We start from the raw sequence: 576,716 nt of genomic DNA on the forward strand, positions 1-576,716 counted from the left end.
CACTTTATATAATCAGTTAATCACAATAACATTAACTAATTCAATAAAATAAATAAAAGATATATCTCTAGATCTTTGGTTCTCTTTTGTCTAAAGTTCATTTTGACATTCTATATGACTAAACATATGAATCTTACAATTATTTTTATATGAATGCCTAATAAACAATGGAAAACCAATGCACTGTTAAATGAAAGTAAATTTATTGCATAAATCAAATAACAGACTAATTTTAAATATCTTGGGAACTTAAATTTAATTATCAGTATATCTAATATTAAATTGATATAACACATGACAAATTGCTGAAGTTCACTTAAAAAAGAACTTAATAATTTGCTGTAGAAGTAATATTGTTTCATAAATAATACAGAAAACTGTGCAAATTACAGTTACCTACTCCATCAAGTCATAATAGTCTGAGTTAGCATGTATAGATGGCACAATTACATTCCATTCACCATTTCGTCAGAATTGATTAATAATTTAATTGAAATATCAAGTACTTCTTAGATTGCTAATAAATCAATTACATTTTTAATATATTTGGTTAATTAGAATTTTTCAGTGACTTGAGAAATTATATACATTCTTATTTGTTGGCGCTAATTAATTAATTATATACACTTTCTATAAACTATTTTATGTAGTAAACGTATATTATTGTAAAGGCAATGCAAATAAGGGAAATCATTAAAAAGGCAAATATGGCAAATACATTTATTGATAATACTTTACAGAAACTTTAAATTATAGACTAATAAATACTTAACAATATTAAATAACTGGTCACATGCACGCAAACAAACACAAACACACGCGTTAGTTTCTAAAATCACAACAGGAAGTAGGCAGATAAAACAATCTTAACACATATCATATTTTATTTATAAATATCTCGAAATTTCACTTTCAAAACAAATAACAAAATCCCAAATTTTGCAAATCTTCGTGAAAGTTTCGAAAAACACCGGAATAACTGAGCAAAATTCTTACAGGACTTTTATTTTTTCGTTTATTTAAGTTTTTATTTCTCTATTTGGTTAAATAATAGTAGAAACCCCGTTTTGAATTTACCGTTGAACCCACCGTTGACAGTCAAAATAACAATTTTGACACCATTCAATAATTATATCTAAAATTGACAGAAATCTGACAGTCAAGAACCACCAAGAAATTTAAAACGGCATTTCTTATCTTACGTATTTATTGTACTAGAAAAAGAAGTAATCATTTTCTTAAAAGTACAATTTTTCTAAATAAAATCCAAAAATAAAACCACCCCACATTCCAAATACAGATCCGTGAAACTTAATAGGTTCGGAGCCTGAATCACAGATGACGTCATTTCCTAACCTAGTAACTCTAACCTTCAAATAACGTGTGTCAAAATTCCTATACAATCTGACGTTTAACATAGATATTACAGTAGATTTAGTGAAACAATTCTGTCATTTTCAAAACAAGGGATAGAAAATAACTGAAAACTGAAACCGCAACTGTCAAATTGATTAATACAACTGGCTCGCAGTGACCTCTGGCTCTAACAAAATAAGTTACAATAAAATTGAACATATCATCATTTACTACAAATAACTCTGGCAAACAGATCTGATATTTGTAATGTTTATTTATATTTTTACGTTTATACCATACTACCAAACATTCTTTTGCCTCTGGTCAAAATCATGCTGACAGCCATTACAGAGAGCAGGAAGAATACCAATCCCAGGAATGATGTTAAGAGGCGACAGCGGAATCTCCATTTTTTATCTTCTTTTAGGCGTTTGGACAAAAGTTCGGACCGAGGCACGTCTAGTGTGAAGTCAGCTTCTGGTCTGCCTCCTGGCTAAAAAAGAAAAGTATTGTTAGTTAATGTAAACATGCAGTTAATGTAAACAATTATATAGTCTGCTCAAAGTTATTTTGTACATACGTCATTTAAATTTCTGACATCAAAACGTGGCAATGTTGCCGCATCAACTCTGAGTTTTAGTTCAGTTTGGCTTTGACATACAAAAAAATTCTAATCTAAATAAAATAATTGAACAAAAATGTTATCAAATATAATTCATTTTAACATTATAGTACATCTAAAAACTACAGTAAATTATACAGCGTCAATAGTTTATAGGTTAGAGTTATAACCTCTTGTCACTATTGCTTCCAAGAATTTTGCATACGTCTGACAACTGAACGACTTTGACAAGCTCATTCATTTACGTATTCGAACTAATCAGACAGCATTGTGTCCCTTTTTAACTAGGATAAAATGAGGAGGAATATATTGTCTGATTTTAAAACGAATTTACAAATTGCTGCAGATAATACATTAAATATATTGATGACGTACGTAGAAAAAACTTTGAATAGTAGTGGATCTCTGGAGAATCCTAACCAATATTCGATAAACTTCGGTAGTTTCCGTTTGATTTTTTTACGTTGTCATTTGGAAGCAATCAATAGGTAGACTCCAATGAACTACTATAACCATTTTGGATTTGACCCTGGCACTGATAGGAGCTCTGTTTTGTAAGATTAAAAATCTTGTTGTTTACAGTTTAGTTGTTATGGTACCGTTCACATTTTTATTATAAATGGTATTATTATATTGGTATTATAGTATTTATTATAGTATTATTATTTATAGTATTTATTATAAATAAATCATCGATTTGTGAATATTGTCAAAATAGCCACTATTACACTTTTATTTTGAACCGACTAACTATGAAGATATTCCCTCCAGGTGCGTATCCATTCAATTTTTATTTTTATTATGCAAAATGGATTAATCCCACAACAAATTCATTATATTTTAGGCATAACTGACCCTGCAACCGTAAAATTATACATAAATATGACTCGATGTCCTATATGTGATTATATCTCAACAAAATCACAGCTTGTTGATCATACGGTAATTTCTTAGCATTAAAATTTAATAAGATTTTCAAGGTAGGACGTTCCTATTTTGGTAAAAATATTACCACTTCTAAATTTGAGCATAATCGACCAGGAATTCATAAGAATGTATCAAAATATGAGAGGTGAGCATTATTAAAATCAGATAGAAATATAATTACAGACAAAATAGCTACTAAAGTTCCTATGGATACTATATTGGATGAAACCCGAGCTAATTTAAGTAGTGGAAATTTGAAAAGACTACATTTATTGACTAGTAAAGATTTATGTAATATTTAGAAAGAAAACCAATAGAATTCCTCAAGTACAAAATGTAAACGTGATGCTACAAGTGTTGAAGCATAAAATGAAAACCTTTTATAAAAGGTTAAATAACTTAGATATAATATATAAACTTACAATAATAGGCAATAAACTTAGTTAAATTTTAACTTGAGTTTCAAGTGAGATTTTAGGTTAATTTTCGAATTCCAGAATACATATTATTTTAAAATGAAAGATGTTTATAAAAGGTTCTTCATATTACATTTTTTATATTGTATAAAATGAAAAATGTACCAAAAATTAACTTATCCTTATAATTAACTTGAGTCTCAACAGAAATAGTATGTTAATTTGTGAATTCAAGATAATTTATTCTATTTATATTATTATATTCTTCAAATGCACTTCTAATTTTCAAGAACTGGCAACATTACAAATTTAAATCCTTATGCGAGTTCCCCGATTTTCCAAAACTAAATTCTTGTTGGATTATCTACATTTTTGAAAATTATTGTCGATTTTTCTGTTACTGTTGTAAATATAACATGTTATTGAAAATGCACCATTATGCATACCTCGACCAACATAATTCAAAGAAAAGTGAAAGTCTTTTAGAGGTCAATGTCATGATAAACAAACGTGTTGTTTTGACCTGGTGACGTATTTAACGTCATTTCGTTCATATACAAAAGCATTTTTTTAAATACCACTGTATAAATTTAACTTTAAGTACTACTATAAGGTTGGGTCGATGTTGGAAATGGAATAAAACAAGTTGTGTATATGTCATTATGCGTGGATTCACAGATTCCTGGTAGTTATATTTTCAGTAGCTCTGCCGCATAGATCCGTTGATGACCGATGACTTGGTGGATGAATTCTCTGAAATCTTCAGGGCGGAATAACTCTACCCTCATACAGTTCATGCAGAATGTTCATCGTAGCAGCAAAGAAAAATTGTTAATTCTTTCATCACATTAAATTCAATCTCAATAAAACTAATAAGTAACATCAATAAGAATTAGTATTAAACGTATATATAAATAAATGTAATTCAATTAAATAAGTCTTCTGCGCCCAATCTAAAAATATATTTTTTAAACTCTAGATGAGTTTAGACAGTAACTAAAGGCACGACTTTAATTTTATAATTAATTTAATTGATGAAAAAATTTGATTTAATTATTCCTTTTGAAAATTTTAATTATTAGAAATATTTCCAAGAAAACTCGATACTAAACAAAATCATAATAATATGCTCCATATATTTTATTTATTACAGTGTTGTCCCCCGGCACCATACTTCATAATTACATATATAATTCTTCTTCCAAGGCTGTGTTTTACTCCTCCAACACTTTTTTATAAAAATAATTTGTTAGTCTCTTTTACGGCCTCGGAAATTGACTACTCCAGTCATAATGCTAATAGTTTATATAACCAATTGCATAATAAATAGAAAATACACTTACTTATAACAATTCCGTACAAACTACAAGTTAGATCTGTTTACCTATATCTATCTCTATTTCAAGTACATTGGCTCCAGTATATTGGAATATTGACGGTATCAAAGAGAGTCCTGAATGTCTGCCCATCTCTCTAAGAAGAATTATTAGTGCTCTTTGGACTCGATTCGTATTAAGAGCAATGCGTAATCCATAAAACAGGAATCTTCTTCGCCCTTTCGAAACAAGTATATCTAGCAACTAATATCCTGGTTCCTAGATAATTGCAAGAAAAGTTACTGTATATATTGAGGAGAATAAGAGTCTTAAGCTCATAAATAGAGAGGGAACTTGAAGCTTGGCCAAGGTGTCAGGAGCACCAAGAGTAGACTTATTATTCCGAATTCTTTCAACACATACTGTGTATATAGTATGTTCCAATTAAATCCTAATCATAACCTCGTTAGCGAGCTTACCAGTAATTCACCGAGCTCCCTCAATACCTATTTTCTTTACATTACGACGACAATTTCCCATTTTCTAATGCCGAGGACCAAAGAAGTAATTTGAAAATTGTTTAATTTCCATACATTTATAGTTTTATTATTATTGAACAATATTTTTAAATGTCAACGTTGATGTATGAAAAATCTCCATATAATTCCATTGACTTAAAAATTAACTCAATAAAAAATGTGGAAAAAAAATTCCGAAAGGATAGACATGTCCCTTAATAAATATATTAATTTACAAACAAATATTAGGGTATTATCTAATTACATAACCAAGAAAGGTATAATTAACAATTGTCTGAAAATGATTGTAATGCTAATTTTTATAGCTAGAAAGTTTAATTTCCTCATAATTCAATGAATCGTACAAAACACTACTTAAAGTGTTATGTATGGTTAATATAGAAGGAATATATATATATATATATATATATATATATATATATATATATATATATATATTATCAAAATTACATTATATTTGCACATGTTCCGAACGTTATTACGTTTGTTGTAATCACAAGAGGTGTTAATGGTAAATAATTAACCCATTTTTTGTGAAAGCTGCAAAAAGAAAATGTATATTCACTGATTTTTAACACACTATTTTATTGAACGTAATTTAAATATTATTTACTTTGTATTAATTAATGTCACTCGACTAAAAACGCATTAAATCCCAAAACAGGAAAATAACTATGTTTTTCTTTATAAATTATGGATTCTGAAGAACGCTTTCTCCTGAAACTGAACGACGTTTCGTAACCTCGTGGGTCAGCAGGTCTCAGATTGACCCAGAAAATCTGATAGGAAAATCCATTAACGGGAACACAAATTCCTGAGATATATTGAGAAAGGTAATCCGGAGTGATTGTCGATTGACCAGTAGCATTTAACAGTATTATTGCACGAACATTTTATTACTTATTTGGTATTAAGCCAGCAGCAGATCGCTCGATATCTAATTCGTACCCAGCTCATAAAAATAACAAGAATGTTTCAATTTTATATCGATTCGTAATAACAGGTCAATTGAAAAGTCCCCGGCCTACCATAGCGAGACACATATTTTGGCAATTTTTTTTTTATTCAACATGATTCCCTTCAAGGGTGATGCACTGATTATAGCTCCAATTTTTCGATACCATTTTTGTAATACGATTTGTCCTCTGCTTCAAAATAGGCCTCAGTTTCGTCCATTACCTCTTCATTCGACGAACATTTCTTCCCAGCGAACATTCTTTTGGGATCTGAGAATAGGAAATAGTCACTGGGGGCCAGATCTGAAGTATACGTTGGATGTGGAAGCAATTCGAACCCCAATTCATGGATTTTTGCCATCGTTTTCGCTGACTTTTTCTTCAAATGCGACCGTTTTCGATGATTTCGTCCTTCAAACGGTCCAATAACGCTATGTAATAGTCGCTGTTGATGGTCCTTCCTTTTTCAAGGTAGTCAATGAAAATTATTCCATGTGCATCCCAAAATACACATGCCATAACCTTGCCAACCGACTGTTGCGTTTTCCCACGCTTTGTAGTGGGTTCATCGTATACAGCCCAATCGGATGACTGTCGATTGGATTTCGGAGTGAAATGATGGAGCCCCGTTTCATCCATTGTCACATATCGACGCAAAAACTCGGGTTAATTACGCTTGATCATCTGCAAACACTGGTCTGAATCATCAATTCCTCGTTGTTTTTGGTTAAAAGTGAGCTGGCACGGCACCCACTTTGCACTGAGCTGTCTCATATCCAAATATTCGTGAATAATATGATGTACACGTTCAGTTGATAACTTTAGAGTGTCTGCTATTTCATTCAATTTCAATTTACGGCCATTCGAAATAATTTTGTGGATTTTTTAATGTTTCCGTTAGTAACAACCCTTTTGGAACGCAGTCTTCTGTGCTCATTTCACCACGTCTAAATTTAACATACCAATCCTTGATGCTTGAATTTCCTGGGGCAGTGTCCGGAAAGTCGGCATCAAACCAAGTTTTTGCTTCAATTATATATTTTCCTTCAAAAAGCAATATTTTATCAACATGCGAAATTCCTTTTATCCGTTTTTTTTTCACAATAACAAAAGTTGCTTCACTCAAAATGCTATAATTCACAAACTAATGATCCGACAGCTGTCAAATTTATAAACGCATCTTTGGAGGGTTATGGCTAACTAAAAAACATATGGATTTAATTCTAGTAACGCCATCTATGTGTCAGGCTGGGGATTTTTCAATTGACCTGTTAACCGGTCTGAAAAGAGACAACAGTATTAAGCTTTTAAAGTAGTTTTGAAGGATTTTTATTAGAAGCTTTTTTGTGAAAAATCGGTGCAATGTATTTTATTCAAAGCATTATCCATCGATAGCTGCTACTTTCTCTCATCTTTCAGGCAATTTACAGATTCCATCTCGAAAAAGATATATTTCGAGATTATCCACGAATCGACCTATTTCTTGCTATTCTCATAAGTACTGAAACAAGGTCTGAAAAATATGGCGTATGGGGTATGTTTTCATCGGTTTTGTAACATGAAGTCGAGCGTTGCCGTGCTGAAGAATAACATTAGTGTGCCTTTGCTCGTATTCCGGTCGTTTTTCGCTCAGTAATCGTCATAAACGCATCAATTATAGCGAATAGCCATGCCAATTGATGGTTTTATTAACCTTCGACAGCTTGATGTTGATGCATAACCAGGTAGTCCCCATGATATTCTCGCTTTGCATTATTATAATGAATCCACTTTTGATTATCATTAATAATACGATGCAAAAAACCTTTCTGATTTTGCTTTTGAATCAGCATTTCGCGCATGACTAAACGCCTTTCAATGTCTCTTAGTTTCAATTGATAAGGCACAAACTATCCAAGCTTTTGTACCATTAAAATGTACTTCAACCGATTGGAAATGATTTATTGTCTTACTCCCAACAATTCTGCTTGTATTCTTGTGCTCTACAGGGATCATCATCGAGCAGTGCCCTCATATACTCAGTCTTTAATTTTTTAGCTCTTAGGAAAACTCTTTTTCTTGAAATCGATGGATAATGGTTACCCATTACTTTACACTGCATTGGATGACCTTCAGTCGCAGTTTTCTTTCGCAGAAAAACTTACTTGGTGCGATTTAATACTCAGTAACACCATCTGTCATAAATCCATTGAAATTAATATATAGGTCTAATACATTGTGTAACAATTGTTTCCTTCTTCTTCACAACTTCCAGTCGAGATTTTAACAGGTTCTAATCCGGCTGGTTGGATTTTGGTTCCGCGAAAGCTGATGATCAAGTCCATTAAGTCATATTACGCGTTCTAGTTTTTACTCTTTCATGCAATTATTATTCAATTGGCCCGCTTGGGTAGTTACGTCTCGTTTAAACTAATCCTTTCGAACGTGTAATGATCTGTGTTCGAAATATGACCGTATCATGCATAAATACAGAATTTAAATGAAACATATATCTTAATAATTCAGACTAATTAAAACCGTAATTATCAATAAATAACACCATAATTATTTTTAGAGGATTTACAAATGTATCTGACATAAGAAAATTATATGGTATCCAAAACCTATCCGATCAAATAATATTTTGAACATAATCATTGAAAATCGTTGTTTTGATAAAGAAAAGTTTATAGTTCTTAGACGATAGTTCGTTTTATTGCTGAATTGTGAGCACGCCTTTCAATTTCGGAATTTGGATTGCCCATAAAATAAATTTGTAAAATTGATTATCTGCATTTGATTGTAGCAACGGCGATCCTAATAAGTGAAAAATGTGTCCCTTTATATGCAATTTATGACTGATCTTTTCTGAATGAACTTTTCTCACTAAATTTCTGACATCTGAATGTGAATGTTGCCACAAAACTTTATGTTATTATAACTTGAAAGTGGATAATTCGACTTGAATTGTCCTGTACAAAATGCGTTGCGCCAAAGGACGTCATTTGAAAAATCGATTGATTGTACTTGTAAATATTGACTAAGAAGTGATTAGAACTATTTTCCATACCAGAAACTAATGAACGTAATAGATCCGATGGTAAGTGGCCTAATTTTGGAAATTTTCCTTTTTACTTTTCCACTGGCACAACATAACAGAATGGATTTACCGCTTTATTATAATCTCTTAAAATATTGACAATCGTTTGTCATTTCATGAATTGTCGTTGACTAATCCGCTTTATTATAATCTCTTAAAATATTGACAATCGTTTGTCATTTCATGAATTGTCGTTGACTAACTAGCCTATTTTCGAGTTGTGATAGAATGCTGCTCGTTCCTGAATCGCAGGAGCACTGCGTCTGCGGTTGTTTGCACACTGCGTGCACTGACGTGTGCGTTTCATTCGTTGCACTCTAATCCTATCAACTGCATTTTCAGTAATTCTGAAATGTAATTGTGACTTATTGACTTATATACGACTATTATAATTTACTGTCCCTAGCTAGTCATCAGTGCATTCACAACGTTCTGTTAGTATATAGCTGGCATCAACAAGGTGTACCTTGTGATTAGGATCAATCAGACTTTTATTTGAACTGGAAGATCTTTCTTCTAATACATCAGTTGTGATATATCTAAATCCGGATCTTATTAACTCTCTGGCAAACATTCATGGCAGATTTCCCGATTTCAATCTTTTTATTTTTATTATTGCAAATAATATAAGAACATAATAAAGGCATGTATAATGACAAGCACAATAAGGCTCGGCCACATTTTCCAAGAGATGTGAAGTGTATACTGTTGCTACTCAAAGTTCTTCAGCACCTAGCGTAATTGCCTTCTGATTACTACTTGTTCAGGTCGATAGAGCATGGTTCGGCTGGCACACAGTTATTAGAAATATGTGAAAATTGTGTATAAGATTAAGAAAAATATTTTGATTAACATATATTGTATTGATTCTTATGAATAAATGCTTTTTTAAATTAAAAATTATCAATAGTTCTTTGGAGCAATTGGATTTCAGTCTGTTCGTGGAGTTTATAAAGAATATACGTGATGACATCAAGATAGCGATAATCAGAATCAATTTACTTAATGTGTAGGGCATTACAGTGAACTATTTGCAATGTAACATAAATAAATAGTTTAGTGAGAGCAAGAAATCCTAAAAATTACAATTCTTTTAGCATATTAAATTCGGTAACTTATTCTCTATAACCATAGTCTACAATAGTATCATCAAATATTCATATCTCAAAGAAATGTTCACAAGCAAAAAACACAGCATCAGTTTTACTAAATGAGTTTCATTATAAGAAAAACAAAATAGAAAATCATCAGATACCAGTGACAATTATTCTATTGTTGTTAAAATATTTCTCCTCAGGCAAGCTAATTTTATTGTCTATTATTAGTATTATTACTACCACTTCTAGAGAAAGTATTGTCAAGACTATAAACTTTTTATGTCAGTTTTAGAAACATTTCCGTCAATGTCCTACACATATCTCATAAGCTATTCGTCATTTCGTTTATAAATCGCCCTGTTTATGATGATGCTTTTTTCATTATAAGGTTATTCAACTCCAATTTCATAACCTGAATAATAGTGCATATTCCTTTTACGAAATATCTCCGAAAAAATACTAATCAAATATATAATAAATTAAACAAAATTAGTAAATTTATAGTATCTACTTAGCGCCAAGTACTATTAACTAAAATATGATTTTTAACTCGTGACAAAGTGAGTTTAGATTTGAAAACAATAAGATAATTACATATATGCACATAAAAATAAGTCAAAAGTTTCCTTTATATTATTCAGAATTACTACACATTTATGGGATTTATTTTAATATTTTAAAGTCACCTTCTTACCAACCAGGCTCAACCGGGCTTATTGCTAAATGTGAACACCGAACCACAGTCCTCAGCAATCAATTTGAATAATTAGTAGTCCCTACAAACTTAGAGACGACATCCCAAAAGAAATCTGGTCTTAACCAGCCTTGTTGCACTAAAACCTCAAACCAACTAGTAATCCAACTTACCCAAAACAAAGTCCGAAAAAAGTTGTACGATACCTTCGAAATAAAATGGATATACGAAGTGAACCAAGATTTCGCCTTAAAACATAAAATAGTGTTGCCAAATCACAGCAACGTGGATTACAGCAGATATTACAACGGCAATACAGCTACTGGACTGCACACAGGATATCAGAAGATTGAAGCGAACCAAACAACACGAACTTGTTAGAAGAACTTGTAATTGCTTCATTGACATTTGACTCTTTTTGACATATTTTAATCAAACTTAATAAGAAGAAAAGACAAGAAATAAGAAATTTGATTGATTTGAAACATATACAATATTTTTACTACATTAAAACTACAAAAAAATGACAAATGAAGATTATAGTTGGCATTGAATAATATTTACTGAAATAAAAGAAATTTGCGTATTATAAATAATAAAAAAAGAAGAACAATTAGAATTATTAGAACCAAATAATTAAATTTAAAGTATTAAAAGAATTTAAAGTATAAATATGGTAAACGGTTTATAATACTTTTAAAAACTTTAAAACATACTCGTATAAAATTATTTATTGAATCAAGAAATTGAAAATGTTTTTTATAAAATGTTAATTATCAAACAATTTCAGAACGCTTAAACTGCTTGGAATAAAAATTGAACTATAATAATAACTTTAAAAAAATAAAATCCAGATCAAATTATAACAATAACATGTAATGTAACCCAAAATATTTAATTGACATCCATATTAAAATGTTTCAGAAGAGAAAGTATTGTCGAAACCACAACCAAAACATTGTTATATGATTATAAGCGGTCGTGAAAAGTGATCCATAGCCGGTATAGCGTTAAATTCAAGACAAAACAAAACATAATTCATTATCGTATGGTTGGTTGGAACAAAGAAGTAAGAAAATGATACAATGCGAATTACATCATATGTATATACTCTTTTTATTAAGTTAAAACATTTAACATTATTAGAAATAAATGGAAACTTGTTAGAGCTTCAACTGTAGAATAAATAATTCCGCCAAGGTTATATAAGCTTAAAGACTTTATTCATCACCTATTAAACGAAATATTAATGCTACGATTTAATCGAGTCACTATAGGTGTAATAAACACAACATTTCCTCTTTGAACAGCTTCAATCCACATATTGTAACTTAAGTTTCGGCTGCGATACTTTTACCCGAACTCCATTTAACTACACCAAAAAATGATTTGAGCAACTGCCGCACGATTATTATTCTATTCCTTGATTCCGGTTAAATGAATGAATTCAAACGAGAACAGCTTTATGAACTCTCTGGAATCATACCGAGTGTGCTAGTTATAAAATGGGAAAGATTTTTAAAGACAAAAACTATATTTACTTGGAAAAACTATTTTATTTAAGGAGAGAAGAGGCGACTGATTAAACGGCGATACAAAACGATATTAACGATGTATGTCTATTTGAACACAAATCGAACTACCAGCTGGGCCAAATTCAATCAAACAACCAACCATCGAATAACGGATATCAATGAGCGTTCTTTGGAAGTAAAACAAATATGCTCTGCAGATTTCCTAGATATAACATAAGCATTCAAAAAAGTTTGGCAATAGGGCTTGATATATAAATTTTAAGAAATGTTGCTAAAGCAATATGTAGAGATACTAACATCGTAGATCTCCAACAGACTCTTGAATTAGACACAAAAAAAAATATTATGAACCAAAGAAATACAAGCATGAGTGCCTCAAGCCAGCGTGCTGGGACCTATCCTCTTTCTGCTTTTTACTAGTGACGTATCAAAACTCGATGGAGTTACGATAACTATATTTGTGGATGATACAGCACAGTTATCGATGAGCAAAAACCAACAAGCATTCATAAAGAGACTAATTAGACTAAAAAGCTATCGATGAACTAATAAACTGAACCAAACAATTTTGTATTATAACATCTTTATTAGATACGCTTAGTACAATCTTAATTTAAAATTAATTTATTATTACTTTTCATTTGTACTTGGATTAATTCACAAGCAAGACGAGTGCGAGAAAATACATCAATATGTATTCCTCAATTATAAAATTATAATAACTTACAGCTATAGTTTACACTTCATATAAGTTCGTATAGTTTGGTTCCCTTCAATCTCCTGACATCCTGCGCGCTGTACAATAATTATATTGTTTCCACGTTAGTATGATTTAGTAATATTCTTTTATGTTTCAAGGCGAAATCTTGGATAACTTCACAAATCCATTTGATTTCCAGGTCATCGTGCATTAGCATTGGTAATCAATCGAAGAACCTTGTTTTGACAGCATTGTATGACTAGTTGATTTGAATTTTTAGTGCAACCCTTTAACTAGATCAAGTTGAGAGTATCTTCCGACTAACAAGTATAATTGATTTATTTTGGTTCTAATGTGTTTTGCCTTTTGTCTAACATAATGTTTCCAATTTAATCTACCGTCAAGATGGATTCCAAGGGATTTAGCTGATTCTTCTTGAGGAATCGGGCATCCATTGAGTGATATAATTAAGTTTTTATTATTTCGCCGCAATGAAAAATTAACGTGGACAGATTTGGAGCTAGTAAGTTGAATTTTCCAATATTTCGTCCTTTTTTAGATGAAGATTTGTTGACTGCCACTTTGAACCAAACAATGGAAAATAATATTAAATGAGCTAAAATCTGTTCATATTAATTTTACTAACAATAAACTAAACAATCCATCAGTCCTGAAATTGAATGGTATTATAGTACCATATGCCAATAGTGTTAAATATTTAGACAGGACTGATGTCGAATTAAAGTGGAAGGTGCATGTTAAAAAGAAATGAACTGAACTCGAATTAAAATATAAACAGCTATATTGGCTCATTGGAAGAAAATCCAAAATACCAATTCACGATAAGATACTGAAACCAATATGGCTATATGATATAGAGCTATGGGGCTGTACTCGAGGTAGCAATATAAATAAAATTAAAGTATTCGAGGACAAGTTGTTGTGTATCGCAATGGACACACCTTGGTATGTACGCCATGAACATTTGCATCGTAACCTGAGTTCCTACAGTCAAGGAAGAAATTAAAAGGTTTGTTGGGAAATACGAGGTACGGCTGCACATCCATGAAAACCTAGAGGCGCTTCAGCTACTGCATGGACGACACTTTATTCGCGTACTGAAGATGACTAAACCCTGGAAACTTATGTGAAGGTATAAGAACAGTGATAGACATAGAGACAATAGTGTGTAAATTATAAAAATGTTAGCAGTATGTTAATGGTTTGTCTAGGAGACAAGTTTTAATAATAAAAAATAATTAATAGTAAAGATATATAGGAATAAAAGAAGATATAAATTTGATCATTACGTTATCAAGATATTTAATAAATTGACTGCCGCAATTTGTAAATTTGTTATAGAATCAGACAATATTTTCTTTCTCATTTTATTCCAGTTTTAAATGGACAAAATGATTCCTGATAAATTCGGACGGATGTCAAATGCACCCAAAATTATTCAAAACAATAGTGATAAGACGTTATAAACCGGCAAATGTTATTTTAGTAATGTTTAATAATTGTTAATTTTTGCTTGTTGTGATAGATTTCAAATCGCTGCTTATTATCACTTTGATTGAAAATTCCGAAGCCAGACAGAACATATTGCGTCTCTAATCAGTTACTTTAAACAGGAACGAGATAATGGAGCCCTCTTAAAACTAATATTCGTTAGAGAGGTAAAAAAAGGTGTTAAATATTAATTTGCTGCGATTTTTATTGAAATTATTTTTAAACTTGTTGCAGCTGCACAGAATCTCAGTATGGATATGGTCACTGAAATATTTCAAAAAATTAAAAATATAATCTTGATTTCACCAAAAAAAAACACAGTCCTCATACGAAGCGGGTGACGAAGTAAGATCAGCTTGATGTTAGCTCTATCAGAGATTAAATATATAATATTTATAAAAATAATGAGTGGTTTTTCAATACAAACATAATTTAATAGGATTATTTCAGAGGAAACTGTTAGTCTGAAAAGTATCGAAGAGGTCTAATAGAACTTCGGGATATCGCTTTTAGAAATTGTATTCTTTTTCATATTTTAATTTTATAATAAAAGGAACGAAAACTTATCATTTCAAGTTATGTATTTAGATGAGACATGGATACTTCAGAAAGGGATCAATACTCATGACAAGATGATAATAAATATAGTGTTATGACAATAAAAATTAATGGAAAAAGATAAACGTTGGAATAAAAATTGATTAGGTTTTATTAGTCATAAGAATTATTAATAATTAATTGCAGATATATAGTACTTCATGCAGGAAACAGGAATGGTTAATAACACCTTCGGTTTGGATAAACTCGATCATATTCATTGAAGAAGAAATTGACAAATGATGGAGTTGTATAGAGGTATTAACAGAACAAACTAAGGAGAGATATAGTGATATCAAAATGTGTCTAAAAGGAACCACTGTACCGAAGGACACAGGCACTAAGCGTAAAAGGTAAATATGCTCTCTAATGAAAGTAAAGTATATTTCTTGAATATAAAATTGTTAATTAGGTGGATTAGGCCTCCAGGGAATACAACCACAAAGAAGTCGCCTAGAAGTCTAAATAATTGATACGGCAACATTGAGACATTTTGACGACACAAATTTAGATGACGTATGTACAAAACTTCTTTGGATAGACTATAGGTTCATGACAATACCTCACTACAATCTAAATAGTAAAAAATAGAAGAAATTTGCTTCGTTTAAATCAATGTGTGTTACAAAAATATCATAAGTGTGAGACTTTATTATATTAACTTAATTATTACTTTGTGAGTAATTAATTATTTGGTTATTATTAAGATTTCAATTAAAAAATGACACAATATCAATCAGTAAATCGATTTTTCACACCGATCAAACGAGGTAATTGTTGTTCTTGTGCGATACACATATACATGCGTAAAAATACTTTTTCTCGATGTCAAGTAAAACCAGACCATTCTCGATTTCATCGAGGAATCTAGATCAATTTTTGAATTTATTAGTTTCACCTCTTGCGGCGTTTTAGCATGCGGTTTGTTTCGGTTATTTGTAAACAATGTACGTAAATACGCGGCGCGTGATCCACATGCCACCTTGCATGGCGATCAGAAATGATTAATTTAACAGTTCTGTTCCAACATTTGCATCGACTTCTTGTCGTCGCTACGAAAAATGACCTTTGCTCGTTATTGTGGCATTTCTACGGTTCGATTTGCATCTGTCATTGTTGAATTATTTAACGATAAACTATAATGTGTTATTTTTGCAACAGTATTTGATAGAAAGCCGTCAGACCTCCAATTTATTTATTTATCAGCCTTAGCATTATACGAGTCTTTAATAAGTTCTCGATATTTAGTTGTGTTAATATTGAAAAAAAAAATGGTTACACAAGACATATCATTAGAAGTATTTTCTGTAACTTAGCCACCTCTTTTCATTTCATTTTAAATTTTTATTAACTTTTTTTTACATTTCTAACAGAATCGATCAATTTCTAAGAGATAGTCGATTAATCAATCAACAAAGAAACAATGTTCGGTGAATACATTTGAATATTTCCAAGATTATTAGACGATGTTCAAACGCTGTGATGATTCATTAGGCTTTAATATTTTATATCAAACCAAATACCGTAGTCTACAGATCTAACGATCTATATAGATGCTGAAACAATTCCTAAGGTGTTCTTTTAATCGGGGTAAAATCTTGATGAAAAATAGCTTCTGCTTGTATAAACGAAGTCTTATTATTTACAGTAATAATCTAACCGATCTTTTAAAAAGTATTAATGTAAATGTATGGTTACTAGACGTTACCGATTACGTTTTTACACTTGAAACAAGGTATTTATCTAGAAGAAATAATTGCATTAGTTGCGCTTCACCAATACTACAGAAGATCAAATTTGATTCCCTTCTCTGTCAAGGCTTGCAATACTTACTACCCCTCATACCTCTGCTTGACTTTCTTGGTTTTCTGAAAGGCAATTTAAGAAATTTACTTCTGTACATCCATAAAGGTTTAAATACTTTCTTACGAGGCAGCAACTTATTATATACAGATTTCCCAATTATTAACCCAAATCTGTTTCATATTTTCAATATACTCGTTACAGTGGAGTTCTATATCTAGATACAACCCAACATAATATGAGGCGATAGTATTTTGCATGGTCATCATTATACGTATAGTTTAATTAAATATGAAAAGGAGTCCAGTTATTTATATTGATGTATTTTTCTAATCATCCATCTCAAATGAAAAGTATCGTAGTATCATCACCAAATGTATCCATTGCGATAATTTTCATTTATTATTTGATATTACATGGATTATATGAGAATGCACATATTCTGAATTCTTTAGATTAAAAGGAATTGTTTGAAAAGAGTAATAAACATGTTTTTATCATTTTCTACAGCTTTTTCTCATCTTTCTGGCAACATAGGGATGCATCGTCAAAAGAACGATATCAATTTTCGTACATCTTTAACATTTCGAAACCGTGTGCCAGCCATGTTGTATCAATTTGAACGAGTAATAACCAGAAAACCTTTCCCACTCGATCTGCGATAGTAGATCCTTCACAACTCTTACAAAGTTTGTCAGAGCATTATTATGCATAAGGATAATTACACCTCTTACTTGCTATTTCTAGAGCAAATATATTCAACAATATGTTGTTCTATATATTCAATTGATTCAGTTTATTCCATTTGTTGTTGCGTCGGTAGATATTTACTATAACCTTTTTATTCGGTTACAACATCGCTATAATTTTCTTTAAAAAGCTTGAAAGTATTTGGCGGACTTCGGATAACAAATTTCTTAAAATTAAACAGCAAAACGTAATTTAGAATAACTCGATGACACGAAATGAAAATCCATTATTTTATGTAGATAAAACACAGATTTAACAGTTAGTTTAGTTTATTTAACATTTTCAATATATAGTATATAATTAACCTTAATACACTTGCCTTAACTTCTTCTAATATTGGGTATGCTTCCTCTTACTTAAAATAGTATTGATGAGACGTAAGAATTCATGAATTAATATACTCATTTGATAATTTCTGATGAAATATTAAAAAAGCGTCAATATTTGTAGTTCTACTGTTAACAAATAAATGATACTTTACCAACAGAATAAACAGACTCATTCTTCAAATAAAAACTTGTACCTAGAATTAATCAAATATTTTTTTCTAAATTTTAGCAAGGCTAGTTCAGTAGAACGAGTGGTCAGTAGCAGGTAGTAGGTAGCAACAACAATTTCGATGATCCTTTTGATTGCTCTTAAATGCATGACGATTTAGTATATATAATAATTTGCATTACAATAAGACATTGCATTTCTAGGTGTGTTCGAATTAAATGAACTTCTTGTTATGTGTTGACGCTAGAGCTATGGTACTACTAGCTAGTCTATCATAGCTATCCTTCAGATGTTCCAGAATAAAGTGTTCCGAGCCATCGTCGATGCCTCCTATTACGTCTCCAACGAATTAATTATTGCGATATCCCCTTAGAACCCATAACGAATGTGATTCAAAGTGTTAGTTCAGAGTACTCTGAAAGACTGTTGCCTGCATCTCAATGTACTCTATAAACAGTTAAATGTGCGCGATGACAGTGAAGTGCGTAGGCTCAAACGCATACTACCATACGAACTGATTAAGAGAATAAGTTAGGATAGACTTTAAAATAATTTAAATTAATAATAGTTTCTAAAATAAGATTTAGATTATAAGTTTGAACAGCAGATCACTTACTGACACGTTCTTCTACATGTCAGTATAGTTATATTGTAAAACGGAAATCATAAAACAACACTTATTGCCAGGGGCAGATTGTTGAGAGTTTGGAAATTGGATACATATGTTACACTTACAGAAAATGCCCATACAGTTCTTTTTGAAATAAAACCCCTAAAAAAAATTTTGCTCTAATACATTGAATAATGTGAAATGTCTACTGCCAAGCCAGTTGTGGTAACCATTGTCCTCCATAAATAATCAAATAAAAAATATGTATATATCATAAAATGTCTTTCATGAATATGAATATTTTCAAATATCTAAAAACCATCAAATATCTAAGCTAAATTCACTGCCAATAGAGCTCTTTGCCGTATTATCAATATTGCATACAGCCAACCTGATACAATTGAATGTATATGAAATTTAGATGAATTCTATTTATAATCCCATTCAGATATCAGTTTTTTTATTTTGTTTATATATTAAAATAATACATAAAACTCAACAAGCTGCAACTAAATTTTCAACCAAGCTGAGTAAATTGAAATATCTTCTGGCATAGTCCCTAACTTCATTCTATAGGTTTTCTAGTCCAGAAATCTGAAAAACCATCTTTTCATATTTTTACATCTAACCCCTTAACCTTTCCGGAATCGCGCTACAAAAAGTACGTTTCAGACCGTGTGGGGTAACCATGATACCCTACTGTAACACATCAATAACTTATGTAAATTATGCATGACTTCTTGCAAAGTTATAAAATAAAATTCTAAAGATTTGAGCAGTTTGTTTATTGTTAAGAAATATTTTCATTTTGATATTAAATTATAATTTGCGTTTAAATCTATATTTTTATAGCCAGGATATAAAAATGTTTTAGTTTCATCTCGGCAACTTTACAAATGGGTTTTTACACGTACTGCACGATATTTTAGTATTTCTATCCCGTGATCTGACACAATAGCTGCATCTTCGATTTGCATAACGTTCAATCCCTCTAGCAGGATTTTCTTGAATCGTGACGTTGCTGTTCGCAAGAAATAAATCTATTGCAGCTGTTACAGTTTTGTGAAAATTATCGCTATTTTATTTTCTGTTTAAAATGTTGGGAATGCAAGTTCCTGTGCCGGATTTTGTAAAAAGATAGTCATTTAGCTCGGTCATTACTTTTCACGAAACGAACACATGAATATTCTCTAATGTCTAACGATGAGACTTGCATTGTGCGCGTAGGATTTCGATACGCCGCAGGCCGTGCAGGAAATGAATTGACCCCACGTAGTTAAATTCAGTTTTTCGTCGCAAATTCCAACTAAATTAAATTATTGGTTTAAAAATGGGTTCAGTAATATATTTTCTAGGACTATCTGGAATACCCCACTTAGTCACAGAAAGGTCAAGAGGATTTTTCCAAACTGAAATTATCGCACACTTTTATTTCATCAGTGCACTTAAAATAAATAATAAAATGTTTTCTTTGCTCCACACAAACACAGAAAGTTGAAATTATAAATGTGCTATGGACAGCGTTTCTAATTATTAAAAAATGGTAACATAACAACAGAAACGGATAACAACCGCGCCATTCTAGTTCATGTTCTTCACGTAGTTACCAGCTACTGTATCACGACATTTGAATATGGACGTTTCATCATATCCTAGTAGCAAATTGCATCCAGTTGAGCAATCAATTAAAAAAAAACGCTTTTTCTTGTTAATGCTAGGTGAACACTACAATGTTGCCATGTAACAATCTGAAACTAGGACGCGTTTGTGTTGTGCTCTCTGTGTGTATGTGTGCAGGTTTTTTTTTGTTATTTTTCTGGGTTGTTGTTTTGAAACAACCAACGGCATACTCAGGGTCGCCTTACGTCACCGCGCCGGGCTAAGAAACGACCTTCAAAGGCCGGTCCAAGACCTGGGGGATATATCGGACGCGTCAGCTCTGGCGCCGTTGTTACTCGGCGCCAGTCGAACATTGCTTGTAAGCCAGTATTAATTGGTAAAAGGAGATCTACTCCAAATAGTTCCCTTTCTATTCTTATATTTATGCGATGAATTATACTTTGACATTACGGTATGATCTCTGTATTAATCGGCTTAGCGAAGAATCCCCTTTTGAAAAAAAACTGGGGCACCTGAAGGCGTGATTTGGCATGGTTAAAGTTCATATTGAGGAAGGATTTTTATTCCTAATATTTTGTGTAATAGGCGCTACAAATAAATATATTCCAATAAAACGAAAAACACCCAAACCAGAAACTAGGATTCGCCGTCAGATCAATGATACAAAATATATAAACAAACCTAGCGGGTAGGCGTACAGTCTAAGATTTTAGTTTGCCGACAATAACGTACTAGGATCAAATCTCGTTGGGAATAACGACTTTTTTAAAGTTTTTTGAAATAAAATAAATGATAGTATTCGCTGAAATTAAATTAGTGTTTGTTTGTTACCGTTTGCTGTAAAACGATGGCAAATTTAGATAAAAAACGATTAAGAATTAATATAATTAATAAATAATATAATAGTAAATAAGAAAACAAATTAATGTGCCCTTTTTATCGGAAGGTATATATATACAGCTGCGAAAGAAAACCCGACATATGTGAAAATTTCATCCAAGCATAGATTAATAAAATTCTAGGATAACAAGAATTGTTTGTTTTCTTTGCTTACAAGATATTTGGATTTCGTAATCACAATATTGACTTAATTTAATGTCTGCTGAAGAAAAATAAAAAAGAAAATTTGTTCTCACCTAAGGATTGTTCTAAATTGTCTAAAGTCCCCGTCCTGACACATAGATGGCCCTGCTAGAATTAAATCCATATGTTTTTAGATCGCCCTAACCCTCAGAAAATGCGTGTAAAAATTTGACAGATGTCAAATTATTAATTTGTGAATTACAGCATTTTGAGTGAAGCAACTTTCGTTATTGTAAAAAAAATGGATAAAAAGGAATTTCGCGTGTTGATTGCTTTTTGAAGGGAAAAAAACAATAGAAGCAAAATGTCCCTGGACACTGCCCCTAAAAAAATAACCATCAAGGATTGGTATGCTAAGTTTAGACGTGGTGAAATGAGCACCGAAGACGGTGAACGCAGTGGAGGCCCAAAAGAGATTGTTACCGACGAAAACATTTAAAAAATCTACAAAATTATTTTGAATGACCGTAAATTTAAATTCAATGAAATAGCAAACACTCTAAAGATATCAACTGAACGTGTACATCATATCATTCACAAATATTTGTGTATGAGAGAGCTCTGTGCAAAGTGGGTGCCACGCGAGCTCACTTTTGTAAAATATGTAAAACACAAACAATTGATCATATTTAAAGTCAAAAACTATAATATTTGGAAGATTTGAATAGAGAATTTTAATTTAATTTCTTTCGCGTACAAATCGTAGCTTTTGTCAGTACGTTTACGTTTTATTTGGTGAGAAACTAATGTATTCGAGCAAAATGTACCCAGAAACTATTCGTCTAAGATGCGACAATGAATGCCCGGTTGAGTAACAATTCCATAGACGCAAGTACAATGGTTTAAACATTTGTTCAATGAAGGATGAACGAAGTCCTAACAAACTTTTATAGAGAAATGTATCAACATCATAGAAAGCGAGCTAACACTGTCTGAGGCTAGAACGGTTATGGTCAATAACTAACAGTATTGAGAATTGGGGAAGACGTCCTAGGGGCACAAACAGCAACGTATTGGTTAAGAATTAAACACTCTCTAGAGCGCCAACTATGGACTGATGATAATGATGACTTCGATTTACTGACTGGTATATCACCATTTAGATTAATGTCAATTACAGACTGGTCTTTAATTTTAATTATTCAGCGGCTTTAGATTATTTGTTATCTCATAAGCTTATTTTATCTACCAAGGACCTAGTTTCTTTTTAAACTAGAAACATCATGTGATATTCTAAGAATATTTTCAACTCTCATAAAATAATTGAACAATGTTAACGCTGCATTTCTTTGTAAAATATTGCTAAAAATAAGTAAATTTACAAAATTATCTACGCTTCATCTACTAATTTTGTTTTTATTTTATAAAAATTAAAAAACCTTTATATCACTCATAGTATAAAATTAAACCCATTTTATAAATAAAGTTCTCCAAGATATGTTGGTTTCTATACTATAAAGGAGTTCAACAATGATGTCTGTTAACAATTGTGCTATTTATTTTGTGCCTAATAGACCTTTCCTATGTATTCCTTAAAATTGACGCTGGTTCCTCACAATTCAGGCACAGAGCTCGATCCATTAGAAGGGATTGAACAAATTGGCAGTGGCCAATCTGCAACCTTTTTTTAATGATTTAATAAATTAACTAATATTAGTGCTGTTGGAGTATATTGTGATGAATCTTTTAATATAGTTACAAAGGTTATGGAAGCAGTACGTTTAAAAATTAAATTCCATATATGGTAATTCAATCTAACACATTCAAGAAGGTAAAGATATTGTTTACGAATTAGCACAGTAAGCAGAAACCATCCCAAGCATAAGACTGGTATTTAACCGTTTAATCACAATGTGCACCTACCCACCTCTTACACAAATCCAACCCGATTTCCAATAATAAGAATAAATATGTGGGGCCTGAAGCAAATTAACGCAGAATATTATTCCTTTCCGGACATCTATGACAGTGACATTAATTCTACATGCTTCATCTGCTATTTTTGTTTTAAATTTTTAAAAATACATTTGCACAAATGTGCAGTGTTTTATTTTAAAGGATTACGTGAGTAACAAATATCACCTAATTTTCTAAAAACATGTTCATAAAATACTCCATTGTATATCACCCCATTTTCATATGTAACGTATAATTAAATAAAAAAATAAACATATTCAGTAAGCTGGGTGCTTTATTTTGATTATTATATCTGTAAAAAAACCGTTTAAATCTTTATCACACCCATATTTAATGGGCAATCATATACGGTATGGTACTATTCTAACAGAAAAGAAAGTGTTGACCAATTATCTTTGGTCGATATTATCTAATCTCGACACCAATATTGTCACGTAACAGGGAACCAACGCAAATAAAGCACCTACTTCAAGTCTGTTTTGGCACTGTAAATTGCCAATCCTACTTCACATATCTCCTCAAGATATTATAAATTTCTTACGCATTTGTTTCTAAATCTTAATAAATCTGAGATACTTACAGTCGTACTATAGACCTATTATTAGGTTTTATTTTTATTTTCGACCACTTCGTATGTATATATATATGCAGTTTCACTTTTTCTCTTTAATTCAAAGAAAGATGTTAGCCTTCCGGTACTATTAAATAGTTACGACGAATAATATAAATAAAAAGTATGATTTTACGTAGTGAATATGTTGATTTTAACGTTTCGAAAGCCAGTATATCAATGAAATCAAAAAAGCAAGACAATAAAAAACTGAAAGCTCAAACTGAAACGTAATTAGTATAGATTAGTAACCAGTAATAACAGGCCAATTGAAAAGTTCCCCGGCCTGACACATAGATGACGCTACTAGAATTAAATCCATATGTTTTTAGTTAGCCCTAACCCCCAAAAAATGCGTGTATAAATTTGACAGCTGTCGGATCATTAGTTTGTGAATTATAGCATTTTGAGTGAAGCAACTTTTATTATTGTGAAAAAAATGGATAAAAAGGAATTTTACGGGTTGATAGAATATTGCTTTTTGAAGGGAAAAAATACAATTAAAGCAAATACTTGGCTTGATGCCTATTTTCCAGACACTGCCCTAGAAAAATCAATCATCTAGGATTGGTATGCTAAGTTTAGACGTGGTGAAATTAGTACCGAAGACGGTGAACGCAGTGAACGCCCAAAAGAGGTCGTTACCGACGAAAACATTTAAAAAATCCACAAAATTATTTTGAATGACCGTAAATTAAAATTAAATGAAATAGCACACTCTAAAGATATCAACTGAACGTGTACATCATATCATTCACGAATATTTGGGTATAAGAAAGCTCTGTGCAAAGTGGGTGCCGCGCGAGCTCACTTTTGGCCAAAAACAACGACGAGTTGATGATTCGGAGCAGTGTTTGAAGATGATCAAGCCTAATAAACCCGAGTTTTTGCGTCGATATGTGAGAATGGATGAAACATGGCTCCGTCATTTCACTCCAATCGACAGTCATCCGAGTGGACTGCACACGATGAACCTGCTCCAAAGCATGGGAACACGCAACAGTCCGGTGGTAAGGTTATGGCATCTGTATTTTGGGATGCGCATGGAATAATTTTCATTGACTACCTTGAAAAAGGAAGGACCATCAACAGCTATTATTTTATAGCGTTATTGGACCGTTTGAAGGACGAAATCGCCGAAAAACGGCCGCTTTTGAAGAAAAAAAAGTGCTGCTTCACCAAGACAAAAATGCATGAACTGAACTTCGAATTGCTTTTTCATCAACCGTATTCTCCAGATCTGGTCCCCAGCGACTATTTCCTATTCTCAGATCTCAAAAGAATGCTCGCTGGAAAGAAATTTTCGTCGAATGAAGAGATGATTGCCGAAACTGAGGCCTATTTCGAAGCAAAGGACAAATCGTACTACAAAAATAGTATCGAAAAGTTGGAGAGTCGCTATAATCAGCTTATCACCCTTGAAGGGAATTATGTTGAATAAAAAACAACTAATTTTGCCAAAAAAATGTGTTTTACTATGGTAGGCCGGGGACTTTTCAATTGACCTGTTATATTCAAATATTAATAGATTACAATTGATTCTCTTGATTCAAATATTGAAAAAATCTTCATTATACAAGCATAGTCCCTAAACAAAATTATTTTGCATTATAAAATAGTTTGGTTACCTATTGCAATATTCAATAAAACCTAAAATTGGAAATCCCAGTCGCCATATTCAATAGACAACCCTTTTGGATTATCAGTTGTATGGACATAGCCGAAAATTAATTACCAGTTACAATCTTATTTATTTAACTTAATGATCCTTAACATTCAAAAGATGTTTTCAATTGAATTTGTAAGTGAATTACTTGGTTTAATCTTCCACAATCATTTTCACTACAACATTCTAATGGTAATTAATGAGTCGCACGTCGCTTTTAGGGAATAGAAATTAAGTGCCTCATAAAAGATTATAAAAACTAGGTGCTACTACAGATAACAATACAGAAAATTGTTAGTTTTCTTACTATAACAGTAAATATTAACAATAGTCAAATAACAGTCATAAAATTCGACTGCGCCTTTAACAACAATATATCATCAACAACAATATGTGATTGAAGATAATTTTTACATAAAATTAATGGAAATTAAATATAAATAGTTATTTTTTCAAATACATTTTTACTTACTTACTACATACTAGAAGTATATTATGTTAAAGGCTTCTTTATATATTTTAGAGTCTCTTTTTTATCAACTAAAGTTTATCTAGACTGGATCTTAATACGGGCTCCAAATCACGGTCCTTCGCACTAATGATTGGATGATTTTCCTCGAATTTTGCACTCTTGGTTTATGCACTATCACAATTATAAACAATCATAAATTTACAACCATTACCCAGCGGAATTTAAACCTGCGACTGTTATAACAGTAGGAGGGCCGTCCTATCGCCTTGATCATTCCGCCAACCATTTTATATATTATCAAAGTGTATAAAATGATTTGTTGCTTTTTTTATTAAGATATAAATATATAATAACCGAATTTGTCAAAAATTTATTACATAATCCTACGATTAAAAGAAATATTTTATGAATATTCTTAAAATGAGACAAGGTGGAGCTGAGATGTTGAAAAAAAAATTGATGATCATTGCTTTTAATGTTGGCATCGTAATAGAATTGTTTTCATCTCGTCTGGACATCTTGTATTGGTGATTCTCTGTAGGTGTTCATTTGCATACAATCAGTACCGAAATTATTTTGGGTTATTCGTCATTACATTCTCCTTAATGTTAAGCTTTCTTTCATGATGCTATATTGTCTAGTGCTTTTAAAATTTCTATGCGTTGAGTTTGAGTTTATTGTTGGTATGCAATGTACATCGTCTTAATCTAAGATATAGAAATATACATCGTATTATTCCAGCTTATATATTTCCATTTGTGATATAATTTAATACAATTTATCAAATATAATCACATTATTCCTATAAATTTGTATATTTTATTTTGTCTTCATCAGGATCAAATAAATCATAAAATAACGATGTTCTGTACTGAATATCTCTATTGAATCTAAATACAGTTCTTCACCACTGACTGATACAAAAACACATTTCGTTCGGCAGACATGTCCAAAGCACTGTAATCTGCGCTTCTGAATTTGTTTTTTAATTATACACTGATTGTCGTATCTTGAAGAAATGACTTAATTTCTAATATATTCTCAAAGAGAAACAATTAGAATTATCCTTAAGCATACACCAAAACCAAATGTATAACAAAGACTAGCTAGATCAATTAATTGCAATGCTATTGCAATACACATTCCAAAAATAAAACAAATAATAAATAAGCAAATAAGGAAATATAGAACACACAAATCTGATAAAAACTTTGAGAATTGGTCATATTTTATAGCAGAAGTGACGGTTTCTATATATCTCATACCTATATATGTATCTTAGAGTATCTGACGTTCACCGATATGTGAAATAACACAAAATGAAAAAAGTCTTGTAGAAATTTTGAAATCAACATATGGCATTGTAGAATAAATCTAGATACAGATTCAACTGCTTCAATGCCTGTATAGCCTAGACCAATTGGAAAGCGATGTACGTAAAGAAGATCAAACACTATTTATTTGTCTTAAATGTTTCCAATAAATCCAATGATCTAAACATTCTATAATTTATTATCTTTTTTTTATGAATTACATCTTATATTAGATATGCTTAGTACAATCTTCATTTACAGATTAATTTATTACTACTGTTCAGTTGTACTTTCATTAATTACAAGCAAGGCGAATACGAGATTAATACATCAGTATGTATTTCCCAAATTAAAATATAACTAATCTATTTAAGCTAGAGTTAAAAATAAATTTACACACTCAACAAGTTGTTGTAGTTTTGTTCGCTTCAATCTTCTGATTTCATGTGCGTTGTCCAGAAGCTGTATGTTATTTCTTCCACATTGCTGTGATTTAGAAACCTTATTTCATGTTTTAAGGCGAAATCTTTGATCAGTTCGTGTATCCATTTGATTCCGAGGTCATCGTGCAGCTCTTCGTTGGTTACGTAGCGTTAAGCATGGTAATTAATCTTAGAACTTTGTTTTGGGGGGATTGAATTACCAGTTGGTTTGATATTTTAGTGCAACCCCATATTTGTGCTCCATATGCCCAAATTGGCTTTATGAGGGACTGATAAACCAATCTCTTTGATTTTAGGTCAAGTTGAGAGTATCTTTCGACTAACCAGTACAGTTGCTTAACTTTCCAATTTAACCTACCGTCGAGATGTATTCCAAAATATTTAGCTGGTGCTACTTGAGAAATCGGACATCCGTAATGTTACATAATTAGGTTTTTGTCAGTTTTCCGGAACGCAAAATTAATATGGCCAGATTTGGAGCTATTAAGCTGTATTTTCCAGTCTCTAGTTCATTTGTAGATCTTGTTGACAGCTACTTGTGCTAATTCTATAAGCTTAGGTACCAGGTACTGTTTCTTTTCTTGTTGAAATATCAGCAGTATGGAGCAGATATAAGAGTGGTCCGAAGGCACTACCATGTAGAACTCCAGTCGAAATAGATTTAAGTGTTTATATTATCTGATATAAGCATATTACTAGTAATATACTTACTATTAGTATACTACAACATTACTTTATTCTAATACAGACGGCAAACCAATAGTTAACGAGAATGGGTCAGAGTGAATTGGAACTTCAACTCAAATAAGGGCAAGAAGATTACAGCTGATAAGTATGAGCTAGGTATTGACAAAACAGTCAACTTATACTAGAAGAAAACTACAAAAAAACTTTCGTGTGATACATGGAAACTTATATTCGTCAGGTTTTTATCCTTTCAAAAATGGCAAAAATAAAGATGGTTTGAAACAATAACATAAATCTTCCTACAAAAAGTCGATACATTAATCCTATTGCAAAAGACAGGATAAGTATTTCAGCATAACAATTCACACCCACACCTCTCAAACCTTGTTAAAATGTATTTGAAAAGTCCAACTGCACATGAACACGAATTAATTATATGTTGCTCTCTCTGCATATTTCTTATTCCCATCAATGGCCCATGGCTTATCGTGGTAAAAGCTTACTTCTTGATAGAAAAATAATGAATATGTTCATCAAAAATCCGATTAATTCTTCCAATTTAATATTTGTCAATAAAAAATTTATTGAAAATAATTAATAAAATATTTCGCCTTGAATTTGTTTAAAAAATCGTCAAAATTAATCCACCGTTACATATTAATTCACATTCTCGTTAAATTAATATGTAAGTGAAGCAAAATACCGTTGCAAAACACCAGCCATCTAGTACACATGTTATAATTGATATAATACAGCTGTTTAGATTGTTAGTACGATACTAACGCGAAACAATTGTATAATAATGTGTACAGACATTGGCACTAGATATTACAAGGCAATTAACAATTTCACTACTATGAGATTTAAATATTTGTTTTAGTTTCGTTGACACCATTACATTACAACATTGGTGTCGAGATTAAATAACATCAGCCGAAGACAATTGCTCGCCACTTTCTTTTTCGATTAGATACCAACAGACCGTATGCGATTAACTCTTTATTTGTGGGTGTGTCATTCATACCGTAATCGTATTTACATATATTCATTTCGATCCGCTTGGTTTTATTAATCGATTAGTCAGATTGATTTACAATTATCTTATACTTGAATATATATTTTTTACGATTTTAAATGCCACAATATGGCAATTTTCTGGACAATAAAATACATTTTTCTTTCTTAATCTATTGCAACAAAGATAAAACCTAAAATTCATATTCTATTTGTATTTGAAGTATGTCCAACTTCTCAAGTAGAATTATATAATAGGTTAAATTGGAGACATCATGTTAGACGAACTGTAGGGGAAATCAGACTAAACTGTACTGGTTAATCGGGATGTACTCCCAAAGCTGCCAAAACTAAGTTCTTCTATTAATTACCAATACTTAGCGCTATGTAACCAGCGAGAAGCTGCACGATGTGCAATTAGGAACGGCCTCCAAGGAATCAGATATTTGAAGCAAACCAGTGTTAGAACCAACCAACTAGTTAGTGTTACTCTTAACTTTTTTAAATTTTCCATTGATTCTATTTTATAAAATCCTTTAATTACACTACCCAATTCTAAGAAATCAATAAACTTCAGAAAATCAAGTATTTATCTGTATTGTACGAATATCAATAAGCCGTGATAACTGGACTATTTGTACTGTTAACTGTTGAAACTTCATCACTGCTTTTGGTACCCGAATAAGTGTCTTCCGTCTAACTAAAGAAGCACCTTTAAATGAAAGAAGATGCTATCAATTAAGCAATCTAAACTTGTCCTTCAAATATTAACGATTTTGTATTGTATCATATTTTTCATCTTTCTTACATTCGAGTTCTAATAATCGAATAATAATTCGTTTAATTTACTTTTGCATAAAATATTTCTGAATAAAGTTTAAAAATAACAAAAACACATATTAGAACGCCATATAGTTTAATAAAAGTGTGGGTCTTAAAACTATTACAATGCAGGCACTTTCTGATAAAGCATTAAACATTTTTACTCAATACTCCACATAAGAAATAACGATCGTTCAATTTTGTATTCTTCCTGAATTTTAAATGTGTGATTGTATCGACAAAGAACTGAATATTCTTAAGTTATATGACGCAGGAACCGTAAAATAGAAATAAGTAATATTCTTCATCGCATATTTAATTTTAAAATAAAGTGCATAGATAATTTTTTTTCGATTAATATATCTAGGTTATGTGTACATATGTTCTGCACTCAGACTATCCTCTGCTGTTTTATAATTCTTTTATTTTCTTTTAAATCTTACTTAGATACTTTTAAACTGAAGACTTTACATTGCATTTCTACAAATAGACTTTCAATATAAAATGGTCTAGATATAGTTCATATTCAAGTTAAAGAAAAGAAAAGAAATAAAAAAGCTTCCTGTAAACCTTTAAAATTAATTCATCGTTCTAATACAAATGAAAATCAGCACTTTTGTTTATACCAATCAGTATCAGCACCATCATTATCAAGAGATTTTATCGTTTGTCATGTCCTTGAACAATTTGCCAAACAACGATTTTATCAAAATTCACCGTGTTTAATCGACTTCTACATCCTGCTTCTTCTTTGATATGTGCATTATTTAAAGTCCTAGCAACCTGTTTGCCATTATCTTCATGAATATTACACGTTATTATCATATCACCTGCATGATAACCATTAATGTGTCCGGTCTTGAAATCCGAATTGCAAATGAAGAGTTACCACATTCTGGTAGCAATGTAAGATATTGTTCTATTGTTCGTAACAAGTTCTGCATATGTCTTTGATCGACTAAATAGCACTACGCGATGTTACAAGAAATGATCTAATTCTGAACTTTCTTTTCGAACCAGTATTGCTGGTTGATTGAAATGAGATCAAGAATATCAACCAAGAAAAAACTCATGACATTTCCATTAATACCGTTGTCTCTTTAGGACTTGATATCACTGAAAACTTTAAGTAAATAATTCTAACAAAATTGAAAAAAACATAATTTTTAATAATTTTTAATAATTTTTAATAACAAATGTTTTAATAACATTTTTAATAACAGAACTTAATAAGTTATTATTATCACATTCAACCATTTGTGCATTAGCCTTTTACGCAAGAAAGAAATTATATTGACCTAGAAAATAATAAAAATATAATTTGTTTTAACAATTTAGACATTTATATCATATCAAACTGGTAACAGTGAATATTATTTTAATATCATACATCCTTTGCGTGAAATATATGCCGAAATTATTAGCATCTTTTGCTCTTCGAGACATTTGCACTAAACATTCAACTACTATCATCCAGTTCTTAGACTAAAAAGTCACTTCAAGAATCTAATTTTGAGTTAACTGATTGAGATCAACAAAACCGAAAAGAAGAATATTTTAAAGTCTATATATATATATGGATAACTGAAAAATACATTGATATTCTATGTTTTGATCACAGTAAAATAAACACAGTCTATAAAGAAATCTAATTAGTCAACATTTTTAAAAAATTTTTATTTAAAACAATTAATTTCCAGGAAATCTGCCGACAAAATCCGATGGTCGGTTTTGGTTACAACAATTTAAAAGTAGTAATTTTTTAGCCTCAAAAACCCAAAAAGTTTGAATACAATGAATTATTAGACTTATCGAATTAATTGTTTCCAGACTTTTGCAGATGGGACGTTCCAAAAGGAGGAATTTTATGATCGGTGATGACAAGTGAATATACTTTTGGCTTAGCTTGGTTGGCACACGGTACCGAAAGAAGTCAAGTCAAAAAAATCGATCGTTGATTGGATCGCTGTCAAAATAACATCTTTCTGTCAACATGGTCTTGCCATGTTGGCAGGAAAATGGGAAAAATTTTTAAAATATGATGAAAATATATTTTAATAGAATATTTTGAAGTCTATGTATATCCATAACTGAAAAAAAACATTGCTATTCTGTATTTTGATCACAATAAAATAAACACAGTCTATAAAGAAATCTACCTAATCAACATTTTTTTAAAAATTTTTAATTTAAAACAATTAATTCTTAATTTAAGGAAGTCTGCCGCCAACATCCAATGGTCGGTTTTGATTACAACAATTTAAAAGTAGTAATTTTTTAGCCTCAAAAACTCAAAAAGTTTGAATACAATGAATTATTAGATTTATCGAATTAATTGTTTCCAGACTTTTGGGACAGATGGGACGGTCCAAAAGGAGGAACTTTATGACCGGTGATGATAAGTGATACTTTTGGCCCAGCTTGGTTGGTACACGGTATCGAAAGAAGTCAAGTCAAAAAAATTGATCGTTGATTGGATCGCTGTCAAAATACCATCGTTCTGTCAACATGGTATCGCCATGTTGGCAGGAAAATGAGAAAAATTTTTAAAATATGATGAAAATATATTTTAATAGAATATTTTGAAGTCTATGTATATCCATAACTGGAAAAAACATTGCTATTCTGTGTTTTGATCACAATAAAATAAACACAGTCTATAAAGAAATCTACCTAATCAACGTTTTTTTAAAAATTTTTAATTTAAAACAATTAATTCTTAATTTAAGGAAGTCTGCCGCCAACATCCAATGGTCAATTTTGATTACAACAATTTAAAAGTAGTGATTTTTAGCCTCAAAAACCCAAAAAGTTTGAATACAGTGAATTATTAGATTTATCGAATTAATTGTTTCCAGACTTTTGGGACAGATGGGACGGTCCAAAAGGAGGAACTTTATGACCGGTGATGATAAGTGATACTTTTGGCTCAGCTTGGTTGGCACACGGTATCGAAAGAAGTCAAGTCAAAAAAATCGATCGTTGATTGGATCGCTGTCAAAATAACATCTTTCTGTCAACATGGCCTTGCCATGTTGGCAGGAAAATGGGAACATTTTTTAAAATATGATGAAAATATATTTTAATAGAATATTTCGAAGTCTATGTATATCCATAACTGGAAAATACATTGATATTCTATGTTTTGATCACAGTAAAATAAACACAGTCTATAAAGAAATCTAATTAGTCAACATTTTTAAAAATTTTTTATTTAAAACAATTAATTTCCAGGAAATCTGCCGACAAAATCCGATGGTCGGTTTTGGTTACAACAATTTAAAAGTAGTAATTTTTTAGCCTCAAAAACCCAAAAAGTTTGAATACAATGAATTATTAGACTTATCGAATTAATTGTTTCCAGACTTTTGCAGATGGGACGTTCCAAAAGGAGGAACTTTATGATCGGTGATGACAAGTGAATATACTTTTGGCTTAGCTTGGTTGGCACACTGTATCGGAATGCTGAAGAAGTCAAAAAATCGATCGATGATTGAATCGCTGTCAAAATAACATCGTTCTGTCAACATGGTATTGCCATGCTGCCAGGAAAATGGGAAAAGTTTGTAAAACATGATGAAAATATATTTTAATTAATAGATATTGTACCCATTTTTCTCATTAAATACCTTTTTAAAGTGGAAAACGATCAGATTGCATGTAAGGACAAAAAACTTATAAAAATTCACAGATAGGAAGTATCTAATCCAAATGTTCGATATCAATTAGCATCGATACTTCTTACCCTACAATTCTAATATCTAGATATCGATATTTCTTTAATAAATAATCCTTAAACATTATTTAGATATATTCAATATGATTGTTATATAGAGACTCAAACTTAGCAATATTCCTTAATTTTTCTTTTATTGTATTTTCCAGTTATAATACCTGACCAATAATATTTTACCTTTTGTCTATGTTATTGACAATTTTATTATAGCCTTTAAATTATTGCAAAAAGAGAGACAAGAGTTTCTTTGTTTGAGTTTACTAAACAAGACATTTTAATAACTCATTATCACTCAAGTTAGTTTTTATTGTCAACTTCAAGTACATCTGCATACATCCTTATAAATGAATGATAACGAAATTTAAAAATTCAATACAACGTGAAATAAATATCTGTCAGGATTTTCCTACTTTGGAAAGACCAATGATATCATGCTTTATGTTTTGGATTTATCAGGTATGAGGCTCAACTAGGGAGATATAAGTTTAATCTGGTGTTTGATTGAATAAGCACAATCAAATATTTTGTTTTAAGGTAAAATATAAAACTGGATATGAAAATACTATTCAATTTTTAAAAAATACTCAAAACTATACTTCTTCATTTTCGAACTTTTTTACTTTAATTTTTTTCAAAATATCAAGCTCCTAAAGCTGAAGTTTATAAAGTTTAAAGATACTACGCTCATAAATGTTTATTTGAGACCAAATAGTGAATCAGTAAATTTGTATATACGAAAAATAATTGGTTATGTGTTAATTTTGAAGGTTTAAGTTCAATAAATACGAAAGCACTGGTAAAAGCCAGAGTGCCAAATGATTTTATTATATTTTCTGAAACTTTGAATATATGTAAGGCTGGGTGCAGGGTTTTCTCCAAGTAGGACCAAAATAATATAGCAAAATCGAATATTTGGCATAGTTTTACACCATTAATGCCAAGTTCTTGCGATCAACGAATATTGGTCAATCATCTCACAACTCACAAGGAACAATTAAAAGAATACCTGAGATAAAGCTACAGTTATAATAATGTTATAATAATGAAACAAAAGAAGCAATAGAAAGTGATGTTTTAAACCAAACACTTTTGTTAAACTCGACAGATTATTCTATGTTTCCAAACTTGAGCAAATGACTGAATAGTAAAAAGTATACCAACAATATAGAGGTTAGAGTTTGTAATTGATGAATACTTTGAAGACATCGGATATAAGTACATTTGGGTTGGATAGTTCTAGGCCTACCCTCGTATTACCATATCAGAACATACCATCGTTAGTCTTTCTGATGTGATATTCTCACTCGATAAGCCTGAGGGAACATACTTAGCCACAATTACGAAATAGATAATTATTCATCATATAATATCATCATTCTCGTCTTTATATTGTCATGTAACAAAAAAGTAAATTAACCAAAATACAAGCCTAGAAGGATCATGCTTTGTTTATATTTAGAGAAAGTTTCGATATTTGATAACCGTGTTAATCTTCAGAAAAATTTCTGCTTCGCACGTTTTGTATCAGTGTTTGATTAATAACAAAAATACAGCTGACAACTCTACGTAATTACAATAACATTAACAGCAGACTAGATGTCTAGATAAAATATAATAACTACATTAATTAGCTTCGAATAAGAAACTGGGACAGTTTCTACTACAGCGTCAATATTAATATCAATGATTAATACTTTTAACGGTTTCTTTTGGTTGGTTTCAAACTAAAATGGCTGGAACACATCAAGAAAAAAGGTACTCTGGATTGATCTGATTAACGAATTTCGTCTAAACATCTCGTTCTTCCATCAATCCTGTAATTATATATGTTACACCTTGTGGTCATGACATGTTCTAGCAACTTTACTCCCTGTAAATTTATATCTCTTCAGTCCAGTCTTCAGTAAAAATGTTGATGATGAATTGTTTGAAATGTAGTAAGATTTTTTTTTTAATTTTTATGTCATTATGTTAAATGAAGTGTAATTGATATCCTGTTAAACTGACAAATATAGTTCCTTAATAATTATTTTTATTTATTTCAGAGCATCCAGGCATCTCGGTAAAGGAACTCCACGCTGCAGAATAAATGAGTATTTTCGATAAATGATTTTATAGTATCAATTCAACAATATTAACATTAATAAGCAGTGTCTTAGATGTTCTAGTTAATCCCCAAATTATGCACAACACTTAACAAGGATCATCGAGAATTCTCAACAAGATATAATTAGAAAGAGAACAGTAATACATTGTTCATTTTAGTGGGTGAAAAGTCAACAAAATCGCAAATATCTAAATATAATTTAGCTTATATGGTTAACATAGAATTACATGTTTACAATAAATATTAGTAGTAAATATTATATAGTATTAAACATTATATATGTTGTTTAAAAGTTTACATCAGAAGTGGGATTATACTCAAAAAACGCCCATGGTAGTTTCGTAATCATGTACTGTTGTTGAACCATACCGGCAATGGCTTGTGAAAGAAGACGCTGTTCAAGGAAGAAGATACTGATAGTGTTAATTAAAATGCTTTACGACTATGGAAGTGCCTTTACAGCAAAAACTTCCTGCAATATGGTGACTACAGTGAATTTGAAAAGCAGTGAATGCAGAGTTAATGAATGATGTTTGTGTTCCACAATCTAATGGACAAAATCGACGATATATTAAGAAAATAGTGAATATGCTGTACAAGTATTGTGATAGGGTAGACGATTTAATAGAAAGAAATTTTATATAAAGTGATTTAATAATACGTAGAATCAAATAAACCGAATTTCATAAATCGAATTATAATAATTTATTAGAGATCAATGAAACAGGAGCAACGATACGATGAGAACAGAAAGTGAAATTAGATGTATATTCAGATTATGGGTATTAAAGCTACAAATACAAATGAAAATTAATACAGAAGTCTGAAGAACAATTCAGTTCGATTTTTTTTAATATATTTTAAAGTCTCCTTTTACCAACTATGGGTTAATCTGGACTGGGCATAAAGTTTAACGTGGTCTCCGAACCACGGTCCTCAGCATTAAGCCTACCGACTGGCGAGTGACCAACTTTAGAAATCATCCCAGAAGACATCCGGTCTTACCCAGCCTGGTTACTAGCGTGACTGTGATTATTTTCCTTATCGGATTTTACACTCTTGCCTAGAACATTCATAAATTTTAAACTATCATAAACATAAATTCACGGCCATGCTCCAGCAAGATTCGAACCCGCGGCTATCGCAACAGTAGGATCCCATCGCCCCATCGCCTTTACCGCTGCGCCTCCAAGCCGGCTTCAGTTCTATTTAAAGTAATGCTTCGTGACGATGACCAACTGGAACATCATGACGAAAGATGCTATAGTTCATGTGGACTTATGATAATTTAGTGAACAAAACTGAAAATTAGATTACCATCAAGGTCGAAAGTGTTGAATGGCTTGAGGTCATGGAGATGTTGGTTAGGATCACAAGGCCTTTAGGCTAAGAAAAATAACAACCGATGCCGATACTGTCTATTTGTTGTACAAGCTGACATGCGGAATATCTTAGTACCTACAATGCCTACTGGAAAATCACAAAACGTTGGGGCGTGGAGAATGACAGATACTGCTTGTTATTTGTGCCGAGCTGAGGTGATGTTGGTTATTAATTTTTAATGTTGGGAACAATCGACTGAAATCGACTATCGGCTGTTCAGTAACTGACTACTTTTTACTATCGACTATTTCAGTTGCAATTTTGTATTCAACTGTTTTTACTAGTAACTGTTCTCAGTCGCTATTTTCGGTCCGACTGATTTTATTACTATTTACTATCGACTGTTTCAGTCGTTTACTTTTAGTTACTATTTTCGGTTCTACTAGTTCATTCGACTGATTTTTATGTTTGTTTTGTAGTTTACTTTTGAATAACTATATATTGTAAATTAATATAGCAGCATTTTGGAACGCTAGTTTTCGAGGGCAAAAAAATTAAATTGTAAATGATAAATAGTAAGATACTTTTGACTGGCATAATAGGTAATACTTTGGACTGGTATAGTAGGTAATACTTTTTTGATAAACTTTCACGATTTTTGTCCAAGCCTCTTGTTTGTCGAAACGTTTTTCCTAAAATCTTGAAAACTAAAATTAGGTTCCAAAGGTTTCAAAAATTGCATAGATCCAAAAGATATGAAAAATTTTTTACAGTAGCAGTTGTTAAATTTCTTTTAAAAATATTAACCATAAAGAGGTGATTAAAGTATATTAAATAATTGTAATAAATACATTTTCTGATAGGAAAACTCTACTTTAATATTCAGCAATTTATTCTGTTGACTATTAAGAAGAGCACCACAGTTTTTATTTGTTAACGAATGGACTATGTTAACAGAATGTGTTCAACTTTTAAAGCCCATTGAAATAATGACCACCGAGTTATCTGATGAAAGATATCCCAACGATGTCTTTAATTATATGGTTAATAAGAGGACTGCAACATTCCATCAATTCCAGGATTTTAACAAGTGAATGGGGGAAAAATGACAAAATTGTCTATTAGATGTCATCAATAAAAGACTGGCAATTTTAGAAATGAATGCGTTATGCGGGAAATCCACATTTTTAGATCCTAGATTTAAAAAAGCAGGATTTGGTATTGCAAATAATGCGGAGGCGATACAAAAAGTTATCACAAAAGAGGTATCTTCCATTCTAACTTCAAAAATACAAATATAGTTCCACAACTCGAAGTTCAAGACAAAAGTACTGACCAAGAATGTATTGATATCTGGAGATATTTTGATAAAAAATGGCTAGAATGAAAGAATTAATTACTCCAAGTACTGCAGCAACTTTACAGATTTAGCAGTATTAGGAAATTCCATTTATTGGGCGTTTAGAAAACCCATTGGATTTTTGGCAAACCCATAAAATGAAACTACCTGAATTATATCAGTTACACATAAAATATTCCTCTATACCCGCAACATCTGTCCCCTGGGAACGAGTTTTTTCAAAACCTGAGCAAATAACGATCGAAGAAATCGCCTCACGGGAGAAAAGTTGAACATGATAATATTCACAGTAATTTAAAAATATTTCCGTTCAAAAATAAATAAAACTTTTATTTAAAAAGGGTCTGGTAGTTATTGTACAATTATTTTTAAGTTCATCATGGATTAGATTTTTCAATGATTAGGTATATGTTTAAATTTTTTTAGTAGTTATGGTAATTGAAAATCTTTAGTTTTTAGGTTTTATTTAAGTTGCATTGTACATCTCTGTCTCGCTTATACTACAATGGGAGAATATAAAGATATTTAAAATTAACTGCTCCAAGCATTTATCTCCGTCCTTTCCTATCTAATTACTGTTTTCAGTCGCTATTTTTTTGACTGTTTCGACCATTTTGCGATTATCGACTATTTCGACTGTTTTCAGTCGATAGTTACCAACGCTATTAATTTTCGAGAATGAAAGAATCAAGTAGAATGAAAATTAGGAAATGTACCAACATGTGATACTTCTGTTTCATTAAGATGTGATGTTCCGAATTCAGTTTTTAAGGAAAAATGTTAAAATATTCATACTACTGTTGATGTTAAGCCTGTACTGACTGTCCAGTTTAATGTTTTACTGAAATTCAAGGCAAGAATTTTCTATTTCTGCAATTTATAATCATTGTTCGAGTTGATATTTCAAGAAAAAATATAATGAGACTGAACATTTTTGTTTTGCGCTTGATCGACTTGTTAAACTCTGTAAAAAGAAAATGTCGACTGTTTTGGGGCGACCCTGATCATTGTTTGTTTACTGCGGGCGATGTTGTTACAATCGAGGACTAACAGGTAGCTGGTGGAGGCTCAAAACCAGGGGTGTTCAAGAAAGAGACAACGAAGCAGAGTAGCTGCTCATGATCAGCTGAGACCTTGGCCAACGATGGAATGAAAACGCCGAGCAATCAGGTGGGTAAATTTCAATTTGAAAATAATTTTTGCCTCATTTAAATTATTCAATTTTGCTGTATCATTATTGTAATAATATATAATGAATAGGGAAGTTAAGTACATGGTACCTCCGAACTTCTGTTGGAGCTGTGTATGATCAAAATGTATTAACTAGTTAAATACAAAGTACCGCTGAATCTCTGTTCGAGCTGCTTTTGATCAAAATGTATCATGTTGAGGTAATTGATAAACGACTGTTATTGTAATCACCATTGTAATACCTTTTGTATTATAAATATAGTAGCCATTAGAATGTTTTGTTGAATGTTTATATATTATTTACCAATAAATAAAAGTATCCCTTATACAAAAACGATAATTTCTCGGAAACACACCCTCCGAAATGGAATGCAATCGAAGCACATGCTCGCGAAATTAAATGGATCAGACTCAGAGGAATTCCAAGGTCTCCATCGGGTCCCTGAGGCTTTTCGGAGAAAGCGGACCGTCGTCGGAATGTGCCTGGCGATTTTTTCTTCTCCTGTCTCCGCGATTCGGAGGCTCGAGCTCGCGTTATTCGCCGTTATTCTCCTCGAGAGAGAATGACGAAACAAGCTGCTCGACCGACGAACGGTTTTAATGGCGAACGACGAATGTCAGCCCCGGTAAATTAGTAGACAGTTGCGTAACGGTCGTTTAGAATTGCGGATGATGATCGCGATGATGTCAGTCGCAGCGTCATCTTTTACAAGTGAGAGCGCTATACGAGAGACCATCAAAAACTATAGCATACACAACATATACATATAGTCTATCCAAAGAAGTTTTGTAGATACGTCATCAAGATGTTAAATGTATTACCTGCCGCAATTGGTAAATTCATTTTAGAATCAGACAATATTTTCCTTCTCATTTTATTCTAGTCAAGAATAAACAAAATGCTGTCTGATAAATTCGAACGTGTAACCGAAGTAGCGTGCCAAAGCCGTCCGGTTCTCAAATGTGTGCAAAATTATTCAAAATAGCGTTGAGGTTATAAACCAGCACACGTTGTTTTAATCATAGAGTAAATATAGAGATTTAACTTAAATAAGCAAAATCGAGGAAATGTTTTGCGTGGTCCATTCAATGACGGCTCTGAGACCACTTTTTTGATTGGTTCATTTGAATTGGCCTACGAAGCCATTTGATTGGTTCATTCTATAACGCCATTGTTTGTTTCAGTTTGTTTATGACGACATTTTTGTGTGTCTAATATAAAATACGATTAGCATTCTTGTGCCTTAAATATAATCACTATTATTCGATTTTAATGTATCTTCATTCTCAAAAGTGTTGTGTATCCAGTGTTTGTGCGGAAATAAAAACCGGACGTAGTTTTCCTTGGAAGAAACACCCCAAGTTAACAAGATTAAGGATTTGTGTGACTTAGCATTGCATTTACCTGGTACGTAATATGTCCAAATGAGGCAATGGTAAAATTACATTGAAGGTAAATGTAATTATACTACATGAAAAGTTTTTGTCACCCTTTAAAAAGTTGTTTGTAAAGTGCCATCAATTTGAAACTTAATTATTTTGAAGGGGTTCATTTACTTAAAACAAATGTATATTGGTCAAGATACTTATAATTAATATGTTGCGTTAAGGCTCCTTAACCGAGATAACTTTTTCAACAAGGTGATCTTGATTTTATAAACAAGAGATTATCATGCTTGTTTTATTATATTGTTAATAGATACCTAAGCTGTCTTTTTAACTCCTCGATTTTACCATAATAACAGCACAGCAGTAATTTTGAATTTGTTTCAATTATCCATTCCCTAATTTTCACATTTTTGTGTTGAACAAGTAGGTAAAATATTATTAACAGACTTTCAGCTGTGCTGCTTTGCTTTCAGTATGAGCGAACAATAAGATAGATTTTTTAACACATTTTATTTGAATTGGTAGCTTTTAAAATACATAAAAAAGGGAACGAGCTATAGACAATTTCGATTATATTTGCTGAGATATGTTATTTTTTCAATTAGATTACAGGCAATTTTATATCCACAGTTAATTATTTTTTATAAACTTGCCAAGGCTCAATGGCAAGTTTATGACGTCTGTATTTTGGGATGCGGATGGAATAATTTTCATTGACTACCTTGAAAAAGGAAAGACCATCAACAGTGACTATTACGTAGTGTTATCGGGCCGTTTGAAGGACGAAATCGCCGAAAAACGGCCGCATTTGTAGAGAAGGAAAGTGCTGCTTCACCAAGACAATGCATCGTGTCACAAGTCAGTGAAAACGATGGCAAAAATCCATGAATTGGGATCGAGTTACTTCCTCATCCACCGTATTCTCCAGATCTGGCCCCCAGCGACTATTTCCTGTTCTCAGATCTCAAAAGAATGCTCGCTAAGAAGAAATTTTCGTCGAATGAAGAAGCGATCGCCGAAACTGAGGCCTATTTTGAAGCAAAGGACAAATCGTACTATAAAAATCGTATCGAAAAGTTTAAGGGTCGCTATAATCAGTGTATCACCCTCGAAGGGAATTATGTTAAATAAAAACAAAATTTGCCAAAACAATGTGTTTTACTATGGTAGGCCAGGGACTTTTCAATTGACCTGTTATATCACATTTTAATAATTTAGCTGCAATTAAATTATACACCAATATTAATACGGCAATGCTAAATAGTGGCCAAATCAGTAATTTAAAAGAACCATATTTATGTTTAATACAGTTAATTAATTTTCAGTTGGCTATATGGATCAAGAATTACGTACATATTAATGTTTAATTGTGCAGTATTGACATACTGAAAAATATATTTGAAACGCACATTTCTACATATAACATTTTTTTTTGAAAGCCTTGGTAAAATTCTAATTATAAATTAATGTTTTAGTACTACGCAAGCAAAAGTAGCGCGTAAAAATTAAGCATACATCTAATAAGTAAAAATAATAAAATAAATAAACAATTAGTTATCGATTCTAAGAAACAGTAAATGCCTCTAGTTGTTTTAAACTCATTTTGAATAACATAATATCATAATAAACGATATATATTATATCCTCAAGATATTTTGCGAAATGAGTATTGAAATTAGAGCATGAATTAATTACATTAATATTAATATGAGAAGAAATATTTTTAGACACCAAAATAGTCAGGTTATTCAAAATTATCAGTTGAGTAATATAAATATGTAAATTTATGTATCTACATTTCTTGGAAATATACGATTAAGTTATGAGTAATGATACAATTCCAAAATGTTATTTTCGTGTTTATTAAGTATGGTACCTAATCTGAAACATATTTAGTTCATGATTACTAATACCTGATAATTATTTGGAGAAAACGAAGAATGGTAAAAGCTTAATTGGAATTAAAAACCGAAAACTTAAAATTAATGTGAGTAACGGACTTTCAAAGTTAAATGCTAGTTTAAGAGATTTAGAAATCAATGGAAAATTTATTTATGAAGATCCCATTTAGAAACAAAAACAACTGAATTCAATTGTACATATGAACAGAGCCAATACGGTCAATCCACGCCATCAAAAGTCATGCCAGAATCTGGTCTGGCAGATTAATTAGACAGGTTAGATTTACAGACAGTTTTTTTAATAACTAGATCTCCAAAAATTACAACTAATGTTTTAAAGAATTTTCCAGACATTTGGCAACATGGCCCACGAGTACCAATCCAAATGAAATTTTATAGAGTGATTCAGAGATCATTCTATCTCATTTTAGCTAGAATAAAATTAAAAGGAAAAATAGGCTTCAAGTTTTTTTTAATTTCGGTAATGTTTTTTCAAACAGCCGTAATTTGGCGAACATTTTTTTACCTTGATATGGTAGAAGAATATATAAAGAAGGCTTACATTAAATTTCATATAAATCAGTTCAATAAAAATTGAGATATACGGTCAAGAGTCTGGAAAAAAATAGTTTCAAGAAAAAATACGTTAGAAATATCGATCTAAAGTCTTAAATTTGAAAACATGAAAAAAAATCGATTTTATTAAAGTTTCATAAATATATATATATAATATAATTAACATTTACGTCGAAAAACATTCAAAACATAATGCATACACATTAAATAAGCGATCTCTTTGTGTTAAACATATTTATAATTCTCGAGAAGAACGGATGAACAAAATTTAATTATCTTTCTCCATGATTCATAAACGACTGACATTCTTAGAAAAAAATTATAGTGTTTTAGTTAATTCAAACGAGTTTATTCGACTATTATCTGAAAGCTCTTCGGATATTCAAATTAGGCTGATTAATGTGGTGCTATTAATTTTAATACTGTAATTATTAAGATAATTTTTCAAACGTAATGTATCGTATCAAACTTATACCATATATTTCTACAAATATAAAATATTAAAAAGTTGCAAATAAACTACAAACATCATTTAAAGAAATGATAAATCTAGATATATATGAAACCAAGGAACAGGTGGGGCAAAAGTCCCGCTATCATTTTGATTACGCGCCATCTTGGTTGTGTGACGTTCAACTCAATCTCGCTTTAGCTATTATGTTATATAGACGTCCAAATTTAATTAAATATTATATCCATAATATTAAAAATATTATGGATAAATATACGCTACAAGAACGAGTAGAAATAATGACAATATTTATTAAAAAAATCGTTCCATTATTGCGACTCCGCAGAAATTGCATCAAAAATATCCTAATCGTCCAGTGGCTCACAAAACCACAATTTATCGTTTACATGCGAATTTTACGACAGTACGGTACGGCAGTAGACAGGCCTTGTTCTGGAAGACAACTGACGTCTCGTAAAGCTGAAAATGTGGCTCTGGTGCGCGATAGTGCTGCAGAGTCTCCAGAAATATCAATTCGGAGACGTGGTTCTCAGTTACACATTTCTGCACGCAGTTTAAGGCGAATTTTGAAAACTAATTTGAAAATGTTCTCGTACAAAATTGAATTAGTCCAAAAATTTTCCCATTTTCTTCTCAAAAGCCCATTTTCTTCTCAGTGGCCACGTCAATGAACAGAACAGTCGGTTTTGGGGAACACAGAATCCTCAATTAATTCATGAAACATCATTGCATCCACTAAAAACAACGCTGTGGTATTCATGCTGGAAACTTCATTGGTCCATATTTTTTTGAAAATTACCAAGTTGTTGCAGTTACTGTTACTGCTGAACGGTACCAAGACATTATTCGAATTTTTCTTGTGCCTGAAATAGAAAAGCAAGGACTAAAGGACATGTGGTTTCAGCAAGATGAGGCCACAGCACACAGCTCGTTCAACAATTGAGTTATTGAATGGCGTTTTTCAACAAAAACCAAACTTAGTTATCTTTTCTTTGGGCAAAGTTATAGGCAATAAAAATGGTAGCCACTTTGTACTTCGGAAAGTTGTCCCCGACTTTCTGACATTTTTAGGCCATAACATTTTTTTAACCATACCATGCAACTACACGTTGCTGTTTCACAAAAACTGTTCCGTAAACTTTTATTTTTTCCACAACTTATCTCTGGTATAATCTCCTGTTTAGCTTCAACAATATATTTTTCAATCAAAAACAATATAAAATGTAGAAACACATTATTCATTTATTGTTTTACAAATTACCAAATATGTTGCACTAAAAAAATTTGTTAAACTAAACCAATTCATCCGCACTTCCAGCTACGGACATATTATCTTACAAATAGATAATCCAATTTTGTTTCTATCAACCACAAAAATCGCTACTCCAATGACAGCATCAAGGAGACTCCAAACACGCTTATATATATAAATATACTGATTTTTTCAGAAAAGTAACCTATTTTTCACCCTGTTGTCTCACCCAACAAATCAACACAGGTATATTTTTGGATTAAAGAAGTTACACTAAGATTATAATAGGAAAAGATGAAGAACTTATTTGATTGATAAATAAAACGTTTTCAATGGCGATCATAGTACCATCTGGATATTGGACGATGGGTAACTTTTCTCCAGAGACACCTATTAACTTTTATCTCTGTTACTCTATGGTATCAAAATGCCATCGGCCTGTATATAAACATCAGACCGAAGACTTATTGAGCGATATTCTAAAATAAGGAAAGCAAAAATATTATAAAAATATTCGACTTTTACCTGAATAATTTTTCACAATAACAATCAATTTGACTAATTTATACAACTATTTTAAAATACCTCGATAATATTACTGAAAATGCCAAGGAAAAAATGTAAAATTTCTTAAATAATTTTTACTTATTTTAACATTTTAACGTATTTAAATTTTATCTAAAAACCGCATAGTTCCATCGATATATTAACACCGACCTTATTTATTTTCGGAATTGTTTAGTATACGCTATAAATAAATACTGCAGTATTATGAAGTAAAATAGTATTACGTAATTTATGATCTATAATATTTAGTTCACTACACGTTACAAAATTAGATTTACATGTTCATATGTGCCATAAAGAAATTATTCCGCAATAAGTTTGTAGAATGTTGGGACAAAATTAGATTCAAAATGTCACTTCAATAATTTAAATTATTTTGTTTAGAATGAAAAAAACCTGCAGTGTAACATACAGGTAAGTTTTGTATCTATCTCTGTCATCAATTTTGCATTAGTCCCACATACTTTTCTCTTTTTTTATTAGAATGTTGAAGCAAGAAACCATTCGTATTTTTTTAAAACGAAAAACACCACTAAAAAGACTACGTCTTGCGCTAGGATTGACTATATATAACTCAAAATTAATAAATACTTATATATATATGGTTACGATCACAATATGAATATAAAACAAAAATAAGATATATATGTATGTATGTATATATGTATGTATATATATATATATATATATATATATATATATATATATATATATATATAGTAAATATATATATATATATATATATATATAGTAAATATATATATATATATATAGAGAGAGAAAGAGAGAGAGAGAGAGAGAGAGAGAGAGAGAGAGAGAGAGAGAGAGAGAGAGAGAGAAGCCCTTAAGGTAGTTTTTCTCAGGTGAATAGATTGATGAATAGATGAATAGAATAGTTTTTTAGTGATAGACAGTGAGGGAAGTTAAATTCGATTCTCAATGTGGTCAAAGAGTATATGACATACCATTAAGTAAAGAGAGTCACAGCGAAAGTATTGAGTAGAGGGTCTCCCGTCATGGGAATGGGAATGGGAATGGGTGACATTGCAATATCGTGGAGTAAATCTGTTAAGAATAACTTGACAGGATTTGGATTTGCAAAGAAGAATAGAGAAAAGAAATGGTGCTTTACTAGCCATACCTTGCTACTATCTTCCATTTCAGTTTCAGTTTAGTCATGTGGTTTAATTTGGATTCAATATAAGGGAATATATTTTTATATTGTATGATGATTTGATAGTGAGGGCCAGTTAAAATGGCATCTTTGGTCATGATGTCAACTATTTCGTTTCCCTTATAGCTGGAAATCTGACAAGAGAAATTTTCTTGCCTAAGGTGTTAACTCTTGGAGTGTTTTATGAGCGTATATGACTTTATTTAGTCAGAATATTATTGATATCTAACACATTTTTTATAAAAGGAGACAACTACACCAACAAATATTTATCGACAGCAGGCTATTATATTTATATTTACATTGAACTATTCTCCACACCACCTATGAGGTGGAGTCCTAAAATCGACTTGTTTGTTTCAATTTTGAGGTGATATCACCACAAAAATCATTTGAAAGTATAGGTATTTGTAATAGTTTTTCTTACGACTAGGGTAATTTCTCATCAACGAAAACTTGAAAATGAAACTTTACCTCCTAGAAACCATTAAAAAGACTTAACACCGTAACATCTCAACTGGTAAACATCTATGAAAGATGTCAGTCTAGATTAGAATTGAATTCTATAAATCATCTATTTCTTCTAAAATTTAAATATCATCATATCACAATATATTAATTAAACTAATACTAATTATACATGATAATATAAAGGGAAGTTTCAAGATGAAACCTTGTAGCAACATAAGATTCTCTCAAATTTAACTTAATATTGAATAATATAATAATAATATAATATTATATTAATTAATATATTAATAATTTAATATTGCCTCCGGTACTATTAACGCAATTTTTCAGTTTTTCAAATGTCCAAATCATAAAAATGGCTCCTTGTGAATATGAGCAGTTAGATTAAGTTCTTTATAATAACAGTTCCTTATATTGACATTTTTTATTTTCACCAATAGACATTGCTGATCAAAATACATGGAGAAATCTAAAGAATCTTATAAATTAAAAGCTCATACTTTGTCACATAATTGTATTTACATAACTGAAAAAGTGTTTCATTTTTGAATTAAATATAATAGTTTATTCACTTGAATAAAACCCGAATGTAGATATCTAAAACAAGCAGAATAATCAAAACGTAATTTGTCAAAGTTTTTATTCTATTCGTCAACGTGATGCTATCAAACTAGAGAAAGTGATTAATGTGATGAAAGGAACTATTACATTGATCTGATGTCCATTAGTTATTTGATTCTTTTAGTAAGTGTATGTATTATTCTACTAGAAAATCGACAACACTATGGTGTCTTACGTAATTCATTTTAAATAAAATCGATAAGTTTTGCGTCATATTAACGTATTTTTACACTTTAGTGAATCTGAAAACTACCATTAGTCGAAACTAATGATAAATTTAGAAGTATTCAAAAATGTTGATGTATTTTTAAGCGAATTACTGTATTAGAAAATGACCTTAGTGTCAACTCAAAAAGTTCAACAGCACTTAACGTAAAAGTTATATGAAAGTGTTACCAAAAACGGGCGAAAAAGTGATTCGAAAATGTAATTTTAATTTTTTAAAAAGTAACAAAATGGAAATTCAAAATAATTTAACTATGATAACTCTAGAGAACTGAACAATAGATAAAAGAGTAATGGAAAAAAAAGAATAATAGAGTATGGCAAACCAATAAGAATTATACCTAAAGAGATTCATTACATTAATTTCTTTTATTTTCTTTCATTCGAAATTTCTTACGGGTGAGTTTTTGCGAGCAGCCAATTGTCGCTAGGACCCAAATCCTAGTCCGGTGGACATAAGGGAAATTCGAACTTTAATCCATGTAGTTTTGCCATTGTTTTGATTAACTTGTAACACGGTGCGTTGTCTTGATGAAACAATTTTTTTTGTCATATGCGGTCGTTTCTTTACAATTTCGGCCTTCAAACGCTCCATTAACGCTATATAATGTTCACTATTGATGGTGTTTCCCTTCTCAATATAGTCGATGACTATACACCACGCATATCCCAAAATAACGAGGCCACAAACTTTCCAGCCGATTGTTGTGCTTCGGGCGCTTTCGACAAGGTTCAGATAGACATAGTTTTATCCATTGTGACATATCGATGCAAAAACTCCGGTTTGTTATGTTTAAACATGGCCAAACATAGCTCAGAATCATAAAACGTTCTTGTGTTTTGTCAACAGTGAGCAAACGCGGCACCCACTTTGAACAGAGCTCCCTCATAGTCTAATGCTCATGCAATATAAAACCAACACGTCCTTTGATATCTTGATGTTAACTTAATTCAACTCACGCAACTTCACTTTTCGATGATTCAAAACGATTTTGTGGATTTTTTTATGTTTTCTGGCGTTACCACCTCATTTAGACGTCCACTGCGTGCTGCATCAACGGTGTCGCTACAACCACGTTTGAAGTCAGCAAACCAACGCAGGATTATAAGAACGATTCCTAAATTGAAAAAAATAAGCTTTGCGACCCCGCAAATAGTCCTCATATCGACCTTATCGAGGTTGAAGAGTACTCTTGAAGGAAAGAACAATACACTGGACTATATGTATCACCCTTCAAGAAGAATAACTTGATGGTAATTAGTTGCGGCCGGGACTTCAGTAAAATGTATTTAAAAAAAGTTTATTTTAAAAGGACTACAGTATGTTGTTTTTCCCAATTATCACTATTGTATTGAGTAAAAATTATTTTAGAGAAAATTATGTTGGTTTATATTTAATGGTTAGAGCATAGATTACTTTTTCACACAGCTAATAATATAATGAAAATAAACTTAGCCGTGACATCAGCTCAATCTCATATAATCTGATTTAATCTAGCTGGCCGCTTTCTATGTTGGCAAAGGATGACAGCCATCACTCTGACACTTTCATTCAGATTATTGGTCATTTTAAAATTAAACAATCATTATTAATTCAAATAAATCAATGAATGTAATGATCCATATTATAGTTCATTATAATGGGCATTAAGTGAAAACGACTTAAATAATTCCAAACTTTTTCCTTGGCATTTTCAGCAATATTCTCCTTATAAACTATCGAGGTAATCAAAATAGTTGAATAAATTAGTCAAATTAATGTTATTGGGAGAAATAATTCAAGCAAAATTCGTCAACATTGGTTCACTATCTGTTGTTTTTCGTTTATATCGTAAAAATATAGAGGTATTATTAAAATTACGAAATTATTTCTCATTATACAGTTCTCAAAGGCAAATAATGCTGTAAAAATTTTCAACAATATAAAATTTAATGTAATTTAGTTAATTGATTAATAATTATAAATATTTATTATACTTAAAAACATATAAATCTTGTATTGCGAATATCTAATTATTATATTTTTGATTATATTTTTTGGGATTGAGATATTATAAATTATAGAAAAAAACGCAGATGACGGATGTTATAGTAACAATGATCATTCACAAATCACATTGATTTAATGTCTAAATACTCAAAGTAACTCAATAAGGCAACCTTTTTGATTCAAGGATATAGTTCCTATGGTGCCATTCATTTAATATGTAAGACGATGTTTCCAGTTTATGACACTTGGGTTTTAAATATACCCTGACATAAAACAAACCGTTATCTCTAAATATCTCACTCCTCATACCATTTAGTCTTAACATTGTTCTTGTTTCTTCGAATACACAATCTAATGAATGCGATAATTGAAGTCGTTAATGAGATAAAACCACAGCTACACCAAAATGTCATTAAAATGTAACAAAAAATCACAGTACATTTTCTTTTATGCCTAAATGTCATACAGTAGTTTTCAATTATCATTAATTAAACTATTTATGTTGTTACAAGAAGTATGTACCCACAATTATATTAAACGTTCAGTTGTTTATGCCTTCATAATTAATAAATTAATTTAAATATGATAGAACGCCTTGGGATAAAAGTTGAATAAACTCATTTCGACTAAAACGCTGCAATTTTTTAAAGAAAGTCCTTCTATTATGAGTCATCGAGAAATATAACATAACACTTTAGTTCATCCTTTCATCTTTTCGACTGCTTTAAATAATAAGTAGATCATATATACAATAAAATATTTTCTAAAAAATTGAAGGAACTAACTAAAAAGTAAAAAATAATCAAACTTAGATTTTTAACACAAAAAAAACGTTTTAAAATAAAATATGTGCATAATAATCGTTGTAATAACTAAACCCTTTTCATCTATCTAAAACTTTCACCTATCTACTACACCTATTTTATATTCTACTATATACACACAATTTAGCTTAATACCTTCTCTCTTTACAATATTTTTTAACTACTACCAACTGATCACTTTGAATTGGGTTCAGAGCAATAAATTGGATTTGTATTGTTCATAATGTAATTTTGTGTTTAGGCTCGGCACCGACTTCAAAGTAATCAGTTGGTAACAACCACACAACTGATCTTGACACCTTTCGCATAAAAGAGTAATTTGACAAACTTCCTCATTTTTTGATATCGGTTGAAGATATATCTTTATATCTTATATATATTTATTATAAAAGAAAATGAAAGAAACGAGGAAGCTTATAACTTGAAAAATCCTGAAAATGTCATTATACATTTAAATATGTATCAAAAAAATAAGTTTTTCTGGCAGTCCATTAAAATACGTACCAAGAAGATGATTCGAAAGTTGCGTTTTATATTTTGGAACCGTGATAAACTAGTACTTTTGCTGTAAAACTTTTTGTAAACTATAGTGATTTTACTTTAACTGTACTACTGTACTACTATGCAGCATGTGTTAGAAATATTCAGTATCTACAGTATGTGTTAGACTATGCAAATAAGTATTATATCCGATGTTTAACAAATAGTGATTAAAGTTTGCTTTATCTGAAAGAGTGGCGACTTACTAAATAATCTGATTACTGATAAATGATAAATGAACAGCTTAGTGATATAGTAAAGTAATTTATGATTATCACATGTACCTTCAACCGCCAATTTGCATTTGATAATCTTCTGAATTGCATTTTTTATCCAAATTTTATCTAAATTACAATAATCTATACCTGAGCAATTGAGATACTGCGTCTTTGGTAGCCGTACACCCTGAATTGCAAGCTTATATCCAAATTCTAGTAGACTATGTTAGTTCACATCAACTTCAGTGCGCCTTTACATCCTGAATTGTGATGCTTTTGACAAAAATCTACGCAGTAGGTGTATTTTTCAAAGTATAATCTTTCGTAATACTATTCGTTTATGACTAATGGTCTTTGAATATCTTCAACTCCCCTTTGCTGACCTTACAGATTAAACTGCGATACTTTAACCCGAACATTACATTTAATTTTATATGTTATCCTTATTTCTAAAGAATTTAGGTTATTTTCAGTGGCATTTAAAGTGTTTCAGCAATTATTTTCACGCACTTCTTTTCATTCAATTATGAGAATTTACGGCATCATTTTCACACGAAATTTTTGCATATTAAAATTTTTATATAAGATTTTCCTTACACATTCCACGTAATGTTAAGTTGATCAATCCCATTAATATATAAGGCTTTTATCTCTTTTTGATGAAGAAGCACGTCTCAGGCGTGCGCTATCAGCCCATCATAGCAATATACAACCATACGTGTACATAATAAAATTTCATTTTCATATAATCCATAGCTGTATATATTTTGATATAAAAGCAATAGATAAATGAAAGCCATAGAATATAAACTGAAAATGAACTATCTCCAAGGGCGAGATCTAAGAGTGGAATAAATAAGCAAAGAACAATGCAATTCTATTTACAAATTTAAGCAACGAAATTATTCTATTAATCTGGTGTATTTATTATTGTTGTAATATATATTTTAGGTGAAAAATAGGACTATATACATAAATTGAAAAAATGAAAATGTGCAAGAGTAAAAATGGAACTAACTTCATAATTTACATAAATGGAACACATAGGACAAATATAAGAAATAAAGAATTATTAAAAATACATTAGTAAACATTTTAAAGCATTGATAAATATTAAGGCGTTTAACCATCAATGCAATAAGATATGTAACTATATGATATTTTATACTTTGAACGTTGTATCGATTATTTTGATTATTTACTTTATAGACCTTTTTAATTCAACATAACTCCCGTCAAAGGTGATACACTGATTATAGCGGCCCTCCAACTTTTCGATGCCATTTTTGCAGTACGATTTGTATTTTGCTTCACAATAGGCCTCAGTTTCGGCGACAACCTCTTCATTCGACGAAAATTTCTTCCCAGCGAGCATTCTATTAAAATCTGAGAATAGGAAATAGCCGCCGGGGGCCAGATCTGGAGAATACGGTTGATGAGGAAGCAATTGGAAGCACAATTAATAGAATTTTTTGCTATCGTTTTCACTAACTTGTGACACCGTTCATTGTCTTGGTGAATTAGCACTTTCTTTTTCATCAAATGTGGGCGTTTATCGGGGATTTCGTCAATGAAACGGTCCAATAACGCAATGTAAGAGTCGCTGTTGCTGGTCCTTCATTTTTCAAGGTAGTCAATGAAAATTATTCCATGCGCATCCCAAAATACAGACGCCATAAACTTGCCAGCCTACCGTTGCGGTTTCCCACTCTTTGCAGCGGGTTCATCGTGTACATTTCACTCGGATGGCTGTCGATTGGAATTCGGAGTGAAATGATGGAGCTATGTTTCATCCATTGTCACATATCGACGCTAAAATTCAGGTTTATTACGCTTCATCATCTTCAAACACTGCTTCGAATCATCAACTCGTCGTTGTTTTTGGTAAAAAGTGAGCTAGCGCGGCACCCACTTTGCACGGAGCTTTGTTATACCCAAATATTTGTGAATGATATGATGTACACGTTCAGTTGATATTTTTAGAGTGTCTGCTATTTCATTCAATTTCAATTTACGGTCATTCAAAATCATTCTGTAGATTTTTTTAATGTTTTCGTCGGTAACAACCTCTTTTGGGCGGCCACTGCGTTCACCCTCTTCGGTGCTAATTTTACCACCTCTAGACTTAGCATGCCAATTGTTGATGGTTCATTTTACTGGGGCAGTGTCCGGAAACTCGGCATCAAGCTTCTTTGGAGCAAGTTTTTACTTTAACTGTATTTTTCCTTTCAAAAAACAATATTTTATCAACACGCAAAATTACTTTCCATCCATTTTTTTTTCATAATAACAAAAGTTGCTTCACTCAAAATGCTATAATTCACAAACTAATGGTAAAATAAATAAACTTTTGAGGGTTAGAGATAACTAAAAAACAAGTGGATATAATTCTAGTAGCGCCATCTATGTGTCAGGTCGAGGACTTTTCAATTAACCTGTTATTAATACTTTGTTAATTATTGAAAGTTAATGGATATTAGATATAATTAAATGCAATTAAAAAAATGTTAGTGGGTGTTAGTTCTTGAAATAGTCTGCATATATTTTAATATGTTTTAATGTACAGACATTTATTATTTTAGTAAATATAATGTATCAAATACATTTCTGATATTATACTGAAAAAACTGCAAAAATAAGTTTTAATAACACATGGATTTTAAATTAGTTCTTTTACTCTATTATGAAAGGAACATGATTATTTTAACATATTACGATCAATTTTCGACCACTGGGCAATCACTACTAAGTATTAAAAGATATATTTCATATTATAATATGAAATTAAATATTCAAACCAAACTCAATCATTCATAGCGAATCCAGGAGACATGAAAGCATGGGACAAAAATTGTCGTTTTTGAATGGAAAAACGGATTAAATAATTTTGCAACATGAGAACGTTCAAATCTCGTTTGAAAATGCTTAAACATTCTAATAGCATTTCTACAAAAAACTATCTAAAGCCAAGACACAATTTAGTAAAAATATAAAACTCCAGGCACCCCACTTAGGAAAAAAATACGGCCAATATAAAATCAAATTTTCAGTCAAGCTAAACGCGCTATTGCGAAAAACCAGCAACCAACAGATGTTAAATAAATGTTAAAATATACGTTTCTAATATTAATCATATCAATTAAGTGAAAATAACATGAGTATTACACAAAATGGGATAATAGCTATTCGGTTACAAACGAAAGGAATAAAATATTCCGCGTAATTAACGCAATATGTAATTAGGCAATGAAACGTGTTTAAAGGTGGTGTAATATGTTTTTAAAATTATTTTTAGTATTGTAACAATAACATCTTAACAATAACAGGCTGTCTGTGCAACATCTCCCTATTGTTATCATTAATAGTTGATGGTTTCAGCAATATTTTTTTGAAACAAGAGGCAATTTCCAGTATCTGGCTGGTAATTAATTACTAATTCCTTAGTAATAATAAATTAAGTCCCATGCAACATAAATTCATCAAAATATATTAATTAATAAAATTATTTTGTATCCCAAAAAAATGTTTGCATTTGATCTTTTAAGAGGAAGAATCTAAATATCATCCATAATATATATATATATATATATATATGCTTGAATTGTAATTACATTTATATAGTATTGCATATTATTTAAAACTCTATCTCCTAGGTCATTAATGATGATAGTCTCGCCAGATTATTTGACACAATAGCAAATGTAACGGCTCAGCGGTCAGCCAGTCAATGTTGTGAATAAGCTATGTTAAAATTGTACGATGTAAAAGACTCTGAAAAGAAACCATCGTCCACGAGTTATTTTAATTTTGCTCAGAGCTGAAAGTGTACGAAAATGGCGCGAAAATAAAAACACAAACAGAGTAAAACTATCATGGAAGGGTACAGAAAAATGCAATTTATGAATTACAGTACTTATAAATCTACATGAATTTCATTGAAAATTCGCTGTATTTACCAGAGATTACTTCTTAATGTTAATTAACACTTATTTCGATTAATAACTTATGATCTATTTAAACAGACCTTATTTTAACAAAGCAGTTTTCATTTAAAAACAAAGCACTGTGTTAAAAGTCGGTAAAAGCGGCAGTGAAATTGAACCAATTGCTTTTTAACCACTCTATGGTCCAGATATGGCCGAAAGTAATTACTGATTTTAAAAAAGGTTTTCCTCAAACAAAGAATGTAACGGAAGTGCACTCTTTCTCAATTCATGGAGAAATCGTCATAATAGGTTAATTGAAAGTTCCAGGCCTGACGCATAGATAGCGCTACTAGAGTTAAATCCATATGATTTTTAGTTACCCCTAACCGTCAAAAGATGCATGTATACATTTGACAGCTGTCGGATCATTACTCTGTGGATTATAGCATTTTGAGTTAAGCAACTTTTGTTATTTAAAAAAATACATAAAAAGGAATTTCGCGTGTTGAAAAAATATTGCTTTTTGAAGGGAAAAAATACATTTAAAGCAAAAATTTAGCTTGATGCCGAGTTTACCAATAGTGCCCCAGGAAAATCAATCATCAAGGATTGGTATGCTAAGTTTAGACGTGGTGAAATGAGCACCGAAGACGGTGGACGCAGTGAACGCCCAATAGAAGTTGTTACCGATGAAAACATTTTAAAAATCCGCAAAATAATTTTGAATGACCGTAAATTGAAATTGAACGAAATAGCAGACACTATAAAGATATCAACTGAACCTGTACATAATATCATTCACGAATATTTGGGTATTAGAAAGCTCTGTGCAAAGTAGGTGCCGCGCGAGCTCTCTTTTGGCCAAAGACAACGACAAGTTGATGATTCGGAGCAGTGTTTGAATATAATCAAGCGTAATAAATCCGAGTTTTTGCATCGATATGTGACAATGGATGAAACATGGCTCCATCATTTCACTCCGAAGTCCAATCGACAGTCATCCTAGTGGACTGCACACGATGAACTCACTCCAAAGCGTGGGAAAACGCAACAGTCGGCTGGCAAGGTTATGGCGTCTGTATTTTGGGATGCGCATGGAATAATTCTCATTGACTACCTTGAAAAAGGAGGGACCATAAACAGCGACTATTACATAACGTTAATGGAACGTTTGAAGAACAAAATCGCCGAAAAATGGCCGCATTTGAAGAAAAAGAAAGTGCTGCTTCACCAAGAGAATGCACCGTGTCAAAAGTCAGTGAAAACGATGGCAAAAATCTATCCATTCACCGTATTCTCCAGATATGGCCTCCAACAACAATTTTCTGTTCTCAGATCTCAAAATAATGCTCGCTGGGAAGAAAGTTTCGTCGAATGAAAAGGTGAACTCCGAAACTGAGGCCTATTTTGAAGCAAAGGACAAATCGTACTACAAAAATGGTATCGAAAAGTTAGAAGGTTGCTACAATCAGTGTATCACCCTTGAAGAGAATTATGTTGATTAAAAAAAAATAATTTTGTTAAAATATGTGCTTTACTATGGTACGCCGGGGACTGTTTAATTGACCTGTTACATACATTAAAAAGAAAAATATACAGACGAACATAGAACCTCCTGCTTTTTTAAAGTCGGTTAAAAAGCAAAGACATGCATTGGCTCGGCAATGACTTTTAAATGTGTCAACACTAAATTTCGATCAGATTACCATGGTGGAAAAATAATGAATCGTATAAATATCATCACTGCATGCTAAAATAATTTAGTTCAATAAAAAAAACAATTTAATGTTAATTAAATGGTTTAAGCTGTGTTAGTAGATTTTAATAACGATAGTAAGGTTTTACTTAAACGAAGAACGTACATCATGAATTAAAGCGTATTTTGGATACAAAGACAAATTATTTTACATAGAAGATATTTAAAACACTTTGGGGCAATTTTTTGCAAGCAGGAAAATATTACTATGGAACGAGAATATCTTGACTAATAAAATTAAATGTTACTTAAAAGTTGCTGTTTTATTAGCTAGTTCCAGAATGTATTAAATGATATATGACATATAATATAAATTATAGATAAATAATAAATAGATTCAACAGTTCTAAGGTCTTTTAAAAAGATTAAAAATGGACTGAGTAGTTTTGAATAGAACTAAGACTTTGAATGAAACAGTTGGTAAACACCCAATTTTTTAAATATCATAGATATACCTGTAATTTCAATAATAGTCAATAAAAAGTTATCCTCATTACCATAAGAATAACTATTTGTCATACATCTAAAGTACTCAACTGCAAAGTGCTTTAAAACATTCGCAATCAACAGCAAACAAGTTACGTGCGATTGTGAGCAATAGCAGTCTTGACAAAACCAAATAAAACAGGTCAAGGCATTTAAGATTCGCTAATATACGACGAAAAGATAGCATCGACACTTGAGATACTTCTGTGAATCTATCAAGCTTCTCAACTGAAACAAACTCAAAATACTTCTTCATAATGTAGCTGCTTGAGCGCTTTCCAATACTCCAACACTCATATCATCAAGCTTAAATTCTTTGACATGAAACATAAAAGCAAAGAATACATTGGCTCGACAATGTCTGTTAAATGTGTCAACATTAAATTCCGATCAGATTACCAAGGTGGAAAAATAACGAATCGTATCAATCCCATCACTGTATGCTGAAATAATTTGATTCAAACAAAATATAGTTTTAGTTAAATGGCTTAAGCTGTGTTAATAAGTTTTAATGGGTATTTTAGTGTAGAATTTGAAGCCGACTTTTCTTTGATTGAAGTTTATTGTGATAGATACAAGTCTCACCCATAATAATGAAGCAGTACACAAAGTCGTTTTAATAACTTTTAGGGTCACACTCAAATGTGTTTTGATGCATTTTTAGCAAATGCAGTATCCATACACACGATGTACATAGACAGAGTTTCACAAACTTGTTGCATAACCTAGTATTTAATGTATCGAGATCAGAATTGATGCAAATCGTCAGTAATTGAATCTAAATTATGAATATACGAAGAAATATTAGAAGTAAATCCAGGTTTAATTAGTGTTTAATGATGATAACGTTATTCATGTTATAGTCTATAATGCGGTGAACCCTATGACATACTGAAAAGGAGATATAATTGATGTTGCTTGAATTATAGTAATATTTGTGTATAACTGGAAATTAATATGTATCAAAGTAGAATGTCACAGGGCAAAAATTAAAATTAAGTATTAAAATTAAGTGGTAAAGGCGATAGGACGGACCTCCTACAGTTGCGATAGCCGCGGGTTCGAATCCTCTGGGGCATGGTCTTAATTTTATATTTGTGATTGTTTAAAATTTGTGATTGTTCTAGGTAGGAGTGTAAAATCCGACAAGAAAAATATTCCGAATCACGCCAGTAACCAGCCTAGGTAAAGCCTGATGTCTTCTGGGATGATTTCTAAGTCCAGATAAATGGTTCAGTCCAGATAAACCCCTAGTTGGCAAAAGGAGACTTTAAAATATATTTTAAAAAATATTAAGTATTACTATTGAAAGACACCAAAAAAGGTAAATATTGATATATCTAAACATATACCAGTTAGTATATAAAATGACTATCAAGTCATAATTTTTATAATTCGTCTGTGCAAAATCATTTATCTTAAATAATTTGGAAGCAAATATATATTACAATTTTTCCATCTTCTGTAAACCAAAAAAAAAGCTAATAATCATAAATCAAACAGATTATTATTAACACTGTTTTTGCAGACATATTTAAATGTCATAATTGCATTAACGAGACAGTGAATGGCCAAACCAAAAGATGTGCTAATATGATAGGCAAACATTTCACACAAAAAGTTTGTTAAGTCATTGTATCAACGCCTAGCGACATCTTATAATGTTTGCTCTTAAGAGTGACTAAAGCTTTTGCAATGTTAAAGCCAAAAAGATCTATAATAAGGCCTATAAATTAGTTTCTGAAGGCTTTTTTTATATTTGAGCCTTTATTGTAAAAATTGGTACAATGTATTTTATTGCAAGAATTGTCCATTGATAGTCGCTACCTACGAAAGTAAAAAAGTATGCTCACCTATCTTTTAATGCTACCTATCTGAAAATGCCACCAAAACAACACACCGAACTATTAAAATCATACTTTACAACCAGAATGTTTAGAGTTAAACAAGAAAAAGCTTACTCTACAATAAAAGAATCTAAAGCAGTTGTACCACAAGGAAGTGTACTGGGATCAATGCCTTATCTACTCCACAATTGTGTTATACCACAAACGGAAAATATCACGATGGCTACATTTTCTGATGATACTACGATTATAGCTGTCGGAGACAATAATAAAGAAGCCTCACGAAAATTACAACAGGCAAGTGACAATATAAATAAGTGGACACAAGCTTGGAAAATAATAATTAATGAAAGTAAATCTGTGCATGTGAAATTCACCTATAAACAGACCCATAACATTAAATAATACTACCATTCCATATAGCAACAACGCTAAATATCTCGGAATGAATCTCGATGCAAAACTTCGCTGGAAGGAACATATAAAGAAGAAAAGAAAAGAACTGGAATTGAAATATAGGAAAATGTACTTGTCAATTAGAAGAAAATCACAATTATCAGTACATAATATGGGGATGTTCTGCAAAGAGTAACATAAATAAAATACAAATTTTTCAGAATAAAGTTTTGGGAGGTATTGTGGGTACACCCAAATACTATAGGACTGATTATTTACATCGAGACCTTCAGATACCCACAGTCAGTCAAGAAATCAAGAGAATTGCAAGGGGCATGCGGAAGGACTCCATTTTCACACGAATATTGAAATATTACAACTATTGGATACCACCAGAACAGGACACAGACTCAAAAGAATCAAACCATCTGATATTGTGTAGTGTTGTGTGGTGAGGTGCATATATTAAAAAATTCAGCAGTGACATGTATAAACATTATTTCACCAGAGACTGAGATAGGGTCGATGGGTCCTCCTGGTTATATACCTAGATATAAGTTATCATAAAGACAAACTGTAGGTTAGACGGAAACGACTAGTAACAATATATTAATTAAATAATTAAAAAAAAAGATAGTCTCTACATTTTCCCATCTTTCGGGCAATTTAGAGATTCCGTCTTGAAAGAATGATGTATCTTTTGAGACTATCGACGAATCGATCTGTTTTTTCATATACTTATCAGAAGTGATGCGTTGCTCAGACAGGTCATGACTCAAATGTCATAATAAGTTGTAACCAGAAGGAGCAAGGTCTGGAGAATAGATCGAGTGGGATAGCACATGTCGTTTTGATGTTTCCAAGTATGTTTTTACTGATTTTGAAACATTTGGTCGAGTGTTGTCTTGGTGAAGAATAACATTATTATGTCTTTGGTCGTATTCCCACTGTTTCTCGCGCTGTGATCGGTTCAAACATATCAATTGTAATCGATACCGATCCACACTGATGGCTTCATCAAGTAATTGCTTCAGGTCCCCGTCCCCAAACGCCTTTTACAAATTGAAGTAAAATGTAGAACTCCGCATAGACGATTTATTGAGTACAAAGTCATATGATATTTTCGACACATAAAAAAAAAGTTTTCTTCACACTACGACGAAATAATACATACAAAAAAGTAAAACCTGGTATACGATTTTCAAAACCTGCCTTATTATTAAATATACATGTTTTCCAATAATTTCACTTAGTGGAACCACTATTTTACATAGTGGAATAATGGTCTACGAAATACCCAGAAATATAATCCCAGATGTTGAACACGGGAGAGGTGCCAGCAGCGCCAACTAGAACCCAATAACGAATAGCTGGCAACCCCGACTCTTTTATCTGGGATATTATTGAAGGGTATTTCGATCATTCAGTAACCGACCATCGTTTGGTTTAGACGTGCCACCATCGACTACCCAAGCCTCGTCTCCAGGTAACACCGCTGCCATCCGTTTTATCTATTTTGTATTTTCCACATTTTTTATATTGCCAATAAATAACGGTCACATATTGTAAACACCACTGTTTCATTTCGTTTTACCTCCATTCACCGAGCCATATAAGTTACTTCAAAATGCATACAAGGTATTTTAAACTACTTCAAACATGCATTAATTTTATAGTTTTGTTACACTTCGAATTTATTTTTAAATATATCTACTAATGAGTTATTTCTAAATACTGCTTATCTGATCTCAACCGTGTGCTTACTCGAGTTTCAAAGTTTATAAAAGCCATCACGGTATGTACATAGAACTTCCGTTAAGCACGATAAATAGCTCAATAATATTTGATGAAGCTCCAGAGCAGCGAAATGTAATAGGAGCAGCTGTTACGTTACATAATGTTGGCTTCAACATGAAGTTAGTTACAAATGTATCCGATGCGATTGTGGCGACCGCCACGACCGTTTAGGCCACCACGAATTCACCAACAACGGGTGCAAAGGTTGGCAACGCCGGTGGATTGATACCATGCAGTTCCAGGCTGTAAAAGATCATCACAACGACATCTCGTTCTCTTTTCTTTTCTCCATCCCCTTGTAATAATACCACTTCCACAGCGCTACCGTACTTCTTCTACCTAACTTAATATCCTGTCAATTCTCCCGTCGACCACATGTATAATTTAATATTAAAATAAACAGTATTTCTATTTCTTCAACCAGTGTTTTCAGTTCTCGTGCAAATTCCTTCCAAAAATAGTAGTGAGTGTTCTGACAAATAATCGCAACGGCAGCCACACATTTCGACCGACTGACCGACCCGACGAACATTCCTACACGATAATAGACAGTGACACCATCTATTGCAAATCCGTTAAAATTATTTTAACTACTACCAACTGCCTACTATGAAGTCGGTACCAAACGCAAACTGTTGTATTAATTTAGATTTGTTTTGTTGGTAATTGAATTTTTTGTATGTGTCACAAAATAATATGATTATTTTTGTGTCTTTTGGGCTCGGTATAGACTTTAAAGTGATCAACTGGTACTAGATAAAATAATATTGTAAATAGATAAATAGGTTTAGGTAGGTATTAAGCTAAATTGTGTGTATATAGTAGAATATAAAATGTTTGTAATAGATAGGTTAAATAAGGTTTTTATTTATTTTTATTTAGTTATTACAACGACTATTATGTACATATTTTATTTTAATTTATATGTGTTAAAAATCACTCGTTTGATTATTTTTTAATTTTTAGTGAATTCCTTATTTATTTTTTGAAGTCGGTTCGATTTTCTTGTTAAATTTTTTTAATTTTTCTCTTTTCAGTATTAGACATTTACTCAATAAATTACGCCGTTATTTTATTTAATATTACCATGGTAACAGGTCAAGTAATGGTGCAGCCCGTATAAGGAAAAATAGGAATAAAGAAACAATGATTGAAAATATCGAGCGCTTCAGGACCCGAGGTCCGCTACCTAGCCCATGTGATTTAACAAATGCTTTAACTAAACAGCATCAAAATGTTATTGTCCCCGCCAGGAATCGAATCCGAGACCTCCGTTTAGTTGTTAAACACTTTAACCATTGCACCATAGAAGCAGTTGTGTACAATATTTCTACGGAATTTCTACCGAAGAAAAATCAGCGAACATACATTAAAAAATACACATACAGCCGAACATTGAACATCCTCCTTGTTCAAAGTCGGTTAAAAAGAAAAAGAACTTATAACATATTCTTAACCGTATAACTTCTTTGAATCATTTTCCATATTCTTAACACATGTCTATTTAAGGAACCTTTTATTTGAAATTTTAGATTCAACTTTATACCAACTATGACTCGTCCTACTGCTTAGCCTGGATAAACCACGGTCTTCGGCATTACGCTTACCGACTCGCAAGTAATCAACTTAGAGATCATCCCACTTACATCCAGTCTTACACGGCCTGCTTATTGGCGTGACTGGAATAATTTTCCTTGCCGGATGTTACACTCTTGCCTAGAACAGCCACAATTATTAAACAATCACAAACATAAATTTACAACCATGCCTCAACAGGATTAAATCCACAATTATCGCAATGGTAAGACTACCCTGTCACCCTGACTACTGCACCTAACAAGCCTGATATTTTAGGAACTGATTATTGCACTCTTCAAATGCTGACCTTACTTGACCTTGTCTTCTCATTCAGCAAACATTATCCACACCATTGAAATCTACATTTTTATTTGTTCTTGGACTGTATATGAACAGAAAAATCAACTCAACAAGTTTTCTCAAATGTTGTATCTTCATACTTCAATATAATAATAATGATTAAAACTTACTGGTGTCAAATATTAACAGAGTGAAAGCCCTCAAGAAAAACGTAGAAAGATGGCAGAAGGATAGGCATTTTTGTATTTATTAACAATATTTCTCTTAGAGAAGCAAACTGACTAATTTACAACCGTCTGCTGATTGCTTCAGCCATCAACAAAGCTTTACTCTCTTTTAACTTCCCAGGTCAAACATCATCTTTATGTGTCTAAATTTTTTTCTTTACACACTGTTTGAACACACTGTTTACACACTGTTTACATTGAAATAATTATAAATCTAAATTATATAAATAATAAATAATATTTTAAAAAAATAACACGCTTTAACTGCATCACTTTAAAAGCGGTTCTAATTATACTAAGACCATCTTATGTTTTTAAAACGTTTTAACATATTCTAAGTATAAAAGTAAACAAATGTATAAAGAATCCAATTGTTAAAACAATAACGAGAATCGTTACCACAATAACTCAATTATTCAAACTAATATACTAAGAAATTATATTTTAATATGTAAAATAACATGCATTATTGCATAGTCAAATTAGAAAAAAAGAGTAGCTTCTCATTACGACTTCACTTCAATAGTTCAACAGTAATGTTTTGAAATTGGAAGTGTTTCCTAAAATAGTGTATTTTCTTATATTATATTATTTATAATATTTATATATCCTTAATTGTCTAATAAAATCATAAAGCGCACGATGCTTAATAGAATGGCACCCCAAGTTAGATCAGTTGGTAGTAGTTAAATAATATGGTAAATAGATAAATAGGTTTAGGTAGGTATTAAGCTAAATTATGTGTATATAGTAGAATATAAAATACGTGTAGTAGATAGCTTAAATAAGGTTTTTTGATTATTTTTATTCAGTTATTACAACATATGCATTATTATGTACATATTTTATTTTATAAGTTTGGTTATTTTTTAAATTTTAGTGAGTTCTTTGTTTATTTTCTGAAGTCGTTTGATTCGTTGGTTAGTAGAGATAAGCATTGATAATGAATTGTAGAATTTTGTTTTGACTGTGTTGAATAAGTAGTTCATTTGATGTCTTAGTGTAACGCCATATTGGCCCCTTATAGTCTTAGTAATTAAATAATGCAGTAAAACACTTTATTCATCACAAAAGTTAACATAAATTACTCCACATAACATAACATAAGTATATACTTTTCGACCAAATAAAAGTGTTCTGAAATAGAGTTCTGCATGAACATTGTTAGTATAACACCTAAAATGTATTAATATTCCAAGAAATAATAAAAATAAAATATCACTAACAAAAGAAACAGCAGTGCTAAACGAAAAGAAACCGCATAAAAAAAACTTTCATTATTTTAATAGAAATAAAACACTCAACCGAACATCTAACAAATTCTCGCCGAGACTAATAATTCTTTTCTTGCTTCGATGAAAGTTAAATATTTACGATTATGCAATTAAACGTCGAACTCGTTAACATTTTCGCGTAAAACATCGGCCATCGTCAGGTCGCCTCAGTAATGACCTGATTTTGTTTTCAGTCAAGCCGAATAAAAACAGATGAGCGTTTAATAATAAGAAATTCTCGCCGAATTTAAATCATTGTTTTCACCATAGTTGGAGATATGATTATATAAACTAAACGCTACTTGGATAATGTAGTTGAAGAAAGTTGTAAATGATTTAATTTCGAATAAATAAATATACTGTATAATTCGATTTTAAGCAGTTTTATTACACAAAGATTAAAATAATTTAACAAATTATTTATTAATAGAATTATAATTAGTTTAACTTTTTATAAACTTTAAAGGTTAATCGAAAATTTTTAAATTATTATTATTTATTATTAATAATTCTATTAACTTTAATAATTATTTTCTCAAGTAAATGTTTTTTTACATAATCAAACATACATTGCCTTTTGATATATATTGGCCTCTAAATTAGTTTTAATGGTTTATTTTTAGTTTAAAGCTTTATTATGAACAATTGGTACAATGAATTTTATTCAAACTGTTGAAGAGCAAAATTGTTGTATCATTGCCGGTCATTTTTCACGCAAGGCTCAACTAAAACGCATCAATTTTAGTCGATAGTAATCCCCGTTGATAGTTTCATTAGGTTTTATAAGCTAATTATAAATCACACCAAGCTGATCCCTTCAAATACAGAGAATTAGCTTGGAGACATGGCTTTGCCGTTGATTTTGATATGTGACCATAATTTTTTTCACTTTTGAATATCGTAATGTATCCACTTTTCATCCCCAGTAACAATACGATGCAAAAAAATGCTCGACGCTCGTTTAAATTTATGTACGCTTTTCAATATCTCTTGGATTCAATTCATACGGCACAAAAGATCCGAGTATTTTGATCATTGCCATGTATTTCAGGCGATTGCAAAGGGTTTCTTGTATTAGTCCATTTTTTTCGTTCCATCATCATCGAGTAAGGTCATCTTCATCCTCGTCTTCAGTTTTTTGCTTGTTCAGAATACTCTTTCCCTTCGGTATCAAAATCAACACTTCTGAAACGTCAAAACCAGTATTCATATGTTTAAATCGATAGAATATGGTTTCCATAAACATCACGCAGCATTCGATTACCTTCAGACGCCGTTTTCTAGAGTAAAAAAGGTAAAACTGCCCGCAAATGTAATTTACTTACTACAACATGAAATTGATTACAAATGTACTAGATACGATTTAATATATAGTATCATCATCTGTTGTCAATCCTTCAAAATGTTTAAACTATAATTTATAAGCCCTTACTTTATTCCGGTATGACATAATCAGTAACTGGGTCGATTCAGTGCAGATTTCTATATTCGATATAATAGCAATATAAGGCCAGTAATATTTTTGCCTTCCATCCACGTTTGATTCCTAGAAGAACCTATAGTTTTTGACTACGTTTCGGCAGAATTTCTTTTGCCATATTCAGGTCTTGCTTCTGGTTTTTTATTTCTCGTCACACGAGCTTCAACTGAAGCTGATGGAAGCTCGGAATACTATTTCAACATATAGAGCCATGGAAGCATCGGAAATAACATTTAGAATTCATTCAACAAACTGGAATCAACCTACTTGTTAAAAAAAAGAAATAGATTAGTAAGAAAAGAGAATATTGGTATTGGATTGGCAATCGTTTCGGAGATACCCGAAGCATTCCCAATTATACATAGTGTTCAGGAAAAATCTCTAGCCATAAACAATTAATGACATATACATACTTTGAAACAGTCAAAACAGAAACAGTAAAAACTTTACAATTTAGGATGGAAAGCTACTAAATACTAAGTTGTTGAGAACTAATATATTCAACTGGAATTTGGGCAGAACCTGATCAAAGGCATACTGGAGGACAACAACAACTTACAACTGTAAACCGTCCAGACAAGCCAATCACTACTTACTACTTATTTTGGTCGTTTATTTAGGAGGGTTAAGAATACTCTAAACATTAGTGTCATTTAAATTACAAGATAGTTGATCTAGTCTTGTTTGTTCTTTCAGTTCATTTTGTCGCCAATTCTTTCCATAAAATAGCTTTCAAGTCTTTTTTTGCTTTTAAATGCTACGTTACTACACTACACTACACTGCAATATTACAAGAATTGGATTAAAATATAGAGGAATATTTTAAAAATTTCTATAATAAGTTCTCACTATCAATTCTCGATTATGATCTTATTATTTAAAAAAATATTTTATATTATATCCATTATTAAAATATATCTGTTACTAAAACACAATGTAAAATTGAAAAACATGCACAGAATATTCTTCTTTATGGTATTATTTTAGTATCTTTATAATATAATGGTATTTTTGGTAAATCAATTAATTTGAATAGTAGCAAATTTCCTTGATTATTGACTTTTCCAAACTGTGCAAATGGTTGGCAAATATTTTCCACCAAATCGTAGCTCACATTAAATAACCAATGTTGAATTGGTGTTAATATTAAACAAACAACAACAGCATCTCCACAAACCTCTATAAAAATAATGAAATGAAATAACAAAATAATTAATTAAAGAAAAATTACAAACTAATAACTAACAAAAGAGTGAGGAATTATTAACAGCAGTAAACTTTTATAAATTTAACAATAATGGAAAAATGTAATTTTCGTGTGCTGATCGAGCTTAACTGAAGATTTAATAAAAACCATCGGGGCTCTGCATCATCAATTATAAAATTTAAGAAGTGGTTTAGTGAATTTGAAACAAAATCCCAAACGAGCTCGTCAGAAATCGTCTATTAAATCAATGGAATGGTAATGGACCATCGATGTGGCTGATGCTATACGCATTTCAATTGAGCGGGTACATCACCTTTTATGTGAATATTTTTATATGAAAAACTATCCGCGGGATGGGTGCCTCAATTCCTCAAACACAACCATATGACTCCTTCAAAGAAGTGTTTGGAGTTAATATCGGTAATCCGAACAAGCTTTTGCACCCTTTCAAAACGTGGATGCATCACCAAACACCGGAGATAAAAGAACAATAAATCATCGCACTTCTCCGGGTGAACGTACACCAAAGAAGGCCAAGTTGTATCTATCGGTCAGCAACAGTTTCTTAGGATACACACAATATCATTCATATCAGTTATCTTAAAAATGATAAAATGATCACCGGAGAAACATTTTCAGAGCTTTTGGGAGATTTGATATTGATTTGATGCAAAAAATGCCACATTTGGCGAAAATCCACAAATAAAAGTACGAACTGCTCCCCATATAGCATATTCCACAAATTTAACCCCGTGTGACAATTTTCTGTTTCCAAACCACTTAAATGAAGCAAAACAGAATTTACAATCTACCTTAAGCCCTTCAAACGAGAAACCCTATTATTTGAATGGAATAAAAAGTTTAAATGTTCATTCAAAAAGTCACTGACTTATCAAGCTCCCATCGTACTAATTCTAGATGGTATAAAATCAGTATTTTTACGATCAAAAATGAAATCTTCTATTAACCGATCTGAGATAATCATCATAATTCTTAATAATTCAATAAGGAAAGTCTATTTAGCCCAGAACAATTATATATCTACTTTTAAGTTAACTAGAATTTGGTAGGCAAAACAAATCGGTAGGGTTTTGCTTTCAACCGGTTGATCGGGCTAATAGCGTAAGGATCTAGTAGGTCGTGGCGTAATTCCGCCAGCTTTCTTTCGGCGAGTGTGTGTATGTGAGGTGAGGGGGCGGCGCAGCACACTGAGATAATCGCCCGAATCTGCATCGGTAGCCACGATTTCTCCGGTATAGACCGCTCGGATTTTCCATGCCTAAGGCCGGGTCCGCGTCGGTTCCGGCTATATTGACGGTTATGATTGCCCGCCGACCAATTTCACTTTTCATCCGAACAACAGTAACCGTCCCACTGGCCTGTTTGGATTCGCGCTCGCTTTTCTTCGCGGTTTTTGCAACTGATGCATATATTTGGCTAAAATTGCCTAAACTTGACACGAACTGCATCAGTGATTATTAAAATAAGTTAATAAAATTATAACTGTACATGTTATGGTTAAAATGAGATCAGACATCCGTCTACTACAACATAACCTTGGAATACTAGAGATTTGGAAATAGTAAAATATTTTTTGTTTGCAAAAATATCAAGTTTTAAAGTACATAAGCGTCATTTGCAAGAATTTTAATATTAATGGAGGCATTTCAAATAATATTATGATATTATGTGTTTGCATGTATTTTAATTAGCGATATCTTACAAATTCGGCGGTTTTAACACTTCTCTATATAAAACAAGAGTTTTGGCTTGTTATTATTAAAACATTCAATGTATAGATAGTATAAACTCAAGATATTGATGTACAGTGCTAATAATGGAGCTTCCAAAATTAAAATTTCGATATCGAAGAAAATTACTGTCGAAGCCCATAAAACACTTTTAGAAACGTTTGTTGATTCAGCTCCATCATTTTCCAATTCTTATGCTTCCTTACAATAATTTAAAAGTGGTGATTTTTGGTATAAAAGTTCGAGAACGATTAATTATTAGACTTATTGGATGAAAACCCAGCTCTAACCCTCAAAACACTTTCAGGCAGTTTATTTCAGACAAATCCATCGCTTTCATATATTTACATATGATACAAATTGTGAATAACACACTCTTACAGCTCCAATGAGAAGTTCTGCCAAATCCAGTATACTCTCCAGTCATCGATGCACTATAGCTTGGATTCATAGTTTTGAAATGCTGAAGATGTGCGAAAATAGATAATAATAAACGAATTGTTAAAGTTAGACATGATCAGAAGCCGACCCCTACTAAACTTAATAATATAGGTCTAATATATTTTGAAGCATTTCTGACACTGTCAATATTTCTGTTTTATCCTAAAACAATTACACCATTACATCAAACAAGGATAAATAATTTCGAGTTACTTGCAAGGAAACTTTAACTGAATTAATTTAACTTGTATCGGAGGGTTATTGAACAAAGGAATACCAAATACCTTACAAATCACAAAATAATGTTGCGTCTATTCCTTTAAATTTTGGATAACTCCTATAATCCTTAAGTTTTCAGACAGTTACATAATATCAGTATATAAGCGTGTCCTTGTGTTATATAACAATTTTTAGCCAATAATTCGTTCACCATGTCCAATCAGCTTCACTTTTCTATTAAAAAAATCATAAAATATAATTTCGATAAATATTAATTATGATTAAGATTTTGTTTACTTTTTAAATAAATCTTAATAACTCGAATATTATTTTTTCATGCGAACCAATTTCACTTTTCATCCGAACAACAGTAACCGTCCAACTGGCCTATTTGGATTCTCGCTCGCTTTTCTTCGCGGTTTTTGCAACTGATGCATATAAATCTTAATAACTCGAATATTATTTTAAATTCCTAATTAAATTTTATCTAGTAATACTTTAATATGAATTTAAATCAAATAAAAAAAATTTTAGAAATTATAAGGAATTTACATAAAGTTTCATGAAATTATAGCAAAATTCCCAAAAATTTAGTAATTATTCACCAAAGCATGTTATTTTAAATTCTGAATGCATCTACCATTCAACTCAAGAGTTCGAGGAACTAATAATGAATTCTAGTAAATATTCCATGACAACACTTAATATGACAGAAGTATATTATTGAGAAGCAGATATGAATAAAGAGTAGATAAAACAGGAATTGATCATTGACTGATTGACCTGATCTTAACACGACAAAATGTTATTTATAGTTTCCATTCAATTTCTACGCTCGGATATCTTGCACACCCCATATACTAAGTCCTTAAAACTAAATTGTGGACTCGTCAGAATAGCTTCCCTATAGCATATAAGACTCGCTATTTACGAGTCTGGTAAGCATTTCAATTTATCTCTTAGAATTTCCGAGATATGAGGAGTCGGATTACTTTCTGCGTCCACGATCGGATTTCTTCCACACCCCAACTACTAAGTCCTCAAAACTAAATAGTGGACTCGTCAGAATAGGTTCCCTATAGCATATAAGACTCGCTATTTACGAGTCTGGTAAGCATTTCAATTTATCTCTTATAATTTCCGAGATGTAAGTAATCGGATTACTTTCTGCGTCCACGATCGGATTTCTTCCACACCACAAATACTAAGTCCTCGAGACTAAATATAAGACTCATCAGAATAGGTTCCCTATGGCATATAAGACTGGCTATTTACGAGTCTAGTAAGAACTCCAATTCATCTCTTATAATTTCCGAGATATAAGTAGTCGGATTACTTTCTGCGTCCTCGATCGGATTTCTTCCACACCACAAATACTAAGTCCTCGAGACTAAATATAAGACTCATCAGAATAGGTTCCCTATGGCATATAAGACTGGCTATTTACGAGTCTAGTAAGAACTCCAATTTATCTCTTATAATTTTCGAGATGTAAGTAGTCGGATTACTTTCTGCGTCCACGATCGGATTTCTTCCACACCACAAATACTAAGTCCTCGAGACTAAATATAAGACTCATCAGAATAGGTTCCCTATGGCATATAAGACTGGCTATTTACGAGTCTAGTAAGAACTCCAATTCATCTCTTATAATTTCCGAGATATAAGTAGTCGGATTACTTTCTGCGTCCACGATCGGTTTTCTTCCGCACCACAAATACTAAGTCCTCGAGACTAAATATAAGACTCATCAGAATAGGTTCCCTATGGCATATAAGACTGGCTATTTACGAGTCTAGTAAGAACTCCAATTCATCTCTTATAATTTCCGAGATATAAGTAGTCGGATTACTTTCTGCGTCCTCGATCGGATTTCTTCCACACCACAAATACTAAGTCCTCGAGACTAAATATAAGACTCATCAGAATAGGTTCCCTATGGCATATAAGACTGGCTATTTACGAGTCTAGTAAGAACTCCAATTTATCTCTTATAATTTTCGAGATGTAAGTAGTCGGATTACTTTCTGCGTCCACGATCGGATTTCTTCCACACCACAAATACTAAGTCCTCGAGACTAAATATAAGACTCATCAGAATAGGTTCCCTATGGCATATAAGACTGGCTATTTACGAGTCTAGTAAGAACTCCAATTCATCTCTTATAATTTCCGAGATATAAGTAGTCGGATTACTTTCTGCGTCCACGATCGGTTTTCTTCCGCACCACAAATACTAAGTCCTCGAGACTAAATATAAGACTCATCAGAATAGGTTCCCTATGGCATATAAGACTGGCTATTTACGAGTTTGGCAAGCATTTCAATTTATCTCTTTTAATTTTCGAGATGTAAGTAGTCGGATTACTTTCTGCGTCCACGATCGGATTTCTTCCACACCCCAAATACTAAGTCCTCAAAAGTAAATAGTGGACTCGTCAGAATAGCTTCCCTATAGCATATAAGACTGGCTATTTACGAGTCTGGTAAGAATTTCAATTTATCTCTTATAATTTCCGAGATATAAGTAGTTGGATTACTTTCTGCGTCCACGATCGGATTTCTTCCACACCACAAATACTAAGGCCTCGAGACTAAATATAAGACTCATCAGAATAGGTTCCCTATATCATATAAGACCCGCTATTTATGAATATGGCAAGTTGGGTTCTTATAGTTTCCCAGATATAGGTAGTCGGACTCCATTCTGTTTTAGGGTCGATGTGGAGATGGATGGTTGTCCTGGACCAACTCATGCCTTTTCGCACTTGAGATTTTCATCACCAGATACAACGCGCCACTAAAAACGATTCCTATATACAAAAGTAGAGTACCAATGTAATATGCATCCCGTAATACCCTGGTAATAAAAATATCCCGCATTATTCGGCGTAATAAAGTATCATATTAACTCAAACTATCAATCTTAATATAATAACATATGATATGGCTTATGAAATTAGACAAAATAGATTCTTGTTAGATTCTAAAAAAATAGAGTAGAAAAGACAAATATTATAAACATATACCCAGTCCTAACCAACAAAAAAAACGATAAAAAATAAACGACGTTATTAAACAAAGCAAAAAACACGGCTCCTATCGAGAATTGTCCGTTGGGCAACTGGTGCTAATTGAGTACGAACGCTAAACAGTAAATCACTTGTGCTGTTGCACAAATCAGTCGCTTAACAGGACCATTAGAACGAAGCAGTAACCTAGAAATGTATACCAACAGACAGGTCGATACATTTTGCAACGATGCTAGAGAGATACCACGCCTCGTAGGTACCAGCTAGACGGGTACCAGGGCATATTTCAAATCGATCACTATTACGCAAACAAAAAAAGATTCTCTGCTCGCGTTATTAATAATTCTGCGAAAATATTACGCCCAGAGTTAATATTTAAGGCTAAAAAACAATTCATAATATAAAATTAAATTCGTTTATTTCACTTTTTCGAACCCCATACTCGCTTTGCTAGTATATTAATGCAAGTAGAACAGAACAGTAGTAATAAATTAATTTATAAATTAAGAATGTACTAGACATACCTAACAGGTCAATTGAAAGTCCCTGGCCTGACACATAGATGGCGCTATTACAATTAAATCCATATGTTTTTAGTTTGACAACTGTCGAATCATTCATTCCTGAATTATAGCATTTTGAGTGAAACAACTTTTGTTATTGTGAAAAAAATGGATAAAAAGGAATTTCGCGTGTTTATAAAATATTGCTTTTTGAAGGAAAAAAATACAGTTGAAGCACAAACTTGGCTTGATGCCGATTTTCCGAACACTGTCCTATGAAAATCAGACATCAAGGATCGGTATGCTAAGTTTAGACGTGGTGAAATGATCACGGAAGAGGGTGAACTCAGTGGACGACCAAAAGAGGTTGTTACCGACGAAAGCATTTAAAAAATCAACAAAATGACTTTGAATGGCCATAAATTGATATTAAATGAAATAGCAGACACTCTAAATATATCATCTGAACGTGTACGTCATATCATTCACGAATATTTAGATAAGAGAAAGCTCTGTGCAAAGTGAGTGCCAAGCGAGCTCACTTTTGACCAAAAACAGCAACGAGTTGATGATTCGGAACAGTGCTTGAAGATAATCAAGAGTAATAAACCCGAGTTTTTGAGTCGATATGTAACAATGGATGAAACATGGCTCCATCATTTTACTCCGAAGTACAATGGATAGTCATCCGAGTGGACTGCACACGATGAACCCGCTCCAAAGCGTGGGAAAACGCAACAGTCGGCTGGCAAGGTTAAGGCGTCTGTACTTCGGGATGCGCATGGAATAATTTTCATTGACTACCTTGAAAAAGGAAGGACCATCAACAGCGACTATTACATAGCGTTAATGGACCGTTTAAAAGACGAAATCGCCAAAAAACAGCCGCATTTAAAGAAAAAGAAAGTGCTGCTTCACCAAGATAATGCATCGTGTCACAATTCAGTAAAAACGATGACAAAAATCCATGAATTGGGCTTCGAATTGCTTCCCCATCCACCGTATTCTCCAGATCTGACCCCCAGCGACTGTTTCTTGTTATCAGATCTCAAAATAATGCTCGCTGCAGAGAAATTTTCGTCGAATGAAAAGGTGATCGTCTTTTCTGAAAACTGAGGCCTATTTTGAAGCATATAGGAGGAGGGTCGCTATAATCAATGTATCACCCTTGAAGGGAATTACGTTGAATAAAAAAAACTAACTTTGCCAAGAAAAAGTGTATTACTATGGTAAGCCGGGGAGTTTCCAATTGACCTGTTAATGTAAAATGTAATTAATTAAATAAAAAATCTCAAATGCATTTAGAAGAATTATTAAAAAACTTTATTGGACAGAATTGAAATTGAAAATACAGTAAAATTGTTGAAGAAGAATAAGTTTATGCTCCATTTTAACATGAACATTTTAAAATATCGAGAACTAATGACATGTTAAAAAACAAATTCAAAAAGCAAATGTAAAAATCGCACTATTGTTCATATTATTGATCATTAACCCCCACATCCTTCACAAAATTACTGATAGAATAATCAAAGGCAGCACAGAAAGCTTAGTTTCCAGCTTTATAGAAAACTTAAAGGTTTTACTAGCTTATATGCTAATCTTTCCTTACTGTATACTAAAAATATATTATTCTTACGCTTATTCTACTATTATTTTGTTAATGTTAATGCAAAATGTTAGAGAAACCGGTTTTGGTATCATGAATTGTCTAAATGGAAGAAACAATCTACAAGTGTTTATAATTATAATGAATAATAGTATAACAGCCTCAATTAGAAAATAAAACTAAACTAATTCATAGTTATTAGATCAAATGTCCCAAAATAAACTCAAAAGTTATAAAAAAATATTATAATTTGCTTTATTCTACAGACTTTCCTATTTATACGGGGACATTTGATAAATCAGTAACTTTTTGAATGAAAGATATGTTTTTGGAAAAAAATCGCTTCATTTCTGAACATAATTGTCTTTAGCTCAATATAGATCAGTGTTTTTCTAATGTTTTATTCGTTCAAAATAATTCTTTGTCAATGACCGCATGCAGAGATGATCTCTTTCCACAAAGTAATTTCTTCAGGTTTGAGAGCAGCGTGCTATATCTGGAAAAAATGCTGAATGAGGTAGCACTTTGTAGCTCAATTTATAGATTTTCGGCCATAACGACACGCACACATATTGTCTTAATAGAACAACATTATTTTTTCTCCTATTGCTATCGTTTTTTACTTGAATTCAGCTGCGAATAATGACTCGCCGGTTATCAGTTTACCCTTTTCAACATTTTTTTTTATTGTTTCTTGGTCTCTAGTGTATTGATTGCTGCTAAACATCACCAATCACTCCCTTAAATAGTAAATCCAAATATTCGAGTAAAATGTAATGTCAGTTAGGATGGACAACCTCACATATTTTCCTTCTCCGTTCATCCAATATCATCCCATGCATCTAATCGACGTTTTCTAGCGTAACGACCTCTTTTAAGCGACCTGAACATTCAACGAACTGAGTAAGCTACCTCTTAATGATGATGGTGCCCAAAGTACCCAAGCCTTTCCTTGGTTTCAGTAATAACCTTGGCAGGAAATTCAGAAAGTCACTGATTACCAAACTGCCCTCGTATATACATTCTTTCATAACGCTATATTCTTTTCATTTCCACCACACAAATGACGTAAAATGGAAATATATACACCCAATGTATGTAAATAAAATATATTCGTCAATATACATAACCAAAAGTTATGACAAGTTCTCCTGGAATACTTATGAATCATGATACTAAACAATTGGAGTACTGATGAATCATAACCCAAATAAGATCCTTTTTAAATTGTTTCTTATTCAGTATGCTTAATGGTCTCGTTTTTCATTCATATTTATGCTAAGTTAATATCAATTTATGATCTTATCGCGTTAAGTTGTAACATTTAATTAATTATCGAAGTTATATAAGTTTAAACAGTGCAACAAAATTACTTACGAAAATCGGGACATCACTGGGACGGCCCTGGCCATATCTCCCACTTCCTTCGGCCTTCACTCCGTAGTACATCTCCCATACGCTAGGTTTGTTGTCTCTGGCCGACTCCAGATGGCCCATTTTCGTCGTCAGAGCTTCCGGTTCCAGCAGGTCTTTTCTATCACAGTTTTTCATTTTATCAGAGTGTGCGAGATCGCTATCACAAGCAGCGGTAGGTTCCTTCGCTGGCGAAGTCTTCTGGCGATACAAAGTCCCATAAATCAGAGCGTTCCTTATTCCCCGAGACAGCGTCGATGACTCTTCGGCAGGAAAATTACCAAGAGATATAGAAGGTTTCCTTCCTATGAACAAAAACACACCGTACAAAAAACATTTAATTATTATTAAATATTATTAAGCTTTAGTTTCTTTCTCAAATTTGCTTTTAGAAATTATTTTGTATTCAGCATATGATTGAACGAGTTATTAACATTCGTTATTTCCTTTGAGGATGGGCTTTATATTTCAATTTTTATCAAGATATCAGACCTATAAATGAATTTTAAAGGTAAATAATCGGGTGCCTCATTTTTCACTATACGTCATTTTGTCGAATTGATACGTTTGATCAACAAAGACACAACAGTGTTACTGTTCAGCATGACAACGCTCGACCACATGTTACAATATCGACGAAAACACTTAGTTACATTAAAATGGCAAGAGCTACCCCATCCGCCGTATTCCCCAGACCGTGCTCCTTCTGATTACTAGATATGGATAGCCTCAAAGGACATATAGTTCCTTCGAGATCAAATCAAATCGATCAATCGATTCTTGAAAGTTTTAAAAAGTAGCTGTTATCAATGAATAATACTTTGAATAAAATACATTGATTAAATTTAAAAAATCTTTTAAATGTATTTATAGGTCTAAAATATATACGAACAATTACACTTAGGAAAATAATTCATGAAGTTGTTCGAGAAAAGGAACAAAACATTCGAAAATCTGCTGTAAAATTAAGTTAAGGAAATCAACTACTGCCAAGCTAAATTCAACGGCATTATATATTGATTACTATTGATCAATATATTGATATATTATCTGAAACCATTTTCAATGAATAATAAAAATATGTAATAACAAATTAAAGAAGACAATAATAAATGAGAAACAACAATCTAAAATTTTTATAGATATAGTCTCAAGAGTATTATTAAAATGAAATCAAAAATTGCCCACCCAATATTGACTTCAGCGTCAATAATTTATATCAAATTAACCAAATTTGCGGATTTATTCAAATAATTTGATATATATGTAGTAAACTAATGTTAAAATCCCAAAACAAATATTTCTCTATTAATTAAAAATAGGAAAATTAGCTTTAACTAGGACATAAAATCTTGATTAGGCCGAATATTGGATTACTCCTATTAAAATAGCAAAGATTCGATTAAAAAAATTATAGGGTATATGTAGTAAGTTCTGATAATATGAAGGGAACCAAAATCAATTGTTTACACTGCCACTATTAAAAAGGTGACTGAAAAATTAAAGAACATCAAGAAGATAATAAAATATCCCAATTTCGCTACATCTATTAGGCAGATTCACCACAGTGATCAACGTCGAATAAATTTAAAAAACTCTAAAAAAGAATCTCATTATATATTCACTATCTCTAAAAGAATAAATCTCATTGCACTGATAATCAAGCAATTAAGTTAATTAATCAAAACCTGCCAAACAACCAGACAAGGTATCTTCGAAGCACTATTATACGGCTCTACACTGCTGATATCCTTAGAACAGGAAAGACGGTACTTAATTTTACTGACGGTAGAGTCATTATCACAAAACACACCTCTGTCAAGAGCTACAGAAATATCTCAAGTGACAATCATCGAGATCCACAGATGAGCTAGAGACTGAAAGATGCAGCTTAATATCTTATAATCAGTTCATGTCAATTCTGAATTGCGGCGAAAAAAGAGAAAGTTCAGAAAGCCCAATTCATCAAGCAGAATCAGCGAAATACCGGCATCTATTCAAACATCATATTAGACATAAAGCTGAGTACATCAGCTCAAAATTAAACAACTATACTGGATAGTCGAAAGATACTCAGAACTTGATCGAAGATCAACGTGATTCATTTATCAGTCAATCACAAAGCCTATCAGTGCAGTAAATCAGAATATTCAAACGAACCAAACCACACGAACTTATATAAAGTGTAAAGTGATAACTAAAAGTTTCAGTTTAAGTTAAGCATAATCCAACTCTCTAGTAAAAGATCTTATATTAAGACTTGTATATATTAAACGATTGAAATTATAATTTAATATTTTAAAGAGGCACAAAATGTTTAAACTTTGTTCACAGCAGAAATCTATTCATTGTATAGTACAGCTGTTGATTCATAACTGAGTATGTAATGGAATGAAATTAATATAACACGTTCAGTTTCAGGAATTCTGACAATTCTTAATAATTGTATTGTACACAATGATTTCATATAACAATGTCTTACAAGTTAAGCCAAACTAGAATAACGTTAAATAAATAATACAAATTCCAATGACACTCCATGGAATGAAGTGGATACTTGCTATACTATTTGCTGGGATTATAGCTTTCGGAGACAATAGTGAAGAAGCCTGACGAAAATACAACAGGCAAATGACAATATAAAGAATTGGACACAAGCTTGGAAAGTAAAAATTAATAAAAGTAAATCTATGCATGTGCAGTTCCCCTACAAACAGACCATACAAGCACCAATAACATTAAATAATACTATCATTCCATATAGTAACAACGCTAAATATCTTAGAATGAATCTTGATGCCAAACTTCGCTGGAAGGAACATATAAAGAAGAAAAGAAAAGAACTGGAATTGAAATATAGGAAAATGTACTGACTAACTGGAAGAAAATGACAATTATCAATATATAATAAATTGCTATTATATAAGCAAATACTGAAACCTATATGGACATAGATATTGTGGGCGCCCCCAAATACTATAGGACTGATTACCTACATCGAGACCTTCAGATACCTACAGTTAGTCCAGAAATCAAGAGAATTGTAAGGGGGCATGAGCAAAGACTCCATTCTCATGAGAATATTGAAGTATTGCAGCTTTTGTTTACCACCAGAACAGGACACAGACTCAAAAGAATCAAACCATCTGATCTTGTGTAATGTTGTGTAGTGAGGTGCATATAATAAAAAATACAGCAGTGACATTTATAAACATTATTTCACCAGAGACTGAGATAGGGCCGATAGGTCCTCCTAGTTATATACCTATTTATGTTATCATATAGACAAATTGTAGATTAGTCGGAAAGGACTAATAACAACGTAATAATTAAATAATAATATTAAAAAAATAAAGATGAATTTTTACAATGTATTTGTACAGATTTTAAATTTACAAGACTTGAGAACATATTAACATCAACATTCTGCTATTTTTTATAGAATACAAGCGAAATCAAGTTGAAAGTTCAGTAACATAATAATACTTACCATAAGACAATGGAGTAGGCGGCCTTCGTTGACCTGGAGGCGAATCACTGAAGCCGCTACTCGAGGAACCCGATGGAATATGATAAAAATCCTCTTCCTGGATGCTAGAGGAACGGACCCGTCCACTATTCGAAGACTGGCCACTCGACGGGCTTCTGCTTAACGCCCTCAAAACGGAATTGACCTGACGACCTCTACTCAAACTCACGCATAGCCTGCGCATATCCTCTTCGGTGACACAGCGTAGCATCTCCAATTGGCGCCGTATCTTCTCGTCCACCTTGCGTAGAGCGTCTTCAGGACTTCGAGCTTGACCAATACTGGTCAACAAATCCATTAATAAATCCCGAATGGATATGTCCAGTCCCATTTCCGTTCTGGAGTGGAGCTGAAAAAGTATAGTGTCATCCGAATTTCCCGGCCAAACTGGCATCGGTACCGAAGCGTCAACGCGTCCTTCAGGGATGGTGCTAAGAGTACCAGCGCCAGAACTACTGGAATGTTGAGATGGTGCTAATTTTGTTGTTCGTAAACCCCTCCCAGCAATCTGCAACAAACCAATAATAAGTCTTATTAGATCAACTTAAATCCTTTAAACAATTCTAGGTCTAATTATTACATATTAATGTCATAACAGACCACTCAAAACTATTTTTCACCGTTAGTCACTTTTCCTGTTTGGTACAAAAAAAACATCATCAAACACATGTTAAAAGATGTTCTTTTCATATAATTAACGAAAAAACAACAAATGTTAACCAAGAAAATGTAAGACAACACAACGTAAATTTTATTGAGCATAAATAACAACTCCTTAAATAGATAAATTATTTGTAAACAAACTAGAATTTAAATGAATGTAAAATGTTTACAACACTTAAGAAAGGTCCCAACAATAATTCATACCACACAAATCAAATTAAAGCCCATCCAATTTTTCCGGTTTTCTAGCTCTACGAGAAAAAGGTTTTTTCCGTGACGTATTATAGCGTTTGTAATGATAAAAAGTGGATTTGTCAAAATTCAAGTAAACATAAATTGAAAAATCCTGAAAAAAGTATCAACGTTGCAAGCAAAATTTAATATCCATAGCGACAAATCCATATGTTTGAGTGGCTTAACAAAGAATAGTATATTATAAGCTACTTAAACTGATAAAAATCCTTTAGTTGTAAAAGTTTATTACATTTTTACTAGTAGTGGCCAACTAACCTACAATTTGTCGTTACAATAGCTTAAATCAACGTATATATCTAGGAAGACCCATCGGTCCCAAGTTGGTCTCTAGTTTAATGATGTTAAAGTCTGTATCTTGTTCTGGTATTATTCAAGAGCTGCAATATTTCGATATTAATATGAGATTAGAATAGCTCCTCGTGTCCTTTTGCGATTCTCTTAACTTTTTAAGTATATCAGTCCTATATCATGTGAGTGTCATTATTGTGATTCTCAAAACTTCGTTCTGTCAAACGTATAATTATACTTACATTGCCTTTTGCGGAATATTTTCATAATTAAATTCTGTAGGTCCATATAGGTTTAATATTATGTATTACATATGAATAATTTATTTAAAAAGGCTCTCGAAGGCTGAACATGCTTTTTTATCTTGATACACCTGATCAATAATTGAATGCTTCTTAATAATTCTGGTGGTGGTGTATTTAACATATATTAAGCTCTTTTTTTCTATAATAACATTTTAAATGAAAGACAGTACCAAAAAATATTATTCACAAATATAGTAGTCTTAGAATTTAATTCTACTAAAAGATCATTAATATATAATATATTAAAGAAAAAAATTACTCCAAAGACGCTTCCTTGCAATACACGAACATTGAACAAGTGATTTGTAATTATTATTCTGCTCGTCAGCAACGGTAAATATCTCAGAATGAATCTCGATGCAAAACTTCGCTGGAAGGAACATATAAAGAAGAAAAGAAAAGAACTGGAATTGAAATATAGGACAATGTACTGGCTAATTGGAAGAAAATCACTCAATCAATTATCATTATCAATCAATTATCAATATCATTAAAATCAATTATCAGTACATAATAAATTGCTATTATATAAGCAAATACTGAAACCTATATGGACATACGGAGTTCAATTATGGGGATGTTCTGGAAAGAGTAACATAAATAAAATACAAATTTTTCAGTACAAAGTCCTGAGAGGTATTGTGGGTGCACCTAAATACTATAGGACTGATTACCTACATCGAGACCTTCAGATAACCACAGTTACTCAAGAAATCAAGAGAATTGCAAGGGGGCATGAGGAAAGACTCAATTTTCATGAGAAAATTGAAATATTGCAGCTTTTGGATACCACCAGAATAGGACACAGACTCAAAAGAATCAAACTATCTGATCTTGTGTAATTTGGTGCAGTTAGGTGCATATAATAAAAAATACAGCAGTGACTTGTATAAACATTATTTCACCAGAGACTGAGATAAGGCCGATGGGTCCTCCTAATTATATATATATATATTATATTTAAGTCATCATAAAGACAAATTGTAGGTTAGACGGAAACGACTAGTAACAACGTATTAATTTAATTTTAAAAAATGTCTGCTCCTAAAGAAATTCTGAATAAACACCAATGAATCATTTGTAATTATATATATTCAACGATTCTGGCAAATCACCCACAATATTTATCAATCGAACTCTTATCAAGTGTGGTTAATATTTCCCTAAAATTTTGAAATAGTTACTTTTGTTATAATAACATTAACTTCAATTGATCTCATTCAGCTCATATTAAATTCTACTTGATTATCATCAAGAAATTTAATTAATAGATAATAATATTCCTTCAAAATTAGTTTTTAATGATGATTATTTTTTTAAAGATATGTTTAAGTGTTAATATTAACAAAAATTACTTTTAATGAAAATTTAATAAATGCTTAAAACTTTTACCATTTGCTCAATCAATATCTTAATAAATATAATTAAAGATGCGCTAACGTACCTTCATGTAACGGTAAATACTAATTATACTGGTAATTGTATAAATTATAATTTCGCTTATTTAAATTTAAATTATCATCAGTAGCTGTTTTGATGATATTCATTACCTGTATTATTGACAATAAGTTACTTCTAAAAGATTTGCAAAATATACCGTAAGTTATTGGCTCTAACATCTCTCAACAATGTATTCATGGCTAAAGAAAGCTTCATTATTATTATTTCTATAATTACGGAAGATCCATTTGAAAATATTATATCTATTAAATTGTTTTTTGCACACGTTGAACCGGACGTTATTTTATTATAGCCTTCTGTTACGTCTAATAATTTTGTTATATGATAAAAAAAACTGATGAACTATGTCATATTTTGTTTAAGAAAAAAAAATTCCTGTCAGGTTTACTCAGAAAATTGCTGCAATTAACCCTTTATAGTTAAAATTTATACTGGAATACAAATGTGGGAACTTTAATGAATAAACCAATTCCATACATATGAAAGATATTGATATGATTCAAAAGCAAAGAAATTGAAAAGTGATTTCGAATCATTCTTGTCGCTTCATCACCAGACAAATAAGTCCTTATTGAAAAATATTGTTACTGATGATAGATATTAGGATGTCGTTTATAAACTGCCTGAAAATGGAAACAATTTACAGCTTCTGGTAATTAATACTTAATTATTTATTCATGTCGTACATACAATGTCTCCATCAAAATGATATTATATCCTTTTTATAAGGTAAATTTATGAAGTATATTTTCAGAAAATTTAATTTTGCAGAAGTTTACTTTTTATTATTGATATATCTTGGAAAAAACGGAAATATAATTGAGGTAATGTACCCTAATGTACTATAATTGTACTAATTAAACTGACAATTGTGCTAAATGTAATTTCGCTTAAATATAATATTGTAAATTCCACTTTATCATCAATGTTATCGCAATATCGCTTAATATTTCGATATTTGCGCATATAATTTACAGTAGTTGGATATTTTAGCTATTAGATCTCAAGACATATGTTCTAAATGTTATATAACACTAAAATAAAAGTTGCCTTTCCTTTTACTGGACACATTGAAATAAAAATATTTCACAGCTATTTATTCGAACTATTTCTCCATTTAACAATAATATCTGGCGAGACATTACTTTTAACATATGACATTAATTCTAATGATTATAGCGAGAAATTTTTATTCGATAATTATGTTAAGCAATATCCAACTGAACTATAGAAACTAGTTCATCGATTAAAGAACCGATTCATTTTCATTTGCGATTTACTAGGGTATACTCACCCGGATTGATTTAACGAAAGCCGGATTTTGATCCAAAACGGCCACCTCTTCCACCGGTCGTAATCGAGAACCGAATCCGTTTTCCGAGATGCTACTTCCGCTATATCCGGAACTGACCGAGCTGTGTCGAAGCGCGGACTTCGGGTCGTCTTCGTAGTCGATCTCGGGCGATTTCTCCCGAACGTCGAACTCGTCGTAACGCCGCTTGGTGGAGCGAGTGGTACACTTCCTGTCATCTCGGTCGGGTGGAGAGTAATGCTGATCGAAGAGACCTTTTGGTGGTAAATTGAAAAGGGGGTTTACTCTGAAACATGAAATAAGTATTGTTAGAATATTTGAATGAAAAACTTATTTACTAAGGTATTATACATGATCAGCCAACACTTCACATTCCAAAAAAAGTATCTTCAGTATCTTCAATATTTAGATTTCCTATTTTTTAATTTAAATATTTCGGTGCTACTAAATATACGACCAAAAGTGAGCATATATTATTCAAATATTAACGAAAATCTTCATGAAATGATTATCAATGATATTCACCAAATAATTGAGCCTTCGAAAGAATTATTTCAAAGTAAACAATTTTTAAAAATTACTACAACTGCTCTATCTAAAATCAGCATTTTAGACACCAATCATTTGCACTTTTCGCATGATTCAGACCTAGATGGTGAGGGCACTATCAGGGTAATCAAAAAGAAACCACCTTGCAATTCTAAAAATTATCGCAACAATCATTAAAAAGATGACACTCCGAAAACTGAGCTAACAAAATTGCATCTTCAGATAGCAAAAAGAACCATCTACCTCAAAACATGACTACATTACTGTTATTCTAAAAAAACTCTCTAACTCTAACATATCAACTCTCTCCAACTACCACCCAATAAAACTTCTGAGGTAATTACCAAAATTCGTATTCAAATAGAATTCTGCGAGTGAACATAAAGGAAATAATCTCAGGTATACAGATGTTTCCGCAGAGTTTAACAGGTCAATTGAAAAGTCCCCGGTCTACCATAGTAAAAGACAATTTTTTGGCAAAATTAGTTTTTTTTATTCAACATAATTCCTTTTAAGGGTGATACACTGATTATAGCGACCCTCCAACTTTTGGATACTATTTTTGTAGTCTTCGATTTGTCTTTTGCTTCAAAATAGGCCTCAGTTTCGGCAATCACCTCTTCATTCGACGAAAATTTCTTCCCAGCGAGCATTCTTTTGAGAACTGAGGAAGGAAATAGTTGCTGTGTGCGAAACCCAATTCCTCGATTTTTGCCATCATTTTGCCATGACTTGTGACACGGTGCATTGTCTTGGTGAAGCAGCACTTTCTTTTTCTTCAAATGCGGCCGTTTTACGGCGATTTCGTCATTCAAACGGTCCAATAATGCCATGTAATAGTCGCTGTTGATAGTCCTTCCTTTTTCAAGGTAATCAATGGATATTATTCCATGCGCATCCCAAAATACAGACGCCATAACCTTGTCACCCGACTGTTGCGTTTTCCCACGCTTTGGAGCCGGATGACTATCGATTGGACTTCGGAGTGAAATGATGGAACCATGTTTCATCCATTGTCACATATCGACGCAAAAATTTAGGTTTATTACGCTTGATCATCCTCAAACACTGCTCCGAATCATCAACTCGTCGTTGTTTTTGGTCAAAAGTGAGCTCGCGCGGCACCCACTTTACACAGAGCGTTCTCATACCCAAATATTCGTGAATGATATGATGTACACGTTCAATTGATAACTTTAGAGTATCTGCTATTTAATTCAATTTCAATTTACGATCACTCAAAATCATTTGGTGGATTTTTGAAATGTTTTCGTCGGTAACAACCTCTTTTGGGCGTCCACTGCCTTCACCGTCTTCTCCGGTTCTCATTTCATAGAAAGGGAAAATATAGCTACAGTTCAGCCCAAAAACTCATATCTCTGAGTCGGAATATCTCGATATCATCAATAGTGAAATTCTTAATATGACTAGAATATTGCTGCCAAAACACTGTCATATTCCAAGACAATAATGCCCCCAAACACAACACAAAAATTGTTCAGTTTTGTTTTGAGAACTATTGGAATATCATCAAGAATCTTCCTTGGCCATCACAGTCTTTAACGTAATCAAGACCTCAAAATAATTTTAGAGCAGAAAGTGATCTACAACATTATTGAAGTCACTGGCGGGTATTTTTCTATAAGAATAGGGCAACATTGCACTGGAAACTACTCAGACTTATTACGTATCTATTAGACGAGAAATTGCAACTTTTTTCAAAGCAAATGGTAGCTCAACACCTTGTTAATTAATAAATATTGTGTATAGTCGATCCAAAGTTGCTGTGAACATACGTAATCAATATGTTTAATGTATTAGCTGCCGAAATTTGTAAATTCCTTTTAGAATCAGACAACATTTTCCTTCTCATTTTATTCTAGTTAAAAAAGAGACTAGATGCTGTCTGATAAGTTCGAACATGTAACCGAACCAGACTGTCGAAGTCGCCCTGTTGTCAAATGTAAGCAAAATTCTTAAGAATCATAGTGATAAGAGATTATAAACCGGCAAACATTGTTTTAATACTTTGCTTGCTTTGATAAATTTCAAATCGCAAATTATTACTCTGATGAAAACGCCGAAGCCAGAGAGAACAAATTGCGTTTCTATTCAGTTACTTTGAAAAAGAATCAGATAATGAACTTCTCTTGCCATAAAATAGAGTTTCGTTAGAGAGGTAAGCATTTTTACTGTTAAATATTAATTTGCTGTGGTTTTTTTGAATATAGTCAGCGTGTTGCAGCTGCACTGAATATTAGTAGGGACACGGTCACTGAAATATCTCGAAAAATGAAAAACATAATCTTGGATTCATCGAAAAGAAAACGTCCTCATACGAAACGGGCGATAAATCAAGATCAGCTTGATGTTAGCACCAGCAGAGTCAAATATATGAAATGTATAAAAGCAGTGAGTAGTTTTTTCAATATAAACATAATTTAATACAATTATCTCAACGGAAACTGTTAGTCTGAACTTCCAGACATTACTTTTAAAAAAATACAATTTTTAAAAGCATATAATCAAATCAAAATACTTATTATTTCAATTTATATATTTAGTTAAGACATGGATATTTCAGAACGGGATAAATATACCCAACGGTTACTATTGGCAAGATGATAAAAATAGTATTAAGAGAACTAAAGTTGATAGAAAAAGATAAACGATGGAATAACAATTAATTAAGTTTTATTAGTCATAACATTTATTAATAATTCATTGTAGATATATTGTGCTTTATGCTGGAAACAGGAAAGGTTAATATCACCTTCGGTTTGGATGACCTCGATCAGATACATTGAAGAAGAAATTGAGAAATGATGGAATTGTGAACAAACGTTCGATAGATTAGGAATGAATAGCTTAGTTATTCACTTGAGTGAAACTTTCTAAATATGGGATTATAATTCAATTCTGATTTTTTCAAGACAAAGTGATGAGAGTGGAAACATCTAAAGGTGTTTATATAATTAATATATGATAATTGTAGGACATCGTATTCTAGACTGTAAAAGATTTATGCCCATTAGATATATGTGTTATTATTCAGAATAAACATGAGTATTTGATTAAAATGTGCGAGGAGAGAAAAAATACCAACTGCTTTACAGATATGGCAAATGCATTAGGAAGAATTCAGTGATTAATTTTATCAAGAAAGGTGTACACAGGTAGTAGAATAAATAAAAAATACAGTGTTATCAAAATGACTTAACAAGCAAACATGCCATCGAAGGCAACAAGAACTAAACGTAAAAAAGTAAATATGCCACCTAATGAAAATAAAATACATTACTTGGATATACAATTTTTAAATTGATTAGATTAGGCCTCCAGGGTAATACCACTTCATCAAAAACGCGCCTAAAACTCTACCTCATGGGTGGTGTGGAAAAGAGTTAAATATAAATATAATAAAACAACTCTAACCTATAAATTATTGTAGCTGTATAATTAACTGTAACTTAAAATATTCGATAAAATATGCATTAGTGTACTAGAATGTTAAAATAAACTATATATATTTGATAACAATTTTGTTTCATTATTTTATTTAAACTAGTATGTTGTTATATATCAAAGCCAAACTGAACAAAAACTCAGAGTTGATATAGCAACATTGCGACGTTTTGACGTCATAAACTTTGGATACACTATATATAGTCTGTTCAAAGTTATTTTTTAGATACATTACCTAAATTTGTGACATCAAAACGTCCCAATGTTGCCGTATCAACTGTTGGTTTTAGTTCAGTTTGGCTTTAACAAACAAAACAATTCTAATCTAAATAAAATAATTGAACAAAAATGTTATCAAATTTTTAATTTATTTTAACATTATAGTACATCTAAAAACTACAGTTAATTATACAGCCACAATAGTTTATAGGTTAGAGTTATAACCCCTTATCACTATTGCTTTCAAGAATTTTGCATAAGTCTGACAACCGGACGACTTTGACAGGGTCATCATTTACGTGTTCGAACTAATTGTGTAAACAACATTGTGTCTCTTTTCTATTCTAGTTAATAAAATACATAAACATCTTCATGACGTATGTACAAAAACACTTATATAGTCAGACTATATAGTCTATAGAATAGACTATATGTCAAGTGTTCATATTATTTTGTCCATCTCGTGAATGAACCACAATAACTATTAAATCATATTCTAATTTTAAGAAAGGATAGTTAAAAATTTATTCGGAGTTTAAATTTGGTCTATCCAATTTATATGCGACGGGACTTGTAGATGTACAGTTCAGCAACAGTTTAAAAATTATCATTTATCATCAACGCGACAACTTCTACACCGTTCTTTCTAGTACACAAATGCTGAAGCAATCCGAAAACAAGCCTAATAAATTTGAGAAAAGTCATAATCGATCTTAATTATGTAATTAAGCGGACATTACGCGCAGCCACTAATATATTCCACATTTTTTCGACGTCGTCTCATTCCTAGGCCGGTACCGATTCGTGTTTATTCAGATTCAGATTTCGCCGTTTCGCAAACGGTTCTTCAGTTTGACGGCCATTTTCTGTGCCGGTACGCGTACAATCGTGCACAACTTGCACAACAAGATACGAAAAATGATCCGAGTACGAAAACATTCATCGTTTCCCTTTTATTCGCAGTCGAATGGGCACATAACCGAACTGCTTTCTTACGTTTTGCGTTAAGCTATGGTGGCTGAAGAATGTCTGCTAAATTTCAACACCGGCAACCGGGCTCGGTATAAAATTACGAGGGTTGCTATTTATATTTCTGATCTAACAATGATTTATTCAAATTATTGGTTAGCAAACTGGTTAGCCCTAATACGTTAGCATTTCTTGGAGACTATCAACACAGACCAAGAAATATTAATGAAAACAGAGAGGCTAGAACACCTCCGTCTGTTGCGAATTCCAAGGAACAACAAAACAATAAAACAATACTCAATTACTGTTATAAAGTTTAGAATTCAAAAATAAATAGAACCAATATTCAATCTTATATAATAAATATCAAAACAAAACAAGTATATTGACAAAGAAATACATAATTAAACAAATAAATAAAATTGTGAATAGATAAAAGTAAACTTTAATATAAATGAAGCTCTTTAGAAGGTAAAATTAGATTTTAAAATAAAGGTCGATTTTTTTAGGAAAATCAAATCATTTGAGGCAAATATTCATCTCTCAATGAATCAGACAATCCATTATTTATTTTAATCGGTAATAACCTATAACCTTAGTTCCTCACAACTGAGACACAAAGATCTCTCAGTTGGATCCATTAGGAAGGAATATGTAAATTGCCAATGAGCAATCAGTAGCCTGCTTAATTGTCTTTGTAAATCTCTCTTTTCTACAGAGATAGCAGTGTAAGAGAAGTCCTTCTTAATGAGCCAAAGCTTGTTGTCCTCCTCCAGCAGATCCCAGTCAAAACGCACTAGGCTACCATGAGGATACGACTTACAAATATAGAAAGATCTTTATAATATAATGTATTTATAATTTGTTGGCTATTTGTAATAATATTTTTACCGAGTTTATCAGCCAATTCGTTCCCAGGTATGCTCTTCTCAGGCTGGGAATCTAGTTGAATACGATGCTCTTTGGTGAAGAGATAACCAGATTATATAATTCAAAAATTTACACCGCATATGCAGTGAGTTTTGAGTATATCATTCAGAATTAACCGTCGTACGTTGCTCTAGCACTACTGCCACTGCGTGGCCGCCAATGCCGAAGAAACAGATAACCATTTGTATCGAGGTGCTTGCTCCGCGAACAACTTTTAATGGGTTTGGCTCGTCTTGGAAGATCCATACAGTCGATTTCTGTTTTGAGTTCATATAAATATTTACCTAATACGATCTATTCGTGTAGTATTATTCCTATATAGATGTTATTCACAAAGTTTGATGCATCTTGAACATATTTTTAATATTTTTCAGATATGGGATCGAACCCGAACAAATACTTTTGGTGGACTAATTATATATTTTTATTAATGCTTGTTACATAACGATTTTGCTTTATAAGATCATGTAAAGCATCGATGTTATACATTATACCTTATATGCTTTTTACAATATTGTAGGATGCTGCTTTATAACTGTATCAAAAATTTAATTTATCAATACAGTATTGTTTTGATAATTCAACTTGAAAGTTATGAAGAGTAATCGCTGTAAAGTTACTGTAAATAACAGACATAGAACTCAAATTGCAAAATGGTCTTAACTGTTAGCTGAAGAAAGTTATATTCAACAGTGCAAAGTTCCCCATTAAAATGGCAGATGGCATCTAACAAGACTTAGTGCTGCCAAAGCCATATACACAAACTACTCCTATTTTCTATAGAGTGAACCATCTGCTGGTTTATGTTTTTTTTTTTGAAAACTAGAAATGTCGTTGAATTAGCAGAGCTTGACGAAAATCTACGATTTCATTGTGACATATTTTGTATTATTTGAGTAGTTGTTTGCTAATATTAACTACTTGTATGTATTCTGAAAATATTTTTAATTTTAACGAAATCTTTTCAAAAAATTTACATTCAGTTATTACTAAAAATTAATACCATATATGGTATATATTTGTATTTATATATTTGGTATATATTTCACAAACACAAACACAAAAAGGGGAAAGATCATCCAGGCAATCATCATATTTGGTATATATTTCCCATATTTCTGATAACATGGAGATAACGTGTCGAAAAATGTATATTGGTTTAGCAGCAATCCAATCATTAATGCCAAGCCATGCCGCAACTATCCTAACAAGTGGTATGGACAAGGCCCTATGTATATGCTGAGTACAATGGGTGCGGTAGAATTATAATAGTGTATCGTTCACAACTCTTGCAAAATATAGGAAGACGTTCTCATATAAGAGGATTACTTTGCATCTGTTATTGAATATTGCTGGGCTATGTAACTGCAGTAAGAATTTCATTAACTTTTGGCAGCTTGTAATACTTTCCACCTTGTTGATCGCATACCTAAAAAATTATTATATAACGGAGCAACATCACCATAACTTTTGAACACTCTTTAATTGACATACCTGTTTTTTAAATAACTTAATAATACTACATTGGCAATACTATTTTATATAGAGAAATATGAAAAAAATGACTTTAACAATTGTTAGGTTGTTTAGTAGTTATTCATATTAATATTTCCCATTTTTAGTACTAGATATCACTTTAAAAAAATTATGTAAACACCTGTAAACACCTAATAATAATACATACGCTAAAAGTAAATAAAGCAAAATTGCATTTTTAATGTTAATTGCTTTTTCTGATTAATTTTGAAGAAATCCGCTCAAAAATCCAATCCAAAATCCAAAGCCAATCACTTGTAGAAGCTTTTTTATCATATCACAACTGTTAACTTTGGCTTAAACAATTTAAAAGTTAATATTAATGACAAACTACGCCTAAGAACACCAGAATATTTCAAAGACAATGACTATCATGGACATAAACCCAGCTCAGCATATAATGAACTTGTGGACTGTATAGGAATTGATCAATCAATCTTAGAAAACATTGACATGGCTTAAGAAGGATCCAAAATGGGAAGACATTTCCCCATGTCCGTTTTATTGCTCTCCAGGAGAGAAAAGACAAAAACTGAATACAACATACTTATGTTGATCCAACTAACATTTATACTTATATACGAATTCGATAATATTTAATATCTTAAACTCACCTACTAACAGCGTAGACTTGCAGATCACTCGGTTCCCGTGTATTTAAACCCAGAGCAGCTAAAGGGTCATCCGTGACCCGTCGAGGATCTGGTGGTCCCGGAGGTGGTTTTCTGGGCGATTCGCCCGCCCATCGAGTCATCTCGTTATCCTTACGTTGTGTACTAGCATCCTCCGTCGTTTACCTGCAATTCAACCGAAAATAAACCAAACCAGTAATCAATCAATAATCGTAAAGCAGAGTAAAATTATAGATCCAAAAGCGTATCACTAAAATGTCTGAATCGACCCGATAATTAAACATGATATTTTATGACAAATAAAACTTTACATGAATTAAATAGTGTTTTAAAATAATATCAATTTTAAAACCATATTAAAAGGAAAAGATCATCCAGGCAATTGAAATACTGAACACTGAACATAATTCCCTTCAAGGGTAATACACTGATTATAGCGACCCTCCAACTTTTCGATACCATTTTTGTAGTACGATTTACCATTTGCTTCAAAATAGGCCTCAGTTTCGGCGATCGCCTCTTCATTCGACGAAAATTTCTTCACAGCGAGCATTCTTTTGAGATCTGAGAACAGGAAATAGTCGCTTGGGGCCAGATCTGGAGAATACGGTAGATGAGGAAGCAATTTGAAGCCCAATTCATGGATTTTTGCCATCGTTTTCACTGACTTGTGACACGGTGCATTTTCTTCGTGAAGCAGCACTTTCTTTTTCTTCAAATGCGGCCGTTTCTCGGCTATTCGATTCCCGGCGGAGACAATCACTTTTTGTTGTTGTTTAGTTAGAACATTTCTTAAATCACCTAGGCTAGGTAGCGGACCCTAGGGCTAGAAGCGCTCAAACAAAAAAATTGAACTGATTGTCACAAATAAACAAGGAACCTATTTATCTAATTACAATATTATGTTAACCACTACCAACTGATTACTTTGAAGTCGGTGCCGAACCCAAAAAATATAAAAATATTAATATAATTTTGTGTCATATACAAAAAATTTAATTACCAACAAAACAAATCTAAATTAGTATAACTGTTTGGGTTCGGCACCGACTTGAAAGTACTCAGTTGGTAGTAGTTAAAATAATATTGTAAATAGATAAATAGGTTTAGGTAGGTATTAAGCTAAATTGTGTATATATAGTAGAATATAAAATGCGTGTAGCAGATAGGTTAAATAAGGTTTTTGTTTATTTTTATTTAGTTATTATAACGATAATTATATACATATTCCTTTTAAAATGTTTTTTCTGTGTTAAAAATCTACGTTTGATATTTTTTAAATTTTTAGTGAGTTCCTTATTTATTTGTTGATGTCGGTTCAATGTCTATGTTAAAAATATTTTATCTCCAATAATTCTCTAACATCTCTATCCGATAGATATTACGCCATAATCAGCGAACATAAGAACGGTCAAGAGTTTGAACACCATGTCTGATTTTTGAAACTTTTCGCTGTATCGCACAGTAGTTATGTTCTCAGTTATGAAGATCAGTAAAAGGATAGAATCTCCTTGGCGAACTCCAACTCGGATCTCAAAAGAATTTGAGCAGTTATCTCGCACTAGCACACAACCAATGAAACTACCGTAAAACACCCTAAAAGGTTCTGTTATATTAAGAATTGTAACAAATTCTTACAATAAATAGCAATCTTAAAATATCTAAAATAGATTTGTCAACAAACTTACAACGGAACAAATACGAATGACAGATATCTTCAAAAAAAGGTAACATTAAATCAAAACACATTCAAATTTGTAAATTAACTGAATATGGAATTAGTAGTCCAAGATGATGCAAAAATTAATACAAAATGTTAAAAACTGGTGTAAACTTATGTCTCAAGCAATTTTGGGTCCAGAACTCAGAGAGTCAGGATTACCTTCAAAGTAATTAAAAAATAAAATAAATATTATTTTATATAAATATAAAATACATTATTAGCTATTATTGTATCCATTACGAAAATCCGAGGATAAAAATAAGAATTATTGCAACATCTCTTATTCTTTATCTTTATATTCTTAAAGAAGTTTAGAAAGCACAAACAATATATTAGTATTTTTCTAAATTATAAAAAGTAAAATCTTACATTCTTCGATATTGCTTAAAGTAAACGAAACTATTACGTGAACTACTTCACTTGTCGAAGATACAAAAGAAAAGGAAATTATAGCAACAAGTCGATAAATAAAAACCCTCGCCATAAATCAGTTGCAAAATATCTCCCCATTGGATCTGATCTAGTTTAACGACGTTCACCAATGCAAAATCTTGTAATCGTCTATCTTGGCTTTTAAATTGCGTTTGTTTCAGCCGATATTAATGAATGACTAGTCAAAATGGCATTGAGGTTATATCGAAAGTAACGTATCTGCATCAAGATGGTAAAATCCGATGGGAAAAAACGAAACGAGAAGGAAGCCTAGATGCATTTTATCTGTTCGATCGGTTTTAACGATATTTTCGTTAATTCTCGATTATCTCTTCCTTGTTTCTTACTTAATGTTAATCCGCAATTAAATGATTCATATCAATGTTGTTTTAAAAAATTTTATTATTAAAAGCTAAACTTATTACTCGATTAATTTAACTGATCACTCAACAGTAAATACATACTGTTGACAAAGCCACAGATCTAACAGAACTTTTTATGAAGCTAAAAAAATATTATGGTTACTTGGACAACCATCCGAACACTCAACAGTAAACTGTCAATATACAAGCAAATCTTGGATCTCGTGAAAACCTACAATGTAGAACTATGGAACAAACAAATGTAATATCAATATGGTCTAGACTTATCAAAACAAAATTCTATATTAGAAATGAGGATATCCACAAAGATCTAAGGGTATCAAGAATCAACGAAGAAGTCAAAATAGTGATTTTGATGTATGTAAGAAATAATGGCCTGGAAGACCAAAAAAGTGGATCTGCTACAATAATCCCAAGAACACAAAACGATTGGTTAGTCCATTATAGCCATCAAATTAGATATTGGAGCAGAATATTGAAGATCATAAAGTCTTTCCATACATATGAGGGGCCAGCAATGTGTATTACGAGCTACTAAAATGAAATTAAACTGTTGCTACAATTGTCTACCAACGTCACCAATGCAAAATCTTGTAATCGTCTATCTTGGCTTTTAAATTGCATTTGTTTCAGCCGATATTAATGAATGACTAGTCAAAATGGCATTGAGGTTATATCGAAAGTAACGTATCTGCATCAAGATGGTAAAATTTATGCAATTTATCTGTTCGATCGGTTTTAACGATATTTTCGTTAATTCTCGATTATCTCTTCCTTGTTTCTTACTTAATGTTAATCGGCAATTAAATGATTCATATCAATGTTGTTTTAAAAATGTTGATTGTTAAAAGCTAAAATGGTAACTTATTACTCGATTAATTTAACTGATCACTCAACAGTAAATACATACTGTTGACAAAGCCACAGATCTAACAGAACTTTTCATGAAGTTAAAAAAATATTATGGTTACTTGGACAACCATCCGAACACTCAACAGTACACTGTCAATACACAAGCAAATCTTTGAACCCGTGAAAACCTACAATGTAGAACTATGGGACACACAAATGTAATATCGATAGGGTCTTCTAGACTTATCAAAACAAAATTATATATTAGAAATGAGGATATCCACAAAGATCTAAGGATATCAAGAGTCAACGAAGAAGTTAAACGGTTTACGAAAAGAGATCATGTGAGATTGCGTGAACATAAAATCATCGAATTACAACTTAGGACAACGGAGGACTTAACCGGAAGTAAAACCATTTGAACTGGTATAATTGTATGTGAAAACTATATGCTAATGCATCCAATAAATGCTAATTTAATTTTGATCTGATATATTAGGTCAGGACTTTAGTATCATTGTTGCGATGTAATTAAATTTATCTATATTATTCTATATTACAAAAAAGTTCTTTAATTCTACATTTATAAAAAATATATATTTTTTTAATATTTATGACATGGGAAAAGAATTATGAAAGAACTTTTTCATTTTATATATTTGTCATATTATTCATTTAAATAAATACACTTGTCTTTGCCCATTAATTTGCGTAAAGAAGAAAGAAAATAAATTGTATTTTATTTACATTGTTTTCTCTCCTCAACATACATTATTGAGGCAATATTACTAGACATTACTTACAATAGCTAGTTGTAACATGGGTGCATCGTGGTTTAAAATAAAACCAGCTATTATTCCAACTATTAGTGTCATGTTTTCTTCTTCTTAAACTTTTGTTATTTTCAAAACAATAAATCAAAAATGGTTGTGATTAAAAGAATAGTGAGCTGATTAAACACTATTCTGGGATAATAAGATGAAGATGGATAAGATATCAGAAGGTTACGTAGGTATAATTTAGGAGTTATAAAATGTGAAAAAGTTTAGAAAACAAAAACTGTTAATTTACTTGAAAATATTTTATTTAACGGAATGAAGAAACGACTTGTTAAGCGGCGACACAAAACGACACTGCGGGTTCTTATCCATTAAAAAACAAACCAACCAGATGGCCGGATAGTCATCGCCGTATTTCATAACACCTCCCTCCTAACGAGACGGTCACTGGTATGTACTTGGTCGTTATTCTATCTGAACAGCTTATAGTTATTATAAAAATTGTTTTTGAGTATCGAGTATAATCTCGTCCGCCAGTTTGTCTTTAAATGACACTATTTATACCAAAATTTCCACGATGGATTCCACCCCTCTACGGAATGGTTTTCCAAATTTTAGTGGCTCCATATTCCAATAGTCTACGACTAAGAAACTAAGCTATTGCAATCCGCCTTTAGTAGCCGTTCGACCTGAATTGCAAACTTCTGTCCAAATTCCAGTAGGCTATGTTAATTCACAGTCCCTTGAATAAATTCAAAAGAGAGCAGCCTCATGATCTCCAAAAATCTACTATTACTGAAATGATTACCGAATGCCGTATTTGCACTTATAATTCCATGCCATATATAACATTTACACTTCATTATAGAAAAACGAATGAAGAGTATAAAATTAGCAACATAAAATAGAACAGAAAGATGGAAACAAGTTTCATTAGAGTTTTGCTTACCATTATCGAGTCTCCATTATAAATTAAACATCTAATGATTCAACACGATATTCACCTAGTACCTAGTACTTTGGAAGAACAGATAATTTGCCCAAATTTCAAAATAATATAAATAAAATATGTAATGAATAAAAACACATTTATACACAAAATTCATAATTTCAGTGTTTGCGCATGTTTGTACAATAAATATATTATTCTAACCGAAATAGTTTATACGAAATTTTACTTGTTAAATGAAAATAAGTCGTCAAATAAGATTCTTTCAAGTATGATAAATATTTTCCATAAAACTTGAGATAAGTTATTCAGTGTCTACTAACGCTAATCATGGAACGCTCAAAATTACATTTTTAATATTCAATACTATTATGATTAATGTGCTGCCGAAGATCATCAAGGAATTTCAGAAGCTTATAGTGATACAGCTCTGTCATATCCTAATTGTTAGTTTTAGTTTCAATGATTTCAAAATAGTGATTTTGATGTATGTAAGAAAGAATGACCTGGAAGACCAAAATAAGTGGATCTGCTACAATAATCCCAAGAACTCAAAACGATTGATTAGTCCAGTATAGCCATCAAATTAGATATTGGAGCAGAATATTGAAGATCATAAAGTCTTTACATACATATGAGGGGACCAGCAATGTATATTACGAGATGCTAAAATCAAATTAAACTGTTGCTACAATTGTCTACCAACGTCCATTAAACAAATTGAACGACGTGTCGTTGCAAAAAAGACCAAAAAATTGAAAATAACAAACGCCTAAGCACAAAACTTAGTATTATGGATGAAAATACTTCAACTAATATATCTTATATCGTACCAATATTTCCCAATAAATGCCTTTTTAAAGAAAATAAATAATCTTAACACTCTCAAAACTAATTCAAGGTCTTACTAATCAAATAAATTATAAAAATTCTGACCCAACAACTTAGCTAAGACATTAACGTAATCATTAACGTTAATTATAGATAATCTAAAGGTTTCCATATAAGAACAAATAAAACTACACAATTATGTCTAACGTTAAAAACTGCAACTGATCAATATCAGATAAAAAGACACAAATACTTCACTCCATATTTGCGAGATGTACCCAGTCATGGGCACGACCATATAACGAATCATGCATACCGGCAAACTAACTAGCAACTGCGAAAAAAACAACGAAAACGTCATATCTCGTATTCGCTTTTGGTATCAATCAATATTTCAAGAACGCCTCAGCTATGACGAGATATTTGATCGGTATGTCGGTCAATTAATTGCTCTCCTTGACATCATCGATTTATCGCATGAGAATAATGATTGGTACAGGAAAACAATTTAAAGTACGCGAAGGAAAGTCCAAAAAAGATGATACATACTGGGGATGATTGGAAAGTCGTTTTTTCGTTGACACAGATCTGTTATAGACTTGATATATGATCAGTGTCTTTTCTTTTCGATGGTGCTGCGTATTTTTAAAGATATTCTGGTCAGGTTAATAATCTAAAATATGCAAATTCGTGTAATGTATACGGTATAGGTGCTGATTATAAAACAACTAATTAAAACTTTAAATAACCAGCTGTTACGATTGTTCTTTATTTATTGACTTAAAAACATTTTAAAATCACTACTGTGACATAACTGATGTGGAAACTTGAATTAAAGCCAATGAGATAAAATCTGTCCATTTGACATTTACTTTACATAGAAAAACATTCGCCTATGTTAACAATTGGCTAGCAGATCATATAAATATTAAGTTAAGTGCTTCAATATATTCTGATCACAATATACACTAAATTACACATGTATAACAGGTCAATTGAAAAGTCCCTGGCTTGACACATAGATGGCGCTACTAGAATTAAATCCATATGTTTTTTAGTTAGCCCAAACCCTTAAAAGATGCCTGTATAAATTTGACAGTTGTCGGATTATTAGTTTGTGAATTATATCACTTTGAAAAAAATGGCTTCGTGCCGAGTTTCCGGATACTGTCCCAGAAAAATCAACCATCAAGGATTGGTATGCTAAATTTAGACATGGTGAAACGAGAACCGAAGCCTGTGAACGCAGTGGACACTCAAAAGAGGTTGTTGCCGACGAAAACATTAAAAAAATCCACAACATTATTTTGAATGACCGTAAATTGAAATTGAATGAAATAGCAGACACTCTAAAAATATCAACTGAACGTGTACATTATATTATTCAGGAATATTTGAGTATGAGAAAGCTCTGTGCAAAGTGGGTGCCGCGCCAGCTCACTTTTGACCAAAAACAACGACGAGTTGATGATTCGGAGCAGTGTTTGAATGTGATAAAGCATAATAAACCCGAGTTTTTGCATCGATATGTGAGAATGGATGAAACAAGCCTCCATCATTTCACCCCGAAGTCCAATCGACAGTCACCCAGGAAAATGCAACAGTCGCCTGGCAAGGTTATGGCGTCTGTATTTTGGGATGCACATGGGATAATTTTCATTGACTACCTTGAAAAAGGAAGGACCATTAACAGTGGCTATTACATAGCGTTATTAGACCGTATGAAGGACGAAATCGCTGAAATGAAGAAAAACAAAATGCTGCTTCACCAAGACAATGCACCGTATCACAAGTCAGTGAAAACGATGGCAAAAATCCATGAATTGAGCTTCGAATTGCTTCCTCATCCACCGTATTCTCCAGATCTCGCCACCAGCGACTATTTCCTGTTCTCAGATCTCAAAAGAATGCTCGCTGGGAAGAAATTTTCGTCGAATGAAGAGGTGATCGCCGAAACTGAGGCCTATTTTGAAGCAAAGGACAAATCGTACGACAAAAATGGTATCGAAAAGTTGGGGGGTCGCTATAATCAGTGTATCGCCCTTAAAGGGAATTATGTTGAATAAAAAAAAATAATTTTGCCAAAAAAAATGTGTTTTACCATCGGTAGTACTTTCGGTAGGCCGAGGACATTTCAAATGGCCTGATTGTTACATGGTTTTCAATTTGAGCAACTAAAAGCTGTTTAAAAAGTCTCCTTGTCCGGTATCATCAAAATTTTGTAAAAAAAAATCAAAATGAGAATGCAAAAATGTATTTTGAGAGGCAGAGACATTCGGGCTTCAATCTTGGACCCAGTGATTTGTGGCTGCCGAGAAGGATTTGAAGAACTTTTTGAAATGATGCCCATTATGCTGCTTTATCAATCTTAAACATTTTGGTCCGACAAATATTCCTTGCTTCATTGTCCGCTGGTGATGAAAACGAAGTTCTTAAGTAGCAATAATCATTTATATGTTTTATTGTTCTCTACGGAACATTGGCACTGAAAATGAAAATTATACATTTTCACCAAGTGACCAATTGTAGTGTAGAGTTTTGTGCTGCATGTGTTGCAAAACAATTTCGTTACCCATGGCTTTTCAATATTATATTTTGTTATAATTTTTCCGAGCATATAACACCCTCAAACGTAACAAAAACACTTTAAATCGACTTTGCAACGTTGTCTCTGCATTTCACACATTACAAAACACAATCAAAGCGCAAAAACAAGTTTCAAACGATGTTTAAAGCAACGTTATCAGGTATCAGCTGTTATAAGCTCGTAATGTTACCACCATGCGCGAACTCAAAAACTAGAACCAATCTTGACACACGCAGTGAAGATCTGAGCTCACGGCATTAACAACGTTGAAAATCGTTCTCATCTTCTGGGGTTCAAATATGAACCAAAATTTGTAAAAAAGTATGTTATGGTTTATTGGAACTATTGAAATATAGTCTAACCAAAGTTTTATTGTACATACGTCATCAAGGTGTTTATTGTACTGCCTACCTCAATTTGTTGAGTTGGGCACTGACTTCAAATTGATCAGCTGACAGATCAGTTCACATAATATTGTAAATAGAAAAATAGATTTATGCAAATATTAAGCTAAATTGTGTGTATATAGTAGAATATAAAATATGTGTAGTAAATATGTTAAATAAGGCTTTTCTCTATGTTTATATACTTATTACAACGATTATCATGTACATACTTTATATTAAAATGTTTTTTGTGCTAAAAATCTAAGTTTGATTATTTTTTTAATTTTTAATAAACTCCTTATTTATTTTTTAAAGTCGGTTCAATTTTTTTGCTAAAAATATTTTTCTCTTTTTAGTGTTACATATTTGTTAAAGAAATTACGCAGCTATTTTGTTTAATATTACAATGGGTAGGTCAAATATACAAAAGGTGCAGCCCGTATGGAGAAAAATAGAAATATAGAAATAATGATCTATCTAATCCGCTATCTAGCCTAGGTGATTTAACAAATGTTTTAACTAAACAACTTAGTTTGGGAGCTAAGGCCTTTAACCATTACACCATTGAAGCAACTGGCAAAAATATTTCTACGAGGTCTTATACGCTATACTTAGTGCTTAAAAAGCAAACTGAATGGCTTTTGCACTGAACGATTTCCGATTTTCCATCACATCAGCCCAATTTTCCCTCGATTAACCCAAAACAGATTCTGATTTGGTTCTAATGGGACCACCTCGGAAATGCACTCTTTCGAATAAAAAAGAATTTTGAAAATCGGTCCACAATTGACGAAGAAATCGGCGAACATACATTAAAAAAAGGTGATTACAGACGAACTTAGGAACTTCCTCCTTTCTCGAAGTCGGTTAAGAATCAGTTAACAATTTAATCGATCGACTCAAATACAATAACCATCCAGCATAATATAAAAAAGTTGTTTGTTTAAACTCCTAAACTATGCTTTAATGGATATAAAACAAACATGTTTAGTGTAATAAGCTATTGCCAGCTATTATAAATCAAACAATTATCAAACTCGATATAAACATCTTTCATCATTAAACACTTGGCGTACTACTCTATGAAAATTCCATTACATTTTCTACGCTATTTTTAGCTGTAGTCATCCAGAGAGAACGGAATTCGAACCCACGCCGATATAGAAAAATTCCTGGAATAGACTGGGATAGTAAAATGTTGTACAAAAAATATGAATGTAAATCACATCTGTTTTGGTTTAAAATTAAACGATTTGTATTGCTGCACGTGATAGAAATAAAGATGTGTCTGGAAACTTAAGGTCAACCGTAGTGTTTAAATTAAAATTACTTGGTATGTGAGGAAATAAGATTGTAAACTCAACATAGAGTATTAATAAAACAGGGCAAAAAGATTGTTCAAGAAAAAAAAATTGTGGATATTTTGACTGCTTTAACTGGCCTATTTTAATCCTTTCATAAGTTCTACTGCTATACTGCTAAAGTGAACGTAGATGTAAGAAATCGTTTAACTATTTACCAGATGTGTCGGTAATTTTTTTCCAATTCTTGTTAACAAACATCACCAGCCGTAAATGCACAATGTTATGTGTTGATGGCACTAGTTTTATTTCATTCGCCGCTTTTTCAGTTAGTACTAACCTTCAAGAAAAAGCTGTTATAAGTTCATGATATTCTACTTATAACTTTGTTAGTGTGCTAAGAGTGAAAACAAAGGATCAAAAACAATTTCGTGTTTTAATTTTACACTGGTTCTTGATAGGAAAAAATACCGTTCAAACGAAGCACTGGCTTGAAAGGTATTATAAGGACACCGCTCCATCAGAAACAAAAATATTGGTTTGCTGGCTTCAAACGTGGCCGTAGAGACACCGATGAAGCAGAACGCAGTGGACGTCTAAATGAGGTGGAAACACCATAAAATATCAAAAAATCGACAAAATCGTTTCGAATGATCGAAAAGTGAAGTTTCGTGAGTTAGCTAACATCATCAAGATATCAAAAGAACCTCCTGGTTTTGTATTGCATGAGCATTCGACTATGATAAAGATCTATTCTAAATGCGTGCCGCGTTTACTCACTTTTGACTAAAAACAAAACGTGTTGATGATTTTGAGCAGTGTTTGACCATGTTCAAACGTAACAAACCGTAATTCTTGCGTGTATATGTAACAATGGATGAAACATAGATCCATCACTTCACTCCGGAATCAAAATGGTCGTCATTTGAGTGGACAGCAACTGGTGATCTTGGTCCAAAGCGGCCGCAAGTACAACAATAGGATGAAAAGGTTATCGCCACGGTATTTTGAGATGTGCATCTTGAGAAGGAAAATACCATCAACAGTGAATATTATGTAGCGTTTATGGCAAAGAAAAAAAAATTTCATCAAGACAACGCGCAACGCATATAAGAAAACAATATTCACCCTCAGCATTGATCTAGACATATTATGATTGAAAATGAGTTAGCGATATAACTGAATTGTTGTTTTTAGTAGATTTCTTTAGTCCTCCTATTTAGATTAAAATATTTTTTAATTTAAGACACATTTTAATATAAGCTAAACAAATTAAAATCAATGCCATAACACAAACTAACTGATTTTTAGATACATTAGTAACACATTAGTAATATCTGAAGAACCAAAGTAGTCTCTAGGAGATTTGAGGACGATCATCTAGATTCAAAATAGAAGATTGCAGGTCGATTTTGAAGTAATAACAGCTGCTAAAAAATAAAAACTGGCATAGACTAAGTTTGAACATTAAAAATGCTTCTGTTATAACAGAAATCCGATTAAAATAATGTATCATTATAAAACTAAAAATAAGGTATAGGGACAGACTATTCGTTTTAGGAAATATATTAATTCAACTCCGTTAAAACGAACTACTAGAAACTAAAATTTTAGAGGATGTAATAAAAGAATAAGGCATTTAAAAAATATAACACATTTGCACCACACAAAAGCGTATATTATTGTATATATACAAACATTCCATTAAGTTTACTTTATTATTTCATTAAACGCCAAAGCTAGGACCAATTAAATAATTGGACCACATCAATTAACCGAAGAAAACAAAACAATGCGTTTTTAACGCAATGAAAAATGGTTTGATATCTTTGAAAGATTTCAACAGTGGGTAGAACGTAAGAAACAGTTAGGATTATTTTGTTAACTAATATTAACGACTCAAAAGTATCATAATACTTTTAGATGACTTGGCAGTAATTTTGAGATAATTTTGACAATACGATACTAGAAGATAAAAGTTATAACATAAACTAATATAATTATCAATACCATAACAAGGGTATTGGAAGAAGATACATCGCAAACGTACAGAACAGTAATTACTATGTCTAAATTAAAACAGTTTTCAACATACTTAGTATGTTAATAAATATGTTAAAGCTTCAACATCATAGACCCAACAAGCAAAAAAATATCTAAAATAGACTAAATTCTCACACAGAAGGAGAAATCTCCTAGTAAGAATAACAATGTCAGTGGCAACATTTAATACTACAATTATTATATAAACAAAATCCCTAATATTGAGTTCAACTGTAAAATCATAACCATATCATAACAGAAATTAGCAAATGAAGAAAGTTCATGACTTTCTCCATCATGACCTTACATCGAATATTTAATAAATTTAATGGTAAATGATAATCTCAATGATGATTATATTAACATAGCACCTGGTGTTAAGTTTAAAACTATAAAGAGAGTTACATAAAAAGATCCACAACTTTATCTTCCTGTTATCTTTTTTGGTACTGAATATAACGAAACAAAACAATATCTTAGTAAAAATGTTGAAGCTAATCACCATTATAAATAAACACAAAAATTACAAATAGCAAACCGAATTTATTGGCTGACAGGGCCATAAATATAAATTATTCCTACATACCAAGGTTTCTCTCTATAAGTCAATACTTAGGCCCATTTGGACTTATGGTATTGAACTATGTCTAAAATAAAGTATTGCGAGCCATCGTCGATGCACCCATATTACGCCCAGAAAACTAATTCATAGCAATATCCCTAGAATCCATAACGAGTTTGATTCAAAGTGTTAGTGGAAAGTACTCTGAAAAACTTTTAGTGCATCCCATTGCACTCGCCAAATAGTTCAATGTACGCGATGACAGTGAAGTGCGTAGGCTTAAACGCATACTACCATACGATATGATCAGTACACACAAAAAGTGATATAATAATATTTAGAATAGTTAGAATAGACTTTAGAATAAGATTTAGATTATAAGTTTGTACAGCAGATCAGTTACTGAAGCGATCTTCTGCATGTCAGTGTAGTTATATTATATAACGGAAATGATAAAAAAATATTGAAATTGTTGTTAAAATTGTTGAAAATCTAGGAGATTATTAAAAAAAGTAAACACAAAATTGCCAAACGAAGAAATATATGTAATAATCTCAATGATAATATTTAAAGTTACTATACTTATATAAACAACACCCATGGTATTGAGCAGATTTAGCAAATATAAAAAAATGTAACAAATTATTTCATAAAATAGCACACAACCTTATTTTCCAGTTACCTTTGTTGGTATTTAACAGGTCAAAACATAATATCTTAACTAGAATATTGAACCATAACCAATATAAATGAACACAAAGATTTGCAAACGAAAAATTATTAGGATAATTTCAATAATGATATCCAAAGTTACTATTATTATATAAATAATCGTGTTGAGGATCTTTAACAGATATAAAGAGGATTTAACGAACTATTACATAAAAAACACACAATTTTAACTTCCTGTTACCTTTGTTTGTATTCAATACGACAAAACATCAATATCTTAACAAGAATGTTGAAGCTAATCACCATTACAAATAAACAGAGTGACAAAATACACACAGCTTGAGCTTAAGCTAAATCAAATAAATTTGCTAATAGGGCCATAAACCTAAATTATCCTTAGATAAATAAGTTTTGCTGTATAAGTCAATACTTAAGCCCATTTGGACCTATGGTATTGAACTGTGGGGTACTACTAGCAAATCTAACATAGCTATCCTTCAGAGGTTTTAGAATAATGTGTTGCGAGTCATCTTCGATGCCCCATATTACGTCTCCAACAAACTGATTCAGCGCGATATCCCCTTAGAAACCCATAACGATTGTGATTCAAAGTATTAGTGCAAAGTATTCTGAAAGACCGTTGGTTCATCCCAATGCATTCGCCAAACAGTTAAATGTGCGCGATGACAGTGAAGTGTGTAGAGTGAGATATAACAATCTCTAGAATAAGTCAGAATAGTCTTTAGAATAACTTAAGATAGACTATGGAATAAGTTAGAATAGTCTCTATAATAATATTTAGATTATAAGTTTCTACAGCAGATCACTTATTGAAGCATTCTTCTGTATGCCAGTGTAGTTATATTGAATAACTGACATCATAAAAAATACTTATTCCCAACGGGTTGTTGATATGGTGAGTGTTGAATATCTAAGAGATTAATAAGAAAAGTAAACACAAAAACTAGAAATAGAATAACCTCAATGATGATATTTAAAGTTACTATTATTATATCAATAAACCCCATCGTGTTGGGGATTTTTAACAGACATAAAGAGGATTTATCGAACTGTTGCATAAAAAACACACAACTTTATTATTAACTATTACCTTTGCTGGTATTCAATGCGACAAAACATCAATATCTTAGCAAAAATGTTGAAGTTAATCACCATTACAAATAAATACAGTGACAAACCGCAAACAGCTTGAGCTTAAACTAAACCAAATTTATTGGTTGTTAGGGTCATAAACCTATATTAAACTTAGATAACACGGTTTCGCTATATAAATCAATACTTGGCCCATTTGGACCTATGGTATTGAACTGTAAGGTACTACCAGCAAATGTTGCAAGCCATCGTCGATGCCTCATATTATGTCTCCGGCAATCTAATTCATCGCGATATTCCCTTAGAACCCATAACGAGTGTGATTCAAAGTGTTAGTGCAAAGTACTCTGAAGACTGTTGGTGCATCCCAATGCACTCGCCAAAGAGTTAAATGTGTACGATGACAGTGATGTGCGTAGAGCGAGAAATAATAGTCTCCAGAATCAGTTAGAATAGTCTTTAGAACAGTGTTTAGATTATAACTTTGTACAGTAAATCACTTACTGAAGCGATTTTCTACATGTCGGTATAGTTATATTATATAACGGAAATCATAAAAAAATGCTTATTATCTAAGAGATTAATAAAAAAACTAAAAACACAAAAATTACCGAAGGAAGAAACATGTATAATAATCTCAATGATAATAACTAAAGTAATTATTATTATATAAACAAATCAATGCTGTTGATGGGATTTAACAGCTGTAAAAAGGATTTAACAAATTATTTGGCGAATCTTCCTGTTAGCTTTGCTGATATCCACCAGGATAAAACATAGCAATATCAAAAGAAGCATCATCAACACAAATAAATTAAAAAATTATAAAACGAAAAATATTAGAATAATCTCACTAATAATTATTTCATAAAAAAGCACTTACCTTTATTTTCATTTACTTTTGTTGGTATTCAACAGGTCAAAACATAGTATGTTAACAAGAACGTTGAAGCATAACTAGTACAAATGAACACAAAAATGTATAAATGAAAAGGAAATAGAATAACCTCAATGATATTTAAAATTACTATTATTATATAAATAAACCCCATCATGTTAAGAATGTTTAACACATATAAAGAGAATTTAAAGAACTATTGCATAAAGAATCACACAAGTTCATCTTCCTGTTACCTCTGTTGGTATTGAAAATCAAAAATAATCAATAAAAATAAACAAACAAAAAACTGTAAATGAAAAAAATTTGAATATCAATGACGATTTTTAAAGTTACTATTATTATATTAACAAATTCATGGTGTTGAATATATTTAACAGATACAAAGAGGATTTAACAAAGTCTTGCATAAAAATGCATACAGTTTCATCTTCCTATTACCTCTGTTGGTATTGAAAATGAAAAATAGTCAATAAAAATAAACAAACAAAAAACTGCAAATGAAAAAAATTAGAATATCAATGACGATTTTTAAAGTTACTATTATTATATTAACAAAAATCCATGGTGTTGAGTATATTTAACAGATACAAAGAGGATTTAACAAAGTCTTGCATAAAAATGCATACAGTTTCATCTTCCTATTACCTCTGTTGGTATTGAAAATGAAAAATAGTCAATAAAAATAAACAAACAAAAAACTGCAAATGAAAAAAATTAGAATATCAATGACGATTTTTAAAGTTACTATTATTATATTAACAAATCCATGGTGTTGAGTATATTTAACAGATACAAAGAGGATTTAACAAAGTCTTGCATAAAAATGCATACAGTTTCATCTTCCTATTACCTCTGTTGGTATTGAAAATGAAAAATAGTCAATAAAAATAAACAAACAAAAAATTGCAAATGAAAAAATTTAGAATATCAATGACGATTTTTAAAGTTACTATTATTATATTAACAAATCCATGGTGTTGAGTATATTTAACAGATACAAAGAGGATTTAACAAAGCCTTGCATAAAAATGCATACAGTTTCATCTTCCTATTACCTCTGTTGGTATTGAAAATGAAAAATAATCAATAAAAATAAACAAACAAAAAATTGCAAATGAAAAAATTTAGAATATCAATGACGATTTTTAAAGTTACTATTATTATATTAACAAATTCATGGTGTTGAATATATTTAACAAATACAAAGAGGATTTAACTAAGTCTTGCATAAAAATGCATACAGTTTCATCTTCCTGTTACCTCTGTTGGTATTGAAAATGAAAAATAATCAATAAAAATAAACAAACAAAAAACTGCAAATGAAAAAATTTAGAATATCAATGACGATTTTTAAAGTTACTATTATTATATTAACAAATTCATGGTGTTGAATATATTTAACAAATACAAAGAGGATTTAACAAAGTCTTGCATAAAAAAGCATACAGTTTCATCTTCCTGTTACCTTTGTTGATATTCAACAGGTCATTCAACACATCTCCATATAATTCCCATCCGGATCGAGCTCAGCTAAGAGGAGTAGCGCACAACAATATAAACACCAACACACAAGCACGGGGCTATCTCCCGGTGGAAACACGCGATCGTTGTCCGAGCCACAAGACCGTCGAACGAAACGGAGCGTTTTTGGCGAATTCTCGTGGACGTCGTCTTCGTGGAGGCAGGCTGGCAGGGTCGCCGCGACACCGTGGTTCGGTCAACGAAACTGAAAGTGATCAGCGAAGCGTGGTCGATGGCCCAGAGCGGGCGGCGCGGCTGAATTTCGTCGGAGAGGGACCCGGTCCGTCTTCTTCTGCGGATTTGGGTCTAGTTTTCGATAACGCTGGTGCGGGTGTATTGATACGGTATCAGGCGGACGACCCACATATTTGGCCACTTTCAAAACCGTAATTATACTAGTTCCATTGTGTAAATTGGGTGACATTGTTTAGGAACTGGAATTGTAAAGTTTAACGATTAAAACTAACAGCAGCACTTAAAGCTTATCTATTACGAACTGGAAAAAAAATTCATATTTTAATGGTTTATTTTTAAAAATGTGTACCATTTATTGGGTATATGCAAAAGTTCTCGCTGTTTTTTTTTGTTGAAGGTATTTTATTTTCAATGAAAACCTATTTTTCTATAGTTCTAAATTCGGCTGTTTTTTTAATGTATGTTCGCCGATTTTTCCGTCAATTGTGGACCGATTTTCAAAACTCTTTTTTTATTCGAAAGAGTGCACTTCCGAGGTGATCACATTGGAACCAAATCAGTATCTGCTGGGGCGAAAGGGGGGAAATTGAGGAAAGCGCTCAAATTTTAAAGGCACGCACAAAGTTTTTATATATTTTTTATCTAAAATAATCAGATATTTGTATATAATGTTATTGCCCAGCTGATGCGAAGGAAAATAGGAAGTGCTTCAGTGCAAAAGCCATTCATTTTGCTTTTTAAGCACTAAATATACCATATAAAACTTCGAAGAAATATTATTGACAAATACTTCTATGGTGTAATGGTTGTAGCGTTTAGATCCCAAACGGAGGTTGCGGATTCGATTCTCGACGTGGACAATAATTATTTGTTGTTTAGATAGATCATTTGTCAAATCATCTAGGTGATGAAAAGCTCCTTATTTTCAATCATTGTTTCTTTATTCCTATTTTTCCTCATACGGACTATACCTTTACTTGACCTATCCATTGTAATATTAAACAAAATAACTGCGTAATTTATTAAGCAAGTATGTAACACTAAAAAGAGAGAAAAAAAATTTAACAAAAGATTGAACCGACTTCAAAAAATAAATAAGGAACTCACTAAAAATCAAGAAATAATCAAACTTAGATAATTATCTTTGTAATAAATAAATATTTATAGCATCGAGCCCAAAAAATACAAAAATAATAATATAATTTTGTGACATATATAAAAAATTAAATTACCAATAAAACAAATCTAAATTAATATAACTGTTTGGGTTCTGCACCGACTTCAAAGTAGTCAGTTGGTAGTAGTTAAAATAATATTTTTAATAGTTAAATAGGTTTAGATAGGTATTAAGCTAAATTGTATGTATATAGTAGAATATAAAACACGTATAGTTAATAGGTTAAATAAGGGTTTTGTTTGTTTTTATTTAGTTATTAAAAAATTATTATATACATATTTTATTTTAAAATGTTTTTTTGTGTTGTCTCAGTTTGATTATTTTTTAACTTTTAGTGACCTAATTTATCTCTTAAAGTCGGTTAAATTTTTTTATTATACATATTTTTAATTAATCATATCTTACATTAAATATGCTTAGTACAACCTTAATTTATAGAATTAATTTACTACTATTGTATAATCATACTTGTATCAATATACAGGCAGAACGAATGTGGGATAAATAGACCAGTAGATATGTCCCAAATAAAAATTAAATTAGACTACTTAATCTAAAGTTAAGATCGAAGCTTACAAACCCATGTGGTCTGGTTCGCTTCTTCTGATGCCCCGCGTGTTGTCCAGTAGCTCTTCAACCTTATTTTATGTTTAGATCGAAATCTTGGATAAGCATTGGAAATTAATCAGTTGGTTTGTTGCAATTCAAGGATGCTTTGCAATTCAATGTTGTTTTAATTCAACTGTATATTTGAACCCCATGAGTCGAAATAAGTTTTGTAACAGACTGAGAGATAAAAACATGATTGTTATAATGACAACAATAAGTCAATAAAAACATTATTCATATTAAAGGTATTGGAACCACGAAAATTTATCGGGACTTAAATTACTCATTTTTCAAACTTGGTAGATCGATCTGCGACAGGATTCCAGATTCCAGGATGTCAATAATATATAAAAAGACAAAATATTAAAATATGCACTATGGAGAATTATGGACCTTAAGGGCCTATTTCGCTACTACCTGCGACATCCAAATTATTTGAGAAACTGCTGTAAAAATGTATCAAACCACTTATTGAAATACCAAATTTCCTGTTTGAATTTTGAAATCACCACTCAACAATCAACCAAGTGCACAGGGTAACAGCGATTGCTGAAAAGACATTGGAAAAAAATTAATACTGCCCTGAAATATTCCTGGATATCTCACAAGCTTTTAATCGGGTATGGCTTTTGGGATTAATCTACAAAATGAGCAAATTGCTACTGCGGAGCAAAATTTAGAGTATCGCAGGAAGGGGCATTTTCAACACATTCCAATCTACTCTACGCTACTGATATCCCAACAATAAAAGAGACAGTACATTTTCTGACGACACAGTAATCATAGAAAAATATATATAGAGACTGGAAATACAGCTTAATAGCCCCAATTCTGTCAAAATTGATTTTGCGTTGCGGCAAAATGGCAAAATCATACATATATCACTTGACGGATGCCCGATTCCTCAAGCAGAATCAACTAAATACCTCGGCATACGTCTCATTAGTAAGTTAAATTGGAAACATCATATTAGACAAAACTCAGAGCAGGTTAGACTCAAAGTCAAACAACTGTACTGATTACTCAGAAGATTCTCTCAACTTGACGTAAAATCAAAGAGATTGGCTTATTAGTCAATCATAAAATCAATTTGAACCAGTGATGTGCAAATATAGGGTTCCACGGCAACATCAAACCAACTAGTAATCCAACGCAACGAAAACAAAGATCTACGATTAATTACCAATGCTTATCGCTACATAATCAACAAAGAGCTGCATGATGACCTCAAATGTATATAACAGGTCAATTGAAACGCCCCGGCCTGACACTATTGAGTGAATTATAGCATTTTGAGTGAAGCAACTTTTGTTACTGTGAAAGAAATGTATAAAAAGGAATTTCGCGTGTTGATAAAATATTACTTTTCAAAGGGAAAAATACAGTTGAAGCAAAAACTTGGCTTGATGCCGAGTTTCCGAACACTGCCCCAGGAAAACCAATCATCAAGGATTGGTATGCTAAGTTTAGACGTGGTGAAATGAGCACCGAAGACGGTGAACGCAGTGGACGACCAAAAGAGGTTGTTACCGACGAAAACATTAAAAAAATCCACAAAATCAATTGAATTGAATGACCGTAAATTGAAATTGAATGAAATAGCAGACACTCTCAAGATATCAACTGTACATCATATCATTCAGGAATATTTGAGTATGAGAAAGCTCTTTGTAAAGTGGGTGCAGGGCGAGCTCACTTTTGACCAAAAACAACGACAGTTGATGATTCGGAGCAGTGTTTGAAGATGATCAAGCGTAATAAACCCGAGTTTTTGCGTCGATATGTGACAATGGATGAAACATGGCTCCATCATTTCACACCGAAGTCTAATTGATCGCTAATCTAATCATCGAAACTGAGGCCTATTTTGAAGCAAAGAACAAATCGTACTACAAAAATGGTATCGAAAAATTGGAGGGTCGCTATAATCAGTGTATCACCCTTGAAGGGAATTATGTTGAATAAAAAAAAATAATTTGGCCAAAAAAATGTATTTTACTATGGTAGGCCGGGGACTTTCCATTTGACCTCTTACTAACTGATCCATATTTCGCACTAAAACATGTAATAAGTTTGCTAAACCACAGAAACTTGCAAGCAAAACAACAACTGGAAAACACACAGGAAATCAGAAGATTGAAGCGAACCAAACCACACAAACTTGTATAGAGTAGAAGTGTATTACTAATTCTAGTTTGCCATACTATGACTCAAATGAAGTCATACAACGCGATATTTGTCTAACCAATATCGAGTTTAATTGGTGTGTGAACTTGTTAACGTTTGCGTGAAGTACTTCGAAAGAGTGTTACTAAATAGCAATGTACTCGCTAATCACCTAAATATGCGAGGTGACAGCGAAGACTAAAACGTCCAACACCATTCGATCTGATTATTGGACATATGTAGACTTTAGAATAAACCTAATTAATTAAAGTAGTATAAAGAAATCAGGGAGATTTTATAGAGGAGAATAGCTTAAGTAGTTTAGTTTTATTTCAATTTGGGAAATACAAACTGATATAATAATTCCGTACTCTCCTTGCTTGTGTATTAATGCAAGTACAACAGAACAGAAGAAATATATTGAATTTTAAATTAAGATTGTACTAAGCATACCTAATGTAAGATGTTATTAAAAAAAATTATATATACCCGTTATCTTATACCCTTAATCTTATTTATCATATTTTGGCTCTTCTCTACCTTTTGGCTCTTCTCTGAAAAAGGCAGCAAAAAAAATAAAAGCGGGGTTAGAAAATGTTTTTATCGCTTTACAGAATTTCGTTGTCTTCAACAATGAACATTTTTCTTGTATAATTCACTATAAGTTCGATGATAATCTCTTTATTGTTGCAAAATTAATAAAACTGCCGTGACCAAATAAATATTCATAGCAGACCAAGAACGTGAGCTGAGTACGTTGAAATGATTACGGTATCTAGTTGTTCCTACGGTTGCATATCGACAACGCCGTCGCTGGTCGTCGGTTTGGCAACGCGAGGAGTCGTCTAGGGCTCGAGCGACGACCTTCTTTGTCTCCGGTCGCGGCTTCCGGTTGGTCTTTCGTATCGAAGTAGCTAATCCTTTGTGGAGATGCGAAGCCGCGTGCCGTGCATTATTCATGGCTCGAGTGATAAAAATTCTATTCGATCTGATGATGTACGATCTCAAATTTATCGTCATTGGCCAAATCAAAGGTCATTTCAACGTCTGATAATACATTTAATTATTGAGTGTCTTTCATATCTCGCAACATAACTACTTATTGGCCTAAAAATGTTACATGTATTTCTTAAAAAACGAATGTATTGACTTTAAAATTAATTAATAAAACTTGAAAATTATTTTATTTTAACGGCAAGAAGTAGCGACCATGGAGTAATATATAGAGTTAACTTAATATAAATAATTTCAAAATTGTTCTGCGTGGTCTCAAGAGGAAGGCGCTGAGAACGTCGTTTCGCTGAATTCATTGCTTAGTTTAAATTACCATTACAGCCACCAATGATAAAAATATTTTATTAGTAGAGCATTGCATTGGTCGACAAGTTCATACGCATCACGTGACTAATCTCTGACGTCACATTCACACAATTAAATTTCAAATAAAACCAAAATGTAATTCTTCGAAACCATTAATTAATATAAAATTCAATAAAAATACAAATATTGTACAATATCAAAAATATATAAAATATAAGTATATAATGTATATAAATAAAAAATAATGAAATATAAATATATAAATAAATAATAATTAAATGTGGATATAAAAATGGCTGCAATCTAATTGAAAACATAACATATCTCGTGGAAAACATAATCAAAATTATCTTTAGCTCTTTTTTCCCATTTGAAATTTCTTTAAAAAATGTGTGATTTATATCAAAATTATTGCTGTATCCTTCGAGGAAATCGAGGAGTTAAAAAAACAGCTTAAACATCTATTATTAACAATATAATAAAACATGCATGATAACCTCTTGTCTATAAAATTAAGCTCGTCTTGTTGGTCTACAAATTGTATTATATTATTTTGTATTGATGTATTTTATTAGCATCGTTGTTGAAAAGGTTATCTCGGTAAAGAAGCATTAAACCAAAATATTAATGTTGAAACTGCAATATTTAGCGTCTGTACACACTACAACTCAGTAAATAATTATATTGAATTTAACAGTTGGCTTAAATTGTTTAACAGTCGTTTACGATAATACGTTGACACAGCAATAGACATCGGCGATCAAAATACAAGCAAACACCCAATATTGAAAAAATAGCAGAAGGGAAGCGCAACCTCTACCTGCATACAGCTCATACCTAGCCCCTTATGATATAAAAGAAAAATAAGAGAAATATCTACGATTCATTTTGCGGCACAATAAAAGTTGTTTTCAACCGACTTCGAAAAAGGAGGAGGTTCTATGTTCGGCTGTATATGTATTTTTCTAATGTATGTTCACCAATTTCTCCGTCAATTATGGACCGATTTTCAAAATTGGAACCAAATCAAGTTCCGTTTGGGGAAAGAAGGGGAAATTCAAGGGAACGCTCAAATTTTAAAGGCCCATACAAAGTTTCCACATATTTTTTTCTAAAATAATCAAATGTCATTTTTCCAAAAAAAGTTATATAGGTGTAAAAGCCATTCTGTTTGCTGTTTAAGCACTAACTATAGCATATAAGGCCTCGTAAAAATGTTAAGACAACAGCTGCTATGGTGTAATGGTTAAGGCACTTAGCTCCCTAACGGAGATCGTGGGTTCGATTCCCGGCATGGAAATAAATCTTTGTTGTTATTTAGTTAGAACATCTGTCACATCACCTAGACTAGATAGCGGACTCTCTGGGGCCTGAAGCGCTCCTCATTTTCAATGATTGTTTATATTAGTGTTGGGAACAATCGACTGAAATCGACTATCGACTGTTCAGTAATTGCCTACTTTTTACTATCGACTATTTCAGTCGCTATTTTCGGTCCGACTGATTTTATTACTGTTTACTATCGACTGTTTCAGTCGCTAACTTTTAGTTACTATTTTCGGTTCTACTAGTTCATTCGATTGATTAAATTTAACATTCTGGCCTTCCGTCCTAGCTGCGACCTTGAAAGTAATGCGCCAAATTTATGCTATATAGATTTATATGTAATACATGTGGTTTTATGTTTCTTTTTGTAGTTTGCTTGTGAATAACTATATCTTCTAAATAAATATAGCAGCATTTTGAAACGCTAGTTTTCGAAGGCAAAAAATTAAATTGTAAATGATAAATAGTAAGATACTTTTGACTGGCATAGTAGGTAATACTTTGGACTGGTGTAATAGGTAATACTTCTTTGATAAACTTTAACGATTTTTGTCCAAGCATTTTGTTTGTCGAAACGTTTTTCCTAAAATCTTGAAAACTAAAATTAGGTTCCAAAGGTTTCAGAAATTGCATAGATCCAAAAGATTTGACGATTTTTTTACAGTAGCGGTTATTACATTTCTTTTAAAAATATTAACCGTAAAGAGGTGAATAAAGTATATTAAATATTTGTAATAAATACATTTTCTGATAGGAAAACTCTACTGATATATTCAACAATTTATTTTGTTGGCTATTAAGAAGAGCACCACAGTTTTTATTTGTTAATGAATGGACTATCTTAACAGAATGTGTTCAACTTTTAAAGCCCATTGAAATAATGACCACCGAGTTATCTGGTGAAAGATATCCCAACGATGTCTTTAATTATACGGTTAATAAGAGGACAGCAACATTCCATCAAATTCAGGACCTTAACAAGTCAGTGGGGAAAAAATGGCAAAATTGTCTATTAGATGTCATCAATAAAAGACTGACAATTTTAGAAATGAATACGATATGTGGAAAATCCACATTTTTAGATCCTAGATTTTAAAAAAAATTTTGGTATTGCAAATAATGCTGAGGCTGCAAATAATGCTGATACAAAAAGTTATCACAAAAGAGGTATCTTCCATTCTAACTAAACAAATACAAATATAGTTCCACAACTCGAAATTCAAGACAAAACTACTGACCAAGAATGTATTGACATCTGTAGATATTTTGATAAAAAAATAGCTAGAATGAAAGAAGTAATTACTCCAAGTACTGCAGCAACTTTACAGATTTAGCAGTATTTGAAAATTCCATTTATTGGTCGTTTAGAAAACTCATTGGATTGGCAAACCCATAAAATGAAACTACCTTAATTATATCAGTTACACGTAAAATATTCCTCTATACCCGCAAATCTGTCCCCTGGGAACGAGTTTTCTCAAAATCTGGGAAAATAATTAACGATCGAGGAAATCACCTCACGGGAGAAAAGTTGAACATGATAATATTCGCAGTAATTTAAAAATATGTCCGTTCAAAAATAAATAAAACTTTTATTTAAAAAGGGTTTGGTAGTTATTATACAATCATTTTTAGGTTCATCATGGATTAGATTTTTCAATTATTAGGTATACTTTTACATTTTATTTAGTAATTATGGTTATTGAAAATCTTTGGTTTTTAGGTTTTATTTAAGTTGTATTGAGCTATTTATATTTATTATGCTATATTATTTAAAAATAGCAATTAATATATTAAAACACGATAAAACATTTGTGGTGTTATTATTCCATTCCTTTTTACGCATCCACAGAACATTCAGTATAAAAGTAATCCTACTTCCTTTGAAATTATATTATTTATTAAATGATAATACAAATTAGTAATTTTCCATTCCATTTCTTTTTTAAAGTTATCACGCCAATGAATATATATACATCTCTGTCTCGCTTATACTACCATTGGAGAATATAAAGACATTTAAAATTAACTGCTTCAAGCTTTTATCTCCGTCCTGTTCTATCTCACATTTTATACAGACAAGAATTCGTACATCTTCGTCTGACATCACGAATGGTAAAAAACAGTCGAAACGTGCATTTGACTGAAAATAGCAATTACTATTTTCAGTCGCTATTTTTTTAACTATCGACTGTTTCGACTGTTTTGCCACTATCGACTGTTTCGACTGTTTTCAGTCGATAGTTCCCAACGCTTATTATTTTGGGGCATATTTTTGGGTTCGGTATCGACTTCAAAGTAGTTAGTTGGTAGTAGTTAAAATAAAATTGTAAATAGATAAATAGGCTTAGGTAGGTATTAAGCTAAATTGTGTATATATAGTAGATTATAAGTAGATTATAAAATACGTATATTAGATAGGTTAAATAAAATTTTTGTTTATTTTTATTTAGTTATTACAGCGATTATTATGTACATATTTTGTTTTAATTTTTTTTTGTCTTAAAAATCTAAGTTTGATTTTTTTTAAATTTTTAGTCAGTTCCTTATTTATTTTTTAAAGTCGGTTCAATCTTTTTGTTAAACATATTTTAAAGCTGTTATGAATTATCTAGAAGATAGGAAAATGTTGTAGTCGTTAGAAAATATTTTCAATATGTATTCATTCATTTTGCTTTTGAAATAAAACCAAATTTTCAATAACAAAAAGCGACGAACTTTTGCATCCAGTGTGTAATAAAATTATACAAATAAAGGAAATAGTTATTTTAACATTAGATACGAGAAACAAACGGAATGACCATGATATAACAATTAAAGAGCATTTTCTTTACCATGACCAAGTTAGGAGTTACATAACTTCATTAACTAGCACAGAAATGTAACTTTCCCCGTAATATCTCTTTAGTAATTGTTTTATCGTTATTTCGTTTCATCATTGTTCTCGAAGACAAACAATTGCTCATGTCGTATAAAGGTCCTTTAGAATGAAGCATTAAATTATTAGATAATTGGCTAATATAATGACAAAAAGTAAAAATAATTTCCATAGATTTTTTATTGAAATTAGTCAATATGCATGATTTAGGTATTTTTTAACTAACTTCAAAAAAGGAGGAAGTTCTAACAGATCAATTGAAAAGTCCGCGGCCTACCATAGTAAAACACATTTTTTTGGCAAAATTAGTTTTTTGTATTCAACATAATTCCCTTCAATGGTAATACACTGATTATAGCGACCCTCCCGACTTTTCGGTACCATTTTTGTAGTACGATTTGTCCTGTGTTTCAAAATAGTCCTCAGTTTCGGCGATCACCTCTTTATTCGACGAAAATGTCTTCCCAGCGAGCATTCTTTTTAGATCTGAGAACAGGAAATAGTCGCTGGGGCCAGATCTGGAGAATACGGTGGATGAGGAAGCAATTCAAAGCCCAATACATGGATTTTTGCCATCGTTTTCACTGACTTGTGATACGGTGCATTGTCTTGGTGAAGCAACACTTTGTTTTTCTTCAAATGCGGCCGTTTTTTGGCGATTTTGTGCTTCAAACGGTCCAATAACGCTATATAGTAGTCGCTGTTTATGGTCCTTCCTTTTTCAAGGTAGTCAATGAAAATTATTCCATGCGCATCCCAAAATACAGACGCCATAACCTTGCCAGCCGACTGTTGCATATTCCAACGCTTTGGAGCGGGTTCATCGTGTGCAGTCCACTTGAATGACTGTCGATTGAATTTCGGAGTGAAATGATGGAGCCATGTTTCATCCATTGTCACATATCAACGTAAAAACTCAGGTTTATTACGCTTAATCATCTTCAAACCCTGCTCCGAATCATCAACTTGTTGTTTTTGGTCAAAAGTGAGCTCACGCGATACCCACTTTGCACAGAGCTTTCTCATACCCAAAATATTCGTGAATGATATGATGTACAGGTTCAGCTGACATCTTTAGATTTACGGTCATTCACAATCATTTTGTGGATATTTTAAATGTTTTTGTAGGTAACAACCTCTTTTGGGCGTCCACCCGTTTGAACACACCGTCTTCGGTGGTCATTTCACCACGTCTAAACTTAGCATTGATGGTTGATTTTTCTGAGGCAGTGTCCGGAAACTCGGCATCTAGCCAAGTTTTGTTTGAACTGTATTTTTTCCCTTTAAAAAGCAATATTTTATCATCACGCGAAATTCCTTTTTATACATTTTTTTTCACAATAACAAAAGTTGCTTCACTCAAAATGTTATAATTCACATACTAATGATCCGACAACTGTCAAATTTATACACGCATCTTTTGAGGGTTAAGGCTAACTAAAAAACATATGGATTTAATTCTAGTAGCGCCACCCATACGTTAGGCCGGGGACTTTTCAATTGACCTGTTATACAGGTATTAAAATAACAAACGAAGGAGAAAACTACAGTGATATCAAAATGTTTTTACAAGGAACTTTAAAACTAAGAATAAAAGGTAACTTTACTTTCTAATGAAAGTAAAATATATTAATTGGATATACAATTATTAATTAGATGGATTGAGCCTCCAGGGGATATAACTACAAACGCGCCTCAAACTCGAAGAAAAGACTATCTACTACGATAATCCTAAAAGCAAAAAGTTATGGACTAGTCCAGGAAAATGAAATATTTATAAACAAAATATAGCTAGGCATATGCATTACCATCTGTTAAAACTGAATTAAACTGTTACTATATATGTTTACCTATGTGAATTGAACAAACTGAATAACATATTATTACACAAAAAGTCTGCAAGAGGAAATAACAGACGCAAAAACAACCTCTGTCCTCACTATAATGTCACTATGTCAAAAAGGTATCAAGCAGTTGTCATTAAAAGACCAAAAAAATTTGTTATTTATCTAAAGATTTCAAAAATACTCTATATAATTCAATAAAAATAGAAAGTTACAATATGAAATCTCCAACAGCAAGCTTATTTTACCTATCTCAATCCCATTTATCACAAGTAAATGAAATCTTGTGCCCATACGATACAACAGATGTAAGAAAATGACAAAATTACCAAGGCCATTGCAACTCAGTGAATGGGAATGTGTGCATTTAAATTTCTATAATTTTGTCAACCATATTTGTCATAGCAAACAAGGTCCTGATTAACGGGCCGCTTATTCATTCAACTCCGAAACCAATTTTCTTAAATTATTAGTAGCTGAATCCCACGAATATATATTTATCGTGGGACCTTAGTCCGTTGCCCAATCACTCAGCGCGCAACTGAAACGAACCGAAAGGCCTTCAACACCAACCAGGCATTAATGTTTAAAACAACGTTTAAAATAAAAATAAACTCGACGATAATTATAAATCGAAAATTAAATTTAATTAAGCAAATTTGAAAGCGCTTACGATATATGCGTGCTAATTTGACTCCGAACAAAGAAAACGCATCGCTGTTTGCTTAAATTACAAGAACAAATCGAAAGAATGGACCAGTTCAAAATTCCCAGCCATTCTATCGACTTGTTTCAGAACAAAACACCTGAAGACCGATTGTCTACATCCGTGGACTCTCCTGGATGATCTCAGAGCTTGTGTGAAAGTAAACGTGAACCACATATTGAGGAAACAAACAAACACGATTAAAATTAATGATGTTCTTTCGACCGTTGCCCATTTCTAACCTGAAACAACCTTCTAAAACAGGTCAAGGGTCGTTCTCGCATTTAAATCGCTCAATTATCGGGATATGTATAATGATTTTAATGAATAGGTGGCTGCAAAATCCTCGATTTTCGTTGCAGCCTATTTGGTAACGCTGCTAAGGCCAAGAGGAAAGATGCATCGGCTCGTCGAGACATTAGCATTGTGTAATTTCGACGACTTTGTCCATCCTTTTTTTTAATTGGTTTATCGCTAACGTTGCATAAACTATAATCCTCCGGCACCTTGAAAACACTTTCAGAAGCTTATCAAAACCACCCCGGATTTAGCATAATAACTTAATTCCATAGATCTCGAATATCTTTAATTTAGGATTAATATTACATTTTATATTCAAATCATAAACACTATAGTTAATAATAAATATGGTATTAATTCTGCACTAATACACTGTTAGAATATATATATTTTTTCTATGGAATATCGCTTAAAAAGATAAATTATTGCGTTCATATCACAGAGAAAAGTTCTGTGTAGTTCCTTTAAGCGCCATCTCTGATTGTAACTCCATATAAAAAACATTTTAACAAACTCATAACAATGTTAAAAATATTTCAACTGTATTAAGCTAACCAAATCTAAAATAGTACTATTTTATTGTTTATAATTATTATAAAAATTAAATTTCAATTTAATATTGTTTCTTTAGTTGCCTAAATTAGTAATGTTCAAAGTAAATGTAGTGACGAAAGCATACTGTCAATTCCATGTGGTGTGTTTAGCAGAATAATAGTGAAATGAGCGACAAAGTAGCAGAAAATTTGAAAAAACTTAATGTGGACAGTGGTGAAAAGGCATGAACCATTTTTATTTATCATTTTTAAGTTAGAATGTTGAAGGTTTTAACTTATTCTAGAGCTGCGCTACCATTGAGTCGGCGTACTTTTGCCACATTGGTTTGTAATATTTCCTGTGTATAACTTGTAGTTTTCAGAAACACTCTGTATTATTACCCTTGAGTCATCGATTTTTTACCGTCGTCTATTTATCTGACGCAATTTTTCGTACGTGTTGTGTTATACACCTTTACATCTAACCAGGTGGATTAAATACAGTTATTGTTTAACCTCGCATTTACAGGTAAAAATGAAAAAGGAAAAAGCCAAACAAACTGCAGGCGGAGATAAATCATCCGTAGGGGAGTTAAAGCCGCCACCGTCGTTTATAGAAGAGCGCCTAAACCTTTGGAATAAGTTGAAGAGTGAATATGATGCAGATATTGCATCTAAACCCGAAACTTCTATTAAAGTCACCCTTCCAGATGGAAAAGTCATTAATGCAGTAGCTTGGAAGACTACTGTTTACGATGTAGCTAAAAGTATCAGGTATGTACTCTATTGTTTCATTAATATGTGAATATTGATTTTAAAATGCTTTAGTCAAGGCTTGGCTGACAATTCAGTAATTTCTAAAGTGAATGGTGTGTTATGGGATTTGGATCGTCCGTTAGAAAGAGACTGTTCAGTAGAGTTGCTTAAATTTGATAATCCTGAAGCACAAGCAGTATTTTGGCATTCCACTGCCCATGTTTTGGGTGAAGCACTAGAGAGAATTTATGGAGGTTGTTTGTGTTATGGCCCTCCAATAGAAAGTGGTTTCTATTATGATATGTGGTTGAATGATAAAGGAGTATGTTCGGTTACTAAAACTATATGCACGATTATTTTAATTCACATTTCTAATAGGTTTCCCAATCTGATTTTCCTACGGTTGAGGGTCTCATGAAAAATATAGCTAAAGAGAAGCAACCCTTTGAACGTTTGGAAATGAAAAAGGAAGACTTGCTGGAAATGTTCAAATATAATCCATTTAAAGTGAGAATTCTCAATGAGAAGGTTGATACTCCCACTACCACTGTATATAGGTGTGGACCTTTGATTGATTTATGCCGTGGACCCCATGTCAGACATACTGGTAAAATCAAGGCATTAAAAGTGACCAAGGTATGTAATGTTGCGGCATATTGTGTAATATTGTTTGTATCTTGATTAACTTTTGTTTTACAGAATTCTTCAACCTATTGGGAAGGAAAAGCAGATGCTGAATCTTTGCAAAGAGTATATGGTATAAGCTTTCCTGACAACAAGCAACTAAAAGAATGGGAAAAATTCCAAGAGGAAGCCGCCAAGAGAGACCATCGCAAAATTGGAAAAGTATGGGTTATAATGTTCATAATAAAATGTACTTTATCTTAAACATTTTACAGGAGCAAGAGTTGTTCTTTTTCCATGAACTATCACCTGGGTCATGTTTCTTCCAACCTAGAGGAGCTCATATTTACAACACTCTAGTTGATATGATCAAGAAAGAATATAGAAAGCGAGGTTTCCAAGAAGTGGTTAGTCCTAACATCTATAATGCTAAATTATGGCAAACTTCAGGCCATTGGGCTCACTATGCAGTAAGTTATCTTTATATACTTTTTTTACAAGCGTCTACGGAAACCGTTAGACGATGTGAACAACAACCAGTCTATATATGTGAATTGATTCACTTAAAATTTAGAATATTTATGGTTAAGAATAAAGTTTATTAAAGAAATATTCAGACTAATTAATTGATTGTGTTAATATTTCATATCATTATCAGTTTATTGAAAACAAGCAACACCTATCTGACCTCTTGAGTATTTATAAAAAGTTAAGACCATTATTTTAACATAATAAAGATCAATCTGAGTAAACTGGCAACATCACATACCCGTCAAATGGTTTAGATAGACACTTTTAGTGTTTTTATGAATCCATATTTTCATCATACTATTTTTAGGATAACATGTTCTCATTTGACGTTGAAAAAGAGAAGTTCGCCTTAAAACCAATGAACTGCCCGGGGCATTGGTATGAATAATCATTACTTGATATATCAATTATACTGATTTTTAAATGTTTCAGTTTGATCTTTGATAACAGGATCAGATCATGGAGAGAATTACCGCTTAGATTGGCAGATTTCGGCGTGTTACACCGAAACGAGCTATCTGGCGCTTTGACCGGCCTTACGAGAGTTCGACGATTCCAACAGGATGATGCCCATATATTCTGCGCGCCAGAACAGATCAAACAGGAAATAAACGGCGCCCTCGACTTTCTTAAAGCCGTCTACTCCATCTTTGGCTTCAGCTTTGATCTGTGCCTCAGCACCCGACCGGAGAAGTACCTCGGCGAGATCGCTATATGGAACGAGGCCGAGAAAGCACTGACCGAGTCGTTGAACGATTTCGGCGTTCCATGGCGTGAGAATCCGGGAGATGGTGCCTTCTACGGTCCCAAGATCGACATAACCATTAAAGACGCTTTGAATAGGTCGCATCAATGCGCCACCATCCAGCTCGATTTCCAGTTACCAATTAGATTTAATTTATCATTTGTAAGGTAAGATTATTAATTTTGACAAGTACAATATTTTTATGAAGATAACATATAGTCTATTCAATTTTTTTTTATACATATGTTATCAGGATGTTTAATGTATTGCCTGCCGCAATTTGTAACTTAGTTTTAGAATCAGAGAATATTTTCCCTCTTATTTTATTCTAGTTAAAAAGAGACACAATGCTGCCTGATTAGTTCGAACACTTAAACGAATGAGCCTATCAAAGTCATCCGTTTGTTAGATGCATGTAAAATTCTTGAAAGCAATAGTGAAATGCGTGGCTGTCGATGCGATTATTTGTCTGAACACTCACTACTATTTTGTGGAAGGAATTCGCACGGGAACTAAAAACATTGGTTGAATAAAAATTGGTTTATTTCGATATTGAATGATACATGTCGTCGACCGGAGAATGGGCAGAATATTAGGTTAGGTAAAGGAAGTACTGAAGCGCTATGAAAGCAGAACCACAAGGGGTAGAGAAAAAAGAGCGAGGCGTCGTCGTGGTGGTCTTTTATAGCCGGGAATCGCATGGTACCAAACCACCAGTGTTGCCAACCTTTGAACTTGGTGTAGGTGAATACATGGTGGCCTAAAGGGTTGTAGCGCTACGTTACTCTCCTAGTGAAGCTGCCGTGGAACGTACCTTCATGTTGTGCAGGTTCCTGAGCACACCCGTGATCACGCAGTCAATCACCCAGGGACTGCTTATAAGATGGGGGCCCAACCTTAACCAGGAGTTGTATGGGATCAGCTGCCATCGAAGATGTAGCAGAGCATAGTTCGTCTTGGGGCGTTCCGATTTGTTTGAGTGTACCTATAAGTGTGGTGCCTTACGTGTCGCGTTTCGTGCTGCAAGGGGGTTCATGCGTGGATGTTATGCATGATGAACTTCTGTGGTCTTCGTCCATCGCGCAAGTCTCGTGGGATATCGTCGACCATGTGATGGATTCCTCGCGCTCTCCTTCCATGAACGTGTCGAGCACCTGTCGAGTAGCTTCTGTTGAGCTGGTTTATCTGTTAGGCACTTCGATCACCTCGGGATCACCAATTGTAGGAATGTTCGTCCGGTCGGTCGGTATCGGAATATGTAGCTGTCGATGCGATTGTTTGTCCGAACACTCACTACTATTTTGTGGAATTGGCACGGGAACTGAAAACACCGTTTGAATAAAAACTTGTTTATTTCGATATTGAATGATACATGTGGCCGACGGGTGAATGCACAGGAGATTAGGTTAAGTAAAGGAAGTACGGAAGCGCTATGGAAGTGGTACTGTTACAAGGGGTAAATAAAAGAGAAAAGAGCGACACGCCGTCGTGGTGGTCTTGTACAGCCGGGAATCGCATGGTACCAATCCACCAGTGTTGCCAATCTTTGAACTTGACGTGGTGGCCTAAAGTGTTGTAGCAGTCGCTACAAGGTTATAACACTTATGGTATTATGTAGTTTGATAACAATATTTGACGACGTTTTTGTTCAACTATTAGGATTTTGTTGTATATCAAAGCCAAACTGAACTAAAACTAAGAGTTGATGCGGCAATATTGCGTTTGATGTCACAGATTTAAATGACGTATGTACAAAATAACTTTGAATAGGCTATAGATGTAAATTCGTTTTAAGATCAGAAAATATTTTCCTTCTCATTTTATTCTAGTTATAGAGATACAATGCTGCCTGATAAGTTCGAACCGAATCAAAATATATATGTATTATATTGATAAATATCCAGGTTTACTTCTTCTTTTTAAACTTTCAAGCTTTCGACTGATACGGTTTACAATCAGATGCTCACTATTTAACAAATCTTATTTCTTATATCATAAATTAACTTCATAAAGTTCTAGTACTCCTTGTATAAAAATTGTATTTATCTTTTCAGTGAAAGCGGAGAAAAGAAAAGACCTGTAATCATTCACAGAGCAGTTTTGGGTTCTGTGGAGCGAATGATAGCCATCCTGACGGAATCTTATGGTGGCAAATGGCCATTTTGGTTGTCCCCGCGGCAGGTATGTAGACTTATTTTCAGATATTAATATGTACAATGCTGACGTTAAATTTAGGTAATGGTTGTACCTGTCGGTCCCAGCTTCGATCAATACGCGGAAGAAGTCCAGAAGAAACTCTATGTTGAAGGTTTCATGTCAGAAGTTGACACTGATGCGGGAGATACCATGAATAAAAAAATCAGAAATGCTCAGTTAGCCCAGTTTAATTTTATTTTGGGTAAAGTTGGCATGATTTTTCATTGATACTGAATCTACATAAAGTTTTCGCACACTCGTATTCATAATAAGTTTTCCTTTTTATTTTGCAGTGGTGGGAGAGAAGGAGAGATCTAGTAACACTGTCAATGTACGTACCCGAGACAACGTGGTGCATGGTGAAGTATCAGTTGATGTTCTAATCGAAAAATTGAAACATCTAAAAAATAACTACATTGTGGGCGAGGATAAATTTTAATTTTCCCACAATCTTTGTCCAGAATCCATTATGCATAATGTATTATAATTTATTTGGTAACTTATAAAGTGCATTTTAAATATAAGCTTAAGCAGATCTATCGAGAAATTTTTTCACTCCATGTACATTGTCTCCTCTCGTTTTTAAAAACTTAAAATTCAAATGTGAATTTCCCGACATTAATTGCTTATTGTGATATTAAAGTTAAATTTCAGGAAAAACCTGTGCTGAAAGGATGTATTATTGGGCATATATATAAATGAGTGTAGGCGCCTACATGTTGACGTTATGGTCTATATATGGTAGCATAAATAAATGGGAGTAGTTCCCTTGAGATATAAAATTTCTCGTATTAAAGCCACCCTGGTCGAATCTTCAATGACAATCATATGTTCATTTAAAAGATTATGTACGCAAATATCATGCAACATCATCCAAAAAAAACCTACATCAACACAATCCAAAAGCTACTACTTGGTTTTGTTTTACCTTTTAATACCTTTGATTTAAAGAATGGATTGAACTTAGGGCTCATACGGTCTCTAATCTCCTTATTTTCTATCAATACACAGGAAACACGTGTTACCACTCTTAAGGATTCAGCGAGCAAACTTATGATCCAAAACTCCTTTCCGCGTTCTTTGTCACTGGCATCAAAATTACTTCTAAAAAACGAATATAGACTCAATATTTTTGTTCATTAAGCATCTTACCCATATGCCTCACGCACATCAGTTATACTTTCCTTTAAAAAAGTGTTTTCGGGAAATTGTGCTGACACAAAGAAAATGTATTATTCACTTCTTTGAGATATACTAATTTTTAAGAGGCAAGTGATTTTACAAATCCTTTGCTTAATATATCTTAACTTAATTATAATATTAAACTATTTGTATATAAGTCCTATAAGTTCGATGATTCCATAGACAATATATTATTGATGTTAGTAAGAAATCACTAATTAAACCTTTGGTTACCAACTTGATCCTAAATCAATTTAAGATGCTCAGAAGTCCTGTGTCTTGAAAATCAGTAAATTAAAGTAATAAATAATTATCTTCTGAAAATGAATACAATGGGTGTCCCATTATGTCAAAACTTATTGAACCACCTGGTATACTGTATTCTATTCTGTACATTTTTCCAGAATATAAAACAATACCGCATTAAAGATGCAATAAAACACTGAATTGTTTCAGTAAATGATAGAAAAATTATATTTCGCTTATAACACATGAAAAATAAGTCACTTCTTAAATGACCACACGAGGTACACCACAATATAGAACAGGAGACACAACAGTACAGCCACCCAAATATTGGCAGTGAAAAACTGAAAAAAGAGCAGCATATACCCTAATGATGGTTATCTTTTTCGCAAGTAGAAGTAGCCCACAACTACCGCTAAACAAAAAGCAACTGCTGCTGCGGCGCCGCTGGATACGTAGTTTGCTGACTGATGAAGCACGGTCCCCTAAAACAATAAAACACAACACTCTTTAGGCCTTTATATTGATGCTGACTAATTATCAATTCTAAAAATATTCAAATCAAGGCTGAAGAAGCCTATGTTGCATGTAACAATATCAATACCTAATACAATTAATAACAAGTAAATATAAAAGGATAGTACTCACCCATCCACCTTGAGAATCAATCCAAGCTGAAAATCTTCCACTAAGAAAAACGGTTGTCCAATTGTATATATCCAGAAAATGACTGACCAGCTTCTCTTGAAAAGCTCTAATAGATATATCAGTACAAAAATAGAATAAAACCAAGACTCTCTCCCAGGTGAAGCCTCCTTCCTAGAAACCAATACATTTTGACACACTGTCAAATCTGACTCACCTATTTCCCACCTCAAATAAGCCGTTAAGCAGCTGCTGAAAGGTGAGAAAATTCAATGAATCCAAATCGACATTCTGGGCCTGTTCGTAAACCCAATTCCGTTGGGGCGACTGGGCAAAATCCGCCGCCAGAGTTTTTAAGTTCCTCACATTCCAATAACCGGGACGATATCGGCTCAAAGTAGGATCTAAAAAATTCCACTCATGATAGTTACATTTGGGTTTCACCAGTGTAGTATAAAATATAGAGAATTGTACATAGTGAAATACTCTTGATATTCTGTGCACTGTACTTACTAATCTGGCTAGCTTGTAATCCAAGATGTTTCATCTGTTCTGACAATAGCACCAGGTAAAGAGCGTTGGCTTCATCTACAGTCTCCTGACTAGGGGCATGTTCATTATTGACAATATAGGTTGGGGGAGATGTATGTCTAGTTATTCTTACTGGTTGTGGAAGCTCAACATTAATATTGACATCAGCAGTAGGTCTATCAGGTGATTTATTTGGAGGAACATGTGAACCGTTTTCCTCTCCGTTGCCATTGTTTATTTCATTTTTTTTAGGTGGATTATTTGGAAGATCCCCCATTGATGGCGAACCCCTATCAAATCTAACGCGATTGTTAAAATGCGGTGTAAACAACTAGAAACTTAAACGATAGATACCAAAGAGAAAACAACATGCTCCAAAATAAATAAGAAACACCGAGTATTCAAATAAAAACTACATTTTTTGTATACAAATAGATAACCTAAAAAACTATTATTCATCTTTTCTCTTCCAAATTGTTTAATCCGAGAAAGAGATGGATACATGCGAGTTGTTAAACAAAGATGTACATTTCAATATAGGATATATTAAAACAAAAGTATTTTATATAAAAAATATATTTTATATTTACTATATAATATTTTTTTAAATAACTTTTACTTTTAAATATTTAATTGATCACTAAATTAGAATTAAATTTTAAAATTTTTTATAAAAAATATACTAAACATTAAACAACTTGACGACTTTGTATTATTCTTTCTAACTTACGATTCCATTCAACTAAAAATGTCAAAGCTTCACAGTCTGGAACAGCACTAGTATGAATTAAATTTGCCAATTCTTCAATTTCTTGAAGAATACAAATTCGTTTAGGGTCACCTTTTACTAAATTCACCTGATATAATTCCATTCTAATTACAGCCAATAACTTAGGCATGTCCGGTATATTTTCCAAAGTAAAATCATGTTTCAAAACTTCTTTAGTGTCACTCTGTACTGTGTCATCTGTTGCAGCTGCTTCTGCGTTCATAGATTCTTTGTCTGTATTAGCTATTGCAATCACTTCTTCATCTTTATCATCATTTGACTTCACAGTAACATTTTCACGTGTTTCCTCGTCCCAATCAATACTCTTGACAGTATTTGCATTATTACCTTTTTTATGTTTACCGAAGGGATATACAGAAGAGTGAGTAGAAGTAGGACTCCACTTGTTAGTAGTTTCACACTGGTCTATTAACACCACCATATCTAAGTTAACTTTCTTAATAAAGATTAAACCTTCTTCATATGGAAAATGTTCATTATCCAGAACTGTAGTTATCAACTTAATCAACTCCTTCAATATTTCTGTTTTCTGATCTGAACTATCAACATTTAACTTCTTCATGTGACCCTTAGATATCATATGCTGTCCAAACTGCATGTTATTTGAACACTGTATGTGACATAAACTACAGAAAAAATTATCCTCTGGCCTACAAATAATAGGAATTAAAACAGTAACAGTTGCGATTAGCCTATGTATAATTACTTGTTTTTATTCTTTAAGGCAGCATTATGCTCGGTAGAGATTGTATGTCGAATAAATTCTATGTTTGATGCACACTGTTGTTTGCATAAACTGCAATATAATTTCTTCTTATTTCTAAAATTAATATAGTGCTAAAATAACATATATATTATAGCTACAGATACAAATAATACTTTTTATGAATACTTTTCTTCACATGAGTCTCAAAAGTTTCTCCTTCCTCATATGTTGTATCACAAATCATACAGCCATCATGACCTTTAAAATATTCTACCGGTGTCATTTTAAAATCAATAGAAAAATAATACAAATCAAAAATAACAATATTTTACTAGAATAAAACTTAACATAAAAGTAACACACCAAATCACGGAAAAAAACAAAACCATATAGTGAAAAAACCATAGAAAAAACTACCGGAAATTTCAATAACATAACCTATATTTTATTTTTTTAGATTGAAATAGTATTGGACATAATCGAAATAAACTTTTACTTATCAGTATGAAGGGTTGCATTTAGAAATATCTTTAATTCTTTTTGAAAAAATATGGAGAAGTATGCTTTGAAAAAATATCGATAGATCGATATTTTTGCGGCATCCCTATTTTAAGTAAAATTCCACTATGTATGATACAATAAAATGTATACTTATATATTTATCTGTTACATTTACTTCTGCTGTTTATCTGTTATATAGGACGTTCTGAATATTTTTAATGCATCCGAACTGTTTTATATTCAAATATTTTTAACAAGTAAAATATAACTCAATGATTACATTTTTTTATACTTTTATACATTTTACTTATACTTTTAAGATAATTTTTGTTATAAATCACTCATGTAATTTAAATATTAGTATTTTAGTCTATGTCGTTATTTCTGTTGTATACACTAATAAATGTACTAAATGAAAATTGAACTGAACATTTTCCTATAAGGCAATTAAATAAAAGAATAGAGTGAAATAAAGTCGAAAGTGGAAATTTTAAACTGTCATATATAACCTATTATTTCATGATATTACTTTATAAAATTAAATGAAAATGAATAGAACTAGAATGATAGAAAATGTGTAGACTTAAACCATGACTCTTAATCAACTACAGAATGTACACTCTAGTATATTGTGTTGTCAATTTTTTTCTGTGGTTGTCAAGTTGTCAACGTCAGCTGTAAATTATCATTTATCAACAATTCCTAAGCTATCAAATAGAACACAAAACACAGAGGAATTCTGAATATTTTGTGAATTAAACATAAATATGCTTTTATAGAAACAATGTTTTATCAACCATACTCGGGAGATATTTTGCATTTAAATGTAGGAGGGAAAAGGTTAATAAACAATTATCAATGGTGAGTAACGTGTAATTAACATATTTTTGTTTTAGGTTTTCAACATCCAAACAGACACTTACCTTAATTCCAGATACATTTTTTACGGCATTACTAAATGGTCGTATTTCCAGTTTAAGAGATGAAAAGGGATATATTTTTATAGATCGCGATCCAGAGGTTTTCTCAGTTATTCTTAATTATCTGCGCACCAAGGAAATTGATTTAAAGGGAGTTGATATACGGACACTGAGGCATGAAGCAGAGTACTACAATGTAGCTCCTTTGGTCAGAAGGTTGATGTTATGCGAGGAACTCTCACAATCTACCTGTGGAGATGTGTTATTTTATGGATATTTACCTCCACCTTGTTAGTGATGACAATAATTATATTTATGGTATTATTGAATATTTATTTTTAGCTGTACCTCTACAAGATAATATATCTTCAACAGTACCTTTGGTAGAAACTACTGGAGTACATCAGGCAAAAGGTAGAGCAGGTGATGGAGAAGCAAGCATTAATGATCAAAATCAAAGTGAACAAGAATGTATACCAAGTACAAGTAAAGACATTAATAATGCATCTCAAAACCACTCAACAGCTTATGTGCAGTCACATCCTGGTAAGTTTATAATAATATGTTCAAATTTGTTGATAAAGCTAATGTACTATTTTAGGGCACTCAAGAAATTCCTCTTTAGAATTGAGAATGCAAGGTCTACAATCTAATTATAGCAGAAGTTCCCAAGATTTAAGAGGAGTTTCTACTAGAGGCCACTCCAGAACAGCATCATTAGATTTGAGACATGCAAGAAATTCATCAGCTGACTTAAATAAATTAGTTCGAAATGACTTAGGAATGCTCTTTGGTGCTAGCAGTAAGAAACATTTATAAGGTTTTTACATTATACTATTAAGCTTTTTACAGGTTCCAGCTGGGCTGATCCTCTAAGAGTACAGATAATTAAAGCCCATCATAATTGGATTGTTGTAGGTTATGCCCATTTTGTGGTTTGTTATAGGTATGTAAATATAAAATAAAGTTATCAATATAAATACTTTATTTAATTAGGTTAAAAGACTCTAGTGGTTGGCAGCAGGTCTTTACAAGTCCTCATATTGAAAGTTGCATAGAAAGGATTGCCATTAATGCTAAAATGGGCCCAAATGAAACATCTAAAATGGTTGCTATATCTTATGGTAGTCAGGTTAGGCTTTGGGGAATATCTGATACAGGAGATAGAACAAATATAGGCAAGAATGCTCTTATATAATAATTTATATATGTAAATGTTTATTATGCAGGAACATTTAATCTTCTGGTGAGGGTGGAATATTTGTTCTTCATTGGAAGTCAATTGGTAGCTTTGTCACCATCAGGTAAATTAGGAGTTTGGCATGCAATGACTCAACACTGGCAAACCCAGGATGTGATGCCCATTGCTTCTTTTGATACAGCTGGTTCTATCTTACTACTTGGCTGCAACAATGGCTGTATTTATTATATTGGTGAGTAAAAACTTTATAGCGCCGTGTATGATTTCACCTGATCATTATTATCTATTGCAGATATGCAGAAATTTCCACTTCGAATGAAAGACAACGATTTACTAGTTACAGAACTATACAAAGATCCCAATAACGATACTGTCACTGCTATCTCTGTGTATCTGACTCCCAAAACAAGTGAGTATGACATTATTTTCATTTACCTATTTTCTATTTGTCATATATATGAGGGAGGAATAAATGGAATGGTGTGTTCAAAAAGTAATGAGAAATTTGAAATTTAAATACTTTACAATTAAACTAATAAATTGAAAAATTACATTTCTTGTTACAATGATATTTTTTAAATTGAATATTGATATAATAAAAATATTCTATCCTGAGAGAAGAGGGAGAAAATTTATTATACTATAGTTCAAATTATACTACAAATATACTGCGATTTTCCATTACTCTCTCTCATATGACATAGGAATATGATTTGCTTGTGACTCTAAACATACAGTCTACTTTGAAGTGAGTGATTAGTAACTGAGGCCTTGTGTTTCATGCCAGCTTCAGAACGAGGTCGCGAAGGTATGCCACTAAAGTTTCAAGCTTCCACAATATACACACTTGAGTTTAATCATTTCGCAAGTGGAACCACTTTATCTTCCGCGCCTCATGGTGGAATAATAGCCTTTTGCATACAAATGATTACATTGATAAGGTGGTTCCCACGTAACGATTGACTCGAGACTCAACGCCCTATTGCTGCACACGTTCTTTCTCAAATTTGCTGGTATACAACACAAGACACAGAGCCGATTGATTAGTTCTTTCTTCTACGGCTCGACTTGCTGATAGCGATATTAACGTAGGTTACTTTGTGAATATTTAGATTTATGCGGAAATTGGATCGAAATTGCATATGGTACTACGTCCGGAGCAGTCAGAGTAATCGTTCAGCACCCAGAAACAGTTGGGCACGGTCCCCAACTATTTCAAACATTTACAGTTCACCAAAGTCGAGTAACTAAGGTAACGGCGATCATTGGGTGGGTGTGTGCGTGTGTGTATTCTGGTACTAAAACAATATTCTTTAGGTAACTCTGTCGGAGAAATTTCTTGTTTCGGTATGCTCCGAGTACAATCACGTGCGATCTTGGAAAGTGACTCGGTTTAGAGGTATGCTGAGTACTCAGCCTGGTTCGGCGCCTGAGGCTTCCTTTAAGATCGTCGCCTTGGAAGCAGCCGAGCCACATGTTTCCTTGCAATCCAGTCCGTCCACAGGTTATATGTCTGTTTCGGCTGTGGGTAACGACTGCGGTCCTTTCGGCGAACAGGACGATGAACAGGTCTTTGTACAGAAGGTGGTTCCTGATGCCGATCAGCTCTTTGTTCGCCTTGCCAGCAATGGGAAAAGGTAAATGGAACTTGCTACAATCTTAATTTATTACTGCTGTTCTCTTGTACTTGTATTAATACACAAGCAAGGCGAGTATGGGATTAATACATCAGTATGTATTTCCCCAATAAAACTAAACTAAAACTAAGCTAAAATTAAGAATACACTTATACACTAAACAAGTTCTTGTGCTTTGGTTCATTTAAATCTTTTGTTTTCCTTTGTGTTGCCCTGTAGCTGTATTGCTTCCACATTGCGGTGATTTAGCAACTTTATTTCATGTTTTAAAGCGAAATATTGGATTACTTATATATATCCATTTGATTTCGAGAATCTTAGAACTTTGTTTTGAGCGCATTGGATTACTAGTTGGTTTGATGTTTTACTGCAACCCCATATGGGTACACCCTAGGTCCGAATTGATTAACTTTTAGTCTAATCTGTTCTATTTTTTGTCTAACATGATGTTTCCAATTTAACCTGCCGTCGAGATGTATTTCGAGGTATCTAGCTGTTTCTCCAAATTTTCTTTAAAAAAAAAATATGATTCCAGAAGTCTATAGTAATTCCGCGGTAACAATTTGCCCCTTTTGTAGATTAATCCCAAATGCCATACCCGGTCAAAAGCTTGTAATATTGCGGGGCAGTATTTCTTTTCTTCAAATGTCTCTGTTACCGCAACAACCGCTATTACTCTGTGCACTTGGTCGATTGTCGATCATATTTAATAGGGCATATTCTAATAATTGGCCTTTTAATTCTCCGAGTTGCTTCCCACATCGAGTGGTGTTTGCTTTCGGGCTTAATTCACTTACATATTTTTCGAAGCAACTCTTTTTATATTCTTTAATCTTTTGATTTGTCTGATTACTAATTGTATAACATTGTTTTGTCTGCAGTTTTTCTCGTCTTTCTTTTATCAATTCCCTAATTTCAAGGGGGGTAATTTACCTTGTATTCTAATTTCTCTCTTGATGTTAGGGTAGCTTCTTTTGCAGTAGACCGATATTGTTCAATTATGTTTCGGGTTTGCTGCTCAAGATTCTCTATACTTTTGAGTTTTACGTTTAAACTGATTTGTTCCTACATTATAAGTCCAAATATATCCCAGTTAGTAAATTTGTTAATAAGATTAGGCTTCTTTGTTTAATTCAGAATTATCGCGTCTAATATTAACACAAGTTGGAGCGTGATCAGATGATAGTTTGCACAAACTCTCGATTTTATTTGATGATATGCTTTTGGAAATGTAAACGTCCAGTAAGTTCTTTATTACTGTCGATGGGCCAGTAAGTCGGTTTACGCCCTGAATGATTACAAGTTACAATTTGTAATATTAATTGCTGCGTGTAATTCGTTCTCGTCCTGTTGGAAATGCTGTATATTTTGTTTTATATTTGGGGTTATCAGCCTCGAGGACATACGCTGAGATGTGCTATCCAGAATGCATCATAACCCAGTATTTTAATGTATTTTTTTTTGGAATAATGAGTCTAATGAGAGCTAACCTATATTATTTGTTCTCAGAAATAGTTCTAGTTCCCAGACTCGCTGATTTAGCCCTTTTGCGCTCCATAACAAAATTGTAATCTAAATAAAATAATGAAACAAAAATTATGCTATCAAATATAACGTATTTTAACATTATAGTATATCTAATGCAAATATCATCTCGTTCCTGGTCGAGGTAACTGATTAGAGACGCAATGTGTTTCTGACTCTGTCATCTAATGGCTTCAGTATTTTCAATCAGAATTCAGTGATTTAAAATTTAACAAAGCAAGCAAAGCACAAAAGCAAGATTTGCCGGTTTATAACCTGTACATACCACTAATGTTTTGAAGAATTATGCAGATATTTGACAACCAGACCAATTTTCTAGTTTCTTTCGGTTACATGTTCGAACGTATGATAACACTTTATCTCTTTTTAACCAGAATAAACTGAGAAGGAAAATATTGTCTGATTTTAAAACGAATTTACGAATTGCGATATGCAATGCATTCGACATCATGATGACATGAGTTCATTGTTATTTTGAATAGACTATATACATTTTTCTGTAGTAATTTATGGGCAATGAATATTATCCGCCACAATCTTCTCCTTACAGAAAGCTTTCTTCATTCCAACCACCCAAACCGTTTATTTTTTTAATAAATAAGGTTACTGATACTCACATTTTAATATACACCTCTGTCCATTATTTCTTGTTGGTTTATTCCCATAATTCAATAATTCATTTACATCATTTATATCTGAAGCAGCCAATTATAAACTACTCTGAGATTTTTAGCAACAGGAAAATATTATGAAAATATCGATTTTTCTTAATTAGAAAACAGAAACCAACCAATACTTGTTACTTTCAGAGTGTGCGTCATTAAAGCAGTGGATGGTAGTACCGTCAGCGCCTTCTGCGTTCACGAGTGTGAGGGTTCCAGTAGAATGGGCTCCAGACCCCGTCGTTTCATATTTACCGGCCATTCTAACGGGTCCATTCAAATGTGGGATCTCACAACTGCTCTGGATCTCTGCTATAAGACTGACTTAGGTGAGATTACCATTTTTATATTGACTGGGCGTGAAAAACAAAAACTAAGAAAATGTTTTTTAAGAAATGAACCACCATTGGGACCTCTCTAAAAATCATAATAATTCCCAATAGTAAAACAGTCTTGAGAATTAAACGGGGTTTTCGACAAAAAAATAGATATAAATAACAATAATCGTAATCAATGTTCAGCTGACACCCAGGGAGTGTTTACTTCTCAACTCAATATTTCATCAAGTTTCGCTATTGTTGGTGATCAGCCGCAACCGTTCCAGCCTCAGGTACTATTAGCCTACTATTATTCAGATTGCTGTCTATGGCAGATCAGGACCTATAATAATCAATTCACCATCATTTCTTCGTTTTTGTTTTCAATCGTCCAATTTTTAAAAAAAGTTCATGCGTTCTCTTCAGTGTCGCAATTTCTGATGTTATTGAAAAAATATTATCGAGAAGATATGCGAAGAACGTTGAATAAATCATGGAGTATTCAGCGCGTGGATGATTTTCATTCTTTGTATTTAAATTAGCGGAATCAACATCTAGCAATATTATCAACAAAAAAAGACTATTTGAAAAATACATTTATTCTCAGTTTTTAAACTCTTTCTTTTAAACTTTTTTAAAAAGAAAATTCACTTTTTCACGTTCTTAATAAAATAATAACAGTTAATTCAACGTATCCTAACTATTTTCAAAATCGAATCAATTCTAATTTAGAAAAAATCGATGGTGGACCGACGCCGTCCGAACTGTTACGCATGCTAGACCAATGCGACATCAGCAATAGCCTGTGTTCCACACCCTGCATGTCTCCGTGTCCCTCACTGGCAGCCGCTGCTCGTCTTAAGGCCAGCAACGTGGCATTCCTCAATCAGCAGTTGCATAACGACAGCGATAAGAGTAGCAGCTCGACATAAACAGGGCGCGAGATTGGACAGTTGTGATAAACATTGGTTATATTTTATATATTTTCATAACGGTTGGTAATGTTATTTATTTAGTTATTCCTTTTCTACTGCTTGATTTAGTGTTATATACATATACGGATAATATGCACCCTAACTATTTTATATTATACTTATTATTATCATTATGAAAAAAAATCATATATATTAATAAAAAGCTTTTATCAATTTAAATAGCAGATATTTTTACCCACAACTGCAGGAACCAGAACAATAAAACAACCTAATTAAAAAGTAAGTATTTAATTCCTTTTCAAACTTGTAACTAGACACAACCAATATGTTCATGAGCAGACAATAAATATATTCACACTTACAATAATAAATCTAACATGGTGGCTATTTTACAAGATACAAATCATTGTTCTTGTAAAACATGTTTATCCTAATATTGTCTAAAGTAGCAGAACAATCTGCTACACAAAGAAACCATTTCAATCTTCAGATAAAACAACATCTTTCAGTTGTAAAACTTCAAATTCTGAATAAGTGCGTATATATATAGTGAGGATAATGAAATTAAAATATATGTAAACACTATAGATGAAGAATTAACGTCACTGGTATAATCTATGTTAAAATTTACATTTTTGAATGAAACACTGATACACTATTCAAATTCAATATATATCATCAATAAATGGGCTTAATAATAATGAATTTATTATACATCAGAATTGGAGATTTTATTTAGAAACGATGAATCCCTGGGCAGTGATTTTTTTTCGTTCATTAATACTTTTAAAAATTACTTAAAATGGTATTTCAACAACATACATTCCTCCTTAAACATTATAATTTTAACTAGCTTAACGCTGATACAAAAATAAACTATTTGTATCCCATACAATATAAAAAACTAACGTATATACAGTATGATTTTAGTCTATTTAGAATCACTCTGTATAACGCATGAGCGTCTTACTTTAATATAACAGCAATAATATATCTCCATGGTAGCGGGAAGAGATGATATTTACTTGTACTAACAACATGGTCATGAATAAAAGATGAAGACGACGATTGTTTAAATGAACTATACTTCATACCAGGTCGGTTTGTTATAATACCATGATGGTTCAGTCAGTGGTTTTAACAGGAAGCACCAGGCGAAGAATCCCAAGAGAAACAATGCGATGATGACGATTTTCTTTGGTTTCTTGTAAGTGACCACCTCCATTATGTCCGGGAATCCCATATGATTACAGAAAGCGTGCACGACGAATATGGAAATAAAATGACCGGTTCTATAAAAAATATAGGCTGAATAGGTACCAAATATTGTGGTATATATAAACTGGAAACCTAGAAAAAAAAATTAAATGAAATTTATGTTTCTAATTATGTTTATATTATTTCTAGTAAATAAGATGATATATTAAGTTTAATTCTTATAACTGTCATCTACTGTGTTCGTGTACTATATCTATTGGACACAACAAAAGTATACTACATAAAGTGTTGTGTTAGTTACCGTTCTTAATAAATAGTTGTTCAAGACTAAATAATAAGGCCTGACCAAATAATTACTATTTCTGGTGTTAGATGTTGCTTAATGGTGATATACACTATAATTAATAATGTTAGTTATATTTAAGAAACTATGTTATAGAATAATAATCAATCTATTAAGTGCTTGCATACATTTTGATCAACGATATTTATTGGTGAAAATGCCAGGTGTAAATATAAACAACCTAACTTAACTGTTAAATTCGATGGGTTTTACATGTCTCTACATAAAATAAGAGTTTTCCTTATAGTATTATTGAGTTATTCAGTATACATAGACGCTGATCATGGAACGCTCAAATTGAATTTTCAACTAGAAAAAATCTGCTGCCGAAACCCATCAAAAATTTAGAAACTTGTATAGTAATTGTAGGTTTTAGTTTTAAAAATTTAAAAGTGATTTTGATATCAGTGACAAAGGATGACACGAAGTTCGAAATTTATGATTTGCAAGTCTTATAGAACGAAAATGCAGTCCAAACTCTCTGAATCAACTGTTGCCGGATGTTTATATGCAATAGAATATATCTAGATGGAGGCAAAATAGTTACCGGAATTAGTTAAAAATGTCATTGGCCAAGCAGGAAAAGGGTTTTTCGGGGTATATTGTGATTCGTTAATCGGTAGGCTTAATGCCGAGGATCGTGGTTTGGTGGCTCAGTCCAAATAAATCCTAGTATAAATTCTTTATTTTTTATTCTTTAAATCCTTTAAAATATATATAGGAAAATACTTGGTTGGCACACGGTTTCCAACTGCTGAAGAAGCGAGAAAACGGATGGATAATTTTACTACCATGTTGCCAGAAAGATGGAAACATACATAAAAACATTATAATTTTAACTAGCTTAACGCTGATACAAAAATAAACTATTTGTATCCCATACAATATAAAAAACTAACGTATATACAGTATGATTTTAGTCTATTTAGAATCACTCTGTATAACGCATGAGCGTCTTACTTTAATATAACAGCAATAATATATCTCCATGGTAGCGGGAAGAGATGATATTTACTTGTACTAACAACATGGTCATGAATAAAAGATGAAGACGACGATTGTTTAAATGAACTATACTTCATACCAGGTCGGTTTGTTATAATACCATGATGGTTCAGTCAGTGGTTTTAACAGGAAGCACCAGGCGAAGAATCCCAAGAGAAACAATGCGATGATGACGATTTTCTTTGGTTTCTTGTAAGTGACCACCTCCATTATGTCCGGGAATCCCATATGATTACAGAAAGCGTGCACGACGAATATGGAAATAAAATGACCGATTCTATAAAAAATATAGGCTGAATAGGTACCAAATATTGTGGTATATATAAACTGGAAACCTAGAAAAAAAAATTAAATGAAATTTATGTTTCTAATTATGTTTATATTATTTCTAGTAAATAAGATGATATATTAAGTTTAATTCTTATAACTGTCATCTACTGTGTTCGTGTACTATATCTATTGGACACAACAAAAGTATACTACATAAAGTGTTGTGTTAGTTACCGTTCTTAATAAATAGTTGTTCAAGACTAAATAATAAGGCCTGACCAAATAATTACTATTTCTGGTGTTAGATGTTGCTTAATGGTGATATACACTATAATTAATAATGTTAGTTATATTTAAGAAACTATGTTATAGAATAATAATCAATCTATTAAGTGCTTGCATACATTTTGATCAACGATATTTATTGGTGAAAATGCCAGGTGTAAATATAAACAACCTAACTTAACTGTTAAATTCGATGGGTTTTACATGTCTCTACATAAAATAAGAGTTTTCCTTGTAGTATTATTGAGTTATTCAGTATACATAGACGCTGATCATGGAACGCTCAAATTGAATTTTCAACTAGAAAAAATCTGCTGCCGAAACCCATCAAAAATTTAGAAACTTGTATAGTAATTGTAGGTTTTAGTTTTAAAAATTTAAAAGTGATTTTGATATCAGTGACAAAGGATGACACGAAGTTCGAAATTTATGATTTGCAAGTCTTATAGAACGAAAATGCAGTCCAAACTCTCTGAATCAACTGTTGCCGGATGTTTATATGCAATAGAATATATCTAGATGGAGGCAAAATAGTTACCGGAATTAGTTAAAAATGTCATTGGCCAAGCAGGAAAAGGGTTTTTCGGGGTATATTGTGATTCGTTAATCGGTAGGCTTAATGCCGAGGATCGTGGTTTGGTGGCTCAGTCCAAATAAATCCTAGTATAAATTCTTTATTTTTTATTCTTTAAATCCTTTAAAATATATATAGGAAAATACTTGGTTGGCACACGGTTTCCAACTGCTGAAGAAGCGAGAAAACGGATGGATAATTTTACTACCATGTTGCCAGAAAGATGGAAACATACATAAAACAATGGAAAATATTTTAATTGACATATAACAGGTCAATTGAAAAGTCCTTGGCCTGACATATAGATAGCGCTACTTAAAATTAAATCCATGTGTTTTTTTGTTAGCCCTAACCCTCAAAAGATGCGTGTATAAATTTGACAGCTGTCGGATCGTTAGTTTGTGCATTATAACATTTTGAGTGAAACAACTTTTGTTATTGTGAAAAAAATGGATAAAAGTAATTTCGCGTGTTGATAAAATATTGCTTTTTGAAGGAAAAAATACAGTTGAAGCAAAAACATGGCTTGATGCCGAGTTTCCAGACACTGTCCCAGGACAATCAACCATCAAGGATTGGTATGCTAAGTTTAGACGTGATGAAATGAACACCGAAGACGGTGAACGCAGTGGATGCCCAAAAGAGGTTGTTACCGACAAAAACATTTAAAAAATCCACAAAATGATTTTGAATGACCGTAAATTGAAACTGAATGAAATAGCAGACACTCATCAACATAGAAGATATCAACTGAACGTGTACATCATATCATTCACGAATATTTGGATAGCAGAAAGCTCTGTGCAAAGTGGGTGCCGCGCGAGCTTACTTTTGACCAAAAACAACGACGAGTTGATGATTCGGAACAGTGTTTGAAGATGATCAAACGTAATAAACCCGCGTTTTTGCGTCGATATGGCTCCATCATTTCACTCCGAAGTCCAATCGAGTCATCCGAGTGATGCACACGATGAACCCGCTCCAAAGCATGGTAAAATGCAACAGTTGGCTGGCAAGGTTATGGCGTCTGTATTTTGGGATGCGCATGGAATAATTTTCATTGACTACCTTGAAAAAGGAAAGACCATCAAGAGCGACTATTACATAGCGTTATTGGACCGTTTGAAGGTCGAAATCGCCGAAAAACGGCCGCATTTGAAGAAAAAAAAGTGTTGCTTCACCAAGACAATACACCGTATCAAAAATCCATGAATTGGGCTTCGAATTGCTTCCTCATCCACCGTATTCTCCAGATCTACCCCAGCGACTATTTCCTGTTTTCATATCTCAAAAGAATGCTCGTTGGGAAGAAATTTTCGTCGAATGAAGAGGTGATCGACGAAACTGAGGCTTATTTTGAAACAAAGGACAAATCGTACTACAAAAATGGTATCGAAAAGTCGGAGGGTCGCTATAATCAGTGTATCACCCTTGAAGGAAATTATGTCGAATAAAAAAACTAATTTTGCCAAAAAAATATGTTTTACTATGGTAGGCCGGGGACTTTTCAATTGACCTGTTATTGTACCGATTTTTCTCAATAAATTCCCTTTTAAAATGAAAAAAATATCGAAATACATGCAAGCATCCACTACAATGTATTTTTCCGGGCTGACTACAAATAATTTATATAAACAACCTCAGCATCTGGCGTAGAGAAATAGAGATTTAACTTAAGAAATTTTGGAGAAATGTTTCGCGACGTCCAACATGTAGATGTCGCTACTTTTAAGTTATTACTTGCTTTAATCGCTACGCTATAAGCCGTGACGGAATCTGATTGGCTCACTTCGTTTCTATGGTACGTTTGTTATTTATTTATTTTGAGCGACATTTTCAGTATTGCTGTCATAAGGTATAGTGCGTTTAGAGATTACATTATTAGTTCATTATATATAATAATAAATTAATTTTATATATAATAAGTCGGTAGTACAAAAAGTAAAGTTAAGTATTGACTTAGGAAGTGTTGTGTATCCGGATGTACAGATAGTAAAGAAATGCAGAATCGTTTTCGTTCGAAGAAGTATTTGGATGTCATTAAACAATGGTTGATGATAATGTTAGAAATCCCAAACCGATTAAGTATCAAAGAAATTTATGATCGTTACATCAAGTTTTATTGTTGTAAGTGGGGGTAAGTTTATTCATATATATTCAAACATCAAATATTGATTTTTTAATTTTAGAAATTAATCCCCTTCCAAAAGAAGCTATGCAAACGGGTCTATATTTTTCTTCTTGGATCAATAGTTGCATCTCCAATAAAATAAATAGTAGCTCCTGAATGCAAATCTATAAAAAGAGGATTAACCGATATTCAATACACGAGGAATATTGCTGGTAAAATTTATTGCTCAAGTAAGAACAAATTTGTTAAAGTGACATCAATTTAATAACTACCTTGTGGGGTTCTTTTCATTAAAGAAAAAAAGTTTAATTATCCATATAAATATATTGGCTTAAGGCTACTTAACCAAGATAGTTTTTTTTTTGGATCCAGCTAATGGACTCAGGAATACACATCCTCGGCTAGTATATTTTAGAAGTCATTTGAATCGTTTAAGATAAGTTAATTTTTTTCATCTCATTGGCCTTTAGGAAATTGTGAAGAGGAAGAACATGAGGGCTCTTTAAATAATTATAATAGCGGGGGATGACTCTATAACTTAAATTCCTGATGTTCCTATATGAATAGACGAGCCAAGGCAATATCTTATGCCCCAGAAAATTGTTTCATTATACTGTCAGTAGCGCTCTTTTAACCTCTTCTTTTAATTAATTTTTAATTTTTAAAGTCTTATTTTATCCCGCGATATTGCCACGTCGATAATATAACATATTTTTGTGAAATATCTTTAAACAATGTAAATTCAAAACCTTTTATTTTAATTGTACTATGGTATACTTATGTCTTAGAGATATATTTATTTTATATTATATTTTATAGATAAATTTACATTATATATTTATTGTTATCGATTATATTTATATTTATTTACTTTTACATATATTTATATTGAATTTAATTTTATTTAATAAATTTAAAAAAAAATGTTTTTATTTAAATTTCATTGGTCAACTAAACATAACCTCAAGGCTGTCACGTGCCAAGTATTACTAATGAGCCAATCAAATGTCTTCACAGTAAAATATTTTTCTTACAGGTGCCTATAATGGAGATTTAAATTAATCAATCAAATTACTTGAATGGCCAATTATGCGACCTCTGGATGTTGGCCAAAGCAAAACTTTGCGCCAGAATCCCCTATTGAGTTGCATCTCTATTAGTCTATGGCATTTGGTGGTTTATCAGTACTTACATGATATCTTTAAGGCGGTATTGAAATCCATTCCAAATTTAACTCTTTCTTGCATGTGATGAAAATGAGCTAAAATAGAACAGTGTTGACAACAAATAAGTAGCTATACCGGATAAACTTACCTACCCCAAACAGAAGGGGGTTTACTAGGACGGCTGTTACTGGAGGTAAACATTGTAATAATAACGGTAACATGCAGCATCGATACGTAAACTCCTCGGACAACGGGGCAACAAGGTGGTTCCTCAGCCATATTAAGTTTGTGAAAGTAGAATACCAATAGGTCTCTTCTGTAAGCCAGAACATTATCGGACAGATATAAATCAATGCTCTTGAATTTCTCCAGATTTATTATATTAGGTCTGAGAAAAAAACGCATGGTGTGTTTTCCGGATAGATGGCGTTCATTGTAAATAACTCCGGAAATACCGATAGCAACGGCACTATATATATATATATATATATATATATATATATATATATATATATATATATATATATATATATATATATATTAAATATTTGTTGGAATGTTGACATTCGTACAATAATAAGAGAGACTACAGGGATTATTATTTGCTAATTATTTTATATTTTCGCATTTTTATTGGTTTCTTATATATGGTTATGAAAATTTAATGAAATCCAGAAATATAACAAAACACTAATTTTTTATAGGTAATCGAAGAAATCCCAATATCTGTTCGTATACTATATATTATCGGAACAGACTTAATTCGCAAACTTAATTGAAATTAAACTATGAATAAAAATTATAATATATACTAGATGCAACAATATCAACCAAATTACCAGGAGGTAATAATTTTCGAAACTTATCAGGTGTACTGGAAAGTCATTAACGATTTTTTCTAAAAAAAAATGTATAATTTTGAAGAAAATGGATACATTTATTTAATCAAAGTATCGGCCATTTGATTCTATACATCTTGCCCATCTTTCTGGCAATTTATGGATGCTATCCCAAAAAACTGTTTGTCCTTTATAAGTAGCTGTGAGGCTCTGCAAGCACGTGTCCCATTGATGCAAAAAGTTGATAGTCGGACCGGACAAGGTCTAGAAAATATGGTGGGTGCGATAATATGTCCTATCCAAGTGTTTTCAATGTTTGCTTGACTCAGTATCACTATGTTTCACCAGATTTCAACAGTTCGTAATACACCACACCACTCTGATCTCATCAAACACGGAGCATTGTCTTGCCACCAAAACTATTTGGCCTTGGAGTTGATCGACCGGCTTCGCCAGATGATTTTTTGCGCTTAGGTTTTCAAAATAAATCCACTTTTCATCGCCCGTTACTATTCGATGCGGAAATGACTTCCGATCATGCCTTTGAAGCAGTATTTCAGACGATTTTTCGATTATCCATTTGCTTGTCATTCAATTGATATGGCACCCATCATCCCATCGTTTAGATTTTTCCTATTGCTCGTAATCGGTTGCTAATAATTTATTGGGCCGCATTTAACACTTCTGTCAATTGTTTTTGAGTTTCGGTTGAGTCTTCATCCAATAACTCTTGCAGTTTCGCATCTTCAATTTTTTTCAATCTACCAGAACGTTCTTTGCCTTGTTAATCGAAATTACCATTTTTGAATTTTTGAAATTACCAGCAAACGATAGCTTTCAGTGGCTTTTTTCTTTTGATTAAATAAAAAAAGTAATATGTGCCGCAAATGCACGTTTTCACGGACGAAACTTGACATTTTCAAAGAGGTAGAAATCTATAATGGTATTACTTTCGCAAAATATAGCATGTATAGTTTTGAAGCTTGATATCAGTAAAATAAAACGACATATATGTCAAATCATAATATTGTATACTAACGACATATGTAAGAAAAACTGGGAATAACTTTCTGGTACACTTGGTGCATAATGACAGAGAATGTAAAATATCACTATATATTATATATAGTTATCCAACGCTGTTTGGCAGGGTATATATTAAATTCTTATATATCAATAACAGGTCAATTGAAAAGTCCCCGGCTTACCATAGTAAAACACATTTTTTTACCAAAATTAGTTTTTTTATTCAACATAATTCCCTTCAAGGGTGATACACTGATTATAGCGACCTCCCAACTTTTCTATACAATTTTGATTGTACGATTTGTCATTTGCTTCAAAACAGGCCTTAGTTTCGGCGATCACCTCTTCATTCGACGAAAATTTCTTCAGCGAGTATTATTTTGAGATCTGAGAACAGGAAATAGTCGCTGTAGGACAAATCTGGAGAATACGGTGGATGAGGAAGCAATTCGAAGTCCAATTCATGTATTTTTGCCATCGTTTTCACTGACTTGTGACACGGTGCATTGTCTTGATGAAGCAGCACTTTCTTTTTCTTCAAATGCGACCATTTTTCGGCGATTTCGTCCTTCAAACGGTCCAATAACACTATGTAATAGTCGCTGTTGATGGTCCTTCCTTTTTCAAGGTAGTCAATGAAAATTATTCCATGCGCAGCCCAAAATACAGACGCCATAACCTTGCCAGCCGACTGTTGCAGTTTCCAGTGCATTGTGTGCGGTCCACTCGGATGACGGTCGATTGGACATCGGAGTAAAATGATGGAGCCATATTTCACCCAATGTTACATATTGACACAAAAACTCGGTTTTATTACGCTTGATCATCTTCAAACACTGCTTCGAATCATCAACTAGTCGTTGTTTTTGGTCAAATGTGCTCGCGCGGCACCCACTTGATGTACACGTTGAGTTGATATCTTGATCAATCGTGTCTGCTATTTCATTCAATTTCAATTTACGGTCATTCAAAATCATTTTGTGGATTTTTTTAATGTTTTCGTCGGTAACAACCTCTTTTGGGCGTCCACTGCGTTCGCCGCCTTCGGTGCTCATTTCACCACGTCTAAACTTAGCATACCAATACTTGATGGTTGATTTTCCTGGGGCAGTGTCCGGAAACTCGGCATCAAGCCAAATTTTTGCTTCAACTGAATTTTTCCCTTCAAAAAGCAATATTTTATCAACACGCGAAATTCCTTCTAATCCATTTTTTTCACAATAACAAAAGTTGCTTCACTCAAAATGCTATAATTCACAAACTAATGATCCGACAGCTGTCAAATTTATACACGCATCTTTAGTAGTGCCATCTATGTGTCAGGCCGGGGACTTTTCAATTGACCTGTTATTAATTTGACGATCCCTGGTGGTTATTAAAAAATTTGATGTCTAAAAATGTACATTTAGTAAGAATATGTAAGGAAAGGGTTGTGAAGGTAAAAGGTAAATGATATCGTTGCAGACAATATTATACATGTTTGAAGTATGAAAAGTGCATTAGACGCTACTAGATGAAAAATAAAGTTACAAGAGAAGAATCCATATACAGAAGGAACATTTAGAGCACATTGGAGGTGTGAATATACATAATGAATATATGAATATACATAATTTAATATACGATAAGAACGCCACCATAGTTACTTGACATTAACTTTCTTATGTTTATTTCGCTTTCATTAATGTTTTCAATACCTCAGTTAAAAGCTTTTATTTACATTATTTTAAGCTATTCAGTGAACAAGAAGCATGTCAGTAAATTTGAGTAAAATAATAATTATATATTGATACAAGTTTGATTTTATTTTGAGTTAAGTTTTTCAACTTTCACTAATTGTCCTAAAATATTGATAATAATAATCGTATTATGATGAATTATTTTTCATAGAGAAACAAAACGGTTAAATTTACTTCTCATCTGAATGCGTACCGATAAACAATGAAAACATCATACATAACCAGATTTTTTGAAAAAAAGCGCGCATGTGCTCATCTAGCCAATCATGTACTACATCCTGTTCACTTCCTTGTAGTCCTAATTGAAGGCCTCAAAATCGTTGTTAAGGAATAGTGAGATGTCATAACCCTTTATCAAACTAATATTGACGCCGAAAAGTTAATGTACGTGTGGTATTACTGAAACGGAATAGCCCATTATTACCTCCACTTAATTAAATAATGGATGTAGCCACTTGAGGTATTTCGAATTTTAGATATTAGAATAGCGGCCTACATAGTAACCAGAAAATATTATCCCAGAGATTGAACACGTGCCGGTTGACAGCAGCGACTTCCAGTAAACGATTGCAAAGATCTGGCAACCCCGAGACGTTGATATTACGACGGGATATTACTGAAGGGTAGTTTAGATCGTTCATAGACTGTCCAAGCGTCAGTTCAGGTAAAACTGCGCCGTTGCCTTTTATCTATTATATTTTCTTAATATCTTATAACATCAATAAATAATAATCACATCATATAACCATAACTGTTTCATTTCATCTTATCTCCGTTCACTGAGTCATACATTCCTAAAAATAGTAGAAAAAGTGTTATCTTCAATTATTATAACGCCTTCTACTACTACTTTTTTGGTGACTCGTCAAAAATTACTATATTTGTCTGAATAGTATCACTTGTCTTGATTTTTGCAAGATTTTCTCAAACAACTAGTTTACACAGTTTACCGATGACATCATGCATTTATCCGAAAAAGTACAAATTATAAAAAAAAATAAAAAACACCACCAGCTTTCTCCCAAATTCAATATTATTTTACCCTTTTTATATACAGTCCATCTAATAAAACAACCAAAACATGTCATTAAAATTTATGATGTTACAATCTTGCCACACAAATATGACTTAAACACTTAATAACATTATATGTCAAAGTATATTTAACTATTCAAAGTTTATTTGTATATGCGTCATTAAGATGTTTAATATATTGCCTGCCACAATTTGTGAATTCGTTTTGGAATCAGACAATATTTTTCTTCTCATTTTATTCTAGCTAAAAAGAGACACAATGTTGTCTGATTAGTTCGAACATGTAAACGAATGAGCCTGTCAAAGTCGTCCAGTTGTCAGGCGAATGCAACATTCTTGAAAGCAATAGTGATAACAGGTTATACCTCTAACCTATAAACTATTATGGCTGTATAATTAATTCTAGTTTTTTAGACGTACTATAATGTTAATATAAGTTATATTTGATACAATTTATTGCAATATTGCGACGTTTTAAAGTCACAAATTTCGATGACGCATATACAAATAAACTTCGTCATCAAAATGTTTAATGTATTGCTTGCCGCAATTTGTAAATAATTGTCTGGTTAGTTGGAACACGTAAACGAATTAGCCTATCAACGTCGTCCACTTGTCAGAGGTATGTACAATTCTTGAAAATGATAAGAGGTTATAACTCTAACCTATAAACTATTAAGGCTGTATAATTAACTGTAGTTTTTAGATGTTCTATAATGTTAAAATAAAGTATATTTGATAACATTTTTGTTCAATAATTTTATTGTATGTCAAAGACAAATTGAACTAAAACTCAGAGTTGATGCGGCAACATTGCGACGTTTTGACGTCACAAATTTAGATGACGTATGTACAAAATAACTTTGAATAGGCTATATGGTTTATTGGACGGGCTATATTATACAAACCTGTATATATTTTTGCTAGGCCACTAAAGAACTCCATTGATATAGGCCCCAAGAAAAGAATCATTGTAAGAAACAAGGGCATGAAGAAAGCTTGTAGCAAGCCTTCTGTTTTGAGGCCCAACACATCGGTGAATTTGACCTAAAACGCAAAACATCATACATTATCCAAATGAATGAAAAGTCCCGGTAAGATGCCGAAAATAAACAAAATTGGCGCGTACATGACGCCAACTCCCATACTCTATACTCACTTTAATCAGAATATCCTTATGAAGTCCCGCGTAAAGGAATAATGGGGCCACGAAAACCATAACAAAAACGCTGATAAATCTTTTTTTAATCGTGGACGGGTGGTCCCTGAAAAAAATAAATACGGGACGAGTTTTTAATTGTTTTTGGGACAATTGAGTGTGGGCAAGCAAGTAAAAATAAACTCAAATGTGTAACAAAATTAGTCTGCAATGAGACGGAAACGGAAAAACGGGTCCAATTTTGAATTTAAGGAACATTGGACACTTCATATTGGTATTAATGGTAGTATTATGAAGCCTAATTAATTTTATTTCAATTTAAAAGCACTGTTATTTTATGAACATTCCTAAATAAATAACTATAATAGAATATAATAATGTTCCCATATATTCATTGCTAACATAATTATTGAAATATTGATTCAAAATTAACGAAAAATAGTAGACTTCAAATACGAAAGTAAATAATAATCGCTGGGAGGAAGGTCTGGACTATATGATGGATGCGGAAACTGACCTTAAACTGGTTTTTTTTGTTCGTTCTGCCTAATACAACATGATTTCAATTGGATCAATAAAGGGCTTTATTTAATATTTAATCGAAAAAATTACAAGTGTACGACGATTTGTTTTGTTTTCTTCGGTTGATTTATTAATTGAATTGAGAAGATATCTTATTTAATCAACAGAATAAACTTATCTCAAAAATATCAGACACAGTAACTTACCAAATTCATTTTTAACATGACTTGCGGCTTCTGTTTCTATCAACTGTTTTTAAACTTAATATATTGTAATATACTTATAGTAATATAAATGTATCAATTAAACAAAGGAAGTAAATAATTCCTAAGACAAGAATATTAGCTTGCCCATTTGATTTTAAACAACGTAGATTACATTTTCCGGCATCTAACACTATAATTAATTTTACTGTTTATCTATATCCATAATAAATTTAATGATAAATGGGGCTAAAATTTAATTAAACTTCACTTTAGTTATTTACATATGGGTCATACTCAAGTAAATGTAATAAAAATGAGATTTTCTATTCTGATCATTACAATATATATTGACATTTTTGTACTATTAATCCTATTTATGTGTGTGATATTACGTTAAATACATAAAACATAAGTAGTTATATTAACATTAGATATGTTTTTATTGTAATTAGGTCTTATTTCTCACTTAATATTTAAAATTATTTTTCTTCGTTAATATTATGCTAAAAAGAAATGTTTCAATAGAATTTGACATTTTAATCCCCTTGACGTACGCCACCTTGATACAGTTAGAAAAACGGAAAACTATACCACCGTTGCCGACTTTTTTCGACCGTTAAGCAAGGAATAACATTAAATTTTTCCGTTATCCTCTCGATTCTTTGCGCGTACGTAGGGGTGAAACATTCGATTCCTCTCCCGTGTCTTTTTCATGTACAAAAATTGAACGGGTTATCGGAGCCGGATCATCTGTTCTCTCTTACGACGCGACGATCTTTTAGGGTGGCTTTCATCTTCTCTCCACATTTGAATATTAAAATATTCGGAATTTTTACGCTCGCCGATTCCCACGGGTTTGTCTTGACCGGTGCGGCGTTGCCGGTCATTGTCCACACGATTCCCTGAATATTTTTTCAAGTACACGGTTACATATTTCCTATATATATATATATATATATATATATATATATATATATATATATATATATATATATATATATATATATATATATATATATATATATATATATATATATATGTTAACATTATCTTATCTCGTCAATTACGGCTTAGCTATTCTAGAAATTGACTTTTGGTTAATACTTATTGGCTTTAAATAATTTACGAAATTACTGTGCTGAAATGAAATTATTGTTCTTAAACGATTTTATATATTTTCCTTTTTGTCCAGTTACTTTTTGTTTTAAAATATTAATATGATGAAGTTACGCAAAAAAGTGATTCATATGAAACGTATACATTTACTCAAACCACAGAGTAATTTACTACTCTTTGAATTACTCTATGATTCACACTTGGCCTACTGGGTTAATAAAAGTTTGACGTCAGAACTATTTGGCTCCTTGAACAGATTTACTTAACACCATGGTAGAATAATGACAATGACAAATTGTAACGTGAATATCGTAATACCAAACTGATTCTATTTTAAATTATCACATCCATAATTACAAATAATTTACCTAAAACATACTATAAACACATCGGAGATCAAATGTCAAAAAATATTGTCATTACACTGACATAAATGTAGCTTTATGTATATTTTTTAAGTTAATAAAAACAATTTACTAAATATCGGAACTAATTTACAATTAAGATACGCACGCCCTTGTAAGCATCTGTTATATATTATTATTATTATTTCAATTATATAGTTTATTATATTCTGTATTACAATTATTGATAGTTCGTCAATGACAGCCTATTAATACATACCCATAACATACAGTAATACTCTATTTTCCTACCATTATTAATTCCTTCCCCGTCCTAAACATGCCCTTTGACGTATGGAACAATATAACGAACGGTTTAAATTTGAACGATTTATTTAAATTACATAATGCGCATTCATACCGGATCCATGGTAAAAATAATGTATCTTGGAATATACAGAAACAATAACATATGTGTAGCAATCCCAATAGTTTGAATATATATATATATATATATATATATATATATATATATAATGTACAATTATGATTAAAAAAACGATGCGTCTGATGCGTAAACTGCGCGTTTATCTTTAACCTATAACTAAAACATTTTAATTATATCTAAACCTAATTGGATTTAATTTTATTCATTGGTAATTACAGTGGCATTTAAAAAAAAATTAAACTGAACAGTTTTTACGAAAATAATTAACAGTATGTCATTTAGGTATGCTGTTAATTTTTACACTTAAATATGTGCTATTGTATTGGGATATTCTGTATTCTAGGATTCTGACATCGAACAACGTAGAATCACTCGTTATATTCAGTAATAGATAAATCAAAACAGAAGAAGAAGAAAACAGAAATCAAGACGTGAAAAACTAATATCAATGTTTGTAATAGGTACTATAAAAAAACTATTTGAATCATTGTAGTATTTTAACCCCTCCCATTTTTGGAACTTGTACTCTTAAATTGGTCTCGTACTGTACACTTTCATTACAAGGTCAATAGATCTGAAATCGGCGAGGCTGTGGCAACAGCGCGATCCAGCAATTAGACTGTCTGACAGGAGACGTGCGGAGAGTCATACTTCATAGTTGGCGAGCCGAAGTAAACTCTCATGTGTTAAGTGAAATAAAAGTGTAAGTGTCGAGAAAATAACTACATACCTGCTGTGGGGACTATTCCAGACATACAAACTAGCCAAATATGCTAAAGATAACAGTAAACAGGTACCAACCGAGATAAAACAATCGAAAATCGTCCCGAAACCGTGGTCCATTTTTGACGTTTGCCAGGTCACGTGAACAGTCGATCGAAACTGATTGGTGGTCGGTTCAACTTGCGCCGTGAGCGCCGTCTCGTTCAGAAAATCACTGATGAAAATGGCCGCCTGTCGTAGTGTTGGTGTTTCCTTTGTTTAGGACCTGATAAAAACCAAGCCGAAGAGCCCAAGAGGGATAACGTCACCATGCCGAGTGCCTCCTTTACGGCCTCTCGTTCATACGTTCGTCGTTCTAGGAGAAAAGGTGCAAACAGGATCCCTACGCCTTCCCGAACAACGTCTGGTAAGTACGAAGTCGACGTAAAATTCCAATTTTACACTCGACGAAGATTTTGTTGTTCCGTTCGCCGTATAAACCACGAGGCCTTTATAAGGGGCTCTTGTCTCGCGAAACGCGCCTTGCGCCCTGTTTTCATCGATTTTAGTTCTTTTGTGGGTGTTGTGTCAAAAAAAATATACCTTATGCTTTGTGCACCAAGACAGTATTTAATTGTTGTTTTAGTTTAAGTGAAAACTATTAGGATGTTAGTGTAAATATTTTTCATGCTGATTTTCTTTCCTCTATTGATTATACAAGCAAATTTAGCTTTGATGTCTTTGCAATTAAAGTAATGCTTTCTTATTTTATTTTCGTTTTGGTGACATATCTGTCAAATTTTTAGTATAAACTAGCTGTTTGCAGAGAAATATGGACAATTAATACAGAAATTAACAATTATATTCCTTCCCAAACAAACATATTTTGATTTAAGAAGATATGTCTGTTATCACCATTCAGGTTTTGTAAACATCCCCTGGATTTACAACTAAATTGTGAAACAAACACAAGTGATAAATCAAGTGGAAGGTCACAGGATGTAGTAAGTTAAAAAAAACGGACTATTCCGTTTTTAAATGGAATGAGAACTGATCATGAACCGTGGCACAGTATTTCCTACGTAAATTTGTTTTTTCATTGTTTAGAAATCTGTTCACTATATATATTTTTAGTTGCACTTAAACCCACAATCAAAAGATGATGCAGTTCATACTGGAAACTAAGAATAAGCTTAAAAACAATAGTGTTTGATGAAGTTTATGACTAAACAGAATGAAATATATTGAAAACTAATGAATGATTTGATGATAACTTTGTGGTTATGTTGGATTGAAATGAAAAATGCAGCTAGATATAATGCTAATATTTCTTATCGGTATGATTTTAGGTATTGGAAATATAGTGTTACTTTCAGTATTATTAATACTATTTGAATTCTAGAAGTGTTGAAATACTTGATATCTATGTTATACTTCTAATTATAGCAGTGTAGTAGTGTTAGTATAAAAATATATTTTTCCTGTTATTTAAGAGTTATCTTTAAATGTTTATTATGAAATTCTTTGTTGCTTTCATTTATATAGTATGTTCTTTAAAAAAAAAATGGTTTCATATCAATAACAATTTTACTCTTTTCACTTGGTTTAGTCATCTCAATGTTGATCTTCCTTTTTTTTCTTGTATCCATGCATCCTGTAATTATATTTATAATATATTTTTGCTCACTTCTCAAAGCATTACTCAGCCTCTTTACTCTCTGCTGCTTATTTCCTATATCATGTTTCATGTCTAAGATCGAAATAGAAGTATTTCCTCCATTCATTTTTTACAATTTTGTTGACTCTAAAATGGTTCATAATATCTTTCTTCATTCTACGTTAAGTTTTTCTTATTAAGGTTATATATGTTTATTTTTGTCTTTTGTTACTTGCTTTCAACAGTTTTTTTTATTTATGTAGAATGCTCTGTTTGTTTTTATAATTCTATTGTTCCACTCCATATATTCTTTTATAATCTTCATATCAGTTCTATACTATTATATATTCAAGTTTTTGGTATCCTCCCTACCATTATGTATTGTGTTTTATGTGTATTTTTATTTATATTCATGGTTATGTATTCTATGCAAATGCAAAGTAAATCCAAAAATTTATTTCCATGTTTTATTCCTCTATGTTCGTTAGATTGAAGGTTTGTTAAAAATCTATAGTTATTTCGATATTTATGTTATACTCTATCGCCTTTTTATTTATTTTTTTAGCCTGTATATTGCATCAGTTATTGATTTTCTTTTTGCGAAATGTTTAACTTGATATTGATATATTTGTACAGATTTAGTTACTTCACTTTTTGATTAAACCTCGTATAGAATCTTTTACGGACCAAAGAATTGCTCTCATTGGCGCGTGGAAGAAAAAAAAACAAGGACATCGCTGTTGAAAAACTTTATGAAGAACGTGGCTGTGGCCTAAATTTCTGTAAAAAGAATATCACATAGACATAACCGTTCGCGATTATTTTCTTTTCTGGAAAAGAGGAAACCTGAACCGAAAAGAATTTATTATACCATTTTTAAAACGAATCGGGATGGTCGGATAACAACTAGCGGGAGTGATTTAGGCATGTATGTTTTTTAAGCCGCTGCACAATATATATTTTTAGTTACACTTACATTCTAGTGATCCCGGCTGCTTTATCTGGCTTAGAAATAATAAATAGAGCTTTTTATACCAACAGTATAGCTGCAGTGCATATTTCTATAGAAATTTAAGTTTTAGCATTAAGAGAGATCTAACAGAATTGTGTGGAAATTGTGGTTGTGAATCGTGTGTAATATTACGAGACATGCAGTTTATATAACACAATTTAACCTGTGTATTCCACGTTAGGAGACTACAGAGGTAGTTTTTCATTCACCGCAGTGCCCTTTAATTGATAATGATGAGATAAAATATCAGATATTTATTTTGACCTAATGTTTAAGAGCAAAATGCAGATTAGATTGCACAAAAGTAAACACCGTATATTTGTCGACATTGTCACGTCGTGATATTCGAAGAAAATCGAACGGTCATGGAATATTCCTCGGTAAATCTCCAAGAAAGCTGTCGCCTGTTTTTACCGGAAATAGGTCGACGATATTTCGGTATTCGGTCTACTTTTGCCACTTATATCGGTAACTAAAAACGCTAAAAAAAACTCGTAACCTATTGCCATATCAAGGTTTTCAATAGTAAAAAAAGTCCAGTTAGCTTTAACAGTTAACCGTCGGTTTTAGATGTATGAAGATTTTCTTTATTTAAATGTGATATTGTAAAGGTCACGGAACAACGGGATAACAACCATAATATATAACCTTCTTTTATTTCTTCGTATCGTGAATGTTGTTCGATAGAAACGCTGTTGGAGATGTCAGTCGTTTGCTAATCAGCGGTCATTTTTCTTAATTATTCCATTAAGTTGCTACCGGCTATCTTTTGAACTTGAAATACTTGACGTATGACCCATTTGTGGCATTTACTTCATGGTTTGTTTGGTTTTTATTCTACGACAAAGTCGTTTCACTTTTTATTATACCCGTAACATACACCTGACCCGGCCTCTTTCAGATTCACCAGACCAGATGATTCTTGTGCTTTCTACAGTTCTGTATGCGGCTATAATTCCTGCAACGCTTGCGAAAGTAGAATACGGTACTAGTTTGCGACATCCATGAGAACTTTGGTTTAAGAATTGGGAATTAATGATAGTGATAGTTTTATTAACACATCCTCCTCCTCCTCCTAAGAGCACAGAACCTCACAGTTTTTATATCTTCTTCCTAGAAAGATTTGTTTTTGACTTTAAATCAGATGCAAATGAAAAAGTGATGATTGTTCAAATTAAAGCAAAGCTCTTTTTCTCGAACAATATTTAGAGGTCTACAAACCGCCAGTCAATCGATTGTTCTTAATGCATGACACTGTGAAAACAGCTGAATGTAACAAAAAAAAACATTTCGCTAAAACCACTCTGTAACTTTTAAAAGATCAGATTGGCATGACTTTTTTACACGAGTCCTTTGAAGTCGGGCTATGTTCATCACCATCAATCTATAGACAGCGTTCGAAGATATTGTATACTTTTGGTCTTTTCATTAATTATCAACCCACTTGACTCTGCACTAATGAAGAATATACAGCTTTCAACAGAGAACATCAGATCTAGGGGTTCATAGCATCATATTGGACGCCATGTTTGTTTTTAATATGTATACTTTTTATTTATTTTATACTTTTCGTATAATTGCATCCATTATGAGATGCAGTGAAGAGATATCTCCTTGGAGACCACTGACTCGGATCTCAATTAAATTTGCCAAATCATATCTCAGTCGTATACAGCTAGTGAAACCATAGTAAGATGGCTGAAAGAACTTAATAATTTTAGAAAAAATGTTCGACAAAAACGGACATAGTTTAGGATACGGCGTTATCTATGTGCCAACCCAGAACTTAATGATGTGTTAACAGTTATGTCTGTAATTTCAGCAGAACCATGCGAGCCGTCGTGTCCCGTCCAGCCCAATCAGAACGCTCCAGCACCTTCCGCCCCTGGACCGTCGCCACCGTCTCAAGGAGCCCCACCTCCGGCCGGCGGATCAGGAGTCGCCCCTCTAGGAGGGCCTTTGGCCGCTCATCAGAGCCCCTACGATCTACGACGCAAGTCTCCGCAGCATCACGGCGGAGCTGACGGTGGTACTGGTGGCCCGGGGCCTAGCACGAGTGCCGCTACTGCCGGCGGAGCTCCAGCTAGTCCGCCCTGCTCCAGTGGGGCCAATGGTTCCGGATATAGTTCTGCGATGTTGCCAGCTAGAAAGAGGCCTAGGAGGACTTGCTCGGCATCGTATGAAAGTAAGTAGTCTTCAATTTAGGAAGAACTGTGGCTATTGATCAATTTAAAGTGTTTTTTAGTGAGTTTGAAATGTTATTCGGATATCTTGATACAGTATATTTTATTTATAGTTTTATCCACGATGTTTTAACGCCTTTTATTAGGTTTCTTCTACTCGGCCAGGAACGGAACGAATAGCAGTTAGAAGCAGCAATATCTGATGAATACACATACAATAGTAATATATAGACTTGAACATGCCGATATCGATTTTCACAGATATTGCAACATTATACTGAGCATATTCTTTTGTCTTTTTGGATCTTTTTTGCTTGTCTAAGAGATTTCAATTTATAGCAATCTGCCTTGTTGACTTATTTCTATTTGAACTTCTCGTCTTCGTATATTTTCAGCTCTTTGTTATGTTTTGTGTCTTCGACGCCAAATTCGCCATTCTATTTGTATATAAGTATTATAAATCACTCAAACGACATGTTCCATCTGCAATTTTTTCAAATTAAAGAATTAAAATGGCCTGACCATAAGCGAAACTTACTTGCCTTAAGACTAGAATAGAAGCAAAACTGTGTGATTCTGATATAAAATTGCTAATACTTGTTAAAGAACGTCCAATCTTACGATGTGGTGTACCCTGAGATTTACTTTTACCACTGCTGTACACAAAACATTTTGAGTTAAATATTAGGTGCGCTAAAAAATAATTCATGTTCTTAACGTTTAAATATAGTAAAAACATCAATTTCTCCTTAGAATTTATTTAGAAATAACCGATAATAAGAATTTGGCAAAAATAAGAGACGATCGCTAGAGAAATGTCTAGGTGGGCTAGTGAATGGGATATCAAAAGAGTCGATCCACAGAAAACTTCTAGTGAATACGTAGTATTTGTAAATGCATACATTAATTGTTAGTAACGTTTCTTTCGTTTCATATTTCTGACTTCCTCAGGGCTTATTTTCAGAGACTATTTTAATAAGAATTAGCTAGAAAGTATATACATAATGCGGTTGGTACTACACTTCAATATATCTTGACAGGGCTACCAAGATTGCTAGTCTACTGTAATCATGTAGAGTAGCAGAACCTATTTGTCGATGATGCGAGTTTTTTTATGAACTGCACCAATTTATAAACAGAAGGCATGATTAAATCAATAAAAAATTATTTACAGAATGATGACGTTTGTAGGCACTTATTATATCCCTCCTCTTTACAATAAAGATTTATTTTTGACTGACAAAAACAAATGACAAAAAACTGCATTCATCATAATTAATTGGCATATTTTTTTTAGCTTGCACCAATACGGCAGCGCACTACCTTCAGTACGAACTTCCTGACGAAGTATTGCTCACCATTTTTAGTTACTTGTTGGAACAAGACTTGTGTCGCGTTAGCCAGGTCTGTAAACGATTCCAAGTAATTGCCAACGACACGGAACTGTGGTAAGAACGGACATGCGAGTCTATCTCCACGACCCTTACTACGAGTCATTTTTCTGTCCACAGGAAGCGTCTCTACCAGATCGTCTACGAATATGATTTACCCTTGTTCAATCCGGCCCCTTGCCGATTTGAATTCGTCAGTCCCGAGGAATCGGACCTGGCCAATCCATGGAAGGAGTCGTTTAGGCAGCTGTACAGGGGTATTCACGTGCGTCCTGGTTACCAAGAACTTAATTTTAAGGGCAGGAATTTAGTTTACTTTAATACAGTACAGGTAAGAATACTAAATATGTTTATATTGTTTAATATGGATTTTATCTAGTATCTTCAAGTATATACAGTACAAGCTTAAATTTCCGTATTTTAAATATTTTTATTTTTTTACATTAAACGTTTTTAATCTCAGTAACTTTTTTTCTATATTTGTTCAATGTATTTTTTTTTATCTATTCTTACACATTCCTCTAACTGAAAAATTTATTAAAATATCCATCGTGCTCAAATTGGGCTTGTCAATCAAGATCCCTCCCCACTCTCTGTTGTCATACCCGCATTAATCGTTGTTGCAATCCAATTATGGACACCCTCTATTAAATGATAGGGACACCCTGTATTAGCTATCATCAATATAATATATTGAGAATCTTTCAATATTCCAGGGAGCTCTTGACTATGCAGACGAACGAAGCGGTACTAACAGTACAACAGGCTCAGTGACAGGGCCCTGTAATGCCCATGCCACTAGCGAAAACACATCCCAGGGTGCTTTGATTTTTCTACATGCGGGGACGTATCGTGGAGAATTTCTCGTTATTGATTCGGATATATCCTTGATAGGTAAGTTGGCCATTTTAATATGTAGGAGTTACATTGTTATTACCTTGGAACGCAATCTCGATTTGAGATCTGGGGTGCTTTTTTAAAAAAACTTTTGATCGTTTATCGTCTAACGTGTTTAAGTACAATACAATATCGAATTTTAAAAATATGTTTATTCTTTATATTAATTCGCTTTTCGTTACTATGGAATGCATTAATTACCCTCTTTTCTTGAAAATATCAAATAAAATAATGCTTACGAATTTTATCAATCACCCATTTTAATTAGATCTTAAATGTTTAGCGGTGGCTTTGGAAAACATTCCTTAAAAATACAACATTTTATTTCATTTGCTAAATTACCCAGTAGCTAAAAATTATTCCTTGGATTCAACACTAGTTGGGACCACAGTGTGTCTTTCATTATGACTGACAATGTAGATCTAGGAACGCCCAAAGAGGACGTTTACGTTACATGAGTTTCTTGTAATTTTTCTAAGTTCACCGCCTGCTTGAAGTTTTAATTTTGAGATATCCCACGCAATGTTCACCAGTATTTAATTGTCAGTAGTTCAAATTAGGAAGAAATTTTGATATCTTACAAAATCGCAAGTTGTCCTCAACATGAAAACGGCAATAGTTATAATAAATAAATTGCGCTATAGTCATATCGATCACATTGCTTCACATTGGTCTTTTACACAAGTTTTGTACCTTAAATCATATGCCTCATATCTTAAATCGTCTTTGGGAACGAACTGGTTATCGTATTTAATCTATGTTAAGGACCAAGGTTACTCCAACGACCTTCAAACAGTTCTGCGCGCTTAAAGAAAATATCTGTCAAGTTGTTTGTGAAAAAGAGCGATAAACAACGAAAAAGTACTATAAAACTGGTTTAAGAGAGTTAATCTAGGCCAGCCAACAATAATTTCAAAGTATATACTAGCATTATACGATAAAACACGAAACACTAAATATAATAAAAAAATATTTTTATATTATGGCATAAAACAAAACCCATCCTCTTCCGATTTCAGTGTTTTATAAAATATTCTGAAAGATAAAGCATCATTATTCTATTTTTATCTAAAATTTTACATATCCTGCCAATCCTTCATGAAATTTCTAGGAGCAGCACCTGGTAATGTTGCCGAATCCGTGATATTGGAGCGTGAATCCGAGTCCACAGTTATGTTTGTAGAGGGAGCTAAGAACGCTTATGCCGGGCATTTAACGTTAAAGTTTTCGCCTGATGTTACGTCCACAGTACCTCATCATAAACATTACTGTTTAGAAGTTGGAGAGAATTGCAGTCCTACTATTGATCATTGCGTAATTAGAAGCACATCGGTTGGTAAGTAATTATATAAAGTTCTAAATCTCTTAATCATCTTTGGTTTTAACTTATAATGGCTAACAATGATAGTGATCTATTAAAATTATTTATCAATTACTAGCTGTTAGCCTATATTTATTTGAAGGGTGTGTTGTTTAACGTGGAGTCTGCCACCATGATTCAAAATTAATATAGTTCATGTTCAGAAATAGGACAAGAAAGAGATAGTTAATTTTTTTTAGTATAAAAGGGGTTTTAAATATATGCAAACATTTTAAAAATGAGCCAGTATATAAAAGAAATATATTTTCATCGAAATAATTCAGTAACTTACGCAATTCAAAAACTTAAGGAGTACAGTCTAACTGTTCCAACATCCTAGAGTTGGTTTATTTTTAATTTTTTTAGATTATACTCTAGGTATAGCTCCCTATAACCTCTGACTTTCTCATACCTTTGAAAATTAGTCTTGTCTTTTTTCTGTCTTTTGGACCTAAGTTATATATATCTTACAGGTTACATGGTCTACAGTATTGTCGAATTTGGAGTTCTATAATCCCAAAGTTGGTAGTAGGGAAGTTGTCCTGGAGGAATCATTTTTGATCCTTCTATTTTTTGTAAAATGAAAATGACATTGTTAGTGCTAAATCAGTGCGTTTATAGAACCTTTTTCTGTGATATATGATGTGATATAAACATGCCAAGTAATGTTTTGTGTTCCTTATTAGACCTCAGTTCGACGACGATCAATTATTAATACTAATAGGATGGCGCTAGATTCTGTACAAACTTTTAAACAATAGATATTTACACTTTATGTTTGGCAATAGTGCTATCAGTCATTTTAAAGATATTTTGTTTCATAGATGTGTTGACGAGAAAGCATCCCACTATTTTACCATCGCTTTCGTAATTTCTGAATTCTTGCTGATTTTAATTGAATTTATTTTTCATGAATAATCGGTAATTGTTCTCTTTTGAACTCTAGAACCCCAAAGATTTCTGCGCGAAAAATTGAACTTTTTTTTATTGGCAGTCCCACCGCAGGCCTTCCTTGAGTCTATTTGGCAATACTGGCTTTCAAATCACCATCGAAGGATTAGAAACTCCGCCCATTAAAATTGCCCTGTTAATTAATGTGAAGCGCAAGTATCAAGCTTCTTTTGGTATCTAATCTGATTGTATAAATAATTCGAAACTGCTTTATAGTGTGCCGACTAAGGTTCAACTTTGTTTCAGTTTAATATTTCATAATAGATTAAATTATTCAAGGAAAAAATTAAATATATTTATTGATAGTTTTGTTGTTATTAGAGTTATATGTATCGAACTTGAATTTTTGATTACTTGTTTCTTATTGCAGTAGGAGCAGCAGTTTGCGTGAGCGGCGTAGGAGCCAACCCGGTTATTCGACACTGTGACATCAGTGACTGCGAGAACGTAGGCTTGTACGTGACCGACTACGCCCAGGGCACTTACGAAGACAACGAGATCAGCCGCAACGCTCTGGCCGGCATATGGGTGAAAAATTTCGCCAATCCGATCATGCGCCGCAACCACATCCATCATGGCCGCGACGTTGGCATATTCACCTTCGACAACGGTTTGGGCTACTTCGAAGCCAACGACATCCACAACAATCGCATCGCCGGCTTTGAAGTGAAGGCGGGCGCCAATCCTACGGTAGTCTACTGCGAGATTCATCACGGACAAACCGGCGGAATCTACGTTCACGAGAATGGTTTAGGTCAGTTTATTGACAACAAAATCCATTCTAATAATTTCGCCGGAGTCTGGATCACCTCCAATAGCAACCCGACCATCCGGAGGAACGAGATATACAACGGGCACCAGGGGGGCGTGTATATTTTTGGCGAAGGGCGAGGTCTGATAGAGCATAATAATATATACGGGAACGCGCTCGCCGGTATACAAATTCGCACCAACAGCGACCCCATAGTGCGTCACAACAAGATTCATCACGGGCAACATGGCGGCATTTATGTACATGAGAAGGGACAAGGTCTTATCGAGGAAAACGAGGTGTACGCAAATACGTTGGCGGGCGTGTGGATTACCACGGGCAGTACCCCGGTACTGCGTCGGAATCGAATCCATTCAGGCAAGCAAGTCGGGGTCTACTTCTATGATAATGGGCACGGCAAACTGGAGGACAACGATATCTTCAATCACCTTTACTCGGGGGTCCAAATACGGACTGGCAGTAATCCAGTGATACGAGGCAATAAGATTTGGGGTGGACAAAATGGCGGTGTACTGGTGTATAACGGTGGTCTTGGTCTGCTCGAACAAAATGAGATATTCGATAACGCGATGGCGGGTGTATGGATCAAGACCGACTCTAATCCTACATTAAAGAGGAACAAGATTTTCGATGGTCGCGACGGCGGCATATGTATATTTAATGGTGGTAAGGGAGTGCTGGAAGAGAATGACATATTCAGGAATGCGCAAGCTGGCGTGCTCATATCAACACAAAGTCATCCGATCTTGAGGCGAAACAGGATCTTCGACGGACTAGCGGCAGGAGTGGAGATCACCAACAATGCCACAGCAACGCTAGAATTTAACCAGATCTTCAATAATCGGTTTGGAGGTCTTTGTTTAGCTAGTGGAGTCCAGCCAATTGTGCGTGGGAACAAGGTAATATTTTACTCTTTACTTAATTCCACTTATATTCCTTATTTAATCGGACAAGTTTAAGCTCTTCTAAAGCTTAATTAAACTATAAATAACTATAAAGACAGTTATTTTTATGACTCAATTCTTAAAGTGGGGACATTTTTGGTTTATTTTAGACTGTTACTAAAAAAAATTTTTTTTTGAAAGATGGCGTGGTACTACTTATGCTGAAACAATGCCTCTTAACAGTCTGAACAATATATCTGGGAGACAAAGTTTGGCTTGGACTAGAGCAAAATTTAAAGTTTTTTAGATGTAAATAAAAATCTATTAAACATTGTCCTGTGTTATTAAAAAGATAGTAATGATAATTTATCTATTTATAATTTTGTAATAATATTTAATAAGTCACCTCATTCCCAAGTATCTTTCAAACCAAACTGAATGATGGTTTATAATATAATTATCATCAATTAAAACGTAATCTCGATTTTTATTAAAAATGTTTCATGTTTTTTTTTTAGATCTTTAATAACCAAGATGCCGTGGAAAAAGCTGTGGCGAACGGACAATGCCTATACAAGATCTCGTCTTATACCTCGTTCCCCATGCACGACTTCTATCGCTGTCAAACGTGCAACACAACTGATCGAAACGCCATATGCGTCAACTGTATTAAAACGTGTCATGCCGGTCATGATGTTGAGTTCATTCGGCATGATAGGTAAGCTCAAAAACAACTGAAAACTTCATTTGACGTCTTTATTTACTTCCTGCGCTTCTCTTCCATAGGTTCTTCTGTGATTGTGGCGCGGGTACCTTAACCAATCAGTGTCAGCTTCAAGGTGAACCCACCCAAGATACTGACACTCTATATGACTCCGCGGCACCCATCGAGTCACATACGTTGATGGTCAACTAGGGGGGGCCCGCCCTCTTGTGAACGTTATACGACTCGCATGACACCAAGAAACTTGTGAATCTCTGCTTAAAGTGATACCCTCCCTTCCTAGGGTAAGAAAAGAAGGCAGGGTATCAGTTACTTGTTAGAACCGTTTTCTATTTAAGTTTATACTACCGATTTTTTACTAAGTTAATTGTTGTATGATTAATTTTATTTTTTTGTCATTATTTATTCGAAAACAAAAAAAGGTTCGTCGAGGGGTTCCAATAATTTTACAGCAACATCTATTCTCCCATCTCTCGTACACTTATACAGGCAGCCACAGATCAGTCCACTCTTCCGCTTGATAGGAGAAAGACAACAGACATGACCGTATCTGGAAAAATATTGGGACTCGTCCAGACGCTACCAAAAGAAAACCCTATTTATTTACTGTTTTTCTAGGTTATGACAGTTTAGAGAAAAAATAGCTTTAATGGAAAAAACTATTTTTGTATATAATTTTCACGAATGCCAGAACATGAGTGTGAGATTTATGGAAGCGTGTTAAAAATTAAAATAAAACCAATTTAGGAATTATCAGTATTTGAATTTTTCTCGATAAAAACGAAAACAAACATCTAAGTATATTTGAAGTGTTTATATATATAAATATGTATGGGATAACAAAAAAAATTAATTATATATATTGTTGTGTGAGTGTGAGAGATGAAATTGTTTTTGTACATATTAATTTAAGATGAACCGTACTAAAGCCGAAGAGCAATACAGAGCTTTTTATGGGTGGTACAGCAGGTGCCATAATAGACGAAAAAAAAGGAGAAGCGTAAGGAAAAATTGTACAAAACTAAACCGCGTACTGTCAACGTGTAAATTTCGACCCTATGTACTCAACAACTCTCCTTACACAATAAAGATTCTTAATAAGAATATTCATCAACTGCTTATTTCCTTTTCACTTTTGATGTGCTTTAAATTTGTCCCTTTTCCCCTCCTTTAACGTTGAAAGTACGTACAGTTTTTTTGTACACTTGGAATGACGATGACGTGGTTCTATATCTCCGCCTCCTCAATCCTCCCCTCTCCCTAATATGAACACGTCTACCATTTCATAAAATGTATAAAGTAGCCCGAGCAATGTATTAAATGATTTCGTAACGTTTATTTTTCGACATGACTGATTGACTGCGTGTAAAATATTTGTAATATAGTGTCCTTTTTCTAATTAACACTTGATGGAGGTGTAGTTTTTAATGTTTAAGTTTTTTTAGATCTAAGGTTAATTGTCAAGCTTAATAGATCTACTGAACAGGTAGTTAAGTAGATAGCTAGCACTTGTATTGTACTGTGTACATTATATACAAAAATATATGGAGAAAATATGCAGTTTTTGGTTTTATTGGTCGTTTCGAAGGAAGATCTTTGGAATAGCTATAAACCTTTCTCCATTTTAACATTATGATAGAATATGATCAGTGCTACTATTTTATATAATTGCACCTCCCTCTTTTCGAAACTCGAACTCCATCAAAGTTATAAGTTGATCGGAATAATAACATAAGTGTGAAGGGCTTATAACAAAAAATACCTTTAATTTTACAGAAAGGAGTGGTGGCTCATTAAACCGCATCCTATTTCAATATAAAATAATCCCTCACATCTTTCAATCAGACATAAATACATCGTCTTGTTCCTTTGAACAACCAAGGTTGTAACAGTCACGCGATATATATAACACTTCGTTCCTAAAGTAATGACCGAATGGGTGTAGGTGATCGTTTACCAGTGTGATTTGATCTGAATAGCACTATTTTTACCTAAATTTCTGTGGTACTATTTCTATGATTTCCCAAGTTTTGGTGACATCAAATTGCAATAGCCGACTTGCCGAGCCATTGTTATCCGCCTTTGGTGTCCGAACACCCTAAACTGCGATGCTTGCAAATGATTGGAATCCATCCGATTTTAATAATTTATGGCTAAGTCTTTGACACCTTCAATCTACCGTTTGTGGCCTTATAGCTTCAGCTGTGATATTTTTTAAATAGAAAAATATCCATCGCATGTGAAGTGAAATAATTTCGAAATTATCTTCTAATTTAAACATTAGTCTCAAAAGTACTGGAATGAAGTAACCCCTGGTGGTCTGGCAGTAGTATTAATTTAATCTAAATAACAGAAAAACCTCAACTCAATATGGATTCAATGTATACTGATCCAATGAACTTTTTATTTCATTAAAACTTTTACTGGATCCTATATACTATCCCTCAATTGATTGCATTTAATTCTACAGTATCGTTGGTGTCGTCTTACTCCGCACGACTCTATTGTGCAACTGCTAAGTCTCAATACAACTGGTATGTATCTTAAAAAAGTTCATCAGCATTATTGAGCGATTGTATTGCTGTTAACCTATATAATTATATATATCTAGATATCTGTGTAACAAATGAAGGTCGTTGCCATTGGCAACCAACTTACAAAACAAAGGAAGTCAAAAGATTTCAAATGTAGACTTGTTTATAAAATATGGAAAATTACAAAATAACGGGTAGGGCGGGTGAAGGGGCCCATGGAACAGTTTTTAAAGGTTTTGACCTTAGATCAGACAAAGTGGTGGCCTTGAAAAAAATAGCAATAAATCCAGATCAAGGCATACCAAAAAACACATTGAGAGAGATATGTGCTTTAAGAGCGCTTAAAGCAAAAAATGTAAGTTGTTTACTGTTTTATTTTCAATTAAAAAAATTAGTAGTAGTGAAAAAGTATTAACCGTAATTATTTTAGATTGTTAAATTATACGATGTAACGAGCATGGGAAGCTCGGTAATGTTGGTGATGGAATATTTACCTTGTAGTCTGCAGGATGTAATAAGGAACTCCAATATTGATTTAAATTTACCCAGGATAAAATCTTATTCTCGAATGTTACTAAAAGGCATCTATTTTATGCATAAAAATCACATTATGCACAGAGTACGTATTATGATAAATGATGTCAAGGCATAAAAAAGACTCTAGATAACAAAAAATATTAGATATAACAGAAGCTTAACCAAAATCATATTCAAATTGTGAATGTTTGTTCGCTTCTAGAAATCATAATTAAATATACCTTCTAGGATATTAAACCAGCAAATTTATTAATATCACCTAGTAGGGAATTGAAGATAGCCGATTTTGGGTTAGCCAGAATATTTAATTCAGAAGTATCCAGATTATATTCCCATCAGGTAGCCACTCGATGGTATCGAGCGCCTGAACTATTATATGGCTCACGTACTTACAAGCCATCTGTAGATATGTGGTCTGTGGGTTGTATTATTGGTGAAATGGTCAACAGAGTTCCGTTGTTTCCAGTAAGTAATCCATAGAAAAACGTTAGATAAGGTGACAGGAAAATGTATTTATTCAAGGGTGAAACGGATATAGAGCAACTAGCAATAGTTTTGAGTACTTTAGGTACGCCTACCGATGAGAGTTGGCCCGATCTGAAAAAACTGCCCGATTATAACAAAATAGCATTCATTTCTAGCCCAGGCAAGCGATGGAGCATAATGTTACCATCGGCAGATCGACCTACGCTAGATTTATTAAAGAAATTGCTATTGTATGACGGTAATCAACGGCTATCAGCTAAACAGGTATGTTTCCAATTTTTTAACAGATACCTCACTAACCATGTATAAACATGTATACGAAAACAGTCTCTCAGTAACTGAATTATTAATTATCTAGGCTTTACGACATAATTTCTTCTCAAAAGAACCAGAACCTGCCGAGTTAGTAAACATGCCCTCACCAGATGACGTCGTTAAAGATACACCGACTTTTAACGCTAAAGAATTCGACGAAATACTCAAGGAAATTAATAAAACGTGATTCAGTACCTGCTATTTAATAATATTACTCAAAACTTGCGATGAGTCCTGAAACACTTCTCATTTACCATCTAGGAGATCAATAAATTAGACATGTTACTAAATTTGTTTTTATTTAAAAAAATAAGCCACATAACATAGACCACTATTGGTTCCTTGATGGATATACATTGGATGGAACCGCCTTTAGAAAATGCAGTGAAGCACTTTTTATTCCAAGTGGTAGAAGTTGACGGACATCCAACGTGATGGCCATCTGTCATAATTTATTTGTCCTAGCCCTCTTGGACATTTCCTTATAGTCTTAGTTTAAACGCTGATATTTTTGCAATTTAAAGCAAGCTGTAATTACAATACAGTGCTTCAATAAATATCTGTATATCAGATGATTTTGTTCAGATGATAGTGTTTAAGATTTTTCAAATATAAAGATAAATTAAATTCGAACTTAACCAAACCTACAGGACATCATTGAGCAATTTTCTCAAAATTCATCGGACTTAATTTAATCTGTAAATCCCTTCTAAAACAAAACGAAATAGAAACATTTTTGAAACAAATGATTATCGCCGATGAAAAGTGAATCATGTACGACGATAATGAGGGAAAGGTTGTGGTCTGGAAAGAAAAACACTGAAAAGCTTCACAATTGTTTTTAAAGTCCCCATTGCTATAATAGCACTTTTTTAATTTAAGTTAATCCCATCTGTTATTTTCTTTCTGTTGTTAATTTTATGTTTAAACTAATGGATCAACTATGAACTTACTTCTAAGTCATAAGAGTAATATTATAGATTATAGGTAACTATTACATATCCACAAAACAAAACTTACTTTCTTTACATACATTACAATTATGATGCATGTTTATGCAACTTATAAGATACCCAAAGCGAGCTACAATCACGAACAACTATTTGGTAATTTTCTATAGAAAGGAGGTATTACATACCCATTGGGTATATATTTCAGTATAAAAGCTGCAATAAATCGGTGGGCAAACTTTGTAACCTTCTAGACAATCATTTTTAACACTTCTCCAGTAATTAGATCAATACTCAAATCAAATAATTGATTTTTTTAAAAAGCTATTTTATAATCAAATTCATTAGATTTGCGTATCAATTTTAGTTTCACCACACACTTTGTCAGTTGGGAGACCAATAAAAAGCATACTATGTTACTCAACTTGTTTTTATTTTAAAAATAACCCATACAACGTTGACTTTAACAAGATAAATCATTTTATATAGATTCACCGCAGCGAAATATGAAATATTTTTCCTATGGTGGTCTCGGACCGGAGGCTAGACTTCCAGCTGATTTGCAGGTCGGCCGAAACCGGCCTAGACCGACAACATTTAAATGCAACAAATAAAACTAAAGTGTGTTTGAAATATATATCTATGATAGTTAAAAAATTATATAAAAAAAATACAAACAAAGTTAATTGTGGTGGTAAACAAAATCGGTTTGATTGGAAGGTAGTGAGTGATAAGTTTGTAAACCACCAAATTAATAGAATAAAGGAAAATATAATTTACTAAGGGAATAGTATTAGAAAACAGAACAAAAGCGGAGGAGGGCAGGGTAAGGGCGCCATAATCTATAAATACATATTGCACGTTTGAAGCGAGCGACGAAAGAAATCAATCCATCCAAAATGAAACATTTTGCGTTACCAAAATGAATTATAAACTCTTTTTGCGACGCCCTGCACGAGCGAGGGGGCATGTCGAAGCGCTTGCACACGGCACCAAACGTCCTTTATTCCCTACTCTCTAGTGATGGCGAAACGAAACTGAATCACTGATTAACTTGTGTGTGTTTTTTTTTTCATTTTTTTATTACAATAGTTTTCTGGAGACTGATGGGGGAAGTCCAAAAAAAGTGTCAGTTGTGGTCATCTTGTTTTTGGATTTCCGCGCTCCAAACTTCGGGCAAGCCAATCTAGGTTTTTCTCTTCTTTTTTAGTTTTTTAAAATTTTTAAATCTTAGTTTTTCCCACTCAATCATTGGGTTTTTAGTTCTTTGCCAATACTGTAAGAAACAATTTTGTTCCAGTCAATCTTTGTACGTGTAACTGGTAATAACCTGAAATAAACAATAGTTGTTACAAGCTGTTATAAATAGATAAATATAATTTAAGATTGATTGATGTTAAATATCACACCCACAAATACCTTCAATCACAACTAGCTCTTTTTGGGAAAAATAGAAAGAGATATTTTCCAAATTTATACTTTTAACATCTTAGTTTTTTTATGGCTGTTTTTATAAAATAAGTTTTTTAGTTTCAAGTCTAGTTTAGCTGGTCTTATAATCAACATTAAGATTCAAATAAATAATAATTTTTTTGTTGAATTTATGAACAATCTGTTCCTCAATTTGTCAACAATGACTTCTGTAACTTTTTGACATCCAACTTTCAGTAGTTAATTAAATTCAACTTAGTCTGAAAAAGTAAGTGAATGATAAATGTGATAACAATATTCTTTTTACCCATCATATTAACAAGTATCTTATTTTTATGTAAATGTATGAGGTATATTTATGTAATGTGGATTAATGTTATTATAAACTACGTTGGTAAGTCTAATTAGAATGTCTTAGTAAGTGCTTACCTTCTGAGAGCTTTGAATGTAGTGTCAGACATTGTTTGGTAGTTTTCAGAAATAGCAGTTTGATAAAGATTTTCTGCAGTCTCTATCGCTTGAACAATTTCTTTAGCAGTTTGGGCTTCAGATGAAACATTGACAGTTTCCTTAATTTCCTTTGTGCTGACTAACTGTACATTACCTTCCTCATAGTAGTGCACTTGCACTTTCAATACTCCTTTCAATTCAGCAGTTGATGATCCATTTAGAGTGACAAACCACTGACTACGCCACCTACCTATATTTAGATTTCAATAATTATCAGTGAGTGATAACACAGATAAGGTAACATAGGTAACACAAACCATTCCAAAAATTTTTCGGTTGGAATTGATGATCTTCAATACATGCAGTGAGAGTAATTGCACCACCCTGGCTACGTCCAACCACTGTACATACCCCATCTTTATAGTGGTTTCTTGTATATTGTATGAACTCATTATCCAGCGCGGATCTCCAGGGTTCAGCTGTGGCATCTGGAGTATATGATTGATAATCTGAAGCTTCCTTTCTTAAATGGTCATAACGAAAGCTTTGTCTGGAACGTGGGTCGAAAAATCTAAAACAGGCACGACACAATCACCACCGACTGTTAAAATTCACTGTACAACTTTTACCTGTTATTGCCTAAATCGTTGTATTCCGTAATCGACACCAAATGATCGGCATTTTCTATTTTGACCGGAGTCAACTGGTCTTTATTGTATTGGGCAAAGGCGGCACTGGGACCCTCTTTAAGGAGGTCATCATTATTTAACAGTTTCCGCACATCGTTAAATACCTCATTGAATTCTCCCGGTGGAGAGTGTAGGATGAAATCGGAGACTATTCGCACTTTTTCTTGGTCCGAAATTTCGACTTCATCCGACGCCATGTTTAGGTTGGGTTTGTCAAATGATGTCACTTATGACAGATGACTCACTTTGAAAACCGTAAATTCTTCTTTATAAAGCGTAACACACAATAGCAGTTACTAACTGTTAAAGTAATATTCCGTAGAATTAAAGTCCATTTATTCAAAAAAGAGGATCTATCCCTAAATATATGATGTTAAATAAATATGAATTTAAATATAGTTCAGAATAAATTATAAATAATAACCAGTAAGATCATTTATTTAAAAAATTATTATTATTCAAATAACGATACTAACATATAATTTATATTAACCTTACTTTCTATTAAGAAAAAGGTAAATGGCAAACTTTCCAGAAATAGATCAACAAAAGTCTTTTAAATATTTAGTAGAAGTGGAGACAGTCGGCCAGGATATTCTAACACTAAAAGATGAGAAGCTAGAGTTATCTAACGCTCAAAACAAATTTAGGGAAGCTCTAAGGGCACTAGAACAAAGCGATGATAGAAACAGTTGGATTGAGTTGGGTTCATTGTATGTACAAAGGCCAACTGAAGAATGTAAAACTATTTTACGTAGAGGTAATTATAGTTTTAAAAATGATGTTTAAAAGTCTCTTTAATATATAATATTATTTTAGAAATAAATAAAGCTGAAGATGCCTTAAAGGACTTACATGAAGAGATAAGAAGTAAAGTGCACAAACTTCGAGACCTAGAGCATGAGCCAAGATTGGAAGGATTCACACTTAAACCAATATCAGTAGCTGAAGCTAAAGCATTGCACAAAGGCTTTGGATCATATTAATGTTATGTAGAGAGTTTTTTTCTATATTTAAATAAAAGTCTACCAGGTTTTATATGAAATGTGTATCTATTATTATATATAAAAAGATATATATTTTAACTTAGGGATTATAATAGATATAATATTAAATATATATTATAAATAAATATACAATGTTTTTCTGTTACTCATATATGCTATTAGGTTTGAGATATTACATATATTATAATCAGGATTATTGATTATATATACAATTTATTACCCACAAAAACACTTTTGTTCATAATAAGATTTAATAAATCTTAGGGCTTTATTAAATTACTTAACATTTCCAGACATATTCAGAAATATAATTATCAATCTTTGAAATAGGAAGGTGAACTTTCCATTGTGTGTACTCTATAAACTTTATTTGAAATATTTGGTATTTATGTAATGCTATCTTTCAACTTCAATACCTTCTCATTAACGGGAAGCATGATATTAAAATATAAATCCAAAAGAACAATCAACATTCAGAGACCATTAATGTTCTCAACATCTTGTTTCTAATAAATGCAGTATGTTATAATATCTAATGTCGCTCCCACTGACAGACTTTTAGCATAATACTTTTTTGTGTGTTTCAGCCACTAAATTACCTTCCTATCAACATAATCTTGATTAAATTTTGATTAGCATTCAATGGTTTTCCTAGATTCATTATATCATCAGTCTCGTTTATGGAATGCTCCACTTTTTATATTCCATAAAATAATTTAAAATGTATGTAAGAAACCAATTTTCCCCGTTATTTTTATGAATTTTCAAAATAGATAATTCGACACTAGTCAAAATTTTACTAATAATAATTGTTTCTCAATATTATTAATACTTATTTTAACATTTCAATAATGTTAATATGAAACTTGTTGAACAATCTTGATTTATAATTTTAAAAAATAGTTAATAAATAAACCAAATCAATAATTTTCATATTCATAAGCACAATAATATTATGAAGGGAAGAAGAAGTCTTGGCTTAGAGTGTTAATATGTAGAAAGTGTATAAAATAAACTAAACACAATAAAAAATAACTTTAAGATCATATAGTTTTTAAAGTATTTCACACAGAAAAAGTGTTTAATTAAAGTTATATCTTTTAGCGTTTTTTCATTGTCATTACATTATAAACTATATTTAATTCATTATACATTACTCCTACACCATATTTAAATGAAATATTTTAATTATCTTATATAGATAAATTTTTTTAAAGTTTAAAGTAAATAGTAATCAGGTGGCGACAGATCAGGAGTATAAATTAGTTGTGACATTACGTTCAAAATAAGTAGAAACATTTTTCTATATAAAAAATTATGTGCGAAATCTATATTGTGATAAGGAAACTAATAATTTTATATACATTTTTATTAGATGTAAAAATTAGGATTATATTCTGAAAGGTAAGAGTAACAGCATTGGCTTGACAGTACTGATAGTTTTGACATGATAAAACAAATAAATTTCTATATTATATCAAATATACAACTAAAAGTTATCGGGCTGCATCCTGTTAATTATCAAATGTAATATGTTATTGTTATGCAACTTTACATACGGATAATAATCAGGCCACGTTCCAAAAATTTAAATTGCAGTGGTTAGCTCCACTTAATATTTGGTGGGGCAAGAAATGAATTAATTAATTCTTTTAATAATCAATTAAAGAATTCTCATCCGTTTTTGCACTTTTTGGAATCGACTCGCCGAATTGAGTCACTATCTCTGTATATTTCCACAGGTAAATGGCATTCCAGGAGTAAAAGGCATTCTTTATAAACTTTTATTTTTCTGCATTAGTATTTTATTAAATAGTAATAAAACATGTTTTTCATTGGGCTTCAAGTAGTTTGAAATTTAATGAAACTTCTGCGTAAACGATGTTTTTTTGTTAAATTTTTTCATCATTTGTTAAAAGCCCTTGACGATTATGTGCTGAACTATTAAAATAACAAAACATCCATGATCGAAACCTACGGGCTGCGAGGTATGCCACAATAAAATTCCAATATTTGCTGTGTGTGTTCCTGAAACTTCTTTTTATTGAGTATTTTGAACGTCAAATAATCATATAATATTCGAATAAAGTTCTAAGGGATAGTCATCATTATAGTTAGTTGATTGTAGCTATAATATATATTTTTGGCGATTTGATTTCAAGTTCCTTTGTGAATACTAAAGACTTAACACCCTTAATTCTTGATTAACCGAATCTCAGACCGAAAAAAATCTCAGAAAAATCTTATCATGACTGCTGAAGGAAACAATAAAAATATAACGTTTGTTTATCATGGTGGTAATGAATCTGGAATCAATTTGACAATGTTTTATGATTTATATGGTTCGTTATAAATGTGCAAATATAGTAGGGAAGTATGTAGATTTTTTAGTTGCATACACATACAAAAAATGATGTAGGGGAATACGGTGTAAAATAGATTAATCATAAAATATAATATATTGAGTTGGTTAGGGGAATAAATATTAATCACGCGATAACAAGTCTAAAAAACCTTGGTTGGTATAATGAATCACTATAGAAAAGTCATGCTGGAACATAACTAAGTCTAATAAACAATTGATATGATCATCTAGCATTATTTTATAGACCACGTCGTTATATCTTTTGTGATGTACATTAAAAGTATCAGTGGGCTTTGCATTATTATGTGGTATAAATCAATATTTGGATTATTAGTTTTAGATTCATATTTTGTTTTTTTGAATCGTTTATAGATGATGTTTTATATCATTTATTCAGGAATAATGATTAATTTCAATGTTAATTCTTGAGATATTCATTATAATATCTATTATAATATATTTCAACCTTCTTAATATGACAAATGTCAAATACCAAAAAGGAAACTGCATTTTCTGAATGTATTTAATATTATTACGTTTGCTGCTATTTTTAATATTTTTATGTTCATATTATATTTAATAATGTTCAATAAAGCGACAAATAAAAAAATTAATGCAGTCGATACTAGCACTCTACTCCACTAAAATCGATCTATGTCGTACTGTAAGCCAACAACCAGTTATTTCATTCTATTTCTTGTTCGGTTTTTTTTCGGGTTTCAATTCGCTAAACTGGCCCTTCTAGTTTTAGTTGAGCAACAGTTAGAGTTGCAACAGTAGGATGTCGGAAAAAGTGCGCTTATTTATCGGCAATATATTTCATAGTCCCGAAAAACTCCAGGTGCAGTTATTGGAAGGTGGTTTCGTAGCCGTCAAGGATAGAAAGGTGTCGTATTCAATCTAATTTCTGTCGGTGATAAATGTTATTTTTAAAAGTTGACTTTTTTTGTTGTTTCAAAAATATGTTAGGACTGTCATACTAGATGGGGCTTTACTCGGTTTTATATTTAGCGCCTAATTATATTTGTCAGTTTGATTTAATATTTATTTTCAAAATGTAACTACAATTAAAGTGTAAATTAATAAGTTATTAAACTATATTGAACATTAATATAATTTAAAATATTAAAATCTATTAAGGTTTATTAAACTACTTGATACGCAGTTTTTTAATTGTTCTGTTAAGGCGTCGTTAAAATATATTTACTAATATTAATATAATTTAGATATTATAAGAGTCTGAGTTTTATTGGTAGATTTTATCTTATGTAAAAAGGTTTTTCTTATTGAAAAATACTTATATATAATAAATAACGTCTTATGTTTATTTTTATATATTTGTTTAAATGCTCTCAAGTATTCAATTCTAAGAATTGAAAATAATCTTGATCAAACATAAAAAAATAATGATAAGCGACATAATATATTTGAATCGATAATATCGTTGATATTATTTAACCTTCATAAATCACGTTGTTTTTTTAATATAGATCATTGCTGTTGGAGATGCCGATGCTTTTAAAAATGAGCTCAATCGCTTCGAGAATGAGTATGATGTTGAGAAGGTGACACTGAAAGCCAGTCAAGTTCTTGTGCCTGGGTTCGTAGATACACACATCCATGCACCTCAATATCCGAATTGTGGGCTGGGCTATGACAAAACATTATTGGACTGGCTTAATTTGTACACTTTTGAGTTGGAGAGAAAATACCGAGATCTTGAATTGGCAGAAAAAGTATTTGACAGTGTTGTGGTAGGTACGAGTTAGGCTAGGCACAGAAAACCTTCCGATTTATTGATTTTCTATTTTTCGTGTTTGCGTGCCTCAAAATTTCGAATTATATTTGTTGTACTCACGCGATATTTTTGAGATGTACTAATATAACAGGTCAGTCGAAAAGTCCCCGGCCTACCATAGTTAAACACATTTTTTTAGCAAAATTAGTTTTTTTATTCAACATAATTCCCTTCAAGGGTGATACACTGATTATAGCGACCCTCTAACTTTTCGATACGATTTGTCCTTTGCTTCAAAATAGGCCTCAATTTCGGCGATCACCTCTTCATTCGACGAAATTTTGTTCCCAGTGAGCATTCTTTTGAGATTTTGGCTTGTGGCCAGATATGGAGAATACGGTGGATGAGAAAGCAATTCGGAGCCCAATTCATGGATTTTTGCCATCGTTCACTGACTTGGTGAAACAGCACTTTTTTTTTCTTCAAATGCGGCCGATTTTGATGGATGATTTCGTCTTTCAAACGGCCCAATAACGCTATGTAATAGTCTCTGTTAATGGTCCTTCATTTTACAAGGTAGTTAATGAAAATTATTCCATGCGCATCCCAAAATACAGACGCCATAAACTTGCCAGCCGACTGTTGCGTTTTCCCACGCTTTGGAGCGGGTTCATGGTGTACAGTTTACTCGAATGGCTGTCGATTGGACTTCGGAGTGAAGTGATGGAGCCATGTTTCATCCATTGTCACATATCGACGCAGAAACTCGGGTTTATTACACTTGATCATCTTCAAACACTGCTCCGAATCATCAATTCGTCGTCGTTTTTGATCAAAAGTGACCTCGCGCGGCACCTACTTTTTACAGAGATTTCTCATACCCAAGTATTCGTGAATGATATGATGTACGTTCAGTTAATATCTTTAGAGTGTCTGCTATTTCATTCAATTTCAATTTACGGTCATTCAAAATCATTTTGTGGATTTTTTAAATGTTTTCATCGGTAACAACCTCTTTTGGGCGTCCACTGCGTTCACCCCCTTCGGTGTTCATTTCACCACGTCTAAACTTAGCATACCAATCCTTGATGGTTGATTTTCCTGAGACAGTGTCTGGAAACTCGGCATCAAGCCAAGTTTTTGCTTCAACTGTATTTTTTCCCTTCAAAAAACAATATTTTATCAACACGCGAAATTCCTTTTTATCCATTTTTTTCACAAATACATAACAAAATTCACAAACTAATGATCCGACAGCTGTCAAATTTATACACGCATCTTTTGAGGGTTAGGGCTAACTAAAAAACATATGGATTTAATTCTAGTAGCGCCATCTATGTGTCAGGTCAGGGACTTTTCAATTGATCTGTTATGTTGATAAATTAATTATCAGGATATTCATTAATTATCGATTGACATCTGAGGTTCATATACCTTTTTTGTTTTATTCAAATATTATGAAAACGAAATCCACATTCTCTCTAGTTTCTATGGATATAAAACAAAAATAACAACATTAAACAGAAAGAAGTTTCAATTATCCCTTTTTGGGAAGTATATACTGATGTATTAATCCTTTACTCGCCTTGCTTGTGTATTGATGTAAGTACAATAGAACAGCAGTAATAAATTAATTTGTAAATTAAGATTGTACTATGCATATCAAATGTAAGATGTAATTAATAAAAAAGGATTACCGGATTAATACACATGTATGTATTTCCTAAATTAAAATAAATCTAAACTACTTGAGCTAAAGCAAAGAATACACTTATACACTAAACTAGTTCGTGTGGTTTGGTTCGCTTCATTCTTCTGATTTCCTGCGTGTTGTCCGGTAGCTGTATCGCTTCCACGTTGCTGTGATTTAGCAATCTTATTTCATGTTTTAAGGCGAAATCTTGGATCACTTCGTATATACATTTGATTTCGAGATCATCGTGGTAATTAATCGTAGAACTTTGTTTTGGGTGCGTTGGAGTACTAATTGGTTTGATATTTTACTGCAACTCCATATTTGCACCTTATAGGTACATGTACTGTTGTTGGGATATCAGTAGCATAGAGCAGATACAGAAGTGGCTCCAAAAAACTACTCTGTGGAACTCCAGTCGAAATAGGTTTAAGTGTTGATAATGTCCTTGCATGCGGGACTCTAAATTTTCCTTCGAAAATATATGATTCCAGCAGTCGACAGTAATTTCGCGGTAATAATTTGCTCATTTTGTAGATGACGTCCAGGAATATTGCGGGGCAGTATTTCTTTTCTTCGAATGCCTTTTCAACAACCGCTGTTACTCTGTGCATTTGGTAGACTGTCGAGTGGTGATTTTGAATTTCCAACCTGGAAATCTGGTATTTCTATAAATGACTTAATACGTTTTGACAGCAGTTCATCAGGTAGCAGCGAAATAGGCCTGTAAGATCCAACTTGTTCCGCCGGTCTGTTAGGTTTTTTAGCATAATTATTCGAGCAACTTTAAGACATTCCAGAACATACTTCAGTCTCAAACAGGCATTGAATATATATGTCTCCTTCAATAACCCAGATGACATATCATCAATACCAGGAGCCTTTTTAGGTTGTTGTAAATTTTTGTGGCAAATTCCATTGTAGAAATTAGATTTACAGCTACGTCGGGTTGATAAACAGCATTTATATCTATTGTAGATTCTATATTATTCGGTTAAAATACGTTAGCTAAATGAAATTGATTTTTGAATGAATAATTTAGCAGTTTCATCATTGGGTTGAACCCATTCATTTCGATCATTTTTAATTGGCGATACACTAAAACATATTTTTCGAAGAAACTCTGTTTATGTTCTTTAATCTTGTGATTTTTCTGATTACTAATTTTATTAAACCTAGCTTTATCTACAGCATTTCTTCTTTCTTCTTTTATCTTTTGTTTTTCCTTTATCATTCCCCTCATATCAAGGGGATAATTTATCTCATATTCTGATTACTCTCTTGATGTCGGGGCAGCTTCTTTTGTAGCAGACCGAATTTGTTCAATTATATTTCCGGTTTACTGCTCCAGATTGTCGATACGTTTATTTATACGTTTAAACGTGCCCTAGTTAGTAAATTTCTTAGCAAGATTAGACTTCTTTGTTTTTTCTCAGGATTGTCGCGTCTAATATTAAGAATACTGGATTGTGCTCAGATAATAGTTCGCAGATAGTTCAGATGATAGTTTCGAAATGTAAAACTCTAGTAGGTCTGGCATTATATTACTGTCGGTGGGCCAGTAAGTGGGTTTACGCTTTGAATGATACAATTAGTAATAATTATTGCTGATTGGTGAACCCTAGGCCGTGTGTTTAACATTAAAGTGTTAAACATTAAATTACCAATAATAAACCTTGGGCCTAATTTTAAAAATAAATCTCTGTATTGTTTTAGTGTTAGTTTATATATTGGCGGACAGTTCTTTTCAGTGTTTTTTATCCTAGCTTGTATTTCTTCCATTTTTGTTTATCTCGTCTTGTTGTAAATGTTATGTATTTTGATTTATAATGAGAGCTGTTCCGCCTCGAGCACGTTCGCTGAGGTTTTTTTGTCCAGTATGCATCATAACCCCGTATTTTAATATATTTTTTTTAGAATAATGAGCCTCCGATATGAGAGCTATATCTGTATTATTTGTTATTTGTTTCTAACTAGAAATAGTTCTTATTTTCGGACTCGCTGATTTAGCTCATTTGCGTTTCATATTATAATTTTTAAGAATGAATTACCATTTTTGTGTTTCTTTATCTTGTTGGAATTTTTCTAATATTTCTACCCTGTTTGCTAACTGGCTGAAATTGTGTCGCATTTCAGTATGCAATTCACTGAGCAATTTCATCATGTCGACGATGGTTGGTTGGGTACAGGTTTGTTATTTTAATTTGTTTATCGCTAGATTTTTTGTCGCATATATTTTTTGCCGTTAGAATTACTGTTTCTTCAAGTTTTTTATTTTCATTGACAGATGCCTTTGCAGAGTTTTGAGCATTGTCGAGTTGTCTTAATCGTTATACAGCTGTCATTTTATTTGGCTGAAGTTTTTACTTTTCTTTCGTCCGGTACGCTGCACGTCCTTTATAATTTGCAGTGTGTCTTTTTTCGTTGCATAATGCACATGTTGCTACGCTATTGCGTAGGTTTCTACATTGATTTGTGTGATGTTTACCAGCACACTTCACGCATCTAGGTTTCCTACTGCAGAAAATTTTAGTATGTCCAAGCTGTTGGCAGTTTGTGAATTGAGGAATACTATTACTTTTATTCGGGTTTTCTACTTTTATTTTACAGTCTGTTAGATATTTTACGTCGTAAATGGTTTTGTTGTTCTGATTTTGTTCAAGTTTACTGAATGGATTATCCGTCATCTTTTTATTTTGTTTCATTTGAATAATATTTTTGTTTATATTTCTATATTCTAATTTATTTGTGCAAGTAACATTAATGTCATTATTTCGAATCCGATCGAATTACTTTTGTAAAAATGATATCAAAAACCCTTCGGTTCAATGACTCAATTTTATGTGTTTTTAAATTTCTTTAATATAAAGAGACCACTAAAGTACAGCTGGAAAAAATAAAATATGTGCAAGTAAAGTCATCATTCTATTATTCTTGAATCAGTCCCTTTTTGACGATTTAAACTTTCCGATTCAGAAGGACACAAGTGCTTTAAATTCACTTTTTTTCATGTTAGATAGAACTTTAGTCGGTTTTATATTTTGAGCCTAATTATGATTACGGTTTTTTTAAATTAATCCTTATTTGTTAAATTTAATCATAAATAAGAATTAATTACACAGATCACAGATTATCAACAACAATTCAACTCAATAACACAGACATATTGAGCGCTTTTCAACGTTTACCAATATCTGGTTTTCGGGTGAAGCTCATTTTTCATCCTAATGGGCATATATTACGTGGTTCCATGTATTATTTTATTAATTATGTATTGGTGAACATAAATATGTTAAAAATAGAACGTAAATCATGTTAAAAATTCTAAATTATCTGGATTAAGCATGTGTGGTGTGAAGTTTTTAAGGTTCAGAAAGCACGGTATCAAAAATATGCAACGGAATCGAAATATCCTGTGGAACATTAAATTTAGTTTTTTACTTCAGTTTTACTGGTCAGTAAAATGTAACGTCAGGTACAACATGACTCGTCTGCGCGATAAAGTCTATTTAAGAACCAATCAAAAGCCTTCGCAACATAATAACATTTTTATTGTATTTATTTATATTTACTTTTTAGCTGTATTATTTTTCAAGAAAGATTATTTAAATATTTTAAATACTCAAATTTTAATTAGGCGTCAGTCATAATTAACTATTATCAATCACTCCAGTAATCAAATCAGGTAAATATTTTGGAATGAAGATATATTTGATTACTGGTCAGTTAGTAGCATACCAATAGAAATTATATTAAAAGTTACCTTAGGTAGTTCAGACCAGATAAGATCTAGTTGTTAAAAAAGAAATTTTAAAATGTAATTATACAATAGGAGCCTATGTATCAATACCTCGTAGCTGTTATACAACATATCAAATACTACTGTTATATAACCTAGAGAAAGTAGGAGTTATAATCCAGTTTTATTATGTTATATATTTTATTGGCAAGAAACATATAATTTGTGGAATAGTAATTGATCGCTACAGTAACGACGAGAATAATGTTATATTCATGAGTAACTATTAATTACAAACGAATTTTGGCGCGAATATTGCGTTGTTAACAAAGGATTTCTTCTGTGAAAACCGCAAATGTTATTATCGGATTTTGCACATTCAACGTATGGATTGGAATTTGGTATTGGTACATGAACGTCAGAGGTTTTATCTGGGTAATATAAATACAAAAACATACTACAAAATAATAAATAGTAAATAATAAAATCAACCGGAAATAATAAATGTCAATTTTTACCGATATTCGACATTATTTGATACGGAGGAACACAGAACAAGGAGTACTGCCAAAGCACCTGAGATATCGAATCGAAATATTCTGTGGAACATTAAATTTAGTTTTTTATTTCAGTTTTACTGGTCAATAAAATGTGACGTCAGGTATAACATGACTTGTCTGCGTGATGAACTCTGTTTAAGAACCAATCAAAAGCCTTCGCAACGCAATAACATTTTTATTGTATTTATTTATATTTATTTTTGTTATTTTCTTCAGCAGGTCTACAATGAAAACTTAATTCCAATCAAATTACTCGAATGGCGATCTTAGACCATCTAGACATTAGATGTTGCGAAACTTCTCCAGAGACACATACTAAGTTTTCTCTCTATTACTCTGTGGTACATAATGAACTTTTATAAAGCCTCGTAATACTATCATCATTTAAAAATAAGAGTTTTTCATTTAGTATTATTGAGACACCAGTAAAAGGACGAAGTCTTGGGCTGGAATTGGCTAAAACCGAACATGCGCATTTGTTTCTATTTGAAATCTTTTAAATATTTTGGCGGCTTCTCTTGTGAGCGATAAAGAAAGATATATATCAAAATATATATAACGATTTTTTTAATAATTAATACTATACTCCTTACTATATTTGTTATAATTCGTTAAATATATTTTTTCAAAGAATAGCACTTTAGGTCTTTAGTTATCCATTTATTTGTCCAAATATGGGATTACCAGCAAGTCCAGGATTTAACCATAGATAATTAGTTTAAATTATGCAATTAACAATGTTATTATATTTCATTGACAGAAAAAGTCCATCGAACACGGTACTACTACCGCCTGCTATTTTGGCTCTTTATTCGCAGATGCTACTATTGTTTTGGCTGATGCTGTCGAAAAGTACGGACAGAGGGCACTTGTTGGCAAAATTAATATGACGCAATGCACCTTCGATGATTACCGCGAGACTGAGCAAGAGTCTCTGGATAATACCATTAGGTTCGTTGAGAACGTTTTATCCAGAAAGGTAGGCGCGTTTGTCGTTACAGCACAGTTTATTTAACATAAATATTTATTTCTGCATATAGAACGATCTGGTTCAGCCAATTATTACCCCCAGATTCGCCCTGAGTGTGGATATCGAACACATGACAAAATTGAGTGAAATAGCCAAGACCTATGATTTACATATTCAAGTAAGCCAATTTAATAATTGAGTAATTCTATAAAATTATAACAAACATTTTTAAGAGTCACGTATCCGAGAATAAGGATGAAATTGCTCTCATCCACGATATTTATGACCTTCCTTATGCCGAGGTTTATGACAAAGCTAATATACTCACAAAAAAAGTAATGAGACCTAACAGAAAGATAACATTTCCGTTTTAACGTCAAAAATTTTTAGACGGTACTGGCTCACGGCATTTATTTAAGTGATGATGAACTAAAACTGATCTTAGAAAGGGATACTGCAATATCCCATTGTCCGGACTCGAACACGTGTATCAAATCTGGATTGTGTGATGTTCGTCGATTTATGGAGTGTGGAATTAAAGTTGGTTTAGGCACAGGTAAAGTTTTGTTATCGTTATTTCCAAACTGTATCCACCAATGTGCTTCAGATATCTCTGGCGGTTTCAGTCCTTCAATACGTCAAGCGATGAAATCGGCTTTAGATGTATCTATACATATATCTTTCAATCGAGATAATTACGAACCCTTGACATACAAGGATGTGTTCTACCTCGCAACGCTAGGTGGAGCAGAAGGTAAATAGTTCAGTATTCGAATCTTGGGGTGTTTGTTTAAGTCTTATATACCAATCATTTTTAGCGCTTGCGATGGATGATAAAATAGGAAACTTCGAGCCGGGCAAGGAATTCGACGCCTTGATAATAGATGTGGATATCAAAGATGGCCAAATCGATTATTTAATAGACTGTTCACCTTGGGAAGTATTACAAAAATTTATTTATTCCGGAGATGACAGAAATATTCTGGAAGTATATGTGTCAGGCCGGAAATTGAAGGGATAAGTCTTGAGACCTACCATTTTTAAGGATATGGCTTTTAAGGTTATGCAACACATAAAACAGCGTATTTAAGATCTGAAACAGTATTAGTTATGACGTATTATATATGTTTTTCAAATGTGTTAAATAATACTGACAATAAACTTTTTAGCTGTATTATGTATTGTCAGTCATCATTAACAATTATCAATCTTCAGTAATCAAATCAGGCAAATATTTTGGAATGAAGATATATTTAATTACTCGTCAGTTAGTAGCATACCAAGAAAAATGATTCAAAGTTACCTTAGGTAGTTCAGACCAGATAAGATCTAGTTGTTAAAAGAGAAATTTTAAAATTTAATTATACAATAGTTTACACTGTTATAAAACCTAGAGAAAGTGGGAGTTTTCAAATAATGCAGTTTTATTATGTTATGTATTTTATTGGCAAGAAATATATAATTTGTGGAATAGTAATTGATCGCTATAGTAACGACGAGAATAATGTTATATTCATGAGTAACTATTAATTACAAATGAATTTTGGCGCGAATATTGCGTTGTTAACAAAGGATTTCTTCTGTGAAAAACGCAGATATTATTGTCGGATTTTGCACATTCAACATATGGATTGGAATTTGGTATTGGTACATGAACGTCAGAGGTTTTATCTGGGTAATATCTACAAAATAATAAATAGTAAATAATAAAATCAACCGGAAATAATAAATGTCAATTTTTACCGATATTCGACATTATTTGATACGGAGGAACACAGATTTTTATATTCGTCTAACTTCAGATTCAAAACCTGTGAATTAAACGATCCACTACAATGGATTATGTTATTTACCACCGACACACTAATACCGTTGGTACTTAAACATACATTATCATTAACTTGGCTATAGCCACGTAGGAAACACCAATCCGTCTTGGGACTGGACTGGGTTATTTCGAAGGGCTCCAAAACTCCAGAACAATCGCCTGACTTTAAAGAGATTTCTCCTTTGCACTTATATGTATTGGAGTTTTTTACAATAAATTTTACATCTAGAAAAAAAGACTTGTTGAATATGAATATTGTTAGGCCTATATGAAATAATTATTCCATTTTAATGGTAGTATTAGGTGCGTAAAAAATTAATCAGTGTTTTCAGTATATTATATATAACAGAAAATAAGTTTCACTAATTTTTAGAAAACTGCTAAAGCACCTGAGATATCTGTCAAATGACCATCATTTGCATTTCCGAAGAACTTGGATTTAACTCGAATAATTTATTCAAACAATTTAATAAAAATCTTGATAATGACTCTCATATTGAATGTATTATTTGCTCTGACGTCTACATTACACATTGTTAAACGATGTTAGAAGGCACGACTTTTTTCTTTCTTGTTCCAGAATGACCAGCTAGAATCAAATGGTCTTTTGCTGATGTCGCTTCAGGTTCGGGATAGTGAAGTGTTTTGCGGGCGACAGAGACTCTGGGTTACGATTGGGATTGTTGTAGTTGGTTATCTACCAAGGTTTGTGGATGGGTAGGGATTTTATCAAGATATCGTGTTTGTCGACTAGGATCCTAGAGAGAATCCTACACTGAGCATGTTCGTGAAGCTCTCGAACTGGAGACCGATGTATGATACGTTCTGGAGCCAGGGGATAGGGACTTTATCAAGTTGGAGGCGATAAGCGCGGTACTCCTTCTTGAGGTCTGAGCCTGAGTTTTGCTCGGGTTTATCTGCAGCCGCCAGAATTTGTACCACGCAATCGTCTGGTTCAGTTGGACTTGAAGTCTGTCGCGGATGGCGTCGGGACTGTAAGCAGTGGTAAAGAAGCCTGTACCACTTGCATAAAATGCTATGTGGGAATGTTTGTGGAGTGGGAAATCAGCCATGTAAAGGTTGAACAGGGCTGGGGTTAGTGGTGCACTTTGCGGGAGTCCTATGGAGATCTGTTTTCGAGAGGAGACTATGTCACCGATCCTCACTTGAAAGGATCTACCGTCCAAATATGAATCTATCAGGAAGATTAGGTCATTTGTTGACCTGTTTCGCTTTGAATATTAGACCGTTGTGCCATACTTGATCGAAAGCTTTGGAAACATCTAAAAAAATGGCTCCAGTTTTTCGACCTTTTCTTAATGCTTTTGCTGATTGTTGCTGCGACGCGAGCAGCTTGATGAAGGCTTGAGTGTTTGGCATAGAAACCGAATTGTTCGTTCGGGATTATGTGGTGTGCGTCTATGAAACTGTTTAAAGCGTGTAATATCGCTTTTTTGGCAAGTATGGAAAGTGAACTAATCGGGCTGATGGGCCTATGAATTGGACTTGGCTTTATTTTTTGGGATGACAACGACAAGCGCATGTTTCCAATTCTTTGGGAAATGCTTTAACTTCAGGATGGAGTTGATGATGTTGGCAAGATCTGATAGTTGTTTGCTAGTGAGGTTTTTCAGATGGTTTACTATTATATCATCTGGGCCTGGAGTTTTTTATAAGACGTTTTATCGAGAGCTGAAGGTCTCGGGGAAAGACTGTGCTCTTCAAAAGATGCACTGATTGGAACTTTTTCCTCTTCAGAGAGGGGATAGTGTCGTTTATGAAGAATAACGATAAGTTGAGGTGGGCCAAGAGATGGATTGCACTTCATTTGGTTTTCTAACGAATTAGCGAGAAGCTCGGCTTTTTCCGAGAGTTTTGCGTTCGAATTTTTCCCCATTACGCCTTTGGCGGCGCGCCAGAAGTCATAAGGGGCATTGCCTAGATTTTGAAGAAATTATCCCCACAAGGCACGACTACATTTCTTTTTAGAAACTCAGCAACAATTGAATTAAAAAATTATACCTCCGCCATATTGTCATTACATCTCGTCGCATCCTCCAGAAATTTACACACCATAATTATTTATTTTTGTCAAATTTTTGGAGAATAAGCAATCTAATTTCTAAGACCTGTTCGCAGTTCAATCTCAGTTTAGAATTGAAATTGTTCTTTTCTTTTATTTGAAGGATTATTGGCAAGACAAGCTCTCGAACTGGAGACCGATGTATAATACGTTCTGGAGCCAGGGGATAGGGACTTTTATCAAGTTGGAGGCGATAAGCGCGGTACTCCTTCTTGCGGTCTGAGATCTGAGTTTTTCATACACCTAATATAATGGACCAGTGAATTAAAATGTAATATTTATGTCTATATATCACTTATTAAAATAAATTTTACTGACCACTGGGAAAATGAGTAACTATGGTTTGTCCTCCAATACCATCCATCATGCGTCTGTTTAATTCCAATGCTCTGACGGGTTTGAGACCTTCTTCCACGTTTTGCGTGATTCTTTCACCCAAAGTACTCAGATCATTTTGCACATGTTGTACGCTGTTTTGTACACGGGCATTGATACGTGCACCAAGGCCCTGTAATGGCGCCAAATCCCGTTGAACTTGGGCGTTGATTCTTTGGCCCAACGTAGAGAGATCATCTAAAGAAATTAAATACGATGATTATACCAGGTGTACCGGAAAATCATTACCGTTTTTTTTAGACAAAAAAACTACGCAATTTTCAAGAAAATTGAAAAAAATATTTATTCAAAGTATTGGTCATTTGATTCTATACATCTTGCCCATCTTTCAGGAAATTCATGGATGCTATTCCAAAAAAACTGTTTACTCATTAAGCAAAACCATCCATCGAGTCATTTCCTAACTTCTTCGAAATTGGCGAAGTACAGTTCTGCAAGCGCGAACCCCGTTGACGCGAAAAATTGATAGTCGGACTGGGCAAGGTCTAGAGAGTACGGTGGGTGCGATGAGCGAAGTGCTTTCAACGCTTCTTTTATCGGTTTTGCTTTATGAGACGGCGCGTTATCGTGCTATAAAATCACTTTACCGTGTCTTCCGGCCTATTCTGGAAATTTTTTGATCAAGGCAAATTGTTTATTTGTTGTCAGTAGCGATTACTATTAACTGTTTCTACAATTCGTGGTATACCATGCCACTCTTGTCCCACCAAACACGGAAGATTGTCTTGCGACCAAAACGATTTGGCATTGGAGTGGATCGACTGGCTTCGCCAGGTGATAACCATTATTTTTTTGGCCTTAGAGTTTTCAAAATAAATCCACTTTTCATCACCCGTCACTATACGATGCAGAAATAACTTCCAATAATACCGTTAAAGCGGCATTTCACAGATTATTTTTCGATTTTCCATTTGCCTGTCTTTCAACCGATGTGGCACGCATCTTCCCATCATCGCTAATCATTTCTTGGGCCATATTTAACACTTGTGCCAATGGTTTTTGAGTTTGGGTTGGGTCTTCATCCAATATCTCTTGCAGTTTCGCATCTTCAAACGTTTGTGGTCTAGCAGAATGATCTTTGTCTTCCACATCGAAATTATTACTTTTGAGTTTTCCAAACTACGCTCACATGTTTTTAAGGTTAGGGCATGGTCACAGTAATTTTATACCAGCAAATGATGACTATCAGCGGCTTTTTTCTTTTGATTAAATAAAGAAAAGTAATGCGCACCACAAATGCACGTTTACAGGCACGAAACTTGACAGATTCAAAGAGGTATAAATCTATGACGGTGTCTATATAATAATCTATAACTACAGAGAAACTCTATGATCATAGAATCGAAAAATGTAGTGAGTCTCTCTATTTTATGCTCTATGATGTATAACTTTGAAGCTTGATGTTAGTAGAATAAAATGACATATGTGTCAAATTTTAACATTGTATATTTAAGCCTAGCGACATCTGTTAGAAAAACCGGTAATAACTTTCCGGTACATCTGGTAAATTACTATAATTCAGTTATCCTATCAATTCCGTAAAAATATAATCAAAAAATATTTTCACTAAAACTTTCAACAATTCATCATATTCATCAAGTTATATTAAGTTCTCAACGATTTCGACTATCAACCGAAAAAAAAGTTGTTATTTCAAAAAACCTTTTGAATTGGTTTGTTTTAAAAAAAGAAGTAATATTGTATGGTATATTGATTTGAAATATGGCATAGTTACACTTTTCTCAGTCTATATACCCACTAAGGATGTATTTTGAGTAAAACCAAAAGCTTTGGTTTGAAATTGAAAAAGAAATTGGTTCTAATTTTTAAAATCTTCATTAAATGTTGAGATCTTCTTCTAGGTTTTGCGCGATTTTCTCACCCAAAGTGCCAAGATCATTTTGTAAATGTTGTACGTTATTTTGTATATTAACATTGATACGTGCACCTAGCCCCTGTAACGGTGCCAATTCTTGTTGAACTTGGGCGTTGATTCTTTGACCCAACGTTGAGAGACCATCTAAAAATTAAATACGATTTTTGTAAATCACTATAATTCAATAAGTTAATCCTATAAATTCCATAAAACCATAACCAAAAAATATTTTCACTAAAACTTATGTATGATTTAAACTATGAGTATCTACGATATTAATTAAGTTATATTAAGTTTCTCAATGCTCTCAACCACCGACTTATAAAACGAAAAAGTTATTTCAAAAAATTGTGGTTTGCTTGACAAAAAAGAAGTAATATTTTAACGGCTATTCATTTTAAATATGGCATAGATACCAACTAAGAATGTATTTCGAACAAAACCTTTTCAAAATCAATCCAATTACACATGTATACACGGTTTAGATCTGAGCAAACAAAAGTTATATATAGATTTTGTATACTTTGGAGCTGGCTTCGACACTGATGATACGTGAGGATGTTTATACTCTGCTATTTTTTTTCATTTATATCGAAGTCATTCGTCGAGCAATTTTTCTGTTTTCTCCATAACGTTGACACAGAAAATTAAAAGTATAACTTTTCACCAAGTGACCATTACATCGTTACACACGTTACAAAACAAAACCAGAATGCTGCAAATACGCTTCTTGGAGCGCCTTTGTCATGATGTTTCCACATTTACCGAGTATATAACATCCACAAACCCTAACAAAAACTCTTTGAATCGACTTTGCAAAACAACAGTTTGTTTTTGCGACAGCGCAAAAACAAGCTCCAAATGATATCTAATGCAATGTCGTCAACTAACAGTCGTTATAAGTTAAATCATCTGACGATCTATCAGCCTTCTCAGTAGATCACCTACTGAAGCGATCTTCTACATGTCAATATAATTATATAGTATAAGGGAAATAATAAAAATATACTTATTGCCCACGGGCAGATTGTGTGATTAATAAAAAAGTTAGATTTATTATATTATAGAAGATGAAAATCTCACCAAAAAATGTTAACTTGAGTTGCAAAGGAAATTTTAGATTAATTTGTGAATTCAAAATAATTTATTTATATTATATTCTCAAAATATACGTATAATTTACAAGAACCGGCAACGTCGCGTGCCAGGCTTTTCAAGAATTAGATTCTTGCTAAGAACTCAAAATTACACAATTGTATTATACCCAACCTCACGAACTTCTATAGTATAAAAGAGTTACTCTGAACTATGTATAATTTAATTTTATTTTGGGAAATTACGTACTTATCCAGCACTTGTCTTGCTTGTAGATTGACGCCAGCACAACAAAAGGGTAGTAAATTTGTAAATTAAGATTCTACTAAGCGTATCTAATGTAAGATACAATTTAAAAAATTATTACTGGCAAAAAAATGAGCATATAATCCAAACATTTCTATCTACATACAATTATAATTTGTTTAGAATGCTAACAAAAATGTTTAGTTCAAATTACATTGATTAATAGAAATAATTTCGAAGAAATTCATAATAAATATATAAGAAATTTGATTTACTTTCTCATACGCCTTTTTTCTCGCATTATCAAAATCATTCTTTGTACTACGTGTTGTTATAACATCGAAATAGTTCAAAATTAATTTTAATAGTTTTGAGACGTTTTAAACGGTTTTCTTTTATTTCCACTAAAAAGTACACAGTGGCAACATCGTAATCTTGTTGCGATTCAACGTCGTTGTGGATGTTCTTAGTCGGTCGCTTCTCAAATGCGGAATAACCTTGAATTTGTTACGGAAAACAATCGATAATTCTCATAATTGTTCTTCATTTTTTATATTTTTAAAATGTCGTAACATTGGCAATCTTTTGTAATGATGCAAACTAGCAATAATATGTTTTTTTGACGTTTCGTTAAAAGACATGAAAATAACAACAAACACGAGATAATGAGCGAGTTTTCCATGCGTGAATGTTTATCCAAACATGTTTCCAAGGCAGATATCAATTTAATAGTACTACTCACCATCGTAATAAGAATGCTGTGCTTCTATGAGAAAAATCTAGAAAAACGTTAACGTTAATAGGTCATGACAGGTTTCAACTTTTGTCTTACCGTGTTCAAAAGGAGTAAGGGCTTCAAGTAGTTTACCGCTCGAAACATTATCGGTGTCTTGTCTGTCGTGGGTTTCCACTAATTGCAACCTACTCGTTCGAAGCTGGTCTAGAAACTGCACACGGATTGTACTCGCCAAAAAACCGTGCAATAATATCAGGGGATATCCCACCCGATTTGTTCGATGTAATGAAATCTTTCTGGCGTCGAATTATGAGTAATGTATTACAATGGTCTTCAATATTTTGTCTTTGCTGTAGTAAATGTTTTTTGTGTGTTTACATATATATTCGTTCAGATAACATTCCGATATTGTTTGTAACTATGTAATCTGAAATGTTGCTAATGTTAACTTTTGGAGATAAAAAATAGTTGTAAAATTGAACAATATATAATAAATGCATAGTCTTATCGTATGATAAATATAGAGAATTATGAATTGGTAATTTAGAAGATGTGGACTCAAGTACGTAGAATTTTATCTTATTTCCACATGCTATAAACATTTCCTTGTTATTTTCGATAAGCGCATGAAAAAGTAATCTATGTTTTTTGCATTTTGCATCTATCATCAATCCAATTCCTTTGGTCGTATAATATTTTTATATTACATATTTGACAAATTAATTTATTAATGCTATAACTGCATTATGACCCAAACAAGACGAGTACGGCATAAATACATCAGTATGTAATGTCCCTAATTAATACAAAATTAAACTACTTAAACTAAAGTTAAGGGTAGTAATTATACACTATACAAGTTCGTGTGGTTTGGTTCGCTTAAATCTTCTGATTTCCTGTGTGTTATCCAGTAACTGTATTACTTCCACGGTGCTGTGATTTAGTAAGCTTATTTTATATTTTAAAGCGAAATATTGGATCACTTCGTAAATGTATTTGATTTGGAAGTCATCGTGCAACTCTTCGTTGGTTACGTAACGATAAGCGTTGGTAATTCATTGTAGAACCTTTTTTGGCAGCGTTTGATTGGTTGGTTTGATATTTTAGTGCAACTCTATATTGGCACCCCATAGGTCCAAATTCGATTTATGATTGATAAACCAATCTCTTTTATTTTAGATCAAATTGCCAGTGTGTTGCGACTAACCTAATACAGTTGCTTGATTTTGAGTCTGATCTGCTCTGTTATTTGTCTAACATGATGGTGGTCTTATAATTGCGAATTATTTGTCTTGTTTATCAGAGGCCTCCTTTTTACGTCCTGTACAATTTATCTGCACCGAAACTGCTGAAAAATAATGCTAAGGTTAGTTCCGCATTGTGATTGTTAGAATTAAGTGTATAAACTTAGAAACTGCCCTGTAAGACATCCAAGCTGTTGTCAATTTCTGGAGTAGTATCATTTCGAAGGACGATTCAGAGGAGATATTCTCGACATCAATATCTATAAATTTATTTCGGCTGTTCCGCAGGGTAGTGTCTTGGGACCACTCATGTATCTGCTCTACACTATCGATATCCCAAAAACAAAGGAAACATCTGTCGACGACACAATCATTATGGCAAAATACAAATATCTGCTTAGAGATATAGAAAAAGTACAAGTGGCAGTCAACGAGATCCTCGAATGAACTAGAGACTGAAAAATACAGCTTAATATCTCGAATGTTTATTTTGCGTTGCGACAAAAAGACAGAATTACATCACTTGAGAGATGTCCAGTTCTTCAAACAAAATCAGCAATTAAAATATCTTTAACAAAAAAATGAAACATATGTATATTATGTACATATTTTATTTTAAAATGTTTTTTGTGTTAAAAATCTAAATTTCATTATTTTTTTACTTTTTAGTGAGTTCCTTATTTATTTTTTGATTCGGTTCAATTTTTTTGTTAAAAATATTTTATTTTTCTCTTTTTAGTGTTAGATATTTACTCAATAAATTACGCAGTCATTTTATATGTATTACAATGGATAGCCCAAGTAAAAGCCCAAAGTATGAGGATAAATAGGAATAAAGAAACAATTATTAAAAATAAGGAACATTTCTGACCCTGGGTTCCGCTACCTAGCCTAGGTGATTTGACAAATATTCCAATCAAACTAGAACAAAAAAAGCTGCTGTCCTGTTTGAAATCGAGTCCGCGACCTCCACGTGTGGGCTCAATATTCTACCCACTACACCATAGAAATAGTTGCCAGAAGTGTTTCTACGACATCTCATATCATATGGTTTGTGGTTACAAAACAAACTGACTTTCCAGCAGATCAGATTTAAATAAACTTACTGTACTCGTTATTGTCTTAAATTTAAAAAAAATATTAATTGTGATCCACGTTTTTGCATTTTGTTGAAGTAATTATCTAAAATCATTATTAAAGTTTCCTTATTATTATACATTGTTATAGATTTAGCCAAAAGGCATCCTCACTTCTTTATGGGGGAACACTCACTTTTCCCAAGTATTAGAAATATTGATGTCAAAAATCATCTTGGCAGATTTTCATATCAAAATATATTTCATATTGTCCTGTATAGTAGTGATGTTTCACATTTTTTGATAAAATAATTTCTTCTTAGATCATTATCTATTGATAAAGTAGTTTGCCGACATCTTTTAATTCCCTTCCTCCGATATTTTGAGGTAATGTTGTTTTTTCGATTATACTTCTATATAGGATGGTGTACTAGTCAATAAAGTTCTAACTCTCCATTGTAGACCTTGAATGTCGATTTTAATCCATTTTATAATACCAGTGGTATTATTTAGAACAGAGACTACTGTTCAGTTTTGTTTTTAGTAATTGCTTTATTATCTTTATAAATTCGCATTTAACCTCATTTTTATGGATATTTGGCCGATTCGCTGAGTGTGCTTTATATCCAAATATTTCTAGACGTTGTTATCCTCTGTTGATTCGATGATCTTCGAGTTATGCTGAGGGTACAACACCTGTCCAATCCAAACTGCATCCCGATATCATTGGAAAACTCTTCAATAATTTTCAGCATTTGGGGTAATTGGTTATGTGTAGCAGTTATTAATTTCAGGTCATCCATGTGTAATAAATGGTTCAGTTTAATCAGTTTTGTGTTATTATTATCTTATATTTTTTCAATATATTACATTGTTACTAGTTGTTTTTAAAATAACTTAAACCTACTGTAGCCATTGTGATATTTTTCATTTGTTGTATATCACATGTGTAGAATATATATGCTTAGATTCTTTTATTGTAGTACTTCTTGTTTGAGTTTAAACATTTTGGTTCTAATATAAGATTTTATTAGTTCACTGTGTTGCTTAGGTAATATTTTCTGTAGATTATGAATTCTGTATCAACGCAGAGATCAAGTTAGTGAGTTGTATAATTCGCTTTTTTGATAGTTTTTTCAGCAATTGTCCTGTATTAATTCATAGTCTAGTGATTTATTTGGATTAATGTCAACTTTGACAACTTTGGTTACTTTATTAAAAGTGATAAAAAAAACTGTATATATTCAAATATAAACAGATATAAATATACTAACTAAAAATATAAATTGACTTTGTCAACATGAGCTCACAAAAATAGAATAAAATTAATGAAAGGCAACATTAAAATAAAAAATGTTGTCAAAGTGATGACGGATATTATTAAGGTTTCCTTCACAATTTAACGTGAATATGAAGTTGCTTAATGCCAATTAGAATGGCTCCCTGTATGTTTAATATTATAGACAATTTTGTTGCGTAACAAAAGTTGTCAGTGTAATTGTCAGATATATTCTGTAACGCTTTCTATATAAATATGGGTAAAATACCTAAACCACAATTACATGGGCTTAGTGTAAGAAGGGCTAAATTATGGATATTGAGTTCCTTAATTAATGGAGTACTCGGAGCCTTGGCTTTCCAATTATTTTACATTAATCCGAAAAAGAAACTTTTCCGGGATTTTTACGAGTAACTGTCAAAAATACGACTTTTCGCTTAAGTAAAGAAAATTCTTTTTTAGAAACTACGTTATTGAGAAGGAATTTGAGACAATGATGAACAAAGGATTGTTTGATTCCTGTTAATTTATTGAGTAATAAATAAAAATGTTTTGTATTGAATAATATTTCTTGTTTTATTAGTGTCATTTTGTCTTTTTCAAAAGTTGGGTTTCTTTCTAATATTATGTATAGACAACTAAGCTATATATGTATATAATATAATATTTTTTTCACAATTATTATATTCCAAGTGTTCTCGATTAAACATTTTTATAATTCAGAATTTTAAAAATGAACTACTAAACTAATAATAAAATATTCATCAGACATTAAAAATATCTTTTCTATTTATCGTTATTGTTCGTTTTTTTCAGCAAAGGATGCATCTAGAGAACAATTTCAAGTTCACCAATATATACTTTTTTTTTAGAATGGAATCTCTTAGATATTATTCTGGCATGTCTGGCACAATTAAATCATATTAATCAAATAATAAATTGACCTTTTAAATTATTTATCATTTTAAATAAACAGCATAAAAAGGCACTGTTGCAACGCAATTATATATAGTTATTTAGATTTAAGAAAATTGCTTAGTTTCAAGTTTAAGGAAAATATAATGATCTTTTGTTTTTGTATAGTTTAGAGGTCCGATTTATTAGACCATTTAACTGTTTTTCATAATATTTGTGACATGGAAAAATAATTTTTACTTGATACAGTATATAATATCATATTATAGTGAATGTTTGGTTGAAGCCAGATAATTGTAGGTACTATTGAAGGGTACTGCGTAACACGGAAACCAGATGGCTAACAAATGGCATGTCGCATCTACTCGTTGTCGAGTGTTTCGGATAACAGGGGGTGCAGGTACCCGAGATGAACGGCGGGTGTTAATATATTGTAAATGGTAGTAAATCCCTAATTATGACAATAACTACAAACTTAGAGTCCGTAGCGCACGTGCTCCATCTGGGTGAGAAGGTCTAACTGGAAGAGTCTACCCCGCCCCGATAATTTAAACGAATCGGGATGCAGGAAAGGGTTTCTTAAAACAACCTTCTCAGCCACCACCGACACGAGGGAGGTGCTTTCGCAATAAAAAGGTGATGCATCTATACTGAAAATCAAGATTATCCGGAAGATTCAACCAGAAAAGAGAAGCAGAATAGTACAGAACTAAGATTATCCGGGATATTCAACCAGAAAAGGGAAGTAAGAGAAGCAGAACGGTAAGAAGGAAGATCCGAAGTCCGTGAATGAAAACAGAACAAAAGTGGAAGAGTAAAATTCAAGAACAATCAAATCAGAGTATTAAGATCAGAAGAGTAGAATTCTTATTTTTCTTCTTAATTTTATTTCTTTCAGACAATTAGTAGTTTCCATCCAATTCATAATTCTTTTCAATTACATATCGATATATCATCTTTCATTTTATATATTTTTTTATATTATTCATTTAAATAAACAAACTCTTCTTTGTGCATTAATTTACACATAAAAGAAAGAAAATAAAATGTATTTCATTTCCAACATTGTTTTCTCCCCTTCAACAACAACTGCACAGCCACGTTATTGTAACACAAACAATTTAGTGATAACAGTTTATTTAAAAATATATATGTGTGTATATAAGAATTTACAACCAATGTATATAATATTAAAATAGAACAAAGTGAAATAAAAATGCATTGTGTACGCTTGAGTATTAATCAATGTCTATTAGATAGGGACTGTCTAATGCACCTAGCCCTGCCGCAACACCTCCTTCGTCGGCGGTGGCATTTTTTGTGCGCAACATATGCCCCACTTGTCTGTTGATCATAATATTTTGGGAATCTCTGAAAATTATCATGGTTTATATTAATTTTTTCTATATCTATAGAGTATCTACAGAGTTACCCTATAACCACTCCAAATATGCCTAGTTCAGACACCATTTCAACCAAAGGTGGTGGATTTGGATTTCCAGGTCTTACAATATAACCTGTTGAGATAGGTGGTCTTATTCTAAAAAAATCAACAAACTTAGGTATACGACTACGGAAATAATATTGTATCTAGAACCTTTCCATTAGGATCCAAGCAGTTCGCTCTTTGGTGTCTTTCATGGCCAGAATGGCATCGCGAATATCTTTTCCATAGATATTGTTACCGCCTCCTTCGCGTTGAGGTTTCAATACAAAACGTTCTGGATCGTCTAGTGCCATCTGGATAGCCTGGTCACCAGCTTCGTCGAAATCTAATCCGTACAGTCCGGTAAAAACAGCCCTAACAGCTGCGATTTTCTTTGCTTCGTTTAAAAACAGTTCTATAGCTCCGGGTTTCGCCAGGGCTTGCTGTACTTTCTTAGTACCAGCTAGATGGTATTGGATTGAAGGGCATTTGATTGCTTGTGACCTGTAAATAGTTTTTTGTAAGACTAAAATAATTGTAATAAATCAAAACGAAAAATATTTCCATCTACTTATGGCGAAACATTTTTAGTTCATTCAGAAATCTGTACACCTGTATTTGAATAATCAAAAAACATCTGTACTCTAATTTCAAAACGATTAAATTAAGTTTGTGTATAGTTTAATTGCTATTAATGTGAGTTAAATCAACCAACTTTGTCGTAAATGAAAACACCAGGCTAATTCCTTAATGGCGCGAATCTGGTAGTTTGGCTATAAAATCGGTCAAAAAGCATCAGTTTCTTAAAATGAATTACCACCAAACTAGTAAAACATTAAACTTAGATTATTATTCCACCCTTTTGGATTTGTAAAATTTGTTTGAAAAGACCTAGTTGGAGTTAGAAATCATGAAGATAAACTCTTACAAACAACTAAAAAATCTATTGCAAATACTAGTAAATTATAGTAGGAACATTTACTTTATTCATCAGATTCAACTCTACATCTGGCTCATTTCACACACTCAAGTCTATTTTGACAGTCCTCAAAGTTGAAAAACTGCCAAAACAAATATGTTGAAATTTGGGGGTACTATCCGAAAATAAAATATATGGATATATTTTTAAAATCAATATATATTTGAAATTTAGTTTCTATTTAGTTTTAAAAGTGAAAAAAAATTCTCTATATAAAATAAACATAAACAAAACAGAATATCTAGCTGATATCGATAAATCTAAGCTTATTATTTTATCTTTTTGAACGTAAAAACCTTTTAAATGTAGAAATTCTGGAAAGACCTAGTTTACAAAAGAGAAAGCTATTTTTCATCAAGATATTCTCTCTCATACCCAAACATCGAGAAAGTCAACAATATGGTCATCTATATAAAATAGTTTGAATGAAATTAATTTCAAGAAAATATCTAAAGTAATACATTAAGGTATTCTAGATCATAATTTTGAAAAAAAAATTGGTCAAATTTCTAATATTCCAATTATTTTCGGAGATATTTTGATGGCGGCGAATATAAACCAGTCCGGTTAGAACGAAGCTAAAGAAACGGCACTATCACTACATAGTATAAAACAAAGTCGCCTTTTCTGTCCCTATATCCCTATGTGCGCTTAAATCTTTAAAACTACGCAACGGATTTTGATGCGGTTTTTTTCAATAGATAGAGTGATTCAAGAGGAAGGTTTATATGTATAATCATGCATAATATACTAAGGCAACATTGCTAATTTTAGAGGTTTCTAACGTGATGTCGTAAATTAACCTATTTTTTAGGCTTATTTAGCAATTAGCAAAAACGCTGCCTAACCCTACGAGTTAGATCAAATTAATGTACTACAGTATTGTACTCCATAAAAAGGTCTACGATGGTATATGTTTATCTTTTAGAGATAACCCACATTAACCATTTTTATTGTTTACTTTTTACGTGAGAAAATGGCTTATTTACGAAGCTATTTTAAGCAATACGGCATTAATCCTTATCGAATTAAGTACCTTAAATACAGTGTGCAATTAATATAGATCAATATGGTTCCTTACAGCATGTAAATTAAACAAATATTTTCGGAGATATTACAACTTTAAAATTTGCGTTTAAAAATGTGTAATGTAATAAAAATTGTATGAATTTAGATATTCCAAAGATAGCAGGAAATCTTCATAGTAAGTATAGGGGAAGAGGAATTGTTTTACTCCAAATTTAATGCGTGCAGGCCAAGGGCAGTAATGAATGAACCAAAAATACTGGATCGATTTTAATCATGTTTTCATTGAGTGACATAGGCATATATATTTTATGCCCGTGCAAAGTCGGAGCGGGCCGCTATGTTTTTATATACAACGTTCATATTTTTTCTGTAGTGTATTTAATTTAGTATCAGCATTGCACCCGTGCGAAGCTGGGGCGGGTCGCTAGTAATATATAAGTTCTCTCGCCAAATATTTTTTATTCTTAACCTTTATGAGTGTAGAAACACAAAAAATAATAAATATTTATATCCATTAATATTGATTTTTGCACAACTTTTGAAACAGTAAACTTTATACAGATTTTAAATTTTAAGAACCTCGTGCATTCAGTGTTAAACACCGGGATTGAGTGCTTTGACAAATGAGCTTCTTATATATGCTATAGAGCCTGAAAGTTTGCCGCCTTATTGTGCTGACACACTGAGGACAGCTAACCTATTTCAAGATTTATAGCAAAATTTTAATTTTCATTATTTTTTAGACCGAGATTTGAACAATAACGTCATCTGTACTTAAGAAACTACGTATTTTATTTTAGGAAGGGTAAAAGGGTTGAAATAACGTCAACTAGGGTGAGTTATTTTTGACAGCGGCCTTCCATTTTACAAGTCTAACTTTTTACATTCGAATTTTTTTGGTTTGATTCTATTATTCTTGAAACCTCAATAAATGTCTGGTGAAACAATGGATTGTAAAAATATTGTTTGGTCTTTTTATTGCACTTGGAAAAATATGCACCTTTTATGTGTCTAGACCAGAATAGCTCCTTAATAAACTGGCGCAAATCAATACAAACCTTTCAATTAACAACCTGGCATCCCATTCTTTCTTGGTTGGTATCTGATCGGGGGTATAAGCCGAACGAAAATAAACCACACTGACCATAACACCATTTCTAAAATAATTTGAAAATAGTGTCATACCCTGCAATGTGTCGTTATCATTTGACTCACACCAGCAGTTCATTTTCAGAGGACAAAGCCGACTCGTTATGTATTTCCGTCAATGTTTTTCTGAGTACCTTAACGTTAGGATTCAGCCGTCTTAGCTCAAACTCGTGAAAGCGCTGATCACAAATGTTATAAGTTACATCCTCCACAACAAATAACACGGCGGCTTCAGTATTTCCATAAATTTTCCATGCTTCTAATAAACCTTGTGACATTCCCGTTAAAGCATTGTTTTCTGGTAACTACAGAATAAAATTAGCTTAATATTTCCAGTAGCATAGATAAGCATTAGTTCCAATTATTAAAATGGTAAGCTGTAGAATTCATGTATTATACTGAATATTAAAAGATTAAATCAAACCAAGCAATTAGTAATAATTTAAAAATTAGTCTCTTCGGCAAAGAATACTATGTATGGTTTATATACACAATTTACTTACATTTTGCAATTTGTCGTGATGGTTCAATTCTTCTAGTACATATCTATATTAGCGGAAAAATAAAAAACAAATTAGAAATGGTGTAAACAAATGAAGGTCGGGTGTATTTGATTAAACTTAATAAAACCAAACCAAATACCTATTATGAAGTGATACGCCATTGCCTACTCCTGACAAGCTCACAGATATTGTATTGAACTCCACCTGTTTGATATTGTTTGAACCAGTACTATGAAGCATGTAGTCAGAGCGGAGTAATCCCAAAGATAATTTCTAAAACAATAAACAATTATTTTATAAGTGATCTACTGTGCATTTACTATATTACTATGCATTAGAAGCAACATAAACACAAATATCACCTAACCTTCATTCAACAACAAAATAAGTACATTTAAATTTATAACAGAGAATATATGAAGTGATTAGTGGTAATGACTGGATGAAAAAAATCACCTATTGATCGCTAATGAACATGGTCCAAGCCAGCCAAACCCTGCTGCTATTGTGTTGAATTCTATTTGTTTCCAACTGGAGAGTGAATCCAACATTAAATCATTACGCACTAAACCCAAGCTAAGGGGCTAAATACACAAAAACACATACATTTGCTTTTTTCCTGGCAATAAATATATCAGAATATTTACCTGAGCCACACCTTCTTCCATAACCGTCTCCCATATCTTAAAAAGATTTCCAGTAAACTCATCTACCTGAATAGTATCTTTCAAAGTCTCTCTTAAGAACTGTCTATTATGAGCTACTCTGTGCATTAACTCATTTAAAATTGTCTAAAAATGTTTACAAATAATAGTGTTAGTTTAACTAACAATTATAAAAATCATGTATGTATAACTAACTTGTATTTCGATAGCCTTTTCAAATTGCTTTCTAGGAAATGTTGATGGAAGTAATACAAAGGGAGCGAAATTTATGGAATCTTCGCTAAAAGATGTCTTTGATCGCATGCCAATACCATGCATGAGTGCCCAATCTTTGGCTTTAGATACTAGTTCTGTTAATTCTTTCTCTTCTAAAGGAATGGGAAGGCAGCTTGGTAATCGCTTTATGTTAGACATCTTGATTAATTTTCAATAAACTTTTCCTAATACAATTCAGAAAAAATATAGCTATCGCAAGTACTAGGTTGCACACTATTGCGATATAAAATTGAATCTTGTATTGTTATAAACTCCAAAATAAATACAAATGATTAGATAACCATTATAAATACAATATTCTTAAAGTGTATTCATGTCTATGATTTAAGTAAAAAACAAACTGGAATTTTTTCACAATTCTGTTATGTTATATTGCAAAAACGGAAGGTTAGGAATGGTTGACATTCATGTTTTGATATTATTAATTTGATTCATTTTAAAATCTAATTTAATTGGTAATTCAGTTTTATAATAGCAATTAGTAAGTCTTTATATTCAGTAATATATATTTCTTAATTCTTAATTTGAATGTATGGTTTGAATAGAAGAATGAGTTATTTTGGTGAATTTTCTTTTTTAATCCGGCAAAAGAAGAAGAAAAGGAAATATAAATTGATTCAAAGTGAAAATGTTGATCAAAGTAATTATAATACGCTATTTTATATCAGATTATTGTTGTAGAAAAAGGTATATTTATATAATTTATATTATGTAGGTCATACAATATGTCACGTGATATTAAAAAGAAGAGGTCTCACACAACTGTCGATCTGTCATATATTGTCAGTTTTTAACATAAAAATCATAAGAATCTCGTTGATTTTGGTTAGTAAAAAGTATTATAAAGATGTATTTTATTTACTAATTTAGTGCATAAGTAGTGCTGTACTATTTACAGTTTTTTTATATTTATTATCATTTGTAGTTGTAATAATTGGCCATTTTAATTTTATTAATTACTCTGATATATAGTTGATTACATAATTGAAATACTGTTAAAACATTTTTTAGCATTAAAAAGACCGTAAAAGATGGCTGGAGGTAAAGTAAGCACAGTTGCCAAACCAAATCTCAGAAATCTGCTTCAGAACAATGTCAGAAACAATTTGGGTCTTGCTGTTGTCCTTTGTATCGTTGCAGCAACTTCCTTCAAAATTTTCAGGAACGATGTTAGGAAAGAAAAATATGCCAACTTCTACAAGTATTATATCACATCATAGTTTAATTTATATGTGACAAGTTTTCTTGTTTTCAGAAACTACAATATCAACGCTGAATTTGAGAAGATGAGACAAAAGGGCTTATTTGATTCCTGCTAAGTTAACTCATATATAATTTAATTCTTCTAGAAATTATGTAGATCTTATTGTTCAAAATACACATCCTAAATAAAAGTTGTGTTTTTATTTGTTCAAATAAAACTAATTGAAAAATGATAAGCGTTGTATATAGGCATAGAGATGAGACAAGCAATAAAAATTTAGATTTTTTTACTTCCGTCTCCGCTTAGTAGTCAGCTGTTTTTCCTAGTGATTTTCGGATCTCCCCTAAAAGACCGGCCCTTTTGATTGTCACATATGTCAGAAATTTTCGTAATGGCTGTCACTATTGCGCATTCAGGTCCGCGCATGTCTTATGGCGGAGAGTTGTTATTGTTGAACGCGTTAAATTATTTTTAACAATATTATGTGTATTTTTACAGACTTTTTGAGCGAAAATTTTGCAATTAGTGAGTGTTAAGTATAGTTGGTTAAGTGCCCCAAAGGATTCTACAACAGAAACAGGAGTTAAAGTGTCAAAAGTATGTCACTAAAAATGGGATATATAATGTTTCTTAGCCGTAAGCCAATTGATATGAGTGCGTGAATTTGGCGGGCCCGGGCCCTAAAAACGTTTGTGATAGCGTCTGCCAACATGTATTGTCGGAAAATTACCCAAAAACGCCGGTTCCCTTATTGTAAATAGTCGTTTTCTCGACCTGAACACATGGAATAACAACTCCCCATCTGGCTTACAAAATGGCTGCGAGCAGGTCTAGCTTTTTATTTCGCGATTTTCACGCGACATTCCGGCGTTTGGCGACTAATTTAGGGTGGAATCCCGTCGGTTTTCGCGGTTAGGCGACCGATTGTACGTTTTGGCTAAGTGGTCCTAGTGAGAAAATTCAGTTTCCGTGAAATTTTGACCGCGACCAGTGTCCACCGACCATCATGAAGAACGGATGTGCGAGGATTTTTACCATCGTAATGTTACGCGGGGAAACAGTGTTCAATTGAAGATAGTCAGTTCGTTTCTAGTTGAGGATTTCGCAAAAATTTGGATTTTATACTCAAAAACTTGTTTGTGCTAGCTCCCAACGTTGACAGCTAGAGCCCTAACAGGGGACCTTGAGATACTTTTTTTATTTATCTCTTCTTCAAAAGTGACCTGATCAATTTTAAGTAGGATTTTTCGCCCTAAGTATTCTGCGGTTCGTTAAAGTTTAAACAAAATCGCATTCGCCATTATATCGAAACATTTATTTACAGGGTGTGCCAGTTTAATAGTCATTTTTAAATATATTTATTTTCTGCAATTTAGGGAAATGTCCATTCGGAATTTTTTACAAGACATTTACGATTTTGATTATTCTGGTTGATTTAATAAGTAATTTATGATTTATAATTATTAACGATGTTTTGATTATCATTACAACGTGGTGTTTATTGGTAAAAACTGACAATCTCATCACAAAATATACTTTTTCTGTTTGTAATACCTGTCGTATTGATATTTCACGTGTATTTTCCGTTTAATGGATCGTAAAGTTGATTTTTTTTATAATGTGTTAAAATAGATAATTATAATGTGTAGAAATAATTAAAGAACATAATCGTGAATTTTCTTTTAGGTTCTTCTTAAAAACTCTTATTACTCGTTTTGTGGAAACTTAAACTATCAAATTTCATTTTCAGGCGATTTTATCGCATATTCTTACTTTAGAATATAATTTATGTTCATTTATGTTCAATGTTCAGTTTTAGCTATATTATCAAAATTAAAAGTAACAATTTGATGATCGTATTTAAACGCTTCTTTTACATTTGTTCAAGTGTATTGTTTTTCTAAATTCTCTATAGTAAAATTGCAGTTTTTTCTTTTATATGCTACTATATTTCGATAAATACTAGACTATAATTTACGTGTTGTATTTATGGTTTGCCGCGTATTAATTAATGTTTGTATTATATTTCTTAATTTAATGTTTATTTTGCAGACTTATTTTCGATCAAATTTATGCGTTTTATTAATTTGATAGTCATTTTTATTTGGTGGCTTCATTCGGAAACAAATAATTGCTATTGTTAATTGCAGTTTGAATATTGTTAAGCAAACGTCTCTTTAAGATTAATAATCATTTTTTATTATATTCATTAGGATTTATTATTTGTATTTCTTGTATATTATTTTGCGTTATTGGTTTTTTCTTGCATAAATTTTTAGTATATTGATACTAATTGTCATCTATAAATTTTTTCTTTTTTAATATTGAAATTGGTGTTAATTTCGATATGTAGACCTTTCATCTAAGCTTCTCATTTAAGGCTGCCATAAAATACTTCCAAAATGTCCATTAGTTTTGTTATGATTTACTCCATATTATTAATAGAGTCTTAGAGTTTATTATTGAGAGTAAATTATTTGTGATGGATCTGAGAAGACCTTATTGGCCTGTTGAGTATGATACTTTATTTTTATAAGCCTAATAAGTTATAATAGGAAATTCTTCTTTTCGTTTTCTAGGATTTTTTAAATCTCGTACTACTAGATTTTAATGCTTGACATTTGATATATGGAGTCGACGTTGGTTTACTGGTTGGTACAAAATTTAACAATGTTTTTTTTTTTATGTCGATGGGATAGATATTTCATAATAACACCTCATAAACCCAATTTTTCTGATTTTTATTCTGCGCTTCGCTAATTGCGCTTCGTGAAAACGTATCTAAAGTTGAAATTTTTAAATAAAAGGTCAAAGGTTAACATCTTAAATCCACACGGGAAGTTTAAAAAAACTGCTTAAAAATGTAATAGATAAGCTTGTATAATAATAGTGTATATTGAGAATGACTATTTTTGCAAAATGGATTATCGAAAACTAAATCCTCTTATGTTTTATGCAATAAATATCCGCCACATTTTGATCTTAAAAGATAGACAATTTATTTCATAATAATAATGTTAATGAAGTCCTTCTGTTTAATTTTAATCATTTTTCATAATATATATTTAATAACGAACTATTGTTATTGAAATGGCTTTTTTTAACAGGTGACAGCAGTGCGGAGATTTAATGTTGACGTTGCTTGTTGCAGGTAAGAAGATAAATACCACCCTCTGGATGGCAACGTTTATAAGTGTGAAAGTGTGCGCCTCCGCGCGGGGCACTCAGGATTTCAGGCGCGATAAGGCGCACTTGCTCCACAAATAGATGGACTGGGTCTTTCCCATAAAGCCAGTGATCACTGTTATCGTCACCTGCGAGGGGACTCTTGGACACTCCGAGTTTCCCCAGCAGTTTGCAACAATTGTCGATAGGTTAGTGCATTTTTTGCAGTTATTATTGGTTTTGCGAAGAGTTATTGTTTTTTTTGGAGGAAAATTATTATGCCAAACAACTGTAAATATAGTCGAAATATTAGTGACACCAATGACAGATTCATTAGTCATTAATAGATAGGCTCCACTAGACAAATTTTCAATTAAATTCTTAAGAGTCTGAGGTGGATATAAAATAATAACATAAGAAACAATAAAATATAATATGTATCACTTGGGTTTTGAGTTAATTTATGCTAGTATTAGTTGGAAATACTTTAAAAGCTCACATTTATACTAAATTTATTAATTTTTATCCTTCAATAAGAGAAGGACATATTTTGGCTTAAATCACGTCTTCTACAAAATTTTAATTTTGCAAACTTTTACATCATGTTCCTTCAAAAGGTTAAAACAATACTTTTAGAGTTTATTGTTTTTACCCTTTGTTAATATTACATTGGTTGAACTCTGAACCATAACTACTTTTAGAGCCGAAGTGTTAAAGTTAAGTGCCTCATCCATACTAAATCTTTCCAAAATACATGTATATACAGCGTTTTAAAACTCGAAGCTTTAGGCAAACTATTTTTGTACACACTGCTGAATCCCTTAGAGAACACAAAACATTTTGAAACGAAACATTACATTAAATATAACAATTAAATAAGTTTCTTCAAAATAATATTTTTTTCAGCTTAGTAATGATATTCAACGATAGTAAATATTTTGATATTTAGAATGAATTAAAAGATCAATCTACAACTGTTATTAATTTTTTTTCCGTGAGAATTTATTTATTTGGTATTGTTCAACGCTTATGTGCATCTAGTAATTCGATCAATAAATCGATTTACAGTTTTAGGACCTATTGGTTAAATTGTTGTATAAGCTTAAGGTGTTTGAATGTTTTCTTGCACTTGAAACATCCCAGTTGAACGAGTATTATCAATATGATGTCTTATTTGATTGCCAGAACAATACATATATTGTGGTTGTGTAATTGTGGTTGCTCAATCAATAAGTTTTGTGTTTTATAAGAGATGTCGCTAACAAGTATGTTGCCTTATTTTTTAATTGATTATCGAAATTATATTTTGCATATTAAGCAGTAGGTCCTGTCAGTTTTATTTACACATTTTAAATCGATAAAAACTTCCTCAGATACGACTTTGATTTTATTAGATGCTTTTACTGATTTACTTACTTACTGATTTATTTACTTACTGATTTTTAAACTTATAATGCACTTGTAAAGACTGATTATATTCATGTATATGGTAGAAAAACGTGGATTACTTAGACATTGTGTTGGTTCATTTAATGATTCTGTGAATCCTAAAAGTATCTTAGACATGTTATTAATTATTATACTTTTATAGGGGATTAATAAGAATGTTATACATTATATTAGCATTATAATTATGATTTAAGCTGTAATGTTTTATCCTAGGTTGGATGATCTGTTGGGCGTTCCGGTGAAAGTACGCAAGCTGGAGCCGTGGAACTCCGTACGCGTGACGCTGTCGGTGCCGCGCGAGGCGGCGCTGCGCTTACGCCAGCTCGCTCAGCAGGGGGCGCCGCAGCTGCGTTCCTTGGGCATTCTCAGCGTGCAGCTGGACGGCGAAGGAGCCGTCTCCCTCAAGTTACACGGCGCCAACGGGGAGCCCCAGGAGATCGTGATCAGGCCGAGTCCGGCCAGACGAGCTACGAGTACTTCGGGCGACTCCGCAACCGATGGCGGAGGAGGCGGGCAGACCGGCGCTACAGCCCTGGGACTGGGCGCGCTGCTGCCAACGGCAAGCGGCACATCGATGGTGTCGGCGACCCCCTTCAAGTCGCCTAACGTCGTGTGCCCCCCCGACTCGGTCGTGCCGAGGGTGGGCGCGAACCTACCAGCCGCCCCAGCCCCTAACCCGCTCAACAAGCCCCCTTACGCGGGCCCGTTTCCGTTTGCTAGTATGAATCAAGCTATTCACAGGTAACGATACTTGTCCTGGTAAAATCCCTTGCAGGTTGTTAATGTGACTTCATTGGTGTTACAGCCAAAGCAGCAGTAGTAATAGCGGTTCTGGCGGCGGTCCTCCCAGTACCCCTAGGCCGTCCGGCATCGATCCTCCGTCATTCCTACCCCCACCCTATCCAGGGGTGCGACGTCAAGCCACCGCCACCCCAACATTACAACCGGTGAGTTTTTTTCCAAGCTCAAAATAATTTTTTCCAAATATTCAATTTATCGATGACAAAAATCGTCATAAAAATGACTAATAAACTCTGTCTCTATGACAGTCAGTTTGTTACACATAAACTTAATTTGTGCTTATGGCTGTAAATTAGGTTATGTCTTCGAAATGTTGAGGTGGAAATAAAATGTTTATACCAAAATGCCAAGAAAAAAACCTTTGCCGAAAAGTAGTTAAATCATCATTATTTTGTTATAGAAAATTAGGGGTTTATGATAATTCATTCATGAATTGCGTATATATATTCAAAACTTTGAGATATTAATGAGAATGACTGAATATAATAAACGTGCTGTTATTAAGCCGTGGTCCTTTAAAAGTGTATTACAATGGCCAACAAGTATTTTTTGAATTTGCGTCAAAATATTGCAAACCATACTGACTGACTGAGTTATGACAACCGAGTCAATGGGAATTGAATGATTTTGTCAAAGGAGACATCAACTTCCGAGATTCAGCTTACAACGTGATCTATACAAGAGACTTTGAATGAAGGTGACACATGATTCTTTTCAGGCTTAATAACCCGACATTCTTCTTTATATCGAGAGTATTTAGAAAGTAATTGTTTATTAAACAAAAATAAGTTAGTTTTGTTCACACATGCATTATGTTAATGCAAATATGATGATATAGTCCTCCCAATTAAACAGACAATGCACAAACGTATTGCCAAATTCAGTTTATAAAATCGTAAAATCCCTTTAAACTAGGGGTATTTTTCTTGCTCATTTTACTAATTAGCATTACTCTAGTTAAAAAGAGGCAGAATGAAGTCTGATACGTCCGAACATGTAACCAAATCGATCTATAGAATTTGAATTGTGTTGGTACTTGTCGATAGCGTTGTCATATGTCAGCGTAAATATAATAAAACAATTCTAATCTACAAACTATTGTGGCTGTAGTAATAATTCGTAGACAATAAATATGAAATGATGTACAATAATGTTAGAATAAATTATATTTTATAATGTTTCGTAGCGTAACGTAATTTTTGTTTCATTGTTAATATAACTTGATGTGGCAGCGTTGCATTATAAATATTGATGACGTACGTTGGCTGTTTTATCGGAAGGACTATATAATATCTGATATGTACCACATAATCTAGAACTAATTATATTATACTATAAATAATTTATATTCGCTTTTGCAAACCTAATGTTAGTATAATTTGTTATATTAAGCGAAGAAAACACTCCAAAAACAGTTTTTTGTCGTGCCGTACTTTTGGTATTGCTAGCTTTATTTAATTAATTTAGTGTTTAGGGTAGAGATTTTTTCAAATTTTTAAACACGTTTTTATTTTTGTAGGCGCTTTCTAATCAACCGCCGGTCACTATCTCCAGTCCACTGCTGGTTAATCTACTCCAGAATGATCATCAGTCGACGGGGGCTACGCCATCTACCACCACCGCCTTGGCCCAAAGCAAACCTGGGGACATGCCGACTCCTGTAGTCCGACAGATGAGGCCCCCACCGCCTCCGTCGCCTGCCAAGGCACCGACGCACATGCTGCCACAGAGCCCTGCTACCCCCTCGCCTCAGGCGTCAGCGCCACCCCTCAAGACTGCAGCGCCGCCGTCGATGACCGGCGCCCCAAACCACGTCACCTCTCAGGCCAATGTGCTAGTGAGCATGAACAACAATAATACCAGTAGCCTTAGCTGTAGTTCATCAGTGTCACCAAGCGCCTTAAGCACAACCTCGATGGCTCCGAGTGCTGCGGCGGTCAATGCGCAAGCCATTTATGGGTCCACGCTTAGAACCGTTCCGGATCAGATCCAGTCGAGGGTGCAACATTACCAGAGGACACCACAAGGCAGCATTATTGCGGTAGGCAAATTAATACTTAATATTGTCAAACAAGTGAACTTTTCGTGTTCGTATATAGCTCAATAAGCCTGTTCAGAACGCTTTGCCTCTACACCATCAACAGCAGAACCAGCGATTGGTTCCCGGAGTACGTCCACAATTTGCTGGTATGCAAAAAACTGGAGTTCCTTACGCGTCTCACGCTGCAAAGATGCTTCCCTGTCATATTAATAATATCTCGAACAACAGTGTAATATTGTCACCTGCATGCCATCCGAATTCCATGGGCAGCGTCGGAATGAGTCTTCATCAACAGCAGCAAGTGCACGGTTTAAATCAAAACGACATCATCGGCCATCAGGTATGTTTGTTTAGTTTTGTTTATTAGAATTATAATTTAAATATATTTCAAGAAAATATGCTATATTGTACATAAGTGATGAAACTATTTCGTTTTACGGAAATAATTAACTTGTTGAACCGCAAGCACAATCAGTATTTCTTCTTGTTATTCCAATATAAACCAAACTCTGTATCTAGATATCTCATCCATCACACACTTTATTTATAATATAATTATTTATGAGTATTGTCTTCGTATGTCAGTTTTCCATGGTTATGAATAGCGCTGTTTTTATCAACTAAAAGGCAGGTGACGTTCAAAATTCATGTTTATGAATATTATAGAATTCAGTTGTGCTAACTTAATAATTTTGATAATTCCTCTAGAACAAGGGACAGGACAGGGGATAATCTGTCAAACAGTTTCTAACCGATTCTTTAATGCTATTCATCTCTGAAAATAATGACTCACGTTCATAGGTAGATGAAAATGTGGTTAAAATAGCCAGCTTCTTCAAAAAGTTAAATGTGTCTGGTAATTTTTACTTGTATTTCAATGATTTTATGTTTCAATTGATTCCAACTGTTTCCTTATTTCAATAAATTTGTGAATCCATATTGAACTGGACTGAAAATCAATCAGCTGCATTTCACATTCTTCAATTTCCAATCAATCGAAGTGGAATAAGTCCAGTTTATCAAATGATGTCACATCAGGGTACATAATGAACTTGAATATTTCCGACAATTCTTTGAATTGAGAAAATCTCACTGAAATTTCCTTGATTGAAGAGTCAATTACAGAAATAACTTCTTTGTCTGGCTTCTCATATATCTGTAAATCGTTTTTGTTTAATTTGGAAAATACTTGTAGTTTCTTGTAATAATATCGTTCTGAAAACATGTAGTTTAACTTCAATAGCGCGAATGAGATCTTAATTCATCGAATCGTTGGCATATGTCTGCGATAAACATCAATTTCTAATATCCTGAGTTACATCAATGTACTCTAATACTCTAGGAGGACCTTTAAAATAATCAATTCTTTTTTTTGAGAGAATGTATATCATCTCCAACCCATGCTATTATGTAAGAGGTTCTTATTGTTTCAGATGGTTCCGCCAACGCCTGGTGGCAAGACGTTGCCTTCTCCACCACCGTATAGTGTAGCAGTATCATCACGTCCCCATTGGGATTCCATAGTATCTAACCCGACCGCATTGTTGGATCTAACACCATCGCTGACTGATCTAAAACCGGATGATTTGGATGATCTTCTACCATCACTGAGTCATAGTCCCTTGCCCGAGCTGTCTGAACTCGAGCTATTAGGAGGACCGCAACCAAGTTCTACCGGTCCTGAAAATGGAATCCCTGAGACTGACGGTCGGAAATTTCTCATCAATCCTTTAACAGGAGAACTAGAGCCACAATCGAGTGACGAAAGCGATACTGAAGAAGTTAAGGTAAGATATTGGAAAATATTGATTAGACTATTTGTAATTATTGAATCTTTTTTTGCAGGACGTTTTCACGGATTTGCCTTCGCCTTTAGGGATGTCTGACGAGGATACTAACTCTACTACTCGTCCAGATACAACTACTGACCAAAGCGACAGTGAAACTAGGTCCAGTAATGATGGGAAACATTCCAGAGTGAAAAATGTCAAATCCCGTCGAGAGGGAAGAGATTCGCCTGCTTTGAAGGTATAAAATCTGAATTCGGTTCATAAATCAGTGTGATAATTATTTTTTCTATAGCCGACAGAGAAAATCAAGCTGCGACTGAAATTGGAAAAATCCGAACCAGTTAATCCTGCTTATAAGGTGGATGTGAGCTTTGTGAACGCCCAACAACCGAAGAAGGCCGCCTCCTCAGTGTTACCCGCCATGGCGGGCCTTCCTCCTTCTGGTGAGGAACTTCGCGTGCCACCTCTGCATATTTCTTTACGTGGTCGTAATTCGGCCGTTATTAAGAATAAGTCGAAGTCAAATGCGGATGGCGCTGGTGGGAAGAAGGTTCGCAAAACCCAGGTAAAAACACGGGAGAGTGGTATGAACAGCGATGATGATCCGCCTGGCGAGGATCACAAGAAAGTGAAGAAATTTAAAAGTAACCACGAGCATCGCGAATTGTTAGCTGCTTTAGCGGATGATCCGGCTAAATTTGCCCTCCACAACCACTATAAGGAGAAGCAGAAAGAAAGACGAGGGTCGGATTCTGAACTAGTGCGGGCAGGTATTCGGAAACACGACGCTAATGGTGCTTTAAACATCGGAGATGAGAAGAGACGCCGTCTAAGCCAGTCGGAAGGAGAACGACGAGTGGATGATGATACACCGACTGTTCCGGGATCGACCAATGTCGGAACAGTGGGAGTACTGCCTCAAAAAGTGCGAAAGGATAAGGTAATGTCTTTTTTCAATGTTATTACTAATAGGACTGACATTGTTTTTGTTTAGATGAAAATAAAAGAGAGCTTTAAAGTCAAGGACCTTAACAGGAAATTGTATGCAGCCGTTACAGCAAAAACTGTAGAGAAAACCTTGCAAAAACCCGCGGTAACGTTACCGACAGCCACTGATGTTGATATGGAAGCCAAGATCAAGCAAAGCTTAATGGAAGGGGTAATAGGAGAAAAAGGCGTCCCCAGACCTCCGCATCGGACCGTTGAAGTGGTTATTCATAGCACCGATCCTGGAGGTGGTCGACCTGGAGTTCCCATAGATAAAGTAAACATTAGCAAGAGGGAATGTTGAATTAATTTTTACAACATTATTTCGTTTAGGTAACAAAAAACGCTCTAGAGGTGGCGCAGAAAAAAGAGAAAACACCTGAACCCGATAAGTGCAACATACCCGATAGGAAAAATGTCGACGTATTACAAGACCGCGACAAACAATTAAATGCTGCTATCGTCACCTCAGGCAATAGATCACCTAATTCGGGTAGTAATGGGGGACAAGGTGAGGACAGTGGTATTGAAAGCATGGATGCCTTAAGTGAAAAGAGTCCTAATCAGGTATGTTAATTAACCAAATGCAAATAGGATTTTAGTTAAAAAAGGGTTTATTATAATCAATTAATTATATTAAGTTGTATAGTTTTGATACTTAGTGATAGGAAGCTTTAATTTATTATTATAATAATTGGTTAATTGATATAATTCTTTCATTTTAAAATAAAGTTTATAGCATTTAAATGTTTTCTTTTCTAATTCTCTAAGATCTAATCTAATAGAATGCTGAGACATTATGGTTCAATGGAAGGCCATATTATTATAATGCTTTATATGATCATCTGTGAATCATCCAACAAAGCAGTTTCTCATGCATCTAATATTAAGACTGACTTCATAATCTTGTGCCTGTGTTGATTATGACTAGTTTTACCTGTGATCAATATTTCTTTCATTCAGGATTTGTTGCACTTTGTACCATCTTTATAACAGAACTTATCGCAAATCTTTTGATCGCATCTGATAAAAATAAACAACCAATATAATTTCTAGACATGATATTAATATAACAGGAAAATCGAGCTGATGGAACCAATATGTAATTACATTATTAGGTTGTAATTCCAAGATACAACATTTTTCTCGTTTTATTATTTATAGGATTATACATAATGCATTTGAGTTGCATGTTGTATAATTTTATATACAGAAGTAGAATAAAAATGTAAAGTCTATTCATTAAAATTAATTTGTCGCAATAAAATTGATCAACTCGGTGTTTATATATCTGATGTGTAGATATAAATCTGGATTCATAATTTAGGCGAGTCAGAGTCCTCACGGCGATATCTTACCCAACGTATTGCCTGCGGCTTCCAAGACCCAAGTGCCTGACATGTTGGACATAGAATCGCAGCTTGCCAAAATGGAAGGCCTGGAACACCACGAGCCAGAGTCCAAAAATAACGCAGCGAAAACCATGCCCACTTCTGAAGCCGCTGACAAAATAAACGCCATGCAAACGAACGACGCACGAAATGTTGGTACTGGTACCGTCGAAGACGTCAATGAGAATGAGTGCGTGCATCGAAATGATTCAAAACCGTGCTGCGACCTGACCTGCACGTTACAGGATAAGCCCAACGACAAAGATGAGGGCATTATCGCTTTAAAGGTGAGAAAATCTGTCACATTATTTCAACTCTTAAAAAGTCGAACATCATGTAAAGTAACAAAATCACCGCAATGTTCAAAGAGTATCATACACTATCTATCTTGCTGGTTATATACTCATAGTGGATACATTAAATTATTTTAGGGTATTTAATTTAAAAATCTTTGGTGCCTGTAATTGTTGATTTTTTAATATGTTTGGAACATTTTAAATAAACCTCTATTTATTTCAGAACGTGAAAAAGGATGACCAGTCTTCTCCTACTTCTCCACCATCCTTAAGGGTAGCACCTGCCCTTTACACGTATCCATCCAATCCGGGAGATAAGGGTGGTGGTGGAGTAGATTTACGAGGAAGCAGCGAGAGCCCCTCGATCACCACCGAAGATGAAGACAGTAATCCGACTCCTGAACACAATCAAGTGAACAACAAAAGCAAAAGTCTTTTGGAGCAGCTGCTTATTGAAATTCCCAGTGAACACCATGGAGGAGCTGTCCCTCCCAGTTCGCATAGTCCTGCTACCAGGTGAATTTCTTGTTAATGAGTGGCGAGTGTTAATGTTATTTTTGGGTTTTGTTGTGTCGCAGATCATCGGTGAGAACGCGGGCTCTTAGTAAATTAGGAAGCCCCGAGCTTAGTTCTCCGGTACCAAAGACAACTAAAATGGTACCGGCTAACGCGGTGGCCGCGAAAAGGAAACGAAACGAGAGCGACAGTTCCAACCATAGCGTTGAGGAGACGAGGAAAAGACCGCGAAAAGGCTCAGGTACATACTATTGTTGTCTTTGTTTTTAATATTTAATTAATTCATCTAATTTGGTGGTGTGAGTGAAATGTCTATTTACTGTAAGACAATTTTTACCACTTTTTGACCTCCTCCCCCATTCGATTTTACTTATGCTAAATTATATGCTAAAAATTATAAAGAAATAATGACAACATTTTGAAATGCATTTGTACATTTTTGTGTTCTGGCAAAAATCATTCCACTAAGATCTTTGTTTCTATAAGTGGCTAGAGTCACAATATTCTCTTATTTTTTTAAAACCTGTTTGTTCAATACCGACTTGAGATTTTCCAGTATTTTCGGTATTTCCGGGATTTGGAGAATTTGCATGTATATTGTGTAAATTAGAAGTTAAATATCGACTTTTTATGTTAATTTAGTGCTTAGAGGATTTCAGAGGAATAACAAAAAAGATTCATTTCTAGGTAAAATCAATGTTTATTCAAAATAAACGTTTAGACTGTATCTAAAGCTCTTAAGATTAAAATCAAATTAGAGATCAACGAAAACGCGTGTTTTAAAAACACTACAAAAATCTTTATTAACCTGGTCTCAGACCCTTCAATGCTCGCCATCTTCTTTAGCTGCGAGTTTTGGTCGGCATGCTGCCAATCACTTACACGAGGTCGAAATTTTTAATTATTAAATATAACAGTGTATATAACATAATTCATGGTTTCGCATCACTTTAGTCTTTTAAAGTAATAAAAAACTTTTTAAAAAACTGCTTCTGGTAAGCTATTAAAGTCTGAAAAGTCTGTTAATGTAGTTCTTTTCTTTACTTAGTTTTCTCTTAGGAGTTCTTGCTTGTTGATATTGAGTGTCAACATCGACATGGTGGAATGTGTCTTTTTAAAATAAGTATGATGTCCTGAGGTTGAGCCCCACAACGTTTTGAGTATTTTATTATAGTTTAAATACTTGACTGCTATCTGATTAATTTTTCATTTGTGATGAAATGTTTTTATATTGATTAAACTTTAGAAATCAAAATTCTTGTTAATTTCTTTACAATTAGCCCGTATTTCGAAACACTCGTCTCGCTGTCGAGACCGTGCTATATTCAAAACTCGGTGTAGACATATATATGTTTGCCACGTTGTTTATAAAATGTTAATTAGGGTAATTGATGGCCCAGCGCCGTGATTTGGGGCTTTTATTGAGTAATACATCTATAAAAAAACAATTAAAATGTAATAGCTTGACATAACTAAATCCAAAACAAACAATAAACATCAATTAAATGACTTTTGTAAAGGTATGTTGTATCTATGTTTTCAGAAGCTTCGGATGTAGGCAAACGACTGACAGCAGGTCACGGCACCGGCATCAACTCCAACAAAAAGAACTCAAAAGGCGGTATACAGAATCAGCAAGACGAAAGTTCCGACAGTGACGAGCCCCTGATTGAGAAATTGAAAAAAACCGGGCCTCCCAATAAGACCGTTCCGAAAATGCTGAAGGTGGCAGGTGCGGTTACTATTGCTCCAGGTGCGATCACTGGCGTTACAAATAACAAAACAAATACTCGGAGATCAGCGCGTGCTGGTCATCAACAAGAAAAGCAGCAACAACCCGCCCAGAACACTCGGAGTCGCGAGAAAGTAGGCCAACAACAGCAGCAGCAGCAACAACAACAACACAACCATCATCATCATCAACAAACACAGTTAGCTCATGCTCACAATAACGCTGAAGCGGAAGCGGCGTTGCGGAGAAAAACCCGAAGTGCTGGTTAGTCTCTGCTCTTAACAATGGCGTTCAGTCTGAATTAATTGTTATTTTATACTTTATAGATATGGAGAGTAAACGGAAAAAAGAGGTGAAGTGACATAACGGCCCAGGCTGGCCGTACGCGGAGGTCAGCCACCGTTACCTATACCTACAACCATCGCCTCTCTACAATCCTTATCCACTGCCCACCCCTCACGTCTTAAATCATGCCGTCAGCTCTGCTTTCAGCGACAGTGACAATGATGAAGAAGATCGCACGTCGTCCTCCAGCGATACAGAGGACGATGAAGAGGACAGCAGCTCAGTAACCCTGTTCTCCTGTTCCAGCAGCGAGGATGACGACGACGAAGAAGATTATGAAGCCCTGGGTGAGGGAGGTGGGATTTAAAAGGCGCGTTGAAGCTTTTGGTACAACTTGGTTTTCTCTAGCGCTATTTTTCGGTTTAACGCATAATTTAATTAATTTGCTTGATGATCAGAGTGGTACATTTCAAAAGTTGTTATCGGTTTCGCAATTTTAACCTCATAATGATGTCATCCTCGTTTTTGTTCTATATTTAAAATATTTATTAAAGTCGAACTAAAAAATTTCTTCAAGTTATCATTTTTACTGAATTGATAAGGTTGATATGTGACACTTTCAGTTGGATATGTTTCTTTTAGATCTCGTATTGACGTTGTCACAATATGGTAGTAAAGTGCAGGAAAATGCAACTAAACGAATGTTTCTTTGCAGTGCCCGAATTTGTTTTACTGCCTTTTAATTTGTCTTTGTAGATTGACCACTCAGATCATCACATAATATATTCACAAATACTTTTTTTTCGAATGGAAACAGCTTATACTTCCCAATGTGCCTTCATAACTGAAAAAGGATAAATGTATAAGTATACTACATTAATGTTAGTGTTCAGAATAAGCCTTTCTCGGTGGTAAATCGACGTATATATAACGTAGCAAATAACAGCAAGTGTAGTGTCGATATTGACGCTCAGCACTAGGGAAAGCCGAACGTGAACCGAGCACGGCGGTTCGTTTAAAACCGGAACGCTGTTTAAACTGTACAGATATTGTGATAATGCGCTGCAGGTTTCAAATTAATGGTCAATCTGGCGTACGCGCAGTGTTGACAGAATCGTCCTATTTCAAACTTCAAAGATATTGTGCTCTAGATATGAATTTATCTATAAGTAAAAGTTGTTATTACACAATCGATCCCGACTCGTTTTTGCGACACTGCGCGTCCTGATCTATTTGTTGATTGTTGTTCGTACGTAATGCGTCTGTGTGTAGTTGCTGTTTGTCTGAGAGACACCGAGTGTATGTGGGCGAGCATGAGAGAGAGAGAGAGAGACTGCGCGATATAGACAAAACCTAATGGTTTTTTTGTTTCAATTTTTTTTTGGGTTGAAGGGGACACTTACTATTAATACCGATCCTTTTGTTTAAGTTTTAATATGTCGAAGACGCTATTGGTTTTTTGTGATTTTATTCGAATATTCATCGATGAGTTTTGAATTGTTTCGAAAGGAAAGAGCAAAAAATGCCCGGAAGGGAGAAGCATGCTACTTCAGTACGGGAAACCCGAAACATAACATGACGAAGAGGAAAGAGTAGGGCGACACTTTCGGCCCTGTAACTGAGTGCTTTTTTATTTTTATTATTATTATTACTTTTTTGTTATTAGATAAACGTAGAGTAATTTTTCTTTAAATTAGTTGTAGTCCACCCAGCAATACTTTTATTACTAAAACATTTCTAGATCAAAATGTCGAAGGAACTTTAGCTGTAATTCGTTATAATTTGCGCGATCTCGTTTGAGGCCTGCAGCGCCAGCACCAAGCAAAGCAAAACTAAAATTGGATACGTTAAAAACTAGAAACCTGTATATAGCTAGGAAAAATTTAAATACATTTTGTACATAGTATAAATAATGATTTAAAGAATTTATAATAAGAAGCTATAGCGTTAACGCGCAGTGAAAAATAAAGAATTGTATATTAAAAACAAATTATTATTGTACATGTCGTATTTTACATACTGAACTATTCTTTACGTAATAATATATTATACATTATATACGTTTTAAGTCTTTTTTTTCATTATTCTCTTTTTTTTTCACTCTGTGTCGAGCGTATTTTCCGCAAGAGCGACCACGGATCAATTCGTTTCCTTTTTAACTCGGTGAGCTTATGTGAGCTTTTATTGTATTAATTGTTTATCGACCCTCTAGACGTCTCACCATTTCTTGATCGTTTACTTTTTGGCTTATTATCGCTTTACAAAGTTATTTAACCGTTGATCATTCGAATTAGAGCGATGGAAAAAATTTTGCAACGAGACTAGAGGGCGCGGTTAGAGTCTCCATTACCCCGGCGGGTTGGTTTAGGAAAAGACGCTCGGGACTGGTAACGTTCTTAATTGTAGAAAGTGGTCAGGTTGATTATCAAAATATACATTGTTAAATAGAAATACCCTGATATTTATATCTTTGTTTTTTATTTATTTATTTACGAGAGAGATACCCTTATTTTTAATTTTAATAAAAACGCCTTAATATAGAACACACTTGGTTTATTTTCGCTGAATGGTGACACTTGTCGATAAAACTATCAATATTACATCAGTAATTTCTGTAGTAATTTTCAGGAAATTGTGAAAACCTATAAATAGGATTTCTGTTGAAAAATAGCAAGTAAATATATATTATATATATTATTTTTGTTAATTAGAGATGATGCAAGTTAGGTTTTCAATCATTTTAAACTAAACTCTAGATGTATTTCAATAAAATACTTTTATTTTAATTCTATAAACTAAATTGCGTCAACTAAAGAATTTGTGCGCTCTTGAGGAATTATATAATCATTCAGTCTGATGGACAGGAATCGAACAGGCCCTTCTTCCGCATTTTTTCGAACTCCGCGTTGATATCATAGTTTCTGAAACAAACAAAAAATAATTGACGAGACTTATTATTTACGTGGTAATGAAAATTTATAGGAGTGACTCCAAATCTGATGAAATATTTCTAGCTTCAAACTATGAATTGATATCTGTCTAGTATAAATCATTATATTTACAAAGAACTCCTATTGTTTTTAATGACGTCATCTTTTAGACCAAAAATGTCACGTTTCAATAATTTTATTTAATACTGACATATGGGACATTATTTTTTAGCTGACTAAATATGGCCCTATATTTTTACAACATATTGAGTTATGGAGTGCTATTTAAATTGCTTGCGAATTTATAAATATAAAACTTAAACAATATATAGATATTGCTTAATATCACTGATTAAAGTTATTAGCAAAAAAGTTTCTTTCATTTTTATATCGACAATTAAAAAACACACTAAAAATAGTCTGAAGGTTCTATTTTTATCATCAAATATCAAGAATTGTAAATAGATACGATCAAAACAAAAATTACAGATGGATTCACGTGATATTACTGAGTTTAACATCAACATCATTATAACACAAAATAGAAACTTGTTTTGACCATATTTTAAATTTTTAATTTAATTTTTACCTGTCAGGTAACATTCAATCAGTTCGTATTTTTTGTTTCTAAAATTAGCTTGATATTAGCTTCAAATGCTTTTTTATCCAAGGAAAATAATAAACATTTAATTAAGAAAAAGTTTAAATTATTTTTTAATAACAGTATGTTTGTTAATTTGCTAGTTTTGCGTCGTATTATGAATAATTTTTTACATGTACTAAATGTGGGATTCAGGAACTGCGAAAAAACGTTTAAATGCTGTGAACTTTCCAAAAAAAATTAAAAGAAAATATGCAACTATATAATTTTGTTAAATATATTGGAAAATGAACTGTGAAAATTATGAAAGGCCTGGACAATCGTTAGAGCGAGTTAAATCTGAATGTCCATCCAGACAGAAAAAGGTGGGGATGAAGTCAATTAAATATTTATTTATTTTATTAGATTTGGCAATGCCTGTAAATAAATGGGTAAAGGATAGAAGTATTATAACGGAATAATAAATACTTGAACCAACATGTATCAATATCATGTGTGCCTGTTGTTTGTATTCGTATTTCTATAGCACATATTATAAGTAAATGAAATAACTTGAAACTTACTTGTAAAAATCAGCGTATGCTTTCTTTCTGGCGTCGTTATGAAAAATCTTCACAATCGCAGTGACTACCGTAATACTGACCGCTACAGAAATCAGAGTGTTCCTTACATTAGTGTACAACAGCCTCCTAAGCTGAGGTTTTTTTAAAGTGGTACTGACTGTTGAGGACATCCTGTTCTCCCGATTTACTGAAAAACAAATTAATAGTGTTCTCGGTTAGATACCGTTCAAACTGACGAAAAGACACACCCAGAATTTTTAAAAGCGCCTAGGAAAAAACCTCTGATTATTTGCGAATATTTTTATCCAATATCTACGTGACTAGTGGAAGGTATGCATCTTTTTCAGTAAACAAGGATTTGTTCGCTTACGTAATGTCAAAACCGCACAAAGTGATATAAACGGTTTAAAATATTCATAATGCATAATATGTTACACTGCCCAACTTAAAGCTTATGAAAGTATTTGGCCCTTAAATACCTTAAAACTTATCTTTAATACGCTGTATGATCAAACATCATGAACTATTTAACAGTCGTTGATTATAATTGTAAATAGGAAGGAAGAGCAACTACTTAAAAATTCAAGAAATAAAAATAACTTGTATTGATTATCTGGATGTTATTATTAAGTAGATGGCGTTGAAAATCAATATTATTGTTATCAATATTTATTGACAGTGTCATCTATATTGATTAGGATTATTTATAATAATAATAGTCTAACCGATTTCTACTAGTTTCTGAAAACCATTTTCATTGCAGGATATGCATTAATGACTTAAAATTAATAAGTATAAAACAGCGTTCTCTTAAATTATATATTGTGCTTATAAAAATAGGACAATGTTTCTTACTTTAAAGCAAAAATAATTAGTAAAAAATTAATTATTAATTTAAGGTTAGGTATATCAAAAAAACAGGACACGTGACAAAAGTTTCTATCAATTTAGATGTAGGAAATTTATGAATATTTATAATAATTATTATATTTATTATGTGACGTATAATAGAATCTTTATAACACATAGTAATATCTAATTTTTATAGAAATATGTAGGTAAACTTCAAGTATTATTAAAAAGTAATTAATTCTTGTATACAAAGAACAAATAATAAATTAGGATGTATCTTACTTTACCAACAATCCTAGATCAGAACGGAATACCGAAATCGCGCTTGAAATAATCCTGCCAACTGGTTAAAACTGTCTACGTTTTTTTGATTGGAGGATACATGCGCCGTTTACAGGGAGAAATAAAGGTTTTTTTAACCTTGGGTTGTATTTTAGGGGTGAGAAGTTCCTTATCCTATATGAGGGCATGTAGACAAGTTATGGTTTGTTTAAATAGCTTCGGGGATTTTCTCTCTGAGGGACGAAATAAAACATAAAATTACATAATTTTATGCGGGCAAGGATATTATTTAAAAAATGAATCGTCCTGTAAGACGATAACCGATAAGATAAACAGAATCGATGATGAAATAACACAATTTTTACTATAGGACATGTTTACACAGTTTATCTGTTTTTGTAACTTGTTTTCCTTTAATGGAATTATGATATTGATTTTATACGGCGTCTGTTGATGAGGTTTATATGATGATACGAGAGATGTATAAATTTTATAAGCTGATTCGGAAGAATTTAATACAAAATATAGCAATAAATTCGAACGTTTTTATGTGTTCTTCCATAAAATTTTACGAGGGAAATTTAATTAAATATTTTATTTTCATGAACAAGTAATAAAAAAACAATTAATATAAATGTTGCGGTATATTTTAATATTACTATTGTTGCTCTACATCAATCAAACATGTCGTATTCCTTGGTAAGTGTTATAATTTCGTGCACACCCTTGAACAATTGAGTTTGATTGAATATTTCAGAAACTGGGTACCGTATTTTGTCTTTTTGCGGCATTTGTTTGGCAATATGGTTACGCTGCACACATCATGGTTGCACCTGGACTATACAGACAAGTGTATCCCGTTCTCGAAAGACAAGGTGTTTCTCAACCGACATTGCCAAGTGGTGCTCATGGGGATAATCAGAAAGTAAGCGTCTATTTGGACTTAGAGTTGGCAATGCGGTATTTTTATAATCAGTCAAAACGTTAAAAAGCGCTCGGTTGAATTGTTTACGAAGTTACGCTTCTAACGGACATCTTGGGGCTTTTATTCTTGTACCTTGTATCTATGCACTTTTAAAGCATTTGCGCGCATCTGTCATTCTTGATGAACCATTTTTGAATGGTAAAAACGTCACGAAACAATGACTAAATAACCGTTTTTTTTAAACTCTGGCACCAGTTCGCGCCCTAGACATGCTCCATTGCTATCAATGAATCCGTATTCTCAACGGACTATCGATTGACATTTTCTCTACGCTCTTCAAGTTCTTTTTGGGACACCTTGTATTATACTGGTTAAGTATTTCCATGAAGTTATCACATAACTACTTATAATCTAACTAGATAACTTGCGTAACTTCACACCTTTATTTTTATTTGTTATTTTATAAGATTGTCCCAATTAAATATTTTTACTTGCGAAATTATTTATACATTCATATTTACTCCAGAACATTTTTGATTCAATACAATAACATATATAATGTAATATGTATATTAACGTCATATGAAAGACCAATACAATTTTTCAATTTTCCCCACCAATCACGCCAACTTAACTAATTAATCCTATGAATGATTTTGTTTTGTTATATCTGAATATTTTTATGTAAGCTCTTTGGAGCACGGTCTAATTCACAAGGCCCAGAAAATCTAGAAGAACCAGGAGAAGGCCAGGATGGACAACCAAGAGCATACGTAGAAAGGCAGGTGTATGAAATACCTTATCCCGGAGATTATCGATACCGACTAGTTCCACTTCAGCAATCGCCGCATGGATCGTCAGGTCCATACACAGTACCGGCAGGAGACCCATACGCCAGAGGTCAAGATGTTGGTGGTCCACAACCACCTAAGTTGATATATAATCCTAATCAACAAGAGGTATTTGTAGAACATTTTTTATTACTACATTTGGACAGTTAAAAGAGCAATTATCATTTTAGGGCACTCAATATTTTTATCCTTTAAGCAATAGAGCTGCTCCCGAACATGTACCTGCATATGCAAGTCAGCAAGAGGTAAAACTATCAGTTTACGGTAACAGTAACTAATACAGTTTCTTTTTCAGGATGAGGCATGAGGCTAGCTCAATAAATTCAAATAATGTGTAATAAACTTTTGCTATATGAAGTTAGTATTTTGATTTATTATTGAAAATCTCAAAAAACCTCCGATCTTTTGTGAATATTATTATAAAAATACCTGCACTTTTATGTTCGTTAAATAAATGAGATTATTTAATGAGAATTAAACATGCATATGAGTTATAAAACTTTTAAGATTTAAAAACAAACATTTTTATTTTATTCGAATTCTACGATATTTTACCGGAAAAAAGTGGCGACTTGTTGAGCCAACACTACCGTTTCAATCTTATTTTAATCATAGAGCAACTCTCTATGTTTAATCTAAACAATGATTTTAATATAAATAAAATATTTCTTATGTAGACACTCGCTTATTACATCTACATTTATGCATACTATGATATGCGTTTAAAAAAAAATTGAACAACTTAAGCAAGAAAAGGCATGATATCGAGCAATTTCTATCTAATAATATATGTATGAAGACATTACTATTAATAAGAATGTCTATTTCGAATACTTCGAAAATTAGTCATCGCCTTAGCTCTTTCTTTTGACACGTGAAACGCTTTTCTTAAAAACGGTGACTTTTTTGTAGTAAACATTCAGTGTAATGATACACAAATAGGAAATTAAATAAAGGAGTAAAATACTTTCAGTTACACTTCAACGTATGCAGAGAAAATATGAAATAATATATAAAAAATTTAGAACCAGAACCAACAAAAACTGAGTCTATAATAAAAATAAACGATAAATTTGAGAAAAAAATAGAAATATAAAACAATAAACTGGATAGGCAATGTATTGAAAGAAATTACAAATATAATTACAGCCGGCTTGGTTGGCGCAGTGGTAAAGCGAACAGGACGGTCCACCTACCGTTGTGATAGTCGGGGGTTCGAATCCTGCTACGGCAAAATGTATGTTTGCGATTGTTCTAGGCAAGAGTGCAAAATGATCCCAGTCACGCCAGTAACCAGGCTAGGTAAGACCGGATGTTTCCTAAGTTGGTCACTCGTCAGTCTTAATGCTTAGGGCCGTGGTTCGAAGCACACGTTAAAAAGTAGGTCCAGTCCAGATAAATCCTGGTTGGTAAAAAGTATACTTTAAAAAATAAATATAAAATATAATTAACGGGTGGATGGGTGGCATGAAAAAAAAAATTAACAAGAATAAAATAAAAACTGAAAGGGGCCCCGAAAACTTCTCTACTAGCGACGATGCCCCTGTATATGTCGTTTCCACTCAAACAAAAAGCAATATCTTTAAGAGATCAAGAAATAAAACAGATCATGCAATAAACAAATTTTTTTTATTATAATTATTACTTAAAAATTAAAAATACAATATTTGTACAGATTTTAATTATTCGTAGTAGAAAAAGTATACTTAATCTATACTCCCATCTTCGCTATCTTCATACTCTTTTCAGGTGATCAATAAGAGGCAAATAAAACAGAACATAAAAAAGCCTCGGCGACGCCCTCTTCTTAAAAAGTATGTACAGCCAATATCAATTATTTTCTCGCATCCAGTCTCCACCTACACAATACCGCGACACTCGAGGATTTATGACTACCGAATTCGAATAATTAACAAACGAGTTGGTTGCAGCAACTAAGCATAGAACGTAGATAAGAGAATGCAGAAATGACAGCGATGCTTCCAGAAAATATACAAAAGAATTTGCTGAACGAAATTCCCAATGAACCAGCAGAACAACGACACTCTAATCTTACCTAACGCATATAGAAAAATAACTTCTGCTTATATCTTAAATCCTTACTACAGAAAGAACAAATATATAGAACAACTCATTATCTTCTTAAAAACAAACGGCAACCTTAGTTGGGTCAAAAACTAGAAGTCTTCCTTATATATATATGTATATAAATAAACACTTCACTACTATTCGTTACCAATAAAATAACATAAATAGCAATTATGGATGCTGCTCAATATACACAAAAGTATCAATAATAAAACGTAATACGACGTAAAAATAAACATGATCAAACCGTGGATCTTAATTGGATCAATTAAAAGGGCACACGTTCATCAAATAAAAGAAATGTTTGAAAATTAAGAATAAACTAAACTCCAAGTAAACCTATATTGAAGTTGGCATTGTTCCTCAGACCCAGATACCTAGAGATCTGACACATAGTCCTTTTTCTATAACCTAAGGGGTACTAGAGTCATTATCACTTTTCTTCATCATTCTTTATTCTTTCCCGTAATCTTTTGGCTGGTGGTTCTTCCACGTCGGCATCTTCCAATCCTGGAACATGGATCTTGGTTTCGGACGCCTCGGACGGCTAGAAAAGATCGCACATTTAATCTGAATTTATACTATCAATTGCAATGTTGGAAAATTACCTGCACGTCTGTTCCAAGAGGGCCACATCCTTCTTGTTGCTTCTGATTGAGCTTCGTCTTTTTCGCCTTCTCCTTGTTTTCGTTATTGAGCATGCTAAGGGTTAAAGTTTGCTTCTTGTTTGGCTGATATTGAAGCTCTGGTGGAAGGAACACCCTAGTGTTTTGGAAGTTGCTCTGGGGCACGAACAACATAGTCGGAATTCGGATCTCGCTTGGAAAGTCTTTCAGTTCATAACTGCTGGCTTTGGTTAGAAGCAATCCAGTCGTTAAGTCGCATAGAGCCCACAGTTTCTGTTATAAAAATACAGGATAATGTTAAATCAAATTTCTATGTAAAAGAAAATTATCCAAATAGAATATAAAGCAAATAATATAAATGCTTGTTTTCTTGATGATCAGCATATCTTATTATTTAGGTATATTCAATGTCACTGCAAGCCTACAAAGTAATGGTATAGAAAAATAATTAAAAGAGCAAGGTAAAGCAAAAAAATCCAAAGCTCAATGTTTATAAAACATTTATAAGTAAACGCAATATATTTAGTTGATTTAGTCAAAACCAAGCTCTTTTATTATAAAGTCAAAATTACTTATAAAACCAGTGTTAAATAAATTAGAGTGATTTTTTATTCATAGACAATGATATTCTCAGATGCGAACTTTAAACAAAGTAGAAACCTTTATTTTTTGATGAGGAAGATTTTAACAAAAGGTCAAGGAAGCAAGAATTTCCATATCATCTTACGGTATTGTAAGAACAAATTCTAATATTAATACTTGAATTCTAACAGATCTGATGTTGAATTATCAAAACTTACATAATTTAAATGATCGTCATCAGGTCTAACGGCGTCCTTGTGATTCTTCATTTTCTCGATGAGTGTCTTGTAGAAGCCATAGCTAAAGTAGTCGTTTTTGGTTACCAGTGGTTCCAGAATGAACCACAAGCATTGTTGAGCGACCGTCAATTCGTTAACGTTATCCCACCTGAGTAAAAAAAATGGCTCAAACGTTTCTTGGACTGAATCTAGTTGGATGATTGATTTTACCTAGTCAATCGCGGTTCGTGAGCTAAAACGGGAATGGCGAACACCAGCATGTAGTCGGGTAGGATGTGAGGCAATTGGAGCATCGCGCGATTATCCGAAACGCTTCCACCCATTGTTATTGTCTTTACATAGTCCCTTCTCCTAAAGAAACAATTAATAATTTTTGAAATACATAATACTCATTATGTCATTTCAATATTCATGTGCTATATTTTATTTTATATCATTATATATATTAAAGATGATACTTTTGTTAAGATGATAAGCCGGGAGTATATTGTAAAGCCTAAACAATATCGCCAGTTGATTATTTTGGATCACTATGAGCATTTTCATAATTATTTAATTTTCTTTCAATTATTTATATTTATTTATTTATTTATTATATTTCCTTTCCAACTGTGTACTATTGAGCTTTTACAGTAACCTTCAAGGGAAATCGTACGTTTAAACGCTGAAACTTACCTATTTATATCATTGATCATATAGTTCTTGATGATGGTTCGAAGTCTGTTCTCTGGTTCTCTGCCAGCGAGGGCATAATAGCCCATAAAATCTAAGGGAAGGCACTTACTTGGTAAACCTATGCAGGAAGAGAAAAACAGATTCAATTGTTTGAACTACCGAGGCCGCAGAATGTTACCTTTGTTCAAGCCTTTATGAAGTTTGGTCGCAAATATTTCTCGAACTTGCTTCACTTCATCGCACATTAATTGGGATAGATTGTAGAATTGTTCGGCAGTATATTGATCTCCAACGCCTTTCTGTTCACACACCTAATAAATAGAAATTAACATGCTTAGACCAGTGATTCTTAAAGTAGCACCTGAGAAATTATTTATATTCAGCTGTTAAAAAATTTCAGGGTTAGATACAAATATTATTTCGAAATAATCGAAGATATATCTTGATCATTATCAATATTAGAATTTTGTTAATGTGTTGTAGTGACTTAGCCACAGCGAAGATCAGAAATCCATCATCGATTGACCTTATGATGCTATGAAACATTCGGAGATCTATAGAGTTCATTCAAATTAAACATAAATATTTGAGTCTGTCTGTCTGGGTTGTTTGAAGTTAATATCCTTAAGTAGCTACAAAGGATATCTTAGTCTTGCTCTTTTTTCAACACATTGTTGACATTCTTTTCAGTTTACACTAATACAAAAATCAAATTCAGATACAGATTTGATGCTGTTCCAGACATGCGCAGACAACTGCTGGACATTTGGTGGCTAGACCTTAAGAATCTAGAAGCTCCCGACTTAGACATCTGTATGATAACAGAAATGTCTCAATGAATATATATCTTAAGAAACATTATTTACCTTTAACATAGCACAACCAGCTGCTAATCTTAACCACGACATTTCAGCTTTAGACAGTCTGCCACTCTGTAAAAGATCACCCTTGTGCAAGATGAAAGCATTGAGCATCCTGAAGGTTTTTTGAGCGGACGCTGTATCTTGTTTCAAGCCTAAATACAAATGGTGTTAATTACATTTATTAGAAATAGTAAAATTAGCAAGCATACCTAGTAACCACCGAGCCATGGCCTTCAGACCTTCTACTTTACATCGGGTATCTTCGGGCAACCTCTCTTCTGGACACCAAGAGTCGCTATCATTTATACACCCGCTATCCTCTCTGTTATCTCTACTATCCTTTACCAATAACTCTTTTACGATCTGTAACGTAAGTATATGAAAACGATTCTGTGGACAAAATTAAACATAATAAATATTAATACCTTTCTTGAAACAATATTCTTGATGGGTACTTTGTATTTTTCCGGAAAGGTGAAGGCTATGTGTCCCAGGGCAACGATCGCAGTACGATAATGAGGTGATTCAGGTACCAGGTTCTCTTTAATCGATTCCAGGATTTGAGCGAATAGTTCGTCGTGTAGTGGTGGCATATTTTTGTGTATGCAATGGATGGCGCCTTTCGCTTGTTTGGGGGTCCCCGTGCAAGCTAAGTCCTTACAGATTGGAGCCAAGGTTTCCATCAAATTCGGAAATTGATCGTCTGTGAAGAATATGATTTTGATCTTGTAGGTGTATTTCTAACGAAATATTATAATCGTAGTATAATTATATTATAGTCGAACGTAGCTGAGTAAAAAGTAAAGGGACTGTTCAGGCTCACCATTTTTAATACGTTTCGCGTTACTAGTACTGCGAATGCTAACTGTTAGGGCTTACTGTTCATGCTTTACGTTACATTATGTTCGGCTGTTGAGATTTTTTGGTTTAAAAGTGACAATTTTCTTGTCAGTAACATTATTAAATAAGCCTAATTCTAACGCATAATAAACTTGTGAACAAGTTAACAGCTAAGGAATCAAGAAATGGAAAACTTTTACATGACTGAAAGATCCTTAACGAAAGAAAATGGCTATACGAGTTGGCTGAAAACACTTTATATCTGGACTTAATATTGTATGTTATTTTACTGAATAGTACATAATATATTTGTCTTTAATATGCTGTATTATACATTTTTGATAGAAAAGACAAATTGACATAAACATTTCAGTATTTTTCCTACATTTTAGAATTGGTGGTAAGGATATAAAGTATAAAGAATTCCAACTAAAATGTTCGTGTATCTAAAATTGAAAGCTCAAATAATATGAATTAATATGTTTGAGTACATTAAACTGAAACACAGTAACTTAAAAAATCAACATGGGAATATGCATTTAAAAGAAAGTTCTTCAATCTTCTTATATACTAGACGTTAGCTCAAGTAATAATTATTACTTGAGCTCAATTGAACTTGGGACAGAAATGTTCGAAAAGTGTTAGAAGCAACAACAGTGAATGATAATACGATGAAAAATAATATACACAATAAAGTATATTAATAAGATCATCTACTAATATAGGTATTTATAACAAAATCTGAAAAATCACTGAATAGTGCTCATGTTTCAAATGGATACTAATGGATAATTTCAATACTAGGAACTAGATTATTAATTATGATTAATTTGCTATTAGTAACTGATGAGTTATCAATCAGATAATAGGATAAAGGTTGGGAGAAAGTAACTTTGGTTTTTCTATGATGGCTTTAAAGTAGCATAGCTTTAGTTAGACTTCAACTATGAATTCAATGAAACCATGTTATAAAGTCTTTGAAAAATAAGCCCACAGAATAATCTAAACATAAAGGTAACTCCTAAAAGTTGTGTGGTGTTTATGACGAGCATTTACGTGAACGCTAGTATCAGAATTGGTTTGCTCGATTTCGTACAGGAAATTTCGATATTAAATAAATAGTTCTTGAAAATATTGAGGTAGACCTTCATCTCACGACATCCCTACGGAATTAAACATCAACCATAAAACAGTTTTGAAGTATTTGCATAAGTTGGATACTTATTTGCTCATTAATCATTTGCTAAAAAGATCATGGTGGAAGCCCGAAGAATGTTCATAAAGGTCTGTACAGTTCACATTGACGCCAATGATACTTTACTTACATAAGCACTTGTATTTTCCCAAAAACGTTAACAGGCTCAATACTAAGGGTGCCACGTTCTGGTCATCCAAACGGAGCAGATCCATCAAATCTTCCAGAATGTCCGTATGGTGAAAGTGCGACGGAAATACCACGCTCAACATAACCAGGAGTTTAAGCCCACGATCTCCGGCGGTGGCTGGATGTAAACCAATCTCTTCTATCGAGTTCCCCCCTCGTAAACAATCTTCGACATATCTGAAAATAAAGTAGAAATGAGTTGCTTGTTTGTTATAGAAAATTGGTATTATGTACCTTATAAGAATTCCCAATGCCTCATGGTCTATCATAACGGAGCTGATCCTCTCCAGAAGCATTTTGACCATGTTGTAGTAGAGATTGGTCATTACTGGAGATCCGAGCTTTTTTAACACGGCTGCTGTTGCTTCTGAACACTCCTTACAACTCACTGATGGTCGCGCAACAGTTTCAAACTTCTCCAATAGATCAGCATCTTTCCTGTAACAACAAATCTGTTAATATTATGTTTTACATAACAATTAAAGAATACCAACTTTAGATGAAAACTGAACTTTGTTAAAAACTCAAGAGCTTTAACAGGTTCAGGTAAACACCTGGATAAGGCTTGAAGTTTATTTCCTATCTCTTTTTGTATATCGTTTCCATTATGATTTAGTGATTTCCTATGGAGATCTAACCATTCCAATACCTATAAAGTGATTAATTTCATTGTACACAATTTACATGACTCATTTAATAGACACATTTCAAGAGAAGACACTTACAAGTTTTCTAACACATAACTGGTTTTTCTGAAGTTCCATAAAAGCTTTGGTAGCATGTTCATCAACTGTTCCTAGTAAATGATACAACTTTTTCATTCTCTCTGCAGATGGTAACTGATAGGGTACCAAACAAGTATTCAATAACCTTTAAACAATATAGAAATAATATATTGAAAAATGTGCTCGGAGTGTGTCTATTTCTCAACTAATATGCAATGTTCCTGCTACAAGGCTTCAAATATTCTTCAACAAGGTGTCGCTACTGACAATTAAAGTATTGAAAAATAAGTCCCTAATACATGAATCATTTTAGAAAAATGAAAGCTGTTGTTGGCCGATTTATTTGGCATAGTACTTTAGCCGTGGTTGCCACTTTATTCTTCCATATTACTAATTCTAAGAACTAGAGATTTATATTTGTTAACAAATAGTGCTTACCTCTCAACTAAAAGTCTGTCTTCCATTCCGGCCATGTAATAACCATGGAGGATTTTATCCTTTATCCACGTCACTGCCTTCTTAGTCGCATTAGGCACGTCTGGATCACTGAGATGTTTTTTGTAAATTAAAGCTAATCCTGCCATGGCTTCTTTCCTAATTTTGAACTTTTTATCTAGTGTTCTTTCTTTAACAAATTCTAAGAGATCCTCAGAGTCTGAGACTACTTGAAAATCATTTCTAGCTGTAGTTACAATTGACATTACGACCTGAAAAAAAGGCGGGATTTATGAAGTTGAAAAATCAATGAACAAAATCAAGACATACTTGATATCGAACATTTTCATCTGAATCATGCTGTCTCATTTTTAAAGTTTCTGTGATATCTTTCCTGAGATCTGGATGATTTAGTAAGAAATGCATGGAATATTGAACACATTTCGTTCTGATCGCTACTGATATATCATTAAATCTGTGTAAGAATAAATGTAATTTTTAGAATGAAAACATGAGTTTTAATACAAACCTCCCCAAGAAAGATCTCCATAAAGGACCATATTTTCGGGGTAGCTCAGAGTCTTTTTCACTGAACATTTTCGCTAAAAGTGCTACTGCCGCTAGTCTTTCACCTTCAAGAGAGCTTTTTAATTTGCACTCAAGTTGTGGCAACACCGACACAAGAATTTGCGGACAAATGTGGTTTAACTCATAGATAAGATCATATACTTTGCTAGAAATTTGTAAATTTTGATCTTCTTTACCTAAAATTAGTACTTGATTGAAAAATGCCTGAATATAAGGCTCCAAAGTGTCTGAGGTTTTCACAATTAGTTCTTTTGCTAGAAAGTATGCATTCTTGTGTTGAGACTTGTTTGGTTCCACAATGTTTAACAAAATAATGTCCAAAAGATCATTTCCTACCTACAATATAGTAAAGAAATGACGCACATTAACTCACAATTAATTAAAATTTCTTACCATATCACTTTCAGTAATTAGGGGACACAAGACATCTAACATGAAACTTTTAACTCTACCTGAGTGCTCATCGTTGACAATTTTAAACATTAAGTCAAATAAAGCACAAAATATTTCCTGACAGTCTTGTAAGTCAAAGCACATGTTAAACGATTTTACATAAGCTAAATTTTCTAATAGATAGAAATATCTACAACCGAAAATAAAAGTCAATTAAGAATGACAGTCATTAAATTAAAAAAATACCTTTTAAAGACTGGATCTTTAGGATCCTTCAAACCTGACAACTGTGTTATCAAAAAAAGAAAAATTGTCTTTACTTGTTCGGGATCTTGATACGGAGCATCTGGGGCATATACTCGCAACACATCAGCAATGCAACAAGCTAAAACCATGAATAAATAATATAAATTCAAACAAATGAATAGTAAATTCTATCTACCTATTAGTAATTGTACATCTCTAGAGGTATGGTTTAAAAATTGTTCTTCGGCTAGATGCAGACTTAGCGGGACATACTGTTTATATGCACCATCATCTTGTCCCATTGCTTGTAGTGTATGAGCCAATGTTTTTAAACGCCGAATCAATTCATCTGGCCCCAGATCATCACTAATCGGGCGGCATCCAGGCGGATACACAATCTCCGTCATGGTTTTTTAAATCTACGAAAAGTCTCACAATAGAGCACTATACACAGAACTAAAACCTATATTAGCATTCCATAAGATTGTTTAATACAGCCAAATTTTATAAATTATTATACTGAAATCCTACAGTGCATTTCTCAAAAATTCAAAGAAAAGCTCAACCTCAAAACCGATATAAAATACAATAGAAATATGAGCGTTTACCTGTGCATCAAACGTAACCGAGTGCTGCTAATGTTGAGGTAGGACTGTCTCAGTAAGACACAAATCGGTAATAAATGAAGGTTAATGTTTTAAACACTTAATTACCATTCAATGTAACCAATAGTTTTTGTATATTTTCCGCCAATATTGTTAGAAAATCAACATTATTCCGCTAAAAAACAGGGACGCGAACATCTATCGAAAGTCGACAGTTACGATTGACATGAAGTTGTATACAATCACATTGATATTGACAAACGACAGTTAATTCGTTTCTACATAATTTAAATTATTGCATAAAAAACTATATAAAAATAGTAGTATTTAATTTACTATGACATGTAGTAAATAGTGTACGAGTAAAAGTAATTTTGTTACAGAAAATTTACATATTAAGATGCATTAGTTCAAGATTTAGGGATTTTTTTTATATGAAATTTCATCATACCTAACTTCAAGAGAATTATTTGTCAACATGGCGTTAGTTGTCAGATGTTAAAGATGTTATTGTTGTTTGAACCCATATCTATAATTGGAGAATATATACGTGACGACTCGTAAATCGCGAACAAATCTTTATAAAAAAATACTTCTTTCACCATCGAGCGTTTCCGGCATACGGTCGGGGTCGCAGTCAAACATAATCATATAATATATAGCAGGATTACGTCCTTTGTTTAATGATAGACTAGGCTAGTTTGAGTTATGTTTCGACATTTGTTGTTCATGTCTCGTATAGGCTCTACTTGTAATAGAGACTGTTCGGGGAGAGGTGAATGTTGGAATGGCACGTGTATGTGTAATATCCGCTTCACTGGAGAAGTCTGTGATGGCCCCAACTTACCATATCATGCTGGCATTGGAGGAGTGTTTTCTTTTATAGGTATTAATACTGAATGTTGCATTTGAACAATAGTACAGTATATATGTAATTTATAGGCCTTGTCTGTGCGATTCAACTTATAATGTGTTGTGTGTCAGAATATCAGAGATTAAAAACCCCAAGTTTCCTGAGGGCATGTAAAATTACAACTCAGAAAATGATTTATTTTGTGATGTGCTTTGCTAGCCTTATTCGAGGAGCATATTTTATATTTCCAGTAAGTAAATAATTGTATTGTTATACGGATTCAGTAAGTGGTTATTTGAACAAGAAAAAATAGAACAGATGAGTTATCATATTTATTATATGATAATATTTTAAATAGCTATTATATTAAATCAAATATGCTTTAATTATTTAACTGCTGATGGTTAAATATTTTTGTAGGATTCTTTTGAGCATGGTTGGTCAAGTAGTTTGTTATCTTCCTACTACCCTCTGTTGATGTCAAGTGCATCTCTGATTGTATGCTTTTGGGCAGAGGTAAGTACAATTAATAATTTTATCATGCGACTTGTGAAATTGATGTGATAGGTATTTTTAATTTTGTGAATATGTATCTGAAGTATTCACATATTTTACATATATTTCATATTTCAAAATCAGATATTTTTTATTACTATAATCAAGATTTTGCTGATGATTTTATAAATACTGATGATATAATATTTTTATGTTGTGAAAATATGGTTAACAATATCATTATATTAAAATGGTACAGATTTCTGGAGATTTGAAGTATATGAGGAGGCAAAAAATATTTATTAATTATATACTCATAATTTGTTATTAATTATTTTAACTTATTATTTTTTATGCTGGTTTTATCTTCATGATTGATTACATTTAACAGTGATCTTCAGACAAATTTTTTTAAAGTAGCATGAAAAAATCATGAAATGTTTTGTTTGTTATATATATATATATATATATATATATATATATAATATAGAATTTTTAGTTACTTTAAAATCATTTATAACATCATGGTAATCCATGCCATTAATTAAGTTTACCACTTTTTTATTTAGTTATTGCATTTTTTAGGCTTGCTTACATATAACACTGAAGCACTATAAAATGTAATGAAATGTTTAATGATTTATTATGTCAAGAGTTCTTAGTTCCTTTATGAAACTATGTATTTAACAACTTAACATATTAGGCCATTCATCAAACTCACTTTTTGTTTTTACAAATTTTATATTATTTCAAGGTTCAAATGGATCAGTTTGTAAATTTTGATCCGAGGTGGATATAGATTGTTTATACATTTCAGGTTTATAATTTATTAAAATATTGAATAATGCTATCTTTAATAATAGTCGGCATATAACATTCGTTCACGTCAGCGGCATTATGGTTGTTTCAAAATTCAAATCCGCTAACCCTTGACATTCCGTCTTATATCGAAAAATGTAGCTTTATTGTTATAGCGTTCAAGCCGATTTAAATTGCAATTTCGATCACTATTACAGTACATTTATATTAATTAATTCAAATGCGGTACGTTAACACACATAAACATTAAACGAAACGGGTGGCAAGGTAATTATCGACGATCCCAAATTGATTTTTTTCGCGTTGTCACTTACGGATTGCCCATTGTCGCCATATTAAGGTTTCTGTATGGTCTCCCACTATGCTTGTCTTTATTCCATAATTATTTTCTGTTATTTGTTTTCATCGCCAAGAGATTATATCGCAAATAGTGTTGAACACTTTATTAGTTTAGTTCTATTGTCATAGTTTCATGCGCTATGTTACAGTGTTGTTCTTGGTAGTACCTTTTTATTCCCCGGACGTTTTTTTGGGGTATGGGTTTTTTATATATTTTATATATCTGGATTTGTTGATATCAACTCATGGTATAATACTCTGAAATAAATATGGTACATTTATTTATTTTAAATTTTTTAACTTGCATTTATTTTTAACAAAGAAACAACCTGTATTACAATTTTAATAATTGTGTTTCGATCTTATTAAATGTATATATTAGAGGTGCATCCCTCAATAACCTCACATGTATAACATTCAGTTATAAGCTTGAAAATGTTTAAAAATTTCAATCTTAAGTTTTTAGTTATTCATCAAAAATATCACTTCCGTGAATCTTATTGTCGTTTCTTTGGTTAATTGATGTAAATAATTTGTCTACCTTTTTATATACTTCATTAATTCTTTTAAATTGTCATAATCAAAATAAAGCCGTATTATCAATCATAACGTTTTCTCTAAATGTACTTCTAAATTTTCTTTCCCATTTTCTTTTTAACTTGTAAAGCATTATTATTCTCTCAGGTGAATAATGACACCTGTGTACTCTATTTTCAACTTAAAATTTAATAGATATTATTCGTTAAGCAAAATAAATATATATAAATAATTTCGAAGAGAACATCTCACTTATGTCAATTTAAAATTTCGAAATACTATATTTAAAAAATGTGAATTACTTCATTGGGCACCTAATAGTTTCTGATGGTTTCTTAAGTTAAAATACTGTGAAAAAAGAAAATACAAGAAACCAAGAACGAAAGAGGTTGTGATCTTTGAGAAATCAGGAATGTTTATTAATTCTTATATAAAAAAAGTACAACAAGAAACGTTTTTCTGTTACTTTGAAGATTCAGAAGATTTACAGAAGAAAAGTTCAAATTATTGCCCATCGCTGGCCACTATATGATATATTTTATGACACTGTATTTTGGACAGTGTACCGGTCATCTTTTGAATCGTGTCAATTCTTTACCTTCAGTGCTGGCCAGCCAGGCCATGCGTTGGGAATGAAAACAACTGATCATCAGAGGGAGCAACATCTGAAGGATATGGTGTGTGTGGTGATACTTCCAATTTAATCCGTTTTCATCCGATTTATTGTGTGGTACGTTATTATACGCGTTTTTGCTTTTGTATCTACCTAAAACTAATGCAATCTCTCATAGTGATTTTGTTTGACTTTAGTTTCCAATTTTGTGTCATAATATTCTTTCGATCCACTTCGATTCTTTTTGGTATACCTATTAATGCAGATGTATGCAGATATATATGTAATGTATAAAAGATGAATCTGAATTCTTCCATTTTTCCATCAACATTAATAGGATAACGAAAAGTGTAAGTGTACTTTTACGTTGAGTGTTATTTTTTCTGTATCATCAAATCACCGATAAAAATACGTAATAATTATCTCGATTAGTTTCCCAAAACACATTACATATTGGTCTTAAATAGGTCGTTATCTTATTTTTACAAGTTGTCGTTAATAGGCATTTTCTCGTCAATAGTTACCAGTCATTATTTTCGTAATATTAGTAATCTTGTTTGATTATCATCAATGTCATCCTTAGTTTTAACCGTAGGTGGGCACGGTTAATCCAAAAAATTCGTTAATTTGTTAATTTGAAAGTTAACTCCGGTAATTGTAAAGGTATTAAATTTTGGAAATTTTGACGCAAGCTCATCAGTTATCCACAATGTCTACTACTTTATCATTTTTTCGCTTTAGAAATGCGTTTATTGAGAAAAATTGGTAAAGTATATATTAATCAAAATATTTTTCATCATTTTCTATAACTTTTCCATCCTTCTTGGTGATAATGTGCCGAAAGAACGACGTGGGTTTGATGGCGATCCAATCATTAATCCATTTTTGTACTGGTCAGCATTTTGAAACCGTGTGCCAGCCAATCCGGCAGAACTTACATTCGAGTTGCAACAGTATATCCTTCACAACTTCGATATAGTTGTCTTTTTTAAAACAATAATTATGTTAATTCATCAACTACTAAGCTATCTCAATTCTTTCAGCCAGATTTTCACCAAATAAGTCTTGCAATTCATTGTTTTTGAACTTTTTAGTTCTTCAAGACGTTCTTTTAAATTAACATCAAAGTCACCACGTTTAAATTGTTGAAACCAAAATCGATAATTGGGATATGACAAAGCAACATCACCATAAGTTTCTAAAAGTCTTTGATGTGATTCGACAGCAGACTTACTAAGTACTTCTACGAGCTATCGATGTTCATAAAGCATCAAGCTCGTTCTTCAGGCAAATAGTTTTGTTCAAAACCACAAAAATAAACTTACAAATTGCTGTCAGTAAATATTAACAGTAAATTTTTATGTCATCTAAGCAGTAAAAATAAATATATTATACAAATTCAAGATTATTTTATTTAAGTATTAGTCATATTTATAGACATTCTAAATAGGATAACTAGTAGCATAATTGTAATACAATTAAGTTTTGTGAATATATTAAAAGTAAATTTTTGAATATATTAAAATTTTTTTAATGTAAACTGTTAACCCTTAAAGCATTACATCATGTCATTGAGCATCAAAACTTACTTTCACATATTATTTCAACTCATAAATCATTTTTGATTTAGATTTAAATTTTCAAAATTTATCCCTAATTTTTAGCTTTGATTGTTTTTTATAATCCTGTTTACTTTCTTATACAACCAAAGCAAACAAGTTATAAAAGAAAATTTAATTTAATAATATTTTTTCTAATTAAAACCTCTTCTTTATAGGCATTTGTTTGGGAATAACCCCTCTCGTATTTTCGGATACAATGACTAGAAAGTATTGACATTAAACCTATTGATTAACGACAATTTATCGAAATAGAATCTCCAAGGAAATTAGTAATATTCTAGCTAACTAATCAATGTAGCTGTTTGTTTACTCGTTTTTATTCACAATTCGATAAAAAAAGTGACAATCCAAGTACACCTGCACTCTCAGGCTATATACGATCAAGATAACTCTTATTTGTTTCATTATGCCATTGTTCGTTATTAACTAAAGTTTACAACGCACTGAAATGTTAGTCATCGTCATACAAGTGTACTTATTTTTTTTATATATACAGGTTGATTTGTATTATTATTTTTCATTGCTGTGATCCAATTTCAAGATTCTTCTTCTTTAACGGCATTAATCTTACATTAGTCGGTAGTTTGTTCTATTTCATTTTAGCATTGTGTTCTTCTCCGATGAAGAATGAATTATTCAGGTATACACGGTTTTGTACCTGAGCAAAAGAAGCTATTTATAGGGGGAATTGGGGAGCTGCATCCAAATCAGTTTTTAAAATTCATTCTAGTTTTCGATATATTCAATAAATTCATTATTTTACTACTTTTGGCCACTGACGGCCATTTATTTAATTAAAAACCATACATCAGAAATAAGCAGAGGTTGAACTGAGCCTGTTATACTGATTGGGATCTGCACATTTCACGCATTATGGTCCAACAGTAATCGCTCATCACATCACTTGGTATTACTTTTCGATTTTCGCTGTCTTGGTGTAGGCGCCCTCTTTCCTTGTTGCTCGTATCGTCCTAGTTTTGTGCGAAAAAATCAAGATGTGAAAGCAGAAAACATTTGAGCTTCACTCTTGTTGAAAGAAACTTGTCAACAACACTCTGAAATGGTGTCCATGCCACTGCTTCATCATGCATTACATATTTTCTAAACTCTGCGTCAGCCGTTATTTTTCACCAGGTCCGACAAATGTTCCTTCTTATATTTTTTCTAAATTGCTTTCATTGCTGGCCAGTGATGAGGACAAAGTTCAAGAAAGTGAAAGAATCGTTTGCATTTGTACGTGGATAAATTGGTAATGGATCACTCTTCACACGTGGAATTGTATTCAATATTGATGATACGTCAAGATATTTTTACTATGATATTTTTTCCATTTATGCCGAAGACATGATTTTTCTGTTCTTTACATAACGTTGGCCTAGAAAATGAAAAGTATACGTTTTCACCAAGTGACCATTTGTACAGCTGTGTATGGCTTATTTTTGCAAAGTTCCGCAAATACGCATCTTTGATTGCATTTGTCATGATTTTCTCTCGTTTACCGAGCATGATACACGGGCTGAAAAGTTCCGGGCATAAAACATAGATGATACCAGTTTTATTGCATTCACCGCTTTTTCAGTTAGTACTAACCTTAAGTACTAAAGCTGTTAAAATTTCATATTCTACTCATAAGTTTATGAGTTATTGTGCTACGAATGGCACTACTTTTGTTATTTTCAAAACAGTGGATCAAAAACAATTTCGTGTTTTAATTTTACACTGCTCTTGATGGGAAAAAATACCGTTCAAGCGAAGCAATGGCTTGTAAAGTGTTATAAGGACTCCACTCTATCAGAAACAACAAGCTGCTATAAAACGTAGTGTTGCTCTTGATGGAGATTATGTTGATGAATGAAGCCAATTTTGAACAGCCCATGTATTATAACATCCACAAACTTAACAAATACAAGGTCCATATTATGTTTAATGCAACGTCCTCAGCAAACAGCCGTTATAAGAACGCAGTGCTGCCACCATCTGTGATCTCGAAAACTAGAAACAGTCTTGACGCGGATTGACTGATTATTATGTGACTTTAAAAAGTGTGTAAATTATGCATTACATTAAGGCTAATTAAAAGACACAATATAAATCAGATAAGACAAAACTAGAAACAGTATGGACATGACCACCACAGAAAAAAGGGAGATTGAAAAAAAAAGTGAAAAGATTGAGATGGAGTCGCACTTAAATTATTTATGTTAACGATCTTTTTTTGTCAATGGTACTTCATTTTAAAATCACACAATCTCAAATTTTTTTCAAATTAACTTATATGATCGTCAATTGTGTGTGACCTCTTTTAAAACATCTCGAACTTTTATTCAAGTTATGATCACTTGAGCTATAATTTTGATATGGTAATTATCAACGATTCTCGATTGTTTTTAAATAAAATATCAACATAGTGGACCCGAGCAGATGAGAACGATTCTTAATGTCATTTGGTGACCTGAACTCAGATCTTCAATCCGTGTGTCGATATTGGTTCTGGTTTTCGATTTCCTGCATAGAGGCAGCACTGCACTGTTAGCTGACGATCTTGCATTAAACAACATATTGAACTTGCTTTTGTGCTGTGGATGCAGTGGATGTTATATACCCGGTAAATTTGAAAAAATCATGACAAATACATACCAAGATACGTATTTGTAGTAATTGGTGTTTGAAATTGTTTTGTAACACGTGCAGAACAAAGCTGTATAAGTGGTCAATTGGTGAGAATATACAAATTTCATTTTCTGGGCCAACGTTATGGAGTGGACAGAAAAATGATGTAGATGATTACTATTTTTGCTCGATGAATGTCGTCGATATAAATGCAAAAAATAGCACTGTATCAATATTTTTACGTATTATCAGTAGCAGTCAGTTCCATTACCAATTTGTCTAGGTACAAATGCAAAAAATGGCTTAAAACTCTGTTTTCATCACCGACGAGCAACGAAAGCGATTTCGTTATGGAAGAAAAGCATTTAATTTATTAAGGAATATTTCTCAGATCGGTTATTCGAAAACTAAAAGCTGACGCAAAGTTTTCAAATTGTTTAGCGCCTGATGAAGGAGTTTCAAAGTGTTGCCAACAACTTTCTCGGTAACCACAAATCATCGGATTATAAGCATGTAACCGACAATTTGTTGCAAAATTATCAGAAGAGTGGACTCGAATGCCTCTCAAAAAATATTTCCTTTTTTTTCCACAAAACTTCAGCGAAAGGAGCTATAAAGAAAGCGGCTACATCAAGATTACAGGTCAATTGAAAGGTCCCCGGCCTGACACATAGATGGCGATACTAGAATTAAATCCATATGTCTTTTAGTTAGCCCTAACCCTCAAAAAATGCGTGTATAAATTTGACAGCTGTTGGATCATTAGTTTGTGAGTTTTAGCATTTTGAGTGAGGCAACTTTTGTTATTGTAAAAAAATGGATAAAAAGGAATTTCGCGTGTTGATAAAATATTGCTTTTTGAAGGGAAATATACAATTGAAGCAAAAACTTGGCTTGATTCCGAGTCTCCGGACACTGCTCCAGGAGGAAGATCAACCATCAAGGATTGGTATACTAAGTTTAGACGTGGTGAAATGAGCACCGAGAAGACGGTGAACGCAGTGGACGTCCAAAAGAGGTTGTTACCGACGAAAACATTAAAAAAATCCACAAAATGATTTTGAATTACCGTAAATTGAAACTGAATGAAATATCAGACACTCTAAAGATATCAACTGAACGTGTACATCATGTCATTCACGAATATTTGGGTATGAGAAAGCTCTGTGCAAAGTGGGTGCCGCGCGAGCTCACTTTTGACCAAGAACAACGACGAGTTGATGATTCGGAGCAGTATTTGAAGATGATCAAGCGTAATAAACTCGAGTTTTTGCGTCGATATGTGACAATGGATGAAACATGGCTGCATCATTTCACTCCGAAGTTCAATCGACAGTCGGTGGCAAGGTTATGGCATCTGTATTTTGGGATGCACATGGAATAATTTTCATTAACTACCTTGAAAAACAAAGGATCCTCAACAGCGACTATTACATAGCGTTATTGGATCGTTTGAAGGTCGAAATCGCCGAAAACGGCCGCATTTGACTAAAAAGAAAGTGCTGCTTCACCAAGACAATGCACCGTGACAAAAATCCATGAATTGGTCTTCTAATTGCTTCCTCATACACCGTATTCTCCAGATCTGCCTCCAGCGACTATTTCCTGTTCTCAGATCTCAAAAGAATGCTCGCTGGAAGAAATTTTCGTCAAATGAAGAGGTGATCGACAAAACTGGGGCCTATTTTGAAGCAAAGGACAAATCGTAATACAAAAATGACATCGAAAAGTTAGGGGGTCGCTATAATCAGTGCATCATCCTTGAAGGGAATTATGTTGAATAAAAAAACTGATTTTGCCAAAAAAATGTGTTTTTTATTTGTGGTAGGCCGATGACTTTTCAATTGACTTGTTATAGTGAAAATTGAAAGGCGATACCAAGGATTTTCGAGTAGTATTAAGAGATTTAGTTCAACCTCTGTTCATTTATGATTTATACTTTTTTAATTCAATAAATGGCCGCAAAAATATGACAAAAGGTCGTAACTGGGAAATACGTATTTATAACGTATTATTGTCATCATCTTATTTGACGTCACCTTGTCTGGCGTTCTTAATATGACTTGTAGATTTTATATTGATTAAATATATAATTTTATCAATAATCAGATCCGCTGTGCGATTTAGTTTACAGGTGATTTTTCTAAGGATCACAAGTCTGTTGTGCGTAAGTACCAGCTAGCTTGGTTGGTGAGTTTCAGTGTACTTAGTGTACCGAATATCTTAGTGATAATTGCATATCAAAGTTTTTTTGTAATAATGTACGCTTATTTACGTTTTGCTATTATTTATGATTTGATGTTATTAACCATACTTGACACAATTTTATCCTTCTGATAATTTTTTTTCTGTATTGAAATACATTTTAAAACAATCAATCCAGTGATCGTGTTGTTTCTCGTTAATAAGTTGGTGGAATTGGTGCAAGTAGTGTGGTTGGATTATAAAATAACTGTTAAAGACAAAAGCGAGTATTGAACCTGTTTGTTGTATGCAATATATTTTCGACAAAATTAATTGGTAAGTCAGATATTTGAATAAAAAAAGTTTAATTTAAAAAATGTTTACATAATAATATTTGTATAATGTCTTAATAAGTTTATTTATTATCTATTATAACATATGGTGTGTATAGCAACACAATTTTTTCACATGCCATAACGTTGGAATATATTTAGTTTGTTTCTGAAATCAAATATTTTTGTTTTATTTTTGTTAATAATATTTAATTAAAAATACCGCAAATCAGACATTTTAAAAGTATTCTAATTAATTATATTAATTATAATATATTAGTACTGAAAGTTTGTTTTTTTATTCTAATTTTTAAGATCTCTTATGGTCTCTGAGCGGGGATTTGTAATGCTGTGATTCGAAGTTTGAATGGAATGTTGGAAGAAATCTCGTAGATGGGATTTAATCTTGAACATAAAGCTGATCGTTAACTGCATTCTGTCACACCTCGTAAGACAACCATAAAGTACAGGTTCTTCAGTGATGTACCACATGTTTTTAAATTTACCTCAATAAGTCGTACGATTTTTATGACTGCTGTTGATCTATTTCCTTTAATATATCATGGATACGTGCACCACATAGTTCCACAGTTTTTCTATAGACATATTGAACAGCTTTAGAACAATAGTTTACTTAAAATGCTTTAAATAAACTGCTTGATTTACATGTATCCGAATCAATAAATTATAACCTTGTCTTTTAGTGCTGTGAGAGAATGGTTTAATCAAAGAAAACTGTTTTAGAAATAAAGAAATTATTTCAATGCTCCTCATATTTGCAATAAACTCCAAACATAACCTCAAGGCTGTCATGTGCCAAGCATTACTAATGAGCCAATCAAATGTCTTCACAGTAAAATATTTTTCTTACAGGTGCCTATAATGGAAATTTAAATTAACCAATTAAATCACTTGAATGGCCAATTATGCGACCTCTGGATGTTGGACAAAGCAAAACTTTGCGCCGAGTCCCCTATTGAGTTGCATCTCTATTACTCTATGGATATTATGTCCTTCAAATTGATTATCATTATTCGTATTATTGTTATTTTGCGTGTTGATGCTTGTTTATTCATGTTTTTGTCTTTCTTATGTTATATATTGGTCAATTTCGAATTAAATCTATTTTTGATCGTTTTATTTATTTTTTATAAAAATTATAGCAAACATTGAAATCGCAATTAAATATTATTTTTCATTCAAGTTTTGATCTCTAATATCAGTTTGCATTTTATTAAGTTTTCAGCTTGTCGTTTTCAATTTTAGTAGTCTGAAGTGCATTTTTTTTAATAAAATTTATAGCGCTTAAACATCTTATTACCGATAATGTCTTACTAAATCCTTGGAACAAACTTCTATGTTTTCGTAGCAACCTATAATTAATTGATGGTATCAAAGTCGCGCTCTAACTTTAGTTATAATGTCTTCTCCAAATGATTTAACTAATGTAACTTGGTATTTGGGGTTATTGTTAAAAAAATGTATATATCATATCCAAAAAATATAATATTATGATAGAGACGATTTACTATTATCAACTGTACTAATCATTTTACGAATTTCGTGGATTTAAAACAGTACATGGCACGTATGTTATGTACACAACTGGTTATGTACTATAACTATTTTATAATTTTTGATGACTTAATAACATTTAATAACATTTGATGGATGGGAGTATAATTGATGTACTGCACATTGTTTTAATTCGCTTAAACATTTAACAAATTGATAATTAATATTATCAAAAGGTTTTCCAGTTCCAAGTCGACTGTTGTTAAGCAGTTGTAGTTTTTTGACGTTTTGGCGATCACGCAATCTTCTTGATGCGTGATCTAATTGGTTTGATGGTTTAGTGCAACCCCATATTTGCACTCCATAGGTTAAAATTGGCTTTATCTTCGGACTAACTTGTACAGTTGCTTGATTTTCAGTCTAATATTCTCTGCTTTTTGTCTGAACATGATGCTTCTATTGAGATGTATTCCGAGGTATTTAGCTGATTCTGCTTGAGGAATCGGGCATCCGTCAAGTGATATAATTAGGTTTTTGTCATTTCGCTGCAACGCAAAATTAACATGGACAGATTTGGAGCTATTAAGCTGTATTTTCCAGTCTCTGGTCCATTTGTAGATCTTGTTGACCGCTACTTGTACTTTTTATACAGCCTTAGGCAGAGGTGCATCTTTTTCCATGATATTTGTGTCGTCGGCAAATGTTCCAAGTGCTGTTTCTTTTGTTGTTGGGATATCAGCAGTATAGAATAGATATAGGAGTGGTCCTAAGACACCGCCATGTGGAACTCCAGTCGAAATAGGTTTAAGTGTTGAGAATGCTCCTTCATGCGAGACTCTAAATTTTCTTTTCAAATTATGTGATTCCAGCACTCGACAGTAATTCCGCGGTAGCAATTTGTTCAGTTTGTGGATTAATCCTAAATGCCATACCCGATCAAAAGATTGTGAGACGTCCGGGAATATTACAGGGCAGTATTTCTTTTCTTCGAATGTCTTTTCAACAACCGCTGTTAATCTGTGCACTCGGTCGATTGTCGAGTGGTGATTTCGTGGCACTTCTTTTAATAATCCAGATTCTTTTAACTTGCTTGCTTCTTTTTCTACTTGAGTTTGTCGGCCAGTATAATGTTCAAGTATTTAGATGTGCAATTCACAGGTAGTTTATTTTTTGTATGCGAAATCGCCATGACTTAGGCTGCTCAGTAATGTGATTAACATCTCTGTTTATTGTCTCAAGATTGGTACTTGTGCGAGACAGCGAAGGTGGCCATTGTTACTCCTTAAAAATTAGGGATATCACTAGTATACACGAGTGACTCTATACAGAAATGACATTCGCATATTATTCTGAAATGGCAATTAGAAATATATGATTTGATGATCTGACTGATCTGCATAGTAAAATTGGTCAGACATGTTCTAAGTCATAAATCATATTTACCACCACACAGTATTCCTTCTTGCTGTAACTGAATTAACTGAGATTGTACAAGATGTTTAACTTTTCACCGTGGAATCAATTTGTTGTCAGAAAAATGATTTTTAGTTTTCAGGCCACTTATAGTACGCGTTTTAATTCGTATTATTAGGTATTTGCATATTCTTTGATCATTTTTTAACTTTAAAAAGCAACGAAACATATGATCAAGAATTGTGATATAAGAGGATGATTTTGCGCCTTTTCTTCAATGTTTGAATATTTTTTATAGCAATACGTCATTCAGTTTATTCAATTGACGTCTGTAGACATTTTCAGTAATAGTTTCATTCTACTAATCCCACTATATGCACAGTAATATTTCAATGTTTTCGGACTTTTTTGGATCTCGAGGCCGTGCTTTGTTATTGACGTTAAAATCATCAACGTTAAAATCATCACTTTTAAATTATTGATAGTTCGCATTTTCACCAATAGATAATAGAAATTATTTCAAATAATATATGAGAATGATGTTTTAATTCATATTAAATTTATTTTCTCATTATAAACAATAGCTATTTTTAGTAGAAATTATTTAAAATAAAATTTTATATGATGCTTTGATTTTGCAAACCTTATCTTTTGTTTACAAACTATATTTAGTTTTAGTAAATTCGTTTTAATAAAATATATAGTCTATCCAAAGTTGCTGTGAATATACGTCATCTAAATTTATGACGTCAGAACGTCGCGATGTTGCCGCATCAACTGTGTGTTTTTTTTTTTATTTTGGCTTTGCCATATAACAAAGTTTTAGTCTTAGCAAAATATAAAAATGTTATTGAGTATAATTTATTATAACATTATAATACATCTAATGCATTATTATAGACGTAATATAATATTACGCATTGTTTTTGTTTTGCTAACGTTATCAGTTCATGTAATCTGTTTGTTGTTTTTTCATTTGGTCAATGACATACTCGACAAGCTTATGTTGATAACTGCGATGTTTTCAGATCATTCTTGATTTGTTTAATTTCAAACCAGTGTTCCCGCTGACAAGATTATCGTGAGTATTTTTTTTAGTGGTGAATAATTAGTGTTTAATTTTAAATATGTTATAAAGTGATTGATTTGTGAAGGGGAAAATCAAAAATGTGTAGTTATGTTATCGATAAACTTGGTCAAAGCAAATTAATTAATCTTTTTTGTCAGTTTGTTTCTTTTTTATTTAATCGAGAATATCGTTAAACTATCATTTGTTTCAATACTTAATGTAATGAATAATTTCGTTAATGAGGCTAAATTGATGTTGTAATTATCAACCCTCAAACGATAAGTTTGTTTTTCTATGTTTTCATGTTGCGAATTCAAATTTGTCGACGTATTACACGGCAAATATTTATTTATATTTGCTGATGATATATTAATTCGTCCAGTTTAAATCCTTTGCTAAATTAAAAAAAATAAAATAAAAATTGCTTAGATTTTAAATTTGTTCGGTTATTATTTATTTCAATTTTTTTTATTGTCAAATATCCAAATGCATTAATTGTCGTTTGCAGCAATATTGCCAGCAATAGTATCAGGTGCGTCGGTAATTTATTTCCGGTTTTTTTTCTCTAAAGAAAACACGTTATTTACAATGGATAATCTAAATATATTCATTCCAAATATTGTCCATTTAATTCTACACATTTTTCCCATCTCTTATGTAATTTATATGTAACTAGCGACCCGCCCCGGCTTCGCACGGGTGCAATGCTGATACTAAATTAAATACACTACAGAAAAAATATGAACGTTGTATATAAAAACATAGCGGCCCGCTCCGACTTTGCACGGGCATAAAATATATATGCCTATGTCACTCAATGAAAACATGATTAAAATCGATCCAGTATTTTTGGTTCATTCATTACTGCCCTTGGCCTGCACGCATTAAATTTGGAGTAAAACAATTCCTCTTCCCCTATACTTACTATGAAGATTTCCTGCTATCTTTGGAATATCTAAATTCATACAATTTTTATTACATTACACATTTTTAAACGCAAATTTTAAATTTGTAATATCTCCGAAAATATTTGTTTAATTTACATGCTGTAAGGAACCATATTGATCTATATTAATTGCACACTGTATTTAAGGTACTTAATTCGATAAGGATTAATGCCGTATTGCTTAAAATAGCTTCGTAAATAAGCCATTTTCTCACGTAAAAAGTAAACAATAAAAATGGTTAATGTGGGTTATCCCTAAAAGATAAACATATACCATCGCGGACTTTTTTGTAGACCTTTTTATGGTGTACAATACTGTAGTACATTAATTTGATCTAACTCGTAGTGTTAGGCAGCGTTTTTGCTAATTGCTAAATAAGCCTAAAAAAATAGGTTAATTTACGACATCACGTTAGAAACCTCTAAAATTAGCAATGTTGCCTTAGTATATTATGCATGTATTATACATATAAACCTTCCTCTTGATCACTCTATCTATTGAAAAAAACCGCATCAAAATCCGTTGCGTAGTTTTAAAGATTTAAGCGCACATAGGGATATAGGGACAGAAAAGGTGACTTTGTTTTATACTATGTAGTGATGTATGCATACATATTTTTATAAGTGCTGCTCTGCAAGCAACATCTATGCGAAAAAATGATGGAACCGAGTTTGCAGAGTATGGCGTATGCCATATAACATCTCATCACAGTGATTTCAACACATTTTTGCTGCACAAAACACAGGGGAGTATTATGGACGTTTTTTGTCGGTAGCGGCCAATATTAACTGTTTGTCAAGATTTCAATAGTTCAGAATTTACGACATCAAGCTGATTTCACCAGGGACAGGGCACAACTGGATTTGGGCTAGCTTGGTTATGTGATAACTATGATTTTTTTCCGTTTTTTCATAATAATAATTTTCCATAATAATCTTTTCGTTTCACTTTTCTGACAATTATTTTTAAGTTTGTGTTGGATCTAATAACTCCTGCAATTCCACATCATCAAGTTTCAGATTGTCATGGTTGGAGCATGCTCTCACCGCAACTTTTTACCAGCAAACGATGACTGCCTAGCGTGCCACAAATGGACGTTTCCAAACACAAAACTTGACATTTAAAAAAATTATAAATCTTTTACACAACTTATAAAGTTTTGACAGACATCAAGCATAATATTGCATACTCATGGCTAGTGAAATCTGTTACAAAAACCGGAAAGTAATTACCGACACACCTGACAAACCTCACTATTCTTATCCACTAAAATACATAACATTGCCTTAAAATAATATTTCTTTCTGGATACAAAGGATCTGTTTCATCCTTTTTTATTTGCGATTTTAAGCCATACAAACAAGCATAATTATATAATTTGGACTGAGAGTAATCAGGAATTCAGCAGGAACTATCGGATCTTTTAAAATGCATAGTATGATATTGCTCACTTGTACTGTGATCTATAGTTGTTCAGGCCATATATCAGATATAATTGGTCAAAAACTAATAGCATAACTTTATTTCAAAATTAAATATTAGATTTTTTAAATTATATTAACATATTTTCTAGAACACGAAAGGTTTGGATAAATTCATTTTTACCAAAAATCCATTTCCGGTATTTTTTGCACGAAAGAATGCTTATTAAATAAAGTTAATTAAACTCTACTAAAAATCTATGTAGTAAACTTAATATTGTACTAAATCTAATCAACAAAATTTTAAAATATTTTATTTTATTTTTACCGGTGCCCCTGCACTGATAAGGATGAACGTCATTTTTATTGACTATAATTTGCGCAAAATTAGAACACTAGTGATATGCAAGTTTATAAAACATATTGTAGACAAACTACGAAATTATTGTAAATTATCTTATTTTCACGTTTGTTAATTGTTTTGACTGAAACTTGGACGAATCATATACAGAATTCTGAGAAATATAAAAATTCGTATTAAAGTTACAGTGGTCAAGGTGATCTGTTATGATCTATTTTGGCCGATAACTTTTGTATTGCATTTGTCTCTCAAAAATACAAATTGTTTTTGATATCAATATTAATCAGCTTTTAAATTAATTATATCCTTATTGGTTTAACTTAGTGACAATAGCTGTCCATTAATCACACCACACGATAGTACAGATTTCATTCTACCCACATCGTTATTATAATGCATATTTGTTTGTTTGACAAGTGCATTACGATTCACTAACATTATTTCAAAATACTTAATACCAATGCGCTGAATTAGGGGTGTTGGCCACCGAAAAAAAAATGAAAACGAAGATTTGGGTGCATTACTCGATGAAACCATCAATTGAATCGTTGTCGACTATAATTGATGAGTTTGGGCGGAATACATACGCGAATATAAGCAAAAACACAAGAATATTATTCTTCAGTATGACGACGCTCGATTAGATGTTGCAAAACCGGTGAAAAGATACTCGGAAACATTAAAATGGGAATTGCTACTTCACCAGCCGTATTTTTCATACCTTGTTCCTTTTGATTACTATTTGTTCTGACATATGAGTTGTGACGATATTTATGAAGATTATATTACTTGAAATAGTGGAAAAAGTAGTGGCTAGCGAGACAATAATAAATAAAATACATTGTATCGATAAATTTGAAATAAATCTTTTAAAACTAATTTATAGACCTAGTATGGATTACTTAATGTCCAGGAGACAAAAAACAAAATGCGCACAAAAGAATAACGCAGTATCTGATCGTTATTAGAATTTACAAAAAACCCAAAACCGAAAATTATCAGATTGTAATCATGACGCAGTGACCGTAATTTTGTATTTAAAAATTCCTCGTAGGCGAAAACGGGATCTACTTAACAACCATCTCACACGTCCTCTTCATCGATCAGATGCATAAATCAATTCGGACGTTTTGATAGAATTTTGATGATTGACGTACTCTCGTCTTTCGCAGGTCTTCCATTTACAAGGCATCCACTACGACAAACCCCAGTTCATCTCCAAGTCGTTCCTCGGCTTCGTCACCTTCAATATCATCTCGTACGGGTTGCTGTTCGCCGAATTCGTCGTTACCCAGATCGCCGAACCGCCCGCCAACGATCCCGGCTTCTACAGTCACCTGTTCAATGGATGTTACGCTGTTTTGATGTTCATCGTTGTGATTTTCTTCCTTATTTATGGCGTAGAGGTCTATTTTAAGGTAAGATATCATTATTACGGCTTTCTTTTTACAAACGACAACATACAAACGGTGTTTGTTACAGGTTAGAGGTGGTTTCGTCACTAAACCTCTTCAACTAGCCAACGCCACGCAGGAATCCGAACCACTACGGTCTGAAACAGATCTTAGGCCGAAAATAAATTCGTCCCAACTGCACCAATCACGCATTGGTAAGTTATACATATAAATAAACACTATTAACATTTGTATATAAAAAGATAAATAGACTGAACAGTTTTTATTCATACTTGATGCTTTCAAAACATACTATATAATCTTTAACTCTCATGGAAAGGTTTTTAAAACTGTCTCTCAAGTGGAAGAGGAAATATTCAAGTAATAATTAGGCCTCTATAATCAATACCACATTATTATATAGCAACCTATAAAGTGGTGTTCCGGATAATATGGCACATTATAAGACTTTTGGGAAATAAAACACGAAATATATGGGTTAATCAATGTTTTTTTGGTTAATTAACTTTTAGAACTTGCTAATTAATAATTAGAACCGTAACATAATTAATTTCAAAGAATACTTTTAATAAATGTTTTTTCGTCAATTTGGTTAGTGGTTAAAAGTCAAACATTAATAACGGGCATTAATAAAAATAATTTAATTAATTGATATTAATAAAGATAAATAAAATGAGTTATATTCTCCCACCATAATAAATAAAAGGAAATAAATAAAGGAAAAAATGCCAATTTCCACTATTGCATACATTTTTCTTGAGTCCAAAATTTACAACATATACTTTAGAGGATGTTTTATTATGTTTGGCTCTTAATTTTTTTCTTTTATCTACAGAAGCCTAGTCAGATTTATATTTTTTCTCTCTCAGTGAGTCTTATTATTTGGAGAAGCGTTGTAGACAAATCAACAATCGGCTAGGTGATTGTAATAAAGAATCAACAATATTGAATTATAAAATAATAATATACTACAGATGAATAATTAAAAAGACATTTATTTTAAAATTAAAAGTGGGGTTATTAACATTTTACCAGAAATAAAAATACAAAATTTCAAAATTCTCCATGTTAAATCAAACACCAATTAGAAGCACTACGAAACATTGACGTGCGCTTTAATTTTATTTGGATTATTTATCTTATATTTTACAGTGAAAAAATATGTTTTGTACTACCAACGCGAAGAAAAGATTGAAATGGGATTTATGTAGGCAAATAACGCATAAATAAATACAGAATACTAAAACTTGAATAATAGAATTATATATATGAACGATAAAATTGAAGTCGGTGTTCTAGAACCACTAACCATGAAGTGTGATTGAACATTAAGTAAAAATACTATCGGTATAACACTTGAAAAAAAAAACAAATTGTAATTCTGAAGTTTATTTTAATAATAGCCTTATAAACTTATGTGCAACTATAATACTTCATCTTACAGCAAGTACAAAATCTGTGTTTAGACATATTAAGCAATTAACATATTAAGTTCTATAAATTCCTGAACTACATTTCTGTTTAGCTTCTTTTACTTTAAGTATTGTACGAAATATTTGATACTTTGCTATAACACACATATACCAGGTTGTAAAAACGATAAAATTACATTTTTCAATCAAACATGTATCAGTTATCCCTTAACCTAGTGAAATATAATTCATCGAATTATTTAATGTTTTGTAATCTACGATGGGATTTGATTGATTTTCATTGAAGGCTTAAATTTATTTAATATTTTTAATTAATCTTTGTATTTTTACTAATTGCGGGTCGTAATTCAGTTATAAGCTCATTTTTTCTGTCTGCTTGACATACTAATCTTAGAAAAATATATCGATTTCAGGCCTAGTTGTACGACTAAATCTACCACATTATATTAAATATAACTTTCCATATTATTTGGTGATTAAAAAGATTAGAATTTTATCAACGTCAATTACATCAATTTTTCTTTCAAATCCATTTTTTTTGTAGAAATTTTATTCCGGGTAAAGCAATTACGTAGAATTGTTACACAATAATTTTTCAAAAACAGCCCTCTAGCCTATTGCAAGAAAACATAAGCAAAAATTGAAATAATGCTGTATATTATTTTAGTTCAGCGAAATAAAATTAAAAAACGCGAATTAGTTTTCAGGCAACTAATAAATTATATTTCTATCAATTTTTCCTCAACAAATTCAATATAAACTAAAACATCTCAAATAACAATAATATAAAAAGGTCATGTAATATTGTACGTTTACATTGGAAAGTAAAGAACCACCAAATCTAACGACTTATATAAATTTATCAAATACGGTTCTTGTACAAGTAACAAACTAGAACTCTAATTCTGTATACTTTACAAATAAAATCCTGTTGAGTCTCGTGTTATAGTTCAGCAAAAAATATCAAAATTTTAGTTTTCATTCCGGTACAGTTCTAGTTGATATCAAAGGCGTGGAGGTGGTTGGATCAGCAGCATGTATTGATTTATATTTTCTATTAGTTATTATCTGGTTTAGTGTCATTATTATACAATGGTAGTTTCAAATATTAGAAATATAGAAGCGTACAAGGAATCAATCGTGACTTGTTAGTACAAATTCAGAATGATATAAACACATGTGAAAATATAAAAAAGGAGGATTTTTCATTATTGTTTATTATATGTAGTAAGTGGTAATGGAAATAGAAACATTAGTAATTCTCTGAGACATTGTATGTGTTTTGAACTTCTATCTGGTTCCTTATTGCTAAAGCAATTTTATTAAAGGATAATATTGAATGTAGCTTAACAGTACAATGCTTAACATCTACTTAAAAATCTTTTCAGGTCTGCTCAGTCAAGCTTTGATGTTGATCGTGATCGCTGGGTTCCTGTTCTCCGAAACGCTCAGCGAATTCTGGAAGGGCAAGGTGCCAATAAACTCCAGAAACCTACACGACGTTGTCTTCAGAGTTGTAGAGATTGGAGTGGCTATATGGTGAGTGTAGACCAATGAATTTTTTTGTTGATCGTTCTATCATACTCTTTTTCACAGGTTTCCTGCCGTGCTTTGGAACTGTATGCAACCGTCAGAGTTATGGATCCTCAACCCCAGGAAGCTTCTTGCCAAATTCGATTCACCGAAGGGTCTGGACACAGAGCTGTCTCAAGTAGATGGCAAGCCAGCAACAGGTAGTATAATTAATTTCATTATGAAACATGGTTTTTATTGGGTCTTTTTATTGGAAGGGACCGGAGATGACGAAGCTTTCCTGGATAAGCGTGAGTGTTGGATTTGTTATGATGGAGATAAAAATGAGCCTCTCATTCAACCATGTGATTGTACTGGTGATGTTTCTAGTGTACATCATGAGTGTCTTCGAAGGTATTTATATATTTCTATTAGCTTTTTATTTGCTTAATAAAATTTAAAGAAAACCGCTATTACTACTTAATGTTATATTTAATATAATATTCATATTGCGTGAAATACTAGGTTGTTGAATGTTTTATTGGTTCATCTTTCTGATAACATAGGCAAAATGTTACTTCAATCTGTCAATTCATTCATTGTATACAAGCTATTTAAACTTGGCATAAGTGGCATAACATCAACATATATAATTAGCAAAATGAAAATATTTCTATTTTTTCAGATGGTTGATGGAGAGCGGTTCTAGCTCCAATGAACCATTGCATTGTAAAGTTTGCAAGTATGAGTACCAGATCTGTCAGAATAATGAACTGAAATGGGACCGAGCTTTTACCGCCCGTCACTGGGGCAGTACTGCAGTCATTGTCACCTGCATTTGTGTCACCGTTGCTTGTGCTTGGATCGTCATCCAACTTTACCAGAATTCTTATATTCGCATGGCAGCTGCTAGTGTCGCTCTAATTGTTATTTATGTCTGTATAAGGTAAGAAATGCTGATAAAATGCACTCAATGCTCAATGCGTCATATTTTTTGTTCAACTGTTGCAGGTTTCTTGGACAAAACACTCTTAGCGCGTATCAGCGTGCTAAAGTTGCGGCACTGCAAATCGGCGATCACGTCACAACTATCAGCGCAAACGTAACCGGGGCCCAAGCTCCAGAAGGCGTCCAGACGAACCTTTAAGAGCGTCTCCTTTGTTGATCATTTTTCCCTTGTTTTATTTTATTTTATCCTTAGACATCGCGTGATGTCTAATGTTGTGTTTGTTTCATAGAATCGTTAAGTTTTGTTGTAAATATTTGTTAAAAAAGGTAGTAATCTCGAATAATTTCCAATAATCCATTGTTAGGTGATACACGTGGCAGAAAGATGCAAAATAATATATCCAGTACATATTTTTTAAATACTTTTACCGTAAACATTTCCAATGAAAAATTAAATGCAGAAAAAAAAAACAATAATTTTTGTGATATTTGGCTCAAGCTGAATAGTTTACTCTCGTAGAAGTTCTAGTTGCTAGCCTTAGGCTGTTCTCATTCTAGAAGAAAAAAAGAAACAGTATTATTAATGATTAAAATACATCGATAACAGATCTAGTGTTCTCTGGCGTTCTCCCGCATCGCAGTAGCAGAATTCATTCACCAATTATTGCCAAATGGTTTTCTGATAGGAAATGAATGAGTCTGAACTGAGATAGTTTGGGCCAACGACGGACTGATTGCTGAATGAAACGTTGACGTACTTGAATCAGAATGATTTTATTTTATTCAGTAAAATATAAGGCTTTGTACATAATTGCTTGTTCCTTTAGTCGTTAAGGATTTAATAAAGACTATAAACATATACGGCACTAAAATATGTTGTTTTATTTTATTTTTTTATAGTTATATATATATATATATATAAATATATATAAATATATATATATATATAAATATATATATATATATATATAAATATATATATATATATAAATATATATATATATAAATATATATATATATATATAAATATATATATATATATAAATATATATATATAAATATATATATATATAAATATATATATATAAATATATATATATATATATATATATATATATATGTATATATAAAGTGAAAAAATTAATATACGACCCTATATAATAAATTTTTTTAAATACATCTATTTTATGATTAAGGTTTTTTTAAACCTAACAGTTCTGTTTAAATTATTTATTAAATTATTAGAATATTTATTAACTGTTTTCTAATTGATTATTATGAAAATAATTATTATTAATTTGTTACCAGTTACTAAAAGGCTTTTTAATTTAAACTATATATAAGATACTTTATTATTATTCTTTTTACTTTATAATTATATAGTTTTTATTATCTTGTCTAATGACTATTGATCTTTGATCTGTTTATATGGAATTATATTTTTTATTTTATTTTTAAAGAAGTATGATTTGTATATCATTCCTATATGGACGAGACTTTGTGGAGAATGATTTCCATTAAAAATCCTATGAGTCTGTTGATATTAGGGTGTTCCAGAATATGAGATAAGATAGGGATTGTCGTTTAGTATATGGTACATGACAAATCATAGTTCTGAGTCAGTAGGACGCGCATGAATCGACAGTGGATGTAGAGGAAGGGGAAAATTAGTCTCGATTCTTTAGAGTTTATTAAAGCTGACTTTTAGAAGTCAACGATATTGCACTTGAGTCCTTGATGAGGGTTTTGATGACGAATCTGGGATGAGAACGATATTACTGATGAGGAGTAGAGATAATGGATTTTGCTGCTCAATCGTTTAAGGTGCGACAAACATTCAGAAACTTTAATGTGATTATATTTTTGCTCCAAGAAACACTTCAGTCAGTTGCGTGAGTCAGCGAGGATATACTATTTTTTAGAGATGCAGCTGAAGTGTTTTGAAATTTACAAAAAAATGGCAGTCAATATTGAATCCTAACATGCATGTTTAAATAGAAAGGCTTAATCTCTTGTTACAAAGTTAATGTCTTGTCCTGTCGAATCCTATGCAGAAATTGAAGCTATCAATGTAAATGCGCTTATTAGGGATTTCTACAGCTTGAAAGAGAAGCGTTCGTTGATAAAGAGAGGTGTTAATGTAGAGGGTAATAAAGATCTAAAGTGGAAAATTGGGTTGATAAATAGAGATGAAGTTCAAGGAATAGAATCTAACAGCCAAGATAATACTCGCTATGATGGAGAAGGTGTGAAGGAGTAGTTGGATGAGGGACGGGCCAGGAAAGATGGACAATTCCTGAAGGACCAGAGAGATTTAATAGAAATACTAGGTATTTCACTAGATGATATAAATTTTGGGTTTAGGGTTCGGAAAGCTGAAAATGGAACGGAATGCAAAGATATATTCCAAAAGAAAACTTATTATTTCGTCATTTTGGATGAAACTTAGTCATCGTGGATTATTTTCAAATTGGCAAAGCAATCAATTCAGTTTATTTTTGTAAGATTCTGGATAAGATGAATATAAAAATTCCACACCCTATTCTTAATATTTTGTTCCTTTTGATTTAGTTATTCTCATATCTCAAAAAATTAATCCTAGTGACAGATAAAGCTTATTGAATGATATGGTATTTATTACTAATGATTTATACTTTCTCTTCATTTATATCGTATGATTAATATGTTTTTAACGAAAGTAATTAAGTAGTTAAATAGTTAATTGTTTGAATTAAATGAATATCAGCTGTAAACTATATGTATATAGTGTGTGCTTTGTAAATTGATCATTTAAAGTGATTTTAAAAGCAATCCTTTATATATATTTTTTTATATATAAATTTAATTTAATAAAAGAGACATTTTAAATATTGTAATTAATTAATTAATGCATAAATGCTTATAACGTACCATACATTTGACTACTTTCGCATTAAAGTACACTTGGAGTATACGAGTATATAAACAATATACGATATCAATGTTTACATGTTTAACGCAGATAAAATAGAAAATAAATGAAAAATTAAAGATTCTCTGTGGTCGTATAATTATGCGTTTCGGTTTTGTTGATTAATTTCTAAAATATTTTGATACTTTTACCAAAACCGCAATACCGGTCCTACATATCTTGTTTTTACTAATTTTTTTTACGTGAAAAAATGATAAGAGAATACTGAAGGCTGAAACTGATTTCGCTTTAGTCGTCTTCGACACGTTCATAATAATGGTAAGTTTATATTATATATTTTTTTTTAATGAGTGGGGTGGTTTCCTTTAAGCCGCCTTAGTTATTTAATATAATTAGTGCCACAGTTAATTAAGTTACTGTATTCAAGGTTTAGTAATGAAGTGGTTAAGTTGTTTTACTTATCAGCTTCAGATTTTTCACTAAATTTTATATAATTAAGAATTTGTATTTGAACATAACTACTAATAATTACATAACTACATCTATAATTAATAACTTTATATATTATAATTAATAACTACATCTTATTTTTAGTTGGTATATGCGGGATTGCTGCTGGTTAGTACCGCAACTTTTACGTACGCTTTCTTAGATACCGATTTTAACAAATGTGCCAAGCAACAGTTTCAATGTTTAAATGCTCGTTGTATATCAAATTTTCTCTACTGCGATGGTAAAAACGACTGTGGAGACTTTAGTGATGAAAAAAATTGTGGTAAGTATTCAAATTTTTGGTAATATACACTTTTTATGTTTCTTCTTTTATAAACAACACGAGGGAATATTTGGTACTGTTATAATTTTGTTTTGAACTATTTTAGATATGTACAAGTGTCACGAACCGGATTTCTTTCGTTGCAAAAATGATCGATGCATTTCCAGCAGCCTTGTCTGTGATGGTGAGAATGATTGTGATGATTTCTCGGATGAAAGCAGCTGTTCGAATGTCGAGGTAAGCCTAAAATCTTTTACGTTACTTTTGCTAATCATTACATGCCATAAAATTGTATTTTTCAAAAATATATGAATGTTAGTGTTCGGAAAATTGATAAATTGATCAATACTCGTTGGATATATTAATATGAATTAAACATTGGAGGTGCTTCTTTTAGTTCCTATAGTAATAATGTTTATGCATTAATTAACACTTTGCTATTAATTTTGTTAAATTTAGTTTTCTACCGTATTTAAAATTCAAATAATTTTTCCTGAGCTTAATTATTTTTGCTGGCTTCCATTCTCCATATCTGTGGCCAGTTATATGTATTATTATTTGCTCTCTATTTTCGTTGTTTTGAAATACTAAAGTGCAAAGAGCAACAGTTTTCTTGTATTCCAATTTAGTGATTGTTGTAGATGATCGGTACATCAACTACTGGTTGTGCAAAGGGTCAGTGGCAGTGTACTGATAAACTGTGTATACCGGAAGACTGGCTATGCAACCAGGAGGTCGACTGTTTAGATGGATCCGATGAAGGAGTAGGTTGTTTAACCAGTGTTCTCGAGTGCGATGGCTTTAAGTAAGACATATTTTTTCATTTAAGGTATTGTTACTAAGGAGTTTATCATTTTTAGATGTAAGAACAACCAATGCATTCCTCCCGAATGGCAGTGCGATGGTGTGAAGGATTGTTCCGATCACAGCGATGAAATAGATTGTGGTTCGTATGAAACTATATTATTTTATACTTACGATTTGTATCTGGTCTATACTAGAGATAATTTTAATCCCTTTGTTTCACCTGGTTGGGTGTAACAAACTTGAAGTAGACATTAGATCCGTAGAGGAGTACGGACCGAATTAACATCTTGTAGAATAAGCATTTGATGGAGATGGGAAGTCTGCTAGAAGGGCAGATCAGAGAAGATAGCAGGTTTGCTATCCCCGAACCTTTCTGGATTTGGGAATGCCAACCGAACCGTCTGTCGAAGTGGAGACCTAGGTACGTGACGTTATCCAGCCATGGAATTATTGCGGTATCGATCTTAAGTTGCGAGACGCGCAGTGCGTAACGCTTCTTATGGAAAATGATGGCCTGGGTTTTCAGGGGGTTGATTTGCAACCTCCAGAATTTGAACCATGATCGAGTTGCTTCTATAAATGTTCATGAATTGTAACTTCGAACCTGGCGGTCGTGAAAAAAGCAGTGTCGTCAGAGTAAAACGCGACGTCAATGTGTTCTTTTCTTGACAGATCTGAAATAAAGAGGTTAAATAAGGCTGGAGCCAGCGGGGAACCTTGAGGTATGCCAGCATCGATTTGTTTTCGACTGGAAAGTGTTTTCCTGATCTTGACCTGGAGAGATCTGTCCAAGAGATAGCACTTGGTGAGAGCGGTTAGGTCTTCTGGGAGACAGAAGGACTGCTACAAGCTTTTTACGTTGGATAAGAGCGTGATGGATGTGTGCGACCGACGGGTAGCCTGATGGAGGGATGAGTGGTGAGCGCGAAAGCCGAATTGTTCACCAGGAATGATGTTGTTGTCCTTTGTGAAAGAGTTGAGAGCGTAGAGTATTACCCTCTCGGCAAGCTTCGAAATGGCACTGAGAAGGCTAATGGGCCTGTAATCAGATGGAGATGATTTTGCTCTTTTCTTGGGGATAACCGCTATATGTGCGTGTTTCCAAGATGCCGGGAAATGTTTTGGCACACACACATCATTAATTTAGCTAACTTGAGTTGTTTCTTCCTAGGAAAAGCACGACTGGTTTTTTTTATTTTGGCACATATACTGGATACACAACACTTTTGAGAATGAAGATACATTATAATCAAATAATAGTGATTATAATTAAAAATGCTGATGGTACTTAATGTCAGACACACAAATGGCGTCCTAAACAAACCATGGAAATAAACAATCGGGTTATAGAAATTTGCTAATCAAATGCTTTTGTAAGAAAATTAGAATGAACCAATAAAAAAGTGGTCTCAGAGCCAGCATTGGTTGGACCACACAAAACATGTATGCGCACCTGCATGGTAATTTTTATCAAAGAACCAATAAATGTCTTCACAACAAAATGTTTCCATTACAGGTTTCTATAATAGAAATTTAAACTGACGAATCAAATTATTTGAATGGGCGATTATGACGCCATCTAGATATTGGACGTAGCGAAATTTTTCCCCCGAGACCCCTATTGAGTTGTTTTTCTATAGAGTTGATGACATTTTGGAGGAAAGATATTTTTTTTCGTTCTGAACGTAATACATTTCTAATTTAATACATTTAGTCTATACATTTTTTAAAATTTTTCTATTTATTTGAAATAATAGGTTTTCTCGGCCTCTTCAAGTTAGTCACGGGGGGATAAACTTTGAGATTATACTAAGAGGGGTAGTAACTCGTAGCTTAATTTATGGATTTTTACCAAAGTGATTACATAGATATGTACCTGTATTCCTATCTAGTTATACTGTTTATTTTTCACCAATCTAATTTTAGAAATTAAAACTTTCCGCTATATTTATAAATATATGTCAACTGTTTAGTTTGCATCGGTTCTTAATTATCAATGAAATTGTATTCATCATAACGTAGCAAAGATAAGTGAACAATTCAAACGGTGTGTTGTCTAACGCCAGGAAAGGTTAAATGAAGGTCAATTTGATACAATTTCAGCAATCCAGACATTGTTTGCAGTTGGCGAAAAATATTAATCTTCTTTTAATACATTTTAAGTGTGTGTACTTGTCTCGTCGTTATGATAAAATTCCATGTTGTAGGTTTGTTTTGTAGCCATCATATTTGTCAGATTTAGAGCCTAGCAGTTATTCCTTTTTTATATCTGAACAATTCATTTGGCAAACAGCAGTGAACTCTAACAATGAAGGTCGTCGCTGAAGCATTTACTTTGAAATATTTAAATAGATTTAGAGCAACGTTGTATCAATTTTTTCTGATCCAGGCGATATATTAATCATAAAACCTTTGCGTATAAAACACTTATAAATTACTGTGGTCAAGAAAATAAAATTCTTTTGCTTTTCGATGCAATGTGCCTTTACGTCCATTTCATTTTGGCCTTCAGGACTTGCTTCAAGGACATTGTTTTAAATCCACCGAGGAGATTCGATCTTTAATGCCATTTCCAGATATTGATCCAATCCAATTTCGAAGGAGATTGTAATTTTGAGGATAAATAATTCGTTTACAATCTATTATTTTTTAATCACAGTAAACATCCTTAAATCAAATGGATATACGGCATGTACTCGTTAATGTGAACTAAATTCAAAAGGAACGTTTTATCGAAATTTTTACATTAGCGAAATGTTTATATTAGTGAACCTGATCTAAATAATAAACGTTTTATTAAAAGAAACGGCTTATGAAAACTAAATTTTTGTATTAAAATTTCTTTATTAAATTGTAGTTAGAAGAAAAACAATCTGCAATTATCCAGATTCCGCTATTTTCAGGAGTGAGCAGTATTTAAACTGTTTGTAATTAAAATACTTAGTTTAAATACAAATACATATTTTGTATGTTTTGTTACAATTGTTACTATGGCAAACTTTTGCCTACTTTGATGTCTGTACGAAACAGATTACATCGGCAGCAGGATTACAATTTGAGGCATTTCATTGTTATGTTTATGTGTTATAAAGAGCTTAGATTTTTAAACTGCCATCTGAAATAAATAGAGCCATATTGGCGTCATGTCCTTGTTACAAAATGCGTTGGTTGCCAGACAGGCAAATTATAAAAAAGACATGAAATATTTCCTGGACGTAACAAGAGCAGTAATACTAATAAAGAATAACATGATTTTATTGTTTTTGCAGACAGTGGCAGTGATCAACCACAGACATCAAAAATGGAGTTAGTCAGCTTCCTAAACTTCAAAATTCTTAACACTCTTGAACGCTATCCAGATATAAAAAATGTATTCATACAATATAATCTGTATAAATAGGACCTGTAGATAGATTGTTTTATTTAAAAAATTGCTGTTCATGAAAGGAAACTCTTCTATTACTTATCCTATGACTGGACTGGATTAGTTCTATTGTATTTGCATAACTCCTGGCCATATTTTGTAATTTGAATTTTGAATATTAAATAAAAATAGTTAAAATACTGTATTTTGTATAATAATAGGGAGATAATATTTTAATTATACTCTGGCTGTATTTATACTGGATTTAAGAAATTAAAACTAATATACGTATGTTTATATTTTAACAGAACACCATTTTGATATAAATAAATGCACGTTTGACAACAAAAAGTATATCTGCAACGATGGCAAAGCTTGCTTGGATCTGAAAGACGTCTGTAATGGAAAAAAGGATTGTGCGGATAATTCTGATGAAGGTTAGTAAACGCAAACATATTTTACTTTTATTTTGCGTCGTTTTTGAATTTATGAATTACTAAATATATTATTATGAAGTGTTCCATAGACAAGATTTATGTTTTACACATAAGGTTTTATTTTACACATCGTATTATCTTATTTAAATGGTAGCATACACATCAATCATTTGAAGCGCTCTATGGATGGATGAAATCTTTTTGTGAAAACGGGTTTTATGGTTTCGTTCGGCTTGAATTTTCAATTCTTAGCTTTCGCACAATTTCGGTATTCCCTCACGTTATGACATCAAATTTACATGTTGTATACCAAATTGCGCATTTTCGTAATTTTGATGTTGATGATGCTGTGACGTTTTACGTTGGAAAATGTTGATATAGTTTTAATTGATTTTAGTATCAAAAAGTGTTCATATAACAATTGTATAAGTAAGACATATTAAAATTAAAATAAACTTAGGCATTTGAGAAATATGCGTGTTATTTATACATGTCTTGGCGCTTCTCCGTGATTTTATCTACTTGATGACATTTCGGTAAAAACCCATCTGCCGTTTTCAGGTATTTTTGCTTTTTCTTCTCATTGCGGTTCTAAAATATGATCTTATGATATCTTATTACTTATTATATCTTATACTGGAATGTCTTCAAGGTGGTTTTCTTACGAGGTACGCGTTGATGAACATTAGAGGAAACTGTTATACATAATACCACTGTATAACAAGTTTTTTGTTCGATCAGAGCTACTGTTGTTGTTATTGTGTGATTATTTAATCATTGATTAATAAATATCAGTATTTTGTCAGTTTTTTACAATGAAAGTAGACTTTTATTAGTGAATTATCTACAAACTGCTGAACAGTAGTATTTGATTATTACTGTAACTTTTTGAACTAACATATACATACATATAAATATACATACATATACATATATACATTAACTATTAACTATTAAACTTCTTCAGATTCCACTAGCTGTGTGTGAAATGTCCATTCGATATGGATGTAATAATGCGAAATGTTTTTAAAAACAGACATGGCCTTCAATATATGATATTAGATGATATATATGCTAAAGATTCTAGCATTCTCCATGATATAGGTCGTCCTGTAGAACCATATGGATTCAGAATTAACGAAGGAAATATCAGAGTATTAACAAGTGACCGATTGCCTACTATTCTAAATCTCAACGCGAGCCAGTTAAGCAAGTGCAAGATTTAACCTCACTGTGACCTCTACCGCCGAAGTAACAAACGAAATCGGCTGTGCTTTTTGTTCTTTAAGATGGTGCGTGTGAAAGGGAAGACATATTACAGTCAAGACTAAAATCTTCCGTTTTCGAACGCGCATCTACTTTAATGTTAATCCTTCTGTATGGCTCTGAGTTTTGGACGCAGTCTTACATTTGTAAGCTTCAAATATTTTAAATACAAAGTTAATTTTTCATGTTTCTTTCTGAGATTATATTAGAAATGAAGACATTGCTTAGGATTCGATAACCAGTGTTAGCTGAGAAATAAATTAAGGGATGCAAATTGCAATGGTTTGGACATACATTGTCTGAGGTCAGAGCAACTGCAACTGATCGCCAACTGGGGCGAGATTTAGTGAAGTATGTTCGAAATCCTGCGGTACCAACAATAGCGTATTCCCCCCAAGCGTCGCCTATGAATTGATGATGATGATGACACCATCCTATTACACAAAATCAAGGAATCAAAAGAATTTTCTAGAATTTAGACAACAACAACTAAACAGTCAAGAATCGGTAAAAAAAATTTCCTTCATTTGATTATATGCTTTTAAAAATTTTATTCTATTAAAAGCAATATCCTGAAGTTGCATTTGACCTCTCCGATACTTTTCAGACTAACAGCTTCCTTTGAAATAATTGTTTTAAATCACGTTTGTATTCAAAAACTACTCACTGTTTTTATTCACATATTTAATCTCTGATAGAGCTAACATCAAGCTTTTCGGTGAATTCAAGATCATATTTTTCATTTTCCAAGATATTTCTGTGACTGCGTCCATACTAATATTCAGTGCAGCTGCAACACACTAAAATATTTTAATTAAAAATCTCAGCAAATTAATATTTAACAGTAAGAGGGTCCTCCATTACCTCGTTCGTGTTCGAAGTAACTGATTAGAGTAATAATAAGGAGATTTGAAAATTTATCAAAACACGCAAAACATTTAAATAATGTTTGTCGGTTTATAATCTCTTATCACTATTGTTTTGAAGAATTTTGCATATATCTGACAACCGGACGACCTTGACAGGCTAGTTCGATTACACGTTCGAACTTATCAGACAGCATTGTGTCTCTTTTTAGAAACATCTTGATGACGTATGTGCAAGAAAACTTTGGATAGACTATATATTTTTTACTCTTATATGTATCACTATTATACTACTATACTAGTATATTTTTAAGGTGGTTTATGTTTGAATTCGAAATTAAATTGTGCCAACCACCATTGCTCACACCAATGCGTTCAACTACCCACTGGGCCACGATGTATTTGTCCCGCAGGATTTCACAATCTCGAAGAAAAAATTTGCAGCGATATCAACGAATGCGAAGAGTATGGTAAGGTTTTCTTTTCATTTCCTTGTCTCGATTTATACTTTATTTTGTGATGTTTGTTTTCGTTTGTTTGCAGGAATATGTGACCAGCAGTGTCGGAATACTCAGGGATCGTATATGTGTATGTGTTTAAGGAATTACGAGCTACAGGATGATGGGAAAACGTGCAAGGCAGGGGGAGGAGAAGCCACTATGATTTTTAGTTCAAAAACAGGAATTAGGTAAAACATTAATTGTCCTGGTGTAAACATTAATTGGATTTCTCATTATAGTTAATATCGTGTTAAATATGAGTTCTGAATAAAAAAAAGTTAAATAAACAGCATATTCTATCAGTCTAGTCCTAGGACCGCCTGGGATACACACTAAAATTTTATTTTGCCACGTTGTCAGTTCTTGTAAATTATATGTATATTTAAAGAATATAACATATATATAGAATACCTTTAATTCAAGTTCAAATCTTGATAAGTTTTCAAAAACAAAAACAATGTAGTTGTTACAAATATATATATATATATATATATATATATATATATATATATATATATATATATATATATATATATATATATATATGATATATGAAGTTATATTATGATATATGATATATGAAGTTTATATTTATAATAAGTGAATAAAACAATACACATGGTATACTCTGAATCAATCTCTCGATCGCTTGCAAATGGCAACGTCGCAAATGAGGTGGAAAGTGGCGAAGTTTACCGAATGCCGGACGTCTCTCAGAGTAGTTACCATTTAAGTTTTCAGTTTCACATAAATAATTTACAGTCAGACTTAATATATTAGACAATATTACATTCAGTTGGATTTTAACCTAATTTAAATATGACTGATTACTGATTATAATCGAATATGTGGAAATCTAATTGTTACAGGCATAACACTTTTTTCAGTGAATTTTATATTATGTATTTTCATTAATGCTATTTTCTTCTCCAGGTCCTATATGATCACTAGTAACTTGCTTTTTCCCGTAGCTAGTGACTTAAAACAGGTGGTTGGCGTTAGTCATGATGGTAACCAGATCTTTTGGACCGAGGTATTCAGTCAGCATGAGGCTATCGTGAAGGCGTCTGAGGATGGATCCGATAGAGAAGTATATTAAATATTTAATTTTTTAAATTTATTTTTTATTTGAAGCTTTGACTTTTACCTTGATCTGTTCTGATTTATTCTATAATTCTAACTCTCAACACTTGACTGTTTCTGATTACTCTTGACTTTGTTCTTGATTCTTTAATTCTGATTCTCGTTCTTGATGCATGATGATCGCTGAAGTCTCGAGTTTTTGGTGGCGGCTGAGAAGGCTGGTTCAATAAACCCTTTTCTGCATCCCGATTCGTTCAGAATTTCAGGGAAGTTTATAGTTATGGCCATCATAAAGGGTCTTCTACCAGATCTTACCAGACAACGAGCCGATTAGATATTCTTTCTGCTAGCCATACGTTGCCTCAGTTTTGTTCGATGTTTTTTTATGTTGGCCTCAGCAGATATTTGATACAATACGATATTTTAAATTGTCTCAAGTCATAATTATTTTCCCATGTCATAAATATTACAAAGAACAGTTAAATGGTTTAATAAATTAGATCCCTAAACTATACAAAAGAAAAAAACATTAATTGAACAATTCTCGTAAAATTAAAATTAAACATATTTCTTAAATAGAAATAAATGTAATTACCTCGCAACACCATGTGTATGTTTCCTTACTAGTTATTTTTGTGGTCAGTCTATCAGCAGTATAAAGGAGATATTATATGATGTACCCACTACACTACGTCGTAGAATTCCTGAATATATTGGATGCAGTTCAGTGTGTTTGTCGTCTTGTTTATGGTAAACTGTTCATTTATAAGATTTCAGTAACTAAAAGTCCGGATGAGGGAGACGTTTTTCAGTTTAACCTGTAACATTGGGTGCTATTCTGTATCAAAAGTCTGGTATATCCAAGAATGCAGTCCAGCATTACCTTTTAGTATATAGGTCTGTATTTTATTGGTTTAGAAGTGTATGTGATTAGGCGAATACTTTTGTGGGTGTTTTTATGAAACTTGCCGTAATTTATTTTTTTATATATTTTAAAGTCTCCTTTTTATTAATGAGGGTTTATCTGGACTGGAGCTACAGTTTAAGGAGGGCTTCGAACCACGATCCTCGTAATTAAGCTTACCGACTGGCGAGTGACCAACTTAGAAATCATCCCAGAAGACATCCGGTCTTACTCAGCCTGGTTACTGGTGTGACTGGGATAATTTTCCTTGTCGATTTTACACTCTTGCCATGGAGAACCATAATTATTAAACAATCACAAACATAAATTTACGACCATGCCCCAGCAGGACTGGAACCCGCAACTATCGTAACTGTAGGAGGACCGTCCTGTCGCCTTTACCACTGCACCAACCAAGCCGGTCATTTTCTTCTTGCAGCCACTATAAAAACATAACTATACTTCAAAGACCGGAAAATCTATCAATTGTAGTTTATCAAATGTAAGAAATGTGTACTAATGCTATTGCAGATAATATTGTACGTGTTTTGAGTATGTATGAAGTATTTAACGTTACAAGAGTCCAGACATACAAGATACATTTAGAGTACATTAGCGGTGTGAAAAAACCAATTGCAAAGGAAATACACCAATAATGCGTGAATATACATAAATATATCAGTGTTTTTACTTTCATATCGAAATATACCATACACACATTGACATTAACTTTAATTTGTTTCTTCGGTTTTCGTTAATGTTTTAATACCTCAGCAAAAAGCTTTTATTTATATTATTTTAAGTTATTTAGCGAAGAAGCAAGGCATATTAGTAAATTTGAGTAAAATAATAAGTATCTATTGATACAATTTTTTGTGGTGATTTTACACTCTTGCCAAGGACAACCACAAACATAAATTTACGACCATGCCCCAGCAGGATTCAAACCCGCTACTATCGCAACAGTAGGACCGTCCTGTCTTTGAGAATTCGCCTCTTGTACAGAAATATATATTTAGCTGGTTAATTTAAATTAAAATTAATTGCCTCACTTTTAATCAGGCAAATCGACATCTAATAATAATGTTTTTATTTAGGCGATTGTCACGTCTGGATTAGGATTACCAGAAGACTTAGCAGTCGATTGGCTGACTGGAAATGTATACTTTACGGACAGTGAACGTCAACATATCGGAGTATGTACGAGAGATGGTTTACACTGTACAGTATTGAATAACAACGACATAAGGAAGCCTAGAGCCATTGTTCTTCATGTAGATGAAGGGTAAGTTCAAGTTTTTAAGAATTATTATGAATAAAAAAAATATTGAATGTGCATTGTCTTCCAATTCCTGTGTTTGTAATTTACGAAGAGTTAAAATATCTTCGTAACTTTTCTTTAAGTCCAATCCAAAGGTTGATTGAAAACTTGTATAGCTTGCGCTTCAATCATTACACATTTTACTTTAATGGGAACGTCCTCACCGTCATCAATGTCCATATCCACCTATTTATCATTCGTCTGCTTATATTCGTTCCATAAATTAATATCAGGTGGAGTACAAGCAATGTTGTGATTCACTATTCTCGATTCAAATGAACATCGTCATCTTCATAATTTTTAAATTGTTTTTTGATTAAGGACATTACAGCCCAATTTTAAAACATCTTCTTGTACTGTAGTTTGCTTTAATGCTTTAAAGCTTGAGATGTTTTTTCAGGATTCTTTCGGTCTCACTAAGTCTTATTATTATGTTCTGATATTATGTTCTGGTTTATTGGTTGGAGTAATGGAAATTATGTTAGTTTGCATATACATGATAAAAATTGACCCATTCTCACTCTTCACTTGTGGTTCTGGGGATGAATTATGAAGGTGAGGTATCGAACAGTAATAACACTTTTATAGGAAAGTTCTGTTATATTGGAAACATGTTATATTGGTTCTGTTATATTAAATTATGAAAATAATATTTGTGATTACCAAATCATTGTTATACCTGAGATATTGAGTGGACCGAGATTTTATTTGTGAATTGTTGTTGAAATGAAACAAATTAATGTTTTGGCCGAAGTCCGAAGAATCTTCATCAACGGTTACAAGGACACAAAGTTCTATTCTTTATAATTATAATTTAATCATATTATATTCATGCATTCACTACTCATTCATATCAATTCATTGTATTATTAAATAACTTAAATTCAGTTTTAAAACAATTTCGATGTTGAAAAAAATTTGAGAATTTTCTTACATTATTTGACTGTAGTACTATGTACTGGACTGATTGGGGCGAGCCTGCAGAGATCGCCTTCTCCCATATGGATGGGTCAGCTGATAGACCCTTCGTGCGAGACAACGTCCATTGGCCCAACGGTTTGGCTTTAGACGGACCCAACGGCAGATTATACTGGACGGATGCCAAAAGAATGACGTTGGAGAGTATCAACTTGGATGGTACAGATAGAAGAGTACGTATAAATATGAAAATTGTATGAAATAATATATAAATTATGGGAAATATGAGCAGAATATTAGTAATATTAAATTAAAATAAAAGCTCTTGATTCTGCTTGTAAAAATAAATGTTGTATTTGTAAAATATATTTATCAAATATTATTCAACTGGAGTCCCTATAAGAGGTATTTATTTGTTTATATTCGTCCTGGTCAGCAAATTAGTTTTAAAGACTTTTTTAAATTTGAAGCTGTATTGTGAAAAATGGATACAATGTATTTTATCCAAAGTATTGTACATCAATAGAAACTGCTTGGAATAAGTAATTATTAGAAAAAGCATAGTCTAGTCTGAAGAACAAAATTATGTTTTTACCGGTTCTGCTACACGTGGAACGTTATCATGCCAAAGAATAGCATTGTTGTGTCTAATCGTATTCCGGCCATTTTCACGCAGTGCTTATCTCAAGCACATCAATGTAGTCAATTGCAATCTCAGTTGATGATTTCAGCTGTTATTTTCTTTAAATTGAAGTAAAAAGTACAACTTTCCGTATATTCGATGTACCCGGTAAAATTTTAAAAATTTTGAAGTTTTGTTTACACTTTGACGAAATGATTCAACTTGAAGTTGGTTACAAATGTACCCGGTGCGATTTAAAACACAGTAACACTCAATACAACAATCTGTTGAAAATCCTTTAAAATTAATTTATAGGTCTAATATACATAACAGGTCAATTGAAAAGTCCCCGGCCTAACATATAGCCGAGTTTTCGTACACTGTCCCAGGAATATCAAGCATTAAGGATTGGTATGCTAAGTTTAGAAGTGGTGAAATGAGCACCGAAGACGATGAATGCAGTGGACGCCCAAAAGAGGTTGTTACTGCCGAAAACATTAAAAAATCCACAAAATGATTTTGAATTACCGTAAATTGAAATTGAATGAAATAGCAGCAGATACTAAAGATATCAACTGAACATGTACATCCTATCATTCACGAATATTTGGATATGAGAAAGCTCTGTGGAAAGTGAGTTTCGCGCGAGCTCACTTTTGACCAAAAACAACAACGAATTGATGATTCAGACCAGTGTTTGAAGATGATCAAGCGTAATAACCCCGAACTTTTACGTTGATATGTGACAATGGATGAAACATGGCTCCATCATTTCACTCCGAAGTCCAATCGACAGTCATCCGAGTGGATTGAAAAGGGAAGGACCATCAACAGTGACTATTACATAGCGTTATTAGACCGCCTGAAGGATAAAATCGCCGAAAATCGGCCACATTTAAAGAAAAAGAAAGTGCTGCTTCACCAAGACAATACATCGTGTCAAAAGTCACTGAAAACGATCTCGTGAAAAAACGAAAAAGTGTCTGCTATTTCATTACGGTTATTCAAAAACATTTAGTGGATTTTTTAAGTGTTTTCGTCGGTAACAACTTCTTTTGGACGTACACTGCGTTCACTGTCTTCGGTGCTTATTTCACCACGTCTAAGCTTACTAAAGCATACCAATCCTTTATGGTAGATTTCCTGGGACAGTGTCCGGAAACTCGGCATCAAGCCAAGTTTTTGCTTTTTAATTGTATTTTTTCCCTTCAAAAAACAATATTTTTTCAACACGCGAAATTCCTTTTTTTTTTTTTTTTTTTTTTTTTTTTGTTCTGGCCTAAAAACCGGCGGTGGAATGCATGACGCATACCTGGTCGCGGAGACTTGCCCTGGAGTGACAAGTTGGACCGGGTTATGTGGGACTGCCTCTGGGCTTACCAATACACTAAACCGAAACCGCCTCACAGTTGACCCCTGTGGATCACTACTGCTACTGCATTAAATTTGGGGATATGGCACCCGCTGATCGGGCAGCCGTTATTGGGCACGAGAGCCCGGCGATTCTATTGATTCGCGAACCTGAGTTAACACACAACTGGGTACTGTTGTATGGGGGCAAAAGTTATGACTGTAGCGACGGATGAGGTCGTTTCAGCCTGGAAAAGGGGGAGAGCTTAGCGGTGACGCGGTGCTAAGCTCCCAGCATGTCGACCAGCTCGCGAACAAGCGCGTTTTCAGAAGAACTTGAGCTGAGTTGTTGTTTGTGGAATGATTGAGATATGAAGTGCTTGATTTCTGGAGTGTCAGTTTCCCTATGGATTTGATTATTTCTGACAAACCATGGAGCGTTTAATATTCTCCTGAGGAGCTTATTTTGGAAAACTTGAAGCCGTTTGACCTGGTTGGGTGTAACAAACTTGAAGTAGACATTAGATCCGTAGAGGAGTACGGACCGAATTAACATCTTGTAAAATAAGCATTTGATGGAGATGGGAAGCCTGCTAGAAGGGCAGATCAGAGGAGATAGCAGGTTTGCTATCCCCGAACCTTTTTGGATTGCTTTCTGGATTTGGGAATGCCAACCGAACCGCCGGTCGAAGTGAAGACCTAGGTACGTGACGTTATCCAGCCATGGAATTATTGCGGTGTCGATCTTAAGTTGCGAGACGCGCAGTGCGTAACGCTTCTTGTGGAAAATGATGGCCTGGGTTTTCAGGGGGTTGATTTGCAACCTCCAGAATTTGAACCACTTGACCGCATGATCGAGCTGCTTCTGTAAACGCTCATGAATTGTAACTTCGAACCTGGCGGCCGTGAAGAAAGCAGTGTCGTCAGCGTAAAAGGCGACGTCAATATGCTCTTTTCTCGGCATATCTGAAATAAAGAGATTAAATAAGGCTGGGGCCAGCGGGGAACCTTGAGGTACGCCAGCATCGATTTGTTTACGACTGGAAAGTGACGCCCTGATCTTGACCTGGAAAGATCTGTCCGAGAGATAGGACTTGATGAGAGCGGTTAGGTCTTCTGGGAGGCCTAACCGCACGCACTTTGCGAACAATCCGTCGTGCCAGACCTTGTCGAAGGCTTTGGTTAGGTCCAGAAGAACTGCTCCAAGCTTTTTACGTTGGTCAAGAGCATGATGGATGTGTGCAGCCAGACGGGAAGCTTGATGGACGGATGAGTGGTGAGCGCGAAAGCCGAATTGTTCATCTGGAATGATGTTGTTTTCCTTTGTGAAAGAGTTGAGAGCGTAGAGTATTGCCCTCTCGGCAAGCTTTGAAATGGCACTGAGAAGGCACATGGGTCTGTACTCAGATGGAGATGATTTTGCTCCTTTCTTGGGTATAACCGCTATATGTGCGTGTTTCCAAGACGCCGGGAAGTGTTGCAGTCTCATGATGGAGTTAATAATGTTTGCCAGTTCTGCGAGTTGCTTATGCGGGAGCTTTTTTAACTGGGTAATCGATATTCCATCGAAACCTGGAGATTTTTTGGTTTGAAGTTTGCCGATCATAGTCTGTAGAGACTTTGGAGATACAAAATGGTTGAGAAGAAAGGCGGGGGTTACTGGTCTTTTGACGGAGTTGGATTCGTTGATGACAGTGTCAATGTCTTTAGTTTTAGTGTTCTGTGCGGGTGGGAGGCATTTCATTTGAGCTTCGTAGGTCTCTGCAAGGAGCTCGACTTTTTCTTGGTCAGTGACTGCAAAATTTCCTGTAACCGCTGACTTCAGGGGAGGGATGACATTGTGCGTCTTCCCCACGAGGCATTTGGAGACACGCCAGAAGGAAGGGGGGCCATCCAGCCTTTGGTCCGCGAGAAATGAGTTCCATTTCATTGCTCGCCAAGTCGAGACGGCCGCCCTTACCCTCTTGCATGCTCTGTTCGCCTCCCTTTTGTCTGCAGCATCAAGGGTGAATCGAGCTAATCTGTATAAACCGTTTTTGATGCGAATTTCACGTTTAAGAGAAGCGGGAAGATTGTTTTTCCACGGCTGGGGTTGTGATGAAATTTTGACTGTGGAAGATTCGTGAGCAGACTGAATATCGCGAGTTAGCTTGAGTACGGCTTCCTCGAGGTGTTCTGGTGTGTTAATTTTCGGAATTGGATCGGATTTCAGGAGAAGAGATTGGTAGTTTTTCCAGTCGGTTTTTTTCCTGAATCTTGTTAGTGGGACTTGAGTGGTGGCGCAGTTTCCGAGTTTGAGAAGGATCGGACGATGATCAGAGTCTAGTTCGTCAAGGACTCGAACTTCGGAATCGCGATTTACGTCTTGAAGAATAAAGAAATCAAGGATTCTTGCTGCGCCTTGAGAGACTGTACTAGGGTGATGGGTGGGTTCATCTGGCAAGGCAAGACCGTAGCCCAGATCTGCACTTAGAGCTACGATGGCGTTACCTGCGGGATTCGCTCTGGAACACCCCCAGGTGGGGTGGTGGGCGTTGAAGTCGCCACCTATTATTTTCGGAAATTTTCCTTCGACGAGTGATCGGTATTCGGCATAGTTGAATGCAGAAGATTTCCTGTACAGGGATGTAATCACGAAGGGACGTTCTTGGATATCGATTTTAATGGAGGTTGTTTCGAAGTTGTTTACTGATAACGATGGAAGGAGCTCGTGTTTGACTCCTTTTCTGACGAGAATGGCGGTTCCACCGCCTCGACCCGGAGTTCTATCGTTTCTGTAGACAAAAAAGTGTTCGAAAGAGAGACGATGCGAAGGTTTCAGGAAAGTTTCCTGGATGAGCACGATGTCGACGTCATAGAATGTTATGACGTCCTCCAATTCCGCTTGCTTTCCGCGTAAGCTATTTGCATTCCATGTCATCAGTATAAGAGATTTCGGAACAGCCATTTCGAAGAGTTAAAGGCTGCTGAAAGTTATAGAGACAGGTAAGTGTTGCCGCTTAGGCGGCGACATTTGGAAAAAGACGAGCAAGTTGGTGAGCCAGGGCGATCACTTGTAGGAAAGCCTGCGGGTCAGTAAACGCCTGCATTGTGGAGTTAAGGTCCGGTGTATTGGTTGGAGCAGGAGTTTGAGTTGGAGCAGGCTGGGTAGCGCTGGCTAATTTTTGGGCTAGCTTTCTGCCACCTTGGTTACTCCATGCAGAACCTTGTGGAGGTCTGGTTTCGGTCGGAATTTTTGGTTTTCTTGGAGCAGGACGGCAGGTGCAACCGCTGAAGTTTGCGGTATGAGTTTCACCGCAGTTGCTGCACTTTGGAGGTGCTTCTGGGATTTTGGTACAGGATCTAGTGTCGTGATGCCCGGCACATTTGACGCACCGTGGGGGGGCTCGGCAATATGAGCTGGAGTGCCCGAAAAGCTGGCAGTTGAAGCACTGCACTGGCTGGCCGTTTCCTCTCTGGACCTCGACCTTCACTGTGATGACGCCGAGTTTGGTCATATATATGATCTGTCGCTCTTCGCGAGGGACAACTACCTGAACAATTGGTAGTTCTGTCCCGGATTTTAATTTCCATCTTTGCACAAATTTGGGATGGAAGCCTTGATCAAAGAGAAGTTCACGTACTTCGTCAATGCAGAGTGATTCTGGGATGTTTTTTATTATTACCCGGAATGCTCTCTCCTCCGGATGACAGAAGGAATGGTAAGGGTAATTCCTTTCCTCGAGCAGGGTAGTAAGTTTACGGTAATTGTCGCTTGTGGCGACGAATAAGAAAATGCCGTCCTTTTTATTTCGGGTTATAATGTCTATTGATTGTGCCTTAGTAATTCTAATGAGCTCCATGAACCTCTTCTTATCACGGAGCACTATAGGCGGAATTTTTTCCTTTGGGGGACTTTGAGAAACAGTCGCCGAAACGGTTGGCACTGTTTTTTCTGTGGAGGTTAAGACTTGTTTAGTGACCTGGCTACTTACCTGCGCAGGCTGGTCTTGGGTTGGTCTTGTGGTAACTTGTTTCGGTACTGGCTGTGGGGCCGTCTTGGTGGTCGGCTTGTTTTGTACTGGTCTGGTGGCAAATTTTGTAATCGAAGGCTGTACGTTAGCCTTGGCTTTCGATTGGGTAGATTTAGTGGCTGGCTTGGCTACCGGATTGGGTTGTGATTTGGGAGCCTGTTTTCCCTTGTTGCCGGCCTTCGGCAGCTGGCTTTCCTGAGGTGGAGTGACGGGCCCTCTTTTCCTTTTTCCCACCAAGGTGAAACCGTCTTCTGAGTCTTCAGTTTGGTCTAAGTGTTGTGTCGGTTTAGCTGGTGTCTGGGACTGAATTTCTATGGCAGCGGGAATCTTTACTTCCATGGCATCTCTTTGATGCTTCATGAATTGTGTTATCGTAGCTGTGAGAGTTTTTATTTCTTCCTTGAGCTCTTCGGAAGCCTTTTCGCTCTTTTCCAGCTTTTCCGTCTGTTTGTTCAGGGCGTCTGTTTGGGCTTTTGCGAACGTTTTAAGGTCAGCTATCTGCTTTCGCAGGTCTTCGTTCTGTTTTCTCAATTCCGTTATAAGCACTTCTCGGCTGTCTTCTGAAGATGGTCCATTTGAATTTGAAACACTGGGATTATGTTCAGGAGGCGACGTCGGCTCTGACGTACATGACGCCATTGCCTTGTCTGTAAAAACGCCTTTTCGGCGCTTACAGACGCTTTTTTTTTTTTTTTACGTAGGCACTGGTGAAACGTGATAACGGGTCGACCGTCTTAGGGAAAGTTTCGGGTAATTCTCGGAAGCGCAGGTAGGTTCGGCGGACCGGACACGACCGTTCTCTTCGAGAGCTAGCACGGAACTACGCGAAATTCCTTCTTATCCATTTTTTTTTCATAATATCAAAAGCTGTCAAATTTATACACGCACCTTTTTAGGGTTAGAACTAACTGAAAAACAGATGGATTTAATTCTATTAGCGCCATCTATGTGTCAGGCTGGGGACTTTTCAATTGACCTATTAGGTGTTGACAATTTAAATTTTTGTTTAAATTGTTAATTGTCTTTTTTCCACACCATACTAATATTTATTTATTCAATAATCTACTTTTAGATCATTCTCCAACATGTGGTCAAACATCCGTTCGCTATCGCTGTATTCGAAGATAAACTTTACTGGTCTGATTGGGAAACCATGTCTATAGATTCCTGCGACAAATTCACTGGCAAGAATCACACCACCATCATCAAAGAGCGCAAGAACTTCATTTACGGCATCAGCATCTATCATTCAGCGTTGCGCCAGCGCACCCAAAATCCATGCGACAGGGCCTACTGCAGCGACATCTGTCTGCTGAACGTGGGAGGTTATTCTTGCGCTTGTTCGGAGAATCGAGTGTTGAATGACGATAAACACACTTGTCGAGGTAAAGGAGGACATCTTGTAATGCATCCTGGCATACAGCATTAATCGTTTTCAGATGTCGAGAAGAAGCAGATGATCATAGTGGCAGCGAAGAACTTACTACTCCAAGTGGAACACAAGAACTTGGGAAAACATTCCACGAAGTTGCTGCCGTCGGTGGTAAAGAATGCTGGCGCTGTGACTCACGACAGCAGGAACAACAGTCTGTTCATTAGCGATTTGGAGAATAAGAGGATTGTGGAGCTCAACTTACATTCAGGAGTCAGTAAAAATCTGGATTTAACCAACATCGGTTCAATTACATCCATGAATTACGGTAAGTTGTAAATGTTGAAACGTTTTTTAAATTATACGAGTGTGATAATTTAACTTACTCGACTTCAATTTATTATGAATAAAATAATTGAGATCCAGAGGTATTCGATAAAGAAACGAACTATACAAGGTTCATCTTTAAGATTTTCAAAAGAAATAAATTTTTCTGAGAGGTAGAGCTCTTGAGAGCAAACTTTATAGTTTTCCACCATCATTTATGGCTTCTGAGAAACTATGTTAAAATTCGCCAGTGATGCACTCTCTGACAAGAGTCTAATTTTGGAGAAGCATGAATTTGCGACGTTAAAAACAGTTAAACAAAATAAATTAACTTAAAAGTCACAAATTAATCTAAAATTTCCCTTGAATCACAAGTTGAAATTTTTTGCCGCCATGTGCATCTTCTATAATATAATAAATGTAATATGAAGAACCTTTTATAAACATATTTATTTTTAAAATAAAATATGAAAGGAAAAAGAGTAAATAAAACAATATGTATACTACGTAATACTTCTATAAAATTATGCGTTAAACTCTTTCCAAACCACCCATAAAGTAGATCTAGGCGCACTTTTTATACGTTACCCCCCCCCCCCTTAGGTTTACTCTACAAACCTCAAAAACCTACATACCTCAAATTTAGCTTATTAAGAGAATACATTGTCCGATCTCTCATCATCTTCGATTACATTGTTCAACAAACAAAATACAATCTTATCCCCCTGATATCTGTTTTCTTTTTGCCATTATTTACCCATACTTCAACACTTGTAGCTACAACTGCTATCTGTAAATCACTACGACTCAATAAGTCTAATTTTTGGAATTATTCTATGGAATTTTAGCTGCCAGTTTGGCTTGAATCATATTTCTATTTGATGTTAATAGAATTGACTTAAACCCAAAACCATTTCATACCCTACACTCAAGTGTAATCAATCCTAATAAATAAGGTTTTAGTTCTTTCTGAAGAGCCGATGTGATCAAAGAATTTTGAATGAATACTGACGTAAAGGACAATGAGTCATATGTATCAGAATTTTTAGCAGGGTAAATTATGCTTAAAAATATACTGAATTTGATATAGAATTAAATCAAATTTACAAAATAAAAATAAAAATTAGATAAACAAACATTTGGATGTATTTTCCTCATATGACTCTTTACATTAGAACTGTATATAGGGTTTTTTGACAATATTTATGACAATATTATCAATGATTTATCCATTACTATATATTATTTATAATTAAAATTTTAATAATACAAGAATAAATAAACTATGAACAACAATATTCCTAACGTTACTTATAAAATAATATAACACTTAAGCTAACTTAATTTATATAAAATTAGATGTAATAATAGATATAATATAATAATATCGGACACTAGATATAAACAATTAAGTAATACTAAAGCTGCTACTAGTGCGAAGATCATAACAAAACTGGCTGGCCCAGATCATTGGATTCTACCTCTCGATCGCGTATAAATGGCAACATCGTAAAATTAGGCGGAAACTGTGGAAGGTTATGGAATGTAGACTATGATCATCCAAAAATAGCCACTACTCACTCTACGTACACTGTGTTAAAAATATTCATTGCTGATGCCAGACACGATCTGTTTTCGTTACATCCCAACGCATCATTCTTTATAATATTCCTTATTTTATTTATATACTTTTGGAAAATAATAATTAAATAAAATACTGGATTGGGTTTAATAAATATATGGTATTAAAATATCAGATGCTTGCATATATTGTGATCATTTTAAATATATTAAAGAAGCATTTATTCAGAAAAATTAGTACAGTATATATTGATCAAAATATTTTCCATTATCTTGTACAATATTTTCCCATATTTCTGGTAACATGGCGATATCGCTTGAAAGGAATGATGTTGATTTAGCAGCGATGAATTTTCACACCTCTGCATTGATCTGAACTGTCTGCTGAGTACGTTTGGTGTGGTGAGCTGCAACAGTGTATCGTTGACAACTCTTGAAACATGTGGCCGAACGTTATCATGCAAAAGGGTGACTTTGCGTCTTTTGGATAGTAGATAGACATCTATGGTAATAGTTTAATTCGATTTTAGCATCATTTATATAAACACAATACATCTGCTGATCATCATATGAATAACAAGGCTTTATAATTATGAATATTCCGCTTGGGTGTTGATGAGGATTATTTTACTGGTATAACTTGACTTGTTGCACGTTGAATTGTCGTAGTAGATCCATTTTTCATCATCATCACCATACGATACAGAAAACTCTTCTTTTTTTGTCTGGCAAGCGATAAAACTGTTGAAACAGTTCGAAACAGCATTTTTAGTTAATTCTTTGAGCTGAGCTTTTGTCCAATAAATCTTGCAATTCATTTTCTTACTCGTTATTTCACATCAAATTCGACAGCAGATTTCTTTAAATCAAATAATATATGTAATAAATATGGAAAATATAATTTTGAGGTTCTCGTAATTAGCACCTATAAACACTGAATAACTTAATAATACAAAATGGAAAACTGTTATTTTATGTAAGGAAATAATTGGGTTAATTTGTTGAAGTATTATTTGCATTGATACCTCACATTTTCATCAACCGATATCGCCGATTAAGATTCATACAAGTACCCAATTAATTTAAATAGTATAATAGTAAATAGTTAACAAACTAAACGTGAACAATTATTTATATTAAATAAGACAATGGATAATACGGTACATTAAACACGCAAATATGAACCGAACTTATTTTTATAAGAAATACATAAACTATACGAGACGGTATCGAGGAATGTGTCCCCAACATCCCAAAAATTCTCCATATTTCCATTCTTGCCAAGAGTGAAATAATTGGCTTACTAACAACACAGTTTTATACATATAATTTTTGCTGACACTATGCAATTTATCATAAACTACACTGATTTCGGATATTTTACTATATACATATATATATATATATATATATATATATATATATATATATATATATATATATATATATATATGTTATGTCGTGCTTCTGCTACAGCACTGACTACCGACTGCAATGTATTTGAGGAAACATAAACGCAGCCGTATGTTATGTTTTAAGGCTTCAAATTCATTTTGCTCATTTTATTAACTGAAATCAAATTAATTATTAAAAAAACGAGACAGGTTGGCGTTATATTGGTAATCGTTCATCAGTTACTTGAAGCATGCTTGGTGCAGTTACGTGGAATTTGGGAAACAGTATGAAAGAACTGAAGTTGTAAGGTCACAAAAGGTGGATTAAGTTACTAAAAGGTTAGCCATAAGCTTTTACAAGTAAGAATCATCCAGGCTTTGAAAAACTCCCCAAGTCCGTGAATTCTTGGTACATCCATCACAGTTCAGCGTGTAGGGCCGCCAAAAATGGACTGAAATTATCGTAAACTAACATAATCTACCATAGTTCGGATGGAAGCTTGCAGTTTAGGATGTATGGCCATCAAAAGTGGATTGCAGTAGTTTACCTTCTCATCCATAGAGTTTGGGAATTTGCAGTCACCAAAACTTGGAAAACCATTGCATACAGGGATACCATGAAAATTTCGGTAGAAACAATGATATTGATAAGATTCACAAAGACAAATTGGTATACGAAGGTACAGACGGTACCTACCAGCCAGGCGCTTCATGCGCAGGGATGTGTTACGGCGCCGGTTGCAGACTGCACTGTATTTGAGGAAATGGAGCCATGTGTTTTAAGATTGAATGGTGCAATAAATGAAATGTCTAAAATATAAACGTGGAGAGGGGTTTGGCATGTTTTCTAATAAAGGTACATTTTCTTCTCTATTTTTTTTTCAGAAGCATTTTTTCTTACGGAACTAAACTGAAATTATATTCTTGTTAGCTTAATAATTGCATAAATTACATAAAATGGTTATTATTTCAATTTTACCAGGTCTGGTCTTAATAAAGAATAATTATTTTCCAGATCCATCCAGCAATAACTTATACTTTTGCGACAAGAGCAAAGCTTCTTTGGAAGTGCTCAGTCTAGTCACAATGGCCAGGAAACCTTTAATCCACGACGCTGACGGTGAAGTACCGATTTCAGTGGCCTTGGTACCGTCTGAAGGGTAGTACCAACTTCACATTTCAAATAGTTTTCACGAAATTCGTTGGGTTTCAGGGTAATGTTTGTCGCGCTGGCAGACAGAGACGGGCATACCGGCCATCTGGATCGACTGTCCATGGACGGAACAGGCCGAACTCATATACTAGAAGAGGACTTAAGCAGCAGAGTGAGTCTTCATTACGACAACAGGTATCGTCGTCTCTTCCTGGCCGATAGTCTCAATGGAGAATTGAAGCATATTAGCGTCGATGGGCGAGAAATTCATCTGTTCAAGCGCATCCATTCATTCCCATCGGATCTGGCGACGCTAACCAACGACCTTTTCTGGGTTAACGAGTACACACCCACCTTGTACTGGACTAGTAAAGCATCCGGAGAAAATACACAAAAATTACATTTAGGTAAGACTTTTAGTCATTTGCCTATTTCGATTCCTCCTTTACTTCTTATATCTTCTTTTTTCCTCATGTCCGATTGTTAAGCTCATCCGGTACCATAACCTTCATTATTTTATGTATATGTACATGTACATACTATATTATGCTCTAAACTTCTTCTTATGGACAAGTTTAGCATCTCTAAAACGTCTCCTATTTTTATATATAACAGGTCAACTGAAAAGTCCCCAGCCTGATACATAGATGGCGCTACTAGAATTAAATTCATATGTTTTTTAGTTAGCCCTAATACTCAAAAGATGCGTATATAAATTTGACAACTGTCGGATCATTAGTTTGTGAATTATAACATTTGGAGTGAAACAAATTTTGTTATTGTGAAAAAAATGGATAAAAAGGAATTCCGCGTATTGATAAAAAATATTGCTTTTTGAAGGGAAAAAATACAGTTGAAGCAAAAACTTGGCTTGATGCCGAGTTTTCGGATACTGCCCCAGGAAAATCAACTAACCATCAACCAAGGATTGCTATGCTAAGTTTAGACGTGGTGAAATGAGCACCGAAGACGGTGAACGCAGTGGACGCCCAAAAGAGGTTGCTCCGACGAAAACATTTAAAAAAACCACAAAATGATTTTGAATGACCGTAAATTGAAATTGAATGAAATAGTAGACACTCTAAAGATTTCAACTGGACCTGTACATCATATCATTCACGAATATTTGGATATAAGAAAGCTTTGTGCAATGTGAGTGCCGTGCGAGCTCAGTTTTGACCAAAAACAAAGACGAGTTGATGATTCGGAGCAGTGTCTGAAGATGACGAAAGCGCAATAAATCCTAGTTTTTGCGTCGATATGTGACAATGGATAAAATATGGCTCCATCATTTCACTCCGAAGTCCAATCGACAGTCATACGAGTGGACTGCACATGATGAACCCGCTCCAAAGCGTAGTAAAACGCAACAGTCGTCTGGCAAGGTTATGGCTGTATTTTGGGATGCGCATGAAATAGTTTTCATTAACCACCTTGAAAAAGGCAGGACCATCAACAGCGATTATTGGACCGTTTCAAGGACGAAATCGTTGAAAAACGGCCGCATTTGAACAAAAAGAAAGTGCTGCTTCACCAAGACAATGCACCGTGTCACAAATTAGTGAAAATGATGGCAAAATCTATAAATTGGGCTTCGAATTGCTTCCTCATCCACCGTATTCTCCAGATCTGGCCCCCAGCGACTATTTCCTGTTCTCAGATCTCAAAAGAATGCTCGCTAGGAAGAAATTTTCGTCGAATGAAGAGGTGATCGCCAAAACTGAGCCCATTTTGAAGCAAAGGACAAATCGTACTACAAAAATGGTATTGAAAAGTTGGATGATCGCTATAATCAGTGTATCACCCTTGAAGGGAATTATGTTAAATAAAATAAACTAATTTTGCCAAAAAATTTTGTTTTACTACGGTAGGCCGGGGACTTTTTAATTGACTTGTTATAGTCAGATCATAACATCTTATTGCATTAATCATTAAACACCTTGATATTTATCAATGATTTCAAATGTTGTACAAATGTACTGTTAATAATTCATAAATTCTTCTATTTATCCTATGTGCTCCATCCATAAAAATGGTGTAGTTATTTTCATTTTAACTCCTGCATATTTTCATTACATCATTTATACTTTATGTGTAGATTTATGTATTCATATATTTGTTTATCTTTTAGTTTAGTTTTTCTTTCTTTTCTTTGTTTTATCTTTTATCCATATTTCTCACCTAAAGTATGTATTACAAAAACAATAAATACACCAGACTGATTAAAAGAATAATTTGTTTACCTAAATTTTTAGGAAAAATTGCATTTTTATATTTTTAATGCGTGTTCTAACATTCATATTTCATATTTCCCTTAATATTCACGTTAGTTGAGATATGACTTTTTATAGATTTGGCCATTGATACAAGTTCTCGTCTTCACTTGGCGTCAGTGGTAACTGGTCAACTACCTTCAAGTGCCTGTCTGTTCAACAACGGTAACTGCAGTCACCTCTGCCTACCTGCGCATAAGAGTATTTCGTGTGCTTGTCCATCGCGTATGATGCTGGACAAAGATAACAGGACTTGTCTTTATAGGTTGGTTTCTTTTTGGACAATCCTCCCAACATCTCAATATTTACGTGCAACTTGGCAATATCGCATAATTTAAAATGGCATTGCCTATATAATTTTGTTTTTATGTAGGAAGGACTGCTTAGAGAACGAGTTTCTTTGCACCATAACGAATCAGTGTATTTTAAGTAAATTGAAATGCGATGGCAAGAAAGATTGCCCGATGGGAGAAGATGAGGACAATTGCAAGGCTGAAAGTAGCTGTCCTTTGGGATATTTCGCCTGTGATGATGGACAATGTATACAGGTATTAATATTAGGGGTGTGAAAAAACAATCCAGATTTCTAACGTTTTATTCAAAATTGAAACAATTTATTTGAAAAAGATAATATGAAGACAAAAAGGAATGGTAATTGAATGGACTATATGAGTTGATATAGTATATTTGATGGTGAATTAAGATTAAGAGCCATAATTTGTCATTGTCAACTATGGGTAAACATTTTAGCGTTTTTTTGCAATAATTTATGGCTCCACTTTTAAATCGACTATACCAATTTAATACTGTAATAATAATGATATTAGGTACTTGCATGGATTTTGATCAGCGATATCTGTTGCTTAAAATTCGAAGTATCAATGTTAGACAACTTAATATAACCCTTAAATTCTATGGTGTTGGAATTTTTCTACATAAAATAACAATTTTGCTATTATTATTATTGAGTCATTGAGTATATAGAGACAGTAATCACGGAACGTTAAAAATTACGACATTCAAACATATTTTGAAGAACGACCTAGAGGACTAAAAAAAGACAATGAATTTCAAGACTTCTTTAACGAATAATTGTTTACAGATGTTTACATATAATTCTTTTTTTATTAATGCCTTAAAAACTCAACAATCTGCCACTGACATGTAGAAGATCATCATGTGATGATAAAACCGCTGTATTGTCAGCATATGTTGCAACAGTAGTGTTTCTTGAGGTCGGTAGGTCAGCTGTAGATATTACAATCAACCAAGGACGCTGACCTGCAGAACCCTTGAATATATTGGATGTAGATCAGTGTATTCTAAGTAAATGTCTGTTATAAATTATAAAATTTCAGTAGTTGCAAGTGCGTGTGGGACAAAAGCTTTTTCAATTTAATCTGCAGTCCAGTGTGCCACACCTTGTGGAAATCTTGAGGATTATATCGATTATACATTATACATATATATATATATATATATATATATATATATATATATATATATATATATATATATATATATATATATATATCGAGAAATACAACGGAGCAATAATTTGGTTGACTAATCTGTGTATTTGTTCTGTTGCTTCGTGTTTACGGAAGCCAAATTGATGGTCTGGAAAAATATTTATTTCTTCTGAGATTATTTTGAGTATCTTAATATACAGTTTTTTAATAATTTTGGAGATCACAGGTAACAATCTTATAGGGCGATATAAGAAGACCTCTTTCACTGGTTTAAGATTCAAAATAATTTGAGCCACTTTCCAAGTGCTAAGAAAGTAATTACGTCTTAACATGACATTAAATATGAACGTCATTAACTTTTTCTGAGAGCACTTTTAAGATTCTTCCAGTAAAATCCCAGAAAAAAAAAGAAAAGGAGTGCTAAGAAAGTCAACTATGTCATTTTATTTTGTTGCGGATATTTCTAGCTTAGGTATGTTTACTTCTAACTGATATTATAATAAGAAGTTGAAAAGGCTGCTACGCGTATTGTTGCCATATCGAATCGTTTCAACATTGCAATTTTATTGCTTGTGAGGCAAAAAGAGAAGAGTTTTCTGTAGCTTATTGGAACTGACGATGAAAAGTGGATTTGCAACTACAATCCAAGCATAAAAAGTATGGGTTAATCCAAGTCTTGCTGTACATGTGGTGGGATCTGCAATATGTGACATATTAGGCGCTGCCTAAACCGAATGAAACTATTATTGACACTGCGTATTATTGCAAAAAGACCAGTAATAGCGCACAATAGACGCACAATGCTCTTATTGCGTGACAATTATCGGTTACACATTCGCGCATCCAGTGTACTCACTGGACATAACGCCGTCTGTTTACGGCTTGTTCAGATCGACGCAGCATGGTTTGGCTGGTACACGGTTTCGAAATATTGAAGAAATATGAAAATGGGTTGATTATTGAATCGCCATTAAGCCAACATTATTTTTTAGACTATATCTTTAGACACGGTATCTCTATATTGCTAGAATGTTGTAGAAAGTGATAAAAAATATTTTGATTAATATAAATATATTATATAATTAATACTGCGTATATGATTCGTATTTTGGACATAATATATTTTAAGAATTCTTTAAATGAAAGTAACAATAACAACAAGTATATAGAGCCCGTCATATATGGAGAATGTTTTAATATTTATAAAATATAATACATAAAAAAAAATATTTGTTAATTTTTACTGATATTAATAGGACATAAGTAGACAGTTTGTATTTTTGATAATAGTTAAGCAACATTCTACTAGATATTCCACGACAAACTAATAAGAAAATATTCAGTAAATGCTTCAGCATTGATCCTATCGGAGATAATTGGCGTTGGTTCATAAAAATAAGAAAATCATAACTTGAATTGTTATTAAAATCATTATCACATTAATTGTTTACATAACTGTGCTGATTTGCAAGGGAATCTAGCCATGTCTGATTAAATTAATATTATTTGAAATTGTCTCCATTTATGGCTTGCATTTTACATTATTAATGAAAAACTGTATTAGCAGTTCGATAAAATAAATTTACAAAAAACATGAATTGTCTTTTTACATACCTAATATTATTCTTATTTAACTTCTTTAGAAATTATAATATTTGACGAAATATAAGTCGAGGTTGTCAGATTGTAATTTAATTCCCTGATAACCAACTTTCAACCTTTTCAACCTAGGAGGAAAAAATTTGCGATCACAACTTCGATTGTAACGACAAATCGGACGAGCACAGGTGCCATGAGAAAGAGATGGAAGGTAGATGCGCTCCAGGACACTTCAGGTGCGGAGATGGAACCTGTATAGCAGACCGATTCGTTTGCGATGGAATGTCGGATTGCATAGATAATTCAGATGAAAGTACGTGCAGTAAGACGGCGTGTCTGGCTACCCAGTTTAGGTATGTTAACGTTGTATTTAATCTTGGAAATTGGTTTTTCGATATGGTGTTACAGATGCGATTCTGGAGCGTGTATCCCCAAGAGTTGGGAGTGCGATCATGAGTACGATTGCCAGGACTTGTCTGACGAACATTCTGGATGTGGTAAGATCATTTTGTGCATGTTTTTATTATGTTTCAGGAATAATTATTCATAAAACAGCCAAAGCTATTTTTTATTTGAAATAAAAGCTAAATAAATTAAGTATAATATAAAATATTTTTTGAACTATTGGATTGCGGATTGGATTTGACAAGAGAAAGAGTACCAATTGGTTGATAAACCGATCAGGCGTAACAGATACTTGCTTAGGTAAGATAATCCGATTAGGAGAGAGTTATCAGAGCTCCCACCCTGAAGATGTATTCATCTAACGATTGAGAAACGTCGGCTAATCTCGAAGCCGCACGCCGGTAATTCAAATATAAGTACGTACATTTCAAGTTTAAAATATCTCTTTATTTGAAAAATGATGTTATGATATCATAGTTTTAAAAATAATTTCCGATATATATCTATTTATTTTGTATATAAAACCAAAAAGGCAATGAATTACTCTGAACACTAATTGAATTAGAATTCAGATCAAACTTTTAAGAACTTATTATATATGGAGATTAAGCAGTTAATGAATTCTCAGATGTTAACATACAATGAGAAAGATCCAAAACAAGGTAAAATGGCTACCAGACGAATTAATTTGAAATATCATTTCGAAGCCTTTCAGCATCGCGGTTTTATTGCTTCCTTCGTTAAAAAATAAAAGTTTTTTGTGGTGGCGATCAAAAGCGTATCTTTTACATTAATTCTGAGGGCAAAAAATCATAGGTTAGTCCAGGAGAGGCATCCATATCCATTACTTGAGTATTGATATACTGCTGAAGCTCGAGTGAGAAGTTCTGCCGCACCTAGTTTCTTTATCAGAAATAGCGCCTTCTTATTTCTACTTGTTCAGATCGATGCAGCATGGCTTGAGTAGCATAGGCTTCAAAATCCTAAAGAACATGCAAGCACTTAATCGAAATAAATCATAGAGAGTGATCTACAGAGCAGACACAGACATTGTCCATACCTTATTCGGTCCAAGTTCTGTGAACTTCTGCACTCTTACCCTGGCCACAAGCACATATGCACAGATCCAGCAGCGGGCTTGGTATTGCATTTGTGGTGGACAACCGGCTATTCCGTTTCAAGCTCCCTGAGGGTTCAGTATTGACCGCTGAACTCTTCGCGATATTCAAAGCTTTATCCTACATCACAACACAATCCTTCAAAGAATGGTTAATCCTGACCGACTCTTGAAATGCTCTCGAATGTTTCCTGGAACAGAACAACCATCAGTACCCTCTATCTGAATGGGATCAGGACACGTTTACTGTGGTTCCATTCTCACGTTGGTGTACCCGGAAAAGAGCGCGCGGATAGTGCGGCTAAATCGGCAGCAATCACGGATGTTTGTCTCCATACTGACATTATCTCATTCGTTTCTTGTCTCACAAAGAACGAAGTACAACGTCGTTGTGTCCAGGAGAGCATTGACGAGCGACAAAAAAAAAGAGCGGGCCTCCTATTATGCTATAAAGCTGTAAAGTAGCGGCTCCTCCATAACAGAATCCGAAGCCATAATGACTGTGGCAGATTACTATGGGTAATGAGAAAAGATAGAAGATTTTGCAATGTACAAATGTATGGGCAAAGTAATATGAACACCTGACATATACACAATATTTATTTGTTAATAAGGTGTTAAACTACAATTCGATTTTAAAACAGCTGTAATTTTTTAGTAGTTTCAACGGAATATTGTCCCGTTCTTGTACCAAAATATCTACCAAACTCTACTTCTCACTCCCTGCTCTAAAACTTCCAATAAAGGTTCAATTATAAGGTCTGACGATTGTGCTAGCCAGGGTAGATATTTCATGATGTTGTTATTCTATTCAAACCAAGACTGAATCTTTTTGGCTGTGTGTGTTTAGCTCGCGGTGTTTGGTATGATTAAGGACGTCGATATATTCATTTTCACCAATTCCGTTACTGATGTGAATATCTCCCATGTTTGACCGTTTGTTGAAGATAGTGTAACCGATGATTCAATGGAAAATTCCATTGATTTTTTCAATCATCAAGTGTCCAGGTTTTATGATCATTACACCACCTCTTTAACAGCTTAGGATGAATGTTTGTTGCGCTCGCGTCGTACTTTTTTGGTCGAAACAGTATTACTGATGTGAGTGCTGAGTTCTGTCAGTTTACTTTGAATTTCGCCTCTTGGCCTATAATGATTTTCTGTATGCTGCATTTTCTTAGATAACATCTGAGAGGTCACACATTTTACCGATCTCTTGTTTTAACCGTAGCACTGTGTAATGTACCATGGATAAAATGAAATAAAAACTGAATTTCTAACTCTTAAATTTTAGTATTTTTATTGAATTGTTGGACAGAATATTTGTCACTAAATAACATAAAAACATCACTGTATTGTGGTTGGCCGCGCTTTTGTTTAGCAACGCTAAACTTGTCAGACATGTCAACATCAGCCAAGAATTACGAGTAAATCTAGCTAAATTTGTGTAAATCTTTCGGCATTTTAAACTTTGTTCGAGCTAAAAAAAATCCATTTGCGCCACATCCAAGATTTTTCAATAAACTGTTCATAAAGTATTTCTAAAAATAAATTTGAATTTCTGTGTGGTTATAGTTGGTTAGAAACTCCAAAACATCATCGAAAACAGTCGGTTTATGAAAAAATATTGTCAGTTCTTAATGCCGAAGAACCATAAAACGTTTGAAAGATAAAATAATGAATTGTAGTAAGGTTATTGGGTTTAAGCCGATTTAGATATATCAATTTTTTTCTGGATAATTTAGAACTAATATACTCTTTGAGATATGACCGCATCATATCATTACCCTGACGCCCTGTCTATTAAGTAAAAAATCCTAAATATATTTTAGTATATTGTTAGACCATATATTAATTATTATAAACCGTTTACAAAATTAAAATTGGTGTTTTTATCTTTAAAACATCGCAAAACAAAGCGTATAATACACTGAAATATAACCTACAAGGCTTGGCATATAAACTGAACAATCTATATGGGTCGCATTATTTATTATTTAAAATGTTTCAGCTTCGGTAACATGTGCAACCCACATGTTTACCTGTTCCAACGGAAGATGCGTAGACAAGAGCCTCATCTGCGACCAATCGGACGATTGCGGAGACAATTCCGACGAGTCCTCCTGCTACCCTCACCTAAGCGACTTGCTCTGTGGTTACGATCAATTCTCCTGCGGCAAGAACCAATCCATCTGTCTACCTTTAACAGCTAAATGCAACGGAACCGCGGAATGTCCACAAAAACAGGACGAGATGAATTGCTCCAGCTGCGATTCTGAATCCTTCGAGTGTTCGAACAGAAAGTGCATACCCAAAGAATGGCTGTGCGACGGTACCGATGATTGTGGAGATCATTCGGACGAGAACGTCACGCTTTGTTCCACCGACGTCCATCAATTGCCGAATCTATCCAAGTATCATTATAAACCTTGTGAAAATGGTTTCAGGTAAATATGTAATTTTTGCTGAATATCTACAGTCCATCCAAAGAAGTTCTGAACTTTGTACCAACTCTGAGTTTTAGTTCAGTTTGGCTTTGACATACAACAAAATTCTAAAATAAATAAAATAATTAAACAAAAATACTGTTATCAAATATAATTTATTTTAACATTATAGCAGATCTAATTCGTATAATATCGAAGGACTTAAAACTACAATTATGTACACAATTATAATTGTATGCTGGGTTGTGTTTGACAACTGTTTATGTAGTTGTATCCCCTAGAGGCCTAATCCACCTAATTCACAATTGTATATCCAATTAATATATTTTATTTTCATTAGAGAGCATATTTACCTTTTACGCTTAGTTCTTGTATCCTTCGCTACAGTGTTTCTTTGTAAAAACATTTTGGTATCACTGTATTTCTCCTTTGTTTGTTCTGTTAGTACCTGTTTAGAATTTTTCGGACAGGGCTCCCGTAATCGACGCTGTGGGAGGATCGATTATTCGACGACGTGATAGCTTATTTTCTTCGACGACGAGACGTTGGCAATTCTGGTACCTCGGCGAAGACATCATGGGTCTACGGTGACCGCAATCGGTACCTAGCTTCTGGAGCTGCTCTGTGACTAATCCGTAGTCACATACGTTACGGTAATTCAGAAAAAACAAATAACGACGGTATCCGACCGAAGCTGACCAAAGCCTTTCAAATTAAAATATCTGCCAATATAACGGAGACGGCGAGCGAGGAAAGACATTATGATTTAAACATAGTGCCGAAAGAAATGTTTAGTCGAGACGCTAATGATTAACTAGTAATATTAATATCTCTAAGAGTTCAAAAAATTGTGAAAGAAATAAAATGTGGACAAAAAAAAATGGAAATAATGAAATGAATTTTAAGGTCCATTGTTCCAGCACTAAAATAAAATGTAATGGGGAACAAATGTTTGAAAGAATGTAATGCTGAACGAACAAAAGTAAAATCGAAGAAGAATAATTTTAAAAATATTGAAAACGTTGAAACAAAAAATATAATGGCCACGTAAAATACACCATGTTGCACGTACCCTCCATTCACGAGTCCAAACTCAATTTTGCGAAAGATCATGTCGGGGTCACCACTTTAGGGTAAATTAGATGGCTCGGTGAATGGAGGTAAAACGAAATGAAACAGTGGTGTTTACATTATGTGACCGTTATTTATTGAAGTAATATAAAAATGTGGAAAATACAAAATAGATAAAACGGATGGCAGCGGTGTTACCTGGAGACGAGGCTTGGGCAGTCGATCGTGGCACATCTAAACCAAACGATGGTCGAGTACTGAACGATACTGAATGATGGAAATACCCTTCAATAACATCCCAGATAAACGTCTCGGGGTTGCCAGCTATTCGTTATCGGGTTCTAGTTGGCGCTGCTGGCACCCCGCCCGTGTTCAACATCTGGGATTATGTTTCTGGGTATTTTGTAGACCGTTATTCCACTATGTAAAGTTCGACATGCCTCAAGATCGCTACACCTGTATACATCTTTCTTGATAAAACTAGATTTAATCACTGCATTCTCCTTAATGAATTTGCCATATCTACAAAACAGTTACTATTCTTTTTCTCCTGACACACCAAATTAACCAAATGCTCATGCATATTCTGAACAATCACATAAATATCTGTGCACATACATCTTTTACACTCTACAATAATATTTCCTACAGTTATCGTATATTAATTATATTGTTAGAACCGATTGTGTAGAATCGATTTGGTGAAGGTGTTTGGGCAATTAAAACACTGGATTCAACTGAGTCTCTCTCTATTTATTTCGACAAACATATCGGTCAAAGCCCCAACACAGAATGAATCAAGATGGCGGGATCTTCATCCTGCCCGGATGGCATTAGTGCGAGCATGCGCCGTAGCGTTTATTATAATTTACAGGAAACTACTTTAATATCAACTATGTCATATATACACCGACAGAGGGCGTTAGATGTAGGCGCATCCACCCAATTATTTATATATCCAACACTCGGCCATCCTGACTTCGCAGCGTCCTCGCAAGGCTTCACTCCAGCTGCTCTTGAACATTGTAGTTGGTGGCTTTGGTCTTTCTATAATGGAAACATAGTCTTTACTACATGGTCTATTAAAATGTCTTACCTGGATGATTTTTTTCGTTCATTGCTTCATTTTATAGCTTCCATGCAGTTTGTTTTATAACTTCTGTGAAGTCAATTTTATACTTTTTGGCTGAACTGCAGATGCCTTCGGTGAGGTTCAACTGCTAGCCTCCATTTTAACTTCTCTGAATGGCCTGGTGCCTTACGTGCTTCTTCTTCTGCTACTTTCTAACGAACCTTATAATTTATATCCTTTTGCGTTTGATATTTAGAATTTTACATCCAATAATAGTCTAAACTATTTACTTGAAATAATTACTTTGCCAATTTACACACTGTTTAATAACTTTGCACCTTTCTATTCTCAAGTTCTACGTTGATCCCCAAAATTTCTTGCTTCGTTTTTTTTGTTTTCCAACTAAATTTATTTTAATTGCATTTACTGCAATATTTTATAATATTTTGAAACTTTATAACCAATGAAACTATCCAACAACTACAATATCATCTTTTTCAATGTTCACCTCAACTGAACAATCAAACTCATGTTTGCTGTATACTTATTATTTACTTTACCCAACTATAAACTGTTTATACTTATTGTTGTTCTGCAAACCTTTGTTGTATTTTCTTTCACACTATTCTTACCCATGTATTTCATTACTTGATTTCTATTTTGATCATTTATTGCCTTTTAACTAAATTGTATATATCTGCCTATTTACTGGTCTGATTTCATATGACTATTGTTCTTCATCACTATGTCCTTAATAGATTTATTTTATATTCCATGTATTCATTAAAACACATACATTCTTGTATTTGCGTTTAAAAGTTAATTTATTCTCTGATTAGTTGCTGACTTTTAACAAAAGTTTTTAAGTTATTGTTATGTTGCCTTCATTTTAATCATAAATGTTACAGAATCATATTGAATGTATGTATACACTACAAGTTTTAAATTTACAATTCCAAAATTTTAACATATTTCCCTAGTGTAAGCGTTTACCTATGATTATATTCATGTTTTGAGAATTATTGACGAAAGTAGGTGATTTCTCGAACAGAAAAGTTGTTAATTCAGGTTAACATCATGCATGAATTCTTTCAAAGATACAACCTCTAAATTGATAATAATCTCAAGCCATATCTAAATACAAAATTCATGCAACTACAATTGGCACACTCATTAGATTTAAGAAGGTTGTTCTGCTATCTTTTTTTTTTAATGTTAATTATAATATTCCATTCCAGGAAATCACCAAAATTAAAAAGAATTTGGATTAGCTTATATTAGATGAATTCAAGTTTTTTAAAAAGTTTTTGTTTCGTTGACTTCTCAATTATTTAACTAATTTATAGATAATTTGGCAAACGAAATGTGAGTATTTTTCTTTAAAGAAAATATTTTATTTTAATCATTTGCTATTTTATATATTTGTAACAAAATATAAACTATACCATTGCTGATCAAAATATTTTAAATTTTCTGAACTAAACTATCTATTTGAAGCCTTTATTTGTATCCATTTATTCAAACACATTGATATGATCTGTTGTCAACCCTAATTTTGAATTAAAATTAATCAACTTCAAAATATTGTCAAGAATGTTATTACAGCAGTACAATGTTGTCTGAAAATTTTATAATCTTGCACTTTATAACATTTCTTTCGTCTGAGGGTTAAAAATATGTTCTTTGAACGTTCATTTTAAAATTTTCAGAATGTATTATACTGATTAAAATGTATTGAAATTACCCAAAAATACATAGTGTTTATAGGAAATATTATCATTATGCTACAATTGAGCTTCTATTAATTAAATTTAAACAAAATGAAATTTACATTTAACTTGAAATATAGCAACATTATTATTTAACATAATTTATCCTATAACTTTATTACCTAATTTTGCTGAAATTATTTAGCGACTAATCAGATTATCGTATTAAATATGTATTTCAATGAATTATGTTTGTATTTAAATTGAATCGTCATAATTGGTATGTTTGTTGACTGCAAATTATTTAGATTTTGTATAAGATAACTAAAGTCTATTGTTTCTAATTTTAACATGGAATTTAAAATAGTAATCTTGGATGTTAAAAATATCTCGATTCCCATTTTTTTTGTTATTATATACTAATTTTGGCTGATTTAATAACAATGGTTACCTTACCCCTATCTGCATCTTACAAAGTTTACTGTGGATTAATTTGCTGTTTACCGTGAGTGATCTTCAAAAATATTCTTCCAATGGTCTGCTTCTGTGAATGCTACTGGTTCCTTCTTTTCTTGTGTCCATGTAACTTTTGCATAACAGCCGATGTGTTATTTCCTAATCTCTATCTGCTTTTCTATAATAATGTACTCGAAACAAAATACTAATTAGTTTTAATCCAAACTCATGTGGATTTACTACTTATACTACCAAACCAATGATTTCTAGTATTCTCTCACCTTACTAATTTGTGCACATTAATAGGATGTCTATCTTACTTGCATCAATTTTGTGTACAGGTACTGCTGAATGCTTGTGCTTGCTACTGACTTGCTTCTAAAACCTGGCCATTGTTGACGTCTTTTACTGACTACATGATTTTGTAACTTATAACTACTTGATTTTGTTTCTGAACAGCCTGTTTGTTTATGTCCACATTGTGGTGGTGCGTTTGTTGAATTTTTGCTTATTGATAGCCTGTGTGACATTCGCCATATTGGCAACATGTGTAATTCTAGAGGTTTTGTTTACTATTTTTGTTACTGTTTGATTACTAATTGATTTTCTATGATTGCGACTTTTGTTCTGCTTGGCTGTTTGATAACATCCACCATATTGGCAGCATGTGTGTTTACTGAGGTTTTGTTTACTAATTTTGATACTGCTTAATTACTACTTTCATCACTACTTTGATATAAACCTTATTGGCTGTATATTTACTGCAATTTTGTTAATAGTACTTCGTCTTGATGGCTCGTTTGTTGACACCCACTTTGCTAGCGGTTTGTCTACTATTCTTCAAAATCTTGATAGCTGGTTTGTTGACTTTTACCTTATTACCACCTGGTGGTTAACATACATTTTGGTGTACCCCTTTTAGACGCTTATTTGTCAACATGGCAACCTGTTTGTGGCCAGTTGTCTAGTTGGCGACAGCTACTGGGTTCCCCCTAATGATGGCAGTCTGATTGCAAACGCCCATTAGGTTGGCATGGCTGTTGCTGCTGTTCTCGATGTTAGTGGTCTAATTACAGACAACTATCTTGTCGGCCTGGAAGCTAATACTCACTCTAATAATGCCCCGATTTCAAATGTCTATCTGATTGCCGTGCGTGCTGTTGGTCCCGTGTTGGTAGCCTGACTGCAGACATTCATCTGGTTGTAATGAATGATGCTGGCCCCATGTTGGTGGCCTGACTGCAGATATTCAACTGGTTCGCTTGGCTGTGCGTGGTCGCGCTGAAGTGTCTGCTTGGCGGTTCTGTAGATGTTCGTCTTGTCAACCTAAATGTTAATACTCACTGTAATTGTGGCCTGATATACTATCTGTATTGGTTGCGGATGCCTCTGTGATGGTGGTCTGACTGTAAACCTCAATCTGATTGCTGTAATTGCTGCTGTCGGCCATGGTGAAGGCCTGATGGCGGACAAACTTCTTGTTCGTCTGGCTGCATGCATCCCCTGTGATGGAGGACTGGCTGCCGACATTCATGTGAATGTCGTGACTGCTATTGTCGTCCGTAGTGGAGACCTGGCAGTAGACGTTTATATAAACGTCGCTTGCGATGGCCACCGATTGGTTGGCCCCTCTTGCGCTGGCAGTCTGGTTGTAGACGTTCATAGAAACGTCGCTGGCGATGGCCACCTGGTTGTAGACGTTCATAGAAACGTCGCTGGCGATGGCCACCTGGTTGTAGACGTTCATAGAAACGTCACTCGTGGTGGCAACAGGCTGGTTGACCCCCCCTCTTGCAGGCAGTTTTGTTGTAGACGTTCATAGAAACGTCGCTGGCGATGGCCACCGTTTGGTTGGCCCCCCTTGCGCTGGCAGTCTGGTTGTAGACGTTCATGGAACGTCACTCGTGGTGGCAACAGGCTAGTTGACCCCCCTCTTGCAGGCAGCTTTGTTGTAGACGTTCAGGGAACATCACTCGTGGTGGCAACCAGTTGGTTGACCCTTGGTGTCACCGTGCTTGGTGATTCTGTAGTGGTCTCTTGGCTGGGCAGCTGGTCTGCGATGGCTCCACAAGGTTGGTGGTTCGTACGTGTGGCCCCCTTGGTTGGCTGCACGTCTGCTGCGTGGCCCCTGTTTATGGACTGCCCGTTGTGGCCCCCAGGTTGGTGGGACGCTCATTGTGGACGTTCCTGGTTGACGGAACGCTCGTTATGGCCCCCTCAGATTGACGGCCAGCTCGTTGTGGACCCCCAGGTTGGTGGGCAGCTCGTTGTGGCCCCCCAGGTTGGTGGGCAGCTCGTTGTGGACCTTCTCTGTAAGAGAAACGCTCGTTGTGGACCCCAGGCTGGTGGGCGGCTCGTTGTGGACCCCCCCAGGTTAGTGGGCAGCTCGTTGTGGACCTTCTAGGTTGAAGGAACGCTCGTTGTGGACCCCAGATTGGTGGGCGGCTCGTTGTGGACCCCCCTCAGGTTGGTGGGCAGCTCATTGTGGACCTTCCATGTTGAAGGAACGCTCGTTGTGGCCCCCAGATTGGTGGGCGGCTCGTGTGGACCCCCCTCAGGTTGGTGGGCAACTCGTTGTGGACCTTCCATGTTGAAGGAACGCTCGTTGTGGCCCCCAGATTGGTGGGCGGCTCGTTGTGGACCCGCTCAGGTTGGTGGGCAACTCGTTGTGGACCTTCCATGTTGAAGGAACGCTCGTTGTGGCCCCCAGATTGGTGGGCGGCTCGTTGTGGACCCGCTCAGGTTGGTGGGCAGCTCATTGTGGACCTTCCATGTTGAAGGAACACTCGTTGTGGCCCCCAGATTGGTGGGCGGCTCGTTGTGGACCCCCTCAGGTTGGTGGGCAGCTCGTTGTGGATTTCTCGAGTTGACGTCACACCTGTTGTGCGACCGTCAGGTAGGCGGCAAGCAGGTTGCAGGGCCCTTGAAGAGCCTGTACGGTGATTGCAGACCCCAGGTAGACGGCACGCTGGTTGCACGCCCGTCAGGTAGGAGGCATGCATGTTGCGGGCCCCTCGAAGAGGCTTCGCGTTGATTGCGGACCCCAGGTAGGCGGCACGACGGTTGCACGCCCGTCAGGTAGGCGTCATGTCGTGGAACACCCAGGTTGGCGGATCGTTTGTCATGGCTCCCCAGATTGACGTCGACCTTGTTTACATACCTGATACAAAGTCTGCGAACTCGTGGTGAAGTCCCAGTGGCACCCCTCTTGTTGGTGCACCTCGTACTGTCTCTCATGATGCAGGCCTAGTTGGCGCCCATCCTGTTAATGTACCCCTTCCTGTCTCTCATCGTGCAGGACTTCTAAGTGGCGTCAATCTTGTTGATATACCTGGTGTTGTCTTTCACTATAGCGAACTTGTGTAGTTCACCATGTCTGTGGCCTGCCAGTTGCGAGTTGTTGTATCACAGGTTATTGCTCTCTATGTAGACAGCTAATTCGCTGTTCCACATCATGCCGACTTGCTGGTGTACCTCATTGTCATGTCTATCGATTTGCAACAGAACCCTTGTGAGAAAAAAACAGATGAATCAGAAAAATATAATTTTCAAATTTATCTACTCCCTATAATAAATAGAAAGTACGTCTGTTGCACTTGAAAACGTTGTCGCTTGTAAAAGAAATAAATAAAAAAAATATTTTACCAGATCCGGTCCTGTGCCATTGTGCCCAGAGGCGGACAATCAATTTGCGTCGCCTATTACCTAGAACTAATTCGCCGCGCCGAATTTTTTTCAACATTTCTTTTTCAGAATTTAAAGAAAGTTCCCTTTTCTTGCTACAGTGTAATTAAAATGTTTTAAATTCATACCTGCATCCTTTGTTTACGTTTCATCCATTTCGGCGCCATTTTGTGGCTTGGGTACGCGCCGATGTTTGTTTACATTATGTTATTTTCGTGTTAATGGCTAATTACTAATTAATAATCAAACTGCCCTTGTGGCGATTGATCTAAAACAATAGTGTTTTAATAATATTCCTTTGTATTACCTTGTTCGCCTCATGGATTCTAGTTTGCGTCGTTTACACACTAAACACTACTTTAAACAATCACTATAAATCACTGTGCACGCGTTGTTCTTTATCCCACTTCTGATTTGTTAGAACCGATTGTGTAGAATCGATTTGGTGAAGGTGTTTGGGCAATTAAAACACTGGATTCAACTGAGTCTCTCTCTATTTATTTCGACAAACATATCGGTCAAAGCCCCAACACAGAATGAATCAAGATGGCGGGATCTTCATCCTGCCCGGATGGCATTATATATATATCGTCAGAGGGCGTCAGATGTATGCGCATCCACCCAATTATTTACATATCCAACAATATACTCACCTTTACTTGTTTCCACTCTCATCGTCCTGTTTTAGAAATTGACAGCATTGAATCATACCATATTCATTCAAGTGAATAACTAAGCTGTTAATTTGCAGTCTGTCTAACATTTGTTCACAATTCCATCATTTGCCAATTTCTTCTTCGATGTGGCTGATCCAGTTCATCCAAACCGAAGGTGTTATTAACCATTTCCAGCATGAAGTACAATACATCTGCAATATAAATTATTAATAAATGTTATGACTAATAAACGTTTACCTTTTTCCATCAACTTTTGTTGTAATTTTTCACTATTTTTATTATCATCTTGCCATAAGTGACCATTGGGTATATCGGTCCTATTCTGAAATATCCATGTCTCATCTAAATACATAAATTGAAATAATAATTATTACCTCATTATGCTTTTAAAAATTGTATTCTGTTAAAAGCAATATCTGGAAATTCCATTAGATCTCTTATACTTTTCAGATTAACAATTGAAATAATTATATTAAATTATATTTATATTGAAAAAATACTCACTGTTTTTATACATTTCATATATTTAATATCTGATAACATATTTAAGATAATATATTTAATGATCGTAAGTGAACGGTTTTTTTGGTGAATTCAAGATTATTTATTTAAAGAAAAGCCTAGAAAAGCATGTCACTTATTTTCGCTTGTATACCTCTGGTCCTCTAGTGACTCACATTACTTATTACATATATTTACAATTGGCTCATTTAACTTCTCATTCTCTGTCTCTAGATTTCGTGCTGGTTGATTTCAAATTCTTCTGATTTGAATTAGAACTATTTAGTGTTAACAGATATTAAAAAAGTAACGTTTTATGACCATAAAGCGAACCATATTTTTATTTGACCCATATATGTTACGTCACTGTGACGGAATGAAGGAACTTAATCATCCCTTAGCACACTCTGTTGAGATTTGAATAGAAGTAGCAAGCTCTACGGCTATTCAGTTGGAACTAAAATATATTTTAAATGCGATACAGTCAGATTGCACTTTATTTGTAAATTAAGTAGGGTTTTTAAACTATAAATTATTTTGTATCGTATTATTTGTATTATACGTAAGATGTAAATCCGGAGCCTGCATATCCCTGGACCTTCTATGCAATAATAAACACGATTGCTACGACGAATCCGATGAAGGAGGTCTATGCTCAAAATCCTGCACTCCCTCTAGTCATCCGTGTTCGCAGAAATGCATCAAGACACCTGCTGGTCCAATGTGCGTCTGTGAAAAAGGTTACAAGTGAGTATAATTAAACAACTACTGATACTAAACAGCTGATATCATGTTTTTTCTTATAGATTGACTGGTGACGGACGGACTTGCGAGGATATCAACGAATGCCAACAAGAACCTGCTGTGTGTAGTCAAATCTGTGTTAATACCAATGGGAGTCATCTGTGTGACTGTTTTAATGGCTTTAATTTAAGGTAATATGTTTGAATTTTTATATTTATTTCAATTTCAATTACCTACTATTATATTTTTTTGTAGAGGAGATAAGAAATCCTGCAAGGCAACAGGAGGTTCTCTGTCACTTATGTTCGTGTCCGATAATCAAATTCGCGAGCTCACCCAGAACTCGTTAAATATCTTGTATTCCGACGATATGCCCAAGGTGACGGCTATGGACATATCCATGAAGGACCGAACGATCTTCTTCACCATTGAAAACTCTCCAACTATACAGAAAATCGACACAGTCACGAAAAAAAGACAGTATATAGAACATATTGGGTTTCCCAAAAAAATCGCATATGATTGGGCCACAGGTAGGTTATACTATGACTATTATTTATGTTATTAAATTATTATAAACTAGGCCACGCTGCGATTTGAATTACACTTGTACTTTGGTTAAAAAATGTATTTTCTTATAATATTGTTCATATAATTTTAATGGAAATTTCACCATTAATATAAAAAATATTTACAATAAAATACAAATAACTGACAATCACATGTAACTATTATTTAAGTAATTAACCAAAGCAGTCTAAAACGAGCAAGCTATAATGCTACATAGATTATTGCCTAAATGCATTCTAAAAAGCTTTAACATTAAAAACTTATTAATTTACTTAACTTAAGGCAACCTTCCAAAAGGAAATCCTTCTTAAACGTCCTGGTTCTTTGATGTTTGCCTATTGCCAATAGGCTTAATTTCGAATTAATATATTATATATAACCCGTCCAATCTTACAGGTAAGGCATATTATAGATAACGTCGAGTATATTGGCACACACTATAATTTTCCTCTAATTTAGTTAAAAAGAGATAGAATGCTGTCTGATACGTCGAAACATGTAACCGAATCAGTCTATAGAATTCGTTTTGGATTGACATTGATGAGCCATGTTGCCAAATTTCTTCAAAAGATTAGTAATAATAATTGGGGGTTATAAACCGGCAAAGGTTCTAAACGATTTGATGTAGCAATATTACGACATGCATTGGTTGTTTTGATGGATATTTGTATACAGTAACTGTAAAAATAAGTTTTGATAATTATTTTTGAATTTTGAAAGCTTTCTAAAGAAATTGATATAATGTCTCTTTGAGGCTGTGAATGGATTTTGCAGTGAAAACGTATTTCCTGTTTTGAGACAATTCAAAATATTGACAAGTTTGTCTTTACTTGTCTTCTTGGTAGACAGTCTATGTTGCTGGGACAGATAATGAGTTGTCAACCGGAACAAGTTGGAACCAAGAGAAGTTATGTATAGGTTGTCAAAGTTTGATATAGAGGACCTGACATGACTCAAAAAAAAAGGCGGCATCCTGTATATCCAAGAACCCAAAAGAATGAAGGAATTCCTGAGCTGCTTGGAGTGGGTATACCACAAGGCTACTCCTATAGCAATGCATTTTACAGTAATAGAACGGTTCCACCACATGACTGGGTGACTTACCAATACGCGGATAATATTTCGAAGAGAGTGGTCTTGGCATGGAATTTCGAGTAGAGATCTTGCATTAAGTCACTGATAAATGATATCCCAGATTATTTATGCATTTCGAATTGAGATTTTACTGTTTCTGCAGATGAGCGGATAAAGTTGTTTTGCTAACGACTGCGATTGTGAACTAAGTTTGATAATTGGAATCTGCACTCCAAGAGGAGACATAAATGTGCAGCTTTTTATAACCAGGGATATGCACTTCTTTTGGTTCTCAGTTGCAAAACTTGGACGAAGTATTTACTGTAGAAGGGAATGGTCTAAGTCCTCAGTGTTGTCTATAGAAGTGAAAAGCCAGTGGTGAAGAAGGCCCACGTAAAGCATATTTTCAACGAGTCTTTTTCCTAGAATGTTTGCCATATAAACGTTGAATAATACTGGTTCCAAGAGAGAATACCTGATTCTATGAATTTTCAACTGAAGATTCAGCTTCGTACCTTCACTTGGAAAGACCTGCTCGAAGGAAATATTTGACGAAAATGGGTAGATCCTCTGGTAGACGGTATGAGCTCGAAATATTACATCTAGCTTTTGATGTTTTCTGAAGGATTAGGTTATGAAACATCCTAACCACGCGACTTGGTGAGCAGAATAGTGTTTGGCTCGAAACCCTAATTGCTCGTCAAGAATCATGCTAGTGGCCTTGTGACTCATTTATTTGGAGTGATCATAGTAATGTAGCCTTTTTTCAATTTGGTGTATTGTTTGCTTGGGGGATTTTTCTAATTAAGCGATGGCAAAACTATTATAGTTCGGTTGCTTTTTGGAAGTAAGCTTGCTGATGATAGGATAATCGCTTCTCAGATGACTTTTTCGATTTTTTTTTACTTTTCTTGCGCGAAATTACCTGACTTTTCTGTTTGCAAGAGTGGAATTAAGTTTTATTAATATTAAAGAATTAGATTTTTAAATTATAGGAAGAGCGCATAACATATGAGTAGATGGTTGAATCAAGGAAGTGTGCCAAACATGCCCATTGCTAAGCAGTTGTATTAGATTTTATTCATTTCCAGGTCACATCTACTATTACAACGCACAGTCTGACGAGAAATCTATCAGTATTTGCAGTTTCGAGGAGATGATGTGCTCAAAGCTAATTGATATTGACCTACATCGTCATGTATCGGAATTGGTCATTGATTCTACAAATGGCGTCTTGTTTTACGCTCTAGCCAGTTGGTGGGTCTTCAACTCGCCCACCTATGTATTATACAGCACGAAATTAGACGGTAGTGATAGGAAAGAAATGATTAGAAGCACCAATGGTAACCAAAGTTGACTTGCGTATTTCCATCACTGTTTTATTAATTTATAGGGTACATCACTGGAATTACCTTCGATCCAAATAAGAAACTCCTCTATTACGCCGACCAACACCAAGGGATCATATTCCAAGTTGCATACGAATCCCACACTCCTATCCCAGTTTTCAAAGACCTACACAGACTCCAAGGCTTGAAAATCTTCGAAAACCATCTGTACTTCTCGATCAGTAACGGAGATATCACCAAGTGTCGACTATATGATGATAAGGGCTGTCAGACATTTAAAATACACGCGTACAATCATGACCAGTTCTTGTTGGTGCAAGAAGGATTGCAATCAAAGTTACCGAACCCCTGCACCAATCACACTTGTCAGAATTTGTGCGTTACTCATGAGCGGGAACAGCGCTGTCTGTGCTCAGATGGATCAGTCATCAAATCAAGAGAAAAGTGCTCCAACGATCAGGTTAGTCCTGTTTAAATAGACGAAAAATTAATCTACGTTTTTAATATTTGTATATAAAATCATTTCACTTTTTTCAAAATAATTTGTAAGCAAGAAAGTAATCATTGAAAAGATAAACATTGAGACAATAATCTTAAATTAATTACAGACAATGCAATGCAAATAATAAAAATATCGGTCTTTAAGCCATAGTAAATAGTTGCATGGAGAAGTGTTTAAAGGTTTCTATTAAATGCTTACGATATTTTGTTTACTCTTTCTAACTTTTATTCTTCTCTCCTCGGTTTTGCTTTTAGTAGAGTATTTGATCCGTGCTTGAATTTATTTTAGTGCATATTAGTTTTAATTTTGTGACAACTCTTCAGATATGAATTTAAACTATATGGTGTAAAGTATTGAAATGAAACACGTCGAATTTCCTGTAAGAAACGTAGATGTAGTGTGCGGTTTCAGCATAAAGTATTATCATAATGTGTATGAAATGTTTAAGTTAACTTAGGGTTTAATATCTGTCTAAATAGTTTTTCAATTACCGCAATATATTACCATATTTTTGGAAATTAAAATATGTATTGTAAGCATTCCTCATCCTTATAAGTTAGATATGTCACCGCAATGTTTTTGTATAGACCTATACCACCATATATTGTTTCTTTGTATCTTAAAAAGAGAAAGCTTCCAAGTGACTTGACTTTTTCCGATATTTTTTACAATTATCAATTATTTAGACGAATTTACGTACAATGTTAACAAACTATACACCCAAACCTTCATCATGAATCACTCTCTCTATTACTGAAAACCGCATCAACATCTGTTCAGTGGTTTGTGAGATTATCACTAACAGACAGACCCGGTGTGGGACTTTGTTTTAGAATATATAGTGATATGATTGTTTAGTTATTATATTGTTACTTGCAGGGTAGAGAATTCTAGTTGCATCTTCTCTACTATCTCCAACAACTAGTATCGCAATATCATCAGCAAATGTAAATCAGCCCCAAATATATTTACTCTTTCTGGAATATCTAATGTAGGCAAGGAATTGGTCTCTTGTGGTACAACAGCTTTTAGTTTCTTAGAGAAGGTGATAATGCATTGTTAGTCAATAGTTTTTAAAGTTGATAGCATTAATATGACTACCTGAATGCGTCTTGGTAAGTGTTCGATGAGGAAGTGTCGCTTGATAGCTGAAGAAACCAAATTGTCCCTTTTCGAGAGTCTAGCGTTAAAGATAAGTTAATACTGATTGCTAGAGCACCGGAAGGCCTAGTGGGTATTCTATCATCTGAAGTTTAATGAAGGAGGAGGTCTATGTTTGAGCCTTTAACTCGCTTAAGTTTTCAAATATTTTACGCACTTTTTAACAAAATATGACTTTATTAAAACTAATTTAAACATTTAAAAATATGCTAAAGGACTAATCTCTTATGGGTTTTAAGCATGCGACTATTCTTCGAATATTGTTACCTTAATCTAACTATTTAAAAATTGCAAACATATCGGGACTAAGGAAAATAACAAATTTGTGATAATGCAACTAATATCACATATATAATAATTAGACTTTTATATCTAAGGGCTCAACAGCCTCTTAATTAATTTTTCATACAAATATATATATATATATATATATATATAAATATCGATATGATCTGTACCAGATGGATATTTTTTTATTGACATCATTGATTCGTACTTACTGAGAATTCACATACTAATATAAGCTAATTAAACGATATTATCTTTATAGAAAATGTCAGGAAAGGAAAGCGACGCTCCCAAGTTCCATATGGTCGATGCAGACACCCCAGAAAAATCATCCGGTTCTGGTACGGCCGTTTCCGTAGTCGTCATTTCCATCATCATTATTCTGGTGGGAATAGCCCTTATAGTCTACGCTAAGAGGAAACATTCCGGTCAACTGAATATCAGGTAAAACTTGCACAAACCGGCAACGTGATTTGTTTAATCGAGGGTAATAAGCGGACGAAATCTTTGAATCGTAGTCGACATTGATGATTTTTGACGTTATTTCAATGACAGTTTGAGACTTATTTTAGTAGATTGTAGTATCTAATTTAGTACAATTTTCACTGGGAATATATTGTAAATAACTGTTTCGTTCGTTATCAAGAATAACTATTATCGTTGTAGAAGTCCCCAAAAATTAGTGACATTTAATTTTGAATTTAACATAATATGTGTTTACATTGAAAAAATAAAGAAATATGCTTTAACGTATATTAACGCGCAATATCGACTCAGAATAATGAGTTAATATTGATATTTTTTTGTATTAATACTTTTTTCAATAGTGATACAGCATTGTCAGTTTATTCAAATTGTAGTAGCATTAGGGACATTTATTCTTGTGGCTTCGAAATATTTCTTATATATAGGATGAGCCATTTTTTCATTTCTTCTCTCTAGATAAAGGCGATCGAGTCTTTGTGCGCTCGTTTTTGTCATTAAATCAAATTAAAAATTAAATTATATTAAATTACTTCAAACACGTTATTGAGGCTAATATATATGTAAACATCCATTGGGACGTCGAAATAATATGGATTTTGATAATAGAGCAACAGATGGCCCATCCTGTGTAAAAACAACTTTTCTCGCAAATATTCTTGTAACTTCTTCAACTATATTGGACATTAGTAATGCCGGCTTAAGACTACATGATGCCCTGAACATTCCATTCCTGTGGATCCCCATCCATCCACCTTTCAGGTGCTAGTATATATTTTTTTGCCTGACAAGATGTGATGCCGTAAGAAATTGCTTATTTTGCTTATGCTGATCCGGCACTGGGCACTAGTAACTTCATATAGACTATCCAAAGAAGTTTTGTTCATACGTCATCTGAATTTGTGACGTCAAAACGTCGCAATGTTGCCGTATCAACTCTGAGTTTTACTTCAATTTGGCTTTTAAATACAACAAAATTCTAATCTAAATAAAATAATTAAACTAAAATACTAATATATAAAATACTAAAATAAATATATTATCGAACGACTTAAAAATACAATTAAGTACATAGTTATACTAGTTTGTAGGTTAGTATTGTGTTTGATTATATTTACATTGCACTCTTTTCCATATCTCCAACTAGTTAGAGTTCAAGGCGCGTTTTTATGTAGTTGTATCTCCTGGATATCTAATCAACCTAATTAGCAATTGTATATTCAAGTATATAATCCAATTTCCATATTTCACTTTCATGAGAAAGCATATTTACGCTTAGTTCTTGCGTCATTTCATACATTGTTTTCTTATAAATACATTTTGATATCACTGTATTTCTCCTTAGTTTGTTTAATATCTATATACATCTTTCTTGATAAACCAGATTTAATCACTACATTCTTCTTAATGCATTTGCCATATCTGCAATGCAGTTACTATTCTTTCTCTTCTGACAAATTTAACCAAATGCTATTGTATATTCTGAATAATTACACACAAATTTGTACACATAAATCGTTTACACTCTACAATAACATTTCCTACACCTATGCTATATTAATTATATACTCACCTTTACTTGTTTCCACTCTCATCACTTTGTCTTAAAAATTGTCAGCATTGAATCATATCACATTCAGAAAGCTTCATTCAAGTGAATCACTGAGCTGTTAAGTTCCAGTGTATCTAATACTTGTTCACAATTCCATCATTTGCCAATTTCTTCTTCAATATGTCTGATCAAATTCATTCAAACCAAAGTTGTTATTAACCATTCCTATTTCCAGCATGAAGTAGAATATATCTGTAATAAATTACTAATAAATGTTATAACTAATAAAACCTAATCAATTGTTATTCCAATGTTTGCTTCTTTCCATCAATTTTTGTTGTCATAACACTATTTTTATAATCATCTTGCCATGAGTGACCATTAGATATATTGGCAGCATTCTGAAATAACAATGTTTCATCTAAATACATAAATTGAAATAATAAGTCTTCCTTCATTTTATTATATGCTTTTAAAAATTGTATTCCTTTAAAAGCAATATCCGGAAGTTCCATTAGACCTCTTCCATACATTTCAGGCTAACATTTTCCTCTGAAATAATTGTATTAAATTATGTTTGTATTGAATAGCTACTCACTGTTTTTATATATTTCATATATTTAATCTCACTTAATTGTTTCATAATTTAACATCAAGTTGCTCATAATTCGTCAACCGCCTCGTATAAGGACGGTTCTTTTTTCGATGAATTCAAGATTATATTTTTCAATTTTTGAGATATATCAGTGACCGTTACATTGACTAATATTCAGTGCAGCTGTATCACGCTAAAAAGTATTTTCATTAAAAATCGCAGAAAATTAATATTTAACAAGCCTAAATAGCCCAAGAGGCTGATGGGCTTTTAAAGTAAGAAATAAATAATATTTAACAGTAAAAACGCTTACCGCTCTAACGAATTTTACTGACAAGAAGGTGTCTGCGTTATCTTGTTTCTGTTCAAAGTAACTGATTAGAGACGAAATCTGTTCTGTCTGGATTCGGAATTTTTAATCAGAGTAATAATAAGCAGCGATTTGAAATTTATCAAAACAAGCAAAGCATTAAAATAATGTTTGCAGGTTTATAACCTCTTATCACTATTGTTTTGAAAAATTTTGTATACGTTCGACAACCGGACCACTTTGGCAGGCTAGTTCGGTCACGCGATCGAACTTATAGATATCTTGTGTCTCTTTTTAACTAGAATAAAATGAAGAGGAAAATATTGTCTGATTCTGAACGAATTTACAAATTGCGGCGGGCAGTACATTAAACATGTTGATGAATTATGTTCAAAACTTCTTTCTATAGACTATACATTAGAAGAACACCCATTATAATTAATTACATCTAAAAGATAATTTAAAATTACTTTCAGTATGAAATTCTATAATTCCTCCTATAAGAAACAGGGAGACAACATGGAGAAGCCGATCCTGACGCCTGGTAAACACGAGTACACCAACCCCATGCAAGATACGGAAAGGCCGGAGGATGTTGAGCAGAACGCAAGCAGATTGATCGATATGGCGTAGATAAGAGAAAAATATCGAGAGCTTTAAATGTACTATTATAGAGTGAGAAGTTTTTATGTACGTGTGAGTGTGTGTCCCAATTTGTATTCGCGGAATATGAATCTGAATGAATACCATTGTGATATAGGTACTTTTTATATATTGGTTTGTTTTTAAATGTCTTTTCTTGGTTAGCAAAACTAGTAAAATTTATATATTTATTGAAGAAATATTCTTATACTATTTATTTTATTTTAGTGTTTTATTTTCTGCCCCTTTATCACTAACAGGTCAATTGAAAAGTCCCCCATAGCCTACCATAGTAAAATATATTTTTTGACAAAATTAGTTTTTTTATTCAAAATAATTCCCTTCAAGGATGATACCCGCTGTTGATAGTCCTTTCTTTTTCAAGGTATTCAAAGAAAATTATTCCGTGGGCATCCCAAAATACAGACGCCATAACCTAGCCGACTGTTGCGTTTTCCGACGTTTTGGAGCAGGTTCATCGTGTGTAGTCCACTCGAATGACTATCGATTGGACTTCGGAGTGAAATAATGGAGCCATATTTCGTCCATTGTCACATATCGGCGTAAAAACTCTGGTTTATTACGCTTCAAACATTGCTCCGAATCATCAACTCGTCGTTGCTTTTGGTCAACAATGAGCTCGCGCAGCACCCACTTTGAACAGAGCTTTCTCGTACCCAAATATCACGCGAAATTCCTTTTTATCCATTTTTTTCACAACAACAAAATTTGCTTCACTCAAAATGCTATAATTCATAAACTAATGATCTGACAGCTGTCAAATTTATACTCGCATCTTTTGAGGGTTAGGGTCAACTGAAAAACTTATTAATTTAATTCTAGTAGCGCCAGCTATGTGTCAGACCGGGGACTTTTCAATTGACCTCTTATATTGCTGCTAGAAGAATTTACAATTCTATTCGAACTGACACACTTGATTTACAATTTTGTTAAAAAAAGTTTTTTTTGAGCCTTTCTATCGTTTCTACGGCTACATACACTTATTAAGCGTCGAACTTTTGAGAGAAGTTAAAGCCGGCCTTGGTTTACTTTATTTCAAATGGTATTTTCCATAAGTTAATTAAGAAACAGTTATTGTTTTATGCATTAAAGAATTTTCAATATATATTGGGTCCATTTTTTGTCTTGAATTTGTACAAAAGGCGGCTGAAGGTCATCGAATATTTTATGAAGCTTACGGTAAACCTGCTCTATCGATTTCATCATGCGAATACTGATTGTGTCGTTTTAAAAGTAGTGACTATGGCACCGAAGATAAAGAGCATTCTGGGCGGCCAAAAAAAGGGCATTAATAATCAAAAAGGGGCATATATCTATCTAAATCATATATTATTTTCGTGTTTATATATCAAATGAAAATTGAAAAAATCAATGAAATCTATCTATTCCAATAACTTTGCATCAATATAATTAATAATAATAGGATAAAAAGAGCATAAAAAGTTATATATGGATAAATTAAAGTATTACGCTGGTATATAACAGCTGGTACTGACGTCACATTCTCCACTAACCGAATTATATATAGTTCCGTTGGTACAATTTTTTTCTACGATGTAGTAGTTCCATAAGACCAAGATGCACTCATAATATGCGTAACAATCAGTGGATGGCCACTTTTCACCAGATGAACAATCACTGAGTCCCGTAACAACTAAAAAATAAGATAAATGTCAATCTATAGTTCGCATTTTGTATGGTAAAAATTTAGTTGTTTGCATCATTCTTATAAAGACTGACCAAAAATGAAAATCAAAAAGAAATTTGTCTTAGAAGTGATGATACACGATGTTGTTGAGCAATCTTAACGGAAGGAGATATCTCTTTATTGATATTTTAGAGTCTCCTTATCCAACTAGAGTTTCTCTGAACTGTATCTACTGCTTAAAATGATTAAATTAAATTTAATTAATTAAAATGATGCTAAAGAATTAGAATTTGCCATTATTTATACAGAAGTATATTGAGAACCAAAAGGAAAATAGTTTAAGAGCCAACAGTTTATTAATAGTAATAAGAGTACAATGTGTTTTCATTGTTAAATAACATTTTAAAGCCAATGAGAGCTTGACCGTCACAATTTAAAAATTTCGTACATAATATGGTTGAAATATTGATTCAAATTTCGTCAGCTATTAAATAATTAAAAAATTTAAGCATAACGCATAATTTGGTGATGTTAAATTCACTGGCTATCCAATAACAAGCTGTCCAACTATTAATATTGGAGCAGTGTGTCTGTAAAAGTGCAGGTCATCCAAAGCGTATACCATCTGGAGGCTTGGATTTCCATCTTTGCAAGGTTCAATTAAAATAAGAACTAAATCCTAATAACTATGCGCAGTGAATAAGGGCTTTTAAACGGATCGTGTGAGAATAATGTATTCATCCATGCTGTTTTTGAAAAACATATTTTTAAAAAAGAAACAGCAAGAACTTTTGCATACATATTATTGGACGTTTTAATTAGTTAAGTTATTTTATTTACCTGTTGCTACTGTTGTTGTAGATGTACTTGGTTCAGTAGTTGTCGATGTACTTGTAGTTGTAGCAGCTGTAGAAGTTGTAGCAGCTGTAGAAGTTGTAGCAGCTGTAGAAGTTGTGGTGGACGCGGAAACTGTAGTGGTCGATGTTGAGGCGGTACTGGTGGTAGTTGATGCAGTAGAAGTTGTTGTTGATGATGTCGAGGTAGAAGTTGGTTCTGTGGAAGTAGTTGTTGTGGTCGGAGTTGTAGTGGTCGAGGCTGTAGAAGTTGTTGTCGATGCTGTTGAAGATGTTGTTGATGCAGTTGAAGTAGTTGTCGACGATGTAGTAGTAGAAGTCGGACTTGTGGTCGTCGAAGCCGTAGTAGTCGATGTTGTAGAGGATACTGTCAAAGACGTGGCCGAAGGACTAATACAGCTAAAATATAATGTTTTGTTAGAGACTAAATATATATAATCGATAATTTTTCATGTTTTTCAAACCGAATTTACTCATATAAATTTCAACTACTAATCTATAATATGTTTCGTTTTACTAGATGTCGTTTTCCATCACTGTAGAACATCTGAGATTTAGGAGCAAAAAAACTTAAAAACGTAGCGGTTTTCTTAACACTGTTACATATAACTTTACATCATTGAGAAAGTGATAGTGATCAATAAAAATGTACCTTTTTCACAGCTAAATATGATCTTATACTACGTCGTTAAATAAGATGGAACTAACATTTTTCAGTATAATTTCTACTAACTTCTGCTTCTGCCGAAAAGCCTACAAGATACCTTTCTACGGTAGCTGTAGGCTCGATGATATATTTATAAGATATATTTTTTAAGATATTGATATTTTTCCAGGCTGTTGCAAAACAAATTTCGATATTTTTTTCTTTGATATATCGATATTCTCATCAGCTGACATCACTAGTCCGCTATCTTAATTTGTATTTTATATCTCTTGATATTAATTACTTTCCAATTCTGTTTTATGTTTTGTCTGTGTACATATGTTTGTATGTAATTTATTTTATACTTTAAGTAATTTTATTGATAATACTATTACATTTCGTAATTGACTAATTGACAAGTATGTGAAAGCGACTATGAAAAAATAAAAATTAATTTTTCCCACCATATATTTTTGGTTAAAAAGCTCAACCATCTTAGACTTATTTTTATAATGTCCGTTCAGCGTATTGAAATCGTTTTCTTTCTTATTTATGGTTCAAAATATCAATATTTCTCTTCATGAACTACGCTATTTTTATTTCGACAAGATATTAATCTTACTACTTACTTCTCGTCTCCAGTATCTTCATCACAAACTGTGCCTGTAGAACAATCTCGAACATTACCGAACAAAACGTTGTTTCCCCCAATCGTTATACAGGTCTGATAGGATGTATCATTGAAGCAATGTATAGCTTTCGTTCCACAAGTGACTGAAATGCAAATATACTAATTAATTATAAAGAAAAAAAAATATCATAAAAATATATTATCAAACAACACAAACTATATTGAATAAATTCAAGATTAGAACTTGACTTTGGTTTATTTTATACATTTGAACTCTCATTGTCATTTTGTGTCGCCGTTCAATAAATTGCCACTTTTTCTGGGAAAATGAAACAGTTTTTGAACTAAATAAATAACAGAAACTTGTTATTTCAAAAATGTACTGGCTAATTAGAAGAAAATTCACAATTATCAGTACATAATAAATTGCTATTATATAAGCAAATACTGAAACCTATATGGACATATGGAGTTCAATTATGGTGATGTTCTGCAAAGAGTAACATAAACAAAATATACATTTTTCAGAACAAAGTCCTGAGAGGTATTGTGGGCGCACCTAATACTATAGGACTGTGTACAGGTGTACTATAAGGAAGTGTACTGGGACCAATGCTTTATCTACTCTACACTTGTGATATACCACAAATGCAAAATATCACGATGGCTAGATTTACTGATGATACTGCGATTATAGCTGTCGGAGACAATAGTGAAGAAGCCTTACGAAAATTACAACAGGCATGTGACAATATAAATAATTGGACACAAGCTTGGCAAATAAGAATTAATGAAAGTAAATCTGTACATGTGCAGTTCACCTATAAACGGACCATACAAGCACCAAAAACAATAAATAACTCTATTATTCCATATAGCAACAACGCTAAATATCTCGGAATGAATCTCGATGCAAAACTTCGCTGGAAGGAACATATAAAGAAGAAAAGAAAAGAATTGGAATTGAAATATAGAAAAATGTACTGGCTAATTGGATGAAAATCAGAATTATCAGTACATAATAAATTGCTCTTATATAAGCAAATACTGAATCCTATATGGACATACGGAGTTCAAATACGGGGATGTTCTGCAAAGAATAACATAAATAAATTACAAATTTTTCAGAACAAACTCCTGAGAGGTGGGTGTACCCAAATACTATAGGACTGATTATCTACATCGAGACCTTCATATACCCACAGTCAGTCAAGAAATCAAGAGCATTGCAAGGGGGCATGAGGAAAGTCTCCATTCTCATACGAATATTGAAGTATTGCAACTTTTGGATACCACCAGAACAGGACACAGACTCAAAAGTATCAAACCATCTGATCTTGTGTAGTGTGGTGTAGTGAGGTGCATATGTTAAAAAATTAAGCAGTGACATCTATAAACATTATTTCACCAGAGACTGAGTTAGGCCCGATGGGTCCCCCTAGTTATATGCTTATCATAAAGACAAGTTGTAGGTTTTACAACGCGAAAAATTACTGTCAACTTTTAGAATAATATATTTTCGATTGAAGCTGACGCTGAAGTTCCCTAGGGTAGTGTCTTGGGAGCACTCCTGTATCTGTTCTATACTGCTGATATAGCAACAACAAAAGAAACAGTACATGGAACATTTGCCAATGACACAGTTATCATGGCAAAAAAATTATTTCTGGTTAATGCTGTAGAAAAAGTACAAGTAGCCTTCAACAAGACCTACAAATGGACTAGAGGCTGGAAAATACTGCTTAATAGCTCCAGATATGCCCATGTTAATTTATTCTATGTTGCGGCGAAATAGTTAAAACCTTATTATATCACATGACGATTCCTCAAGCAGAATCAGCTGAATTCCTCGACATCCATCTCGGTAGTATGTCAAATTGAAGACATAATGTTAGACAAAAAGCAGAACAGATTAGACTCAAAGTCAAGCAACTGTACTGGTTAGTCGAAATATAATCTCAATTTGACCTAAAATCGAAGATATTGCTTTATCAGTTAATCATAAAGCCAATTTGGACCTATGGGGTACAAATATGGGGTTGCACTAAAACATCAAACCAACTAGTAATCCAACGAAGCCTAAACAAAGTCCTACGATTAATCATCAATGCTACTTGCTACGTAACCAACGATGCCCAGATTTTGCCTTAAAACATTATATATAGATATAACTATTATATAGATATTATTGGTACTATATTATTATTATAATTATTTACCTGAACTTGATGTTGTTGTTGTTGTTGTGGTTGTTACTGTACTGGCGCTTTGTATACAACTGAAAAAGTCGTGAATTAAAATTAGACTAAATAAAAAAACTCAATTTTCTTACCTATCAGTGCCGGTGGTTTCATCACAAGTATATCCGTCGTTGCAAGAAGCAACTTCACTATAAAAAGTCATAAATAAAAATGACCAGCAAGTTTGGTATGCAGTTTCGTTCACACATGCCACGCCTTTGGAGTTGCAATCAGCTTTAACTCCAATCAGTCCCGTTAGTAGAAGGGCCACTAAACAAACCTACGCCGACATTTGAAGTTAAATTCGAGGTAAAGTATAAGTTTTTTCGACAAGGGGTATCAACTACTAGGATTAACAATTTTTTTTAAACCATTCTTCAAGTCATAAAGTCATGTGCATTTCGCACTATAATGAATTGACAGATTTACTAGAGGTATGCTTGCGTTTAAACCTACATAGGGACTGCAAGGAAAAACATATTTTGAATTTTTTGTATATTCAGATTTGGTCGTAGTAGTCGTACAAGTAAATCAAAAAATCATTTATCTTTGATATTGCTGTACTTGTAATAGTAACAGTATGTAATATGTAGTATATTCAAAATAACAGTGAGCTAACGTCAAGATATTTAATTTGCTTAAATTAAATTAAATTAAAATACTTTTTGAAGGAAAAAACAAAATTGAAGCAAAAACTTGGCTTGATGCCGAGTTTCCGGACACTGCCCCAGGAAAATCAACAATCAAGGATTAATATGCTAAGTTTAGACGTGGTGAAGTGAGCACCGAAGACGGTGAACACAGTGGGCACACAAAAGATGTTGATACCGACGAAAACATTAAAAAATCCACGAAATAATATTGGATGACCGTAAATTGAAATAGAATATAATAGCAAACACTCTAAAGATATCAACTGAACATGTACATCATGTCATTCACGAATATTTGGGTATGAGAAAGCTCTGTGCAAAGTGGGTGCGCGAGCTCACTTTTGACCAAAAACAACGACGAGTTGATGATTTGGGGCAGTGTTTGAAGATGATCAAGAGTAATAAACCCGAGTTCCAATCGACAGTCATCCGAGTCAGCACACTATAAACCCGCTCCAAAGCGTGGGAAAACGCAACAGTCGGTTGACAAGGTTATGGCGCCTGTATTTTGGGATGCTCATGGAATAATTTTCATTGACTACCTTGAAAAAGGAAGGACTATCTCAGAAAAAGTTTGAAGGAGGAAATCACCGAAAACGGCCGCATTAAAAAAAAAGAAAGTGCTGCTTCACCAAGACAATGCATCGTGTTACAAGTCAGTGAAAATGATATCAAAAATCCATGAATTGGGATTCGAATTGCTTGCTCATCCACTGTATTCTCCAGTATCTGTCCCTCAGTGACTATTTCCTATTCTAAGATCTCAAAAGAATGTTCGGTGGGAAGAAATTTTCGTCGAATGAAGAGGTGATCACCGAAACTGAGGCCTATTTTGAAGCAAAGGACAAATCGTTTTACAAAAATGGTATCGAGAAGTTGGAGGGTCGCTATAATCGGTGTATCACCCTTGATGGGAATTATGTTGAATAAAAAAAACCAATTTTGCCAAAAAGTTCGTTCATTGGAGTTGGTACTAACGAACATGTAACAATGAGGATTCAATCATATGAAGTTTGGACGGCTGTGAGTGGGTATTGATAACTGAAAATAACAAGTTAAAGGAATTACACCATTAGGTCACAGCATCGATCCGTCCTGGTTGAAAAAGAATTGTTTAATAACAACATAAATAATTATGTCTATTGTAATCCTTTGAAACTAATCATACTCCTGTTAATATGGCTTTTCCAAGTAAACAAGGATGATGTTTGATGTTTTTCTAAATAATTTATAATATAGCTTAAAAAATCAAGTAATATTTAATACTGTGACATTTACAACAGGTCTTAGGAGTAATACTTGTTTAACAAGATTTATTTGTCTCCACCAGATTTATGACCCCGATACTTGGTATTTTAAATACATTGATGAACATTTATTGTCTGCTGGATCAAAGGTATAGGGATTTTGAAGAAAAAATGCGCCTAAAACAATTTTGTTATTAGCAATAACAAAGTCTCAAAAAAATAATTTTATGAACATACTACGGACTTAAGAAAATTTATTACTGTTTCTGATAAGTTTACAATTACGTTAGTGTTTAAAATGGGTTTTCCTCAGACTAACATATGATTGATTAATATTATTAGTTTAAGTTTCCCCAACATGTTAGAATTTTTAATGACTACCAACATAACTAGGAAATATTAATGAAAACTAAGGGGCTAGACTAGAGAAAGAAAACCCTAAACATTAAGGCAACAGTTCGCTAACAGTTAACAAATTGAATTAAAACATCTATGAGAAAATTCAAACTAAGTATATTTTCAATTTTGCTTTTTTACTGGATGAAGATATTTTATATGCCAAATTATATAGATCGTCAAATACGTATCAACATTTTTCAGTTATTAATTCCGTTTCTTTTTCACAAATCACAAATCAATTTATTTATAAACAGTAAAAAATTAAAATAGAAATTTCGCCCCAGATGTATGTGAGGAATTCGTTCACCTTTTATTCGAGAGACATGTCAAAATAATTGTAATCTACACCTCTGGATTTGTTCTTCATCGTGCCTTGATTACCAATACATACACGTTCAAATGAAGATGATTTTAGTCTTTATTGTAATATTTCTCCTTTACCACAAGCACCATCTTAGAGATTCAAAAGCTCCTGCAGCTTGGCCGATTTGCCTTATTACCTAAGATGTAGATGACAATTGTTCTCCTGCATTATCGATCCCAAGTACTTGAACCTCCTACACTTGCTCTATTTGGATGCCGTTGATGTTTACAATACCAGGCGATCCGTTCAGTTGTCAATTCTCTAGCCATATAGCTTTGCTTGAACTATATCATTAAGAATGCTAGAAGCCTGAACATCTGTATAATATGTATCAAAAAATATAACGCTATCATCAGCGAACATCAAATCGATCAAGGAATGTGTCGCATCATATTGAGATTCATGTCTGCCTGTAAAAACTTTTAAAAAGGTAGCCAATACCTACCTACTGTAATTTATTCCAATTCACCGAATAAGTTCATATCTCCACATTATTAACTCTATAATATCTGAACGTAGATTAACGATTACGAATGTATGTACTAAAAATAGATTAAAAACAATTTGCTGGGCTGTAGGTAGGTGGTTGAAACCAAAAAGAAAAGAAGGCAGTACCAAAGCGGATCAAGTATTGGCTGAAAAATGGCAATCGATATGAAGACGATTGAAATTTAATTTTTTGGAATGAATTGTCTCACAATAGTTGGAATAATGCTTAGATAGTTGAAATAAATCTATACTTCCAACAAAATTACCAGACAGAACTTATGCATATACTCACTATATCGTCCAGACATGTCTCCATGTTACTATTATTTATTATGGATTTCTTGGCAAATAGTTATTTGAAACGAATTTTGTGCATGTAATGGCCAAAATTGTTATTACTACGGAATATTATTAGATTAAGAACTCTATCGAACTCTATTTTGACTTATGGCGTTTTATATTTAAACGTTAAGACGTAGATTATTTAATTTATATAATTTTCAAAGTCTACTCTAAAAATACAATTTGTTAGACGCTAATATTTACTGAACAATACTATTTAATAACTATCAAATAATTATATAAATATTAATTATTTCTTACCTGTAATTTACTTGTAGATGACATGTCTGCTAATAACTAAAATCGACAAAACACATCACCCCTTTTTATCACTGTTTGAAGACTGTAATAAATGTATAGTACTTCGTGAAATAATGATTAGTTAATACTCATATGCTGTGATAGAAGGTTTATGTTAGTTTACATTGTTATCACGGCCACCTTGATTCCTTTCCCATTTTTAATCTTGATAACAGAAATTATTCAATATTAAACTTAACATGCGTTCAAAAGATTCTTCAAAAATATCTCTATCTTTAATATGTCGATTCATTGTCTACATATAAAGTATATGTACACTTTCCTAGTTCCTCCAGAAGAAAACAACATACTACTGTAGTCAAAGAAATATATTAAAACTTTTATATTAAAATTTTACTTTTTAATTTTTAAATTTTATGATGATAATATTTTATTTGGTTCTTGCGTGTACTTCATTAGCGACATATATTAGTAAAAAGGCGAAATATCAATTTACACAACTCTTAATCTTAACCTAACTGTTAAATTCCATTGTGTTAACATTTATTCACGTAAAATATGTTTTCCATTCAGCGTTATTGAGTTATTCAACGTATAATGCCCGATCATATCCCAATTGTCGATTATTGGTTTCAATAAATCATCAATCCTTCAACAAATCAGCCACACATATATCAAACATTAAAGAAAACGAACAACCTGTAGAATTAAAAAAGTTTCAAGACGATAAATTGAAAGAGTTTAGGATTGTGACTCGATAAAATTCATTCAGTTCATTCAACAACCTGCAGTAACTTCCTTCTAAATGGCTGTAAAGTTAGAAAATGATAAGAGATGATAAAATGAAAATGATGAAAAAATAATGTGATGATGCTTTTGATTGATAATTTGACGTCGTTTTTTTTTAAGTGTTTTATTAGTCTCATGAGGTCAAATAATAGGCCAATAACTTTTTTTCTTCACGGTAAATCACTTTCTTACACAGCATTTTATTCTTCAAAGATGCAACTCGTCCTACAACGGTCGTATTCGCTTGATTTAGCCCTTGATTGATATATTTGCGTTTTATTTTATAAAATCTTCAGTACACAGTAAATTTATTAAGAATTATTTCAGCAATTATTACATCAGCAACTATTCAAAAATAGCCCTAAAACTATTTGATACAATTATTTGATCACATTGATTTATAGGATTAATAACTCTAACATGGTAGCTTATGATAACAACTCTGCTTATGGATATTTTATCATCTTAAGGAATCTGCTGCCGAAGCCCATCAAACACTTTTAGAAACTTATAGTTATGGTAATTTTGAGTTCAATGATAGAGGATCAAATGTATTGATAGACTTATTGAACAAACATTCTCAAAATTTAATCAACTATTCCCAGATGTTCCCAGAAAGGGAAAAGGGTTACCTCACGAATTTACTTAAAATGCCATTTCGTACCGTTTCAAGGTTGCGGTTGTTTGTCGGGCAAAAAGAAAAGAATTTTCGGTGGCATATTGCGACTCCAGATAAGAAGTGGATTGGCTTACGACAATCCTTAATTCAGACTGTTCGACAATTTCAAGGGTTCGTCCCAAAAGGGCCATTCACATCGACACCAAAGTAGAACATTCATGTCCTTAAAATATTGCTGTGTACAACAGGTCAATTGAACAGTCCCCGGCCTGACACATAGATGTCGCTACTATAATTAAATCCATATGTTTTTCAGTTAACCCTAACCCCCAAAAGAATCCTGTATAAATTTGACAGCTGTCGGATGATGAGTTTGTGAATTAAATCGTTTTGAGTGAAGCAACTTTTACTATTGTGAAAAAAATTGATAAAAAGGAATTTCGCGTGTTGATAAAATATTGCTTTTTAAAGGGAAAAAATTCAGTTGAAGCAAAAACTTAGCTTGATGCCGAGTTTCTGGACACTGCCCCAGGAAAATCAACTATCAAGGATTGGTATGCTAAGTTTAGATGTGGTGAAATGAGCACCGAAGACGGTGAACGCAATGGATACCCAAAAGAAGTTGTTACCGACGAAAACATTAAAAAAAACTACAAAATGATTTTGAATAACCGTAAATTGAAATTGAATGAAATAGACACTCTAAATATATCAACTGAACGTGTATCAACAACTGAATATTTGGTTACGAGAAAGCTTTGTGCAAAGTGGGTGCCGCACGAGCTCTCTGTTGACCAAAAACAACGACGAGTTGATGATTCGGGGCAGTATTTGAAGATGATCAAGCGTAATAAACCCGAGTTTGTGCGTCGATATGTGACAATGGATGAAACATGGCTTCATCGTTTCACTCCGAAATCAAATCAACAGTCGGTGGCAAGGTTATGGCGTCTGTATTTTGGGATTCGCATGGAATAATTTTCATTGGCTACCTTGAAAAATGAAGAACCATCAACAGCGAGTATTATATTACGTTATTGGACCGTTTGAAGGACGAAATCACCGAAAAACGGCCGCATTTGAAGAAAAAGGAAGTACTACTTCACTAAGACAATACACCGTGTCACAAGTCAGCGGAAACGATTGCAAAAATTCATGAATTGGGCTTCGAATTGCTTTCTCATCCATCGTATTCTTCAGATCTGACCCCCAGCGACTATTTCCTTTTCTCAGATCACAAAAGAATGCTCGCTGGGAAGACATTTTCGTCAAATTTTCGTCAGCCACGTGTCGCAAAACTTGTGAAGGATACACTGTTGGAGCTCGTATGGGATGTTCTGTCGAACCCAGCGTACTCACCATACATATTACGAGTTGTTCAGATTAATACAATATGTCTTGACTTCAAAATACTGAAGATAATGAATCAGTTATTGGATCGCTGCCAAAAAACATCGTTATTTTGACACAGTCTTGCCATGTTGCCAGAAATATGGGGAAAAGTTGTAGAAAATAATGAAAAATATATTGGTTGATACATTTTTCTCAAATTTTTCTCAGTAAATTAAGGAACGTAAATGGTAACTATCAAATTTTAACCAATTTCTGTTCTGTTTTGTTGAGTTATATTTGTTTTGAATTCTTATTATTAATTCTTAATATTTGTATAATAAACATTGCTGATTAGTTTTATGCACATAATGTCAAATAAATGTATTTTATTGAAGCCATTTATAACAAATAAAAATTAGTTAAAAATTCAACGTTATCTTAATATATTACTTCCTTATTCAAATTCATATGGGATTGGTTTGATATCAATATAAGTCGTACTTCTGAATCATCATTTTATTATCCCATAATAGTATACATATGTAATAAAATTTATAAGCAACATGGAAAATACGTTTTATTAAAGTTTAATTAGTATTATGATTTATAAATGTATATCAATTTCTTTGTTCCAAGAAATTATATATTATAGTTAAACGATATCAAATGATAAAATGAATTGTTACTAATTTATCTGGTGTATATTTATAGTTCGTTTTTTTTAATTCTTAAATGCATATGGCTATCATTTTACTTTTTCATATCAGAAAATATATATGCATTTCAAAAATGTCTTAGGTTTAAATATAATTTTTAGAGCTTATTCGCCCTTGTGCAGCAGCGAGTTTTTGCGTCGATATGTAACAATGGATGAAGTCATCCGAGTGGACTGCACACGATGAACCTGCTCCAAAGCGTGGGAAAAGGCAACAGTCGGCTGGCAAGGTTATGGCGTCTGTATTTCGGGATGCGCGTGGAATAATTTTCATTGACCACCTTGAAAAAGAAAGGACCGTCAATAGCGATTATTATAAAGCATTATTGGACCGTTTTAAGGACGAAATCGGTGAAAACAGCCGAATTTTAAGAACAAGAAAGTGTTGCTTCACTAAGACAATGCACAGTGTTACAAGTCATCCTTTTTGCTTTCCTCATCCATCGTATTCTTCAGATCTGGCCCCCTAGCGATTACTTCCTATTCTCAGATCTCAAAAGAATGCTCGCTGGGAATAAATTTTCGTCAAATGAAGAGATGATCGCCGAGACTGAGGCCTATTTTGAAGCAAAGGACAAATCATATTGGTGTGGTGGTTAACACCATCAACATGGTGTTAACTGCTTCTGAAGTATCATGGGACATTAACAGTCACCCTAAATTTTGATTTTTTTTCTATTCTAAAACCGCTGAATTAGGTCCAGTTTTATTTTCTTGAAACAACCCTATATCTGGATATCATATGTCCATAAGGGTTTAAAAATTTGCTTATACGGCAGTACTTTATTGTGTGTTGATAAGGAAGAATCTTATATATAAAATTGACGTGGACAATTTCATTGCTACTTGCTTTTGGTCTTTATTTACAGCTATTATGACAGTATATTCTACAAAAGTTTTTTTTGTTGTTATGGTTGCTACTCAGGAATATCACCGATGTACATCAGGTTATTCAACACTCCCGCTTTTATTTCTTTCAATTCCGAATAGGCATCCTCGTGCTTAACTCTGTAGGCTCTAACGAAATAAAATATTTTAGCAATTCTACAAAATGTCTGGATATTGCTTAATTTAAAATTAAGCCGCTCATCTCACAGGTTATCAAAAGTTATAGTTGAAGTGGTAAAGACGACAGGATGGTCCTCCTACTGTTGCGATAGTCACGGCTTCGAATCCTGCTGGGCATTGTATAATATTTGTGATTGTCCTTAGGCAAGAGCGCAAAATCCAACAAGGAAAATGATCCCAATCACGCCAGTAATCAGGCTGGGTAAGACCGGATGTCTTCTGGGATGATTTCTAAGTTGGTCACTCGCCAGTCGATAGCTTTAATACCGAGGACCGTGGTTCGGAGACCACGTTAAACTGTAGGTCCAGTTCAGATAAACCCTCGTTGGTAAAAGGAGACTTTAAAATACATATTTAAAAAAATATATTATTATAGTAAACAATATTTATTATTATATTCCATTATGCAATATGACACACAAATAGTTAGTAAAATACATTTTTAAATGTGGTAATAGTATTTTATTTTATTATTATTATTGTTTAAACTCCGTTTAGCACAAAAAGAACAAGATCCAACAGTAAATCGGCTTGTCAGTAGTAGGAGCAACTGTAGTAGGGGCAGCTATAAAATACCAGATATTTATAATGAACTTGCCTTTAACTGAAAAGTATCCGGTCTAACTCCACCATAATACACCTTTAATAAGGTAACTCATTGAAAAGATTGAAACATTGAAATAAAACAAAATATTATAAATTACCCTACAATTACTTATGTTTTAATTATAATACTGAAATGTGAACTTAATAGTGCTTATAAGTTAGCCCAGATACTTTTTGGCGTAGTTGATATGTATATTAAATGAAACTTACTAGTGGTTGTTTCTTGTTTAATGCAGCTGAAATAATAAATTTCATTAAATCAGATAAATTACCAAAGATATAGAGGACATGTAGGTAGGAATTAGGTTATCATAATTGGAGAGTTAATATTATTATTTTTTGAATAATCTCTATGAATATTATTTTTGTACAAATCATTCAACTGTACTATCACTATCAAAGGTCAGCGCGTAAGATATTACATAGTAGAGAAAGTCATCCTGCTAATGGTTTGATGAAGAAATTCCAATCAATCAAAAATCTACTGGTTGAGTAAATAATCAAACTGTTCGGTATTGAAACAGTCCATTATTTCTCCCAGCAATATATTCTCAACACCTATCATTAAGCATACATATTAATACATTTTATTTAGTTATAGAGAATATAATAATAACAAAAACCAACAAAATAAAATATTTGTAAATTTCTCTCTGTCTTTTATATCATATTTTGATGAACTCGTTCTTTAATTTTTTAGGTAAATATAAATTTACTGCAAGAATTTTTTAGGAATGCTTAAACACTCAGTCCCAACCTCTTTAAATTATAATCCAGCCTCATTTTCAATTGTATTTATCGTTTTTTCAAAGTTGAAATCGAACATTTTAATTTGGAAATATTGAAATATTAAAATGTGAGACATTAGTGGATGATAATTTTTTATTATTATTATTTTCGAAATCGGTACATCAACACTTGTTAAAATGACTGTAAACATGTTTGGCCTGAATGAGCTATACAAGGAAAGCTGTGTGAACATAACGAATTACCTCAAATTAAATTTTATTTTCTGAATTGTTAAATGAAAATTCCTGCCAGGCACATCAATAATAATTTACAGTAGACCCAAACGTCTTTGAAATTGAAGGAATAACAATAACTACACAAACTTTCACTGACTTGGTACACATGTTAGACGCTGCAATAAATAGGAATGTTGGAGACACTTTACCAATTATTGCAAGTCACCTACTGTTGTAAAAAGGGCTTGAAGTACGAATTATTTAAATAATCAAATTATTTGCTGCAGCTTTATTTGATTTATAACTCTCTTCCGCCTTAACAATTATAATGTCCGCGTTCCTTCATTTCTAACTTCAAACTATTTTGTCAGTTTGACTACTATATTGTTTATCTTGTTGGGTGAATTCATTTAAATAGTCGGTGTTACTATATTCTAAGACTTGATGTTAAGAACATTTTAAGTTAGTAAAATAGGATTCCCTCAAACCAAATTCAAAACAATCATTTAACTTAATATTATTTCCCATAAATAATTGGAAATTATGCTGCCTCCAATAGTAATAATAATTTTAAAATAAATTACATATGTAGTTTCAAAAAAAAAAAATAAATCCAATAGGTCAATTCTAGTTTTATTAAGTAACCATTTTACTTATACCATACTTACAATTCAGTGGCATCTGGAGATGTATCGCATATGTAACCATCATCACACAAGACAGGGTTTCTGTAAAAATCGACATACATGAACCAAAAACATGTCTGATAGGCAGTCTCGTTTCTACAAATGAACTCTTTACTAGGACAAGTTCGTTTCGTGGTAGTTGTGGGAGCAAGAGTTGTTGTAGTAAGACTAATACATCTAAAACAAAAAAACTTGGTAAATAACTAATATTAACTAGCATTTCTATTGTAAAGTTGCACTTCTTGGCAATATATATACTCAGAACGTTTTATTGCGTGATAATAATGTTTGTTATTTAAAAAAGGTTTCGAAATTTGAAAAAATCGAACTTTAAGAAGATATCCTGAAGACAAGAAGTGACTTTTATGAAGTGACAAATAAACTGGTCGACCAAAACGAATCGAACAATACTCGATAACTGTAGACCAGGATTGATCAACAAAAGCATATTAAAGATGAGGAATTGCAAATTCAAACCGAACAAAAGCCCAGGAGAGATCTCGAGTTATCTATCTAATAATCAATTATTATCCTTAATATCGTTTGAAGATGCTTGAATTAACGGGCTCTTGAATGGTCTTAATGTTGCTATCACAAAAATAAGTAAAATAATGGCTAGTAATGAACAGTAGTACACAATTTGTCAAAATAAGCAATTTAATGAATTTAGCATTAATGTGTCAGAATTCATTCACGGTGCATGTGTAAAGGTTAACATCAAGTTAGACAGAAGGCAAAAAACATTAGAACCAAAATAAAACAACTATACTGGTTAGTCGGAAGATACTCTCAACTTGGGGTTACACAAAAATTCAAATCAACTAGTCATACAACACTGTCAAAACAAGGTTCTTCGATTGATTACCAATGCCTATCACTACGTAACCAACTGCATGAAGACCTGGAAACCAAATGGATTTGCGAAGTTATCCAAGATTGCGCCTTGAAACACGAAATAAGATTACTAAATCATATTAACGTGGAAGCAATACAACTGCTGACTGCAGGATTGATTGACAACTGTAGGATGTCAGGGGATTGAAGCGAACAAAACCATATGAGCTTATATAAAGTGTATACCTTTGGTGTAAACTATAGCTATAAGTTATTATAAATTTATAATTGAGGAATACATATTCATATAAGATACATATAAGATAAAATATAAGATGTTATTAAAAAATATGTAAAAGTTAATTCACATTATTCTATCAACACTTTATTCAAACCATAATACTTACTTTTCACCTTCTGTTTCTTCATTACATATCTGGCCGTCAGGACAGCTCACTTCGGATCCAAATTTTGCAAAAAATAAAAAGTACCAACAATCTTGGTAATGGGTCTCATCAACACAAACATACTCCTTCGAAGGGCAATTACGGAAACCCTCTACTCCTTCAGAGCTGAACACTAAGAAAATTAGAACGGAAATCTACAAATTCAAAGACAATTCACTTAAAGCTTGTATTTTTGTTCAACAATTCCCTCACCAACAGACACCTGGACATGCTTGGTAATTCGTCTATTTCTGATTTTTAAAAAAATGGATACCGTATATGAATTAAATCTAATAGGTTTTTTTGGTCCCAAATTTTGATAAAAATAATAAGAGATTATTTATAATCACGTGAGTTTACAGACAACGAATGTGATAATATAAAGTACATTTGAACAGTATAAATTATTTCTTTGATATTATATTACTTATTATTTGACAACATTATATGATTAGTACTAATAATAAATATGTAGATTTAATATTATAATCCATTCTGATTTCATTTACGCCACATTAAAATAATTTACGGCATAAAATGACAAAAGATAGAGAATATAATATTTATATTTATAATACTATATTTAAAAACATGTCAAAAGCAATTTTTTATGTTGAAAACAATTTAGTGGCCTATTATTCATGCTAATTAACCATGGCAAATTAAACGATTAGCAAAAGATGCAAATTAAATATTGTTTATTTACATATCTAGTAGCGACAGTGTTGAACGCATAAATAAAAGATAAATTCAAAATAAGTTAAAAGAATTATATCCTGCAGGAATACCAAGTATGTCGGTAATTCCTTACCGTTTCTTAAGAATCACGTTAGTTACAATAGATACATTTATTTATTCAAAGTATTGATCAATTGATTAAATTTATTTTACACATCTCTAAACCATTTGTAGAAATATTTTGAAACTTCGAAATCGGTGAGGTATATTTCTGCAAACCTGTACCCTATCGATGTGAAAAAGTGGAAATCAGATGGAGCCAGGGCTAGAGAGTACGGGTGGTGCGATAAAAATTTTCATTCGAGGGATTGCCAAACATTTTTGAGTGGTTTTGCTGTATGAGACATATCTGTTATGCTACAATAACCTTATCATGTCTTTGAGCATATTGTGGACGTCTTTCAATCAATGCACAGTTCAAATTGGTCACTTTGTTATTAACTATTTCTCCAGGTTTCAACAGTCCATGACATAATATACGACATCAACCTGATTCAACTAGATAAAGAACATAGTTTTACAAGCGACTTGGCCTTCGTTAGGTGGGACTGAGACTTGATCTAAAGAGACTTCAATTCATCAGAATCCTCCCATGACAAATCTCAAACTAAACTTGATATAGGGTTCAAGTCATTTGCAAACCAAAAACTGCTTATCCCAAGTGCAATTCCACAGTTTTACAATCTATACCCCATATTGATTTTAGTATTTAATTGTAAATGGTAATATTATTATATTCTCGTATCTGGCTACGCTATTTCTGCTTAACCTTTTTTTCCATTTAAATTTCGTATGATATCGTAACACCCATCAGATCATATCCGGGTTTACAAAACCCCACACACACACAAAACTGATTGCCAGAATAAGAGCTATAATAAACGCAAGGTTATTAAGCTTTAAAAATTTAAATGAACCAATCACATGTCCACGGATCTTAACGTAGCCAGACAAACAAACCAATAAAACGAATCCAAAATGCGATTGTAGTGCCATGTAGTTATTGGACGCCGCAAAACAGTTAGTCAAGGTTACCTATCAAGTTAATTCTCTATTTATTCTATGATAGTAGTATTATTTAGGTTAAATACCGGTGAATCGTTTAGTCTTTTGTTGATAAAGCCTATGGGAAGAGATTTTGGGTTCATTTAGTTTAATTTGCTATTGTTTGATTCAGTATTATAATTTAAATGTTTCTTGATTTTTGTTATACAGTTAAAGTGTTGTGTCTTCCAAGATATTACCTTGAATCAATACTCATATTTATCTTAATTTGGAAACTTCCTTTTTTGTTTTCAATAGATTTTGTATGATGTTAAATTATCTAAACAAAGCTTTTAAATCATTCTATTCACTTTATATATCAAACGTTCGTACCAAACTTTAACAAAAGCTCGTATTTCATCATCAAGTGTAGGGGCTATTTATTTTCCTCCAAAGGACGTTCTGTAATATATTTTTTTCTCCGAACTTGTGTAATTTTAAAGTTATTTAAAAAAAATTATATATATATATATATATTATATCCCGACCAATAAAACAGCCAATACACCTTATCAAAATGTACGCAAAAATACAACAAAATGCAGTGATGGGAATGAAAGATGGAGTTTCTGGTCATTATTCAACAATCTGATCAAGCCTATTTTTTATAAAAAGTAAATCATATAAATACAACTAAATATGTAATTTATCAAAACGGACATAGCTTCAAAACTTAATTTATGTTTTGCGAGACATTCGTTAATTATACGGTTTGTTGGTTAGCTCCAAGTTCTTTAACATTTGAATTGCAAACCAAAACAAAAATATATTCTAGTTCATTTCTTCATGGTACACATAGAAAACTATTCCTGTCTCCTAAAACATAATTAAATATTCTTTTAACATTCATTACCTTGTTCCATCAACTTTTGTTGTCTTCATACTCGTTTTATTAACGTCTTACCATGGGTGGGCAATGCTGCATTTTTGAATATTCATGTTTCGTCTAGATTTGTCACAAATTTAAATAACGAATTTTTATTATATGCTTTCAAAAGTAATATCCGGAAGATTATTCCACTTTATTGGTTATCTGTACATCATTTAAAACATATGGTTCCTAATAGTGTTTGAAGAGAATATCTAAATGCATTACTCAAAGAGCTGAACATTGCTAAGTTTTTAAGAATAATTCCCGTACTGTTTTCCAGCGGGTTTTTCTGAAAAAATGATATTAAATTATGTAAATATTCAAAAAAAAACAGATTTTTTCATAATTTTAATCTCAAATAGATCTAACCTTAAAGTAATTTTGATTCGCCAACCGCTTTGTATAATGACACTTTTAGTTTGGTAAATCCAGCATTATATTGTTCTTTTTTGAGAGATTTTACTCACACACACATGTATACCTGCATGTATATGCACATATAGATATTCGGTGCAGCTGCAACCCGTTAAAAACATTTTTTATAAAAACTCTAGTGACAACATTTAATACTATCAATATATCTCTAACGTACTTTAATAGGAAGAAGGGACCACCGTTATCTCGTTTCCGCTCGATTTAACTAATTAGAGACTCGTCTTCATAATCTCTTAATTACTATTACTAATGTTTTGAAGAATTTTGTAAACATGTGTGGCGACCGCCACGACTCTTTAGGCCACCACGAATTCATCAACAAGAAGTACAAAGGTTGGTAACGCCGGTGGATTGGTACCATGCAGTTCTAGGCTATAAAAGACCATCACGACGACGTCTCGCTCTCTTTTCTTTTGTAATAGTACCACTTCCACAGCGCTACCGTACTTCCTCTACCTAACCTAATATCCTTTCAATTTTCCCGTCGACCACATGTATCATTTAATATTCAGCCAGTGTTTTCAGTTCTCGTGCAAATTCCTTCCAAAAATAGTAGTGAGTGTTCTGACAAATAATCGCAGCGGCAGCCACACATTTCGACCGACTGACCGACCCGACGAACATTCCTACAATTGGTGACCCCGACGTGATCAAAGTGACCAACAGGCAAATCAACTCAACATAAGCCACTTGACAGGCGCTTGACACGTGCATGGAAGGATAGCACGAGGAACGGAACACATCAACATCACATGGTCGACGACAGCCCACGAGACTAGCCTGATGGACGAAAACCAGAGAAGCCCATCGTGTATACCATCAACACATGAACACCCTCGCATCACTAAACGGGACACGTAACACAGTTATAGGTACCCTCAAACAAAGCTAAACGTCCCAAGACGAACGGCGTCCTGCTACAACTCCGATGGCAGCTGATCCCGTAAAACTTCTCGCTCAGGTTGGGATCCCCATCTCATCAGCAGTCCCTGGGTTTTTGTTTGCATGATTGCGGACGCACTCAGGAAACTGCACCACATAGAGATACGTTCCACGGCAGTTCCACTAGGAGGGGAGTTATGTGGCGACTGCCACGACCCTTTAGGCCACCACGAATTCATCAACAAGAAGTACAAAGGTTGGCAACGCCGGTGGATTGGTACCATGCAGTTCTAGGCTATAAAAGACCATCACGACGACGTCTCGCTCTCTTTTCTTTTCTCCATCCCCTTGTAATAGTACCACTTCCACAGCGCTACCGTACTTCCTCTACCTAACCTAATATCCTTTCAATTCTCCCGTCGACCAAATGTATCATTTAACATTGAAATAAACAGTATTTCTTCAACCAGTGTTTTCAGTTCTCGTGCAAATTCCTTCCAAAAATAGTAGTGAGTGTTCCGACAAATAATCGCAGCGGCAGCCACACATTTCGACCGGCTGACCGACCCGACGAACATTCCTACACATGTAACAACATTGCTGATCAGTGCCAACCTAAAGCGAATTTTATAGACTGATTTGGTTACATGTTCTGACGCATGAGATATTTTAGATAGAATGTTGTTTAACTGCTGCTGTGATTTTTAACTAGGATAAAATGAGAAGGAAAAATTCAGTCCGGGTTTAGAATAAATTTTACATTTTTACAAACTGCTGTTATATTCGGTATTATATTCAACATCATCTATAATGTTTTATAGGACAAGCTATAAGAACATATCATTTAGTTAGTTACAGAGCGGTTGTATCATTGGTATGTAAATTTTATTATGCCTTTTCTAGGCAGTTGTTTTAACATTTGTCTAGGGATTAGCTCAAATCCCGACGTTTATTTTTGGGTTTAGATATGTCATTGTCCCTTTGGTTAGTTCTTTTGGGATGATTAGCGTAATATTTTCGGATTTTAAGTTATTACTATTTATTATGGCATGATTCCCATGTCTTTGTTTGGAAGTATATACTTTAGTTAGATGTTCACCCCAGAGCTTGTTTTTCGCCAATAAATAAAAAACCTTACAATATTATTAGATGTTTATTATAACATTATATATTATAAAGCAACATACAAAACATAATTATTTAATGAAGTTATTATTTCATTTTATTATAAAATTAAGTTCATTTAGCACAAGAAGAATAAAATCCAACAGTAGAAGGGCTTGTCAGTGGAAGGTGCAACTGTAGTAGGGGCAACTATAAAATAAAACAATGTTATGTCCATTTGTAAAAAGATTACAGTGTAACTTTTTTCTTCGAATGGTATCAACTTGAAGTACAAATTTGAAGTTAATTTCGTATAGAATATTTTGATAGGATCATTTTGAAGTTTGTGAAATTAACGACTTGCGATTATGGTGTAGATGATAAATCTTTTTTCATGGTATATATGTAGTTGTTTTTCCTCAATTTCATAGAGGCTTAATGATGATTTAAACTAATTCAGTAGTTTTGACATTGTAAACTTGAGACTTACGTAACCAATTATTGGGGCTTTGGGGTTTCAATTTTATTATCAAATTGCATATTTCGATTAAACATCAAAATAATCTCAACGAAGCATATCCGACATTCCCGGTTTTTAATTATTAAATTGGCTATCAAAATCAATCAAAAATCTGTCATGTCAATGTGTCTTGATTGTTAGAAAGTGACGATTTTCAACCCAATATTCCCAAGGGTGCAAGAAAGATGAGAAAATATACCTTGTAATAATAGTAATATTAGATTATCGCGTGTATTCTGATCATCTTCTCTGGTCTGCTCTTCTAGCAGACTTCCCATCTCCATCAAATGCTTATTTTACAAGATGTTAAGTCGGTGCATACTCCTCTACGGATCTAATGTCTACTGCAACAGTGTAGGTGAAACGGCTTCAAATTTTCCAAAATTAGCTCCTCAGAAGAATCTTAAATGCTCCATAGTTTGTCAGAAATAATCAAATTCACAGGAAAACTGATACTCCAGAAGTCAAGCAGTTCATATCTCAACCGTTCCACAAACAACAACTCAGCTCAAGCTCTTCTGAAAACGCGCTTGTTCGCGAGCTGGTGGATATGCTAGGAGCTTAGCACCACTAACCTCCTTTTTTCCATGCTGAAACGACTTCATCCGTCGCCGCAGTCATAACTTTGGCCCCCCTGCGACAGCATCCAGTCGTGTGTTAACTCAAGTTCGCGAATCTATAGTTAGTTTTTCTCCGGGTCCTCGTACCCACTAACGGTTGCCCGGTTAGCGGGTGCCATATCCCAAAATTTAATACAGTAGCAGTAATGACCCACAGACCACAAGGCGGTTTCTGTTTAGTGTATTGATAAGCCCAGAGGCACTTTCGATATGGTTATTAGTTACTCCAGATACTTTTTAGCCGATTTGGTACGAAATTTAGACTTACCTGTTGTTGTTACTTGCTCAATGCATCTGAAAAAAAAAGAAATACAATTAGCTTTATAATTATTTCTAGCAGCAATAGTACAAACACCCAAAAGTTTTTCTTTTCTGCAAGTAACTTAATAATTATTATTTAATATTTTATTAAATTGATACAAAAACTCTACCATTTCTACTTATCCAATGTATACTTACTGTTCAGTGGCATTAGAAGATGTATCACATATATAACCATCCTCACATTGCACAGCTTCGTCATAGAAATCAACAAAGAAGATCCAGCGACATATCTGATAAGCAGTCTCGTTTTTGCAGATAAACGATTTACTAGGACAAGTTCTTTTCGTGGTAGTCGTAGGGGCTAGAGTTGTTGTTGTAACAGTAATACACCTCAAAAATAAAACATAATTATAACTCTAAAAATTTAAACCATTGTAATATTTCGGTTTTGATTTTTGACATATGCGTCAGTACATTAACGCTATTTGCGTAGTTCATAGTTGAACTTTAAGACCACTGGATTGGCCGAAGTAATAGCAGAAATTATGAAGATTGATTTGTTTGGACGAAAAGACAATAATTCAAGATCGTTTAAACTACTGGAGAATAAATATCCTTAATTTTCTTCTTCTTTTTGGCTTTGAAATTTGAAAACTGCTACAGTTTGACATTTTTAAGCTACGAAGTATTCTAGATACTTATATACTTCGAAGTTTCCTACCAAAATTCTTTTAGAAGGGGATATTTATTCGATTAAGATACGACTATCATGGTAGAAGAACAGGTATACAGAGATATAGATTACAGGGGATTGGGCACGTAAACAACCTCCTTTCTCTAAAGATTGATAATTGTGATAATTAGTCACATGTTGATCTAACAGGTCATTGAAAAGTCCCCGCATTATAATAGTAAAAGACATATTTTTGGCAAAATTAGTTAACATAATTCCCTTCAAGGGTGATATACTGATTATAGCGACCCTCCACCTTTTCGATACCATTTTTGTAATACTATTTGTCCTTTGCTTCACAATAGGCTTCAGTTTCAGCGATCACCTCTTCATTAGACGAAAATTTCTTCCCAACGAGCGTTCTTTTGAGATCTGAGAACAGGAAATAGTCGCTGGCCAGATCTGGAGAATACGGTGGATGAGGAAGCAATTCGAAGCCCAATTCATGGACTTTTGACACGGTGCATTGTCTTGGTGAAGCAGCACTTTCTTTTTCTTCAAATGCGGTCCAATAAGGCTATGTAATAGTCGCTGTTGATGGTCATTCCTTTTTCAAGGTAGTCAATGAAAATTATTCCATGCGCATTTCAAAATACAGACGCCATAATCTTGCCAGCCGAATGTTGCGTTTTCTCACGCTTTGGAGCGGGTTCATCATGTACAGTGTACTGGGATGACTGTCGATTGGACTTCGGAGTGAAATTATGAAGCCATGTTTTATCCATTGTTACATATCAATGCAAAAACATGGCTTTATTACGCTTGATCATCTTCAAACACTGCTCCAAATCATCAACTCGTCGTTGTTTTTGATTAAAAGTGAACTCGCGCGGCACCCACTTTGCACAGAGCTTTCTCATACCCAAATATTCGTCAATGATATGATGTACACGTTCAGTTGATATCTTTAGAGTGTCTGCTATTTCATTCAATTTTAATTTACGGTTATTCCAAATCATTTTGTGGATTTTTTAATGTTTTCGTCGGTAACAACCTCTTTTGGGCGTCCACTGCGTTCACCGTCTTCGGTGCTCATTTCACCACGTCTAAACTTAGCACACCAATTCTTGATGGTATTCTTGATGGTATCCTTGATGGTTAACTGTCTTTGGGCAGTGTCCGGAAACTCGGCATCAAGCCAAGTTTTTGCTTCAACTGTATTTCTGCAATATTTTATCCACACGCAAAATTGCTTTTTATCCATTTTTTTCACAATAACAAAAGTTGTTTTATTCAAAATGATATAATTCATAAAATAATAATACGACAGCTGTCAAATGTACACACGAATCTTTTAAGTGTTAGGACTTTTAAGTTTGAAATATCAGTAAAACTACTACCAAGGAAATGCAAGAAAGGGGTGGAAATTTCGCATTAAAAAGATAACCCCTTAAGAGATAAACTCTCTTTAATTAATAAATTTACAAAAAGTCCATCGCAAATAATTCACAGCGCTTATATAAATACTAACAGGTATCTACACTTACTTATCGCCATCGGTTTCTTCATTGCATATTTGACCCTCCGGACAGCTCTCTTCTGACCCAAATTGTGCAAAGAAAAAGAAGTACCAACAATCTTGATAATGGGTCTCATTAACACAAATATATTCTGTCGAAGGACAACTACTACCGAAACTCTCTACCTCCGTAGAGGCGGCGACCAATAAAATAAAAACGGAAATCTGTAAAATCAACCAACAAAAAATATATAATACAAAGTTAAGGAGCTGTCGTACATATAATTCCCTCACCAAAAGACACCTGGACATTTTTAGAACTTTGTCTGATTCTGGCTGAAAAAAAAACTACGTTCGTCATATTATTATCAAATATGTCTATTAGCCCGAATTTTCATTAACAATGACGAGATTATTTCTAATCTCATGGGTTTTCCAAAATTTTCATTCACACATGATGTTATGTACAATAAAACTTTTTGTTTTTTTTTATGCAAACAAGATGGTACGAGGACTGCTAATTAGAACTACATAAATTTAATATTAGAACACATTTAGGCTTCATTTATGCCACCTCACCAAAGTTTCGGATGTAATCTGCTTTTTCTACTTTAGTAGTTACAGAACCTGAAAAAGCTAAATGACCTATTATTACAAGAAAGAAAAAAAATTTTTTTAAAATGAAATCAAAAAAGTTGGGCCACATGCTCCAAGACTTGTGAAACATATACTGTTGGTGGTCGAATGGGAAGTTTCGCCACACTTACCTTATTCAAGACTCCATTAAAAGCAAAAAGCCTTACGACTTGGGAAACTACAGGGAAGTGAACAAGATATAGTATATAAGTTTGTTTGACGTTTTTATTATTTACATGGCCGTATTTCGTTGCGAAATAAATTTATCTAACAATATTATTTTTCGTTAAAAAAGAATTCATTACAATGCGATTACAATTATCAATCATATAGAGATAATTAATGGAATTGAACGTTGAAAAAGTTAAAATAGTATCAAACTTGTATCAATAGATACTTATTATTTAACTCAAATTTACTAATATACTTTGCTTCTTCGTAAGTAACATAAAATAATATAAATAAAAGCTTTTAGTTGAGGTATTAAAAACATTAATAAAAACCGAAGAAACAAATTAAAGTTAATGTCAATGTGTGTATGATATATTTAATTATGTATATTCACACATTATTGATGTATTTCCTTTGCAATTGGTTTTTTCACACCGCCAATGTACTCTAAATGTATCTTGTAATATTAAATACTTCATACATACTAAAAACACGTACAATATTGTCTGCAATAGTATTAGTACACATTTATTACATTTGATAAATTACAATTCATAGATTTTTCGGTGTTTGAAGTATAGTTATGTTTATATAGTGGCTGCAAGAAGAAAATGACCGGTTTGGTTGGTGCAGTAGTAAAGGCGACAAGAAGGTTACGCGATAGTAGGTCCTCCTACAGTTGCGATAGTTGCGGGTTCCAGTCTTGCTGGATCATGGTCGTAAATTTATGTTTGTGATTGTTTAATATTTGTGATTGTCCTTGACAAGAATGCAATTCCGACAAGGGAAATGATCCTAGTCACGCCAATAACCAGGCTGAGTAAGACCGAATGTCTTCTGGGATCATTTCTAAGTTGGTCGGTAGGCTTAATGCCAAGGACCGTGGTTTGGAGCCCACGTTAAACTATAGGTCCAGTCCAAATAAACCCTCGTGGGTAAAAAGGAGACTCTAAAATATATAAAAAAAGAAGAAAATGATTTCTGAGATTATAAATCAACCTCAACCTCAACCCCAGCTCCAAAAAAAATCAGCCCATTATTTGTCACTAGAAGGTACGAAGCTGTATGGTTCCTTACGTCTACTTTTATAATATCACTTCAAGACGCCAGGTCAAGTGAACCGTCTTCAAGTTTTTCAAAACAAACTATTGAGGAGTCCTATGGTTGCTCAATATATATGGTTCGTACCTTCATTTTTTAACTATTTAGCGCCTCCTAATACAAATCAAGTCACTCGAAAAATACATTAATTCAGGAGCTAGCCCATATAGTAGGGCATCATCTATCTCCATTTCAATCATCCCATATTTTAAACTGTAGCAATTCAAATGTAATATTATAAGGTATACGTATGTATGATAGGTAAAAAAATATATTTGGCTGTGGATCTCATGAAATTAATTATGGAAAAATAATTTAAAAAGAATATACAGACATTACATGTAATAACATAGAATAAATAAAGGAATATGGATTTAATCATAATATTAATTAAGGACAGCTAAAATACTAGGTTTCCAGCTACATTTTACTTTGGCCAATTGTATATTTCAGTATCATCAAGTTCAGGAAGCACCATATTTTAAGTATTGTTTAAAACCTGTAACTTTTATTTCAATGTGTCCACTTCCTAATATAAACTATTATATCTGTTAAACCTAATATCGTCTACATAATTTTTTTGAAAAGAAACAAGACTTTGTTTGTCTCAATTGTTTGTTTCTTTGTTTAAATCAATGCCATACGACATAGCTAGCACACAGTTTTGAAATGCTGCAAAAATGCGAAAATATCATTGTTAACACGGCATCGCCATGATGTTAAAATATGGGAAAAATTTGTAGAAAGTAATGAAAATGAAAATATTTTAATTAATAAATATTATACTAATTTTTCTTGATGCCTTTTTAAAGCGTAAAACTGATTAGAATATATGCAAACACCTAATAATAAAAGAAAATAGAATTTGTGTGTATAATATGATTTATCTTTCTAAGGTATTCACATCTTCATCCACAACACGTGTTCTTCGCTACAAATATACCTCATTATATGAAGCTTGCGATTATAATTCATAATTTACTATCCGTGATCGAAGAATTGATGTCATCCTAGTAGACCCAACCGATATTTTCAACCAAATATAGTTACAAGGACTCATTTTTATGATATTAAATCTAGTATTTCGATGGGATCTAACAGAACTACTGCAATTATTCTTATATAAATGGTCTTTTAAAGACTGCAATATCCCATCAGAAACTCAATATATTATGAGTATAATATATATTAATAGTTCAATTGAAAAGTCCCCAGCCTACCATAGTAAAACACATTTTTTGGCAGAATTTTTTTTTATATCCTTTTTTTTTATTCAACATAATTCCTTTCAAAGGTGATACACTGATTATAGCGACCCTCCAACTTTTCGATACCATTTTTGTAGGACGATTTGTCCTTTGCTTCAAAATAGGCCTCAGTTTCGGCGATCGTCTCTATCTCGAAAATTTCTTCCCAGCGAGCATTCTTTTGAGATCTGAGAACAGAAAATAGTCGCTGGGCGCCAGATCTGGAGAATACGGTGGATGAGGAAGCAATTCGAAGCCCAATTCATAGATTTTTGACATCGTTTTTACTGACTTGTGGCACGGTGCCTTGCTTTGGTGAAGTAGCACTTTCCTTTTCTTCAAATGAGGCCGTTTTTCGGCGATTTCGTCCTTCAAACGGTCCAATAACGCTATGTAATAGTCGCTGTTAATGGTCCTTCCTTTTTCAAGGTAGTCAATGAAAATTATTCCATGCGCATCCCAAAATACACATGCCATAAACTTGCCAACCAACTGTTGTTTTTTCTCACGTTTTGGAGCGGATTCATCGTGTGCAATCCACTCGGATGACTGTCGATTTGACTTCGGAGTGAAATGATGGAGCCATGTTTTATCCATTCTCACATATCGACGCAAAAACTCGGGTTTATTACACTTGATCATCTTCAAACACTGCTCCGAATCATCAACTCGTCGTTGTTTTTGATTAAAAATGAGCTCGCGCGGTACCCACTTTGCACAGAGCTTTCTCATACCCAAATATTCGTGAATGATATAATGTACACGTTCAGTTGATACCTTTAAGTGTCTGCTATTTCATTCAATTTCAATTTAGGGTCATTCAAAATCCTTTTGTGGATTTTTTGCACACCACTGCGTTCACCGTCTTCGGTGCTCATTTCACCACGTTTAAACTTAACATACCAATCCTTGATGGTTGATTTTCCTGGGGCAGTATCCGGAAACTCGGCATCAGGTCAAGTTTTGCTTCAACTGTATTTTTCCCTTGAAAAAGCAATATTTTATCAACACGCGAAATTCCTTTTTATCCATTTTTTTCATAATAACACAAGTTGCTTCGCTCAAAATGCTATAATTCACAAAATAATGATCCGACAGCTGTCAAATTTACTACTATTTATTAATCTTTTGAGGGTTAGGGCTAACTAAAAGACATATCGATTTAATTCTAGTAGCACCATCTATGTATCAGGCCAGGGACTAATTAATTGACCTGTTAGAGGTTTCATAAAAAATCTATGGTAATAAATTTACTTAATGTAGAAAATATTTCAATCCCATTAAAAGACGTAAGTCTTAAATAAGGGCACATAAAAATTTCAGTTGAATAGTCCTGGTATATGATTAATTTATTTTTCATCAAAAAATCAACAGCCAAAAACAATGACATTAAAGAGATTATGAAACTAGAACAAACATAACTCGTATGATATGACTATAATATGCGATTATAATATCGGATGAATTTATTGTCCTGTTTATATTTTTAAAAAAATATCTGCAAAACGCACGCGGTGTTACGTTTTGACCTTTAATCCTTTAGGCCAAAGTCAGTATTATTTAAGATACCCGAAAAACAGAATCCATATCATAAAATCAGTTTATTGTTACATATATCCTTATGAATATATATTTGTTTTGACTGTTATCAGAATATAACGTATAATGTACGAATATATAATCTGTTAATGTTTTGTGGCATATATAGTTAAAATTAATTAATCATTGTATCTACAAAGATTATCATACCTTGATTATCATGAAATACTGAACAGGTACTTTGATGTGAATGCTACTAATTATTCTGCATTATTCTAGCATGATTTTAGCTCGCAGTTCAGAAATTTCAGATTAAAGTTCACCTTACGAATTTACCAATCAGTTGACAAAAATGGAAGCAGTTCAGTTGAAGCAATTCAAAAGCCTTTGTGAGTCTATTCATCTAAAAACGGAATGAAAACGAGGAAGACGTTGGAGGTTTTGGATGTACCACGGTTTGTTCTATTCGTCTATGACTCCAAAATACAATAAAAAAAACTAGATTTTATCCAATTTAGCATTAACACAATAACAAGGCTTACCGCTGAATAGACTATCGTAGTTAAAAATAGCCAATATTTCTAACACGACGTTACAATCTTTACTAGAATGCCTCTTAAAACCTTCAAAAATTATATTATTTATCTAGATAACAAGTTAATTGAAAAGTCCCCGGCCTGGAACATAGATGGCGCTACTAGAATTAAATCCATAGGTTTTTTAGTTAGCCCTAACTCTCAAAAGATGCGTGTATAAATTTGACAGCTGTCGGATCATTAGATTGTGAATTATATCATTTTGAGTGAAGCAACTTTTGTTATTGTGCAAAAAAATGGATAAAAAGAATTTTGCGTGTTGATAAAATATTGCTTTTTGAAGGGAAAAAATACAGTCGAAGCAAAAACTTGGCTTGGCCAATCAAGGATTGGTATGCTAAGTTTATAACGCAACGGTTTAATCAACGCAATCTTCATCAAAAGCCACACTATCATTCCAGCGCCGCTCTAACATTTCAATACCACTTTTGTACAACGTTTTATCTTTTGCCTCAAAATAGACTTCAGTTTCAGCGATAACCTCTTGACTCGAGCGAAATTTCTTACCGGAGAACATTTTTTTTAAGTTTTCGAACAGCCAGTCGTCTCTGGGCGGCCAAATCTGGTGAATACGGTGGATGTTGCCATATGAGGACGTATCTTTACAATTTTGGCCTTCAAACGCTCTATTAACGTTATATAATATTCACTATTGATGTTATTTCCTTTCTCAAGTTAGCCGATGAATATTATACCACACATGTCCGAAAATACCAAGGCCCGAACTTTTCCTGCCGATTGTTGTGCTTTCGGGTGCTTTCGACGAGGTTCGCCAGTTGCTGTCTACTCTTGTCTACTTTACTGTAAACCATTGTCACATATCGATACAAAAGTTCATCAGAATCATCAACACGTTCTTGTTTTTGGTCAACAGTGAGCAAACGTGGCAGCAACTTTGAACAAAGTTTTCTCACAGTCAAATGCTCATGTAATATAACACCAACACGTTCGTTTGATATCTTTACGATGTCAGCTAACTCACACAACTTTCGATCATTCGAACATTTGAACGTTCATTGCGTTCTGCATCATCGGTGTCTCCACGACCACGATTCAAACGTTTCAACGTTTAAGTCAGCAAACCAACATGTTATTGTCGTTTCTGATGGAGCGGAGTCTTTATAACACTTTTCAAGCCATTGCTTGAAGAAGCAGTGTACAATTAAAATACGAAATTGTTTTTGATCCATTGTTTTAAAAATAACAAAAGTAGTTTCACTCTTAGCACAATAACTCACAAACTTTTGAGTAGAATATCATAAAATATTAACAGCTTTCTTTTGAAGATTAATATTAACTGAAAAAGTGGTGAATGTAATAAAACTAGCGCCATCTATATAGATTATATACCTACATTGTTAGGCTCATTGAGGAATACGTACTGATGTATTTTCTCGCACTCGTCTTGCTTGTTAATTAATCCAAGTACATAGGAAAAGTAGTAATAAATTAATTGTAAATTAAGATTGTACTAAGCGTATCTAATAAAGATGTTATGTTATATGTTACGCTCGATACTTTTCTGGCCATGTGTTACTTCGTAAATGCATTTCACATTTGTTATTATTTGAGTTAGAACGAGTTATCTCACATACTAACTGCACTGCACTGATAAAAAAACATCAGCTAAAGACAGACAATATGTTACATACAAGGGAGACTGGACATGTTGTCGATAAGTTTAGAATGCAACGAGTTCGTGCACATCAAACACAACATCGAGCATGGCATAATTAAATTAAACGATCTCGCAGACGCAATGTTCCTGTGATCAAGGAATGAGCAGCATTCCTTTACGATCCGGAATTTTGATGCCAACAAATCATTTATAATTGGGGATTTGTAAAAAGTAAAAAAGCTCGTTCGTTTCTGGGATGAAAAATGATTTTAACCACCTCTTGAGCAACATTAAAAAATATAATAGTTGTTTCCAAATTACGTCGTTTGACTCAACGCGTATTCTACAGGACAATATCATGTCCACTTTCAAGGTATTATACCGTATAAGTTTTTTGCAACACTCAAATTTTTTATCAGATCAAGTACGGATCATCAATTATTACAAATCTACTTTATGGGGAATCCGAATGTGGAAATTGATAAGACTTATTTTTTACAGTCCTATTGGGAACTACATCTAATAAGCGTAATTCTTCTTATAAATTCTTCTTATAAGGGGAAAGTTTAAAGACACAAATTTCTCTTCCAACTGTTCAGAGTTTCTAAGCATTATGTTCACAATCCAACAGCGAACCGAACTACGATCCAAAAAGTACGAACATTTCATCATCAGAACGACGATTTAGTCGATTTAGTTGAAAATAGGATTGAATTGGATGTCATCTGAAAGCAATAATATCATTACCAAACCTGATAAAACACCTGTTGGTACAAAACAATCAGCTATTGTTATTGTCGGATAAACTTTATATATGCATGAAAATCACCGAGTGGAATGGAAAATAGTGGGAATACTGCATATTCAAATCTAGAAAAATATTGAACAAGTTCAGCAACACAGTATTCTCACACAAAACCACAAAAATAACAAATGACTGAGTGAGCGAGCAATTTTGGTTGGCAAAAGAACAAATATCTAGATGACCTAAACGTTGTAATTTAGAATCAAACTGGTATTCTACATTCATTCAAATTTATTGACTGCGTAACAAACCGAATTTTTAAAGTGCTTGAATGTATCGCGATTACCATCACGCATTTACAACTGAAGATTGGTAGTCGTCATGCTTCGAAATCGTAACCAACCAAACTTATGCAATGAAATGCGTTTGGTGGTAACAAAACTGATGAACAATGTGATTTACGTGACAATACTTATATAATAAGGAAATTTCAAAGGTGAGGAAGTTCTCTTTGTGCTGTTTTGCTCATGGGCAATTTTACCTGGCATGTCCACGTGTCAGCAAACCATCTACTTTATTTGTTATTGTACCTATATAACAAAATAGAAAATGTTGTTTATCACAATGTGTTTCCCTGAAAAAATCATGCATGTGGAAAACCCATGCAGGAAAATACCTAGCATCAATAAAGTCTTGCTGACATAGCACTAAAATACTTTATCTTTGTATAATTATTAATATTTGTTTTTGTATATACATTATAGTGAACTTAATATACTTACATGTTTTTACGATTGGCTTTATTTTCTTATGCCACTTTTTGGTCCTTCATGAATAAATTTACCATATCAATCATAAAAAGATTATCAATTATAACAATTTATAAACGCCTTTCAATATAAAATTATAATATCTTGACTCGCCAAAAAATATTATTACAAAAAAAATTAAAATTAAAAAAAAATTATATTGACAACAAGTGGTAATATAATTTTATACAATTATTTACTTCTTAACACAACCATTTCCGCCTTTCAGTGTTCTATTAACTTTTTTTTATCCTATAGATGACTATGCTAGAAAGACTAAAATGGCATTTTTAATGCAAATAACTTTTCCTTATGTTTTTTAATAAAATCAAGATATTACAGACGTCATTACTATAGTTACACATAAGTTTAAAAAAGTGGCCTTGTAAGAAATACTTACTATATACTTACTTAGAAATATTTTCTTGTTATAATACTGGAAAAATTTTAAATTAAGACCAATACACAGATAGTGGGCGATAATTTATAATATAAGTTTGAAAAATGAAGAAATGGGATTAAATAAATATATATAAATATTGAAACTTCTATAATTATAGTTAATATCTATATAAAATCATTTAATCTCTATATAAAATATCACTGAGTAATTATTATATCAACGTCCGATTCATCAACATAAGAAGAACAGCAGCCAACAGATCCATGGTTTATTTTCTTTTGAAGGAGCCACGGTGGTAGTTGCTGAAAGATAGTCAAACATTTAATAAACCATTGTAAAACAAGACCCAACACATTTATGATAAAAGGTATATTGTTACATATATATTTCATTCAAGTTTTTTCTCTTCAAGTCTATCCAAAGTTGCTCTGAACATACGTCATCAATATTTTTAATGTATTGCTTGCCGCAATTTGTAAATTAGTTGTAAAAAAAGGCAATATTTTCCTTCTCATTTTATTTTCTAACTAAAAAGAGACACAATGCTGTCTGATAAGTTCGAACGTGTACCCGAACTAGCCTGCCAAAGTCGTCCGGTTGTCAAACGTATGCAAAATTCTTCAAAACAATAGTGATAAAGGGTTATAAACCGGCAAACGTCGTTTTAATGTTTACTTGTTTTGATAAATTTCAAATCGCTGATTATTATTAGTTTAATTGAAAATTTCGAAGCCAGACAAAACAGATTGCGTCTCTAATCAGTTACTTTCAACAGAAACGAGTTCATAGGGTCCCTTCTTGTCAGTAAAATTCGTTAGAGATGTAAGCATTTTTGCCATTAAATATTAATATGCTGCGATTTTTATTAGAAGTATTTTTAGAAAAAAAACCGTCCTCATACGAAGCGGGTGACGTCAAGATCAGTTTGATGTTAGCTCTATCAGAGATTAAATATATGAAATGTATAAAAACAATGATTAATTTTTTGATACAACATAATTTTATGCAATTATTTCAGAGGAAACTATTAGGCTGAAAAATATCGAAAAGGTCTAATGGAACTTCCGGATATTGCGTTTAGAAAAATATAATTTTTAAAAGTATATAATAAAATGAAGGAATACTTGTTATTTCAATTAATGAATTTAGATGAAACATGGATATTTCATGGCAACATGTATATCTCATGGCAAGATAATAATAAAATTAGTATTAGGACAACAAAAGTTGATGGGAAAAGGTAAACGTTAGAAGAACAATTGATTTGGTTTAATGAGTCATAACATTTATTAATAATTCATTGAGGATATATTGTACTTCATGGTGGAAACAAGAATAGTTAATAATACCTTCGGTTTGGAACTCGACCAAACACATTTAAGAAGAAATTGACAAATGATGGAATTGTGAATAAATGTTAGATAGATTGAAAATTAACAGCTTAGTTATTCACTTCAAACAACATACACCAACATTGCCTTCTACCTTCATCTTCTAACATTCATTTTTTTAGATCAAATATATTATATCATTGATACTTACGAGCTGCTGTAGTAGTCGTTGTGGTTACTATACTTATACAACTGCAATATATATATATAGTTAATATAAAATACGTATTCAATATTTACAATATAAAAACATACTTAGTGCTTCCCTCATTTGCATCGCAGGCAGTACCTGACTGGCATGAACGAACATTTCCATAAAGCATTACATTTCCAAACAAATTTATACATGGTTGATAAGATGTGCTATTGAAACAGTATATAGCTTTGGATCCACAACTAACGACTAAAATAATAAATTGCTTTAATAATATAAAAAAGTAAAATAAATAAAAAATAGAAGTAAAAAGAATATTAGATTAATGACAACAGTGTTATGTATTAATTAAATATTATATATAAAAAATTGGATAAAAATTGACTTAAAGAGGTATTCCTAAAATATATTTAACATACAATAAATATATAAATTCAACACTATATTTAATAATTACCTGTAGTTTTAGGAGTTGTTGTTGTTGTTGTCGTGGTTGATGTTGAAGCAATGATACAACTACAACATAATTAAACACTAATGCCTAAATGTTCTTTAACGAAAGATTTGAGTTATTACTCACTTAGTTGTACCATCGTTTTCATCACAAATTTTGTTGGATGAGCAGTAGTTAACGTTTCCTAACAGCAATACATTACCAAAAATATTCATACAAGTTTTATAAGACGTTTTGCTAAGGCAATGGATAGCCTTCTTTCCACAAGTAACTACTAAAAAATATTGACCCATTTCATATAATAGCTTTACTAATTAAAAAAACCTTTACCAGTTGATGCAGAAGTTGTTGATGAAGTAGTAGAAGTTTTAGCTGTTGTTGTAGTAGTTGATGTTGAAGCATCGATACAACTAAAATATTATCATATAGTAATATACATATGTGTAATATACATACATAAGTTCAGACATGTTTAAATTATCACTCACTTATTTTTTCCATAGTTCTCATCACAAAATGTGTCAGAAGAGCAAGATTTGACATCCCCCAGCAGTAATACATTTCCAAATATATTCATACAAGTTTTATAAGTTGTACTATTGAGGCAATGTATAGATTTTGTCCCACAAGTAACGGCTGAAAATATACACCAGGTTCAAATCAAAGCAATATATTATAGGAAAAATATACCATTTGATGTCACGGTTGTTGAAGGGGTAGGAGAAGTTACTGTCACAGGAATAGTGGAAGTTGTAGGTATTGCTGAAGGTTTAACACAGCTAAAAAATAATTAATTAATGTGGCTATATGTAATTAAAACATCGGATAAATACTTTGTACTTCCATAATTTTCATCACATACTGTATTAGAGTCACAATGCCTCACTAATCCAAAATAAATAATATTTCCAAGAACATTAACACATGTTTTATAGGAAGTAGTATTAAAACAATGTATAGCTTTTGTTCCGCAGGAATCTACAAATAAATCAAAGAGTTAGAATAACTACTAATAACGGGTACTCAATTATTTACCTAACCTGGGTGTTGAAGTCATAGTAGTGGTGGTTGTACACCGAGGAGTAGTGAAGGAAGTAGAGGTTTCAACCGTTTCTATGGGAATAGTTTCAGATTCAGTTGTCGGTACTCCTTCGGTAGTATTTAATGACGGCTCTTTCGAACTGGTTCCGGTATCAACAGTAGACTCGTCCGCTTTGGTAGGACTAGCCTCTACATACGTTGTCGATGCAATTTCGGTAGTTGCTGCATTCGATTCTTCTGTTTCTGTTACTACATTAGTAGTGGATTCAACCGTTTCGGTAGGAGTAGTCTCTACATCCGTTGTCGATGCACCTTCGGTAGTTGCTACAGTCGTTTGTTCTGTTTCTTTTACTGTAGCAGTAGTGGTCTCAACCGCTTCGGTAGGAGTAGTCTCTATATCCGTTATCGATGTAACTTCAGTAGTTGATGCAATCGTTTGTTCTATTTCTATTATTGTAGTAGTAGTGGACTCAACCGCTTCGGTAGTAGTAGTCTCTACATCTGTTGTCGATGCATCCTCGGTAGTTGCTCCAGTCGATTCTTCTGTTTCTGTTACTGTAACAGTAGTGGTCTCAACCGCCTCGGTAGGAGTAGTCTCTACATCCGTTGTCGATGTATCTTTGGTAGTTGCTGCAGTCGATTCTTCTGTTTCTGTTACTGTAACAGTAGTGGTCTCAACCGCCTCGGTAGGAGTAGTCTCTACATCCGTTGTCGATGCAACTTCGGTAGTTGCTGCAGTCGATTCTTCAGTTTCTGTTACTATAGCAATAGTGGTCTCATCCGTTTCGGTAGGAGATGCCTCTACATCCGTTTTCGATGCACCTTCGGTAGTTGCTGCAGTCCATTCTTCTGTTTCTGTTACTGTAGAAGTAGTAGTCTCAGCCGTTTCGGTAGGAGTTGTCTCTACATCCGTTGTTGATGCACTTTCGGTAGTTGCTGGAGTCGATTCATCTGTTTCTGTTACTATAGCAGCAGTGGTCTCAGACGTTTCGGTAGGAGTTGTCTCTACATCCGTTGTCGGTGTACTTTCGGTAGTTGCGGCAGTTGATTCTTCTGTTTCTGTTACTATAGCAGTAGTAGTCCCAGTCGTTTCGGTAGGAGTTGTCTCTACATCCGTTGTTGATGCACTTTCGGTAGTTGCTGGAGTCGATTCATCTGTTTCTGTTACTATAGCAATAGTGGTCTCAGCCGTTTCGGTAGGAGATGTCTCTACATCCGTTGTCGATGCACCTTCGGTAGTTGCTGCAGTCGATTCTTCAGTTCCTGTTACTATAGCAATAGTGGTCTCAGCCGTTTCGGTAGGAGATGCCTCTACATCCGTTTTCGATGCACCTTCGGTAGTTGCTGCAGTCCATTCTTCTGTTTCTGTTACTGTAGCAGTAGTAGTCTCAGCCGTTTCGGTAGGAGTTGTCTCTACATCCGTTGTTGATGCACTTTCGGTAGTTGCTGGAGTCGATTCATCTGTTTCTGTTACTATAGCAGCAGTGGTCTCAGACGTTTCGGTAGGAGTTGTCTCTACATCCGTTGTCGGTGTACTTTCGGTAGTTGCGGCAGTTGATTCTTCTGTTTCTGTTACTATAGCAGTAGTAATCCCAGTCGTTTCGGTAGGAGTTGTCTCCACATCCGTTGTTGATGCACTTTCGGTAGTTGCTGCAGTCGAATCTTCTGCTTCCGTTACTGTAACAGTAGTAGTCTCAACCGCTTCGGTAGGAGTTGTCTCTACATCCGTTGTCGATATACCTCCGGTAGTTGGTGCAGTCGAATCTTCTGCTTCTGTTACTGCAGCAGTAGTAGTCTCAGCCGCTTCGGTAGGAGTTGTCTCTTCATCCGTCGTCAATGCATCTTCGTTAGTTGCTGCAGTCGATTCTTCCATTTCTGTTACTGTCATAGTAGTAGCTTCAACCGCTTCGGTAGGAGTAGTCTCTTCATCCGTTGTCGATACACCTTGGGTAGTTGCTGCAGTCGATTCTTCTGTTTCTGTTACTGTAACAGTAGTGGTCTCAACCGTTTCGGTAGGATATGTCTCTACACCCGTTGTCGATGCACTTTCGGTAGTTGCTGCAATTGATTCTTCTGTTTCTGTTACTATAGGAGTAATGGTCTCAGCCGTTTCGGTAGGAGTTGTTTCTACATCCGTTGTCGATGCACCTTCGGTAGTTGCTGCAGTTGATTCTTCTGTTTCTGTTACTATAGGAGTAATGGTCTCAGCCGTTTCGGTAGGAGTAGTCTCTACATCGGTTGTCGATGCACCTTCGGTACTTGCTACAGTCGATTCTTCCGTTTCTGTTACTGTAACAGTAGTGGTCTCAACCGTTTCGGTAGGATATGTCTCTACACCCGTTGTCGGTGCACTTTCGGTAGTTGCTGCAGTTGATTCTTCTGTTTCTGTTACTATAGGAGTAATGGTCTCAGCCATTTCGGAAGGAGTTGTCTCTACATCCGTTGTCGATGCACCTTCGGTAGTTGCTGCAGTTGATTCTTCTGTTTCTGTTACTATAGGAGAAATGGTCTCAGCCGTTTCGGTAGGAGTAGTCTCTACATCCGTTGTCGATGCACTTTCGGTAGTTGTCTCTACATCCGTTGTCGGTGTACTTTCGGTAGTTGCGGCAGTTGATTCTTCTGTTTCTGTTACTATAGCAGTAGTAGTCCCAGTCGTTTCGGTAGGAGTTGTCTCTACATCCGTTGTCGATGCACCTTCGGTAGTTGCTGCAGTCGATTCTTCAGTTCCTGTTACTATAGCAATAGTGGTCTCAGCCGTTTCGGTAGGAGATGCCTCTACATCCGTTTTCGATGCACCTTCGGTAGTTGCTGCAGTCCATTCTTCTGTTTCTGTTACTGTAGCAGTAGTAGTCTCAGCCGTTTCGGTAGGAGTTGTCTCTACATCCGTTGTTGATGCACTTTCGGTAGTTGCTGGAGTCGATTCATCTGTTTCTGTTACTATAGCAGCAGTGGTCTCAGACGTTTCGGTAGGAGTTGTCTCTACATCCGTTATCGGTGTACTTTCGGTAGTTGCGGCAGTTGATTCTTCGGTTTCTATTACTGTAACAGTGGTGGTCTCAGCCGCTTCTGTAGGAGTTGTCTCTACATACGTTGTCGATCCACCTTCGGTAGTTGCTTCAGTCAATTCTTCTGTTTCTGTCACTATAGCAGTAGTGGTCTCAGTCGTTTCAGTAGGAGTAGTCGCTACATCCGTTGTCGATGCACCTTCGGTAGATGCTGCAGTCGATTCTTCAGTTTCTGTTACTATAGCAATAGTGGTCTCAGCCGCTTCGGTAGTTGCTGCAGTCGATTTTTCCGTTTCTGTTACTGTCACAGTAGTGGTCTCAACCGCTTCGGTAGGAGTTGTCTCTACATCCGTTGTCGGTGTACTTTCGGTAGTTGCTGCAGTTGATTCTTCTGTTTCTGTTACTATAGCAGTAGTAGTCCCAGTCGTTTCGGTAGGAGTTGTCTCTACATCCGTTGTTGATGCACTTTCGGTAGTTGCTGCAGTCGAATCTTCTGCTTCTGTTACTGTAACAGTAGTAGTCTCAACCGCTTCGGTAGGAGTTGTCTCTACATCCGTTGTCAATGCATCTTCGTTAGTTGCTGCAGTCGATTCTTCCATTTCTGTTACTGTCATAGTAGTAGCTTCAACCGCTTCGGTAGGAGTAGTCTCTTCATCCGTTGTCGATACACCTTGGGTAGTTGCTGCAGTCGATTCTTCTGTTTCTGTTACTGTAACAGTAGTGGTCTCAACCGTTTCGGTAGGATATGTCTCTACACCCGTTGTCGGTGCACTTTCGGTAGTTGCTGCAGTTGATTCTTCTGTTTCTGTTACTATAGGAGTAATGGTCTCAGCCGTTTCGGTAGGAGTTGTCTCTACATCCGTTGTCGATGCACCTTCGGTAGTTGCTGCAGTTGATTCTTCTGTTTCTGTTACTATAGGAGTAATGGTCTCAGCCGTTTCGGTAGGAGTAGTCTCTACATCGGTTGTCGATGCACCTTCGGTACTTGCTACAGTCGATTCTTCCGTTTCTGTTACTGTCACAATAGTGGTCTCAGCCGTTTCGGTAGGAGTTGTCTCTACATCCGTTGTCGATACACCTTTGGTAGTTGGTGCAGTCGAATCTTCTGCCTCTGTTACTGCAGCAGTAGTAGACTCAGCCGTTTCGGTAGGAGTTGTCTCTACATCCGTTGTCGATGCACCTTCGGTAGTTGCTGCAGTTGATTCTTCTGTTTCTGTTACTATAGGAGTAATGGTCTCAGCCGTTTCGGTAGGAGTTGTCTCTACATCCGTTGTCGATGCACTTTCGGTAGTTGCTGCAGTTGATTCTTCCGTTTCTGTTACTATAGGAGTAATAGTCTCAACCGCTTCTGTAGGAGTAGACTCTACATCGGTTGTCGATGCACCTTCGGTACTTACAACAGTCGATTCTTCCGTTTCTGTTACTGTCACAGTAGTGGTCTCAACCGCTTCGGTAGGAGTTGTCTCTACATCCGTTGTCGATACACCTTTGGTAGTTTGTGCAGTCGAATCTTCTGCTTTTGTTACTGCAGCAACAGTAGTGTCAGACGTTTCGGTATGGGATGTCTCTACATCTGTTGTCAATGCACCTTCGGTAGTTGCTGCAGTCGATTCTTCTGTTTCTGTTACTGTAACAGAAGTGGTCTCAACCGCTTCGGTAGGGGTTGTCTCTACATCCGTTGCGGATGCAACTTCGGTAGTTACAGCATTCGATTCGTCTGTTTCTGTTACTGCAATAATAGTGGATTCAATCGCTTTGGTAGAATTAGTATCTACATCCGTTGTCGATGTACCTTCAGCAGTTGCTGGAGTCGTTTGTTCTGTTTCTATTATTGTAGTATTAGTGGTCTCAACCGCTTCGGTAGGAGTAGTCTCTTCATCCGTTGTCGATGCATCTTCGGTAGTTGCTGCAGTCGATTCTTCTGTTTTTGTTACTGTAACTGTAGTGGTCTCAACCGTCTCGGTAGGAGTAGTCCCTACATCCGTTGCGGATGCAACTTCGGTAGTTGCAGCATTCGATTCGTCTGTTTCTGTTGCTGTAATAGCAGTGGATTCAGTCACTTCGGTAGGAGTAGTCTCTACGTCCGTTGTCGATGCATCTTCGGTAGTTGCTGCAGTCGATTCTTCTATTTCTGTTACTGTAACACTAGTGCTCTCAACCGCTTCGGTAGGAGTTGTCTCTACATCCGTTGCGGATGCAACTTCAGTAGTTGCAGCATTCGATTCGTCTGTTTCTGTTGCTGTAATAGTAGTGGATTCAGTCACTTCGGTAGGAGTAGTCTCTACGTCCGTTGTCGATGCACCTTCGGTAGTTACTGCAGTCGTTTGTTCTGTTTCAATTACTGTAGCATTAGTGGATTCAAACGCTTCGGTAGGACTAGTCTCTATATCCGTTGTCGATGCACCTTCGGTAGATATTGCAGTCGATTCTTCTGTTTCTGTTACTGTAACAGTAGTGGTCTCAACCGCTTCGGTAGAAGTAGTCTCTACATCCGTTGTCGATGCACCTTCGGTAGTTGCTGCAGCCGATTCATCTGTTTCTGCTACTATAGCAGTAGTGGTCTCAGCCGTTTCGGTAGGAGATGTCTCTACATCGGTTGTCGATGCACCTTCAGTAGTTGCTGCAGTCCATTCTTCCGATTCTGTTACTGTAGCACTAGTGGTCTCAGCCGTTTCGGTAGGAGTTGTCTCTACATCCGTTGTCGGTGTATTTTCGGTAGTTACGGCAGTTGATTCTTCGGTTTCTATTACTGTAACAGTGGTGGTCTCAGCCGCTTCTGTAGGAGTTGTCTCTACATCCGTTGTCAATCCACCTTCGGTAGTTGCTTCAGTCAATTCTTCTGTTTCTGTCACAATAGCAGTAGTGGTCTCAGCCGTTTCGGTAGGAGTTGTTTCTACATCCGTTGTCGATGCACTTTCGGTAGTTGCTGCAGTTGATTCTTCTGTTTCTGTTACTATAACAGTAGTGGTCTCAGCCGTTTCGGTAGGAGCTGTCTCTACATCCGTTGTCGGTGTACTTTCGGTAGTTGCGGCAGTTGATTCTTCGGCTTCTATTACTGTAACAGTGGTGGTCTCAGCCGCTTCTGTAGGAGTTGTCTCTACATCCGTTGTCAATCCACCTTCGGTAGTTGCTTCAGTCAATTCTTCTGTTTCTGTCACAATAGCAGTAGTGGTCTCAGCCGTTTCGGTAGGAGTAGTCTCTACATCCGTTGTCGGTGCACCTTCGGTAGATGCTGCAGTCGATTCTTCAGTTTCTGTTACTATAGCAATAGTGGTTTCAGCCGCTTCGGTAGGAGTAGTCTCTACTTCCGCTGTTGATCCTTCTTCGGTAGTTGCTGCAGTCGATTTTTCCGTTTCTGTTACTGTCACAGTAGAGGTCTCAACCGCTTCGGTAGGAGTTGTCTCTACATCCGTTGTCGGTGTACTTTCGGTAGTTGCGGCAGTTGATTCTTCTGTTTCTGTTACTATAGCAGTAGTAGTCCCAGCCGTTTCGGTAGGAGTTGTCTCTACATCGGTTGTTGATGCACTTTCGGTAGTTGCTGGAGTCGATTCTTCTGCTTCTGTTACTGTAGCAGAAGTAGTCTCAGCCGCTTCTGTAGGATTTGTTTCTACATCCGTTATCGATGCACCTTCGGTAGTTGCTGCAGTTGATTCTTCGGTTTCTATTACTGTAACAGTGGTGGTCTCAGCCGCTTCGGTAGGAGTTGTCTCTACAGCCGTTGTCGATCCACCTTCGGTAGTTGCTTCAGTCAATTCGTCTGTTTCTGTCACTATAGCAGTAGTGGTCTCAACCATTTCGGTAGGAGTTGACTCTACATCCGTTGTCGATGCATTTTCGATAGTTCCTGCAGTCGTTTCTTCGGTTTCTATTACTTTAACAGTAGTGGTCTCAGCCGCGTCCTTAGAAGTTGTCCCTACATCCGTTGTCGATGCATCTTCGGTAGTTGCTGCAGTCATTTCTTCTTTTTCTGTTATTATAGCAGTAGTGGTCTCAGCCGTTTCTATAGGAGTTGTTTCTACATCCCTTGTCGATACACTTTCGGTAGTTGCTGCAGTTGATTCTTCTGTTTCTGTTCCTATAGCAGTAGTGGTCTCAGCCGTTTCGGTAGGAGTTGTCTCTACATCCGTTGTCGGTGTACTTTCGGTAGTTGCGGCAGTTGATTCTTCGGTTTCTATTACTGTAACAGTGGTGGTCTCAGCCGCTTCTGTAGGAGTTGTCTCTACATCCGTTGTCGGTCCACCTTCGGTAGTTGCTTCAGTCAATTCTTCTCTTTCTGTCACTATAGCAGTAGTGGTCTCAGCCGTTTCAGTAGGAGTAGTCGCTACATCCGTTGTCGATGCACCTTCGGTAGATGCTGCAGTCGGTTCTTCAGTTTCTGTTACTATAGTAATAGTGGTCTCAGCCGCTTCGGTAGGAGTAGTCTCTACTTCCGCTGTTGATGCTTCTTCGGTAGTTGCTGCAGTCGATTTTTCCGTTTCTGTTACTGTCACAGTAGTGGTCTCAACCGCTTCGGTAGGAGTTGTCTCTACATCCGTTGTCAGTGTACTTTCGGTAGTTGCGGCAGTTGATTCTTCTGTTTCTGTTACTATAGCAGTAGTAGTCCCAGCCGTTTCGGTAGGAGTTGTCTCTACATCGGTTGTTGATGCACTTTCGGTAGTTGCTGGAGTCGATTCTTCTGCTTCTGTTATTGTAGCAGAAGTAGTCTCAGCCGCTTCTGTAGGATTTGTTTCTACATCCGTTATCAATGCACCTTCGGTAGTTGCTGCAGTTGATTCTTCGGTTTCTATTACTGTAACAGTGGTGGTCTCAGCCGCTTCGGTAGGAGTTGTCTCTACATCCGTTGTCGATCCACCTTCGGTAGTTGCTTCAGTCAATTCGTCTGTTTCTGTCACTATAGCAGTAGTGGTCTCAGCCATTTCGGTAGGAGTTGACTCTACATCCGTTGTCGATGCATTTTCGATAGTTCCTGCAGTCGTTTCTTCGGTTTCTATTAGTTTAACAGTAGTGGTCTCAGCCGCGTCCTTAGAAGTTGTCCCTACATCCGTTGTCGATGCATCTTCGGTAGTTACTGCAGTCATTTCTTCTTTTTCTGTTATTATATCAGTAGTGGTGTCAGCCGTTTCTATAGGAGTTGTTTCTACATCCGTTGTCGATGCACTTTCGGTAGTTGCTGCAGTTGATTCTTCTGTTTCTGTTTCTATAGCAGTAGTGGTCTCAGCCGTTTCGGTAGGAGTTGTCTCTACATCCGTTGTCGGTGTACTTTCGGTAGTTGCGGCAGTTGATTCTTCGGTTTCTATTACTGTAACAGTGGTGGTCTTAGCCGCTTCTGTAGGAGTTGTCTCTACATCCGTTGTCGATCCACCTTCGGTAGTTGCTTCAGTCAATTCTTCTGTTTCTGTCACTATAGCAGTAGTGGTCTCAGCCGTTTCGGTAGGAGTAGTCTCTACATCCATTGTCGATGCACCTTCGTTAGATGCTGCAGTCGATTCTTCAGTTTCTGTTACTGTCACAGTAGTGGTCTCAGCCGTTTCGGTAGGAGTTGTTTCTACATCCGTTGTCGATGCACTTTCGGTAGTTGCTGCAGTTAATTCTTCTGTTTCTGTTACTATAACAGTAGTGGTCTCAGCCGTTTCGGTAGGAGCTGTCTCTACATCCGTTGTCGGTGTACTTTCGGTAGTTGCGGCAGTTGATTCTTCGGTTTCTATTACTGTAACAGTGGTGGTCTCAGCCGCTTCTGTAGGAGTTGTCTCTACATCCGTTGTCGATCCACCTTCGGTAGTTGCTTCAGTCAATTCTTCTGTTTCTGTCGCTATAGCAGTAGTGGTCTCAGCCGTTTCGGTAGGAGTTGTTTCTACATCCGTTGTCGATGCACCTTCGGTAGTTGCTGCAGTTGATTCTTCTGTTTCTGTTACTATAACAGTAGTGGTCTCAGCCGTTTCGGTAGGAGCTGTCTCTACATCCGTTGTCGGTGTACTTTCGGTAGTTGCGGCAGTTGATTCCTCGGTTTCTATTACTGTAACAGTGGTGGTCTCAGCCGCTTCCGTAGGAGTTGTCTCTACATCCGTTGTCGATCCACCTTCGGTAGTTGCTTCAGTCAATTCTTCTGTTTCTGTCACTATAGCAGTAGTGGTCTCAGCCGTTTCGATAGGAATAGTTTCTACATCCGTTGTCGATGCACTTTCGGTAGTTGCTGCAGTTGATTCTTCTGTTTCTGTTACTATAACAGTAGTGGTCTCAGCCGTTTCGGTAGGAGCTGTCTCTACATCCGTTGTCGGTGTACTTTTGGTAGTTGCGGCAGTTGATTCTTCGGTTTCTATTACTGTAACAGTGGTGGTCTTAGCCGCTTCTGTAGGAGTTGTCTCTACATCCGTTGTCGATCCACCTTCGGTAGTTGCTTCAGTCAATTCTTCTGTTTCTGTCACTATAGCAGTAGTGGTCTCATCCGTTTCGGTAGGAGTTGTTTCTACATCCGTTGTCGATGCACTTTCGGTAGTTGCTGCAGTTGATTCTTCTGTTTCTGTTACTATAACAGTAGTGGTCTCAGCCGTTTCGGTAGGAGCTGTCTCTACATCCGTTGTCGGTGTACTTTCGGTAGTTGCGGCAGTTGATTCTTCGGTTTCTATTACTGTAACAGTGGTGGTCTCAGCCGCTTCCGTAGGAGTTGTCTCTACATCCGTTGTCGATCCACCTTCGGTAGTTGCTTCAGTCAATTCTTCTGTTTCTGTCACTATAGCAGTAGTGGTCTCAGCCGTTTCGATAGGAATAGTTTCTACATCCGTTGTCGATGCACTTTCGGTAGTTGCTGCAGTTGATTCTTCTGTTTCTGTTACTATAACAGTAGTGGTCTCAGCCGTTTCGGTAGGAGCTGTCTCTACATAGTTGATTCTTCGGTTTCTATTACTGTAACAGTGGTGGTCTTAGCCGCTTCTGTAGGAGTTGTCTCTACATCCGCTGTTTCTGTCACTATAGCAGTAGTGGTCTCATCCGTTTCGGTAGGAGTTGTTTCTACATCCGTTGTCGATGCACTTTCGGTAGTTGCTGCAGTTGATTCTTCTGTTTCTGTTACTATAGCAATAGTGGTTTCAGCCGCTTCGGTAGGAGTAGTCTCTACTTCCGCTGTTGATCCTTCTTCGGTAGTTGCTGCAGTCGATTTTTCCGTTTCTGTTACTGTCACAGTAGTGGTCTCAGCCGTTTCGGTAGGAGCTGTCTCTACATCCGTTGTCGGTGTACTTTCGGTAGTTGCGGCAGTTGATTCTTCGGTTTCTATTACTGTAACAGTGGTGGTCTCAGCCGCTTCCGTAGGAGTTGTCTCTACATCCGTTGTCGATCCACCTTCGGTAGTTGCTTCAGTCAATTCTTCTGTTTCTGTCACTATAGCAGTAGTGGTCTCAGCCGTTTCGATAGGAATAGTTTCTACATCCGTTGTCGATGCACTTTCGGTAGTTGCTGCAGTTGATTCTTCTGTTTCTGTTACTATAACAGTAGTGGTCTCAGCCGTTTCGGTAGGAGTTGTCTCTACATCCGCTGTCGATGCACCTTCGGTAGTTGCTGTAGTCGATTCTTCCGTTTCTTTTACTGTAACAGTAGTAGTCTCAACCGCTTCGATAGGAATAGTTTCTACATCCGTTGTCGATGCACCTTCAATACTTATGACTGAGGAACTTTCTGTTTCGGCTATTGTAGAGTTTATAACATCTATAGCCTGAGTGAGCGTACTTGCAATTTCCGATATACGATTACTTGTTGTTGATGCAAAAGTTGTAGTCAATTGTTTTGTGGTTGGACTAACAGTTGTCGTTATTGTCGTTTTTATTGTTGTAGTACTGGAAGTAGTTGTTGTCACTACTTTACAGCTATAAATTAACTCATATTTTATAAGTGAACCATACAAATGTTAATTGTAGTAGCTTACTTATCAGCTCCTGTAGTTTCATCACATACTGATCCACTCGGACAACTAACCTCATCACCGTAAAAAAGCACGAAGAAAAACCACCAGCAAGTTTTATAGGATGTTTCAGATACACAAGTAATTCCTTTGTCCGCACAATCTCCATTGACTCCATTAGAAAACACAGATAGTGCTCCCAAAATGGGAATCTAAAATTAATATCGTTTTAAGTTTGTTAACAATACTTAATAATGCCTTTTTTACCAATATCCGTTTATATGATACCATCTCATTTGAAATTTTATTTAATCGCCTTAGATCTACCTGACATTTGTATTAAAACTGGAATGTATGGAGAAAGTAGATAGTAATTTATTTTGTCAAATTTCTTAGTGAATAAACAATGTTATCAATGTCATGGGGTATGCTAACATTCACTTTAATTCAAATAATATACGTATAAGTACAGGTTTATCTTATTTGTCTTTGAAAAGATATTTGTTAAGATTCAAAAGATTTTTATATGGTTTATTAATGTTGAACACAGAAGGTATTACTTTTTTCAGTAATAAATATGCGTATTGTAATTCCGTATATAGGAATTTTTTCACTTTTATATTTTTGCTATTTTTGTAATTTAAATTTTTTATTTATAAATTAAATATTTGATAGATATAATCCTATATTGTTTAAATGGCAAATTGATGAAATTCAATTCAATTTCATTGGAAAATGTTAGGAACATAACCTTATATTATATAAAAGAAATATTTTCGCGATCTTTTATTATTTTGAAAGAATTAGAGACAATGTTTCGAAAAAAATCTGCTTCTGTTTTATAACCTCTTACAATTACAACATCATTTATAATATCCACTAAGAGTGCCTCTGGTTATCTGTGGTGAGATGAAATAACCAACTCCTTTATTACGAAAGTGAAATAACCTGAAAGATGACACAAGATTATTGAAAACAATGGGAAACAATTTTAAAATTAAGTTGACCTAAGCCTAATATTTATATAAAATAGAACTGATAGAATCTTCCGCTGGTCTTCTTTCTGCTACTGGCTTTATCATTAAATAGTTTTTTGTTAAATAAATGATTAATATTATAAATAATATAACCACAAAGTTATTCTCAATTGAAAACATCAATTTAGAAGATAAATTCACCAAATTGTAGGAAGGTTTTATTTTTTTAATTTAATATGACTAATTGTACGACTATGAGGCTACTGTTGGTATAAATGTGTATTACTAGTGGTGTCAGTCCAATCAAGAACAAATATTTTCTTATAATATTGCGATGCAGAGATTTCAAGAATGTCATGTTAAATTCACGAAAAACTAGGACTAGGATAGTTGCTTGGAGCAGTTAATTTTATATGTACTTATATTTTCCAACGGTAGTATAAGCGAGACGGAGATGTACATATTCCTTCACGTACTAACTTAAACGTTCTGTGGATCTGTAAAAAGTAATGGAATGTTAATTGCTATTTTTAAATAATATACTATAATATATATAGACAATACAATAGAACTTAAACAAAACCTAAAAACTAAAGATATACAATAACCGTAAATACTAAATAAAAATACATAATAAACATAGAAAGAAATAGATCATAGAAAGAGCTAAAGATAAAAATGAGCACATAATAACTACTAGAGCTTTTTGAAATAAAATAAATCTTTTATTTATTATTGAACGGAAATATGTTTAAACAAAAATCGAGAGAGTTAGATTCAAACCAAAAAATCAATCAAAAAAAAACCTATTATTGATATAAAAACAGTCAAAAGTATTTTACTATTTATCATTCAAAATTTGAATCACCCTATCATTTTAACCCTATCACATTAACAATATTGAAAAATATCGTTCCAAAATGCTGCTATATTAATATACAATGTATTGTTATTTACAAGCAAATTACCAAAAATTAAATCATAAAACTATATATATTGCATATAAATTTATGTAAGCATAAATTCGGTACATTTTTTCAAGGTCGCGGCTAGGACGTCAGAGCCAGAATGTGAAAAATTAGTCGCATGAAACTAGTACAACCAAAAATAATAACTAAAAGTACACGACTGAAACAGTCCATAGTAAATAGTAATAAAATCAGTCGGACCGAAAACAGCGACTGAAACAGTCACTAGTAAAAAGTAGTAAAATCAGTCGAACCAAAAATAGCGACTGAAACAATCGATAGTAAAAAGCATTTTTTTTCTTATTCCATGACGACCAGCTAGCACCAAATCGTATTTTGCTGATGTCGCTTCGGGTTCGGGATGTGAGTGTTTTGCAAGTGAGAGAGACCCTGGGTTACGACTGGGATTATCGTATTTGGTTGACTGCCGAAGTTTGTGGATGGATAGGGATTTAATCAAGGTGTTGTCGTCTTCTCAGGCGCCTATGGAGAATCTTACACTGAGCACGTTCGTGAAATTCTTCACAAACGGGTTTCCTGATTCTAGGTGAGTGTTGACGTTCCTCAGGAACCATGGGGCATTGAGTAATGCGCGGACTTTTTTGGATTGGAACACTTGGAAGAGTTCATGTTGTCTCCCAGAGACATGCTGTACCACACATATGCTCCGTAGAGGCAGACTGGACGGATTGGAAGTTTACGTTTTCTGCAGAGGAGTAAATGTAGAAATATGTACACGCTACTACCTTTGCAAAGAGCGTGCTGTGTTTGAGCTGACCATTGGAATCTGAGGTCGAACTTGAGACCGAGGTATGAAACTTTCTGGAGCTAGGGAATGGGGACTTTATCAATTTGGAGGCGATAGGCGCGAAACTCCTTCTTCCTGTGGAACAGAATAGACTGAGTTTTGCTCGGGTTTATCTGCAGCCGCCAGAATATGTACCACGTAATCGCCTAGTTTAAGTGGTCTTGAAGTCTGTTGCGAATAGCGTCGGGACTATAACTGGCTGTGAAAAAAGCGATGTCATCTGCATAAAATGCTTTGTGGGAATGTTTGTGGAGTGGGAAATCAGCCATATATAGGTTGAAGATGGCTGGGGCTAGTGGAGCTCCTTGCGGGATTCCTGCGGAAATCTGTTTACGAGAGGAGATTGCGTCACCGATCCTCACTTGAAGGGACCTACCGTCCAAGTATGAATATATCATGGATATTAGAGCATTCGGTAGACCAAGCTGTTTCGCTTTGAATATTAGACCGTCGTAACATACTTAATCGAAAGCTTGAGACATCTAAAAATATGGCTCCAGTTTTTCGACCTTTCCTTAATGCCTAATGGATTGTTACTGCGATGCGGGCAGCTTGGTGAAGGCTTCAATGTTTGGCACGGAAATCGAATTGTTCGATCGGGATTATATGGTATGCGTCTGTGAAGTCGTTTACAACGTGTAATCTCGCTATTGCAATTTTATCGGCAAGTTTGGAAAAAAATAGTCAATTACTATTACTACAAGGTTAGTTGTAATAGATCGGTTGTAATATGAGAATGGAGTCCCTCCTTAAGTACCTGCAATTCTCCTATTTTCCTGAGTAACAGTATTAAATTTAAATATATCCCGTTTTTATTTTATTTTTAATGTACTCCTTCCATAGTTCTACATCAAAGTTCAAGACACTTGCGTTGTTGCTATATGAGTTGTTATTATGCAGTAAATTGGGAGGTCTGAAACCAAATTAGCAATCACTTTTATAAAGTTGCTCGTCGCTCGTGTCGACCAAATGTTATGAGAAAAATCAAGATATGAATGCAGAAAAAACTGCAGAAATTTTGAGAAACATTCTAGCTCCAAGCTTGTGGTAAGTTTGCAACAAATTGACGATTACGTACTTACGTAATCCGGTGATTTGAGATTACCGAGAAAGTTGTGAATAATGTTTTGAAACTATTAAAGATTTTGTAAACTGTGGGCCAGCTATTAGTTTTCTAATATGAGGTCAGAAAAATATTCATTGTTTGATTTTTGCGTAGGACAGTTTTGGAAACAACATGACTACCTACTGGAAATCCGATCCTTCACGATTGAGTGCTTTGACAAAGTTCTTAATGAGACCAATTATGATGTGAAGAAGTGAAAATAATGCATCCTGTGGGTTCACAACTGGTACAAAAGACACGTTTTATTGTCTTCGTTGGTCATAATGGGTACGACTCGGCAACGCCTTTCTCACATAATGATGATCTGTGTGATCAGCACAGCTGTCCCACCACAATAAAATGTCCCACTTATTTATGTCCCACCAGACATAAAAAAAACACAAAATTTCATCAATCCATATTACATCCCAACAAATAGACCAGTAACCTGTACTAAATATGTAAATGAATTAATTATAAGTAACTTATGTATCAATCTTTAGATAGTCACAAATTTCCACTTCATTGATGTTCATTGTATTTGATCTAAGTTAAAATGGTACGAATTGTATAGCATTCCGTAATGGATGATTTTTTATTTCCGATATGGAGCAGAGGCACCTTCGAACTGTACTGAGAACTATCTATTCACAACCGTCATTCCCCTGGATCATATTATATTCATCACATCAAATAAAACTTTGATATCACAGCAGAAACTCATCAGATCACTATCCGTATGTGGAGTTGTCTTCGACACTTATGATATGTTAGAATATTTTATTGCAATTATATTGATGACATGGCCCTGATTTAGAGAAAACTTAGGCCGAAACATATCTCTAAACTTACCGCTACAAACTGAAATTGATATAGAAACAGCAGCAATAAACACTACAAAAAATATACAGGCAGCATTCTCCGCGACTCCTAACAGTATAACATTTCCAAGAAAAAATACACATATATCATGTACAATACAGAAAAAGATAGCAGAAAAAAGAAAGTTACGACGAAATTGGCAACAGCAAGAAGAATAAAAGAAAATTTAATTGGGCAACAAAAGAGCTGAAAGAACTCATCCAAAATGAACAAGGCATTCAAGAATACCTAGATAATTTGACGCCAACTGACGCTACAGACTATTCGTTGTGGAAAGCAACAAAGAAGCTTAAGAGACCCCAGCAGCATAACCCATCTATTAAACAAACGAAAATAATTGGGCTAGGAGCAATAAAGAGAAGACCGACGTTATCTCAAAACACTTAAAAAATAATTTTAAACCTTTCCAGTCTCAGCTACATAAAGATGACGAAAATAAAATTACTAGCTTTCTAGATTCGCCATTTCAAATGAACTTACGGCACGAGAAATTAACGGTCAAAAAAGTTAATTGAAAAAACAATAATGAAAGAGATTAATATTAAAAAAGCTCCTGGTTATGACTTAATTACTAGTAAAATTTTAAAAGAACTATCAAAAAAGGGTATAAAACTATTAACATTTATATTTATATGCTATGCTACGAATTAATTACTTCCCAAGCATCTGGGAAGTAGCTAAAATATTAGTGATTCTTAAACCATGAAAAATACCAGAAGATGTGACCTCCTACCGGCCTATAAGTTTATTACCGATAATCTCGAAAGTTTTCGAGAAACTGTACATAAAGAAGCTAAACTATATAATAGAAAAAAGAAACATTATTCCAGAACATCAGTTTGGGTTTCGCAATAAGTATGGGACTATAGAGCAAGTGCATAGACTTGTAAACAAAATAAATACTGACCTAAATTCCAAAAGATATTATTCGGCTACTTTTCTAAATATATCTCAGGCTTTTGACAAAGTATTGCTTACGGGCTTTGGTTAAACTAAAGAAACTTCTCCCTCATCGGGACTATCAGTTACTAAAATCGTATCACACTCATAGACATTTTCTTGTAAATCAAGGCGATGAACATACCGAATTACATCCCATATATTCAGGAGTTCCGCAAGGTAGTGTACTGGGTCCAGTACTGTATCTTCTGTATACGACCGATCTGCCCACCGCAAAAATAACTACTGTGGCAACATACGCAGACGACACCGCAATCTTAGCACCCCATGAAGATTCAGTCACAGCATCAATAAACCTACAAACCCAGCTGGAGCAAATACAATTATGGTTGACGACATGGCACATTAAAGCCAATGAAAGAAAATCCCCGTAGTAGAAGAACATGTCCACTAGTGTATATCAATCATCGTCAACTCCCCCAAGCAGAGCATGTCAAATATCTTGGTATACACTTAGATGGACGCCTAACCTGGAAGAAGCACATACTCTCTAAACGAAAACAACTTAGGCTTAAATTATATAAAATGTTTACGCTTATCGGGTGCAAATCCAAGTTATCACTAGATAACAAGATATTGCTATATGAGTCTATACTGAAGCCTATTTGGTCATATGGAATCCAAGTATGGGGTACCACTAGCAAATCTAATATATCCATCATTCAACGGTTCCAAAATAAGGTGTTGCGTGCCATTGTTGATGCTCCGTACTATATTTCAAATAAAGTGATACAACGCGTTATTCCTCTAAAACCTATAACGAGTGCAATTCAACGTGTTTGTGTGAAGTACTTCGAAAGAGTATCAGTGCATCCCAACATACTCGCTAACCAGCTAAATATGCGACGTGATAGTGAAGTGCGTAGACTAAAACATTTAACACCACTTGATCTGATTACTGGACATATATAGACTTTAAAATAAGCTTTAGAATAAGACTAATTAATTAAGATAATATTTTATACAGGAGATCGCTTAATGAAGTGATTTTCTACATGCCATGTATATATAATATAGATATAAGAAATACTTATTGCCTATAGGGCAGATTGTGGAATCACAAAGAGTAAAAAAAATATTGACGACATTCATCGGCTAAAAGTAGCAATCATCTACATGATTTTTCTGTTCTCTACATAAGGATGGCACAGATTTTTTAAATTAATTAAACCATACATTAGATATGCTTAGTACTATCTTAATTTACAAATTAACTTATTACTACTTTTCTGCTGTACTTGCATTAATATACAAGCAAGGTGAGGTACAGAAAATGAAAACTATACATTTTCAGCAAGTGACTACTTGTATAGGTCTATTTTGCACGCATTGCAAAATACAGCAAAATCAAAGTAATGCAAATACGCATCTATAAGTGCTTCCACGTTTACCGAGCATATAACATACACAAACTTAACAAGATTGAATTGATTTTAGCTTCTACAAGTAACTTGCTTGAGCTTGAGCAGTGACTTCCTTTGGCGTGACTTGAATCGTCGAATTTTAACATTCATTAGACAGCATCTTATATTCAAATTACCTTTCGTTTGATTTAAAGGTTTTAAATGGTCAGCAAATGCTTCAGCTTTTTTTTGTTGATTATTTCGTGTTAAATTGCGGCCGCAAAACAGGTTTTAACAAACAATTAATATAACAATATCTGTTAATCTTGTGGACAATCTGTTATTAATGAATAGGAAGAAAATATATAATTATGATTGAATAAGAGGTACGGTGCCTCGACATTTCTATTTAACTTAACAACACAATAAATTTAATTTTGTTTGACGAAAAATAATAATACACTATATATACAACCTTCGTGCGTAATAATTCATGACAGCTGAATGGAAAAGGGTATTAACCTATTTATCATCAAATAAATATCAAAATTGCACAAATATATCATGTGTAAATCAAATTAATATACGAATATATGATCAGGAATCCACTAGTTACAAAATATGGAATAATACTGAGTAATTGGTAACTTATCCTTTTTCGCAGCTTACAAACAAACGCAGCTTGAACATATTTTATTTTATTTAAACTACTAATTAATACTAATGAGGATGTCACATGTGGTTGGAAATATAACTTCATTATAAATTTAGATGGTCTGAACAACAAATAGAACCAAGCTAAATCATCGGAAAAACAATTACGTGAGAACAATCGTAAAATTATTTTATTGAAATACATACAGTTCGTCAAAAAATATGTTAAATCACAAACGAATTTTACTATTAAGAACACCAATAGTTCTACATTTAACAAAAAAGGCGCCATCAATTAAGTAATGTAAAATTATCTGGTTTAAAACATCAGCATGTTCTCGACATATTGGACAAATAATTGAAGAATGAGGAAAAGTTATAGCTAACGATGGTGGTTAATATGTAATAGAAAGTTACGAAAAAAAAATTAAAACTTATTTCTATACCTTATGATCTAGACATGATAAAAATAAACTTCAGATATATCAGTTCTTAATACATTTTAATATAAACGAATATATCGATAACAAAGAACGTTTTCTGTATAAATCAGGAAAAAATTGTGCTAACACTTTCAAAAGTCAACATCGTCTACGTAGGCACGAGTCTTAATAATCGAAATTAAGAAAGCTGGCTAAATATGTGGTTTTGGTTATGCCGTGAAGAATCTACTCATCCAAAAATATAACTGATCGATCCTTGGCGAAGACTCCATCTTGACGCGCTCACGATTTAGCCGGTGTTTAGGACAAGGCCTAGCTGTAGATGGTGTTCAACTGCTGGGTACACCTAACGAAGGTGGCTCTTCGAGGTAATTCTTTCAGTTTACCGGCGCCAGTATAGGTGCAGGCGCTTCGCAAGCCTCCTAAGATATCGAGCACGGTGAGTTCCACGTCACCTTTGTATGGAACTTGCACAGTTTTGCCTTCCGAAGATCTATACTCAGCAACACCACCTAAAAAATCAACAGAAATATGAGCAAATTTTACTAAAACTCAGAATACTAGAATAAGTAAAACGGGATATGAGCAGCTCATCTCCAGTTTAAAGTCTAAATAACTCAATTTTTTGTACAAAACCGCACACATATATCTTACTAAACTGCCCTTCAAAGTCTTCTAAAAATAATTTCACAAAAACCAATACAACTTGTAAATGAATAGAAAAACTTAATGAAATTTTGGAAAGAAATCATAAAAGTCCAATAAAAAATTTATATGTTGTTATATTAAAATGTGTTAGACCGAAGACTTGAAGTATCTTATTATTTACGGTTCATATTTATGTTTTGAAATTCATCTCGCTACTATAGTTTGTTTATATATGTATATGATGTCCAACAATATTTTTAAGAATTCCTGGAAATATTTTACAATGATTCTTATAATATACAATTTTTGTTTGCTGATAATAGGCATTAAAAAGTGGTAAATATTTGTATATCTATCAAATCAGAAAAATGTATTAAAATATATTTTAAAACTGTGTTAGGTACATCAAAAACCAATGCTAAGTTCTTAAATTGTTTTTTTTTTGTAGTAAATTAACAGAAAATGGTATACACCAATATCGTTATTAATCACATCAATACTGACATTTTTACATTGCAATAATATTATAAAAAGCAATTGCAATCAATATAACGACGCTAAAATATCTAGATAACATAATAAACCTACCAGAATCATTTTTACTCCGAACGAAAACTACATCCAAAAAAATTGATGACAATTATGTAAACTATGAATCGAAACCATCAATTCGTAAATGTAGTACTATACGTCCAAAATTGAATTTTTTTTGGCACAACGATTGATGATGCGAAAAGAACGAAACTAGCATTATTAAACCGAAAATACAGCTTTCGTCTAATTAATGAACATGAATTTATAGCGAATAAACTGAAGCCGCACTACCTTTTCTACTCCAAGAATATGTTCAATTCTGACGATGACCGACATTTTAAAGTCGCAAACATTGCATAAACGGAACTTTCATATTTATATTTATAAATAAAAAATGTGTGAACTTTTCCACACAGTTAATAAAACAAGTCTGCAACAAAAAGTGTGTTTCAGTATTTCCAATTGATTTCTATGTATATGGTATACTGAAAACAAAAATAATATGAAAAAATTCCGGGGCGAAAGAATTATTTTGAAAAGTACAAAATTATTATCAAATAAGTGATTTTTTAGTTTTTTTTTTTATTAATTAATAAGGGTCCCTTGCTTTTTATATCTATAGAATAAAAGAGACCAAGCAAATAACTGGACCAAAAGAAGTTGGCCGCCGACAAACATTGGTACTTCCACATAAAGTTCTTTTACCACCGCTGCATTGAAAAAAAAGTTGGGATTGATGAAACAATTTTTAAAATAACTTCCCAAAGATAGAAATTGCTTCAAATATATAGTTTCAGAGTTTCAAGGTATCTTAGAAGCAAAGATTGAGGAAGATATTTTTGTCGGGCCAGACATGAGATGACTTACGACTGAGGCACAATTCATCACGACCATGACGAATGAAGGGCAAGTTGGTTTTAAGGAGCATATAAAAAACATTTTAGCAATCTTAACGGTCCCAACTATAAACAAATCGTAAAAAGAAACAGTAAAAAAACTAAAAGCATTTCAGGCTTTAAGTTGCTTAATGAGTATAACATTTTCTTCATTCCCACTACGACTACATTCAGCAATATTTGAAAGATGTGAGTGAAGAGCAAGGTGTAAGATTTCACAGAGACATTAAAGAGAATTGAGCTTTTCGATCATATTGGACTAATCTTGATCGATTTAGAACAAAACCCGGACAAGCAAAAATTTACAAAAAGGAGCCTCATTGGAAAAAAGGGTTTTAGTATGTGTTAGTGAACGTATATTAGATTTAAGAATATGTATCGTTAAATTAATTAATTAAATATGTTTTGTAAATAAGCTCATTCTTTTTATTTTAATATAATAACTCGTTTAACATAGATACCCTGTCAAGCAAACTATCGTCCGATGACTAAAATTAAGTTTGAAATTAAGCACGCCCAAAAACATAAATAATATCACAAAACCTAAACAGTTCTTCAAAAGAATTTAAAAAATTGCAGAAAGGTGCTTTTCAACAATTATTAGACTATAGCGCTTTATGGAACCCAAAAATTATTTTATATAGTATATACAAACACATTTTTTATATATAAAATATGATTCTTAGTTCCCTTATATATTGTTATACAATATATAAAACAAACGTATATATTGGATAAAATATATTAAATTACTCTGAGTTGATTTGAAACAGACGACTTGCTTCTTTCATAAATGGATAATCGTGTTATGGGACACAAGTTCCTATGAACTGATGGCATCACAAATTCAATTGGCGTTTTAATGAGAAGAATAGTAATTAACGTTTTATTAAAAAAATTTTAAAGCAGTTCCGCCTATTTTTTTTATACTCGAATCATATATAATTATATAACAAAATAGCACTACTCTTCTTTTGGTACAAAATAAAAATAATAAAAATTATAAACTATTTAAAAGATAAAAAAGAAAGATTATAAAGAAGTAAAAGTAAGAAATAAAATATATTATGAGATAAAAAAAAACTTTCTAAATTCTCACCTGCGTGCTTTTCCATGGCTGTACTGGAACTCATACCATAAAACAATTTGAATTTCTTCCCATCCTTCTCGATTGTTTCTCCATCACATTGATCATGACCTAAAAAAAAACTACAAATCAACCACTCCACGATAAGACAAAAACAGGAACCTATAGAAAATACCTGCAAACATTCCACCAGCCATAACGAAATCCGCACCAGCTCCGAAGGCTTTGGCTACGTCTCCAGGACAGGTACATCCTCCATCCTAGTAACATCATATCGTTTACCGAATTGAATTTTACATATTAATTTTGGGCATAATCTAAATAACCAATTATTTAGAGTAAAGAGAGTTATACGGCAATAATATATTATTATAATTAAATTTTGATACATTATACAACATAAAATGTTATCGTTATGCAACCCTCCATACTGCAAAATAATAAATCGTTTCGATTACGGCCAACACTATTGCAAATCATCCTTACGGCTATGATGTGGCCTTGAAGGCCGTGCGCTGCATCGGCGCACTCTATAACAGCGGAAAGTTGCGGATAACCCACCCCCGTTTTCATTCTGGTAGTACAAACCGATCCTGGTCCGATGCCTACTTTGATTATGTCGGCGCCGGATAGTATCAGCTCCTCCACCATCTCACCAGTCACCACATTACCTGCCTAAAAGGAATTACTTCAATTAAGTCATATTCTGCGGGCATAAATTATGATATCTTAGATTGAAAAAAGTGAACTAAAATTGTTAGTGATAATTTATTTAAAGTAACACAAGACTGGAAAAACTTTGTAAACCATCCGTTCAGTTGGTTCCTGTTAAACATTAACAATAAAAGATTCAAGTTGGGTATAGGATATTTCGTACAGTGGTGACATTTTATGTAATAAATATTATATAGGCTATCTGTTGGTTTATTTTTGACGGAATTTAATTGCGTGCTAATACTACTGTGCTATCATAAACAAATGTATACAAGGTCGGGCTAATTCAATAAAAAGGCACGCAACGTTTTAAAACTTTATAATTCTGGAGTATTGTTAGTTTGCGTGTATTATCGTAAATAGTTAGGGGTTGATAAAAAATTAATCGGAGTCAAATTAGCAATTAAAATTCCTATAGATTTCATATTAGATGCAATTAAAAGCAACGTAGATATTACCAAATGCCAAAATAATTCACTTAGCAACTACTAGCATATAACTCCAAGTCCCAGCGCCACCATAAATAGCGGATACTTACATAATAGCTTTTATATAAGCCGTAGTGTGAATTTATGGATGTATATCCCAAGTGAAGAAAGACTTCTTTCATTCAAACTTTAGTTATGAAATAATTCAAGCAACCTTACTACATGGGTATTTATCCTGGTAGTTATCTTGTTTTTTTTTCATATTTTATTGAACTTAAACTTAAATTTCTTAAATTAGACAGTTTGAAAAAACGTGAATTAGACACTTTTCGTCTTTATTTAAAAATAGAATGTTAATTGACTGTTTTTACACTAGTCTGCTAATTGGCATATTGTACGGAAAAATGTCTCAAATAGGTTTTACCAGAGTTGGGGAAAATATCTCTTTATCTACAAATTATTAACATTCTAATAGTGCACCGAGAAATATATTGGAGAATTTATAATCGATATCTTATGTATTTATAATTAATAGTGTTGAGCATTCTGGACATAATGTGTGGAGAAAGAGTAATTTCAGTTGTTTCATGTTTTTAAAGCAAATTCTTAACATACATTTCAAAATATATGTGTTTAATATAAAATAAAGTTAATTAAGCTAGGCTTTAGTTTCAACATCGGTTTTAACACTTTTAACACACGTTATTTTTTACAAAAAGGAAAAAATGCATGCAATTGAAATATTAAATATTCATTTTTTACAAAAGATAAGCGGACAATATGAGTTAATTTTGTTATATTAATGTATGCAAATTAAATTAATACCCTATCAAATATACCACAAATTGGCTTTTAAACAACATATAATATATTTATCATATTATTATCATATTTCAAACAAAATAATATGAACATGTAATATAGACACAATATATATTTATCAATAAGGTGTTGAGTCACGATTCAATTTTAAAACATCTGCAATTCTTCGAAAAAATTCATAGTGTCTGGATAGCCTCCAACGGAATATTGTTTCATTCATATGCCATAAATGTCCATCAAATGATTTGTAGGAAACAGTATAAACGATTATTCATCGGACCACATCGCAATATTCCAATCATCAAGTGTCCATTTATAATCATTTATAATCGCTCATCACTTCTTCCGCAGTTAAATGTTGGCTTCCGTCATAATAGATTTCGCAAACGCAGCCCTTCCATGAGCGTTAGCTTTGTGGAGTTCCCGCTGTAGTGTCTTTGTCGAAACAATATTACTGAACAGAGTGTTGAGCTCTGCTGTTACTTTTACCACCGTAGTTTTCTGTTATTGATGTTGGTTAAGTTTGGGTTTCGCCTCCTATGCCCCCTTGCCGATGATGATTTACCATGTTTTGTGTATGCTGTCATAGCCGTGGACATTATCGCTTGTGAAAATTAAATAATTCAGCTGTTTTCACACATTTCACCGATCACCTGTTTTAACCGTCGAAAAACAAAGCGTATAATACACTGGAACATAATCTATAAAACTTTACTCTCGAAAGCTGTGTTGCCAGCATGCAACTAGATGCACTGGATATTGCATGGTGTTATCCCCTGTACATACATATAACCTCTCAAACGTATGTGACTGTTGTGACTCAAACCGTATGCCGTTGAACCTGATAATAGCAGGTGATTTTTTAATCAACACTCTTATTATTTTCTAATTTATTCTCAAACTATAAGGCTCTATAATGCAAACTACATGGTGAAGAATACTTAAAGACTCAACATTTGTATCAACTAATATATTAGCTTTCAAAGCTATCCAATGCCAGGACAGGACTTGCTTATACAGTCTAAAGTAAAACAAGAATCAATAAAAACGACAATATCACGCTTTCGGCAACCAATACATTCGTCGGTAAACTGAGGTTACCGAAATATTTGATCTTTCCTAGATAACACAACTGCTCGCTGCTAAAAAAAAAGTATCGTTTGTATAATTCTCATAAACTTTTATAGGGCTATATAGGCAGCTATCGGTATTATGTTAATTCCAATGCTTTTTCTTCTTCCCAGCATAGCGTCCCATTTCTAAAATTTATACTCCAATACGAAGCCTTTTCCTTGGCAAAGGCCTTAGTAACCAGGGTTTTTTTATTTTGGTTAATAGTTCATTTCTCATTTCATTTCTATTTCTAGGAAACCGTTCTTCAGCCAGTCAACTAAAAGAACACATATTTATGTACTATATTCTATGTATTTGTTTCGATTACATATCCACAATGTTATACCATAACTTTCTTTTCCACTATAACAACACTTTCATCTCACTTGAACAGTCAAACATAATTGATATATTTCGATAATGTAATTTGAAATCGACCAATACTCGTGTAAACCCACATGTAGTATACCTATATAGAAACCACATATAGAAACCTAACAAAACTAAACGACAATCACTATAAAGCTGAGTTTAAAGACCGATATCAAAAAGAAACCAACAGATAGACTACACTACATAATAATGTTTGATGTTGGTGTTAATTTTCGCTCACATGAAATAATTACTACGGACAAAATACATAAAAACATCAGTTCAACTTACAATGATAGTGTGGGTGGGAAAGGCTGCACGAACTTTTCGTACATATTCGACAAAATGTTGCGAATAGCCATTGGCTACGTCCAAACAGATAAAACTTACATCAGGAACTGCATTTAGGATATCTGAGAGTCTACAAAAAGTCAAACATTTTTATGTGTCATTGTGTCCATTTGTATATACAAATTTACTTAGTATTATTATTGTGGATTACTAATATTTTATGTTAAATTTAAATTATCAATAATTTTTATGTAATTCTATATAATTATATTAGCTGACTGAAAAAGTAATCCACGCTTTCTATATCAGTTTCTTCAAATTCATGCTTCTTGAACTTATTTATAATTATATTATTATAAACATAAGGTCAATTTGTGAAGACGTCGAAGAGGGACTTGAAAAGATATCTTATTTATATATCTTATTATATCTTATTATCGGACCTCTAACACCGGCATATGTTCCAGGCTTTTAATTGGCATTTTTTACTGGTTTTCTAATATTACACTCAGCATACATTACTTTCAACTAATTTTTAAACTCGTAAACCCAACTTGATCATGATACATCACAGAATATACCCATATAGTGTGGATAAAGTTTAATCCTTAAACAAAATCATCTCCAAAATAATTCAGTTTGCAATAAAATTATATTTCAGCAAAAGATTATTCAAAAAACATCGATTACTCTTTCAGACATCTAAAAATTCAGTTACTTTATCTTTATGCCCACAAACCTGCTAAAATCATTGTCAGCCATTCCTGAACTAGCAGCAATATTCTTTAATACAGATGGATTCTCATCGGCAAATACCTTCCACTGATCTACCGTATAATACTTGTGAATACACGTGAATAAACTATGCTACAAAAATAAAATAAACAGTTATAATATAAAAAAATATTGATATAACAAAATTATACATTGAAAGATAAATATTTTACTGGAAGTATTAAAATAATACAATGGCAACAATGGTTATTAAATTAAATTAATTTTTATTAGGTTGGATATTACTTGATGGATATATTTGATTAAATAAAATTAGAATCCGGTAAAAATAAAAATATCAATATATGGAACATTCATAAAGGCCCAAATACAAACCCTGCCAAAAAAAGTTCATGGGTGAATTAAACAAATCGAGGAAAGGTCAAGGGTTACCTTAGAGAGCGCCTTTGCCATTTCGAATGTTCCAACAGTGTCCATATTCGAAGCCATTACAGGGATACCGTCATATATTCTTTTTGAGTTTCTAAAAGTAATATGTCTGTGAAGATTGACCTACAAAAAAATAATGGAGTTTTTATACCCATAAAGATCGATAACTTCGACCCATAATTATCAGATTATCCCATTAATACCTAATCCAATGCTTCATATTTAATTCGCGTTACACTGGCTTTTCAAACAAAAAAATGTAAATGCAAATAACCATAACAATAATTAAATAGCAAAAACATTAAAAATAAAACATATCATAATTTATAATCATAACTTTAATTTGCAATATTAAACTAAGAGAAATAGTACTATGAGATAGTATATTACAAAAAAAATTTAATTAAAACAAAATCTCTGTCAATTCTCTCAAAATCCGGCAATGTTGCAATTTGCAAACCATTCCATGGTCAAGTCATTAAGCGAAACTTTATCCAAGACTAATTAACAATTTTAAATAACTAAATATTAATCTAAATGAAAACATCAATTCAAAAAATTATTCAATAAAATATAATAAAGTCAATTGTACTCTGTCAAGGTTGAGTTGTTTTATAACCATTCCAATTAAACATCAATCAATTACATTAAAAACGCCATCAAATAAAAAAACCATAATAACGTTGTATAAATTTTATTAAAACAAATTTTGACAGTCAGCCTATAACATTCAGTAAAAACAAAAAACACTATCTTCCTCAGTAATAGTTCATAAATTACGATTATTTCCCATTATCTCTTCGCCTTTTAATGTCCCCAAATAAATTAATTTCTTTAGTATCATACATTTTGTCTACGGCAAGAGCGGGATTAATGCTATTTTTTACATAGGGTTATTATATATGAAGTTTTTATTTTAGGCATTAAAAATTGCTTATCAACTTATTAGATTGCAAGTTTATGGCAGTCAAAACACACCGTTTATTATGCAATATATGCAAAATGATGAAATACGCTACAATACTAATATTTAATTAAATTGTATTTTTCATAGAAGTACGTGTGTAAAATTATAAAAATCTATACATTGAAAAAAATTGGCATAAAAGTTATGCAAATAGTAAAATAATATTGGCACCTAACCAATAAAGATATTTTATAGTTTATTTGCCTGCTTAATCGATCATAAATTATAATAAAATCGTGTTGTATATCGTATTTAAAAATTCTCAGGAATCAATTAATACAATAATACCACCTCTAAAATAAAATTTTGTTTCCTTGAAAATGTTATAAGGAATATATATTTAAAAGAATCAAAACTTATTAAATTATTTCAATTGATATGAAATCGAATACTTGCTTCTCATATAGTTTGACACGCGTTTCCTTGGAGACAAAACAAATTCAGCAATCAACAGCTGCTACAACAAATTAAATTGGGGTTTTAATGATAAGATCGCTTACAATTCGCTTTAAATTTATCCGGTTAAAAGTAGTTACAGTTCAAATGGCATTTCATTTTTCTTTTAATTTAGTCTAGTCTGCAAATGCCCGGTATACTGTCAGCAAAAATTATTAGAATAAAATTAATTTGAATTATTTTTTTATATTGGGTCAATTGCCAAAGGAAGCCTTGGAAATATAACACAAGGATATGCTACATCTTTTTTTGGCACGTTCAGTAAATACAGTCAAATGGAAGCAGTAATAAAAATCTCAGTTTCAGCTGTTCGAAAAAAAAAATTAAATCAATATAATTTTGACTTACATCATTGCGGCTTCTCAACGTTGATCGTTTTGGCCTTAACAATACATCCTTAAAATCCAACTTGATCTCGTTGATAATATTAGGCATTGTTACGATCTGTTTAAGTGAGAAAATAAAATCCCAAATAAACCCGAAAATAGCCCTCTCAGGTCACCCGTGTACGTCAGACACGGGAATGATCCTGTCTCGTGAATTTTGCGCTAATTGAAAAAACTAGATCACTAGATTTTCGCGCGCAGACGCGTTTAGGTTTTTTCGATTCGCTATTTTCCCAAGACGAAGAAGAACCAGGATTATAACCGCAAAGTATATAGAGTGGTAACATCCATTCTGATGATAGATAATGTAGTGCGTTCCCCGCTTGCCGCCTGCGGCGCTTCAATCACAATAAATTTAGATTCCAGTTTCAGCATCGTACCGATAGGGAACGTAAAAAAATACCTCTAAACTTTAAATTAGTATTCGAGCGGGAAATTTTAATTCATACTAAATCCTATTTAAAATTCCAATTATTAAACAATTTGTGTTTTCGATTAAACCAAAATATATGTTTAAAATAATATTGTTGTCATTAAGTTTTACTGGTAAATCTATTTACAACTAAACTTGTTTTAGTATATATTGATAGTAAATTTTCATATTTGATAAATAACAAAAATAATAACAATTATTATTTATATTTTGCGTATATATTGCGTTTATAATGAAAAGGTACTTATTTCCTATATTTCTATTATATATTTTGGTAATAGTTTTTCTTTAAATAATAAAATTATTTTTTCTTATAGTAATGCTACTTATGAATATGAAAGTAAATGAAAGCTTTTTAAATCTAAATATAATTTAAATCCTATTTTTCATATTTGCTTTTTACAATTCTGATTCACTTTTTACGACAAGAAAACTATTTAATAATAATTTTTCTTTGGTAAATTCCTAATTTTCCTAATTCAACAAAAAATAACATATCAAATAGTTGGATAACAGTAAATTGTGTTAAACGTAATTTTTTCTATAAAAACTTTTTATGTAAAGTTTATTTTTACTATATGTCATATTTAGTAATATATAGCATATATCAGTAAAAATAAAATTATAATAAAATATATTAAATTAATAAATTATGATAATTGAACTACGTTACTGAATGTACTGGATTTTTATTACAAATACCAATGTATTTAGATATTCTTTAAAAATATCAATTCAATTTGTATCCATACTTTATAACAATATGGCCATTTTTGGTTATACTATAAAATTCCGCCCTAATCAAGCGCCATCACCCGTAGGAAAAATGTACTATTAGCCTTTCTAGTTGTTGCTATAGAAGAAATCTTTCGAGAACTAAGTTACCGCGCCGCGCTTAGTAAACAAGGTCGTGCATCACCAAGTTACTGCCATAGAAAAAAGTTACTGCCATAGAAAAAAGTTACTGCCTATTAAATTACCGCTCTGTAAGCTCTGTGGATATAACCAAATATTATAAGTAAATATAAGTTAAATAATTTTCGTGATATATAAACTAACAAAATGAGGATTTTTCCTGCTTTAATGAGGAAGAGAAACATTCCTCAGGACCCCGTGGCCTTTCGAGAGATTCTACCCTTAAAATTGAAACAACGTTTATCGGGTAAAAGTGCCAAAGGGTCAGAAGTTTGCTGCTTATACGAAATGTCTGTAGTATTTGCTTGTTTGAAGGATCATGATTTTAACCAATCACTGTGTAGTAAAGAAATTGAAGCGTTCCAGAAATGTTACATGAAAAATATTAATGATGTCCAACAAAAAAGGATCAGAGAAGCCAAAGGTATTCTAACACCTGGTGACAAAAACTTGACACCAAAACAACTAAATATATTATTACAGAGATACCCCAATGTATAGAAAAAATTGGTTAGTATTTATTTGTAAATAAAAGTTAGGATTTTTAACTATATGCATTTATTATTTCTCCTTAGTCACATATTTCAAATCTGGCTATACAATCAATTAACCAACGAGATGTTTTATGTTGTAGCTCCTTCATGTTGTAAAGTAGTTTTGGAGCCTTATTCTCAGGATAGATTATATAATTACAACACCAGTAAGTCTTTGAATGCAATGGAGCATAAAATGGGTGAATATTCTCGATTTCACAAGTTCTAAGTGCTGGTGCCCTAAGTAAAATCTGTCCACCACCAGCTTCTATTAGTCTTAATAAGTATTCTTTATCTACTTTTAGATGATACACATCCACGGCTATGTTATGATCTTCAATGTGAAAGCTTAAACCATCAAACAATTTTGGCAGGTTCAATAATGAACTTATCATAGCCTTCTTGATACCATTATTCAACTGTTCATGATTTTCCAAAAAAGTATAATTAGGGATGTCTATGAAATAATCTCCATCAACATAATTTTTGAGGGACTCTTGTTCTATAAATTGTAAGCCCAGTAACATACCTTGAAGAATTTTAAATGACATTTTATGTGTTTTTTTTAATGCTATATGAGTAAGTTTCTCCCTCACTTCCATTTTGTTCAATAAGTGAATAGATTTATTTAATATTAATATATCTTTGTATTCATTATCAATGCAGTGACAATATAAATATATATCACTACTGATATATACATTAAAAATGTTTTCATTTGGCCTTAATGTGTACGATTCTAAACTTTTTTTAATTTGGAAGTTTGATGTCATGTCAACTGGTTTTAAACCATTGTAATCTGCAACGTTAGGATCTGCACCATAGCTAAGTAATATTTGTACCATATCCAGATTATCCAGAGATATAGCCTTATGCAGAGGAGATGTATAATCAGGACCAGGTATATCAACAAGACAACCCTCCTGTAGCAGGAGTTGCACTATTTTCAAGTTGCCACTTTGAATAGCCTCATGCTAAAAATAATTTGTGTCATTGACAGATTTAACACAACAGATATTTTACTTACAAGAGGTGCCCAACCTGCATAATCTTTAGCATTTATATCAACTTTTTGACCTAAAAGCCTTTTAACTTCATCCACCTTATGCCTCTTACAAGCTAAGTGCAACGGAGTTTCACCTTTAGGATTTTTCTTGGTAGGAACCAACGTAAAGTTAACACAATATTTTTTGTTATTGGTAACAATTATATGAGGACCAAACTGTTTAGTTTTCCTAATACTAGCTCTTTTTGCTGATATATTACGTTTAATAGAAGCTTGAATTTGTCTGAGAACCCTTTTTTGTTCATCTTTAGGACTATTCTCAAGAAGGGCTCGGCACTCTTGTAAATATGAGTTACATTGTTTCGCAATATTGTTTTCGTCTAAATCGTCCGCTATGTAAAACGACCCACACTTTGGGCACTCACATTGTGAATTATGCCTTTTTAAACATAGTTGACAAAAATAATGTCCACATGGTTTTACACGAATTGCAACTTTACAGTTCTCGTCGCATATCCCACATTTTAAGGAATCTTCGAACTCATTTAGAAATGTAAGAATTTTATCTTCTAAATTCATTGCAATTCGTACTGTTTACACATTATTCTAACCTCAAAGGTAGCGTTTTAGCGCCACAAACCTGAAGTCAGCTTTAGAAGCAAAAATAGATTTAAAACATGAAATATAAAAATAAAATTCTGTTAAACTAAAAAAAATATTTGCTTTAATAATATATGTAACGCAGCTTATACATTAATTCAATTATTTGTTAAAACACTAAATTTATGAGATAAACCAGATGTATCTAAAATATAAATTTGTCTAATTATTAATGTGCCCTTGTCCCTTTGATACATCACTGATGCAGTGCCAGGAGTCCTCTGTATTTTGAGACCATAAGGTTATTTTATTATCACCACCTGATACAGCAAGAATGTTTCCATTTAAAGACCAACTAACACTCCAAACTACATCTTCAAACAAATGGAGAATAGTCGAATTCCAATTAATACAATTCTCAGATGTCCAAATAACCACTCTGCGATCTTGAGAACATGAGGCTATTGTATGGCGATGTAAACCCACCGAAGGGGCCCATGCTACATCTCTAACCCAATCAGAATGTACCTAAAACACATTTCTAATTTAGTATATCAAATTTTCCATTACAAATATTTTCCGCACTTCTAATTTTGTTTCTTCAATCCACATATCACCATCTTCTCTCCATATTTTTACAAGATTATCACAACCCCCTGAAACAAGTCTCTTTACTAAAGGTTGCTGCTCATTCTCATTTCCACTAAAAAGAGGAGTTGTTGCTGGAGCCCAACTAATTGAATTACATCCAATTGCATGGGCACCTTGAATTTTTTTAGAGTCCCATGAATTTGTTTCAGCTGTATAAGCTAAGATTGAAATTGAACCATCACTGCTACCTAAAATTAAATATATAAATAATAATTAACATATCAATAATTAATACTTGGTTATTAATGCATACCACATGCTAAAATTAGACCCAGCTCCGCCGGAGCAAACTGCACAGAATTAACGCTAGAATCATGATTCGAATACTCATAATATTTCCCCCATTTTCTGTTCGTTTCCTTCCATATTATAACTTTTCTGTCATAAGAACAAGATGCTAATAAGTTTCCAAACTTGGGATGGCTCCAAGCGATTTGCCACACCGGACCAAAGTGCCCTTTAAGGTCGTCTAATAGGGTAGATGCCCCATTTTTTATGTCATAAACTTTTACGCTGTTATCCGATGAACAAGTTGCTAATCTTAGGCCGTAATAATCCACTTCAGCGTCATGAATCATATCTTCATGACCAGTATCCACCGAATTTATAATCGAAACCATCTTGTATCTGTTTTGAAGAAAATCCCAAAATATATTACTCTATGATTTCTATTTTGTAAAGAAAATTGACTCCCCAATACTTTTAGGTTAGGATAACCGATGACGTGTCCAGACCTGACAAGATTAAAATTTATACACGACCTGATCTCGAAATATATAAATTCATTAAATCAAAAATATATATATTTGTAAATTGAAAAATAAAGTAACAAATGTTTTAACAAATTACAGTTATTGCTTATTATTAGAAGTTAAATGAAATAAATATTATCCATTATCATATTTATAGTCGTATATATTCGGTTTCGAAAATACGTTGTGTTCAAATTGACATTTGCAATATGGCTGAGATGTTTGACACTGTTGTAGTCGTCTGAAGAAATAGAAAAGGTTTGAACACTTTAAAAATAGAAAATCAACTTTAAATTAAAAAAACTGCAATGAAAATATTGTGATTGAGCCTGTCAGGAAGTAAAAATGTGTGAGGCATGTGCGGATTTCGTGCAATTACTTGTTTCTTGTAAGTATTTGATAGAAGATCCCGGCTACAAGACAATATTTTAATCGTTTCTTCTTAGAAATGACAATGTTTAGAACTGTTATTGTCAATAAAGAGTGCTGAAATATTGTTTTTAGATGAGACACAAGTATGTAGAGAATCTGCAGAACAACCAACTTTGACTAAAGATGATGTTGATACAGCTTTTGTATATGTACAAACATGGCCAGCAAGGTAAATTTTATATTTTTTCTAGGTAATATGAGGATATTATATATTTTAATTATAGGCAATGCATGTGCTGCTACAGAGATCCTAAAAACTTGGAGAGATTCAGCTACCTAACACAAGGTTTAATTTTTATGGCAGTTTCACAATTGAAACAATTAGTGGATAAATGTACTGACAACAAATCAAAGCAAGAAGATAATGACGATAAAAATGAAAAAAATGTTGATAATAAAAAGAAAAAAGAGAAAGAAATACAGAATCAAAATGATGAGAAAGAGAATGGGGAAGTTATTGAAAGAGATAAATTGCTTATTTTAGTGTCAAAGATATTCCTATTAAACTTTCCATTGTATGTGGCATTCAAACATACTATACAATCAAAAGTAGATGACTTGACACAGCAGGAAATGACCAATTTAAGTTTGTTCTGTGACCTACATGATTCTGAAATACCAATATATTTGTTAAAAAATGTCAGTTGGTTTTGTAAAATTGGAGGATTATTAACTATGACCAATTGTTTTACACATTTGTCACCAGAAATTTTACCTGTATCCACAGCTCATGCTATGATCTCTGTAGGTAAGATAATAAATAGAATATAATTCATAGAAGAATGTTATATGATAAAGTTACTTTGAGTACTTATCAAACATATAATAGAGGTTGCTATAAAGCAAATTAGAATATCTAGTAATACACTATTACTAATATAACTTTCTGTTATTATATGTTCATTCTATGTAGAAACAAAATTACCAAATGTATTTATTTAACAATAAAACTACAGAACAGTTATTTTAGTAAACTAGCTCATTTAACTTTAAATAATAATGCAATAAATATCATATGTCAATTTTTAAACTAAAGTTGGATAAAGTGAAACATGATTTCTTGGGGATAGAGATAAGTAACAAAGTTAAATAAAGGGTGACAAGCTGACCTTATAAACACCACCATACAATTAAATAAAAACTGAAGACTGCCTGTCGCGAAAGCTCTAGAAAGCTGACTTGGAATGGGCTATACCTCTTTATGGGATGTTAAGCCAATCATTAATTAATTTTAAGTTAAATAGGTGGACACGCAAGAATTTTCTTAAATAAATTTTTTAAATAAATGAATTTTATGATGGCTTTTTAGATAATTAATAATCATTATTAATATACTATCTATTGTCATAAGCTGTTATAAATATTCTATTTTATTCAATGTGTTGCTACATTCTAATTTTTTTTACTAAAAATCTTATCAACTAATTCAAATTTTTAAACTTTCTGCAAAAATCACGACAAAGTGGAAAATTTTCAAAAACGGTGATTTTTTTACGCTTAAACAACAAATAATGTAGTAGAAAACCCAAACTGAATGAAAAACATTGTCAACACTATATTGAAATAAAAAAATAATATGGCAACAAAAACGTCTTATTTTATATTGTATACTCTTTCTGACTGTTAGTAGTTTTGATAAGTGGCGCGCAACTTAGCTGACTGCCACTTATAAAGAAGTAAGATATTAAATCATTTCGGAATTCGTATGCTATCTAACAAACTGTATACTATATTGTATACTTTGGATCATGTATTGGAACGAAATGGCGGAAGCAAAGCTCTATCTATTAACACTATACAGTTTTACACACAAAACACAAGTTTTACTGTGCATTTTAAAGTTCATGTATTTTTTGTTGTAGTTTGTAACTTGAAATTGTGGATGAACTATAAAAGTATGGTATCAATGTTGGTACCTCTACGATCGTGTGTATTAAGATATATGTGTAAATTGTCAGATCAAGACTTGCGCACACCCACTATTAAAAGCATGGCAGGCAAGTTTCTTCAATATAGTTTATATGAAATATACATTATTTTATTCTAGAATTTATGTGGAACGCGATTAAAGATCCTTTAGATTCCCCTGTGGCTTTCGATATTGATGGCTTAGATTTAGCATTTAAGTATTTTACTTCAAGTACTTTAACAATGAGGTAAGCCCAATTATATCAGTTCCGCCAGTTGTAAAACCATCAAATGCTTTGCAGGTTAGCTGGAATTACTCAAATCAATAATCAAATAGGTGTATTAGCTGAAATTTGCGTGGGTGAGACTCTTCCCGATGCTGAAGCTGTTCCTAGACATATGGCTGACTGGCTGATCAACAACAATATCATTTCACATATATTTGGGCCCAATCTGCATGTAGAAGTAATTAAACAAAGTCATATAATATTAAATTTTCTTGCCATGGAGGGTAGAATCACATGTGACCATATGGATGTGATCTGGGCAGCTGCCCAATTGAAACACTGTGCTAAACCAGTACATGATTTACTGCCAGGCTTAGTAAAACACTTAGCTGCAGCTCCTACGTTACACTTATACAATTTACTCACGAAATTGGAACCTAAAGATCATACTGAACAGACATTGTATTTGGCAAGTGCTCTAATTAAAGCAGTTTGGTCTAGAGGTGAGTAAAAATAACTGCTATATGATTATCGTATATATATTTAGTACTTTTTCATTTTTTATTAGGTGGCGCAGCTCCTGAAGTAGGTTTGATAAATGTAGCAGCTTCAAGCGCTGGTATTACGCTTCATAAATGTGCAGCTACCTCATCTGAAAATAGGTATGTTGGTAATATTTATATCTTTTTCCTTTTTATAAAAAGATCTGATTTGTAAGGAAATTGTCTATTCAATACAGTGTTGCGCCTATTTTTCTTCCCGAATATAATGGAAAAAAACTGCCAAATGCAAATGATTTTATTCACTAAATTTAAATTACAATGGAACATACATGGGTATAATGATTACTAGTGGCAACCTTCACAATGACAAAGTGGTACCAACTGTGCGCGAAGTTTGTATGTGTTTAATTATGTGGAGAACCGTAAAGGCCGTGTGTAAAGAATGTGAAGATTGTGATTAGAACGATACATCGCATTTTATCGCCTATTGCTCCTTCCTTGGGTAATTCGTACCGAGAAAGTGGGCTGATTTAACGGTTCTTCTGACCGCCTAATTAACAGTAATTTCTAGGGAGGGAAGGACCTATCCAATGATTCTCTGGTTTCGGTGAAAAATGTACACCCGAAATATTCCATGAAATGCACCTGTAACGTATTCCGTCTGGCACTTGGCATCTGCACTCTCCTTAGCTTAAGTGTTATGCAGTCCTAAATATGTCTATTTTCCCACCAATTTTTCAATTTTTGACACTCTTAAGAATCGAAATCCTAGAAATTAGCTTATCTGAATGTTCGGAACTAATGTATATGTGTTTCGAATATTTTTTGGTGTCGTAAAATAATTCTGACATTGATAAACTTCACACAAACCAACACCAGATACAAATACATTAGATGCCTAAACTAATTTCTACACACAAAAAAAAGTCATAAAAGTTTCTAAAGTAGGATTTTCCTGTGCACTAAAAGAGTTAGCGGGTTGCGGCAAGTAGTGGGAAAAATATGAGGGAGTCACTGCTAAGCGTTTAATGGAGCAGCGGATTACCGTCAAGATTTGCGTTAAACTGTATAAAAACGACAATGAACCCCTGCCTTCGACAGGAAAAGTCGTTAGGGAGGAAGACATATCGCAGGCTAGGATGTACAACGTTACATGACAAGATATTTCGAAATCAGAAGACGTTGACTGTCCAGGATTCCTGTTGGCTTAAAAACTGACAAAAACGTGGCCAAAGCAAGAGAAGTGCGGAATTCTGATCGTCAATGTGCAAGTAATGCATCACAATACTCCGTTACAAACTGCCGACGAGTTATGCAGGAAACGCGTGACTGTTTTCCTCCTTTGACAAAGAACAACAATTTTATCTGTGCATCTTCCATTTGATCAAAATTCAGCTTCGGTACATTTTTTACCGAGCTTTCTGTTGTGTCCTTTGTATGATTTTAATAAGTAACTCTTCTACAATTTATAGGTTACCAGATGTATTTTTAAAACGCCTTTTCTTCTATGATTTATTTAATATAACTGGGGAAAAGCAGTAAAAGTATTTTTTAATAATATTTTAGTGTATCCCTAGATGCAAGTAATTCAGAAGAGGAACATGGCGAAAGCACTGGCCATTCTGAGAGCCATAAATCAGACAGTGAAGAAATAGATGCTGTGGAAATAGAAGATGAAGAACAAGGACAGGTCGTTGTTGATAATAACGGACCCCCTCCTTGCAAACTTGCACGGTACGTATTTTTTTAAATTATTTTTGTTTGTGTTTAATAAATAATCTATTAATTTTGTTATTTAATATCTCACTTATAACCGAGTCAGATTTAACGACTATTCTAACTCTTTCGGGTGCCACTACAGTGCATACGATTTTTCACACAACTCAATTACTCCCTGTAATTTACTTTCCATGTGAAAATTAGTCCACATAGATGAACTCGTAATAAGTACATTGGTACAATTAGCGACTTCGCTGATCATTTTATTGGAGTTCTGCTCGACATTATACAGACGCATGTTTCGTAGTTTGTGAATGGAACGTGCAGACACGCGTATGAATTTAAGTGACAAAAAGTGAAAATATTGGCAGATATTGATCGTATTATTGACAAAAGGTAAATAAATGAATGAATCTAGCGTTTGCAATATATATAAATGACCTAGAATGTACCTCTAACACACAAAATGGACAAATATTTTCTAGGTCTTATCCAGACATTTATTTTGATTTTAGCCCTTCGAAAAACTTCGTAAAAAACTTTTTTGACTGACGAACGTTTACTGCAAATATTTGAAAGTGATGATTGGTCAGATATAGAAATATTATCCGATGATGATGGTGATAGGTGAGAGCCGGAAAATGCTTACAAAAAGCCGTAGTATATCCGTGTACATTGGTACAATTAGCGACTTCGCTGATCATTTTATTGGAGTTCTGCTCGACATTAATACACTATGTATATACACTCTATAGACCAAGAATCAGAAGTAGACATACAAAAGGAATCAGAACAAGTTGAGAGTATGTTACAAAACAAGAAGCGAAGAGTCAAAATTAAGTTTTTTTTTCAGTTTTATCTCATGACAATGGAGATATGGGAACAGCAATAAACGGAGGGATATTAGATATGGAACCTAAAGAAAAGGAACCACAGATATTACAGAAAAAAAGACAAATTTAAGGATACAAACAGGTTTTATGCACAATATGGTCTTACTATATGGCATAATAAGGACGAGAAGTGGCTTAGAGGCACAATCACCTCCCAGAACCATATGTCTTTGAAAAATATATTACGAACAATATTTTTGCCGAGATTGCTGATAAAACTAATTTTTATGCGACTCAACAGCAATTTTCTCGATTTGTCCCCACCTACTCTGTAAAGATAAAGAAATTTTTTGGCATTCACGTCATGGGTAATTTAAATTTTCCAAGAATTAGAATGTATTGGGATGGGTCAGTTGGCATACCGATTATAAAAAATAATTTGCTACAAAAATAATTTTCAAAATTGCGGCAATCAAATCGGATCGTCTCTGGAATGTTGGTTCACCTTATAATGCAATTAGAAACAGGTGTCTGGAGCTTCCCTTAGAAACAAACTTCTGTATAGATGAGAAGATTGTACCTTTAAAAGGACAAGTAAACATGAAGCAATATGTAAAAAACAAACCCAAGAAATAGGGAATAAAATATACATATTAGCTGGACAAAGTGCTTTAGTATATGACTTTATAATATATCAAGGTTTCACAACAGACATTTTACCAGATCTGATGACTCTAGGGTCAAGTGCTGTGGTTGTTATGCATCCAAGAGAGAGAATAAAATCAAAAAGTCATGGACTTTTTTTCGATAACTACTTTAATAATTATCACTTATTTCAGTATCTGAATGAAGTCAATTTATGCAGTTGGTACTGTAAGAATAAATAGGTTTTCGAATTTACCACTTCTATCCATTTCTGCAATGAAGAAAGAATGGAGAGGTTCATGTAGTTCAATCGTTAGCGCTCAGGCGGAATTGTTACCAAATGGTATGACAACAATTGGTGATTGTTGCATCGAATTTTACTAGAAAAAGGACATATAACAAATATCGTCGTGAAATGTGAAATGAAGACTGCACATCGAAGTTGATCGTCCGAAGTGTATAAAAATGTATAACAGCAACATGTGTGGAGTCGATAAATTAGACTTTTTACTGAGCTTGTATCGATTCCGTGTAAGATAAGCGAACACTACCCATGATAATACATGCTCTTGAGCTAGCTTTGGTCAATTCGTATATGGAATATAAATAACAAAACGTGTTGAATCTTTTATCATTCATAGCTGAACGTTGTAAACTGGAAGGCTGCAGCAAAAATATTCATAGTTTTTACATCAAATGTAATATACATTTATGTTTAGTAAAAGGGCAGAAACTAATTTTTTATTTCATAATAAAAAATCATTTCTATATAAAAGACGACTACAGTCAAAAAAACATTTTTTCCTCCTTCAAAAGGATTTGGCTCCGAAAGCGTTAACGATAATGTTACAACGTCATAATTTTTACAGAAAGCAACTAATTGAAAGGGTTCATTGCCAAGGCAGTAGTACAGACACTGAAATTGATGGGATACCTTTGAAAACGTCTCCCCCACCGGAAAAGATGAAGTGGCCTCAGGCTGTGAAGATGAAGAACGACAGAAAAGCACATGTGCGGAAAAAAATTCTATCCACCATTAATGTAATGCCCGATGGTGTTGAAACTATTGGATCGAGTAGCAGTCAAGATGAAGCGGATGTTGAAGATAGTCCAACAAAACTCAGAAAACGGTAAGCTCAAGTTGATTTTTAAAATGTAAACTTATTTTATACAATGGTCTTATTGCGATTTGATCAGCTACTATATTGAAATCAAAGTTCGTATCAGTTTAAAGCGACTATAACAAATTATCGAACCGTTCCCTTTTTTGTAAGTAAAATTGGCATAATTTTCAATATCTGCCACCATTATTTCAGAGGAGAATGTTAAAACAAATTTTAAACTCTGCACTAACGTAACGTAACACGTAACTAATTTAAGCACAGTTAAACTTTCTATACAAGTTGGAAATTAAAAAAACCTGAAAAATTAGAGGTAATAATGTTTGAAAAACATTTTGGGAGAGTTTTTTTTTTGTTTAAAGGCGAAAGTTTCTCAGGAAAGCCAGGGTAAAGCGACAAAAAGGCAGCCATAAGAGGGGCATTGGCCGCCTAGCCGGAATAGAGACTCTAAGTGAAGTGGAAGTAGACAGTGATCCAGAAATTAAGTCACTGAAAAGTCAGTCAACTCAAGAGAGCATCATGTTGCCAGCGCAGATTAATACTCTAGTCACCTTAGATAAGGTATCTTGAATGAAGTGAACTTGAATTCGTTCATTAATATTGATTTTTTTCAGGTTCAAACTAGTCTTAAGCCCAACGTATATTTAGAGGAAAGTTCATCGTGCAGCGAACTTGGCAAGGAAGAACATTTGGCGCAAGCGGCGGCCTGTAGTAATTACATTACTCTGCATTCCAGCGGCGGACACATTTTGGAAATGTTAAGTGGCGAGGAAGCTGAAATAGAAGGTAAACATTTTAATTGAAATTTAGTTCGATTATTTTGATGTGATTGTTTTTACAGGCGATGCTGAGGGCAGTTATTCTTCAAGAATGAGCAACAAGTCTGAGAAGAATATGGCGGATTTCGATGGAGAAGAGTCGGGATGTGAAGAAGAGCTTGCTCAGTTAACTGAAAACCATCCCAATTTGAATCTTCATATTATTGCACATACTCCCGAAAAGGTATGATGAACGTATATGGTATGAAATACTGATGATGTAGGAAATATGACGAGCCTAGGTTCTTTGTTATTGAATCAAACGTAATTTTAAATACTTCGACAGTCAGGATTTAATGGAGCAGCATCACCATAAGCTTCTACAAGTTTTTAATGGATGGATGATATCTTTATATCAAACAGAACATTTAGTAAATTTTAAAATGGCAATTTTGCGCGGATTGTTTTTAAGTGTAAAAAATTAAAACTAATGACAGATAAATTGTCTCTTATGGCAGACAAATGTCATAACTATTGAATTTGATAGTGTAGGTCATCATTGAGCCCCATAATAATAATTGTGGAAAAGGTAATTTCGTTTTTTTTTTAATTTTTCAAAACCAATTTATCCATGATGGCGCAGTAGTCAAAGCGACAAGACGGTCCTCCTATTCTTGCTATAATCACGGATTCGAATCCTGCTGGGGATGTACTTTATGTTTGTAATTATAAACTTAAAGAATATTATAAATGTCAAATTATAAATGTGAAAAGACAATTATAAATGTCTCTGGCAACAGTGGAAAATTCGATGAGGAATACCATCCCAGTCACGCCAGTAACCAGGCTGGGTAAGACCGGATGTCTTCTGGGATGGTCTCTAAGTTGGTCACTGGCCAGCCAGTAGGCCTATGCTGAGGACCGTGGTTCGGAGCCTACATTAACTGTAGGTCCAATCAAGATAAACCCTCGTTGGTAAAGAGACTTTAAATATTTAAAAAAAAATTATTCATATACATATCAAACTCTAAACAAATATTTTTTTCTAGCACATTTGGTCATTTCTCTGATAAAACCATAATTCCGGCACTGTGTAACTTCTTCTGGATCGATAAGGAATTCACATTCCTTAGCAGTACTGCTGGTTTTGCAACCCTTTGTGTAGTATCTCCGGGTTTCGACCACAATTTTTTTCGCACATCATGGTCGTACATGATACATTTCACAAATGCCGAGATTTCATTTCATCTTCACTATTCATTCATGTGGAGTATTGTTCAAGTATCGAGCTCTTTTTGGAATCCAGTTTTGTGTAAATGGTTCAAAACTGTTTTACGATCTATATTTAGTTCCGAACATTTAACATCGAAATTTCCGAACCAAACTAATTCTGATACTGATTTTACTTAAGCATATCTCTATATACACTAATACCAGAGTTATGTAACTTTAAAAAGATCTATTAGAATAACACGAAATTATTTTTTCCATAACCTTATATTAAAATGATGGACAAGACATGGCACTAATAAGGATTGATTATTTGCTTTATTTCGTTTTTAACTGCAATCTTCCTTATTCTTTATATGTATTGAGCTTTGACACAATTACTTTTAGTCTCCCCCAGTCAGAATGATCGATCCACGTTTGTCGGCATGCTTCAAACCAGACAATGTGTGCCAACCAGGCAACACGCTCCTCTGGGATCTTTTACAAGATGATAAGATATGTCAGTTAGGGGAAGGATTGGCGGTGGAAGCAGAAAAAACATTATGTAATTTAATTTGCTTCATGCCAGATAAAGAGATCAAAATGAAATTCATCGAAGGTATTGGCTAACTATATTCGACGGAGCTGATAATTTGAAAGTCGTTTTTAGGATGTCTGAACAATTTGGCTAACAATATGTCCGTGATAGTGTCATTGCGTATGCTACCCAAACTCCTAACGTCTTTTCGAGGTTTGGAAATGCATCATGTTACCTCCTGGGCAGAAAGACAACATCATATGATGACACATTTCTTCAATAATTTGAAAGGTTTTTTTAAATATAATTTTTTACACTACCTGATAACTCCTTATTTTAAGCTTATACTGCCAATCCCGAGAAGTCATTAACTTTATACACTCACCAGATGCAGGTGCAAGTGAGACTTCATTTTCTGTCTGCTGTATTCTCGCCTATGGTATCCCCGAATACTTTTAAGTAAGTTACCACAATTATGCTAATGGCATTAAGTGATATATTTATTTTTACGTAGGTTAAGCATAGACCAGGTGGACACCTTGTGGCAGTGCCTTGCCCATGATTCAGAATGTTCGGACGAGTTATTCAGCTGGCTTCTGTCTCAAACCAAAACGAATGAATTACACGCTCTTAGAGTCGATGCTCTTCGAAGACTCTACCTCCACCATTTGCCTCGTCTATCTCCGGAGAAGTTCAGCATGATTTGTTTGAGTCTATTTCAGCACCTGTGTAGTCTACATCATTTGATGACTGCTAACGCTGACGGATCTGGGGATAAAGAAAGCAGAAACGTTGGTATGGATCATATGTGGAAAATAGCATTAAGGGCCAATAATACAGGTTAGTGTATAGATTATACTTGTGTATTAGAGATTTATATTTTATTCCTATAGATGTCAGTATGGCAGCTATTCAGTACATCAATAGTTTTTATATGGGTCAGAATTTACAAAATGAAAGCCAGTTTGTAGCGCAATGTATGACGCACTTGAAGGCAGCTTCAGAAGATTTGCTATCGAATAATTCTACAGAAGAAAGCTCCTTGCTTTGTATCCAAAGAGCTCTTTTATTGATGAAAACTCACATTGAGACTTTCAGAAAAAGGTAATTTGTTTAAAAAGTCGATTATTTTAATATTAACTTACAATGAATCATTGAAGGTATGCGTATCACCTAAGGAAATGGGCGTTAGAAGGAAGAGGCATTGAAAGTCACTCGGCGGCAATTGGCGAGCGATCCAGCACTCCTATAAGAATAGTGGTTCAATCAGGAGGCACCTTAGAAAAATGTACCTTAGAGATGATGGCGACTGGTAATTATTTCAATTAATTTACACAGTATAAAATTAAATGTTGCTGAGTTATATTTCAGACTATGTGGCGGATTTGAGAGCTGAAATTGTAAAATGGTGGGAGGGGTTAAAGAAAATCAATGCCCAAGAAGACAATTTGGATTCTCCATCTACATCGCATAGTAACAAAAAACCGGATACCTGGATAAGAATAATAACTCAAGGTATTAAACATTTTGCCGTTTATATTTTCTATATGTTTTGTTCAATTTTTAGGCCAGGAATTATCGATAGAATGCGACGAGAAAACACTTCAGGAGATAGGTTTCAAGGACAATCAGATCACCTACATTTCTGAAGGCATGTCACGAAACATGAAAAAACGAGAAATCCTAGATGCGCCGTCCATGCAAGCCGCTCCACCAAGAGACTGCCTCCCTGCTCTACTTCTTTTACAACCCAACTACTTTGAACAACTGTTTCTCTTAATGAGGACCCTGAGCTCGATGAAAATCGTTGTTAAAGGTAAACTGGCAACAGTGAATTTTATTGCAAATTTAATTTAAATCAGTTTGGCGTTTCAAAACTGAGGCTTTATAATTTTTAATATACTTAATATATTATATGTAATCTTATCAATTTACTTAATTTCATAGGAGGCCGAGTTATTCCTCATACAAAAGCACAAGTTTTAAGTAGACGCGTTTGGGATATTCTAAGCCTTATGCCTACAAGTCCAAAGTTGCTTCAAGGGTTCCAGAAGCTGGATATCCCTCTATCTGAACTTCTAGATCCCTCAAGTGCACAAAAACTCATGTATTCGCTTTACATTGTGGAATCTCTCAGTGCCAGAATGCCAAACAAATATGGAGAAGACGAGGATGAGCCATGGACAAGGAAGTTTATACAGAACGGTGGTTTGCGACATCTCTATGATATTTTTATGTCAGGTAAGGTTTAGCTAGTGTGAATGCGTTAAAGTTAAGGTTCTTAATCATATCAACATTTTTAAAGGTGTACTTCAACAAGATGGTGGTGACGGCAGCGATTGGCAGCAAGACTGTTTGGCTTCACTATTGAAATTGTTATGTTATTTGGGTGTAGATCCTTTAACCCATGAGACAAGATCTTCGCGAAATGATAAAATTATTATTCCAAGTTTAAATGAATCAATGCTTTCCATGGTAATTCAATTTTCGCTGTGTATAATAGGTGTGTGAAAAAAATGCGTTCTTAACTCTAAAATAAACAATATTCAATAAAGTAATCACCACCAGAGAGAACACAATTTGTATATTTATACCTAACTTTTTTATATTTAATACTTAAATCTACGAAGCTAAAATCTACCTATATCAATTAATTTATTATTGAAGGTGCGGCATTCACGGTAACTGATTTTTAACTAAGAAAGAGTATAATAACTAAATTAATAGGAAAAAATCATTTTTGAACAAATAATTCTCAAAAAGATTGTATTGATCACACACCTATACCATACTATTTGTTGTGTTTTCACATTAAAGTTTTTAGGTGGATGTAAAAACGACAATGCCCAAATTAACAAGCATTTTAAAAGAAGCATCCTTGCCTAAGGACCCAAATCATTATAAAACAGGTTTTTGGGGTAGAGCTCAGGTATAACTATTAATTATTAAATTTATAAATAACATTAATTTAATATGACTTATTATATCTAAATATTTAGGTGGTTCATTATGCTATGGCACTTTTGGTATCCTGGCTACATTGCAGTGAGGAAGCAAGACAGGGTTTGTTTGAGTCAGAAGACTTTTCTATATGGTTGCAAAGGTACTGCAGAACTTATTCCCATCATTCATATGAGATGTTTGTTGTCATTTGTTCCCTTCAATTTAGGTTGGTTTTGGAAGATCCCGAGCCTGCCGTCCGTAGAGAAGTGTGCTCAGCTATCTACCGTCTTTGTTTAGGTATTCCGGCTAGCGGAGAACAGATGGAGAGTAGCTTAGTGGCTCCCATGCTAGCACAATTATTAATGTATTTAAGCAAAGCTGAAAGTATGCGACCTCAAAAGATGGAAACAATGCAGCCGCAAGAAGAAGGAAAGGAACCATACGGACCAGCATGTCGAGATTATTTTTGGCTAGTTTCAAGGTATGTATTGTTAAATTATCGGTGATGGCTTATGGAAGTCGTGAATATTGCCGATATGTTTGTTATCAATAACGGCAAATAACTCGGTTTAACTAATTTGTAAAGATGGAATTTAGTGAAAACTGTTGAAAGGTTTGATAGTCGAGAACATTCGAATGTCAAAAAAGTAGTCAAATGAAAATAATGATTACTGTTTACAAATATCCGAAATCTCCTCATACTAATTTTGATAGAGAAAAGAAAAGTTCACTTTAAATACTAAATAATCTTTAATCTAATCGTCTTCAAAGAATAAATAAGGAACTCCATAAACGTTTTAAAATAAACTATGCACATAATAGTCGTAATAACAAAATTAAAATAATCAAAAACTTTATGTAACCTATTTACTACACGTATTTTATTTTCTACTATATACACACAATTTGACTTAATACCTACCTAAACCTATTTATCTATTTACAATATTATTTTAACTACTACCAACAGATCACCTTGAAGTCGGTGCCGAGTCCAAACAGTACAGCAATAATAATATAAATTTGAGACATTTATAAAAAATTAAATCACCAACAAAACAAATCAAAATTAATATATCTGTTTGGGTTCGGCACCAGTTTCAAAGTAGTCAGTTGGTAGTAGGTATTAAGCTAAATTGTGTGTATGTAGTAGAAACTAAAATACGTGTAGTAGATAAGTTAAATAAGGTTTTTGATTATTTTTATTTATTTATTACAACGACAATATTAGTATTATATTTAGTTATTATAACGATAAAATGCCTTTTTTTGTGTTAAAAATCTAAGTTTGATTGTTCTTTAATTTTTGTTCGTTATTTATTTTTTGAAGTCGGTTCAATTTTTTTGTGAAAAATCATTTTATTGGGTCCATTCGCTTCCGTTATCAATAATTGACTGAAGTCTCCGAGATATGCTTTCTTCTAGTTTACAATTGTATAATTATGAGTTTTGGGCCTTCATATAAGTCAAATTTGATGAGTTAAATGTTTGAGAGTCCAAATCTTCTTTCTTCAAGCTTGAACTTGCCCAAACATTTTCTGAGGTTTGCGTTAGACGAATACGATGACTAGTACAAATAGGGCAAGGAGTTTCGAATCATTTTTTCACCGTACATAAATGACAGACGAACATACTCAAAAAGAAACTTTGTCCGAAAATGTTACGTTACGTCCAATCGACGTTTAATTTTTTCTTTTTCGACAAAACCTCTTTCCTATCATGTCATTAAAACGGTAATTTTTCCTGAGTATCTGCATAGAGCTACAGTTTACTTCACAAAAGTGTTTAATTAATTTTGCAAGGTTTCATATGTTTCATATATTTTTGTAGGTTCACTACGTTCAGAGCAAAATACGCTATTCTCTGACAAAAGTCAAACGACAACAAAGAATCTATACACAAATAAGTTCAGAGAAAAGAACATAGCGCTTGCTCGTTTTTCAACCGCCATTCTGATTTGCACTAAATATTTCAAGAATCAAATTGGCACGCAAAATCGTAAAACATACCACGTTTTTATTGAAGCTTTTAGAATGCTAGTGTAATGCTTGCATTACGTTGGATCTTAAATGTAATAAATTCAGAAGTTATTCTCATGTCCATACTCTTAAATTGAGATCCTTGATCTATATTACCATTGAACTCGTTACGTTGCGAAACTGCATCGCTATTTCTTTTGTTTCTATAAGGATTAACGTCAGTTCCTTTCTTGTTTATTCTTTCTATACTTAGGGTTAAAACTCTAAATGATGATAGTCGATAGTTAAAAAAATAACAATAAAATAATTATCAGTTGACGTCATTTAAATAATTCGAATAACATCATTAGATTGGTGGATAGTCTTTCGGATGACTTGGTCAAAGAAAGTATTGAAGAACCACAGAATTGCGTGATAGACATCAACGAGCTTACATCGAAGATCGCCCAATCCATCCTTACTAGGGACTACCTGGAAGCACGACATCGTACCGTAGAAGACGATGGTTTGATCGGTCTCTTCAACCTATTAACTAACCTTCTAAAGCATAGGCCACCATTTCAGACCAGTAAGGGGGGCCAGGAGCTACTAGACGAGGTAATTCAGATATCGGATTGAAAATACGACGCTTATTTTGGTATTGTTTTGCCATACAGGTTTTTGAGTTTTTGTTCGCTTTACCAAATCCAAAATTGCGTCACGTGCCCAAGTGTAAATCGACTAGATCACGTACCGCGGCCTTTGATCTCTTGGTAGAGCTGGTTAAAGGATCGCCAGAGAACTATGCCATCTTGCACGAGAAACTTTTAAAACAGCACCAGCCTGGGCCTAATTCGCCGTATCCGTGGGACTATTGGCCGCATGAGGATGGTCGTTCGGATTGCGGCTATGTTGGACTGACTAATTTGGGTGCGACCTGCTACATGGCATCTTGCATGCAACATCTGTACATGATGCCCCAGGCCAGAGCGTCGATCCTTGCAGCTAGTACAGAGCAATCCAAGCATGAGCCTACTTTAAAAGAATTGCAAAGGATGTTTGCTTACTTGTTGGAAAGTGAACGAAAAGCTTATAACCCGAGAAGTTTTTGTAAGGTTAGTACTGATAAAATTATATATTTTTCACTCATAAAAATGTCCTTTTAAGTTAGATTGTAATCAATTTACTTTTTATACCTTACTTCAAGTAAGACATTTTTTCTTAACATGTGCATACTTATGTGTTCTTACTTTTGGTTAATTTTAAAATGTCACTATTCTATAGCTCTTCCTAGTGGATGTATCCTTGATCATTTATTTTTGGATGTAAATAAGTCTCTAGAGTGAGTCTCTTAACGTACTTTTTTTGATTCTGATAATAGCTTAAGTTTACTCATTATTTCTGGCTTATTTCTCTATTTCTTTTTTTATCAGTGTTTTCGTGATTTCGTGTTTTTTTTTTCATAACAAATACTATATAGTACTATAATAGTAGTATTAGCATGTAGTATATCCATTCAGAAATTCACTAATATTTTGTAACCAAAAATTTCATCGCTCAGTTAGGTCAAGATTATTCAACCTAGTTTTATTAAATTATTTATTAGTTTGTTAAAATTAGTATTTTTTTCTCGCTTTTCTCTTTTTTATCACTTCTATATTTTTATTGGAGTAGTATCTCCAATATATTTATATATTTACGTTTCAACTGAAATTTCTAATAAAAAATTTAAATAAACTAAACACTGTGGTAACACTTTTATTTTCTGTATTTGTGTTATTTAGGTATACACTATGGACCACCAACCATTGAATACCGCGGAACAGAAAGATATGGCAGAATTTTTCATCGATCTAGTCAGTAAACTTGAAGAAATGACTCCACCGTTAAAGGAAGTCGTTAAGAAGCTGTTCTGTGGTGTAATTAGTAATAATGTAGTCTCTTTAGATTGTGATCACGTCAGTAGAACATCAGAAGAGTTTTATACTGTCAGATGTCAAGTAATTTATTGAAGACTGTAAAAGGAAGCACACTATTATTTTATAACGTTCTAGGTGGCTGATATGAGAAACTTGTACGAATCTCTAGATGAAGTAACTGTAAAAGACACTTTAGAAGGTGATAATATGTACACTTGTTCTCAATGCGGGAAAAAAGTTAGAGCGGAAAAACGTGCGTGCTTTAAGAAACTACCGCACATTCTTTGTTTCAATACTATGCGCTACACTTTCAATATGCTCACTATGCTCAAAGAAAAGGTATGGATATGTTTAATGCAGACTTTGATGATTAATACAAATTTATTGTTTTTTAGGTAAATACCCATTTTTCATTTCCTTTACGACTGAATATGGCAGGATATGTGGAGAAGACTTTAATGCCACAACACTATCAAGAAGAAAAGCTTAAAGAGGATTTGGAAAGCGAACAATATGAATATGATTTGATTGGAGTGACTGTTCATACAGGTTTTAAAATTTTATAACAATATATTGATTATTTGTATAAGTATTTGTATTTTTTACTGTATTAAAAAAAAAATTTCACATCCAAAGTAAGGTGTATAGATAAATTTTGGAGGATTTGCAAAGGATGATATAACTAATATTAACTCGTATCAGATAATCTTGTCACTACATTCATAGTAAGCATAATAATTGTATTCTCAAAATCAGTATGTGTCATTTTACTAAATTGTAGGTAACATATTTTCTTTGTATTTTAACCATGGTAATCTTTGTATTAGTATAAAGATAGTTATAAATTACTCTGGAAACATATGGAGGACATGCTCCAACAATAACAAAACAAGAAAGTCGATTTTGTGGTTTTAAAATTTATATATTTCGATCTAGGTACTGCTGATGGTGGCCATTACTACAGTTTCATAAAAGACCGAACAGCAGGTTCCAGAGACAAGTGGTTTTTATTTAACGATGCGGAAGTAAAGCCATTCGATCCAAACCAGATCGCGGCCGAGTGTTTTGGAGGAGAGATGACCAGTAAGACTTACGATAGCGTCACCGACAAATTTATGGACTTCAGTTTTGAAAAAACGAATAGCGCGTATATGTTATTCTATGAAAGGTACGAAGCTATCTCTGTGATCTCTTAGGCTGATATACTTTTTTATAGGTGTCCTTTAAATAGTTCAGATAGTACGGAGAGTTCATCGACTAACTTGGAGAACGTAGAAAGTACCAGTAGTTCTCCTACTCCAGCGAGCACGACTACCTTCGAGCTAAGCAAAGAGTTGGAAGACTGGATATGGCAAGACAATATGCATTTTATTCAAGATAAAAATATTTTTGAACATACCTATTTTAAGTAAGTAGAATTTCTTTTTAAATTAGCTAAGTATTAGGAATTTACTATTATTATGTAAAGTGATTAAATCTGTAGACTTTGGTTTCAATACAAAACAAAATTCAAGATAGGGTGTTACAATCAATTTCTTTTTTAATGAAGTTGTTTAGTATACTGAACATGCAGATTATATTTTCAATTTTATATTGTTTTATTGTTAATAGTAATTAAATCTTATTTTACAGTTTTATGTGGCAGATATGTGGGCACATACCAAAAAGCATTTTACCAATTGAACCTAATATTACTCAAAAAGCTGCCCAATTATCAACATCATTTTTTATTGAAACATTTATACATGCTAAAGAAAAGGTCTATTAAATGCGAAATTTGACTTAAAATTTTTATTAATAACTACTACTGTTATAGCCCACCATGGTTCAATGGGTAGAACTGGTTACAAAACAGTTCAACGCCTGTCAAGAAGCATGTATCTGGTTCCTGGAAAACATGGCCCAAGATGTATGGTGGCCAGTACAAGTTCTTCTCAAGTGCCCCAACCAAATGGTGAGGCAAATGTTTCAGAGGCTGTGCATTCATGTGATACAGAGATTAAAGTAAACTTTAAATACCCCATCTTCAAGGTTCATGAATAACCTTTTTTGTTATCGCTTTTAGGCAATCCCATTCTAGTTTATATTTAAAGGTCGATGATGATGTTGATATGTCGGAAATTGATGATCTTCAAAACGTAGATATATCTAAAATCGGGAACGCTTCGTGTGTTACGAAATTTATTAAAACTTTACTATCCTTGGTAAGTATTAAAATTTTGTTAGTTTTTTTCTAAGGACGAGGCATTGTACATTAAGCGTTGTCCATATTCGATATTTTTTTGCTTCTACATAATATGAATGTGTACTCAATATTTCTTTGACTTGTCAAAGGATAGGATTCTAAAGAACTGATTTAATTTGTGCATTTTTTTAAAAGACGTTTCAGGAATTGAAATATTTTATAATAAAATAACTTTTTCTGTATTTAATGTCATTTTAACTTTTTCCTACAAAATAGAGCTTAATATATATCATTTAACACCACGGTTAATACGGCACGTGTGTACTCTTACTGCTAATTATATGCTAATTTAAATTCCATTTTGTAATTTTTAGGGCAAAATATATATACATTAAGCTATATTTTGTAGGCCAATTCTATTCAGGTAGAAACCTATGATGGATAACTCAAATTAAAAAAAAATTAAATATACAAGTACAAGTAAATCTGATGTGAATGGATTTCAGGACATTTTTCTCCACTTTACTTCACTTGAAATGACCTGTTTATGAAATTTAGTCACAGATTTGTTCATACGTTGAAGGAATGATGAGTTTTTCTTTATAGATGGAACATGGAGCCAAGCCACATTTAAAACACCTCACTGAATATTTTAATTTTCTGTATGAGTTCAGTAAAATGGGAGAGGAGGAATCGAAGTTTTTGCTTGCTGTAGGTGCCATAAATTCCATGGTTCACTTTTATTTGGGCCAAAAAGTTAACGACTTTGTAAGTAGAGAAGAAATATCTTCCACCTCATCGGATCATTCCCTATTCCACATAATCCTCCTGACATATCTCCATCTTTTACAACATGTAGGTGACCTGTTACATATATTTTAAAAGTATCTTCTTATTGGGAGAGGTGTGTCCAATCTGGAAAAATGTTCCTATATTTTCACAATATATAAAAATATTGTTACTTTATTAGCGAATGAAATGAAATATTCAGGTGGACGTCAGTGAAGGTGAAGAAGATGACGAAATGGTGTCCATACCTTCAGACAAATACAAACCGGCAAGCTTGGACAAGATGATAACTTTGGTCGCATCATTGGTTGAAAAAAGCAGAGATTCTAACATGATACTCCGCTTGAGTGATAAGGATTACAACGCAGTAGCAGTAGCCGGCGGCAAGGGATTCTCCTTTCTGTACCAGCAGATTAAGGATAACATAAACTTGCAGCAGACGAGAAACTTAATCCATTCCCTTTGCAAGGGAAACAACCAGTTGGCACAGAACATCATCGGCATGATATCACAGGCTATCACCAGACACTCTGAGGTATCTATTTTCGTGATAAAAGAACTGTGAGACGCACGTTCAAGTTTTCCTGCACCAGTTAGTGTCGTAACCTCAATTCCTTAACCACCCGACAGGTTAACTTGCAGGGTTGCCAACCCTTCTTCAAGATACTGACGTTGTTGACGGAGAGCACTAGCCAGAACAACCCAGGAGGATCCAGCCAACCTTGTTTCACACAACTGGTGCTACAGAAAGTATGGGAGGCAGCCGAATGTTGTCCTCACTCCGCCTTAGACTGGTTGGCATTACAGGTTACCAGGAACAGACTGGTGCATTCATGGGTGCTCAGTTCAATGGATAGTTGGTTAGAGCACTTTCTAATAGCACATAGTAATCAACGAGTGAGAAATAGTAAGTGTTAAAATAATTACACTTTTACATTAATTGTGATATTAAATAATTTCTTCAGCTGCAGGTTATCTCCTAGTGTCCTTGGTTCCAAGCACACCATTTCGGCAAAGCTTCAGGGCATCTCACAGAATGAATAGAGAACCTCAATTATCATCAGATGCCCAAAATATTCTTCATCAGGTTTACACGGCACTTCTTAGATTGTTACCGGCTGCGAAACATTACACCGACACGCAGCAACATGGTACGATGAAGCTGACTACTTATTTTGCTTTGTTGATGTATTGTTGCATCTCAAGAACTGAAAAGCTTATGGTAATTGTCAAATATTATATTTTATATTCGCTTATGAGTTTCGTTGCGATTATAGTTTGGCCAGTACTTCCTCCAGTTATGGCACCTATTTCATCCAAAATTGTCAGAGCCCTCTATACCGGCATATCACAACAAGCAGGCCTTATTAGCTTTTTGGAATCACGTCTGTACGGAATGTCCGGAAAATGTGCAGTTGATGCTCGCTAACATCCATGTCACCAAAAATATTGCATTCAACTATATACTGTAAGATATTATTTCGCCGCTAACTATATCAGGTATATCACTTTTTACTTATAGTGCAGATCATGATGACCAGGAAATCGTGTTATATAACAGAGCCATGTTACCGGCCTACTATGGGATTTTGAGGATGATGTGTCAGCAATCAAGAATATTTACTAGAAATTTAGCTAATCATCAAAATCTGCAGTGGGCTTTTAAGAATATCACCCCTCATCCTACGCAGTATCCTCAAGTAAGTGGTAAAGTTTAAGTTTGGGAAAAATTCATATTTTAAATTTGAATTGCGCTATTTTGTCAAAAAAGCGAATATAGAAGTTTCGTGATTACTACAAGCTTTCGTGGAAGTTTATTATGTTTTAAGAAAAATACTTTTTTGTTTCATATTTGAACTTTCCCATTTGGTACCATTAGCGATGACGGTTTACTTAAAAGCAATTTAACTTAAAATTCTGCTGGTTTAAAACAATTTAAGGAGTACTGAAATCAAAATTTAAACTTACATAATGTTAAACATAAGGATGTTAGAAAACGTATTTGTTATAAAATTTGATTTCAGGCTGTTGAGGAGCTGTTTAAATTAATGCAGATCATGGTTATAAAGCATCAAGATGCCTCTGAATCCGATCAAAGGGAAATATATACTTTCAAGAGGACCACTCTCATGACTTATCTACAGGTAATGTGTCGATTTTTAGTAGGAACAGCGTCTTATAACTGTAAATAAAGGTAAAAGTAAAATTTTATCGATCAGAACATCTCCTAAAGAGCTTAGCCTCTTGCGGAACACAACAACTTCAAGCCTAACTAAACCAGACGATCGCGTGGTACAAGTTGACTGGCGACTACAGATTAACCCCAGCAAAACTCAGGCTATTCTGTTCCATAGTCGGAGCGAGTTTCGTGCATACCGCTTTCGATAAAAAATCGATATAAAGTCCGTATACCCCCAAAAAGTCTCATAGCATACGGTCTCCAATTCGTTCGCAGGTTTCAATGGTCAGCATAAATTCTACAAAGGCAATGGCGTGTATAGTCTTCTATACTTACTACTGCAGAAAAAGCAAATTCCCAATCCTCCAGAAAGCGATCCTGTATAAAATGCTGGTCCGATCAGTCTGCCATAGTGGAACACAGGTGTGGTACAAGTACATCTCTGAGAGTCAACTTGCACAACTCCAAGTGTTTCAATCTAAAAAAAATCCCGCGTTACTCAATACCCCTTGGTTTATGAGGAACGCGAACACCTATATCGAATGAGGCATCCCGTTCGTGAAAAGTGTCACGAACATGCTCAGTGTGAGGTTCTTCCTTGGCACCTTGCAGCACTCTAATCAGCAGATTAAAATCTTACCCTCCCATCATTCGCGGTAGGTAATAATAATGATAATTTATTTCCACTAGAAAGTGTAAAACAACAATGGATTATTAAAACCTTTGCCAGCATATTTATTATACTATTCTCGTTTAATGCAGTTCATATTAGTATAGGATGAATTATCTGTTGTTTTATATTGCAGATTTGTCTCCACTATCAGAAATGCATCCTGTTACTTTGATACTACTAACTGCTAAAATATGCTAATTAATTATTTATTGTCACTACTACACGATTTAGATCAGCTTTGATATCAACTATTTGACGCTACATTCCACGCCAACAATGAAGTAATCGTTGATTGACGCTATTAAATTACTTTCATGGAGATATGTTGTGACAGGCCACAAATATTATACTTAAGTATATAAGTTATGAAATTTGAAGGATTTAAAACAACAAAAGCTTTTATTTCATTTTAAAAACTATTTTATTTTACGGAAAAAGTAGCGACTGTCGGACGGCGAGCACAAAAAAGTATTGAGGGTTAAATCTATTCTGATATAAACCCTAATCCTATGTCTAGTCGTCTTACTCACAACACCATTAAGTGAAACGCACACTCTTCGTAGCCAGGGCCATATCAGCCTCGCGTAACGTATATTCATCAAGTATTTCCTGAAATAGAACCACAAAAATTCCATATAACGGGTGGTCTAACTGCTATAATTTCATTTTTGGGCACTTCCATTACATTGTCTAGTTAAGTAAAAGGGAAATAGATTTCAGTTAAAATGTAATCTTGATATATAATCATTTTGACAGTGTCTGGATGGAAGAACTAGCTGGGGCACTTTGATTAATGCTTTCCGTATCCTTGTTGAAACTAACGACGACAAGCTCTATGTCATATATAACGGAGGACTGCAAATTGTTTTCGAGGTATTAAAGTGACTAATTAAGGTTTTGTTCTTCATTTAAATACGTTTATGTTCAGTGTTTTCAAAATTTACACGTGATGTTACACGAAGCAACAGCTTGTCACGTGGTGGGCGATGTAGTCGAGATCCTTCAGATTCTCTATGATTTAATGCATTGTATCAGAGCGTACCGGGATAACAAAGATGCGCGCAATCTGGTTTTGGCCACTAAAGATTGGGTAGAGGTTATACGGAAACTGGCTACTCTACTGAACACTTACAACCCACAGGAAATGAGGTCTCTTTGTATTGGTAAGTTTGGGATGATATAGATGTTATAAGCAGAATAAAACGGAATAAATGCTTTGCAGATGTGTTGAAAGAATTTGTTTTGATCATAACCCCCGAAGCGATGCAAATTCTGGTTCCTTTGCTTTCCCATTGTCATTCAGCGTTTCAAGACAGCCACGATGCTGCACCTTTGGGGCCTTTTTTTCCACGGCGCGGGCACACCTTGCCAATCGTCGCCGGGAAAGGCGGTGCTCGCCCACTGAGGCCTATGGTACAGATGACAGTACCGCACAATCAGTTGGAATGTAGTAGAGTAAGATCATAATATATATTTTTTTTGCCGTAATTTTTAATACCCATTTTTTAGGGCATTGATCCTGACTATGATAAAGCTTTAGACAAATTCTATGCCCCTTATCACGATTTTATAGATACCATGTTTAGATTGGCTGTGAACAACGACTCAGTGCCAGACGTACTGATTAATCTTAGCGCCGTAGTAGGTTTTGAAGCAGTCCCTTTACATTCCACCTATTTTCCCAAGTTATGGCTTGATATACTTAAGGCACAAGTAAGCTTATAGACACATATTCAATCTGTGAAATGGAAATCTACGTTTTTCACATTTAAATACAAGTTGCCTCAAGAGGACATGAAATATTTAAAGGATTCATTAAAAAAAAAGTTGCCTGTAAAAATGATTAAAGTAAACTTAAGGGCTTTGTGTAAAGTAAGTCATTATCAATAGTCCAGAAACATTAAAATTACTTGTGCGCTAGTAAGTTGAAATATTTCATATTACCATGAACAAGCAGTGTTGAGTTGTTAGGAGATAAAACAATATTGTAAATACAATACAATTTATTATATTCTCTCATGTCTTTGCGTAAATTAATGTACAAAGATGAGTTTGTTTATATAAATGAATAATATAAAAAATATTTATAAAACGAAAGATATTGAATCAATATGTAATGGTGAAAAAGATTATGAATTGATTTGATTAACTTATTAAATTGTATGTCTTACTAATATTGATTCCATCATTGGACCCAACTGATGATTATAAACACGACATATAAGAATTCTACTAGTCTTAATTCTTGACTTCAATTCTTGATACATTTTCTTTCTTCTTAATTCAAATTAATCTCGACTCTCTTGACTGTTTTGTAATTAATGTTCTTTCACTAATTCTGTAATTCTTTTATTCTAATTCTAATATTCTGTTCTTAGTTCTGTAATTCTGTTAGGCAACTTCTGTTATTTTGTTTTTTATTCTGTCTAATTCTATTGTTCTCGCTAATTCTGACTCATTCTCAATACATCGTTTTTTATTGCTGAAGCTTCTTCCTCGAATTTTTGGGGGTGGTTAAGAAGGTTGGTTCAAGAAAGCCTTTTCTGCATCCCAATTCGTTCTAGCCGAGGCACCCAAACCTCCTTTATCCGGAATAGTCGATGAAACATCCTTTTTACTAGCCACGTGTTTTCTATTTGCTTGATGCTGTTCTTATGTTCGCCTAGCTTCCAGACATTCGATACAATGCGATACTTTATATTGGCTCAAGTCATAATTCTTTTCCCATGTCACAAATGTTACATGAACATTTTTCTTAAATATAAATTATAATACAATTATAATTACGTCACAGATTAACACTATCTACGTTTTCTAGTATTCTTAATGAGCCTGGTCATCTGGATTTTTTAAAAAGATGCAACGTTAATTTTCGTTGAGGATTCGTAGAAGACAATGACAATCGCGCAGAGTGCTGTCGATAGACCAAAACGTGGCCAAAGTTAAAAATAGTTAAATTCTAATTGCCGACTGAGTATGGGGATCTTGGATGAAGGTAAATAAATAGATGAAGATGTTGATGAAGACAATATCTCTTCATACACATCCCTCATCAGCGAATTCCCTATAAAGCACTACTTAACAAACGCTTCATTCATCTTACCGTTCGGATTTGACACCGCCTGAATTTTTTTGTTCCTCTGCGAAGTCTGAAGGCACGCCATCGGGATCTATATAGCTACGGACTTTACGAATTGCCGAAGATTATTGGACCAAATTGTTGAGAAAAAACTTTCTCTAGTCTTGCGAGTTCAATGCATTTTTACCCGATTTTTCTATTCGATTTTATTTTTGTTATTTTATGTAAGCATATTATTCATTAGTATTATTTTCAGCCCAATACTTTTTCAATTTGCAAGTATATAACAGGAAAATATACATATTTGTATGTTTGTATAAGTAAAAAAGAAACAAAATATTTTTTGTTACTTGCCATTGGTAGAATTGAAGATACGAATTAAAAAACGTGGATTACTTTTCATTCTGTTTATTCTATTTAAAATTTGATTTTACCAATATCCGTTTGCAGCATATAGACCGAAAATATATTAGTATGTTGACTTCCTGCAACTATTTCGTGGATTATATGGATGCTGTCTTGTTGGATGAACGATACGCTCTAACCGTCGATGTGATTTACGAATTCCTCACGGCTTATTTTCCAAAGGTAAGTCATTTTTTTCCTAATATCATAGTCAATTAATGCTAAAATTACAGGTATCCGCTCATGTGTTGAGCGAGCAAACACTACGGATGATTAACTCGACTATTGTATCGCTGAATGATTCGATAAACTCGCCGGACATCACCAAGAATCCCAAAAGACTTGTGGGCGATCTGCGAGCTTTAATACTTATGTACGGCAGTCCCGAGGCGAAGCCTTTGAGTGTTCTCAAAAATACCTTGAAGCAACTAATGGTCAAAGTTATCGCGGACATAGGAAAAATCGAGGTGAAAGTCAAGGGTGAGCCGTTTACGGTTTCTATTGGGAGCTTGATAGTAAATTTGTGCGTTTGTAGATAAAAATACCGACGACGGACAGGGTGAGAAATCGGACGGAAACAAGCCGGGGACGTCCAAAGACAACGAACTTCCGAAAGAGGAAGAAAAGCCCAAGGCCAATGAAAACCTGGTTAGTGGCGAAGGTAAATCAAGCAGCGGTGATGAATCCTTGGTCTGCGATAAAGATACAAAAAAGGACGTCAAATCTGGTGCTCTAGACGACTTAAAATTGCTTGAAAAAACTATTAATGAATTGATGTCGATCGTTGAGAAGAAAGGTTAAATGTGATGGGATTTATCTTACAATCGGGACTTATTATTTTAATTTTTTGTTTTGTGCGATCAGGGGCAGCTTCATGTGTTTTCGCCAGCTCAATATTACGGTACTAAAGTTTGAAAATTAGTTTGTTGTCTTAGATCTCTCCACATAGCATTTAGCAGTTGGATTTGGATACACTAAGTATATGAATACACTGAATTGGCCTGAGTGGCGGCCACAGAGTTTGGAATATGAAGTATGGAGTGTGTCTAAATAACATGGTCTTAGCTATGTGATATTTTGCTAATGGTGCTTATTAAAAATAATTGCAAAATCATTACTTCTCATCTAAAGCACACATAGAGCTGCAATTTCCTCTCCATCATGTGACATTTCAGCTAAAATATTTTTAGCTGTTTTATACAGGAAAATCATTTCCAAAATCGACATACTCCATATTAATGTATTTTGTTATTAATTGATACTGACAAATTTACAAAGGTATTTAAATAAATGGAGCCTATTATTTCATCAGTCAAGCAGGGTTTATCTTACTTATATTTATTGTTATTTTTTGTATTGAAAATTTTGTATATAAAGTATCTATAATTAGTACTATTTAAAAAAATAACCTAGATTTTTTGTTTTCCTCAAAAGACTGTTAAAAGTAAATGAAGTATTTCTTTTTAATTGCTGTTTTTTTATTCTCATTTTTTACCAATATTATTTTTATCTGTCCTAACTTCTGACAATCACTTAAATCATTTGATATTATTATTATTGATATTCATTAACTGTGTTTCATTTTACAATTAGAAACAATTATTTTGAATTTAATGAAAAATCTGAAATGAATACATTTAATTGCCACAAGATTAATTGAAGAGAAAATATATTCGATTGGAAGTATAATCTCAACTTACATAACTACCTCAAGTGGTATATATATATATATATATATAATTTACACAAAAAATAAGGCAATTCAATGCATTAACCTGATAAATAAAATATATATGGCATATTCCTCTTCTCACTTTATTTAATATAACAAAAAACACTACATTTTTATACTCTTAGGCTACTATAATAATATAAACAATTTAGCTTTGGGGTTGTCTGTAATGTTTAATGTTGACTAAAACCCAAGTAGGAATAGCCATACAGGATCCAGTAATTATTAATCCATGGACCAGTTTTTCAGCTGGTGAGATTTTTACTGTTGGTGGGCCAGAAACAACGCTTCTAGTTTGTGGTGCCACTTTCTGGGCTTGAACAGCCAATCTAGATGCTTTGATGGCAAACATTTCTAGAACTAACCAATATATCTAACTATATTAAACAATAATTCTAGTCAAACCCTACCTTATGATCAGAGATATTAAGTAACCAAAAAAATGTGGAAGGCCTGACAGATTACGTCACGACTGCTGTCATACTCTATGACTGTTGTCTTATTTCCATACAGCGTTGATGTCACTTTTTTTACATTGCATGATAATATTTTACATCTGTCAGATTAAAAAACTTTAAACAAATGTTAACTGTATTTTAAATTATTATAATATACCTATTGTTTTGGAAACCATTTATTTTTATAAAAACTTATAGAAATTTGGCAACAGACGCTCAACAGGGGCACCAATATAAAAATTTCCTATTCACAGTAATATGAAATTGTAAAAAATTATATAATATATATTTCAAAGCGACAACTTTTATTGACAACATGCATAAGATTTTATGTTTATAAATAAGTGCTAATTGTACATTGTGACTTATTACGATAATAATATTTGGTAGTAACATTTTAAAAATCACCAAAAAAAAGGACCCGTCCTCAACTGACATTTGATAAGGGTTCCTGTCATTTCTATTTAAAATTATATCGTGAGAGTTGTATTCATTTTGGAAAAATGGCTCAAAAATTGCAAGAAGTAAGAGATCAACTCAACAGGTCACTGAGGGATACATCCAAACCTTGGGCCAGTATATTAGGAAGTGCTGAACAAAAAACGGGATTGGATAGATTGTACATTTTTATAGGTGAGAGATGTTAATAATTGCCCGAAACTGGTTTTTCTATACTGATTGATGCTAGTTTAACGTGGCTGTTAAACAATGCAAGGGTTATTTTCCAACAATAAACCACATGCAAATAAATTGACATTTCTTATCTTTCCGCAAATGGTTTAGCATTTTTATTATTATTTGAAAAGTTAAATTCAGTCTATAATATAATTTCTAGCCTATTCTTACAGTTTTTGCAATATGGATAATAAAACAAAACAGAATATTACCGGTACCTTCTTCATATTATTTAACAGTTAATTATTATTTAATAATATTTTTATTTTGTTTGTCAGGTGGAATAGCAGTCATTGGTGTGTGGCTTGTGTTTGGTTATGCAGCACAACTTGTTTGTAATTCAGTTGGATTTTTATATCCAGCATATATGTCCATCCATGCCATAGAATCACATAATAAAGAAGATGATACAAAGTGGTTGACCTATTGGGTTGTTTTTGCAATTTTTTCAATTGTTGAGTACTTTGCTGATATTATTGTTGGTTGGTTCCCATTATATTGGCTGATAAAAGTGAGTACAGGCACTGAATACAAGTATGTAGGTCAATGTGTTTTTATTTATTTAGTGTATATTTATGGTATGGCTTATGATCCCCACTGAATTTAATGGTTCTTTGGTCATCTATAAAAGAATTGTACGACCATATTTCTTGAAACATCATGGAGTTATTGATGATACTTTAAATAAAATGAAGGAGCAAGGTAGGCATAGAGAATAAATTAGAGTGATAAATATTATACCTAAAATTAATCAATGTCTCATTTTTAGTTAACAAAGTAACAGAGAAAACCAATTAAGTTTTTCAGCATTCATTCAATACTCGTTCTAAGATCTGTTAGCTTGTAGCTCTATGAAATCAGGAATGTTTTATGTCTTTCACTTTTCCCATTATGTACTTTTTTAATATACATACATTTATATTTATGAAAAAAATAATGTAATTCAATGGAGTTGTATTTTTTATACATTAATATGGAGACAAAAACATATTCCAAATGTTTAATACTATGGGAAAAAAATTGCATAGCTTTGCATAAGACTTATCTTTCTTTTAGGTTTAGGATAAGGTTAAATAAACAATACTTTAAGGTCTAATTGTTTTGATCATGTAAGTTTTTTAAAAGCCTAGTTTGTTACCTCAAGTTTTTGCTTTATAAAGCACAAATAAATGTATTCAAATGATGGTTTTCTTTTTTCTTAAATTAAAAATGATTTAAAATAACTGATATCATCGCTTATATAATAAGTTTACTTCGTTATATATAAAACATTTTTATTATTAAATGTTACTGAACAACCCTTCCATCCTCTTCTACACTCTCAGGTCCATCTTTACAGCTTTGCTTTTCCAATACTTGTCTATTTCTCCATGCAGTTATATAACTTGTTGGATGTATAGGAAAATAACCAGCTAAGCCTAACAGTTGAGCTACAGGTTTGGAAACTAAAGCTCCATTCCCTAACCAGTGGCTTATGCGTTCTAAGTTCAAAGCCACTAATTTTTCATTATATTGATTAGGCATAGGATCATATGTTCCTAACTGTTCTATTATTGGCCGACTTTGATGCTGCCTATTCTATAAAAAAAAATGCAGTGACTACTTTTAAGGTTAAATAGAGTCGAACTTACTACTGCAACTACTATATGATAAAATGGCCTATTGGTACATCCTTTACGTAAAAGACGAATAACCTTAGGTGAATTGGATGTGAAAATCCCTGTACCACTAGCGGAGGGTAACATATTTGATTGTGTTTTTGGAGAAGTAATTATTTAATTAAAATTGAGGTTATAGATATTTATTTGAAATTTGCACTTTTAATCTGTGGTTAAAGCAGATCTGTCAAAAACCAAATAATATTTTATAGCAGAAAATTAGAAAAAATCTGTGAATGTTAGTTTGAATTGAGAAGTATATTTTGTAAAAAGATATATATATATATATATATATATATATATATATATCTATTTTTAGTTATTTGGTTTTACTGATTTAAATTTGGCGCTTCGATCGTTGTAAACGGCTTCTCCATTTTTGATAGTCACGTGACCACATAGTGCGTTGCGAGACAGAAGTAATCAGGTACGATTGTCGTTGTCCGCTTTTATTTATGAATATTTACTAACTGGTAGGTGCAGTAACAACTAAGACGGTTTATTTTTTTAAGATCGAAACTATAGAGTAGTGCATCGTTTGTTTGAGTGCGATTCCCATTAGTTTTTCCAGTTTTCTTTATTTTCTTGTGCACACAAGACTTTAACAAGCGTTGAAATGGCGTCGTCCCACATGGCGATGACGGAGATTTACAGTGTTGCCGCCGATGCTTCCCGTTAAACGTTTATTATTGTTTGTTAATATCTAGTAAAACGCCCTTTTTGTTCCAATTTACAAAATATTTTGAAGTTATTGTTCTCTGTATACCGTCTTAGTTTTGTTCATTGTCATATAGTGGTTGACATTGACATTGACAAGTAATTATTCATGTATCTATGATTTTTTTACAGATAGTTGTAAATAGACCCACTGTACATATTGTACAAAACAGATATGAGCTCGAGCAGTCGAACCACCTCTAAAGGTGGTAAGGGCGCGAAAGCAGACAAAAGTAATAAATCAGATGGAGGTAATTGAATTAACTTTTCTACAATGATTGTTTGATTTCAATGTAATATTTTAGGTAAAGGTGGTGGAGACAAACTACACAACAAAGAACAAAACTCTAAAAATGATGATGTTACTATGAGAGACAAAGTAAAACAAGTTATAGAGATGACATGTCGTTCTGAAGAGGAAGTTTGTCTAGCACTACATGAAAGTAACAATGATGTTTCTGAGGCTGTTAATATGTTGTTTGAGGATATTGCTACAGTAAGTTTAAACAGATTGATTTTAGTGTGAACTGGTGGAACATTCTATAATAGTTATTGATAAAATTGTAGATATAACAGTTGTAAAGTACTTTTAATAACTATGTATTGAAAATTTTTAACTTGTTTTATGTATATTATTGCAATGACTACTACTTCAATATAATCTAATCTTATTTATCAAGTGCATTGATTTTTATCAATTCATGTATAATTTTTGTTTCCAATTCTTTGAAATGATACTAACTATTATAATTTATGACAATAATTACATATATAATTAGCAAATGATTAATTTATTAAGAATAATCAGTTATATTAATACATTCTTTGCATTTTTTTGAGTTGGCATTAATTTGCGGTCATTTTAAAGAAATCAATAATTTAGTTAAAATTAAATGAAAGTTATTAAGTTATTAGAACTACTGTCCAACTTTTGGTGCTACTTTTCCCATTTGTTCAGAAGAATAACATGTAGTGGTTACAATTAATAAACACTGAACTCTGCTATCTGGGTTGCTCTTTGTTTAATAAATCAAAATTGGCATTTTTTGTCCTAAAATATGAGAACTTCTGAAATCATTCTTTCATATTAAAATGCTGTTTAGAATGATAAAAACTACTATTAAAGATAATTGAAATTAAGTCACAACAGCTGTTATATAGACATAAATTGTTCTCACCTCTCGGAAAAGGCTATTAATTTATCCAACATCTAATATATAGTAAATTTAATCAATGAAAATTATAAGTTAAATTAAAATGTTTATTCTAACAATGGTTGTTATGTGATAATATTTATTATATTTAATTTTTAATTCCTAGGGCGAATGGGAGACTAAAGATAAAAAGAAGAAAAAAAGACAGGCTTCTACTAGTAAACAAGACAAAAAGGGTGAGGAAGGTGCTGGTGCAGACACCTGGGAGGAAGAAGATTCACAAAATAGAGGCGGAAATGCTGGTGCTGGGGATGGGAAGGTAATATATTTTAATTTTGTTACTATTTTCAGAAACTCATAACGATATGCTTTAAAAGATTGTCTAGAAGTGAACTAAAATTGATCAATTAAGTACAAAATTCTTATTTATATAGTTAATTGGGTCACTTTCCATAATAATACACAAATATCAATCTATTGATTAAAAACTGGTGTCAGTATATATTGAATATTTGGTCAGAAATACAATCAATTTCAAGTTAAAAACGTTGTTGGCCGACAAATCTTATGTTAGATCTGGAGTGCTTTTGAAGGCAATGGACTATAAATATGCAGGTGTTCTTCTTAAAGTCAATTCACTGAAGTCTTTCTCACCGAAGCAAAAATGAAGTTGAAATCTGACCATCTGAAGGTCAAGGCGCAAAGTGGGATTATGTACTACAGGGGGAAATTAAGAAATGTGATAAAAAATATTTATATTTCAGGGTGAAATTAAAAAATAAAATGTTAATAAAATATTTTATTTAAATACTAGTTAACATTTGTATAAAACATTTTTGAAATACAATAAAAAAAGAATATCCAATTGTAAAATTTATCTCCTAATTGTATATTGTTATTGCTTTAAATAGTATAAAGTAAAAAACTAAATTAAAAAATCATTGTGACTAAAATATACTTAAAAATACAATATTTGAATTGAAATTTACTGAATATAGTAAATACATGTTCGAATATTTATTACAAAACCTCAGTTTCTTTATATATTATTTATAAGTACTTAATTGGACAATATTCATATGACATATAGCTATGCAAAATTTTCCATTTTTGTCCTTTACAATCCTATTTATTTTTTTACTTTATCAGAACAACTATAATTATTCATTTTTAAAAAGATCACTATTTGCTGACACTATCAGAATGATAATTTTATGTTATATTTGGTATGCATATAAAGGAATTAAAACAAGTTGCAGTTATATTGTTAAATAACATTTAGACAATATAACAGGATAGCAGAAATCGTGAAAATACATATTATAATTCTTGCTTGCAATATTACCTGTATATGTGGTAGTACAAAGTGATTTTGGTATTATACTGCCTGGTTCTTATCAGCGTAAAGTTGTAGGCACAGATTCGTCTGTTTGAAAAGCATCGGCGGAGAAACACGTGTTATAATTTTTAGTTTTTAAACATCTGAATTTACTTCCTATATGATATTCTTCTTTTTTAACATTCTAATATGGGCTGAGCAACTGCTTATTCCGATATTTAACTTGTAGCCATATTTTCCTTTTAAATAAGTTAAGAGAAATAATCTGTGAATATACACATATTATGAATTTCAATTCAATTATCGATGTAGATTTTAATGAAAGACTTACTGTTAAAGTTACAATTAGGAGTTGCATCCTGGTTAAACGATGATAATCCACATTCGGGTTCATAATGGGTCGGGCTGAAATGCAAAGAATAAGTTAATTTTATTTAAACCTTTACATTCTGGAAAATAATATTTATATTTTGGTTGATGATGAACAAATAATATGCTACAAAAATAACGCCATATGTAATTTATTTATAACTGTACACAAAAATAGAAAAAATATATAACCTGTCAAAAATTTTACAAAATTTCAAATCGGTGATTGAAACTACTTTTAATTTCGTAGGAGAGAGGCGGCCGTAAGGACAAAACATCGGGTGGTCCGCCTCGATTACACGGGCGCAACAACGAGGGTCGTGGTTGGCGCGGTAAAGATCGTGATCAGAACGAAGAGGGAGGCGGTCGAGGGGGCGACCGTAGGGGTGGACGCGGTCCTGGTGGCTCCCGCGGTGGCGGCGGCGGAAGAGGACGAGGCGGAGGACGCGCCGGTGGCCGCTATCAGCCACGAGGTGGTAACAGAGGAGGACATTCAAGTAGTCGTGATTACAATAAACAGCCCATTGACACCTGGGACAACTCCAACGCTTGGGATAATAGTACCGCAGCGGCAGCCAATACTAACCATACAGGAGCCGGTATGATTAATTTACCTTTGTGTGATGTTAAACTAACTTGCCTAAATATTATTAGTTATTATATAAAATCTTAGGTTTATGAGAACATCATACTAATTGCATGGGTTAATTTTTACAGTCTGTTTGATAAGGTAAACAGAATTTATGTAGATTTTTTTAAATTCACATGTATGCATACATTTGCTTTATAATCGATAACTTGTCCAGTCGTCTACATTATGAAAAATTAACTGACATTTCTGAGATAGAAAAAAACTTCCATATACGTTGCATTTGGTAAACTAATTGTTCGAGAGCCTAGATCTTTCCTCAAAGCTTCAAATTCATGAGCCCGAACATATTACGGGCCTTGTAAATGGCGATTGTGATGGCCAATCTAGCACAGCGACTTCATTTTCTTGCTTTCATGAAATGATCCTCTTTTTAACGTACCTCTCGGACAGTAAGCGTCATCTTATAGTATTATATGATAAACTAAGACCCTATTTAAGCAAAACTGCCTGAGAATTCCTTTCAAATGCCCATAAAGTCATCCTGGCATGAAATCCCCAGCATAGTTCGATGAGTTTTCTGATCGTTGAAATTTGTTTATTTTAAAATTCCGTCTTTGACTTTTTCATGTTTTTTATAGCCAATGCAAATATAAACATGACAACTATCCTTTTGTCGGGACCTAAGAAAAATGTTTGCCATTCACGCTCTTGTCGAACAGACTGTAATAGTAGGTACAGACCTGAGTATTTGGCTTGATCTGATTCTTTTTTTCATCAATGCTCCAAATCCGCTCGAACCGAATATTCAGATCTGTACACACCATTATGTGTATAAGTGAATGATCAGATTAATGGGGATTTTTTGAAAATGATATACGGGTTTAGGGGGATACCTTATAAGAATAATTTCGCTATTTCTTAGATGAATGGGACGATCTTCAAACAGACGAATGGTCTACTGAAGAGTACACTGGCAGCCTTGTAGAGAGCAAAGTGTTCACGCCCAGCGTGCCACCTAACTTGAGTGTAATAGAGAGCGGGCAAGAACCAAACTTAGATCCGAATTTGACCAATTCTGTTCAGCAGGATACCACGGCTTATAGGTAATATATAATAAACAGCAATTATATTTACTTTTAACATATTGAGTTATTAATATTGATTTGGTAAATTTTCTCTGAATAACTTTGGCGTAGCAAAAGTAATCCACGTTTTTATTTATTCCACAGAATTAAACAGCTTATTAAAAAAAATACACACAAATATAAAAATAAATGCTTTTTAAATTTTTTCTCAAGTGTTTAAGAATATATATGATTTCGCGTATTATTACGTGGCTAGGTTTTAGTCATCTGTATCATTTTCAACACAATGGACTGAACCAATCTGCCATCTGTTCAACAATTCTGCCATAAATCACCCGTTATCAACCAAACTGTCAAAAACTATTATTCTGGCTACACTATTTACAATTCAGACTCAAACATTAATAATTCTTCCTTTTTCTCTCCAATCGTCTCCATGGTCTGAAGGTTTCCATCCATCTGATTATTGATGGCCCTTCTTTAAGTTACATACATTTTTTTGGTTTGTATATAAAATTTTCAAAAAAATGGTACAAATATATTCTTTATTTTATTTGTTTTCTTTATGGTCGTCCTGCCGCGCCGTCGATATAGTTCAACTAGTTTGTTTTTTTCCGTTTAAAGCCAATCTCTGAGCCAGACTTACAATCAAACTGTTCAAATGCCAAACCAGCAGAGTCCAGTTCCGCCCACGGTGAACGCCTTGACGCCGGCCCAATCCCAATACTTTTCTCAGCTGGCGCAACAGAATAACGACATTTTGAACAAACAGTATTCCAACGCTACTTACCAGACACAGACACCATATGATGCGAAAGCAAATGTGCAACAGGTATGATGCTTTGTTCGCAAAGCTGCAATGTTTATCTGAATTATAAAAACAATATCATAGGTTTACACACCTGCAACGCAGGCCTATAGCAACACCCAACCAAATTACGGAAATGCCCCATCAAACACATATGGTAATAACAGCTACCAGGCTGTAGCTAACTCTTACGGATCCTCCCAAGATGCCCCACCGGCCCAGCAACCCACTAGGACGAAACCTCAAAGAGCCAGGGTACCACCTCCTTCAAAGGTACTATTTACCCATCTATATTCAGCGGTGAATAACTACGGTTTGGTTTTATTTTTTAGATTCCCTCTAGTGCTGTCGAGATGCCGGGTGACCTGAACAGCAGCATCGGGTACTTGGACGTTCAGTTTGGAGTTATGGATCTAATCGATAACTCGTTCGATTCGTCAGCGCCGTCAGATGTGAAGTACGGATCGGAAAACACTAGGAGGTAAGGAGGAAGCCATATGAAAAGGTAGATTGATCGTTATAACAATATATTGTGTTTAGTGCAAGCGGATTGGACAATTCGTCTTCTGGGCCTGGAAGCGGATTAGACTTGAGTTCAACGCAAGCCAATGCTAGTGCGGGGCTGGATGGTTATAGTGCGAACAAGAACACGAATCAAAACAGTATTAATTCAACCTTGACGCAGAGTGTAAGTAATTTTGAATTAGCTTAAATGTTATTTATGTCATGTTTTTTTCAACATAAAAAATTTCCTTTTGATACTCGACGTCCATGAAATCGCGCAATCGATATTGGTATATGTTTATAGTCCAATAGGCAAAACTTTTCAAAAGAATCGTTTTATCCTTAAAAGTAGCACTACCCACATTGAATGCTAAATGGCACAAAATGTTTAATTTATTTCTTCTTAGCAAATAAAATATACTAGTATGAAATAACTATTGAACATGATGATACGATGACGAGACTGAAAGAAGGTTTTTTGAAATTTGTTGACGTTCGGAGCGAGTTTTTTGCTTTTAACAGTTAACGAGTTTTTTTCTAAGCCTTTTTTAAGATTATTTTTGGCAATCTGAATACAAAATGATTTTCATACATTTTTATAGGTAAGCAGAAGAATCCGCTTGATTCTATTTTTTTAAATTTTTTTCTAGCTATCAAATAGTGACAGCATTCCCCAAACGTCTGAACATGTCAGTTATAACAACGCGGCGACTAACAGGAGTCCAGCACAGGGCTCGGCGACGGCTGTGCCTTCTGTAACGGCGCCGTCTGCCCTCGACTTAAACAAGCAAACCAGTGACGCTCATTCATACAATTCTCAGGCGTCCACTTACAATTCATACCAATCTAAGGCAAATACGTATAATTCATCGCCTTATAACACGACGCAAGTAAGTGCATAGAAGTTGTTTTTTCTTAGTTACACTTTATAGTTATTTTTGGAAATTAGTTGTATGATTCCACGGTTTTTTTTTTCTTTGGTCAAATAAAACATTTTTATTTTTTGTCTCCACAATGAAATATCCAAAGTTGCATTTCTCGTCTAGCAAGTCAACGAGCAAGAATTGATGCGGTATTTTAGAGTTTCCTTTTCCCTCATATCGCATACGGCTGCTACTGCATTTTTATCTGTAGGAATTTATAAGGAATTCAATTTACAATAGATTAATTATTCTCTAGGTAATGTCTGGCAAATGTGGTATCGCACTACTCATTTCTGTCAGGTTTTATGATCAACATTACCTTACTTCACCAGCTTTATTCAATAATTTTATTTTGAGCTTTAGATTCTCTTATTATATGAATTTCATAGATTTTTCAGTCGAATATTAATAATTAATTTTTATATCATTCTTTTCTGGAAATTTTTAGTGACTTTCAAAGCAATAAGCAAGCCATATTTTGCTATTTTGGTAGCTTTCCATGCTCTATGTCATTTACATTAAGGTCGACGTCAATATCGAAATTATTCTATGCAAGTAGTATTTAATATTCCGCAAATAATATTCTATTTAAAATTTAAAAAAATTTGGTTTTAATGACATTAGGTTTTAAAAAAGGCGAAATAATATTTATACATCTATATAATTGTTGATTTATTGAAGGAGTATAATCAAAATTATATTTTTAATAGAAAATTTCTATTATATATTAATAAAAAAAAACGTTACAAGTTGCCGTGGGTATTTTTAAGAGCTCACTTTTTTCGACATTGAAATGATGACACGATGACGAGACTGAACAATTAAGACTACACGCGTTGCTTCTAATAAGAACAAGTTTTTTGTTCTTGTTTTATAAGCAACGCGACACTTGATCTTTCTTGCGAAGATGTCTTTTGGCAATCTGATCTTATACCCAATATATAATAAAGACATATTTGCTTTGGTACTAGAACAATGTTGCTATAATCTGTTTGAATTTCCAGACGACTGCAAGTTCCTATGTCAACCCGGCTGCAAACTATGTAAATAATCAGGCTAATTCATATAGCAATCAAAATCCAAACTCCTACCCTAATAGTTATTCTACGACGGCCTCGTATCAAAATGCCAATGCGAGCAGTACCGGATTTCCTTCAGTCACACAGTCATCGAATTCCTATCAAAGTTCACAAGCTTACCAAAGCCAGAACGCCACTCCGTCAGTGTATGGTGCTAATAGCGGTAAGTATTTTTACATAGTATAATATTCGTTTTATTAAAACATTATTTATTATAATCTATTATTAGCAGGCTTAAATAACAGTTCAAATTTCGGTGGTACTACAACTAGTCAGTATAATAACTACAGTTCAACGACGAGCAATCACAAATTGGGGAAGGATAACTCATATGACGCCAATACCAGTTCAGTTAGTAGTACGACCAATACGACTAGCAGTAATGCAACCTCAGCTAGCACGTCGCTGACGCTGACTCAAACGACCAATAGTAACAGTAAATCTGCTGGTTCATTAAGTAATACTCCACCTGTGTTAATAGAATACTATTGTAATGATATTATTCTAATTCAAGGTAAAAATTCCACAAATAATGTGGTTTCAAATATTCCACCTGGTGTGACGCCAGTCATGAGTACGCCATATATTATGGGACAGGTTCCATACTTCCAGTCAGTCTATTCATATGAAGATATGCAGTTGCTTCAACAAAGGATGCCTCACTTGGTGAGTATATGTTTTGGATTCTAACATGCATTTTTGTTAGTGTTACATCATTAGTACTGAATTCGTTGAAACCAGTGATAGAGCTAGTAAGAGGTTATTTGTACCTTATCTTTAGTGGAGTTTTAAAAGTTCTTTTATGAGCTTTAATTTTTTAAAGATATACTTTGAGAATCCTTTAATCTGTTAATTTATTAATTTTGTCTGGTGGTATTGGAAATGATGAGACGATGACGAGACTGAACAATGAAATTTACTCCCATCTCGCTTAGAATTAGGGCAAGTTTTTTGTTCTTTTTCTTATAAGCAATGTGGTAGTTTTTTCTTTGTAACGATGTCTGTTGGGAATCTGATCCTTTTCACTGGTATTTAAAATTGTACTGCTACATATTCATTAATTGTATAGTTTCTTATTTGCATTAATTGTTTCAATGAATTCTGTATGATTCTTTCATACAAAAATTGTATGTTAAGACATTGGGTTTTTGAATTGACTATTGTCGTTCACAATAACATTTTTTGTGCTTACAATTGGTACGCGGTAGCTTCTCCTTTTTTGATCTGTACCCTGTCCCTATTTGTGAGGACAGGTGGGTGATAAAAGAGAAGAGATCGCCATAAGGGAAAGTGGCTCCCATAATGCATATAACACCCTTTCACTCGCTTAGCATCAAGATGACTAACCCAACCTTCATCCTTTTGACGTTCCTTTTGGTGCACTAAACTCATAGTTCTAGAGAGCAGACAGTTTCAAAGCATGTTTGTACTAGAATTCCTGGAAATATACATAGATAGAGAGATTTAAAGCAATTTTCTAGAAATAAAACTTGATTTATCTATTATCAAAAAGAGTATTTAGAAATTTAGGAAAATTTATGTATTACTATTTAGAAGGTATAGAAATATTACAAATTGAAATATGATAGTATGTTTATTACTTTTAAGTCATATTATTATAGTTAGTAACTAAACTGGTTATCAAATAATTGATATATTGACGCTCTTAATGAACTTGATGCACCTGCACCTTTTCTGCTTAATGTAAAAATGTTAATGTTGAAGTACTGTATTGTCTTTAAGTCTCTCTGTGAGGAAGGAACACTAGATCATATCGCTTTCCTGTGGGTAATTACTTGGTCATTTTGATAGTATTTGAGGGTATTGTGTAAACTTGACGTCTGGATCTTTATTTTAATTTGAAAACTAAGAAAATGCTTCTTAACTACCCTCAATGTTCAATGTCTAATCGAGTGAAGTTGGCGTCATGTGTATTCCTCTCTGTAGACCACACCTTACTACGACCTGGGTTATCAGACGCCAACGACGCTGGCAGCAGTACGGGGGGACCCTGCCGCCGGTCTGGGTGGGTACTCCACTATCTCAGCCGACGGAAGATTCGCCGCAGCTGCGGCAGCTCGGGGCGATGGCAACACATCTCCAGTTTCCAGCAGCACCTTGGCGGCGGCAGCAGTACAAAGTCAGGCGTCGACGCTTACGGCCCAGCAAGGTCACCAGGGTCAGCCGATACTGGCTAGCACGGGACCATCCTACTTCTTTGCTCCGTTCAATCCTATTCCGGCCGCTCCAAATTATGCACAGTTTGGACCCATGTACACGGTAAGTTTGCTGAATTATTTTTTCTTCCCACCACCATCTTATTCCAAATTTTGTACGAAAAATATAGGCAGAAAAAATAAATAATATAATCGGTACGTTAATTAGTACCTCATCTTTTGTTGAGTTTCATCAACTTATTTTAATATTAACTTATTACTAATTTAATTTTCTTTATAAGATATTGTCTGTAAATCGTTTAATATCTGAAATTATTATGTTTATCTGGTGTTGGAAATGATGAGACGATGACGAGACTGAACAATGAAATGTACTCCCATCTTGCTTAGGATTAGGGCAAGTTTTTTGTTCTTCTTATAAGCAATGCGGTAGTTTTTTTTGTTAAGATTTTGGTTGGCAATCTGATCCTTCTCACTGGAAGTTAAAATTCTACTATTATTTAAACATATATTCATATAGTTCAAGTTTAGTTTTATTAAAATAAGTTTCATCGAATTCTGTATGATTTCTTTATTCCAGACAGTTATACGTATTATTTTAAGTTCTATTTATAAATTCTACCAAAAAGATATCTCTGATATCTATCAATATACTAGAGTGATTAATATTTTTTAGCAATTGCCGGCTGTTACGAACGCTCATGGGTCCAGTACCACGAGTCAGTATGGTCCTAAACCAGCGACGTACGGCTCAGCGAGTTATGGGGCGTATGAGGCATTAGGCCAATCAACTCAGGACTATGCCAAAGGTTTTTCATCGTTTTAGGTTTTGTGGTTGAAATATCTTGACATTTCGAATGTTGTAGGTGGTTATGCGGTGGGTACAGCAGCAGCAGCGGCAGCAGTAGCCCAACAGGCTCAAAAGGCACAAGGCAATTCAACGACGGGAGGTTCTGGAGCGAATGATCTGAACGCTATGTATAGTAAACCTCATGCGGCTATAGGCAAGGTTAATGTAAGTATTTTCTTTTTTATGAATAACTTTGTCTTATTTACAAGGCAACACATGCCGATCTTTTTCTTTTTTCTATGTAACATCTATGTTTTTATCTTTATTTTACAGGCTATATTACCGTTTGAGTTCCTTGTTATTATTTATATGTGAATGTCTTTTATTTTATATATATATATATATATATATATATATATATATATATATTTATATATTTAACACATGGGCTGAAAAGTCCCGAACGTAACAAAGAAAACGCTTCTTTTTTTGTTTTGATTCTGGAGTGAAGTGAGGAACACATCATATTTTTTCCATTGTTTCAAATTCATTGGTTTTTGATCCATTGTTTTCAAAATAACAAAAGTAGTGTCACTCTTAGCACAATAACTCACAAACTTATGAGTAGAATATCATGAAATTTTAACAGCTTGAAGGTTAGTACTAACTGAAAAAGCGGTGGATGACCATGTGTTAGGCCCGAGACATTTCAGTCTATGTGTTACATATAAAAAGAGATGCACATTTTAAATAAATATTTTGGCCAATAGAAACCAAGAAAAGATCAATTGCAGTTTTGATTACTTCTTCAAAATTCAACTGCTTATTTGACAAAAAAAAATTGCAAAGTTCTAACTGCACAACAGTTTTGTAAACTAGTGTATTGGTCTGAAGGTACCACTTACATACAGCCAATCAAATTATCGTTACGTTTAATTTCGCATATCATTCCATAATACGCGCCTAAATGACATTATTTTCATAGATAATCATTAAACGATTCCAATAAATTGTACTAAATATATCTGAAGTGCTACTTTTATTTGCAGTCTTACGAGAAACAGAGTTTCCATTCGGGGACTCCGCCGCCTTTCACGGGAGCTTTACACAGCAATCAAAATGCGGGTTTGGCGCCCAGCGGTACGGGCTACGCTCCCCCGGTTTATATTCCTGCCATGGCTCCTCAGCATCACTCAACAATGGCAATGCATCAGCCTCTACACCAGGTAAGAGACGATTCCTGTTCATATGTATCCGCCCCCCGCGCTCCTTAGAATTTTGTAATCTGTCTTCATGAACGCATGATACGTTTTCTCTTTTTTTTAAATTAATTTATTTTATTTGCATGACCAACATATTCCTTTGGAATTCTTTGGTAGAGGGGACCGGTCATTCTAGTTAATAAGGTGTACCAGTATAAGACAGCAAGAGCATGTCTTTGATTTCCTATTACTTTCTCTATGTGAATATACATTTATATTTACGTAAAAAATATATGAGTAATTAATATTTGGCAAGAAAGTTATTTTGGTTTTAGATAAATTATAGTGTGATTTTTTCTTTTTAATACTGGATAAATAGCATTTTCTTTGGTGTATCATGTAAGTTATAACACACCCCAGTCCTTAAAAATTCGTAACTCTTTTAAGATTTAAAAAGCGGGGTAATAGAGGTTCTGAGTAGCCGGAGAGATGCGACGTAGCTTCTCTGATTTGTACCATTACATTAGACAGGTGGCTACTCTCAAGCAAGTGAAGCATATTTTAAGTGATAATTTTAAAATTGTGTCATTAAAACTGATAAAAATCTTTAATTCCTTATGTTTTTTACTTAAATGTGATGTAGGAATAATATTCGATGCATAATATTCATCAACAAAATTATACATACAAATTTTATGACATTTTACAATCTGGGGTATGCCACACCTCACCTAGTATAGGACGGGTTTTTTAATCACCTGGTACACGGAAGGTTAAAAACATCTGTATCTGTACAGTAAAAGATTTAATTATGCCGAAAATAGATATTATCAGTTGTGATAAATCTGTATAATGCCATATTTCATCAAAAAGTCTATAACAGCGATGTTATTTTTCGGCCACCATAGTTTTTGTGTACTACTGTTTTTGTCAATATTTGATTGTTGAATGGATCGGTTTCACACATATTTTTACCCGATTTGACGTAAACTTCATCGCGTCATGCTGCTGTAACAAACGATTTATTTTAACCTGGCAACTTTACAGCGGTTCACCATAAATCCAAGAAAGCTTCTAGTAAACGACTGGTGCACTGGCTCCCCACAGCCCAAAAAGTACGGCAAGATCCCCTCTTTTTACCGCGTTTTGACTGAATAATTCAACATCTTCTTTACTCAACTTGTAGGAAATTATGTCGCATCTTCCATATAATCAAAATTTGATCCTGGTAAAACTTTTTAACAAATAAAACTCATTAAGTATGACATGAACATATATATTTCCAATATGTCAAAAAGCTATGATGGAAAATATAATATTCATAAATGTAGTAATGTAGTATATTTCATACTATAGCAATAAAATCAAAATTACCTTGCCGAACGGAAGCCGGCGTTGAAGCGGTTGAAAATAAAACATAAAGAAATGTATACACACAAAACAGAAATGTTTGTTTTTAGTTATTTAGATTTTCTTTTGCTTGTAGATGGATGTGAGGCACCAAGGCAGACGCGTGGTAAGTCGATACTGAACGCGTCGCTATTTTGCGCTCTCATCAGGGCTGAACTAAAATGGTTTTGGGATCTTTAGTTGAAGGGTTCAATAATGCCACCCTTTTGCATCCTATGCTTGAAATGTGACTCTAATTTTCTTGTATACTAAGTGAAGTTTAGATTTGTTTGGAGAATGAATAAATTGTTTTGTACTTGATATCTTTTTAAGATTATAATTGATTTTGTATACAGTGTTCTACGAAAACTAAAAGGTGACAAGAGAAGGTTTATATTTAGTAGATTGATTATTTAAAAAATATTAATAACTGAAGTACCTAGTTTGGGAATTTATTTCTTAAAGATGTAAAAATGTGATTTTGGGCGTGTGTCACTTTTTCGTTGATCAGATGAAAGTAAACGTATAATTTTTTAATGAGTATATGCACGATTTTAGGCGTAAAGTGGTTTCTGCATTGTGGATTCCTTGCACTCTAATAGCATATTATTTACGATAGTTAGTTACGTGTCTATTAAAATAACAAAGAGCTTCATGTGGGAAGAAAATGTTATAAATTCTGGATTGTGGGTCTTAGTGCAAAATTCAATGTATATATGCGTGTTTGAAGCTTCCAAATAAACACGGGCAGACTCATCAACCCTCTGGTCAAACTTCTTGGTTCGTTTTCGAATGAATCACCGTTTTATTTATTTTGAAAAACTGCCTCAAGAAACGCTCAAGGCATAGTTATCTTCCCGAGTGCAAGACATCCGAGAGCCAAGCTACAATTGAGTTAAGTTAATATTGAAACACCTTTTAATGGTTTTTGTAGAATATTTTACTGAAGAACTATTTTTAAAACTTGTTTTCCACATAACACTAAACCACACGGTTATAAATATTTGTAAACATCCCTTGGTATATTTGTTTTTGCTTATGTCATATTTTTGAGATTCTTATGTATGTTTTATTTAAAAACAACAGATATCCATTGAATAACAGCACATTATTAGTTTTAAATACAACCACCAGCTACTTTGAATGTTTAATTATAATGCTTACTAAATGGCGATGTTATAAATTAGCAATAAAACTTATTAGTATTTATAGTATTTCTATATTAGTATTTCTTTTTGTTATTGTTTAATTAATTGTTTTCTGGTGATGTTGGAAATGATGAGACGATGACGAGACTGAACATTGACCACCACATCAAGTTTTGGATTAGAACAAGTTTTTTGTTTTCATTTATAAAAATGTGATATGGAGTGTATTTGCGAAGATGTCTTTTGGCAATCTGATCCTTTCACTAGAAATACACCTTTACCATTATTTTTTAGAATGATTGTCGGTGATGATAATTTAGTTCTTTTCATTGGATATCTGTTGCAATTATCTATACATGAGAATCTTTTTAAAGAGCATTTTAAACCTTGAATTGTCTCATCACTCCATCTGCTTTTCTATGTGCACTAACAATAACGCATATCGATTAAATTTATAGTAATTAACGTTCTTTTGGTTTTAGGACTCGGGTAACTCGGCTGGGCAACGGTCCCAAGGCTCAAACCAAGCCAAGACCAGTTCTAAACAACCATACGGCACCTCGTACTGGAATCAGAACTAAACAAACTGCAGGATTCCTCACCAAGTCGGGGACTGCTCAAACGCCTTATCGCCTCTTTTTTTATCTCGTGTTTAAGATTTTTTCACTTAGTTTGATATAATATAGTGTATGATTTATTTCCATTTTATAGAATACCGAGTTTTGTCACAATGGCATATTTATTGTTTCTTTTTTCAAGACCGTTTCAGGGAACGCAAAATAAGCAGACTTGAGAATTTGTTTTTGTTTGATTTTGAGGGTTTTGTGATGTTCGATTTTGGTTCGCCAGGGTGCAATCGAATGGACACTTGTTTTAAGGTATATTATTGAAGTTTTTTTTTACAGTATCGCCCTGTACCATGTCTTGTACCCGTTTTATAGCTTATATACATATATATTTTTTATATTTAATTTAGCGATTACGTTGTCGAGAAGGCGTAGAGCAGTCCCTCCCGCGTCAGATAGAAGTCAATTTACAAGGAATTCCCCTGGACACGGGGACGACCAAGGAGGGGAGCCGCCTTCGCCCTAATCTCCTTATCTCTCCTGAACACGCCTCCAGTTAATTGAATATAAGGTTAATATTTAATTGCAAGCCCCTCCATGGTCCTCTCTCTCTCTCTCTCAAACACCTTATCTTTTGGAATTTTTTTAAGTAAATCATTGTAAATAAAAAACGGCTTGTCAAAATTATGGAATGAAATATGATTTTGAAAAAAATTATATAGTCGGCTGTCCGTACCGGCTATATCCCCTCACGCTATGTAACTAGACCCTGCCTGTTTATATTATAAAAAAATAAAGATAAAATCTTAGGAATATAGTCGATAACTGAAAGGAAAGGTAGGTAAATTGACTTACCTATGTTAGTGCGCGATCTGTGTGTGACTGATCTCCGTTTAACACCCTCATCACTGGCGTAGGTCGCGCCCTCCCTTTCACGACCCGCTCTCGCACACTCGCCATCCCAGAAACGTAAGTCGGAACGTTAAGGATTCGCCATTCTAGGGTGCAAGTTAAGGGCGGGTTGGGAGCGTGCGCGATCCGCAACTCATTGCGGGGGTGTGCCTGGAGCTTTTATTTTACGTTAGATAGACGACGGAACTAAATTATATTGTGTACCTATTTACTAATTTGTATAAATACCCACCACCATTATGTAGACACTGTATATGTGTAGTTTTGTTTTGTATTTGCTGATGATAACTTATGAGACAATTGAGAAAAATACACATGAATACATCTTCGCGAGCCTTTGTTTTAATATATTTAATATGTTTTTGATTACCTCAAACTGATCATTTTATGCACCAGGTTCAATTTATTGCTGGAATTATTACTAGTGGAGTTGGATTGACAATTAAACCTTTAAACCCTTAGTATCCCAATTAATTTAGGTGTATGTAAAAGTAATAAATGTAAAAATTATAGAAAAAAATAAGTTTTTACTTATCCTTATCGGATATGAATCGCCTGTTTAGCAAAAAATCAACCAGAGATAAATTTTTTTATCAACTTAGGCTGATCTGTTGATGCTTATTTAACTCATATTCGCACAATTGTTTTCAAGTTTTAGTGTAGCGATGATTCCTTTATGGCATTTTTTTAAAAACTTATTTATATTTCTATCAAGACTAAGTGTTTTCGTCAATATTTAACTCTATACACTGCTTTAGGCTCACTACCCCAAGGTGTCCAATGATTTATATTGTTACTTACGTGTTGGTTGCAATTTAGTGGTTACTTCTCTATTTTCTCCAATAGAGATTGCCGTGTCATCAGCAAATTGAGACTTAAGGATATTTTTTATTTGTGGTATATCACAAATAAATAATTGCATTGAAAGAAATAATCTTCAATTACGGTAATTTTGCTAAATGGATTTCTAAATAAAAAAGCAAACTCTTATATAATACTACTAGTAATACAAGCTTTTGTGTTGAATGTTACTAACGAGCGTTTACAATGGCACGAATTTTATTATGTTATTCATTACAAATATGTAAATTGTGAACAAATGCATATAATAAAAAGATCAATAGGAATACAGTAAGGTGGCAATTGTTCGCATATGCAAATGACCTATAGCTATAATATATGTATATGCAAGGAAAATAAAAACAATAATAATTGGTACTGCTACCACATGAAAAAAAAACGAAAACAAACAAAATAGATTCGTAATACGATTTAAATATACTAGAGTTATTGATCATGTGGTGTAGATAGAGAAATAGTACTAAAAAACGTAACAAATTGCGAATTATTGATGGGCTTAAAATCCGGTTCATGGTTTGATATTTAATACATTAATGTCGGTTCCGGGTGAGCTGCTCTAGAGGCAACATCACTAAAGCAGCTGTTTCTCCGAAAATAATGTAAATGTTTACATTACAGCCATTTTATTAAGCTTTGAAAATATGAAAAAAAATACCCTCATGGATTCAATCAGTATAAAATTATAAAACAATTTTGTATCAAAATGTGATGTCTAAAGAAGAAATATGAAGTATGTTTAAGCAACGATACAAGTGGTATCACATTTAATTCGTTATCATTATAAGATTATTTACGATTTATGGAAATATACGTAGATTCCAAAAAAATTGCTGGAAGATCTGTGGTATATAGTAAATAACTGCTCAACTCTGAAAACATTTTTTTTTTGGTTTATTCGCTGTAAGCAATTAAATACTACTTCTAGTTTATAGATGGCAGTTCTGTCGATAATTTGCCTTTTTTATTGAGTACGATTTATATAATAGAATCGACTGAGCCCAAAACAGCATACTTACCTGGCGTAGAGATTACCGTGATCACTAAGGCGGTTTCTCCGAAGTGAGGCCCTTCCATTGCACTGCGGTGGGGCTGACCTTTGCGATTATCCCTAATGCGGATAACTCGGACGCGTAATTTTTGGTAGCCGGGACTGCGTACGCGCTATCCCGACATTAATTTAATAAAACCTAATACTTAATTAACGTGCTTTTGTTGGATAAGTTTTTGTATTTATTCGATACAGGTAAATTCTTGTTTTTAAATTCAATCTTTCAGAATTATCATTTACTTCTATTCTTGCATCCTCCAAAATCCTGTTTAATTTCCTGTTCTCATTTCGCTTTCTTGACCTTTCGCTGTTCACAAAGCTCCAGCTTTTGTTTGACATATTGTAAATTTAATTTCTGCAGTATTCCCTGCTGTATTTGTACCAAGATGTGTGAAATCTGCCGGTAAACATCATACAACTCAGTGTAGAAAACGCAATAGCGTAGCAGCAAGCGTGTTGTGCAACGAAAAAGGTTACCCTGCCAATTATAAGGAATGTGCAGTATATAAAAAAAAGAAATAACTCGAGTCAAAGAAAATTACAGCAGAACAGCGCTTAAGACAAATTAACAAAGCCCAAAACTCTGAAACGGCATCTGTCGTTGAAAATAAAAAAACCCAAGAAACCGCAAGACCATCGGTCAAAAATATAAACGCCACCAAAATATCAAATGGTAAACAAATACGAAAGCGCAGGAAGTTTCGGTAAACAAGTCGACATGATGAAATTTGCTCAAAGAATTCCAGACTGAAATGAGACAGAATTTCAGTTAATTAGCAGACAGGGTGGAAAAATTGGATATAATGATATATAATCTACAATTGATACATCTCCTGTTTATTAACTCGGTGTAGATCTAAATCCAATTTCTCCATTGAAAGTTGCTACTGAAATAGATAAACTCAATCCTAAAAAAGCACCTGGAATAGATGGCATTGCACCTGGATTATTGAAAGAACTGCCACGAAAAGCAATCATCATGTTGACATGTATATTTAATGCCTGTTTAAGACTGAAGCATGTTCCGGAATGCTTTAAGGTAGCACGAATAATTCTGCTCAAAAAACCTGACAAATCTGCAGAACAAGTCGAATCTTACAGGCCTATTTCACGGCTACCTGTCGTTATATCAAAAGTATTTGAGAAACTAATATTTAAACGTGTTAAGAATGTTGTAATAGTACCAGATTTCCAGTTTGCTCAACAATCGATCAAATGCATGGAGTAATTGTGGTTATTGATAAAGCATTTTAAGAAAATAAATACTGCCCCGCAATATTCCTAGATGTCTCACAAGCTTTTAGGTTTGGCATTTGGGATTAATCTGTAAAAATGAGTAAATTTTTACCGCGTAACTATTGTCACTTGCTGGAGTCATATCTTTTCGGGAGAAAATTTAGAGCATCGCATGAAATGGCGTTCTCGTCATTTAAAACTAATTCTGCTGGAGTTCCACAAGGTAGAGTTTTTGGATCTCTCCTGTATCTGCTCTACACTGCTGACATCCCAACAACAAAAGAAACACTACTTGGAACCTTTGCAGACGATACAATTATTATGACAAATGACATATATCTGCTTAAGGCAGTAGAAAAATTACAAGTGGCAGTCAACAAAATCTACAAATGGACGAAAGATTGGAAAATTCAACTTAACAGCTCCAAATCTATTCATGTCAATTTTACATTGCAGCGAAATAATAAAAACTTAATTATATCACTCAATAGATGCCCGATTCCTCAAGCAGAATCAGCTAAATACCTCGGCATCCATCTTGACGGTAGATTAAATTGGAAACATCATGTTAGACAAAAAGCAAAACACATTAGAACCAAAATAAAACAACTATACTGGTTAGACGAAAAATACTCTCAACTCAATCTAAAATCAAATAGATCAGACAATCATAAAGGCAATTTGGACCTATGGGATGTAAATATGAGGTTGCACTAAAAATTCAAATCATGACTAGTTGCTGTCAAAACAAAATTCTTCTGTTAATTACCAATGCCTATCACCATGTAATCAAAGGAGAACGGATGGAAATGGATTTGCGAAATTATCCAAGATTTCACCTTAAAACACGAAAGAAGATTACTAAATCATACTAACGTGGAAGCAATACAACTACTGGATAACGCGCAGGATATCAGAAGATTGAAGCGAACCAAACCATACGAACTTATATAAAGTGTATACCTTTAGTGTAAACTATAGCCCTAGTTATTATAATTTTATAATTGAGGAATACATATTGATGTATTTATCTCGCACTCGTCTTGCTAGTGAATTAATCCAAATACAAATGAAATGTAGTAATAAATTAATTTATAATTAAGATCTTACTAAGCATATCTAATAAAGATGTTATCAAAAAAAAATTGTAAATTTACTAGCTTTTACAATTGTATATTATTTTTCTTATACCCTTCGCAATTTTTTATTAGAACAATAAGTATCATTTTCTTCCCTGTTTCTTGATTTCTGTTTGATGTTGATGAAAATAGTTTGTTACAAATCTGGCAGCTCTTTTCTCTATAAACAAAATTGATGCTGTTTATGATGGATTTTATAATTTTTAAAAATGTAATCTTACATTCTGCACTTAATTAATGATATATATCATCAAGAATGACTCCTAGTAATAACTGTGCCCGTTGTCTAGAATATCTTAAAAGATTTTGGGTTTTTTTAAATTTATCCAGCTATTACTTTCGGCATCTTGTTATAAGAAGCAAAGTTTAAAGTGGCTAATATATTTTGCTAGTATTTATACTTCTATATGTCACCTTTATAGCTAAACATTTGTTGGTTTAATACATTAATAATAAAGGAAAATAAAAATTTACGGAACAATAAGTATCAACTTTAGTAAATATTTCTTTAAATGAATTTACTTTATTTTCATTTCATTAAATCTTCTCAAGATAAAGTGGACTTACATATTTAATATTGATTTATCATATAACCTTTGTTAAACATTTCTTTATCTTATAAAAATAACGGCATGTAATAAAAAACATATTGTATAACATAATACGTTAACAATTATGCATACAAGCCTTTAAAATTAAGGCTTAAAAAATAGAAATATTGTATATAGATGGCGCTGTATGTTATGAAAAAGATTATATTTAAAGAAAAATGGGAAGTTCAACCAATATCCTAAATAAATTAACATATTACCTTCCGATTATTGATTAAACATAGTATATTTATACATAATAACACTAAAAGCTTAATTTCAGTTGATTTATTCTAATTTCATATTTTGTAATTAATAATGTAATGTAATAATATACATAGAGAAACTCTATTCTCTTACCCTATGATTATATATACAGTTTAAATGTCGTTGGAAATTAAACCGGAAAAAGGTTTTGTTTAAAATTTTATATAATGTTCTCTGATCCAATGAAATTCAAACTTAAAGCTATAACGAATCAGAAACCGTCATTTCAAAATTTTGAAATCTTAAGTTGAATTCACACAGTCAGGCACAATACGGTAAAACCACAATTTGTTTCAACTTAAAAATTATTGTCGGGATATTTATTTGTTGAAAAATATTTAATGAAATATGCCTAGATCTCTAGGTTTTTTTGATTTTAAAGTGTTTTATGAGTTGTATAGTTGTATAATCTAGAACAAATGCAAGAAACGCTGCTATAGTGTAGACACACCTTTATAGCATTGAATTGAATTGTAACGAACGTTAGGTTCAGTAATAGTTTTATCGGGTAAATTGTTAGTTATTTATGGTTCAATTCATAAAATTAAGTAAAAAGTTATTTTGGATTCCTCAGTAATAAGGAAAAGTTCAATTTATGCCAGTTTAGTTTATGTGTTCTTCGTTTTGTTGATTTTTATATAATTTCAAATACTGTGAACTATACGGTTGAACAATGTCTAAAATACCACAATCATCAGGTTTAAAACCAGCATCTAAGATAACCGGAAGACCATTGCGAACTATAATAGAAAATAATTCAAATAAATCCAAAGAAGCCCCGGCATGTTTAACACGGCTCAATCCAATATTTAGTCATGCTATGAGGAGGAGATCGAAATCTGTTACAGATATGCGCCAGATAGGCAGTAAACCTATTACAGATTTTCGACTTTTGAAATCCAATGCTTTGAAGAAAGATATCCAAAATGAGAATAAATTAAGAGGCATCAATAAGGTAACTGAGAAGAATCAAGTTAAGACAGCTCTTACCAAAAGTGTTGGCACAAAAAGAACAGCTACTGCAAGCACAAATAATATTGAAGGTCCCCCGAAACCAAAAGTATCTAAAAAAATACCAGATTGGGATTATAAAGGGAGGTTTCATCAGTTGAACGAAAAATTTACACATGTACAAGAATCAATGAAGATAATGAAAGATAAAATGAATGGTGAGTTTATTAATCAAATTCATTTAGATATTAAGAAATCTTATTAGTTTTTAACTTTTTTAGAATTTGAAGAAATTGAAACCAATTACGATAAAATTAAAATAGAAGCAAAAGAGTTAGGTGAAGCTAAAGATTCTCTTAAAAAGAAATGTGAAGATTTATCTACTGAGAATGAAAAACTTAAAGGAGAAGTTGATAAACTTCAAAATAATTTAAACTTATTGGAGAATAATCATAAAGAGCTCCAACAATCTGCTTCCACTTTAACTGAGAAGAACACTAAATTAACTGAAGAAAATGCCATACAAACCAAAGATATTATAAGACTGACAGGTATAATTAATTTTAGGGCTATAACTTTTTTCAAATTTTAGAAATAAATATTACGGTTTATATTAATTGGAGTTTTTTTTAAGACTCTCTGAATGAATTGACTGATTTGCATACAAAATTAACCAAAGAACATGAAGAACTTACAAAGAGCCATCAAAAGTTGGTTCAAAAATATCAAACATATTTTGAAGGAAATAAACAGTTGTTGATGTCACTGGATAGTGCAAATGAGAAAATAAAACGTTTTGAAGAACAGACAGAGCAACAGAAAAAAGATTTAAATCATTTCCAAGCAGAACGTCGAAGATTACATAATGTAATACAAGATTTAAAAGGTAAAACTATTATTCTTTATATCATGGTGTTGACTATTTTTATTTTATAGGTAATATCAGAGTATTTTGTCGGATAAGACCACCTATAAACTCCTCTGAAATGAACCTGTTACAATGTTCCATCTCATTTGTGGACAATAATGGATTAGAGATAAGGAAAACAAGGGAGAGTATAAGTCAAATTACTGGCAAGCCACAAGAATTTAAAGGAGATTTTACATTTGATAGGGTATTTCCTCCGGAGAGTACTCAAGAAGAGGTATAGTTTGTGTTCTTAGCTGTTTTATGATAAAATAAACATACATATCATTAGGTGTTTGAGGACTTGGCACAGTTAGTACAGTCAGCTTTAGACGGATATAATGTGTGTGTTTTTGCATATGGGCAGACAGGTTCTGGAAAAACTCATACAATGCAAGGTGGTGAGGGACCAGATCAGAGAGGAATGATCCCAAGAACAATTGATTTGATATTTGAGGCTATCAAAGAACTTAACAGTTCTGGGTGGACCTATACAGTACAAGCAAGTTTTCTGGAAATATATAATGAGAACATTCGAGACCTATTAAATATAAATAATACTCAAAAGTTGGAAATTTATAATAATGAGGGTAAAGGTTCCACCGTTACCAATCTGACTATACAGCCAATAGAGAGTGCAGTGGAATTAAAACAGTATATGAGTCTTGCACACAGAAATAGAGCTACAGCTGCAACAAATTTTAATGAGCATAGTAGCAGATCACATGCAGTTACCAAGATATATATTGAAGGTATATTGTTATATTTGTTCCTGAATTCAGTAATTAATGTTTGTTTTATTTAGGTACTCTGGAAGATCAAAACACAGTGCTAAGAGGATCAATCAATTTAGTAGATTTAGCTGGCTCAGAGAGTGCTAAAATTACTATAAATGATGAAAGATTAACTGAGACAAAGAATATTAATAAAAGCCTAGCGACACTAGGTGATGTGATTTCAGCTTTGTTTTCCAAGTCAAAGCATATACCTTACAGGTTTGATTATATTATTTTTTATTTCAGTTTTGTCTTGACCTGTTATTCTTTTAGAAACTCCAAATTAACATATTTGTTACAGTCCTGTTTAGGGGGTAATTCTAAAACTCTTATGGTAGTAAACATAGCTCCCTTTGAAGAATGTTTTAATGAGAGTATTAACTCATTAAGATTTGCAGCCAAAGTGAAAGAGGTGAAGACAGGCAGTAAGAGAAACAAAATGACTTTTGCACAACCAGCAATGAAGTTTTAATAAAATCGAACATTTTTTAAATAACTTTTATTCTGTGATACAAATGAAGATGTAATTTAAAGAATGTTTCTAAATCGTTTTTGTCAAGTGTTTTTAAATTATCTCGAATCCATGTTGATTTTACTTTATTATGTCACAACATTGTTGTCAGTATATTGACTTCATTTTTATGATATTATTTTTAGAAAAGAAGTGTAATATTCGCTATTGTATAAGGTTGAAAAACAAATGTAGCTTTTAGCTTGTAAAATTTAATGACCTCTAGGCATTTCTGTTGTACTATTAATATCAATTATTTTTAATTGTAATACTTTCATGCTATTCAATTATATAGTATTTAAAATAATGTGTTGTTCCCATTACACCTTTATATAAAAGTACTCTCCTATTCTATTTCCAAATTTATTTTTTTATCTATATATACCTTACCTTCTGGAAATAATTGGAATTCCAAGGCAATGGTTATTGAAAATTGGAGTTTATAAATTCCTTCCATACGACAGCTTAATTGTGATTACATAATTGGCAACGTAATTAAAGCAAATTATAAATCGATTTAAAATGCTTAGTACTTCCTGTTTCTGTTGGAATTTACAAATAAGAGGTACATAAAAACACTTTTCCGTTAAAATTTTAAATTTCAAGCGACTGTTTTACTGAGTTTTGCCAACACATATAGGGAAGTTGAATTTTTATGCAAAAAGATTTTGTTTTAAACGTCGATAATTGAAGCTTTATTTTCTTTATTTATCCATCTAAAGCTTTATTCCTTCTAAAATAATTATTCTTAAAGTATTTTCATCAAATATGTTTATTAATGCCGATGTTTAAAGCTTGTTGAGTTATATTAGGTCATTCATAAAGAAATATTTACTCTTTATTACCATATATATACATTTCACAACTACATGGGATTATTTAATGCAATGTAAGTTGTACAAAATTTACAGTTGAAATTCAATGCTAGATATTTGTTCATTTAAATTATTTCGCAATAAATAATAATATTGTTAGGTATTGATTTACGAAACTTGAAAAATTAACATACTGCCTTCCTTCAACGATAATCTTTGATAAAAGTGTCGATTTATTGTATATTTATTCAATAATGTAATACATTTATATTTTTAAGTTAAAACAATTCATATTGTTTCCACCATATGAATTAACCTTGAGGTTAATTAGTAATCCTGAAGTTAGCTATAAATCTTTTATAAAATCAAATATTGTTTAAAATAATAATAATAGTCAATTTATATTATTATGCAGTATTTAGGAGTTTTTTATATCTCTATTCCTGGTTTAACTTTTTTTATCCAATAAAATTTAAGCTTCAATTTCTAACCAATCAAATCCATTTATTTTGAAATTTCATTTTAACGAATTGTTTAACGAGTAATAGTTGTTCGGCCTAGCAAAATTGTTCGGTTTAGAGGTGTAGATCGTTGATATTTTGTGGTGAAAATATATCCATCTAATAATGTCTAAAATACCAAAACCATCAAGTTTTAAGCCTTCATCAAGAGTAGTAGGAAAACCATTGACAACAATATTAGAAAATAATGTCAATGGATCAAAGGAAGCTCCAGCATCTCTGTTACGGCCTCAACCAGCTTATGGATTTGGCTTGAGGAGGAGATCAAAGTCTGTTACAGACTTGCGTAACATAATAGATAAACCTCTTACCGATTTGGCCCAACTGAAAACCCAATTTTTGAAGAAGGATATTCAAAATGAGAATAAACCTAAATGCATAATTAAAGCAAATGACAAAAATGTTAAGCCAATCTCTGCAAAGAATACTGGTGTAAAAAGAATAGCTACTGCAAACACAAATAATGGCGATGGTCCCCCAAAGCCTAAAGTATCTAAAAAAATACCAGATTGGGATTATAAAGGAAGATTTCATCAGCTGAATGAGAAATTTATATACACACAGGAATCATTGAAAGTAATGAAAGATAAAATAAGTGGTGGGTTTATTAATTATTAAGTGACAATTATTTATTATAAGATTTTATTAATATTTTATTATTGTAGAATTTGAAGAAATAGAAACACATTATAATCAAATTAAAGCAGAAGCAGAAGAATTAGGTGAAGCCAAAGCATGTCTTCAAGAGAAATGTGAGAATTTATCATTAGACAATAGAAAACTTAAATTAGAAGTTGATAAACTGCGAATTAAGTTAAACTTGCTGGAAAATGATCATAAAGAGCTTCAGAAGTCTGCATCAGTATTAACTGAGCAAAACACTAAATTAACTGAAGAAAATGATATGCAATCTAAGAATCTTGTAAAACTGACAGGTAAATTTATTTTCATAGTTAATAAATTTTAATAGAAATACATTATACAAAATTTACAAACAATTTTTAGAGTCTTTTAGTGAGCTGACTGATTTACATACAAAATTAACAAAAGAAAATGAAGAACTTACAAAGAGCCATAAAGAGTTGTTTGAAAAATATAATCATTTCTGTGAGAAAAATGAAAGTTTGTTGGTATCATTGGCTAATGCAAATGAAAAAATAAAGCATTTTGAAGAACAAACGGAGCAACAGAAGAATGATTTAAATCATTTTCAAGCAGAACGGCGAAGGTTACATAATGTTATACAAGATTTGAAAGGTAAACTTTGTGTTCTTACGTAGTTTATGGTATTAATTGTCTTAAATTCATAGGTAACATAAGAGTATTCTGTCGTATTAGGCCACCTATAAGCTCTTCTGAATTGGAACTATTACAATGTTCCATCTCATTTGTGGACCACAATGGATTAGAGATAAGGAAAACAAGGGAGAGTATAAGTCAAATTACTGGCAAGCCACAAGAATTTAAAGGAGAGTTTACATTTGATAGGGTATTTCCTCCAGAGAGCACTCAGGAAGAGGTATAGTTTGTGTTATTTGCCATTTTATAAATTTTACATATTAAAATATTCATGTATACATACCATTAGGTTTTTGAGGACTTGGCACAGTTAGTCCAATCAGCTTTAGATGGATATAATGTGTGTGTTTTTGCATATGGACAAACAGGCTCCGGAAAAACTTTTACAATGCAAGGTGGTGAGGAGCTAGATCAGAGAGGAATGGTTCCAAGAACAATTGATTTGATATTTGAGGCCATCAAAAAACTTAATAATTGTGGGTGGAATTATACTATACAAGCAAGTTTTCTGGAAATATATAATGAGAATATTCGAGATTTGTTAAATATAAATAATACACAAAAGCTGGAAATATATCATAATGAAGGTAAAGGTTCTACTGTGACCAATTTGACTATACAGCCAATAGAGAGTGCAGTGGAATTAAAACAGTATATGAGTCTTGCACACAGAAATAGAGCAACAGCTGCAACAAATTTTAATGAGCATAGTAGCAGATCACATGCTGTGACCAAGATATATATTGAAGGTATATTGTTATATTTGTGTCTGAATGGAGTGATTGTTTGCTTTATTTAGGTACTCTGGAAGATCAAAATATTATTTTGAAGGGAACAATAAACTTAGTAGATTTAGCTGGTTCAGAAAGTGCTAAAGTGACTATAAATGATGAAAGATTAACAGAGACAAAGAATATTAATAAAAGTTTGGCTACATTGGGTGATGTGATTTCAGCACTGTTCTGCAAGTCTAAACATATACCTTACAGGTTTGATTGTATTATTGCATTTTAGCTTTTTATTGTCAAGTTATTCTTTTAGAAACTCCAAATTAACATACTTGTTACAGTCCTGTTTAGGGGGCAATTCTAAAACTCTCATGGTAGTGAACATAGCTCCATTTGAAGAATGTTTTAATGAGAGTATTAACTCATTAAGATTTGCGGCCAAAGTGAAAGAGGTGAAGACAGGTAGTAAGAGAAATAAATTGGTTTTGGCCCAACCCGCAATGAAGTTATAAGGAAAATTTTTTTTAAATATATTTTATTCTGTGATATTTATTGAAACTGTTATTTTAAATAACTAATAATGTATTAATAGTCCTTAAATAACCTTAAATTAACACAACTTTGTGGAGTGTTTATTAATAACTAATTTTGCTTTTAATGTTATTGTACGCTTTGTCAGTTTATTAAAATGATAAAAAACATATGTAGAGTTTATGATTTTTTAAATATATTTTATTTTTACTCTCATATATGTATTTTTTTTAAATATAAAGTTAACTTCATACGCAATTTTTTTGGGAATTTTGTGATCAGATCATCATCAGTTATAATCAGGTTCGGGGCAGTCTTCTTATCGGTGACAGGACTTTTGGTGTGCGTACAACACCCAAATCAACGCAGGGATTTATAACTTTTTCTCTGGAGAAAATTAATCAGTAATTTAAATTCTCTATTTACTATTTATAAAATAACACAGTATAAAAATATAGTGTATTATAAGTTTTTGGATCATGAAAAACCTAATTTTGTACACTTTTTTTAAAATTAGGAAGAGCGCTTCCTCCCGGAAGCACATTAGTTTATCCATAACTTATTGAAGGACTCGTCTACACTTTCTTAATTATATCAACTGAACTTTGTTTTTCGAGTAAGAAATGGCGAAAAAGACACAAAATTTAACAAGTGAGATAAGTGGCATTTTTTATTTAAAACATACAAAATAACAAATTTAACAATTCGTTATAAATCCTACATTGTCTTTAGACCGTTTCAAATCACAGTAAAATAAAAGAAGATAATAAAAGAACGGTTTACACATACACTACACCAGGTTCTCCACTACCGCGGTATGTCCGTCGGTGGTGGTATCACTTTCCCGCGCTGTCCCCTCCCCGTCAAACACGGTCATCTCCACAGCCTCATCCGTATTATTGCGTTGATTCTTCAGCATGATGCTGACCTCGCTGTAAGATGGCGGTAGATCGCCGAAGATGTCTTCGTAAGCCGGAGGGCCCCGACCCAGCGAGAGGGGGGATATCCCTTTGGAGGTAGTATCGCTGTCTAAGATACTGGGTGTGCTGTCGGTCACCTGGTGGCGGATAATGTTGGCGCCGAGTTCCAGCAGGTCCAGACCGGATCGGTCCGCTTGGAGACGATCGAAGACATTACGATCTACCACCAACATCCTCCCGTGCGGTAAGAGTATTACTGTGGGGTTACCGGCATCTGGGATTGTCGAACTAACTGCAAAATGAAAGAAACGACATTAGAAATATTCAAATTAAAGACGTGCCAAAAAATAGAACAACACATTAGTTTCTGGATATGATTGACAGTAAAACGCAAAACATTCATGGTAAATGAGGCATCAGCATGATTCGTCAATTAAGTCTTTGGTTTTTAATGTACAACAATTAAATTATTGTTATTTATAATAGCAGTTTATTATAGAAGCATTGTACAAGGTGTTTAAGGTAAGGGCACACTTTTTTTACTACGTGTTCGGCATATTTGTATAATATATACTCTATGTGATGTAAAATAAATAAAATAAATATTTACATAACGTACATACACGGGGATGGACTATCAGTTATAAAGATATCTCTATGGATGTTGCGATCCGATGCAAATTTGATTAAAATTTCAATTAAAGCTAATAAAATGGTTTTTAATATTTATGTCAATAACTTTTTGTAACTTTTTGTTTTAAAAAACTTTTGACAATTTGTCGGTTATAATTATATATTTATTTATAATTTTAAGACAAACTTTAATACATTTTAGAAATTCGATTAAAAAATTATGGTTTTAAAACAGTTTTGTATCATTTATTGATACAAAATTATTTTTTAAAGTTTATTTTTGTACAGTCCTAGCAGCTTTAATTATATTTCTATATATATGGTTGGTAGAAGCGCTTTGTAACATATTTAAGAAACTTAGGTCTTACTATTTTTAATGAGGTGTGTAGGTGTATCTTCGAGGAGCTATAAATTAGTTGATAGTTTTTATAGTGGCTCTTAAATCATTCTTTATTTGTTTACCCTTTACTATCCTATAAAACATTTTATGGTAATACTAAAACTTAGTATACCTGAAAAGTAATCCTCTTTTTAAATGTATAGTAACAATGTATTTCGTTGGCAAGAAACTATTTTCGATTTTTTCAATGAGAGTTAAATTAGAGTTTGAGGGTTGATAACACAAACAACTAGACGAATACAAACAGGCGGGTTAGATTAGGTCGATGCAAAACACAAATATATTAAAGTCATGCCACTCTGACTGGAAGGGATGGTTCGTTTCATCCATGCTGACAGGTCTTCAAGCCGAGACCAGACGCCTTTACCTGTTCTTTCTTGCGGGGAATCGTAGTGATGGCAGACAGATCGGTTTGGGAATAATAACCTCTTGTGTAAACTGAAAAGTAAACAGAACGTATAGTAATAAAATGGTTTTCTCTGGGATCGGTGAAGACGTAACCTAGGGGAGACGACAGTAAAATGACCTGTGTTGATTGACCTCAACTGCTCATGTGCATTTATTCTAAACTAGCTTGACATATTTCACAGCTACGCGTTGTTGTTTGGACATTATTTTTAGGTTAATTTCATTTTTACAAAAGTTTGTTAAGGTAATATATATAATTATTTATTATGTAATAGAGAACATTAAGAACGTAAGTGTATAAGCTATCAGTAAAATATTATGTTTCAGTTAAATAGCAGTCAAAGTTAGATAAAATTTATGGCAACGATGCCACAAAGATTATTATGTTCATTATAAAGTATATTTAAGGAAAATAAAAAATTCAGAACTTGCAAATGAAAGAAGATATTATTGATTATTAATGAAATAGACCTAACCAAATTTATGCAGTTGGTGGATGTGTACATCACAAAATTACAATAGCTGACGAAGGTGAATTTTAAATTATTTGTATAACTATATTCTACTACTACTATGTGAACGTTTGCTTTATTTGCTTTGAAATTTAGGCTTAATGTTTCCGAATAAAATGGTGAAGTTAACACAGATATGGCAATAGAGTCATTGAATGATCCTCTAAAAACAATTACTCTAAAAAGGAATGCTGAGGTAACGGTTGGAAAAATTTGGATATCGACAAATGGTGTTAACTAACAAAATAGAATAATCAGAGCCCATAAGAAATCAGAAAATAAATATTCAATTTATATTGTTTGTGTGTGTGTATATTAGTTAGATTACATTTTTTGTTTGTTTTGTTCCGTTTATTGCAAGAAAATTTAATATATGATATATTATGTAAATTTTTTTTTGCATAAACCGAAAGAAATAATAAATCACAAAGCTTCAAATCTCATGTTAACAATTTATTTCATACTTTATATTAACTAGATTTTATATTTACGCTATCCTAAAATGCATAATCTTTCATTTAAATATAATTAACAATGTTTTGTTAATCTTTTTAAATATCTGCAAAATCAAAGAGTTATAGGTACAAAGTATACAAATATGTGTTACAAAATATAATTCACTTATACACTTATTTTCGCATTGTTTTCCGCCAATTTTCTCTATTGTATAATAAATAGTTATATTATCTCAACACAATTTTGTAAATATACAATTAACAACTCTCGTAAACAACAACGCTTGCTGTGAAATCAAGATTTTGAATAAATGCACATGAGCAGTTCTGGCCAATCAACACGCACGTTGGGGTCCTTTTACTGTCGTCTTCTTAGGGACCAGATTGAGCTTCATTGTTTCTTCAATTGTTGTTTAAATGTTTCCTTAATTTATTTGTAGCGTATCGTATAACGATGTTATTCGGTCATTGAACAAGGAACCGTAACAATTCGGTTGAATGTTAACCATGAACCGGGATAATTAATAAAATTAATTAAAACAACGGGAGACAAGGATATAATTATAAATATTATTTTCCATAAATAATTGGAAATTATACAATCTTGAATAAATAATATCAATAAATCAATGTGTAACATTTTCAAAAAAATAACAGACGGCTAACTAGGGTTGAAGCTGCCGAGAAAAATATCGATATGTTGGAGAAGAAACATATCGATTTTTTGCAATAACTAGGAAAAATATCGATATATTACAAAAAATGTATTGATTTTTTTAAGACAAAATAAAAATATTGATATATCTGTCTAATAAAATATCGATATTCATCGATTGGTTCTAAACATTTTAAAAAGCAGCGTTATTTATAATAAGCCTTTGTTTCAATCTCGGGGCGTATTCACTTTACGCTAGTTAAAAAGAGACAGAATGCTGTCTGATGCGTCGGAAGATGTAACCGAATCAGTCAAAAAATTCTTTTAGTGTTGGTACTGGTCGACGCTGTTGTCATATGTCATTTTAAAGATAATAAAACAACCCCAATCTACAAATTATTTTGGCGGTTTAATAAACTGTAATTTAAGTCCTTAAATATGCATTAGATATACTATCATGTTAAATATAATAAATATAATAATATTATAATATAAATATAATAATATAATAATATAAATATAATAATATAATAATATAAATATAATAATATAATAAATTATATTTTATAACGTTATTTGTGTTTCATTATTTTTCATGTAAGAAGGCATGTGGTCGTTATTGAATTGATTGATTATTGATTATCACTTCTTAGATAACACCAGAATAGAACACATACTTAAAATAATCAAACCATTTGATATTGTGCAGTGTAGTGAAGTTCGTTTAATAGAAAAACAGAAGTGTTTCTATATAAATATCATTAGAGACTAAGAGAGCGCTGTTGAGTTCTCCTACATATAAAAGGTCAATTGAAAAGTCCCCGGCGTACCATAGTAAAACACATTTTTTTGGCAAAATTATTTTTTTTATTCAACATAATTCCCTTCAATTGTGATACACTGATTATAGCGACCCTCCAACTTTTCGATACCAGTTTTGTTCTTTGCTTCAAAATAGACCTCAGTTTCGGTGATAACCTCTTCATTCGACGAAAATTTCTTCTCAGGAACATTCCTTTGAGATCAGAGAACAGGAAATAGTCGCTGGGGGCCAGATCTGGAGAACACGGTGGATGAGGAAGCAATTCGAAGCCCACTTCATGGATTTTTGCTATCGTTTTCACTGACTTGTGACACGGTGCATTGTCTTGGTGAAGCAGTACTTTCTTTTTCTTCAAATGCGGCCGTTTTTTCAGCAATTTCCTCATCAAAAGCATATGGATTTAATTCTAGTAGCGCCGTCTATGTGTCAGGCCGGGGACTTTTCAATTAACCTGTTATATCTAGGTTTAAGTTATTGTAAAGACAAATTATAGGTTAGTCGGCAACGGCCAGTGTCAATGTAATAAAATCACTGCATGTACCATCGGTTGCTAGAATCCCGGGATACAAAGAAAAGAAAATGAATGCATCGTAACTAGCAAAGTCCCTGCATCTAATATTAAGATCTCTTAAGGTGTCTAAGCTTTTACCTAAAGAAATACCGCGAATTGGATAACTGACGAGCCATCGTTCATGGACTTCCTGTAACCTAATTGTAACCTATTCTATAAAGTAACCACTATTTTTTATATGATAGATGTTATTCTCAACATGTTATGTTAGTCATAAACAATCCAAGTACTAACATGGAGAATCATGTTTTTGTGAATATATTAAGAGAGGACGAAACTTAAAATGACAGTCTAAGAAGCATTACAGAAATACGTAGGTGTCACATCTATGATTAATAGTTTTAATACTCTAAAATAGCGATGAGGATATTGTTTAACTTACAGTGCATTTGGCAGCTAGCATTTTATTTATTTATTTTTACGGCAAATAGTTGGAGCCTAATAGTGATCAATTAGATATATGACTCACAAAGGAAAACAAAATTGGCATAAGACATAAACCGTTGTTAAATTGTCTTCATACAGTTCATTTGTTCAGTATTTTATTCTTTTGTCCGTATTTTATTCAGTTGATGTCATTGTTTTTGAATCAATTGTAATGATAATTTTGCTTAGATGGCACAAAGAAGAAGCTTTAGTTAATATTTTAATGTCTTTATATGTTTATATTTATATATATTCATAGAGAGCAATTAACCGAATACCAACACACCAGTTTGGGTTTATTAACAAGCACTCGACAATTGACCAGGTCCACAGAATAACATATGTTATTGAAAAAGCCTACGAAAGTAAAAAATTATGCTGAGCTATATTTTTAGATGTAGCACAAGCTTTCGATAAGGTTTGGCATGAAGGCCTTATTCATTAACAACAGAAAATGCTACCAAAACAACACCCAAAACACCGAGCTATTAAAATCATACATTACAAACAGAATCTTTAGGTCAAACAAGAAGAAGCTTACTATACAATAAAAGAATTTAAAGCAGGTGTACCACAAGGAAGTGTACTGGGACTGGGACCAATGCTTTATCTACCCTACACTTGTGGTATACCACAAACGGAAAATATTACGATGGTTACATTTGCTGATGATTATAGCTGTCGGAGACAATAGTGAAGAAGCCTCACGAAAATTACAATAGGCAAGTGACAATATAAATAATTGCACACAAGCTTGGAAAATAAGAATTAATGAAAGTAAATCTGTACATGTGCAGTTCACCTATATAAATAACACTATCATTCCATATAGCGACAACGCTAAATATCTCGGAATGAATTTCGATGTAAAACTTCGCCGGAAGGAACATATAAAGAAGAAAAGAAAAGAACTGGAATTGAAATATCGGAAAATGTACTGGCTAATTGGAAGAAAATCACAATTATCAGTACATAATAAATGGCTATTATATAAGCAAATATTGAAACCTATATGAACATACGGAGTTCAATTATGGGGATATTCTGCAAAGAGTAACATAAATAAAATAAAAATTTTTCAGAACAACGTCCTGAGAGGTATTGTGGGTGCACCCAAATACTATAGGACTGATTATCTACATCGAGACCTTCAGATACCCATAGTCAGTCAAGAAATCAAGAGAATTGCAAGGAGGCATGAGGAAAGACTCCATTCTCATGAGATAATTGAAATATTACAACTATGGGATACCACCAGAACAGAACGCAGACTCAAAAGAATAAACCACTTGATCTTGTGTAGTGTAGTGAGGTGCATATATTAAAAAATTCAGTAGTGACATGTATAAACATTATTTCACCAGAGACTGAGATAGGGCCGATGGGTCCTCCTAGTTACATACCTAGTTTTAAATCATATTATCATAGATCATAAAGACAAATTGTAGGTTAGACGGAAACGACTAGTAACAATGTATTAGTTAAATAATAAAAAAAAATATGTATATTTCTCAAAGCTATAAAACAATAGACTACAGAGAAGTGAACAAAATGTATTGGTTTATTTGGTAGTATACATACATTATTGGAAGTATATATGATTGGCATTAATAATGCGCATGCGTATTTCGATAATCCGCATCTGGTTAGGTTTATAATTTGCTAACTCTATGGTTATGTTTTTACATAAATGTACGTTTGTTATATATGAATTTCAGTTTTTGATTGGTAATCAAAGAACTGAACAAATTATAGTGAAACTGAGACGAAGAATATTTAATACTAATATTTTTGTCTAAGATGCGGTACACATTAATATATTCCAATAAAACAAGGAACACCAACAGAACAAAACAGAAAAGCACTAAAATCAAGCAACCGAGAATAGCCCTCAGATCGTTGACACGAAATAGACAGGGCGGTCCTACTGCTGTTGCGATAGTTGTGGGTTTGAATCCTGCTGGGACATGGTCGTTATGTTTAATATTTGTAATTGTCTTTTGGCAAGAGTGCAAAATCCGACAAGGAAAATGATCCCAGTCACGTCAGTAACCAGGCTGGGTAAGACCGGATGTCACCTGGGATGATCTCTAAAATTGGTCGGTATAACGGCTATATCTCCGAGAATTATTTAATTTTAAAAAATCCTCTTAAGAGCGCATATTTAAAAGGTTTAGTTTTGAAAATACAATGTTTTTGTCTTAGATGTGGTACACATTAATATATTCCAGTAAAACAAAGAACACCAACAGAACAAAACAGAGAAGCACCAAAATCAAGCAACCGAGAATAGCCCTCAGATCGTTGACACGAAATAGACAGGGCGGTCCTACTGCTGTTGCGATAGTTGTGGGTTTGAATCCTGCTGGGACATGGTCGTTATGTTTGTGATTGTTTAATATTTGTAATTGTCTTTTGGCAAGAGTGCAAGATCCGACAAGGAAAATGATCCCAGTCACGCCGGTAACCAGGTTGGTTAAGACCGGATGTCACCTGGGATGATCTCCAAAATTGGCCAGTATAACGGCTATATCTCCGAGAATTATTTAATTTTAAAAAATCCTCTTAAGAGTGCATATTTAAATGGTTTAGTTTTGAAAATACAAAAAATAGATTTTTCAGATATGTAACACGATCGCGATCTATGTATGTAAGACAACATTTCAAACAATAACGCCCACAATTCTGACATATCAAAGTGACAGAATAACGGCACTGTCTTTGATTCCAACGTGCCCGTATCATTCCTGTATCATTAGCAGAAAAGCGCCGACTAAATGATAGTTGGACCAATACCAGAAATCTGTCGGTTTTTATTAAACTGATCTGCCATTAAAATGGACGTCAGCCATCGATAACGATTAAAATTAAACGCGTATAAATTATTCGGATTCCCGTAAAATTGTTTACCGATATCAATAAAACGTTTTCTTAACTATCGCTGTCGGAAATCGCGCTAATCTCTTTATTTTTATTCATTGAATATCAACTATTGAATATATTGCCTCTTTTTCCCAGGTATATTAGATGCGTATGAATTTTGAACAGCGTTATCTATTGGTGAAAATGTAAACAACTTTTGAAATCGTTGGTTTTGACATTTAACTACATAAAATAACAGATTTCCATTTAGTATTATTGAGTTATTTAGTGTATACATAGGCTAATCATGAAATACTCAAAATTGCATTTTCGAAATTCATTACTTCTGTTGTTTGATTTGAACAAATTTGTTATCAAAGCCGATCAAACACTTGTAGGAACGTATGGTGCTCCCATCATTCCAATTATCGGTTTTGGTTTGTACAATTTAGTACCGAATTTGTTGTTTTAGGGATGATTATAGCTCGGTGAATGGAGATAAAACGAAATGAAACAGTGGTTGTTACATGGTGTGACCGTTATTTATTGACGATATTAAATGTGGAAAATACAAGTGATAAAAGGAAGCGGCGCTGGGTTTAGCTGTAGATGAGGCTTGGGCAGTCGATGGTGGCACGTATGAAGTGAGCGCTGGTCAGTGATTGAATGAATCAATGTACCCTTCTAAATATACCTATAATACCCTGATATCTCCCAGATAAACGTCTCGGGGTTGCCAGATATTCATTCCTAGTTGGCGCTGCTGGTACCCTCCCGTGTTCAACATCTAGGATTATAATATAAGAGGTAAATTGAAAAGTCCCCGGCCTGACACATAGATGGCGCTACTAGAATTAAATCCATATGTTTTTAAGTTAGCCCTAAGCCTCAAAAGATGCGTGAATAAATTTGATATTTGTCGAATCATTAGTTTGTGAATTATAGCATTTGGACTGAAGCAACTTTTGTTATTGTGAAAAAAATAGATAAAAAGGAATTTCGTGTGCTGATAGAATATTGGTTTTTGAAGGGAAAAAATACAGTTGGAGCAAAAACTTAGCTTGATGACGAGTTTTCGGATACTGCCCCGGGAAAATCAACCATCAAGGATTGGTTTGCTAAGTTTAGACGTGGTGAAATGAGCACTGAAGACGGTGAACGCAGTGGTCGCCCAAAAGAGGTTGTTACCGACGAAAACATTTAAAAAATCCACAAAATGATTTTGAATGACCATAAATTGAAATAGAATGAAATAGTAGACACGCTAAAGATATCAGACATCGCTAAAGATAACTGAACGTGTACATCATATCATTCACGAATATTTGGGTATGAGAAAGCTCTGTGCAAAGTGGGTGCCGCGCGAGCTTACTTTTGACCAAAAACAATGACGAGTTGATGATTCGGAGCAGTGTTTAAAGAAGGTCAAGCGTAATAAACCCGAATTTTTGCGTCGATATGTGACAATGGATGAAAAATGGCTACATCATTTCACTCCGAAGTCGGATCGACAGTCATCCGAGTGGACTGCACACGATGAACCTGCTCCAAAGCGTGCGAAAACGCAACAATGAGCTAGCAAGGTTATGGCGTCTGTATTTTGGGATACGCATGGAATAATTTTTATTGACTACTTGAAAAAGGAAGGACCATCAACATCGACTATTACATAGCGTTATTAGACCGTTTGAATGAAGAAATCGCCGAAAAACGGACGCATTTGAAGAAAAAGTAAGTACTGATTTATCAAGATAATGCATCGTGTCACAAGTCAGTGAAAACGGTAATCGTAAAAACGAACGTAAAAATCAGTGAATTGGGCTTCGAATTGCTTCCTCATCCACCGTATTCTCTAGATCTGGCCCCCAGCGACTATTTCCTGTTCTCAGATTTCAAAAGAATGCTCGCTGGGAAGAAATGTTCGTCGAATGAAGAGGTGATCGCCGAAACTGAGGCCTATTTTGAAGTAAAGGTCAAATCGTACTACAAAAATGGTATCGAAAAGTTGGAGGGTCGCTATAATCAGCGTATCACCGTTAAAGGGAATTATGTTGAATAAAAGAAACTAATTTTGGCAAAAAAATGTGTTTTACTATGGAAGGCCGGGGACTTTTCAATTGACCTGTTAACAAAGAACTTTGAGATATATGGATATGATAAAACAAACTGATTTATACGGCTGACAAAAGGGAATATATTGACGTGCGAATATTGGAATTATGAAATTTTTCACAAACGGGATGCCTGGTTCGAGGTGTGTATTGACGTTTTTTGACGGGAACCGAATTGTTCGTTCGGGATTATGTAATGTGCGTCTGTGAAATCGTTTAATGCGTATTATATCGCTTTTTCGGCAAGTTTGGAGAGAAAACTAACCAGGCTGATAAGGAATCATCTTTGTTGAACATATATGTTCTGTTTACTTGATATCTTTTTGGGCTGTCTATTTTCACCAGATGCTCAATGTAAGGCGAATGTTATATTTTGTATCAGGTCATAATTATTTTCCCATGTCATAAATATTAGAAAGTTCAGTTAAAAGATCTGATAAATTAGACCCTCTGACAATAGAACCGAAAGAAATCTACAATTAACACATCTACAACTATTAATAATATTGATTGATCATTATTGATTCTTTTTGTTCCTTTCCTTTAGGTTTTAAATAATTCACGATTATCCTTAGAGTACATCAAGAAGAGATAGATCGCTACAGAACATGTAAGAAACATTAGGCAATGCGGTACTAGTTTCCTTAATATGTTTAATGTTAGTTTAATATGTTCTTATTGTTAAATTTTATGAATTTTCCTAATTTCTTCTTGAAAATCCATTAAATTATTCCGAAAGGAACAGGATATTTATTCGACTTTAAGCTGTGTACTTTAATATGTAAATATATTTAAAATTATTATTAATAAATATTCATGTAATGTTTTTCCTCCGCTTTTAACATTTTCTTGTTTATTAATCAATAAATTAAAACAAAAAACAACATTCGAGAATAATCCTTCAAAATCTTTTCCACCGTCTATCCAGAAGGAATATAAAATTAATAATATTTACATTGTGTTGTATATCTAGGTTATTTATCTGTCTTTAAGAGTTCAGAGCTAAGGAAGTCAGTGATCCTTAACATATATAATTGTTCATAGTAAACTAAAAGAGATAAAAAAATATACTATTAGTTAATTATGGTAAAAAATCTTAAGATTGGACATCTATAGATAACATAAACTTGAAGCAAAGTAAGGGTCAGTAATTGGCTTACATTATTATTATTATTTTGTAATATTGTAAAGTATCCTTTTTACCGACGAGGGTTTATCTGGACTGGACCTACTGTTTAACGTGGGCTCCGATCCACGGTCCTCGGCATTAAGCTTACCTACCAGTGACCAACTTAGAGACCATGCCTGAAGACCTCTGGTCTTACACAGCCTGGTTACTGGTGTGACTGGGATTGTTATTCCTTGTCGGATTTTCCACTGTTGCCTAAAGATATTTATAATTACATTTTTACAATTTTCATTACAATCACACACTTAAGGTACATAAAGGCTATCGCAACAGTAGGAGGACCGACCTGCCGCCTTGACCGCTACGCCAACGAAGCCGGCATGCTTATATTATTGGGTTAAAGTCATTTGTTTATTCGCATTACATGTGTAAGGCAAGATATTATATGGTAAAACTGATTTTTAGCAGTTTTGCTTGATTCTGAGTTATAATATGTAATGGATGTTCAATAGAAAAGGGAATGAAATAGCAAAATAATATTTAAAATGTACACACCTGACATATACACAATAAATGTACTAATAAGGCATTGAACCACTAGATGCCTTTAAAATAGCTGAAATTTCTTACAGTCTGAATAGTTTCTAATAGAATATTGTCCTATTCTTGTATCAAAACATCCGTCAATTGCTTCAATGATGCTGAAGCCATCTTGAAATTAGGAAATTGATGAAAGAAAGACGAAAAGTTAGAAGAGAACTGAACCAGAAATGCTGTAGACAAAACAATATTTAATAGAGTTAGTAATCAGACAAATCAGAAGATTAAAGAATATAGAGTTTCTTCGAAAAATATGTGAAATATGTGAATAAAAAGTGAATTAAGCCAGAAAGCAGACAAAGATTACTCGGTATGGAAAGCAACTCGGAGATTGACGGAAAAAGACCAATTATTAGACTACCGCTTATTAAAAATGAACAAAATAATGAAAAAGCTGCATTATTCGCTGAACATTTAGCTAACGTATTCCAACAGAAAATAAACCATAACCATATTTCGGCTGGAGTTCCATGCTGATATCCTAGCAACAAAAGAAACAGTATTTGGAACGTTTTCCGAAGACACAGTTATCATGGCAAAAGATGTATCTCTGTTTAAGGCTGGTATCTCTGTTACAAGTAGCGCTCAACAAGATCTACAAATGGACTAGAGACTAAAAAATACAGCTTAATAGCACGAAATCGGTCCATATTAATATTGCGTTGCGGCGAAATGACAAAAATCTAATTATATCATTTGACGGATGCCCGATTCCTCAAGCAGAATCAGTCTAATACCTCGGAATGTACCTTGATAGTAGGTTAAACTGGAAACATCACGTTAGACAAAAATCAGAGCAAATTAGACTAAAAGTCAAGCAACTGTACTGATTAGTCGGAAGATACTCTCAGCTTGACTTAAAATAAAAGAGATTGGTTTATCAGTCAATCATAAAGCCAATTTGGACCTATGGGATACAAATATGGGGTTGCATTAAGACATCAAACCAACTAGTAATCCGACGTACCCAAAACAAAGTTCTACGATTAATTAGCAATGCGTATTGCTACGTAATCAACGAAGAGCTGCACGTTGATCTCGAAATCAAATGTATACACGAAATGATCCAAGATTTCGCCTTAAAACATGAAATAAGATTGCTAAATCACAGCGACGTGGAAGCAATGCAGTTTGTTTGTGTATTAATGCAAGTACAACAGCACAGTAGTAATAAATGAATTGTAAATTAAGATTGTACTAAGCATATTTAATGTAAGATATAATTAATTTTAAAAAAATGGTGTTAAAGATGGAAACTTACTTCTCACTTTCTGATCTAAATCTCCCAATAACGCTTGATTTTTGTTGAGGTCTAGCGATTGTGATGATCAGGGAAGATCTTTGATCATATTCACTTAAATCAAAACGGAACCTCCCCGGAAATGTTTGATTGTAACAAGTAGGCTATACTGTTTTTGTCCAAACAGTATTACTCAGGTGAGTGTTGAGGTTTGCTTTTATATTTGCTACTATAGATTTAAGTTGTATGTTCACAATCATTTTTAATATTTGTTGGTCGTTGGATCAGTAACTTTGGGATTAGCCCACTATTCCTCTTCGTCGATGATGTTTCACCAAGTCTTGTGCATTCTCTCATAACTGTGGATACAGTCGCTCGTGAAACAATTCAGCTGTCACAGATGCTTTCGGTAACTGACCACCAACGATTTGTACTCCTTCGAAGCCTGAGAGATGACACATTTCATAGATTGCTTGTTTTAACCATACGTATTATTTACAAGGAAACAGTGTTGCCAATATGTAACAATATCTACTATATTGCACGGCGTTCGAATTATTTTGTCCGTTTTTTGTATATATCAATTATAGTAATGATAATTATAATAATGAGAATTATGATGATGTATATGTCAATTCTTCTTTTTATTTTATTTTTTTTTGTCGTTGAATAAATATGGTTAAATCTAATTCATAGATATTCATATAATCTAATCACTACATAGTATAAAACAAAGTCGCCTTTTCTGTCCCTATATCCCTATGTGCGCTTAAATCTTTAAAACTACGCAAATGATTTTGATGCGGTTTTTTTCAATAGATAGAGTGATTCAAGAGGAAGGTTTATATGTATAATACATGCATCATATACTAAGGCAACATTGCTAATTTTAGAGGTTTCTAACGTGATGTCGTAAATTAACCTATTTTTTTAGGCTTATTTAGCAATTAGCAAAAACGCTGCCTAACCCTACGAGTTAGATCAAATTAATGTACTACAGTATTGTACACCATAAAAAGGTCTACAAAAAAGTCCGCGATGGTATATGTTTATCTTTTAGGGATAACCCACATTAACCATTTTTATTGTTTACTTTTTACGTGAGAAAATGGCTTTTTTACGAAGCTATTTTAAGCAATACGGCATTAATCCTTATCGAATTAAGTACCTTAAATACAGTGTGCAATTAATATAGATCAATATGGTTCCTTACAGCATGTAAATTAAACAAATATTTTCGGAGATATTACAAATTTAAAATTTGCGTTTAAAAATGTGTAATGTAATAAAAATTGTATGAATTTAGATATTCCAAAGATAGCAGGAAATCTTCATCGTAAGTATAGGGGAAGAGGAATTGTTTTACTCCAAATTTAATGCGTGCAGGCCAAGGGCAGTAATGAATGAACCAAAAATACTGGATCGATTTTAATCATGTTTTCATTGAGTGACATAGGCATATATATTTTATGCCCGTGCAAAGTCGGAGCGGGCCGCTATGTTTTTATATACAACGTTCATATTTTTTCTGTAGTGTATTTAATTTAGTATCAGCCTTGCACCCGTGCGAAGCCGGGGCGGGTCGCTAGTACAATTATATAAATATAATTATTAAAATATATTAGGTATTACAAAATTTAGTCTTTGGGGTACTAAATTTTATTTTGATGTCAAGGAATGTGAGATTTTACCCCGCTTGCTGCGTTAGCATTGCTCGCATTTACATTTTTTGACATTACTCTTGTATCAAGTTGTATACTTTTCCTTATGTGAATATATCAAAAAGTGAGTCAGTTCTTCTAAAGGCGAAGTATTTTTTTGCCAGGAAGATAGCGAAACTTAATATTTTCGATGGACAGTGCTTTTTTTATAATGATACTGTGGAATTTTATTTGTTCTTCTAACGTTATTTGTATAAGTGCAATGAAAATAATTGGAAAGTCTACATTATTACTTCAGATATATGTTTTTCCAATAAAAATTGTACGCTATATGTGTTACGACGTTGAACAATAACGTAACATATTTGCGTGGATAGTTGGGCGTTTGGATTCAATCCATCAATCATGTCAATTTTAAAAGCATTAGTTAAGCTAATTGGGTTTTTAGGAATCATTTGATTAATTTCTAGACGTTAAAACTTTACAGTTAGTAAAAAGGTAGGTATATTTTGAATTTTATTTCAATTCATCCAGTCATATAACTTTTACGCTGCGTAGAAGAACATGTCCACCAATCTATATCAATAATTATCAGTTCCCGCAAGCAGATGATCCTAAATATCTTAGTATGCACCTAGATCGACGCCTAGTCTAACTTGGAAGAAGCACATACTCGCTAAACGGAAACAACTTGGACTTAAACTCTGCCAAAGGTTTTGGCTTATCGGGCGCGATTGCAAGTTATCATTAGATAACAAGATATTATTGTATAAACCTATACTCAAGCCTATTTAGTTATATGAAATTCAACTATAGGGAACTGATATAAAGTCTAATATATCTATCATACAATGGTTCCAAAATAAAGTGTGCATGCCATTGTCGATGCTCCGTACTATGTTTCAAATGAAGTGGCATAATGCGATACTCCTCTAGAGCCAATAACGAGTGTAATTCAATATGTTTCTGTGAAATACTTCGAAAGAGTGGCAGCGCATGCATCCGAATGTACTTGCTAAGTAGCGAAATATGTGAAGTGACAGTGAAATGCGTAGACTAGAACGTCTAACACCATCCGATCTGAGTACTGGACACATATAGACTTTAGAATAAGCTTTAAAATAAGACTAATTCATCAAAATATTATTTTGTACCGGAGATCACTTAATGAAGTGATTTTCTACATGCCATGTATATATAATATAAACATAACAAATACTTATTACCCTCTGGACAGATTGTGGAACTATTAAGAGTAATAAAAAGAAGATCTTCATACCATGAGTTCCTTATCATGAGATTATTGCTTGAGACTAATTTCAAATATATTTCTGTAGCAATGTTCAATACAGTTTTTATTAGATCCGAGTAAAAATAATAATTTGATATTTTAAATTTAGAGGATAATAGAACTGCTATTGCGTATTGTTTTTGAAATTCCTATTTCTGACAGCACTGAACACGTTATTTTAATGGAACAGTATAAAAAATAAATAAACGGGCATTGTAATCTAAAAAGCTGTACATTTTTAAGTAAGGTAGCTTTGTAATGTTCATTTCATTATAACAGCTTGTTCTCAGTTTTATATTTATTACTGATGTAATAAGTAAATTATAAAAATTTCAGTTTTTAGAAAATATTTAAAATAGAAAAAAGGTGATCTCCCTGGCAAGAATGTTTGTGGTTTCTTTAGTGATCACAATATTTTTTTTATTATCTCTCTTATCTTATATAACGTCAACAATCTGCTCGTGGGCAATATAAGTATTATTATGTGATTTCCGTTATATAATATAATTATTCTGACATAGAAAAGGTAGAAAATCACTTCAGTAAGTCATCTGCTGTAGAATTTATAATCTAAATCTTATTCTAACTTATTTTAATGTCTATCCTAACTTATTCTAAAGACTATTCTAACTTATTCTAGAGATTATTATATCTGACTGTATTTGTCTATTAATTCGTAGTTCGTATGGTAGTTTGCGTTTGAGCCTATGCACTACACTGTCATCGGGCACATTTAACTATTTGACAAGTGCATTGGGATGCACTGATAGTCTTTCAGAGTACTTCGCACTTCCTTCGAATCACACTCGTTTTGGGTTCTAACGGGACATCGCGTTGAATTAGTTTGTTGGACACGTAATATGGGGCATCGACGATGACTCGCAACAAAGAACAGTTTATTCTGGAACCTTTGGAGGATATCTATGCTAGATTTGCTAGTAGTGCCCCACAGTTCAATACCATAGGTCCAAATGGGCCTAAGAATTGACTGATACAGCAACATTTTGTTATATTATGATAATTTAGATGCACGCCCTATTAACCAATATATTTGGTTTAGTTTAAGTCCAAACCGTATGCGTTTTGTCACTATATATTTTTTCAATGTCAAACGTCGATAAAAATGCATTCCCAGGTATTTAATGTTGTCTGCTTGCGAAAGTTCATGATTATTCAATTTTACTGAGGGACATGTTCATCTACAATGGGTGAATGTCACAGGGGTAGATTTTGTCTCATTTGTTTAGTTACTCCATGTTTTCAACCACGATTCGATTTTGTTAAGATGAAGTTGGAGGTTTCTTGTGGCTGATATTGGATCCTCGTGTGATGATAAAACCGCTGTATCGTCAGCACATGTTGCAACAGTAGTGTTTCAATAGAGGTCGGTAGATCAGGTGTATACAATAGATATAACAATGGGCCAAGAACACTGTCCTGCGGAACACCCGAATATATATATATATATATATATATATATATATATATATATATATATATATATATATATATAGATCATATATATATAGATCAGTGATTCGTCGCCCTGTTTGACAATAAAATATCTGGCTGTAAGGTATAATTTCAGCAGTTGAATATGCGTATGGGACAAAAACTTTTCAATATAACATGCAGTCCAGTGTGCCACACCTTGTCGAAGGCCTGATATCGAGAAATGCAGCGGAGCAATATTTTTTATCGTTTAACTTTGTGTTAATTTGATTGACTAATCTATGTATATTTTTTATTGTTGGACTGGAATAATATTTATCTCTTCTGCGATTATTATGAGTCCCTTAATATATAGATCATAGGTAATAGGCTTATATGACAATAAGAGAACACGTCTTCTGATTTTTTTCCAGGTTGAAGAATCATATCAAGGAATAGACTCTTAAAACCATATAATAGTATTAAGGGATACTTTTTATTCCAATTTGTCTATAGCCATAGGTATTTCAAATACTGGAGACATGCAGTTCTTTGAGGGATGTAGCGCATACTTTTATAGATTGTTAGGTAATATAGGATTTAAATGGAGTAAAGGTAACCTACGACGAGGTCCAATGGAACTTCCAGACATTGTTTTTAAAATAATATAATTTTTAAAAGCATATAATAAAATCAAGGGAGACTTATATTTAGATGAGACATGAATAATTCAGAAGGAGATCAATATACCCAATGGTCACTCATGGCAAGATTATAATAAAAATAGTGTTATGACAACCAAAGTTGATGGAAAAAGTAAACGCTGAAATAAAAATTGATTAGATATTATTATTCATAACATTTATTAATAATTTATTGTAGATATGTTGTTTTTCATGCTACAAATAGGAATGGTTAATAACACTTTCGGTTTGGATGAACTCGATCAAGCACATTGAAGAAGATATTGACAAATGATGGAATTGTGGACAAATGTTAGATAGATTGGAAATTAATAGCTCAGTTATTCACTTGAATGAAACTTTCTGAATATGGTATTATGATTAAATGCTGAAAATTTCCAAGACATGGTAATGATAACTATGATAAATGTGGGAATTTTTATCGTGTAGTGTGAAAGTTTTATGTGTACGAATATGTGCGTAATTGTTCACAATATACATGAGCATTCAGTTAAAATGTGTGAGGAGAGAAATAATTCTAACTGTTTTGCGAATATGGAAAATGCATTAGGGAGAATGCAGTGATTAAATCTAGTTTTATCAAGAAAGATGTATACAGGGAGTAACAGGAGAAATAGAGTGATATCAAAATGTAAATATGGTTTCTAATGAAAGTAAAACATATTACTTGGACATATATACATACATTAATTAGGTAGGTTAGGCCAGAGGATACCACTACATAAAAAACGCACTTGGAACTCTAGCACATAGGTGGTATGGAACAAAAATCAATGCAAATATAATAAAGCACAACCCTAACCTACAAACTGTTATAACTGTATAATTAATTATAGTTTTAATCCTTTGATAATATATGCATTTGGTGTACTGTATTGTTAAAATGAATTATATTTTATAGCATTATTTTTTAATTTAATATTATAATTTTGTATTTTTAACAAATTTATTTATTTTAATTATTCTATTTATATTAGAATTTTGTTATATATCAAAGCCAAAATGAATTAAAACTCAGAGTCGATGCGACAACATTGCGACGTTTTGGCGTCATCAGTTTTGATGACGTGAGTTCACTGCTATTTTGAATTGACTATACGATGGGTTTATTCATTAATACAATCAAACGTTTTTATCGTTACATTTTTCTAGAACAGTATAATAATTCTCGAGTTTCAACGTTCGTATCCAGGAAACACCCAACAACATATGAGTCTACTCCCATAAATCTGTTAAATTTATTTTTTATCTCTTGTTTTTTTCGAAACAGTCAAACCCGACCCGTACTACCAAACAATACGCACGGTGTAATGTCTCAAAACATTAACGAAAATAACTCAAAAACTATCTTAAGAATGTCGATGGTGACCGACCGACTGTTGCCAACTTTTTGGGTTTTTTCTCGGATTTGTTTTTGTCGAGGCCACGTTTCAATTTGTCCGCTTATCTGAATATTTACGAATATCTCTCGCGCGACAAACGAAAATGTATCCCGTTCACCGAGGATTATTCATTGTTCTTTGATCTGTTTCGATTTGGAGGGGGATGAAAGACCGAGTGGCCGTAATAAATCGCATCGAAAGGAAATCGTCCGATGATTCCTTAAGAAAAACTTTCAATTTCTTGATTGAAAATCAGTGGTAATAAGTATATCCGGTGCTCTTAATCTGGATTTTATTAATATTTTTCAGTAGTTCTGCCACGTGTGTTATGTTTTGTGTATGTCATCGAGAGGAAGGCCGCCAACACTTGTCTCTTTTTTCGTGTGTGAGCCTAGCTGGGTATTGTTTTTTTATATTTTAAAGTCTTCTTTTGCCAACGAGGGTTTTTTCTGGACTGGACCTACAGATTAACGTGGCCTCCGAACCACGGTCCTCGGCATTAACCCTACCGACTGTCTAGTGACCAATTTAGAAATCACCCCAGAAAACATCCGGTCTTACCCAGTCTGGTTACTGGCGTGATTGGGATCATTTTCTTTGTCGGATTTTGCACTCTTTCCAAAAGACAATTACAAATGTTAAACAATCATAAACATAAATTTACGACCACGCCACAGCAGGATTCGAACTCGCGACTATGCCAACAGTAGGAAGACCGCCCTGTCGCCTTTACCACTGCGCCAACCAAGCCGGCAATTTGATTTATTTATTTATTTATTTTTTGATTTATTTATTATTATAATTTCAGTCACTTCAACACTATTGTATCATTTATTGATAATAATGTGTAACAGGTGTACCGGAAAGTCATTATATAGTTTTTCTGCTATTTCATTCAATTTCAATTTACGGTCATTCAAAATAATTTTGTGGATTTTTTAAATGTTTTCGTCGGTAACAACCTCTTTTGGGCCTCTTCGGTGCTCATTTCACCACGTTTAAACTTAGCACACCAATCCTTGATGGTTGATTTTGAAACACTATCTGCCCTAAAATTTATTATAACGGCTCGTTGTTGAGGTCTTGACCAGAGAAGATGTTTTATGATGTTCTGATGCTTTTAAAATTAAGAGTGAAACTTTTTCTTCTTTTTGATAAATCTGATTGAAAATGCCCACAAAGAAATAGTCAGAAATAGATTACTTCTCTATTGAATATCTTCGAAGGAATAAGGTAAAGAGAGCCCGTTCTTACCAGGAAAATGCATTACTGGTAATAACGGGATTGTATTGTATTGTAGCGAATTGAGGCATGTCGAATTTTACATCGTGGAATAACGGTCTACAAAATACCCAGAAATATAATCCCAGATGTTGAACACGGGCGGGGTGCCAATTGGAACCAGACACCGAATAGCTGGCGGCAACCCCGAGACGTTTATCTGGGATATTACTGAAGGGTATTTCGGTCATTCAGTGCTCAACCCTCGTTCGGTTAAGACGTGCCACCATCGACTGCCCAAGCCTCGTCAACAGGTAACTCCGCTGCCATCCTTTTCTATCTTTGTATTTTTCTCATTTTTTATATTGTCAATAAATAACGGTCACATCATGTAAACACCACTGTTTCATTTCGATTTACCTCCATTCACCGAGCCTCATCATTTTTACCCTAAAGTGGTGACCCCGACGTGATCTTTCGCAAAATTGGGTTTGGACTCGTGAATGGAGGGTACGTAGAAAATGATGTATTTTACGTGACCGTTATATATTTTTTGTTTCAAAATTTTAAATATTTTTAATTCAATTTGTTTTCAATTTTACCTTCAAGGCTCATTTTCATTTTATTCCGATTAATTTCATTATTTCCAATTCATTTTTAAATTTTTTTTGTCAAAATTTTTATTTCACAATCTTTTGAATATTTTTCTAGCACTGCTTAATCATCAGCGTATCGGCTAAACATTTCTTTTGGCGCTATGTTTAAATCATAATGTCTTCCTTCGCTCGCCGTCTCCGTCATAATGGCAGATATTTTGATTTGAAAGGCTTTGGGCAGCTTCGGTCGGATACCGTCGTTATTTGTTTTTTCTGAATTAACCTAACGTATGTGACTACGGATTAGTCACAGAGCAGCTCCAGAAGCTAGGTACCGATTGCAGTCACCGTAGACTCGTTTGTCTTCGCCGAAGTACCAGAATTGCTAACGTCTCGTCGTCGAAGAAAATAAGCTACCACGTCGTCGAACAATCGATCCTCCCACAGCGTCGATTAGGGGAGCCCTGTCCGAACAATAGCTTGTTTTCAACGTCGTCGATGGACCACATTCAAGTGCCAAAGCGACGATGATGCAACGGTATCTGTAGGACCGGAAGATATCAACAGCCGTACCAGATCGCAACCGTACCAACCACAACCGTTTCGAACTATCATATTTTTTCAAAGCCCATTTTACACAGCACATTTTGTTTGGTATATGTTTTTTTTTTGTATTTGATATTTTTTGCAAACATTTTTGTATTTTTGTTGAAGTAATTTTATGTAAAATTCTGGCAGGGGAGTATTGTAGCGAATTGAGGCATGTCGAATTTTACATCGTGGAATAACGGTCTACAAAATACCCAGAAATATAATCCCAGATGTTGAACACGGGCGGGGTGCCAATTGGAACCAGACACCGAATAGCTGGCGGCAACCCCGAGACGTTTATCTGGGATATTACTGAAGGGTATTTCGGTCATTCAGTGCTCAACCCTCGTTCGGTTAAGACGTGCCACCATCGACTGCCCAAGCCTCGTCAACAGGTAACTCCGCTGCCATCCTTTTTATCTTTGTATTTTTCTCATTTTTTATATTGTCAATAAATAACGGTCACATCATGTAAACACCACTGTTTCATTTCGATTTACCTCCATTCACCGAGCCTCATCATTTTTACCCTAAAGTATTAATACTATTAAATATTAAACTATTGCGGTTTTTGTTAGAAATATTTTTATTGTATCGAAGCTGCAATGAATATTAGTGTGGCCACTGTAACACTTTGAGCTCTATTGAAGATTAAATGTGTAAAATCTATAAAAACGATGAGTAGTTTTTGCAATATAAATATAATTTAATACAATTATTTCAGAGATAACTGTTAGTACGGAAAGTATCCATATAAAACTTAGGGATATGGAACTGTTTGAAGGATATAAGTCATCACTTGAAACACTGTTAGGAAACATAGGACATAGTATAAGGATAACCCACGAAGTGGTCCAAAGCAACTTCCAGATATTGTTTTTAAAAGAATACAATTTTTAAAAGTATATAATAAAATTAAAAGAGAACTGTTATTTCAATTTGTGTACAGACATAGGTATTTCAAAATGGAATATTAGGAAACCCTTGGCAAGACGTTAATTAAAATAGTGCGAAGAAAACAAACAAAAGCTTTTGGTTGGTAGGGGCTGTAATAAGAATTGGATTGCACAACATAGGTTAACTTTTGAAGATATGTTAAAGAGTGAAGTATTTCAAATTGTCACATGGTAAATATAAACGAAATGTTTAATTGTGTTAATTGTATTAATTTACTTAGAAATAGGCCTGAAAAACATACACAGTTGATATACAGACCGGATGGCTACAGTATAACATCTTCCTCACTATCATTGCATATTCAATCAAATCGAATTCTAATGGGATGTGCTAAAGAGTTATTACAGTAGATATACAGGTCGTGAAAGACAACACCCTTCGGTTTGGATGGACTCCATCAGACATAAATAAGAATAAATTTATAAACGGTGGAATTGTGAACCAATGTTAGATTGAAAATTAACAGCTTAGTTATTGACTTGAATGTGACAGTGAGTGAATGAAACTTTCTGGATCTGGGATTTTGATTCAATGCTGACAATACCAAGACAGGGTGATGAGAGTGGAAACAACTGTAGGTGAATATTTAATTAATATACAATAAGCGTAGGAAATTGAATTGTAGAGTGTGAACGATTTTTAGAAATGTGTGTAATTATTCAGAATTATACATAAACATTAGGTTAGAATGTATGAGGAAAGGATGAAAACTATCTGTTTTGTAGATATGACAAACGAATTAGGAAGAATACAGATTTTAGAGAGTTCAGGAGAAATCTAATTTTATCAAGAAAAATGTATACAGGTAGTAACAGAAGAGACTCAGGAAATATATAGTGTTATCAGAATGTTTTGACAATAAAACGCAGCAACGAAGGAAACAAGAACTAAACATAAAAACGTAAATATGTTCTCTAATGAAAATAAAATACATTTCTGCGATGTACAATTATTAATTAGATGAATTAAGTCTAAAGGGGACACCATAGGTGGTTTAGAAAATAGTTCAATGTAAATATAATAAAATAACTGTAATCTACAAACTATTGTAGCTGTTTAATTAATTGTAGTTTAAGTTCTTCGATAATATATGCATTAGATTTACTATAATGTTAAAATATTTTATATTTGATAACATTTTTGATTCATTATTTTATATATATTAGAATGTTATATATCGAAGCTGAAATAATTTCAAATGCGTAAAATGTCAATGTTAAATGCGGCAACATTGTACCGTTTTGACGTCATATATTGAGATAACGTGGTTCACTGTTACATTGGATAGACTATATTTTAGGTATTTATATTTTTCTGTCTATTCCATATACATTGGAAATGGTCCTATTTAACTTCGCCATGGATTTTGGTCAGTTACATATCAGCATGCTAACGGCAGATAATTTGTGGAACCTTTCCTATATATCAGCGAAACCTAAATTGTGTCAATTAATTGAATAGATTTATAATAACGTGTAAAATAATAATAAATCAATATTTTTAGTTCTACGTTAGTTTAACTGTGAAATATGTCTAGTTAACAGGTCAATTGAAAAGTCCCCGGCCTGACACATGGATGGCACTTCTAGAATTAAATCCATATGTTTTTTAGTTAGCCCTAACCCTGAAAAGATGCTTGTATAAATTTGACAGCTGCCGGATTATTAGTTTGTAAATTATAGCATTTTGAGCGAAGCAACTTTTGTTATTGTGAAAAAAATGGATAAAAAGGAATTTCGCGTGTTGATAAAATATTGCTTATTGAAGGGAAAAAATATAGTTGAAGCACAAACTTGGCTTGATGCCGAGTTTTCGGACACTCTTCCAGGAAAATCAACCATCAAGGATTGGTATGCTAAGTTTAGACGTGATGAAATGAGCATCGAAGACGGTGAATACAGTGGATGCTCAAAAGAAGTTTTTACCGACGAAAACATTAAAATGATTTTGAATGACCGTAAATTGAAACTGAATGAAATAGCAGATAGTGTAGAGATATCAACTGAATGTATACATCATATCATTCACGAATATGTGCGTATGAGAAAACTGAACAACAACGAGTTGATGATTCGGGGCAGTGTTCGAAGTCGATATGTGACAATGGATGAAACATGGCTTCATTATTTCACTCCGAAGTCCAATCGACAGTTATCCGAGTGGACTGCACACGATGGACCCGCTCCAAAGCGTGAGAAAACGCAACAGTCGGCTGGCAAGGTTATGGCGTCTGTATTTTGGGATGCGCATGGAATAATTTTCATTGACTACCATGAAAAGGAAGGACCATCAACAGCGACAATTACATAACGTTATTGGACCGTTTGAAGGACGAAATCGCCGAAAAACGACCGCATTTCGCGAAAAGCGGCAAGAAAAGAAAGTGCTGCTTCACTAAGACAATGCACCGTGTCAAAATCCATGAATTGGGCTCCGAATTGCTTCCTCATCCACCGTATTCTTCAGATCTGGCCCCCATCGACTATTTTCTGTTCTCATATCTTAAAAGAAAGCTCGCCGAGAAGAAATTTTCGTCGAATGAAGAGATGATCGACGAAACGGAGGCCTATTTTGAAGCAAATGACAAATCGTACTACAAAAATGGTATCGAAAAGTTGGAGGGTCGCTATAATCAGTGTATCACCCTTGAAGGGAATTATGTTGAATAAAAAAACTAATTTTGCCAAAAAAACGTGTTTTACTATGGTAGGCCGCGGACTTTTTAATTGACCTGTTATAAATTACAACAGGTGTAGAATCATGTTTTGACATGAAAGTGAAAACTTACCGTTATCCGTATCTGGATCATCGTATGGGCATGACCTGAAGATATACCGCTTGCACAAGTTCCTGATGCCTGGCGCTGAGAAACAACAAAACAGTATGATGATGGACAACACCGCGATCATCACCAGCAACGTGGCGATGCCTTGGTTCGGGTTCTGGAGGGGTGTGCTTTTGTTTGGGGACGGATGGGCAGTCTGAACTTCTGCAAAAGAAACGCAGAAAAGATACATGTTAAATGACGTCAACTGGTGATGGTATAGGGGGCAGCATCGTCCATGCCAATATCCGATCGTTCATGGGGCTTGTTAAGTCGGCTTAACTGACCTGGGCCAGCGCTACGTGCGGGCAGATCTAAATATAACACACTTTATAGTCTCAACGCGTACCGAGTTTATTTTCGAAGACGATTATGGATCGTCGTTTCTTTTCGATATTCCCACTACATAAACGCTGGCTATGGTCTTTTGTTTTCTGTCTGTTCGGAGATAATAATATATCGATAAACGAGAAATAATTTATTATTTCTATATAAATGTAGTATTCTCAGAATATGATATATACGTTTTGATTTATCTATAGATGGAACAGTTTTATCTTATTTTAACGACTTTATATCAATAATAAGAAGTGGGGTTGGAGTGAAACGTCTAGAGACAGGGATTTGGTTTTTGTCGGAATAGACTTATTTTATATATTTTATATTTATATATATAGTTTTTTCTTAAAACACATGACCATTCAAGAGATGTACCATTCAAATAAATCATAAATCGTTATATATATATATATATATATATATATATATATATATATATATATATATATATATATATATATATATATATATGGTATATATAGAATTCCGTTCTGGTACGGTAGTTCTGATATGGTAGTTCGATATTTTCTGTTAATCTGTTAATTTTGGGTCATTAGTGTTTTTTAAAAAGTTTTGAACGATAATGTAAAGGAGGCGAGATTTTCGCTTCTTTTCAATTATAGAATTTGTCTCCTTCGCGAATACTTAGCAACGGAAATAATTACTATGAATGGTAATATTTTTGATATTTTAACAGGCCTAGGAGACGTTAGAAATTCATAAGAGTTCATTTCTGAAGACGCGATGCCTCAGACTCACTATCCTTTTCTTATTCAATTAATTTTACTGTGGTTTGTGCCGTCCAATCTGAGTTTCATCAAATAGTGAGTTTTTGATTCCCATTTATTATTTTCTATTTATTAGTCTTCATTTACTATATTTTATTTATTATTTCCCATTTATTATTTTACATCTGTTATTGTCTATATATTATTTTCTATTTGTTATTATATTATATTCATTATCTTCTACTAATTTTTTACTTATCCATTTACCATAACCTATATTATATTATTTTACCCTTTTTTATTATTTCTTCGAATCGTTTATTCTCTATAATTCTTAAATTATGGGAAAGTTTTACACTCTACAGAGATAATAGTTTTATGGTTTCAACTGTAAATATAAATTATAACTATTTTATAAATCAGAAACTAACGCCAAAGTGGCTAGAGTTACTGATGTGTAGTTATGATCTATGGATAACTTGAAGTATACATAAACGCCACCTAATTTTTTTTTGAGAATTTAGCTTAATCTAGCGTTACTTCCCTTGATCTCTTGCCCGTCATTATTGTTAGAGTTAGGACATAAGCTGGTACGTCGTGCATTACTTTCCCTTCGTACCGTGGGCACATATTTCATACAAGCATAGTTTATCATTGCTATCAATTATCGCTATTATCCTTATTATCCATTATAAGTTGTTTGTTGGCTATATATATCGGTTATATGTGGTTTATTGACTATATGCAGCATACATAAATGCCACCAAATGTTTGCATCTGGCTTTTTCCCTTGTACGTATTGCACGTTCATCATAATCGGAGTTAGGAGAAGTGAGTGCACAATAGCAACAGATTTGCTTATTTATTGATTTACACATTTGCATATCTACTTATTCATATATTGAACAATTTAGCTTTATCCTAGTGAGTACTACTAACTCTAGTGGCAGGCGTCTTGACTGGAAATAATATAATTTTTAAGAGTCTCTTGTATGTTGTTGACGTAGTAGATAGCCGCATGTTATTGTAATCACCGTTGTAATACCCTGTATATTGTTGATAGTGACCATTATAATGTTTTGCTGAATATTCGTATTTTATTTACCAAAAAATAAAAGTATTTCTTACAAATCAGAAGTGGGATTATACGCAAAATACGCTCAGAATGGTTGTGCGCTTCTACATTGAGCCCTGAAAGAAGAAGCTGTTCAAAGAAGATGACTATTATAGTATTAATTGAAAAATGGCGTTTAAAGAAGTGCAGATATTGTAAAGTCTTTACTAAGATATGGCGAGTACAGTGAATTTGGCAAGCAGTGAAACCAGAGTTACAGAATCATGTTTGTGTTCGACGATATAATAGACAAAATCGACGATATAGATATGAGAAAATAGTGAATATATTGTATTTAGACGATAGATGACTTCAAATGGGATTTTAAAATCAAATGAGAATATATTACTTATCAGTGAAATAGAAATGACATTGCGATGAGAGCAGAAAATTTACCTTTGTCGTGTGTTCAGATGACGAGTATTGAAGCTACAGAGGCATGTTAAAATTGATGCAGAAGTGACGGATTTGAACTGGAATATTAAGACTAAAGATGATGAAGTTCGGTGTTTTAATTGACAATTCCCGTCGTCTGTCAGAGACAGTTTAAACTGAAAACCAGCCTAATTACAAACGAACCGATTGTTTATAGAAGTCATATTAATTACTCGTGATTGAAAAATAATATATAGTGGAATAACTGATAAGCTGTGGTCCTAGGAATTTGTATATGTGATCGCCGTGTTATTTGCCGAATAGAAAACTGATGACTTATAATGTCGTGGATTTTCGTAGCTTGTTTAAAGAAAGAACAAACCGATTGCTTGTGACTTGGATTTGTTGGAGTAAAAAAGAAATAAAATGTACATTTATTCTACTTCATTTGTCTTCTGAGTTTGGTTAAATATTTGTGAACGAGGATTTGCCACATGTTGAAGACGACTTTTATTCAACACGACTTATACTATGACATTTTAAGAATAATATTATGTAGTATATAAAATCTTGTCTGGTGGTTCAACGACTAGAAAGACAACGACTAAACAGGTTAATCTGATACAGAACGGTGTGATTTATGTGATTTAGCTGATTGTGATAACTACGTCTAGTGGTTAAGAATATACATAAAGATAATTTGACATTCAATATCAGCAAGTGTCTTAGCTGAGGTGTTTGATTGAAGTTATATGATTAAGGTGCGAAGAATAAGGAAAGAACGTGAATACTGTGAAGTGATATTTTGTATGATTCGTGATCATACAGGACAATCAAAACTATGGGAGGTGCAGGGACAGCCGCGACAGCTACGAGATGGTGAGACTTGGTGAAAACATGAGATGGAGAGACTTAGTAAATATTATCCGAATTTTTGTGCATTTAACAGGCCAATTGAAAAGTCCTCGGCCTACCATAGTAAAACAAACTTTTGGCAAAATTAGTTTTTTTTATTCACCATAATTTCCTTCAAGGGTGATACACTGATAGCGCCCTCCAACATTTCGATACTATTTTTGTAGTACGATTTGTCCTTTGCTTCAAAATAGGCCTCAGTTTGGGCGATCACCTCTTCATTCGACGAAAACTTCTTCTCAGCGAGCTTTCTTCTGATACCTGAGAAAAGGAAATAGTCGTTGGGGGCCAGATCTGGAGAATACGGCGGATAGATGGATTTTTGCTATCGTTTTCACTGACTTGTGATACGGTGCATTGTCTTGGTGAAGCAGAACTTTCTTTTTCTTCAAATGCGGCCGTTTTTCAGCGATTTCGTCCTTCAAACGGTCCAATAACGCTATGTAATAGTCGCTGTTGATGGTCCTTCCTTTTTCAAGGTAGCTAATGAAAATTATTCCATGCGCATCCCAAAATACAGATGCCATAACCGTGCCAGCCGACTGTTGCGTTTTTCCACGCTTTGGAGCGGGTTCATCGTGTGCAGTCCAATCGGATGACTGTCGATTGTACTTCGGAGTGAAATGATGGTGCCATGTTTCATCCATTGTCACATATCGACGCAAACACTCGGGTTTATTACGGTGTATCATCTTCAAACACTGCTCTGTTATGTCAATCATCAACCCTTCATTGTTTTTGGTCAAAAGTGAGCTCGCGCGGCACCCACTTTGCACAGAGCTTTCTCATGCCCAAATATTCGTGAATAATATGTTGTGCACATTCAGTTGATATCTTTAGAGTGTCTGCTATTTCATTCAATTTTAATTTACGGTCAATCATTCACGTCGGTAACAACCTATTTTGTGCGTCCACTGCGTTCACCGTCTTCGGTGCTTATTTCACCACGTCTAAACTTAGTATACCAATCCTTGATGGCTGATTTTCCTGGGGCAGTGTCCGGAAACTCGGCATCAAGCCAAGATTTCGTTTTAACTGTTTTTTCCCTTCAACAAGCAATATTTTATGAACACGAAATTCCTTTTTATCCATTTTTTCACAATAACAAAAGTTGCTTCACTCAAAATGCTATAATTCAAAAACTAATGATCCGACAGCTGTCAAATTTATGCACGCATCTTTTGAGGGTTAGGGCTAACTAAAAAATATATGAATTTAATTCTAGTAGCGCCATCTATGTGTCCGGACAGGGACTTTTCAAATGACCTGTTAACTGCAGTGTATGAGTTAATGTACGTTGACGTTGGTAATGATGTCAATCATGTGATGTTAACGCTGATCGAACAAGAACAGCATTACGTAGAATGGATGCAGTTGGAATTGTACACTTTTAGGGTACAAAGGCCGGCGCCTTGACTGGAAAAAATATAGTTTCTAAAGGTCTCTCGGAAGAGTATGTTGTTGACGTAGTTTATAGCCGCATGTTATTGTAATCACCGTTGTAATACCTTGTATATTGTTGGTAGTGACCATTATAATGTTTTGCTGAATATTCGTACCAAGAAATAAAAGTATTTCTTACATTTTATTTACGCCCCGGTTTTAAAAATAACCCTACAATAATGATTCCGGTTAAGGATTAATATGTTCTTACGTAATATATTTTCTTAAGCATCGTTAATACGATTTTTTTGCCATAAACTGTAATGATTTAGGTGCTCCAGTAAACATGGATCGGAACAGTGTATAATATATTAATCCCCCGAGCAGCTGAGATATATCCCCGGTTATTCCTATCGATAAAAAACGCGCGGTCAAATATTAAGACATATTTACCGAACATTCTCTCGTCTGGTATACAGAGTATTAATTTACCAACGTAAACGCAAACACCGTGCTGCGCCTCGTTCCGTATGGGTTTCGGCGTTTATTTTCAGATTACCGGTAATGTTTAATATGAAAACAATTTCGAATGATTTAATAGCAACTTTTATTGCGATTTTCGGTTAATAAAAACGGCCGACCGCCAATCGCCAGTCGCAAAACTAACAAACAGCCGAGCGAAAAATGAGATTTCGTTACCGATCTGTCTTGGATCGGATCGGGTGATATATTGCTTTGTAAAGATTAAAATCAGAACATCAATATAACTTGGAGGCATGAGTTAAAGCTTATATCGAGAAACGACTTTTAGACTTAATTTTGTATGTAATATGCGCTACAAATAAATAAATTCCAATAAAATGAAATATGCCCAAATCAAGCAACCAGGAGCAAATACGAGGGTGGTTCAAATATGATCGAGACAAATACTACCAATACTGATGCCGAGTTCAGCCGAAATGTCTCGAACATTCATCCTGCGGTTCTTCAAAGTGAGTTGTTCTACGCGGCGAATGTGGTCTAGTGGGATGCTGGTTCGCGGTCGACGATCATGCGGCTCATTCTCGACGGTTTCGCGGACGTCCTTGAATATTTTGGCCCATTTAAACAAGGCAGCACTACCCTGGCACTCACTACCGAACTGATTTCGCAAACGCAGAATTTCCGTCTTTTTAACGTGTTCCCACACTAAAAAACGAATGACAATGCGTTGCGCTACGGCGGTCGATACTTGACGTTCACTCATGGTCGTAGTACGCGTGTGAAACATGTGCTCCCGACTAAAACTATGCCATACTGTTTGTAAGGGACTCAGCTATCACATACTCAAGCCACGACCTTTAAAACATACATGCGCGCCATCTACAGCGTTTGTCTCCATCATATTTGAACCACCCTCGTATTTTAGGCTCTGACCGACGCGCTGCCAGCTCCAACTCTTTTACGGTAGATTATTCGTCATTTTTGTTGTTTGTACGTAAATCAATTACGGACACGTAATGTTTAAAATCAAAATTTCACAGCACTGTACCGCAAAATGAATGCAGGCAATTTTGAATTTTTTGAACAAATCCCTAAATTTTACATTTAAAACGATATTGAAAGAGAAAGTGAGTGTGTTAAAATATTATTAAACAAAATTATTGAATTTCAAGCAGTGTTGTTGAAGATTTTGTGTTACTTTCGGTTATTCTCGTATTGTTGGAACTATTAAAGGGTTATGGCAATTTGGGATAAAAAACGATTAAGAATAGTATGGTCATGTAAAGTTATATTTTGCATTTTTTATAGGGATGGATACAGCTGTGTAAGAAAAACCCGACATATGTAAAAAGAATCGTCTATCCTCTTTGTTTACAAGATAATTAGATTTTCGAAATGGGATTTTGATTTAATTTGATGTCTGGTGAATAGAGAACAGTTTAGAAAAACTGTTCAAGTTTATTCAAGTCTGATAGTAATTGATATGGTTCTGGCGATATAGTATATTATTGTACTAGAGGTAGTTCTAAAGGCTTTAAAGATTAACTACTGATTCATTTCAGATTTCATTAGTAAATACATCTTTTAACAAAGCACTAACCGAATATTGTAGGTAATAAATACGTTAATTTGTTCATCAAGAGTTAAAATGAATTTTGGAAGGACTATTAACGATTATAAAATAGTTTCGTAGAGTTGTTAGTTCCCACGTGGGACAGATAAATGAAAGCCATAGAAGGCAATTAAAGATGAGCTAACTGCAAGGTTGAGATCGAAGACTGAAATAAATAAACAAAGAACGATGCAATTTTATATAAAAATTTAGGTAAAGAAATTATTTCTTTTAACAAGCTGGTGTATTTATTATTTTTTCAATATATATTTTAGGTTATAAGTATGAATAAAAGATAAAGGTTATATGAATACATCAATGACGTAATTAAAATATGCAACAATTAAAATGAAACTAACTACATAATTTACTAAGATGGAACACATAGAACAAATAGAAGAAATTACGAATTATTAACACTAAATTTTTAAACATTTTAAAGCGTAGATAAATGTTAAGGTGTTTAACGATTAATTAATGTTAATATGTGACTACATAACATTTTATTACTACATTATTTACTTTATAGACCGAAATTTCGACTATCCCTATCTGCTGCAAAGTCAAATAGCTTTGGTCTCAAAATTGATCGTTATAGAGAATAATTTTAAAAACATATTTTTATAGCCTTCTTTTCACCAACGAGGGTATATCTGGACTGGACTTACAGTTTAACGTGGGCTTCGAACCACATCTCTCTGCATTAAGCCTACCGACTGGCCAGTGACCAACTTCGAGCCATACCCCTTTGGGTTTACCCAGCCCGGTTACTCGCCTATGAAGACATTTAAAATTACAATCACAACCATAAAGTATATCCATGCTTCATCAGTATTCGAACCCGGGACTATCGCAACAGTAGGAGGACCCTCCTGTCGGCTTAACCACTCGGCCAACGAAACCGACAATAAATGATTTGAACTGCACATTAATCGAAAAAAGTGTTGATCACAATACGCTCAATGGCATGATAAGCTGATTTTGTAGCATGATAACACGCCATTTCATACAGCAGAACTATTTAAAGAAGAGTGGGAATCACTTGGATGGGAAGTATTATTGGGCATTGGTATTATTACAGAGCAGCTCTTTGCCGGTTTCGAAAAAGTTAAAAAATTGGTCCATAAATGGTTTACATTAAAGGAAAAGCTGTTTTTTAAACGACTTCGAAAAGGAGGAAGAAGGAGGAGGTTCGATGTTCGGCTGTATATATTTTTTATTGTATGTTTCTTCGTCAATCATCGATTTTCAAAATAAATTTTTTTATTCGAAACAGTGCACTTCCGAGGGGATCCTATTGGAACCAAATTAGGATCTGTTGGGGGAAGAGAGGGTGAAATCGAGGGTAAACCTCAAAATTTAAAGACACGCACAAAGTTTTGCACATATTTTTGTTTAAATTAATCAGATATTTGTGTATAATGTTATTGCTCAACTGATGTGACGTAAAATCGGAAGTAGTTCAGTGTACAAGCCATTCAGTTTGTTTTTTATGCACTAACCGTATCATATTGGAAGTCATAGAAACAATCTAGGCAGCTGTTTCTATGGTGTAGTGGTTAGAAAGTTGGGCTCGCATGCGGAGGTCGCGGATTTGATTCCCAAAAGGGCAGCAACTTTTTTGTTTTAGTTTGATTGGAACATTTACCAAATCACCTAGACTAGGTAGCGGACCACAAGGCCTGAAATGTTCCTTATTTTCAATCATTGTTTCTTTATTCTTATTTTTTCTTATACGGGCTGTACCTTTACTTGGGCTATCCATTGTAATACTTAATAAAATAACTGCGTAATTTATTGAGTAAATGTCTCACTAAAAAGACAAAATAAAATATTTTTAACAAAAAATTGAACCGACTTCTAAAAATAAATAAGGAACTCACTAAAATGTAAAAAATAATCAAACTTGGATTTTTAACACAAAAAAAAGCGTTTAAAAATAAAATATGTACATAATAATCGTTGTAATAACTAAATAAAAATAAACAAAAACCTTATTTAACCTATCTCCTAAAATATTTTATATTCTACTACATTCACACAATTTGGCTTAATACCTACCTAAACCTATTTATCTATTTACACTATTATTTTAACTACTAACAACTAATCATCTCGAAATCGGTGCCGAGCTAAAACCATACAAAAATAATAGAATAATTTTGTGACATAACAACACAAAATTAAATTACGAAGAAAACAAATCTAATTTGTTTCTCGTACTGACTTTGAACTGATCAGTTGGTAGTAGTTAAAATAATATTGTAAATAGATGAACATGTTTAAGAATGTATTAAGCTAAATTGTGTGTATATAGTAGAATATAAAGTACGTGTAGTAGATAGGTAAAATTTTTTTTTGTTCCTTTTTATTTAGTTATTACAACAATTATTAGGTATATATTTTATATCAAAACGTTTTTTTTTTGTGTTGAAAATCTAAGTTTGATTATTGTTTCCTTTTTAGTGATTTCCTTATTTATTTATTGAAGTCGGTTCAATTATTTTCTTAAAAATATTTTATTTCGAATTGCATCCATAAATTGCCAAAATATATAGAATCAATGGGCAGTACTTCAATCAATGGAATAAATAAATGTCAACTATCAAGAAAGTCGGAAAAGAATACCAATACACTTGGTAATAATGCAATCCACTCCGTTCTACCTTGCTGTATGTGAGGCAATCAAAACGGGTTTAACTACTCCAGCATCAACATGTAGCATAAAACGAATATATAGCACGTTACGGCATGTTAAAACATGGAATCCATCAACGATTGGAGATGTGAAGTTAAACGGCCTGTGTTTGCTAAGTATTCGCAGGAAAATAGTAGAGGATACTGAATTTATTGACAAGATGATAAACACATTTGTGACGCCTTCTGTTCATATTTAAACATTAACGTAACGTCTTTTTTTCCCTTGCAGTAGTTAATTTATTATGTCAATACTTTCCGAACCACACCTGTATTAGGACATATACTAACGATCCGGGTGTGCAGTAACTTGGTGAACTCCAAACAGCACCGACGACAATTAGGTTATTTTAGGTTATCCCTGAGCGATATTTTTATCCACCTTCTGGTTTGCAGCACCCGAGGGAGAGACGATTCGGCGAATACGGGGTGGTTTGGCCACCCTTAGCGGCATGCGAATCGGTCGGCAGCTCGGTCTTTACCACAAATCGAACGTGTAGGGAATTCGGGTCACGGACAAACGATTTACCGTAGGCGAGATCGTGGATAGGACCGTCGGAAGCTATTCGTGTTTTTTGTTCGTGGTGTTCGGTCTCCGTCTCCACCTCTCGCGCGATTTAAACGCATCGGTGAGGTACGAGCGGAGCGAACCGATGTTATTTTCGTAACGGCGGGTTAAATAAGCTATTGTTGTTCGTACGAGGTTTTTTTGGTTTCGCGGTAGCCTCTTGGCAACACTCAGTTTTAAGGTGATACCGGGGTGTTACGAAAATGAGATTTTTTATAGACAATTCATGATATTCTTTTCTCATTGTCACATTCTTTACATATGAGGCTACCCACAAAATATAGTGATAATATCAGATTCGACAAACGCTATCCTGTCCAAACATTTTAAATCTTTTTTTTTATATTTGAAAATTAGTGTCATTTCTGTTTTGTATATGTATATCTAGACGTTCAAATAAGTCGCAACAATTGCAACTTCATTAACGGTTGTGCCTGGTTTAATTATAATATTTTTTGAATATTAAGTACATATCTAAATTGTATTAATATACAAGTAAGGCGGGTACGGGATTAATAAATCAATATGTATTTTTCAATATAAAAAATTAAAATAGAATTTAATTAAAAAATTTAAAAAATTATAAAATTTAAAAAAATTTAAACAATAAAAAATATATAAAAATTAAAATAAATCTAAACTACTTAAGATAAAGTTGAGAATACACTTACATGGTAATATTTGGCTTTACGTTTGATTTTTGGTCAAATTGAGTGTATAATGCGACTAACCAGTACGGTTGCTTGACTTTGAGTCTAATCTACTTTGTTGTTTGTCTAATATAATGTGTCCAATTTAAGCTATCATCGAGATGTATTTCGAGGTATTTAGCTGATTCTGATTGAGGAATCGGGTATCCGTCAAGTGATATAATTAGGCTTTTATTATTTTGACGTAACGCAAAATTAATATGGTCAGATTTGAAGCTATTAAGCTGTATGTTCCAGTTTCTAGCCTATTTTTAGGTCTTGTTGACCGCTACTTGTCCTTTTTCTACGGGCTGAGATAGAGATACATCTTTTGTCATGATAAATGTGTTGTCGGCAAATATTGTTAAGTACTGTTTCTTTTGTTGTTGGGATAACAGCAGTATAAAGCAGATATAGAGGTGGTCCTAAGATACTACCCCGTGGAACTCCGAAATACTTTTAGGGTTCAGAATGCCTCATCATACGAGACTCTAAATTTTCTTTCGAAAAGATGATTCCAGCAGTCGACAGTAATTTCGAGGTAGCAATTTGCTAGCATACTGCTAGCTCGCAAACCCGATCAAAAGCTTGTGAGACGTCCAGGAATATTGCAGGGCAGTATCTCTTTTCTTCGAATTCCTTTTTAACCACCACTAGAACATGATTATAATAACGCAGTTGTCGTTTTGTGATCTATTGGAATGATCTATTGGTGCTGAACAATTGGACCATTTGGTTATTAGTTTACAGAAACGTCCCAAAAGTTTACATAATTTCTCTTTTCTCCATCTGGTCCATCGGTGCTTCTATTGACAGCCTATGTTAATTTGGTGCCCCATGTATTTTGGATCGACCTCTTGATTATTGATTAAAAATTAGACCAATCTCATTATGACAATGTTTTCATTTTTTCGGTATTGCCGATGACAACTTGTGTATGCGACGTATAGTATATTTTGGCGCTATATTCGGACGTGACATGCCTCTCGTTGTCTCGATCTAGTAGCTTCGAAATGTTCAATGTGTTTCTCTCAACTTTCAAGTCAGCAAATATCTGCGAGGTGGGATGAATACATTAATATTATGGGAATTAAGTTCTTTAGCTTGACCTGTCGAAGACAGCGTTTTATTTTTATTATTATAGCTAACAGATCAATTGAAAAGTCTCCAGCCTGATACATAGATGGCGCTACTAGAATTAAAAACATATGTTTTTAGTTAGCCCTGACACTCAAAAGATGCGTGTATAAATTTGACAGTTGTCGGATCATTAGTTTGTGAATTATAGTATTTTGAGTGAAGCAACTTTTGTTATTGTGAAAAAAAGGATAAAAAGGAATTTCGGGTGTTAAATATTACTGTTTGAAGAAAAAAATACAGTTGAAACAAAAACTTGGCTTGATGCCGAGTTTTCGGACACTGCCTCAGGAAAATCAACCAATCAAGTTTAGACGTGGTGAAATAACCACCGAAGACGGTGAACGCAGTGGACGCCCAAAAGAGGTTGTTACCGATAAAAACATTTAAATAATCCACACAATTATTTTGAATGACCGTAAATTGAAATTGGTATGAAATGAAGGACACTCTAAAGATATCAACTGAACGTGTAATCATATCATTCACGAATATTTGGGTATGACAAAGCTCGGTGCAAAGTGGATGCCGCGCTAGCTCATTTTTGATCAAAAACAAGTTGATGATTTAGAGCAGTGTTTGAAGATAATCAAGCGTAATAAACCCGAGATTTTGCATCAATATGCTGCAATGCATGAAACATGGCATTTCACTCCGAACTCCAATTGACAGTTATCCGAGTGGACTGCACACGATGGACCCGCTCCAAAGCGTGGGAAAACGCAACAGTCGGATGGCAAGGTTATGGTGTCTGTATTTTGGGATGCGTATGGAATAATTTTAATTGACTACCTTGAAAAAGGAAGGACCATCAACAGCGACTATCACATAGCGTTATTGGAAGGTTTGAAGGACGAAATCGCCGAAAAACGGCCGCATTTGAAGAAAAAGAAAGTGCCACCAGCGACTATTTCTTGTTCTCAGATCTCAAAAGAATGCCCGCTGGGAAGAAATTTTTGTCGCATGAAGAGGTCTATCGCCGAAACTGAGGACCATTTTGAAGCAAAGGACAAATCATACAACAAAAATGATGTCGAAAAGTTGGAGGGTCGCTATAATCAGTGTATCAGCCTTGAAGGGAATCGTGTTGAATAAAAAAAACTAATTTTGCCAAAAATGTGTTTTAGTAAGCTAGGCCGGGGACCTTTCAATTGATCTGTTAGACTACATTTTGCTGCTATCACCACATAGGCAGCAAGACTTTTTGACCATAAATATTTTGTTCTCGTATCGATATGGACAACGATGACATTGTTCGCTTGAGATTATCGTAGTACGTATTTTTCATCATCAGTCACAATACGCTACAGAGAACTGTTTGTTTTCTTTTTGACTGGCAAGCAATGGAACAGTGATGTTGAAACGGTCCGAAATGGCATTTTCAGTCAATTCGTGTGGCAACCATTTTCTTCCCGTTAGATTTGTCCCTATCGCATAATTAAGAGTTTGAGCTGGATTTTCGTCCAATAAATTTGGCAATGCATTGTCGTCACACATTTTTGGTCATCCAGGCCGTTCATTGTCAACTTTTCAATCACTATCTTTGATCGTTCAAGGCAAAATCATTAAAGGGGATATGAAGAAGCAGTAGCAACTGAATAATTCAATAATACTAAAGGATAGCTGTTTCTTTATGCAGAGCAATGAAGCATTGAACAGTTAGGCTGGTTTACTCAGCATTTTTTGTCTGCATTTCAGCAATAGATATCGCTGATAAAAATATATGCAAGAATCTAATATTCCCAAATATTTTTATACCTTTTAATAATACATACCTGTTTATTTAGATTACATTGGAATCTTCAACCTGATTAATTAAAACACAATTTCTGTACAGCGATATTTCGAGTTCAAAAACCCTGGTAGACTTGTAAAATTTATTTAGTGTCTATGTTACCTGCGATAATCCTTGGTCCTCGTTTTATCATGATATACGAACGATAAACATCAATTCTAGTGATAAACATTGACGAATATTTATTAATTGACGTGCTTTACGACCAAATGTCTCCAACTCGGCTGTGATCCAAAATATATTCAATAATATTTCATTCCAAGGATGTAAGAATATTATAGTTATTTCTGGATAATAAAAAAGAAAAAGGAAGATAATTGTCCCGTCGATTCCCTACGCCCGAAAACATCTAACCATTCTACACGGGTAAATATTTACGGGAGATTATACAAAGCCTAGACAAAAAGTGTAATTCGCAGGTCAACGTTATTAATAGCCGGCCAGAGCTGCTGTTTTCTTTTTCCGACACAATCCGAAACGTAATGGAGACTATTAAAAACTTTAACGAAAAACAATTGAACCTCCGTGCTGTCGAATTTTGGCACATTATCAATGGATCGTTTATATTAAACGGTTCAGGTCCAGTTGATTCACCGAACGTGCCCGTTTACTAAGGTGATGGGAAATCGTTTCTTCAGTTTTTATGTTGTTCCAATTTTTTTTGTTTTTATGCTTGCTGATTATACAGTGTGTTCAGTGGGTAACTGTAGAAAAGTATTTATAGTCTATCTAAAGAAGTTTTTTTTAATTACTCTTAGTAGTCCACAATTTGCCCAGAGGATAATAAGTATTTGTTATGTTTATAACATATTATACATACATGGTACTATACATACATGCTATTATACATGGCATGTAGGATATCACTTTATTAAGTGATATCCTGTATAAAATACTATTTTAATTAATCAGTCTTCTAAAGCTTATTTTAAGTTTTAGTCTACGCACTTCATTGTCATTTCACATATTTAGCTGATTAGCGAATACATTGGTATGTACTGACACTCTTTCGAAGTACTTCATACACAAACGTTGAATTACACCCGTTATTGGTTTTAGAGGAACATCGCCTTGCATCACTGCATTTGAAGCATGGTAAAGACGATATATTAGACTTGCTAGCGGTTCCCCATAGTTGGATTTCATATGACTAAATAAACTTGAGTATAGATTTATATAATTATATATTGTTATATAATGATAACTTGGATTGGCGCCCCATAAGCCAATACATTTGGTATAGTGTAAGTCTAAGTTGTTTCCATTTAGCGAGTATGTCAAAGAAGTTTTGAACATAAGTCATCAAAATGTTTAATATATTGACTGCCGCAATTTGTAAATTCGTTTTAAACTCAGACAATATTTTCCTTTTCATTTTATTCCAGTTAAAAAGAGATACAATGCTGTTTGATACGTTCGAATACGTAAATGAATGAGCCTGTAAAAGTCGTGCGGTTGTCAAACGAGAGGTAAGCTTTTTACTGATAAATATTGAGTTGCTGCGGTTTTTATTAAACGAATTTTAATGTATTGCAGCTGCATTGAATATTAGTATGGGCACTATCATTAAAATATCTCAAAAAATGAAAAATATTGGATTCTTATAAAACATCTTGGATTCACGAAAAAAAAAACGGCCCTCATACGAAACAGGTGACGAATCAAGATCAGATTGTTGTTAGCTCTATCAGATATCAAACAATCATTTATTCAATACTAACATAATTTAATACAATTGTTTCAAAGAAAACTGTGTGGAAAGTGTCTATAGATAGCTTGGAGCTATTATATATGGCCTTTGAGGCATGTAAAACATCCCTTCGGACACTTTTAGGTAATATAGGGTTTAAATAGTGTAAAGATAACCCATGAAGAGGTCTAATGGAACTTTCAGACATCGTTTTTAAAATAATAACATTTTTTAAAGTATATAATAAAATCAAGGAAGTCTTATTATTTCAATTTGTGTATTTAGATGAGACATGGATATGCACAATGCACAGCACACTCATGGCAAGATGATAATTAAAATAGTGTTAAGATAACAAAATTTGATGGAAAAAGTACTGGACTGGTACTGGTATTCTTTGTACTCTTTGTACTAGAAACAAGAAGGGTTAAACCTTCGTTTGGATGAACTCGATCAGAACTCAAAGAAGGAATTGACAAAAGATGAAACTGAAGAAATGTTAGATAGAACAAAGTTTAGATTGGAAATTAACAGTTTAACTAAACTTTCTGAATGTCGGATTGTGACTCAATGCTGACAATTTCCAAGGTGAGTATTTAATTAATATACGATAACTATAGGAAGTTGTATTGTAGTGTTGACGATTTGTGTACAAAGATATGTATGTAATTGTTCGAAGTGTTAGAATATATGAGGAAAGGATGAATACTGACGGTTTTGTAGATACGGTAAATACATTAGGGAGAATTTAGTGATTAATTTTATCAAGAATGGTGTACACAAGTAGTAACAGAAGAAACAAAAAATACAGTGATATCAAAATGACTTGATAAGGAAATACGCCATCGAAGGAAACGTGAACTAAACATAAAAAGGTAAGTATACTCTAATGAAAGTAAAATACGTTACTTGGATATACAACTGTTAATTAGGTAGATTAGGCCTCCAGGGGGATACCATTACATAAAAAATAATAGTGTGGAAAAGAGTTAAATGTAAATATAATGAAATAACTCTAACCTATAAAGTATTGTGGCTATACTCTTAAAGTTTAGTTTAAATTATTCGATAATATATGCATTAGATGGACTATAATGTCAAATTATATTTGATAACAGTACTTTTGTTTCATTGTTTTATTTAGACTAGAATTTTGTTATATGTCAAAGACAAAAATAAACTCAAACTCGGAGTTGATGCAGATTTGTTGCATTACGACGTCTTGACGTCATAAATTGAGATGACGTATGTTTATAACTTCTTTGGGTATACTATGTATTAAATACTTGAATTTATTCTAATAATGTTTAACTGTTTCATTTGGTTTCAGCAAGAAGAGGAAAAAAGCTATAAAAGTATGGCATACAATTGATGCCTTTTAACGTGCATAAATAGAATTACTTGGTGAATCAAGCCCCTACTAAATCATAGTGAATGGGTTCAACGCAATGATAAAAATTGTAACGAATTATTCGCAATGCATCTGCATCTAGATAATGTATGGTAACCGAATCATATATAATCTACATTAGGCACAACACCTGTTTATTAGCCCGAAATACTGATAATGCTGGTTTCTCCACAGAAAGTTGCCACGGTAATTGAGAATCGGCTCAATCCTTAGGGTTCCATTTAGGAATGAGATGGTCCCATTTCTATGAATAAATTACCGACGTTGAAATGAAATGAAGACCAAAAATTATTATTATTATATATATATATATATATATATATATATATATATATATATATATATATATATATATATGCTCTCTCAATTTGCATAAATAACTTTTATTCCGGCTGAAGTAAATGCGTAGCTTATTATAAAGTAGGTTTTCGAAAGATTCATCTAGCCTAATGGTTTTTATTATAATTTTAATTTTAACTTATATTAAGTAATAATAAAAAGCCCAACCAATCCGAAGCCGTTAAAAGCGTATCTATAGAAATCACAACGTACACATCAATATGTTTCGCGTATGCCGGTCGGGCGTTCATGCCAAATATAATTGTGCCATAGTAATGGGTATTGTTCGAATACTAATTATAGATCGTGATAATTATCGAAAATTGGCCGTTACGAACTCACTGCCAACTACCTACCTGACTAAAAATGTTGATCCCAGAATGCGAATTGTTATTGTCTTTTTTTCTATCAGAAATAGTTTTTGTTGCACGAACAAATTGTCCACTCTTTTAATCGGAATGCTATCTATATCGTTAAAAGCCTTTTGACGCCAGAATGACGCGACCGACAACTAAGAATATGTGTTAAGTCCACCTACGTTGCAGTATTGTTTACGATTGCCGATTTAATGGATATAATCAGAAAATAGGGATTGAACTTTATAGGGAATTTTGAGGAAATGTTTTGTGACGTTCAATATCTAAATATGGCTATGCTAAGAGCCGCAAAGGCATCTGATTGGTTACTTTTGTTTCCATGGTGAGTTTTTTGGTTTAGTTGTTCTGGGCGCCAGTTTCAGTGTGCTGTTTTAACGGTTAAGTGACTAAATTATTAGTTCATTGCTATAACACTAATCGGTAGTACAATATAAATATAATGTATCCTCGATATATCACTTCCTAAGTGGAGTTGTGTACACTTGGATACACAGATAGTAAAAAAATGCAGCATCATTTTCCTTTGAAAAAGTATCCAGCTCTGTTACTGACTGTTTTGATGTTGTGAGTTGGCGTAAGTTTATTCATATTAATAAGCATTCTAATATTTATCTTTTAGTTTTAGAAATTTCAGATATTCTTTATTCTTGGATCAACTACTTGATAGTTGTAATTCCACTAAAAGAATAGCGCCTGAATGCGAATCTTTTAACGGAGGATTAACCCGAGTAAGTTCAATACACGACGAATTTTGTTGCAAAGCGATTGAGTACATAAACAGTGCAAAATTTCACTGCCAATCTAAAAAGAAATGTTAAACAGCCAACGACAATTTGTTTTTCAACGTTATGTTTCACCAGAATCTGCTCGATATCTCTCATAATAAAACGCGAAAATGAACAAGAACAATCTGCCATCAGTGAATTATACACGACCAATAAATCAAACCATGACAACATCATAACCGGGAGATAAAAGGAAGCTTATTGTTTCCGAATAGAAAGGAGCTATTTTTATCCATTTTCCCAGGCCTTCTATGATCGACTCGCTTTGATGATTCTCCAGCTGGGTTCGTCAGAGATAAACAAGTCGACTCTGTTTGTTTGTTTAACACCAGTAATTTGGCGTTAGGTACGCGCTAATGTATTGGCTGATTGTCATGTATACAGATGTCTTTTTGGTGTGAATAAAAGCTAAATTCGATGGAGATAGCTGGAAGCCTGGAAACTGAATATCGACTGAAGTGTCTCCGGTTTGGGTTATACATAATTATCTAAATACAAAAGTGATTTTCCGTCGCTTTATACTATATCGATTTTGAGCGTTAAAACACATTGTCTGAAAAGTCTCGGGCGTAACAAAGAAAACGAATTTTGGTTCAAAATTGATTCATAGCGTAATTTCATCAAGAGTCACAGAATAATTTTGAGCGCAGCTCTAACATTTCAATGCCACTTTTGTAGAAGGATTTATATTTTACCTCAAAATAGGCCCGTCGCCGGTTACTGTCCACTCAGATGACGATCGTTTTGATTCCGGAGTGAAGTGATGGATCCATGTTTCACCCATTGTCACAATATCGAAGCAAAAATTCCGGTTTGTTACGTTTAAACATTGCCAAAAAATGTTCAGAATCATCAACACGTTTTTGTTTTTGGTCAACAGTAAGCAAACGCGGTGAACAGAGCTTTCTAATAGTCAAATATTCATGCGATATAAAACCAACACGTTCTTTTTGATATCATTACTATGTTAGATAACTATGCTACTTCATATTTCGATCATTCAAAACGATTTTCTTAAATATTTCTGGTGTTTGGACCACCTCATTTGGACGTCTACTGCGTTCTGCATCATCGGTGTCTCTACGACCACATTTGAAGTCAGCAAACTAACATTTTGTAGCGACCTTGAGACATGTCGAATTTTACATCGTGGAATAACGGTCTACAAAATACCCAGAAATATAATCCCAGATGTTGAACACGAGCGGGGTGCCAGCAGCGCCATCTAGAACCCGATAACGAATAGCTGGCAACCCCGAGACGTTTATCTGGGATGTTATTGAAGGGTATTTAAAAAGTCCTTAATCTAAGTTTAACCTTTTAAATAATAAAATGCACTCATTTTCTATAATTATTATTTTGAATAATCCATGGGCAGAAATCATTATGTGACATTTTTAAAACGATATTTTAAGAAGGATTTTCAATACATTTTAAAAATATTCACATTTAGAGGGGCATCTATTGGTTAAACTATCAATATAATTTCTACAACTAACCTAGTCGAATTTAGGTGTCTATTTTACATTATGAAGAACATCACCAAAATAATTTTTAAAACATGACGAAGGTGATTATAATATAATATCAAGCATAGTATACAAAGACACTGATGGTTTGTCAATTTGGTTTTACTCCTTTTGTAGGTAGAAAGGGTAGATTGTTTTTTTATTTTTGAAGCTCGTTAATGTGTTTTGGAAAATTTTTTAAAAAAAAGAGATGTTTTGGAGCTGCTGCAGGGCAGAGAAGCTTTCCAATAGCTTAACGGGAGTATCGTATAACCAGATCCTCTTAAATTTATTTTTAATTTAAATATACTGCTACTGCAAATGTCAACACGAATTTTTAAGGATATTTAGAAAAATCTTGCGTGTTTCTAAGTCTAAACTGTCGCTTATTGTCGCTAAACTGTTGCTCTTAATTTTTATGATTATAGAGCAATAAATGTTCAATTTTTACATTTGGCCTTTCGTAGTTGACGTTGGTGTCCACCAGTGCTCAATTTGGGTACTTATAGTCTATCCAAAGTTTTTTATACATACGTCATCAAGATGTTTAATGTATTACTTGCCGCAATTTGTAAATTCGTTTTAGAATCAGAAAATATTTTCCTTCTTATTTTATTTTAGATTTTAAGCCAGACAGAACAGGTTGCGTCTCTATTCAGTCACTTTGAACAGGAACAAGATAATGGAGTAAAGCCTCTTGCCAGTAAAATTCATTATAGAGAGATTTTTATTGAAAATATTTATTAGCGTGTTGCAGGTGCACTGAATATTAGTATGGACACGGTCACTAAAATATCTCAAAAAATTGAAAATATGATCTTGAATTCACTGAAAAAAAACCGTCCTCATACGAAGCGGGTGACGAATCAATATCAGTTTGTTGTTAGCTCCATCAGAGATTAAATATATGAAATGTATAAAAACATTGAGTAGTTTTTTAATGCAAACATAATTTAATAGAATTATTTCATAGGAAATTGTTAGTCTGAATAGTATCGAAGAGGTCAAATGGAACTTCCGGATATTGTTTTTAAAAGAATAACATGTAAGTATATAATAAAACGAAGTATTGCCTATTATTTCAATTTATGTATTTAGATGAGACATGGATATTTCAGCATGGGACCAATATAACCAACGGTCACTCATGGCAAGTTGATAATAAAAATAGTGTTATGAAAACAAAAGTTGATGAGAAAAGGTTAATGTTGAAATAATTGATTACGTTTTATTAGTCATAACATTTAGTAATAATTCATTACAGATATATTGTAGTTCGTGATGGAAACAGGAAAGGTTAATAACACTTTCGGTTAGGATAAACTCGATAAGACACATTGAAGAAGAAATTGACAGATCATAGAATTGTGAACAAATGTCAGATCGATTGAAAATTAACAGCTAACTTATTCACTTGAATGAAACTCTTTGAATATGATATGACTGAATGGTGCTATTTTCTAAGACAGGGTGATGAGAATGGAAATTAGTAAAGGTGAATATATAATTAATATTTGATAACTGCAGGAGATGTTATTGTAGAGTGATTGTAGATTTTTGTGCACAGATACATGTGTAATTGTTTAGAATATACATCAGCATTTGGTTAAAGTGTGCCAGTAGAGAAAGAATAGTAACTGTTTTGTAGATATGGTAAATGTATTCAGAAGAATTCGATTGATTAAATCTAGTTTTATCAAGAAGTATGTATACAGGTACTAACAGAACAAAATACAGTGAAATACAAGAGAGAAATACAGTGATATCAAATTGACTTTACAATTAAACACTGTATCGGAGGACGCAAGAACTAAGCGTAAAACGTAAATATGTTCTATAATGAAAGTAAAATCTATTACTTGGATATACAATTATTAATAGGTATATTAAATCTCCAGGGAATACAAGTACAAACGCGCCTAGAACTCTAACTCATAGGTGCTATGGAAAAAAAGATTAATGTAAATATAATGAAACACAACCCTAACCTACAAACTATAATAACCGTGTAGTTAATTGTAGTTTTAAGTCGTTCGATGATATATGTTTTAGATTTACTACAATGTTGCAATAAATTATATTTGATAACAATATTTTTGTTATATAGATTAGAATTTTGTTGTATGTCAAAGCCAAACTGAACTAAAATTCAGAGTTGATCCGGCAACATTGCACGTTTTGACGTCACAAATTTAGATAACGTTTGTACAAAATAATTTTGGATAGACTATAGCTGTTTTTTTTTATCACAACCGACATTTTAGGTATTGAATCAAATCAACATTATAAAAAGCTAAATTATTTGACAATAAAAATGCGGTTAGTTTTTGTGTGAATAGTAATAAGAAATAAATTTTCATAAAGAATAACAAAAAAAGTAATGTTGTGTCTCAAAATTGAAATGAGGACATTCACAGAGGTCTAAATGTATCAATCATCATTGAAAAAATTAAACGGTTTGGAGAAAACTACAGTAAAACTTGCGTTAACACAAAACCTACGGCTGCCTAAAGTACTACAATTGCTCGACAAGAGTGGCTCGATTGACAAAGTTGAAGAGAAAAGCCCTTTATACTAATATTCTATATATATAATATATAGTACATTCTATAGCCAAGTTTCAACCTAGTCCAAATTAATAATTATATAAACTGCAGCTAGTAAACGTGCCAGATCATCGAAATCACTATATGAAACTTCCTGAAAATTCCAGTCTTTCGTTAACAGACGCTCATTCATGGAGATATTTCTCAAACAATATTCCTTTGACTTTCACAAATTAAACCGATATAGAAAGACAAAAACCCCAGTAAATCTCTTTGATATTTTTCGAATTATATGTGTCATTAGAGGTCCATCAAAGCAAACCTTGGTTTTTTTATCCCGGTATAGTTTATTTTGTTTGTTTATATTACGAGGCTGTTTACAAGTAACGCGTGACAGTTCAATGATAAGAATATGCTGATCAAAGGCTACAGCAAAATAACAAGTAACGTTTACATTATGTCGATAATATTGTCACTTCTGTTTAGTCCTGTATCACATGACAAACGATGTGTTAGAAAAAGGTATTTATTTAGAGTGATGTAAAGAATAAATCTAAATAATGATATAGTTTTATGTACTAGTTTCTTCATAGTTTTGATATAGTATATAATCTATTAACTAATTGATTTCTTATCTTTAAAGCTCGATCCTTTAAGAAAATGTCCTTAAGAGGATTTTTTAATAAATTTTAATTATTTTCGAAGACGTAAATGTGACGCGGCATGTAAAAATGAACTTTTTTAAACGCGTTTTATTGAAACTACTTTAGGGTAAATTAGATGGCTCGGTAAATGGAGGTAAAACGAAATGAAACAGTGGTGTTTACATTATGTGACTGTCATTTATTAAAGTAGTATAAAAATGAGGAAAATACAAAATAAATAAAACGGATGGCAGCGGTGTTACCTGGTTTGGCTTGGGCAGTCGATGGTGGCACGTCTAAACCAAACGATGGTTGGTAACTGAATCAATTGAAATACCCTGCAATAATATCCCAGATAAACGTCTTGGGGTTGCCAGCTATTTGTTATCGGGTTCTAGTTGGAGCTGCTGGCACCCCGCCCGCGTTCAACATCTGGGATTATATTTCTGGGTATTTTGTAGACCGTTATTCCTCTATGTAAAATTCGACATGCCTCAAGGTCACTACACTACAATTTTCGAGACGTTTGATATGACGGTTGACATCAACAAAAAAATCTTGGTTAGATTTTACATATTTACAAAGCAAACTTTGTCGCCTTGATTGTTTTAAACAGGTCTTTAAATGATGTGCTACATTTTAGTGTTCCTGATTGTAATAAACCTAATAATAGTAAACCTAATTCTTTATGTATTTTGTATGGTTTCGATAGAGTCAAAATATCTTTCCGTTTTTTTAATGAATTTTACGAATATTTCTAAGCGAAACTGAGCTCATATTAATGCATTTTGTTCATTAACTATTCATTGATTTGTTGAGTTTATTCCACCATTATTTTTATATTCATTATATATTCCTCTTGGATATAGTGTTTTCTGTAATCAACTTTTGTTTTTTATTGTAGTACTTCTTTTATCTATTTTTTCTTTGCTTTCTAATATTCCGTTACTTATTAATCTTCCGCTTTTTCTTCATTAATGAATTTATTATCCACAATTATTGTACGATTTTCTTGTTTTCTGCTTCTGATAAATATAGCTCTAGTAATTCTTTTTTTCGCTATGCTTTATTTGTCTATAATTGTTGAATTATAATTTAGGTAATGCATAAAGTTAATTCTCTCTTGTTCTTAGATATTTCTATTCATTTTTCTTCTCATAGTACCTTCTATTATTTTAATTCTATATCTTTCGTTCTTTGCTATATCTGTTTCAGCTAGATTTATATTTTCATGACATTCATTTCGTTTCTTAATAATTCTGTGAATCTTTCGGGTTTATATATTTTATTGTCTTTGTATTACCTGTTTCCTCTTTTTTCTGTTTCATGTTTTGTTAGTTGAGAGTTCATTTTATTTTTTTATCTAATCTTATTAGTTATTTCATTATATTTCTTAAAACATTTTTAAAAGTATTTGTTATGATCCTGTAATCTATTAATATACTGTACCTGTTTACCTGGTTGGATTTTTATAACCTTACTTTAATAGGTTAGTGTTTTTAATTATTATCTACTCTATTTCGTCTTATTTATTTGACAGTTTCCTTTCTTAGACGTTTTCCATTTATTGTTAACTTAGTTATTCTGTACTTTTTACTAATTTACCGTTATTTTCTCATTCAAGGCACTATCATATGGATTTGAAGTTTTTATTTCGTCGATATTTTCATTTTTAAAAGTCATTCAAGGTTTATCAGATCGAGGTAAATGAACTGCCGATTCTCAACCTTTTTCGAGAACTTTAGCAGCTGTTCTTATACTAGTATTTTTGATATGCGTGATTCTTCGTGTAGGTACTTTTTAAGATTTTTCAGCGATGAAATTTCATCTCAAACATCAACTTTAACATACAGCACTGGCCAATTATGAAGAATTTTTGTTATATTTGTTAAAATTTGGTAATACAAAATTTTTCTTTTTGTATATAAAAACAAGACATATTGATGTCGAATTTCCGAAAAAACAAAGTTTTATTTTGTATGAATATAAGTGGAGAACTGAATCAAAGAATCAATATTTGTCTGTTGTTCACATGAGAAATGAAAAGACAATGATTTAGTTCGAATTAAGTCGATTATGTTGATTAGCGTTGGGAACTATCGACTGAAAACGAATATCGACTCTTTAGTAATTGACTACTTTTTACTATCGACTGTTTCAGTTGCTATTTTCGGTCCGACTGATTTTGTTACCATTTACTATCGACTGTTTCAGTCGTGTACTTTTAGTTACTATTTTTGGTTATACTAGTTTCATTCCACTGATGTTTAACGTTTTAGTTGTGCCGTCATAGCCACGACCTTGACAATAATGTACCCAATTTATGCTTATATAGATTTATATGTAATATATATAGTTTTATGATTTTTATGATAGTTTGCTTGTAAATAACAATATATTGTATATTAATATAAAAGCATTTTGGAAATATATTTTTCAAGATTGTTAATGTAATAGGGTAAAAAGATTAAAATAGTGAATGATAAATAGTAAAATACTTTTGACTGTTTTTATGGCAATAATAGGTAATATTTCGATTACCCTCTTGATTTTTATTAAAAATATTTCCCTTCAATAATAAATAAAGCATTTACTTTACTTAAAATAGCTCTAGTGGTTATTGTGCGATAATTTTTAATTTTGTCATGGACTAGTTTTTTTCTATGATTAGGTATATGTTTAATTTTTATTTAGTATTTATGGTTATTGTACATCTTTAGTGTACCATTGTTAGAAAAAATTATTACATATAAAATTAACTGCTCTAAGTAATTGTCTCCGTCTTTTCCTCTCTCACAATTTATACATTTATTATTATAATTACTGAATTTTAACATATTACAAACTTATTAAAAGACTTTCTTACACAAAATAACATTTATGTTATGTATTAATATATTCATCGAATATATTCAATATAATCATTCAGAACTCAGGTTAAGTTTATCAAGGAAATATGAGATCAATTTGAGAGTTCTATTGGATAAAATAGAGTTAATTCAGTTCCAAGTAAATAAAACTTATTTGCTTTATAGTAATATATTGGAAGAATATTTCGTAACTCTTAATTAGTATTTTACCAGAACGAAGGTCTTAAATATGTAGTTAAATGACAAAAATATTTACAAGTAAACTTGATAATACAAATTTAAATTGTTTATATTAATTCTCTTCATTTATGACCAGTACTGCAAATTAACTTTCTTTCTGTAGCAATAAACATGAGGCATACTTGAGCTGCATATTTGAAATATATATGGCGCAAAAAATTAGTAATTAGTTATTCAGATCTTGTGTTTATTTATCATTACTCAAACAATACGGTATGGTTTATACATTATAATTTTGATATATGGGTTTCTATATCACTAACGTTGTTCAACGTACCACACATTAGAATTTGTGTTTTTTTTGATCGAAGCGTAATTATCATTAAAATAATGACCCCGAAATTATTTTACTGTTAGGTGGGTTATTTTCAGTTATTTCATAGCATAATAGTGATGATATAGACAATATACAAAATATAAAATATGTTTTATTAGGATTTTATCAGTTTTACTTTAGAGTGTTATCTTGAAATCAAATGACTTAAGCAAACAAATGAAAATCTGAGTGTTATTAAACAAGACATAGTAATTTGTTTAGTTATATTTCTAGATTTAACCCAATCCTTTGATAAAACATGACAAGAGGACATGAGGGAGTATAAGTTGGTAAATTGTTACCTAGCTAGATAAGCCATATTGTCAATTACTACATATCTAATAATAATTTAACAACAAATTGTTATTATATAAAGACATTTTTAAGCCAGCGTGGACCTACAGTTTGCAATTAAGGGGTTGCATGTAATTCAACATCAATATGATCAAAACTTGTCAAAGTTCTTCAAAGCATTGTTAACGTCCGTTAATAGTAAATGAGACATGAGAACAACAAATACCTAAGGGTATCATCTTTCAGTGAATAAATTAAATGGTTTGCGAAAAATACTAAGTGAGATTACATTGCATTGCTAGGTTTGCTTGACAACAGTAGACCTTTGAAACTTGCAAGAACCCTTTGAATAATATCCCGTGTTTTAAAGTTATTTGGAAATCAACAGTAGTAATACTTATTATACGTTCTTTTTAAATGAAAAAAAAAAAGAAACAATAAAGACTTATGCAAGTGATATATTTGATTGTAACAATAAATATGATAATAGCGGTTGTATTTAAAATACATTTTTGGTCTAAATTAATATGGAAATTTGTTCAAACAAATTTGTTATAAAAGTACATTGATTACTGGTACTTTTTCTGATATATAAGCCAGATATTGTATAAATGTAATCTATTTCATTAATAAGTTACAAATTATACATCTTTAATAAATATATTTCGTTAAACTATAACTAAATTGAGTAATAATATATATAAGATATCAGATATAAATATCATGAAAATGTTAATATATTCACTACACTAGTACATTTTGAAGTTTTGGAAAACTAGCGATTAATATTTGATTAATGTCAGGATAGCAAAGAATTATTTAAAAAGAACTGTTACAGATGAGAACATGGAACATGTTCATAAACTAATGACAAGAAGTTTGAGACAATGTATCGATGAAGATATTCCATCCCGTCAAGTTATTTTCTTGTTGTTATATTACATTTAGATATTCAAGAAGTATAACAGGTTGGAAGAATACGAATTTCCGGTTTCTTTGGTCGGAAGACAATGATATTCCTATTGATCAATTATGATCTTCTGAGAACCCACAAAACTTTTAGCATCAACTTTCTTGGTATCAAGGTGGGCTTTGGAACTGGTTGTGAACCTTCTCCGGGTTACGACCGCGCTTTGTTTTTTCACACACAGTTGTTAATTGTTTTGAAACTCAAGTGTGGCGCATCTTTTGCTATCCAGTCTTATATAACATAAATGGTTTGGAACTGTTTTGTGATCGCTATTTAGTTCCTCGATACTGGAGTTTATCTGTGCACTCATCCTCATAAACACCACACTATTCACGACAATATTTGATTATCAAAGGAATGACTTATTACTTAGTTAGATATGTAAGAGGTTATGTATTTAAAATCGTTTACTAGAAAAATCCGAAATTACATTTTCCCTAACCATTTATATAAAGGGCCGTGAATTAATTTTGACTTAGAATTTTATTATATATTCACATAATATTTTTTTGTTTTATTGTGATAATAAATAATAAAAAATAAATGATGTATAAAATTTGTAAATTATTAAACCAGCTAGCAGCTACCTTTTCCTATATTTTTGGCAATATTTCAGGTGTCTTCATAAAAAGTTCTACTCAGCTATGCGGCATATGGCATCGATCCGAGCTTCCGGTAGGACTTCATATTTAAGCGTTTCCATATTGCGAAATGACTTTTCGGGTTTCTGCTTGTATAACGACTATTTCTTTTGAAATGTTCCTCTCAAGCACATAGTTTGTGGTAAGTTTAATAGCGATCACTTGTTATAATATCCTTTTATTTAAGCTTCTAAATTTATAACGCTGACATTTTCTATTGACTAATACATCTGTTGCTAGTTATATCAAACCACTTTATAGACATCGAATCCAACACTCATACATCGTATTTTGTACATAAGTATGAAATATAAACTTTTCGCAAATAGTTTTAAACACTTCAGCAAAATTACACCTTAAACGAGATGTATAAGAGAGGAAGGCGCCAGTCACATTAAAATTATGAACAGAAATATAAAAATAAATTAAGCTCCCATATAAGCAGCTCGCGGAACTGGCAAACATAATTAACTCCATCATGAGGCTGCATCATTTTCCGGCGTCTTGGAAACACGCACATATGGCGGTTAGTCCCAAGAAAGGAGCAAAATCATCTACATCTGACTACAGGTCCATCAGCCTTCTCAGTGCCAGTTCGAAGTTTGCCAGGAGGGTAATACTCTACGCTCTCAACTCTTTCACAAAGGAAAACATCATTCCTGATGAACAATTCGGCTTTCGCGCTCACCATTCATCTGTCCATCATCCCACCCGTCTGGCCGCACACATCACGCTTTTGACCAACGTAAACCGATTTGAACCGATTGGAAATGAGGGACCAACATTACCATAACCTTATAAAAGTGTTTGATGGGCTTCGGCAGCAGATCTTTTTAAATCAAGCAAAAAATAATGAGTATCGGAAATGTAATTTTGGTGTTTCACGGTTAGCGTTTGTTTTTATCGAATAGATCAATAATACTAAATGCAAATTGTTGTTTTGTGTAGAAAATTAAAAAAAAAACAGTTCGGTAAAGTAAATATTATGAAAATACATGCAAGCACCTACCATTTTGGCTGTATATTTGGTATTATTGTTAAAATGTCTAAATCAAGGGCTAGTTATTTACAACATAGGCTACCATAATGCTCTTTAAGATAACATATCAAGCCATCCCAAAATATAATACTGCTATCGACAGAATATTAGCATTGAATCTCCAGTTAGTTGGATGTCTGACACATTTTATTTACATCATTTAAACTGGCCATCTAACAACACCTATTTTCACCAAATATAATTTCAATTGACCTGTTTTATTGCAGTTTTAAAACAAGCTGTTCTTCGAAATGAATGGTTCTTAGTTTGCGGTCTCGCAGTAATTATTAATTAGTTTTCTTTCCCAGAAGTCTTGGTATTGTAGTTAGAGGTCTTCGATGTTGATGAACTGTAAACTGAATTTGTTTTCAAAAACAATTCTTTTCCATTGTCAGTTTATCTAATTAATGAATTAGATCTGTTAACAATGATTTATTGTCGTTATATATCCAAATTTAGAAATATTTTTCTGGAAAACAGGAATTCAGCCATTACAAAGATTTCAAGAGATTCATACAATTATTATTATTTACGAGAAAATTAAAAAGCTATCTCCATCTATGTCTATACGAAATTATAATTGTAGCGACCTTGAGGCATGTCGAATTTTACGACGTGGAATAACGGTCTACAAAATACCCAGAGATATAATCCCAGAACACGGGCGGGGTGACAGCAGCGCCATCTAGAATACGATAACGAATAGCTGGCAACCCCGAGTCGTTTATCTGGGATGTTATTGAAGGGTACTTCCGGGATTCAGTAATTGACCATCATTTGGTTCAGACGTGCCACCATCGACTGCCCAAGCCTCGTCACCAGGTAACACCGCTGCCATCCGTTTTATTTATTTTGCATTTTCCACATTTTTATATTACTTTAATAAATAACGGTCACATAATGTAAACACCACTGGTTCATTTCATTTTACCTCCATTCACCGAGCCATATCAATTTACCCTTAATAATAATGCTTTTTATGAGATCGTATTAGATTTACAAAAGATTGCTTTTTTCTGTATTAAATCGTACTGGGTACATTTGTAACCAACTTTATGTTAAAGCCTCGCTGACAAGCTTCACTTTTCAGCATGTGTCATTTCATGAAGCTCATAGCTCATAGAAGTGATTGCAATCTAAAGCGAAAAATATTATGGAGACTCTCTGGTAATGGATCAACATCAACAGAAAAAAGGTCAATTGAAAAGTATCCGGCCTGACACATAGATGGCGCTACTAAAATTAAATCCATATGTTTTTTAGTTAGCCCTAACCGTCAAAAGATGCGTGCATAAATTTGACAGCTGTCGGATCATTAGTTTGTGAATTATAGTATTTTGAGTGAAGCAACTTTTGTTATTGTAAAAAAATGGATAAAAAGGAATTTCGCGTGTTGATAAATTATTGCTTTTTGAGGGGAAAAAATACAGTTGAAGCAAAAACTTGGCTTGATGCCACTTTTCGGACACTGCCCCAGGAAAATCAACCATCAAGGATTAGTATGCTAAGTTTAGACGTGGTGAAATGAGCACCGAAGACGGTGAACGCAGTGGAGGCCCAAAGAGGTTGTTATTGACGAAAACATTAACAAAATCCACAAAATTATTTTGACACTCTAAAGATATCTACTGAACGTATACATCATATCATTCACGAATATTTGGGTATGAGAAAGGTCTGTGAAAAGTGGGTGCCGCCCCTGCTCACTTTTGACCAAAAACAACGACGAGTTGATGATTCAGAGCAGTGTTTGAAGATGATCAAGCGTAATAAACTCGAGTTTTTGCGTCGATATGTGACAATGGATGAAACATGGCTCCATTTGCCAAAAAAAGTGTTTTACTATGGTAGGCCGGGGACTTTTCAATTGACCTGTTTTATTTCGCGAGATCAGCTTGGGTAGTATATTATGAGCTACTAACACCTAATAAAACCATTAATGCTCGACGCTATCGACTACAATATATGCGTTTGAGACGAACAATGCGTGAAAACCGGCCAGAATACGAACAAATATATAATAATATTATTCTTCAGCATAGTAACGCTTGACCACACGTTGCAAAACTGGCGATAACATACTTGGAAACATTAAAATGAGAACTGCTATCCCACCCGCTGTATTCTCCAGGCCTTGCTCCTTTTGATTACTACTTGTTCCGATATATGAGTCGTGACCTTTCTGAGCAGCGCCTCACTTCTTATGAAGTTACCAAAAAATGGAGTCTCTAAATTTCCAGAAAGATGGAAAAAAGTAGTGACTGTTCATAGACAATACTTAATAATTTATATGTCTTATATACAGGGTGGACATACAAGAAGAAATATATGGATCAATACAAATTATTATATATTCTTGTATTAATTGAGTATTTACAACTGTATAAATGTAAGCGGAAAAAGTGAAGGATGACTAATACTAAAATCTACAAGTTTACAGCGGTAATTCGAACTTGGAACTTATTTGATCCAGTTAGCGGCTAGTTGAAAATGCCAGAGCGTGTTAACGGCGCGTTACAAATTTCGTACGTGTCGTTATTAATCATAAGGTGTTGCAAATATCGAGCCGAAAAATAAAATAAAAATAAAACACGCGAAACAGCCGGACTCGCGACGGGTCTCTACTTACTGCTCGCTATCGACCTGATATTCCGTTCCAGTTCCATGCCCAGCAGGCCCTCTTTGGTCGGAGGAAACATTCTCCAACGGCGGGGTACCTCGAAGAATCGAAAATCGGCCTTCTTAGCTCACGTTTCGTTATCTGTCGCTACCGATAGTAACGTTTCGATCGTAGGCGGCCTTACACGCGACCCGTCGTCTCATTCTACTGTTTGGCGAACGGTCATCACTGGTCGTCGACGGCTCAACGATCGTCTCTTGTCCTTCTTCAGGGGTTGCTGAGACTTCGCCGGCGAGACCGGTGTGTTGGTGCGTCGTCGTGCGAAACGGTGCTGTGGCGTCGGCGTCGGCCGCGTTACTGGCGTCTCGACGGCCGTCCATTCCGAAATTGAAGTCGGACACGCGACGCCCGGATGACGTCATTGGGGGTAGACGCGGCGACGTTGTCGTTTCTCCCTAATTATCTTAAAATATTTGGAACTTCTATTAGTTTTTCAGGAAGATACGAGAAAAATTTCAATATTAACGTCATCAGTTGACGAATTAAACCATGCACAATCCTATCTTAAGGTATTTGAATATCGACGCCTATTTCTTTGGTGTTATTGGGATTTTTTAAAGAATTAGTTAGGAGAAGGAAAGTGACCAAAAAGGAAAGTCAGCGTTTGTTTTGGCTTCGTATCCGTAACAATAAATATACGGCTTTATTACGAAAATTTATTAAAATCGATTTCCCGCAATGTAGCAGATATTACATAAGGATAGTGAATTTTCTTATCAAAGAATATTAGGCGGTGAAAGTCATGTATTCGTCGATTGTAGAATTAAAAAATTGACAGCATTTTAATATTTCATCATTTAAAAGAATGTAATACAAATTTTATAATTAAATTAGATCTTTGTTGTGTAGCCATCAGGCATTTCGTCGGGTTTGGTGATGATATTATGGCTGTTAGATGGCATCTGATCCGACGCTCTTTTGAACATTTTTACTAAATCGTTGATCTGACGAAGAAACAATTGTTGGCAAAGAATACAAAGATATCGAAAAGAAAAGTCAGCGTTTGTTTCAGCCTCGTATCCGTAAGAATGAATGTGAGGCTTTATTACCAAAATTTATAGAAATCGATATCTCTCAATGTAGCGGATATCACATTAGAACTGTAAAGCAATTCTTGCGATTAAAAAAATAAAAATAAATGCAAGGGTTGTATCCTTTTATTACAATTTTTTTTCAGTACAATTTAAAAAAAAATACTAAGTTGTTTAAACAATTATCTAATACATCTATTCGTCAACTGTAGAATTGAATATTCGACGGTATTTTTATATTTCATCTTCCAAAAATAACACAAATTTACAATTTCGATTCGATTCTTAACGTTATGTGATGCACTGAAATCACATCTTCGATCCTTGTGCCAAGATTGTTGTAGTTTTCAAGTTCGCGCATGGTGGCAGCACTACTCTCTTATATTTATTGATTTTTAACAAATTGCCATTGAACTCTGCTAAATATATACGTCTCACCAGTCTTCACCTAGTCAATAGTGAAGACTAGTGAACCATCAACATCATCAGTGCTGCAGGTCCAAACTGTGGTGTATGCAGTACCAGAGTATTGTGCTCCACCCTGAATAAGAGACGAAATATTTTAAAATAACAAAGCTGATGTACACAAACATTTTTGCAATAATTTTGTAGGCGCAGAAGATTAAAATGCCTTGATTACATTGACAAGAAATTATAAACTTGATATAGATGATATAGTGATATAGATAAAGTGCAATAAACAAAAAAACTATTAATTATTTTACTTAAAAAAGCTTGTCTCGTTGTTCATCATTCAGGTAGCCTTCAGGCAGATGGCCGGATAGTCATGACCGTATTACATAACATTCCCCCTAAAGAAACCGCCACAGGGATATACATGGTACTTATTCCACCTGGACAACTTATAGATGTTATAAAATAAAATACAGTTAATTGTTTTTGCGCATTGATTCTTCCTTCTTCCGCCAATAGATCTCCGAATCTAGCATTGTTTCTACCTAAACTGGTATCTTCTGGTATCCCTCTAAGGAATTGTTTTAAAAATATTGGTTACTCCATGTTCTAGTCGTCTACGGCTAAGAAATGAGCTACTGAAAATTACAAGCAGCTGTCTAAAGTTCAGTAGACACATAACCCAACAACTGTGATGCATGTGCCGTTTTGTATGTTTGTCAAAGCTTGTTTCTTACTTGGAATATATTATGAATAGGGTTGAATACCTTTAAATAGTTTTTGTGACCCCTTACAGTTTCAGCTCCCACACTTTTTCCCAACTCCACTTAACTACATCAAGAAACGTTTCGAGTAGCTGCGGAACGATTGCCAGTATAATGCCAACCTGTCGCCTTTTCCTGATAAAAAATTTGATTGTGTTTAATTTGAGAAAAGGTGATGTCCAATAAATAACTCCATAGGTTAGTAGCCATGCTAAGACTGCTTTCCTAGCACTGGGAAAGTGCCATAAATCATTATGTTTCTTAAACTGAAAAAAATCAGAAGACGTCTCCTCTTATCGTCCTATAAGCCTGTTCCTTGTGATCTCTAAATTTTTTGAGAAACTATACATTAAGTGACTTAAAATAATCACAGAAGAGAGAAGTATTATTCCAGGCCATCAATTTGGCTTCCGATTAATCAACCAAATTAACAAAAACTTAAACGATAAAAAATATTGCGTCGCGGCAATTCTCGACATATCTCAGGCCTTGGACAAGGTTGACATTGGACTGCATGTTAAATTGAAAAAGTTTTTGCCTCATACGCACTTTCAACTGCAGAAATCATACCCCACAGATAGACATTTTATTGTCAAACAGAGTGATGAATACATTAACCTACATCCAATATATTCGGGTGCTCCGCAGGGCAGTGTTTTTGGCCCATTGTTATATATATTGTATATAGCTGACCTATCGACTTCAAGAAACACTACCGTTGCAACATATATTGACGATACAGCGATGACATAGTGACAAACAATGGAATAGTGACAGAATGAAAAAGCTTGGGGTTAAACTAAACCAAATGTATTGATTGATAGGGTGTAAATCTTAATTATTATTAGATAACAAGGTTTGCTGTATAAGTCAATACCTAGGCCTATTTGGACGTATGGCTTAACTAGCAAATCTAACATAGATATCCTTTAGAGGTTCCAGAATAAAGTGCTGCTAGTCATCACCCCATATTACGTCTCCAACAAACTGATTCAGCGCGATATACCCTTAGAAGCCGTAACAATTGTGATTCGAAGTGTTAGTGCGAAGTACTCTGAAATACTATTAGTGCATCCCAATGCCAAACAGTTAAATGTGCGCGATGACAGTGTAGTGCATAGGCTCAAACGCACACTACCATACGAACTGATTAATAGACACATAGAGCGAGATTTAACAATCTCTAGAATGAGTTTGAATAATCTTTAGAATAAGTTAGAATACACTTTAAAATAAATCAGAATAGTATTTAGAATAAGATTTAGTTGTACAGCAGATCACTTACTGAATCGATCTTCTACATGTCAGGATAGTTATATTATATAACGGAAATCATATAATAATACTTATTGCCCACGGGTAGATTGTTGAAGATCTAAGAGATTAATTAAAAAAAGTTTAATAAAGGTCTAGGTCTAACAATTAAATGGCCTTTTGGAAATATTGGCATATTGGTTCATATTTCTGCGGTCCAAATTTCTGATCTATTACCTGGTGTAATTGTATAAATTATTTCAATGACCTGATACATTTAATGTTGATTTTATCTATGTCTTTGCAAACACAATTCATATTCACAGACACTATTTCACAATCGTTCTTTGTAGATCGTACTACCACAGCGGTCGTGCCCGATTGGTATCGATCATTTATATTTAAGCTGTTACACTCACCAGGCTTTTGATTGATATCGAAGACTGATCGTCAACTATTGATCTTTGGCACCCTTCCAAAGTAGTTTAATTAATAAAATTTGATTATATTTGAAACAATTGTTTTTCATTAATTATTTTAATAAATATAACCCGTGGTGTTTACCCGAGTTTTAGAACAATTTATCTTAAAACTTCTTCGGTATAGCTCACCACAATATATACACTACTAATATCCTGGTTACATCGCCGTCACAAACAATCTATTGTTCCAGAAAAAAGCCGATTAACATTCGATGATTCAAACAAACAGTCCTATTGTTTCTGTTGCAATATCGTATTATTCAGTGTGTTTATGAAGAATTTGATGAACGTTGTGTCAATACTAGACATAACGTGTTAATCTTCAGTTCAAACAGATGAAACATATTTTTCTCTCGAACTTTTATTTCTGATTATCGAAGAAATTGAAACAGTATAAATAACAGTTTTGGTGTCTTTCGTGCGTCATTCGCATATTGTACGTTTCTTCTGTGGCAGAAGTTTTCCAGTTGTGTGATTTTCTATTTGATTCTTCAGGGTCAGTATTAATTTCATTCTTTCGTTATAAATATTACTTTAAATTAATAGGCAATGTATTTTTTCTTATTGTTATTACATGGTCAATATTTTTTTCAATATTTTTATCTTTTACGCATTTTTGATTTTGCTATTTTTAACATTTTACTTTCAAGATATCTTGTACAGCACTGTAATTTTTAATTTGATATAAATATGTACATGTGTATTACATGTCATATATATTTTGGATTTTTGCAAAACGGATAGTTTTTGATGAATATTGTTTCCATGTTTCATTAATTTAAGTATTAATGTCTCTCTTGTAATGTAGTTTTCGATTTATTGTCATCAAGTTTATATTCTTAAATTAAAAGAAAACAAATCTTATATTTTTTTATTAATTATGTACTACTACTATCATATTACGTTAGATATTCTTAGTAGAATGTTAATTTACAAATTAATTTATTACTACTGTTCTGCTGTACTTGTATTAATATACAAGGCGACTATATTTTATATAATAAAAACTTCTTGTATTAAATTATTTAACAATATATTATGAAATATTTTAATGGCTTAATAAGAATGTAATTAATTTTTGTTAGAACACTTGTTTAAATAATTATCAAGATATAATTTGAGAAAAAAGTAACTTCAGTTTTTCCTAATAGATAGATATAAAATAAAATAAATATGTACATGTGCATTATATGTCATATATTTTTTTAAATTTTATAACAGTTATAGTTTTAAATACAATATAAGTGATATATAAAATAAATAAAAGTTTAGATATGTGACTTGTGAAAAAGTGACAAGAAATATTGTCTCCATGTTTCATTAATTTAAGTATTTATGCTTAAGTATTTTATGAAATATTTTTTTTTGTTATTTTGATAATTTAAAACCAAAACAGGTGATAAATATTTTTGACTGTTAGATTTTCTATCTTCCTCATTGTTATTTTGTTTGTTTCTGACTGCTTTTGATTATTAATGTTTTGTTTAATAAATAACTTTGTGATTTTCTTAACTTAATTTTAAATACTTTTTAGCCTTTACAATTTGTATAGTATTCTATGCAATTGATTATAATAGTTTGCCACTACATTATTACATTATTTCAATTGTAATTATTGTTTGACGTCTTTCGATTGATTTTCATCAAGTTTTTCTGTACTTGCATTAATAAACAAGCAAGGTGAGTATGGGATTAATATATCAGTATGTTTTTCCGAAATAATTTATATTTTATGTAATAAAAAATTTCTTGTATTAAATTATTCAACAATATATTATGAAATATTTTAATGGCTTAATAAAAATGTTATTAATTTTTGTTAGAACACTTGTTTAAATAATTATCAAGATATAAATTTGAGAAAAAAGCAATTTCAGGTTTTCCTAATAGATATATTTAAAATCGCAGAACTCTTATAAAGGTAGCATCATTTGATTACTCAGTCAATATTTATTGCGCTTTGGATATAGAGATTCGAGAAAGTCATCTTGCTTTCAGCCAGAAATCTGAGAAGCTCTGTAGTGACAACATTATGATATTACGAAGAAAGGTTCATTTATATTACTTTAATTTTATATCTGATTTTGAATTTTAAGTTTTTGAATATATATGAATGAATATTTTCTGACAAATTTTTAATATTTGGATATTCGATAGATTATCTATTGATCATTTTAGATTATTATTGGGCTTTATTATTATTATCTTTTATATATTTTAAAGTCTCGTTTTACAAACTATGGGTTTATCTGGACTGGGCCTAAAGTTTAACGTGAGCTCCGAACCACGGTTCCCAGCATTAAGCCTACCGACTACCGAGTGACCAACTTTAGAAATCATTCCAGAAGACATCCTCTTATCCAGCCTGGTTACTGGCGTGACTGGGATCATTTTCCTTGTCGGATTTTACACTCTTGCCTAGAACATTCACAAAGTTTAAACAATCACAAACATAAATTTACGACCATGCCTCAGCAAGATTCGAACCCGCGGCTATCGCAACAGTAGGAGGACCGTCCCATCGCCTTTACCACTGCGCCACCAAGCCGGCTTGGGCTTTATTTTAATGAGGAGTTATGTCAAAGGCTTATGAACAATTCATGTAACATTACAATAAGATTTGAGAAAACATGTTTCTAATTTTTAAATCTTTTCTTTATACGAAAAATGTAATTTAATAATATCAAATTTTACTAAATGATGCAACTTATAATATTAAACAAACAATTTTGTTACAGAAAATGAAGGCAGCTATCATAATCTTCCTGATGTTGTTTTGCGTCGTTTTGTCCCTTCCTGCTATTAAGGATAAAGACGACGATGACGTATCCACGCAATCCGGTTTCAATCAACCTTTGGGACATCCTAAAAGTTCCGTATCTAGATCTAGTGACGATTTGGATACAGCAGAAGCAGTAATATTTAGACCACTGTTTGTCTATAGGAAGTATGTGGTGAAAAGGAGAAGATACAACAGGAATTAATGACGTACTATTGATTCAGGTTTGGTTATTGAGCCAAAGATTGTCAATTTGTGATACTATTTATATATATTTAATATTTTGTATGAAATAAAACAATATTGCTTTTTTTATATACTTTTTATTTTATTTTATAATTTAATAACAATTTACCAAACTACCGTGGGGAAGTCATCATTTTTATCCATGAGTCCCACATCGAAACCTTTCCTGTCATAGCCAGCCCAGTCGTCATCATTGTAATAATCATTATTGTTCTCATAATCCTCGTAGTGGTGACTGTTAATAGGAAGAAAGAAAATACATATTTTTGAGCTAATATCAGGCTAAACATTTTCGCTTTTTTTGCGATTAAAGTGTACATTATCACTGTAAGCCTCACAAATAATTCTTTGTGTGTCTTGCTTATATTGCTTACTTTATCACAGTAAGACATATGTCAATAACTTATTCAACCTTCCAGTAGTCCTACATATGTATCTGTGACATTAAATTATTCATTATTCATGTTTGTTATAATGTTATTTAACTGTATCTTAAATAAGAGTAAAGGGCATTCGTACGAGTAAAATACTCTTGTTTTTTTAAGGAATGGTAGACTGCGTTGGTAGGTTATTAAGGAAATATTTAAATCTAGTAAGAATGTGTCTCAGGTTCTTCCAAATCTGGAAGCCTAAAGGACCGTGTTAGTGTAGAAAAATGTACATAGATTACATGAATCAAGCAATAGCAACGACGTATGAGATATAGTCACCACCACCATATCACCATTTTTGTCTTGGTTGTATACTAGATATATCATCTAGTTCGATAAAGTTACTAGGACTCTTAGTCCAAGCACTAGGATATTTTGAAAGAAATTACAAAGAAATGATGGTACTGTTAATCACGTTTTTAATTGACCAAAAAGCCTTTAAAATCCATAGATCTGATCACTCAACCATCTGCTTAAATAGGATAACTTAACTAGGAGGATCTTATTAGGAGTTTGATTAGCGACATATATTGATGAAAATACGAATCATTAGAGCTGTTAAAATTCTAATTCTATCGTTTTCTGTTTAGCATTATTGACTTATTTAGTGTGTATAGATACTAACCACGGAACATTTTTTCCATTCATTACCACGAAAAATTACTTTTCATACATTATAATTATTGTTGTTTGATTGGAATAAATCTCTTAACGAAGCGTATCAAATACTTTTAGCAAATTGTGGTGATGCTTCGTCATAACTCAATTTTGAGTTCTAATTCCGACAATTTAAAAGTGGTGATTTTGACGTCAATAGCAATGATTTGGAGGACGAAAGATGTTCGAAGTCGATGAATTGCAAAACTTGCGAAGTGATTTTAAAAGTATTTCTGTGCATATGGTGGGATCAGCAAGGAATAGTGCATTAAGAGGTGCTAAAACTTGACGAAGGGAAGTATTTTGGTTAATGTATATTGTTTTACTTTTTTTCATAAATATATTTTGTCACTTAATTGTGTGTTTTAATTAGTAATTTTATATAGTAAAATATATTTACTTACTCTCTATATTGTGGTGACCGTTTCACTAAAATTACCGAAGGAATATCACGATAAGCAGCATTGTCTGCAGGAACTTGAACCTCTGACCTCCTAAATCTGGTTGGTGAAGCTTTCAACATTGTAAGGAAACAAAATAACAGCAATGCCATTACAATCTGTAACAAATATAATAAGTTGCTCAATAAGTTTTATTCTTAATAAGAGAGAATGCTATTAAGTTTGTTGTTTTATTTTTTTAATTACACTAATTTTAGATTTCAGCCCTAGCACCTTTTTTCTACTACTTGTTTCCATTTATGCAATAGGGTCGATGCCGTGGGCCTAATTTTGTTAGAAGATGTTAGAAACTTGACGTTTATAGAAACTATGATGACGTTTATAAAGCATCTGAAATATTTGAAATAAAACTTTTAGGAAAGTTTATCAATTTTAGAAGTTAAGAAAAAGGATACGGCTCTGGAAGATTATTGATTAACCGAGCAATATTTAACCGAAGCCCTAGGTATCTGATTGGACAGGGTGAGTAATATATAGGCTAACGTTTAACGAGTAAAGTCTTGTTCTTGCCTTTTTATTTTAGGTATTTTATATATACATGTTTGTACAATAAGGTAACCGCTCAAATATTAACTTTCTTAATTTTTAATTCCTTAATTTTTCTAAATTTAAATTTTCTTGAATTTGCTTGCGTGGCCCCTGATTTGGAAGTTACTGCTGTTGAATATCGGACGTTATAAAAAATACTTAGGACATTGAGTGGCAGTAGTAGATTCATCAATGTCAACACTTAAAAATTAGATGGATTCTTCGTAAAGTTATATGATGAGTGGTTCGAATCATGGAAGTAGTTCTTCACGCAGCTGTTAAATTAGAACTCACCAGAAGTTTTACCAACTCCGCATATAATTGACATTCGATAAAATATCCAAAGATTTTAGATGATGAGTCAACAATTAAGAAATTATGTACACCAACAAAATCATTTAAGTGTGGTAAGAGTACTGGAGGTGATCATGGGACCAGAAATAACCGAGGCCAGAGGAGAAACATTATTTCAATGGCTTCATCTTCAGCTTACATGGAAAAAGCAATAATTATTCCAATATTTAAAAAAAGCGATAGTAATCATTGTAAAAACTATAAATTATCTCAAAAGATGTTATTAAAATTATATAGAGAATGCTTCAAAGGTCTCGGGAAGAAATGAGCCAAGAAGTGCAGGTAGGATTTAGACCAAATCGCTATTATGTAGATAAGATTTTCGCTAGTTTATGTATTAGAAATGGAAAGCGTATAATTGTGCTTTTTATTGATTTTTGCAGATTTTTTTTTGATTGACTTTGAGCAGTTTTGGGGTATGAATATGTCCTTCCAAAAATTATTAAACTCCTTCAAGCATATTTTGATGGTTCCTTTGCCTGTGAGTTCGAAATTGTTTGCTTTCCGCTGCTTTTTATTGTGAGAAAGAGAGACATAATGTTCAGTAAGATGTATTGTAGAACCATATAGGTTGTGAATTAATCAAGAAAAAATCAAAGTGTTGACGACTGACCATTCGCCTATTATTGTAAATCTTATAGGAATCCATTTAGAGAAAATAGGAGTTTAAGTACTTAAGATCAGTAAAGCCGAAGAAGGTGAGAAGGTGACATTTACTGCTGAATAATAAAAAAGATTGGCTAAACCGCAGATGTTTTTGCTTCTCTAAGATGGTGTGATGGTGAGAAGAGTTGAATTATTGCAATCAAGAATAAAATTCGCCTCTTTCGAATATTTATTTTGTCTTTCTGTGTCTCCGAGACTTGGATACTATTACAGTCAAATACCTATTAGTTTGAGGTCTTTGAAGATGCGAAGCAAATAATACATATTTATCTCTAATATCGTATAAGAAATGAAGTTATTTGTTTAAGATGCGATAATCAGTGCACAGTTGAGAAACAAATCCAGAGTCACAGATAGGATAATTAACACACGGCTGGATACGGTCTATGGGAGCAAAAGTTATGACAGCAACGATGGATGAGATCGTTTCAGCCTGGAAAAGGGGGAGGTTAGCGGTGACGCGGTGCTAAGCTCCCAGCATGTCGACCAGCTCGCGAACGAGCGCGTTTTCAGAATAACTTGTGCTGAGTAGTTGTTTGTGGAATGATTGAGATATGAAGTGCTTGATTTCTGGAGTGTCAGTTTCCCTATGAATTTTATTATTTCTGACAAAACATGGAGCGTTTGAGATTCTCTTGAGGAGTTTATTTTGGAAAACTTGAAGCCGTTTCACCTGGTTGGGTGTAACAAACTTGAGGTAGAATTTAGATCCGTAGACGAGTACGGACCGAATTAACACTTTGTAAAATAAGCATTTGATGGAGATGGGAAGTCTGCTAGAAGGGTAGATCAGAGAAGATAGATAGGATATGTTTTTCGAATAAAAAACGAATGAATAACTCACATACTTCTTTTTAGTCAAATCGACCTTTTGGATGGAAGGCATGTTGAGTAGCTACGAAAAAGCATGGAAAGCCACCTGAAAAATAGAGACTAACATTGTCTGAGGCCAGAAAGGTGATGGCCGGCTTTGTCTTGATAATGATGAAATAGATTTCCACCAGATGGGTGCAATTGATGATTTTAAAGAGCAAATTGAACTCTTTTTGGATTCTTTACACTAAGTTTTCTCAATCGAAACTTGACAAAGAGACGAGTAAAATATGACGATTTATATTTTAACCAAAAATATTCCTACCTTAACAATCTTCATAGTTGATTTCAAAGATATTAACTCTTTCGGCCACTGTTACTTTTCACGGAATGATATCGATTTCCTCATTTTGATATTTATATACGAAACATTTTTATTGATCATAACAATTATTATGGTGTTTTTCCCTGTTTAATTTAACGGCTATCTAAATTAAGCCTGTCCTTTTTAAATTAATTAGAACCTATAAAAAGAACGCTTGCATCCATTATCGTAGTTATTTTGTTCTGCCTTTTTTTCGTTGTTTATTTGTTGATGAATAGCGATGAAAAAATGTGTTAAAATCGTGTAAATTGACGCTGTTTTAGTGGATAGAAATTTTCTCATTATTGCGACATCATTGTCCGGCCTTTTAACATATATCGACAACAGTCGATGGTAGTGACTCATCACAATACTATTAGATATCGATGAGAAGCTAGTAAAATTAAGAATGTGTTTGTATTGGTTGTTCTAATTAGTTCTAAACTAGTAAAATAGTTGTCCTATATATAGTGCTAAAGGAGATAATAATAGAATTATATTTGCGACTTGTATTTGTATATTCCATTAATTTTTTTAATAATATGTTAAATAATAGTCCAGCTCGTATCTTAAATAATTTTTAACAGTCAGCGCTAAACTTGTAAATATCACCAAAGTTAACAATCATCCACTTGATAATGAAGGTTCTTCTACAATACATTTCATAAACTTAATTGTTGCCCGGACACTGGCCAAATCTCTGTCTGTTATCAGGACCTTGATTTTCTTCATTTTTTAAGTTATACCACTGAGCAACAAATATCATTATCACTGGTAAGTATCAAATTCAATCTGTTAAACTCCAGATATATCATTAAATGTTTTTCATAATCACCTTCGACCACCTTAAGATTATCAACGGTAATGATTTTGAGCTTATAGCAAAATCAAACAAGGATTCATTTACATAATGATAGTGTCCAAAATTTGCAAGTGATGCTAGTTTATCCAGCTAAATAAAAAAGACTGATAATTGGTACATACCTGCCCAAGGTAATAGTTAATGAAATAATGGGGTTCATGTGTCATATATGAGCCAGTTCCGTCCTACAATACAATGCCATGTTGGACTGTATTTCTTATCGAATTCTTTCTTGATATACGCTGCTATATCCTTTGAGACGAAACAAAATTCCGATTAAATCCTTGTAAACAGTCGTTGGTATATTTACAAAACTTTTCAACGTTATGTCTCTCAATAGCTTGAGTTGCACAATCAAGTGCATCTTGCTGCATATCTTATGCAAGGTGGTCCAAGGTCCAAGGTCCAATCTGTTGGGGGAAAGGGGGGAATCGAGGGAAATGCGAAAATTTCAAAGGCACATACAGAGTTTTCACCTATTTTTTATCTAAAATAATCAGATATTTGGGTATAATATTATTGCTGCGTTGATGAGATGGAAAATTGAAGGTCGTACTTTATTATTTAATATAATAGTATCGCCAAAATGGTTTTAAATATGAATTCTGAAATAGTACGACTTTTTTATATTATAATTTGTCTTAAACATAATCACAGATTTGGAAGTAAGTATTACTACTAATAATGTTCAAGTATAACTACCGTGAAGAAGAGCATTTACAAATTCCAGTATTTTACGCACTGCTACATCCACAGACAGTGTCAAATTGTGTATGTGCTGGAAAGAGCGCACTTCCGAGGTGGTCCCATTGGAACCAAATCAGGATCTGTTAGGGGAAAGGGGGGGAAATCCAGGGAAACGCTCAAATTTCAAAGGCACGTACAAATTTTTCGCATATTTTTTATCTAAAATAATCAGATATTTGGGTATAATATTATTGCTGTGCTGATGAGACGGAAAATTGAAAGTCGTTCAGTGCAAGAGTCATTCAGTTTAATTTATAAACACTAACTATAGCATATAAGACCTCGTAGAAATATTGTAGAGAGTTGTTTCTATGGTGTAATAGTTAAAGCGTTTGGCTTCCAAACGGAGGTCATGGGTTCGATACCTGGCGGGGACAAGAAGTTTTTCATACTTTCTAGTTAGGATAGTCTTTTAGTTAGAACATTTGTATAATCATCTAGGCTATTTGGTGGACCCCGGGGCCTAACCTTAAATGGCAAGTACATCTTCTGTTATCTGTCTTTTCTGAGGAAATTCTTTCGGATGGTGGAAGTCTCGAATTTTATTTCTTCATTATTATTCCTCCTTCGATTATTTCTGCTGAGTTGTTTGTCCTTAAAGAAAGCCTTAATCATATATTTTTAATAATAGAATATTCTGAAGAAATGGCGAGGTTTAGGAGAGGGGAATATAAAAAGGAATAATTATTGGCAACAAAGGGTCATATACATAAAGAAGTACATATATTACTTTATTATTTAATATAATAGTATCGCCAAAATGGTTTTAAATATGAATTCTGAAATAGTACCACTTTTTTATATTATAATTTGTCTTAAACATAATCACAAATTTGGAAGTAAGTATTACTACTAATAATGTTCAAGTATAACTACCGTGAAGAAGAGCATTTACAAATTCCAGTATTTTACGCACTGCTACATCCACAGACAGTGTCAAATTGTGTATGTGCTGGAAAGAGCGCACTTCCGAGGTGGTCCCATTGGAACCAAATCAGGATCTGTTAGGGGAAAGGCGGGAAATAGAGGGAAACGCTCAAATTTCAAAGGCACGAACAAATTTTTCGCATATTTTTTATCTAAAATAATCAGATATTTGGGTATAATATTATTGCTGTGCTGATGAGACGGAAAATTGAAAGTCGTTCAGTGCAAGAGTCATTCAGTTTAATTTATATAGTTTTAACTAAGTATAGCATATAAGACCTCGTAGAAATATTGTAGAGAGTCTTCTATGGTGTAATGGTTAAAGCGTTTGGCTTCCAAACGGAGGTCATGGGTTCGATACCTGGCGGGGACAACAAGTTTTTCATACTTTCTAGTTAGGGTAGTCTTTTAGTTAGAACATTTGTATAATCATCTAGGCTATTTAGTGGACCCCGGGGCCTAACCTTAAATGGCAAGTACATCTTCTGTCTTTTCTGAGGAAATTCTTTCGGATGGTGCAAGTCTCGAATTTTATTTCTTCATTATTATTTGATTATTATTCCTCCTTCGATTATTTCTGCTGAGTTGTTTGTCCTTAAAGAAAGCCTTAATCATATATTTTGAATAATAGAATATTCTGAAGAAATGGCGAGGTTTAGGAGAGGGGAATATAAAAAGGATTAATTAATGGCAACAAAGCGTCATATACATAAAGAAGTACATATATTACTTTATTATTTAATATAATAATATCTCTAAAATGGTTTTATATATGAATTCGGAAATAGTACCACTTTGTTTATATTATAATTTGTCTTAAACATAATCACAGATTCGGAAGTAAGTATTACTATTAATAATGTTCAAGTATAACTACCGTAAAGAAGAGCCTTTACAAATTCCAGTATTTTACGCACTGCTACAACCACAGACAGTGTCAAATTGTGCATGGATGCTACTTTACGAATAAGGGTATCGCGCAGGGCTGTCAAGATGTGCGTGTTGTCATAGAGCAAGGCCCAAAATCGACTTATAAGATCTGCTTTGATCTGCATAAAAACCTCGATCAGTTTCAGGAGTTCTACGTAAGGGGCGTGCTTCACTAATTCAATGCTAGACTGAATTAGGTTCGGGGAAGATTGATAATAGTTTATTGATCTGGTATGTCTTTCCAATGAGTCCGATGTCTTCATGTCGTTGCCATAAGTCGTGTAGTGAGAATGAGTTATTGTCACCATCATCTGAAAAATAGAAATTATGTTTTACTATATTTTGCAGTTCTTTATTTTAAATTGTAAACTAAAATTTTGAATTCACAAATTAAAAGCAGAATTTGTAAAATACATATTGATTTATTTATACCGCATTCGTCTTATGAATTAATCCAGGTACAAATGAACAATTATAGTAAGGGTATCTAATAAAATTTGTTATTTATAAATTTATATAAAAAATAATATCTTTCAACATTTTCTCATAGTAGACATTTCTTGAACTTTTGGTATTGATTGAAATAAAATATAATGAAAAATAGTTATATCTGTTGAATATGATGGGTATTTGTATCACATTGGATGTTCATCAGAGTGCTAGACTAGTTAGTTGTTTCAAGCAATACAATTATCTCTGATAACCTTAAAACACAGCAACAATATGAACACTATGCAATATAGTATTTTGTTGAATGTTGTAATACTGCTTCCGTGTAAATAACGCGATGTACCAAGTCTTGTATTGTTTATAGTTTCACAAGTAACAGTATCCACGTAACATATACACAAAATATGGTAAAATGTCATCGGAGAAGAGGAACAGTGGACAAAACCCAAAGTTAACTGACAGAGACCGACGAATATTAAAAAGTATTGTGGCTAGATGATACAAAACTAATGCGGAAAAGGTGACAACAGAACTCAACACTCACTTAAGTAACATTGCTTCTACAAAAACATTACGACAGGGGCTCCTCAAAGTTAACGTGTATGAAAGGGCTGAACCCTTGACACTTCATAGATGGAAGATTGTGGTATATTCCAATGAATCATTTGTTTATATTGTTTCCTATAAATGGCTAGGTATAGTTATATCTGTTGAATATGATGGGTATTTAGTAGTCACTGAGCTACATTCGCGTGTTATTTTTCTTAAAGTTCTTCAAATAATCCGATCTTCTGATTTTATCAAATAGATGTAATAATTATTTAATTTGTTTTATCGGTGTTAAACTGGATATGGTACTGTTGATAGTGATTTGCTTCTTTCTTCATATAATAATAGCTTTGTTTTGCCCACAATTCAACGTAAAAGTGACATTTTTTTTGTTGAATGAAAGGAAAGTTGTATTACAACCTACGCACAGAGTTTCTCTTTTAACTAGTAGTTATTTTTTTATTTATTCTTCTTAAAAACAAAAAATGTTTAATGCAGTAGGACTTTTTGGATTATATGGTGCTTCCTGGAATACTATCCGACGATATGCACTAAAAATCGTTTAATTGGCAGGTGTCAAAGAACTTTTACAGATATGGCTAGGAGTTGAGATGTTAGATTTAAGGGTTTGAGAGTTCCTGACCGAAGATAATCTTTCATTATTACGCCTCCAGCTGTCTTAAAGTTATGGCAGACGGGTTTTAATTACTTCACAAAAAATAGCATGTACAATCAAGAATACACCTCACAATTAGATGCGAATGTATAATATTTCGAAATGATATGAACTAAATAGGAACTTTAGTAATAGAAAAGAATTTCTCCAGAATCTTCATTTCGTTAATCTGGGATCGCTAAAGTTTTACCGCACTGTCTAGCCACACCTAATGCTTATTGGTGATGAAATTATGCTAGCACGAAAGGTTTTCTTTTGTGGTATAGCAGCCTGTAATGAAAAATGGATTCACTATTCCACTATGGCAACATAAGGGAAAAGAAATTGAAGCAAAGGAAGAAGAATTCATTAATTAAAAGAGGACTATCCAGTGATATTTTAACAGACAAGTAGTTTTGTAAAAATCTCATTTGTTGAATTTGATGGATCAGCTTGGTCTTGGTCTTTATTAGTTAATTAATTGGAATGAATATTATTGTTTTTAACCGACTTTGAAAAATGGAGGAGGTTCTATCTTCGGCTGTAATAATATTTTTTTAATGTATGTTCGCCAATTTCTTCGTCAATTGTGGGCCGATTTTCAAAGCTCTTTCTTTATTCGAAAGAGTGTAGGTGGTAGGTATTCCGTGGTTATTGGAGAAGAGGAACAGTGGACAAAACCCAAAGTTCACTGACAGAGACCGACGGATATTAAAAAGTATTGTGGCTAGATAATACAAAACTAACACGGCAAAGGTGACATCAGAACTCAACACTCACTTAAGTAACATTGCTTATACAAAAAACATTACGACAGGGGCTCCTCAAAGTTAACGTCTATAAAAGGGCTGAACCCTTGACACTTGATAAACTGAAGATTGTGGTATATTCCAATGCATCATTTGTTTACATTGTTTCCTATAAATGGTTCGGTTTATGTATGGAGAACCTCAAAAGAAACTTATCGCAAATTTCCGGACTTCCTGCTTCTTACCGCCAAGCATGGGGAGTGTCTGTTATGATTTTTTTTCATTCACACTACTGGCCGGATTACTGGGAATGACTGAATGAAAATCCTCAAGAATGAAGTTCTAAGTATGACCGGCATATTGCTGCCAAACAGTGTCATATTCCAGGATGATAATGCCCCATACACACAGTTTTTTGGCTTTGGTTCAGTCTTGGTTTAATGATCACCAGAATATCATCAAATATCTTCGCTGGTCAGCACAGTCGCCAGACCATAATTGATCTCTAATGGGGAGTTAGTGAGAAGTAGAATCTCATCTCCATTATAATTGAAGCAATTGGTGGATGTTTTGGTACAAGAATGGGACAATATTCGATTGTCTATTCAGACACTCTACGGATTTATTTGACGAAGAATTGCTACTGTTTTAAAAAAACCAAATTGAGGCTAAACACTTTATTAACAAGTAAATATCGTGAATATGTGAGATGTTTATATTACTTTGTCTATCCCCCGTACCTTCAAAGATGCTGTGAGAAAGATGAAAGAAATTATACTTGAAAACAGGTAAACATAAAAATCATAAGACTTCTGTATTTATAATATTTCGTTTCGTTAAAAATTAAACTGAGTTGATTTAAGTCTAATAACAATTTTTATGGTTGCATTCGCCATTTTATCATTATTTTTACATTTGAATCGAACCTGTTTTCTATTTAGTTTGGCTGCGCAGTAACACATTTAATATATTTAAAACGTTTACGACTGATACATATGGAAGGAAGATAACGATCGCGATCGGTGCTCATCTCTCCCGTGGATTTTCACCAGGTTCGTTTTTCTTGCCGAATATTTGTTTGGACGGGGTAGACGTACCTGTTACCTGCGCCTTTGACGTCAGCCCGGGAGAATTTATCAGCGCACTAACAATAAAATCAAATAAATACGTTTCCTTTCGCGCGAATTTCGGGTAAATTTAGACAAGCTTATGGTAAGCGAGATGGTTTGCAATGCAATTATGAAAACTGTTAAAGTGGCGAACGTGATGAGCGTTTGTCGAGATAGGATTGGAAGGAAATGAGAAGTGTTTGTTCGAAAATGAACGTACGGATAAAACTTCTAATAATTTTTAATTTATTTTTCTGATTTTCCTTTTCATTAATTCCTAATGGTGCATTTCCGTAATTATAATGATGTCAGGCTTTACAATGCTTTACAAAGTAAATTTTGTTATCACCAGGTGTACCGGAAAGCCATTAGCAGTTTATTTAACAGATGTTGCTAAGCTTAAGTATGCATTGCTATGATTTAACACATATGTCATTCTATTATACTAACATCAAGCTTCAAAACTATACATGTTATATTTTGCGAAAGTCGGCCAATCGATTCCAAGGCGTTTTGGTCGCTCTGTGTTTGCGGTGACCAGAGTGGCGTGGTGTATTAGAAAACCTTATGAGTAGAAACCTTATGAGCCGTTGAAACAGTTAAAATGAATCGAAAATGAAAAATAAATTGATCGAAAAATTGGACCCGAAGACACGGTGAAGTTTTTTTAAAGCACGATAACGTCTCATAAAGCAAAATTGCTCAAGGAAGTGTTGAAAACAATTGGATGGGACATATATTCGCATCCGCCGTACTCTCCAGATCTTGTCCCGTCCGACTATCAACGAAGGTAGAAAATGGCTCGATGAAAAGTTTTGCTAAAGACAAATTTTTTTGGGATGGCCTTTTGGGATAGTTTTTTTGGGATTTTTTTTGGATGTAATATGTATAGAATCAATTGGCAAAATCTTTAAATAAATATATTTTTTAATTTTTTTGGAAATTATGTAGTTATTTTTAAAGCCGATAATGACCGGTACACCTGGTATTAGCGTATACCATTATTAGAGTCTTATTTAATGTTCAGCAGAAGGCCATTTCAATCTTTATCTGAAATATTTGAAAATAAAAACTTATAATCATGATGACTATATCTAAACAATATTGAGCTATTCATTGTTAAATACCATTTATTTTTATCGTATAATTCTTATGATATATACCGTTCTAAATAACATCTCTCTAAATATTTATGTAAGAATAGTTTGATTATAGTTTCAGTTTAATTTATAACCCTATTTACGATGTATATTTAAAACAATTAATTAGCTAAACTATTAATTATGTGTAAAAGGAGTTACGATTACTGATAAGACAAAGACAAGACCTAACGCATAGTTGGCGAAAAATCATGTACTCTCGCTCTTACTATGCTGAATCACATTAGATAAATTTATATAAGGTAAGCAAGAATATTGATAAGTGACGGATTGACTGCTATACTAACTCTCAGCAAGATCCAGTTGTTGTCTTTATGGCAAATTCTATATGTTTCTTTCCGAAATAGTTTTAGAAATGATGGCATTCTTTTAGGTTGTGACAATGAGTGTACAGTTGAGGAACAGATCCAGAGAAGCAGATTACAATGATTTGGACATGCCAGTCCTTTACAGACTCTTGCGTCAAGATCGACCTTTTGTGTGGAAGTCGAAGCAACTTTCAAAAGATATGGATCAAGATCACAGAAAGTGATTTAAAAAAACAGGCGTAGCTCGAGACCAGAACAGTTAATACCGACTGCCAAAAGATATTCGAAGTCCTGCGACACCAATCACAGCGTATTGATTAAGAAGTAAATACTCCGCCTGTGCACCGGCTACGGACGAATGACTCTAGAAAAAGGAAGTGAAGACACTTGGAGCAGATCCCCGATCTTTGGAAACTTGAAATTCTACCTTTTTGCCGAGAGAAAATTTACTGTTGGATAGTTAGTGCCCTAACCAGAATGATGCTGTATGCGATCTTATTAAGTAAGATGTCATGTGACCTACTGTAAATTGAGACACATGTGTGAATAGGGTGACAAATATCATTAGCATATTCTATAATCAGTAAAAAGATTTATTTTGAAAGAATGACTTACACTGAATGAATGACTGCATAAGTCTTCCAACATGATTGAAATTTGTTCAAGGAAAAAGTGTATCAAATTGTTGTATGTTTTCTCTAAATTTCCGATCACATAATATCAGTGACATTAAAGCAACGTAGGACAGACAATTCTGAATGATATACGACCATTTGGTTACTGTCGAAAGTCGAAAATTCGAAGATGAGGTAAATCATTTTTATAACAACAATATAATCAATCACCCATCGGCTCAAACTATGGAATTTTAGATCGTCCAGATTTGGCACCCAATGACTGTTTTATCCCCGTACATTCAATGATTTTTGACACCCAAAGAAGCGGTGGACGTGTTCAAAATGCCTATACTGGAGTTACCTCAATTGAAGTGGCAAGAACGTTACGAAAATGGGTTGCACAGAATATTTAAAACAAAGAAATCAATTTCAATCATCTATAGTTATTTTTTCTTTATTGGACTAGAAATATAAAAAGTAACTCTCATAACATTTTTTCAAGATTTGCTTCAGTTCAGAGTCAAACTTAAAAAAAAACTGCATTAAAAAAACTTTAGTATGAAGAATTTAGACATAAAACAAGAATTATTAGCTTTACTATCAGAAAATGAAACGCGTATTAATTCTGAATATTCGAATTCAGATTGTTTAGCTTAACAATTCGTCAATGTAATTTCTCAACTAGTAAACGAATTAATTTAATTTTCTATCAGTTCACGGTTTAAAAAAAGTTTCATGATTACTTCATTTAAAATAAAAAACAAATTGATTTACGTCTACAGGCAGATTTAATTAGTTGTTGATATATCAATATTTTATATAGTATTTATTTAGAAATATAGCATTTATTAGTTTTAATGTCTGTTTATATTTGTTATATGCTTCATTGATACAATAAAACAACATTGTACAGTGTCATAACTGACGTTAAGTGCGACTAAATGGATGTAGTTTAATAAAGATATTTAAACCAAATTAAACCATTACGGAAGATTACTATCGATTACTATAAATTCAACAGCACTTGGCCGCTTGTAAAACTTGAAAAAACTACTTGAAAATAAGTATTGAAGTGGCTCTACATAACTCAGATTGTTTAAATTTATCTCTGTATTAAATAATAGAATTGTTTGGATTGTTATTATATTGGATGGGCATACATTTTTTTCACTAGAAACAAAACCATGTATAATCTGTTTTGTTTTATATTTCCTGAAGACAGTTTTGTTATTTTAAAGTATTAATTTGAGTGTAGTTAACATTAATATTTTTCGTTCTACTGAATGGTAAATACTTTTAATTATAGTCTAGAATCGCAAACTGAAGTATTAATTAACATCGGCATAGTTTAAAAGATGGAAAAGTATCGGTATCATACAAGAATCATCTACTCACTATCTATCAAACATTGTCAAGAAATATAATTGATAATTGTTTTAGTTGCAAGTTCACATTGGTTCTCAACAGGTATCAGAATCAATGGTATCAAGACTGTTGATGATCAAAAAATTCAAAATAATTGGCGGTTAATACCCGAATAAGTTTTGTTAAGATACGATCAGACAGTTAGATAAGTGACCATGACCAGACAGTGATCAGTGTCATATTCGAATATAGTAAATTAAACATTTTATATTTCTTCTTAATTACATCTTACATTAGATATTTCTAGTACAATATTAATTATTGTTCGGTTGTTCTTGTATATATATATATATATATATATATATATATATATATATATATATATATACTATTGTTATATATATATATATATATATACACTATTGTTATTTGTTATTTTTTTGTATATTGTTATTTTTCATTGAGGCATTTTCATTCGTTATATTTTTTCGCTTTTCGGAAGTGAAATAGTAAAATATACTGAAAATAAATTCTTGGGATTTCCATGTTCAAAGTGCAAGAAGTTTTAACCGAGTAAACTAATGACACTAGCTTTATATCTAGAATTTTTTGTGGACTGTTACCTTCTAAATTATTTATAGTATGGCTTTATTGAATAAAAACTACTAGATATATGTGATTTTAAATAAATTTGTTACGAAAAAAGGAAATTATTGTTCTCAAATATTATATTAAACATGTTCTGATCTGCATTTGGTACAGAAATGGGCACATAACACATTATATCATACTGAAAAAAAAAACAAATTCATTACACGAAATCGCTATACAAGAAATTAAATGTTTGAGTTAAATTAGAGCACTAGATTACTTCTTGTAAAAGATGCAATAAATCACTTGGAAACGTTTAAAAAATCCTACTCATCTCTCCATATTCGTCAGATGCGTATTCCAATCGGCGCTTTAGACAACGTGGAACATTTACGTGGAACGTTAATTTTTGAACATTTTTGACTTTTTTCTGATATAGAACCAGAAAAGTGGAAATTCTAGAGACTTGCAAGGAGCAATACTTTGGATCATATATTTTTAATTTTAAAAACTTTGTAGTTGATGAGTATTGATTCCTTATAAGCCTGTATGTGACAGAGAGAAGTTGTTATTGGCTATTTCATAAGTTTAAGAACAATAAGTTTATAGTCAAAGAGAAGCAACGTAGTGGAAAACTATGAATTGACGAAGATGCAGAACAAGAACGCCGAATCAAATAAAGCCATTATTCGTTTAGATATCACTATAGATTGTGATTGAAGTAAATGTGTGTTGAAGCATTGAAAGAAAGAAACAATTTTTAATTTATAAGCAGAAACGTCATCAAGTGTTTTTGTAACGTAACTATTGTACGTATTGTACGTTATTGCAATTATATTTTGTAAGATATTGCTTTGATTATTGCTAAGATTTGTAATATATATGAAAGACCCCACACCATCTATGATATTTGTGGCACGTTGTTTTTATATATTACTACTTATTTCTAATAAATCAACAATAAAAACTCTAGATACGAAGACTGTTATCTCCATTAAAGTAAATTCGCTTCTTGATGCGTTGGAACCAATTTTCGTAACAAGAGATGAAGGACGGTAACATGTAATGAAGAATGATTCGCATCTTTTCTTTGAGTTATTACGAATTTTTCTAAAGAATTCTGGTTATCAAATAATCATATATTTTCATGCACCATGAACGTATTTTTTAAATATTTTCTTGCACCCATTGACAAAACCTATTTTATGAACTTTTTTTACGCCCAAGTATATCTCAATCTGACGTCATATCACAATCTTGCTTTATAAGATCACTTACAGCACCCAGCATTACGGAGTTCGTTCTGCTGTAGTGTTAATGTAATGTGTCTGTGTATGAAAATGTTAGGTGGTTGACATTAAATAGTTCTGCCAAGGCAGGATATATAAATAGTAGCTCTCGTAAAGGTAAAAGTACATTTCAAAAAGTATTATATTGGAAATACCACAAAATATACAATATAATATATAATATATTTACCAATATCAGCACAAACACTACTCGTGTCTTCATCATTGTGATGTTAACTACGTATACTCAAACAAACTGACCCTAGCACTGAACCGCCCTTGATTTATATACACCTTAATGGTTAATCGATTAAATCTCAATCTTCTACTTTAACGACACCATAAAGCCCCATTACTCAACGCTAAAATATTTGATACTTTCTACACCTACAGGTAAACAGCCGAATCCAACGATTAGGAAAATTGCCGATATATCCTAAACAGTTTTAGAGAAATTAGCTGTAAATTTCTTTAAAAAAATATTTTCATTTTTCTATAAACAGAGCGGCGTAATGTTTTACATGTATAAAAGAAACAAATTCATTCGACGGTAAAAATACTTAATTATAAGCGAGCATAACGTTACTAATAGCGTTGGCTCGGTAGTGTCAGTCAGGTGGTCTGAGGTATGGATGATTCCATGGTTTATACGGGTAAAAATTGCGCTTCTAAAAATTAACTAGTATGTTTTTATGTTATAATTATTGGATTTTCCACTTGTTACTTTATTATTTTGTTATTTTATTTAGTTTTTTAATTATTTATTAATTTATTACGAACATTTTTCTATAGAAGGTTACTTAAGTCTAAAACAGAATTACTTAATTGGCAATTTTATATCAAACATGTGAATATAAAGACTTGGAGGTGTTGTTGGAAATATTTTAATGTTAAGCACAACAACAATTTAAGATATCATTAAATCTTGCTAATCCCTTTTCATTTCATACATTTCAGACATTTGAAAGCCGAAGAAAATAGGCATGATAACAAATTATGAAAAACTGTTCTGAAATATTCTAGGTAGTTACAATACTATTTCCCAATAATAGAGATTAACAGAACGAGAACAATTATTAGAAAATGAAGATTTTTTCGAATAACAAAAGACTTACTTTTGTAGAGAATCGTATGAACGACGATTATTTTATCGGCACTTGGGCAGAGAGCTATGCACTCCATTCGTTGAAAGTCGTTCGAATAATGCACAAATTATGAGGCATTTCTCAACGAAAGTGGCGATTGAATCTCTTCTTGGTCGAGCTATATCAATCCGAATGCGCATCAGCGAACATCATCTGTATCATTGACACCTCAGACGCAGCTCGATTCAACTGGGAGGAAAAATATTACTGGTGTATGCTATGAATGTCTCCAAAGTGAATTTAAAAAACGTCGCAAAACTAGAAAAATATGTTCGGTATGTGAGAACCATATTTGTGACGAACACTTTATTACAACCACGACTCTTCCCTCGTAACTCACACCTCTTCGTAAGTCTAACTCCTGATTTTTACGAATAACAAAAGACTTACTTTTGTAGAGAATAATAAAATGATTGTTAAAAAATCGTATGAACGAAGATTATTTTATCGGCAATTGGGCAGAGAGCTATGCACTCCATTCGTTGAAATTCGTTCGAATAATGCACAAATTATGAGGCATTTCTCAACGAATGTGGCGATTGTTTTGACTTTTTGAACCGAATACATAAACATCATGTATAGTTTAGTGAAGCAATATTTATTTTTTATTGTTATTTATTTATTACATTGCTACTAGTCGTTGCCGACTAACCTAACATAAAATTTGTCTTGACAATAATTTAAACCTAAATATATATCTAAGAACCCATCGGATCAATATTAGTGTCTGTTGCAATAATGTTTATGTATTAACACTGCTGGGATTGTTATGACTGATATAATTTTACATCTACATCGCCAGTCATAATATGCCATAGAAAATTGTTATCCCTGTCCCTTGTCTGGAATCCTGAGGTATTAATTTTTGCACCAATTGAATTTTATAGGGATGCAGCTTTATATTCTTATGTAAAATGAGGTAATATCATCTACGTACATAGTATATACATTTGAAGCACCTACACGTTTCCAAAATGGAAAGCTTCGATTGTCAGGAATAGACTCTATATTATTTACTATTTTTACTTAAGGCCCTCAAACATATCAAACATGACTTTTTCAAACTTTTTACCTTTTGCCGCGCGATTTAAGTGGTACAAATTTTATTATAGCAGAATGCTAGGTGTATAGTCGCTGAATAATGGTTTTTGTAAAATTATCTCTCACACACAAAGCAGAGTCCATTTTTGATCAACATAAATTAGGGAATTTCTATTCTAACTACTGACTGACATACCTCCTGTGCTCCTTTGAATTATTGCGTTTTCTCAGTAATTTAAACAAATATAAACATTCCTTGGGGATAGTTGATATAATAAATGAGTCATCGCTATAGTCAAATTTAAAAGAATATATAATTATTTTGACAAAATTTTATTATAAAAACTAATACAAAATTTTTTATAAATAGAAATAACAATACTTGTCATCAAAGCTACATATTTAGAGATTAAATAATTAGAAATAAATATGCAGTCTCATTTTAAGTCCATTAATATATGTTAAGCTAAAATAAATAAACTTTCTAATATAAATAATTGAAATTAAGTATATTAGGTTTATGCCAGTGTGGGGAAGAAATCTCTGTCGTTCTGATATCCTACTAAGGCGTTGTCTCTGTTTGGTCGAACTCTTCTCCTACCAGTTTGTGTCCTTCTGAAGCTGAACACCGGTCTGTACACGAAAAAGCCTCCTGGCGCCTGTCTTTTGGATATATGGTGTTCATTGAAAGTATCATCTTCTACAGGAACATACACAGGTACCAACACTTCCTCAATTTCTTGGTCTGGGATATTGTTTTGATTAAGTACAGTCGAGGGTGCATTTGGTTCTTGATGGCTTGGTTCTGATGGTGTTGTGTCTATCGGGGATGATGTGCTCATTGCGATAAAAGAGAGCACACTGATGGAAACCTAAAATAGAAGTTGGTATATTGTATTTTATATGTGATTGCGCATAAGTTTGAGTAGATGAGCCGAGTTAGGACAGATTCAAGGTAGGAAAATTGAAATTAAAATTCAAGTTAAGAAAATTAATGGTGAAGAATGACTTCAATATCACTTATCATTATTTTTGTCAAACTACATTGTTTGAATTTTTTATCTAAAATCTGATATTTATTTTTATTTCAGGTCACCAAAAGAATTGCAGTGATGTCAATCATTACTATTATTACTACAATTAGTTTTCTATTCCTAACTTCACTAACCAGGAACTTAGTTATCTAGTTTAATATTATATTTAGTATTGTTTATAGTCAAAAGTTCTCGCTGTTTGACAACGAATTAGTACTGTTTTTAGTTTTTCATTGTAATATAGTTGTTCTGCTGTATCAAAAATGTATTTTTTTTTTTGAAAAATAAAAAATATAATTTTCGGGAATAAAAACAATTTAACTGAAATAAAATTTGGTGCCATATGTTACTAAATGTTAATTCTGTGACAAAAAATGTTACATTTTGTTAATTTAAAGTGAATAATGTTATTTTTTGAGCTCAGTACCTCAGTAAAATTTAATGTGTTGAGAAGACTGTGTCTTGTCGTGAGTTATTAACACTGAACATCAAGGGGGAATGCTACCGGTAAAAACTCATTAATTGATTAAAAATGTGTCTAGATTTGGCAAACAGATATGAAAAACCCGTTTTCCATTATGATAATTCTTGATACTCATGTTGTATGATCAGTTGAAATCCGGCTAAAGAAATGTTATTCCATCAGCCTTAAAACCCTGATCCGATCTCCTCTGACTACGACTTGTTTCGGTTTCTGCAGATTGCATCTGCCGGAATATGCTTTACTTTATTTCAAATAATAAAAAGGTGATTTGATATATTTTTGAGTGAATAGAAGGAAGTAAGCTAATGACCTGACTTAATGAACCAAGATCCATCTCAGACACCCCAGGATCTTTCACAAAAACAGTTTAGCAATTGAGAAACAATTAAACTGGCTAAACCATTTGAACATTGCAGTTTCGTCATTTTCCACGCAAAAAGGAATACTTTTCTGTGAAATATTGTGATCGGCGATGAAAAGAGGATGTATTATGACAATTCCCAGCAAAATATGTGCCCCTTTAGTGCATATGATTGTATCAGTTAGGTGTAGTGTGTTACGAGAAGGCTAAAACCGATTGGAAATATCATTGCAGATGTGTACCAATATCAAATGAACAAACTGAATATTGTATTGTTAAAGAAAAAACTATAAGTAGCGAGTAACAGACGCAAAATTATTATTTTGCTTGACAATGCTCGGCTACACTTTGCAAGAGTGGTAGACAATACACCATTACAGCTCGTATAGAAAAGGTTCCATATTCAGCGAACTCAGCAGACATGACCGATGCAATTGGCAGACGATTTTGAAATTCTGAACGACACGGTACCGCTATGTTGCCAGAAAAATTGAAAAAGTCTTTAGAGTTGTTAAGATATTATTATAAGTCAACCAAATGTTTCAATACAAATTTGAGTATCAATATAACGGACCGAAAAGCTGTTAATAATGTGCAAGGAATAATAAATAATTTTGCATTGTCAGTGTTAAAAACTTAAATAAACAAGTAAACGTTAACAAACGTCATAAATATCAAAACAATTACAATCAATAAGAATTTTACTCTACATACCATAATATTGCTGTAATACATCTTGATATTGCACTATATATTGTTCTTCACTTATTATATTTAGTTATATTAGTGATTTCACCAAACACTTGTCACTTTCTGGTTGTACGTTTGGAAACTTTACGTTTATATATGCACAATAAAAATACGAAGAATCTTGTTAAAAAGGTGCTAACAAGCTAGGATTCTTTGTATCGATTACTAATAGCGCTGAAAACACAATGTTTTCATTGATGGGGATTATTTTTAGAATTATCGGTAAGAATGGAAAAATTATACTTGTGTCCGAATGTTTTTGACGGAATGTCGTAAGTGGGAAGGAAGGAAAGGAAAAGAGAGAAGCCCCCCGGTATTTTCTCACCTTTGCCATTTTAATTTACATATTTCCTGGTGGTATTTCGTGACATTGCTTGAGATTGCGTCAAAATCGATGACATATATCCGGTGTAAAATTCGCAGTACATTTTTTTCGTTTCTGATGGATTAGATTTCCATGAATTATGGATTCGACTGGTGATAGCGGTCAGGGACACGGCCTTAGGTTTCAGAATGCTGGCATCAGGAACGATAGGCTGTTGTTTGGTAGCCAACTCCCAAGGAAACTGACCCAGATATCTGGTAGTGTATTATATTGGACATTCCAGGTTCGTATAATGATTGTTAAAATGGATATTTGGTTATTTGGTAAAAGGAAATGTTTTATTACTAAATATTATCGACGATATTTTATTATCGATTAAATTTGATTGATGCAGTGACATTAAAATGTCTCATATTGCAATCCTGCAGCCAATCTATTTCGGATTTTACAGACACTAAGGTAGGCAAAAGTTTGCCATAGTAACTGTTGTTACCCTGAATGTAATCGAAAGCTGAAGCTGTTGGTTTAAGTACTTAAATGAATTGCTCCAACTAGTTTAGTTTTATGGCCGACAAAGTCTCACCCAACTTATAAAATAATTCAATTTTATTTACTTCTCATAAGCTGAATTATAGAATCGTCAAGAGAGTTACATTTTGTCGAACAGCGCAATATATTTACTGATGTCCAAATGTGAATTATGTTGAAGTATGTACTTTGAGGCCATAAGTATTTTATATATTTACAAGATTTCTCAGCGTCAAGTAGTTTAGAATTTTAAGAAGTAATTAAATTATAAAAATCTAATATGTATTTGTTTTTCAATGATGTTTTATCTGATACTACTTATTGAACAATATAACATGTCAATTGAAAAGTCTCTGGCCTGACATATAGATGGCGTTACTAGAATTAAATTCGTATGTTTTTAATTTAGCCGTAATGCTCAAAAGATGCGTGTATAAATTTGACAGCTGTCGGATCATTAGTTTGTGAATTATAGCATTTTGAGTGAATCAACTTTTATTATTGTGAAAAAAATGGATAAAAAGGAGTTTCGCGTGTTGATAAAATATTGCTTTTTGAAGGGAAAAAATACAGTTGTAGCGAAACTTAGCTTGATGCTGAGTTTTCGGACACTGCCCCAGGAATATCAACCATCAAGGATTGGTATGCTAAGTTTAGACGAGGTGAAATGAGCACCGATGGCGGTGAACGCAGTGGACGCCCAAATAATTTTGAATGACCGTAAATTAAAATTGAATGAAATAGTAGACACTCTAAGGACGAATACGAACTGAAGGACGAAATCGCCGAAAAACGGCCGCATTTGAAGGAAAAGTAAGTGCTGCTTCACCAAGACAATGCACCGTGTCACAAGTCAGTGAAAACTATGGCAAAAATCCATGAATTGGGCTTCGAATTGCTTCCTCATCCACCGTATTCTCCAGGTCCGGCCCCCAGAGACTATTTCCTGTTCTCAGATCTTAAAAGAATGCTTGCTGCGAAGATACGAATCACGAGGTGATCGCCGAAACTGATGCCTATTTTGAAGCAAAGAACAAATCGTACTACAAAAATGGTATCGAAATGTTGGAGGGTTGCTATAATAAGTGTATCATCCTTGAAGGGAATTATGCTGAATAAAAAGAACTAATTTTGCCAAAAAATATGTTTTATTATGGTAGGCCGGGGACTTTTCAATTGACCTGTTATATATACAATGTATATTATTGTTTAATTATCAATATAGGATTTTCAGTAAATAATTGGACGAAACGCTCGATGAAAAATCATCTTCAATGCTTCAAAATATAGCTGAATAATTGAGAGTTGATTTACTAATACTAGGGATAGGTTTAACATTTCTAAAAATGATAAACAATGGGAGAAACGTGTTCGGCACAACATAGGATAAAAATGTTATCTAGAAAACATAAAAACCAGTGATATAATATAAATTGGTGATCAAGGAAGGAATTAAGAATCCACAGTGATAGTGGAAATTATCATTTTACATTATTTACAAAATGTTTCTAATCTGTCATCTTAGGAATAAGGAAGCATTGACAGTTAATTAGTCATTGATCATCAAATGTTAATTGACTAATGGAGTTTTTAATTTTTAATTTTATTTTAATTTAAGTGATTTTTTTCATTGTTTGTTGTTCGTTGTTGTAGTTGGTAAAATTTTGTTGAGTTGATGTCTCTCCGGTGTGCTGTGTAATAATACTTTTGATTTATTTGTGATTTTTATAATAGAAATATTGGTTGGATAAGGAAATATAGGTATAGTATAGTGCATAGGTGCATACCTAGCCTATACACAAGAACATTAAAATATTGCATAAAATTTTGAATTTTTACAATACGTAAAAGTTCTATAAACTTTTAAAAGAAAAACTTCTGAAAGGATTCGCCTATAATATTCCATGAGGAATTGGATAGCAGGTTATAAAATTAATAGTCTTTAATAAATTATTATTGTTTTTTGTTAATACTTCTAGATATTTTTATACAAAATGCCCAAACTATTTCTAGTATGAAGTGTTATGCTACTAGTGCTCGTACTGTTCTTATGCTGAAGAATGTCTCAATCTTTTCGAACCACTGCATATTGGAGCGACGACATATTTTATGTGACCTTCACAAAATTTACCATTAATCTGTTACCAAGATTGAAGTCGACAAACAATTGACATATGAGTAATCTTTGAAGATGATTCATCACCAAAAGTTTATTAATGTAACGCTGTTTATATGTTATGTTACAAAATATAGTCCACCAAATGCTTACAACTTGTCAATTATGTCATTCTGTAGTAACCTCATTCGACAGATTTAGCTCTGTCGCATATTCCGTAATATAATCGACACTAATCCACATTTGGATATTGTTTTGAGTCAATTGAAGGGGTCAAAACATACATCAAAGTAAGTTTTAGAGGTTCTTTAAAAATTGAATTCAGTAACTGTTTTGGTTATCATACGGCATTTGCATCAAAGCAATGTTTTGAGGTTTTCCGTAATATTAAACATCATAATTAATTAACTTGTTATTTAATAATTTGTCTTAAATTCTATTTTTAATATTTTCAGACGTTTTTACTTTTGGCAACAATCTCTTTCAACGTCCTCTCCAATCCGATCGTGTGGTTTTTGATCAAAACCCTTTTGAACACTATATCAGAAATATTGATTTACATTGTGTTGGGTATCTGTTCAATCCTCATCAGCATCATCACCAACATTGACGACTATTATACCAAAGGACGCCATGGCAAAAGAGTCACCATACATAATGGTGCGTATAAAAATTGTAATAACAGAGATTTTATTTTTCTTGTTTTATAGATTTGAATCAGTGTTCTCAAGCAGCACCATCTATAAAAAAGTTCGTGGGTGCAGCAATTGATAAATATCCCTGATCTGAAGAAACGAACCCATCATTATAAACCATTTATCCATTAGAAGTATTAATAAAATGTCTATAGTCCAGTTATTAATTATTTTCATTACCACTAGATTGATGTATCCGGGATTTTTGATATTGATATACGTTTCTTGGATAACGAACTTATGTTGACGCAAATTTTTAACGACTCTAGATTAGGTTGATGTTGATTGGTTGGATTATCAAACTCTAGAAATTAAACCTTGATGAACTGTATAAATGAGCGGTCATTAGAAAAAAGCTTTTCAAAGAAAAAAATAAAAATTACCCTCTTTTATTAGACAAATAAATATCAGAGGGAAATCAAATAAATGTCAGATAAGGTCACGCTTTATTGACTAATAAAATTTAAATAAAAAATTAATTTAATTTTTGAACACACTAAATTAAATTCCACAAAATGTCAAGTAAAACCAAAAAAAAATGAAGTGTGTTCTGTAGTTTAGAGGCTATATAGTCTGGGGTCTTCTTCTAGTTCAAAAACATCATTTCCCGAAATTCTTTATTTCAATTGAGATGTTTTGGCCTCGTTAGCGTTAGAAACTCGTATTCCTATGCGTTGAATTATCACGTTTAAAGTCGAAGGTATAGGCTTTTGGACTAATTGTCATTACCATAAGGGTCATGTCATATGCGAGCATCCATCCTGTATCAGAACTAAAAACGATAACAATAATCTGAATTGGTCTGTGTAAATAGTATAGTACTCCCCAGGAGACAAGGGTTTTTAGAGAATTATGGAATTCCCAACACTAAAAGAGAAAAAACCCAAGTCCCGCTCTTAATCAAGGACCCAAGGATGGAACTGGACCTATAAAACCCAGATACTCGAGTAGCTTTTTTATCGTTTCGTTCAATTCTATTAAGTTACTATTGAATTTTTAGAAACCGATTATTGAGAAATGTTTAAACATTCCGAATAATTAGAAAAATGTATTAACTCCAATAAAAACGAAATTTTTGTTGCGTTTTGAAGGTCACTATTTTGTTTATGTTTTTATTTAAGATTATTTTTCGATGAAATTTAAGTAAATAAAACAGAAATAAAATATAAATTAGTATAATATAAAAAATATCAGTTCTTTCATATAAATATAACATCACTATTCTAAACACTAATCACTAACATTTTCACGACAATGTAGGAAAATCATCATAATTATTTAAGTATCCAACCAAAGCATATCGAGGCCTGTACCTCGAATTCAGACCACTACCACGAAAGTTCCTCCCAGGTGCTTGTCTTTTGGTTATAGAATGCGCGGTGGGTTCACTACCATCATCCTCCAATCGCTTCAGGGTCGAAATCGGCACCAATACCAAATCCTCACCTGATCCAGGGAGATCTTCACTGAACTTCTCTTTAAACAAGTCAAATGTGGGTTCCCTATCGACGTTTTCGGTTGAATCTCCAGTTTTGTCATCGTCAGTTGCAGTATGTCCATGTTTCCTATCTTTTAGGATGACTAAACTCTGTTGGTTTTTCGATGAGCTGTCTTTGGGTACGACAGAAACTTCAACAGGGACAAATGTCACTTGATAGGGGATCAGAACGACTTCATCTTCTTGATTCTTTACTGCTGGGTCCACCGGAAGTCCCAAACCAAGTGTTGCCAGAAAAATGGCACTTAAAATTATCTATAAAACAAGTGGAAATAAGTATTTTGTGATTGACAATATCGGTTTTACACTTACTTGGATCATTTTTGACACAGTTATCACTGATTGACGTGTTATCTTGAACGAGGTTTAATGTTTTTGAAGATTAACCAAATCCGTCTGCGATATTTATAGTTGGTGCTTCGGTCTGTTTGTGTAGTGTTAACATATGTCGAGAAACATCTAGAATATAGCGCGTGAACGTATTGTTGTTTGCCAGTATCATTATTACCGGATATTTTGGGACTGATTGAATTTGTCAATAATTGTGGACGTTATTGGACAAATTAATTGGTAATCGAGGTGCTAATCAAACCATGTGAACTATTATTGGAATTTTTGAGATAACAACATGTTTATATGCGTCAAATTATGCTGTCATATTGTCCATCATCTTGATGTTAGCTTAGGATATTTAAATATTAAACTGTATTGGATTTCATTCTTAAACCTTTTTTATGTATTAAATTGGTCTCCTATTCATCATTCCATACTATAGATAATTACTCAATAATTTGTGATTGAGGTTATACAAGATTGGAGAAGAATAATTTCGGTTTCTCCTAATAAATGGTTTATAGTTTATGGAAATTTGTGACGTTTTAATTCAGTTTGACTTTAATATACAAAAAATTTCTAATTTTAATAAAAGAGTTAAACAAAAATACTGTTTTCATATATAATCTATTTTAACATTATAGTAGATCTAATTCATATAATATCGAAAGACTTAAAGCTACAATTAAGAACACAGGTCTAATAGTGTGTAGATTAGAGTTTTTATTTAGTTTATATTTACATTGAACTCTTTTCCACACCTCTCATGTGGTAGAGTTCTAGGCACATATTTTTAATATCTAGTATTTAATATTTTGTGGTATCCTTCTGGGGACCTAATCCACCTAAGTTAACAATTATATATCAAACTAATGTATTTTATTTTCATTCGAGAGCATATTTATATTTTTACATTTAGTTCTTATTTCCTTCGATGGTGTGTTTACTTGTCAAGTCATCTTGATATCACTGTATTTTTTATTTTTTCTGCTACTACCTGTGTACACCATTCTTGATAAAATTAATCACTGAATTCTGCTTAACGTATTTACCACATTTACAAAATCTTTAGTATTCATTCTCTCCTCATACATTGTAACCTAATGCTCATGTTTAATTTTGAACAATTACAAACATATCTGTGCACACAAATCTTTCACGCCCTACAATACCATTTTCTACAGTTATATTCTATTAATTATATGCATCACTTTAGTTGTTTCCGCTCTCATCACTCTGCCTCAGGAATTTCCAGCATTATCACATATCCTGAAAGTTTCCTTTAATCACTTTCGCTTTTCGAGTCACTGTCCAAGTCCAAATTTCCAATCTGTCTAAAACATGTTCACGATCCACCATTTATCAATTACTTCCCCTGTATGTCTTATCGAGTTCATCCAAACCGAAGGGGTTATGGTTGCCAGTGCTTCCTTCCACATATCCTTCTCGGTCAGCATGTCTATTAGAATAATTCTTTGCTACCCCCCATATCAACTCGCAGGCATCTAATCTACTGTATAACTTTTTTCGGGCTTATTTCTAAAAAACAAATTGCAAAAAACGCAATGACACATTTCAGTTATACCTAGTAACAATTTGAAATAGTTTAGTTTGTAGCATACTATCTAACGTACATCTAAATAAAATAATTGAACAAAACATTATAGTACATCCAAAAACTACAGTTAATTATAAAGCCACAATAGTTTATAGGTTATAGTTATAACCTCTTATGACTATTGCTTTTAAAAATTTTGTATACGTCTGACAACCGGACGACTTTGACAGCATTCTGTCTCTTTTTATCTAGAATAAAATGAAAAGGAAGATATTGTCTGATTTTGAAACGAATTTACAAATTGCGATAGGCAATACATTAAGCACCTTGATGACATATGTACAAAAAACTTTAAATAGACTATATATTCTCATAATCCTAGTAATATATATTCTTTCTATAGAACAACAAATTATTTAAATATAACTCACCTTGGCCTATCAAAGTCGATGAAAATCTCTAAAATATTGAGATAAATTGGTTAATTTTTCTCGGGATATTACTACTGAATCAAATATATTAACTATAAAACAGTTTTGAATTATAATTATTTAAATAAGAATGTATACCAAAACAAGTTCGATATTTGAGTTCTGTAGGAATTAACAGGTAAACAGCTAATGGATTTTTTTTTGGTTTTAATGGTTTCCATCACTGAAAATCGTACTATTTTTGAAACGCTAATATTATAATAATAATGAGCGATGAAAAATGTATCATTGATGACGACAATATGTGAAAAAGATTTTGGTCGGAGGTTAGAGAAGCTTCATAAACGGCTTCAAAACCTGCATTTGTACCAAGAAGGATGATGCTAATTTCTGACCTGGATAAACTCTTCGTTCGACTCTCTTTAGTCAATAATTAATGGGATTAACGAAAAATCGATATTAAATTATCAATGCCGTTGTTTTACCATTTCTAATAGCTTGACAAAAATGTAAAATTGAAAATTGGTTGGGAGGTTTTAATGCATAATGTCCCACTACATTTTTTCCTGTTTTTATAAAATTGTCTTCAGCGAATTTTTGTAAAAATTTTATTAAAAATCTTGTCTTTCCATGAAATTATAAATAGTTCGGAATATTTATAGTATTTTTAATTTCATATTATAATTTGTTGTATATTTTTGAAAATAAGCAATTTTAGATTTTGTGTAAAATATTTTGATTAAAATCTTATATTTTATCATTTGCTTTAGAAATAGGTTTAAGTTAAAAATAAAATAAATGAGTAGTATTAATAATGATATAAAGAAAAGGTGTTGGTTAGTTGGTAGATTATTGGGTTATACCAGTGTCTGTTGATGTTACATGAACCCAACAAAAGAAAAAAATTCAAGGAAACTTTGATTGAATACAGATATTCAATGAAATAGATGATACATAGGATAAATATAAGAAATTATGAATTATTAACAATATATTTGTAAACGTTTTATAGCATTGATAAACATTAAGGGGTTTAATAATTAATGCAATAAGATATGTGACTATATGACATTTTATTCTTTGAACATTGTATCAATTATATTGATTATTTACTTTATAAACCTAAGTTTTGGCAAATTAATAGTTAATTTAATGTTTGTAAATACATTCTTTTAATGAACTTTTTTAAAGTGTAAAATATAAATTACATAATTGTGTTCGTTATTGTTTTAATATACATGCTAAAATCTTATAAAATATAAATTTCAAAATTGTTTTAATATTATATGATCTCTTATACCTATTTTATATAATATATTACTTCATTTATTATTTCCATCTTTATATTTATAACACAAAAGTAAAGAAAGTTCATGTATGCTTATATTTGATGCTCTGAACATGTAGCAGTTCTGAAGGTAATCTTACTTATGATACATTGTTATAATGTTCAGTGGTGAAGTAATTTACATTTATTAATATCTTGTTGATTATTGGAAGTTAATGAAAATTACATTTAGTTAAATTCAATTTAAAAAATGTTAATAAGTGTTACTTCTGCTGATAATTTGCATATATTTTAATATACATATATTTATTATTTTAGTTAATGTTATATATCAAATACATTTCTGATTTTATATTAAAAATACTCTGAAAACAATTTTTAAAAACATTTAATTTTTTAATTAGTTCTTTTACTCTATTATGAGATAAATTTAATACATTGTGGTCGAATTTCGACTATCGGATGATGATTAGTCAAAATTAATGCTTTATGTGAAAATAAATATATAATTAGAAGTACTGTCCGTTTCTGATAGTGTTTTTAAAGATTTTTACTGTTGTATATAATGTGTTGTATGTTGCATATCTTAAATATATCAGTTTTTGTAAACTTGAATGAGTCAGTGATTATGTATGTCTATTTTTTTCTATCTGTAAATTTGCAAAATAGTAGCGCACTTTATATTAAGATGTTGGTTTAGTATTTATGGAATTACATGAGCTTTTAAATATAGGCAACACTGTAACAACACGTGACAACTATAGGAAATTTGATTATTGTGTTAATTCATCCAATTTTGATAATATCACTACAAAACGAAGTATGACTAAACTAGTTAGATAATTTTGTTATGTTACTGTGAAATAGTTTAAAAATTCGGGATTTTAATTGCTGTTAATTCGTTTTTAAACAACATTTTTAAAACTTTTCCGTCATGTTTAATAAAATAGCTAATATACATGTAATAAATAGAAATAAGATTAAAGTTGTCTCTTTTATAATAGGTGTTTATAATTGGAAATCTGCCAGATATCCTTGTCACGTCAGGCCTAACCATCAATTAAAAAATTATAGCGCAATAAATCAAGCGGTTGATGAATATTTTGTAGACAAATCCAGATCTATAAGCTGTTCAACTTAAATTGTACTGTATGTCTTGATGCTATTTTTGATATTTATTTCTTGAAACAAAAATAAATTTATTAATTTACGATAATTATTTCTATAGTGAAGTAGTCTTCGTCTGTATCTGCTATGATTATACCGAATTTTTATGAAATTTTCAACTTTTAATGACAAATTTAGTCCTAATGAAATAAAGACTTTTCCCTATAACGGCCAGTTTCTTTCTCGAAGGATTTTTCTTTGAAAGCAGCACGCATTAGGTCGTAAAATCAAATGAAATATTTATATGATAAATTTAATTTTGCTTTTGCGACTGCATGTTATATTACATGCATTTGTTCAAGATACTGTAGAATTTCTGAAAAGAATATATTCAGCAAAATATTCAATCCAATCTATAACAGGTCAATTGAAAAGTCTCCGGTCCATTTTTTGGTTAGTCCTAACCCTCAAAAGATGCGTGTATAAATTTGACAGCTGTCGGATCAGTAGTTTGTGAATTATAGCATTTTGAGTGAAGCAACTTTTGTTATTGTGAAATAAAAAAGGAATAAAAAGGAATTTCGCGTGTTGATAAAATATTGCTTTTTGAAGGGAAAAATACAGTTAAAGCAAAAACTTGGCTTGACGCCGAGTTTCTAGACACTGCCCTAGGAAAATCCACAATCAAGTATTGGTTTGCTAAGTTTGGACGTGGTGAAATGAGCACCGAAGACGGTGAACGCAGTGGGCGCCCAAAAGAGGTTGTTATCGACGAAAACATTAAAAAAATCCACAAAATCATTTTGAATTACCGTAAATTGAAACTGAATGAAATAGTAGACACCCTAAAGGTATCAACTGACGTGTACATCATATTTGTCACGAATATTTGGGTATGAGAAAGCTCTGTGCAAAGTGGGCGCCGCGCGAGCTCACATTTGACCAAAAACAACGACGAGTTGATAATTCGCAGCAGTGTTTGAAGATGATCAAGCGTAATAAACCCGAGTTTTTGCGTCGATATGTGACAATGGATGAAACATGGCTCCATCATTTCAGTCCAAAGTCCAATCGACAGTCATCCGAGTGGACTGCACACGATGAACCCGCTCCAAAGCGTGGGAAAACGCAACAGTCGGCTGACTAGGTTATGGCGTCTGTATTTTGGGATGCACATGGAATAATTTTCATTGACTATCTTAAGAAAGGAAGGACTATCAATAGCATTATTCGGCTGTTGGAACGACGAAATCACCGAAAAATGACCGCATTTGAAGAAAAAGAAAGTGTTGCTTCACCAAAAAATCCATGAATTGGGCTTTGAATTGCTTCCTCATCCACCGTATTCTCCAGATCTCGCCCCTAGCGACTATTTCCTGTTCGCAGATCTCAAAAGAATGCTTGTCGGGAAGAAATTTTCGTCGAATGAAGAGGTGATCGACGAAACTGAGGCCTATTTTGAAGCAAATGACAAATCGTACTACAGAAATGGTATCGAAAAGTTGGAGGGTCGTTATAATCAGCGTATCACCCTTGAAGGGAATTATGTTGAATAAAAAAACTAATTTTGCCAACAAATATGTTTTACTATGGTAGGCCGGGGAGTTTTCAATTGAGCTGTTAACTTGTGATTATGTGATATTTTTAGCACATATTACGACAATTTGAAAGATTATTTATTATTATTTATGGTGGTGCTGCTTCATCATATCCTAATTGTCGGTTTTGATTTCAACATTTTAAAAGTGATTATTTTTTTGTCGATCAGAAATAAAGATCTGGAGGACCGAACTAGTTCAATGGCGATTCAAATTCAGGTTTCCAGTTCCAAATCCCGAAAATTTCAGAGATGATTGTCAACTGTCTCTAGACGTTTACACGAACTGGCTGAATATACTCATTCTAACAGTTTCAAAATCGTTGTTTCATTGCTTGACAGGCATCAAGACGAGCTTGCTGTGGCATATTACGGGCTACCATAGATGTAAAATCAACACACGTTGCAGGATTTGTGAAGGCTACACTGTTGCAGCTCGAATAGGAAATTCTGCGTATTCACCAGACATTGTGCTTTCTGATTTAAGTGCGAAAATTGGTCCATGGTTGAATTGCTGCTAAACCAATAACGTATTTCGACACGGTGTCGCCAGAAAGATAGGAAAGAGTGATGGAAAATAATATTTTGGATTTTTTTAGAGAAAATTTTAATGAATCGTATAAATTTTTCTCAGCAAATATATTTTCAAATTAGAAAAAATATCAGAATACACGTAACCGTTTAATAGTTACTATAAGGCTTTCTATTTCTTGTATTTTCATATATATCTATACAAATAAATATTTTCGATAAATCTCTAGCTTGTGATCCTGAATGTATTACCTGTTTGTTGCTCGTTAGTCATAGAAAGCAAAACATTTAGCATGTTTGATTATCGGAAGCTTATTTCCGAGGAAATCATTAAACTGCATAAGTAAACGTGAATCTTTAGGTTTGAGTGATGAATCACGGATTCGTGGTGTTGATTTGTTTATAGGATTGAGATAGTTTCATAGAAACAAATATAAGTTCAATGCAAATGCCCTCAGTGCAATAACATAATAATCATAACAAAGTGTTTTATGTGTTGCTGAAATTTATCAACAGTACAACATTATGTATTTGGGCTGGATAAACTCTGAATTTTAGTTCATTAAAACTACAATTAATTATAAGGTTATAATGGTTTGCAGGTTAGGGTTGTGTTTTATTATATTTACATTGAACTGTTCCCGACTACCTACGAGTTAGAGTTCTAGACGCATTTTTTATGTAGTGGTATCCTCTGGCCTAATCCATCTAATTAATGAGTACATTCAAGTAATATATTTTACTTTCATTGGACAGGATATTTATCTTTTACGCTTAGTTTTTGTTTCGTTCGGTACAGTGTTTCCTTGTAAAGTAGTTTTGTTATCACTTTATTTCTCTTCAGTTTATTCTGTTACTACATGTATAAATATTTCTAGATTAAACTAAATTTAATCACTGCATTCTCCTTAATACATTTGTCTCTCCTGACACATTTTAGCTAAATGTATATATATATTCTGAACAATTACACACATATCTGTGCATATAAATATTTTGCACTCTACATTTCCTATAGTTATCATATTAATTTTATACCCACCTTCAGTTGTTTCCACTCTCATCTCCCTTTCTTATGAATTGGCAGCACTGAATCATATCATATTCAGAAAATAATATTTTGCATTTTTTTAGAGAAAATTTTAGTAAATGGTATCAATTTTTTTCAGCAAATATCTTTTTAAAGTGGAAACATTATCAGAATACACGTAACCGTTTAATAGTTGCTATAAGGCTTTCTATTTCTTGTATTTCCTAATATATCTGTACAAGTAAATATTTTCGATAAATCCCGAGCTTATGATCTTGAATTTATTACTTGTTTGTTGCCTGTTTGGCCAAATGTTTATATATATTCTGAACAATTACACACACATCTGTGCATATAAATATTTTGCACTCTACATTTCCAATAGTTATCATATTAATTTTATACCCACCTTGAGTTGTTTCCACTCTCATCACCCTGTCTTAGGAATTGGCAGCATTGAATCATATCATATTCAGAAAATAATATTTTGCATTTTTTTACAGAAAATTTTAATAAATGGTATCAATTTTTCTCAGCAAATATCTTTTTAAAGTGGAAACATTATCAGAATAAACGTAACCGTTTAATAGTTACTATAAGGCTTTCTATTTCTTTTATTTCCTTATATATCTGTACAAATAAATATTTTCGATAAATCCCGAGCTTATGATCTTGAATTTATTACTTGTTTGTTGCCTGTTTGGCCAAATGTTTATATATATTCTGAACAATTACACACACATCTGTGCATATAAATATTTTGCACTCTACATTTCCAATAGTTATCATATTAATTTTATACCCACCTTAAGTTGTTTCCACTCTCATCACCCTGTCTTAGGAATTGGCAGCATTGAATCATATCATATTCAGAAAATAATATTTTGCATTTTTTTAGAGAAAATTTTAATAAATGGTATCAATTTTTCTCAGCAAATATCTTTTTAAAGTGGAAACATTATCAGAATAAACGTAACCGTTTAATAGTTACTATAAGGCTTTCTATTTCTTTTATTTCCTTATATATCTGTACAAATAAATATTTTCGATAAATCCCGAGCTTATGATCTTGAATTTATTACTTGTTTGTTGCCTGTTTGGCCAAATGTTTATATATATTCTGAACAATTACACACACATCTGTGCATATAAATATTTTGCACTCTACATTTCCAATAGTTATCATATTAATTTTATACCCACCTTAAGTTGTTTCCACTCTCATCACCCTGTCTTAGGAATTGGCAGCATTGAATCATATCATATTCAGAAAATAATATTTTGCATTTTTTTAGAGAAAATTTTAATAAATGGTACCAATTTTTCTAAGCAAATATCTTTTTAAAGTGGAAACATTATTAGAATACACGTAACCGTTTAATAGTTGCTATAAGGCTTTCTATTTCTTGTATTTCCTTATATATCTGTACAAGTAAATATTTTCGATAAATCCCGAGCTTATGATCTTGAATTTATTACTTGTTTGTTGCCTGTTTGGCCAAATGTTTATATATATTCTGAACAATTACACACACATCTGTGCATATAAATATTTTGCACTCTACATTTCCAATAGTTATCATATTAATTTTATACCCACCTTAAGTTGTTTCCACTCTCATCACCCTGTCTTAGGAATTGGCAGCATTGAATCATATCATATTCAGAAAATAATATTTTGCATTTTTTTACAGAAAATTTTAATAAATGGTATCAATTTTTCTCAGCAAATATCTTTTTAAAGTGGAAACATTATCAGAATAAACGTAACCGTTTAATAGTTACTATAAGGCTTTCTATTTCTTTTATTTCCTTATATATCTGTACAAATAAATATTTTCGATAAATCCCGAGCTTATGATCTTGAATTTATTACTTGTTTGTTGCCTGTTTGGCCAAATGTTTATATATATTCTGAACAATTACACACACATCTGTGCATATAAATATTTTGCACTCTACATTTCCAATAGTTATCATATTAATTTTATACCCACCTTAAGTTGTTTCCACTCTCATCACCCTGTCTTAGGAATTGGCAGCATTGAATCATATCATATTCAGAAAATAATATTTTGCATTTTTTTAGAGAAAATTTTAATAAATGGTATCAATTTTTCTCAGCAAATATCTTTTTAAAGTGGAAACATTATCAGAATAAACGTAACCGTTTAATAGTTACTATAAGGCTTTCTATTTCTTTTATTTCCTTATATATCTGTACAAATAAATATTTTCGATAAATCCCGAGCTTATGATCTTGAATTTATTACTTGTTTGTTGCCTGTTTGGCCAAATGTTTATATATATTCTGAACAATTACACACACATCTGTGCATATAAATATTTTGCACTCTACATTTCCAATAGTTATCATATTAATTTTATACCCACCTTAAGTTGTTTCCACTCTCATCACCCTGTCTTAGGAATTGGCAGCATTGAATCATATCATATTCAGAAAATAATATTTTGCATTTTTTTACAGAAAATTTTAATAAATGGTATCAATTTTTCTCAGCAAATATCTTTTTAAAGTGGAAACATTATCAGAATAAACGTAACCGTTTAATAGTTACTATAAGGCTTTCTATTTCTTTTATTTCCTTATATATCTGTACAAATAAATATTTTCGATAAATCCCGAGCTTATGATCTTGAATTTATTACTTGTTTGTTGCCTGTTTGGCCAAATGTTTATATATATTCTGAACAATTACACACACATCTGTGCATATAAATATTTTGCACTCTACATTTCCAATAGTTATCATATTAATTTTATACCCACCTTAAGTTGTTTCCACTCTCATCACCCTGTCTTAGGAATTGGCAGCATTGAATCATATCATATTCAGAAAATAATATTTTGCATTTTTTTAGAGAAAATTTTAATAAATGGTATCAATTTTTCTCAGCAAATATCTTTTTAAAGTGGAAACATTATCAGAATAAACGTAACCGTTTAATAGTTACTATAAGGCTTTCTATTTCTTTTATTTCCTTATATATCTGTACAAATAAATATTTTCGATAAATCCCGAGCTTATGATCTTGAATTTATTACTTGTTTGTTGCCTGTTTGGCCAAATGTTTATATATATTCTGAACAATTACACACACATCTGTGCATATAAATATTTTGCACTCTACATTTCCAATAGTTATCATATTAATTTTATACCCACCTTAAGTTGTTTCCACTCTCATCACCCTGTCTTAGGAATTGGCAGCATTGAATCATATCATATTCAGAAAATAATATTTTGCATTTTTTTACAGAAAATTTTAATAAATGGTATCAATTTTTCTCAGCAAATATCTTTTTAAAGTGGAAACATTATCAGAATAAACGTAACCGTTTAATAGTTACTATAAGGCTTTCTATTTCTTTTATTTCCTTATATATCTGTACAAATAAATATTTTCGATAAATCCCGAGCTTATGATCTTGAATTTATTACTTGTTTGTTGCCTGTTTGGCCAAATGTTTATATATATTCTGAACAATTACACACACATCTGTGCATATAAATATTTTGCACTCTACATTTCCAATAGTTATCATATTAATTTTATACCCACCTTAAGTTGTTTCCACTCTCATCACCCTGTCTTAGGAATTGGCAGCATTGAATCATATCATATTCAGAAAATAATATTTTGCATTTTTTTAGAGAAAATTTTAATAAATGGTATCAATTTTTCTCAGCAAATATCTTTTTAAAGTGGAAACATTATCAGAATAAACGTAACCGTTTAATAGTTACTATAAGGCTTTCTATTTCTTTTATTTCCTTATATATCTGTACAAATAAATATTTTCGATAAATCCCGAGCTTATGATCTTGAATTTATTACTTGTTTGTTGCCTGTTTGGCCAAATGTTTATATATATTCTGAACAATTACACACACATCTGTGCATATAAATATTTTGCACTCTACATTTCCAATAGTTATCATATTAATTTTATACCCACCTTAAGTTGTTTCCACTCTCATCACCCTGTCTTAGGAATTGGCAGCATTGAATCATATCATATTCAGAAAATAATATTTTGCATTTTTTTACAGAAAATTTTAATAAATGGTATCAATTTTTCTCAGCAAATATCTTTTTAAAGTGGAAACATTATCAGAATAAACGTAACCGTTTAATAGTTACTATAAGGCTTTCTATTTCTTTTATTTCCTTATATATCTGTACAAATAAATATTTTCGATAAATCCCGAGCTTATGATCTTGAATTTATTACTTGTTTGTTGCCTGTTTGGCCAAATGTTTATATATATTCTGAACAATTACACACACATCTGTGCATATAAATATTTTGCACTCTACATTTCCAATAGTTATCATATTAATTTTATACCCACCTTAAGTTGTTTCCACTCTCATCACCCTGTCTTAGGAATTGGCAGCATTGAATCATATCATATTCAGAAAATAATATTTTGCATTTTTTTAGAGAAAATTTTAATAAATGGTACCAATTTTTCTAAGCAAATATCTTTTTAAAGTGGAAACATTATTAGAATACACGTAACCGTTTAATAGTTGCTATAAGGCTTTCTATTTCTTGTATTTCCTTATATATCTGTACAAGTAAATATTTTCGATAAATCCCGAGCTTATGATCTTGAATTTATTACTTGTTTGTTGCCTGTTTGGCCAAATGTTTATATATATTCTGAACAATTACACACACATCTGTGCATATAAATATTTTGCACTCTACATTTCCAATAGTTATCATATTAATTTTATACCCACCTTAAGTTGTTTCCACTCTCATCACCCTGTCTTAGGAATTAGCAGCATTGAATCATATCATATTCAGAAAATAATATTTTGCATTTTTTTACAGAAAATTTTAATAAATGGTATCAATTTTTCTCAGCAAATATCTTTTTAAAGTGGAAACATTATCAGAATAAACGTAACCGTTTAATAGTTACTATAAGGCTTTCTATTTCTTTTATTTCCTTATATATCTGTACAAATAAATATTTTCGATAAATCTCGAGCTTATGATCTTTAATTTATTACTTGTTTGTTGCCTGTTTAGCCAAATGCTCATATATATTCTGAACAATTACACACATATCTGTGCATATAAATATTTTGCACTCTACATTTCCAATAGTTATCATATTAATTTTATACCCACCTTAAGTTGTTTCCACTCTCATCACCCTGTCTTAGGAATTGGCAGCATTGAATCATATCATATTCAGAAAATAATATTTTGCATTTTTTTAGAGAAAATTTTAATAAATGGTACCAATTTTTCTAAGCAAATATCTTTTTAAAGTGGAAACATTATTAGAATACACGTAACCGTTTAATAGTTGCTATAAGGCTTTCTATTTCTTGTATTTCCTTATATATCTGTACAAGTAAATATTTTCGATAAATCCCGAGCTTATGATCTTGAATTTATTACTTGTTTGTTGCCTGTTTGGCCAAATGTTTATATATATTCTGAACAATTACACACACATCTGTGCATATAAATATTTTGCACTCTACATTTCCAATAGTTATCATATTAATTTTATACCCACCTTAAGTTGTTTCCACTCTCATCACCCTGTCTTAGGAATTGGCAGCATTGAATCATATCATATTCAGAAAATAATATTTTGCATTTTTTTAGAGAAAATTTTAATAAATGGTACCAATTTTTCTAAGCAAATATCTTTTTAAAGTGGAAACATTATTAGAATACACGTAACCGTTTAATAGTTGCTATAAGGCTTTCTATTTCTTGTATTTCCTTATATATCTGTACAAGTAAATATTTTCGATAAATCCCGAGCTTATGATCTTGAATTTATTACTTGTTTGTTGCCTGTTTGGCCAAATGTTTATATATATTCTGAACAATTACACACACATCTGTGCATATAAATATTTTGCACTCTACATTTCCAATAGTTATCATATTAATTTTATACCCACCTTAAGTTGTTTCCACTCTCATCACCCTGTCTTAGGAATTGGCAGCATTGAATCATATCATATTCAGAAAATAATATTTTGCATTTTTTTAGAGAAAATTTTAATAAATGGTACCAATTTTTCTAAGCAAATATCTTTTTAAAGTGGAAACATTATTAGAATACACGTAACCGTTTAATAGTTGCTATAAGGCTTTCTATTTCTTGTATTTCCTTATATATCTGTACAAGTAAATATTTTCGATAAATCCCGAGCTTATGATCTTGAATTTATTACTTGTTTGTTGCCTGTTTGGCCAAATGTTTATATATATTCTGAACAATTACACACACATCTGTGCATATAAATATTTTGCACTCTACATTTCCAATAGTTATCATATTAATTTTATACCCACCTTAAGTTGTTTCCACTCTCATCACCCTGTCTTAGGAATTGGCAGCATTGAATCATATCATATTCAGAAAATAATATTTTGCATTTTTTTACAGAAAATTTTAATAAATGGTATCAATTTTTCTCAGCAAATATCTTTTTAAAGTGGAAACATTATCAAAATACACGTAACCGTTTAATAGTTGCTATAAGGCTTTCTATTTCTTGTATTTCCTCATATAACTGTACAAATAAATATTTTCGATAAATCTCGAGCTTATGATCCTGAATTTATTACTTGTTTGTTACCTGTTTAGCCAAATGCTCATATATATTCTGAACAATTACACACACATCTGTGCATATAAATATTTTGCACTCTACATTTCCAATAGTTATCATATTAATTTTATACCCACCTTAAGTTGTTTCCACTCTCATCACCCTGCCTTAGGAATTGGCAGCATTGAATCATATCATATTCAGAAAATTATATTTTGCATTTTTTTAGAGAAAATTTTAGTAAATGGTATCAATTTTTCTCAGCAAATATCTTTTTAAAGTGGAAACATTATCAAAATACACGTAACCGTTTAATAGTTGCTATAAGGCTTTCTATTTCTTGTATTTCCTCATATAACTGTACAAATAAATATTTTCGATAAATCTCGAGCTTATGATCCTGAATTTATTACTTGTTTGTTACCTGTTTAGCCAAATGCTCATATATATTCTGAACAATTACACACATATCTGTGCATATAAATATTTTGCACTCTACATTTCCAATAGTTATCATATTAATTTTATACCCACCTTAAGTTGTTTCCACTCTCATCACCCTGTCTTAGGAATTGGCAGCATTGAATCATATCATATTCAGAAAATTATATTTTGCATTTTTTTAGAGAAAATTTTAGTAAATGGTATCAATTTTTTTCAGCAAATATCTTTTTAAAGTGGAAACATTATCAAAATACACGTAACCGTTTAATAGTTGCTATAAGGCTTTCTATTTCTTGTATTTCCTCATATAACTGTACAAATAAATATTTTCGATAAATCTCGAGCTTATGATCCTGAATTTATTACTTGTTTGTTGCCTGTTTGGCCAAATGCTCATATATATTCTGAACAATTACACACGTATCTGTGCACATAAATTTTTTTCACTCTACGTTTCCTATAGTAATCATATCATATTAATTTTATACCCACCTTAAGTTGTTTCCACTCTCATCACCCTGTCTTAGGAATTGGCAGCATTGAATCATATCATATTCAGAAAATAATATTTTGCATTTTTTTAGAGAAAATTTTAATAAATGGTACCAATTTTTCTAAGCAAATATCTTTTTAAAGTGGAAACATTATTAGAATACACGTAACCGTTTAATAGTTGCTATAAGGCTTTCTATTTCTTGTATTTCCTTATATATCTGTACAAGTAAATATTTTCGATAAATCCCGAGCTTATGATCTTGAATTTATTACTTGTTTGTTGCCTGTTTGGCCAAATGTTTATATATATTCTGAACAATTACACACACATCTGTGCATATAAATATTTTGCACTCTACATTTCCAATAGTTATCATATTAATTTTATACCCACCTTAAGTTGTTTCCACTCTCATCACCCTGTCTTAGGAATTGGCAGCATTGAATCATATCATATTCAGAAAATAATATTTTGCATTTTTTTAGAGAAAATTTTAATAAATGGTACCAATTTTTCTAAGCAAATATCTTTTTAAAGTGGAAACATTATTAGAATACACGTAACCGTTTAATAGTTGCTATAAGGCTTTCTATTTCTTGTATTTCCTTATATATCTGTACAAGTAAATATTTTCGATAAATCCCGAGCTTATGATCTTGAATTTATTACTTGTTTGTTGCCTGTTTGGCCAAATGTTTATATATATTCTGAACAATTACACACACATCTGTGCATATAAATATTTTGCACTCTACATTTCCAATAGTTATCATATTAATTTTATACCCACCTTAAGTTGTTTCCACTCTCATCACCCTGTCTTAGGAATTGGCAGCATTGAATCATATCATATTCAGAAAATAATATTTTGCATTTTTTTAGAGAAAATTTTAATAAATGGTATCAATTTTTCTCAGCAAATATCTTTTTAAAGTGGAAACATTATCAGAATAAACGTAACCGTTTAATAGTTACTATAAGGCTTTCTATTTCTTTTATTTCCTTATATATCTGTACAAATAAATATTTTCGATAAATCCCGAGCTTATGATCTTGAATTTATTACTTGTTTGTTGCCTGTTTGGCCAAATGTTTATATATATTCTGAACAATTACACACACATCTGTGCATATAAATATTTTGCACTCTACATTTCCAATAGTTATCATATTAATTTTATACCCACCTTAAGTTGTTTCCACTCTCATCACCCTGTCTTAGGAATTGGCAGCATTGAATCATATCATATTCAGAAAATAATATTTTGCATTTTTTTAGAGAAAATTTTAATAAATGGTACCAATTTTTCTAAGCAAATATCTTTTTAAAGTGGAAACATTATTAGAATACACGTAACCGTTTAATAGTTACTATAAGGCTTTCTATTTCTTTTATTTCCTTATATATCTGTACAAATAAATATTTTCGATAAATCCCGAGCTTATGATCTTGAATTTATTACTTGTTTGTTGCCTGTTTGGCCAAATGTTTATATATATTCTGAACAATTACACACACATCTGTGCATATAAATATTTTGCACTCTACATTTCCAATAGTTATCATATTAATTTTATACCCACCTTAAGTTGTTTCCACTCTCATCACCCTGTCTTAGGAATTGGCAGCATTGAATCATATCATATTCAGAAAATAATATTTTGCATTTTTTTACAGAAAATTTTAATAAATGGTATCAATTTTTCTCAGCAAATATCTTTTTAAAGTGGAAACATTATCAGAATAAACGTAACCGTTTAATAGTTACTATAAGGCTTTCTATTTCTTTTATTTCCTTATATATCTGTACAAATAAATATTTTCGATAAATCCCGAGCTTATGATCTTGAATTTATTACTTGTTTGTTGCCTGTTTGGCCAAATGTTTATATATATTCTGAACAATTACACACACATCTGTGCATATAAATATTTTGCACTCTACATTTCCAATAGTTATCATATTAATTTTATACCCACCTTAAGTTGTTTCCACTCTCATCACCCTGTCTTAGGAATTGGCAGCATTGAATCATATCATATTCAGAAAATAATATTTTGCATTTTTTTAGAGAAAATTTTAATAAATGGTACCAATTTTTCTAAGCAAATATCTTTTTAAAGTGGAAACATTATTAGAATACACGTAACCGTTTAATAGTTGCTATAAGGCTTTCTATTTCTTGTATTTCCTTATATATCTGTACAAGTAAATATTTTCGATAAATCCCGAGCTTATGATCTTGAATTTATTACTTGTTTGTTGCCTGTTTGGCCAAATGTTTATATATATTCTGAACAATTACACACACATCTGTGCATATAAATATTTTGCACTCTACATTTCCAATAGTTATCATATTAATTTTATACCCACCTTAAGTTGTTTCCACTCTCATCACCCTGTCTTAGGAATTGGCAGCATTGAATCATATCATATTCAGAAAATAATATTTTGCATTTTTTTACAGAAAATTTTAATAAATGGTATCAATTTTTCTCAGCAAATATCTTTTTAAAGTGGAAACATTATCAGAATAAACGTAACCGTTTAATAGTTACTATAAGGCTTTCTATTTCTTTTATTTCCTTATATATCTGTACAAATAAATATTTTCGATAAATCTCGAGCTTATGATCTTTAATTTATTACTTGTTTGTTGCCTGTTTAGCCAAATGCTCATATATATTCTGAACAATTACACACATATCTGTGCATATAAATATTTTGCACTCTACATTTCCAATAGTTATCATATTAATTTTATACCCACCTTAAGTTGTTTCCACTCTCATCACCCTGTCTTAGGAATTGGCAGCATTGAATCATATCATATTCAGAAAATAATATTTTGCATTTTTTTAGAGAAAATTTTAATAAATGGTACCAATTTTTCTAAGCAAATATCTTTTTAAAGTGGAAACATTATTAGAATACACGTAACCGTTTAATAGTTGCTATAAGGCTTTCTATTTCTTGTATTTCCTTATATATCTGTACAAGTAAATATTTTCGATAAATCCCGAGCTTATGATCTTGAATTTATTACTTGTTTGTTGCCTGTTTGGCCAAATGTTTATATATATTCTGAACAATTACACACACATCTGTGCATATAAATATTTTGCACTCTACATTTCCAATAGTTATCATATTAATTTTATACCCACCTTAAGTTGTTTCCACTCTCATCACCCTGTCTTAGGAATTGGCAGCATTGAATCATATCATATTCAGAAAATAATATTTTGCATTTTTTTAGAGAAAATTTTAATAAATGGTACCAATTTTTCTAAGCAAATATCTTTTTAAAGTGGAAACATTATTAGAATACACGTAACCGTTTAATAGTTGCTATAAGGCTTTCTATTTCTTGTATTTCCTTATATATCTGTACAAGTAAATATTTTCGATAAATCCCGAGCTTATGATCTTGAATTTATTACTTGTTTGTTGCCTGTTTGGCCAAATGTTTATATATATTCTGAACAATTACACACACATCTGTGCATATAAATATTTTGCACTCTACATTTCCAATAGTTATCATATTAATTTTATACCCACCTTAAGTTGTTTCCACTCTCATCACCCTGTCTTAGGAATTGGCAGCATTGAATCATATCATATTCAGAAAATAATATTTTGCATTTTTTTAGAGAAAATTTTAATAAATGGTACCAATTTTTCTAAGCAAATATCTTTTTAAAGTGGAAACATTATTAGAATACACGTAACCGTTTAATAGTTGCTATAAGGCTTTCTATTTCTTGTATTTCCTTATATATCTGTACAAGTAAATATTTTCGATAAATCCCGAGCTTATGATCTTGAATTTATTACTTGTTTGTTGCCTGTTTGGCCAAATGTTTATATATATTCTGAACAATTACACACACATCTGTGCATATAAATATTTTGCACTCTACATTTCCAATAGTTATCATATTAATTTTATACCCACCTTAAGTTGTTTCCACTCTCATCACCCTGTCTTAGGAATTGGCAGCATTGAATCATATCATATTCAGAAAATAATATTTTGCATTTTTTTACAGAAAATTTTAATAAATGGTATCAATTTTTCTCAGCAAATATCTTTTTAAAGTGGAAACATTATCAAAATACACGTAACCGTTTAATAGTTGCTATAAGGCTTTCTATTTCTTGTATTTCCTCATATAACTGTACAAATAAATATTTTCGATAAATCTCGAGCTTATGATCCTGAATTTATTACTTGTTTGTTACCTGTTTAGCCAAATGCTCATATATATTCTGAACAATTACACACACATCTGTGCATATAAATATTTTGCACTCTACATTTCCAATAGTTATCATATTAATTTTATACCCACCTTAAGTTGTTTCCACTCTCATCACCCTGCCTTAGGAATTGGCAGCATTGAATCATATCATATTCAGAAAATTATATTTTGCATTTTTTTAGAGAAAATTTTAGTAAATGGTATCAATTTTTCTCAGCAAATATCTTTTTAAAGTGGAAACATTATCAAAATACACGTAACCGTTTAATAGTTGCTATAAGGCTTTCTATTTCTTGTATTTCCTCATATAACTGTACAAATAAATATTTTCGATAAATCTCGAGCTTATGATCCTGAATTTATTACTTGTTTGTTACCTGTTTAGCCAAATGCTCATATATATTCTGAACAATTACACACATATCTGTGCATATAAATATTTTGCACTCTACATTTCCTATAGTTATCATATTAATTTTATACCCACCTTCAGTTGTTTCTACTCTCATCACCCTTTCTTATGAATTGGCAGCACTGAATCATATCATATTCAGAAAATTATATTTTGCATTTTTTTAGAGAAAATTTTAGTAAATGGTATCAATTTTTCTCAGCAAATATCTTTTTAAAGTGGAAACATTATCAAAATACACGTAACCGTTTAATAGTTGCTATAAGGCTTTCTATTTCTTGTATTTCCTAATATATCTGTACAAATAAATATTTCTGATAAATCTCGAGCTTATGATCTTGAATTTATTACTTGTTTGTTGCCTGTTTGGCCAAATGCTCATATATATTCTGAACAATTACACACATATCTGTGCATATAAATTTTTTGCACTCTACATTTCCTATAGTTATCATATTAATTTTATACCCACCTTAAGTTGTTTCCACTCTCATCACCCTGTCTTAGGAATTGGCAGCATTGAATCATATCATATTCAGAAAATAATATTTTGCATTTTTTTAGAGAAAATTTTAATAAATGGTATCAATTTTTCTCAGCAAATATCTTTTTAAAGTGGAAACATTATCAAAATACACGTAACCGTTTAATAGTTGCTATAAGGCTTTCTATTTCTTGTATTTCCTCATATAACTGTACAAATAAATATTTTCGATAAATCTCGAGCTTATGATCCTGAATTTATTACTTGTTTGTTACCTGTTTAGCCAAATGCTCATATATATTCTGAACAATTACACACACATCTGTGCATATAAATATTTTGCACTCTACATTTCCAATAGTTATCATATTAATTTTATACCCACCTTAAGTTGTTTCCACTCTCATCACCCTGCCTTAGGAATTGGCAGCATTGAATCATATCATATTCAGAAAATTATATTTTGCATTTTTTTAGAGAAAATTTTAGTAAATGGTATCAATTTTTCTCAGCAAATATCTTTTTAAAGTGGAAACATTATCAAAATACACGTAACCGTTTAATAGTTGCTATAAGGCTTTCTATTTCTTGTATTTCCTCATATAACTGTACAAATAAATATTTTCGATAAATCTCGAGCTTATGATCCTGAATTTATTACTTGTTTGTTACCTGTTTAGCCAAATGTTTATATATATTCTGAACAATTACACACATATCTGTGCATATAAATATTTTGCACTCTACATTTCCAATAGTTATCATATTAATTTTATACCCACCTTAAGTTGTTTCCACTCTCATCACCCTGTCTTAGGAATTGGCAGTATTGAATCATATCATATTCAGAAAATTATATTTTGCATTTTTTTAGAGAAAATTTTAGTAAATGGTATCAATTTTTCTCAGCAAATATCTTTTTAAAGTGGAAAAATTATCAGAATAAACGTAACCGTTTAATAGTTGCTATAAGGCTTTCTATTTCTTTTATTTCCTTATATATCTGTACAAATAAATATTTTCGATAAATCCCGAGCTTATGATCTTGAATTTATTACTTGTTTGTTGCCTGTTTGGCCAAATGTTTATATATATTCTGAACAATTACACACACATCTGTGCATATAAATATTTTGCACTCTACATTTCCAATAGTTATCATATTAATTTTATACCCACCTTAAGTTGTTTCCACTCTCATCACCCTGTCTTAGGAATTGGCAGCATTGAATCATATCATATTCAGAAAATAATATTTTGCATTTTTTTAGAGAAAATTTTAATAAATGGTATCAATTTTTCTCAGCAAATATCTTTTTAAAGTGGAAACATTATCAGAATAAACGTAACCGTTTAATAGTTACTATAAGGCTTTCTATTTCTTTTATTTCCTTATATATCTGTACAAATAAATATTTTCGATAAATCCCGAGCTTATGATCTTGAATTTATTACTTGTTTGTTGCCTGTTTGGCCAAATGTTTATATATATTCTGAACAATTACACACACATCTGTGCATATAAATATTTTGCACTCTACATTTCCAATAGTTATCATATTAATTTTATACCCACCTTAAGTTGTTTCCACTCTCATCACCCTGTCTTAGGAATTGGCAGCATTGAATCATATCATATTCAGAAAATAATATTTTGCATTTTTTTACAGAAAATTTTAATAAATGGTATCAATTTTTCTCAGCAAATATCTTTTTAAAGTGGAAACATTATCAGAATAAACGTAACCGTTTAATAGTTACTATAAGGCTTTCTATTTCTTTTATTTCCTTATATATCTGTACAAATAAATATTTTCGATAAATCCCGAGCTTATGATCTTGAATTTATTACTTGTTTGTTGCCTGTTTGGCCAAATGTTTATATATATTCTGAACAATTACACACACATCTGTGCATATAAATATTTTGCACTCTACATTTCCAATAGTTATCATATTAATTTTATACCCACCTTGAGTTGTTTCCACTCTCATCACCCTGTCTTAGGAATTGGCAGCATTGAATCATATCATATTCAGAAAATAATATTTTGCATTTTTTTAGAGAAAATTTTAGTAAATGGTATCAATTTTTTTCAGCAAATATCTTTTTAAAGTGGAAACATTATCAGAATACACGTAACCGTTTAATAGTTACTATAAGGCTTTCTATTTCTTGTATTTCCTTATATATCTGTACAAATAAATATTTTAGATAAATCTCGAGCTTATGGTCTTGAATTTATTACTTGTTTGTTGCCTGTTTAGCCAAATGCTCATATATATTCTGAACAATTACACAAATATCTGTGTATATCACCCTGCTAATCATCAAGTCGTTAATTTCCAACCTACCTAACATTTCATCATAACTCCATCATTTCTCAATTTCTTCTTCACCCTGTCTGATCGAGTTTATCCAAACCGAAGGTGTTATTAACCATTCCTGTGTCCAGCATGAAGTACAATATATCTGCAATGAAGTATTAATAATTATTATTCCAACGTTTACCTTTTCTATCAACTGTTGTTGTTGTAACACTATTTTTTTTATCATATTGCCGTAAGTGACAATTCTCATCAAAATACATAAATTGAAATTATAAGTCTTCCTTCATTTTATTATAAGTTTTTAAAAATTGTATTTAAATATTCAGATTAACAGTTTCCTTGGAAATAATTGTATTAAATTCTGTTTGTATTGACAAACTACTCACTGTTTTTATATATTTCATATATTTAAACTTTGAAAGAGCTAAACATCAAGCAGATCTTGATTCGTAACCCGCTTCGTATGAGGAGGGTTTTTTTCGGTGAATTCAAGATTATATTTTTCATTTTTTAAGATATTTCAGTGACCGCGCCCATAATAATGTTCAGTGCAGCCGCAACACGTTAAAAATATTTTCAATAAAAATCGCAGCAAATTAATATTTAACGGTAAAAACCTGTTACCCGTTAACGAATTTTACTGGCAGGGGGGAGCCTTCATTATCTCGTTCCTGTTCGAAGTAGCTGATTAGAGACGCAATCTGTTCTGGTCTGGTTTCAGAATATTCAATCAGAGTAATAATAAGCAGCGATTTGAAAATTATCAAAACAAGCAAAGCATTAAAATTACGTTTGCCGGTTTATAACCTCTCATCACTAATCACTATTGTTTTGAAGCATTTTGCCTACGTTTGACAAATGGACGACTTTGGCAGGTTACTTCGGCTACGCGTTCAAACTTATCGGACAGTATTGTGTCTCTTTTTGACTAGAATAAAATGAGAAGGAAAATATTGTCTGATTGTAAAACGATTTACACAAAATTAGTTCTCTATTGCTTTATCCGTCTATGTACTTTTTAGATACTTTAGTGCTTATAACGATAGCCAAATTGATGTTCTGGGATAATATTTATATGTTGGATTATTGTATTAAGCCGTAATTTTGAGATTGCCAGCAATTAACTAATAGAATTTTTTAAAATAAAATTATTGTACTCTTCTTTCTTTTATAATGAAGTATCTAATTTTCGAAGAGAAACATTCCTTAACACGTTAGTATACGTTTTTGGCTATTATGATGACCGTGTTTACTGTTATCACTATTTGATTATCGTGTTATGCGCTCGCGTACACATTCGTCAAATGTCTGAACAATTTTACCTTTATCTATATTTAGCACAGATATAATATTTATACAATGTATTATTGTTTGCTGTTGACTGAAAGGTGTGGTATTCAAATTTTTCCCAAGCAAGTGCGAATATTCGTCACTTTTGACGAAATACCGAGTGTTTTCTCGTACGAGGAAAACAAAATTGTTTTGGCAAATATTTATCTAAAACGCATTAGCTCCGGCCTATTCGAAGGTCTTTCAATAATTATGCTGAATCGCATTTTATTACATGTGTTGGCAAGGTATTAAATATACACGACAGGCTTTAAGTGCTTTAAGGAAGGACGACGTACTTATTGACATATGTTTATTTCCTTTAATTATTTATAAGATTCATAATTACAACCATATGGTAAATATGGTAAATATGTGTTTATATTATTCTTATTCTTAGTATATCTATAATTTTTATCAATCTTTTATCTTTTATGAAGTTAGCTGATTTTCTACTCCAGGTACTGCTAAGATTTTTTAATAGACGTTTTTATTCTCCATCTTTCGTGGTCTAAAAAGCCTTCGTCCAGCTGTTCATTCTTCTGACTGGTTTTTGTTTCTTAGCTTTTTGAATTCGAAAACAGTTAGAGGTCAAACAATGTCAAATCGGTTGAATCAAATTGTTTAAATCAGTCAGTTTATTGAAGAATTTTAGGTTGTTTGAATGAAAAACACTTATATTTGTAAATTATTATTATTTTGTACATTTATTAGTAAATTATTGTTATATTATCTCCAATAGAACAGCCAATACACATCATCGAAATTTATTATGGCAGCACGTTGCAATGTTGCCGCATTAACTTAGAATTTTATGTTGACTGATTGATGTTGATTCTTTGGTGTTGTTTTGATTTGATACTTTGCTTTCTTTCGCAGTTTGCCGGTTTCTAAGCTCTAATTATCACTACTGTTTTGAAGAATTTTGTAGACACTTGATAACAGGCTCGACCAGTACCAACACAAGACGAATTTTATAAACTGATTCGGTTACATGTTCGACGCATTAAACAGTACTCTGTCTCTTTTTAGCTAATGTAAAATGAGTTCAGAGATGAGAATCATTCGGCGTCATCTATGAAGTGCATTGGCTGTTTTATTTGTTTTTTGTACATACGTCATCAAGATGTTTAATGTATTGTCTCGCAATTTGTAAATTCGTTTCAGAATCAGACAATATTTTCCTTCTCATTTTACTACTAATTAAAACGAAACATAATGCTGTCTGATAAGTTCGAACGTTAATCCGAACTAGCCTGTTAAAGTCGTCTGGTTGTCAAACGTCCGCAACATTATTCAAAGTATTAGTTATATTTTGAAACGCTACCTAACATATTATATTACATTGTTTGAAAATTCCGAAAACAATAGATAACCAGAGTCACAAATTGATTGGGTCTTTAATAAGTTATTTCGAAAAATAACGAGATGTCCCCTTTTGCCCGTAAATTCCGTTAGAGAGGTAAACATTCATAATAGTAAATATTATAAGTTGCAGCAATTTTACTGAAAATGTTTTTTGGCGTGTTGCTGTTGCTCTAAATATTAGTGTGGGTACTGTGACTAACATCGTTTACAAAATGAAGAACAATTTGTTAGATTCAGCTAAGAAAACCCGTCTACATACGAAGTGGGTGACGAATCTTGACCATTTTGATATTGGCTTTATTCGAGATCAAATTAAACATGAGCATTATGTTAGAATGTATGATGAGAGGTGAATATTACCTGTTTTGTAGATATGGTAAATGCATTAGGCAGAATTTGGTGATTCATTTTAACAAGTGTGGTGTACACTGGTACCAGAAGAAACAGAAAATACAGATGACTTGAGAAGTAAATACACCCTCGAAGGAAAAAATAAATAAACGAAAAAAGGTAAATAGGGAGAAAGTCCTTAAAAAGAAGCGACATGTAATTATTGTTCTTAAGATAATATTTCTTAGAAAACAAGAAGAAATATACATTTATAACAGCGATTTTCTTTTTCACTAAATGGAGTATTATTTCCCATGAAATTATATTAACTATGAAATAGATTTTCAAGTAGTTGCTGCTGCCTTAAACGATAGGTTATATATATATATATATATATATATATATATATATATATATATATATATATATATATATATATATATATATACACAGTTAATACAGTATATACAATAAATACAGTTAGGTTACAGTCTTCCATCTGGTAGCAGCCTTTTTCTGATATTTTATTAGGCATTTGTTGAGAACAATTGGTGCAACATATATTAATCAAAATATTTACCATTGAAAAAAAGTTGTAAAATATACAACGATGTCCAAAGAGCAATGCTGGTGTGGGTGCAATTTCCAATGGATTCAGCATTTCCAAAATCGTATACCTGCCAAGCCATGTCGATCTGAATAAGTTGTAATGTTAAGGCGCTATATCTGGGCAATACGCTAGGTGAGATAAAAGTTTTCATTCAAGGTTCAACAGTACATCTTGAGGATAATTTCTAGCAACAATATGTCACTCAATGTATTCAATTGACATCAGTAGATGTCTACAGTAACAGTTTAATTTGCGTTTAGTTAATAAAAAACATAAACAAAATAACATTAATCAATGAACAGTAATCAAAAAACATTTTATGGCCATGATTATTGCGCTTCGGTCTAGATGTGGATGGCTGTCGACTAGCCTATGATTATTTCTATTTCGGATTGTTGTAGTAAATCCACTTTTTATAATCAGTCATCATACGCCACAAACGCTTCTTTTTTTACCTCAGAACTTATGAAACCGCAATATTGAATCGGTTCAAAATTCGGTATTCTCAGTCATTTCGTATGGTAGAAAATTTTTTATCCCCTTTGGGCCTTTTCCGGTACTGTTACAACATTTAACTGTAAAGCTGTCTGAAGCTTAACCATAAGTTTCTTAAAGTCATTCATGGGCTTAGACAGAAGATTTTTTAAAATAAAACAACAAATAAACAAACAATTTTGGGCGCCTGTATATAGAAAATAACTCAATAGTACTAAATGGAAATCATTATATTATATAGAGTCAAATGTTATAAACGATCAAATTTAACAGTTGTTGTTGTCTATAAACAATTTTCTAAGTATAGTTTAGAAAAAGGAAAAGAAAGTGTGTGAAAGACTAATTGATGCGTTTTTAATGAACATGCTGACGAGTTTCTATTTATTCTCATATTGTTACACCAACACTGAATCCATTATATCTTGCTTACCATTGTACTTTCTTCAACATTAAATTAAAAACTTTCGCATTACAAAACATTACATATTTTATTCTGAGCTGATTTTTGCTTTTCCGTAAGTAAAAATGTACTCTGCAGTTTATTGAATTTTACAAGCAGAAATCATATTTTTTATTATATAGGTGAGAATGATTATTAATAACTTAATTTCATAGATTGTTTACCAAGATAATTTGTGATAAACAAAATCTAATCATGCAACATGACATGGTTTAATGTATTTGGCCTATGCAATGTATTTGATACGTTAATGTATATATGTTAATAATCTGTTCTTTACTATGTAACCATTTTCATGTTGAAGCGTCACCGATAGGTTTTACTTTTCAGTATGTGTCATTTCGCCAAAGTGAAAACAAAAGCATTTTTCGGTGCATTAAAGAATCTGTTTGAATTTGTACCTAATAAATTGCCTTTGCTACAAGTTTTTTACTTCATTTTGAAGAAAAAGGCAACTGAATATCAACGAATACTGCGAATTTGAAGTTTATATTCGCCAAAAAAAAATTGAAGGCGAGGTGTGAAGGGATTATTCGATGAAATCATCGGTAGGGATTACTATCGACTACAATTGATGTGTTGAGCCGAACACTGTATGAGAAATAGTCGGAAGAAGAGCAAAAAACCAACAATGTTTTTTGGCATGACAACGCTCGACCACATGTTGCAAAATCGGTGAAAACTTACTTGGAAGCATTAAAAAGTGCTACCCTACCTACCTGTGTTCTCCAGACCTTTCTTCTTCTGATTAGTACTTGTTCCGGCATATGAGTTGTGATCTGTGTGAGAATCACTTCAATTCTTATGAAGATACCAACAAATAGATCGATTCGTCGATAGCCTAAAAAAATCGTTCTAAAACAAGTTATTAGATTATTAGAGTTATTAGAACCAGATTAGATGGGGAGAAGGAGGGAAAAACTCAAGTTTCAAAGGCACGTACAATATTTTCACATATTTTTTATCTAAAATAATCATATATTTGCGTATAATATTATAGCTGAACTGATGTGACGAAAAATCGGAAGAAGTTCAGTGTAAGAGTCATTCAGTTTGCCTTTTAAGCACTAACCATATCAAATGGAAAGTCGTAGAAACATGGTAGGCAACTGTTTCTATGATGTAATAGAACGTTAAGTTCATACGCGGTGGTCGCGTGTTCGATTCCCAATAGAGCAGCAACTTTCTTTTTTCTAGTTTGGTTGGAACATTTTTCAAATTACCTAGACTAGGTAGCGGGTTGATTGTTTTTTACATGTTAGTGAGTTCCTTATTTATTTTTTGAAGTCAGTTGAATTTTTTTTGCAAAAATATTTTATTTATTATAATATTACAATTTTTTTTAATATGTTTTAAAGTCTCCTTTTACCAACTATGGGATTATCTGGACTGGACCTACAGTTTACCGTGGGCTGCGGAACCACGGTACTCAGAATTAAGCTTACCGACTGGCGAGTGGCCAACTTTAGAAATCATCCCAGAAGACATTCGGTCTTATCTAGCCTGGTTACTGGCGTGACTGGGATCATTTTCCTTGTCGGATTTTTCACTCTTTCCTAGGGCAATTACAAATTTTAAACAATCACAAACATAAACTTACGACCATGCCCCAGAAGGATTCGAACCCACGGCTATCGCAACAGCAGGAGGACCGTCCTATCGCCTTTACCACTGCGCCACCTACACATTTTAATCCCGAGTGTAATTTTTAAGTTATTAATAGCCCGTCAGTTGATCTAGCTGCAGAATATGTACATTGAATTAAGTTGGACTCTATTTGTTGTGATCAAATTAGTTATCAACTTCATTTTAAAACTGAATGATTAACTATTATATAACTAATAATAGTACTAACCCCCCAATTATTTTAAATAAATTACACTAAAGACTCCAATTATCTTAAATAAAACGTACGTACCTATAGGTAAAATTAAAATAATTTATTTGTTAACGTTCAACTCTTACATTATAACAAACTTATATGGTTACAGAATAAGTGTACTATATATCTATATATTTTGAAGAAATAACTTCAATATTTAGAAGTGATTAATAACCGTGCCCTCCATATCCACCATAACCTCCACCGTTGTCTCCGTCGCCACCTCCATGTCCACCTCCATTGCCACCATCGTCTCCACCTTTGCCAGCATCACCTCCTGCACTTCCACCACCATCTCCACCATGGCCTCCGTCTCCGCCTCCACCTCCACCTCCATGTCCATAACCTCCCCCAGCCATGGCGGCTTGGAAGACAATCATCAAAAAGAAGAAGATGGCCTGTAAGTTTTATCATATATTTATTTATTTTTTATACTTTAAGCGCGTTCGCCATTTTAACATTAAAACGAATTAAATATTGTAATAAACTATTGCTTCTTATTTATAATTTCTGTTCATATTACAATGAAATTCATGAAATATAATTAATTGAAAAATAATTCTAAATAGAAATAAATATTCGCTATGAAATTTGTCCAAAATATTTTGAATAATTTCCTTCACCATTTCATCAAAAAGAAATCAGTTTTAATACAATAAGTGAAAACTCACCAGAAACTTCATATTTATTGATTTTCTTTTAACCAGCTATTGGTAGGTATGAACTGATTATGACTTCTGCGTCAATTTGATGTAGTTTATATATTTTTGAAAAATCATTCAGACAGAACCGATACTTGGAAGTCCTTTGCTAATAATCGGAAATTAATAAAAACGACAATCATAAATAACAATGAATGGATGTATATTTTTTCTTCTTTCTATTTTTCAACTGGGTACGATTTCCTCGTTCATTCAAATTGCATGCCTTATTTCTGATTACGGGAAGGTCGAATGTAATTAGCTGCCTTCGCTTTATTAAATGCGCGAAAAGTTCGCCATAAACTGTATAGTGTAAAAATATCGCAGCGATTTCCTTAATTGTTCAAGGTTTAACTCAGGTAATAAGATATATATTGTTTCAGATCATTAATTTGCTTTTTTATAGAAGTGTCATGACAGAATCGAGAATTAACTAGAAATTAATTAGTACTAGTGCAATCTAATGGTCGTAATTTTAATGTTATGATGCTTAAGATGATCCAAACTATCAAGTTTTAATATTTGCGCATCCTACAAGAAGACCGCTCAAAATTGCATTAATGTTTTTGTTTGATTTAAGTGGATATATCTGTGCCACCCAAATGTTTAGTTTTAATGATTTAAAAATTATTATTGTTATATCATTTCCACTATTAAGAGGACATTAACATTGACATATAAACTCAGCACAAGAAGCTTTCAACAAACTCAAAGTTGGTAAGAAAAATCTATATTTTGGAACGATAGAGTTATGGCATAAAAACGATTAGGAATAGTATCATAACGTAAAATTATATTTTAAATTTTTTGTAGAGAGATCAAATTATTAAATCAAATTGATAATCTGCTTTATCGACTGCTGACCTGTGAAAGAAGAACTCGACATTTGGAAAAGTTCTATCCCAAAATATATTAATATAATTCTAGGATAACAAGAATCGTGTCCTTTCTGATTACAAGATATTTAGAAATTCGAAATCAGCTCTTAGTTTAATTTGGTATATGTTGAACAGAGTACAGCTAAGAAAAACTGTTCTTAATATAAAATAACTCATGCAATTATAATTCCTTATTTGTTGGTGAGTTGCTGGTTCCCAAGTGGGACATAAGACAATGTAGAAAACGGTCGATAATTGATATCCATAGAAAGTAAGTTAAAGGAACCCAAGAGGAAGGCACAAGAGAAAACAATTAAAACTGAAACTAAAGTGAAGAGGTGCAGACTCTAAACTACAATCAAAAGAGTCGAATATTCATTAATTAGGTATCGGAATACTTGAGAATTACCCCAGATGAAGAGGAAAATATATCTTTTAGAATATAAGATTAAAATCCATATGAGACTAATTATCAAAATTGTGTCACTGTCAGTAATGGTAAATATAAGTCAGTTTTTTTATCAGGTTGTCAAAATATGAAATAAGAATACAAAGTTGGAACAAGATGGCTTCTTGCAATACTGCAGACGACGTGCTTCACTTACGTTTAACCAGGCTGGGTTAGACCAGATATCTTCTGAAATGATCTCTTAGTTGGACATTCGCCTGTCGGTAGGTTTAATGGCAAAGACCGTGGTTTAGTACCCACGTTAAGCAGTAGGTCCATCCCAAATAAACTCTAGTTGGTAAAATGGAGGCTCCAAAATACTTCCCACTGGAAACTTTCACCAAACTACCACGAAGGACAACAACCAAGACGTGATATACACTATATAAAATCCAAAACCCATTCAAATTAAGATTAAGACAATAATTTGAAACAAGTAAACTATTTTACCATTAATTTGATCCCATAGTACAAGACAAAAATAATGGCAAACATTACACAATACCCTGATTAAGCTCAATAACTAAATACCTCAATTTTTATCGAATTCGTGCTCCAAATTGCGGGATATCTTGGTTAATGTGCTTTTCAACATACTACCATTGCTACAGAATCTTCATAGAGTGCTTGAATTTGTGGTAACTGCATGTGACATAACCATAACCAAAAGAAACACAGAGAGAAGGATATTGGTAAAGTTAATCTCCCTTTTATTAAAGTTGCTTCGAATCAAATGAACATTCAACAAGATTAAACCTGTATTTTAAGTACACAAACTTAAATAATAATGTTACTAATTAAATACCATATATTGTTACTAATAAAATCTGAATGGCTCCAAATTGTCTCTCGTTTTAATGCATATTGAGTATTAATGAAGATACAATATTTTGTCGCCCATTGCGTAACGATGATCATTCAATAAATATTGGGCCTGAAATATAGATGATTCTCCTTAATGTACCTAAAGATAATATAGCAATCCTAACATTTAAACCTTACATGTGAAAATTTGATAGCAGTATGGTACTTAGTGTAGAAGTTTACTAATTTTAGTGAATCAATTTTTGTTCATTTCAAAACAGTGATGATAAAATTGAAGGAAATTTGTTTCAAAGTGTTCTGGCACCCACCAAATTGCCCAGACCTCGTCCGCAGTGACTAATAGCTGTTTGCGTACTCAGAAATTTTGCCCCAGATAAGTATATTTGCTCAATTTTATTTAATTATTATAATTTTACTCTGTTACTTACTAAAAAACTAAGCATATATTTAGGAGGGTTCATAACATTGTTGTTTATATATTTATACAACAGCAACTTATGTACGGCTAGTTGAGTATGTTTATGTCAAAAGTTGTTTTGTTACTTTCAAAGTAAGCCTCGTTAAATGCAATACAACCACAAAAACGCCCTACAAAGTTTAGACGTATTAAGTATATCGTAGACTAATTCAGGAAAATACTTGAATTCTTTCAAAAAAATTTATTATAAAAATTCGTGGTGATTTCTTTTAAATGATAAATTCTAAATACGAACGATGATGTTTCGATACTAATCTCAATAGTCTCTCAAAACCCCATACCATATAGCACGATATATGTAAACTATAAAAAATAAGTTACTGACATTCATCTCGCATAATAACGCTCGTTTATCACCAAAATCTTCCTCATCAGAGTGATCTCAGCTAGTTCATAACATGTCGTATATATGGTAGATGCCCTATACGGAGGATATTAACAGATTAAGGTCCCGTTAAAATCGCACAAGGAAATGGGGATGAAAAAAGGAAATATGGATCGAAGGGTGGAATAAATTTTCAAATAATGATACAATTTTACTTGAAAAATAAGGTAAGCAAATTCTTCTGTTAATCGGCCTAGTGTATTTATTGTTCTTGAAATATATATTTTAGGTGGATACAAAATAATAGAGTAAAAATACATAAATGAAGTAATAAAAATATGCAACAATAGAAATGAATCTAGCTACATAATTTACATAGATGGAGAACACATAGGACAAATAGAAGAAATTGTGAATTATTAACAGCAAATTTGTAAACTTATCAATATTTTGTTGATTGTTGAATCTTAGTGGATGAGTGTTACTTCTTGATATATTTATTTTAAAATACAGACATATATTATTTAAATTACTCGTAATGTTACATATTTAATACATTCCTGATATTAGATTGAAAATACTGTGGAAACAAGTTTTAGTGACATATCATTTTTAAACTATTCTATTTACACTGTTAAGAGATGAACTCTCATAACAGAGAGAATTTCTAATGGCGGTCGTTAGTTTAAATTAATCCTGAAGAACTATTTTCAATGTATGTAATAATGAGATAATTTTGAGATGTATAATGAGGATAATTAGAAAATTAATATTAAATAGGTATTATCAATAATAGTTATATTGACTAAATTGTAATAGATTTATAATTAGGAAATAATTATAAAACTGACAGTCAAAGTAATTTAGATATAAATCATTATAGTTAATGCTGAAAAATAAACATTAAGAAGCCCTAACAATTAATATTAGGTACCTAAGTTATTAGATAAAATTTCCGAAGCATTAAATAATAAAATGTAAGTATCCTAGCACCTTCGTAAAAAGTCATGATTATATTATGAAATGTTGGAGACAAGATGAATCGAAAGTAATATAAAATGATTTATTAAAACCTGCTGTTATAGAAATTGGCAAGAGCATGACATTTATTAAGACAAATAAAACAACTATAAAACCTAATTATACTTAATATTTATAGCGCTGTTACGATGCATGTATAATACATTACGATGTTTTTAGCAAAAAAATTTAACTGACTTTAAAAAATGAATAAGGAACTCAGTAAAAAGTAAAAAATAATCAAACTTAAATTTTTAACACAAAATAACCTGTTAAAATAAAATATGTACATAATAATCGTTGTAATAACTATATAAAAATAAACAAAAACCTTATTTAACCTATCTACTACACGTATTTTATATTCTACTATGTTATATACACACAATTTAGCTTAATACCTACCTAAACCTATTTATCTATTTACAATATTATTTTAACTACTACCAATTGACATTTTGAAGTCGGTGCCGAGCAACAAATTGGATTTGTTTTGTTCGTAATTTTATTTTGTGTATATGTCACAAAATTATATTATTATTTTTGTATTGTTTGGGTTTGGTACCGACTTTAAACTGATAAAATCCAATGGGACTACCTGGGAAGTGCATTCTTTCGAATAATAAAAAAATTTGAGAATCGGTCCACAATTGATGGAGAAATCGGCGAACTTATATAAAAACATATACAGCTAAATCTAGAACCTGTTCTTTTTTCGAAGTCGGTTAAAAATACTTATAATAGCTAGAAATAATTGTATTAATATCTAGCTGTAATTTTTTACAAAAATTTTCTTGGGTAGTGTTTATAATGAAACAATGTTATTAAAGCAAATAATTAAAACAATGAGAATACTGGCTATGAAAGTGAGCTCTAGTTCAAATAAAAATGAACATTTATTGTAATCCTTTATTTATTTATTTTTCCGCCAGCATATAATTGATATATGTATGTGATAACTCTTTCTATTGATATGTCTGTCTATAGATTAGAAATATATAAAATATAATGTTTTGTAATTGTTTTATTTGATATGAAATTGCATTTTAAGTTTATCACTATATTAATATAACTTCCCCTTGCGTGAGCCTCAATTTTTATTAAATAATGTTTCTAATTTTTTGTCTGAATGTTTTACTTGCAAGTAACAAACATAGTCTTTAACACTAAATTTACTATTCCTGAAACACCGAAATCATCATCTTTGTTGTTTGATATGAAGAAATCTACTACCCAAGCTTATACATTTTAAGAAGCTAATGGCGATACTTATTCTTCATATTGCATTTGCTGCTTCTTCATATTGAATTTGATGATTTTGGTTTCAATGATTTAAAAGTGGTAATTTTGGTGTCCATATGAAAGATCGATCTGGAGGACCAAATAAGACGATTAATTGTAAGACTTACTGGACGAAAATCTAGCTTAAAATCTCAATGAGCTTTGCAGGCAGCTTAGCAGTTCATTAATCAACTGGTTCCAGACAATATTAGATCTTTTCTGTTCACATTCGATGGGGAATGTGTAAAAAGAGAAAAGTGGATCTACCATGAGAATCTGACAAAAAATGATTGGTTAGTCCAGGAGATGATAAAATTGTTACTGAAGATATCTACAGACGTTAAATGAATAAACTGAACGACATATTGTTGCAATAAAGACCAGCAATATTAAAAGTCACAAATTTATCTTGTTGCATAACAATGCTGGGTTACATGTTTTAAGCGTTGTTAAGGGCGCACTGTTGCAACTTCAATATCCAGCTT

At 32.9% G+C, this 576,716-nt stretch overlaps 43 protein-coding genes, 8 long non-coding RNA genes and 1 other non-coding gene across 107 annotated transcripts; 26 read left to right on the forward strand and 26 right to left on the reverse strand.

Annotated features, from left to right (window-relative positions):
- Positions 1-706: 706 nt before the first annotated feature.
- Positions 707-111,326, reverse strand: LOC143196134 (uncharacterized). 3 transcript variants are annotated; one of them, XM_076403753.1, is made up of 7 exons: positions 110,926-111,326; positions 93,929-94,111; positions 85,629-85,932; positions 81,763-81,870; positions 81,324-81,711; positions 77,798-78,138; positions 707-1,849 (listed from the first exon to the last, which is right to left on the reverse strand). In XM_076403753.1, exons 2-7 carry the CDS (start codon positions 94,066-94,068, stop codon positions 1,646-1,648), a joined length of 1,485 nt encoding a protein of 494 aa, XP_076259868.1. In that variant the 5' UTR covers positions 94,069-94,111; positions 110,926-111,326; the 3' UTR covers positions 707-1,645. The 3 variants fall into 3 exon arrangements, with proteins under 3 accessions (XP_076259868.1, XP_076259867.1, XP_076259866.1); XM_076403752.1 differs by adding an exon at positions 109,443-109,516 and having other exon boundaries at positions 81,324-81,870; XM_076403751.1 differs by having other exon boundaries at positions 81,324-81,870; positions 110,926-111,325.
- LOC143196136 (uncharacterized) lies at positions 14,789-15,817 on the forward strand. The gene is made up of 3 exons (XR_013005675.1): positions 14,789-14,916; positions 14,984-15,699; positions 15,759-15,817. It is a non-coding gene; the product is annotated as an uncharacterized LOC143196136 (long non-coding RNA).
- On the forward strand, positions 46,722-66,550 carry LOC143196135 (uncharacterized). 3 transcript variants are annotated; one of them, XR_013005674.1, is made up of 4 exons: positions 46,722-46,942; positions 59,887-60,083; positions 64,332-64,600; positions 64,654-66,550. It is a non-coding gene; the product is annotated as an uncharacterized LOC143196135 (long non-coding RNA). The 3 variants fall into 3 exon arrangements; XR_013005673.1 differs by lacking the exon at positions 59,887-60,083 and having other exon boundaries at positions 46,733-46,942; XR_013005672.1 differs by lacking the exons at positions 46,722-46,942; positions 59,887-60,083 and having other exon boundaries at positions 63,597-64,600.
- A 12,810-nt stretch (positions 111,327-124,136) lies between the features above and the next one.
- On the forward strand, positions 124,137-129,422 carry ThrRS (threonine--tRNA ligase). 3 transcript variants are annotated; one of them, XM_076403758.1, is made up of 11 exons: positions 124,137-124,278; positions 124,565-124,809; positions 124,864-125,113; positions 125,170-125,427; positions 125,491-125,637; positions 125,691-125,885; positions 126,254-126,324; positions 126,379-126,858; positions 128,746-128,872; positions 128,927-129,089; positions 129,181-129,422. In XM_076403758.1, exons 1-11 carry the CDS (start codon positions 124,222-124,224, stop codon positions 129,324-129,326), a joined length of 2,139 nt encoding a protein of 712 aa, XP_076259873.1. In that variant the 5' UTR covers positions 124,137-124,221; the 3' UTR covers positions 129,327-129,422. The 3 variants fall into 3 exon arrangements, with proteins under 3 accessions (XP_076259873.1, XP_076259874.1, XP_076259872.1); XM_076403759.1 differs by having other exon boundaries at positions 124,155-124,488; XM_076403757.1 differs by having other exon boundaries at positions 124,183-124,380.
- A 1,094-nt stretch (positions 129,423-130,516) lies between these two features.
- Positions 130,517-131,768, reverse strand: LOC143196145 (uncharacterized). The gene is made up of 4 exons (XM_076403766.1): positions 131,474-131,768; positions 131,189-131,364; positions 130,964-131,134; positions 130,517-130,800 (listed from the first exon to the last, which is right to left on the reverse strand). The coding sequence occupies exons 1-4, from the start codon at positions 131,766-131,768 to the stop codon at positions 130,693-130,695; spliced, it is 750 nt and encodes a 249-aa protein (XP_076259881.1). The 3' UTR covers positions 130,517-130,692.
- LOC143196147 (uncharacterized) lies at positions 131,540-131,856 on the forward strand. Its single transcript, XR_013005676.1, has 2 exons — positions 131,540-131,674; positions 131,744-131,856. It is a non-coding gene; the product is annotated as an uncharacterized LOC143196147 (long non-coding RNA).
- A 195-nt stretch (positions 131,857-132,051) lies between these two features.
- Positions 132,052-133,417, reverse strand: LOC143196142 (uncharacterized). Its single transcript, XM_076403762.1, has 3 exons — positions 133,161-133,417; positions 132,988-133,101; positions 132,052-132,931 (listed from the first exon to the last, which is right to left on the reverse strand). The coding sequence occupies exons 1-3, from the start codon at positions 133,268-133,270 to the stop codon at positions 132,181-132,183; spliced, it is 975 nt and encodes a 324-aa protein (XP_076259877.1). The 5' UTR covers positions 133,271-133,417; the 3' UTR covers positions 132,052-132,180.
- A 726-nt stretch (positions 133,418-134,143) lies between these two features.
- LOC143196139 (BTB/POZ domain-containing protein KCTD3) lies at positions 134,144-140,924 on the forward strand. The gene is made up of 12 exons (XM_076403756.1): positions 134,144-134,328; positions 134,385-134,698; positions 134,751-134,954; positions 135,010-135,210; positions 135,261-135,354; positions 135,405-135,586; positions 135,638-135,841; positions 135,902-136,018; positions 136,722-136,861; positions 136,927-137,246; positions 139,601-139,782; positions 140,503-140,924. Exons 1-12 carry the CDS (start codon positions 134,273-134,275, stop codon positions 140,700-140,702), a joined length of 2,214 nt encoding a protein of 737 aa, XP_076259871.1. The 5' UTR covers positions 134,144-134,272; the 3' UTR covers positions 140,703-140,924.
- Positions 140,925-140,977: 53 nt separating this feature from the next.
- On the reverse strand, positions 140,978-156,995 carry Sras (Ras converting CAAX endopeptidase Sras). 2 transcript variants are annotated; one of them, XM_076403765.1, is made up of 6 exons: positions 156,862-156,995; positions 153,496-153,601; positions 153,245-153,383; positions 147,846-148,013; positions 147,724-147,792; positions 140,978-142,055 (listed from the first exon to the last, which is right to left on the reverse strand). In XM_076403765.1, exons 1-6 carry the CDS (start codon positions 156,972-156,974, stop codon positions 141,787-141,789), a joined length of 864 nt encoding a protein of 287 aa, XP_076259880.1. In that variant the 5' UTR covers positions 156,975-156,995; the 3' UTR covers positions 140,978-141,786. The 2 variants fall into 2 exon arrangements, with proteins under 2 accessions (XP_076259880.1, XP_076259879.1); XM_076403764.1 differs by lacking the exon at positions 140,978-142,055 and adding an exon at positions 143,089-143,606.
- Positions 156,753-170,224, forward strand: FBXO11 (F-box protein 11). 2 transcript variants are annotated; one of them, XM_076403754.1, is made up of 9 exons: positions 156,753-157,260; positions 161,325-161,687; positions 162,983-163,133; positions 163,197-163,407; positions 163,793-163,970; positions 165,085-165,309; positions 166,655-167,955; positions 168,459-168,658; positions 168,727-170,224. In XM_076403754.1, the coding sequence occupies exons 1-9, from the start codon at positions 157,164-157,166 to the stop codon at positions 168,854-168,856; spliced, it is 2,856 nt and encodes a 951-aa protein (XP_076259869.1). In that variant the 5' UTR covers positions 156,753-157,163; the 3' UTR covers positions 168,857-170,224. The 2 variants fall into 2 exon arrangements, with proteins under 2 accessions (XP_076259869.1, XP_076259870.1); XM_076403755.1 differs by having other exon boundaries at positions 156,760-157,260; positions 161,328-161,687.
- An 895-nt stretch (positions 170,225-171,119) lies between these two features.
- On the forward strand, positions 171,120-172,874 carry LOC143196141 (cyclin-dependent kinase 20). The gene is made up of 6 exons (XM_076403761.1): positions 171,120-171,198; positions 171,276-171,553; positions 171,629-171,817; positions 171,964-172,200; positions 172,258-172,485; positions 172,580-172,874. The coding sequence occupies exons 2-6, from the start codon at positions 171,371-171,373 to the stop codon at positions 172,721-172,723; spliced, it is 981 nt and encodes a 326-aa protein (XP_076259876.1). The 5' UTR covers positions 171,120-171,198; positions 171,276-171,370; the 3' UTR covers positions 172,724-172,874.
- A 1,024-nt stretch (positions 172,875-173,898) lies between these two features.
- On the reverse strand, positions 173,899-176,284 carry cpa (F-actin-capping protein subunit alpha). The gene is made up of 4 exons (XM_076403763.1): positions 175,997-176,284; positions 175,685-175,938; positions 175,347-175,617; positions 173,899-174,816 (listed from the first exon to the last, which is right to left on the reverse strand). The coding sequence occupies exons 1-4, from the start codon at positions 176,251-176,253 to the stop codon at positions 174,735-174,737; spliced, it is 864 nt and encodes a 287-aa protein (XP_076259878.1). The 5' UTR covers positions 176,254-176,284; the 3' UTR covers positions 173,899-174,734.
- An 80-nt stretch (positions 176,285-176,364) lies between these two features.
- On the forward strand, positions 176,365-177,195 carry Pdrg1 (Pdrg1 prefoldin-like subunit). Of its 2 annotated transcripts, XM_076403769.1 has the most exons (3): positions 176,365-176,482; positions 176,566-176,816; positions 176,876-177,195. In XM_076403769.1, the coding sequence occupies exons 2-3, from the start codon at positions 176,576-176,578 to the stop codon at positions 177,040-177,042; spliced, it is 408 nt and encodes a 135-aa protein (XP_076259884.1). In that variant the 5' UTR covers positions 176,365-176,482; positions 176,566-176,575; the 3' UTR covers positions 177,043-177,195. The 2 variants fall into 2 exon arrangements, with proteins under 2 accessions (XP_076259884.1, XP_076259882.1); XM_076403767.1 differs by having other exon boundaries at positions 176,457-176,816.
- Positions 177,196-180,122: 2,927 nt separating this feature from the next.
- Positions 180,123-189,302, forward strand: DhpD (guanine deaminase). 2 transcript variants are annotated; one of them, XM_076403774.1, is made up of 8 exons: positions 180,124-180,314; positions 180,919-181,182; positions 187,919-188,137; positions 188,199-188,306; positions 188,362-188,463; positions 188,519-188,684; positions 188,736-188,882; positions 188,947-189,302. In XM_076403774.1, exons 1-8 carry the CDS (start codon positions 180,210-180,212, stop codon positions 189,147-189,149), a joined length of 1,314 nt encoding a protein of 437 aa, XP_076259889.1. In that variant the 5' UTR covers positions 180,124-180,209; the 3' UTR covers positions 189,150-189,302. The 2 variants fall into 2 exon arrangements, with proteins under 2 accessions (XP_076259890.1, XP_076259889.1); XM_076403775.1 differs by lacking the exon at positions 180,919-181,182 and having other exon boundaries at positions 180,123-180,314.
- Positions 189,303-189,550: 248 nt separating this feature from the next.
- LOC143196153 (uncharacterized) lies at positions 189,551-196,723 on the reverse strand. 3 transcript variants are annotated; one of them, XM_076403776.1, is made up of 6 exons: positions 196,485-196,697; positions 196,395-196,431; positions 194,318-194,455; positions 192,358-192,612; positions 189,872-190,181; positions 189,551-189,810 (listed from the first exon to the last, which is right to left on the reverse strand). In XM_076403776.1, exons 1-6 carry the CDS (start codon positions 196,530-196,532, stop codon positions 189,642-189,644), a joined length of 957 nt encoding a protein of 318 aa, XP_076259891.1. In that variant the 5' UTR covers positions 196,533-196,697; the 3' UTR covers positions 189,551-189,641. The 3 variants fall into 3 exon arrangements, with proteins under 3 accessions (XP_076259891.1, XP_076259892.1, XP_076259893.1); XM_076403777.1 differs by lacking the exon at positions 194,318-194,455 and having other exon boundaries at positions 196,485-196,723; XM_076403778.1 differs by lacking the exon at positions 189,872-190,181.
- On the reverse strand, positions 191,461-192,043 carry LOC143196155 (uncharacterized). Its single transcript, XR_013005678.1, has 2 exons — positions 191,934-192,043; positions 191,461-191,894 (listed from the first exon to the last, which is right to left on the reverse strand). It is a non-coding gene; the product is annotated as an uncharacterized LOC143196155 (long non-coding RNA).
- Positions 196,724-200,110: 3,387 nt separating the features above from the next.
- On the forward strand, positions 200,111-200,552 carry LOC143196158 (cytochrome c oxidase subunit 6C-2). Its single transcript, XM_076403784.1, has 2 exons — positions 200,111-200,397; positions 200,450-200,552. The coding sequence occupies exons 1-2, from the start codon at positions 200,243-200,245 to the stop codon at positions 200,511-200,513; spliced, it is 219 nt and encodes a 72-aa protein (XP_076259899.1). The 5' UTR covers positions 200,111-200,242; the 3' UTR covers positions 200,514-200,552.
- A 1,470-nt stretch (positions 200,553-202,022) lies between these two features.
- On the reverse strand, positions 202,023-207,325 carry LOC143196150 (glutathione synthetase). The gene is made up of 9 exons (XM_076403773.1): positions 206,849-207,325; positions 206,636-206,779; positions 206,128-206,261; positions 205,989-206,031; positions 205,552-205,790; positions 205,395-205,493; positions 202,500-202,832; positions 202,335-202,442; positions 202,023-202,273 (listed from the first exon to the last, which is right to left on the reverse strand). The coding sequence occupies exons 1-9, from the start codon at positions 207,065-207,067 to the stop codon at positions 202,141-202,143; spliced, it is 1,452 nt and encodes a 483-aa protein (XP_076259888.1). The 5' UTR covers positions 207,068-207,325; the 3' UTR covers positions 202,023-202,140.
- On the forward strand, positions 207,287-208,323 carry LOC143196157 (cytochrome c oxidase subunit 6C). Of its 2 annotated transcripts, XM_076403782.1 has the most exons (4): positions 207,333-207,410; positions 207,645-207,754; positions 207,941-208,130; positions 208,185-208,323. In XM_076403782.1, exons 3-4 carry the CDS (start codon positions 207,961-207,963, stop codon positions 208,246-208,248), a joined length of 234 nt encoding a protein of 77 aa, XP_076259897.1. In that variant the 5' UTR covers positions 207,333-207,410; positions 207,645-207,754; positions 207,941-207,960; the 3' UTR covers positions 208,249-208,323. The 2 variants fall into 2 exon arrangements, with proteins under 2 accessions (XP_076259898.1, XP_076259897.1); XM_076403783.1 differs by lacking the exon at positions 207,645-207,754 and having other exon boundaries at positions 207,287-207,410.
- A 220-nt stretch (positions 208,324-208,543) lies between these two features.
- Positions 208,544-225,051, forward strand: Ncoa6 (Nuclear receptor coactivator 6). Of its 4 annotated transcripts, none has more exons than XM_076403770.1 (16): positions 208,544-208,730; positions 211,285-211,507; positions 212,961-213,488; positions 213,553-213,694; positions 215,068-215,589; positions 215,648-215,929; positions 217,023-217,376; positions 217,435-217,617; positions 217,672-218,319; positions 218,374-218,643; positions 218,700-218,933; positions 219,694-220,044; positions 220,277-220,569; positions 220,632-220,810; positions 222,113-222,565; positions 222,628-225,051. In XM_076403770.1, exons 2-16 carry the CDS (start codon positions 211,401-211,403, stop codon positions 222,660-222,662), a joined length of 4,581 nt encoding a protein of 1,526 aa, XP_076259885.1. In that variant the 5' UTR covers positions 208,544-208,730; positions 211,285-211,400; the 3' UTR covers positions 222,663-225,051. The 4 variants fall into 4 exon arrangements, 3 of the variants coding, with proteins under 3 accessions (XP_076259885.1, XP_076259886.1, XP_076259887.1); XM_076403771.1 differs by having other exon boundaries at positions 208,548-209,399; XM_076403772.1 differs by having other exon boundaries at positions 208,548-209,370.
- Positions 225,052-225,122: 71 nt separating this feature from the next.
- On the reverse strand, positions 225,123-226,850 carry LOC143196156 (cytochrome c oxidase subunit 6C). Its single transcript, XM_076403781.1, has 2 exons — positions 226,681-226,850; positions 225,123-225,507 (listed from the first exon to the last, which is right to left on the reverse strand). The coding sequence occupies exons 1-2, from the start codon at positions 226,848-226,850 to the stop codon at positions 225,435-225,437; spliced, it is 243 nt and encodes an 80-aa protein (XP_076259896.1). The 3' UTR covers positions 225,123-225,434.
- Positions 226,851-227,926: 1,076 nt separating this feature from the next.
- Positions 227,927-229,947, forward strand: LOC143196154 (uncharacterized). Its single transcript, XM_076403779.1, has 5 exons — positions 227,927-228,513; positions 228,572-228,739; positions 229,429-229,698; positions 229,761-229,835; positions 229,886-229,947. The coding sequence occupies exons 1-5, from the start codon at positions 228,499-228,501 to the stop codon at positions 229,895-229,897; spliced, it is 540 nt and encodes a 179-aa protein (XP_076259894.1). The 5' UTR covers positions 227,927-228,498; the 3' UTR covers positions 229,898-229,947.
- A 1,255-nt stretch (positions 229,948-231,202) lies between these two features.
- pds5 (cohesin associated factor B pds5) lies at positions 231,203-240,120 on the reverse strand. The gene is made up of 20 exons (XM_076403785.1): positions 239,883-240,120; positions 239,471-239,693; positions 239,275-239,413; positions 239,029-239,218; positions 238,577-238,971; positions 238,378-238,522; positions 238,051-238,319; positions 237,613-237,757; positions 237,382-237,536; positions 237,122-237,325; positions 236,829-237,064; positions 235,089-235,366; positions 234,873-235,026; positions 234,667-234,815; positions 233,979-234,111; positions 233,801-233,918; positions 233,336-233,476; positions 233,105-233,273; positions 232,287-232,577; positions 231,203-232,225 (listed from the first exon to the last, which is right to left on the reverse strand). The coding sequence occupies exons 2-20, from the start codon at positions 239,679-239,681 to the stop codon at positions 232,112-232,114; spliced, it is 3,636 nt and encodes a 1,211-aa protein (XP_076259900.1). The 5' UTR covers positions 239,682-239,693; positions 239,883-240,120; the 3' UTR covers positions 231,203-232,111.
- Positions 240,121-240,332: 212 nt separating this feature from the next.
- Positions 240,333-263,189, forward strand: LOC143196160 (uncharacterized). The gene is made up of 10 exons (XM_076403786.1): positions 240,333-240,765; positions 240,822-240,982; positions 241,153-241,248; positions 258,182-258,427; positions 258,492-258,618; positions 261,246-261,396; positions 261,454-261,590; positions 261,648-261,783; positions 262,055-262,315; positions 262,381-263,189. Exons 1-10 carry the CDS (start codon positions 240,588-240,590, stop codon positions 262,514-262,516), a joined length of 1,629 nt encoding a protein of 542 aa, XP_076259901.1. The 5' UTR covers positions 240,333-240,587; the 3' UTR covers positions 262,517-263,189.
- A 2,238-nt stretch (positions 263,190-265,427) lies between these two features.
- yl (Putative vitellogenin receptor yl) lies at positions 265,428-317,256 on the forward strand. Its single transcript, XM_076403792.1, has 27 exons — positions 265,428-265,546; positions 265,823-266,003; positions 266,110-266,240; positions 266,645-266,808; positions 266,864-266,949; positions 270,483-270,611; positions 273,058-273,213; positions 273,287-273,431; positions 274,177-274,333; positions 276,328-276,515; positions 277,501-277,702; positions 284,527-284,839; positions 284,894-285,154; positions 289,144-289,288; positions 289,342-289,688; positions 291,633-291,819; positions 291,928-292,102; positions 294,758-294,978; positions 295,034-295,122; positions 298,159-298,594; positions 308,332-308,511; positions 308,571-308,699; positions 308,764-309,041; positions 311,244-311,495; positions 311,546-311,961; positions 313,715-313,896; positions 316,869-317,256. The coding sequence occupies exons 1-27, from the start codon at positions 265,544-265,546 to the stop codon at positions 317,023-317,025; spliced, it is 5,310 nt and encodes a 1,769-aa protein (XP_076259907.1). The 5' UTR covers positions 265,428-265,543; the 3' UTR covers positions 317,026-317,256.
- LOC143196188 (uncharacterized) lies at positions 300,398-304,874 on the reverse strand. Of its 3 annotated transcripts, none has more exons than XM_076403855.1 (2): positions 304,747-304,874; positions 300,398-304,589 (listed from the first exon to the last, which is right to left on the reverse strand). In XM_076403855.1, the coding sequence occupies exons 1-2, from the start codon at positions 304,792-304,794 to the stop codon at positions 304,236-304,238; spliced, it is 402 nt and encodes a 133-aa protein (XP_076259970.1). In that variant the 5' UTR covers positions 304,795-304,874; the 3' UTR covers positions 300,398-304,235. The 3 variants fall into 3 exon arrangements, with proteins under 3 accessions (XP_076259970.1, XP_076259972.1, XP_076259971.1); XM_076403857.1 differs by having other exon boundaries at positions 300,398-304,547; positions 304,632-304,848; XM_076403856.1 differs by having other exon boundaries at positions 304,168-304,547; positions 304,590-304,848.
- On the forward strand, positions 304,848-305,859 carry LOC143196190 (uncharacterized). Its single transcript, XM_076403860.1, has 4 exons — positions 304,848-305,107; positions 305,166-305,275; positions 305,369-305,460; positions 305,737-305,859. The coding sequence occupies exons 1-4, from the start codon at positions 304,962-304,964 to the stop codon at positions 305,770-305,772; spliced, it is 384 nt and encodes a 127-aa protein (XP_076259975.1). The 5' UTR covers positions 304,848-304,961; the 3' UTR covers positions 305,773-305,859.
- Positions 317,257-318,365: 1,109 nt separating the features above from the next.
- Positions 318,366-326,984, reverse strand: LOC143196176 (uncharacterized). The gene is made up of 6 exons (XM_076403841.1): positions 326,830-326,984; positions 323,167-323,354; positions 323,054-323,112; positions 320,833-320,977; positions 319,544-319,956; positions 318,366-318,709 (listed from the first exon to the last, which is right to left on the reverse strand). The coding sequence occupies exons 1-6, from the start codon at positions 326,851-326,853 to the stop codon at positions 318,522-318,524; spliced, it is 1,017 nt and encodes a 338-aa protein (XP_076259956.1). The 5' UTR covers positions 326,854-326,984; the 3' UTR covers positions 318,366-318,521.
- A 4,735-nt stretch (positions 326,985-331,719) lies between these two features.
- On the reverse strand, positions 331,720-335,248 carry LOC143196692 (uncharacterized). Its single transcript, XM_076404578.1, has 5 exons — positions 335,103-335,248; positions 334,851-335,044; positions 333,592-333,786; positions 332,169-332,194; positions 331,720-331,917 (listed from the first exon to the last, which is right to left on the reverse strand). The coding sequence occupies exons 1-5, from the start codon at positions 335,118-335,120 to the stop codon at positions 331,847-331,849; spliced, it is 504 nt and encodes a 167-aa protein (XP_076260693.1). The 5' UTR covers positions 335,121-335,248; the 3' UTR covers positions 331,720-331,846.
- Positions 335,249-339,997: 4,749 nt separating this feature from the next.
- On the reverse strand, positions 339,998-343,993 carry LOC143196181 (uncharacterized). 2 transcript variants are annotated; one of them, XM_076403848.1, is made up of 5 exons: positions 343,854-343,993; positions 343,588-343,784; positions 341,563-341,757; positions 341,376-341,397; positions 339,998-340,174 (listed from the first exon to the last, which is right to left on the reverse strand). In XM_076403848.1, the coding sequence occupies exons 1-5, from the start codon at positions 343,869-343,871 to the stop codon at positions 340,103-340,105; spliced, it is 504 nt and encodes a 167-aa protein (XP_076259963.1). In that variant the 5' UTR covers positions 343,872-343,993; the 3' UTR covers positions 339,998-340,102. The 2 variants fall into 2 exon arrangements, with proteins under 2 accessions (XP_076259963.1, XP_076259962.1); XM_076403847.1 differs by having other exon boundaries at positions 339,998-340,173; positions 341,372-341,397.
- An 8,563-nt stretch (positions 343,994-352,556) lies between these two features.
- LOC143196367 (uncharacterized) lies at positions 352,557-366,689 on the reverse strand. Its single transcript, XM_076404031.1, has 13 exons — positions 366,625-366,689; positions 366,382-366,569; positions 365,416-366,322; positions 355,459-365,338; positions 355,257-355,401; positions 355,114-355,202; positions 354,912-355,059; positions 354,754-354,833; positions 354,550-354,697; positions 354,427-354,485; positions 354,071-354,218; positions 353,967-354,007; positions 352,557-352,726 (listed from the first exon to the last, which is right to left on the reverse strand). The coding sequence occupies exons 1-13, from the start codon at positions 366,646-366,648 to the stop codon at positions 352,656-352,658; spliced, it is 11,928 nt and encodes a 3,975-aa protein (XP_076260146.1). The 5' UTR covers positions 366,649-366,689; the 3' UTR covers positions 352,557-352,655.
- A 7,850-nt stretch (positions 366,690-374,539) lies between these two features.
- On the reverse strand, positions 374,540-384,533 carry LOC143196125 (GMP reductase 1). The gene is made up of 8 exons (XM_076403743.1): positions 384,338-384,533; positions 382,570-382,689; positions 382,142-382,269; positions 381,403-381,532; positions 378,149-378,337; positions 377,838-377,922; positions 377,675-377,773; positions 374,540-375,009 (listed from the first exon to the last, which is right to left on the reverse strand). The coding sequence occupies exons 1-8, from the start codon at positions 384,422-384,424 to the stop codon at positions 374,810-374,812; spliced, it is 1,038 nt and encodes a 345-aa protein (XP_076259858.1). The 5' UTR covers positions 384,425-384,533; the 3' UTR covers positions 374,540-374,809.
- Positions 384,534-385,753: 1,220 nt separating this feature from the next.
- LOC143196192 (small ribosomal subunit protein mS37) lies at positions 385,754-386,492 on the forward strand. Of its 2 annotated transcripts, none has more exons than XM_076403863.1 (2): positions 385,754-386,233; positions 386,299-386,492. In XM_076403863.1, exon 1 carries the CDS (start codon positions 385,871-385,873, stop codon positions 386,222-386,224), a length of 354 nt encoding a protein of 117 aa, XP_076259978.1. In that variant the 5' UTR covers positions 385,754-385,870; the 3' UTR covers positions 386,225-386,233; positions 386,299-386,492. The 2 variants fall into 2 exon arrangements, with proteins under 2 accessions (XP_076259978.1, XP_076259977.1); XM_076403862.1 differs by having other exon boundaries at positions 386,358-386,492.
- LOC143196171 (BRCA1-associated RING domain protein 1) lies at positions 386,265-387,927 on the reverse strand. The gene is made up of 2 exons (XM_076403834.1): positions 387,284-387,927; positions 386,265-387,230 (listed from the first exon to the last, which is right to left on the reverse strand). The coding sequence occupies exons 1-2, from the start codon at positions 387,839-387,841 to the stop codon at positions 386,295-386,297; spliced, it is 1,494 nt and encodes a 497-aa protein (XP_076259949.1). The 5' UTR covers positions 387,842-387,927; the 3' UTR covers positions 386,265-386,294.
- A 42-nt stretch (positions 387,928-387,969) lies between these two features.
- Sec13 (nuclear pore and COPII coat complex component secretory 13) lies at positions 387,970-389,249 on the reverse strand. Its single transcript, XM_076403842.1, has 3 exons — positions 388,767-389,249; positions 388,448-388,701; positions 387,970-388,390 (listed from the first exon to the last, which is right to left on the reverse strand). The coding sequence occupies exons 1-3, from the start codon at positions 389,131-389,133 to the stop codon at positions 388,085-388,087; spliced, it is 927 nt and encodes a 308-aa protein (XP_076259957.1). The 5' UTR covers positions 389,134-389,249; the 3' UTR covers positions 387,970-388,084.
- Positions 389,250-389,467: 218 nt separating this feature from the next.
- On the forward strand, positions 389,468-416,755 carry puf (ubiquitinyl hydrolase 1 puf). Of its 4 annotated transcripts, none has more exons than XM_076403788.1 (49): positions 389,468-389,653; positions 389,770-389,866; positions 389,922-390,445; positions 391,560-391,694; positions 391,745-391,853; positions 391,908-392,335; positions 392,380-392,494; positions 393,902-394,069; positions 396,402-396,662; positions 397,016-397,214; positions 397,268-397,439; positions 397,495-397,655; positions 399,029-399,239; positions 399,291-399,449; positions 399,500-399,617; positions 399,673-399,998; positions 400,052-400,262; positions 400,319-400,470; positions 400,530-400,673; positions 400,726-400,974; positions 401,106-401,399; positions 401,464-401,633; positions 401,983-402,087; positions 402,158-402,261; positions 402,328-402,582; positions 404,431-404,677; positions 404,737-405,174; positions 405,844-406,059; positions 406,114-406,317; positions 406,374-406,527; positions 406,915-407,146; positions 407,195-407,386; positions 407,611-407,737; positions 407,795-407,982; positions 408,044-408,182; positions 408,770-408,931; positions 409,155-409,487; positions 409,583-409,859; positions 409,918-410,174; positions 410,230-410,420; positions 410,475-410,652; positions 410,977-411,096; positions 412,561-412,677; positions 412,733-412,967; positions 413,027-413,259; positions 413,314-413,517; positions 415,334-415,471; positions 415,522-415,768; positions 415,824-416,755. In XM_076403788.1, exons 1-49 carry the CDS (start codon positions 389,611-389,613, stop codon positions 416,087-416,089), a joined length of 10,005 nt encoding a protein of 3,334 aa, XP_076259903.1. In that variant the 5' UTR covers positions 389,468-389,610; the 3' UTR covers positions 416,090-416,755. The 4 variants fall into 4 exon arrangements, with proteins under 4 accessions (XP_076259903.1, XP_076259904.1, XP_076259905.1 ...); XM_076403789.1 differs by having other exon boundaries at positions 409,595-409,859; XM_076403790.1 differs by having other exon boundaries at positions 392,401-392,494.
- A 329-nt stretch (positions 416,756-417,084) lies between these two features.
- LOC143196211 (uncharacterized) lies at positions 417,085-417,506 on the reverse strand. The gene is made up of 2 exons (XR_013005696.1): positions 417,431-417,506; positions 417,085-417,380 (listed from the first exon to the last, which is right to left on the reverse strand). It is a non-coding gene; the product is annotated as an uncharacterized LOC143196211 (long non-coding RNA).
- A 218-nt stretch (positions 417,507-417,724) lies between these two features.
- ReepB (Receptor expression enhancing protein B) lies at positions 417,725-419,336 on the forward strand. Of its 2 annotated transcripts, none has more exons than XM_076403845.1 (4): positions 417,725-418,111; positions 418,432-418,664; positions 418,720-418,855; positions 418,923-419,336. In XM_076403845.1, exons 1-4 carry the CDS (start codon positions 417,982-417,984, stop codon positions 418,949-418,951), a joined length of 528 nt encoding a protein of 175 aa, XP_076259960.1. In that variant the 5' UTR covers positions 417,725-417,981; the 3' UTR covers positions 418,952-419,336. The 2 variants fall into 2 exon arrangements, with proteins under 2 accessions (XP_076259960.1, XP_076259961.1); XM_076403846.1 differs by lacking the exon at positions 417,725-418,111 and adding an exon at positions 418,220-418,367.
- Positions 419,337-419,377: 41 nt separating this feature from the next.
- Positions 419,378-419,968, reverse strand: mRpS16 (mitochondrial ribosomal protein S16). The gene is made up of 2 exons (XM_076403854.1): positions 419,785-419,968; positions 419,378-419,731 (listed from the first exon to the last, which is right to left on the reverse strand). The coding sequence occupies exons 1-2, from the start codon at positions 419,896-419,898 to the stop codon at positions 419,441-419,443; spliced, it is 405 nt and encodes a 134-aa protein (XP_076259969.1). The 5' UTR covers positions 419,899-419,968; the 3' UTR covers positions 419,378-419,440.
- A 168-nt stretch (positions 419,969-420,136) lies between these two features.
- lig (ubiquitin-associated protein-like lingerer) lies at positions 420,137-436,898 on the forward strand. Of its 30 annotated transcripts, none has more exons than XM_076403798.1 (20): positions 420,137-420,238; positions 420,661-420,779; positions 420,834-421,024; positions 421,849-422,001; positions 423,641-423,989; positions 424,905-425,085; positions 425,692-425,899; positions 425,960-426,148; positions 426,208-426,356; positions 426,416-426,563; positions 427,030-427,269; positions 428,307-428,544; positions 428,611-428,838; positions 428,896-429,047; positions 430,329-430,661; positions 431,235-431,367; positions 431,425-431,573; positions 432,398-432,574; positions 434,037-434,066; positions 435,570-436,898. In XM_076403798.1, the coding sequence occupies exons 2-20, from the start codon at positions 420,704-420,706 to the stop codon at positions 435,666-435,668; spliced, it is 3,423 nt and encodes a 1,140-aa protein (XP_076259913.1). In that variant the 5' UTR covers positions 420,137-420,238; positions 420,661-420,703; the 3' UTR covers positions 435,669-436,898. The 30 variants fall into 30 exon arrangements, with proteins under 30 accessions (XP_076259913.1, XP_076259915.1, XP_076259918.1 ...); XM_076403800.1 differs by having other exon boundaries at positions 428,614-428,838; XM_076403803.1 differs by having other exon boundaries at positions 424,929-425,085.
- A 1,536-nt stretch (positions 436,899-438,434) lies between these two features.
- Positions 438,435-438,596, forward strand: LOC143196761 (U1 spliceosomal RNA). Its single transcript, XR_013005829.1, has one exon. It is a non-coding gene; the product is annotated as a U1 spliceosomal RNA (small nuclear RNA).
- Positions 438,597-442,150: 3,554 nt separating this feature from the next.
- On the forward strand, positions 442,151-445,158 carry LOC143196169 (carboxy-terminal kinesin 2). Its single transcript, XM_076403832.1, has 7 exons — positions 442,151-442,875; positions 442,939-443,208; positions 443,292-443,543; positions 443,594-443,802; positions 443,857-444,316; positions 444,370-444,559; positions 444,614-445,158. Exons 1-7 carry the CDS (start codon positions 442,380-442,382, stop codon positions 444,810-444,812), a joined length of 2,076 nt encoding a protein of 691 aa, XP_076259947.1. The 5' UTR covers positions 442,151-442,379; the 3' UTR covers positions 444,813-445,158.
- A 1,031-nt stretch (positions 445,159-446,189) lies between these two features.
- On the forward strand, positions 446,190-448,961 carry LOC143196170 (carboxy-terminal kinesin 2). Its single transcript, XM_076403833.1, has 7 exons — positions 446,190-446,785; positions 446,853-447,122; positions 447,193-447,444; positions 447,498-447,706; positions 447,776-448,235; positions 448,286-448,475; positions 448,528-448,961. The coding sequence occupies exons 1-7, from the start codon at positions 446,293-446,295 to the stop codon at positions 448,724-448,726; spliced, it is 2,073 nt and encodes a 690-aa protein (XP_076259948.1). The 5' UTR covers positions 446,190-446,292; the 3' UTR covers positions 448,727-448,961.
- Positions 448,962-449,388: 427 nt separating this feature from the next.
- Positions 449,389-507,424, reverse strand: LOC143196179 (uncharacterized). The gene is made up of 3 exons (XM_076403844.1): positions 507,283-507,424; positions 475,113-475,313; positions 449,389-449,957 (listed from the first exon to the last, which is right to left on the reverse strand). The coding sequence occupies exons 1-3, from the start codon at positions 507,350-507,352 to the stop codon at positions 449,536-449,538; spliced, it is 693 nt and encodes a 230-aa protein (XP_076259959.1). The 5' UTR covers positions 507,353-507,424; the 3' UTR covers positions 449,389-449,535.
- LOC143196189 (uncharacterized) lies at positions 493,158-496,503 on the forward strand. 3 transcript variants are annotated; one of them, XR_013005681.1, is made up of 7 exons: positions 493,158-493,364; positions 493,420-493,528; positions 495,715-495,796; positions 495,851-496,007; positions 496,067-496,138; positions 496,192-496,294; positions 496,369-496,503. XR_013005681.1 is itself a non-coding variant. In XM_076403858.1 (4 exons), exons 1-4 carry the CDS (start codon positions 493,306-493,308, stop codon positions 495,994-495,996), a joined length of 396 nt encoding a protein of 131 aa, XP_076259973.1. In that variant the 5' UTR covers positions 493,158-493,305; the 3' UTR covers positions 495,997-496,130. The 3 variants fall into 3 exon arrangements, 1 of the variants encoding a protein (XP_076259973.1); XR_013005680.1 differs by having other exon boundaries at positions 496,358-496,492; XM_076403858.1 differs by lacking the exons at positions 496,192-496,294; positions 496,369-496,503 and having other exon boundaries at positions 495,851-496,130.
- Positions 507,425-511,636: 4,212 nt separating the features above from the next.
- LOC143196205 (uncharacterized) lies at positions 511,637-514,370 on the forward strand. The gene is made up of 2 exons (XR_013005690.1): positions 511,637-511,774; positions 514,017-514,370. It is a non-coding gene; the product is annotated as an uncharacterized LOC143196205 (long non-coding RNA).
- LOC143196197 (uncharacterized) lies at positions 514,366-518,621 on the reverse strand. The gene is made up of 3 exons (XR_013005682.1): positions 518,539-518,621; positions 515,796-515,950; positions 514,366-514,538 (listed from the first exon to the last, which is right to left on the reverse strand). It is a non-coding gene; the product is annotated as an uncharacterized LOC143196197 (long non-coding RNA).
- A 3,276-nt stretch (positions 518,622-521,897) lies between these two features.
- On the reverse strand, positions 521,898-531,126 carry LOC143196186 (uncharacterized). Its single transcript, XM_076403853.1, has 2 exons — positions 531,076-531,126; positions 521,898-522,354 (listed from the first exon to the last, which is right to left on the reverse strand). The coding sequence occupies exons 1-2, from the start codon at positions 531,109-531,111 to the stop codon at positions 521,977-521,979; spliced, it is 414 nt and encodes a 137-aa protein (XP_076259968.1). The 5' UTR covers positions 531,112-531,126; the 3' UTR covers positions 521,898-521,976.
- A 2,240-nt stretch (positions 531,127-533,366) lies between these two features.
- LOC143196191 (uncharacterized) lies at positions 533,367-535,803 on the reverse strand. The gene is made up of 2 exons (XM_076403861.1): positions 535,665-535,803; positions 533,367-533,943 (listed from the first exon to the last, which is right to left on the reverse strand). The coding sequence occupies exons 1-2, from the start codon at positions 535,683-535,685 to the stop codon at positions 533,590-533,592; spliced, it is 375 nt and encodes a 124-aa protein (XP_076259976.1). The 5' UTR covers positions 535,686-535,803; the 3' UTR covers positions 533,367-533,589.
- A 228-nt stretch (positions 535,804-536,031) lies between these two features.
- LOC143196185 (uncharacterized) lies at positions 536,032-539,527 on the forward strand. Its single transcript, XM_076403851.1, has 3 exons — positions 536,032-536,308; positions 539,125-539,329; positions 539,380-539,527. The coding sequence occupies exons 1-3, from the start codon at positions 536,165-536,167 to the stop codon at positions 539,451-539,453; spliced, it is 423 nt and encodes a 140-aa protein (XP_076259966.1). The 5' UTR covers positions 536,032-536,164; the 3' UTR covers positions 539,454-539,527.
- A 996-nt stretch (positions 539,528-540,523) lies between these two features.
- LOC143195350 (uncharacterized) lies at positions 540,524-541,332 on the reverse strand. Its single transcript, XM_076402408.1, has 2 exons — positions 541,175-541,332; positions 540,524-541,117 (listed from the first exon to the last, which is right to left on the reverse strand). Exons 1-2 carry the CDS (start codon positions 541,181-541,183, stop codon positions 540,611-540,613), a joined length of 516 nt encoding a protein of 171 aa, XP_076258523.1. The 5' UTR covers positions 541,184-541,332; the 3' UTR covers positions 540,524-540,610.
- Positions 541,333-570,312: 28,980 nt separating this feature from the next.
- Positions 570,313-571,094, reverse strand: LOC143195251 (uncharacterized). The gene is made up of 2 exons (XR_013005504.1): positions 570,947-571,094; positions 570,313-570,673 (listed from the first exon to the last, which is right to left on the reverse strand). It is a non-coding gene; the product is annotated as an uncharacterized LOC143195251 (long non-coding RNA).
- Positions 571,095-576,716: the final 5,622 nt, after the last annotated feature.

The sequence above is a fragment of the Rhynchophorus ferrugineus genome, unplaced genomic scaffold, assembly GCF_030347505.1.
Source record: "Rhynchophorus ferrugineus isolate W39M unplaced genomic scaffold, kcgeb_rfMv2 rfM4, whole genome shotgun sequence".
In the NCBI taxonomy this organism is placed as follows: Eukaryota; Metazoa; Arthropoda; class Insecta; order Coleoptera; family Curculionidae; genus Rhynchophorus; species Rhynchophorus ferrugineus.

Excerpts from the sequence above, each read along its gene's own strand:
- LOC143196134 (XM_076403752.1), bottom strand. The coding sequence starts at position 94,068 with ATGACTCGATGGGCGGGCGAATCGCCCAGAAAACCACCTCCGGGACCA. Across the intron at positions 81,871-85,628 it reads CTTTCGTTAAATCAATCCGG|ATTGCTGGGAGGGGTTTACG; the intron begins GTGAGTATACCC and ends GGTTTGTTGCAG. Across the intron at positions 78,139-81,323 it reads GCCTACTCCATTGTCTTATG|GAAGGAAACCTTCTATATCT; the intron begins GTAAGTATTATT and ends TTTTGTTCATAG.
- ThrRS (XM_076403757.1), top strand. The coding sequence starts at position 124,315 with ATGTTGAAGGTTTTAACTTATTCTAGAGCTGCGCTACCATTGAGTCGG. Across the intron at positions 126,325-126,378 it reads ATGAACTGCCCGGGGCATTG|TTTGATCTTTGATAACAGGA; the intron begins GTATGAATAATC and ends TAAATGTTTCAG. Across the intron at positions 126,859-128,745 it reads TTTAATTTATCATTTGTAAG|TGAAAGCGGAGAAAAGAAAA; the intron begins GTAAGATTATTA and ends TTATCTTTTCAG.
- LOC143196145 (XM_076403766.1), bottom strand. The coding sequence starts at position 131,768 with ATGGGGGATCTTCCAAATAATCCACCTAAAAAAAATGAAATAAACAAT. Across the intron at positions 131,365-131,473 it reads ATTACAAGCTAGCCAGATTA|ATCCTACTTTGAGCCGATAT; the intron begins GTAAGTACAGTG and ends GGAATTTTTTAG. Across the intron at positions 131,135-131,188 it reads TGCTTAACGGCTTATTTGAG|GAAGGAGGCTTCACCTGGGA; the intron begins GTGGGAAATAGG and ends ATTGGTTTCTAG.
- LOC143196142 (XM_076403762.1), bottom strand. The coding sequence starts at position 133,270 with ATGACACCGGTAGAATATTTTAAAGGTCATGATGGCTGTATGATTTGT. Across the intron at positions 133,102-133,160 it reads AAGAAAAGTATTCATAAAAA|AAATAAGAAGAAATTATATT; the intron begins GTATTATTTGTA and ends TATTAATTTTAG. Across the intron at positions 132,932-132,987 it reads GCCTTAAAGAATAAAAACAA|GCCAGAGGATAATTTTTTCT; the intron begins GTAATTATACAT and ends TATTATTTGTAG.
- LOC143196139 (XM_076403756.1), top strand. The coding sequence starts at position 134,273 with ATGTTTTATCAACCATACTCGGGAGATATTTTGCATTTAAATGTAGGA. Across the intron at positions 135,355-135,404 it reads CATTTTGTGGTTTGTTATAG|GTTAAAAGACTCTAGTGGTT; the intron begins GTATGTAAATAT and ends TTATTTAATTAG. Across the intron at positions 135,842-135,901 it reads TGGCTGTATTTATTATATTG|ATATGCAGAAATTTCCACTT; the intron begins GTGAGTAAAAAC and ends TATCTATTGCAG.
- Sras (XM_076403765.1), bottom strand. The coding sequence starts at position 156,974 with ATGGACCACGGTTTCGGGACGATTTTCGATTGTTTTATCTCGGTTGGT. Across the intron at positions 153,602-156,861 it reads TGGAATAGTCCCCACAGCAG|GGACCACCCGTCCACGATTA; the intron begins GTATGTAGTTAT and ends TATTTTTTTCAG. Across the intron at positions 148,014-153,244 it reads CCTAGCAAAAATATATACAG|AAGAGACCTATTGGTATTCT; the intron begins GTTTGTATAATA and ends TCTGGCTTACAG.
- FBXO11 (XM_076403754.1), top strand. The coding sequence starts at position 157,164 with ATGCCGAGTGCCTCCTTTACGGCCTCTCGTTCATACGTTCGTCGTTCT. Across the intron at positions 161,688-162,982 it reads TTGCTCGGCATCGTATGAAA|CTTGCACCAATACGGCAGCG; the intron begins GTAAGTAGTCTT and ends TATTTTTTTTAG. Across the intron at positions 167,956-168,458 it reads CAATTGTGCGTGGGAACAAG|ATCTTTAATAACCAAGATGC; the intron begins GTAATATTTTAC and ends TTTTTTTTTTAG.
- LOC143196141 (XM_076403761.1), top strand. The coding sequence starts at position 171,371 with ATGGAAAATTACAAAATAACGGGTAGGGCGGGTGAAGGGGCCCATGGA. Across the intron at positions 171,818-171,963 it reads AAAATCACATTATGCACAGA|GATATTAAACCAGCAAATTT; the intron begins GTACGTATTATG and ends TATACCTTCTAG. Across the intron at positions 172,201-172,257 it reads ACAGAGTTCCGTTGTTTCCA|GGTGAAACGGATATAGAGCA; the intron begins GTAAGTAATCCA and ends TATTTATTCAAG.
- cpa (XM_076403763.1), bottom strand. The coding sequence starts at position 176,253 with ATGGCGTCGGATGAAGTCGAAATTTCGGACCAAGAAAAAGTGCGAATA. Across the intron at positions 175,618-175,684 it reads ACCGAAAAATTTTTGGAATG|GTAGGTGGCGTAGTCAGTGG; the intron begins GTTTGTGTTACC and ends ATCTAAATATAG. Across the intron at positions 174,817-175,346 it reads ACATTCAAAGCTCTCAGAAG|GTTATTACCAGTTACACGTA; the intron begins GTAAGCACTTAC and ends TGTTTATTTCAG.
- Pdrg1 (XM_076403769.1), top strand. The coding sequence starts at position 176,576 with ATGGCAAACTTTCCAGAAATAGATCAACAAAAGTCTTTTAAATATTTA. Across the intron at positions 176,817-176,875 it reads TAAAACTATTTTACGTAGAG|AAATAAATAAAGCTGAAGAT; the intron begins GTAATTATAGTT and ends ATATTATTTTAG.
- DhpD (XM_076403774.1), top strand. The coding sequence starts at position 180,210 with ATGTCGGAAAAAGTGCGCTTATTTATCGGCAATATATTTCATAGTCCC. Across the intron at positions 180,315-180,918 it reads TAGCCGTCAAGGATAGAAAG|ATCATTGCTGTTGGAGATGC; the intron begins GTGTCGTATTCA and ends TTTTTAATATAG. Across the intron at positions 188,464-188,518 it reads CTAATATACTCACAAAAAAA|ACGGTACTGGCTCACGGCAT; the intron begins GTAATGAGACCT and ends AAAAATTTTTAG.
- LOC143196153 (XM_076403776.1), bottom strand. The coding sequence starts at position 196,532 with ATGTTTCGAGCGGTAAACTACTTGAAGCCCTTACTCCTTTTGAACACG. Across the intron at positions 194,456-196,394 it reads ACAGCATTCTTATTACGATG|ATGGTCTCTCAACGTTGGGT; the intron begins GTGAGTAGTACT and ends TTTAATTTTTAG. Across the intron at positions 190,182-192,357 it reads AGTTACTCATTTTCCCAGTG|ATGTAAAATTTATTGTAAAA; the intron begins GTCAGTAAAATT and ends CTTTTTTTCTAG.
- LOC143196158 (XM_076403784.1), top strand. The coding sequence starts at position 200,243 with ATGGGTAAAATACCTAAACCACAATTACATGGGCTTAGTGTAAGAAGG. Across the intron at positions 200,398-200,449 it reads CTTTTCCGGGATTTTTACGA|AAACTACGTTATTGAGAAGG; the intron begins GTAACTGTCAAA and ends ATTCTTTTTTAG.
- LOC143196150 (XM_076403773.1), bottom strand. The coding sequence starts at position 207,067 with ATGTCTAACATAAAGCGATTACCAAGCTGCCTTCCCATTCCTTTAGAA. Across the intron at positions 202,833-205,394 it reads GCCAGGTTGTTAATTGAAAG|GTCACAAGCAATCAAATGCC; the intron begins GTTTGTATTGAT and ends AACTATTTACAG. Across the intron at positions 202,443-202,499 it reads GCTTGGATCCTAATGGAAAG|AATAAGACCACCTATCTCAA; the intron begins GTTCTAGATACA and ends TGATTTTTTTAG.
- LOC143196157 (XM_076403783.1), top strand. The coding sequence starts at position 207,961 with ATGGCTGGAGGTAAAGTAAGCACAGTTGCCAAACCAAATCTCAGAAAT. Across the intron at positions 208,131-208,184 it reads AAATATGCCAACTTCTACAA|AAACTACAATATCAACGCTG; the intron begins GTATTATATCAC and ends TCTTGTTTTCAG.
- Ncoa6 (XM_076403770.1), top strand. The coding sequence starts at position 211,401 with ATGGACTGGGTCTTTCCCATAAAGCCAGTGATCACTGTTATCGTCACC. Across the intron at positions 211,508-212,960 it reads TTTGCAACAATTGTCGATAG|GTTGGATGATCTGTTGGGCG; the intron begins GTTAGTGCATTT and ends GTTTTATCCTAG. Across the intron at positions 215,590-215,647 it reads CACAAGGCAGCATTATTGCG|CTCAATAAGCCTGTTCAGAA; the intron begins GTAGGCAAATTA and ends GTTCGTATATAG.
- LOC143196156 (XM_076403781.1), bottom strand. The coding sequence starts at position 226,850 with ATGTCCTCAACAGTCAGTACCACTTTAAAAAAACCTCAGCTTAGGAGG. Across the intron at positions 225,508-226,680 it reads GCATACGCTGATTTTTACAA|AAACTATGATATCAACGCGG; the intron begins GTAAGTTTCAAG and ends TGTTTGTTTCAG.
- LOC143196154 (XM_076403779.1), top strand. Across the intron at positions 228,740-229,428 it reads CTCATGGGGATAATCAGAAA|CTCTTTGGAGCACGGTCTAA; the intron begins GTAAGCGTCTAT and ends TTTTTATGTAAG. Across the intron at positions 229,699-229,760 it reads ATAATCCTAATCAACAAGAG|GGCACTCAATATTTTTATCC; the intron begins GTATTTGTAGAA and ends TTATCATTTTAG.
- pds5 (XM_076403785.1), bottom strand. The coding sequence starts at position 239,681 with ATGACGGAGATTGTGTATCCGCCTGGATGCCGCCCGATTAGTGATGAT. Across the intron at positions 237,326-237,381 it reads AAGTTCAGTTTTCATCTAAA|GAAAGATGCTGATCTATTGG; the intron begins GTTGGTATTCTT and ends TTGTTGTTACAG. Across the intron at positions 233,919-233,978 it reads TCATAAAGGCTTGAACAAAG|GTTTACCAAGTAAGTGCCTT; the intron begins GTAACATTCTGC and ends CTTCCTGCATAG.
- LOC143196160 (XM_076403786.1), top strand. The coding sequence starts at position 240,588 with ATGTTTCGACATTTGTTGTTCATGTCTCGTATAGGCTCTACTTGTAAT. Across the intron at positions 241,249-258,181 it reads TTGTATGCTTTTGGGCAGAG|GTCTTCCATTTACAAGGCAT; the intron begins GTAAGTACAATT and ends CGTCTTTCGCAG. Across the intron at positions 258,428-258,491 it reads GCGTAGAGGTCTATTTTAAG|GTTAGAGGTGGTTTCGTCAC; the intron begins GTAAGATATCAT and ends TGTTTGTTACAG.
- yl (XM_076403792.1), top strand. Across the intron at positions 273,214-273,286 it reads CAACGAATGCGAAGAGTATG|GAATATGTGACCAGCAGTGT; the intron begins GTAAGGTTTTCT and ends GTTTGTTTGCAG. Across the intron at positions 277,703-284,526 it reads TGGATGGTACAGATAGAAGA|ATCATTCTCCAACATGTGGT; the intron begins GTACGTATAAAT and ends ATCTACTTTTAG.
- LOC143196188 (XM_076403855.1), bottom strand. The coding sequence starts at position 304,794 with ATGAACGTCTACAACCAGACTGCCAGCGCAAGGGGGGCCAACCAAACG. Across the intron at positions 304,590-304,746 it reads CAAGGGGGGCCAACCAAACG|GTGGCCATCGCCAGCGACGT; the intron begins GTGGCCATCGCC and ends GTCTACAACCAG.
- LOC143196190 (XM_076403860.1), top strand. The coding sequence starts at position 304,962 with ATGGCTCCACAAGGTTGGTGGTTCGTACGTGTGGCCCCCTTGGTTGGC. Across the intron at positions 305,108-305,165 it reads TCCTGGTTGACGGAACGCTC|CTCGTTGTGGCCCCCCAGGT; the intron begins GTTATGGCCCCC and ends GTTGGTGGGCAG. Across the intron at positions 305,276-305,368 it reads CTCGTTGTGGACCCCCCCAG|GTTGGTGGGCAGCTCATTGT; the intron begins GTTAGTGGGCAG and ends GACCCCCCTCAG.
- LOC143196176 (XM_076403841.1), bottom strand. The coding sequence starts at position 326,853 with ATGTCATCTACAAGTAAATTACAG. Across the intron at positions 320,978-323,053 it reads AACAACAACATCAAGTTCAG|TCACTTGTGGAACGAAAGCT; the intron begins GTAAATAATTAT and ends TTTGCATTTCAG. Across the intron at positions 318,710-319,543 it reads TACAACAACAGTAGCAACAG|TTGTTACGGGACTCAGTGAT; the intron begins GTAAATAAAATA and ends CTTATTTTTTAG.
- LOC143196692 (XM_076404578.1), bottom strand. Across the intron at positions 333,787-334,850 it reads GAAGAAACAGAAGGTGAAAA|ATGTATTAGTCTTACTACAA; the intron begins GTAAGTATTATG and ends TTTTTGTTTTAG. Across the intron at positions 332,195-333,591 it reads TCTCCAGATGCCACTGAATT|CTGCATTAAACAAGAAACAA; the intron begins GTAAGTATGGTA and ends TTATTATTTCAG.
- LOC143196181 (XM_076403847.1), bottom strand. Across the intron at positions 341,398-341,562 it reads TCTTCTAATGCCACTGAACA|ATGCATTGAGCAAGTAACAA; the intron begins GTAAGTATACAT and ends TTTTTTTTTCAG. Across the intron at positions 340,174-341,371 it reads TGAGCAAGTAACAACAACAG|TTGCCCCTACTACAGTTGCA; the intron begins GTAAGTCTAAAT and ends TTTATTTTATAG.
- LOC143196367 (XM_076404031.1), bottom strand. The coding sequence starts at position 366,648 with ATGGTATCATATAAACGGATATTG. Across the intron at positions 355,402-355,458 it reads GACTTCAACACCCAGGTTAG|ATTCCTGCGGAACAAAAGCT; the intron begins GTAAATAATTGA and ends ATTTATTTGTAG. Across the intron at positions 354,834-354,911 it reads GAGAACTATGGAAAAAATAA|TTGTATCGATGCTTCAACAT; the intron begins GTGAGTGATAAT and ends ATAATATTTTAG.
- LOC143196125 (XM_076403743.1), bottom strand. The coding sequence starts at position 384,424 with ATGCCTAATATTATCAACGAGATCAAGTTGGATTTTAAGGATGTATTG. Across the intron at positions 382,690-384,337 it reads CGTTGAGAAGCCGCAATGAT|GTCAATCTTCACAGACATAT; the intron begins GTAAGTCAAAAT and ends ATTTTTTTGTAG. Across the intron at positions 378,338-381,402 it reads TTCCCACCCACACTATCATT|GCAGGTAATGTGGTGACTGG; the intron begins GTAAGTTGAACT and ends AATTCCTTTTAG.
- LOC143196192 (XM_076403863.1), top strand. The coding sequence starts at position 385,871 with ATGAGGATTTTTCCTGCTTTAATGAGGAAGAGAAACATTCCTCAGGAC.
- LOC143196171 (XM_076403834.1), bottom strand. The coding sequence starts at position 387,841 with ATGAATTTAGAAGATAAAATTCTTACATTTCTAAATGAGTTCGAAGAT. Across the intron at positions 387,231-387,283 it reads ATGCAGGTTGGGCACCTCTT|CATGAGGCTATTCAAAGTGG; the intron begins GTAAGTAAAATA and ends AATTATTTTTAG.
- Sec13 (XM_076403842.1), bottom strand. The coding sequence starts at position 389,133 with ATGGTTTCGATTATAAATTCGGTGGATACTGGTCATGAAGATATGATT. Across the intron at positions 388,702-388,766 it reads GGGTCTAATTTTAGCATGTG|GTAGCAGTGATGGTTCAATT; the intron begins GTATGCATTAAT and ends ATTTAATTTTAG. Across the intron at positions 388,391-388,447 it reads TTGAAGAAACAAAATTAGAA|GTACATTCTGATTGGGTTAG; the intron begins GTGCGGAAAATA and ends AATGTGTTTTAG.
- puf (XM_076403788.1), top strand. The coding sequence starts at position 389,611 with ATGTGTGAGGCATGTGCGGATTTCGTGCAATTACTTGTTTCTT. Across the intron at positions 396,663-397,015 it reads CCAACAAAACTCAGAAAACG|GCGAAAGTTTCTCAGGAAAG; the intron begins GTAAGCTCAAGT and ends TTTTGTTTAAAG. Across the intron at positions 402,088-402,157 it reads GTTTTTGGGGTAGAGCTCAG|GTGGTTCATTATGCTATGGC; the intron begins GTATAACTATTA and ends CTAAATATTTAG.
- ReepB (XM_076403845.1), top strand. The coding sequence starts at position 417,982 with ATGGCTCAAAAATTGCAAGAAGTAAGAGATCAACTCAACAGGTCACTG. Across the intron at positions 418,112-418,431 it reads TAGATTGTACATTTTTATAG|GTGGAATAGCAGTCATTGGT; the intron begins GTGAGAGATGTT and ends TTTGTTTGTCAG. Across the intron at positions 418,665-418,719 it reads CATTATATTGGCTGATAAAA|TGTATATTTATGGTATGGCT; the intron begins GTGAGTACAGGC and ends TTATTTATTTAG.
- mRpS16 (XM_076403854.1), bottom strand. The coding sequence starts at position 419,898 with ATGTTACCCTCCGCTAGTGGTACAGGGATTTTCACATCCAATTCACCT. Across the intron at positions 419,732-419,784 it reads ATCATATAGTAGTTGCAGTA|AATAGGCAGCATCAAAGTCG; the intron begins GTAAGTTCGACT and ends TTTTTTTTATAG.
- lig (XM_076403798.1), top strand. The coding sequence starts at position 420,704 with ATGAGCTCGAGCAGTCGAACCACCTCTAAAGGTGGTAAGGGCGCGAAA. Across the intron at positions 425,086-425,691 it reads CAGGATACCACGGCTTATAG|CCAATCTCTGAGCCAGACTT; the intron begins GTAATATATAAT and ends TTCCGTTTAAAG. Across the intron at positions 427,270-428,306 it reads CGCCTTATAACACGACGCAA|ACGACTGCAAGTTCCTATGT; the intron begins GTAAGTGCATAG and ends TTGAATTTCCAG.
- LOC143196169 (XM_076403832.1), top strand. The coding sequence starts at position 442,380 with ATGTCTAAAATACCACAATCATCAGGTTTAAAACCAGCATCTAAGATA. Across the intron at positions 442,876-442,938 it reads AATGAAAGATAAAATGAATG|AATTTGAAGAAATTGAAACC; the intron begins GTGAGTTTATTA and ends TAACTTTTTTAG. Across the intron at positions 443,803-443,856 it reads CGGAGAGTACTCAAGAAGAG|GTGTTTGAGGACTTGGCACA; the intron begins GTATAGTTTGTG and ends ACATATCATTAG.
- LOC143196170 (XM_076403833.1), top strand. The coding sequence starts at position 446,293 with ATGTCTAAAATACCAAAACCATCAAGTTTTAAGCCTTCATCAAGAGTA. Across the intron at positions 447,707-447,775 it reads CAGAGAGCACTCAGGAAGAG|GTTTTTGAGGACTTGGCACA; the intron begins GTATAGTTTGTG and ends ACATACCATTAG. Across the intron at positions 448,476-448,527 it reads TCTAAACATATACCTTACAG|AAACTCCAAATTAACATACT; the intron begins GTTTGATTGTAT and ends TTATTCTTTTAG.
- LOC143196189 (XM_076403858.1), top strand. The coding sequence starts at position 493,306 with ATGCAGCATCATTTTCCTTTGAAAAAGTATCCAGCTCTGTTACTGACT. Across the intron at positions 493,365-493,419 it reads TTACTGACTGTTTTGATGTT|TTTTAGAAATTTCAGATATT; the intron begins GTGAGTTGGCGT and ends TTTATCTTTTAG. Across the intron at positions 493,529-495,714 it reads TTAACGGAGGATTAACCCGA|ATTTTAAGCCAGACAGAACA; the intron begins GTAAGTTCAATA and ends ATTTTATTTTAG.
- LOC143196179 (XM_076403844.1), bottom strand. The coding sequence starts at position 507,352 with ATGTTTCCTCCGACCAAAGAGGGCCTGCTGGGCATGGAACTGGAACGG. Across the intron at positions 475,314-507,282 it reads TATCAGGTCGATAGCGAGCA|AAGTTCAGACTGCCCATCCG; the intron begins GTAAGTAGAGAC and ends TTTCTTTTGCAG. Across the intron at positions 449,958-475,112 it reads TGATCCAGATACGGATAACG|TTAGTTCGACAATCCCAGAT; the intron begins GTAAGTTTTCAC and ends TTCATTTTGCAG.
- LOC143196186 (XM_076403853.1), bottom strand. The coding sequence starts at position 531,111 with ATGATGAAGACACGAGTAGTGTTTGTGCTGATATTG. Across the intron at positions 522,355-531,075 it reads TAGTGTTTGTGCTGATATTG|ATGATGGTGACAATAACTCA; the intron begins GTAAATATATTA and ends TCTATTTTTCAG.
- LOC143196191 (XM_076403861.1), bottom strand. The coding sequence starts at position 535,685 with ATGTATTACAGCAATATTATG. Across the intron at positions 533,944-535,664 it reads TGTATTACAGCAATATTATG|GTTTCCATCAGTGTGCTCTC; the intron begins GTATGTAGAGTA and ends CTTCTATTTTAG.
- LOC143196185 (XM_076403851.1), top strand. The coding sequence starts at position 536,165 with ATGGATTCGACTGGTGATAGCGGTCAGGGACACGGCCTTAGGTTTCAG. Across the intron at positions 536,309-539,124 it reads TATTATATTGGACATTCCAG|ACGTTTTTACTTTTGGCAAC; the intron begins GTTCGTATAATG and ends TAATATTTTCAG. Across the intron at positions 539,330-539,379 it reads AAGAGTCACCATACATAATG|ATTTGAATCAGTGTTCTCAA; the intron begins GTGCGTATAAAA and ends CTTGTTTTATAG.